At 38.6% G+C, this 576,716-nt stretch overlaps 2 protein-coding genes, 1 long non-coding RNA gene and 2 pseudogenes across 10 annotated transcripts; 1 reads left to right on the top strand and 4 right to left on the bottom strand.

The window, feature by feature from the left end:
• Positions 1-135,778: 135,778 nt before the first annotated feature.
• On the bottom strand, positions 135,779-139,134 carry LOC101122571 (small ubiquitin-related modifier 2-like; annotated as a pseudogene).
• Positions 139,135-151,575: 12,441 nt separating this feature from the next.
• REEP3 (receptor accessory protein 3) lies at positions 151,576-251,776 on the bottom strand. 5 transcript variants are annotated; one of them, XM_060406502.1, is made up of 12 exons: positions 251,599-251,776; positions 222,393-222,502; positions 218,227-219,723; positions 217,788-217,909; positions 202,782-202,854; positions 178,964-179,161; positions 176,142-176,218; positions 172,729-172,849; positions 172,436-172,549; positions 164,294-164,441; positions 155,904-156,049; positions 151,576-155,208 (listed from the first exon to the last, which is right to left on the bottom strand). In XM_060406502.1, exons 6-12 carry the CDS (start codon positions 179,144-179,146, stop codon positions 155,152-155,154), a joined length of 846 nt encoding a protein of 281 aa, XP_060262485.1. In that variant the 5' UTR covers positions 179,147-179,161; positions 202,782-202,854; positions 217,788-217,909; positions 218,227-219,723; positions 222,393-222,502; positions 251,599-251,776; the 3' UTR covers positions 151,576-155,151. The 5 variants fall into 5 exon arrangements, with proteins under 5 accessions (XP_060262485.1, XP_060262483.1, XP_060262486.1 ...); XM_060406500.1 differs by having other exon boundaries at positions 217,788-219,723; XM_060406503.1 differs by lacking the exon at positions 178,964-179,161 and having other exon boundaries at positions 217,788-219,723.
• JMJD1C (jumonji domain containing 1C) lies at positions 251,324-572,567 on the top strand. Of its 4 annotated transcripts, none has more exons than XM_027962302.3 (26): positions 251,324-251,439; positions 383,515-383,679; positions 485,584-485,697; positions 520,166-520,271; positions 522,542-522,666; positions 523,966-524,109; positions 524,203-524,389; positions 524,500-526,181; positions 528,925-529,097; positions 529,355-531,552; positions 538,527-538,728; positions 541,039-541,253; positions 542,184-542,336; positions 544,693-544,782; positions 545,393-545,520; positions 545,712-545,925; positions 546,427-546,641; positions 547,349-547,627; positions 550,324-550,492; positions 551,201-551,291; positions 551,777-551,907; positions 552,280-552,402; positions 556,420-556,559; positions 557,913-558,089; positions 571,297-571,428; positions 571,665-572,567. In XM_027962302.3, exons 4-26 carry the CDS (start codon positions 520,265-520,267, stop codon positions 571,752-571,754), a joined length of 7,065 nt encoding a protein of 2,354 aa, XP_027818103.2. In that variant the 5' UTR covers positions 251,324-251,439; positions 383,515-383,679; positions 485,584-485,697; positions 520,166-520,264; the 3' UTR covers positions 571,755-572,567. The 4 variants fall into 4 exon arrangements, with proteins under 4 accessions (XP_027818103.2, XP_011960523.2, XP_060262482.1 ...); XM_012105133.5 differs by lacking the exon at positions 251,324-251,439 and adding an exon at positions 297,008-297,509; XM_060406499.1 differs by lacking the exons at positions 251,324-251,439; positions 523,966-524,109 and adding an exon at positions 297,008-297,509.
• On the bottom strand, positions 283,779-284,290 carry LOC101122076 (large ribosomal subunit protein uL11-like; annotated as a pseudogene).
• Positions 384,125-417,005, bottom strand: LOC132658631 (uncharacterized). Its single transcript, XR_009598498.1, has 2 exons — positions 415,044-417,005; positions 384,125-414,976 (listed from the first exon to the last, which is right to left on the bottom strand). It is a non-coding gene; the product is annotated as an uncharacterized LOC132658631 (long non-coding RNA).
• Positions 572,568-576,716: the final 4,149 nt, after the last annotated feature.

Below are 576,716 nucleotides of genomic sequence, written 5' to 3'. Positions count from 1 at the left end.
GAATGAATAACTAGTTCTTCCAACAACAAATTAACTTGGACTCCAAGCTGTCATTAATACTTATGTCACCCACTTCCTGAAGGGCTTCCCTGGTAACTCAGCTGGTAAAGAATTTGTCTGCAATGCAGGAGACCAGATCGATTCCTGGGTCAGGAAGATCCACTGGAAAGGAGATAGGCTACCCACTCCAGTATTCTTGGGCTTCCCTTGTGGCTCAGCTGGTAAAGAACCCGCCTGCAATGCGGGAGACCTGGGTTTGATCCCTGGGTTGGGAAGATCCCCTGGAGAAGAGAACAGCAACCCACTCCAGTATTTTGGCCTGGAGAATTCCATGAACTATATAGTCCATGGGGTCCCAAAGAGTCAGATACCACTGAGTGACTTTCACTTCATTTCACTTCCTGAAAGAAGCCTGAGATTAAGATAACATAGAATCATAAAAAGATGACTTCAAAATACTAAAATAATAGTAATGTGGTAGGTATGTCTGTCTTTATACAACTCCTTCCTTAAGGGGTGTGTGTCTATGTGTGTGAATGTGTATGTATGTATGTATAAACATCTAGTCACCTATGCACATATATACCCACACGTGTACACACGTGAGGTATACACACATCTTACATATTTTATTTACTCCAGCCATTATCTTCATGGAAACCAAACTCCAACAGAACACGAAAGTTTACTTGCACATTTAATAAAGAGTTATTCAGGGACAGCTTGAACCACCAGAGGCGTTTTTCCCATAACCTTGTGTAGAACAGAATTTTTTCCTTTCTGAGAATAAGCTTCCTTAGAGACACAGACTTCCTTTCTGGGTAAATTTTGGCCACTAAAAGTCCATAGAGGGAAAGCTTACATTATCAAGTTAAGTGGAAAATGCAGGGTACAAAACTGGATCGACAGCACTAGCCCAACTATATAAACACATTGAAAAAAAAAAACTGGAAAGAAATGCATCACAATGATAACAGTGCTCTCTTCTGGGTGAGTTTTTCTTCTTTCTGCATTTACAGTTTCCAAATCCTTATATAACAATCTTGTACTAATTTTATAGTTGTAAAAACTCAACTAAAAAAAAAAATCCATGGAAATCTTGATTATAGAGAAACTCACTAAAAAGCCACATTGACAAGGCAGCAATGCCAAGGTTATTGCAAGGAACTATTTTTTTACCCTGGGATGGAAAATTGAAAATTTTTTGTAATACTTTGGTTTGGGAAACTTTAGCAGTAGAATCTGAAGCCTTATTTGAAAGATAAACAGAAAGAACAAGTGGGCTTTGAGCTACTGCAAAAGGTACTTTTCAGCAGTGATGATGTTATTTCACATTGGTGAAAGTGTTTATAAACATAAAGAGGTTTCATAGCATAAAGCACTGTAATGAGCCTTGGTTTGAGACCCAGATAACCCCAGCATAAGCCTAGTCTCTGTCAATGAGAGGCTTTAATAGATTTAAAGGCATTTTGTAAACTGGAAAATGCTCTAAAAATGTCATTGTAAGTGATACTGCAATATAGGCAGAGAAGAGGCTCTGATTTTATTTACTGAATGAGTGAAACAGGTGTACAGAAATTACTGTCATTGCTAGCATTAATTGTAGTAGGAAAAAAAAAAAAACTTGTAACAACCTAAATATCTATCATCAGGAGAATGAAGAAGTTATGAAAATGACATGAACTAGCACTACACAGACAAACAAGTATGAACCTCACAATCATAATTTTGAAGCAAAAAGTGTTATGGAATGAAATACACAAAGTATGGTATCATATTTTAAAACATCCAAACAATATTTTCCTCTCTACTGCCTATTCTGCCATCCCCGAAGGAAGGGTTTGGGACATAGGGGGGACCTCATGAAGACTTACTAGGTGAAGAACGTTAAGTCTCCGAGCAGGAATAGAGACACAGACATGGAGAACAAACTTGTAGACACAGTGGGGGAAGGAGATGGTGGGACAAATTGAGAGAATAGCACTGATAGAAATAACCTACCATGTGTAAAACAGATAGCTAGTGGGAAGCTGTTGCACAGCACAGGGAGCTCAGTTTGGTGCTCTGCGATGACCTAGAGAGGTGTGTGGGGTTGAGGGCAGGTTCAAGGTGGAGGATTTATGTATATATACAGCTGATTCACTTCATTGTACAGCAGAAACACAACATTGTAAAGCAATTATATTCCAATTTAAACAGAAAGAAAATAATTTTAAAAGCTCCTATAAATAAAAATATTAAGTCTTTGCTTGCTAAATCACTTTAGTCGTGTCCGACTCTGTGCGACCCCATAGATGGTAGCCCACCAGGCTCCCCCGTCCCTGGGATTCTCCAGGCAAGAACACTGGAGTGGGTTGCCATTTCCTTCTCCAATGCATGAAAGTGAAAAGTGAAAGTGAAGTCGCTCAGTCGTGTCCGACTCTTCTTGACCCCATGGACTGCAGCCTACCAGGCTCCTCCGCCCGTGGGATTTCCCAGGCAGGAGTACTGGAGTGGGGTGCCATTGCCTTCTCCGTAAGTCTTTGCTTAGAAGCATTTAATCTTTTATTAAGTCTTTGCTTTGGATGGTGTGACTGTAACAACAACAAAAATATCAACTCTGGATATTTCAAATAAAGAAAGATGAATGAAAGGACTTGTCATAGGGGTGAAGGCAGAGGTTAGGAAGCAGAGTTGTTAAGCACCAGAGGTTAGCAATGGTGAAGGACCTATTCCCTCCCATGAGACCTAGGAAAGCTAAAGCAGTTACAGAGAAGGGGCCGAGCAGGAGTTGTTACTGTGGAGGAATCCAGTTGCTGCCTGTGATACAATGTAAAAACAGGGAAGAAATGGAAAAAGAATTCCCCCACCTCTTCTTCCTGACCAGCTGGTGCTTTCTGTTGGCGAAACCCACCTGGAAGGCTGCAGGCAGGTGAACAAAGGACATGCAATCTGAGAAGGTCAGCCTCCTGGGCATGAGGGCCGAGAGTGAGTGGAGCAGCAAATGGAAAGCAACCTACCCCATGAGAGTTCCAGTCCTTTCACATCGGCTTAGAGCCTTAATACCAGCCAGCCAGTATCCACATCATAAGTTAACACCCTTCTTCCAGTAGGAATAAAGGGAATCCTCTCATTAATAACACAGAGAATTTCCATCAAAGCACTTATTTCCTATGTCTACTGTGAATTATTCATGCTCCAACCTATCTTATCTTAACCTATCTTAAGACTATAAATAGAATAATGCTTTGGACTTGAAATAAAATATCTATTTTCTTCTATATTTTAATTTCGCCAGTTCTAGTGAAAGCAGCTCCTTCAGATTGGTTTGCCAAGGTGAATATTTGTGAAAATATGAGTCTTTGGTTGTTACACTAAAGTCCTACCAAAGGCTCACATGTTTTCAGTTCAATACCACAAATATTTATTGAGCGGTCTACTACCTGTAAGGCATCACAGGGAATTCTAAAATGAATTACACATGGTCTCCGTCCCGCCTCCTAAGGGAGAGTACATCCAGCATCTGAGGACATACATTATACATATTCTCATAAAGATTATTTCTTTATGACAAATGGTCTCATAAAGATTAATTCTGGCAGGGCTTGGAGATGCCCTGAAGGAAGCAGAACCTATTAGACTCTGGAAAGATAAGCAGAACTTTGACCAGCGGAGTTCAGGAAGAATAAGGGGTTGGAGGGCTACTTCAAGTGGAAAGAAATCATTTTAGTTGAGCTACTTTCTCAGATCAAAGACAGGTATAACTACTAGTTTTAACTAGTTAAGACTCTGATAGAAAATAATAATAGTAATGGCAAGTATGAACCTCTGACAAATTTGAAATACAATATCCGGGTTAAATTAATAAATAAACACCTCCCCACCATCAGAACCACAGCTACACCTCAGATTCAGAGTCTTTCATCTAAAACTTTCTCAATGCCAGAGGCCTCTATTTAAGAAACAGTTTTGAACTGGTTTGAAACTTCTAAAAACTCTTCAGAAAAACCTTCTGCGACTTGAGCAGAAGGAGGAAACTGAATTTCATTTCAACTCTGTTCCAGAGGGCAAAACTAGGAAGATGGAGAGTGAGTATTGAATTTTCCTTGATGAGTGTCAATCCTGTCATAAGTATTTATGGGAGAGCGAAAATCATTAAAATCAAAGGGGCCTATGATGAGGATGGAGTCTCTTTTTATTTCATTTGAAAGTTACATTTTAAAGACAATCCCAAATGGGTGCTAAATGCAATAGCAGTGAGCATGTAATTTTTTTATAAAATGTCACTTGAGTCCTCAATCTTATGATTCTATGACTTAACCCCAGAAACCTGCCATTATTTAGGTACAACCCTCACCTGAATGGTAATAATTATTTTAATAATTCAAATAGCACTTACTATAAGCCACTGTTCTAAGTGTGGCTTAACAATCCATTTAATCACCCATTTAACAGAGGAGCAAACTGAGACCCACAGAAATAACTTGCCTTAAGTCACAAGGCTACTAGGGATGCCAGATAAAATACAGGATTCCCTGCTGAAATTGAATTTCAGCCAAACAACAAATAATGTTTATTATAATTATGTCCCATGCAATATTTGGGGCATACTTATACTAAGAAGTATTCATTGTTTATCTGAAATTCAAATTTAACTGGATGTTCTGTATTTGTACAGGGTATCCTGTGTTTTGCAATGCCTATCAATAATGGAGGAACTCAAAGAATAATTAAATAATATTGCATCAGGAAGCTTCCAAGCCCAAGAACTACCAGTATTTTTGTGGCATTGATTCCTTCTTGCCTATAATAAAGACACTAAATTTACTGAGTATTTTCTTAATGCTCTATTATAATCACTTAACATAGATGATCTCATTTAATCCTCACAAGGATTCCACTATTGTGTGTGTGTGTGTGTGTGTGTGTGTGTGTGTGTGTGTGTGTGTGTGTAGCAGAGTTTTATTACAGTGAAAAAAGAACAGAAAGTTTCTGTCATAGACATCAGAAGGGGGCAGAGGCTGCCCCACTTGCCAGTCTTAATAAGGTCTTATATACTTTTTCAGTTGGTTTTTCCAGTGGTCATGTACGGATATGCGAGTTAGACTGTGAAGAAAGCTGAGCACTGAAGAACTGATGCTTTTGAACTGTGGTGTTGGAGAAGACTCTTGAGAGTCCCTTGGACTGCAAGGAGATCCAACCAGTCCATTCTGAAGGAGATCAGTCCTGGGTGTTCTTTGGAAGGAATGATGCTAAAGCTGAAACTCCAGTACTTTGGCCACCTCATGCGAAGAGTTGACTCATTGGAAAAGACTCTGATGCTGGGAGGGATTGGGGGCAGGAGGAAAAGGGGACGAGAGAGAATGATATGGTTGGATGACATCACTGACTCGATGGACGTGAGTCTGAGTGAACTCTGGGAGTTGGTGATGGACAGGGAGGCCTGGCGTGCTGCGATTCATGGGGTCGCAAAGAGTTGGACATGACTGAGCAACTGAACTGACTGAACAGAACTAACAATAGAAAGGTCTTACCAGACCCACTCCCATAACATACATTTTAGGAAAGCAGGATTAGTTAGAAGGTTCTTGTTAAGAAAGAGAAACATGTCCTCGAGCAAGATACATTGTTGTTATATAATCATTAGTACATACCCTTGAGCAAGAAGGACTCCACTATTATTAGTCTCATATTATAGGTGAGAAGCTCAGAGAGACTGAACAACATACCTAGCTTCATGAAATGAGTAAGTGATGGAGCCTAACTCAAACTGGAGTGTGTGAAGTGCACAGCCCAAGAGGTAAGGACAATTTCACGCTGCCTCACAATGCAAACTCATCTGCTCTGTGCTGTTGGAATCATGATATGTCCAGCAATTTGTCTCTCAGAGTTTCCAAAAGCAAACTAGGATGGGGGAAACACATGGGCACCCGTGGCTGATTCATGTTGATGTATGGCAAAAACCATCACAATATTTTAAAGTAATTAGCCTCCAATTAAAATAAATTAATTGATTTAGAAATGAAAAAAAGGGGGGGAGCTAAATGTTTACCCTTAGCCCTCTTCAGTTCTAAACCAGAAGCTTCTACTAAAAGGATTCCTTGAAACCAGAGAACTAATGCTCATTCTCTGTACTCCCAAAGGGCCTGGCATTGATCTCAGAATACAGTTGGAGTGAGGAGCATGTAAGTGTAACTTAACATTACCTTTCACAGCATACGTAATGCATCATAGTGTCTGAGTTTTATTTTTGGTCAATGACTTTCAAGGTCCAAATGACCTTCTCTGTGAGGCTCTCAGGGGTAGAGAATTGGAAATAGCAACACAAATGGTCTGGAATATCCTTCTAACAGTCCTCATTTAGTTACCACCTTGCTGAGTTAATTGAACTTGAGTAGCAGTCTAGGTTGCATCCTATAGAGGCTATGCAAGTTCAGCCCTGAAATCACTTAGATTACAAGTGCTTCTTCACAGTTACTAAATATACCTTTGTCATGGACTTTGTTATATCTTTGTCAGTTTGTGTCCTCATCCCAAAATCCACTGAAGTTTAAGCCCCAATATGATGATATCTGGAGATGGGACCTTTGGGAGGCAACTGGATTTAGATGAAGTCATGAGACCTTATATGAAGAGGAAAAGACCAGAGCTCGCTCTCTCCACCACCTAAGGATGCAGGGAGAAGAAAGGTCACCTGCAAGCCACGAACAGGACTCTCACCAAGAACGAAATCTGCCAGCACCTTGACCTCAGACTTCTCAGTCAGTCTCCAGAGTGTAAGAAATAAATCAGCCTTTCAATGGGGTATTTTATTATGGAAGCTCAAGCTAATCAAAACACCTTCCACAGAAAGGTCATTAGCATGTATTAGGTGTTTGACTCAAAGAGGAATGTATAATTTAATCTACTCTGTTTTTAAATCTGACACTTAGAAAAGCTTTGGCTATTATCCTGCTTCCATTATTTGGCTCTTCAAAGAGGAGCTGGAGAAGTAGATGTCCAGGAAAAAGACAATCAGAGGAGCTGGCGTAGAAGTTAAGAGTAGAGATTATTGAAGATGAGAGAGAAAAGAAAGTGAAGTTATCCCAGCCCTAACCCTAATGCACACTAGACTATGAGTTCATTTGCTAGAGTAATGTATGCTGGAGGCCAGGTAGTGTCCAGTGTCAGGCCTTCATCTGATTCCAACCCCAGACAGAAATGAGATTCCAAGCCTTCAGAAATGAGATTCAAAGAATAGACCCACCTCATCATGCCCATCATAGAACTTGGGCATAGACTTCAGAGTCAGTCTTACTGGGTTCAAGTTCCAGCACTGATATTACTGTGTGTCTGTCTGTCTGTCTGTGTGTTAGTAGCTCGGTAGTATCTGACTCTTTGCCAACGCCAAGGACTATAGCCCACCAGGCTTCTCTGTCTATGGAATTCTCTAAGCAAGAATACTGGAGTGGGTAGCCCTCTCTTCTACAGGAGATCTTCCTGACTCAGGGATCATATTTGGGTCTCCTGCATTGCAGGCAGATTCTTTACTGATTGAACCACTGTGTATAGCAGTAGGCAAGTCACTTAACCTTCCAATAGGTCAGTTTCCTAATGACTAAATAGTGCTCATAACAGCACCTATTTTAGGGAGTTATTGAGAATATTTCATGATAATTTATTTATGTAAAGTTTATTTATTTACTTAATTTATGTAAAGCACTTATAACAGTGCCTGAGCATACAGCAAACCCTCAATAAGTTCTAATGCTTATTTTAGCACTTTATTTCTATCATTATTATCCAGATTCTATGGTCTGCCCTCTACTAGGCTTCCCCGGTGGCACAGGGTAAAGAATCCATCTGCAATGCAGGAGACTCAGGTTTGATCCCTGGGTTGGGGAGATCCTCTGCAGAAGGGCATGGCAACCCACTCCAGTATTCTTGCCTGGAGAATCCCATGGACAGAGGAGCCTGGTGGGCTACAGTCCATGGGGTCTCAAAGAGTCAGACCCAACTGAAGCCACTAAGCATTCACGTACTTGTCAGAAATGACTAAGAATTTGTGTTCATTTCCTATTGTGCTGTTACAAATTACCACAAACTTTGCAGCTTAAAATAGGTCAAATTCATTATCATATAGTTATTGAAGTCAGAATTCCTAAAATCAAGATGTAAGCTGGGCTGTATTCTTTCTGGAGGTTCTATGGGAGAGTCTTTTCCTTGCCTTCTCCAGCTTCTAGAGATCACCCACATTCCTGGGCTGGTGGCCCCTTCCTTCATCTTCAAAGCCCAGCAGCATAGCATCTTCAGATTATTCTCTCTCTCCCTCCCTCCCGTTTTCTTTGCCTCTGCTTCCATAGTCACATCTCCTCTTCTAACACTGATCTCCCGCCTCCCTCTTAAAAAGATTATACTGGACCCATGCAGATAACTCAGGAGAACATCCCCTTCTCAAGATCCTTAACTTTATGGCATTGACAAAGTCCTTGTGTCATGTAATGTAACATACTCCCAGTTTCTAGAGACTAGAATAAAGATATCTTTGGGGGAGGAGGGCAGGATATATCTACCACAGATTTCTAATAGAAATCTTACTTTCCCCTTCTTTACATTAACATATCACTTTTTGTTTTTTTATCTTCCTAGCACATTTCCTCTCTTCTCCTGGAAGTTAGCCCCTCTACTTATTCACTAGATTCCATATAGTCTTCCCTTCTCCAGGACTCCCAATTACCTCATTTTCTAAGCTGTCCCTTTATAACGATCCCATCTCTCCTGCCTTGGAACACACATTTTTTTCCACCTTAAGCCTATGTATTTGATGCTGCTTCCCTTTGTTACCCCTGGTTTGCTCCTCCTTTTGCTATCTAACTCTTCAGTTAGAGTCAACACCCTTTTTCCTGAGAACTTCCTCCCCACCCTTCATCCTCATTTTTGTGTTAAGACCCTTTGGCCCTGCTGCTGCTGCTGCCAAGTCGCATCAGTCATGTCTGGCCACAGCTTATTAGATGATGGGTGTCCATAATCACATCTGAACTCCTGACTTGAACTGAGGATACTCAAATCCAAGAGCTTTGGTTATGCACATACTGGAGTACTTAAAGAAATACTGTGGAGAGAAGAAAGAAGGAAGCTGATCTTTGGCTGTCAAGTTCCTGCCCCAGACTCTCACACAGCTTGGCTGCAGAACCTAACCCCAGGTTCCATGCAATATTCCTCCATGCTCTCAATACGTTTCCCTTTTATCGGCAATAACTAGATAAGACTGTGGTTTAAATCAGTTTCCTCTAGGGACTTCTCTGGAGGTCTAGTAGCTAAGACTCTATGCTCCCAGTGCAGGAGACCTGGCTTTGATCCCTGATCAAGGAACTAGATCCTACATGCCTCAATAAAGAGATCCCATGTGCCACAACTAAGACATAGCACAACCAAATAAATAATTTTTTAAAAAAATCAGTTTCCTTTCATTCATATCTATCCTTTCCTCATAGGCCAGCTTCTGTCCTACTAAAGTTCTTCTCCTCACCACAAATAGGTGAATCCCCACCCCAGGTCCTGTCTTTCCTCAGTCTGCTATTCCTCATTTTCCACAAGTACAAATAGAATCTGACTGCCCAAGCTTCTTCACACTGTCCTCTGCTGGTTTCCATTACACTGTGCTTTCTAGATTCAGCCTCTTCCCATGTCTTCTCCCAGCCCCTTCTCTCTCCTCAGTGTCCGGTTCTCGACTGACCTTTGGCTCGGTCCCTGGGCTTCTCCTCTTCTTTGTATGCATGCATGCTAAGTCGCCTCAGTCATGTCCAACTCTTTGTGACCCTATGGGCTGTAGCCCGCCAGGCTCCTCTGTCCATGGGGTTCTCCAGGCAAGAATACTGGAGTGGGTTGCCATGCCCTCCTCCAAGGGACCTTCCCCACACAAGGATTGAACCCGCATCTCTTACGTCTCCTGCATCGGCAGGCGGGTTCCTTACCACTAGTGCCACCTAGTTTTCTATTGATTCTTTCTCTGAATGGCCTTACCAATGGGTTTTTGTTTGTTTGTTTTGCCACAAGTTGCAACATGTGAGATCTTAGTTCCCCAAACAGGGACTGAACTCCCATCTCCTGTTTTGGAAGGCAGAGTCTTGACCACCGGTCCACCAAGGAAGTCCTTACCTACGATTTTTAACTCTATTCTGCAGCTCTTACTTGCCTGTGAGCCCTCTCAAATTCAACATGTACAAAGCAAAACTATCTCTGCACCCAAATATTCCTCAGTTATCTGTCACTTTTTTGTTCTATAAACAAAAGACCTTGGGACTTATTTCTGAGTCTACTTTTTATCCCTTGAACAGAATCTGTACTGTTATCTTGCAGGTTTTCTCTTACAAACGTCTCTAAGATTGGTTTCATCCTCCTCATTCCCAGTGCCATACCTTTGCCCTGGTATGAATTACTTTAACAGACTTTTAGCTGGTCTCTTATTTTCCACATTCTCTTAATCCTATTCATTCTGTACATTGCTGCAAAATCTCTCCTGCCTCCCTTGCATTGGACATGTAAATCCCCTACTCAGAACTAACAGTGGATTCATCATCACTACTATCCACAAATATTTATTGCATTCTCGTTATGGATGCTTGATGTACAGATGCAAACCACCTTCCAGGAGCATATAATACAATTATGGAAATTATGTAGGACCTAAGTTTTCAAAAGATGTAAAACCAAAGTAATATCAGGTATCAAATTAATGGTGCAAATAACAATGCCAAAAAATTCTATAGAGGATAAAATTACAAGGTTGGGGGAGTTAGAAGAAGGGGAGACATGACAGAGAGGCTTGGAGAAAAGTATTCTATAGAGAAAGCAGCTTGAGCAAAGATCAGAAACTCTCATGGCATTTTCAGGAAACATGAGGAGGCCAGGCAGGTGAAGACTGAGGAGGGAAGATATGCCACATACACAAATTATAAGAGTCAAGGAGGCAGGAAGTTACCTAATTGGTTGGAGAAGAGGGACAAATAGTCTCATTAGTCAAGAATGTGGGACTGGGACTCCCCTGCTGATCCGGTGGTTAAGAATCCACCTGCCAATGCAAGAGACACGGGTTCCATCCCTGGTCCAGGAACTAAGATCCCACATGCTGCTGGGCAGCTAAGCCTGTGCACCACAGCTACAGAAGCCTGCGCACCCTAGAGCCCATGCTCCGAAACAACAGAAGCCACCACGATGAGAAGCCCAGGCACCGCAACTAGAGAACAGCCCCTGCTCACTGCAACTGGAGAAAGCCAGCTCACAGCAACAGTCTGTGTGCTGCACCAAAGGCCTAGCGCAGCCATAAATAAATAAAATACAACGGGGAACATTCTGTCTAGCATGAAAATGTCTGGTAATACGAAAAGTGCCAGAGGATAGCACTGGGGATTTTGATAGAGAATCCAGAGTTTATTGGGAGCCACCGAAGGCTTTAAAAGAATCAAAGGAAGCCATCAAAGAGGTTTTTCAGGACTCTGAGGATAAAGACCAGAGCCCAAGTGCTAACATAGTGCTGAGCACATCCGAGGTACTGAATATTCAGTGATTCCTGTCAATGAGAAGTGATCCTCAGAGGGAGCGCTAACATGGTGATAAAAAGGATCCTGATAGAAACCGAAGACTAAATAAGAAATGGCACTGGCAAAAATAAAAAATAGAAAGAGCTATGTTGGACCATATTTCTTATTTATAACTCATGACCATCCTTCAAGAAGCATAACAATGAGAGCACAAGTCTGTGGGCAGGAATATGTATAGTCATCATCATGTTCACTAGTTTTTAAATAATAACTGGGACCACCATAACTTACATGTACTTAATGCTCACTGTATACCAGACTAAGTGCTTTTTTACAGGCTGAACCGCTAGCTATTAAAATATGAAAAGGGCTTCCCTGGAGGTCTAGGGGTTAAGACTTCCCCTTCCAGAATAAGAGGGTACAGGTTAGATCCCTGGTGGAGGAGCTAAGATCCCACATGCCTCAGGGCCAAAAAACCAAAACATAAAACAGAAGCAGTGCTATAACAAACTTAATAAAGACTTTTAAGATGTCCACATCAAAAACTCTTATTTAAATGAATATTAAAATACTATCTCATCCATTATCAAGCAGTCATTATGCTGAGCACACTTAAGAGGCCCCCACTGCCCTGATTATCTGAGCTCCCCTTGCTAGAACTTCCCAGGTCCCCTTTCTTTAAGAACTAAAAACATAAAAGGATGCTTCTAGGACCCTCTTCAGCACTGTGACCTGTGCCTCGTACAACTGGCCAATGCCCACATTTGATAGTTCGGAAATCAGTGCTGTATTCCATGCATTAGCCAATTTAACTCTTGTATCAGTCTTGTACTCTGGGAGAGGGGACTAAGGCTCAGAGATGCAGGAGACTCAACAAGGTCACAGCTCATAGTGACTGAGCACAGATCCTGACTCCAGTCTGAACTCTTGGTCCTCCTAGAAGGGCATGTTTTATGCTGGAGATTTGGGGACCTCAGGCTGAAAAGACCAGCCACACTAAGTACATCAACAGAGGAAATATCATTTCCAGAAACTTCCTGTTGTAATAGGAATCACCAAACTCTGTTAAGCACATCAGGCCCTTCAGTCTACAATCCACACTAAATTTTGTTAAGCCTGCTGGGTGAGCCGGCACTGCTAAGTTTATGCAGAGGGTAACATTTCCTTCGGTGGTGACATTTAGAGCGAACTGTTACATCTTCATCTTGTATAAAGACCCAAATTTTCTTCCATTCTTAAATTTAACTGATCTCATCCCAGATGCTATGGTTATTTGCCTTGAACTTCCAAAACACAAGTAAATGGCAATCCCATCTGTTACAGCCAGCTATGTGAAAAGGTCACCAGCCCTTCCCATTGTCTCTCTACTCCAAGTTAAAGAGTTATCAAAACAGAGAGATGTTTATTTAGTGTGAACTCTTGAGTTTCTTCCGGTGGTTAAAGGAGGGTCAGAAAACAGGACTCAACTTAGGTTGCCATAATGTATGACTCAAAAGTTAGAAAAAGAACAACAAAAGCCCAAGGAAAACAAGAAGGACTTACAAGAAGAAAAAAGCAGAAATTAAGGAATTAGAAAATCAAGCTGATATGCCAATCCTTCTGTAAGAAGCCCAGTAGCTTCTACAGGAAAAAAAATATACAGATCAATAAATATGTAGACAAATACTGTTTTTCATTGTTTTAAGGAGTCCATATAGAAAATGCTCAATATATCATACCAGCATTCCAAAGGGCTCCAGAAGGCACTTGAGGAAATGCAGCCTTCATTCTTGCATTTTTAGACAGGTAACAATATATATGCACAGAGAAATGCCCAGAAGGATATCCAGAAGGATATTTGTCAAAATGTTAACAGTATTTATCTCTGGGTGACAGATTTGGAGGCCATTTTTCTTTCATCTTTATACTTTCCCATACTTCTTGAATTGTTTACAGTGAGCCTTTATCATTTTTATAGTCAGAATAAAACTTCTAAAGCCATTTTGATTTTTCTAACTGTCCCAAACATGATTCAATGTGAAATATAATACACTAGAAAAGCTACATCAAGTGCAAAACCAATCACAGTCGTATTTGCTTTGTGACAAAATAAGAAATCACACATTTTGTATGACAATGGAGAGTCGAAACACAAATCTCATGAAATTACCTACTATTCTTCTGTCAGATTAAACCCCAACACATGGGCAGCAATGGGACCCCGAATGAGTGAGTCCAGTGACCTGAGAAAGCCATCCAGAAGTTGACCTAGCCTCAGCTCTTAAATTTAGAAGCTGAGCTGGTAGAGCTCATACGCAGCCTTCATTTTAATGTCACTATATGTGCATGCTAAGTTGTTTTAGTCAAGTGCGACTCTTTGAGACCCTATGGACTGTAGGCCAACAGACTCCTCTGTCCATGGAATTCTCCAGGTAAGAACACCAGAGTACATTGCCATGCCCTCCTCCAGGGGATCTTCCTGACCCAGGAATCGAACCCAAGTCTCTTGCATCTCCTGCATTGGTGGGTGGGTTATTTACCACTAGCGCTACCTGGAAAGCCTTAATGTCACTATGCTGGCACCTAAAACAATGCCTAATGACCACTATTAATTTTATATAAAACATCTCCAGTAGAATTGAAAACTAACAGGTGAAGTTAAGGTAGTCTAAACAACCTGTAAATTAATAAGCTGGTGGTAACTGGTTAAGACTCCATGCTCACAATGCAGGGGGCCTGAGTTCAATCCCTGGTCCAGGAACTAAACCCCACATGACACAACTAAGAGTCTGCACACCACAAACAAAGATTGAAGATCCCACCCTCGAGCTGCAACTAAGACCAGTTGCAGTCAAATAACTGGATTTTTTAAATTAATATGCAGACTAGGGAAAAATACTTCCTCTCAAATTTTAAATGCATCTTTTTAGTCATGAATGGAAAGTGCAGGCATCTATACATTTGTATACATATATCCCTTCTGTGGAGGTCACAGGAAGGAGCATGCAACCCAAAAGTTGTCACACTCATTATGGAGACTGGTCTAAGAGGCAGGCACATAACCAATAGGACCAGTCAGTATCCCACCATTAAACTAGAGATGGGGAGACTCTGAGAGTCTCTAAGGATTATGCTAGCCAGCAGCTGCAGGGGCAGAGTAGGGGAATCATCTCATCATCACTTGGAGATGTACATGAGAATAAACCCAAGAGAAAGCAATCAGAGTTAATAAACATAGAAAGACAATGTGGAGAAGTGCTTCAAGCACTACTCCAATCACTTAATGTGTATGAACTCACGAATTTTGGCAAACCTATTCCCATATTACCTACGATAAAAAAGGCACAGAGAATTGGATAATCACACAGCTAGTAAATAGCCCAGCCAGGATTAAGATGCAGGTCGCAGCCACAGTGCTGCAGTTGCCTCTCCAGCACTGGCTTACACTCAGCCAGGTCCACACTGACATTTCTTGTCAGCTTTATGGCATGTGACTTCTGGTCTGCACGGTGATACAATTGGGTTATCGATCTGAGAAGGGCCTGTTTGTCCTCTGCCAGGTTTTAAGCAGCCGTCTCTACAGGGTTGGTAAGAGGTGCTCCCTGGTCGAGGTGGAACCGAGTATCTACGGCTGGTGATCACAGCTGTGGAGACCCAGGCACCACCATCCTTGTACACCTGACCTCACAGCTGAAATACAGTTACCAGCCTACCTGATGCTCAACACGCTGTAAGCCTCACACAGACAACAAAAGAAAAAGTAAACTGGACTTCAGCAAAATTAAAAACTTTTCTACAAAGGACACTATCAAGAGAGTGAAAAGACAGCCCATAGAAGGAGAAAATATTTGTAAATAATTACATCTGATAAGCGATTACTACCAAGAATGCTTGAAGAACTCCTATAACTCAACAACAAAAATATAAGCAACCTGATCCAGAACAATGGGCAAAGGACTGGAGAGAACACTTCTCCAAAAAAGATATAAAACGGCCAACAAGCACATGAAAAGATCTGAACATCCCTAGTCTTAGGGAAATGCATATTAAAACCACAACGAGATACCATTCCATGCCCATTAGGATGGCTATTTATCAAAAAAAAAAAAAAAGGAAAGGAAAATAACAAGTGTAGGTGAGGATATGGAGAAATTGGAATCCCTGTTTACTGCTGTTAGGAATATTAAACAGTGCAGTGGTGGAAAACAGTTTGGTGTTTAACTCAAAAAGTTAAAATAGAATTATCATATGACCCAACAATTTCACTTCTAGGTGGAAAGAATCAAAAGCTGGGACTCAAAGAGACACCTGTAGCTAATGTTCCTGTGTGTGCTCAGTTGCTCAGTTTTGTCCAACTCTTTGTGACCCCATGGACTGTAGCCCACCAGGCTCCTCTTTCCATGGAATTTTTCAGGCAAGAATACTGGAGTGGGTTGCCATTCCCTACTTCTGAGGATGTGCCCAGCCCAGGGATCAAACCCTCTACTCCTGTGTCTCCTGCATTGGCAGGTGGATTCTTTACCATGGTGCCACCTGGGGATATATAGATAAATATATACACATACACACAAAATAAAGTACTAAGTAGCCTTTAAAAAAGAATAAAATTCTGAAATAGGCTACAATACACATGAACCTTAAAAATATTGTGCTAAACAGAAAGAGACTTATAGACATATAAAACACTTACAGTTACGAAAAAGGAAAGTGAGGAGGGGGGAAGGGATAAAGTAGGAGTATGCGATTAACAGATACAAACTACTATACAAAAGGGATGAACAAGGATTCACTGTATCACACAGGGAACTATATTCGATATTTTGTAATAACCTCTAAAAGAAAAAGAATCTGACGCTATATAACTGAAACTAACACAATATTGTAAATCAACAATAGTTTGATAAAAATAAACAAATACTAATCAATAAAAGACATAAAGAAATAAAGACACGGATGTAGAGAACAAATATATGGATACCAAGAAGGAAAGGGGAGATTAGGACTGACAGATATACACTACTGATACTACCTATAAAATAGACAACTAAGGAGAACACATTGTACAGCACAGGGAACTCTACTTAATTCACTGTGGTGACCTGAATGGGAAAGAAGTCCAAAGTGGAGGGGATATACGTATGTGTATGGCTGATTCATTGAGCTGTACAGCAGCAACTAACACAACATTGTAAAGCAACTATACTCCAATCAAATTAATTTTAGAAAGGAAAAAAAATTGGGTTAAGAGAAATAAGCCAACCACAAAAGGAGAAATATTGTATGACTCCACTGAGATGAGGTGCCTAGACTAGTCAAATTCATGGATCCAGAAAGTAAAATAGGAGCTACCAAGGACTGAGGGGAGAGAAGAATAGGAAATTGTTATTTAATGGGCACAGAATTTCTGTGTGGGATGATGAAAAAGTTCTGAAGATGATTAACCATTACAAGCTACACAACATTGCATAAACTGTGAATGTACTTAATGCCACTGAACTGTACACTTAAAAATAGGTAAAATGTTAAATTTTGTCTCTGTTTTACCGCAATTAAAAATGAATTAATCCATAGAGAAAATCTCTGCCCATTCAAAATCAGATAGCAAAGTCTGAAAAGGGTCAGAGGACTATATAGAATAAAATCTATTCATTTAGCCAAAAGGATAAAAGAAAAAAGGTTAGGCAACAAATGGTCAGCAAAAATTGGTAAATCTTCAGGAGACACAAACAAAGCTTTATAAAATAAAAAAAGCAAAGAGCTTAAAAAAACTTTCAGAAAGAACTAAATACAATAATGTTTGTCAACTAGATATATGTTCACAGAGATATGTGCCAGGATAATCAAATAAATGTTCAAATTTTTAACTACCAAAATAGTGGGATAATGAAGCTAAAACGCCCTGGTTTCACATGGATCTTAATGCAGAATAGAGTCTGAAAATTTTAATTACAGCCAAAGCCTATCCAAGGAAACTGCATTGACCTTGGGAACTTCCCCTCCTTTCCAAAGGTCTAACACAAAAATTTTAAAATATAAGTCTGCCGTAAAACTATCCATTAGAGACTAGTATATTTTAAATAAAATGAGCTGCACACTCCACAATTGCAAAGCAAGGTCAGGGATTGCAAATTATTCTGCTATTCTCTGTGTCTTCAACTGGAGCATTTTGGATTCTCCCAAACCTTTACCTAGGTAAACGGGGGCTGGGGAGTCATAACACTACTGGAATATTGGTTTATTTAAGAGGAGACTAGATTGAACCCCGGGATGTGCCATTAAGTTACTGGGTGACATTGAGCAAGTTGCTCAATGTCTCTAAGCACCAATTTTCTTTGTATAAAATAGAGACTGGACAAAATAACCTCTGTGGGCTCTTTAGCACACTATGAGTCATAGTTTTTCAGAATAAAGTTTTTTATTCAATTTATTTAAACTAAAAAAAAAAGACAAAAAATAATATGAGTCATATTTTGTTCCATCTTTTCTCTTGGTGACATCTTTTCTCTTTTCCAAGTACATCAGCATCCAAATTAAAAGCTGCAGTGTTTCATAAACCTCTCATAAAAGTGTTACTCATTCAATCCCTCTAAACGTACTCTTTTTATCTCCCAAAGATGACTAGAGAAACCTCTCTTCATTTTATTTATTTGTACACATCACTTCAGTCTGTAAAGGATTTGCAAATATCTAATTTCATTTGCTTCTAAAATATTTCAAAATTATCTTGTATGAATACTGTGCATAATCTTAAGACTAAATCTTTTCCCCCTCAAAAAAATGCATGCTTAAAAGTGTTTACTTGTTTTACTTTTTCGATTAAAACAGGAAAGTGACATATGGATAAAGAAGGATGCTAAATGAATGCAGATTTCATACGGATGATTTCCAGCCAACTGCTGCCCTTTCTCTCCTGGCTTGATGGCTAATCACCAAAATACATTTGAGAGCTGTTCTCTTTTCTCATATATTTCATTTGAGCATGAGTTCATTTGTGTTTCAAGTTGTCCCATTTGGGAAAACCTAGATCCTGTCAACAACAGCTTGAGAACAGAATAAGGAGTAGAAAGGCAAGAAAGAAGTCTTAAAAATTAAAATAATCTTTCTTCAGTCTGCATACAGAAAGAAACTGACTCTCAATGTGCAGTCAGTCTATGTAAGGAAGATTCTATTCTTCTTTTGTATTAAGTAATCTAACCATTTAATAACATTAATTAGTCTTCAGTCAGGGACGCAACATCAAAACGCCACAGCTGACCTCCTTCTACCGGTTCAACCACAAACAGTGGCTAAGTTGTTAGTACTGTCCTGGTCTGACCTGAGCCTAGCAGACCTTCCATGTCTGGCCTTTTCTCGAAACAGATAGAAACTGGGTTTTGCAAAATGTTAAAAACAGAAGACCCCAGCTTTTAATTATACAGGCATCTATATTTATATCAGCATCTATATTTTTTTATGAAATTACTTAAATTACTATTATAATAACATTTTCAATAATGAAGGCTGCAAAGCTAGATCTATGGAAATGCTATACGTGAACCAATCTGGGCTCGAACCAAAGCGGAACTCAAGTGCCAAAATAAATCCCACTAATTTGATTCATTCATTTATTCATCAAACACAGATTGAGCAACATCTTTTTGCAACTATTCTAGGCATTGTGGGGGATCTATAAAGCTAACAGAAACACATCCCATGGCAGAGTATAAAAAGCACTTCTGGGGAGGCGTAAAGACAGTGTCCTGCTCCCCCTGAGAAAGTGAAAGTGTTAGTCACTTAGTCGTGTCTGACTCTTTTGCGACCCCGTGGACTATAGCCCACCAGACTCCTCTGTCCATGGGATTCTCCAGGCAAGAGTACTGGAGTAGGCGCCATTCCCTTCTCCAGGAGATTTTCCTAACCCAAGGAGATTGAACTCAGGTCTCCTGCATTGCAGGCAGATTCTTTACCATCTGAGGCTGAGAAGCCCATTACAAAAATCCTGATAATCTGAGAAACAGAGGTGAGGTCACAGCTTCCTTCAGACTCTAACAGGCCTGGGCAGAGCAGACCTTCTGATACCTTTGACCCCAAGATGGACAACTGAGGACTTTGGCGTTCTCCCAGAGTGCCGTCAGTGTGGTTATATGGCTGGAGGGGAAAGCTGAGCTGACCTGGGACAGACAGAAACTCTGGGTATAGAGCTGTTCAGCCCTGGCCTCCCCTGAAATCCCATAAACTGAGAGAAATGAGATGCCTCAGGGAAGACATTATGAGAATAGAGAAGAATAGAAAGGCAAGAAAGAAGCCCTCCAAATGAAATGTATCTTTCCTCAGCCTAAATCAAGACAGGATAATCTGGCTCTCAAGAGCTCATTCCACCCAAAAAGCATAGAGAAGATGAAACACTAACTCTGAACTAAAAGAAAGAGGAGTAAGACTCTCAGGGGTAGGAAAAGAGGAAGGAATATAAAAATGAGTCCAGAAAATCCTGGTTTGAACTGTGGGAAGATATACACATCAAAGGAAAAATGGAACAGCCCAAGCTGCTGATGAGTGACCAAGAGATTAAATAGCCTAAGGAACTGATGACAGCAAGCACAGCAGTGATATCATTGAGCACACAGGATCACTCATTCCCAAAGACGAGAAAAAACTCTACTCAGTCTGAAGCCAAGTTTTTACTTTAGAACTCACAAGTCGCTCTCATAAAAAAAAATTCTTCCCTAGCCTTTCTTCCCCAGCCAGATCACATGTGTGCCTCACAGACACAGGAGAAAGGAGTGTCAACAAGTACTGAGTGGCTTGAAAATCTAGCTTTTAGAACTCCTAAGTATAGAAGTCTCACACTCAAGAGAGGAAGATTAAAAGAAGTTGAGAGAGAAAGGGCTTGCCAATTGTCTATCTAGGTTGGGAATAGAAAGAATACTGAAGTCCTGGAAGAGCACAGAGAAGCCAGAAGCAGAAGTCTCAATGTTGGGCAGAATTAACACTGGCAGTGGAAGGCAGGGGCTTTCCAGGTGGCTCAGTGGTAAAGAATTCGCCTGCTAATGCAAGAGATAAAGGAGACGCAGCTTTGATCCCTGGGTTGGGAAGATCCCCTGGAGGAGGAAATGGCAACCCATTCCAGTATTCTTGCTTGAAAAATCCCATGAACAGAGAGGAGCCTGGCAAGCCACAATCCATGGGGTCACAAAGAGTTGGACACGATTGAGCACACACACATGCACCTACACAATGGAAGGTAAGGCTTTGAAACACCCTAAGACACAGCCTTAAAGTGAAAGGAGTCAGATGCCTCCCCCAACCCCCCAAATCTGCATTGCTCAGCTAGACACAGCAAATGGATCTGCAATCATCTCGTCTGGGAAAGCCATAATGGCAGTCTTCACGGGACATAATCACTTTACTGATGCTAGCTTTTTTGCATTGTCACGTGGCATATGGGATCTTAGTTCCTGGACCAGGAATCAAACTTACATCCCCTGCACTGAAAGCATGGGATCTTAACCACTGAACCACCAGGAAGTCCCTACTGAAGCTAGCTTTGACCCAATTCCATCCTCCCCTGGGTTTCCAGTAAAATCATCTGAAACACTTGTCGAAACATAATTTTCAAAAAGCTAAAAACATGATTCTCATCCAAATATCAGGTGAATGTGTGTCAAAGAGGTTATTCAATTTGTTAATTAATTAGGGAACCATTAAGATGGTAAAGCTCACTCAAAGAACATTTTCAGGATCTAGATTTTCATAAGTATTTGGAACATTAGAACAAGATCACTAGGTTAAATACAAAACTGGCTAATGACCTAGAAGAACAAAAAGTAATAATCTTTGTGGCTATCTTTTCTATTGGACAGAAATTATTTGCCAAATCTATATGTTAACATGAGACTTCAATGAATAATAATGGTTAGGATGAACAGAGTATATTTTTCTGCCTAAATACTCCTTGAGTGGATCTGCTAAACTATGTCCCTAGATGATGTTAAAAGGACATATTACCCATCTTTTTGTCTTATTTCCAATTTTTAAGTAGTTATTAACTCAATGCTTCATTTTGTAGTAGATAGTAGATAAATCTCTTTTACCACAGAAACTAGAGAAGCCTCCTCTCATCAATTTTTTCAAAGTGGAGTGTCCATAAAAAATATTGACCTTGGCCTTGACTTCCTGGCAAGAGAAATTATATATGAGGAAAGAGAAGAAATTCCTGATATGAAAGGTCACTCAGATGGCAGTGGGAAAGAACTAATCCCTGCTAACCTTAGCCATCTGCCAGCCTGCCAGACCTCACTGATTATGCCACATGTAAATCTGGAATTCAGACGGGGAAGGTGTTTACCCTTCTCTCTAGGCTGATGAACCACTGAGTACAGTTCCCTTAAGATGGAACTACTACAGTCAGAAATGTTAAGGCATCCTCTGCAGAAGCAGCACTTCTTAGGTTGATGAGCATAGAGAATACCCTTTGAAAGAAGTACCAGAAGTAGCTTCAAGGCTTCGCTAGTGGCTCAGCAGTACAGAACTGCCTGCCAGTGTAGAAAAAACATGTTTGATCCCTGATCTGGGAAGATCCCACATGCGGTGAAGGAACAAAGCCCATGCACCAAAACTACTGAGCCTGTGCTCTGGAGCCTGCGAGCCACAACTACTGAGCCCACACCATAACTACTGAAGCCTGCAACCCCATGCTCCAAAACAAGAGAGGCCACCACACGAATGTAAACTGGTACAGCCACTGTGGAGAACAGTATGGGGGTTCCTTAAATAACTAAACATAGAGCTACCACATGACCCTGCAATCCCACTCCTGGGCATATATCCAGAGAAACACATGGTACAAAAAGATACATGCACCCCAGTGTTCATTGCCGCACTGTTTACAAGAGCCAAGACATGGAAACAACCTAAATGTTCATTGACAGAGGAATGGATAAGGAAGATGTACATATATACAACGGCATATTACCCAGCCATTAAAAAAATGAAATAATGCCATTTGCATCAACATAGAGGAACCTAGAGAGCAACATACTGAGTGAAGTAAGTCAGACAGAGAAGGAGAAATATATAGCATCCCTTATATGTGGAATCTGAAAAGAAATGATACAAACAAACTTACTTACAAAACAGAAAGACACTTACAGACTTAGAAAATGACCTGTGTTTGCCAGGGGGAAGGAATAGTTAGGGATTTTTGGAAGGTCGTGTACATAGTTCAGTTCAGTTACTCAGCCACGTCCGACTCTTTGCGACCCCATGGACGGCAGAACGCCAGGCTTCCCTGTCCATCACCAACTCCCAGAGCTTACTCAAACTCATCATGTCCATTGAGTCAGTGATGCCATCCAACCATCTCATCCTGTCGTCCCCTTCGCCTCTCAACCTTCAATCTTTCCCAGTATCACTGTCTTTTCAATGAGTCAGTTGTTTGAGTCAGGTGGCCAAAGTATTGGAGTTTCAGCTTCAGCGTCAGTCACCAACGAATATTCAGGACTGATTTCCTTTAGGATTGACTGTTTGGATCTCCTTCTCCAAGGAACTCTTAAGAGTCTTTTCCAACACCACAGTTCAAAAGCATCAATTCTTCAGCACTCAGCTTTCCTTATAGTCCAATTCTCACATCTATACATGACTACTGGAAAAACCATAGCTGTGACTAGACAGATCTTTGTTTGCAAAGTAATGTCTCTGCTTTTTAATATGCTCTCTAGGTTGCTCACAGCTTTTCTTCCAAGGAGCAAGCATCTTTTAATTTCATGGCTGCAATCACCACCTGCAGCAATTTTGGAGCCCGCAAAAATAAAGTCTGTCACTGTTTTCATTGTTTCCCCATCTATTTGCCATGTAGTGATGGACCAAATGTAATTATCTTAGTTTTCTGAATGTTGAGTTTTAACCCAACTTTTTCTCTCTCCTCTTTCACTTTCAACAAGAGGCTCTTTAGTTCTTCTTCGCTTTCTGCCATAAAGGTTTTGTCCTCTGCATATCTGAGATTATTGATATTTCTCCCAGCAATCTTGATTCTAGCTTGTGCTTCATCCAGCCCAGTATTTTACATGATGTACTCTGCATATATGTTAAATAAACAGGATGACAATATACAGCCTTGACGTACTCCTTTCCCAATTTGGAAACAGTCTGTTGTTCTGTGTCCAGTTCTAACTGTCGCTTCTTGAACTGCATACAGATTTCTCAGGGGGCAGGTCAGGTGGTCTGGTAGTCCCATCTCTTTAAGAATTTTTCACAGTTTGTTGTGATCCACACAGTCAAAGGCTTTGTCATAGTCAATAAAGCAGATGTTTTTCTGGAACTCTCTTGCTTTTTCAATTATCCAGCAGATGTTGGTAATTTGATATCTGGTTTCTCTGGCTTTTCTAAATCCAGTGTGAACATCTGGAAGTTCACGGTTCAGGTACTGTTGAAGCCTGGCTTGGAGAATTTTGAGCATTACTTTGCTAGTGTGTAAGATGAGTAAAATTGTGCGTAGTTTGAACATTGTTTACATTGCCTTTCTTTGGGATTGGAATGAAAACTGAATTTTTCCAGTCTTGTGGCCACTGATGAGTTTTCCAAATTTGCTGGCATATGGAGCACAGCACTTTCACACCATCATCTTTTAGGATTTGAAATAGCTCAACTGGAATTCCATCACCTCTGCTAGCTTTGTTCGTAGTAATGCTTCCTAAGGCCCACTTGACTTCAAATTCCAGGATGTCTGGCTCTAGGTGGGTGATCACACCATCATGGTTATCTGGGTCGTGAAGATCATTTTTACATAGTTCTTCTGTGTATTCTTGCCACCTTTTCTTAATATCTTCCGCTTCTGTTAGGTCTATACCATTTCTGTCCTTTATTGTGCCCATCTTTGCATGAAATGTTCTCCTGGTTCTCTAATTTTCTTGAAGAGATCTCTAGTCTTTCCCATGTACACACTGCTATATTTAAAATGGATAATCAACAAAGACGTAATGTATAGCCCATGGAACTCTGCTCAATATTATGTGCCAGGCTATATGGAAGGGAGTTTCAGGGGAGAATGGATACATGCATACGTGCAGTTGAGTTCCTTCTGTGTTCACCTTAAACCACCACAACATTGTTAATCGGCCGTATTGCAAAACAAAATGCTTTTAATGTTAAACAAAATTAAAATTAAGGAAAAAAAAGAGGCCACCACAATGAGAAGTCCAAGCACCACAACTACAGGGTAGTAGCCCCCCTCTCAACACAAGTAGAAAAGAGCCCCCGAAACAGTGACTATTCAGCATAGACAAGAACAAATAAATACACTAATTTTTTTAATTATTAAAAAAAAAAAGCTTCAAGTAGCCCTGTAAGAGACCAAATGTTTGAAACAATTGTATCTCCAGAAGATGTCTGTCCAAGAAGATGCTCTCAACTCTCAATTCCACATAGAACCAGGAGTAATTAAACATCTCACCTAAAACGTACCCCAGAGAAAAGAATTCAGTATATTTCAGTGAATGTTCACCAAAACCAAAACTTGGTTGACTCTCCTTGACTCTTGGCTTTCATACCCTCTTCTGCATATGATTTTTAAAGTATTTTCTGTTAAGGACAAATACAGGGTCAGTAAAAGACATTTTCACAGAAAGGCACAGAGCTGTACCCTAGGAACAAGATTGAGACAGGCATGAAACTAAGTGGCCAGGGATACAGAACAGATTGAAGCTTCAAATTAATTTTACCAAAGGATTTGCCTGGTATCTATTCATTCCTGTACTGCGTTGCAGTGGTGGGATCTTGTGATCTCCTAAAAGTAAGAATCAAAACCACAATGAGATACCACTTCATATCTACCAAGATAGTTATACTCAAAAAAAATGAAAAACAACAAGCATGATGAGAATGTAGAGAAATTGGAACCCTCATACATTGTTGGCGGGCATGTAAAGCGGTGCAGTGGTGGAAAATATGCAGTTTCTCAAAAAGTTAAACACAGAATTACCATAGCAATTTCACTCCTAGATATACACCCGAAAAGACTGAAAACAGGTATTCAAATACTTGTACACATATGTTCACAGTAGCATTGTTCACAATAGCTAAAAGATAGAAACAAGTATCTATCAACTAATGAATGGATAGACAAATCATTGTACATACATACAATGAAAAGGAATAGTATTCAGCCATAAAAAGGAATGCAGTATTGATACATGCTATGATGCTGATGAACTTCAAAAACATTTTGCCAAGTGAAAGAAGTCAGTCACGAAAGGTTACATGTATGATTCCATTTATATGAAATATCCATAAAATGTAAACCCATAGAGATAGAGAGCAGACTGATGGTTTCCAGGGACTAAGGGGAGGAAGGAATAGACAGGAACTACTTCATGGATGTAGGGTTTTATTTGCGGGCAAGGAAAATGTTCTGGAACTAGATAAAGGTATTAAATGTTTGTAAAACATTATGAATGTGCTAAACGCCGCTGAACTATACAGCTGAAAATGATTAATTTTATGTTATTTGAATTTCACCTCAATTTTTTTTTTTTTTACTTTATTTTACTTTATAATACTGTATTGGTTTTGCCATACATTGTCATGTTTGGGATCGCATGTACACCTCAATTTTAAAAGGAGACAGGAAATATTAACAATTATAATAATAGCACAGATTTCAAACAGTAAGGAAGTCAGTTTATATAATGGTCTTCAAAATGTGAAAATGCCCAGAGTAAACTAGAGTTTGGACAGAAGAGGGAGCAAGAAACACACAGACATATAGAATTTACATTTTTTTTAAATTCTGAAAATACATAGATTTTTTTTTTCCAGTATCATGTCACTACTCTTCTCCTTGAATTGCAATATCTTCTAAAATTAGTAGAGAAATTTTAAAATGAATAAACACTTCAATACCGAGAAAGAAATATTGAGGACTCACATAATTTTCAGCATGATGGACTGACCTGAGAGATCATTCAGTCCAACTGCCCTTATTTTACAAATGGGAAACATAGACTCAGAGAGACAACCTACATGCCTCGCCCAAGGTCACACCACAGAACTGGAGCTAGCAGCAGCCTGGGGTTGTTTGGGGACTGTGCTTTCCAGGATAGAAGCTCCAACTGTGTTCTCTGTGGTTTTATTTTTTTCTCTTGAATCACATATCTAAAATGTTTCCAGGCCTGTAGCAAATCACTGTCAGACACCCCTTCCTCAGCTTTTCAGCATTCACATCCAAGGAAAATCAGGTTAAAATTAACATCTCTAGCACAGCCTTACATGGTAAAGCCCCAAACATTCAGCCCGGCATGTGTCAGATGTTAGCAGAGCAAGCCAGCCCACTGTGGCCTTATTCCCAGGAAGGGGAAGTGGGGGTTAAGAGACTATGTACATGCCACCTACCTGTCAGCTATGGTCAACACATCTTTTTGAGAATCAGTCCAAAGGGCCTGAACTCCTCTCCCAGATGCTGCCATCCAGACCATTCTTCCAGCCCTCGCCTTCTATACTAGAGGGCTGATTAAGCAGTTTCCCCAAACAAAGACCATTCTCTCCCAAGCCAGCTGTCTAAATAAATTTTTGCTTTTTTTTTTAACCCAACTGCATGCATGTCTTAGGACTTCTTTTGAACTTGCCGGTGTAATCCCTTCCTCCCCTTCCTACCCCAGTTACCAGGATGAGACACTTTCTTAATGGCCTCCACAAAAGCAGAATCTGCAGTGAACACCCTACATATATTTTGACTCAAGGTTATAACGCAGATAAAGAACAGTCACAGCCAGAACTAAACTTGAAAGCTCCCTACCCCGAGAGGGCAACCCCAAACTGGATACCAGCATCTCAAACATTACTATTTAATTTTGCTAACAGAGGCCATTTGTCTTCATTAAATTTTCAAATGTTCAGCTCCTGAAATACAATTTTCTTGTCAAATGCAAATTTATGTCAGTATCATTAGGAGCACTAATACAGCCCAATGTCATACCAGAATGGCTTCTCTCCCTCTAATTATTTAATTTTGAATAAAAGTGGGATTTTATTTTGGGATTAAGAGTGGGCTCTGGAGTTACCCACGTGGTCTTAGGTAACTGTATATAACCTCCTTTGACTTCAGTTGGTTCATCTCTAAAATGACATAACCATGAGCATCTACCTCTTAAAGCAACTTTGAGAAGACAGAATGTTTGCAGTGCATCTATGAGTGCCTGGCACATTCTAAGTGCTCAATAAATGTTATCTACTAATATCCTTCCCCAGAGAAGGCATGTTAATTACTCTTCAATCATGGAAAAGAGCCTGTCCACAGCTAGGGGTAGACTATTGCTAATATTTAGGGCAACGTATCTTCAGGAACAGCTCAAAGAATAATCCAGGAGTCCTCAACCTATGATCTAATGCCTGATGATCTGAGGTGGAGCTGATATAGTAACAACAGAAATAAAGTGTACAGTAAATGTAATGCATTTAAATCATTCCAGAAACCATCCTCCCTCCCCCGGCCATGGAAAAATTATCTTCCACAAAACTGGTCTCTGGTGCCCAAAAGGCTGGGGACTGGTGCACGAACCTGTCTATTCTGAACTTCCACAGGCTCCAAAAGGACTCCTGAGTTGGAGGGCCTGATCTACAGCCCTCTCCAGATCTTATTCCCTCTCCAACATGCCAGAACTCCTCTGCTTGTGTACCTCTAGCAATAGGAAACTCCCCTCTTCACCTTTTTTGGCTTCACGCCTTCATGCCTTTTTTGGCTGCTTACTGTTTCTACTTCTGTCCTCTGGGTCCATGCAGCAGAAGGTGCTTAGTCCCTCAAACACGTAAAATTATCATGTTTCTGAAAATCCCCATGTTCCTAAAGTGTTATCCCGGGGCCTGATTGATAGCCCCTGCATAGGAACTCTTGCTTGTCAATACACTTCAGAACCATCCAGTTTCTAGAAAGGAGGCTGCCCAGCTCTAAGGCAGCCAGAGTGGAAAGAGGATTGTAAAGAAAGCAAGGGGAACGTCTTCTTTACCCTTCTACCCATGAAATAAGCAATGAAGTAATATATGAAAAATATTCAGCATGGAGTTTGACACATAATATTCACTGAACACTCTGTTTCCTCTCTCCTCCCTTCCTAAAGTCATATGGAAAGCGTAAATAAGTTAGGTTCTGGGCTTCCCTTGTGGCTCAGCTGGTGAAAAATTTGTCTGCAATGTGGGAGACCTGGGTTTGATCCCTGGGTTGGGAAGATCCCCTGGAGAAGTGAAAGGCTACCCACTCCAGTATTCTGGCCTAGAGAATTCCACGGACTATACCCATGGGGTCGCAAAGAGTCAGACACAACTGAGTAACTTTCACTTTTACTTCATGTTGGGTTCTAATTACATTGCTGGAGACTCAGGAAGATCTAGTAGCTTGCCCTCAATTACAGAGTGGTTGAGCAAGGATATGAACTCAGGCCACCTGATGTAAAGGCCCTTGTGTTTTCCTCTGCACCAGACATGTCTTCCACAGCTCATCATAACATGCTTAAGGACTCAGCTGCAACACAAACTACTCATTCACATTGAGCCTGCAGTCACTGACTTTGATTGGGCTCCATCAAGCTACCATAGTCAATAAAAATATCCCTCTAGACCAGGGCTCTGCAAAGTGTAATCTGTGGGTCAAATTTCACCACTGCTTGTTTTTGTAAATGTAGACTTTTGGGAACATAGCCACGCCCATTTATGTTCATATTATGGCTGTTTTCACACTGCAATGGCAGAGTGGAATAGAGGCTGTATGGTCTCCAAAATCTAAAATATGTATGAGGTAGCCCACTACAAAATAAAAGTTTGTCAACCCTTCTCTAGACCCACACTGTACTGGCAATAGCCCTTTGTCCCACAGATAATCCTAAAACCACGAGTGAGAGGAACAATGAAATCACAATGCTTTGAAATAGTATTTCTCTCAGTGGATATTTCTTAAATACATGTCTGTGTGTTGGCACTTTTTCCATATTAACTATAATCCACCTTTCTAGGATTGGCTATACAATCACAGAACTATTGTAACACCTGTTTCAATCTTTGTTTCATGTGATAATTTCTCAAATTGCTGTAAGAGTAGCTTTGTGGAAAACACTTTCCATTTTTCCAACTTCCAGGCAGGTTGCCTCTTCCCCCGTGTGTGGTTTTGGTAGGACTTTCAATCAAGGTGCCCTGCCCTCCTCTAACCAAAGATAGGCTTGAGACCCAAATGGCCCATTAGGACTCCTTTCCCAGAATTTCACACCTGTAATATCACAACCCATGGCCAGAAATTTAGTGAGAACGGATTTGTACCTGCAGCAGTGTCCTTCCAAGATTCCTGATTCCTGCTGCTCTGCAAATTGTCCTTTCCAAGGCTGGTTCTTCAGATGTAAGCTCCACTTATTAAACTAAGTTGACCAGATCAGTGTGTCACTTGTAACCAGTCCCAGCTGATATAATCAGTTCATAAAAACCTGCAGGGTAGGAGAATTTGTCTCTAAGGAAACATATTCCTTCTAAACAAAATAAAACTAGAGGAGAAAGGTCTTGATTAACCTATAAAACCTTAGAAGAGATTTTTAATTCAATTTTTGAATGCAGAAACATATAAGGAGATTATGATCATCATGTCAGATTTTAAGTTAGTACCAGTAGTCATCGTATAGTGAATTCCTGATGCCCATGTAATCTTACTTCTCTAGGAGTAGTAGCTGATTTCTTTGGGACAACATGGTACCTTTACTATTGAGCCTCAGCAGTTACCTCCCCAAAGTGTCCACTTGGGGACATTTGCCAGTTTGTGATGATAAAATCTTGGGTGAGGATTTTTATTGTCTTTAACATGTAACTGACAAGATAACAAAACATAACTCACCACGTCTGATTCCTGACATTCACACCAGAGGGTGCTGGGGGATGCTAGGAACTAGGATGATCCAGGAGATCAGTGCAAACTGATCAGTGCAGGGGTACCCACAGCCTCTGGTCTCAACACCAAGAAGTCTACCAGGCAGTGAGAAAGCAGTGGGTACCCAAAGGACAGAAAAAATGAAAATTTGAAATTCAATTCCTGCATGAATTGAACTGTAGAAGAACTCTGAAGATCATTTTGTTGTTGTTGTTCAGTTGCTAAGTCACGTCTGACTCTTTGCAACCCCATGGACTACAACATGCCAGGCTTCCCTGTCCTTTGCTATCTCCCAGAGTTTGCTGAAACTCATGTCCATTGAGATGGTGATGCCATCCAACCATCTATTCCTCTGTCACCCCCTTCTCCTTCTGCCCTCAGTCTTTCCCAGCATCAGGGTCTTTTCAAATAAGTCAGCTTAAGACCATTTAATCCACTGACTATCTGACGAAGGAATTCCCTTTCGAAAAAAAATCCTGAAAATTGGGTGTCACAAGAGCAGTCCATATGAATACCATCAATGACGGTAAACTCATTGCCTGTAAGGCAGCGCACTTCATTTTTAGACAGCACAAATTGTTAGCAACTTCTAACAACTCTGATTTGAATAAAATCACAAAAAAATACTCCTCCCTTTTTTCTGTGGTCATCCTTCATACCTACATTGATCATAGTTTTCATAGCCCACTATACCTTCTCAACTCCTAACCCAATACCACAAATGGTCCAAATCATTTTTCATGTGCCACGGATTAAATTTTTACTTTCCTGCCTGTAGAGGTCAACCGGGCCCTAGCAGGAAAGATATGGCACACCCAAATTTAGTAACATGTGGACAGATTAATGAAAGGACCATTTACAGAAGTGGGAGCAGAGGGTAGGGAAAGTAAAAGGGATTGTACAATACCCCAGGGTATTGAAGAAACAGGGAAAACAGTTAACAGAACCTGGATACGGAGCAAGCAAAGTAAAGAGGATTGCCTGGCAGGACCTGTGACCTTCAGCTTCAGATGGTAGCCTCACAGGAATGAGTTGGTAAAATAAACACTCTTCCCTACCTCTTCTCCTTGACTCTGATCTCCTGCCAGAGCATTCCACTGGGCAAACACAATTGGAAACTTGAGGGAAAGGGAGTCCATCAGTGCACTTTATACAAGGTTAGACCCTTGGAACATAGAGCAGAGCAGTGAGAAGAGGAGGAGGAGCAAATGGATCTGAGGAGCAAATGGAAAATATCACAGGACATCTCATGTCATGTCTATTCAGCACGTGTGTGTGTGTGTGTGTGTGTGTGTGTGTGTGTTAGTAGCTCAGTCGTGTCTGATTCTTTGCAACCCCATGGACTGTAGCCCGCCAGGCTCCTCTGTCCATGGAGTCCTCCAGGCAAAAATACTGGAGTGAGTAGCCATCCCCTTCTTCAGGGGATCTTCCTGACCCAGGGATGAAACCTGGGTCTCCTGCATTGTAGGTGGACTCTACTGTCTAAGCTACCAGCGAAGCCCACTCAGCATGTATACACTTTTTAAAAAAATCTTTATGTGTCTATTTGGCTTCATCGAGTCTTATTTGTGGCACAAGAGATCTTCATTGCCTCATGCGGCATCTTTCATTGCGGGACACAGACTCTCCAGTTGTAGCACGAAGGCTTAGTTGCTCCGAGGCATGTGGGATCCTAGTTCCCCCACCAGGAATCAAATCCATGTCCTCTACATTGCATCGCAGACTTTTAACCACTGAACCACCAGAGAAGTCCCATGCATTCACTTTATTCTGGTAACAGCACCTCAGTTTTCTTATGGGGAACCCCTTCCCTCCCATTCTCCTGTCACATGATTTAAGCCCATTTAATAGCAACTCTACCAGCAGGCGAGGTCCTGTGACTCAGGCCTGCCCAGTCAGCACCACACTCCTCTAACCACGGTAACTGGCTCAGAAATAAACATAAAACTCATTTAAGGGCAATGCAAAGCAAACTGCTATTTTTCTGCAGGAGAGGCATGTTCTCCTTCCCCTTATATTGAAAGATATTAGCCTGGAACTACTGGAAGCCACATGGCCCCCCAAGGGAAGAACCTGGATAAAGAGAAAGTCAACTCAGAGGAAGGCAGAGCCAAGAGAGAGAAAGACTCATTCCTGATAATGTTGTTTTGAGTTCTTATATCCAATTGTGCCTGAAATCTACCCTGTCCATTCAGGGTATTTAAATGATATTGAAGGGAGTCTCCTGGTTAGGAACCTGTGGTTAGGAACCTGTCTTATAATGCAGGGAATGTGAGTTCAGTCCCTGGTCTGGGAATGGAGATCTCATGTGTGCAGAGCAACTGGGCCCATGAGCCACACTGGACAGCCTGCTTTCCCCAGCGTAAGACCTCACACGGTGCACCAACAATCCCGTATGCCACAAATGGGACCCAAGGCAGCCAAATAAATAAATAGACAAATATTTAAAATAATAATAATAAATGATATTGAAAAGACAATATCCTGTAGTCTAAAGAGCACTGGTTCCATCACCTTCTAGCTAGGTAACATTGCCAAAACACTTCACTTGGTGATTTTCAAGTTCCTTGACTTTAAAACAGGAAATTTTAAAAAATAAAAAATTAAACAGGAAATTATAATGCCCTGCCACCCTCTTAGGCTTATTGTGAGTACCAAAAAAGATCACAGATTTAAAGGTCCCTTGTGAACTGCAAGGCATTGTGTAAATATCACAGATTCTCCTCCAGGTCATCCCCACCTTCAGATGCACCACCCTCAGGCCATTGGTAACGCACTGTTCCACAGTCAGGGGCACACAACATTCTAAAATGACTTCCCAGGCTGAGTAATGACATATTGGAAAGCAGCTGTCAAGAGCAATGGCAATCTCCACATTGCCAAATGGAAAGAAAGAACGAAAGAAATCGACAAAATTGGCTTTATTTTAAAGAGACAGACTGGAATCAGCAACTAAGAAACAGAATCATGAGAAAAATTCTACTGAATTAAAAACTATGTCCGAAACAATGTCAGAACAGAGGAAGACAGAAACAGGCAAAAGTGAAGAAAAATAGTCCCTGCTCTGGGGCACTGTGATTCAAGCTGCAATAATCACAGCTGGGAAGCAACAGAGTCAAAATCAAAAACCACAGAACAGACAAGACAGAGCGCTTCCCTGAGGACAGAGAACTGTCAAAAGGGAAAGCCCATATGTTACAACCATAAAATACTGGGAAAGAATCAAGGCAGAGGCCAGCCAGTGGGGCGGTAAACCCAAGCTCAGAAAAACAGAAAGATATGGTCTCACGGCTGAAGCCAGCATGATGGTGAGCACAGAATCTGAGAGCACTTCACCCAGTGGCTAAACCCCATGTGGAAATTTCAAAACTGGAATGGGAAAAATGTGAAGAACAGCTAGGAAAATGTCTTACCACAGAGGCAAAAGAGAAAACCACATCTGCAAAGTGCTTCAGTGTGCTCCTCAGTAGCTCACCTCACAAACAGCAGGCTTGGATAAAGTGCGTGGCTGTGTGCTGGTCCAGCAATTTGATTCTATCGCAGACTGAAATTAAAGAGCAGAGGAAAAATTGACCATCAACATGCCGAGTGCGCCATAGTTTACCAATGGACTAAAAACTGAAAGATGGGTTAAGTCCAAATGAAAGTAAAATCTCTCTCGTCCAACTGAAGAAACAAAGTGCTCAAAGGAAACGTATTTCAAAAATGACTTTTAGCATCAAGCCAAGGACTGTGTTAAATTTTATGTGGGTTTTCCAGGTGGTACTAGTGGTAAAGAATCTGCCTGCCAGTGCAGGAAACATAAAAGATGTAAGTTTGATCCCTAGGTTGGGAAGATCCCCTTGAAAAGGGAAGGGTAACCCACTCCAGTATTCTTGCCTGGAGAATCCCATGGACAGAGGAGACAGAAGCAACACAGTCCTTCCCCTATCCTCAATGCACCCCCAATCAAATAACAATCCCGTTGAGAAGGAAAATCTCACTAGACCAAGACAGAACATAGGATGGAATACAGCAGCTGGAACAAACCAGACTTATATAGCTGTAAAGCAGGTGTCTGCTCAGTGAAAGTCCCCCCCACCAAAAAAAAAAAAAAAAAAAACAACACAGACTCACATCACCATTTTCTTCCCTTGTTTAGAAGGAAATGAATAAATCAACTGGAAAAGATTTGTTGGTACTTTCCTCCCCATCCCAATCATCCCTCCCCAAACAGAGCATCATTCTGCCCCTCCCACATCCAGGCTGTATTTCGAATCCTTCTTTCCTTGATTCCTGTTACTACTACCCTTGTCTTGGCCACTGTCTTCTCTTGCCTGGACTGCCCAGACTATCTGCTTATTCCCATCCTCTGTCCCTTATAATCAGTCCTCTGCTCATGTAAGCTAGATCAAAACCCTGCCATGGCTGCCAAGACTACAATGAAATACCAACTCCTCCAAGACCCTGTACCTTCCAGCTTCTGACCACTCCTTTAGCTCATTTCATGCGACTCTCCACCTCACTCCATCCAGCCTCACTGACTGCTCCGTTCTGTGAATGCGCCACACTCTTTGCCACCAAAATATTTTAGCATATACTTTTCTCTGTCTGTGATGCTGTTCCCTCCCACTCTTTACCTAACTCTTCTTCACCATGAAGTCTCAATTTAAAAGTTTCTCCTGGGTATTCCCTGGCCGTCCAGTGGCTAGGATTCCACACTTTCACTGCATAGGGCCCAAGTTCAATCCCTGGTCAGGGAACTAAGATCCCAAAAGTTGCATGGTGTGGCTAAAAATCAAACAAGTTTCTTCCCTCAGAGAAATCCCTCTATTGCTGCTACTGCTAAGTCACTTCAGTCATGTCCGACTCTGTGCAACCCCACAGACAGCAGCCCATCAGGCTCCCCCGTCCCTGGGATTTTCCAGGCAAGAACACTGGAGTGGGTTGCCATTTCCTTCTCCAATGCATGAAAGTGAAAAGTGAAAGTGAAGTCACTCAGTCGTGTCCGACTCCTAGCGACCCCATGGACTATAGCCTACCAGGCTCCTCCATCCATGGGATTTTCCAGGCAAGAGTACTGGAGTGGGTTGCCATTGCCTTCTCTGGAAATCCTTCTAAGCTCCCACCAAAAATTAGGCCTCAGAGCACCCTGTACTTTTCTTTACCATAGTTGGTAATTACACATATTTATTTTGTCTCTCACTCCTCACAATACTAAAAAGTTGGGAACTTCTCTGCTTGCTCCCTACTGTACACCCAGCTCCTAGATTAGACCCTGGCACCCAGAAGGGGATCAGAAAATACTTGCTGAATGAAAAAATATTCTCTGCACTAACATGGTGTACAAAAGTAGAAATTATGTCCTCTTTATTCAAAGTGCATCCAATCTAAAATACACAAAACAAACAAACAGGATAAAATAGAAGATAATCACATGTAGGACAGACTATATGGAAAGTGTCATAGAGGTGTATAGGCACTCCACATAAGTTACAAAACAAAAAACACTAAGAAATTTCTATCTTCAGGGGAACCCCCCCATGGAGTCACTAGTAATCACTATTTTCTACAAAGGCAGAACCAAAAATAAAACAAATAAATTAAAAAAAAATAAAACCCACCTACCTGTCCATAAACAGAAACCAAAGAATCTCTGCTTACTAACCTAGGATTGCAACCAGTGAAAAGTGAAAATGTTAGTTGCTCAGTCGTGTTCAGCTCTTTGCAACCCAATGGACTGTAGCCCACCAGGCTCCTCTGTCCATGGGATTTTCCAGGCCAGAATACTAGAGCGGGTTGCCATGCCCTTCTCCAGAAGATCTTCCCCACCCAGGGATTGAACCTGGGTCTCCTGCATTGCAGGCAGATTCTTTACTGTCTGAGGCACCCGGAAACCAACCGATAGCTAACTGCACCAGCAGCACCAAAACTATGCTGACTGCCTGTGTAGTTCCCAAATTCACATCACCTGAGAAGTACAGAAATATGGAAGAAAAAACTAAACCCCAAAACTGGTTCCACTTGAAGACACAGTGTTGGAAAGCATCACACCTATACTTAAACAAGGAACAAGCTAAAGAAACTGCAAAGTAACAATTTTTTATGAAATCAGAAAACTGAGGTCCCAGAGCCAATAACCAACACAGAACCTGAGGAAAGACAGGTATCCACAAGGAAGAAACAGGACCCAGGCCTTAAACTGGGACAAACACCTGACACCACAGAAGCCACTAAGGAGAATTTAGTTAGAAATGTTTAACAAATTACTGAAGGCCAAACAGAGGCTCACTAAGGGCTACAGTAATAGAAGCTGGGTGAAGGGTGTATGGGAGCTTCCTGGACTATCTTTGCAACTCTTCTTTAAGTCCAAAACTATTTACAACAAAAATAACTGGGGACTCATGAGTGCTACTGAACGTGGACAGAGGCAAACTGAAAACATGTCTCCTGGGATGTCTCCTACCCCAGGCATGCATAGAACTCTCAAAAGAAACAGTGTCCATGAAGATGACATCCCTCACCAAGAATATGGGGAAGAAAAAAAAAAAAAGGAACTCTAATGACTAAGTCAGTCCACAGACCCAACAAACAGAAGTTTTTCACCCCTGAAAAAGTATGTATACAATTATTTTGCATTTCTAGAAATTAGAATTGAGGTTCACTTCACATTAATGAAAATAAATGCAGAATGAAGGCACGGGATGCATGGACACACACAAAAAAAACAGAAAACCCATTGGTAAATTTAAGCAAGAATTGACTATAAAAATAATGAGGATGGGGGCATGAGGTATATGAGAACTCCAAGTACTTTCCACTCAATTTTGCCATGAACCTAAAATTGCTTTTAAAAAAGTTTACTTTTTAAAAAATAAATACATGATGATAACTTTTTTGTATGGAAAACAAAATGGAATTAAAATACTAGATAAAAATAGCACAGAAGATGGAAAAGCTACTCAAAGCAGACCACAGAAGAAATATTTAAAGGAAGTCAAAGAATTCTAAAATTATTCATCTTATTCAGGAAGAAGACAGAAATATTAATTTACTTTAGACATTGTTGAAAAATATATATGTGACTAACTGCTTCCTTTTAAAAATCAGCTTCAATATGACAACACACACTGATACAAATGGAAGAACTTCCTCTGAAAAAAACCTTAAAACTGAGCAACTTCTACACACGGGGCAAAGCAGAAGTCCACAGCAAGCAGGTGGGAAAGGTTGGGACACAGGCCCAGTCCCCTCCCCGCATCCCGCATTCGGCAGAAGACCCTCAGTCAGAAGGAAACAGCACCCAGAACACCTCTGAGGAGCAAAGGATTTAAATGAACCCCAGCCTATAAGAACTGCACCTGAAAGATGAGCCCCCAAAATGTCTAGCTTTGAAAATCAACTGGGGCTCATGTGCCAAAGACCCAGAAGACTGCAGGGACCTGAGCAAACCCGGGTTTGCCTGACCGGGGGCCCAGCACGGAGCACCCGCTGGGCACCCAGACTTTGTGTGGAGGAGGCTCCTCTGCTTGTCCAGGAACTTCAGCCTGAGGCGCAGGCCTCTGACTTGACACACATTCGGGGTCTTACTGGAGTGCTCTCTGCCAGAGAAGACTGGTGGCCAGATCTCTGTACCTGCTCTCCGCCTCGCCTCAGCCGGGCACCACGTTAGCGCCTCAGGATGCCCGCCGTCTCCCGGAAGCGAGCTCTTCACGCCTCCAGCTGCCCGGGTCGGTCTTCACAGCTGCCGCCAAATGAAGTCCGTTGATCACCTGGCTCTGTGGGCAATTGCCCGTAGGCCAAAAGAGCCAAAGCTTAGGAAGGTTGGAAACACGCCATGTCTCAGAGCTCGTAATGGTGGACTCTGAAGAAAACTTGAGACTCCAGAACTCAGGCTTCCAGAAGTAAATGCTGTCTTCTTGTATTCGTCAGTTTGAGCGAAAAGCCCTGAAATGGGCATTTTCTTTAAGTCTGCAGTTCCTATCTTGGAGTGACTGACTCCTCATTTACCTCAAGAGAATAATCTCAGGCATTTACAAGTATTGAGCTACAAAACAGTCCTGACAGTTTAAAAGCGGATTAAAGATGATTTTTTTCTCAGCTTTTGCTGATCCACATGTTCTATAAAAAGATAAATTACTTTGGGTTTTTTTTAATATTTATTTTTATTTATTTGGCTGCAAAGGGTCTTAGTTGTAGCATGTGGGATCTAGTTCCCCGACCAATAATTGAACTCCAGCCCCCTGCACTGTAAGTACAGACTCTTAGCCACTGGACCACCAAAGAAGTCCCATTTTCATATTTTAAAAAGAGGTTTTTTAATATCGGAAAGGAACTTAAGATGTTTAATATCCTTTCATGGTCTACCATCATGTGACTTTATTTATGGTAGGCAAATACTGGATTTTAAGGTACATTAAGTCTCAAGCTAACACAAGCCTGTTGAAAACATTAGAGATTAACATTTTTAAAGCTATTAGATTTTATAGTCATAATTATCCTGTCTTGTCTGTGTTGATGACAAAAACACAGACAAATTGCTGATGATGTTCCGTCCTACCCCCAGCCTGATTTTTGCTTTGCAAACTTTCCTTCATCTTTCAAGTTCCACTCCCTGGTTCCTTGGTCTGGACTTCCACAAAACAGGAGGCACATCTGAATCTTAACCTTAAATCTTAAAGTAACCCGATGTGTTACTTTACCTGATTCCCAATTAAACTAAAAGATCCTTGAGGACAGAAGCTAGTTCTATTTTTTTTCCTCTGTCTTTTTTTTAGTTGATGTATAGTATACATTTCAGGTGTACAATATAATAATTCACTATTTTTAAAGTGAATATAGTTATGGGAAAATATTGGCTATATTCTCGGTGCTGTACCATATATCCTCATAGTTTGTAACTCTTAATCCTCTACCCCTAACTTGTCCTTATCTGGGAATCTGTTTCATTTTTTAAATTCCACACATAAGTGATATTATACAGTTATTTGTCTGTCACTGTCCAACTTATTTCACTAAGCAAATTACCCTCCAAGTCCATCTGTGTTGTTGCAAATGGCAAAATTTCATCCTTTTTATAGCTAACTAGTATTCCATTGTATATATGTATCACATCTTCCTTATCCATTCATCTGTTGATGGACATTTAGGTTGCTGCCTATCTTGGCTATTGTAAATAATGCTTCTATGAACATTAGTAAGCATATATCATTTCAAATTAATGTTTTTGTTTTCAGATATATAACCAGGGATGGAATTGCTAGATCATATGGTAGTTCTGGGCTCCCCAGCTGGCTCAATGGTAAAGAATCTACCTGCCACTGCAGGAGACACCAGAGACTCGAATTCAATCCCTGGGTGGGGAAGATCCCCTGGAGGAGGAAATGGCAAGCCACTCCAGTATTCTTGCTGAGAAAATCCCCTGGATAGAAGAGCCTTGAAGGGCTACAGTCCGTGGAGTTGCAAAAGAGTCAGACATGACAGCATGCACACGAGCACACACAGTAGTTCTATTTTTAGTTTTTTGAGACACTGCCATACTCTTTCTACAGTGGCTGCACCAATTTACATTCCCACCAACTGTGTACAAGAATTTCCATTTCTCCACATCCTCTCCAGCATTTGTTATTTGTGTTCTTTTTGATGATAGCCATTCTGATGTGTGAGGTGATACCTCATTTTCGTTTTGATTTGCATTTAGCAATTTTGAGCATCTTTTCATGTGCCCGTTAGCCATCTGTATGTCTTTAGAAAAATGTATATTCAGGTCTTCTGCCCATTTCTTAGTTGGGTTGTTTGTTTTTTGATGTTGAGTTGTATGAGTGGTTTATGTATTTTGAAGATTAACCACTTATTGGTTGTATCACTTGCAAATCTTTTCTTGCATTCAATAGGTTGCCTTCTCATTTTGATGATGGTTTCTTTTGCTGTGCAAAGGCTTTTAAGGTTTATCAGACCCCATTTGTTAATTTTTGCTTTTGTTTCCTTTGCCTTAGGAGACAGATCCAAAAACAATAGTACTACAATTTATGCAGAGGGTAAATCTTAATAGACTTTTTATTCCCAGGTACTAGCACAGCTTGTTTGTGAATGAAAAGGAATTAGAAACTCATTATGAATCAATAGAAGGTAACTCTGTTTCTTAATAAGACTTGGCACCCAATGTCAGTGTGGATTTTTTCCCCACACCAAGCAGCTCCCCAACACCAGCAGGGTATCCTACAGTTTAACTCAATCCTAACACTAACTACTGGGAGATAACATCAGATTCCTCAGATTAAGTGCTCAGTCCTATAAGACTGCTGCCACCACCACCCTACTTTAGATGCAAGTTCAGATTGTCACCTGTGCTTCTGACCAACTGGCTATAATTTGGATATTCCAGTAACCTCCTCTCTAGGTTCAGTTAATTTGCTAGAACAGTTCACAGAATTCAGAGAAATGTTTTACTTACTAGATTACCAATTTGTTATAAGGGGGGGAATAGCCAGATGGAAGAGATACATAGTTGGGGCAAGGTACATGGGAAGGACACGGAGCTTCCATGCCCTCTCCAACCAAGCACATGGTTCTCCCCAAAGCCCCCATGTTCACCAACTCAAAAGCACGCCAAATTCCACTCTTTTGGGGGTTTTTGGTGGCTTCATTACATCTTCATGATTGATTAAGTCATTGAAAATTGATGACTGAGCTCAATCTCCAGACCCTTTCTCCTCCTAGGAGAAAATCATGTCCGACTCTTTGCGACCCCACAGAGTGCAGCATGCCAGGCTTCCCTGTCCATCACCAACTCCCGCAGCTTGCTCAAACTCATGTCCATGTCCATGAGTTAAATAAGCAGGGTGACAATATACAGCCTTGATGTACTTCTTTCCCAATTTGGAACCAGTCCATTGTTCCATGTCCAGTTCTAATTGTTGCTTCTTGACCTTGAAAATACAGATTTCGCATACAGATTTCTCAGGAGACAGGTACGGTGGTCTCATATGCCCATCTCTTTAAGAATTGTCCACAGTTTCTCATGATCCACACAGTCAAAGGCTTTGGCATAGTCAATAAAGCAGAAATAAACGTTTTTCTGGAACTCTCTTGCTTTTTCAATGATCCAGTCAATGTTGGCAATTTGATCTCTGGTTCCTCTGCCTTTTCTAAATCCAGCTTGAACATCTGGAAGTTCATGGTTCAGGTACTGTTGAAGCTTGGCTTGAAGAATTTTGAGCCTTACTTTGCTAGTGTGTGAGATGAGTGCAGTGGTACGGTAGTTTGAGCATTCTTTGGCATTGCCTTTCTTTGGGATTGGAGTGAAAACTGACCTTTTCCAGTCCTGTGGCCACTGCTGAGTTTTCCAAATTTGCTGCCATATGGACTGCCACACTTTCACAGCATCATCTTTTAGGATTTGAAATAGCTCAGCTGGGATTCCATCATCTCCACTAGCTTTGTTCGTAGTGATGCTTCCTAAGGCCCACTTGACTTCGCATTCCAGAATGTCTGGCTCTAGGTGAGCGATCACACCATTGTGATTATCTGGGCCATGAAGATTGTTTCCATACATTTCTTCTGTGTATCCTTACCACCTCTTCTTAATACCTTCTGCTTCTGTTAGGTCCATACCGTTTCTGTTCTTTATTGTGCCCATCTTGCATGAAATATTCCCTTCGTATCTCTAATTTTCTTGAAGAAACCTCTAGTCTTTCCCATTCTATTGTTTTCCTCTATTTCTTTGCATCGATCACTGAGGAAGGCCTTCCTATCTCTCCTTGCTATTCTTTGGAACTCTGCATTCAGATGGGTATATCTTTCCTTTTCTCCTTTCCTTTCTCCTTTCGCCTTTCACTTCTCTTCTTTTCACAGCTATTTGTAAGGCCTCCCCAGACAGCCATTTTGCCTTTTTGTGTTTCTTTTTCTTGGGGACAGTCTTGATTACTGCCTCCTGTACAATGTCACAAACCTCCATCCATAGTTCTTCAGGCACTCTGTCTATCAGATCTAATCCCTTGAATCTATTTGTCACTTCCATTGTATAACTGTAAGGGATTTGATTTAGGTAAAACCTGAATGGCCTAGTGGTTTTCCCTACTTTGTTCAATTTCAGTCTGAATTTGGCAATAAGGAGTTCATGATCTGAGCCACAGTCAGCTCCTACTCTTGTTTTTGCTGACTGTATAGAGCTTCTCCATCTTTGGCTGCAAAGAATATAATCAATCTGATTTCAGTATTGACCATCTGGTGATGTCCATGTGTAGAGTCTTCTCCTGTGTTGTTGGAAGAGGGTGTTTACTATGACCAGTGTGTTCTCTTTGCACAACTCTGTTAGCCTTTGCCCTGCTTCATTTTTGTACTCCAAGGCCAAATTTGCCTGTTACTCCAGGTGTTTCTTGACTTCCTATTTTTGCATTCCAGTACCCTATGTTGAAAAGGATATCTTTTTTGGATGTTAGTTCTAGAAAATCTTGTAGGTCTTCATAGAACTGTTCAATTTCAGCTTCTTCAGCATTACTGGTCGGGGCATAGACTTGGATTACTGTGATATTGAATGGTTTGCCTTAGAAACAACAGAGATCATTCTGTTGTTCTTGAGATTACACCCAAGTACTTCATTTGGGACTCTTTTGTTGACTATGAAGGCTACTCCATTTCTTCTAAAGGATTCTTGCCCACAGTAGTAGATATAATGGTCACTAATACAACAAAAAAGACACCTCACTAACACAACAAAAGACACTTTTATTGTTCTCTGCACAGGAAATCCCAAGGGTTTTAAGATTCCTGTGCCAGGTTTCCCTGATGGCTCATTGGTAAAGAATCCACCTGCCAAGCAGGAGATATGGGTTTGATCCCTGGGTAAGGAAGATCCCCTGGGTAAGGAAATGGCAACCCACTCCAGTACTCTTGCCTAGGAAATCCCATGGACAGAGGAGACTGGCAGGCTAGAGTCTATGCAAAAGAGTCAGACATGACTTAGCAACTAAACAACAGTGTCAGGTTTGGGACATGACTAATAAATGTTTATTATAAATAACATTATCACACTAGTCAGTCAGTTCAGTCGCTCAGTCGTGTCCAATTCTTTGCAACCCGATGAACTGCAGCATGCCAGGCCTCCCCGTCCATCACCAACTCCTGGAGTTTATCCAAACTCATGTCCATTGAGTTGGTGATGCCATCCAACCATCTCATCCTCTGTCGTCCCCTTCTCCTCCTGCCCTCAATCTTTCCCATCATCAGGGTCTTCTCAAATGAGTTAGCTCTTCACATCAAGTGGCCAAAGTATTGGAGTTTCAGCTTCAACATTAGTCCTTCCAGTGAACACCCAGGATTGATCTCCTTTAGGATGGACTGGTTGGATCTCCTTGCAGGCCAAGGGACTCTCAAGACTCCTCCAACACACAGTTGGAAAGCATCAATTCTTCGGCTCAGCTTCCTTTATATTCCAACTCTCACATCCATACATGACCACTGGAAAACCATAGCCTTGACTAGACAGACCTTTGTTGACAAAGTAATGTCTCTGCTTTTTAATATGCTGTCTAGTTTGGTCATAACTTATCTTCCAAGGAGTAAGCATCTTTTAATTGCATAGCTGCAATCATCATCTGCAGTGATTTTGGAGCCCCCCAAAAAATAAAGGCAGCCACTGTTTCCACTGTTTCCCCAGCAATCTGCCATGAAGTGATGGAATTGGTTGCCATGATCTTAGTTTTCAGAATGTTGAGCTTTAAGCCAACTTTTTCACTCTCCTTTTTCACTTTCATCAAGAGGCTCTTTAGTTATTCTTCACTTTCTGCCATAAGAGTGATGTCATCTGCATATCTGAGGTGATTGATAATTCTCCCAGCAATCTTGACTCCAGCTTGTGCTCCTTCTAGTCCAGCATTTCTCATGATGTACTCTGCATATAAGTTAAATAAGCAGGGTGACAATATACAGCCTGACATACCCCTTTTCCTATTTGGAACCAGTCCGTTGTTCCATGTCCAGTTCTAAATGTTGCTTCCTGACCTGCATACAGGTTTCTCAAGAGGCAGGTCAGGTGGCCTGGTATTCCCATCTCTTTCAAAATTTTCCACAGTTTATTGTGATCCACACAGTCAAAGGCTTTGGCATAGTCAGTAAAGCAGAAATAGATGTTTTTCTGGAATTCTCTTGCTTTTTCCATGATCCAACGGATCTTGGCAATTTGATCTCTGGTTCCTCTGCCTTTTCTAAAACCAGCTTGAACATCTGGAAGCTCACGGTTCACATATTGCTGAAGCCTGGCTTGGAGAATTTTGAGCATTAGTTTACTAGCATGTGAGATGAATGCAATTGTGCGGTAGTTTGAGCATTCTTTGGCATTGCCTTTCTTTGAGATTGGAATGAAAACTGACCTTTCCCAGTCCTCTGGCCACTGCTGAGTTTTCCAGATTTGCTGGCATATTGAGTGCAGCACTTTCACAGCATCATCTTTCAGGATTTGAAACAGCTCAACTGGAATTCCATCACCTCCACTAGCTTTGTTCGTAGTGATGCTTCCTAAGGCCCACTCGACTTCGAATTCCAGGATGTCTGGCTCTAGGTGAGTGATCACACCATTGTGATTATCTGGGTCATGAAGATCTTTTTTTTACAGTTCTTCCATGTATTCTTGCCACCTCTTCTTAATATCTTCTGCTTCTGTTAGGTCCATATCGTTTCTGTCCTTTATCGAGCCCATCTTTGCATGAAATGTTCCCTTGGTATCTCTAATTTTCTTGAAGAGATCTCTAGTCTTCCGCATTCTGTTCTTTTCCTCTATTTCTCTACATTGATCACTGAGGAAGGCTTTCTTATCTCTCCTTGCTATTCTTTGGAACTCTGCATTCAAATGGGTATATCTTTCCTTTTCTCATTTGCTTTTCACGTCTCTTCTTTTCATAGCTATTTGTAAGGCCTCCTAAGCCAGCCATTTTGCTTTTTTGCATTTTTTTTTTCCTTGGGGATGGTCTTGATCCCTGTCTCCTATACAATGTCACAAACCTCTGTCCATAGTTCACCGGGCACTCTGTCTGTCAGATCTAGTCCCTTGAATCTATTTCTCACTTCCACTGTATAATTATAAGGGATTTGATTTAAGTCATACCTGAATGGTCTAGTGGTTTTCCCCACTTTCTTCAATTTCAGTCTGAATTTGGCAATAAGCAGTTCATCATCTGAGCCACAGTCAGCTCCTACTCTTGTTTTTGCTGACTGTATAGAGCTTCTCCAATCTTTGGCTGCAAAGAATATAATCAATCCGATTTCAGTATTGACCATCTGGTGATGTCCATGTGTAGAGTCTTCTCCTGTGTTGTTGGAAGAGGGTGTTTACTATGACCAGTGTGTTCTCTTTGCACAACTCTGTTAGCCTTTGCCCTGCTTCATTTTGTACTCCAAGGCCAAATTTGCCTGTTACTCCAGGTGTTTCTTGACTTCCTACTTTTGCATTCCAGTCCCCTACAATGAAAAGGACATCTTTTTGGATGTTAGTTCTAGAAGGTCTTGTAGGTCTTCATAGAACTGTTCAATTTCAGCTTCTTCAGTGTTACTGGTCAGGGCATAGACTTGGATTACTGTGATACTGAATGGTTTGCCTTAGAAACAACAGAGATCATTCTGTTGTTCTTGAGATTACACCCTAGTACTTCATTTGAGACTCTTGTTGACTATGATGGCTATTCCATTTCTTCTAAGGGATTCCTGCCCACAGTAGTAGATATAATGGTCATCTGAATTAAATTCACCCATTCCAGCTCAGCTTAGTTCACTGATTCCTAGAATGTCAACGTTCACTCTTGCCATCTCCTGTTTGACCACTTCCAATTTGCCTTGATTCATGGACCTAGCATTCCAGGTTCCTATGCAATATTGCACTTTACAGCATTGGACCTTGCTTCTATCACCAGTCACATCCACAACTGGGTGTTGTTTTTGCTTTGGTTCCGTCTCTTCATTCTTTCTGGAGTTACTTCTCCACAGCTCTCCTGTAACATATTGGGCACCTACTGACCTGGGGAGTTCATCTTTCAGTGTCCCATCTTTTTGCCTTTTCATACTGTTCATGGAGTTCTCAAGGCAAGGATACTGAAGTGGCTTGCCATTCCCTTCTCAGTGGACCACATTCTGTCAGACCTCTCCACCATGACCCGTCCATCTTGGGTGGCCCCGCATGGCATGGTTTAGTTTCATTGAGTTAGACAAGCTGTGGTCCATGTAATCAGATTGGCTAGTTGTCTGTGATGTGATTTCTGTCTGTCTGCCCTCTGATGCCCTCTCTCAGTGCCAACATCTTACTTGGGTTTCTCTTACCTTGGACGTAGAGTTAAATATATTCACAGCCTAGAAGTTGAGAATCGTATTTTATTCAGCTTGAATTTTTCAGACTTCAACCCTGGGAGGCAGCATCTCAAGTGACGCTTAAGAGAACTGCTCAGAGAAGGCAAGGAAAGCTGAAAAGGGAAAGTGAAAGTCGTTCAGTTGTGTCTGACTCTTTGCAACCCCATGTCCGTGGAATTCTCCAGGCCAGAATACTGGAGTGGGTAGCCTTTCCCTTCTCCTGGGGATCTTCCCAACCCAGAGATCAAACCCAGGCCTCCCACATTGCAGGCAGATTCTTTACTAGCTGAGCCACAAGGGAAGCACAGAAATACTGGAGTGGGTAGCCTATTCCTTCTCCAGTGGACCTTCCCAACCCAGAAATTGAACTGGGGTCTCCTCCATTGCAGGCAGATTCTTTACTATGGAGGGGTAGAGCCAGGTTATATAGAAGTTTTGCAACAAAAGGCAGGTAGTCTGAATGTCACAAGATTATTGTGAATTAAATGAAAACCAGATAGCTCAAGTTAAACAATTTAGCACTTTTCTATTATGGGAAGATGCAAGATTCTGGGCTCACTGAAATCATTCCTTTGATATGCACCTCAGCTCTCTGGGGCCAGTATCTTGTGATTCACATCCTGAGTTTCCTGAATGCTCACTGGCTCACACTGGAGGTCTTGCAATCACCGATGACTGTGGCATCCTTTGTTTACTGATACAGCAGGAAATATTCCATTTCTCACACTTAATAATTACCATTCCCACAAGCAAGATAAATGTTCTCAAATCTTCACGGTCAAATGTTTTAAGCTGTTGTGAATTTCAGATCATTTCTACATGAATTTCTTTTAAGTTCAAGGATAGGTTATTGACATTTCCTGAGCATACAGCAAATTCTAAGAATGCATGCAGCCACCATGGTTTTTTACCTAACTATAATATGGCTTGATATTGTTTTGAAAAATTTATCTGTATGTGTCCTAGTTGCATTCATTGTGCTAACAGAAATACCCTACATGAATTCTCTGTTTCCAAAGTTAATTTGGCAAACATCTGCTACAAGAAAATGGTCCAGATGGTTTTTGACATGTAGTGATAATAAATAAGTGGTCCTTTTCACATATTGCATGGATTTGCTGCAGTTTTCTATTAAAGGGATGTGGTTTATAAAAGTGGGGGAGGGAGTTAATTTCACGGCCACCCAAGGCACATGGAAACATATGTGAGTCATGTGTCTAAATGCCAGACTACTCTTTATAGATTCAAATGGGGTCACATTGCCAGAAATATCTCATATGTTACTGACCATGTCTCTTTCTGATATTTTAACATCACTTGCCACAAGCTTTACATGTATTAACCTTAATCTTCTCAACAGCCCTATAGAGTATCATCTCTATTTCTAGACATAGAAGTAGCCCATAATTATTATTAGTAAACGGTAAAGCACTTAACACCAATTCCATGTTCCTAGTACCCATACATTTTCCACATCAGTTGTTTCTCCACTGCCAGGTTTCATTCCCAGTGGACAAGGCCTTCTCTGTGAGCAAGCTTGCTTGAGGGCACCTTTTTATCCCCTCTGAAGCCCATGTCAGTCTCCTCTCATCAGACAGAGTAGCACACTTGTACCCACCCTGAAAGCTCTCAGGTATAGGAGAACCATCCTGAAATGCAGAAACTGCCTCTTTCACCCAATCCAGTGGCCTTCTTAAACATCCAAATAGCAGTTCACCTCAATATCTCACAGAACATCTTCTGAAACACCTTCATCTCTGTCCACGATCCTTCTCTCCCTGTGCTGAACCAGAGGACTCAATCCGAGACAGATACTGCAGTTTGCGTCCCTACAGAGCAAAGGCTTTTAACCAAAAACTGATAACAGTTGATCAATGAGCTGGGTTAAGAGGCAGGCAAGCACTAAGTTATCACAGAAAATGAACCAGACAGAGAATGCTGTATTTATCAAAATTTTTTCTGTGAAGAATGTGATATGTGGTTGAGAGGAACACATTCAAAAGTCACTTGGAATAGTAAGATCCCACAGGAGAGTGTAAAGGTGGCTGTTAAATACCCAGTAATGTTGCGTTGGGGTGGTCTGTGAGTTAGACTTCAGTTATACTTGTTGGGGGAAGTAAGCAAGTTGAGCTAGAGGGGAAGTATTCTTAATAAGGAGCAAGAGCTGAGGGAGCTAGCTCTGCCTTTCCCACAAGGAGCGCTTAACCTTTCCACAACTGAACACACACTTATTAAGGAAAGGGAATTTGAAGAGGCACCAAACTGAGCGCCTGAGAATGCCATACAAGCTTCCCTCATTTCCAGGAGTTAGTTATGGCCTGGACTGCTACTATGATTCCTACCTTCCATATAACCGTTTCTAGAAATTTTTAACTTTCTTAAATGTAGTATTTAATTGTAAATATCTATGGCACCTGCTTTAAACAGAGCCCTAGGCTATTATTTCAAGAACACAGGAGAAACATCAGAGACTAGAAAGCTGTAAATGAAGGAACAAAACTATTACATACAAAACACAAATAGCATAAGTGCTTAACCTAAGTAACATTAAATAACTTAAATAACACTTATGAGCATTTAGTACATCTGATACTCTGCTGAGTGCTTTATACACACTGTGTGTGCTGTGCTAAGTCACTTCAGTAATGTCCGACTCTTTGTGACCCTTTAGACTGAAGCCTGCTAGGCTCCTCTGTCCATGGCAATTCTCCAGGCAAAAATACTGGAGTAGTTTGCCATGCCCTCCTCCAGGGGATCTTCCTGACCCAGGGATCGAACCAGCATCTCTCATGTCTCCTGCATTGGCAGGCGGGATCTTTACCACCAGCACCACCTGAAAAGCCTCATATATGCTCTATCTCATTTAATGCACACACATATACACAATACCATGAGGCAGATACTAGTATTATCTCCATCTAACAGGTGAGAAATCTAAGACAACGAGAAGTTAAATAATTTACCCAAGGTCTTCCAGCTGACAGGAGCCACTATAAGTCAGCATGTGAAGGAGATCCACCAAAAGGCTTGGGCAGAACTCAGTAGAAGAGCTGTCGAAAAGGGTCAAAGGGTGAAAGAAAGGCAGGAGGACAAGACATGCAGTGGAAACAGTTTGAATGAAGGTGCAGATGTCAGAATAAAGCTCCAGAATCTGATCTATGACCTGCAGGACAAATCCAGCCCACCATTTATTTTTTTGCAGCTTAGTTGTACAAATTAAATGGCTTTTTCCTTAAATTTAAGTGGTTAGAAGAGGGGGAGGATCAAAACAAGAATAATATTTGTGGCCCAAGGAATCATATAAAATTCAAAATATTTGTGTCCAAAAAGTTTAGTGTCCAAAAGTTTTATGACACATAGGCATACCCATTCATTTATATATTGTTCATTACTGCTTAGTGCTACAATGGTAGTGTTGAGCAGGCGTGACAGAGTGTGGTCCCCAAAGCCAAAGATATTTATTTTATCATGCTTTCTGGAAAAAATTGGCTGACCCATAGGCTAGAGCAGAGGTCATTCTCAAATACCAGAAGTTATGAAGTAGATTTTCACAAAGTGAAACTTACTCAATTTTAAGAAGAACCCTTTATCCTGAGGTGACATCCTTCCTACTTTTTTGTTGGAGTGATGTCTTTTCTGTTATTCAGTGACAATGAATGATGGTTTGGTTCTGTTTAATCTCTTTATCTACCCTGGTTAATGGGGATTGAAGAAACAAAGTCTTCTCTCCTCTTTCTTGCTCTTCCTTAGCTTCTTTTGGCATCTATCTACTCCACTCATTCACTCTCATTCTTCTCAGCTCCAACACCGTGCCTCTTCTGCAAAGGCAGTGACCTCAAAAAGAATTCACATTGGACAGAAACAGCAAAGGAAAGATATGTAGGTTTTCTGCCATCTGTGTTTCAAGGTAAATGTCTAGTTTTGTGCCTTATAAGACAGTTTCTCTTCTTGCCCAAAGAAGCAGCTCCTCTATTTTATCATTAGAACAGGGAGCTCATACCTATTCAATGTCACAAGCACTCAAGAAATGTCTGTGCTGAGTTTTTAGGAGTCGATTCTAAACGTATATGCCACAGGCTACAGAGTGATCCTGATGGAAATTTCCATCCAAGCAGACAGAAAGATTTCCTCCCAAAATCAAGCCAGAAATACATTCCTGGGCAAAATGATAACTCTTAATTGGTGATGGACAGGGAGGCCTGGTGTGCTGCGATTCATGGGGTCGCAAAGAGTCGGACACAATGGAGTGACTGAACTGACTGAACTGAGTAAGTGGTAGTTTAAAAAAAAATTTTATTAGAGTCTAATATACAGGGATCCAACCAGTCCATTCTGTAGGAGATCAGCCCTGGGATTTCTTTGGAAGGAATGATGCTAAAGTTGAAACTGCAGTACTTTGGCCACCTCATGCCAAGAGTTGACTCATTGGAAAAGACTCTGATGCTGGGAGGGATTGGGGGCAGGAGGAGAAGAGGACAACGGAGGATGAGATGGCTGGATGGCATCACTGACTCGATGGACGTGAGTCTGAGTGAACTCCGGGAGTCGGTGATGGACAGGGAGGCCTGGCATGCTGCAATTCATGGGGTCGCAAAGAGTCGGACACGACTAAGCAACTGAACTGAAACTAAAATATACAGAGAAGTACACAGATAATAAAAGAACAGCTCTACAGATTTTCAGAAATTGAACACATCCTTGTAACCAATATTCTGGATATTTCCAGCCCTTAGAATCATTTTCTGCTCCATTTCAGGCACTGCCCCCAAAGAGATAAAAAACTATCCTGACTGCTAGCAGCATAGATCAGTTTTGCCTGTTTTTTGCATATAGTATATACTGTTTTATGATGGACTTCTTTCACTCCAGTGATGGGGCAACTGTGGGTGAAGGCGAGGAAAGAAATGGTCTACCTCAACAGGAAGGAAGGAGTATCTTATAATTTACAATGCTTTGAATGCCAGCACATGGTGATAATAAAAAAGAAAAACTGATTGTTAGTCAGTTTTATTATTATTTTTAAATTCTCTACACACAATCCACATCTTTATTTCCCTATACCTGGGGTGAACCGCTTCCACCACTCATTTGTGCTAGTACACTTACAAACACAGGAAGTAGTGTTCCACTTACCATTATAAGATTCATCTGTGTGGCTGCCCACAGAGGCAGATCATTCATTTTCATCACTGTATAAGACATCATTGAGGGACTATACCAAGAGTTTGCTTATTCATCTATTTTTGATGGGCATTTAGGTAATTTCTAGTCTGGGTCTACTATGCACAGTACTGCTCTGAACATTTTCATCTGTGTCTTCTGATGAACATATGGATGTATTATTTCTGTTGCATAAATACTGAGGAGTAAATTTTCTGGGGTCATAGGTATGCATGTGTTTGGGTTTTTTTTTTTTCTTATTTTTTTATTCTTTGTATGTACATGTGTTTAGCTTTAATATGTTGCCAAAGAGTTTGCCAAGTAGTTGTACCAATTTGCACTCCCCCCACCAATGTGTGAGCACTCCTGCTACACCATATCCTTGCCAACACTTGATTATTTCTGTCTTTTCATTTTGGCCATTCTAGAAATTGTGTTGCATATACTCTCAATTATGAAATATTGGTGGATGCCTGAAAGAGCAGAGATACCAATTTCTTCAGAAGGATCCACAAGGGGAAGGAAAATATAAAATTCAGTCAGGCATTCAAAAACCTAAAAGATCAGTTCTAAGTTATGTTAAGGGACTATAACCATCAGAAAGAGGGATACCTATAGAAATAAGTGATGTTAATTTAAAATACTTATTGAAGACATGTTGTTAGGGACTAAATTGTGTCCCCCACCTCACCCCACCAAAATGTATGTGCTGAAGCCTGAACTCCCAATGTGATTATTCAGAGATAGGGCCTTTAAAGAAGGCAACTGGGGGACTTCCCTGGTGGTCCAGTGGTTAAGCCTCCATGCTCCCTGGGCAGGCACACAGACTCAATCCCTGGTCAAGGAACTAAGATCCCACATGCCGCCTGCTCTGGCTGGGTTGGGGGGGGGGGCGGCAATAAGGGATAAATAAAGTCAGAATTCAGTAGGATTTGATGTCCTTATAAGAAAGAGGCACTTGAGCTATCTCTCTCCATACACACACAAAGGGAAGCACATGTGAGGACATAGCAAAAGGCAGCCATCTACAAGCTAGCAAAAGAGGCTTCACCAAAAACAAACCTTGCTGGCACCTTGACCTTGGACTTCTAGCCTCCAAAACTATAAGAAAATAAATTTCTTTTGTTTAAGCCATCCAGTCCATGGTATGCTGTTATGGCCACCTAAACAAACACATACTTTGCACCAAGCAGTAGACTAGGAACTGGGATATTTATGGTGAGAATTACGCTCCTAAATTCGAGAAGCTTAGGTTGGCCATGATGCCACTGGGATATGTAAAAGTAGCAACATTTGAAACAGTGTGTCTTGGACTTCTAATGTTGACAAAAGAACAGATGGAGGGGGACTTCCCTGGTGGTCCAGTGGCTAAGACTCCCCACTCCCAGTGTAGGGGCCCAGGTTAATCCCTGGTCAGGGAACTAGATCCCATGTGCCACAACTAAAGATCCCACATGCCACAGCTAAAGATCAAAGATCCTACACGCCACAACTACGACCCTGAGCAGCCACATAAATAAATGAGTAAACAATTTTTTAAGAGAGTAGATGGAGGACTCCCTTCCATAATTTGCTTCCAATCAGTGCTGTCTCTTTATTTTTTTCCAAGATAGTTTTGGAAGCCTACAAGCTTAATGCTAAGACACATTGATCTGTTCTTCCCCAAGTAATAATTGTGTTTCATTGTTTCTATGATGTTTATTTTTCATATTATATCACCACTAAAATTGAGATATAGTTATTATTGATGGAGTCTTATCAATTAATGTCAGTCTGGATGGAAGTCAAGTTTTTCTAGAAAGGATTTGAGTTTGTCTTTGCTAGTCATATGGGTCGATACAAAACTGAGACCACTTTAAATTCTCTCCTTGAAATTTTTGACCCATATAGGTCAAAATTTAGACCACAAATCAAAATGAGAGCCTGTTTGGGGTTCCCATTTTCAGGGGAAATTTAGTTTTCTCCTTCCACCCAGCACCAGGTTTAAATATTTAAGGTTTCTGCCTGATCTCTTCTCGCATGCCTGCGTGCTCAGTCACTCCGTCATGTCCGACTCTTTGTGACCCCATGGACTATAGCCCACCAAGTTCCTCTGTCCATGGAATTTCCCAGGCAAGAATACTGGAGTGGGTTGCCGTACCCTTCTCCAGGGGATCTTCCCAACCCAGGGATCAAACCCATGTCTCCTCTGTCTCCTGCATTGGCAGGCAGATCCTTTATCACTGAGCCACCTAGGAAGCCCTTTTCCATGAGAATGTAGCCTTTTGGATTTTCTGACTTTTGCTGCTGAAGGGGCTGAACTCCTTCCGTTACAGATTCTCCATCTTGGGTTTTTTCTCTTTCTTGAGAGTACATAAATCAGTGCCTTTCACAACAGAGGGGATTCCCTGGTAATAAAACAGGGAATCCCTGTTCTCCATTTTATCCAGTGCTGCCTTATACTCTGTGCATTACATTACCAACCTGCTAACATCCCTGTCCCAACCACTAGCCTCTAAGCCTGTGAAGGTGAAAATTAAACTGAAAACATCTGACTCGGCTCTGTACACCCAGATTCTAGCAATGCTCTTAGAACAAACTGGCAACTTAAAATGTGCACTGGAGAAATGAATCAGTATATGAATAACACATAGATCAGTCCTCTCCGTAAGTCTTCAATGCAACTGAGAAAATCTTGCTAAGATATTTTAAAATCTACAGATATTAAAATTTGCATTTAAAAATATGTTTAATAAACATACTTTGTTGATATATTAAATATTCACAATGTACTTCTGGATCAAAACAGTAGATATTATATTACTTTAAAATGATTTCTATATAAATAATATATCAAAATATTAATAGTTAATTGTAAAACATAGATTTCTAGATACATTTCATCTTCTATTGTCCCAGACTTTCTAAAATTCCTTCAGTGACTATGTAATAACACACATTACACATAATACATGTTCGTTTTCTAAAAAAATAAGTTTGAAAATTTGAGATAGGAATTGTGTGTTGTTTCCAACCTCTAAAAGGAAAATTGTTACTTTCCTTAATAAAATAGAACTTGGATCCCCCAACACTGGCAATGGAAAGAGACCCTCAATGTGGGAAGAAATAGCTAGACTGTGTTCCCAGACAGTCACTCTCAAGTAAGAAGAAGCAAAAATGTGTCTGAATCTTCAGACTGGTGAGTGTAATTTGAAAGTTTATTTCATATCTTAGTATAATATTATATTAGGCAGGGGAGGGCAGTGTGGGAGAACACACAATCTGCTTTCATAATAGAAACAACCGAAAATAAAGATCAACCAAATCTTCTTATCTGAGGGAGCTATAATTTTAAAAGGTTAAGAAAGACAACACTAGTTTCCCAAGATTCACCTTCCCCTTGGAGTTGTTGTTGTTCAGTTGCTAAGTCATGTCTGACTTGTTGTGACCCCATGGACTGTAGCCCGCCAGGCTCCTCTGTCCATGGGATTTCCCAGGCAAGAATTCTGGAGTAGGCTGCCACTTCCTTCTCCAGGGGACCTTCGTGGATCGGGGATCAAACCCGTCTTCTGCATTGGCAGGAGGATACTCTACCACTGAGCCACCAGGGAAGGCCACTCCCCTTGGATATCTCTCAGTAAGTACTGCAGTTACTATCAACCTGTCCTGAGCTACTCCTTAAACACTTTAGCCCAAACATGGATGCATACCACTTTCGTGAGCATCAACAAGCCTGGCCCACTGAAACAAAACTTTACTAATGATGAAAGGGTGAAAAAATGAAATTCTCCATGGAGCTTAATTAAAGCTTCATAGTCAGCTTATAAAATAAGCTTTACTTTCTATAAATCACAGATCCCATCTCATCCTCATGAGAGTAGAAAGAGTAGATGTTTTATTCAGAAGTATACCCGTGCCTCAAAATGTGTCCACAAACCAAAGTTCCAAAGCCATGAAAAATATGCAAAGAAAGATAGCCGAAACTTCTGTAATCCAAATGTAAATGGAATCCAAAACAAATTAATATTTGAGTCTCACAAAATTTGAAAATAAGTATATTTAGTAGTTGAATATGGAATACATTTCATCTTATGAAGCAAGAATTTGTAAGGCAACAACCAAAACAGAAAAAGCAAAGAGAAAGTAAGACAGAGTCCATTTAAAATCTTAGAAGTGAAAATAGAATCACTGAAATTAAAAATGCAGTAATCAGGAAAATACTAGTCCAGACACACTAAACAATTAGTGAATTGGAAGATACCAATGAAAACCTTATCCGTAATGCAGCACACAGAGACAGAGACTTTAAAATTATGAACTTTACTTAGTTAGAGCAATGAGAGATGAACTGAAGGACTTGGACATATACAAGATATGATCCTCACTGGGAAAAATCGGAGATAATTTAAGAGAAGCAGAAGGAAAAACCAGGAGTGAGAAATCTGGCAGCATCCAGAAACTAGGTAAATGATGTACATCCTTCAAGCTGGCAATACCTGTATAGTACTGTTAGGTATAAATACTATAGTATTTGACTTCCCAGGTGGCTCAGTGGTAAAGGATCTGCCTGCCAAGCAGGAGACACAGAGTCGATCCCCAGGTCAGGAAGATCCCCTGCAGAAGCAAATGGCAGCTCACGCCAGTAGTCTTGCCTGAGAAATCCCATGGATAGAGGAGCCTGGCGGGCTACAGTCCATGGGGTTGCAAAAGAGTAGGACATGACTCTGTGACTAAACAACAACAGTTATAGTATATAGGAGGCAAGTAGAAAGATTATAATTGCAGGAATAACAAAAGGAAAGAAAATCACTTAAGTGTCCAGTAGAGGGAATTTTAAAATAAAATATATGCATGCAAGAAATATTGTAAAGGGGTGAAAGGGCAAATTAGAATTTCAGGTATCAACACGGATAAATTTCAGAAAACATGTTGAGCAGTGTGACAGAATGATGTTTGTGTTAAAATACCACTTCTACAAAGCTTAAGAAAATACCTACTGTATATCCTTTATGGATTCATACATATATAGTAATAAACGTTGAAATCTTAATGGCCAATGCAGTGATATTAGGAGGTGATTTGATCATGAAGGCTGAGCCCTCATAAATGAGCTTAGCCTTGTAAAAGGGGACAAGAGAGCTCCTTTGTCCCTTTCTGCTATATGAAGATAGGAAGTCTGCGACCCTGAAGCTGGCCTTCGCTTGACCATGCTTGGTACTTTGATCTCAGTCTTCCAGCTTCCAGTAACAAATTTCTGTTTTAAAAAGTCACATAGTCTGTAGTATTTTGTTATATTAATAGTATCCTGAATGGACTAAGACAAGTATTAAACACTTATGGTGTTGAAAAACATAAAATTCAGAATGATGATTACCATTTAGGTAGGCAGAGCTCAACTCTGGTGCTCTGTGATGACCTAAAGGGGTGGGGTCGGGGGTCCAAGAGGAAGGGGATATATAGATACATATAAGTGACTGACTTCGTTGTACAGCAGAAACTAACGCAATAATGTAAAGCAATCATACTCTAATTAGAAAAACTGAAAAAGCTTGATGACGGGTCTAGCAAGCAGCCATCAGTCAAGATGACTCCAGTGATCACTGGTGACTGCCTCCCATTATTCACACCTTCTTGTAGTCCCCTGCCACCTGGAACTGAGGCTGGTTTGTGTGGCCAGTAACATCTGGTAGAAGTTAAAGTTACTTCTGAGATTAGGGTCAAAAAAAAGACTGTGGCTTCCTTCACTCTTCCTCACTCCCACCCTCCCATCCCCTCCCCGCCACCATCCCACTTCTGAGTCTGGGAGAAGCAAGTCCTATGAGGGTTCTGAAGAAGGAATTCATAGGACCTGGACTCTATCTTAGGCCTGTTCATGCCAATCATGCTCGGCCACCTTTCCAATGGACTCTGAACTCTGTGTTTAGTGCCTATGAAAACAACAGAAGGATAAGACCCCCTCCACACCTTCCTGGTAGCTCGGTGGTAAAGAATCTGCCTACTAATGCAGGGGACATGGGTTTGATCTCTGGTCCAGGAAGATCCTATATGTCTCAGAGCAACTAAGCCCGTGGGCAGTTAAAAAAAAAAAAGTTCTCGTTGTAGAACTGAGACTCTAGCAAACAGCCAGCCAGAAGCAGAAACCTGCCAACATGAGTGAGTGATCTTGAAGCAGATTTTCCAGCCCCAAGTGAGCCTGGAAATCTCAAGAGGGTTGAGATTACTGCAACCCCAGCATACAGTTTACCTGTACTTCTAAGAGACCCTGAGCCTGAACCATCCAGTCAAGACACTCCCTGACTCCTGACCCACATAAACTCTGTAAGAAAACAGATATTTGCTGTTTAAGCTGCTGCATTTTGAGGCAACTTGTTATATAGCAATAGACCTTTAATACAGTTAAGTCAGTCAGTCATGTCCGACTCTTTGTGACCCCATGGACTATAGCCCACCAGGCTCCCCCGTCCCTGGGATTCTCCAGGCAAGATCACTGGAGTGGGTTGTCATTTCCCTCTCCAATGCATGAAAGTGAAAAGTGAAAGTGAAGTCTCTCAGTCGTGTCCGACTCTTCGCGACCCCATGGACCCCAGCCTACCAGGCTCCTCCGTCCATGGGATTTTCCAGGCAAGAGTACTGGAGTAAGGTGCCATATACAGTGGGTTCCTAAATTTTTATTCTTTGTGTCCTTCTGAGTGTCTGAAACATTTCATAACAATTTAAATATAAGTCATGAAGATTTTCCCCATGTTTAGCATCTTGAAGCTAAAGTAAAGAAATCTTTTAGCACTGAGCACATTCAAACTATTTAGACACTGTTTCTAACTTGGATAAAAATTCTTATGGTCCCCTGAGAGCATCCTCATAAAATAAACCATGCTTTGGAAGTAAGAAATGAAATGAGTTACTCTGAAATCAAATTATTAAAATAGGCCACAGACTCAATGGCTGATGGTCTTTACCATCAATCAAACAGTGCCAACTGGGAGTGCAGGTTAATATTGATCTAGATTCATCAATAAAGGAAGCTGCCAACAGAAGAGGAACAAAAAGGCAACATTGCTGCAGTGTTCCTTCCTGACACTAGATGGCAATAAGGTTTTATCATGCAGTTATATTTCACTTACACTGTTTAACCAGGGTAAACTTTCAATGAGCAGAACCCAAAAAAAGGGAAATTATTTCTTAATTATTATCCAGTTAGTTCTATTTTTGAATTATTATTTCCAGGTGTGAATTAAAAGAGTTACTTGTGTTGATCTCTGGTCTAAACCTGTTTTTGAAAGGAGGAGTTTAAATAAATGTATTTATTATTCACCTTAGAAAAATAATAGCTTAATAATACTAATAATGGTAATATTAGCATTCATTCAGCTCTCCCTGAGCATACCTGAAATTTTGGATAATATATGCAGAATTTAGGCAGAATGGAATCATAGTTTACTTTTGAAAGACTGGTGCTTATAAATCAAACTAGGAAAGTACTCCAGTAATTAACACAATAACACATTTCCCATTTCTTTCCTTCAGATTATTCTATTTTAAGAGACTGTGTAGCACAGTAATTAAGAGCACTGACCTTGGAACTAGACTGTGTAGGTTTAAATTTATCTCTATTTTGGATTGTTTCTCAGTATCTATCTCATAAATAAATAACAAGTGAACTAGTACATGCAAAGCACTAGAAATAATACTTGATGATTAGAAATGCTACTTAAATATTAACTATTATTATTAAACCACATAAGTCCCTGTATCTGAGGTACAAGTGCTATGGGAATATATAGTAAAAACTGAAACATAAAGTCTATCTAGGTCAGTTTCCCAATGCTACACAATCAACAGAATCAAAGTCCACAGATAAACTAGACAGTTGGAATTGCACTTAACTATTGACATAGAAGTTATGCTTCCAAAGAAATGGAAAAAACTAGGACTTAGAACATAAACCTTCTCAATCTTGAGCCAATGAACTTTTCACAGCACAATGACAAATAACTCTTATTTATGGACTGAAGAAACTCCTAAAAGACAAGTATTTGGCACTATTGACTGCCAGCTAAATGACAGATGAAATTCTCAAATATTAACAGATACTTTCCTCCATCTACACTATTGTAGTTATCACCATTCTCCATTTCATGAGATGTTCTGCCTTAATTGTCTCAGAGAATGACACAGCAGAATCCAGAAAATTTTATAAGCTTAGGCCAAGCATTAAAGCAAAAAGGTTTAGAAAGAAACCTGACATGTTAGGACAAAGCCTCCTGTGTTGCCAGTTCTCAAAAAGATTTGTCTGATGGGGAAGAGTATGGAGATTTGAAAGAAAAAACAAGACACTAGTGTGCCCCTGAGATGAGCCCCTGCATCTGATCCTGCGTGTGTGCCAAGTACCTTCAATGGTGTCCAACTCTTTGCGACCCTATGGACTATAGCCCACCATGTCTATCGGATTTCCCAGACAAGCATACTGGAGTGGGTTGCCATGTCCTCCTCCAGAGGATCTTCCCAAGCTAGGGATCAAACCTGTGTCTCTTATGTTTCCTGCATTGGCAGAGGGGTTCTTTACCACTAGCACCACCTGGGAAGCCCAAGTCTGATCTACTCCCATCCTAATCTGAGCCCTCTGCTTGAGGTCAGAAGGAGGAAAAATAAAATGCCTAACTTTGCTTAAGAATTCTAGAGCAGAAGACCCTGCCCCTTCTGCAGATGAAATCTGAGAGCTATAGGACTCTATACATTCCTGTGTTCAGTATGTATAGGAGTAGGTGGAAAATCTGCACGCTATGTCTTAGTTCATGGTCCCCTCAGAGTCCCGCTGAGTTCCCAAAGCCACAAAGTGGTGTTGTGGCAGTAGAATGATGCATAAATGTAAGATAAGCCAAGAAACAGAGCTTCTCATAATGTAGTGGGTGAGGAAACATTAGCATGTTAGCAGCACACAGAGACCTACATGAGCCAGGTTCCGTTCAGTACAGTTATCAGCTGTGTCCAACTCTCTGCGACCCCATGGACTGTAGCACACCAGGCCTCCCGGTCTATCACCAACTCCCGGAGCTTACGCAAACTCATGTCCATCGAGCAGTGATGACATCCAACCATCTCATCCTCTCTCGTCCCCTTCTCCTCCTGCCCTCAATCTTTCCCAGCATCAGGGTCTTTTCAAAGAGTCAGTTCTTCACATCAGGTGGCCAAAGTAATGGAGTTTCAGCTTTAGCATCAGTCTTTTCAATGAATATTCAGGACTGATTTCCTTTAGGATGGACTGGTTGGATCTCCTTGCAGTCCAAGGGACTCTCAAGAGTCTTCTCCAACACCACAGTTCAAAAACATCAATTCTGTAGATAAGATAAGTGGTGGTCTCTATCATGGTTAGTAGCTCATGAAAGCTAGGGGGGATTTATACAGAGGGCAAGCTTATGCACCTTCCAATGCCGTGATGCTACATAAACCCCTTCAATCTTAGATGCAACCTTCAGCAGGTAAGGGAGGCCTGAAATTTAACAAAATTTAGTTGCTCCCACTTGACGGAATAGAGACATGAAACAGAAATTAAATTCAGCTATTGAAAAAAACAAAGTTGCTTTTCTATACACTTTAGTCTATGGATTGACATAACAGCTACTTGAATATGCTTGGAAAACATAAAGCTGTAGTTTTTTTACAGAAGCTTGAGAACTTTTGATTTTGCAATTATTGTGGTATTGTAACAATAACAATGAAAACATTGTTACATATGTTTTTAAATTTTCACTATTCAAAATAATTGTACCAAATTTATTTATTCATTTTGCCTCCAAAATCCTATGCAATTTATTTCCAAACTCCTTTCCACAGATGGATAAAACAGGTGTCAGCACATAATCAGGAGTAGTCATCTGTAGACTGGCCAGTGCGTTTCATATGATTTTAAACAAAGGCTCTGGCCCCATAGACAATGATGATAAATACGCCAGTCAGATGATTCCTTTTGTGTATCTGAGCCATAAATAGACTGGAGAGAGTATGATAGAGCTAGTTAGAGAAGCAAAGAACTCACAGTCAGGTTATGAGCCAGCAGCAAGGGTCTCAAGGCACCATCAGGTAAATAGATGTGTGATATGAAATAGAAATCACCATCAGTACTTGGGCTGCAGATTCACAAAACAATTGATGTGCTTCCCTACATTTTCTACCCTTCCTTATAGTTAGGTTGGAGCCATGTGTCTAGTTCTGGCCAGTGAAAGGTGAGCGGAAGTATCAGGTAACACCTCTAGGTCAAGGTTAATCAGTGAGACCCAGGAGGATCCCTCCTGTGTTTCCATCCCTTGTGCAGTGACTTTGGAAGCCACATGTTAATATAGCAGCACCACAAGATGATGGGCCTGGGGCCTCCGGGTGGAAGGAAATCCCTGCTGACTACATCACTTCGTGTTTACAAGAAAGACATTTTTCGTTGTGTAAAGCCCCTGAGACTTCACAGTTGGTCTATTGTGGCAGCTAGTGGTTAGTTATCCAGACTAGCACAGCCGCCAAATATTACAGTGCTTCCCTATACTATAATTATCCTAGCAATAATAATTACACAGTTGCAACTTGTTGTTAAAAAGAACCAGTAAGTCTGGGACAGTTGTTTACAGCTGGTGTTTCTCCTAATCATGGCAGAGTTCATTCCAATCACACTTGTGCCATCTCATTTGGTAAATATTTCACTTTACTCTGCTTATAGAAAGAAATCCTATTTACTTGTGCCCTTTAATTTATACTAAAAGTGAAAGCTTCAGACTACAAAATATATTTGTAAATTATGTCAGAAGCTATAAATTAATGGATCAAATCCAAGAGACCTACTGTATACATTAGACATAAAGATAAAAAGCTTAAATACAAGGTAAGAAAATGGCACAAACTCTAGATGAGAAAAAAATGAAGTCCTTATGTTAATAGTTTACTAAGATCAAAGAAAAAAACTGAAAAGAGAATTATTATCTATCCACGAATAAGGAAATGCCTTTATATTTAGGTGCCTCTTCAGTTATTTTACTTAGTAAGGTTATGGCATTTCAAGAAAAATCATTTTGTCTTGTTTCCCAATAAATTACTTTGTTCATATGTTCCTTGCATAGTAGATGAATAATTGAATGTATTTCAAATACATTCTTCAAATTCAAATTTGCATTTCTTATACAATGAAAATAGCAAAAGTTAATCTAGCCACTTAGTGAATGTTCTAATGACATAATCTAATGGGATTAAATCCCATTTGCGTTTGATTCTCTCTCTCTCAAGATAAAAACACTATGCCTAACTTTAACATGAAGAGAACAAAACTTCTCATTTACTTCTCTTTAGCAGACTTATTATTGCAATTCTTACAGTTTTATGGAATGCATAGGTATCCAAATGACAGAAAACTAAAATGCATATTACCTTTGCAATACAAATATTAACATATTCAATTATATACTAAAATGATATGCTTATTTATTAATACTATGCTAATAATAACAACACACAAGTCTACCATTATTACAGAGGCAAATTACAATTCTGAAGTTTGAATATGTCTTCCATTACACAGAATGTTTTCCCGAAAAGCATGAAGTCAATTTTTTTTTTAACATGGGAAGTAGGGCTCCAAAATCACTGCAGATGGTGACTGCAGCCATGAAATTAAAAGATGATTACTCCTTGGAAGAAAAGTTATGACCAACCTAGATAGCATATTGAAAAGCAGAGATATTACTTTACAGACTAAGGTCCGTCTAGTCAAGGCTAAGGTTTTTCCAGTAGTCATGTATGGATGTGAGAGTTGGACTGTGAAGAAAGCTGAGCACTGAAGAATTGATGCTTCTGAACTGTGGTGTTGGAGAAGACTCTTGAGAGTCCCTTGGACTGCAAGGAGATCCAACCAGTCCATTCTGAAGGAGATCAGCCCTGGGTATTCTTTGGAAGGAATGATGCTAAAGCTGAAACTCCAGTACTTTGGCCATCTCATGCGAAGAGTTGACTCATTGGAAAAGACTCTGATGCTGGGAGGGATTGGGGGCAGGAGGAGAAGGGGACGACAGAGGATGAGATGGCTGGATGGCATCACTGACTCGATGGATATGAGTCTGAGTGAACTTCGGGAGCTGGTGAAGGACAGGGAGGCCTGGCGTGCTGCGATTCATGGGGTCGCAAAGAGTCGGACACGACTGAGCAACTGAACAAATTTAAAAAAAAAACAGAACCATTAACTCCCAGGCTAAAAATTGATTGGCAGCCTGAATATGAGTAAAATTATTTTCCTGAATCTTATCCTCCAGTGTAACTTTTCTATATGAAAAATATGATTGAACAACCTAAAGGTCTATCATTCAGATCTGTAGCTTAGAACATGCTTTAAATGCACAAATTCTCTGAATAGCTTGTGACATAGAGACTACAGAAATTCTTATCTTCTCAAAGTCCATGAACCTGGCAAACTGACCCTCTTCAAGTTGAATTTACTCCACAGTCCTATTAGTCTATTTTGTGAGACCCACAAGATTTTTTAAAATTAGTTGCCAATATTTAAATGTTTAGAAGTTTCATATCAAAATAAAGAACTGGCTGCCAGAGTGGCTCACAATCCCAAGTGGCAATCATTGGTTTGAGGTGACTTAGGATCAGGCTAACGCAAGAGACGTGGGTTCAATTTCTGGATTGGGAATATCCCCAGGAGAATGGAATGACAACCCACTCCCATATTCTTACCTAGAAAATTCCATGGACAGAGGAGCCTGGTGGTCTACAGCCCAGTTCAGTTCAGTCACTTACTCATGTCCAGCTCTTTGCAACCCCATGGACTGCAGAACTTCCCTGTCCATCACCAACTCCCAGAGTTTACTCAAACTCATGTCCATTAGTTGGTGATGCCATCCAACCATCTCATCGTCTCTCGTCCCCTTCTCCTCCTGCCTTCAATCTTTCCCAGCATCAGAGTCTTTTCAAATGAGTCAGTTCTTCGCATGAGATGGCCAAAGTATTGGAGTTTCAGCTTCAACATCAGTCCTTTCAATGAACATTCAGGACTGATTTCCTTTAGGATGGACTGGTTGCATCTCCTTGCAGTCCAAGGGATTCTCAAGTCTTCTCCAACACCAGAGTTCAAAAGCATCAGTTCTTCAGGGCTCAGCTTTCTTTATAGTCCAACTCTCACATCCATACATGTCTACTGGAAAAACCATAGTTTTGACTAGATAGACCTTTGTTGGAAAGTAATGTCTCTGCTTTTTAATACGCTTTCTAGGTCGGTCATAACTTTTCTTCCAAAGAGTAAGTGTCTTTTAATTTCATGGCTGCAGTAACCATCTGCAGTGATTTTGGAGCCCAAAAAAAGAAAGTCTGTCACTGTTTCCACTGTTTCCCCATCTATTTGCCATGAAGTGATAGGACTGGATGCCATGATCTTAGTTTTCTGAATGTTGAGTTTTAAGCCAACTTTTTCACTCTCCTCTTTCACTTTCATCAAGAAGTTCTTTAGTTCTTCTTCGCTTTCTGCCATAAGGATGATGTCATCTGCATATTCGAGGTTATTGATATTTCTCCCAGCTATCTTGATTCTAGCTTGTGCTTCATCCAGCCCAGCATTTCGCATGATGTACTCTGCATATAAGTTAAATAAGCAGGGTAACAATATACAGTCTTGACGCACTCTTTTCCCAATATGGAACCAGTGTGTTGTTCCATGTCCAATTCTAACTGTTGCTTCCTGACCTGCATACAGATTTCTCAAGAGGCAAGTCAGGTGTTCCGGTATTCCCATCTCTTTCAGAATTTTCCAGTGTATTGTGATCCACACAGTCAAAGGCTTTGGCATAGTCAATAAAGCAGAAATAGATGTTTTTCTGGAACTCTCTTGCTTTTTCCATGATCCAATGGATCTTGGCAATTTGATCTCTGGTTCCTCTGCCTTTTCTAAAACCAGCTTGAACATCTGCAAGTTCACAGTTCTTGTACTGTTGAAGCCTGGCTTGGAGAATTTTGAGCATTACTTTACTAGCATGTCAGATGACAGCAATCATGCAGTAGTTTGAGCATTCTTTGGCATTGTCTTTCTTTGGGATTGAAATGAAAACTGACCTTTTCCAGTCCTGTGGCCACTGCTGAGCTTTCCAAATTTGCTAGCATATTGAGTGCAGCACTTTCACAGCATCATCTCTTAGGATTTGAAATAGCTCAACGGGAATTCCATCACCTCCACTACTTTGTTCATAGTGATGCTTCCTAAGGCCCACTTGGCTTTGCATTCCAGGATGTTTGGCTCTAGGTGAGTGATCACACCATCATGATTATCCGGGTCATGAAGATCTTTTTTGTATAGTTCTGTGTACTGTTGCCACCTCTCCTTAATATCTTCTGCTTCTCTTAGGTCCATACCATTTCTGTCCTTTATTGAGCCCATCTTTGCATAAAATGTTCCCTTGGTATCTCTAACTTTCTTGAAGAGATCACTAGTCTTTCCCATTCTATTGTTTTCCTCTATTTCTTTGCATTGATCACTGAGGAAGGCTTTCTTATCTCGTCTTGCTATTCTTTGGAACTCTGCATTCAAATGGGTATATCTTGCCTTTTCCCCTTTACTTTTCGCTTCTCTTCTTTTCACAACTATCTGTAAGGCTTCCTCAGACAGCCATTTTGCTTTTTTGCATTTCTTTTTCCTTGGGGATGGTCTTGATCCCTGTCTCCTGTACAATGTTACAAACCTCCGTTCATAGTTCTTCAGGCACTCTATCAGATCTAATCCCTTAAATCTATTTCTCACTTCCACTGTATAATCATAAGGGATTTGATTTAGGTTGTACCTGAATGGTCTAGTGGTTGTCCCTACTTTCTTCTATTTAAGTCTGAATTTGATGATAAGCAGTACATGATCTGAGCCAGGGTCAGCTCCCAGTCTTGTTTTTGCTGACAATGGAGCTTCTCCATCTCTGGCTGCAAAGAATATAATCAATCTGATTTCAGTATTGACCATCTGGTGATGTCCATGTGTAGAGTCTTCTCTTGTGTTGTTGGAAGAGGGTGTTCGCTATGACCGCTGTGTTCTCTTGGCAAAACTCTATTAGCCTTTGCCCTGCATTCATTCATGGGCCCATGGGTCGCAAAGAGTCAGACACAACTGAACGATTAACACTTTCTCTTTTCAGTCCTTTTAGAAGAGTCTTTCTCTTCAATTCATGACAACCCCCACCACTCTCTATTACTCCCTAAAACTGAGAGACAGAGTCAGTTGCCATTTATCAGGTCTTATTGGGCTTTTCTCTTATAACATGACATTCCTGGTTCCTGGATCCAAGGAAAAAGGAGCCTGGTCACCTCAGTCATCCAAGGACTAGTGAAGATGCATTACTCATAGTTGAAGCTTGGGGCATTTGTTGGAATCCAGGTGGCAGAATTTGGAGATAACTTGATGGACATGAGTTTGGGTGAACTCCCGGTTTGGTGATGGACAGGGAGGCATGGTGTGCTGCAATTCACGGGGCCGCAAAAAGTCGGACACGACTGAGCGACTGAACTGAACTGAACTAGAAGGTTCAGTATGAAAAAGACCTTTCCAGATCATCTCCAAATCTTCATTATACAGAAGAGGAAACTGAGGTCTCAGGAGGCTAGGTGCCTTGTTATACAATGAACTTGCAGAAAACCCTAACTCTGAGCCAGCATCTCTTAACTCCAGGCTCCTTTCACTGGTGGTGGTGGGGGGGGGGGGGGGGGGGGGGATTAAACAACTACCACACAGAGAAGGGGAGAGTAGGGACAAGATCTCCCTTCCTCCTCCCCCAGGCTGTGGCAAGCAGCCAAATGCAGCTTACTGCATATTTAATTTAAACCTTTGTCTGCCCTGGCAAGGACAAAGTACAATCTGTTTTATGTAAAAAGTCTTCCCTGAGGAAAGCCTCAGCCTCCAGCTGCGAAACTGATTGATGTTCTTAAAACCCCCAGGAACCTCTGCTGGGATCCGAGGTTGTGGTTTCTAAAAAAAGAGTTTGTAAAAGGGAAGCACTGAAAAACAAAAATAATTTTCCCCTTTATTGTGTCTCTCACAATCTGGGAGAATTAGACAGAAACCGAGAGGGGAACAGGCAAATAAAGACTGTTCTAACAGCATATTTCAGAGCTCCACACGGGAGGGGAGGAGTTTAGGAGTTTAGGATGGCAGTGGGCTATGGGAGGACCAGCAGCTGATTTGCACAGCAAGACCGCCCATTCTGATCACTAAAGACACAGACACATTTGGAGATGATTTAGATTCACTTGGCAAAAGACTGAAATCATGGAGGTTTTTCTCTGGAGTGTTTGTGAAATGTTCTGATAGAGATTAAAATCCATCTTATTTTGAGAATGTTGTGATATTCCTGACTTCACTTTAGGAGACCCCGAGCTGAAGTGACACTTCTTGTGGAAACAAGGCCAGTTGTGAAGTCCAGTTTTTGAGCTGCCTTCTTGGTATGTTCCAAGGTTAGGGGAATATGCCGCCAGGTTTTTGCTTCATCCTTTGTGATCTCTACCCGCTCTTGGAGCCCAATGCACCGGCAGCACCACAGAAGTGTACCACTGAGTCCACTTCAGAGAGGGCGAAACCACTATATAAAAGTTCTTAGACTGACCAAGCTTAACCTCAAAGGCCCGGCCCTTTCCTCTGGCCCCTAGGCCCGCCCAGAGCAGGCTGTATGTCAGGCTGGGAGAAGGGCATGGTTTAGGGAGCAAAGGCTTCTGGCTCAGGGGGCGGAACCACAGTTTGGAGACAGAACAAAGCCACAGCCAGGTCAGGGCTAAGGAGCTTGGGCTGGTCTTGGAATGGAGCCAGGACCCAGAAACCACTGCCGTGAGCCACCAGCTGGCTCTGGTCCTGGGAACACGAGCAGCTGTCATGCAGGCCAGACCAGACCTGCAGTCTGTCACCATGCCAACGGCTCCATTAGCCCTCCCAGTCTCTGCTCCCTGCAGGCTCACACCCAGTGGCCTGTGTACTTTGGCATCAGCCTACCTTTAGGTGTGTCCTGAGGTGACTGAATAAACTTACAGAAAAGCCACATCACCTGCTGGGTCTTATCATTCTGGACAGTGCTTTGTTGTTCCAGAAACCCATAGAGGTCAAAGTGTATAACTACAAACCTTTAAAGTGTGTTGACCTGATGAAAATGAAAGGGCCAATGATTTTCCTTAACTCTGTGTGGTCTAATTTAAGTGCCTGTCACTAGTACTTTAACTGGAACAACCCAGGCTCCATGACTGTGGAAACAGGAAGCCTTACCCCTATATGCCCAAGTGGTGGGGGCAAATCAGTGAAAGGCCACATTCACAGCTGTTTGGAGTACATCCTGATACCTTGGGATTCAGTTGCAGTAATAAAGTTAACATCAACACAATCATATCAAGAAAAGGTCACAGAAAGAGAAATCTTTGTTTCAAAAACTATGGTACTGTTCCTGGGGACATCCCTGGTGGTCTGATGGCTAAGACTCTCACTCTGGATGCAGGAGATGTGGGTTTGATGCCTGGTCAGGGAACTAGATCCCACATACTGCAGCTAAAGATCCCTTGTGTTGCAACTAAAGACCCAGCGCAGTCAAAGGGATAATTACTTTTTAAAAAAAATTATTATAGTGTTCCTTTTCTACACTAGATCATATTATCATCGTCTGTGTCAATGGCTATTCTCCCAAGTCCCACTGACCATGTGAGAAGTTTTTCCGAAAGATTAAGCTTCACCTCTTCCTAATTTTGTCCCCTTCCAAACTTGTTTAGCCCTCTTCAGGCTTGGTTACAAATTGTAACATTTTAACAGGCTGCACCTCCTCGATCTTTAGATTCTCTTATCACCAGGGAGAGGCCTGTACAACCTAGTAAACTTTAGCCATAAGGCAGCTCCCTAATGAGAATAAAGGGCAGAATAAAAGGCAGCATCCCACAGTGGGGCCAGCAGGATCCATCCCAGGGACAGAAGCCCAGTAGGGCTTAAGCTATAAGAACAAATAAGAACAAACTCTTGGTGCTCAGGAAACTCATAATCTAGGGGAGGCCACTGCTATGTTGCTTAACAAGGTGATAAGCTACAGTGTGTGCTGAGTGCTGTGGGAATGCAAAGGCAGCGATGATTAATTATGCTGGGTATGTGGATTAAAGATCTGGGAATGTTTCCCAGAGAGAGGAGTAGTTGAGCTGAAACCTTAAGGATGAGCAAGCTTTGATGAGGAGGAAATTTAATGGGCAGACTGCACAGCAATATGCATTCCAGGAAGAGGCATAGTGCGCAAGTCTTCCCGGCACAGAGAAGCAATAATACAGGAAATGTTAGGAGTGAAGAAGGTCGTCTGGTACACTTGGAGTTTATGATATAACGTAAAAGTGACAAAAGAAAGACTGAAGGACTTCTCTGGTGGTCCAGTGGTTAAGAATCTGCCTGCCAGTCCTGGGGACATGGGTTCCATACCTGGTACAGGAAGATCCCGCGTGCCACAGGGCAACTAAGACCATGAACCGCAACTGCTGAGACCATGCGCCTAGGCAATGAGAAACCCATGCACTGCAGCTAGAGAAAGCCTGAGCAGCAACAAAGACCCAGCATAGCCAAAAATAAATTTTAAAAAAAGACTGAAGAGTTAGGTTAGGCCAGATGGTGACTGTCTTGGAAGACAAACTCATTGGACTTTACCCTGAACTGACTGGTAAAGCATGCAAAGGATTTTAAATGACTGGCTAGGTCAGGAGTTAAGGTTAGTAAGTGTGACAAGCAAAATTGTCTAGAAATAACTCTGGAAGGTTACTTTAAGCAGCCTAGACAGACCAACTACAGCAGGGGCCTCCTTCTTCTCCCATGGGATGGACTGCCCCAAACTCATAGGACTGATAGCTTCTTCCCCATCCCTAGTCAGGTAAACTACAGGCCTCCGTGCAGGCCTCAAAGATCCAGAGCTGCAAAATTGGCTTTCCTGGACAGCTGAAAATATCCAAACACCTAACTCAGATTGCTTAGTGCCCCTGAATCTGTTTGTACCCCCACTGATAAGTCATTCTCTCACTCTATCTGGAAAGCAACATGGAAGTAGGGCCCTGGGTCGAGAACATAAACCTTCCACATCCCAGCTGATGGATGAGAGGCTGAGATCACAGACTTCTGCTCTCCCTGTGGACACTTCCTCAGCAAACCTCCACAAGAAAGTCTTTCTAAATCACACCACCAGATGTTATGAAACGCTTTCTGACCATGGTGACCCATAAAGGCATCCACATTACATCAAAATGGGACTTCCTAGGAATGGAATAAGACCTCTCCCCATTCACTGTCAGTTAGGACTCAAGCGGTAGCAGAAAATCTAACTGAAATTGGCTTTAACAGTTAAGGGGATTTTTGATTCAAATGACTGTTGGAGTGGATACAGAGTAGTTAACCCAGTGTTTCAATGTGTTATCAGTGGCCTATTTCTGTCTGTCTCTGCTCTGCCTTCTCTAGGGTCAGACTCATTGCAAGACTGACTCCCTAACAGTAGTAGGAAGGCTGCCAGTCACTATCAACTCATGAGCATTCACATCCAATGGTGAGAGGGGCTTGCAGATGAGCATTCCAACCCAGTGTCCTGAAATTCATCTTAACTGGATAAACTCATGTCATATATCTATGCTCACATCAATGCATGTATTCATTTAATAAATGTTGAGTACCTACTACTCACTAGCCACTTTTCTAGATTCTAGGACATGGAATAATGTTGAATAATTGATTGACTTAAGCCAATTGGTACCCACCACTAGAGCTAACAGTATGTCCTGCTTTCCCTACAACACATGCACAGTATAGGGGTGGACCTGAATACTTGGATAAAGACCTCTGAGCTACTAGGAAAATGAAAGGAGAGAATGGGTATTACTTAGGCAGCCAAAATACCCTTGCTACTGCAAGTGTGGTCCATGGACAAGAATCAGCTGGGAGCTGACTCTAAATGCAGGATCTCAGGTAGTACCCCAGTTCTGCTGCCTCAGAATCTGCACTTTAACTAAACTCCCAGGTGATCATATGAACATACAACTTTGAGAAGCACTCATCTACAGGACAGATCTTTTTAAAAAACAAACATTGTTATGACTGGGGCTGTAGGGGAAAGAAGTAGGAGAAAAAACCAAATGGTCTCTGTAGCAGACACAAGTTGGGATGACTGCCAGCTCATAACAATTCTCCCAATGAGAATTACGCAGCTTGCTCCTCTGTCAGAGATGATTCATCCAAGGGGAGATACACCTGCCAAGGTGGGCCAATTAATGGATCATTCTTCTGGGCATGTCAGACATGAACAATGAGAAACAGGGTGCAGAAGGCTGTTGGAGCAGAGGTGCAGGTTGGCAGAGCCTAGCACATCCAGAAGTAACTTGCCTGAGGACCCCCGAAGTGCTCTGAGGCTTGGTGATATGGCAACTCCTTTGATTCAGCCATCATCTAGAATGTCCTCTTTTTTAGCTTAAGTTAGCCAAAAGGGATTTCTTTTGATTCTCATTGAAACAACTTTAACTTATACTGCTTTGACTTTATCAGTATAGTTATCTGCCAGGGGTGAGCTTTTGGTCTGCCTTGAGGAAAAGACCAAAGTTGGTTCATTTCACTCTATGGTATCTGCAATGCATCAGTTGCTTTTCTCTTTCACTTTCAAAATTGACTCCCAACATAAGATATAAATATTAAATTTCATTCACAATTGACATAAGCATAAAAAGCCCTGTTTACAGTATTTTTTTAAAAATTCTACACATTCTGTAAACGCTCATGGATTCTACAACAAAGGTGCCATTTTTGGTTTACTTTCTGTATATAAATTAATGTATCTTTCTGGAAAGATTAATCCATTGTCCTCTGTCATCTGACCGTCTACTGTTAACTTTTTTCAGATGCAGCTGCCTTGTATAAACACATCTACCAAATGATTGAAGTGATGTTATACCAATTTTCCTCCTTTTGCATGCAAAATGTTTTTAATCAAATGTTGGCTAATAGCTAGGCTGTTTGGAAATTAACAATCCTAATAGATGGGAACAACAATTTAGACATTTAAAGCTTAATTACTCCTTCAGGCTCATTGTGAGAAAATCAAGGCTTTCTTTATTTGTCTGATTCAGTATTCCTTGGAGTATTTCTTCTTATTCTACAATATTCTCATTTTCTTCTATTAAAAAAAATGCTAACCCTAATACAACAAAACAAAGAGGAGGTCAAATCTTACAAGGAACAAACATGACATCACATAGGGAAGTGAGTCACTGTGCATCAGACTGGGAACTGAATCAGGACTAAACTGACTCACATCTTTCTGGGCCAAGAACCAATTCTAGTTATATCATGTTGGAAAATGACTCATTTATTACCTTTATTAGCTCCCCTCAACATCAAATCAACTGCGACTTGGAGTTGATCTTATGAAACTCAGGGGCCCTGTTTGAACCACTGCTCTCTGCTGGTACACAGAGAGGTTTTGTGTATGAAACTAACTGGCCGTTTGGCCACAAGGACTCATAAGCCTAGCCTCATCAACAGGGTGCTGCCCTTCTTCAAGCTGACCACGTCTGAACATAACCTTTGTGGTCTCTAACCTTTGCGGACATGTTTTGTATCCTTTGTTGGTTGGTTGAAAATCTGTTATCACTCCTGTATTTTTTTAAAGGTTTGCTGTAGAACGTAATCTAGAAAGTCAAAGTTCAGCGATAACCAGCAGCACTCTTTTCTGTTTTGTAGTTACCTCTGCAACTAAACTGAATACAACAGAAAGTTGCATTGATAAAGTATTCCAGTTAAAATTGGAAAGGAAGCCAGAGGCACTTAGAGCTCCAAAATCATGAGACAATTGCCAAAACAGTCTTTAAAAGGTACCTTATGAACACCTGGATGTCTACAATGAGCTGTTTTTTTGAGGTAGCCATTGTTTTTAGCAGAGTCCTCTGGCTAATATAACCACAAATGTGGCTATAGATATTTCACAAACATATTCAGAAGTTCTGACAATACTGCTGCCACTCTTCCATTTGACAACTGGCCAGGACAGAACATTAGCTGCCCACGTTAGAGTAGTCACTTCAAAGTCTCCAGTAATCACCACTTCTCGGTGTGTCCAGTGGATAAAATGCTGAGCTTCCAACGCAGGAAGCATGGGTTCAATCCCTGGTCAGGGAACTAGATCCCACATGCTGCAACTAAGACCTGGCATAGCCAAATAAATAACTAAATACTAAAAAATAATCACCACTTCTCCACAATCCCCACTATACTCTTTTGTCTTAAACAGGTTCAATTCTCATTACTTGCTTGATCCTTGACAGGCATTTGAGTTTTCAGTCCTTGATAACTAGATTTCTAACATTTTTTCTTAAAACTAAACTTAATACAAAGAAATAAAAAACTTTAAATAATGTCAACATTAAAAGCTTATTCACATTGCAGATTGGGCGATCTTTTGATTCTTCAATCAGATCTTTCTTTATTAAACATGTATTGAGCATCTTATTTCTGCAAGACAATGTGCTAGACGCTATACATAAAAGATATTGCAAGATATTGGCCTTGCCCTCAAATTGCTTGTGATGTAATTCAACAGGTTATAGAAGCATGCTCTTTATACTTAAACTTTTATCTTTAAAAGCCTTAACATGAGGCTTGGAGATTATGTAACTTAACCAAAACAGCAGACAGTAGAGCTTATCTTCCCCAACTAGGGATGGTCACCTTTCAATCAAAAACATTGCAAAACCTAATATTTGAGTAGCATCATGTTATGAGATGTAAAATTCTATAGGACAAAGTTTTTGTCCTCAAGAAATCTAGGGAATTCCCTGGAGGTCCAGTGGTTGGGACTGTGTGCTCTCACTGCCGGGTACCAGGTTTGATCTCTGACTGGGGAAATAAGAGCCCACAAGTCACATGGTACAGCCAAAAAGAAAGAAAGAAATCTATAGTTAGCTTTGCAAAGACATGAACCAAATAATTCAAATATTTGGCAACATGTAGTGACACATGGAACAAAAACCCACCATAGCAGTCAGGGATCACTTCCTGTGCAGATGTTCAAAGGCCTGATCCCACCTCTGAGACTTGAGCAACTCTTCTGCAGACACTACCCTTGAGTTAATTATTCTAACCCCAAACCAAAACTGTTAGCCAGCTGAAGAAGAGTTGAGGTTTTCCCCAGAAAACCTATATAATTCTGACTAGTGACCACAGGGAAAGTTTAAGCAAGGAAGTAGTGGTGGGTGTGGGAGGAAAGAGAAAGATAAATAGAAAGTCCCAAAGAGAAGGGGGCTTAAGCAGGTTCTCCAAAAATCACAGACAGGCTCTAGATAACTTTCAGATTCTGTGATCCCTGCCCCCTTGGATTCGTAAACCTTCATGAAGGCTTTTTTCCCCTCTATTGAGGTTCAAGAGAATTCAGTTAGGGTCAGATGGTGACCTTCAAGAGGGAGTCCTGAGATTATTCACTATATGATGCATTCTCCTCTCCCTTCCCTGAGTTACCCAACCTCTATTCTACTCTGATCTGTACTGCAAGCAAAGAGGGGTTTATCTCCAAGGTTTGCTTTCCCCGAGCTCCAGCGTTACTGGCCGCCCTTAGCGACTGGCTAGTGGGAGGTACTGGCATGAGATCGTGGAGGAGATGGGGAGTAGGCGAAACCTGAGGCCACAGCTCCCCTAACTTGGACAGTTTCTCAAGCGACTGATGGGTCTCCTCTCTGGCTCCAGTTCCTGCTGGACACGGCTGTCATGGTTCCAGCCTCTGCTAGATGACCCTGGTTTCTCAGGCTTACCTGTAGCTCAGCCTCCTTCACGTCTGTCTCGTTAAAAAACCTGTTTTGCTCCAAGTTTCTCCCATGTAAACAATTCCTGTATTGAATTTCTTCTCTTATGAATACTTAAAAGTGGTTTCTGATTTCCTTGCTAGATCTTGATGGATGCATGTATAAGTAGAGGATTGATACATTAAAGTGGTAACTTGCCAAGAAATACAGCTACAACTTTCAAGAGTAGAACACAGTTACTAAGACTTCCCTGCCCCCTCCCCAATATGTAGGAACTGCATAAATGACTGACTGTTCAAAGAGAAGGTTTATCTCATTGAGTTTCAGGAAAAACTGGGCCACCAGATGAGTAGGAACAATTTCGTATGAATCTATCACCCTTACAGTATGTTATGAGCACCAAGTACTCCACAGTTCATTGACTCATCATCCATGAGAAACTAAGGGTATGTAATGGGCAAGCTGTTCAGCCCACAAACTTGGCTGTGCCAAGAGTTCTTGCAATTCTCAAGTTCATTTAAATTAACAGAAGATTTAAAGAGGTAGTGAGAGAAGATAAAAGCGGAAATGTTTCTATTTTTTTCTAAAAAAAAGAGGAAGATATAGATGAAAGCCAGAAAGAGAAGGGGTGAAAGGAACTCGCTGGTGGGGTCTTGTGGTCTGAACAGCAATGCACTCAGTCCCCTTCATGGAACAAAGGGACAGAAAAGAAATGAAAAAGTGGCCAAATGAGGAAGCAGGAAAAGTGATTGTTCCTCCTTAATTAGGTCACTCTCCTGGCTTCACAGTATAGGCAATATGCTCACATTTTGAAAAAAGAGATATCCTCAGACAAATAAAAATTCAAAAATGCATTTGATAGTAAATAAAAATGAGTCACTGTTTGACATCCTTTTTACGTCAAAATGTCAGTAGGTTCTCTCCTTTAATATACATAGTAAAGAATGGTTTCCATACTAAATTTCTTCTATCTCTTAAGATTATAGCATGAAAAATTATACAAGTTATGCAAATACTAATTATGCATGTATTGAGTTTATCTGTATGTACAAAAATTATACAAATTATTCAACTATACAATTTCTAAGTAATCAAATCTTTTATGTCCCATCTTCCAGAGCCTGTTGTTTTTCAGAATTCATACACAAACCCTCCAAAGAAAGATACTTTTAAACAAATTCAATTTATTAATAGAAATTGGGCTGAGATTCTTTATATTCCATATTCACCTGCATTGTTCCATTAAAAATGTAATAAAAATGCAGGCACGTGCTGCACATACTGAATTAGAAAAACAGCTGTGCTTTTTACATTGTTCTGCCCTAGAAAAAAGGCACCCAAGACAATCTGAGCAGCTGGTATCTCCTATATAGTGTGCTCATCACCGCAAGTAAATAAAGTCAGTAAATTACTGGCAGAGTACAGGGGGCCACGATGAGCCTAGGCAATAACCCTTTCATCAAACTCTCTGCACATTGTATATTGCCCAAGCAAAAAGGAAATAATGAGGATCAATGGAGAATTAATATTTTAGTCAAAGAGAAATGGAGATGAATGCATACTATAAATTATTAACCAGCACTTGTACTCTATCTGCTTGGCACAGCATGAACAAGGCTTCTAAAGAAACAGGACACAGCTTGTACTTCCCTAGCAATATTTTCTTCAACCAATGAAGAATATTCATAAAGATGCACGTTTCAGAGACATTCAAGAGGGAAATTTATACTTGAATTTCTCTACCTTTCTGTAACAGAATGTAAGCAAAACACAAATATTTCTTTTTATATAAACATGTATGTGTGTTATGTTAAATATCTGTAAATATTACTGTGCTATAGCAGGGAAACAAGTCTTGGGCTGAGAAGTAAGACCATCTGCTCTAGCCCTCTCTTGGCTATGACCAATAGGGACACCTTAACCTCTCTGTTGGAAGAGGGCCTGGGCCTCAGTTTTCAAAAGCAGAGACATTTCTTTGCCGACTAAGGTCCGTCTAGTCAAGGCTATGGTTTTTCCAGTTGTCATGTATGGATGTAAGAGTTGGACTGTGAAGATGGCTGAGTGCCGAAGAATTGATGCTTTTGAACTGTGGTGTTGGAGAAGACTCTTGAGAGTCCCTTGGACTGCAAGGAGATCCAACCAGTCCATTCTGGAGATCAACCCTGGGATTTCTTTGGAAGGAATGATGCTAAAGCTGAAACTTCAGTACTTTGGCCACCTCATGCGAAGAGTTGACTCATTAGAAAAGACTCTGATGCTGGGACGGATTGGGGGCAGGAGGAGAAGGGGACGACCAAGGATGAGATGGCTGGATGGCATCACTGACTCGATGGACATGACTCTGAGTGAACTCCGGGAGTTGGTGATAGACAGGGAGGCCTGGCGTGCTGCAATTCATGGGGTCTCAAAGGGTCGGACACGACTGAGCGACTGAACTGACTGACTGACTGACAGTAAGGGGTTAGATCACAGATGACCTAAAGTGACCTTTTATCTTTACAGTTCTGATAACGGCTTCGAAATAAACAAATACTAGGAAAAACTAGGAGACAATTGCAACCAGAGATCCAGCATAAAAAAATTTTTTTAAATAAAAGAATTGTTCCCCTCTTTAACCCAGTGAAATATATATACTGGCACAGGAGAAAATATATATGTATATATAAAATCATATGCACACATAAGTTGCTATTCTTTAATTAAAAAAAAAACAGTATAGGCTAGTCAACCAATAATTGTACACTTTCGTGAAGGAATTCTGTACTTCTGCATATCAGTAGCTTATCATGAAAGTTATATAAGAAATTATTACATAATTAGCATTCAAATTTTGAGAGGAACAATACTTAGAATATTGAGCAATCATAGACTTGAAGCTTCCTGGATATGTAATTCTACTAAACAAAAGACCAGGCAGTATAGGATTTCCCTAGTGGTCCAGTGGCTAAGACTTCACCCTCTCAATTCAGGGACCCTGGGTTCAATCCCTGGTCAGGGAACTTAGATCCCACATGCCTCAGCTAAGACCCAGTACAGCCAAATAAATACTAAAACAAAGGAAAAGACAAGGTAGCATTTGCTATCCTGGAATGCAAAGTCAAGGGGGTCTTAGGAAGCATCACTATGAACAAAGTAGTGGAGGTGATGGAATTCCAGTGGAGCGATTTCAAATCCTGAACGATGATGCTGTGAAAGTGCTGCACTCAATATGCCAGCAAATTTGGAAAACTCAGCAGTGGCCACAGGACTGGAAAAGGTCAGTTTTCATTCCAATCCCAAAGAAAGGCAATGCCAAAAAATGCTTAAACTACCGCACAATTGCACTCATCTCACATGCTAGTAAAGTAATGCTCAAAATTCTCCAAGCCAGGCTTCAGCAATACATGAACCGTGAACTTCCAGATGTTCAAGCTGGTTTTAGAAAAGGCAGAGGAACCAGAGATCAAATTGCCAACATCCGCTGGATCATCGAAAAAGCAAGAGAGTTCGAGAAAAACATCTATTTCTGCTTTATGGACTATGCCAAAGCCTTTGACTGTGTGGATCACAATAAACTGTGGAAAATTCTGAAAGAGATGGGAATAACAGACCACCTGACCTGCCTCTTGGGAAATCTGTATGCAGGTCAGGAAGCAACAGTTAGAACTGGACATGGAACAACAGACTGGTTCCAAATAGGAAAAGGAGTACGTCAAGGCTGTATATTGTCACCCTGCTTATTTAACTTATATGCGGAGTACATCATGAGAAACCCTGGGCTGGAAGAAGCACAAGCTGGAATCAAGATGGCTGGGAGAAATATCAATCACCTCAGATATGCAGATGACACCACCCTTATGGCAGAAAGTGAAGAGGAATTCAAAAGCCTCTTGATGAAAGTGAAAGAGGAGAGTTAAAAAGTTGGCTTAAAACTCAACATTCAGAAAACTAAGATCATGGCATCCGGTCCCATCACTTCATGGCAAATAGATGGGGAAACAGTGGAAACAGTGTCCGACTTGATTTTGGGGGGCTCCAAAATCACTGCAGATGATGACTGCAGCCATGAAATTAAAAGATGCTTACTCCTTGGAAGAAAAGTTATGACCAACCTAGATAGCATATTCAAAAGCAGAGATATTACTTTGCCAACTAAAGTCCATCTAGTCAAGGCTATGGTTTTTCTAGTGGTCACGTATGGATGTGAGAGTTGGACTGTGAAGAAGGCAGAGCACCGAAGAATTGATGCTTTTGAGCTGTGGTGTTGGAGAAGACTCTTGAGAGTCCCTTGGACTGCAAGGAGATCCAACCAGTCCATTCTGAAGGAGATCAGCCCTGGGATTTCTTTGGAAGGAATGATGCTAAAGCTGAAACTCCAGTACTTTGGCCACCTCATGCGAAGAGTTGACTCGTTGGAAAAGACTCTGATGCTGGGAGGGATTGGGGGCAGGAGGAGAAGGGGACGACCAAGGATGAGATGGCTAGATGGCATCACTGACTCATCGGACGTGAGTCTGAGTGAACTCCGGGAGTCAGTGATGGACAGGGAGGCCTGGCATGCTGCGATTCATGGGGTCGCAAAGAGTCGGACACGACTGAGCAACTGAACTGAACTGATAGGAGACCCTAAAATGAATGACTTGGAATCTGTTTGCAAAGAGTCACCACAGAAGAGAGGAGGGAGACCATAATACAAGAACAATAATACAAATCAAGCCTGGATTAGGTTCTTTATAGGAAGATGTTCATAAGCTAAAGGGAACCCAGAACCAGGGGAGAGGGAAACCATGGGGAGAGAAAGATCATTCTGGTCATTTAGGATTTTTCTCGGCAAGTAAGAAGCAGCCTCCCAATCACTGTTGTGACAGAGGAAAAATAAATGTCAGAACTTAGAGGAATTTGGAGACCATCTATTCCTATCCTCCCATTTCATAGACCTAGAAGTTAAGGGCAGAAAGGGTCTGTCTCTTGCCCTGTGCTAAGTATTTGGCAGAGCTAGACTAGACGTGAAGTCTCCTAACTTGCAGTCTGGTCTGCTTTTCCTCACTGCTTCCCTTTTCTCTGCGTGAGTCCAAAACAAATTCTTCCCTGGCTGACTTATGGCAAATGGTCCTCCTGGGATGAATAGAATATACTGTTACCTCTCCTCCCTGAGAAGTTCCTCCCAAGTCATAAAGTTTTTCCCAAGCTGACTAATGCTTTGCTTGGTCAGAATTGTTTTGAAGTCATCATTCCAAATATCATCTCCCAGCTGAGCGATCTGGGAACCAAGTTATTCGTATCCACTGACTTTACTGTGCTGCTCCCAGAGTGGAAGAGCCAGCATGGCCTGTGTGATGTAGGTCAGTGACTCACCGACAAAGCATCGCGCAAGGGAATAGGATCTCTCTGAAGATCCTGTTTGATGTTGGATGGACTGTAAATCTCTGTGTCTCAGTTTTCTTATCTGTTACAAATATTCATTTAAGTTTCTGAGACTGTGAAGATAAAAAATAATTGTTAACATTTTTTTAAACATTTGTTTTCATAGATCTATATTTGATTGTTCAAGCAGGAAGCAAATCTTTTAAATTATCTAGTTTATCTCCCCATTCCATAAGAGAAAAAAAAAAAGGATCAGAAATTAGATTTGATCTGTTCAGCATCACTCAGCTAGATGGTTCTAGAGTTAGGCTAAAAACAACCTTTTGACATGCATTTCAGTGCTTCAGGCTCCATGCCATATAGTTCAAAGCACTTTATAAATGTGAAGCTAGAACATGTGAAATAATCTACTCATCATGAGTCTTGTTAGGACACAAGATGGCAATCTCCTACAATGTCAAAACAGACTTACTCCCTGTTCCCCAAGTTAATTGTGTATCTTATAAATTATGTGGTAGGCCTTACCATATAATTTTGTATACAAAGATGGATTGGGAGTCATCCTCTGCAACCTAGCAATTTTGAGATGATCAAGCTGGGTCATGATGAGAGAGGAAGCAAGCGGAGGAGGGGCTGACTGTACTAAAATAGTACTTTATGCGGCTGGAGGTTCACAGACCATGGGGAGAGCATTAGTCCTTCCCCTCCCATGCCCCCTACAACAAAGGCAGTTAGGAGACCCAGTTCCACACATACTAAACTTCAGGTTACTTTTTGTTGATTTAATTCACACTCCTAACCATGGGACAGTACCTGGATGAAAATGACAGGGGTGGAGAAATAGATCCAAACCTTGAACTCTCCACTAGGACTGGTCATTATTTGGAACCTACTTGCAGGCTGCTCCTCTCTCAATCTCTCAGCTTTCCTATTCTCCTGAGGAATAAGTGCCACTCTACTAGTCTCCACTGTGCTTTGCAGAAAAATGATTTAAAAGCGTATAACCAGAAGACTTCCCTAGTGGGAAGCACAGTCTCTTCTAATGCAGGAGACACAGGTTCAATCCCTGATCGAGAACTAAGATCTCACATGCTGCATGGGGTGGCCCAAAGAAAAAAAAAATTAAAACAGTGTAACTAGAATGGATTCTGGAAGAAACCTCACTTGGAGCTCTGCTATTAGAGAAGGAAGCTGGAGAAAGAGGAAGGAGGGCAGGACAGTGGCTAGCTGTCAATGGAGTTTCTGGAAAGACTAGGCAAGTATGGGACTTAAAGCGCCTTGGAGGAATCAAACTATTTCCTTGTGTTAGACTGGGCTTAGAGGCCAGAGCCGCCTTTTAGACCACACTTCTCTGGACAAAACAACAGCAACACTTTAAAGTAAGAGAAGAAGGATTCTTCTCAAAGAGAGGAGTCATTTCACAGACTTGAAATCAGACTGCACTGAAGCTCCGTCTGCAAAAATAATGGTTTTTCCTGACATTTTAAACAGCACAATTTAATGGTTCAATGTTGCATTTGACATTTAAGAAGTCATCCATCTCCAAGAAGCTTATTGGCAAATCTTCTCAGTTCCCAGAATTAGCAAATGTAATGCGCACGTGAACACAGTCTACAAGAGCCCAAAAGACTCTTGAAAAAAGGAAGCCCAGGACACTGAGAACTAGGTGTAACCTATGCTGAACAGACCGGCTCCTACCCTCAGGGCCTGCCAGTCCACCTTCTGTAAACCACTGGTTTCTGTTAATCAGCCTCCTCGGGAACAGAAGGAAGAAAAATCATAGTCTCAGCTTAGTAAACTGTTGTAGTTAAGAAGATGGCTGTACTAGATAAAGAGATTTAAATCACTCAGTGCACACAACACAGAAGCAGGTATTTGGGAGTGACACTGCCTTGGTTGGAGTTGTGTCTGTTCTATAGGTTATAAACCTGGGACACATGACTTAACATTTCTATGACTTGGTGCTCTCATTTCTAAAATGAGGATAGTAATTATCTCATTGGGTTGTTAAGATGATTAAATGGGTTAATCTTTGTAATGTTCTTGGAACAGCTTGGCAGAGTAAATGCTGTGTAATTGTTTGTTAGAAAACAATAGGGGGCATGTTTATATCAACTTTTTTCAGATCACTTGTATACTGATTCTCACTGTATGTGAGCTAAGCCAATAAACGTATCATATTCCTCTTGGCCTCTGTGATTGCTACATGGCACATGGTCCCCAGCAGCCAATAGGTTGTGAGTTCATTTCTGGGATTCCTGGTTCTTTCCTATTGAACTTGAATCTGAGCAGATATAGAGTCTGGAGCTGCTGCCACCGTTGTTCAAATTTAAAGGCAGCCTCTGTTTGAGACTAACAGTGAAGCAGATCCATAATCGAGAAAATGGGTTCTGTTGACATTATTTGAGCTTCTAGATCATGCCATGCCTGAAATCAAACCTCCCCCATACCTCTTAAATATATGAACCAATAATGTTTCCCATTTTCTTAAATTAGTTAAGGCTTGGTTTTTCTGTTGTTGTTTTGTTTAAATCACTTACAACTGAGATTAAATCATACTGGTGCAATTACAATACATCTCACGGTGCAAAGTAGATATCATGGAAGAAAGAAAGATGTAGCCTCATAAGCATTTAAAATGTCAAGTTCCATCTTTGTGAGTTTTACCAGGTTGCTTAACTTTTCCTGGCCTGTTTTTTCATCTAAAAATCAAGAAATTAAACCAAATCATCTTTCACCTTCCAATTCTAAAATTTTATGACCATGCCTTAAATTAAGGCCTCCTTGGCTACCTTTAGGACTGCTTTTAGATTCACTTTTTCCATTCACTACAAGGCCAAGAAGAATCACTCCCCAAAAATGGTTTATTTGTTCTTTGGTTTGGGGTATTTTTGAGGCAGAGAGTGGAAGCCAGTGGAGGAGAGTCAATCTAGTGATGATTTACATGAGTTTTTAATAGCTCTGCCTTAATTCATACAACATAATTGGAATTTGAATTATGTACCTACTTTCACATAGGAAAGACAGGGTAGGTTAAAACAACCTTTAAGGAACCATGTTGGTTCAGAAGTTAGCAGAAAGTTATGCAAGTTCTCCATAATTAATAACAGGGGCATGCAGAGGAAACTGTCCAGCCATCATTTGCCACAATATCCGTTCCTCTCGCCCTTTGCCCCACAAATGCTTTGCTCTCCCTGAATGATTGCTCCTTCATATATACATTCATATAAATGGGGAGGGAAAAGTAAAGAACTGTGATACTCAGTGTAAAATATATTTACAAAATGAAAGCTGTTATGATAAATCCTATTAACTAGAGAACATTTAGCAACTATTCAGGACATAATTGATTGGAAAAGGAGGGAAAGGGACCATTTCTGAGCAAGTTAGATGGATGTTTCTTCATCCAAGAACTAATGATCACACGCATGATTCATAAAAAAGATCTTCAAATCATCCAACTTAATTTTAGATGTAATTCTAATAAGCTGATATCCTCATTTCTCAGGCCACCACAAAATAGAAACATTCACTTAATAAAGGAGGGAGGTAGCAGAAATGAACTCAACTGGCAGCCAACAGAAAGAGAGAAGGCAGAGAAACCATAAAATACCAACATAATTTAAAGTGAGAACCACAGCAGTCCAAGGCGATTTACATACACCTCAGTCACACTTTCTGGAGCATATTTTTGCTAAACAAACACAGAAGTATTGCTTACTACATGACAGGCACTGTTCTAACTGTTCTATACGTAATACCTCACCTAATCATTATAATAAACCAGTAGAGTACAAGGAAGTAAAATAACTTGCCCACGGCCACACAATTTGTTACTGGCAGAACCAAGATTCAACCCAGGCAGTTTAGCTGCTAACCACCACACCACACTGCCACACCTGCCACTACCAAACACTTCATTACTATTCAGGACACCCACCATCAATAAAAGTAGAACAGATAACTAACATACCCTGTGGAGTAAAGCCAAAAAGTGAAAAATTCAGTGTAAAATATTTTCTTCCAAAGTAATACACCAAAACTACTAATCATAAAATTTAAATAATATTATTTGCCCTTTAAAAATAAAACCTTGAGATATCTGCAAAGTCCATTAATCTGAATGTCTTCATGCCCTGTTAATGCCAGATAAGCAAAATAGCAATGTTATATTTCAAATTCTTTAAGCAACAAACACGATCTTGAACTTCTGTGTAGTAAAATTGGCTTACCCTGCTGCTGCTGCTGCTAAGTCACTTCAGTTGTGTCCAACTCTGTGCGACCCCGTAGACGGCAGCCCACCAGGCTCCCCCGTTCCTGGGATTCTCCAGGCAAGAACACTGGAGTGGGTTGCCATTTCCTTCTCCAATGCATGAAAGTGAAGTCGTTAGTTGTGTCCGACCCTCAGCGACCCCATGGACTGCAGCCTTTCAGGCTGCTCAGTTCATGGGATTTTCCAGGCAAGAGCACCTAGGAAGCCTCTAAACACAAAGACAAAAATCTAGAGCCAAAAGATAGATACTAAGTTGCAATTACAGAAAAAGTTGCTGGGAGCTTAAAATTCAGACTCTACCTGGTAATGGGGTTTATGATCATTAGGAGTTTTTTTCTAGATAAAATATTAAACATATAATAGATAGTGAAAGTTAAGTGAGTCAAAGTCGCTCAATCGTGTCCGACTCTTTGCGACCCTATGGACTATACAATCCATGGAATTCTCCAGGCCAGAATACTGGAGTGGGTAGCCTTTCCCTTCTCCAGGGGATCTTCCCAAGCCAGGGATGGAACCTAGGTCTCCCACATTGCAGGCAGAGTCTTTACCAGCTGAGCTACAAGAATTAACTTAAATACTTAAATTTAGGCTATGAGAATAGAGATAAGATACAGAATAAGAGAAAAGTTTTGGTCTTAGTCATCCCTTTCTTTATGGAACAAATAACTTATTGGAAGTCTCTGGAACATTTTTGTTCACCTCGTCATGTTTACCACCTCTTTTACCCTTGTATTAAATTTCACCCCTAAGCCACTAACTGTAGGGTTGGCTTTAGTCACTGTGTGTGTGTGTGTGTGTGTGTGTGTGTGTGTGTGTGTGTGTGTGTGTGTGAAAGAGAGACAGAGAAAGTAAGCTTACATTGCGTGTGGTCAAAGCAAGAACTATTTACTTCTTTAGAAGAAATATCCATAGTGTGCATGCCAAGACAGCTGCCAAAGGACGAGGAAGCCCAGTACTGGCTATAGAAGCAAGCCAGAGAAAGTAAAGCCAGAGATAGCTCCGGCTGAAAGAAGGAAAGAGGACAGACACAGTGAAGCTGGAGGAGTGTCCAATGCTGAGAACATCTAACCTCTCATAATCATTGCATGTGGATTTCCTGTAAATTCAAGACTCAAACGCAACCTACATCCACGTGTGTCAATGGAGGACCTGATTATAAAAGTCCTGATTGTTTCCTTAAATTCACCTCTCCTTTATCAATAATTTTTAATTTACATGAGAAGGTTTATACTTCCTGTATTTGTTAAATTTACATTTCACACTATTTTCAGTATTTTTAGTGTTTACTTTTATAAGCTCACAGTATTTCCTGAGAAAGTGACTATTCCACAACTTTGAAATTTTAATCTCAAGTGCACAGGATTGAGTTAATTATACCTTTTATTTCATGGTACCCTAGAATCATTGGTCCATGCAAGACCCTTCTTTCCACCACCACCACACTCTTTCTTCCTTGATCTCCATGCCCAGTTCCAGCCCTCACTGCAGCACCTTGATGTATTTAATATGCATATTTGAATATCCACTTATCTTTGTCAAAAACATACTGTTATTATGTGTTAAAAATACATGTTTTTTATTTCCATAAATGGTATTATTCTACAGAACTGATCATTCCTATATTTTTTTCCACTCCATACTGTATTTTCAGATCTATCTGCATTGCAATATATACATATAGTTTGGCGCTTATAATAGTACCATCCCATGGTAATTATGCAACACAAATTACTTATTCATTCTCCCGATATGTTTCCCTAAGTTACTTCCAATTCCTCCCCACCCTATGAATAATGCTGAAATAAACATTCTCATATATCAGTCCTCTGTTTAAAAAAAATCAGACTGTTTCAGAGTTCTAACAGTTTCATTTCGTAGCCAAGAACAGTACATTGAAAGAAGCTAAGAATGTCATAGCCTGTATCCAAAGGAGAGAGTTCAAGTTACAGAAAAGTAGTTGGTTACAAGGGCAGTAACAAGACTAGTTTAACTGTCAGACAGCATGCTCTGGTACACTTAACACACTGCTGCCCCCCACATCCTACTGGGATGCATTCCAAGATCCCTGGTGAACGCCTGAAACTGCAGGTAGTACCAAATCCTAGATACACCGTGTTTTTTTCCTACACAGTATATACATACCTGTGACAAAGCTTACTTTAAAAATTAGGCACAGTAAGAGATTAACAACATGAACAAGTAATAAAATAGAACAATTCAACATACTACAATAAAAGTTCTGTGAATGTGGTCTCTCAAAACATCTTGTACTATATTCACCCTTCTTGTGATCATGTGAGATGATAAAACACCTCTGTGATGAGATGCAGTAAAGTTGATGACGTAGGCGTTGTGACATAGCATTAGGCTACTACTGACCTTCTGATGCTACAGCAAGAGGGTCATCTGCTTCTGGTGATCCTGGATCCTCGGGCCACACTTATGCCGACAGCTGGATGTCAGGACCAATCAATGAAGATCCCAGGCTGTACAAAGCAAGACCATAGGAGATTTCATCACACTACTCAGTATAGCATACAACCCAAAACTTTGCATTGTTTATTTTTGAAATTTTCCATTTAATATTTTCTGACCACAGTTGATGGGAGTGACTGAAACCGTGGAAAGCAAGCCTGTAAATAAAGGAGGACTATAATATTTACGCTGTGGCTCAAATGGTAAAAGATCTGCCTGCAGTGTAGGAGATCTGGGTTCGGTCCCTAAGTCAGGAAAATCTCTTGGCTGAAGTCCAAGCTGAAGTCTGGCTTCCCACTCCAGTATTCTTGCCTGGAGAATCCCACAGACAGAGGAGCCTGGTGGGGTCGCAAATAGCTGGACATGGGCATGACTGAGTGACTAACACTTTCACCTCACTTTTCACTGTATTTACCAGGTGTATAAGATATACTCTTTTAAAAGTAAATATCTTTCATCCCACAGGTATTGAAAATGGGTGTTGAAGTGGCTTATTGTTAAACATGTAGTATTATATCCTAGAAACCATTAAGTTGTGAATATGTTAATATATTCTACTAACTGATAGAATAAAATCATAAGATAAGAAGAAATATATTGACATTGGTACTCACTGGTACATCACAGGCTACAGTTATATAATGTATTTCAAACTACAGTGTTGAGAAATAATCCAAACTCTACCTCTGACCAGTTGTGTGGTTTGTTATTTTTGTTACGAAAACTTCCAAAAGGATGTGAGTCTAGTATCTTTGGGGAAATGTTCTGTGGTTCTGACCTCCATCATCCGGAAGTGGCCTCATTTATCATTTTGCATCTTATGCACCAGCCCCCCTTCAGAGCATTTGTAACAGACTTATTTTTGGAATCATTGGTGAAAGGTTGGGGTGATAGAATGCAGATAGCTACATCTCCCTATAAGCCTCTGTTTCCTCATCTAAAAACAAAGCAGAGTCTGGCATGAGACAGACGATGAATAAAAGGTATCATTTTTCTGTATCCTATTTTGAGCTAAATTCCGTGCATTCCACTACGCATGATAACAAATGTGCTTTCAGTCTTTTGTTATGACATAAAAGCAAAATATAGATGCCTCTATTGTCTGTGCTGTACTGCTTCTTACTTTGTTGATTACTCTTAAAATTAGTATAATAATGTGCATGGTATTGTGCAGAAGAGGCTTTTCCATGAAGCTGACAAAGCTACCAATGTTAGAGGTTGTGGAATGTCCAAGTGGGGAAGGGAAGGCAGAGTGCTTGGAAATTACCATGTGTATTTCTGGTAAATTGCCTAAAGAGATTTTAGGAGAAAGGGATTGGAATCTCTAAATCTTCATTAAGTTATTGTGATATATTTTCTATTTTGAATGTGCGATTTTATATTTATAACTAATTTTATACTTAATTTTATATTCTGTGTCCTTGTCTAAAAGTGCTCACTCCCAATTGAATTACTTTAGACTCCACAAAACCTGGATTTGTCCTTGAATATATGTAGAACATTGTAATTTAAAAATATGGGAAAAGCAGATAGATAAATCTCAATTCACATAAAAAAGTTTTCTGGAGCAGAAAGGATCCCCTGAGTTCAGTCTTTGGACACGTTGCTCTTCTTCTGTCTAGACTTGGCTTTCTTGTCTTAAAACATAGCGATTTAACTGATTCCAAAAATTGCTTCCGACCTAGAAAATCCTGACTTCACGCCTGTCTTACTATACATTCAATGATATTTTCCAATAAATAATATTTTAAAGGAAGTCCATAGTGAATCCTCATTTTTAAGCAAGTCTTCAGTACTGTGAATAATTATATCCACCCACTCAGTATTTATTTTGTAAATGTAAATGAATGAATAAAGCTCTTAAAATAAAGCACACTAGTTATAGCACATCACCATAAAATTAAGTTGCTTTATAAGGGCAGGAAAGTTTCTTCTTCTGGCTCTAGTTCAAACTGACCAAGATCAAATTACATGCCAATCTTCATTTATATCGCTACTCGAAATAACCCATTCTGAAAGAGGAAGAGGCATTTTTACAGTCTCAGTGAGGCCAACTAAAATCTCCATGTAAACCAAGTTGTTTTAAAAGTATGAACAAAATAGATGTGACATTTATGAGAAATCAATGAGGGCTGTTTCTCTTCTGAGCTCAGATAGTTGACAAGCTTTGAAAGACTTTAAAGGGAAAAAAAATTACAAACTAGTCCTTAAACACAAGGACACAAAAAGTAACAGGTTGGAGACATTCTTTTCCAGTGGTAGATTCCATAGCACACTGCTGCTTAGTGGGCACAAGGGGTAGGTTGTTACAAATATGGCAAGACAGGTATGATAAAGTCAGGAATTCCTGACTTGGAAGGAACCTTAGGGAGCGAGTCAAATTTACGTGTTTTAAGATGAAAAAGTTGAGGCCCAGACAGAGTGTGACCTACTCAAAGCCACATACCCAGATAAGGCAAAACAGAGGCCAGATGCTGTGACCACAAATCTTGCACGGTTTCTCCCTTACCAACCTGAGAATGCAGAATCCCTTGAGTGCTTTCATGCTTCAGTGCCCAATTAGAAGCTTACGGTACAAAGCATAAAGCAGTGTTTGCTCTCCCCGGTATTAATTTTTATGATAAAGTTACAGTAACTAAGAGAGTAGGTATTGGGGTAAAATTAGACAGAGGCCTGTGGGACACATTGGCGTGCCTAGAATTAAGCCCATTGATATATAGAATCTTGGTGCAAGAAAGTGGTCGATCTGTGGTTTAGAGGGTAGCAATGGCCTTCAATAGTGCTCGAACAAATGGTTATCCATATGGAAAAAAAAACTGGATCACTACTTCTTTTTTATAAGTATTTTTTGTTTAAAAATGAGCAATTTAAAAAATTGAAGTATGGTTGATTTACAAACTACTTCAAACTATGTACACAAACACAGACACATACAGAAAACATGTCCATAAAATGCAAACAAAAATAAAACTTTAGAATGTTTAGGAGAAAAATAAGAGAATGGGTTATGACATTGGGTTAGAAAAGGATTTCTTAAATCACAAACCATAACAGAAAAGATTTATTAATTTGACATTTTAAAATATATCAAAATGCATAATATATTTATATGTATGTGCATGCTAAGTCACTTCAGTTGTGTTCCACTCTTTGCAATCCCATGGACTGTAGCCCGCCAGGCTCCTCTGTCCATGGGATTCTCCAGGCAAGGATACTGGAGTGGGTTGCCGTTTCCTCCTCCAGGGGATCTTCCCCACCAGGAATCAAACCTGCATCTCTTATGTCTCATGCATCGGCCAGCAGGTTCTTTACTACTAGCGCCACCTGGGAAGCCCATATATTTATGTTTGTAAAAATTCAGTGAAGTATATCTCTAAGATTTGTGCACTTTGTTTGTGTCTATTATAATTTAATATTTTTAAATTTAACAAAAAAGAACACTATAATAGAAGAGAGAAGGAAGGCTATACTGTGGGCAAAGATATTTTCAATGCTTGTAGTCAAAGGATTATTATTCAGAATACATAAGTTACTTCCTCAAATCCAAAGGAAAAGATGAATAAGCAAATAGAAAAATGTGCAAAAAGCATGGCTAGGCAAGTCATAGAGTAGGAATTTTGAATGGACATGAGAGAATGTTCAGCTTCAGCAGTTACATGCAAATGCAAATGAAAATAACAATTAGAAATCATTTTACTATATTTAATTACTAATAACAAACTTTAATAAGTCCGCTAGAACCAAGTATTAGTGAGAATGTAGAGTACCAGAAACATATATTGCTGGTCGGAGTAAAAATTGGTGAAAATTACTTAGGAAACTTTTGAAATATTCAAGTTATGCACAAACACTATAATCTAGCAATCTTTCTCTAAGCAAATACCAAAGAGAAACTCTTTTATACATTTATAGGGAGACATGTGCAAAAAATTATCATAGAAGCATTGTTTGTAACAACAAAAAAGTAAACAGGTGAAAAGTCCAGACAAATTACCAAATAAATAAGTTAAAGTACAATAAAGCAGTAGACTACTACATAACTGTGAAAATAAATGAACTAGAGCAACGTGTATCAACATAAATAAATTTCACAAAGACAATGTTGAATGGAAAAGGGGAATATACAGAAAGATGCTTATAGTGTGATTCTGGGTCCATAGTCTGGATTTATCGTCACTGAGATGTTATCAAAGCCCTTTGGGTAGACAGCAGGTCAGACCTTGAGTCCTGAGAAATCCTGGGCTCACCACAGTTGGGATGTTTGGCAGGGCAGAGTATGGGCCAGGTACTGGACCTCAGGTGGGAATATGCTGCTTCTAATCCTACTTTGGCGAAACTTCAGCTCATAGGAACAGGTCCAAGTGGAACCTATATATGGGGTAAACAAATGTCCCCAGTTGACCCAAGCAGGAACAGAAGAGGCAGCATTTCCTCTATATGTGACCCAAGAAAGCCAAGTACAGATAAGCACAGGACCAGGCTCACCAGTCATTTTTAAAAGTTGAATAAATAATGACAGATATGCCCTTGAGTCACACAACTCTAGTATGGACTTTAAGCTTGACATACAGTTGTCATCCCGGGAACTCCCTTCACCATCACCCTGGGGAGTCCCTTCACTATTCCCCTGAGTTGAATATCCTGTATCTTCCTCTTTTTCCTCATTTGTTTTAGTGCAACATAACATCCCACAACTTCCTAAGAAATTATTTGGGGAGATAAATGCTCTGAGTCTGAAAATGTCTTGCCATGGCATTTGATTAATACTGGAGTGAGTAGTTATCTCTTCTCCAGGGGATCTTCCTGACCCAGAGATCAAACCCGTGTCTCCTGCACTGAAGACAGACTCCTTACTATCTGAGCCACCAGGAAAGTTCTGATTGGGAGTTCTGAGAATATGGATGAAGCGTCCCTGTAAGTGGGGAGGGGGCTTATTTCCCTAAACATGCAGTTATTCCATTTAGTATTTTTCCTACGGAGAACATTCCAATCATTTCAATTTCTTACAGCTTCCTCCAGTCACATCATAATCAAGGGGATCTAAACTTACACATGGCTTAAAACAATCAACCAGATATTTTTATCTTAGAAAAAAATCTGTTCTTAAATCACGAAATGGGAAAATCTTAGTTTTTCATGGTTGGTTCATTCAGACTAGCTCAGGCCTTCTCTTTCACGCTATCACTTAACAAATGAGATACATCTATCAGATACAGTTTGCCAAGAAAAGCCTGAGTTTTTCACTTGGTTTGGGCTACCGGTGTCACACGTTTTCACTGTTCCCACAGGTGTCTGCGATTTTATACTCAGACTTACATTCTCACGGGTGATGTTTCAATATCGTCTCTGTTCTTCCACATCATCATGGGAACACACCATCTTAAGCATTCAGGAAGCCCACACCCCAAAAGGGATTCAATTGTGAAAGTTCATTCCATTTAAGCGATGTTACTTCCCTGTCTTTTTCTTTTGCAAACTTATGTGCACAATAGCGTATATAGTAACTACACGTTCATTGTAACATGTCAAGAATTGAGAACTCATCCAGATTTTTCAAATCAAAGAAAATAAAATCAGTTTTTATATCCCAGAATTTTAAAATTCTGCCTATTATGGACTTTGCTGGTGGTCCAATGGTTAAGACTCTGCGTTCCCGATGTAGAGGACTTGGGTTCGATCACTGGTCAGAGAACTAGATCTTCCACGCGGCAACGAAGATCCCGCATGCTGCAACTGAGACCCCATGCAGCCAAATTAATTAAAAAAAATAAAACTCTGCCAATAAATGCTATTCAAAATGCCTAGTAAATCCTGAGTTACTAGGAAAGTATTTCTGAATAAATGAATCTTCCAGATTATTTTCTTATTATCCTTTTTTTCCACAGAATATTTTAAAAATTCACTTACGTTCACTTCAAGAATCTAAGCAGAATTTGTAAATGTACAAGTAAAAAGGAAATAGGGTAAGCATTTTAAAACTTAGCAGTAACACTGTCTGCAAACATACACCATTCTCTATTGATTGTGTTGATGGGATCTTAAATATTGGAAAGTTTGAATTTAAACATTAAAATATGAAACCAGAATACAAATAATTCTTAGATCCTTGATTTGTGATTTTAAATGTGAACATGAGATAATATTTGGTGGGGGCTCTTTTTTAACCTGTGCCTGGTGTGGTCCAGAACGTTCCTGCCGCAGTGAAGAGAGGAGGATAAATGGTTGGAAAGCAACTGCTTGCCATTAAATTTATCTGTTTTGCAAAACCATTAGAAACAGCTGAGAATTCAGCCTTGTGCCTTCTCTTAGTTCAGTCTCTCAGGTTCAACCCAATATCCCCAGCCTCCATCTTTCTCCTGGGAATGGAGAACAATATTCCTTTCATGAAAGCCTTATGTACATTTTGAGGAAAAACAAAAACCAGGGGGAAAAAAATACATGTGTATCTACACAGAGTGGCTCCTGGCCTGTGTTTTTGTTCCTCTGGATCTCCATATTCTTGTAGGGGGTTAAGCCAAAAATAATAGCTAATCATTATGAAATATTTTCAATATCCTGAGCTCTTTACATACGCTGTCTTGTTTAATCTTTGCACACACCACAACATGGAGATTATTGTTATCCCTATTTTATTCATGAAAAAAATTGATGCTTTGAGAAAGTAACTCTCCCAAGGTCACTCAGTCAGCAGATATTGAGCTAGAATCAAATCCTTGCAGCTTAATTCCTGAGTCATCACACTTATACCGTGTTTGACAGGGAAGGAGTTGCCTCGGTAGCAATTGCTAGAGAAGATTCCCCCAGTATCAGTTGCCTGCGTGCAAGCATGTGCGCATGCTCAGTTCTTCAGTTGTATCCAACCGTGCGGACCTATGGACTGTAGCGCGCCAGGCTCCTCAGTCCATGGGATTCTCCAGGCAAGAATACTGGAGTGGGTTGCCATGCCCTCTTCTAGGGGATCTTCCTGACCCAGGGATCAAACCTGCGTCTCCTGTGTCTCCGGCCATTGCAGGCAGATTCCTTACCGCTGAACCACTGGGGAAGCCATCAGTGGCCTACTTTTCATTAAACTATAGATGTTTCCACTGTTTTACTGGTGGGCACCATGCTGAGGCTAATCTGGATCCTCTATGAAAAAGTTTTCTTTTGAAAAGCAACTTTAGTGTATAAATCATAAAGATACGAGTATTTTTCTTTTTTTGAGTATTTTTCTTTTCAATCCACTTGATTGATGTATTAATTTTTATGCAATAATATGTACCATGTTCTATGCATTGGCTGATGATTTTCAGCAAAAGTATGAACCCACGTATACTCACCCCAGTCAAACTGTACAGTATTTCCATTATCTCAAGAAATTCCCTGGGCTTCCCTGGTGGCACAATGGGTAATAATCTGCCTGCCGATACAGGGGACACAGGTTCCACTCCTGATTCAGGAAGATCCCACATGCCAAGGAGCAACTAAGCCCGTGCACCGCAGCTATTGAGCTTGTCCTCTAGAACCCCCAGGAGCCACAACTAATGACCCCATGTTCCGCAACTACTGAAGCCTACATGGCCTGGAGCCCAAGCACCATAAAAAAGAGTAGCACCACTCTCGCCACAACTAGGGAAAGCCCACGTGCAGCAGCAAAAAGCCCAGGGCAGTCCAAAACAAATAAATAAATAAAGTAATTTTTTAAAAGAAAGAAACATTTTCTTTTACCCTTTTGCAGTCAATTCCCCAAGAACCCCCACAAGTTAGCCTTAAGAAACCATTTATCTGCTTTTTACCATTATAGATTACTTTTGATGGTAATTGTTATTTACAAATGGAATCACACACTATGTACTCTTTTGTGTCTTACTAGTTTGGCATGTTTTTGAGATCCATCTGTTTTCTTGGTATGTATCAGTAGTTCATTCCTTTTTATTGCTCAATAGAGTCCATTGAATGACAATATACAAAAATGTTCCATCCATTTACCTACTGATAAACATCTGGATGTTTATATTTGGGCCATCGTGAATAAAGCTGGTAGGGACATTCACGTATAAGTCCTGGACTGGAATTTCCTGAGTTGTATGATGAGTATATGAGTGTTTCAATTGCTCCAAATCCTTACCAACACTTGGTATTACATCTTTTTCATTTTAGCCATTCTGCTGGCTGAGTAGTGATATTTTGTTTACATTTTCCTGATGACTAATAATAATAATAGCACTGGGCATCTTTTCTCATGCTTATTGGCCAAACATATATCTGTTCCTTTTTTTTTAAGTAGAGTGCAGAGGTAGCAAACACCAGTAATATTTTCTTTACAAGTTAAAGAAAACAGAAGGAATGTTACTCCTACACTTTGTGTCTCTCTCTGAAACAGGCTGCATATGATTTCTTCAGTTGTAATCTGCTTTGTGAGGTGCAGGGCTGTTCTTCTAGGGGTGGGCAATAGCTGCTGCTCTCTGTCTCTGAAGCCCTGGTGCTCCATCACAGAGTGGATAGCCCCAAACTCTTTGAATTGAAATGAATTGTATTGAAGTAACTGTGCCCAAATTTTAGATGGAGTAGAAGAAATTGCATTGATTGTGGGAAGGATGGGGTTCTATTTTACCAAAATTTATTTACAATTATCCATTCTGATAAAAGCATAATTTTCTATGTGTTGCACTGTCCCTCATTTCATCATTAACTATTTAAAGTTCTTACACACCATGACAACACAGACTAATAGACTATATTTGCTTCAAAATAGAGTCAGTTACAATCTATCAGCTTCTGTTATTTTCTGTTTTGCTGTTTACAGAGGTAACACTGGTTTGGGCTTCCCAGGTGATGCTATTGGTAAAGAACCTGCCTGCCAATGCAGGAGACACAAGAGATGCAGGTTCAGTCCCTGGGTTGGGAAGATCTTAAGCGAGATCAGCTGTGAATATTCACTGGAAGGACTGATGCTGGAGCTGAAGTTCCAGTATTTTGGTCATCTGATGTGAACAGATGACTCACTGGAAAAGTCCCCAATGCTGGGAAAGATCAAGGGCAGAAAGAGACGAGGTCATCAGAGGATGAGATGGCTGGATGGCATCACTGATGCAATGAACATGAACTTTTGCAAACTCTTGGAGATGGTGAGGGATAGGGAGGCCTGGTGTGCTGCAGTCTGTGCGGTTGCAAAGGGTCAGACACAACTGGGTGACTGAACAATAACAACAACACTGGTTTGAGCTTCCCAGGGGATGCTAGTGGTAAAGAATCTGCCTGCCAATGCAGGAGACACAAGAGATGCAGAATCAATCCCTGGGTTGGGAAGATCCCCTGGAGTAGGAAATGACACCCACTCCAGTATTCTTGCCTGGAAATTCCATGGACAGAGGAGCTTGGGGCGCTACAGTCCATGGAGCCAGGAAGAGTAGGACATGACTTATCGACTAAACACAACACTGGTTTATCATATTACATAAGTTTTATGTGTACAACATTAAATTTTGACTTTTGTAGACATAGCATGCTCATCGCCAAAAGTTTAGTTTCCATCTGTCACCATACAGTTGATCCCTTTTACCTGTTTCACCTTCTCACTTCCACCTTAACCTCTGGTAACCGCTAATCTCTTCTCTGTATATATGTGTTTGTTTTGCTTTGTTTCTTAAAATATTTCACACATGAGTAGAATCATACAGTGTTTATGTTTCTCCATCTTACTTATTTCACTTAGCATAATACCCTCAACTCTTGAGAGTCCCTTGGACTGCAAGGAGATCTAACCAGTCCATCCTAAAGGAGATCAGTCCTAGGTGTTCATTGCAAGGACTGATGTTGAAGCTGAAACTCCAATACTTTGGCCACCTGATACAAAGAGCTGACTCGTTTGAAAAGACCCTGATGCTGGGAAAGATTGAGAGGAGGAGGAGAAGGGGATGACAGAGGATGAGATGTTTGGATGGCATCACCGACTCAATGGACATGGGTTTGGGTGGACTCCAGGAGTTGGTGATGGACAGGGAAGCCTAGTGTACTGCAGTTCATGGGGTCGCAAACAGTCGGACATGAGTGAGCAACTGAACTGAACTGAATACCCTCAAGGTCCATCCATATTTTCACAATTGGCAAGATTTTATTAATATCTTTTTATGGCTGAGAAGTATTACACTGAGTAAGTATTGCAATATTACTCACTGTATATATACAGTGCAATATATATGTATTATATCTTTAACCATTCATCTATTGATGGACAGCTTGTTTTCACATCTTGGCTATTGTGAATAATGCTATGATGAACATAAGGATGCATGTATCTTTTTGAATTCAGTGTTTCCGTATTCTTTGGATAAGTTTCTGTTAGGTAAAAATATTCTACTTTAATTTTTCATGCCAGCTTCTGCTGGGCTCATTTTACAAATCGTTTGACCTTCTGTGAATAGTGCAGGATGGCCTAAAGTAGGAGTGTTTGTCAGTCGCTTATTAGTTTTCCTTAGCCTTCTCAACTCCCAGATACTCAGTGAATTCATGCCGCTTCTAGCCTCTTGACTAGACCTCATTTCTAACTAACCCCTTTAACCACGAAGCCCACACAGAAGAAATTAAATGGGATAGATTAATTTAAAAATCTTAACTGTCTAATATATTTATCCATCATCCCTACTGGATAACATTTGGTTTGGTTTTCTTTTAATGGTAATAATAGATCTTTTATCTCAAAGGAGTAGATTGAAGTTCACAGGCCCAGTGGTAGAGCAAGATGATGGGTAGGAAAGTTATTGACTTGAGTCATCTTTTTCCATGTTTCAAATATAACATGGCTGCTCCAAGATACGGGCTTCCCTTGTGGCTCAGCTGGTATAGAATCTACCTGCAATCTGGGAGACCTGGGTTCAATCCCTGGGTTGGGAAGATGCCCTGGAGAAGGGAAAGGCTACCCACTGCAGTATTCTGGCCTGGAGAATTCCATGAACTGTATAGTCCATAGGGTTGCAAAGAGTCAGATATGACTGAGTGATATGCCATGTTCAAACTTTCCATGTTGCTCCTTGTTTTTAGAAAACAAAGAGCAACCTCAGGGAAGATACAAACTTTGGTTTACTCCATGTGAATATTTTAACAACCTGCAAACAGCTGTGAAGGAGAAACCTTCAGAAGTATTTTATACATCTGCCAAGGTGGGCCCGTCATGCTGCCAAAACTTAGCATTGCATAGAATTCATCTCACTGAAATTTTTCAAAAAATAAAACCAAAATTCATTTGAAATTGTTAGAGAAAACCTATATAAATTTTGGCCAAGAATAAAACATAATCTATAAACAATGTTATAAATAATCCTTCTTTTAAATATCTATTTGTACATTATAAAAGCATGTTTTTACTGCAACAGCATCTACTACAAAGGATACGAGGTTAAGAACCAAAAAATCCAGAGCCTTTGTGTTTAACTTTGTCACTAATTTTGCAACTCTGGACAAAGCATTCATTCTCCACATTGCCAGACTGGGATTATAATAAATGTTTCTCCTTCCTAAGAATAATAGGAAGATAAATATCTGCAACAGTGCCTTGAATTGTAATATAAACCTAAGGGATTAATATTTTAGGAAAGAAAGCCTAGAAATAAGTACCATATTGTCCTAACATTTTTATGATTTTAATTTGTTGAGATAATATGGTTTTTGTGGGACTTTTATTTGGCGCAATGCAAGAGATAGGCAAAAAAGAAAAAAAAAACACGTGAAAATGCAGAAATAAGAGGAAACAAATGAGACAACTTTGACTAATGTATTATGCTAAAAATTACAGTGAGAAATGAAAGGGCTATTTCTAAAATCAGATGACTACAAGACATGAAATCCCCTTCCTGAGCTATTTCAAGCCAAAGCCCTATGAGAGAGAATGAAGCTAAACAAAGAACATGTGTCGTTAGAAAAATGAAGTAACAGAGAGCTCAAATAGCCAAATGGTCTCCACAATTAGAAATAAAGAAGGCATATTATCCAGGAAGAGGAACCCATTGTTGAGAAAGAGCATATAGCTGTGCCCAATTGTCAGGATGTTCTCCCCTGATTCTTTTTCAAAGTTAAAGGCTAAGCATTAGAAGTTTCTGGTCCTTGATCTGAATCTGAAAATCCCTGGGGACTGGTGCTGCAGCTATTTACCCTGAGCTTCCCTGATAGCTCAGTTGGTAAAGAATCCACCTGCAATTCAGGAGACCCTGGTTCAATCCCTGGGTCGGGAAGATCCACTGAAGAAGGGATAGGCTACCCACTCCAGTATTCCTGGGCTCTCCTTGTGGCTCAGCTGGTAAAGAATCTGCCTGCAATGTGGGAGACCTGGGTTTGATCTCTGGATTGGGAAGATCCCCTGGAGAAGGGAAAGGCTACCCACTCCAGTATTCTGGCCTGGAGAATTCCATGGACTGTATAGTCCATGGGGTCGCAAAGAGTCAGACGCGACTTTCAGTTTAACTGCTGAAAGTCTTCGCTCGTGGCTCAGACTGTAAAGAATCTACCCGCAGTGCAGGAGAAGGGAATGGCTACCCCCTCCAGTAATCTTGCCTGGAGAATTCCCTGGACAGAGGAACCTGGTGGACTACAGTCCATGGGGTTACAAAAGAGACAGATGGGACTAACACTTTAAATTTTTACTTGAACCTGAATCTCGACAGCAGTTTCATCTTCTCTCACTGAGGACAACTGCCTCCAAAGGCAACAACATCAATCTTTAGATTTCATATCTAGTCAGTGAAAACCCACTTAAGCACATTTTAAGAGTATCAGCAGCAGCTATTGTTTATTTTTATATTTTTAATATTAGAAGATTCAGAACCTTGAGTCTGAAAGAAGTAAATGCCAAAATGACACAAAAGTTAATGAATGGTATGGATAAAATTAACTTTGTCCTTAACTTAATAGGATAAGAGATTATCTGCTGAAATGGGCAATGTGCACTTAGGGCAAACAAAGAGGATTTCTGCTTTGATCTGTTGGATCCGTTGGATCCACAGGCAGATCCACCTCTTACCACACAAATATAATTTTCTGATTGCTTGTCAAAATTATCAGTTTCTTGAGGGCTTGGTCTTAATCACTGTTGTGTCCCTAGCAACTTGGCACAGTGTTCAGGCACAAGGAAGGTGCTTAATAAATCTTGAAAAGTGAAAATGAAAGTGGCTCAGTCATGTCAGACTCTTTGGATCCCATGGAATAGTCCATGGAATTCTCCAGGCCAGAATACTGGAGTGGGTTGCCATGCCCTTCTCCAGAGGATCTTCCCAACCCAGGGATCATACCAGGTCTCCTGCATTGCAGGTGGATTCTTTACCAGCTGAGCTTAAAGAGTCTGTAGTCTGTGATCCAGATGCTAAGATTTCTTCTAGCATAGAGAGATTGTGCAATTACTGTCAAGTTCCAAGGATATCTGGAGGAAAGGAGAGGAACAAGTAAGTAACACATATTTCAGGCACTTCTGCTGTGTTTGTTTTCTGTTTCCATAACAACAGTATTTGATCTCTCATAGATAGAGATGAGATAGAATGATAAAGAAAAGCTAGAAAATAGCGGGATGCAACGTGCAATTGTGAGTGGCACATCAAACATTAGTTTCTTAATTTCTGAAGACAATGAAAGTTGGTCATTAGCTTATGTTATTTAATCAAAAATGATAACTATGAAAACCACTCTTACCTACAATAATTACCCCAAATAATTTTCATATTAGAGATACTGTTTGTAATGTCAACCCAATGGTACAATATCACAAAGACTTGAATAATTTGGGGAAAACCTGAGATAGTTTAAAATATCATAAAAAGTAGATCTACACCCAAAGAAAAGAGCCCAAATATATATTATGCATAGACACAAATATATATACATGCACACACACGTATATAAACAATTCATAATCTAAATTGTGGTTAAAATGCCAGAGACAGAGAAACAAAACCAACTCTAGGAGTAGCGATAGTTAATGAATCCTAAGTCAGCGATTCTCAAAGAATGGTCACTGGACCAGCAGCATCACCATTACCTGAGAACTTGCTAGAAATGCACATTCACAGACTCCACCCCAGACCTACTGATTCAAATATTTGTGGGCTGGAAACCAACAATCTGTGCTTTAATAAGCCCTCCAATTATCAAATCAACACATTGTATGCCTTAAACTTGCACAACATTATATGTCAATTACATCTCTATTAAAAAAACAAAAAGTGAGTCCTCCAAGTGATTCTGATGCACTATAGTTTGGGGAAAACTGCCCTAATCTATACATACTCCTTATGTTTATTTAATCTATGAGGGAACATGGGCTCATGCATAACTCAACTAGAGGAGCCTGGGACAAGAAGCTTGTATCTCTGAGTCATTTGTGCAGTGTTAGAAGAAAGTAAATCAACTTAAGAGGCAGAAAAATCTCTGATTCCTAAAATGAATGCTTTTTCAGGTGAGACAGAAAAAAATTGGTTAAAACTTCTTAAGCTTTCAGGTACTTCATCTGTGATACAGCAATAATAATAATAATTTGCCAACTAAGGTCCGTCTAGTCAAGGCCATGGTTTTTCCTGTGGTCATTTATGGATGTGAGAGTTGAACTGTGAAGAAGGCTGAGCGCCGAAGAATTGATGCTTCTGAGCTGTGGTGTTGAAGACTCTTGAGAGTCCCTTGGACTGCAAGGAGATCCAACCAGTCCATTCTGAAGGAGATCAGCCTTGGGATTTCTTTGGCAGGAATGATGCGAAAGCTGAAGCTCCAGTACTTTGGCCACCTCATGCGAAGAGTTGACTCATTGGAAAAGACTCTGATGCTGGGAGGGATTGGGGGCAAGAGGAGAAGGGGACGACCGAGGATGAGATGGCTGGATGGCATCACGGACTCGATGGACGTGAGTCTGAAGTGAGTCTGAATGAACTCCGGGAGATGGTGATGGACAGGGAGGCCTGGCGTACTGCGATTCATGGGGTCACAGAGTTGGACACGACTGAGCAACTAAACTGAACTGAACTGAATCAAGGCTATGATTTTTCCAGTGATCATGTATGGATGTGAGAGTTGGACTGTGAAGAAAGCTGAGCGCCGAAGAATTGATGCTTTTGAACTGTGGTGTTGGAGAAGACTCTTGAGAAGCCCTTGGACTGCAAGGAGATCCAACCAGTCCATTCTAAAGGAGATCAGTCCTGGGTGTTCATTGGAGAGACTGATGCTGAAGCTGAAACTCCAATATTTTGGCTACCTCATGCAAAGAGTTGACTTATTGGAAAAGACCCTGATGCTGGGAGGGACTGGGGGCAGGAGGAGAAGGGGACGACAGAGGATGAGATGGCTGGATGGCATCACCCACTCGATGGACATGAGTTTGAGTGAACTCCGGGAGTTGGTGATGGATAGGGAGGCCTGGCGTGCAGCAATTCATGGGGTCGTAAAGGGTCAGATGCGACTGAGTGACTGAACTGAACTGAATCTCAAAGAGATTTTGGTGAGAAATGAATTAGATAATATATGGAACCCTCATTTTAGGAAGTAAGAGTCATGACATTTGCTCATAATTATTTTCTACAGCCTTTTGATCTCATGCAGAAAGATATTCTCTGTTGATATTCCACATTTATAGCTACAGGATATACATGAACTTTTAAATATAGGCTACTTGTAATTTTGGTTTCTTCTATGATATGTTTTTCCTCCAAGTTATGAAATTAAATGAGCTACCACTTTACTCAAGACAAAATTACTATGACCCATATTTTTGTATAAAGAAAAGAGATAGTACTGTGGAATTTTTCTAGGAAAGAATCTGGTGATTGCAATTTTCCAAAAAAAAAAAATTTCTCTAAAATTAGACTGATATATATCTTATGTTTTTTAGGTCACAGAAGTAGCTTTCCCTTATAAATTACTCTTCTACATCTATTTTATACAGCTGGCATTTTTGATGTATTATTTATTACAACCCAAGGGGCTTTATATAATAATTTCATAAACTACATATGTGTCCACTTTTAAAAAATAATTTTAGTTTTGTTATAAGATATTATAATACCATTATAAATAACTCTGAAGTTACGAAAACTATATTTAAAAGAGGAAAAAAATTAAAACCTATATTCCTACTAATCAGCAATAGGTGCTTTTATATGCACCAGAGTTTTTATGTGCACACAACACACTCATACATATTCTAGCAAATAGGAGAATTTGATTTAAACACTTATAAGTATATTGTGAAATTATTTCCAGGTAATCATTTCTACTTCATCAGTTCACAGAACTCCACTGTATTCCATCTGATGGGTGGATTAGATGGATGAATTAGGGATCAACCAATAACTTACTATTAGACATTTAGATTTCTCTGGTTATTTCATTTTTATAACCAATGATTCAGTGAAGACTGCATACTTCTGTAATTATCCTCTCAGAATATATTCTTAGAAGCAGAGTTCCTGGGATCAAAGAGAAGCACATTTTTAAGGCTTTTGATCCATATCCCAAACAGCCTCACAGTAATATGATACTAACTTTTACCCTCACCAGTAGCCTGTGAGTGCCAGCTTTCTAATATCTTCTGCTTTGGGGAAAATAAAAAATCTTTTTATTCTAATATATCAAAAGTATGTCAAAATAGTGTTTCATTGTTATTTTAACTTGTGTGTATTTGATTATTAGTGAAACTGATCTCCTTCCCTTACAAGTAGCAGACACTGAGGCCCTCCCACATCTCTCAGGATCCACTTCTACAGCCTCTGGTGGCTTACACCACCACTGAGAGTGTTGCTCTGGTTGCATAGCAGTGGAAAGCTGTGCAGGACAAGTCGAAAGTGCCAGAGATTTAATACCCCTAGGAGCAACCTCAACCAGCTTGAGGGACAAATACCTCAGTTGCATCTCTTAGGTGGGAGAACTCAGGAGAATGTTCCCCATTCCTTCCCAGAGTTCCCCAGTGGGACGGAGCCCCAGTTATCCACAGAAGAAATTGCTCCATAACTTACATTTTGTTGGCGTCTTTCCCTTTCCAGTCTCACTTCTCCTCTTCCTCTCAGCGTTTTCTAGGATGATCTCCTGAATTAACTGCTTGAACTCAAATCTTCATCTCAGGTTCTTCTTCTGGACTGGGGAACCCAACCCAGACAATATGAGCCTTTTCTTCTCCGATTTAGTCAACGATCTGATCATCCATGCATTTCTCCCCATTTTGATATTTATTGGAGTTAGAATTGTCTATTCTAAATATTAAGAAGGAGGGGATATTTACAAAGGGCACCCCTGAGAGATCACAATGCAGGAGCTTAATGAATAATTACAGTTACCACCAGATTATCTTAATAAACATGTTAAGATTTAAAACATTACAGGTTATTAACAATAACTATTATGTTCAAAGCAATTATCCTGTCTTTATATGGAGCTAAAGATTTTCTTGGTGATATAAGTGAATTAAAACATAGGAAAAGGGAAAAAACTAGCAAATATGGTAAGGAATATTTTAGCCAAGATGAACTAAATATATTGACTGAGTTGTATAAGAAAAACTACATTCAACAATGTAAGTGAAGTGAAGTTGCACAGTCGTGTCCAACTCTTTGAGATCCTATGGACTGTAGCCTACCATGCTCCTCCGTCCATGGGATTTTCCAGGCAAGAATAGTGGAGTGGGTTGCCATTTCTTTCTCCAGAGGATCTTTCCAACCCAGGGACCAAACCTGGGTCTCCCACATTGTAGTCAGATGCTTTACCATCTGAGCCGCAATGTAAATATGCCCAAAATATATCGGCATCATTTTTGGGGGAGAGACTAGGATTTAGTAAGAAGTCTGCTGAGAAGGTTTAGAATGGAGAAACATTTTGGGTCAAATGACATTTTCTAGTATCTAAAATCAATATGTTGTTAATTAAAATACCAATCTCCCAAGAAGACTCTGACAGTAAACAATATTAAGCTCAACTGGATCAGAGCCCAGAATGTCAGCCAGACTAGGAGTGCATACAGCTAGGCCAGAAACAAAAAACAAAACAAAACAAACAAAAACCTTTAAAAGCAACTAATCATTTGGAATGGGGAAGGGCTAGAGAAAATAAAAGAAAATGGCCAGTTTTTGCATCCTGCTCTGGGGCCAAGATTGCAAGGAGATCCAATCAGTCCATCCTAAAGGAAATCAGTCCTGAATATTCATTGGAAGGACTGACACTGAAGCTGAAACTCCAGTACTTTGGCCACCTGATGTGAAGAATGGACTCATTTGAAAAGACCCTGATGCAGGGAAAGATTGAAGGTGGGAAGAAAAGGGGACGACTGAGGATGAGATGGTTGGATGGCATCACCAACATGATGGACATGAGTTTGAGTAGGCTTGAGGAGTTGGTGATGGACAGGGAAGCCTGGCGTGCTGCAGTCCATGGGGTCGCAAACAGTCGGACATGACTGAGTAACTGAACTGAACTGAACTAGGGCCAAGAATCAGAATCACTACAGCAGGATCTATGTAGAGGCCATTCTTTTAAGTACACAACTTAAGTGTTTGCGAAGGTAAAACAAGGACTCTCTAGACAACCTAACTTGCTTTATATGGACAATGAAAGTTTTTATAGAGGACACATAGAATACAAATCCACTGCACAAATTTACATGCCTCTTCAGAACTGTGACTACCTCTGTATTTCATGCTACCTTCAGTTTGGAGAAGGAAATAGCACCCCACTCCAGTACCCTTGCCTGGAAAATCCCATGGACAGAGAACCTTGATAGGCTACAGTCCATGGGGTCTCAAAGAGTTGGGCATGACTGAGCGACTTCTCTTTCTTTCTTTCTTTCTTTCTTTCTTTCTTTCTTTCAGTGGAGTTAAATTTTAAAATGTGTGACTCAGTCATTTTAATGTATTTTATTGGGACAAATTGTAATGTTTTTCTGAACTTATAAAATACATTAAGGTTATGCATCTACATAATAGCAAAGACCCAGAAGAAATGTAGAAAATTCTGTTCAGATTAAAGTCAGTGCAAATGAGCTTCGTATTTGAATGCTTGAGTATTCAAAAATTCAAAAAATAAATGCTACAGAAAAAGAAAGAATATAAAATGCTTGGGAATTCCCTCTTGGTCCAGAGCTTAGGGGTAGGAGTCAGCACTTTTACTGTCGTGGGCCCAGGTTTGATTCTTGGTAGGGGAAATGAGATTCTCCAAGCTGTTGCATAGTATGGCCCTCCCCCCAAAAAAAAGGATAAATGATAAATAATTCATCAGCTCTGTACCAGTGAGATTCAAAGAGCTGAGAAAATTCCCCTGAATATTTCTATCTCAAACTAAAGATTTATTTACTTAACCATATTTGTTAGGTGCTCATCGAACCATTATCACAAAATAAAGACAACTTATTACACTGCCAGCCTCAGTATGTGTTTAATTCTCTAATGCAGTCAGCAGCTGTCAACTAAGTAAGCAAGCACAGAGGTGGCCTTGGGCAAACTCTGTTCCAGCACAACATAGCTTCAAATTAGTCAGAATTAGTCAGAACAGATTTGTTTTCTCTGTGATAACAAACCACCCCCAAATCTCAGCGGATTAACCCAACACAAGTTTATTTCTTGCTCATAGCTCATGTTCCATATGAATCAAAAGCTCTGCCCCACATAGTCCCTGAAGGACTTGAGCAGATGAAAACTCCACCAGCTTATAGCTGCACCATCTGAAACGTGGCCAGAAAGAAGCAGTGGAAGAAGTGGGAGAGACTGAAGAATCCCACATATGTTATTAACATTTCTGCTCCCATTTCATTAGCCAGAATTAATCCCATGGCTCTTTCATCCACAAGGAACTTGAGAAATGCTGTGTCAGTTGCGCCTGGGAGAGAAAGATTTTTACCCCACACCTCAATAATCTGAACTTTGGGTGATTTCCTTGCACAACGTTAAGGACTGAAATAACATTGAAAGGCAAAGCTAAGGACACATAACAAAAGGCACGAGTCATGGCTCAGAGATCTTAAACCAAGGTCAAGAGTCAGCAAGGTAGGAGATTCAGAGTTACAAGGAAAGGAGGGAGCAAACATCAAAATCCTGAGAGTATCATAAATCTATTTTAGTAGATTTTGTTTTGACACAAAGTAACATTTTTCCCAGAGTATCTTAAATATGTCACTTGATATCTAACATCACCCTATCTACATTTCTCAAAGTATGGTCCTTGGATCATTAGGAACAGTTAAACCTGAAGGGTGTCATAGAAATATAGATTCCTAAGGCCTACCCAAAACCTTATGCATTAAAATTCTGAAGCTATTAGGTTCAGGAATCTGCTTTAAACAAGTATCCTCTAGGTAATTCTAATGCATTCTAAACTTTGGGAATCTCTGTTTTAGACTTTTGCCAGGATCCAGGGCAGGTGTGAGATTTGGGTTAGGTTTGAGCCCTGGGAAAGAGGAGAGTGAAAAAGTTGGCTTAAAGCTCAGCATTCAGAAAACAAAGATCATGGCATCTGGTCCCATCACTTCATGGCAAATAGATGGGGAAACAGTGGAAACAGTGTCAGACTTTATTTTTGGGGCTCCAAAATCACTGCAGATGGTGATTGCAGCCATGAAATTAAAAGACGCTTACTCCTCGGAAGGAAAGTTATGACCAACCTAGATAGCATATTCAAAAGCAGAGACATTACTTTGCCAACGAAGGTCCGTCTAGTCAAGGCTATGGTTTTTCCAGTGGTCATGTATGGATGTGAGAGTTGGACTGTGAAGAAGGCTGAGAGCCTAAAAATTGATGCTTTTGCACTGTGGTGTTGGAGAAGACTCTTGGGAGTCCCTTGGACTGCAGGGAGATCCAACCAGTCCATTCTAAAGGAGATCAGTCCTGGGTGTTCTTTGGAAGGAATGATGCTAAAGCTGAAACTCCAGTACTTTGGCCAACTCATGCGAAGGGTTGACTCATTGGAAAAGACTCTGATGCTGGGAGGGATTAGGGGCAGGAGGAGAAGGGGACGACCGAGGATGAGATGGCTGGATGGCATCATCGACTCAATGGACATGAGTTTGAGTAAACTCCAGGAGTTGGTGATGGACAGGGAGGCCTGGAGTGCTGCGATTCACGGGGTCACAAAGAGTTGGACATGACTGAGCGACTGAACTGAACTGAGCCCTGGGAGAATGCCTCTTCTTGTCGAAGTTACTCTAATTACTCTACTATGGTGGAGTCTGCCCTAGAACCAGAAGGTTTTGGGTAAGGTCAAGACTGTGTATTTAAGCTAAATGGCAACATTCATGGGTAAGGAAAATTGAGGAGCATGGAAAATAGATTGATTTTGAATTGCTGATGAATTTGGTTTGAGAAAGACTGGTTCAACACAGAGCAGTTTCAAGGACAAAAGAATTTGTAGGTAGGTTTGCCAACAGATTGACGATGGTGGAATGGTGAAGAACCCAGAGATTCTGTTGTTAAGGTTTTGTAATGGTAGATGAAACAGATGACAGCCTTGGGATTTCCAAGCACATGCTACAAGACCTGTTCTTTAAACAGTCTGTGCTTAACAGGCGATAGAGAGCTGATGAATCCTGAACCCTCTTTGCTGAGAATGGAGGAGTAGATACAAGATGCTGTCATAGTTATTAGAAACTGTGAGATGATAGAAAAAAATATACATATATATATATATATATATATATAGGTCTCTGTTTCTGATTACTGACACAGGAACCTAAAACTCTTGTAATTTCCTAAGTGATAAAAACACCAGGAGTCTCTTTTGTTCAAATATTTGATTGTGACCCTGGTTCCTAACACAAAGTTCCTACATCCCTTGAAATTTCCTGGTCGACAGCAGTGTCTTTTGTTCTAAAAAGTCGATTCTTGGCAGGCTCCTGAATAGAGACCAATCACCAGAAAGACAAAGCCATGATTAGAACCCATTCACAAGAAAGGGGAGAGGGGCAGAAAATGGAGTTAATGATCCATCATGCCTACATGAAGAAACCTTCATAAAAATCCCCAAAGTACAGGGTTTGGACAGCTTATGGTGAATGCATGAAGGTGCTGGAAGAATGGTGTACCTGGAGTGAGCATAAAAGCTCCGAGACCCTTCCTGCTCACCTTGCCCTATGCATTTCTTACTTCTGGGTGTTCATCTGTATCCTTTATCAAATCCTTTTATAATAAACTGGTTTGATTGTTTTCCTGAATTCTATGAGCCTCTGTAGCAAATCAGTTGAACCCAACAAAGAGGTTGTGGGAATCTCCAACTTAGAGCCAATTGGTTAGAAGCACAGGTAACAACCAAAACAAACTGGCATTTCAGGTGTAGAGAAAGTTTGAGTCGCTCAGTGGTGTCCAGCTCTTTGCGACCCCATGGACTGCAGCCCACCAGGCTCTTCAGTCCATGGGAGTTCTCAGGCAAGAATACTAGAGTGGGTTGCCATTCCCTTCTGGGGGCAATTAAGGGCTGAACCCTGAACCAGTAGGATCTGACACTATCTTCATGTAGATGGTGTTAAAATTGAGCTCAAGGGTAGGACACCTAGCTGATTTTGTGCTTTGTGTTAATAGAATTGTTTGGTGTAGGGGAGAAAACCCCACACATCTGGTGTCAGAAGTGGTGTGAGTATGGTTAGCAGTGGGAGAGTAAAGGAAAAGTACAGAAGAACTGGGTTTTTCCTAACATGGAAACTTTCCCTAAAGAGAAAAATCCACACCTGGTAATTATAAAATAGAGCTGCTTACACACTTCATGAGAGGGATAAGTGCAAGCAAAATGAACACACTGGAAAGCTTCAAAACTTCCACAACCCAAAATTAATGGTAAATCATGGGGTTAAAATTCACTGCTCTGAAATGCTGAGAGGAAATTCTAGTATCCAAGAGCACAGTGGCTCTTGGTAAATAAGAGAATTGTATACCAAATGCCAACATGCAATGTTCCTCAAGGTAATCAATATTAGAAGCTAATGATATGCGCCTCTCCCAAGTCTCAGTGGCTTAATAATAAAAATTTCTATTTTCTCAATTCTAATACTGAAGATAGTGTCAGATCTTACTGGTTCAGGGCTCAGTCCTCAATTGCCCTCAATTGACTGAAGTACAATTGACAAAATTGTAAGATATTTAAAGCGCATGTCATGGCGATTTAACATACCATCCTTCACACTGTGAAAGTATTCCCACAATCTATAATAGTTAAAAAAATTTCTTTCTTACATCCCTGCCCAGTACAATACAGATTGGACAGCTCTCCTTGGAGGCTGTCTTCCAGACAGGGTCTCAAAACCTAGGATACTTCTACATTTTGGCTCTGCTATTTCCTAGTGCCTCCATGGACTCCTCTGCTGGACCATCTATTCAACCATTAAGTAAAGACAGAAAGCAAGGAGAGTCAACCAGGATGTTTTAAAGATAAGTCTGGAAGAACTGCTTCCAGTTCTTCTCTATTTGCTTTCCTTCACTTTCCATTGGCCAGGATCTAGTCAAATAAAATCAACTCAACTGCAAGCAGAATTGGGACATGTGTCTTCTTATTTATCCAGGAAGAGGAAAGGAGGCTGGTGAGCATCCGGCCCATTTCTGCCACTCAATGACTACTAATCCAGAATCTGCCTCTATCTTAATTAAAATCATACCACTTCCTAAAGTTTTTAAAGCATGTCTTACAGTGTAGTTCCTAAGATATTTTATTTAAAACCGCAGTAAATGTTTGAATGTTCTTATTGGAATAGCTAAGATTCTCAGTAAAACTTTTTTGAAATACAAGGCTCTCTGGTAGTGTGTGAATTAAAAAATAAATATTCAAAGTTCGGATTGGCTAAGTTAACCACTTGACCCTAGAGTTTGGAGGGTAGCTAAGCCCTCATTCTTATGATATGACTTGTGTGAGTCTATTTTTGAAAAAGCTATATGATAGAGAACAATATGAAGAATGTTTGGGCTTTAAATTTCAAATATTATTTATGAACTTCTGACATTTATAATCCCAGGTTCATTCTAATACTGTATGTCTCTGCACATTTATGGTAGACCCAGTAGAAAATCTATTAGCAGCTGGTTTTGAACATTTCTGAGGTATCCCCTCCACATACATATACATTCTCATTACGCTTTTTCTTCACATTCTAATTTTCAGTCCGAAAATCATTTGCATCTTGTTTAGCTGCCAACATTTCCTATAAATATTCCAGAGCAAGAAATTTCAACCCAAGATTCACCATTAATTTTTGCGAGCTGTGAATGTTTCAAAACTTTCTGGTAAATCCATTTTGTTTTCAAATCTCTCCCTCCCTTTCCTCCTCCCTCCTGTAGACTATGTAACAGCCCTGTTATATAATTACCCAGCAAGTAATTTTCTCTTTATTAAAAAAAATTTTCCAATAGTAATGACAGCCTTTTAAAGATTATATTACAGGAGGCAATCTAAATATGAAACAGATGAATAAGTATATCTTGGGCAAAATAACTTACAGATATGAGAAAGAAAATTAGAGGATGCATATGTTTGTGGTTGAGAAAGCATGTCTGTCCAAATGTATGGGAGAGGTTGGTATGAAGAAAGAACAGCTATACAGCAGGGTTTTGTCTGGTTGTTACATAAGCAACTGAGAATTCTGGGATGAACCTCAACCTCTTTGGCTGACAAATTATCCCTGACTAGATGATTGGAACTGAAAACAATTGATGCCAGGTGGGTGAAAGAGAAAGTTTATTTCATTTATTTTACCACCTCATTTATTTAGGAGGCAAGAGAGACCAAAAAAAAAAAAAAAGAAGAATCAGCTTCAAATGAACATCGTTTTTCATTTGTTTGCAAAGCTGTATGTGGATACTGGCATTGAAAACATCTCAAAAGTACGAGCAGTCTTTACACACAAAATTAATGTTAACCACAGATTAGAACCACTGTAGAATGCATTCATATTGCTATATTTCAAATAACAAGCAGAAAGAACAACTACATGTAGAAAAAAGTGGTTATGGAGGACCCCGATCATAAGGTCTTATATTACAGTGAAAAACAGTTTTTAATTATAAAGCTGTAACAGTCTTTCATATAACATAACAGTCTTTCATATAAAGCATCTTTTCTTTCCCTCTGGTTTTTCATTTTACATTTTCATCTAACTCATTGTATTAATGATTATTTAAAATCAAATTTTTCTTCTAAAATAGGCTCCCTTCATGCATCATCTTTATGAAGCGGCAGAGCCTTCCTAGGCTGGAAGGGCTGTCGACAAGTCATAATGTGGACCTTGACATCTGACCACTTTTGGAGGGTAACCAAATCAAGACAGAAAATCTAATCTTACCAAAGACCACATAGGAATTTCTTGGCAAAGTCAGATGCGAAAACAGGGTTCATGAACTCTAAGGGCTGACATTTTTAACCACTGTCTTTACTTCTTGTTTTGGGAACCTCTTTTGAATTAAAAAAGAAATGTAGAAAATTCTGGAATTGTTCTTGATTTTTCCATGATCAGTGTAATGGAGTGGTGGAAAGAGCTCTGTACTAGAGTCAGAGACTCAAGACTCTCAAAAAAGGAAAACTTTATCTAATGGGACATTTACATGAATGCTTTTACCCAATCACTCAGCTTCAAGAATCTTTAAATCATAACCTATCTTATTTCAACTACATCCCACTGAATTCCTTCCTTCCATATAATTTTGAAGCAAATTCCAGACATCATACCATTTCATCTATAAATATTTCAGTATGTATCTCTAAAAGATGTGTCTTTTAAAAAGACATAAATGAAATAACATTATCACACCTAACACATGCATACACGCTCACTCTGTCATGTCCCATTCTTTGCAACCCTATGGACTGTAGCCTGCCAAGCTGCTCTGTCCTTGGGATTCTCCAGGCAAGAATATTGGAGTAGTTTGCCATTTCCTTCTCTAATACCTGAAACATTTGATAATAATTATTTAATACTATCAAATATACAGTGTTCAACATTCCAACTGCCTCATAATAATTTTCAATAGTTTGTTTGAATCAAGATCCATATAGATTTCACTCATTATAATTCACTACATGTTTCTTAGGTCTTTTAAATTTTTTTCTAGGCTTTCCCTCTATCTCTTTTTTCTCCCTTTGGTTTATAATTTATTTGTTGAAGAAACCAAGTCATTTGTCCTGTAGACACAGATTGAATTTTGTTTATTGTAACCTTATGGTATCGTTTAACATGTTCTTCCATTCTCTGTTTATAAATTGATAGTTGAGTTTAAAGAGAAGTGAAGTCGCTCAGTCGTCTCCGACTCTTTGCGACTCCATGGATTGTAGCCTACCAGGCTCCTCCGTCCATGGGATTTTCCAGTTAACAGTACTGGAGTGGGTTGCCATTTCCTTCTCCAGATGATCTTCCTGACCCAGGGATCGAACCCAGGTCTCCCACACTGTAGGCAGACGCTTTACTGTCTGAGCCACCAGGGAAGTTGAGTCTAACAGGTTTAAAAATTATTCAGATTAGATTGTCTTTGGCAAGGGGTTTTGATGAACTGGATGTGTTTCCCATAGGAGACACTAATGTCTGTTTATCTCTTGTTTTATCATGCAAGTAGATATTGGCGATCAATAAGTAGATTCATTAAATCATTAAGGATTGCATAATGATGATATTATAATTCTATTGGTCCTTCATTTATTAGCCAAAATAAAAAATTTTCCCTCATTTACTGTATAGATTCCCAGAAGTACAGTTCATAAAGCAGAGGCAGGACAAACACTTAAATCTTTCTTTCTATTACTAGTTTTTAAAATAATGAATTGGTTGCTAGTTTTAGATGTTATAGGGGTTTGCCAGGTGGTGCTAGTGGTAAAGAACCTGCCTGCTAATGCAGCAGACTCAAGAGCTCAGAAAAACCTTGTCTGTTTGGATAGGTAAATTAAAGATTCCCCAGCATATAACACTGAAGTCCTGCTAGTGCCCACTGAAGAAGGGTAGAATAAGAAGAGAGGTGCCACTAAGATTAATCTACCTCAGTATTCCTGCAAAGAAAGTGTAATCTGCAAGGGACACTGAGAAGGAAAGAGAAGTATGAAATAACATGGAACCAACTGATGAGAGAGTTGCTGAATACACAGAGAGGTCTAGGAAACTATCAACTGAAAAATAGACAACCCCCGCCCCCCAACCCCGCCTCCAAGTTGTCCCAGAGCACCAGCTCTAGGAGCCCTGCTTCACGCATTGAGCTTGCACTGGTCATCTATGTTATATACGGGAACGTATGTGTGTCATTGCCATTCTCTCAAATCATTCCACCCTCGCCTTCTCCCACTGAGTCCGAAAGTCTGTTCTTTACATTTGCGTCTCCTTTGCTGCCCTGCACGTAGGATCTTCAGTACTGTCTTTATAAATTCCATATATGTGCATAAATATACAGTATTTGTATTTTTCTAACTTATTTTACTCTGCATAATAGGCTCCAGGTTCATCCATCTCATTAGAACTGACTCAAATGCATTCTTTTTTTTATAGCTGAGTAATATTCCATTGTGTATATGAGCAACTTCACTTTCAATAATGAGTGATGTTGCGCATCTTTTCATGTGTTTATTAGCCATCTGTATGTCTTCTTTGGAGAAATGTCTGTTCAGGTCTTTTGCCCATTTTTTGAATGGGTTGTTCACTTCTCTGGTGTTGAGCTGCATGAGCTGCTTGTGTACCTTGAAGAATAATTCTTTTGTTGTTTCATAGTTGTTCATAGTTCAATAGTTCTTTCATTTGCTATTATTTTCTTCCGTTCTGAGGGCTGTCTTTTCACCTTGCTTACACACGTATGCTGCTGCTAAGTCGCTTCAGTCGTGTCCGACTCTGTGCGACCCCATAGACGGCAGCCCACCAGGCTCCCCCGTCCCTGGGATTCTCCAGGCAAGAACACTGGAGTGGGTTGCCATTTCTTTCTCCAATGCATGAAGGTGAAAAGAGAAAGTGAAGTCGCTCAGTCATGTCTGACTCTTAGTGACCCCATGGACTGCAGCCTACCAGGCTCCTCCGTCCATGGGGTTTGCCAGGCAAGAGTACTGGAGTGAGGTGTCATTGCTGGCCAATTCATGTTGATGTATGGCAAAAACCATCACAATATTGTAAAGTAATTATCATCCAATTAAAATAAATAAATTAATTTTTTTTAAAGTAGCCACTGGGATTTTCAACTAGGTAGTCACTAGGGATCTTATCAAAGTCTTTTTCAGTGGATTGGTGAGGATAGGAACTACCTTTCAATGGATGTGGAGTGAATAACAGGTGGGAAAATTGAGACAGAAAGAAAACTACTCTTTTCAAAAAGGTTGCTAGGGTCTGGAAGCATGAAAACTCATTATTATAATAAAATATGTCTTATATGTAACATAAAATTAACCAACCAATAAATATTAATTATGAACTTATTATGTGTATGCCATTGTGCCAAAATACTACTAGGGTAAAAAAGACATTCGTGACATAGTCCTTGCTTTGAAGGATACGACTGCCAAAAAGAAAGTATGCAAATTTATAAAAGCATGTTTAAAAAGCAAGCTCTTCAGAAACACTAAGAAACCAGATTAAATAAGAATTTTAAAAATATATTGGCCTTTATTGCCCCTTTAAAATTGTACAGAAAATCCTATTGCATGATTCTAAAAAACAAGAAAAATATATGTTGTTAAAAAATAAATATAAAATACATCTGATGCATGAAACAAAAACAGTTATCTGAGTCAATATACTTAGATTTCCTTTGAATAGAAATACAGCACAAGATTCTTGTATCTATTCATTAAAAGATCAGGTTCAGTTCCCCTGAATATAGAAAAGATAATCACATTATCTCACCTGCCACAAGCAGGCTAATACATGTATATGAATTCAGTACAGTGTCTGTGAAGTATTACAATAAGCAAATTCATTATTAGCAGTCAAACATAATCAGCAGTGGCTGTCATCCTCACAACTTTCAATGAGGAGACTGCCTTTTTCCCCCCTTCCACTGACCTTCAATGAAGACTTTTCACAATTAACAAAAGTAACCTTGTAGTTCCAGAAGTGGTTTTTCACCATTCTGCTTTTGATCAGCTTTCTAATCAGAGCTTACTTCAGATTCAAGTGGAGAAAAAAACTGACCATGAAAAAGACCGCTGGATTACAGGAGTGCTCCCCCTCAGCAGCACCCTGAACTGCAGAAGAAATCTTTTTGCTGCCTCTTATGGGAACACTTTGAAATCTAGGAACCATGTCTCAATACAGGCACATAAGAAGGAAATGATGGGCAGCACAGAGCCTGTATATATATATATACACATACACACACACACACATACATACATAATAGGTGGAGAAGGGCATGGCAACCCACTCCAGTCTTCTCGCCTGGAGAATTCCACCAACTGAGGAGCCTGGTGGGCTATAGTCCCATGGAGTGGCAGAGTCAGACACAACTGAGCAACTCAGCACAGCACATCAATATAGAAAGAGTCAGAACTGGATGGCATTGCCTCCTTCTTTAAGTAGGGGATTTTTTTTAAGATTTTCATTAATTCATTATTAATTAATTTTATTTTTAACTGCGCTGGGTCTTCGTTGCTGGATATGGGCTTTCTCTAGCTGCTGAGAGTGGGAGCTACTCTTTGTTGCAGCGTGTGGGTTCTAGGCTTGCAGGCTTCAGTAGCTGAAGCCTGCAGCCTCAGTAGTTGTGGCATACAGGCTTAGTTGCCCCTTGGCATGTGGAATCTTCCCAGAGCAGGAGTCAAACCTGCATCCCTTTCATTGGCAGGTGGATTCTTAACCACTGGACCACCAGTGAAGTCCGAGGAGGTGATGTTTTGATTTACATTTAATTCTGTAATCCACAGTAAGGTTGCAAATAAGAGGTCAAGGATGAAAAGCAGCAGCAGGACTTAAGCAACACTGGTTACACCTGTCTTTTCCTTTCCTTCCTAAGACTCCGTCCTGGCCTTGAATTTTATAGGGTGGATATAATGGATACTGCCCCATGCTTGAGTGCTGTGGCTCCCACTGAGAGGGTTCTCTATGTGTTCTGGCATGTGGTTCACGGTTGAAGGAGGGTTAGAGAAGCCTTTCCCTTGTTTCCACTCCTTAGGGGAAAAAAAGAGGCCTCAGTGGATGGCTCTGAGATTGGCCTCTACCAACGGCCCAGGGCCAGTGGCTCTGCATACAGAGAGTGGGTCAACTTGGGCAGCAAGGTAGGGCCTAAATAAGCCTTTCAAATGTATTGGTGCAAAGAATTGCAGATTCATCTGTGCATTATATAATAACCTTCTTTCCTCCAGTGCTTGAGAGCAGATGGCTATGTAAATAAATAAATTACAACCAAAACTGTTCCAATGTTATGACTGTAGAATTTGAGATAATTCCTTTAATCAGCCATCCAAAGAGTTGAGTCTCCTTTGCGTCCTGATCTAGAACTAGCTATGTTTCATCATGACTTTCAGAGTCCTTTGGTGATAAGAGATTTTCAGTATCAGTGAATATAAATTTAAGTTTTATTACTGAATTTTCTGGAGAGATATTAACAAAAACCTCTGAGTCCCATTTATTTCACTGTGGAAATAAACGCTGACATTTAACAATTGTTGAAGAATTGGGGAGAAAAATATAAAGTTATATTATTGTTTTAGTTTTAAAATAGAGATTTCAAAATAAGACAGCTTATTAGAATTCAAAAGGGAACTTCAAAACTCAAATCCCAAATCTACAACTTCTTTTTTTCATACAGCCAAATGCACATCTTCCTTTCACCTATATCAAGTACCTAGATAGGGAGCACTTCTACTTCGATAATTATTAAGGATTCAAAGATGAATATAGCCATAAAAAACTATAATGACTAATTTAAGATTGCTGATGAAAAACTTCTGTGAGTTCAAATGATACTATTAGAATAAGGAAACATTATTTTTGAATTAAGTTGACTGTACATTAAACCACTGTATTACCGAATTAGTTGGCTCTTGACAAAGCAGTTGAGCAATGATCAGATACTGTAGTGCAGCAAACAATGATTTATTCTACATCAGCAGTTGTAAATTCCAGCTATACATTAAAATCATGGAGAAGGAGGCATTTAAAAAATATTGACACCGAGGCCCTACCCCAGAAATTCTGATATAATTGGTCTATTGAGGCTCTAAGATCACGTTTTTTTCAAAAGTATTCCTACCCTTCATTCTATATCCAGATATTTCCAGTATGCAATCAGGTTAAAAACTCCTGATCTAGGTTACTTATCTAGATGTATGATATTGCACTATTTATAACTGATATGAACAATAAAGAGTGACAGGTACATTTGTAAAATATTTCCTTTATGATAACTTATTCTAAATTACTATTCTCTGAAATTATTGGTTTAGAAAATTACAATTACTTAGCAAAGGTAAAATAACATCTACATAGTGTTTACAACAAGTAAGAAATATAGGTATTTGTATGGATGAAATATAACAGAGCCACAAGTTGACCTTTCTATTTTTCACCGAAGGTGTCTGTAAATGCCTTGGAATGAAATAGAATTCTTCTATCCAGATACCTCATTAAGAATCAAGTTAGGCGACTTTTCAAGGCTCATCCCATTTAGGATATGTGTGTGTGCTTCTCACTCAATCGTATCCAACTCTTTGCAACCCCATGGACTGTAGCCCATTTGTCCGTTTAGGATAGTGCTGGTTACAACACATGTCCCTAGATTCTCATCCTAATGTTCTTTCGGATATTTCCTTGACTTTATTTTTTAGGAAGTAAACATTGCTTTTGGGGACTAATAAAAGAAACCACAACTAATTACCAGAAATGTAAATAAACATTAGAGGGAGTTTATAGAATATTTGTGAAGACTGTGGACTCCCAAATCAGATAAGCCACAGCCTAAGCCTGACTTTAACATTCACCAGCCGAGAGATCTAAACATTTCTGAACCTCAGCTTCCTCATCAGGAAATTATAGACATTATAATATAATAGCACGAAGTAGAAAAGGAGTAAAGGCAAATTTCTCTCCTGCTCACACGGCATTAGTTGTTTTCCAACACTAAGACCTAAGGAAAGGAGGGTAAACCCATGTTTTTGTTAAATGTGTTAACAAAAGTCAAACCATATACATACCTAATGATATATATGGAATTTATATAATGGCGAAAGAAAATCCAGTTTAAAAATGGGCATAGGACCTTAGTGGACAGTTTTTTAGATAAGACAGGCAAATGACCAACAGGTACATGAAAAAGTGCTCAGCATCATTAATCATGAGGGAAATGAAAATTAAAACCATAATGAAATATCACCTCACATCTGTCAGAATGGCTATTGTCAAAAAGACAAAGAGATAACGAATACTGACGAGAATGTGGAGACAAGGAAACCCTGGTGCATGCAGGAATGCAACCTGGTGCAGCCACTGTGGAAAATAGCATGAAAGTTCCTTAAAAAGTTAAAAATAGAAATACCATTTGATTCAACAATCTTTCTTTTGGGTGTATGTCCAAATAAGATGAAATTATTATCTCAAAAAGATATCTATGCTCATGTGTTAACTGCAACAGTATTTACAATAACCAAGACATGGAAACAACCTATGTGAAGGATGAATGAATAAAGAAAATGTGACCTGTATAGACAATGGGATATTGTGCTTAGTCAATCAGTCATGTCTGACTCTTTGTGACCCCATGGACTGTGGCCCGCCAACTCCACTATCCGTGGGGATTCTCCAGGCAAGAAAACTGGAGTGAGTTGCCATTTCCTTCTCTAATGAGATATTATTCAGCTATAAAAAAGAAGACAATCCTGCCATTTGCGACAACACGGATGAACCTTGAGGGCACTATACAACCTGAAACAAGTCAGAGAAAGACAAGTACTGTATGATCTCACTTATATGTGGATTCAAAGCACTGAACTCAAAAACAGAGTACAATGGTGGTTGCCCGAGGCTGGGGGTTGGGGAAAATAGGGAAACGTTTGTCAAAGGGTGAAACTTCATGTTAGAACAATTTCCAGGGATCTAATGTATAGAATGACAACTATAGTTAAAAATATGTGCCGTATATTTGAAAACTGCTTTGAGAGTAGAACTTTGATGTGTTCATCATAGTTCTATATAGTTCTAACATATAGAACTATCAAGTTCTATGTAGCTCTCACTATAGAACTATAGTTCTCACTATTACAACAGCAAAATGTTTGTGAGGTAAAGGATGGGTTAACTAACCTTACTGTGATAAACATTTCCCAAAATATATGTGCATCAGCTCATCACTTTAAGCTAACACAGTGTTATAGGTCAATTATATTTCAACAAGGCTAGGGAAAAAACAAACAACAGAGTTCTATATAATGGCCCATTCTCTACACTTGATCTTTCACGTGCATTTCAAGGCTAGCATGCTATAATAGTGTATTATATAAGATAATATATGTGAATCATATGGAGCAATGCCTAACGTATGTTATGCACTCAACATAGAGTATTAGTTGCAACAATTATACATTACTTAATGTTGCTCAGTGAAGCAGATGGAATGGAAGTTTTTTGCTTGGAGAAGAATTGTTAATTGTGTTTGGAGCCTAAATAGTTTGTATTATGTGGAACACTCTTCCATGGAGTTCAAACCACTTCATGTGTATAATGAGTAATACATATATATTGGCCATGCGGCGTGTGGACTCTTAGTTCTCCGACCGAGGATGCAGCCCATGCCCCATGCAGTGGAAGCTCGGTGTCTTAACCACTGGACCACCAGGGAAGGCCACGTAATTATTAATATTATAAATCAATCAGGCAGTCAGCATGTATGTGTGCAACATTACCATGGAAGAGGACAACATCTTAAGCCTCAAAAAATGTATTACTTAGTGAAGAGGAAGGGAAAGATGAGCCCTGCCAGCCAAGGGATGTACCAGGCTGATCAACTCATTGAATCTGTATTTGCCGTTTGTCTCCTCCATGTTACCCACTCTATTTTTCAGGCAGCATTTGAAGAACTCAGAGAAATAGTATCTACAGGTTTATTTGACATATAAGCTCCATTTATACTGTTTCTCTGCAGAAGGGGAATTGATTTAACCAAGGAAAAGAAATATTTTGATGCTCTTACTCATCAAATAAACTGATTTTCTGCCGAATGAGTGTGCTCATGGGCCAAGGGTGAGCATTACAATCAGGAAATCAGCAAAGGACAAAACAACACCAGGCTAATTTTATAGGCTTTGTGTTTGATTAATAGTACTGTGAGAGATTTAAAGAATTTTAAAAATTGGATAAAAATGATGTCATCTACTTATAGAAAAAATTACACTATAACATAGCTGGAGTAATATCAAGGTTACAGATGACAAAAGAGATATTCCAACCTAAAAAAGAAAATTCATCATATTAATCTTTCATAATTACCTTACTTTTGTGATCAAAGTTTGAAGCTATTCTATTTTGTGTTTGTGATATTTTTCTGCAAGTGATTATAACTGCCTACAGCTTCATTTGAGGCAGATGAAACTTTAAAATAAAACAGTGACTTTTGAGGACTTCCTTGGTGGTCTGGTGATTAAGAATCTGCCTTCCAATGCAGGAGACAAAGGTTTGATCCCTGGTCAAATGTAGGATCCCACAGGCCATGGGGCACCACAAAATAGAGAAGGCTGTATGGCACATGGATGACCCAGCACAGCAGGAAAAAAAAAAAAAAAGGAACTTTACTGTGTTCATTAATTCATTTATCAAATATTGATTGCAAGCCTACTATGAGCTGCACTATGCTATGAAAAGCAAAATAGAGTCTCTGCCCTCACAGACCTCCCAATCCAGTAGGGGGAAAGGGACAATAAACAAGTCAAAAACCTAATAAAAACAGAGATTATTAATGAAGTACAGCAAAGAAAGTACTTATGGACTGTGAGAGGGAATAATGTGGGGACCTTCTGCAGGTGGAGGAATTGGAGAAGTACCTTTTGAAAATGTAATACCTGAACTGAAACCCAAGGGATGAACAGCAAGTCTCATTGAAACCCAGGAAAAGATTTATGCAGAGAGATCTACACACGCAAAGATCCTAATGCAGAATAAAGCTCTAGTAACTGACAGAAGGGCAGATGAATAGCATGAAGATGTAAGGGAGACAATGGCATGAGAGTGAGGAATGGTTGAGGTATGTCAATTCTTCGGCGCTCAGCTTTCTTCACAGTCCAACTCTCACATCCATACAGGACTACTGGAAAAACCATAGCCTTGACTAGATGGACCTTTGTTGGCAAAGTAATGTCTCTGCTTTTTAATACGCTGTCTAGGTTGGTCATAGCTTTTCTTCCAAGGAATAAGTGTCTTTTTATTTCATGGCTGCAGTCACCATCTGTATAGATTTTGGAGCCCCAAAAATAAAGTCTGACACTGTTTCCACTGTTTCCCCATCTATTTCCCATGAAGTGATTTTTGAACTTTTGAACTGTGGTATTGGAGAAGACCCTTGAGAGTCCCTTGGACTGCAAGGAGATCCAACCAGTCCATTCTGAAGGAGATCAGCCCTAGGATTTCTTTGGAAGGAATGATGCTAAAGCTGAAACTCCAGTACTTTGGCCACCTCATGTGAAGAGCTGACTCATTGGAAAAGACTCTGATGCCGGAAGGGATTGGGGGCAGGAGGAGAAGGGGACGACAGAGGATGAGATGGCTGGATGGCATCACCGACTCGATGGACATGAGTTTGGGTGAACTCCGGGAGTTGGTGATGGACAGGGAGGCCTGGCGTGCTGCGATTCATGGGGTCGCAAAGAGTTGCACACGACTGAGCGACTGAACTGAACTGAACTGAACTGAGGTATGTCACTTTTAGAGCTGTTGGCCATGGAAGGCATGTGAATTTTTTTTTCTGATGACAGATGAGAGGTGTTTAGCAGAAGATGACACTTTCTGAGGTATGTTTATTGCGTACATTCATATACTTGATTTCGTATTTTTTAAGAAAAAAATGTTTTTATTTTTGACTGTGCCTAGTCTCAGTTGCAGCATAAGGGAACTTGTTCCCTGACCAGGCATCAAACCCAGGCCCCCTGCATCGAGAGCTCAGAGTCTTACCACCGGACCACTAGGGAAGTCCCATTGATTCCATCTTTTACTAAGAAAAATCTAGGTTTCCTACAATAAGTGTAAAATATCAGAGCATCATCAACATTAGTATGAATCACATGTAAATAAGATTTCTTTCTTCACTTGATTTAATCCGTAACAACATGTGGAATCCCAAAGTCAGGCAGATGCTGCCCTACTGAATGGGAATAGAGATGTAGCACAGACGCTTCCACTAGACCGATCTAGGAAAAAGGCATTTGGACCTAGGTCTTTTCCAGACTGCCCTGGAAATGAACATGTAGACTGAGGTGACATCATTAAAGCATGTTGCCATATCGGAAAGCCACGCCATGGCTCCAAACCTTATGAAGTCACTCTTCCAAAGATCTTTCATTACTGGCATAGAAGGCTGTAGAGTCACAGAAACATATTATCTCAGAGTTAGAAAGAAACCTAGAACAGTGTTTTTCAAACAAGGATCACCTTGAGATCTTGTTAAAATGAAGATTTTGATTAAAGTAGGGCATGAAAGTTTGCATTTCCAATAAGCCCTCAAATGGACCTTTATACTCTGAGTAGAAAATCAAGTTAGTGTGTTCAGCTTCTCTTTATCCCATCCCCTTTATCATCCAACCTGGAGTCCTCTAAGGTAAGCTGTATATCCTTGGGGATCTCACCAGGGAATACCCCACTGTATCAAACAGATATTGAGCATGTAGTGGGTGCTTAATACGTTTTTTGATGAATAAGTCAATGAACAGGTGAGAGGATTATGAACATGTATTAAGAAACATTGTATCAGCTGCTGATGAAAACCTTCCACTCTCAGGATTATCAACCAACAAGCATTTTGGGGGACAGTTTTGACCATTAGAAATTCCTTATCTATATGGAATCAGCATCTCTATGATTGAGATTATCAGTCCTAGATTTGGCCCCTGGGGAAAACACACAGCAGCCTTCTTTTTTTGACACAATTGGGACTGGTAGTTGCATCAGTTCAGTTCAGTTCAGTCGCTCAGTTGTATCCGACTTTGTGACCCCATGAATCGCAGCACGCCAGGCCTCCCTGTCCATCACCAACTCCTGGAGATTACTCAAACTCATGTCCATCAAGTTGGTGATGCCATCCAGCCATCTCATCCTCTGTCGTCCCCTTCTCCTCCTGCCCCCAATCCCTCCCAGCATCACAGTCTTTTCCAATGAGTCAACTCTTCGCATGAGGTGGCCAAAGTATTGGAGTTTCAGCTTTAGCATCAGTCCTTCCAGTGAACACTCAGGACTGATCTAATTAACAACAAAAAAATCATTTGGGGACTTCCCTGGTGGTCCAGTGGTTAAGACTGGATTCAGGTTCAATCCCTAGTTGGGGAACTAAGATTCAACATGTTGTACAGCATGACCAAAAAAAATCAATTAAAAAAGTCATTTGAAGCAAGAGGTCAAGTTTTGAAAAGATACATACATTAAGCATTTTATTTTAACTTAAAACATATGCATTGACATTCATCAACCAATCTTCTGAGCAAATGCAAGGCTGGGGACATGGATCCTTTGATGATCTTTACCAGTATATGTTGTCTGTCAGCATAAACCACACCTATAATAACACACCATACACGTGTGTGTGAAACAGTGCTGGAATGAGTGGAGAGTACATTGAGGGAGAGAAATAAAAAACTGGCTTGGACTAGTCTGCAATGACATGGCTCACTCCTAAGAGAAGTATTGTGTTGGATGAGGTAGAGCAAAAGCTGCAGCGAGCAAAAAACACCTGGCAGAGTGGCCGCCCAGTCCTGGAGTAGAGCTCTCTTTTTACATGTATCAAGTCAAGGTGATTTGTTGCCTGCTTTGCTGAGGAAAGCACTGACATTGGGTAGCATTTGTCCTACCCAAATCATAAGTAGTAAATAATCAAAATATAAACATAATGTCAAAGCTCCTAAAAATCAGATATGGTTGTCACTTTTCCTTTCATCTAATAAGACATTTCAAGATGTACCAATTCACATAATGCTCAAATACTTTTTGATTTGTATTTTGAGACTCAAGATTCTTTATGTTCTCTAATAATTTAATCTGTCCTAAGGTGCCTCTTTTCCTTGAATTTTTGATTACGCTTTCCTTTTTTCTTTTCATTTTTTAATTTGAGTATAATTGCTTTAAATGTGTTAGCTTCTACTGTACAATGAAGTGAATCAGCTGTACGGATACATATATGTCCTCCCTTTGGGACAACGCCTGCCCCCATTTTCCTTTTATAATTCTTCAAAAAGAGGTCACCTATCTAACCACTCAACCTAAAATTTAAAGACTGAAAAACCATTTTCGAGAATGTATTTGTTTTTTTAAATACAGTGATATGTTTTATTTAACAGGCAGCACCTACCCCAAAATACTCATCTTCACAAGAAGAGTTTAATGATGGCTTACATTTCACAGTACAGTGTGCTGTCACAGTCGTTAGTTTGCTTAAGTCTCAGAGCAACTGTGGGAGGTTGGTGGTATCATTTCCGCTTTGAAAAGACAAAATGAAACTCAGAGGTGGTCAGTGTGTTGTAATATATAGGGCACCCAGTGGGAAAGCAGCAGAAATTTGTCTAGGGCTGGCAGAAACCATCTTTGAGCCTTCTTTTAAATCTCCCAGTTGAATCAACCAAAGCCAAAAAGCAATAAACAGGGCTCCTGCCCTTTCACCTCATGGCTCTGTGATGCCCAAATTTTTTTACAAGTTCAAATAGTGTTATTATAATATTTACTTGAGTAAATACTCTCTTGGGACTTCCCTGGTGGTCCAGTGGTTAAGAATCTGCCTTTCCATGCAGGGAACATGGGTTCAATTCCTGGTCCACGAACTAAGATCCCACAGGCATGGGGCATCTAAGGTCATGCACCACAACTATTGAAGCCCTCTCACTCTAGAGCTCACACGCTGCAACAAGAGAAGCCACCGCAAATGAGAAATCTGTGCACCGCAGCTAAAGAATAGCCCCCACTCAAAGCAACAAAAGAAAGCCCACACGCAGCAATGAAGATCCAGTGCAACCAAAAAAAAACTTCTTTAAGTGTGTTAAAGAGCTCCAAGATTAAAGTAAAGTTGAATTACTTGAGAAGTCTTTTTTGTTGTTGTTTTAGAATTTTAAAATATATCTGGAAGTAGTTCTAGATAATATTCACAGTGTTTTGAGCTAGGATGGAAGATCTCTGATGTTGATTTAGCTTTGGGCATTGGCATCACTGAAGCATGGCATCATTATGGGTTTATGGTAAATAATCATCCCTTCATTTTGTAATAGCAGAATACACAATGAATTTAAAGGAGAGTTTAAAAGTAAAAGTTTAAAATTTAAAGGAGAGTTTAAAAGTAAACTATACTATACATCTTACTTAGATCAATGGATAAATAAGGACCACAAACAGAAAAAAAATAAATTATTTTCAGCAACCCTGAATCATACTCTGATTTGGATAAGTCTTTGGTAACAACTTTAATGGCCTTTCTTAACACTCACACAGGAAAATTCAAAATTTGGAAGGAAAAATGTAAGAGCATTCCAATGACTCATTTAGTGTAAGTTTGGTTTACATTTATTCCACCCAAGGGAAGTTTCATTATTAATACGGTCAAAAGAGCTGGTCCTAGCTTCAGGCTTTTTCTGTTTATAAAAGACAGAAAATGATCCTCATATTTTTAGTTTTAAGAAAACTATAACCTCTAATTGTATATATAATCCATGGAGAGATAATTCAACCATCAATATCTTCTTTGAACTCCAAATAAAGAGTGAGATAAGAAAGGCCTGAAAAGTTCATATTTCACCAGAAGCTTTTAGGTTCCTCTCTCAGTTACTATGAGGTTTCCCAGGCTCATAGTGGTAAAGAAGCTAGTGGTAAAGAACCCTCCTGCCAATATAGGAGACATAAGAAACACAGGTTTGATTTCTGAGTTGGGAAAATCCACTGGAGGAGGACATGGCAACCCACTCCAGTATTCTTGCCTGGAGAATCCCAAGGACAGAAGAGCCTGGTGGGCTGCAGTTCATCGAGTCGCAGAGTTGGACATGACTGAAGCGACTTAGCAGCAGCAGCAGCAGCAGCAGCAGCAGCAGCAGTTCAGTGACTACACATGTCACTTCCTCCGCAATGTGGACATACTTGAATTTTTCATGACTCATGTCACTGTCTTCTTGGTCAAGATGACCCTCTGACCCTGCAGCCCCCAAAACAATAAGCATAAAGTCACATGCCCTTAAATCTTTTTCTTTAAAGAACACGTGTTTATGTTTGGTAAGGTCTAGATTTGCCATCATTTTCATGTGGTTTTTTATTTGTCATACACACAGAGCTGTCTTTCTTTTTTTCACTTAAAATGTTACAGATTGACTCCCACCCGGACTCACACGGCTCACTCTACCAGCAGTTTCTATCCCCTGGGGGTTAAGGCTTAGTTTGTTTAAAAGGTTAATGCCCTGCAAAACACATCCATACATGACTTCTCACCAAACCCCACAATAGAAAACTAAGATGAATATTGTAATGTGTAAACTATAATTAAATATAATTAAACCTACTTCAGTGCTCCAAGATCACTGGTTTGCCTTACAGTGATCCTAACTAAACAGAATGAGACTATATGCCCATTTCCAAGTCTAACTGAGAGTACAAGGAAAAAGGTATTGTAGATATTGGTGGTACATCTTTCAGAGCTCTATGGTTAAAACTGGGAAGGAGGCAGGCTCTCTCTGATCTCAGACATCAGTTGCTCAGTGACATGGTGTTTGACTGATGGCTTCCTAGCATATCACACTCTTGGGAGAGTGGAAAATGGAAAGAAGACCCCAAGGGTGAGAATGAGGTCCCCAGTTAGAATACTCATGTTTCATTCCATTAAAGATGACTTTGTTTAGAGCTGTAGGGCTCATGGTGATGATGGTGGTGGAGATGGAAAAGAGTGGAAGAATTTGAGGTAGATTTTGGAGAAGAACTCATAAAATGTACTGAAGAATTGGATTTAGGGATTGAGGAAAAGGAGGATTCAAGGACATTCTTCAGGTTATTTGCCTGACCTGCTGAGTGGATGGTGATGGTGGGGTAGCATTTATTAAGAGGAGAATAATAGGATTTGAGTATTAGAAGGGTGGAAATTATGAGCTCGGTTTCAGACATGACATAATCAAGATAGCTATTTGCCTTCCAATTGGAGATTAGAGTTGGAATTTGGGTCTGGGGAGTCAGATATTCTGAGCATGTGGTCCTCTCAGCACCCACTCAAAGCTTTTGACATAAGAGGTACCAATGGTAAGATGGCTCTAGCAGAGCTGAGCTATCAGATAGGAGAGAACCTTTTCTCTTACATGGGTGCTTGAGTATAGACACCACAGCTGATATTTCCCTTTGCTGGCTAAGCCTACATGCCTTTAAATCATACAACCGTTTTAACACTTGGCTTGGAATTCTGAGGGTGGATCAGCTCCATTTCAGAGGGTGGAGACGGCAACCAGACGAATCATTCGTGTGTGCCTGGGGTGCGTGATCAGCCACTCAAACTCTGTTGTGACCCCCTGGACCATAGCCCACCAGGCTCATCTGTCCATGAAATTTTTCAGGCTAGAATACTGGAGTTGGTTGCCATTTTCTACTCAGGGATTGAGCCCTTGTCTCTTGCGTCTCCTACGTTGACCATCTGGGAAGCCCCTGATGGATCATTCAGCTCTCTCTGACTGAAACTCTCAGTGTAAACAGCCTAGGAGGATTTGGATTTTCCATGTCAAATCCCTTTGAACTATCATGGCATTTCTCTTCCTCTGGAGAAAGGTGAAGAGAGCTGTCAAACCTCTCTCACAGCCCATGTTTGATTTATGACAATGTAAATGACTGGAATTCACACATCGGCCATCAACTTCTCCAAGATCACCTCTAATGAGCCTCACCTCCTTGAATTTACATCTTTGGGTAGTTTCCTCCCACACTGAATCAGGGCTGAGGGCTGATCCATGTTACCAGTAGGCAAAGATGAGTGATTTCTAGAGCTAGGTCATGATGGCATTGAAGCTTCCACCTTGTTCTCTTGTGTTTCTCACTCTGGGGGTTCACACTTGGGTTTCATACTCTGAGAACACTTAAGTGACCCTGGAGAGTTTACCGGGAAAGGAAATGAGGTCTCCCACCAACAACAAGCACCACCTTTCCAGCCATTTGGGAGTAGGTCCCGCACCCTCAGTCAAGCCTTCTCAAGACTTCGGCTGACATCCCAGCACAACCTCCTGAGAGATACGGCAGGCCAGAACCACACATCCAAACCGTTTAAGATTCCCTGACCCAGAGAAATTGTGAAAGACACCACACAACTATTGTTTTAAGTTTTGGAGTGACTTGTTATGCAGTAATAGATGACATCCGTTTTGTCCTTTTATCTTTTTAGATAGAGTTCTTATTGTTGTTTTGAGCACCCTTATGACTAGAACTTCCTATTTTGTCATGTTAAAAACATGGAAAATTAATTCACCTGTAACTTTTCCAGAAGAGAAAAAAACAATCAACTCACAAACTCTTAAATTCCAAGCTCCAAGCTAACAACCGATACAACAGAAATTGTGATTGTTCGTGGATAAAGAATAACCTTAATTTGTTTAATTATGGTGTTTCAGGAACTCAGCCTGCGTAACACAACAAAGCACAAAAATATTTTGGATCTTTTGTTTTTATGTCACAAACAGTTCCAAAGTTAAGAGGAAGGAACTTTGGTGTTTCCTTTACACCAAAGCAAACTAAGCTGTGCTATTTTATTTATCTGAGAATAGGAAGTTTTGTAATTTTGAATTCTGAATATCAATCAGAATTATTCACAGCAAATACATCCTAGGATGTCCCTTCTAATTAAAACCTGCCAGAAAGTGGTTTTTTTTTTTTTTTTTTTTTTTCTGGAGACTTGTCCAGCTTTAACAGGAATCTGAACTAGCAGAATTTATTAAATCATAAACTCATTTTCTGTGCGAACAAACTCCCAACTTAAAATGTTACACTCTGTTGTACTGCTCTGGCTCTGCTGTGTCCCTTCTTACCCCCAACATAGTGTTTAAATGGCTAAACACTGACACTCCTGTACCATTTTAATCAGTTTCTAGTTTCTTTTTCATCCATTATCTTATTTGAATCTTTAAACCACTCAGTTTTAAGTGGGCAGCTTATCGCATTTAACAGATAAGAAAACTGAGGCCCAGAGAGGTTATTTACTAGCTCATTTCCTTGAACTATTTACCAAATTACTTTACTTCTGTGAGAAATGAGTGGGTCAGACTGTTTTCTAAAGTCTCTTCCAGTTCTAAAATTACTTTATCCGCAGCAACTTTGGCAGGACCAAGTCAGTATGTGAGATACAGAAAGCACAAACATGGAGTTAGATGATCTAGATTTTTGTTCTATGATTTGCTGGCCTTGAATACTTGAAGGAATCATTTAAACTTCTGAATCTCAGTGGCCTTGTACATAAGCATGATGCTGAGTGGGGCCTTGTGGGGCATCTTTTGCCTGCCATTTCTTGTAGGCAAGACTCTGGCCTCCATGATCTTCCCTGAGTTCCAAAGAGCAGATTGGGAACAGTTGCTAATCAAGGTTAGAACAGCCTGAGAGAAGATTAAAGGGACCAGAGAGGCTGGTCAAAATTAGGAGACTGGTGACTTCCTGGTGATCCGGCAGCTAAGACTCTGCTCTCAATTCATGGGGGGGCCAGGTTTGATCCCTGGTCAGGGAAGTAGATCCCACATCGCACAACTAAATATCCCATATGCCCACAACTAAGACCTGATGCAGCCAAATAAATAAATAATAAAAAAGATTAGAAGACAGACCACCTGAGACCCTGAACACACTTGTCAGCAACCCCACCCTTTTGAAATTGCCAAGAAAGAAGAATGTAACACAGTTACTGCCTTGATCCTTATCACATAGCCTGCCTGACTACACAATGCTGTTGTTCAGTCACTGCTGCTGCTGCTGCTGCTGTTAAGTCGCTTCAGTCGTGTCCAACTCTGTGCAACCCCATAGACGGCAGCCCACCAGGCTCCCCCGTCCCTGGGATTCTCCAAGCAAGAACACTGGAGTGGGTTGCCATTTCCTTCTCCAATGCATGAAAGTGAAAAGTGAAAGTGAAGTCGCTCAGTCGTGCCCGACTCTCAGTAACCCCATGGACTGCAGCCTACCAGGCTCCCCCGCCCATGGGATCTACCAGGCAAGAGAACTGGAGTGGGGTGCCATTGCCTTCTCCACTGAGTGGTGTTCAACTCTGCAACCCATGGACTGCAGCACACCTGGCTTCCTTGTCCTTCAGCATCTCCCGGAGTTTGCTCAAACTCATGTCCATTGAGTTGGTGATGCCATCCAATCATCTCATCCTCTGTCATCCCCTTCTCCTCCTGCCTTCAATCTTTCCCAGCATCAGGGTCTTTTCCAATGAGTCAGTCCTTCACATCAGGTGGCCAAATATTGGAGTTTCAGCTTTAGCATCAGTCCTTGCAAAGAATAATTAGGACCATTTCCTTTAGGATTGACTGGTTTGATCTCCTTGCAGTCCAAGGGACTCTCAAGAGTCTTCTATAACCCGCAGGTCGAAAGCATCAATTTTTCAGTGTTCAGCTTTCTTTATGGTCCAACTCTCACATCCGTACATGACTAGTGGAAAAACTATAGCTTTGACTACACGGATCTTTGTTGGCAAAGTAGTATCTCTGCTTTTTAATAGGCTGTCTAGGTAAATCATAGCTTTTCTTCCAAGGAGCAAGCATCTTTTAATTTCCTGGGTGCAGTTACTGTCTACACAAATTTTGGAGCCCAAGAAAATAAAATTTGTCACTGCTTGCACTTTATCCCCTTCTATTTGCCATGAAGTGATGGAACCGTATGTCATGATTTTAGTTTTTTGAATGTTGAGTTTTAAGCCAGCTTTTTCATTCTCCTCTATCACCCTCATCAAGAAGCTCTGTAGTTCTTCACTTCCTGCCATTAGAGTGGTATCATCTGCATACCAGTCTTGATTCCAGCTTCTGCTTCATCCAGCCCAGCGTTTCACATAATGTACTCTTCCCAGAAGTTAAATAAACATGGTAACAGTATACAGCCTTGTTGTGCTCCTTTCCCAATTTGGAACTAGTCCTTTGCTCCATGTCTAGTTCTAACCGTTGCTTCTTGACCTGCATACAGATTTCTCAGGAGGCGGGTAAGGTGGTTTGGTATTCCCAACACTTTAAGAATTTTCCAGTTTTTGTGATCCGCAGAGTCAAAGGCTTTAGCATAGTCAGTGAAGCAGAAGTAGATGTTTTTCTTGAATTCCCTTGCTTTCTCTATGAACCAATGAATATTGGCAATTTGATCTCTGGTTCCTCTGCCTTTTCTAAATCCAGCTTGTACATCTGGAAGTTCGTGATTCATCTGGAACCTTATAAACAGTATAAGAAGGTTTGACTACATAGGGAGACTATTCCCCAGGGGTGGGCTTCCCAGGTGGCCCAGTAGTAAAGGCATCACGTGCAGTGCAGGAGACACAGACTTGATCCCTGGGTCGGGAAGATCCCCTGGAGAAGGGAATGGCAACCCACTCCAGTATTCTTGCCTGGAGAATCCCATGGACAGAGGAGCCTCATGAGCTAGAGTCCGTGGGGTCGCAAAGAGTCAGATACAGCTGAGTGTGTGCATGGGTATGCACGCGCACGCACACACACACTCCCCAGGAGTGGGGCAGTTCCTGAGGCTCTAGCCTACTGTGTTCCCCCTTTGCCTGGCAAAGAAATAAAGTCAGTCTTTCCTTCTTCTCCATAACTCTGTCTCCATATTTTTGTTTGACATTGGTGCACAGAGAGCCAGCAAAAGGGAGGTTAACAAGATATACTTGATAGAATTATTTTGCAGGCCAAATAAAATATATCAGTTACTCACTGGGCTTTCTTTGTGGCTCAGATGGTAAAGAATCTGCCTATAATGCAGGAAACAGGGGTTCAATTTCTGAGTCGGGAAGATACCCTGGAGAAGGAAATGGCAGCCCACTCCAGTATTCTTGCTGGAACTTAACCAGCAAGATACAGGAATTCAACTCACTGAGTATCCATGGAGAATTCCATGGACAGCGGAGCCTGGTGGGCTATATACTCCATGGTGTCACAAAAAGTTGGAAATGACTGAGCCACTAACACAGCAAGTTACTCACTGGCTCTGAGAACTTGATCTTGTTATGCTCCCAGTGTCCCAGGTTCCCATGCATAAAATATGGAGAAGGGGCAGGAAGCAGGGTTACTTTTGGTAAAATACAGTGGATGCCCTGATGATTCCCCAAGCCCCGCTTCAGGGCTGCAGCCCTCATGCTCCAGCCGCCCGGGGCTCGTGGGCTAACAGTTCTCATCTTAGTCCCTCTAGAGAATTGCTTGTAGCTAAAAGCAGCTGCCCTACCCAAGGTCACATCCTCTTCCCAGGAAGCAGCTCATATGCAATGACTGTAATTTCAGGACTGTAAAGGACAAGCCCTCTTGCCTCAATTTGGTAAAAATATGAAGTGCTATCCCAACTCCAGAGCTCTGTGTGAGACTGGCCAAGCCCTCTGTTCCACGCATCACAGTCCAATCTCTTGATCTGCCTAGTTTTGTTTCCTTCAATCCCCTGCGATGCTGCTGCTGAGAGCCCTCGCCCCCAGAAACTTCCTGCATGTAAATTTCTATCTCAGAGTCTGTTTTCTGGGAACCCAACCATCCTGTTGTAACATGACAGTAATGAGATAACAGATAAGCAAGTGCTTTGAAAACTGTGTAGTTATCAGCAATGTTGGATAACATTTACCATAGCATAATGAGGGTTATCTAGAACATGCTGAACTGATGTGTATTTTTTTTTTTTTTATTCCTCCCATAAATTGTGTTCCTTTGCAGCCAGTCCACCATTGTGGCCCTAGGGAAGAGAAAGGGCAAAGGTCACCTTGCACAGAAGTAAGACCTGATGTAAGAGCAGAGCCTTCCAGTCCAAAAGGGAAGTTTAGGGAAAGCTTCAGTTTAGGGAGGGGAGATGAAAGGAGGGATTAGGAGAAGGAAGTTGGATGCAGGTGCCCATACTCTACCCCTTTTGGGGTGGAGTCTGTGTGAGGAGGTGATAGAAACATCCAGATAGATTTAGGCTAGACTGAGAACAGTGGGGTTTGTGGCTGCCTCCTCTGGGAAGAGGCAGCAAGAAGTGTAAGACTTCTCCTACACTAAGAGAAAACTAAGGTGGAACTCCATTAGTTTTGTATGGCTTAGAAGCATTAGCAGAAATAGCCACGTCCCTCAAGGCCTGCCTGTGGCTGGTGGTAAACAGGCAACATAGAAGCTCAAGTTCCTCCACTCCCCCACCGCTTCATCCCTAGGAGGACAGGCCCCTGAGGATAGAAACAGGCTAGCTTGCAGAAGCCCTGAGTTGGGCAGAGGAAGAAGGAACTCAAGAGCCTGCTAAATGTTTCTTAAGGAGAAATCTTTTTTGTTTTCTTCATTTTAAACAAGAAGCTTATTTAAACAACAAGACAATTGACTTGAATGGAAAACTATCTAGGATTCATTTCTTTTAGAGTAATTTAAGTGAAAGTTGCTCAGCCGTGTCCAACTCTTTGCAACCCCAGGGACTATACAGTCGATGGAATTCTCCAGGCCAAAATACTGGAGAGGGTAGCCTTTCCCTTCTCCAGGAGATCTTCCCAATGCAGGAATCTATTCCAGGTCTCCCGCATAGCAGGTGGATTCTTTACCAGCCTGGTCATAAAGGAAGCCATTTATCCCTACGTAAAGATAGATCAACTTACATGTAACAGCTACGTACAAAAACTACAAAAAAGTAACAGCTAAATAAAAAAAAGTTATAAAATTGTGCTTGGTTTTACAATGATAAATAAAAAATTAAAATTCGCCAATTAAACAAGGTATGCAAGAATTTTTATGTTGTTCTTTTTTTGTTAAACAGTGAGAGTAAAATAACTTACTGGAATAGAAAAATAAGAGCTGATGAGCATGCCACTAATGAGAAAAGAGGGTATTTTCACAGAATCGGTAATTTTCCCCAACCCATCTCCATTTGATGTCGATCAAAACATACCACTGGCGATTTCGTTTTTTAAAAAAAGCAATATGTTTGTGCACATACACCAGTTACTTTATGTACAATAAAGGAATGGGGAAGGGGAAAATGAAAGAATAGAGAAACTATACTGTAGTAGTCAGGATGTGGTGGAACCAAAGTGTAGTTTTCTATCTGAGAATGTCTTCTTGGTCTGGAGGAACAGAGTTCTGGAGTAAAATAGCAGGTTCCCTTTTTAGTAGACACCGCCTGTCTGCCGCTGGAATACATCAGTTGGATCTTATCTTCCTTCTCCAACTGTGCAGGTGTGTCTTTCTCATTGATTGGCTGCCGCTCAAATCGGAATCTGATCTGCCTTATTGACAAACCCTGTCTTTCACAATAGGCCTTCATTAGTTTACTGAGAAGTGTATGCCTCTTAATCTTAAACTGCACCACAGAACCATCCTGCCCCGCCACCTTCAAATTAACAGATCGTGGTTCTCAGTCTTGACTCCTTCCTTTCCGTCCGCCACGGCTAGCGCTGGAGTCTCCTCAGCAGCCGCTTCACAAAGGCGGCACCAGGTCTGCAGGGAACCAGCGCAAAAGCTGGGCCAGGAGCAAGAAGGAGGCGGCAGCAAGGAGAAATCATGATGTGACAATGCCAGTTAGGAAAAGGGTTTGAAGAGTGCATCGTATTCAGGGAGGCAGAAGAAAAGAATCACTGCCTGAGACAGTGTAGAAATAAATGTTTTCTGTATAAAAATAATTATCAAAACATAGATTTATAAATAAATGCAAAGTGACATGTTTTGGTTTGTGATCTCTTATGTTTTATATTTTAGAGATGTTTGTTTCACATCCTATTCCCTTTTTAATAGCATTAATGCTTTGGCCTTGCTGTGTTCCAGTATATAATGCATTGCTTATTTATAGCTGTGATAGCTTTAGTTTTCTGGAAACTCTGTCTGTTGTATATTGCCATCTGTTGTATTTGATGGGAAACAGTATAATATCTGTGATATTATATCTAAAGTTATGACTTTGGTGATATGTCATGACTTGCTGACACTTCCATTTAAACTCTAATTTTGAATTGTTTCCGCATAATTATGGTTAACCTGACATTGGGCTGAAAGATGATAGAATTTCAGGTAGCCTTTGTGAATGCTGACTTAGATTCATTATGTACATCAGAACTCTGTTTCTAAGAGCAGGGAAAAATTTTAATCTGCTTTTGTAACTAAAAAAACTTGATTCCTTAGTATAAACGAGCTGGTAGTTAATGTGAATCAGATTATGTTTTGTTTTAATATACTTTTGAAAACTTAGATTTTAAAAATGATTACTTACAGTTTGAGTCATTTGAATATAATTGAAACGTTAGTTGAGAATGTTATGCTTTGCTTTCTATAATTTATACCCTTAAATTGAAGGGTTAAGAAAATAATATCATGTGTGAAATGAAACATGGCCAACATACAGATTTTTTTTTTCTAATTGAATGAAGTAAAATAATCTAATGCTTATCTAATGAACCATGAATTGTTCTCTAACAAGTCATTAGACAAGAGATGTCTTTCATTTAGAAATATATTAATATGTTCTCAAGGAATAAAGACTTCAGTTATTAAATAAAGACTAAATAGTTAAATGTCCCAATATTCAAAATTATAACTACCCTTTTCTAAGATCATTTTTGTGTGATGTTATTTGCATTCTAAAAGCTTTATTCAGTTGAAGTGATGGTTTAAAATAAGTTTTAGAAAAGTTAGGATGGTGTTGTTTCTGTTGCTCTAATAAACTTCATATAAGGGTTTTCTTACTAATATGGATTCAATTTGATTTCATAGTTTCTTAAATTTTAGACTTTTAAAATTTAAATAAATTACACAAGCATTCACTATTTAGTAGCTTTTTGTGTGTGTGGATATGCTGATGCAGTTTTAATGAAGCTTAATGATTTTTAAAGATTAACTTTCTCTGCTATTGCTTTCAAGATCTAGGCTTGACAGTGATTTTTTTAACAAACACACAGCACTTTCATCAACTGCTATGGACAGTCCATACCTGACAGGTTAGGAAAAAACAGTAATTTGTGATGCTAATATACCAATTTATTGATTAAAAAAGTTAAAGTGTTTTATTGGTATTTATAGAATCATACAGGGCTTCACAGGTGGCTCAGTAGTAAAGAATCTACCTGTCAAGGAGGAAACAGAGGTTTGATCCCTGGGTCATGAAGATCCCCTGGAGGAGGGAATGACAACCTGCTCCCATATTCTTGTCTGAAAAATCCCATGGACAGAGGAGGCTGGTGGGCTACAGTCCATGGGATCGCAAAGCATCAGACACGACTGAGAAAATGAGCACACACAACAGAATCATAAAATAATTTTTTGTTAAGTCCTTAATATAGGGCAAATTTTGTATAAAGTTTTAGGCCATGATGTGGAAACCAGCATATTATAATTGCCTTAAATTATCTTTCTCAGTGTAGCAGAACAAATGTTAAAAGTTAGTTACATTATGATTTTTAGATTAATTAATTTATTATTTATTATTAAGCTATTTTATTCAAAACAAAGCAGGAAAATATATTGGATAGAAGGTATGTTTACAGAAAGTTTTTTTCCCCCAGAGGGCTTTTTTAATGTGCTCTATTTCTGAAATGTAAACATACATTTTCAAAGCATACTTAAGTAACAGGACAATAAAACAAAGAAATGAAAAATTGCCGTAAACTTGAACAGTTTGAGTGGTCTTGACATATATTTTTGGTTGAATATAAACTTCAGCGTAGTAATTGTTGAAGTATAACTTTATTTAATATATGCCTGAGAATTTAAAAAATGCACATGTGTGCCAAGATAAAACATGGCCAGACAGTACTCCAAAATGTTAAGTTTTCTCCTTAAAAGTAATTGATTTTTATTTCCTTTTTTAGACTTTTATTATTTTCCAAAATCAGTGTTTTAATTTTTAAGTCAGGAAAAAAACCCCCAATAAACGCTAACAAAAGCTTGAGAGGACTGACTGTCTGAGTCTTTTGATAAAATTGTCTTTAATAAGAAGACTGATAAACAGGCCAGGGGATACAGTGGAACCTGACATGCCATGGTATAAACTGGGAAGAGCTGATGAAAGATTTGGATCTGGAAGATGAGTCTAGGTAGTGCATGAAGAATGAATTAGAAGGGAAGAAGTGATAGGTGCAAAGTCTACTCAGTGGGCAGTTACAAGAATTTGAAGTAAAAATGCTGAAGTCTTCGCTTATATTAAGACACAAACCTTGTGTTCCTTCTCAAATCCTCTGTCTCTTCTCTCTATCTGATAAGAGCCTCATCTGTGCCAAGTTGCTGCTCTACTTTTGAAACTGGATGAAGTATCACACCTTGAGCGTGGGATCTGCCCTCCTACAATCCACCATGTGGTCAGATGACACAGCCTAGAAATTGGGGGCAGTTAGCTCTCTGAGAAGTAAACATTCACTAATGGCAAATGGAGCCAGGAGACATGGCAGCAGCTACAATCCCCTCCTCTTTCTCTTGTGGAGAAGTCCCATGCCTGCTGAGTTGTTTTTGGTGGTTACAACAGTAACCAGTGTGGTAATACAGTGCATCTCATCAAATTACAACTTCCCTAGCCTCAGCCCTTCTTCCCCCTCACTCCACCATGCAGGGCTGGTCCCTCCTCGCTAGAATACCTTATGCTCTGCTTTCTACAGTAGCTGGGCTTAGCCAGGCTTTACCAACATCATCACAGGGGGAGTGAATAGAGAGGTGAACAAAAATTCAAGAGATATTTAGAGGGTAGTACTGACACAAGTTTGGTGGCTGATCTAATATGTTGGGAGCAAGGGTCAGGAGTGTATTTAAGTTGACTCCTAGATTTCTAACTTGGATAATCAAGTGGCTAGCCCTAACGCAATTCCTAGTATATATGAAGCCTTCAGTCACTATTTATCGAAGGGATGAATATATGAATGATGGTACTATAACTAAGGTATAGACTACAGGAGGCATGTATCATATATGTAATATCATATGTAATGTATCATATGTAATCATATGTAATGTATCATATGTAATCTCAAGGAGATTTTAACAAACATTGGCAGGAGGGATTTCCAATCTATCTTTTTCAAAAATAAGACTTACTTATTTGTTTGGCTATTCCTGGTCTTAGTTATGACACTCATGATCTTCAGTCTTCCTTGCAACATGCAGGATATATATATGTATGTAATTATATAAATAATATATATAATTATATGATATTATATATATATTTTTTTTTAGTTGTAGCATTTGAACTTTAGTTGCAGCATGTGGGATAAAGTTTCCTGATGCGGGATGAAATCTGGGCCCCCTGCATTGGGAGTGTTGAGTCTTAGCCACTGGACCACCAGGGAAGTCCCCAGTTCTTTCTTAAGACGCCTTGATGCAGATATGTGTGAATGAGGCCTTGGAAAGAGTGGTAAAATGTTGAGCCTGAAAAGGTATTGACATACTGTCTTGAATTCAAACAGATTTTGTTCTTGTTGAATCTGAATATGAATCTAGTCTGTTCCAAATAATACAGTAGAGTTTAAACCATCTCTGTTGTCCATGATTCACAAAGCAACCAGGCACAGTTAACATAGTGCTAAGTCCTAAACCTCTCATTTCTGAGCTATTTTCATGAAAACCACAGAAAAACAGAGCTAAAAAGCCTTCTAGAGATTATCTGGCCCAGTTTCCCTGGTTCAGGGATGACTTGGCACACACATTTAGGAAAAGCACTGGTATTTGTTTTTCTGTAGAGTTGACTGACACTCAGTTCCCAAATAACAATATTATGTTATAGAAAAGATGGCCGAAGAAAAGCTTAAAAAACTAAAAAGTAAGGAACATCTTTTATTCAACTATAATAGAATGAGTGAACCCCTGAAGGTACAATTTCTTTTTTGCAAAGTTTGGAATATTTAGGCCTAATTGGAATTTATAGCTAAGCATAAATGCTAGAGTAGAAATGGCTGTAAAATAATTACTGTGCTTGATGCTAAAATGAAAATTACTGGCCTAAAACCATAATGAAAATTCCAGTACTAATCAGAGTAGAGCAATACCTTATATTATAAGGTTATTGAGAAATAAGAAAGTCAAGTACGAACATTTGAGATGTTTTCTTAAAAAATATTCATATACAGCTAACTAGATTTCAAGCACTGCTCTAAGAATTTACAAATATTATTCATTTAATTCCTATAACAATCCTATTCAGGAGGCAGTATCACTGGCCCTTTTCACAGATGGGGAAACTGAGGCACCAAAGGGTGAGTGATTTGCCCAAGGCCACACACTACTGTGGTGGATTCAAACTCTCTTCCCAACTGCCTTGCGTTTGAGGGCCATGCAGTTCAGACAATCAGCTTATCTTTAAATACCTAAAAAGTGAAAGTGGCTCAGTAGTGTCCAGCTCTTTGTGACATGGATTGTACAGTTCCTGGAATTCTCCACGCCAGAATACTGGGGTGAGTAGCCTTTCCCTTCTCTAGGGGATCTTCCCAACCCAGGGATTGAACCCAGGTCTCCTGTATTACAGGCGGATTCTTCACCAGCTGAGCCACAAGGGAAGCCCGAGAATACTGGACTGGGTAGCCTATCCCTTCTCCAGCGGATCTTCCGGACCCAGGAATTGAATAGGGGTCTCCTGCATTGCAGGTGGATTCTTTACCAACTGAGCTATCAGGGAAGCCCTTAAATGTCTAGCACAGCATATTGATCATATGATGAGAAGCACAGAGGAACTGAGAGTACGGATTCATGTCTTCCATCTCATGTTTATTTCAGTGCATGCACTTGCTGAGTTAAATGGTAAACAGAATTAACCACACTATTTACATTGTTGTTTTTTTTTTTTTCTCTTTCTCCATCCCTCCTCCACCGGGTGAGTGTGGTCTGATTCACATACTTACATGCATATAGGTTTAACGTCCACTTAGTTAGGTTTCATCCTGGAGCAGGAGCCACTGAGGAAGAAAGTCATGAAGTTAGGGAGGCATGAAACATTTTTAGGCTTATACTAACTGAGGGACACTTGATTGCCTCCCTGCTGTTCCAGGTATGAGACTCTTTTTATCTATCCATTTAACAAGTGTTTTATTAGGTGCCTTTTATAAGACATACTCTTTTAGATTGGAGATTACCTGACTGTATTATGAACAGCATCAACCAAGTCCCTATCTGCATGCATCATACACTCTAGAGATAACACAAACAATAAGTAAACAGGCAAGCATTTATGAGATTTGGTAAGAGATATGAAGGAAAATAAACTAGGGTAATTGGCTAGAGAAAAATTATGACTATGTTGCATCTATACTAGATGGGATAATCAAGAGGTCTTAGGTGACATTTGAGCAGACACCTGAATGAGGTAAGGAGAAAAGCCATGCTAAGATTTAGGGTTGAAGACAATGGAAACAGTAAATGCAAAGATCTTGAAGCAGAAGCAGGTTTGACATTTTCTGAGGAACAGTGAGAAGACTGATGTGATTGGAGAAGGAATGAACAAAAAGAAAGTGACAGAGGATGAGGTAAGAGAATCAGACAAGAGCCAAATCACGTGGGCCATTGCTAGGAGTGTGGTTTTATTCCAAGTATGATGGGAAACAATTAGAAGATTTTGAGCAGGAGGAGAGTGAGCATATTTCATTTTTACTTTAAAAGGATTGGTTCCTGGGTGAAAAATGAAATGCAGGGTGAAGCAGTGGAAGTGGGGAGAGGAGTTAGGAGCTTATTGCAGTAGGTTTGCTAAGAAATAATATCTGGACCGTTGCTAGTGTAGCAGGTAGTAAGAAGGTATGGGGTTTGTGATGTATCCACATCTATAAATTAGGGCTGACAGGAGTGGCTGATAGATGGATGTAGAGTGTGAGGGAGAGGAATCCAGGGCGACGAGAAGGGAGGAGAGCTGCATTATTATTCGGAAAATATTTCTCAAGGAAGTTGATGACAGAAAACTGCATGGGAGACATTTTGAGGGAAAGTGGGATTAGCGCCCTGACCACAAGGCCCACCATCCTCCTCCTCTCCTGGGGGACGTCCCTGCTAACATAACAGGAGGCCCACAAGAGGGCACACTTCTCTCATCCAGTTAGAATCATGGTCCCCTTCTGTTCCAGTTCCGTCCTCTGTTGAAAAGTGAGGTCAGTCACGGTCAGAGAAAGAAAAATCCGCCTTTTTTGCAGGTTGTGGAAAAACTAACTGAAGGAGCGATCCCACTGCCATTGCCTAACTCTTATTTTATTGATAAACAGAGCCTATTAACACATAATAACAGTCACCATGGAGTTTTTCCTATGCATTGCGCTTTGTGTTAAGCACTTGATTTGCACTATCTCATTAACCCTAAATCTTTACACCACCTCTATACTATAGGTACAGGTGACATTTTAGGAATGGAGAAACTGAGGCACCAAGCACCAAGAGGTAGTGTGCGTGGGCAATTAAGTCACTTTGTTGTGTCCGACTCTTTGCTACCGTATGGACTGTAGCCCGGGTTGTTCAAGTAGGAATATTCGAGTGGGTTGCCCTTTCCTCCTCTCGGCTATCTTCCCCACACAGGGATTGAACCCCTGTCTCCTGTATTACAGGACTCTTCACCGGCTGAGCCATCAGGGAAGCCCATGAGGGAGAGTAACTTGCGACAAAGCAATGGAAGAGCACTGTACCCTGAACACTTAATATTTTGTATGCTTTTGTTTATTCTCAGCCAGCAATTCTTGGGAGAGGAAACGCTAGAGCTGACTCAGTTTCAGCTGGTGACTAAGGTGGGACCAGAAGACCTGTTTTCGTACTTTGCTCGAAATAGGGGGAGGGAGATTTGCCTCGGGTTGAAGGCTGCGAATGGACATATTATTTTGGTAGAGACTACTTAATGACTGAGGATGACAGGTGGAAAAGGACCAACATCTTTTAAAATCATTTTCCTGTAGGTCGTGCTTTTCTTTTCCTTTAGGATATTTCCTCCTCTGGTTTTAAAAATTGTCACAAAACATTTACGCAACGACCTGGGGTGTTATGACACTCTTAGGTCAAAATGTAAGGACAACCTGGATGAAGGACAATTTTTAAAAAAGAACACGGCCTGCCCTCGCCTTGGTTAAATAAATCAATGGAAACGATTTGTTCAAACTGGAGCATCCAACAGACGCAAGCTCTCTGAAACAGCCCGGACTCCTTGGCAAACACCGTTGCTTAGCGAGACGTCAAAACTCCTGCGTGCAAACAAACGCAAGAGGGGCTCAGCCGCCGGCACGCAGCTCTGGTTTCGGAAAAACTCTATGGAGGGACGTGTAGCTCCTCCCTCTCCTGGTTAGGGGTGGGTGAGGGGAGAGGGGAAGAGGAGCGATCTTCCTGGCTAACCTCACCGGCGAGGACGCCTCTCTCCGTGCCGGGAGGGTGCAGAGGAGATAGAGGCTAGTCGCTCCGCAGGAGAAAACGCCAGTCTTAGTGTTGGACCTTAGGCAAGAAGGAGGGGGAAGCCCGCCCTCCGTCCCCAGCACAGTCAGCGCGCCCCTCCCCCCAGGAAACGCGCCCGCCGGCCCCGCCCTCCTCCGCCACCTCCTGGGCACTTGGGTTGTAAAATCCCACGCAGTGGGGCCGACGCGGTGACGGGGCGGGGCGAGGCCCTGGCGCGGCCCCAGCAGTTCCTCCCCCGGCCTCCCCGCGCACTGGCCGTTCTCCGCGTCCCAACCCCCGCCTGCCTCCATCATACCAACGCCCCTCCCCCAACCCCTCGGCGCGGCTCCGGCACCGTGAGCCCAGCCTGCGGCCTTAGCCACCCCACCGAGCTCCAGCCTCCGCGGCCCGCCCTGCTCTCCCCCGCCGGGGGCGTCTCCCGAGTCTGGACCCCAGTTGTCTGGGCTACAGGGAGGAGCTGCAGCCGCGGCAGCCCCGCCTCTTGGGCTTTTGGACTACCCCAGCTCCTTGAACATCTGGGTGCTGGAGTTAACGTTCCAGATGTGGCTTCTGGGCGGCCAGATGTGCGCACTCGCCCACCGCGGGCCGCTCGGGCCTGGCGGCCGGCGAGTCTGGGCGGACGCGTGGGAGGGGCTGGGAATTTTCCCTCGAAGCTGACTTAAAAGCCGTCGGAACCTCAGCCCCCTAGGCTCCCCGCCTAGGCCTCCAAACTCTCCCGAAAAGTACTGCCAAAAGGAAAAGTTTCCAACCCAGCCCCTGCCCCTCGGCCGTGCAGCCTTCGGAGCTTCTCAAATCGGCAAGGAAAATAGAGCAGTTCTATGGGATTCCCCCCGTGGACAGAGGAGCCTGGTGGGCTGCCGTCTATGGGGTCGCACAGAGTCGGACACGACTGAAGCGACTTAGCAGCAGCATGGGATTCCCCCCCAAAAAACCCTGATGTATTGACGACGCGATCCTGGTCTGGCCATGGGACGCCAGGTGCACAGCCAGGGAACTCCAGGTGCGGAAGAAGTTAACAGTAGGCTTGCATTTGGGGTTTGCCCTAAAGCGCTCTTTGACCGGTATGGAGTCCATTTCCGAAGTTGAATGTCGTATTCCACCTGGTACAAGCAGTTCAGAGCAGAAGAAAAGCCAAGTGAACCCTGTGACTCAACTCCCTTGGAATGTGCCTGGAATAATAAGGGGGACTTGAAAGGTTTTTATGGCCGCGGGTAAAGCTGGTGGAGACCAGGCTCCTGCGCCCTCAGTTGGCGGACGGCCGAGGGGGGCAGTGTTGCCTTCTGCAGTGCTGCAACGCCTGCAAACCGGACAAAAATAGTCGGAGTATCTGGTTTAAATCAACCAAAAAGCATTTCTATCAGCTTAACCCACCGTCCGTCGGAACCGGCAGAACAGAACGAGCCAGATATAATCCCGGGACTCTTTTTAACACTCCAGTGAGAGATAAACCCAATCACACTTCACCTCTGGGATTTAAGTGTCCTAATGTAAAACTGTCGTTATTTTATAGATGTTGCAAATTAAACTTCCTTTTCTGAGGTTATGTGTGGGCATGTGCTCAAGCATTTACGTTTACTAGCAACGCTCTGAATGTGTGGCCTTTTTTGGGGGGTGGTGGTGGTAAGTGATGTTGTTGAACCGTGCAGCCCTAGAATAGTAAAAAGTATTCGAGGCCAACATACGGGTTGCTTACACTACTAAATATTGATATAGAGTCGCATTTTCCTCCCTTCACGTCCTACTCAGATTCCAAAGGCAAGTTGGAACAAAAGGAAAACATGTCTGAGTTTAAAGAGAGGACTTGTGCCAAGAATTACAGTCACAGGGTAAATAACCTTGTTTTCTCCTTCATCAGTGGCAGCTACCAAACCCCGCTCTTGGAATGTGGCCAACAGTCTGTCTGGTGGAGGGTGCTGCTAATTAGAGAGAGACCATAAACCTCTCTGTCAAAGAGGGCATATGACCTTCCCTTCAAGTCTAAACAATAAAGCTGGCGAACTGCAGACTGCACTCTCTCGCAGGCTGCCCTGCGGATTCCCTAAATAGGAACAGGATGAAGGCCAGGCTTAAGAGGTTACCATAGCTCTGCTCTCACACTTTGAGGAATCGGTCACTCCACTTCCCAGTATAACTTGTTTCAATTACTCTCGACAATCTATTTAGAGGAGAGCAGCTTGCAGAGAGAACTCATTGTCTAACCTAAATGAGGAAGCAATTATTACTTGCTTGCAGTCTAATACGCTTTGAGACTGTCAGGTCAAATATCAACCAGATCTCATATAACTTTACTTTGCACTAGGGAAGATATATTTCCTTTTAAAGACAATTATGTATGCTTGCTTTTCTGAATCACCCCTTTTATTCTAATAAGTTTACAAAATTAAGGTTCCCCCCTCTTCAATATTCTTTTCTAATTTTAGGATTTGTTATTCTAAGGAAAACAACCACAGCCTCTTCTGTACGTTGCTTAATGTTAAATTACACTTTAAAAACTTTGGCTTTTTAAATGGGTTATCTTGTCAGTTCAGCTCAGTCGTGTCCGACTCTTCGCGACCCCTTCTCAGAATATAGCAAAATAAAGAGTTCCCCGAATCTTCCTTTCTTTGTCTAATTTCCCTCCCTGGGAGCCCCCTGCAAACTTTAATTTTATACAAGGTTTTGTAAACTAACAATAATTCAGTTCCACTTTCCTAGAACATAGGGAAACTGTTGCCTGCTATATATCCCACCGTACTTGCTTTCTACTGAAAAGACAATGAAATTCATCTCCTGTGTAAAAAGTCATTTGGCCCTTTTCTGTTTTACTAGTTAAAACCTAGGTTTATTAGTTAAAACACGAAAATTCTTGTTGTGAACAGAGCACATAAAAGGCTTTACAAGGTGTGGTTTGAAGAGAGAAAGTGGCAGAGCAAACGCTGGTGGGAAGGTGGGGAAGGAAAGCACTTCCTGAGTGGATGCTCCTCCCGGCTGAGCCACATCCTCTCTTCAGATCTCTTCCTGTTTGTCTCAGCCAATAACTGATAGTAAATGTGGTCTTTTTCCTATTCAATTAAAAAGCATCCTTTCTCTCCTTGCCGAAGTTACCCTAAGAGCCAAATTTGCTATTAACTACCTTACTCAAAAAACTTCAATCCATTCTAATCTGATAATCTGAAATTTTTATCTAATGCAGAAATAGTAAGAACCATTTCTACCTTAGCTGTTTAAGTATTCTGTGGTAGCCAGGATAACCAAGTATAATGGAATTAACAACACAAGAATCTGAAGCTACAATTATTGTGCTTGGGTTTGATCACTGTTGAGTCTCGGTTTCCCTATCTGTAAAACAGACATACTCCCAAAGTGTGGAAACAAATGATATATAAATCTTATTTATCACAATCTAACACACAGGGCATCACAAGCCTCATGAGGCATAATTTCCCTCTTTCAAATAAGCATGTGCTGCAACAGTCCCTTTCTTTGTAAGATAAACTAACAAAGTGCAAGACTTGGGAATTTTATATGTTGACTCTGACAACTTTATATTTTAGGGTAAATAGTTTCCTTTGGAACTTAATTTTAAGGATACTATGATGGTTAATTTTATGTGTCAATGGATAACATCACTGCACTTGGACATTTGCTCAAGCATTGGTCTAGATGTTCCTGTGAAGGTTGAAGAACCTAAGCTACTCCATTTTGTTAAAAGAAAAACTCCATTTTGTAAGGTTCCGGGAAAAGAGCCTTTGGAAATCCCCTGATCTCACCCCACCACCCACGAGCCAATTGGATCCCAGATCAGAATCTCCTGACTTAGCGTTCAGGAACTTGTGGTCTACCTAGGTAATAGGGACCAATCAGAAACCAACACACAACTCTTTGAAAGAAAGTGAACAATCAGACGTCCCCCTACGTAGAAATTCTTTTTTTCATGAACGCTCCCTATATAAGCAATGTAATCCAAAACCCGGGGCTCCTCCTTATAGCTGCTGTGTCGGTAATGGTAGGAGCCCCAGCTCGAGCTTGGTAATAAAAACACTCTTGCTTTTGCATCGGATATCGGCTCTCTGGTGGTCATTGGGAGATTTCGCGATTTGGGCATAACAGGTATTTTTTAGATGAGATTAACACTTAAATCAGTAGACCTCAAGTAAAGCATATAATTCCTCATAGTGTGGGTGGCCCTCATCCAGCTAGCTGAAGACCTTCAGAGAGAATTCTACCTGCAGAATGCCTTTGAACTGGAGCTGCAACATCAACTCTTTCCTTGGTTTCTAGTCAGCCATCCTACCCTGTAGATTTTGAACTTGCCAACCTCCACAATTACATGAACCAATCCCTTAAAATCTCTCTATTTTTTTGTGGGGGTTGTCCAAGAAATTAATTTGGGTTTTTCCGTAAGATCGTTCAGGAAAACCCAAAGGAACTTTTTGGCCAGCCCAATGCATATAGATATGCACACACATATTACTGTTACTGAAAGAGTTTGTGGGGTCTTGTTGCTTGCTGCCTGAAAGCCAGGAAACAGGCCAGGCTGGTGGAAAGGAAAGTTCACTTTATTTCAGATGTGGGCAACTGGGTGGGTGGTGGACATTTGTCCAGAGGCCCACTTTTGCCCCCAACCCCTCCCTGACAAGCAGGGGATGAGAGCTTTTATAGAGGGGGGTGGGTGGGGAGGTGGTGGTGGTGGTGGTGGTGGTGCTGGGTGGGTGGGTGGGGGGAGCTACATGCAGAAACAGCACAGTCTTCTCTAACAGTCTTCTTCAGATTGGTCATCGTTGGTCTGACCAGCATCATCTTGGTTGTTTTAGGTAGTTAATCTTCAGTTCCAGGGTCTGCTTGTTCCCATTTCTTTGTGGCCAGTTCTTGGAATTGTGGCAGCTCATGTCTTGGGTACAATCTAGTCATCACGTAGGCAACTTCTCCCACCTGGGCTTTCAGTGTCTCTAAGACAGCTCACAGGATATGGCTCAGAATATTATCTATAGCGCTTGAGAAAGAACTAAAGGTCCTTGGCCATGCTTAGTGACTACATTCTTACTATTTAGTCTCCTTTGACTGTTTTCCTTTGTTTCCACATTTCTCACTTCTCAGATTAAACTTATTCTTTGACTAAAGTTGTCCACAGACAAAAGGCAGGCAGAGGATGTGGTGGGGGGTGCAAGAACCATAGGCTCCTGCTCTGGTTCACTACTGGTTTCATTTCTCTGGAGAACTCTGATCAATAGATACCAACTGTTGACTCCTGGCACCACCATGATCTGTAACAGCACTCAAATTTAAAGTAACAAGTTAAGTCTAACATTTTTGAGGAAGAAAAAAATCTCCACCTGTATTTCAAACCCTTTCACAATACATTGAGATAGCACTGTCCAATACATAATAAATCAGTCAGATACTCTAACCTGACTTCACTGACTTTTCTCACTCACCTTTTCTAAATTTCAGCATTAAACAGTGCTTAGAAGAGAAAAACTTCTCTCCCAAGGTTGACGTGCAAAACTGTCTGTTCCTGCTCTTTGCCTTCCTTCTCTCTTCACCAACTTCTCTGTAGTTCTCAAAGATACAGTTGAAAAGATACGGAACTGTGACAGTTTATGGAACTCAAGGTTAAAAGTCACCTTGAAAAATTCGCAAGGCTACAAAAAATGTTAGTAAAATTTTAAGAAATGCTGCCTTAAATAAAAGTTATGCCCTCAGTACTCCAGGTGAGAGATGATGATGACTTAAACTAGGGAAAATGAAGGGGAGGTGAGTTTAATGGTCACATTCAATATATATTTTGGAGAGACTCAAAATAACTTACTAATGTGTCAGATGTAAGAGGTAAGGGAAAGAAGAGAACTGAGAATTTAAAAAACAAAAACTAAACACCAAAACCTGCTTTGAGAGAAACCAAAGTACTCAATAGCCTAAGATAAATTAAAGCATAAATAATACTCAATCCAAACATTTGGTAACAGTGAATTTGTTATTTTTAAAGCAAGAATTATTGTCCTTAAATTAACTGTTATGAGGCATTGTGCAGAAACATAACAGAGCTACCATTCACAACAGACACTCAAAGAATATTTATGAATGAAAAAAACTGTGCTAAAATTTGATTTGCACATAGTGCCAAAGTACCACATATATTTATTTTTATTCTTTCCCCTTGTCCTTAACTGGGATTGCCAGGTAAAGTAAGAGTAAATAGGATACTTTTCCTGCTTTTTTGAACACAGTGTCTATCCTACACTTATGGACAATTATCAATCTTGTGCTTTAAATTTTCAATTCAAAGCATCTTCTTATAAAAAGCAATTTAAAAAACACTACCGAAAAGAGACCATAAGGAGAGCGTTTCAAGGATAAAATATTGATAGGTAGGTAAAAGGGCAGAATGTTTTTCAGCGAACAATGAATCAGTCTGACATGAATTTTGTTCCATGAATCTCTTTTTCAAGAACAGTGAACTACTAAAGAGGAGAATAAAACACTGACAAAAATGCTGCAATTTATATAGTCATTGTGTTCTTTGAATTTTTATTTAAATTTCTGACTTCTTTGGATCATCACAAGCATATATATTCTAATAAAAATGAAAATATAACTCCATTTGGAAATACTTGAACACATCATAATGAAGTAACACAAAGAAACTTTCTTAAACACAGGCTTTCTCTCTAAAGCTTAAATGTGAGGCACACAGACATCTGATTTTAAAACAGATGGAACCCCAGAACATTTCCAGGATACATAAAATTGAATTTTGTGTTATATTTTGTGTCTGAGACAGCTAACAATATAAATCCACAACTAGGGTTTCTGAACTAGTTGTTTTTTCCCATCTTCTTTTTCTAACATCCACATTTTAGTTATTTCTTTTGTAATTCTATGGATGAACATTCTAGAATGTATGATTTTTTTCAGTTAGACACACATATATAGTTTTAGATTATTTTCTACTGTAAGTTATTACAAGATATTGAATATAGCTCCCTGTACCATACAGTAAGCTCTTCTGCTTATCTATTTTATGCATAGTAGTTTGTATCTGTTAATCCCACATTCCTAATTTATGTCCCCCCTTTCCCCTTTGGGAACCATAAATTTGTTTTCTATGTCTGTGAGTCTGCTTCTGTTTTGAATATAGACTCATTTGTATTATTTTTTGGATTCCACCTATGAGTGATACCATATAAGACTCAGCTTTCCCTGAAAGCTTTTTCCCTTTTCCTCTAGATCCATCCATATTGTTGCAAATGGCAATATTTCGAAGCATGTATATGATTTGTATAATTTGCTCTATGATTTGTAATCTTAAGTGTGTGCATATATTGTCTATTATTTAATCAAGACACACTGAGTAATAAATAATATCATTTCATGGAACTTAACATACACACCTGACACAGAAAAAAAAATACAAGTTATCACTATCACTGGTAAAATGAGTTTATTTATATTAAAGTTTTCAAAAAACACATTTGTAAAATTATCCTCATACTGGGCCTAAAGATAGCTTTTACAAAGAGATTAAAACCTGCAAAACTGCTTTCTCTTAACTATTAAAGTACATAGATTTAAAAGGTGTTATAAGAGAAAATGTTAATTCATGGTCAATGTTTAAAGGGTTAATATACATTAAATCTGTAGGAAACTACCAAAAGAATAATCTTAAAAACATTAAGAGATTAAAAGTTGTCCTTTCCTTTCAGAAAGCTTTATTCTTAAGTGATGTTTACTAAGAAACACACACTACATACCACAATAACCTTTTCAAAATTTACCAAATTGCTCTGTAAATGAATCAACTTACACAGAAGAAAACGTAGGAAATTGCTTTTCAATACATATTAACTTATTTTCCTGATAAAAGAAAATCAAAATAAAAATTTAGCCCATTCCAATTAAAAATACAAATTACTAGTATTTAAGATAGTGTTGTATTATTTTTAATAACACAAAAGTTCAAGCATTCCAGAGTACAAACTGTTATTCCAAAAAAAAAAAAAAAAAAGAAAAACTCTTATCTAACCAATGTTTACAGAAATTTGGAATATTTACATACCTTATAACACTGTAGAAATCTTTGGTGGTGACATATGGATTAAGTTCCCTGAAAACACTTTAATAATTTTATTCCATCAATCTGTATAGTCAAGTATTTAAAACTGGTAATGCTGGCAACATCATTTTCTATCCAAATCCACATACATATAGTGAAGTGTGTGGAGGGAATCTTACACAGGGATTATGTGGGTTTAAATAATTACTTAGCAATAAGGCTTATTTCTGGCTCATTTTTACACCAGAAAAAAAATGTAGTAAACTAAAGAACAGAACAATTCTTCCTTCTAAACAAACCCTGGAAATAGTTAATATTCATGAACAAGTTGAATGACAATAAACTGAGACACCAGGTACAGTTTCTGGATAAACTTTAATAGCTACCAAAATAGTGCCCTAAAGGCTTGTGCAGCATCTAATGCCCATACACCAGATGGTGGTGGTGGGAGCAAGGCACTGTGGTCTAGGGATAAACACACCTCTTTTATAAGCATTAGACTTACAAGCAGAGAAACAAAAAAATGACCTGTTCCACCTTAAAAGAAACAAAAACGTACAAGTTTATTATACAAAATTCAGATGAAAGCATGCTAAAACACACAGAAGAGAAAAGAAGCAAAATGTAAGAAATGAAAGGACAGAAAGGAAATGATAGAACAGTGAAATGACATTGACTGTATATAAGGTTATAACAAATATATCAGAGGAAGCCTCAAGATATGATTAAATAGAAAGATTTGCATTATCTCTTTGAAACTAGTGTTGCTCTTGGTTAAACGTCTTGACTCTAGAAGTATAGAGGGATAAATAATTCCTCCAATTTAGGACAGTATTTGTGAGTTTACCATAATTAAAGCATAGGCGTAATACTGAAAAGTGAAAGTGAAAGTGAAGTTGCTTCGTCGTGTCCGACTCTTTGCGACCTGGTGGACTATATCCCACCAGGCTCCTCAGTCCATGGGATTTTCCAGGCAAGAGTACCGGAGTGGGTTGCCATTCCCTTCTCCAGGGCATCTTCCCAACCCAGGGATCGAACCCGGGTCTCCTGCATTGCAGACAGACTGAAATTAGACTTAAATAAAATAAAGTGGTGCAAATCAGCCCCCAAAAGTAATGTTTTTGATACACATGACTTTGTTAGGCAATTCGCGATGACACTGCCCTTGTGTAGGAAAGGCAAGCATGGCACATGAAGCATTTGTATTGGGAAGTCAAGTGTTCCTAGGCAATCTATGTTAAACTCCCTTCCAGAGTTTATAACCAGAATTCATAGGAATTTTGAATTAGTCAAGGTTAAAATAGATGAAGATACTCATAGAATTAAACTTTGGGGGAAAATAAATTTAATGACGTTTTTACATGGTATTACTTATTGAGAATGTGAGATAATCTGGAAGACATTTTAAGGCTTGTATGAAGAGAAATGTATGAATTATAGTAAGGTACTCCTGAGTAAACATTTTGTTCTTTACCAACACTCAGAGTGGGTCCTGAATATACACTTCCAGCTGGCTTCATTTCTTGAAAGGCAGAAAGGTCAAAGATCTCACAAATCTCTCTCATTTTTTTTTTCTTTTGGGTAAACAGAATAATCAAGTAAATTATATGAAAGAGTATAATCATACAGAATTGTATAATGATACAATTTTGATTACTGGTTACTAAAATCATCATCAGAAATATACTGACTTGGGGTTCATAATGCATAGTTATCTATGCCTAAAAAGCTTCAAAGTTTGGTAACTCAAAATCTCTTGGATTAAAAACATGGTATTTTTCTAAAATCTGTTCTAATAACTTCTAATATGTAAGATTAACAACATTTGTATTTTTCATTGGCATGGATCTTCAAGAAATTATCTCAGCCAGAAGTGAAATGATTCAAATGGGTAGAGTCAATGCCAGATTTATAAATCAGCAGCCTGTGGCAGTGCCAAGCTTGTGAATAGACTGGCTGTTGGTTAATTTCATGAATTAGAAGTTATCTACCTGCTATACTGGTCTCTGATTCCATTTCACAAAAGTTACCATTTTTAAAAGCTGAAAATGAAACCACTGTTAACAAAAACATGCTAAGTTCAGCTACAATGTAGAACTAAATATGGGAAGCTGGTAAATTTTAAAGAACTCATCTGTAGATGAGCGCAAGATATGTAGAAATAGTTGAAAGTGAACACTGAGCTCTATTTTTTATTATTAAAATTAAATGAATATAACTAATGAAACACACAGGAAAAGAGATGATATAATTCAAGGCATAAATTTGACAAGTCAGAATATGACAAATGACAGTCAAAACAGTCAAGACAGTGTTAATAAAACTTAAATGTATAGTTGTAAAATAAGTAAACAATTCTCAAGTGTGCAAAACTAGTCAGGAATGAAAGTGCTATATAGATACCTGGTTTTCAAACAGTTGTCTTGAAAACTTTCAGTTGATGGTGGAAAAACTAGAAGTATTAATAAAGTAAAAATTTGAGGAGTATATAAAACATATTTTATCTTATATTATACCCTTGTTCTATCACTGCTGGATCAGAGGCCTATTAAATACTATCCTCATGTGATAGTTTCAACAGAAATGGAGGTAAACACAATACAAGATCACAAAGGCTGATGTCACTTGAACCATCTTTCAAGTATACTGTGAATCTGTGTTTCACCTTATATCCCAGGCACTTGATGTTTTGAAGAATCTGACAACAGATAACACAATTTTCTTTTATTTCTGATCTATCTATCTATCTACTTTTGCATAACTACCTTTAGTAGTCAAGATTTGGAAGTAGTTGTTAAAGAAAAACTACTTAAATTGACAAAAGTAAACCCTATCACCACCATAATTTAAAGAATGGTTTTAATGGATAAATCCTGAATATATGATGTTAGAAAAACAAGTTGATGTATTAGCATAATTTGACGTGGGATACTTGATGTGCACATGGCTAAAAATACACTTGTGGTCTCTTCTTTACTTTGTATTTTAGTGACCCATACCGCACCTGAAAAGAGAAATGTGTTATCATTATGAATCAGATTTTGAAACTAGATAGGACTTCATAATCATCATCATAGTAATAATTTTTAAACTTTTCTGACATAAAGAATCAACTGTCCTCTAAGTGTGCACTCAAAAGACAGCACTATCTATATATTCCAAAATGTAGTTGGTATTGTGTTACATATATGCACAGATTATTAACACTAGTGATAAATAAAAACATAAGCTGTTTATACTTTATTTGGTACATGTCCATGAACACTGCCCACAATGATCTGAGGCCTTCACTGAAATCCTCCACTGCTTTCTGGGAAAAAGACAATATATTATTATGAATAAACTTTTACTATTTAAACGCTACATAGATTCGGTTTTAAAACAAAACTATGTACTTGATACTGTTATCTGCTTTCTTTGTATATATGTGAAGGCTGGTACTGGGTACTCCCACTAATTGTCTGATTTTGCTACATGAGAATACTATTTTCCATTTATAATGGAAGACTAGGAATTTATTATCATTTTCTAAATTGCCAGAGATCTTAATCCATCTGACCGGAATAAATAATTTTAAATATAACCCGTGCTGTATCATTCCAATCTTTCATTAAGGGATCATTAATATCCTAAATGAGCATGCAGCAGGGAAATCTCTTAACACTAATCATTAGGAAAACAGCTCTGCACTTGACTCACCTCTTTTCGGCCTTTCACGGTTTTCACAGATTTCATGCTTTGTGATCTTCGTAGCCCTTTGTGTGTTAACATCTCGTCATCTGAATATGGCCCTTCTGCTTCTTCGTCTGTTTTCTCATCCCCGTCTCTCAGTGGAATTCCGTAACCTAGATGAGTTGTGAAAATCAGCATGTTTTGGTAAAAGGATACCAGTCAGCACCGTCTCTTCCCCCTGTCTGTCCACAGTTCTCTGCAGTCTGCGTTTGTCGGCTTACTCCTTTCCTTTTTTTCACCTGCAATGAAATCCCTGCCCTTTGCCGTTGATCTTCACCCCCTTGCACTAGTCTAGATGAGGCTCATTTCTTCCAGGAAGTTTCCCCTGGCAATTCCTATTCTTACTAGGCATTTCTCAGAATAATTAAAAATATTTTTGAATAGGTTAACAGTTATCTTGCTCAAAAATCAAAGAATAGAAATAGATACATAGTGAAAAGTCTCTTCCTGCCCTTTCTCCTTTTTGTGAATTCTAAACTACCTAAGCAATAACGTATTTTGGTCTGTCATTTGTACCTTTGACTTTAATTAGGAACTTAGGGTCCTTTTGTCAAGACCAGACATGATAGAGTGCACTTAAGGAGTCATATAAGACCCAAAGGGAATAGAACGTTGGGCAAGATAAACTCACTGGGGGCAGGTGATAGAGAAGTTAAACCAACACTGTTGCAGCTGCTAAGATAAAATCCAGCCAGTCAGGCTACAGTAATTAGAAACACCACAGGCTATGATGACTGATGTTAGTTCAAAGAAAACAGCCAGCACCAGGAAGGTCAGTAAGAGCTCATGTGGGTGTGTTAGCAGGATGCTATGTGTAGCGAAGAGGACTTAACATTGACCAGCAAGCAAATAACCAGGCAGCCAAGCTGGTTATTGTCAGGAATTCTGAGAGCACCCTGAGAATGGGATGCAGGGACAAGAATACTCCCTCCCATTCCTGAAGCAGTGGTTCTCAAAGCTTATTAGAATTTCAATAAACTTATGCTAATGCACAAACTTACCAGCACATATTAGAGTCACTTGGAGAACCCACTGATACACACATTGCTGGGCCTGGGGTTGGGATGAGAAATTACATTTCTAACAAGTTCCTGGGTGATGCTTACGGTGCTAGTTTGGGGCCTACACTTTGAGAACCACTGCTTGGATGGAGCAAGAGAGGGGCCTAAATCTAAGGCAACCGGGAATAGTAAGTAGATTACAAAGACTGGGGTGAGGAAATTCCTTAGTGGTCCAATGGTTAGGATTCTGGGCTTTCACTGCCAAGGGCCCAGGTTCCAGCCCTGGTCAGAGAACTAAGACCCCAGAACCACTGGATGAAGTAAAAAGACAAGAAAAAAAGACAGGAGTGAGTTTACAAGGCCCCATTATGTTTCAAATTCTACTTTACTAAAAGTAAGGAGCACAGCTACCTTCTTTGGATGGTCTCAGGCTCGGGGGGGGGGCAAAGATGGACTTCTTGTATCTGCTCTCACAGGACATGAATAACTTGAGCATCACTAAGCAAACTATGAAGAGTTGTGATTAAGCTTCTGGGTCTCATAATAAGATAAACATTTTAAATTACATATTAAGAGCAGCCCACCAGGCTCCTCTGTCCCTGGGATTCTCCAGGCAAGAATACGGGGGTGGGTTGCCATTTCCTTCTCCATAATTATATATTAAGGAAGTCCAATTTTATGCTGCCAGACTTCTAGTCTAGAAATCTGGAAGGATTTGAAAGCAGAATCAGTCATTACATAGGCCAAGATCCTTTGCTTTCCCGCAGCACTTGGAGGAAGGGTGTGCTAGGCACCAGTGATAGCACATGCAAAGGCCCTGGGTCATGGGGAAGCCTAACTCTGTGGGAGAGCTGTGAGGAGGCCAGTGTGGCCAGGAGAGGAAGTAGGGTCAGCAGTCCTGGGAAAAACTCCCTGGTGCAGAATTAAGTGGAAAAAATGTAAATGCAGAAATGAAGGAAAAACAAAAATGAAACCATAATATCTGTTGAAAGTGAGCTTTTAAGCGATTTTAAATTTCTTCACTTTTTCTTTCTTAAAAAAATTGTCAAATTTTTATTTAAAAAATTTTATTACTTCTATATAAACCAGAAAAAAATTGTTTTAGATTGCCATTTCTAGATTTTTCTCTATTGCTGTTGCTTATATAATATTCCCAATCCCAATATAATAAAACGAAGGTAAAACACAGAATAAGGAATCAAGGAAAGAATCAGAAAGGAAACGACTGTGATCAAAAAGTTCTCTAAGGTAAAAGATGAGGCAAACATGGCCCTTGCGATTTTAATTACCTCTCATTTTATATGATTAGGCATTGGAATTTCACTCAAAATGATAATTTTATATATATATATATATATATATATATATACACACACATCTTATTGTTGCCTAATTTCAACTAAAAGTATCTTAGTTTTCTAATTATTGTTTCAGGAAAAGTGATAGATTGCACAAGTTTTAAAAATAATTTTTACATTTAAACTTGTTTATTTTTGGCTGTGCTGGGTCTTCACTGCTTTCTCTGGCTGCAGCAGAGCGGGGGCTAATCTCTAGCTGCGGTGCACAGGGCACACGGGCTTCTCATTGCAGTGGCTTCTCTTGCTGTGGCACATGAGCTTGGTTGACCCATGGCTTGTGGAATCTTCCCACAGCAAGGATCAAACCCATGTCCCCTGCCCTGGCAGGCAGATTCTTAGCTAACAGACCATCAGGGAAGTCCCCACAAGTATTTTAAAATACTACTGCATGTGAGGCAGTATACTAAGTTATGGGGGATACAATGTTAAAAAGACATAACTGTCCTTTTCTATCCTGAGAAATACACAGTCTAGTAGAGGAGACAGAGTCGACTGTAATGACTGCTATAAATAGAAGACAAGGACAAGGTGCTCCAGGAGCACACAGCAGACAGAAGTGGGTTGTGAGAGAAGACTGCTTGTAGGAGGTGGTGGCCAAGCCGGATTCTGAAAGGCTCGTGATTCTAGACACCCAGCACAGGAAGCAGTGGGATGCCAAGGCTGGGGAGCTAATACACCACATGCTGCTGAGTTAGGACTTCATCAGCGAACAAAGGGGAGAGGGCATTGAAGCAGTTTAAGCAGGAGGGTGACATGATTATGTTTTGGTTGTTTGTAAGAGTCTTCTTGTACTTTAGAGAATGACTCATAAGTTGGTAAGACTGGAAGCAGGGAGGTTACTGCAGTGCAACAAGTCAGAAATGATGGAGTCCAAGGATTGAGCAGGAAGTAGCCAAGCTTGGGATTTGTTAGGAGGTGAACAAATTTGGAAAACTCAGCAGTGGCCACAGGACTGGAAAAGGTCAGTTTTCATTCCAATCCCAAAGAAAGGCAATGCCAAAGAATGCTCAAACTACTGCACAATTGCACTCATCTCACACGCTAGTAAACTAACGCTCAAAATTCTCCAAGCCAGGCTTCAGCAATACGTGAACCGTGAGCTCCCTGATGTTCAAGCTGGTTTTAGAAAAGGCAGAGGAACCAGAGATCAAATAGCCAACATCCGCTAGATCATGGAAAAAGCAAGAGAGTTCCAGAAAAACATCTATTTCTGCTTTATTGACTATGCCAAAGCCTTTGACTCTGTGTATCACAATAAACTGTGGGAAATCCTGAAACAGATGCGAATACCAGACCACCTGACCTGCCTCTTGAGAAATCTGTATGCAGGCCAGGAGGCAACAGTGAGAACTGGACATGGAACAACAGACTGGTTCCAAATAGGAAAAGGAGTACGTCATGGCTATATATTGTTACCCTGCTTATTTAACTTATATTCAGAGTGCATCATGAGAAACGCTGGGCTGGAAGAAACACAAGCTGGAATCAAGATTGCCAGGAGAAATATCAATCACCTCAGATATGCAGATGACACCACCTTTATGGCAGAAAGTGAAGAGGAACTAAAAAGCCTCTTGATGAAAGTAAAAGAGGAGAGCGAAAAAGTTGGCTTAAAGCTCAACATTCAGAAAACGAAGATCATGGCATCTGGTCCTATCACTCCATGGGAAATAGATGGGGAAACAGTGTCAGACTTAAGTTTTTGGGGCTCCAAAATCACTGCAGATGGTGACTGCAGCCATGAAATTAAAAGACACTTACTCTTTGGAAGAAAAGTTATGACCAACCTAGACAGTATATTCAAAAACAGAGACATTACTTTGCCGATTAAGGTCCGTCTAGTCAGGGCTATGGTTTTTCCAGTGGTCATGTATGGATGTGAGAGTTGGACTGTGAAGAAGGCTGAGCACCGAAGAACTGATGCTTTTGAACTGTGGTGTTGGAGAAGACTCTTGAGAGTCCCTTGGACTGCAAGGAGATCCAACCAGTCCATTCTGAAGGAGATCAACCCTAGGATTTCTTTGGAAGGAATGATGCTAAAGCTGAAACTCCAGTACTTTGGCCACCTCATGCAAAGAGTTGACTCATTGGAAAAGACTTTGATGCTGGGAGGTATTGGGGGCAGGAGGAGAAGGGGATGACAGAGGATGAGATGGCTGGATGGCATCACTGACTCGGACGTGACTCTGAGTGAACTCTGGGAGTTGGTGATGGACAGGGAGGCCTGGCGTGCTGCGATTCATGGTGTTGCAAAGAGTCGGACACGACTGAGCGACTGAACTGAACTGAACTGAAGGTGACCAGCTTAACTTAGCAAGTTATTAAGACTAAACTGCATCCCCCAAAAAAGGAGTCAAATCAAATATCTTCACTAAAAACACGCATTTTCTATTTCACTTAAAAGTCTGAAAATAAGCATTATGAAAATTCTGACGTGCATGGTGGAAATAGTATTAATCAGAGTTGTCGAAGAATTTTAAAGTCTTTGGGAAAGGAGAAGACCCGAGATTATGAGGAAAGTCCAAATCTAGATGCCCTATCTGAACAGGAACCCAGCGAGCTGGCTGCACAGGTCTGCCAAGCCCAGGCAAGGTGAAGCTGGTGGGGTACTGCTGGCAAACAAAGGTGATGCTAAGGTCAGCCGTCTTCCATCATCAATCTAGACTGGACAAGGTCCTCAGAATGGTGCTGGCCATGCACATTCCTGAGGGGCAGTGACTAAGAACCTAAGAATGAGAAGTCTGTGTTGCCAGGGGCCCTGAGGCCTGAGGCTGCAGCTGTTTGGCCAGCTTCAACCCAGTGCTCTGTTACCATTTTAGGAAACGAGCAAATGCTTATGCAGACTGACCAGGTTTTATTCATAGCTTGCACATCTTGGAATTGGTATATTTAAAGTCTCTCCTCCCTCCCACCCCTTTATAATAATAATAGCCAATACTGATCCAGCATTTAACAAAGACCAGGCATGTTTGAAGCAGTTTCCACGTATTAATGTAAGTGCAGAGGCATGGAAGGTCTGACTTGGGAGAAGGAAGCCTTAGCTGCTGTGCTGGAAGCAGCCCTGGATCTACGAGAAGAGAAATGAGTGAGCACCTTGCTACCTATTACTGTAAGAACTTGAGTGAGTCTTGCCTCTCTGGGCCTCAGTTTTCTTATCCGGTGAGGTGTTGAGGCAGGCAGGAGATGAATAGGTTACTATTAATACATGAATGCCAACCCTGAGCCAGTAGAGCTGTCTGGGGTGCTATGTTGAGTGCGATTCTGAGCCAGCATGGGAAGTGCTGCAATCCATTAGCAACGTCTGCCATGGGCACGAAGGGATGTCATCTACTGGCCTTCTTTGACTAAAGCATTTCTAAGGTCCCTTCCTGCTAGATTGTTTGAAGTCCTTGTTCCAGCCCAAGTGTCTCACTAAGTGTAGTCTCTTTATAAAGTAAAAAGAGAGAGGATTAGATGAAAAAACCTTGGATACTTCATTTCTGTCATTGAGTATGTGGTCTTTGACAAGTAACTTAGTCTCCTTAGGTCTCAGTTTATTCATCTACAAAATAAGGATAAAAATATTTAACCTGCATAGTCATCTTCAGGGTTAAATAAATATATAAAGCATTGAAAACAAGATAAGACAACTCCCTTTATGTGCTGGTATATTGAGAATGAATATGAAGCACTTTTAACTAACACGAGAGCGGCAGCTTCTTTGCAGAAAAAATATTTCCACTTATGAGAATGTGGTGTTCTTTCTAAGGAGGTGAGCATCATGTTCAAGGTGTCTATTTTCTTATAAAAAAGCATTTGGAGGCAGCTCTTTTCCCCATAGTGACAACATGTGAACTAGAATAACTTCATCAAAGCAAGACTTCTCTTGATCAGCCAGCCTCAAACTGCTCAGAGCAAGCCATTTAGCTTTTAAGAGGGAACTACTTTTTCAAACAGCTGAATTTGCTTGTGTTCTGAGATAAATGTATTGATTACATGAACTAGTAAATAGACTTATGTAAATATAATTGTAAATGTAATTCCCACACTGAAAAACTTACCAACTTGCTTTCTTTCTTGAGGAATTTTATAAGTAAATAAAATAGAAAAAAATTCAAGATATAAGAAAATGAATACCTTAATTAAAGAAGAGTTGTTTTATTTCTAATTTTAAGAATAATGGGTTAATTTTTTAAAAATCACTAGAATCCTACAACTCAGAGCTAAATGCTGTTAGCATTTTCATAATACCTTTTCAGACTATCTTCTACATACATAAATCTTAAAAATAAATTTACATACATTAATCCATTTCATCCATCTGTCTATTGTGCCTCCATGGTACAGGATCATAACAAACACACTGTTTCATTATTGTTGTTTTTCCCTCTCAGTCTGGATGTTTTCATGTCAGTAAGTATCAATATAAACTGACATTATTATTTTTCACTGCTAATAGCCTTTGCTTAACCATTCTCTTAGGAGTTTGGTTTGTTCCAATATTTTGTTACTATAAACATCAATAAAATGAACGTTCACATATCTTTGTACCTATGTCTTTGAACACTTGCCTGACTATTTCTTTATGACTATTCCTAGACGTTTCTTGCTGGTAGAGAATACATTTTGATAACTGTTACTAGACTGTCATCCAACAAGACTGTTATACATTAAACATTCATAAAAAGTGTATGAGAGTGTTTGTTTCCCAACTTTCTTGTTATTTTAATTCACAGTTTAAAATTTAACAGAACTAATTAGCACCTTGTTATCTTAAAATATTTTAGTCACAGCATTTTAAATTTAATAGAGGGATCCCATAAAAATGGTATCATAGATTTTCAAATTTATAATCCTGTTTTCATTTAAATAATTGGAATATAGTTCTTAACCAATTTTAAGGTATAATTATGAATCAGCTACTGACAAAGGACTTAGATTACCGGTCCAAGTCAGCAAAATATATATAGCAGATCCCATATTCAAAGTCAGTATACCTAACTTTTTAAAATGCCTATTAAGAAAATGCCTTATATTAGGAGCCACTTATAAAGTTATTCTAGGGAGAACTTAGGAGAAATTTCATTAGTTTTTCTTTATAAGAAGGAACTATTCTTTTCAAGTTGGTTTTAATTATAAAGAATGATTTTCGTGTACTTCAAAAGAAAACTTCTACTTGGAAAAAAATAAAAAGATCCAGTATCCCTGTAGTTTATGGACCTAATAAGACACTAATAAGAAATGTCCTGAAGATCTTAGTTCTCACTTGAGCCTTGAACTATAATTTTCTTACATGTGAAAAGAAAAAAGACTACAAGAACCATGTCTTTTTGTTTGTGTGCATGTTTCTAAGATCACAGTTTATTAAAGTTTTAGAACATATCAACCATGACATGCTTATAATTTATATTAGAACAAGTGGGTTTTTGGTCTATAATTCATAATTTCAAGACATTTTTCCATTGGAGTTATCTTATTTTCAAACTGCTCTTCTCTTACTGCTTAAAACTTTTCATCTTATGGTTCAATATCCTTATTTGTTCACAGCACTTACAGTAAAGAGGGTTTAAACTCTTCAGATGTCGCTACACAGTTTGAATAACAAGAGTGGAGAGCACAGGTCAGGACTAGTGCTGGTGGTGGTAGATGACCACATTCACTGCGTCTAGAAATTCATGGCAGCACGTGGGGCTATTGCTACTTTCTTAGTGGGATTCTCTCCAGAGTCAACAAAAGGCAAGCACTAGCCTTATTTAGAGAACAAAAACAGAAGCTTAAAGATAAAGTTTAGTCCAGTTCAGTCGCTCAGTCATGTCTTACTCTTTGTGACCCCATGGACTGCAGCACGCCAGGCTTCCACGTCCATCACCAACTCCCGGAGCTTAATCAAACTCATGTCCATCAAGTCAGTGATGCCAAACTAAAGATAAATTTAGTTTACCCAAATTCAGACAGCTGGTACCCATCTTGACTCAAGATCCCAATTACGACAGAATACGTGAAAACGAAACCAGCACACCTGCTGCTTCACCGGAGCCTGGTTTACTTTTCTTTTTTGTTTCTGGGAGAGGTTGGTACGGTCTTTGTCCCACAGGCTCATCACCTTGAATGGCTGTTAGGTCATGCATACTGAAACTTCGCAAACGTTCAGTTATTGCTCCTTGGCTCTGTTTAACAGAGAAGCGATAGATCCAAGAAAAAAGGTGCATTTTAAAATACTTAATATTTTTGCATTTTAACTTTCCCCCAACATTTTATCATGAAGCTGATTCATTTCGTAATGAAACTTTCAGAGAAGTTGAAAGACTTCTACAGTGGATATCCATATATCATTTATATTTTGCTGGATCTGGTTTATCACTAATTTACCATCTATCCAACCATCAATCAATTTTTAATGCATTTCAAAGCAAGTTGCAGACATCAGTACATTTCACTCCCAAACATTTCTGCTTTAAATTTAACTTGAAAATGTAAAATAAATAAATAAAGTATCATGAGCTTATCCTGACTATAAACATCATCCATAATACTGCTCTCTCCTAGAACTAGCACTTTGAGGCTTATACTTATGATTCATAAGAACTTTTTTAAAGTAAAAGAGATGCTGTTTCAAAGCTAAGTCAAGTTAGGAATGGTAATGGCTTTACCTAGAACACCACAAGAAAAAAATTTAAGAGCCAAACAATCTTGAGTATGAAACGATATTCAGTTAATGAATTCACCATCTGGCAAAGCATATCTACTACTACAAAATTTGACTTAAAGCCTTAACAATATGGCACTTAACACTAGGCACAAGTGGGTATTTAAAGTTAACTAAAATTGAGAGAAAGAAGAAATTCAGCTCCTTAATGGCATGAGCTACATTTCAAATGCTCACCAGCCACATGTGGCTAGTGACAGTGCAGGTAGAGAGCATCTCCATCACTGCAGAATGCTCAATGCTTTTCATCATTGCACAGCTTTGAAAGGAACATTCCTGAACTTTTCAGACATAACTACATTTCCTCCCAAAGTATAAAGCTTTGTAAAGAGAAAAAAATAATTTCTAAATTTACCCACTTTGAAAATTTGCATAGCATACAGATGACTCATTTCTTATTTATAGATGGATTAAAAATATTCTTCTAAAGGTTTTTTTATACTTATTATTTCTTCTTCCCACACATATGAATTTATGATTGCCTCTACTTATAATGGTACTGTAGAAACTCATCCATAATGGTTCATCTTTAAATTTCAAAGCCTAAGGCATTACAAACATCCCAATGTTACTGCTAATGTGTATTTTACATTGAAGAAAAATGTCTTGATTCATGAGTCTTAGATTAGCTCTCTCAGTGATATCCTATTATGTCAAACCTGAACACCATTTCCATACCCCACTTGAGCTTTGTAATTTCTACCATAGTCTTTGACTTATGAAAAAGCATAATTAAAGGGTCTAGTGAAAAGTGAAAGTGTTAGTCGCTCAGTCATGTCTGACTCTTTGCGACCATAGACTGTAGCCTGACAGGCTCCTCTGTCCATGGAATTCATCAGGCAAGAATACTGGAGTGGGCTGCCATTCCTTTCTCCAGGGGATCTTCCCGACTCAGGGACTGAACCAGGGTCTCCTGACTGCGGATGGATTCTTTACTGTCTGAGCCACCGAAAGGATCTATATTCTCAATAAAAGTAGTTGGATTCCACATATCTTTAAACATTCTTGACAAGGTTTAAGTTATTATACTCTCTTTTTATCAGACATCATTTATTTATTAAATAGAGGATGACAAAGGACTTCAGACACACACTGAAAGGAAGTGACCAGTGCTCATCTGAAACACATGCCTTGTTTCCACAGAACTGTAATTTTCTCTGTTCCGATAATTGTAGTTCTGTCCTCTCAGCGATTCTTGACTTTTTTTTGCCATTGCCAAACAGATGGTAATACACATCCATAATATCCTATATTCTTAACCCCCAAACCCTCCCACTCAAGAAAGTACATCTCAGCATGCAAATAAGTCAAAGTGCTGTTGAATCAGTCTAACTTAACATCATCCACAGACTTCAGTATCTTTAATGATTATCATCAACTAATTACTTAGGGTGTATCTCACAAATGAACTCACATTAACGTTAGTTCCGTGGCTGTGCTTTATATATCTTGCCTTCGGGGTAAGATTTTAAGAAAATAGAAGAGAGGGACAAATCTTAGGCTTCTTCTGTTCTCTGAGTATACCTGGTACGGGGCTGATACTGAATATGTAATAAGTAAACTATTCTTTTTAAGCCTTTTTTTTTTTTTTTTTCATTACTCATGACTGCTACAGAGTTCTCTATAGATAGCAGCATGTTTGAATATAAACACTGGAGTTTATACAGGGAAGTTCAGTACCAAACCACAAGTACGGTCATGGGTATCTACTGGGGTAGATTACACCATTCACTAGGATGTTGCTTCAGGGTTACACAAAAGGTGGGCCAGGACCAACACCGAGATGTGTGTGATCTATATACAGTCAGGATTTTAATGCAGCTCTTGAGTAATCAGCCCTCTAGCCCTGGTATTATTAATCCTCAAAAAAAAAAAAAAAAGGCCTGCTACCATATAGGGAAAAGCAAAAAGAGGCTGTTACCTTCCTTAAGGACTCACAGCACTTCAACAGCCATTATCACTTTGAAAAATCATTTCAAATAATTTCTTTTCACTGTATGTTTTCTAATGACCCCAGAATAGAAATAACATGGGAGGAAACTATTATACAACTGTGAACTTCAAAAACACTACATAAATTATAAGTATCCAATGTGACCACTTTAAAGAAGAGATGTCACTATAAAATAATTGCATTTAAAGACAGAGCTATTCCCTCTAATATATTCTGCACAAAAAGTCCATTAATAAGGGAATTATGTTTGCAATAAAATGTTAGGAGAAAATGCCTCCCCTCCACCTCAGAATTCTAAATCATGCAAAATATGGGTGTAAGTGTGCAGTATGGTTATATTTAGACAGGGATAAATATTTAAAAAATTAAAACAGTATAATGTCTAGGCAGATGAGTGATTTCTATTTTTTTCAAAAATTTCTTTATATTACAAAATTAGTCATAGATGGTATAGTGAATTTTTTTTAATTGAAGGATAATTGCTTTACAGTGTGTTGATTTCTGCTGTACAACAATGTGAATCAGCTATAAGTATACATATATCCCCTCCAACTTGAACCTCCCTTCTACCACCCCACCATCCCAGAAGTCATCACAGAGGGTATAATGAAGTTTTAATTGTTAACATAATATAAGAATTTCTGACCTATTTCTTCATCATTTTCCAATATCTAAATCCCTTACTCCCATCATTAAAAGAAAATGTTTCTACATTTTGAGGGCATAAGCAGGAAATTATAGCCACTTATCAAAAACAATACTAAAAGGTATTTATATTTGTTTAAATTAATAATGCTTGATTTATTTTCTTGCATTTGGTTTATACACTATTAAGTTAAAAAGTATAAGAAAAATGAAGACAGGTTCTAGTCTGCGGAGGAAAATATGTGTGGAAACAGCAGTCTTAGTAAGTTGGAAGGGAGTTACTAACCACAAGGTCATTCTATATCTTGCATTTAGATCCTATTCTCTACAGAATTATATATACACAGCGTATGTTAAATTTAGTCCTAAAAATCAAAGAGAAAATAACAGAAAGGTTATGATGAGAAAACAAAAGTCAAAGTAATTAAAAAGTATTCTGTAGAACATTTTACATCATTAGACGAAGTGTTCCTGTCTTCAGGGAGCTCAGAGGTCTCAGGGTTTGAATTTAGATGAGCCCAGAACATCTGTTTAAGAAAACTAAGAACGTGGTAAGGTTGGCTGGGTGGGAGGGCTGGGTTCAAGCTCTGCAAAGAATGCTTTGGCCCAGAAGCAGCTTCCCCAGCTGGCCCCACACAGAAGTTTACTGATACCTGAAAATGTGTATGTCTACTCAAGTATCAAGCCTATGGATGGCATCTGTAAAAACGGACCATGATGTACGACTCATTCTAACCTCTTTATACCCAACCATTCTGCTTTGTTTAAATATTTTGCTTCCTGGTTAAACATTATATTAAAATTACTATGTTGTTGTTTAGCCATTCAGTTGTGTCCATGGACTTTTGCAACTCTATGGACCGTAGGCTGTTAGGCCCCTCTGTCCATGGGATTTCCCAAGCAAGTATACTAGAGTAGGTTGCCATTTCCTACTCCAGGGGATCTTCCTGACCCAGGGATTGAACCTGCATCCCCAGTACTGCAGGTGGATTCTTCACCGCTGAGCCACCAGGGAAGCCTCATGGAGGAATTTACTGTGCTTATCATCACCTTTGTATAAAATCTTCAACCTATCCTCAGAATTTTTAAATTAAGAATTAAAAAATATAATCAGCAATGCTTTGTAATCTTATAAGCATACCAGCAATTCTTTATGGAATAATTTTCAGGACACTGTTCAATAATGAGTAGTCATTAAGCTCTATTTCTTATTGATCCTTGACATACTACATTATAACTGAGAATAAGGATAGTCTGCAGTTTTTAGGGAAATGCCGTGTCCTTATAGATATTTAAGACAATCTGATCAAGCCAAGAATGGACTGCATTTTCATTAAGTGAGTACTATATTTTCATGGTTTTAAGATTAAAGCAATATATATTTGTTGAAGAATGTTTGTAACAGAGAAAAATGTAAAAGAGAAAGATGATCTATAACCCATCACGCAAATTACCTGTACATATTTACATATCCTTTAAGCCTTTTCTGACTTACCATACTTTCACAGCAGAGTTTCTCGACCTCAGCATTAGTGTGATTTTGTTCTAGATAATTTTTTTGTGTGTTGGGAAGCCATTCTGTAAGCAACATACTTGTCCTCTCCCTAAGATGCCAGTAAGCAGCACCTCTGCCTCAGTTGGGACAACCCAAAATCTCTCCAGACATTACCAAAATTGCCCCCAGTTGAGAACCATCATTTTCGAGTAGGAGTTTTAGAAGTCAGTTTTTACCCCTTCATTTTACATGTAAGAACATGGATACTTGGAGAGATCAGTGCAGATGACTGCCTTAAATCTCATGGCTAATTAGTGACAGAATCAGGGCTAAAAAATGCTGACAACTCAACTGCTACAGAATTCAGCTTTCATTATAACATTGTGCTTGCCTAGACTGCAGAGAGAAAAAAAAAAAGATCTTTCTTCTCCATTGTCTGAAGAAGGGCTCTCTTTTTTATACAGATGATACTAAGCAGCTGAATCTTCTCAAATTCTTTCACAAACAGAAAGCCATTAAAACAGACAGCAAGATGTCAGGATTTCTGACCTAACCGTCATTATTTACAGTCAATAAGATTTCAGAAATTTTAACTGTAAGGCTCTCATTTCTGTGACAATTGATTTCTTTAAAAAATAATATCTGCTAAAGAATTCACCAAGAAAAGGCTGCTAGAGAAAATCCTAAGAGGTGCTTAATACGACTAACAGTTCTCTTCTTCATCTGTCCTTCATTCAGCAGGAGCGTTGCTCGTCTGTACAAAAGCCGCCGGCATTTCTCATGTGAAAGCTATGGGACATTGAACATCCTCAGCAAAATCCTTGAAGCTCCTTCATATGTTTGTGCTTTGCTCAGCCAAAATAAACTTGTACACTGACCTTGTGAACAGATGCCGGGTAATGAGGTCACAGAACTGAGTAACATTTTCAGAAAATTGCTTTACGGTGTAATAAATGTTCTGATTAGATTCCTGGTTTCATCTTTAACATGCTCAGGCGGTTCAACTTGGGAAACCTAGCCAGGGGTATTGCCAGTCTTTAAAGGTCACACTGAGAGTTCAGTATTTTTAGTCTGAAAGATATTTTTAACAAACCATATATTGTAAAAAAAAAAAAAAAGTTTAATAATTCTCAAGTCTTACTATTAGCTTTCCTGCAGTTTCTCCTTAAACTTGACCTATTTCCTATTTCGGTTTCAATTTATTCTTCAGCAGGAAATGTCTGGTTCAGTGAATCTTCCATCACAGTCAGTGCCTTTCCTTGACATCTCTAGAGATGAAACTAATTTCCCCTACCTTAAAGCAGGCACAGTAAAACTTGAGGCAAATGGTGTTAACATTATGCTGTGTTCAGCATATTTAATAACCATTTCTAATGAATAAAATCCAGTATGGTTGATGCCAACATTCCTCTGCTCATTGGGAGAATGATGAGGGTTGCCTCATCGTATCAAGTTCACTATACACAGTGAACTCGATAACAAAAGGATCACAAGATCACAAGCAAAAAAGAGAGAGTTCCAAAGTGAATTCAAGTTACAGTGGGGTTGTTCTGCAGTGGTAACTTAGATAATTTTTATGCTGTTTCCTGCCTCTGAAGTGGGGAGGTGGTTTTAATTTGTTAAATGTATAAAGACAAGCAATAGATCACAAAGAAGTTTGTCTACAAAAAGGTGTTTCAGTAAGATAATGCTTATTTTATTTTTTATTTATTTATTTTTTGTCTGCACCCTGAGGCTTTGGGATATTAGGTCCCTGACCAGGGATTGAACTCTGGCCCTTGCAGTGAAAACATGAAATCCTCACCACTGGATCATCAGGGAATTACTAGATAATGCTTTTTTTTAATAATGGAGGGCAAAGGTAGGCTCTAAGCAACCAAATATGAGATAAAATTTTCAGTTAGTGGATACAGATATTCAGCTTGACAGTAGTGGCCTGAAAGGGCAGGGACTGTATCTGTTTTGTTCATTGCTGCATCCCAAGCACCTACCATACAGTAGGCATTAAATACAAACCTAGATGGTCAATACATTAAATATCTGTTAAATAAACATATAGGATGTTAAATACCAATGGCAGCAAAGTATGTATAAAATAAAAATAAATGAAGGAATGAGGAAAGATAATCCTGTTGGGGTTTCTGGTTCCTCATGTAGAGGTTGGAAGTAGTAAGTCAAAATAAAATATCCCACAAAACAGTTATAAGTCTCACAGAGTAGGTAGGATTATAAGCCATATTTAAGTGTTGAAGTGAAGAGGGCAAATGAAATTTGTGTGCGTCTATGTTTCCTAAAAACAGTGCTCTAAAATGTCTAAAAACTAAATGTCAACATCAAAAATTGATGTTGACATTTAGTTTTTAGTTTTTCACCACAGAGTCAAGTTGAATGTTGCTTTTAAGTATAGAAATTCAGAAAGCATCTTCTTGGGGGTGTAAATAAATAACATGTACTTGATTTGTGATGCTAAATAATGCCAAATTTTATAACAAAGAAAGCAAGAAACTTTTGGTCCCCTCTTTCCATCACCCTGCAGGCAACCGCTTTAAAACCTCTACTTTCTTACGCAGCAGACCAGGACTTGAGTTCTGCTCTGCCTCATTTTCTCCTTCCTGCCATCCTCACAAAGCAGAAGTTAAGTAAAAGGCTGATGGTTATTTGGAAAGTCATACTCAGAACTTTCTGAAGCTGAAACCTATTTTCTTTTCACATACTACACACCAAAACCAATAATGCCATGGGATTTAAAATCAACCACACTAATTACTACATGCAAAGAAATCCAAAAGCCATAATGCGAATTTTCACATAAGGCATTCCTTTGATAATTTGGCTTGCAAAACACAACACATGACATTAGTAATTGGCTAAGTAAAATCTTAAGTTTTAAGAACAGAAATTTTTCATGCCTTATTTTGAATAATCAGTTACCTCAAATTGGTTGAAGTATGGGTGCAGAAGTAAGCCAGAAATCCTACCAAGATATTGCCATGGAGAGAGAGAGGGAAAAAAAACAGCAAAGACAGAGAAAGAAAGAATGGTCATCTTTACTAAAGGTTATTTACTCAAAACTATTTTAAGGTTATAAAGTAGGAAGATTACAACAAAATGACATTTTTCCAGTATGTTTTATTTACTATCTCTCATTCTGTCATCAATTAAGAGTTCAAAATATCCAACAATTATAGAAGACGTGTTAAAATATCTTTAAAATAGTCTACTTGTTGTTTTCTAATATTACAAAAATAAACAGAAGGTAAATTTGTGCCAAAATTTATAATGACCTGAAATAAAAAGCCACCCTACTTTGTTCACTGGCAATGTGACACTGGATTAAAAAAAGAGGTAAATAAAAAATTACCTTCACTGCTGCAGTGACGGCAGCAGTAGCTGCTAAATTTAAACCTTGCCGCCCAAAGTTTACCATAGTTTCATAGCCTCGTTCTTTTGCTTGGACAATATAATCGTCAATTTCCTGGGGAAAAAAAAAATCAAGTTCGTAGATATTAATTTTATTTGAAAAGAATGTCAAGAAGCTGAAAACTAGGACTTGCCCCCCTAATATAACAGTTTCACTCATTTTATAGCATGCTACATGTGAGGGTGAAACACATTTCTAACGAATGATTTGTGGGAATAATTTATACATCTTACCCTTTCCTTTGAAGAAAGTAGTGGATGAAGGAATTTTCTGTATATTAAACTTGCTCCTCTGGTATAAGGAGAGAGTAGCCATATGACAAAGGCAATCTTAAGCTCATAGTAGAGGGGGAACCTGAGAAGAAAATATTTGAAAAGGATGCTGGTGAAAATAAACTGCAGACAATGAGGAAATCACACGCACAATTTTTTTTTTAAAGTTCAGTCACTGTGTTACACTTTCACAGGTAAGAAATTGTGATTAGGGAAACAACTATGTTTGAACTGACAAATTAATCTCACTAATTATACAGATCAGAGCAGCCTGTCCCCTTGCAGTGATTCACAACTTCTAGTTCAAAGTTGTTCCATTCATGTACAATTCAAAAAAAAAACCACAACTGTTTACTTTTTGGCTGCACTTCCACAGATGTTGGATCTTAGACCAGGGATCAAGCCTGCACCCCTTGCATTGGAAGGAAGAGTCTTAACCACTGGACTGCCAAGGAAGTTCCAAGATTGCTCTCTATAGGTAAAGATAGACAAGCTGCCAAACTAACTGGAGTAGTTCAGAGAGGTCATTCAGTTCAGTTGCCCAGTCGTGTCCAACTCTTTGCAACCCCAGGGACTGCAGCATGCCAGGCCTCCCTGTCCATCACCAACTCCTGGAGTTCACTCAAACTGATGCCCATCGAGTCGGTAATGCCATCCAACCGTCTCATCCTCTGTCATCCCCTTCTCCTCCTGCCTTCAATCTTTCCCAGCATCAGGGTCTTTTCAAATGAGTCAGTTCTTTGCATCAGCTGGCCAAAGTATTGGGGAGTTTCAGCCTCAGCATCAGTCCTTCCAATGAATACCCAGGACTGATCTCCTTTAGGATGGACTGGTTGGATCTCCTTGCAGTCCAAGGGACTCTCAAGAGTCTTCTCCAACACCACAGTTCAAAGCATCAATTCTCCTGTGCTCAGCTTTCTTTATAGTCCAACTCTCACATTCATACATGACCAATGGAAAAACCACAGCCTTGACTAGATGGACCTTTGTTGGCAGAGGTCATTAAAAGCATCTCACCAGGACAGTAAGGTGTACCCACCCTGTCTGCAGAGCCTAGCTGCTGTGGCATTAGCAGGACACACCTCCCAAGCGTTAGGTGTGTTTTTAAGCATTAATAAGCTCCAAGTGTGCAATGTTACCTCATATGCACACATCCTTCTCTTAGAGCTCCCAGAAAACATCCCCTCCAATTTCATTTGGCCAGAATTGCAGCGCTTGACAGACCTAAATTGTTCACTTGAAAGGAGAATGGAATTGCCATTGTGGTAATCTGGAAATTAGGGTTATATACCCGTGCCCCTTCCCACTTGGGTTTTTCAGCATCTTCTCCCATAGGCTGACTACACTTCCTCAAGCAAGGAACGTGGGTTTAGTCATGTGACCTGCTCTGGGCAACAGAATGTGAGTGCAATATATGTTAAATGCAAAGAAAAGCTTTAAATGTCCTGTGACTCCCTCACTTCAACACCCCCCAACCTCTTGCTTTCAAATTCTGCTTTCTGTCATGAGAATATCTGCTTCTTCAGGCTTGGTCCATGAACAAGAAGACACTTAAAACTGAGCTGAGCTCATCAAGGCTGGCAGCTGACCATTTGTCTTCATGTAGCCTGAGCAAGAAATGAATGTTTGTTTTTTAACCCATTGTGCTTTTAGGGTGCTTTGTTGCCATAGCAAAAGTTAAGTAAAACAGCACAAGGGAACAAGCATCCTGTGGTCTATGCACTACTGAGAGACATGATAAAAAATCTGGGCTCTTCTGATGAGACAGGTGAGCAGGGGGCAGTGAGGACCGACTACTGTATGGATGGTGGAGGGTTTCTGCACAGTGCAGCTGCAGAGGAGTCTCTGGACTTTCCTCTCATGACAAGCTTTTTCTACCTTGTTTACTTTTTAATAGTGTATATATATACATTTGCAACCAGAAAAAAAGAGATGCATTTAAATAGAGAACACGGACACTTAAAGAAACCTAGCATGGTTTAGAATCTGTTCTGCCACTAAAAAACAAACAAACAAACAAACAAAAAACCCTTCCCAAACCGCTTTACCAAAACATAACAGATAAATGAACTGTGGGACAGAAGGAGGAAGAGAGAGATGGATGCAGATACAGAGAAGTTGATACATAAAAGCTGGTTGTGAAGAACATTTAAGTCTCATGACTTCTATTTTTTCTGAGCCATCCAATGTGACCTAGTATGCTATGAGAATATGATGAGACTTACAAAGTCAGAAAGACAGTTAAAGCAGAGAACAGTAAAGATTTGAAACAGAAATAGGAGGGGATGGAAGTAGCCACTGACCAAAAAGCAAGTAAAAGGAAGGGTGACTTTCAAATTGATACCTATATGAGCAACTGATTGATTTCTTTTCAGCTCAGTTGGTAGCCTGGGTAAAGAAGAAAAGAGGAGTGTGGTTGGGCTGATTTAAGTTGGGGGTTTGTGCAGTAAGGGTGGTTGAAGATAGTGGCGAGATAGTAAGAGTTTAGAGTTTGTAAAAATGACTTCTCCAAGTGATGGCAAGGTATAGTTGGAAATATATTACTGAAATATAGCACAAAGAGATTCAGGTTGTTCCACTAAGTATGACTTCTCAGCAAAATGTTCGATCCTTGAGGATAGAAACATGTTTCAATTCTGCCTCATGCTGTTTGGAATAGGGCAGCCAAGGAGCTGGTGTTGGGAGTGGGTGGTGGCCGTGTGGACTTGATGTCATCCAGTTTGAATGTTTGTGGATGAGAATTTTAAGGGTGGGAGGGAAGTGCTAAAACCAGAAGCTGTGGGCTTCAAAAGGGGAGTTTGCTTAGGAAATATTAATAAAGAAAAAATAGTGTGAAGTCATCAGAGTGTGGAAAAAAGATAATGACAACCAAGTTTTCTCTGTTCCGAGATCCTGGGACGTGCGCGGGAGAAGGGCGGGAGGAAGCAGCATGTGGGCGGGAGGATGGACTGCCTTTACGTGGGGGATTCCACAAGGAAGGAAATGTCCTTGTGGGGAAACCAGGTAAAGGGAAGGGTACAGTGGATAATTAGGTAGCCTGAGGAAATTCATCTAGTTAGGGATGGACTTCCTTGGTGGTCCAGTGGTTAAGAATCCTCCTGGCACTGCAGGGGACACGAGTTTGATCCCTGTTTGGGGAACTAAGATCCCACATGCCACAGAGCAACTAAGCCCACGTGTCACAAGGAAAGGTCCCCTGCGAGGCAGCAAGGATCTCACATGCTGCAGCTAAGACACGGCATAGCTAAGTAAATAGGCAGACATTTAAAAATTTATTAAAAAAAAATCTCTTCATTTACAGCAAGGGCAGGATAAGAACGGAGGACACCAGGTAAGAGTCTACATTATGGATATTTCTCAGAGCTAGAACTTACCAAGCGACTGTTTGATCTGCCACTGTTTCAATTACAGTATACAGGGCAAAGACGATCCAGTACATCATCCATCGAACCTGCAAATGATAAAAATACTTATGAAATAACAGACCAAAATTATCTGCAACTCTGAAGAGTTGTATAGATCATATATAGTGGAAGTGAAAGTGAAGTCGCTCAGCTGTGTCCGACTCTTTGTGACCCTGTAGCCTACCAGGCTCCTCTGTCCATGGGATTTTCCAGGCAATAGTACTGGAGTGGATTGCCATTTCCTTCTCCAATCATACATAGTATGTTGGATTAAATGATGAAGGCGATGGTTTAATTCTCAACAGGTTTTATGTCTGACTTCCTCACGTCACCACATCAGTTGTCCTGGGATACAAGAATTGAAGGATAACAAACCTCTAGGCTTAATACAGTATAATGTAGGAAACTAAATGAAAAAATAGGACGTATTTTTCTTAACTGGAGGAAAATTCTTTAAAAGATCTTATTACATGCTTCTTTATGAAGACTATTAACTGTTTAATTATGATAGAAACCATATAGTATGATATGGACACATTTAATCTTTATTAGCCTTTTAAATTTTGCATTCTTCATTTCTCAATACATCCGTCTTTGGAAACCAAAGACTGATCCTGGATTTGCTACATCCATAATGCTCGTCACCACTTTGAAAATCTAAAGTTAGTATCTTCTTCCTCCTTCCCTAAATGTAAGCCTGTTATCTTTTACATATCCTTTTCCTTCTTCTATTCTAATACTGTAAGAGTTGATGCAATAAACCAAGTATTTATGTTCCCTCAAAATTCGTATTTTGAAATCCTAACTCCAAATGTGGGAGGTTATTAGATCATGAGTCGTCACAAATGTGACTGGTGACACGGCAAAAAGATGGCCATCTATCAACCAGGAAGAGGGCCCTCATCAAATGCAGAATCTACCTGCATTTTGATCTTAGAAGTCTTAGCCCCCTGAACGGTGAGAATAAATTTCTGTTGTTTATAGACTAATCTGTCTATGTTATAGCACTCTGAATGGACTAAGAGAGTAATTCAGGATATTTTTACCTCTTGTCTGGACTAGAGCATCCTATAAGGTCCCTGAGACTCTGTGTCTTTGTAGCAATCCTTCTCACAGAATGGTGCCATATTCATTTTCCTTGAACTCATTCTCACAAATTTATACCTTTCCACCTCCCTACGCACACAGACTCTTTTATCACTTACATAGGGTGGGTTTTGGGTAAGAGTTAAAATCTCTGCTTTCTCAATAATATAATTACAGCTAGCACAAAAAATCATGCCGACTATAGCCCAGAGACTGTGCTAAGAGCATCACATGTATTAATTCACTTATCCCCCACAATAGCATTATGAAACAGACTACATAAGTATGTAATTATAAGGAACTGGTAGTACAGAGAGGTATTCAAGTTCATTTAGCCAGAATTTGAATCCAGACTGCCTGACTCCCAAATTGGTGCTATTATCCAATTTGATCATGTACAGAAAGGAATGAGGAACTGCTGAACGTGAGGTCTAAGAATAACCACTACTTCCCTATTCTCATCACAATAAGATGACCAAAAAAAAAAAAAATTAGGTCTCTATAATTAGTTTAAAAATTGACCTATTTAGTTTTAATGCAGATGCTTCTTTGGGTATTTTATAAATATGAAACTATAATTCAGGTAGCTTTAACAGTTTTCTGTTTGGAAAAATCAATTAATAACAGCCATGAATAACTTTTGAAACAATGTGTTGTAACATATGACGAGTAATTTACCTTGTGTGTGTATGTATGTGTGTGTGTGTGTGTGTGTGTGTGTGTGTGTGTGTGTACTGTTGGTCAGTCGTGTCTGACTCGTGACCCCACAGACTATAGCCCGCCACGCTCCTCTGTTCATGGGATTTCCCAGACAAGAATACTGGAGTGGGTTCCCATTTCCTTCTTTAGGAGATCTTCCCAACCCAGGGACTGAACCTGTGTCTCCTATGTCTCCTGCAGGCAGATACTCTACCACTGAGCCACCTGGGAAGCCCAGTTTACTTCACTTAAGAGCTTAAAAAACTGCCTGAAGCAAATAGCACATTGCTGCTGCTGCTGCTAAGTCGCTTCAGTCATGTCCAACTCTGCGAGACCCCAGAGACAGCAGCCCACCAGGCTCCCCTGTCCCTGGGATTCTCCAGGCAAGAACACTGGAGTGGGTTGCCATTTCCTTCTCCAATGCATGAAAGTGAAAGGTGAAAGTGAAGTCGCTCAGTCGTGTCTGACTCTTAGCGACCCCATGGACTGCAGCCTACCACACTCCTCCATCCAAGGGATTTTCCAGGCAAGAGCACTGGAGTGGGGTGCCATTTCCTTCTCCAAAATAGTACATTATCTACAATGAAATGGATTTATGATTATCATCTCAAATTAAAAAAAAGACTAAATATTCCCTTCAGTTTTTCACTTTTCATGAGTTACTTTACTCCCTCACTGCCGCCAATTCCAAGCTTTTTGTCCCAGTATGCAGATTTTTTTCCAGGGTTAAAATCCTATGTGCTTTCTCTTGCTGCCCCCTTCTTTTAAAAGCAAAGTGAGGCTCTCACACAAATTCATTCATTTAGCCTTTCCAAATCAAACATTAATTTAGTACTTTTACCTTTCAACTGTATTCACAAGGTTATCCTCTAAAAAAGAAATGAAAGGGAAAAGCCTGGAAACAAAACAGTGCATTTTTATAAGGCTAGAAGGGACCCTGCAGGTGATCAAGTTTTTTTGAAGCTTTATTGAAAACAACTGTAAAGCAATTACAAAAAAACACATACCCTGCTCTTGTTGGTCCTTCCATTCCACTCACTGTAGGACTCTTGAGGAGACTCTAAGAAATCCCAGTGCTCCATGCGGCAGAGTTCAAAAATAAATAACACGGCAAACTCCTCTCCTTTTACTGAGGGCCAAAATAAGTAAGTTGTGCAAGAGGCTGAGCTGGGAAATGGGCACAGGGCCATAGTCTACAATGTAGCCTGAAAAAGGCAGATTTGCAAACAAGAGGTTGCTGTCAGATCAATCATTTCATTTCTCTCTCTCTCCCTCTTGCACTTAGCACAAGGATTTCAGTGTAAACCTTACCACCTTCTCTCCTGGGAAAGTGGCAGCTTAAGTTAACTGGTCTCTCTCATAGGAAGTTTAGGAAACTTTCAGAAAAATAAATGATTTAAGTCAATGCCTGTTATTTTTTCATTATTTTGTATTTTCATCATTTTACTATCTCACAACCCTCATTATGGCTGTGATCTTCCAAATGGATAAGAAAGAAAAACAACACTCCACAGAGTCATAATTTACCCAATAGAGTTGAATAGTATGCGTAGTTAATGTTTGGTGATACTCTCTGAAATACTAGTTCTCAAACAGACTTGCGCTGCTAGAGTCCCATACATTGCAAAAGCACTTTGGCTTTAGTAAAGTCAAGTACTTACCCAGTTTTCAAATTCATGTTACTTATTTTTATTTGCTAATTTTTGGCTGCACCGGGTATTAGTTGTGCCATGTGGTCTCTCAGTTGCAGCATGTGGGATCTAGTTCCTTGGCCAGGGATAGAACCTGTGCCCCTTGCATTGACAGCGCCGAGTCTTAGCCACTGGATCATCAGAGAAGTTCCTCAAATTCATTTTAAAACCCACCAAATATATAAGTGCTTTCACATATATAATGTTTATCTCTCTAAAAAAAAGACTATATTTATTTAGGTTGTGAGAATATTAAATAATGCCAAAAATTTTAAAAGGAGAAAAGAAGAGAAAGAACGCTCTGTCCTTTTAGTTAAAAAACAGCAAACTATACAATTAATAGTGTATTCCTGGTCATTTTCCTGTGGTATTGGCTCAATTTTATATAAGCAAAACTCCATAGTTCTAATTTATCTTTAAAGAATATATTCTTTGACAATCTGCTCATAAATTTCTGCATTTTTTTGTTTTCCTTATTAGAAATAAGGACCTTAACAATAGTTGAATTGAGTTAATAATTAAATGAATGCAGTGAGTGTGTGTTATTCATGTGAGCAAGTATGAAGAAAGTTAACCTTGAGAAGATACTGCTTTCTTTTTCCTATTAATGGATTTGGTTGGGATTTTACACCAAATGATTACTCAGCAAACCTTTTATTAAAACTATACCTCAAGGCTGCTCAGCCTACTCTTTAAGGTCTAGCCCAAAGAAAATAACAGAATGAAGTCAAGGTCAAAAAGAAGAGAAGAAAGAAAAGAGCAATACACAAAATGATAATTAAAAATATGTTATGGTAAAATATTCTTTAGATGGACAGAAAACATCAATAACAAAATGTAGTACTAAAACCAAAAAACTGGTAGGAAAACAATGCAAATTGATAATCTCATGACTGTATAAAACAAAATCTAATAGAAATAAATGCTATTAAAGTGCTATGCAAATAAAAGTCAGTAACTTAACAGGCAGCTGTAATATATCATAATCCACCTTTAAAGTTACAGGAAAAAAAGTTTATGTTAAGAAAGTGGGAACAAATTCTATTTTTCAGTTCAGAATCAACAAACCAACGTTTAGATCTCTTCATGAGAACAATGAATAAGAAAGCTACTCAAAAAATCCACAGACAAATGGTGGAGAAGGCGTGGCGAGAAGGGAACCCTCCTACACTGTTGGTGGGAATCTAAATTGGTACAGCCACTATGGAGAACAGTATGGAGCTTCCTTAAAAAACTAAAAATAGAGCTACCATATGACCCTGCAATCCCACTCTCGGCATATATCCAGAGGAAAATATGATCCAAAAGGATACACGCACCCCAGTGTTCACTGCTGCACTGCTTACAATAGCGAAGACACGGGAGCAAGTGAAATGTCCATCGACAGAGGAATGGATAAAGAAGACGAGCTACAAACACACTCAGCCCTTGCAAAGAATGGAACGATGCCATCTGCAGCAACTCGGAGGGTCCTAGAGAGTGTCACACTGGGTGAAGCCAGTCAGAGAAGGAGAAATATCGGATGACATCCCTTACATGTGGACTCTAGACAGAAATGATACAAATGAACTTATTTATAATACAGAAAGAGACTCACAGACTTAGAAAAAGAACTTATGGTTGCCGGGGGTGTGGGGGAAGGGATAACTAGGGAGTTTGGGAAGGTCATGTACACATTGCTATATTCAAAATGGATAACCAACAAGGACATATTGTATAGAAAAAGAAGAAGAAGAAGAAGAAGAAGAAGAAAGCTTTTTCTTTACTCAACTCAAAAAGCTTTACTCAACTTTTTCTTAAACGTCTTTTTGACCCCAAGGAATTGAATTATCTAACAAGGTGGAGCTTATGAGCACTAACATGGATACACACACACACACATCCTACTTTTGGTTCATCTTTCAAATAAAACATAATTTAGATAATTCCTAAGGACGCAGGTGGGATCATCACACAGAATGCTCCTTGACACAGCTGTAATCAGCTCTGCCTACTTCACATCATGGGACCAGAAACAGGAACGTAACAGCTTCTGTCCTCAAGGATTTAACATTCTACTGGAGAGAAAAACAAGTAAATAACAGTGATAAACAAAATGTTCTGCTGTTTTTACTGCATTAGATGCCCTAGTTCCCAGTATGAGTCAAGAGCACAAGAGTTTGAGGAAAGTTTATTAAAGGGACTATTCATACAGTTGTGGAAGAAGTTCAAGAAAACCAGTAGAGAATAGTGGTTCACCATTGAACTAGCGACAGCAGGAACTGGCATTACTTGCCTGGTGTGAAGAAGGGTGGACAGGGACAGGTTTACTGGAATCCAAACAGGGTAACCATCAAGGTGTGGTCTCAGGGGGACACTCACAGCAACCCCTGGTGGCAGGGAGGAAGCTGGGAGAACCCTAATCTGACCGACCTCATGCTCAGCCAGCCTTCTGATTTTCTGCAGGAGTCTCTCATGAGCCAAACCCAAAGGGAAGTCAGAAATGATGCAACCTGTATGGATCAGCCTCCTGGGCCCTAAGCAAGGCAAAGAAAGGTGGGACGTGGAGGAGAAACTCCACTGGAGGGGCAGGGGGTAGGTCCTAGCACTATGCAGCCTCTCAACTCTTGGAAATATATCAGCAATAAAAATCATTCCACACCACTTCCACAGACACCTCACCAGTCCAGTTGATGATCATCTCCTGTCCAGATTATTCTCACAGTGTCCTAAGTGATCATTCTGCTCTTCTGGGTCTTTTTGCGTATATCACTCAGAGTGTCTCCTTAGAGAGCAGGTCATTGTGTCATTTTCAGTCACTAAGTCATGTTCAACTCTTTGTGAACCCATGACCTGCACACACCAGGCTTCCCTGTTCTTTACCACCTCCTGGAGTTTGCTCAAATTCATGTCCGTTGAGTCGATGGTGCCATCCAACCATTTCATTCTCTGTCGCCCCCTTCTCCTGTCCTCAATCTTCCCCAGCTTTATGGTCTTTTCTAGTGAGCTGGCTCGTCACATCAGGCGGCCAAACTATTGGAACTTCAGCGTCAGCATCCATCCTTCCCATGAATATTCAGGACTGATTTCCTTTAGGATTGACTGATTCGACGTTCTTGTTGTCCAAGGGACTCTCCAGAATCTTCTCCAACACCGCAGTTCAAAAGCATCAGTTATTTGGCACTCAGCCTTCTTCATGGCCCAACTCTCACATCCGGACATGACTATTGGACTACACGGTCATTCCTCTGCTGAAACTCCTCTGTTGGCCCCCATCAGAATTCTTACCTTGGCCTACCAGGCCCTGTGGTTCTGGCTCCAGCTGCCTCTCTGGCCTCATCTGCTCTGTCCTCCTTCCCCTGTTCTGCTTCAGTCACATCAGGCCCTTTTACTATCCTTCCTGGGTGCAGAAATGTTTCTGCCTCAGGGCCTTAGTACTTGCTGTCTCATTGTCTGAAATGCTCTTCCTTCAGTTATCCATGTGGATAGCTTTCTCACTTCCCTCAGGTCTCTGCTCAAATATTTATCTGAGAGCCCCTTCTTCACTACTCTGTTTAAAATAACAATGTCCTTCTAACTCCCTTATCATGACTTATTTTTCTCTTTAGCACGTATCACAGACGCATCTAACAAATACTAAAATGCTTTTCTTGCCTTTCCTTACTAAAATGTAAATTCCAAGAGGACAAAGCTTTTATTTTGTTCTGCTCAACCCTCTGTATCTGCAGAGAAGGAGCTCAGTAAATATATGAATCGTTGAATGAATATGAAATCACCCAGAGCTTAGCGTGCTCCTTTCTGTAAAGACTGCAAACAGCTTAGACAAGAAGTAAAGACGTGACAGTTGAATATAAAGGAGTCTTTTGAGGCCTGGTTGAAAAACAAAAATGGGGGGGGGAGGGAATAAAAAATAGCATGAGGCTAAATGAAAGCATGCTTATAGCCTCAAGGATTGAACATTTTACTGGAGAGATAATGAGATTCAAATTATGAGGAAGCAGGAATTCTTAATGGGAATGAGATCTTGTATGAGATAGATGAGAAAGAAGAGAGAGATCAAGAAAGAAGCTGGGGCGTATCTTCCTCTGAGACAGAATCAAAAGGAGCGTGGCCGTGTTGGGAAGAGGCTGAAGTGGTTCTATAGGTGAGGGCCTCTGCCTTTACTCTGCAGTAGGAGGGCAGGTTATTTTTAATGCTGGGGATGGGTGGGAAGGAGAGTGGATTTCAAAGGAGTAGTAAAGGTTTATGAAATTTGTTTATATGGATGGACTAGGGATCTGCCTAGGGTAGAGATGGAATAGATTATGTGACCAGCGATGCCCTCGGCTTCTCTGGGTATGAGAGAGAGGTGGCTGCAATGAAAGGTCCGGGATGGTGAAACAGGACGGGGTGGAGGTGACAGCTTGCGGTTCATAAAAAGGCAAATAACAGAGGCTGGCTGGGGAGTCGCCCAGCCAGAGCTAGCGCTTCTCAGTCCATTTCTGAAAGAGGTAGGGCCATGTGTCCAGTTCCCGCCAACAGAATATTAGCTGAGGCTTTTGAGAAGTGAGTGCGTTTCCCCACAGGCTCTTCTTTCGCCCTGTGGCTGGGAGGGCAGGGAGCAGAGTAACCTTGGAATCTTCATATTACAGATGGGCAGAGCCCCATTTCTTCTTCTTTTTTTTTTTTTTTTTTCCCATTTCTTCTTACACGGTTGCTTGAGAAACATTTCTTGATGAAGTCAACACTAACCGGGACTGTTATGCTAAAGACAAATATGTTTTTATATTCCCTCTGCCACTGCATTTTTGTTTCAGCTTAAGAATCTGCCTCCAATGCAGGAGACACAAGAGATGTAGGTTTGATCCTTGGGTTGGGAAGATCCCCTGGAGTAGGAAATGGCAACCCACTCAAGGATTCTTGTATGGGAAATTCCATGGACAGAGGAGCCCGGCGCACTACAGTTCAAGGGTTGTAAAGAGTCAGACATGACTGAGTGAGCAACTTACCTGCTTACTTATAATTACAGAAGCTTAGCCTACGCTAATATAAAAGGTTACCCTATAACCTCTGTGGGGACTGAAAGAGTCATGGTTCCAGAATTAGGTGGACATCAGTCAAAGTACTGTTGGCTACAACCTGTGACACCAGTAATACCCTGGTTGGCACTGATGGATGCTACTACCACAATGACCTGGAAATGGAGAAGAGGAGTATCATTTTAAGAAACTCTGCCTGAGATAGCCCCAGGGGACTCTCAAAAATATTGGGGGGATTCTCCTGGTGGTCCAGTGGCTAAGACTCTGAGCTCCTAATGCAGAGGGCTCGAGTTTGATCCCTGCACAGAGAACTAGATCCCACATACTGCAATTAAGACCTGGGGCGGCCAAAAAAAAACCCAAAAAGTATTTGAGAAGAAACTGGAAGATAGGCAAGATTGATGTTCTTATGCAGCAGACTAGGGCAAAGCCAGAGAAATATTATTTTAAATTACTTTTATTATCCTTTGGCTAGTGCGGCCTCTACCTGTATAAATTTGTTATTGTCTGTAATGTCAGTACATGTGACTTACAGAAATCCCTTGGTACTTTCAGTAGGCCAAGAAGTCAGATACAGACGCTCATTAGAAATATGCATAAAGTTTAAAATAATTATATTCTGAGTGGTAAGCCAAAATATTCAGAGAGCAAAATGCATAAAAGTCAGTGGGACGACTACATGAAAAACAGTTGTTCAATGGCCTATTTTGCTGACTTTGGTTTGGTTTTCCCAAGAGTATACCTAGTGATTATTATAGTACCTGGCACAAAATAAATGTTAAGAAATATTTCTTAAATTATTAGTGACCTGGGCTAACTTATGAACAATAATATAATTTCCTTCTTTTTCCTAATTATTTTGTAATAAAGTTCTTTTGAAGTGGTCACAATAAAATGGCAATCATTTATCAATCTTGGGACACACTTTCCCTACCATATTTTTCATAACTAGAGAAATGTGATGAATGTTTTTAAAAAATAAAATATTTGCAAATAAAAATTATCCAAGTGAAATGTTAAAATCATTGAAATATCAAAATAAATTTATTTTCTAAGAAAATATACTCATATAGTTTGGCAAGTTCTTTCGAAAACAGAGTCGTCTGTGATATAAAACCACAGTATCTAAAATTACATTCTGGTTTATATAGTGCATGGATTAGATTATCCTACTTAACAAGCCAGTACTTGCTTTATTACTCAAAATCCAGAAGGCTTTTGTAAGACTTAGCATTTCACAAACCCAGACAGTCATGTGATAGCGTTCTTGCTTTACTCTCTCAAAGGAATTAGGATATTTTAAGCCTGAGTGAATACCGTAAAATGAATGTACTCACAGGCTAAATTTACTATCAAAAGACCATGCTCCATTTAATAGGTATGCATGTACCTATTCCTGATGCCAAAAGAAAAGTAGGCCTCATTTCATGGTTTTTAAATATTTTTCAACAAAACAAGTTTTTATGATTCAATATCCTGAGACAGAATTTGCAATGCAATTGATTTAGATCCCAGGATACACAAATAAAGCAAATAAAAAGTAAACCATAACTGTAAAATAACCCTCCTGATTTCCATCACAGAAGCTGAGAACAATGGACTGGTATATTTATATTGAGGAATATCCTGTTCTGATGTGAGGCTCACGGCTGTACATTCACAAGCGTTATGGAGAACTGTGGTGAGGGCATATTAACTCAAAGGCATCTTTCTCAAATTGTATCTTTACATAACTTATTCTTGCTATGCTATGAGCACTGTGGTATTATGATAACAATGACATTAACGATAATGTATGTTAAATGATATTTGTTGTTCGTCACCTGGTCATGTCTGACTCTGAGACCCCATGGACTGCAGCATGTCAGGCCCCCCTGGCCCTCACCATCTCCTGGAGTTTGCTCAAGTTCATGTCCATTGCTTCGGTGATACCATCCAGCCATCTCATCCTCTGTCGTCCCCTTCTCCTTCTGCCTTCAATCTTTCTCAGCATCAGGCCTTTTCCAATGAGTCAGCTGTTCCCATCAGGTGACCAAATTATTGGAGCCCTAGTTTCAGCATCAGTCCTTCCAATGAGTATTCACGGTTGATTTCCTTTAAGACTGACTGGTTTGATCTCCTTGCACCACAGTTCAAAAGCATCAATTCTTTGGTGCTCTGCCCTGTTTAAGGTCCAGCTCTCACAACCATACGTGACCACTGGGAAGACCAAAGCATTGACTACACAGGACCTTTGCCAGCAAAATGATGTCTTTGCTTTTTAACACACTGTCTAGGTTTGTCATAGCTTTCCTGCCAAGAAGCAATCATCTTCTCATCTCATGACTGCGGTCACCATCTGCAATGATTTTAGAGCCCAAGAAGCGGAAATCTGTCACTGCTTCCACCTTTTCCCTTCTATTTGCCATGAACTGATGGGGCTGGACGCTATGATCTTAGTTTTTTTAATACTGAGTTTTAAGCCAGCCTTTTCGCTCTCCTTCTTCACCCTCATCAAGAGGTTCTTTAGTGCCTCTAGCTCCTCTTCACTTTCTGCCATTAGAGTGGTATCATCCACATATCTGAAGTTGTTGATGTTTCTCCCACCAATCTTGATTCCAGCTTGTGATTCATCCAGACTGGCATTTTTCATGATGTGCTCAGTGTATTAGTTAAATAAACAGGGTGACAATAAGCAGCCCTGTGGTTTTGCACAACGACAAAAAAGATATGTTAACTTGACACATAGTACTCTGGGGCTATTACAAACAAGATGCTTTGACACAATATAGTCATAAACCTGGATGTCAAGGCGTTCCTATGCAGAAGCAGCTTTCATGGGAAGGATGAGTAAAAGAAGACATATAAATGGATAATAAGTGATTACCAGCACAATATTCAATCCAGCATACAACTAGTAATATTTTAATATACTATATAATATTCATTTGCATTGTATGAATGACATTTCTTCATATCCAAAGGAAAGCCTTCCTAACTGCCTCCACCCCGTCCTAAGGTCATACATAATCTTTGTACATATTTAATCTACTTTCCCTTGCAGTGTATCTGTGTAAAGGTTTGTATAACGTCTGCCTCTGCCTTTTGGCCGATGTTGTTGTTGTTCAGTTGCTAAGTCGTGTCCAACTCTTTGCCACCCCATGGACTGCAGCACGCCAGGCTCCCCTGTCCTCCTTTATCTCCCAGAGTTGGCTCAAATTTGTGTCGATTGAGTTGATGATGCTATCCAACTATCTCATCCTCTGTTGCCCCCCTTCTCCTCCTGCCTTCAATCTTTCTCAGCATCAGAGTCTTTTCCAATGAGTTGGCTCCACACATCAGGCAGCCAAAGTACTGGAGCTTCAGCTTCTGCATGTGACCTTCCAATGAATATTCAGGACTGATTTCCTTTAAGGTTGATTGCTTTGATCTCCTTGCAGTTCAAGGGACTCTCAAGAGTCTTCTTAACAACCAATGGGGACTGAAACTGTCTTGTTTATCATCATGTTCCTAGGACCCAGCCATCCCTGTACCTAATAAACCAAATACACAGGAAGGCTTTTACTGAACAGTTTCTTAAAGTTAAGGTCTGAACTGATGAAAAATTCAAACAAATAACTCTAGACTGCAAAGAGAAATTCATAACATATAACATAGTCTATTTTATCAAAGTTGTTTTCAAAGTTATCAGATATTAAACAACTTTCCAGTGTCTCTTAATTTCAGATTATGTGACTCATAGGCAATTAATGCTGGTTTTTCAGAAAAAATGAAAAAACTACATATGCCTAATGATTTCAATTATAACCACACTAAGTAAATCCAGAGCATAAAATGCTAAAATATGCTTCACTGGGGGAAAAAAAAATCCTTGCTGAGGATTTTATTTCTGAGAAGAAATAAACACTGCTGAATTTCAGACCACCCAAAGAGAACTTTATTTTCTGACCATTAGTTATTCCCTCAAGTCAGCTCACCCAAAAGATTCATTCTACACCACATTTCAGAGACAACAGAGAGAACTTCTAATAGAGTTTTCTTTAGAAACAGGATCAAGTTGAAAAGGTTTCTCTTGTTTCAGTACCATTATGCAATAATTTGGTTATTTCATAATGATTTTTCCCCATTAAAAACAAAGAGGAACAAAATGTGAGAAATCAAATAGAAAAACGCCCTTTTTTATCCAACCCAGATGGCTCAATTATGGGATTTTTCCCAGAGCTGTGCCAAGTTAGAAGCATGCTTGAAAATAAGCTAGTTGAAGTTCAATCCACAGTAAATACAGACATTGGTTGAAATACTTTTTCCTTAAAAAAGAGGGAGCATGCATTGGGGTAAGTATGTGAGACTAGGATTGATTTGCATTTCCCTGGCTTTGGGGTGCTTCCTCCCTCACAGCCCTACTGTCTTAACTTTCTCTACCTTGCCAGGAACTAGGATGTTTGGGAGTCAGTCATATTAATACTTTCAGATGCTGAACTTGCATCATGGTTTACCTGCAGTTTCCAGACATCACTGCCAAAGACCTCACAGAATATCCTGTTGTTTTGAGGAGGAAAGTCTCATATTATACAGATGTATTTGGTGTTAAAACGAATTAAAATGGGGCAGCCTGCAACTAGAAATGGACACTCTTTCACAAGATTACCTTGGTTTTCCCTCAATGCTCTTGAGTCACAGAAGCCCCATGTATCTCATCCCTGATCCCATGTAAGTTTGAGGAACTTGAGAGAAGGAAAAAACACAAAAATGTTTAAAAGCTAGATGATAATTAATTTAAAAGGAGTGTTGAAAAGAAGATAAAGTAGGAACTGCTTATGGGAATTGTTCCCAGGAGCAGAATTTAGGAAAGAAGGACCTCTTAGTACAAAATAACTCTGCATCCACACTGGCTGATAATTCGCACTTCACTTTTTCAATTATTTGAAGTCTTATTGATTCATTTGGAATAATAAATATTTGCAGAGACACAGTGCACTTTTCATAGAACCGCACAGAATTTCTCGTGGATTTTAGCATGGGACAGAGCCTGTGCAGATAGAAAGGAGTAAACTGGGTTAGACGGCTTTCCTAATTATCATGCTTCCACACTAAACTGCCATCTTACCTTCTTTATTCCCTTAGTGTTCCCAAAGTCTTGGGCCACTGCATTTCCAACCTGAGACATTCCCAATGGCTGGCACCACTTCTTAGGCACCTAGGTCCCCTAGTTTCTCATGAATCTTTACGCAGTCAATTCTACCTTGCTATTTCCACACGTGAACTAATATAGCCACTGAAAGGTATACTCTTTTTTCCAGATGACTGGCAAGATTATGACTAACACAGTAGATGGAAACTTTCCTTCTTGAAGTAAAAGATACCACTTTCTTTATACAAGTTGTAGCTTTATAGGCTCAATAACGTCATGGAGAAGGCAATGGCACCCCACTCCAGTACTCTTGCCTGGAAAATCCCGTGGATGGAGGAGCCTGGTGGACTGCAGTCCATGGGGTCGCTAAGAGTTGGACACGACTGAGCAACTTCCCTTTCACTTTCATGCATTGGAGAAGGAAATGGCAACCCACTCCAGTGTTCTTGCCTGGAGAATCTCAGGGACAGGGGAGCCTGGTGGGCTGCCATCTATGGGGTCGCACAGAGTCGGACATGACTGAAGAGACTTAGCAGCAGCAGCGGCAGCAGCAGCATATGTCAAACATACAATAATCATTCAAACAGTAAGAAGCAGCCTAAATACTACATGGGAAAATAGCATCTTCTAGAGAAGCAAAGACTGGAAGAAAAAAAAAAAAAACTCTAGGAATAATACATCTGTCACGACTGACAAGTGAATCTGTGCTATCAAATTATTTTCCTTCAAAAGCATGTGCAGTCAGCCTCACATACAGAACTGAGGTTCACATTTGAGTGAAGAGAGACAGGCAAGTTACAGGGCATGGGATACTTGGGGTATGGAGCGGATGGATGTGTACAGCGGGCAGGACAGTATGATCACCGTAACACAGTGAGGGGAACAAAAAGGTGGGAGGAATGGCACAGGAAGAAAGGCAGATGATTACAAAGAGAAACTTCATTGATGTAGAAATGTCCTGTACAGAAACTAGGAGAATACCCAACTCAAAACCCTTACCCCCCGATGGTATAATATGCTTAACTTCATTAAAACATTATTTTTTGGGACTTTCCAGTGGTTAAGTGGTCCAGTGGTTAAGACTGTGAGCTTCCACTGCAGGGGGCGCAGATTCGCTCCCTGGTCGAACTAAGATCCCATGTGCAACACGGTATGACCAGAAATTTTAATTTTTTTAATAATATGTTCCAAGTTATTAGTCCATTTACATACAGATGTTTCTAAAACAGTCTGTTATTTTATGCCCATCTGCCTACATAAACTTAAAAAAGCACAATGTGGTAATTATTCACTTTTCAGAATATAGTAAAATACCTCTCTTAGTCAATGCTTTTCAGTTTGGCTGTGGATAAGAATTACTTGGAAATTAAAAGCAATTATGTAGATTCTGAGGCTCCATCATCTCAGGGAAGAGAGAGGGCAGCAAGGTGTCTCGAAGGCAAGCTCTATGAATTTGTAATGTGTAAGCAGAGTTGAGAACATGCACAAAATTCTTGCTACCTGAACTGCGGTGTGCAGACCAGCAGCACTGGCGGCATCTGGGCACCTGCTGGAAATGCAGAATCTCAAACCCAGGCCAGAACTACTTAATTAGAATCTGCATTTTAAACAAGATCCCAGGGAGATTCTAGTGTTCCTCTAAGTGCGACAAGGATTGCAGTGGGAGATACCCGGTGTTTTTTCTGAAAATACCAGTTAGAAGGAGGTGGTATCTATCATTCATGAAGAAAATGTAAAAAGAGCCTCGGGTTTGGAAGCAAGATGAACTCAGTTTGATAATTTGTTCGCTATAAACAATTAAAATAAGCCCTTGTTTTCATAACACTGTTTGGGCACATCATCATTTTTTAAAATAAGAACCTCAAAAAAATAGAAGGAACTGAGCTTTAGCCCACTTCTCAGAGGCATTGTTTATGGCTAGCAGTTGAAAAGACAAAAGCTTTGAGTAAAGTACCCAGGGTAGGGCAGCCTATAGGCTCTTGTGCCCAGAAGTCTCATGCAGGATGTCCCATCCTAGAGTCCAGAGCTATCTGGACATGGACCACTGGATGGAAACCCTCTCCCTGCCCAAGGTGGAAGTGCCCTTAAGAGTTTTCTCCCTAAGAGTATATCTAAATCTGCTTCCTACAGAGAAGGGAAGAACATTGATGGGCAGGTTGAAATTATATTCAAACATCACATCATTGGCAAAGACGTTTCCAGTTGGCTCTAATAATTTATTCTGACAATCTTTTAAAGAAGAATATAATACAGTAACATTGAAGTGTTAAACCTTTATTTAAAAGATGCTGTTGGAAACCTTTGAAAGTTAATATAATATTTTCAAATAAAATTACTTAACTCCATCTATTTCTGTGACTTTTCAAGACCTTTTGATGAATTTCTCAATTTTACCTGCAGAGTCTGAATCTGTGGTTTAAGAAAAAGTGATCAGTCGATATAATTCTATATATTTTAAGTTTTTATAGTTATTCAAACTATCTTCAATCTTTTTACAATCTATTATATTTCTGAAGTAACATACCACTCGTGAGCTGTTAAAATTACATGAGGTTTTCTGACAGATTTTATTTTTCTTACTTAGCTAAAGTCTTCAGGAACAGCTCTAGCTTTTATATTTTTAGGAGGACCTTTCACAGCATGATGGCAATCTGGCTGACAATATGATGATTATAGCTGTAGCTGGTGAAGCACTATATTACTAAAGTTACATAATAGAAAGAAAGATGATGTACATATGTGAACACTCCAAAGGTAGATCCTGTATTGTGCAAAAGAGGAAACTTCTCTGCTTAAATAATGTAAACAGTAGCTAAAAAGGAAAAGGAAAGATCAGGGCTTCCCTGGTGGCTCAATGGTAAAACATCTGCTTGTAACGCAGGAGTCTGGGTTCAGTCCTTGGGTTGGGAAGATCCCCTTGGAGGAGGGAATGGCAATCCACTCCACTATTCTTGTCTGGAGAATTCCATGGACAGAGGAGCCTGGCAGGCTACACTCCATGGGGTTGCAAAGAGTCAGATACGACTGAGCTATTAACACTTTTTTTTTACTTTTTCAGTATGTCTTACATTATTAGAAAACATTCCATCTTTAAATTAAAAAAAATTTACTCTAAAATTTTAGAAAGAACTATGTTAGGCATTCATTTAAAGCCCCCCATTATTTAATTTTCTGTCACTTAAACCCTGTCCTATTTATCAATTTTTTTTTCTACTCTCCTCTGTACTTTTTGTTAGATTTACTCAAGGAAACAACTCTTAGAAATATTGAAATTCTCTTGATTTTGTTTTTATTTTACTTCTGCATTTTTATTTCTTTATTTACTCTACTTTCTTTACAGATTCCATTAATTCTGATATTTTTGTTACTTTGTGAATTGAATGCTTCATTTTTCTTCCTGCTTGTTCAAAATAAATAAATAGTTTACACTACTGCATTCAAAACTGTTAATATTCAAGAATATAAATTATAATAAATATACTGCTGTCATTTTTATTTTTGCATTTGCCTAGTACTGCACTTTTGAATTTCTCATGTACTCAATTATTTCTTCCTTTTGGAACTTATTGGGGGGGTTTCTTCAAAGTAGTGAGGCTATGGTTTGTGAACAGATGTGGGGGAGGCAGAATTGGCTGCTTCTGAACATGGTTTTCCTGCAGCACGGAGGATGGTGGCAGCTGAGTTTTTTGGTGTTTTTGGTTGCTGTAGCTTTTATGATTTTAAACTGTTCCATCACTAGGGATTAGGGTGGAGGTGGCTAGGCCTCCCTCCAATTTACTATTTAACAACATTTCCTTTAATGGAAACAACAGTTTCTGTCCCTGATTTTTGAAATCTATTTCCATTGGCACTGCAGTTGGTAAAATTCTTCCTAGATATTAGCAAAAGCCTGACTTAGCCTCTTAGGTTTAAATGTTACTGGGAGAAATTTTTTTCTTTGTGTATGTTTTATGAAGCATTTGCATTGGACAGCTGTGGTTGCTAGCTCCATCTTAGCGTGAAACTTGTGGGAATGCTTTCATTTTACTTTGTAAAGGTCAAGGAGTACTCTAATTCACATTATTAAATTTTAGCTGCATTTTTTTTTTTTGGCCTATCAAGGATCACGCCCAGGCCCCCTGCAATGGATGCCCAGAGTCCTAACCACGGGACCTCCAGGGAAATATCTACATTTTTAAAGTTTAGAAGGAATTGTGTTAGGCTTTTATTTAACCCCTACAATATAAATCTTAATTTAAATTTAACATTTGTTTCCTAAAGAGGATACACTGTAATGATCCTGAAGAAATTATTTTTAGAAGACACAGGAAGAGTATGTCACTTGATGATTACAACAGGACCCATTACTGCAGGCAGTGAAATTACATACTAACATGCATTATATATAATAAGTAATCCCAACACAAAAAATTAAGTTTACAAAGCATACTCATCATCTACTTTAAGTAAATGTAAGTGGATTTACTTCGTTAAAGAATAATGACCAACACAATATTGTAAAGCAATTATCTTCCAATTAAAAAAATTAATTTACAGGAAAAAAGGTAAATGGTAGAATATTAAAATGCATATCCAAACAGCTGAAATAAAAAATATAAATAAATATTTAAAAAAATAATGAACTATCCCAAGTGATTCTTCTTAACTGTCCCAAACAGAAACTGATTTTATCACAACTTGATTTGTCACAACTATAACTCAAGACAAGATACGTGTGTATTCATTGCATGTCAGCTAAAATTAAATTTTAAAATTGTTAAGGATTGAAAAAATAATATGTATTACTACTTCAAACCTATTTCCTATGTGAACACATTTTAGAAACCAATGTTAATGGTAAAACAAGTATTATCTGATATGACAATATAAATCAACCACAAGTATCCCATTCATAAAGTCAATTTGGAAATATGGGTAAATATAGTAGAATGAATGTGTGTGTGTGTGTTTAGTCGCTCAGTTGTGTCCAACTCTTTGCGATCCCAGAATACACACATTTAATTGTAATCCCACTACAAATCTCATTAAAATAACAGTACAGTGATTTTTCAGAAAGACTTAAGTCAGGAAGAATATAGAAAAGAGCATCAACATTTTTGGACCCAGGAAAGAAATGGATGAGTAGTAACTGACCCAGAAGAGCTGAGAAAACTGAAGAGTAAGTGGACGGTGGGAAAAGTTGAGAAGCAACCCAAGTTTACACTGAAGAGCTTCCCAAAGGTTCAAAAACTGGTAACACAATTCTTGGCCAAAAAGGACAAATGGAGGATGGCTGTAGGGATACTGTGAGGACAGGTAGATCCTTGGATGGCCTCCCACTCCGGCGGTCTGGTGACACCCCTCGCTCCCCCTGAGGCTTATTCTCTGGAAAAAGCGATGGTTGGATTTGCAAATCTCTGGCACAGTTGAGTAGGGCCAACAGGGATTAAGTAACAGATAATAAATTGAGTATTTGAGGGCCCCAATCCTTGTTTTCCCACGAGAAAGCCAGCAACCAAGTGCCTTTCAGAATGGAAGAGTCTTCTCTGGGAACAATCTGCCTGGCACAAAAGAAAACACCTGAAGATATAGACACCGATAATTTGAAATGACTGTGATGGGTTGAGATGTGTTCCCCAGAAAGATATGCTGAAGTCTGTTATAGACTGTGTTCCCCTAAAATTTGCTTGCTGAAGCGCTAACTAACCCCCTGAGTGATGGTATTTGGAGACAGAAACTTTAAGGAGGTGATGAAGATTCAAAAGGTCCTAAGGATGAGGTCCCACTTCAAAGGATGGGGCTCCACTTCAACAGATGGGTCCCCACTTCATTAGAAGAGTAAGAGACCCTAAAGAAATCTCTCTCCCTGCATGCAGAGAGAAAAGGTCATATGAGGACACAGATAGAATGTCTGTAAGCTACAAAGAGGCCTCCCCCAAAACCAACCCTGATGGCACTTTCATCTTGAACTTGCAGCCAGAGAACTGTGAGAAAAAACTTTACATGGCCTAAGCTATTCATTGTGTGGCATTTTGTTACGGTAGTCTGGCAAGAGTACTACAAAGTTCTAACCCTCAGAATGTGACCCCACTTGGAAACAGGGTCACTAAAGATATAATTAGTTAGGATGAGGTCATCTTGGGGTATGGTGAGCCCTTAATCCAATGTGACTGGTGTCTTTAAAAGGAGAAAAAAAAAGAGACTCAGAGACAAAGACACATGAGGGAGAACATCATGGGGATAACAGAGGCAGAGACTGAAGTGCTGCCCCTGAAAGGCAAGAATCACCAAAGACAGCTTCCTGCCAACCACTGGAAGCTAGGAACAGGCAAGAAAGGATTCTCGTCAACAGGTTTCAGAGGGAAAGTGGCCCTGCCCATATCTTGGCCCCAGAAGAGCGAGGCAATAAAATTCTATTGTTTTAAGACACTCAGTTTGTGGCACTTCCTTATGGCAGTCCTAGGAACAAATAAAATGCCTAGTTAAATCCCCTTGGAGTGAAGATCACAGTCAGCAAGCCTCTTCATGGGTTCAGGACTTCGAATCAGCTTTTCATTATAATATTCAAATATGAGTAGAGAACTGAGGATTACCTAACTTTTGAGAAAAATCATACATGAAAAACAGAGGCCGAAATGTAGAAAGAACACATCTAAAGAGCAATCATTCATATCCTCAGACAAAAGGGAAGCTATTTTAAACACAGTAGGAAGAGGACGCTATCGAAAAAGGGACATTCAGACAATAAAAGAAGCCCTTGGAAATTAAACACAGAAGAGAAGAGAAGAATGAGGAACTCTATCATAAAATACAGCAAAAAAAAAAAAAAAGAGTTGGGAAAGAGAAGAAAAAAGATCAGAAAATTTAGAGAATCAGTCCAAGTGGCTTTCTAACTGAATAAAAGGAACCCCAGATCAAAACAATTAGTGAAAATGAAGTGGAGAAAATCCTTAAAGAAATAATTTTAAACAAATTTCCCAGAGCTGAAGGACAAAGCATTCTTGGATTAAAAGGGATGACTGAAGGTTTAGCAAAATTGACTGTAACTGGCTTACACCAAGGCACGTCATCTTGAAATTTTTAAACTACAGGGACACAGAAAATTCCCACAAGCAGGTAAGATGCCAAATGTCAAATGTGCCAGATGTCTGCACAGCAACACAATAAGTTAAAAGACAAAATTCTGAAGGAAAATACTTTCAGCCTACTTTCATCTCAAAAAAACAAAAACAAAAACACAAACCTCTCAAAAAGCCTTCTTGGGAAGAAAGGCATGCATCAAAATGAGGAAGTAAAAGAAGAAAGAGGAAAACAGGAGATTAAGAAACCTGAGGATCTAAGAGTTAGTCTGGAATATCTAATGGATGAGAATGCACTGAGAGGAAATTCACACATCATCACAGAGTTTGGGTCTAAATAAGCAAGGAGAACAGAGAATGCCAAATAAGCGAACAAAACAAAACAGAAAACCAAGATAATGAATAACAAATTACTGTGAAGAGAAAGAATGGTCATGGCAGGATACTGTAGACATCAGATGCAAATGGTGTTTCCATGCTGAAAACCTTTTATAATAGGCACTGATTTAAATGCTTTGTTGCATTAACTCATATAATCCTCACAACCACCTGAGGAGGCAAGTACCACGACTGTACTTTTTTTCCAGATCAGGAAATTGAGGCAAAAAAATAACCCATTCAAAGATACAGCTAGTAAGGCACAGGGCCAAGGTGATAAGCCAAGTAACCTAGTTCTTTATCTCTAGACTCTATTGCTTTTTTCTAATTTAGCCTCAATAATGTAAATACTGAATATTGATCCAACTCAAATTACATTCTAATGATACTGGAAATTATGCAAGTATATAGAGACATTGGGTAACTTATAAATCATCTCTAACAGAAGGAAGTCAACTGATGAGATACATCTGAAAAATTAAGAAACAGCCATACAAGCATGTATTTAGATGTATAAATAAATACTAATGGATTTGGATAAAAGAACTGAAAGTAGTTTCCTTGAAAGTTAGAAATAGAGATGAGGAAGGTGGGGAACTGTTGTTTTACATAATAAGCCTTGGACAACTGTCTGATTTTAAAAGTATAAATAAGTAAAGCTTTGATTAAAAACAAAAAGTAAATTAAAAGTAGATCACAATAAAAAATAAACAGGATTGCAGCCTGATAAAACTAATTTTCAAAAAATTAAAAAAAATATTTTGATACATTGCAGAAACCAACACAATATTTTAAAGCAATTATCCTTCAATTAAAAATAGATAAAATTTTAAAAATCCCTTTAATTTGTTAAATTTTCATACTTCACAAATCATTAAAACCCTTCAAACAAATGAGTGTTTTTAGTCCAAAATATGAAAAGATGCCTGGGGAACACGTTTGACAACGAAGTTTCTTTACTACATTTTTCCCCTTTATAACTGGTAGACAAAATTTCTAACAAACAGAACTAGTAGGCAACTTAAGATTTTACCAAATGACAAGCATGTGGCATATTTGTTCAGCTTCATATCACCCAAATATTCAGTCAAAAATTAGGTCACTTTCAAAAACTAAGTCAACAGGGTTTTGGAGGGCCTTTCAGAAAGTAATCTCCCAGAGTTTCCCCTGTCCTTTGTTCTTGCTCACAGTAAATCTCAGGACCAAACGTCTGTGATTTCTAAGCACTGTTGCCCAGTCTTTTCATTGCCACTTTCCCCAACATTCTTAGAATAAGAACACTGGTTTCCTAGAAAAGCTACAGCAATTATACACAACTTGGAAGTAAACACTCCATTTTCAAGTCGTGAGACGGTCTAGGCTTGAAAAAAATTGCAAAACCATACTAATTCTTCAGTAAGTTTACATTTCAATTACTGCAAGACTGAAAGACTTTAAGTAGGCCATAGCTGCCACACTATACAGGAAATTATATCCTAGGAAAGCTCCGTTTTAAAAATAGGCAAAGGAAGAGAGGAAGATTGCCAAAATACACAGCTCTTTCCATTTGTTTTGATTTGAATACAGCATCTGTTTTATCAGGTGCAATCTACAATATTTGCAGCCTTAAAGACAATGGTAGCAGTTAGGGTGGGAAGAAGTAAATTAACCAAAAATGTTTGCTTTCTGAGAATAATTTTGAAGTAGATATCAGTAGAATTTAGGTATTAACCAAACATCACAGAATAACTGGACTTAGGGATAAGTCAGACTGGTCTGTGTACTCTTGAACGAGCAGAATCAAAGCTGAGAAACTAGATCCATCCACTGAAGAAAGGGACATGTTCTTGTAAATACCATTTAAGATTTGTTAGATACTTAGAAGTCAACTCTTCTTCCTTCTTTACTCATTAAAAACATATTGAGTACCTACCATGTAACATGTACTGTTCTAGGTATAGGAATATAGCAATTAACAAAACTCTCTTTGGAGCTTATCTGGTGGGGAAAATAAACACAAATACATACAAAAAATATATTACAGATGGTATAAAAGGCTATTAAGAATATAACAGGGAAATTTTAAGAAACTTGCTTTTATTAAGAAACTACCACATAAAAAACAGATTTGGATGGGATTATAAGAAAACTCTGTGAGAACAGAGTTTTGATAAAATTGCTATAAATCAGGGGTAAAATTGGATGACTTAAGTTTAGGTGAGGTTCACTAAGAAAATGATACTCAAAATTTTTGTCACAAATAAATTTATGCTGGAAATATTTAAAGAACTGCCAAGACCATACAGAACTTTCAAAAACTTCTCATTTTATCTTTAATCATTTTACAGTTGGTTTAGATGCTTATGGGTCCTGCCCTTGTACTGGTTAAGCTATTTCACTGCTCTACTTGGAAAATATCCATATAAGTGGGGTTTCTGAAGATCCACCTTGGAATTAATCACAGGCATATTTGCTGGTTGGTGCTGAAAGCTGTTTCATTTTTTTTTTGCTTTTCAAGTGAGAAAAATCCTCATTTATTTTCTAATCTGATACCTTTCCTCCTTAATGATTCATGTGACCCTGGGCAAGTTAATTCACGTCACTGAGCCTGTAATAGTCCAATATCCCTTACTACTTTATGGAATCGGAGTGAGGGCCACTGAGATATTGTATTAGGCAGAAGAATAACATCTCCCTCCTCCAAAGATGGCCCTGTCTTAATCCCTGGAACCTGTGAATATGTCAGGTTGCGTGTTAGAGGAGAAATCAGGCTGCACATGGAATCCAGGTGGCTAATCGGCTGACCCTCAGATGGGGCGAGGAGCCTGGATTACTCAGGGGAGTCCAATGTAGTCACGAGAGTCTTTATTAGGGGAAGAGGACCTCAGAACCTTCTTTTATCTCAGGAGAACTAGAGAGATACCAGCTTGAGGAGGTCTCAGTCCCATGTTTCTGGCTTTGAAGCTGGAGGAATACAGCTGTAAGCCAAGGAGTATGGGCCGCCTGTAGAAGCTAGCAAAGGTAAGGAAACTGATTTTCCCCTAGAGTTTCCCAAATGAATGAGGCCTGTGGATCCATTTCAGATTTCTGACTTCTGAGACTGGCTTTGGTTTAAGCCAGTAAATGTGTGGCAACTGTTGTAGTAGCAACTGGAAATAATAACACACACAAGTATTTTGAAATTGGTAGAAATTACGTAAATGTTAAGATGTTATTTTTCTAGTATGATATCTCTGCTTAGTCTCTCCAGCAGACTTGATGGCAGACGCTTTGGTCCCCAGGAGGTCTTACAGTAGTGTCACACTTCTGTGTCAAAAGCAGATTCCTGCCTTTCTCGTTTCAGTGCCTGTGCCTGACTGTTTTTCCGTTTCACTCTAGCTCTTGCTTAATTTGTGAAGCAGATTTGATTACCATGTAATCATCAAAACAACTCCAGCCGCCTGCCTTTTTTGCTTCCCCAGTTTCCCTTCAATCACTCATGATTCCAATATTCCCAAAGGGATGGTTAAAGACACTTGTTCCAGAGTCATAATACTGTAGCAAAATTATGTACAGATAATTCTTTCCTTGTTTTATGAGTTAATCTCTAAAAAGATGTCCAAGGCAATATGTGAAGTATATATCCAAATATGTATATATGTAGTAGGTGTGTATATATAAATATATAAGCACATGTCAAGTCTTAAAGTTTTTCCAACAGTTTGAATAAGAATGTTAATGGATTCTCTTCCATAGGTTAAATTACTTTAATTTATGAAGCAGAATTAAAATTTGAGGATTAGACCATTCTTACTAACACCAAATTTATAGAATAATGCAGTAGTAAAATTTTGAGTGTTGTATTAAGGGAGTAAAAATCTATGTTTCTAAGTCCTTAAAAACATTAACAAAATTAAATTGATGCATAGTAAGAAATGTAATGATATTGTCACAATGGTTCTTAGGTCAATCCCTGAATAATACTGTTTTTCCTGCCCTTCTATCATTAATTTATACATAAGGGCCTCTTTTCATTGTAATTTGTTATACTTTTATGGGTTTCCCTAGTAGTTCAGATGGTAAAAAATCCACCTTCAATGCAGGAGGCCTGGGTTCAGTCTCTGGGTTGGGAATATCCCCTGGAGAAGGAAGTGGCAACTCACTCCAGTATTCTCTCCTGGAGGATTCCATGGACAAAGGAGCCTGGTGGGCTACAGTCTGTGGGGTCACAAAGAGTTGGCCACAACTGAGCGACTAACACATACATACTTTTATATTTTCTTTTGCTATATTCTTATCTTTTATTTAAGGAATGGCATTTGTGTGCCTGCTGACAAGGTCCTCATGAGAACTTCATTTTCAATTTGTAATTTTTTTCCAACAAAAACGTTGTACATTTGGGAGGGGAGTGAGAATACTTCACAGATATATACACAGAGACACTCAGATATACCAGTTATTGTTTATTCTAGGTTTATAATACTTCACAGGTAAGAGCTGAGGAACATATCACCCTGTACTTCAAATATACAATAAAGTAGATTCAGAAAAAAAAATCTTGTGTAATCACACTATCATAAACTTTTCAAATGAGGATTGTATCAGCCAGTACAATTAATTAGTAGCAAGTTGAATACTCCTAGCATATATTTTTGTGGTGTTTAGAAATGAAGAGCAAGTCTTGTTTTTATCTTTCAAAGCAGAATTCCAATTAAAATATGACACCATAAGGCAAAGTGTTGTGTGCGGACTAGTGCAAGGTTGTGGAGTGTTACTGTTTTGCTTTAAATATAAAATTGACAATAATTTCAGATCTACTACGTCTAATAATAAAAGTTTGGGTAGTATTTTGTATGTTTTTGGAATTTGACTTGATTTTTCTAGTGATTACTTTTAAAATTTATTTTTAAAAGTATTGGTCTATGACATAATGGAAATTATTAAAAAAAACACAAAACCCAAAGTGGTCCTGTAACACAAGTAGCTTGAGAAGCACTTGTTAACTGAAGAAAAGTGCTTGTATCTAAAAACTAAAGTATGCCAGTACCATAAAACAATATTTGAAGAATTTATTATAATAATCATTTAAAAATTAGTGAAAGTAAAAAAAAAAAAAACAGCTAAAAGATGGGGAAGAGGAAAGTGAAAGAGAAAAGAAAGATTGATGACTGAAGAGGAAATCATAGCATACCATGATTCAAGAAGAGAAAACGACTGTAACTGTCAGTAGTCGTAAGGTATCTACATATTTAATCAATTAGAAGATGACAAACGCCTATGAAGGAAGGAAAAGATTCTGGGACCATAGAGATATTCCAGGTAAACCTATACATTTATAAGACTAAAAAACAGACAATTTCCCAACCTCTTATTTTACTGGAGGTTGACTAGAGATGCAATGACTCATTCGGGAATCATACTTGTTTAAATGCCAACTGACAGCAAACTATTTTTGAAACGTCACTTTGGAATTATACTCAAAATTAGTTTTAAAAAAAGACGCACTTCATCACATTTATGTAACATTTTTAACCCAAAACATTATTCCGGCTGTTTCTAAAATAATGTTTTTCTAGTATTGTATACAGTGGACACATTCAACTAGAATTGATCACTCACAAAACTATACTTACATATTCCTTCACGTTTTTCGTTTTCACAGCTTTGTATGAATAATATGCAGGATAAAGCATTCCAAACACCAACCTAAAAGCAAAAAGTGCAAGAAGATGAATCAAACATGACAATGGTTTCAATAGCTCATGAAAATTTCACCTGATAGAAAAGTAGACAGTACATGGAAAACACATGACGGTGTAAATGTATACAAAACCTTGGTGTATAAACTATAGCCACTCAGAAAAGCAAAGGGAAAAAAATATTTTTTGAAAACCAAAGGATAGTTTCAATATTTTACACAGGCTTATAGGAACAAAAGATTTATTTAAAAAAATGGCCATTTAAAATCTTTTATTCCACAAAAAATATTCTGTGGATCCCGAACATTTTGGAAAATGGAATTATTTGTGCAAAATTTGTGCAAAATTGCGGAAAGTAAAATAAAAATTGTCCTCAGCCTATGAGTCAGAAATTACCACAGGCAACACTTTACTGTATGCAAATCCCATTTTTTATCCATGGGATGCAAACCTAAAACAGACATAATGTTTCCACACACACACAATTTGTGATAATGGAAAAAGTGGTCTTTCACTCTGATTTCTAATTATGACAGTGCTGTGAAACAATACTTGATATATTTATTATAATATATATTAAAATAACTCAAAGCACTTTATGACAATTACTAACAGGATTTAATTCTAACAGATAGCATTAAATTATTTCACTAGATCCAAGGAGTGTGTGCGTGCGTGCGTGTGTGTGTGTATAGACACAGAAATGACATGACGCAGTACACACTGGCATTTTCACGTAATATATCATGGAATTTTTCTCTTCAAATATTAGTCGACAGTATTGATATCTTCACTACATTCCATATTGATATTTGCATGGTTTATTTAAACAGTCCCGTATTTATAGGCTTTTGGTTAATTTCCAGATTTCTGCTATCGTGCTGTCCTTAGCCACTCAGTCATGTCTGACTCTTTGCGACTCCATAGACTGTAGCCTGCCAGGCTCCTCTGTCCACAGGGATTCTCCAGGCAAGGCTACTGGAGTGGGTTGCCAGCCCTCCTCCAGGGAATCTTCCCAACCTAGGGATCGAACCAGTGTCTCCTGTGTCTCCTGCACTGGCAGGCAAGTTCATTACCCCTAGTGCCATCTGCGAAGCCTTTCTTAAGGCACAGGAGGAGTTATTTCCTCAGGGCAAGAATTCTAAAAAGGAATTTTCTTCAAACTTTCCTCTGTAGTCTAAATAATATTGTGACCACACTGTCAAAAATTGTATTTTTCTGTGGTCATAGTTTCATAGCCAAAATTTAGACCAGCTAGTGCTCAAATCGGCCCTGATAACAATGGCAGATTGGTCCCAGCAGGGATTGTCCCTCTGGGGAATTAGGGGTCTTAGTTTGATCAGCCCCAGGATGTTGATTATAGGAGAAAGTCTTGGACATAAGGGAACTTCAGTCCACTTTCCTATCCTATGTTAATAAAGAGCTCATATTTTTAGGCCATTTTTCTTATCCTTGGATCACAGGTATAGATAGGTTGACCAGTCATTAAAAAACTTTTTTCCAAGAAGTTCCCAGGTGGGGTGTGGAAACTTGGAGGAAGTGCTTCCCGTATTAGCTTGAGCAGCTTGTACCAGATGTCTTCACACTATTGCACATAATACAAAAAACATTTCTGTGCACACAGATACTCACTTCTTGGTTGTGATGTTGCTGCTTCAAAGAGTATAGACATTTTTGCCTATTACCAAATATGCCCTGCAGAGAAGGAGTTCTACTTCACATTCCTATACATTGCCAATCGTGTGTATCATGATTTTTTAAAAAAGTCTGCCAGCTAAATAAGAGATACATAATCATCTCATATGTTTTAATAGTTAAAGTATGAGTTTTTTCCCAAGTGTTCACTGGTTTCTGATACATGAAGTGTATGATATTCTGTTGTCTACTTTCCTTTTTGGTTTATTTTAAAAAAGAGTTTTAGAATAGTTTTATTTTTACAGAGAAGTTGAAAAGATAGTATAGATAGTTCCCAATAGCCTACACTGAGTTAGTCCTATTAATACTACCTTGTATCAGAGTATGGTATATTTGTCATAATTAATAAATCACTTAAACTATATTATTAACTAAAGTCCAGGCTTCCCTGGTGGCTCAGATGGTAAAGAATCTGCCTGCAATGTGGGAGACCTGGGTTTGATCCCTGGGTTGGGAAGATCCCCTGGAGAAGGGCATGGAAACCCATTCCAGTACTCTTGCCTGGAGAATTTCATGGACCGAGGAGCCTGTCCGTGGGTTATAGTCCATTGCGTTGCAGAGTCAGACATGACTGAGTGACTTTCACAAAGTCCATACTTTATTCAGATTTCTTACAGTTTTTACCTAGCATCCTTTTTCTGTCCCAGGATCCCATTAAAGATAGCATATTTATAGCTAGTTGTCTTCCCTCCTTAGGACTCTTGGCAGTAACAATTTCTCAGACTCCTTGGGAAATGATCTGGACAGTTTTGAGGAATACAGATCAACTACACTGTTGGAATACCAGACCACCTGACCTGCCTCTTAAGAAATCTGTATGCAGGTCAGGAAGCAACAGCTAGAACTGGACATGGAACAACACACTGGTTCCAAATAGGAAAAGGAGTACATCAAGGCTGTATATTGTCACCCTGCTTATTTAACTTATATGCAGAGTACATCATGCAAAATGCTGGACTAGATGAAGCACAAGCTGGAATCAAGATTGCCAGGAAAAATATCAATAACCTCAGATATGCAGATGACTCCAGCCTTATGGCAGAAAGTAAAGAAGAACTAAAGAGCCTCTTGATGAAAGTAAAAGAGGAGAGTGAAAAAGTTGGCTTAAAGCTCAACATTCAGAAAACTAAGATCATGGCATCCAGTCCCATCACTTCATGGCAAATAGATTGGGGAAACAGTGGCAGACTTTATTTTTTGGGGCTCCAAAATCACTGCAGATGGTGATTGCAGTCATGAAATTAAAAAAGACACTTACTTCTTGGAAGGAAAGTTATGACCAACCTAGACAGCATATTAAAAAGCAGAGATATTACTTTGCCAACAAAGTAGTCAAGGCTATGGTTTTTCCAGTAGTCATGTATGAATGTGAGAGCTGGACTATAAAGAAAGCTGAGCTCCAAAAATTGATGCTTTTGAACTGCGATGTTGGAAAAGACTCTGGAGAGTCCCCTGGACTGCAGGGAAATCCAACCAGTCCATCCTAAAGGAAATCAGTCCTGAATATTCATTGGAAAGACTGATGTTGGAGCTGAAATGCCAATACTTTGATGTATTCTGATGGAAGAGCAGACTCATTTGAAAAGACCCTGATGCTGGGAAAGATTGAAGGCAGGAGGAGAAGGGGACGACACAGGATGTGATGGTTGGATGGCATCACCAACTCAATGGACATGAGTTTGAGTGAACTCCGGGAGTTGGTGATGGACAGAGAGGCCTGGCGTGCTGCAGTCCATGGGGTCGCAAAGAGTTGGACATGACTGAGCGGCTGAACTGAACACTGTAGGAAACTGCTCGACAGGCATTTGCTGATGTTTTTCTCATGATTAGATACGGTATGGTTTTGGTGAGGAAAATCACAGAAGCACAGTTCTATCACATCATATTATATCAAGGGCACATACTAGTAGCGTGACTTATCACTGTTTCGGCAGCCCTGAACACCAGGCTGAAGCAGTGTCTGTTCGATTTGCCATTGTAGGTTCCTCCCCGCCCTGAGCTGCTTTCCATGCTGTAGTCTTGGGAAGGAAGTCACAACGCACAGGCCATGCTTGAGTGAGGAGCTGATCTCTACCTCCTTGAGGGTGGAGTAGCTATATAAATTATTTGGAATTCTTCTGCATGGGAGATTTGTCTATTATTCCCCAGCCATTTATTCAATAATTTATTTACATCAATATGTACTTGTATGTTTATTTTACACTTTTTAGGTTTTAATCTACTTGTTACTCAAAAGCTTTGAACGTTGGGAGATCTTTCAGTTAGTTCCTGTGTCCCTTTGATACACCTCTATAATTGGGAGGGACTTTTTTTTTTAAGCAATTACTAATTACTTTCTGGCACTATAAAATGGACCTGGCTCATACCATGTAATAATTCCTGTTGCATTCCTAGAATCAGCCACTTCTCCATGGAGCCTTGGTTTCCTTTATTGGACAGTGGTATTTAAGACTGTCTGGTATTTAAGATCTGAGTGCTAAGTGTGCTCATTGTTACTGGAGTGTAGGTGATTCAAGGCCCTTGTGTGTTTTGTATGTTAGCCAATATCTTTCTAGGTTATTATCTTTTGATTTTGTTTATGAAGTTTGCTCAAATACATAATGTATTATGTTTGCCAGGGCTGCCATAACAAAATACCACAGGCTGGATGGTTAAAACAACAGCTGTTTATCGTCTCATAGTTCTGATGGCTGGAAGTCCAAGGTCAAGGTGTGGGCTAGTTTAGTTTTTTCCTGAGGTCTTTCTCTTGGATTGCAGGTGGTCACATTCTCACTGTGTCCTCATATCATACCTTGGTCTGTGTGTGTGTCCTAATCCCTTCTTCTTGTAAGAATACCAGTCATATTGGATTACGGCCCACTCTGAATACCTCATTTTAGCTTACTTGCCTCTTTAGAGATCTTATCTCCAAATACAGTCACATTCTGAGATTACTGGACGTTAAGACTTCAACATACAAGTTTTGGGAGAGGGACACCATTCAGCCCATAACACATACTAATTTAAGGACTTTCAAATAAGTGTTTCCATTTAAATATGCATTCTTAGACTGAGAGCAAGTGACTATATCTTTATATGAGAGATATAGAGAAAGACAGATTTTTAGTGCATTTATAGTTTATCTGAGGGAGGGGGGATGGGCTATAAATCCCTGGTGAGTCATCCTTCAGAAAGCTGAACCATGCGTTCCGGGCTCATGTCACCAGGTCTGAGGAATAACAAGTATTCTCCTGCTCGGGATTTTATCCTCACCAACTGAAAGCATCGTTAATACTCTCAGTTATCTAATACTACTACCCTGTGAATGCTACCTCACTAGAAGCCAATTCCCAGACTCTGGCTATGAGACTTTTAGCTGTGCCACAGAGCCTAGGGCATTTCAGTTTAACACGGGCACCTTACAAGGCACAGAGGCTTTCCACCTTAGTGGTTTCTAAGCAATCAGTTGACTTAGCACCTGAGGTGTAAACGAGAACACAGCTCTCAGGTCTGCTATGGGTTCATCCTCACTGCCAACCTAAGGTATAATCCCACCGTCAACCACCGAAGATAAAGGTTTACATACTCAAGTTAATCATTTCAGTCTACTTTGTATTTCCTTTCACAACCGGGACACAATCAACATATTTTCTTCCATATTCTCATACAACCTAGTACTAGTAGCTGGGTTTAAATTCAACATGAACTTCTCCATCACTGTCAGTGTATGAATCTTTTACTTCTTCTTCCCCGGCTATATCACGCATTCAATCTGTCACTCAGGTTTCTCCTCGGGGCGCACCCATGCCTCCATCCTCTTTTATTTATATACCGGTGGCCGGTGATACATCTGGACTTGTGCCATCTCATCTGACTTACTCAATGGTTTTCCCGACACAGCTTCTGGCTCCACGGTCAGATCAGTCTTCCTAACACAGCAGGTGTGTTAGGAAGACTGATCACACCTTGCTTACAGACTTTAGTAGCTGGCCTCTTCACCTGCTTGCCAACCGGCCCATGTGGGGACTCATCAGAACGTAATTTGGAAAACCACTGCCTTATATGAATCATCTGTTCCAACATGGTTTCCTTAATATGCCTCTTGTATTTCTACTTCAGTCCTGGAGTGTGCGCTTCCTGCCTGCGATGTCTCCTTCCCTCCTTATCCTCCCCTCCCTCCTCTCCTTTCTTTCTTCTATTTTTTTTTCCTGGCTTAATTAACTTTTTCCCCATCAGGATTCTACCCTCTTCCAGAGACTTCTAAATTACTTTCATTGTAAATTTTAGAATTTGTTAGCATTACTCGTTTTTCCTTTAGCATACTCTATTTTAGATTGTTTGTATTAATGTATACATAACTGACTTCGAAAATAATTTTCTTATATATAGTAAGATTTGGTGCTAGTTGGTGCTATGCATACAGGTGTTTTGCCTTTATTTTTTAACCTCTGTATTGAACAGAACCAGTCAAATGAACAAATATTATGTCCCTAACACCTAAATGTTGTAAAGAGTAGAAACCAATAATGTATTTCATTTGGAACACGGAAAAGATTAAATGTCTTAGTGAATAGTGGGACAATTTTTAAAGACCACCACTGTTCATATTATAATTTATTGCTCCAATGAGAATATACTGGATAATTTATTACTAACATTGTAATATTTTCTCAGTTATTTTTTGGGTTCATTTCCTTTAATATTGGGCTCTACTGTAGATGTTTGCAACCTGGGAGGTCAGGCATAAAGCCAAAGCATGAGCACATAGTGTACAAAAGCAAATAAAGTTTATTTTAGAAGGCCACCTACAAGATAAACTTACAGTTTAGAAAGGGAGTATTTACTACAAATAAAGTTGACCTATAAATATGAATATCATTTCAGTTACAGAGGCAGGAAGAAATAGTTGCTTATTTCCTCTTAATCTTATTTTTGCCTAAAGAGGCGAGAACTTTGCCAAAATACTCATAATACCCTTTCCTCCCGTTAAGGTAAAGTTGCCTATATGAACACTGACTATGCTGAAAAACACTGCTTAAAAAAGGAAATAAAATTTATGGGAATGCAGTAGTGAGGATGGTTCTTGTATCATTTTTCATATATGAAAAATACTTGAAATAGCTATCTTCTGGACAGATGTTAAGACACAATCCAACTTCCACCAAAATTGTCTGAAAATTACATGTTCAAAGGGCAATCTAAGAAGCAATGAATAAGGGTGCGCTCAATACTAGAATTAATGTCATCAAAGCATAAAAGTTAAGCATCAATTCATATAAAAACTGGTTAAATACTTTTCTGATTAAGATTCTAAAAACAAAGTTATTGTAGAATTTTTGGAAGATATACAAAAGCACTAAAAAGACAATAAAAATCACCAAGAAATTCCATGACTGAATAAGCCATCTTCTTTTATAAATGTATTTGTTACAATTTTTACAAAACTTTTCACAAGCCTGATATATCAAAGTCTTTCAAACTTTAAAAAATGCATCAATAATATTTTAATAAAAAACTGATCAATTTAACATTTAAACAAATTACAAAAGCACTAATTCCAAGGATTTAAACTTCCTTTTTTATTACTCTTGTCATTCTTTGAAAAACACTGAAAGGGCTTCCTTGGTGGCTCAGTGGTAAAGAATCCGCCTGCCAATGCAGCAGACACGGGTTTGATCCCTGAATCCAGGAAGATTCCACATGCCGCAGAGCAACTAAGCCCGTGTGCCACAACTACTAAGCCTGTGCTCTAGAGCCCAGGAACCACGTGTCAGAACTGCTGAAGCCTGCATGTCCTAGAGTCCAGGCTCGGCACCAAGAGAAGCCGTTACAATGAGAAGCCCAGGCACTGCAATGAAGGGTAGCCTCTGCATGCTGCAACTAGAGAAGAGACCTAGCAACAAAGAACCAGCACAGCCAAAAATAAATAATTAAAAAAATGAAAAATAAAGCCACACACAAATAGAATAGTGTTAATAAAACAAATCCCTCTATCAGCTAGTTTTTTTAAAATTAAAGTATAGTAGATTTACAACGTTGTAATTGCTGTAGTAAATCAACTATACTTCAATTAAAAAAAATTGTCACCCTGCTTATTTAACTTATATGCGGAGTACATCATGAGTAACGCTAGGCTGGAAGAAGCACAAGCTGGAATCAAGACTGCCGGGAGAAATATCAATAACCTCAGATATGCAGAGGACACCACCCTTTTGGCAGAAAGTGAAGAGGAACTAAAAGCCTCTTGATGAAAGTCAAAGAGGAGAGTGAAAAAGTTGGCTTAAAGCTCAACATTCAGAAAACTAAGATCATGGCATCCAGTCACATCACTTCATGGGAAACAGATAGAGAAACAGTGGAAACAGAGCCAGACTTTATTTTGGGGGGCTCCAAAATCACTGCAGATGGTGACTGCAGCCATGAAATTAAAAGACGCTTACTCCTTGGAAGAAAAGTTATGACCAACCTAGATAGCATATTCAAAAGCAGAGATATTACTTTGCCAACAAAGGTCCGTCTAGTCAAGGATATGGTTTTTCCAGTGGTCATGTATGGATGTGAGAGTTGGACTGTGAAGAAAGCTGAGCGCTGAAGAATTGATGCTTTTGAACTGTGGTGTTGGAGAAGACTCTTGAGAGTCCCTTGGACTGCAAGGAGATCCAACCAGTCCATTCTGAAGGAGATCAGCCCTGGGATTTCTTTTGGAAGGAATGATGCTAAAGCTGAAACTCCAGTACTTTGGCCACCTCATGCGAAGAGTTGACTCATTGGACAAGACTCTGATGCTGGGAGGGATTGGGGGCAGGAGAATGGGTCGACAGAGGATGAGATGGCTGGATGGCATCACTGACTCGATGGACGTGAGCCTGAGTGAACTCTGGGAGTTGGTGATGGACAGGGAGGCCTGGAGTGCTGCAATTCATGGGGTTGCAAAGAGTCGGACACGACCGAGTGACTGAACTGAACTGAATTGCTGTAGTATAGCAAAATGACTCAGTTATACAGATACATGTATTCTTTTTCATACTCCTTTTCATTATGGTTTATCCAAGGATACTGAATACAGTTTACTGTGCTATAAGGTAGGCTCTTGTTTGTCCATTCTATATATAATAGTTGGCATCTGCGAACCTATAACTCACAATCCATCCTTCCTCCACCCCTACCTCCTGGCAGCCACAGGTTTCTTCTCTCTGAGTCTGTTTCTGTTTCCTGGATGGGTTCATCTGTGTCATGTTTTAAATTCCATACATAAGCGATACCATATAGTATTTGTCTTTCTCTTTCTGACTTACTTCACTTAGTATGATAATCTCCAGTTGTACCCATGTTGTTGCAAATGATGCTATTTTGTTCTTTGTTATGGTTGAGTAGTATTCCCTTGTATATACGCACTACATCTTTATCCATTCATCTGTTGATGGACATGTAGGTTGTTTCCATGTCTTGGCTATTGTGAATACTGTTGCTATGAACATAGGGGTGCATGCATCTTTTTGAATTATAGTTCTGTCTGGGTATATGCTCAGGAGTGGGATTGCTGGATCATATGATAATTCTATTTTTAGCTTTCTGAGGAAGCTCCATACTGTTTTACATCATGGCTGCACCAACTTACATTGCCACCAACAGTGAAGGAGGATAACTGCCTTATCTCCACACCCTTTCCAGCACTTATTTGTAGACTTTTTAATGATGGCCATTCTGACAGGTGTGTAATTTTGATTTTCATTTCTCTAATAATTAGTGGTGTTGAGCATCTTCTCATGTGCCTATTGGCCATATGTATGTCTTTGGAGGAATGTTTAGTTAGGTCTTCTGCCCATTTTTTTGATTGGGTTGTTTTTCCGTTGTTGTTGAGTTACATGAGCTGTTTTTATATTTTGGAGATTAAGCCCTTGTCTGTTGCACTGTTTGCAAATATTTTCTCTGTCTGTAGGTTGTCTTTTCATTTTGTTTATGGTTTCCATTGCTGTGCAAAAGTTTGTAAGCTTGATTAGGTCCCACTTGTTTATTTTTGTTTTTATTTCTAGTGCCTTGGGAGACCTAAGTAAACATTGGTATGATTTATGTCAGAGAATATATCACGTAGTTTTAAAAATTAACAGTGATCCAGTCTTAACATTTTGACATTATCTTTTCAAGTTTCTCTACAATCTTACAATATTATCTTAACATTTTAAAGACCAATATTAAAAAAAAGTTCTAATTATGTTATAAAATATCATAATTTAAACATAATCAATTGATATCTTAGAGCACATAAATTTTTATCCTTAAAAGTCTTTCTATAATGACTACTAATAGCAATTATTTATCAACATTTTATATTAGGCAGGATATTAAACACTTTTGAGATATCATTTCAACTTAGTTCTCATACTAACACCTAGAGATAGGTGATATTTTCATACCTATTTTATAAATGCAAAAACTGAGCCTTACAGAAGTTTTAAAAAAATCCAGTGTCAAATATCTTGTAAGTTTATTGGCTACATTCGAAGTCAGGCATTCTCACTGCAAAATCCACACTTAAAACTGTTTATTTCCTAATGACATATCATAGAAGTGGAATAGCTAAGTCAAAGGGGCTGAGATTTTGAAGATCTTTGATATATATTGCCAAATTGCTCTTTGGAAAAGTAACATAATTTATATTCTTTTAAGGAATGTATAAAATACCCATTTAAGGACTACGTAATAACACAAAAGTCAAACAAGTAAAATACAGTAGGAGATTCGGTAGGCATTTTTTCCAGTGGATGAATCGTGTTTTTAAGATAATATATTGATTAGAACAATCACATGGTACATAAATTGATACTTAGAGGAAAACATCCCCAAATATTATAGTTAATGATGCTAACATTTAATTTCAGAACTATCTTAATTTTCCCTGAATTGTGTTTGTATTACAAGTTACTGCTCTAATAATAGAATTGCAACTGTAGTTTGTTAAAAGTAAGCATAACAAATAGCTTATTGCTAGTAATAAACCATATAACACCAATACGTAATATGACCATACTCATTGGCACCCGGGGTTGCTCAGTTGGCAAATTCTCCTTATTCCACTGCTTTCAGAATCATGCTCCCAAAAAAACAAAAAATGTTAATTATAGTGTTCTGTCACATTAAAGGAGAAACTCAATGAGAAGAGAGATTAACTAAAATGGAATAGCTAATATTAAAGAAACAAAACATAGGATCGAAAATCAGAATGATGAAAGACAGATGTACCAGGCTCGTTATGGCGAGTCAGTCATAATTCACAAGATACCATGTACAGTCTTAAAGAGCAATGCAAAATAAAACATTCCAGGCCCTCATCACAGAGTATAAACAAACCCCATCTGCCCGTAATTCACTTTACACTGAAGACTGAGACCAGTGAAATGAACATAAAATAGCCTGGCCTAAGGATAGTAAACGTGCGGAGGTCTCCCAGCTGTTCATTCCTGTGACCAAGAGAGAAACTGCTACTCATTCACTGCACTCTTTTCTGCCGACCCTGGTCTCGGAAACTTGTCAACACAGCACCAACATGAGTTCACAACAAAGGACAGATGCTAAGTGGATTTAACTTGCCCTTCCTTTTTGCTTTTGGCCATCCTTGTTTTAAACCTTTATTTCTCTAGGTGGTGTCATCCTAAATTTGGATCAAGCTCAACTACCAGGTTATGTTCTTAAACATCACACGTCTCTTCTTTGAGGGAAAGTCACTTTAATGGAATTATTATTACTTTTTAATAATACATTCTTGTTTCTTCTTGAGGTACAGTATAAGAAACTGCCATATGAAACCCATGACTATAAATAACAGGGGAACAGTATTAAGAGCACTGTGTATTATATTGGTATTCCTGTATATTAAATCTCATATGTGAGATTTACCTTGGAATTCAGTACTTAGCTTTCTTTGAAAAAATGATGCCCTACCTTCTATCTGATAAGAATTATATTGCTCCTTTTTTCCCTACCGACTAGTTGCCAGGAAGCCGATAACGCAAAATTTGTTGTTCAATCATGATGAGCCTTAGGACTGGCATATTTATACAGTACTTGTAGTCACAGGTTTTTATTTTCTATTTTGATTGCTATTTTTTCCTAGTCTTAATTAATTTTTCTTTATTTTCTAACATATACATTTGGCAAATGATTTCTCAGATAATTTGAAAAAACACAACAGAGCATAAACAAATAGTCAAAATGTACTGGTCACGACGACTAAGCACAGAATTCAGCTCTATGGTACCAGAGAACCAAAAAGGCATTGTTTAGTTTGGGTAGCTGAGTTTGGGAACCATAGGTGGTTCCCCAACTTAGCCACATGTTAAAATATTTTGGAGGGCTTCTTTTTAAATACTGTTTTTGTTGTTGTTTAAAATGTATAGGTAATCTAAAAAATAAAGTAGAAAATGTAAAGTAAAAAATCTCCCATTTTGAAACACTATTTCACCAAAGAAGGATGCAAACAATTTCCAGAATAGCTTATGGTCAACTAATTTGAATATAGAAAACACATGAATAGTCAAAATGGTAAATACTCAAACTCCTCATTTCCTAATTATCTTATTCAATTTTGCTATGCTCTTGAAGTTATTTATGGCTATTCTATGTGTGCAGTGGAAATACTAAGTACTGTGGATGTCTCGTCCCAGCTCCACGCTTGGTGACATCACACTGGTAGTGTGAAACAGGCTATTATTGTTGGGAGTATTTACATCATGGAAATTGGTAAATGATATGAATCAGTCCCTTTGCTCCCGTTGTTAAGCATTCCCAGCACTCCACTGCCTATATGTCTTTTAGCCAAGTGAAACTATAGTGTGCTTTTATCAGGAGGACAATGAAATACTATATGTAGAAAGAATTCACAGAATTTAGTGAAAACAAAAGGCAGGCTATTCTGGCAACCAAGTTTATATTTATAAAAGGCTTCATGCAAGATAAAGAGGGCAAATGTATTTTGCCCTTTCTGTTTGAAGATTAGGTCTCTAACATTAACACAGACTCTGAGTTTTTAGAATAAAATCAGAATCTTAAACAAGAGGGAATTTTAGAAACAATCTATTTTATAACAGTAGTTTTCTGAATTTTTTCAAAGTAGTATTTTTCCCCTCAGAGGAAATCTTTCTTGGGATCATCAAAAAATAAGAGATGAATGCAAATAAATGAGGCAAATGTGTTAAGTTGTCCTAGAGAATTCAATTTAGTTTCACTGATTGTAAAATCCTCGGAGGAATCCTAAACCCTTTAACTATTTGAAAAGCTCTCTATAAATGGTTTGTTGCTGCTGCTGCTGCTGTCGCTTCAGTCGTGTCCCACTCCGTGCAACCCCATAGACAGCAGCCCACCAGGCTCCCCTGTCCCTGGGGTTCTCCAGGCAAGAACACTTAAGAAGCTCCCAAATCTGTCCAGATACAAGGAACAACTGGGAATGAGAATCTTTGGAAGTGGGGCCAAAGAATCTGAATTTCTGAATTCTGCGTCTTCAAGAAACTAAGGTGTGACGACATTAGGTTACTTTAGTTTTGGATTAAAGCTGATTATGATTAAGCAATATGCAGTTCATATGCTAAGGTCAAAGTGTATTTTTAAAAGTAATGTGAAAATGACTATAGGCTATCTTGACTTTTGCCAAACTCCGTCCTTACTTAAACACTAAAATAAATGTTAAGAGATTATAAGGAGAAAGTTATATAAAGTGGTAAAAATTAGTAAATCCTTGAAAATAACAAACTTGTGCCTGTTTATGGCCAAATGATTACAGTTGGTACAGGGTCCAGTGATAACCCATGTATCTGTGTATATCTTGCTAAATGAGTCATTATGCTACTGTTTAAACTTCTGCCATCAAGTAGCAGAAGTTCATGCATGATTACCACAAAATAATACACAACTTTGTATTATACAAATTTTAAGAAAAGATCTGTTGCTAAGAATTCTCTAGTAGAGAATTCCCACTTAGTAAAACACGTGGTCTTAAAGAAAGTATGAAAATTACAATCAGGAATAAAAAGCCCATGAGAAAAGCCCCAACCCTGAATACTTTAACCAGTGATACAAGTTTAAAACTGCCAAGGAGAAAAAAAAACACAGTAAAAAAAAAATTCCTTTGTAAGACTTTATACATGTTTTAATTATAGTCATCAAGAGCTATGAAGCTTGGAATTTTCATGTCGTCAGAGCTAAACTTCTAACTTTACTTCAGAGCTCTAATTTCTACTCTAAAAGGAAACCTAAAGATAACACTAAAGGGAAGAAATCAATCCACAGCAAATCAGACTAGCATTTCATCATCCTCTTCTCTCCCCTGGCCATCACCTCACCCTCCAACTACCAGGCCTACTGTGTGGTAGACCCAGACTAAAGAAAAATATTCAAAAATAATGCTGAACTCAAAACAGAATATCCTAGAGAATCACCAGCTTTTGAGGCCCTCAAGGAACTAGGCTTCCTGTGGACAGTGCTGTACAGAATGCCATAATAACTAAAAGAAGACAACGTTTCCTAAAATCGACAGCATTCCCCAGTTTACCAGGCCTAATTTTTCCATTCTAATTGTCACTACAAATAAGAAACTCATACATAGGATAGGTATTATTGTTCTATCTCTATAGATAAGGCTCAGAAACCAATGATATTATGAATAAAGTACCCACCAAGTATCGAAGCCAAAGCAAAATATAGAACTTCCAATTTTAAAACCTGTGTTCTTTGCTCTATACCAAAAAACTCTGTAATTCATACAGTGTGTAACCCCTAGCATATATCTTCAACATCAGTAGTTGAATGAAAATCACTGTTCACAAGTTATCTAAGTAATTGTGAATTGTGACTTACTAACGTATTACTGTCACATATAAAAAGATATCTGAGACCCATTTTCTAACATTTTTATTAAAGTGTAGTTGATTTATAGTGTGCCAGTTTCTGCTGTACAGCAAAGTGATTCAGTTTTTTATATCCATACATACATGTATATAATTCTTTTTCATATTATTTTCCATTATGGTTTATTGTAAGATAGTGAATATAGTTAGTTCCCTGTTCTATATAGTAGGCCCTTATTTATATGTTATATTTTATAAACACTAGTTTGTATTTGCTAATCCCAAATTCCTAATTTACTCCTCCTCCCTTTTCCCTTCGGTACCCATTGGTCTGCGTGCCGGTTTCTGGCTTGTAAATGAGTTCACCCGTGTCATATTCTAGATTGCACATGTGAGTGATACACTATTTGTCTTTAACTGTCTGACTTACTTCACTCAGTACGGTAATCTGTTGGTTCATCCATGTTGGTGCAAGTGGTATAACTTCATTCTTTTTTATGGCTGAGTAGTATTTCATTGTATATGTGTATCACATCTTCTTTATCCATTCACCTGTCAATGGACACTTAGGTTGCTTCCATGACTTGGCTAATGTGAATACTGCTGTCAGGAACAAAGGGGTGCATGTATCCTTTTGGATTATAGTTTTTTCTGGATACACGCCCAGGAGTGAGATTGCCAGATCATACAGTAATTCTATTTCTAGCTTTCTAAGGAAACTTCACACTATTCTCCACAAATAGTAACTATATGAATTTACATTCCAACCAACCGTGTAGGAGGGTTCCCTTTTCTCCACACCCTCTCGCCAGCATTTGTTATTTGCAGATATTTTAATGATGGCCATTCTGACCAGAATGAGGGAATACCTCAGGGTAGTTTTGATTTGCATTTCTCTAATAATTAGCGACACTGAGCATCTTTTCATGTTCCTGTTGGGCATCTGTATGTCTTCTTTGGAGAAATGAGACCCATTTTTTGACTGTGTACAAAGTCTACAAAAGGAATATTGACATGTTTAATCAACATTCACATGCTCTACATTCCTATCAAAATTGTTAAGTGGTCATACTTGATGGAGTTAAGAATTACTCACATCATCTGACCAACCCCTGACTCTTGAATAACTCTCAACTCAGAGAAACTATTTCTTTATTTAGCCCCTTAAACACAGGATCTGTTAAAACCCAAACTCGGCATTAGCCCCATCAACATTAAAGATAAGGAGAGTTTGGCTGTAATCTAAAGTTTAAAAAAGGCTTCTGGTGAAGAAAAATTGCACATAAACCACTTCTGGATATGTTGAGAAAACTTCCTCTCTTGAAGTACACGCCTCTACACAAATAAAAAGGAGATGAGTAAGAAAAGCCATAAACATGGGTTCTATCCTGACCTCCAAGTGAACTTCCCTGAACTGAACTCAGATTTAAAACTGCTGCCAAGTCCTCCCACTGTGCATTCATATCTGCTGTGCAATCCATACTGTAGTCATCTACAGTGCCCTCACAAACAAGCATAGCAACTCTCTCCTGGGCTCCAACCAGTCTAAACTGAACTGAATTATTTTCCTTTCAAATAATCTGTTAATTTCTCTCCATTACACAAAAACATATCGCACTGACGGCATACTTTGTGACAGGCACTGTATATTCCAGAAATAAGGATACCACCATGAAGTCCCCATTGCTTTTTAATTAAAACTAAACGTGTGATGATTTGGAAATCAAAACAGTCTATTTTCATATTTCTTAAACCACTTCCTTCATTTCACTTGTTCACATCTAATAGGCCTGTTATTTCCAGTTCAATAATTTCTTTTTCTCATGCCACTCCTTAGAGCTAGAACAATCTTTCTATTTATGTTGAGAACTCTCCCTCTTTTCATAGGCATCCTGCGTGTTACTCTTTGTTTAATGAGGTTTAGAGAAGGTTTGGTCTCCTTATTTTGTTAAACAAATAATCAATAACAGAACTCATAAAAATCGAACCACCAGAACGTAAAAATTAAACATTGTGAAAGCATCTAAAGATAGTCTCTATGTTCTCTCGGAGGTGGTCAGCTGATGAGAGGATGTCTAAATACTTTCTTTGTACAAGCAAATCAGAGAGGAGGGAACTTTATACTATCCTGGGCAACTCATCAACAGAAAAAAGAAAGCAAACATGTGCCAGAATAACTATACCACCGCCTCATTTAATCCTGACATCACTCATAGCAGGAAACCAGCCTGACAGTTTGGCACCAACAAGCTCTCTGGCTCTCAGGAAATGTCACTGTTTCAGGACAGCACTTTTGGATGATCCTACTCCCACTCTTGAGAAATGGTACAGAATCCACCAATTCTGACTTTACAGCTTTTTGCTCCCTAAAAAAAAAAAAAAATACAAAAGTGATTAAACAAAGGACAGCTGATATGTCCACTGAAAAGAAAGGGTTGTTAAAATTCCTTGTCATGAGAGAACTGTTTTATGTTAAGGAGACAGAGAAAAAAAAAGCCAGTTAAATGCAATGTGTAATCCCTGATTGAAATCTGTTGTTATTTTTGTTCTGGTTGTTCTTTGTAAAACAATAATGCAGCTACATAAGGTATTATTAGAACAACTTGGGCAATTTGAATACAGACTGTACTTTAGCTGTTAATATCTTATCATTGTTATTTTCTTAGGTGATATTAATCATGTGGCTATACAAAAGAATGCACTTGTTTAGGAGACACAGTAATCAGCACTAAAATGTTATAATGTCTTCAATTTACTTTTTTAAAATATAAATTTAATTTTACTATAGATTTACAAAAAAATTATAATGATAGAACAGACAGTTCTCATGTACCATACATGTATAATATCATATATGAAATAAGTCGCCAGTCCAGGTTCAATGCATGATACTGGATGCTTGGGGCTGGTATCTGGGATGACCCAGAGGGATGATACGGGGAGGGGGGGGGGCGGTTCAGGATGGGGAACACATGTAAGTAATTAACCTCCAATTAAAATAAATATATTTATATTTATAGTATGGTACATTTGCACAGTTAATGAACTATTAACAATACACTATATTTAATTAAAGTTCATATTTTACTCAGATTTGCTTAGTTTCTGAAATCCTACGGACAGAGGAGCCTGATGGGCAACAGTCCATGGGATCACAAAGAGTCAGACATGACTTAGCAACTAAACAACAAATTTTAGGATACCATCTGGAATCTCACTCCATTTGTGACATGACATTTAATCACCATGTCACCCCAAGCAACCCAAAAAGTTTCCCAAACCTTATTTTTTATGATTTGATAGTTCTGAAGATTACTGGTCAAGTAATTTTTATAATGTCCCTCAACTGGTACCAGGGTAGGGGTTTGGGGAGGAATACCACAAAGATAATGTGTCGTTTTCCTGACATATCAAGGGTACATATGATCAACCCTTATCACTGATGACAACCTGGATCATGTGGCTGTAGAAGAAATTATCAGGTAAGGTTACTAAATACTCCCTGCCAAAACACTGCCCCACTTCCCATACCATACCTTTTGGAAGGAAATGACTATATACAGCCTATATACTTAAGGAATGAAGTTATGCTCCACCTCTATGAGGGCAGAGTATTTACATAAATTATTTGTGATTCTTCGGCATGGGAAATTTTTCTATTCTCTTCCATTCATTGATTAAACCATCATTTCTATCAGTATGAACTTTGGGCTCTAACACAATAGTACTTTATTTTGCTGCTCAAATTGTTCTAGATTTGGTCACTGGGATCTCTTTTAGTTGACTTTTATGTCCCTTTGATACACCCCCCATCATTGTTTTTATCTTTTTTGAACACTTTGTTATTGTGTGATACTAAAAGATGGTCAAGGTTCATCTTGTATATTTCTTGTCCCATTCCTAGAATTAGCTGTTTCTCCAAGGAGTGCTCCAATTAGCTATTTCTCCAAGAATACATTTCTTTTACTAGAGAAATAGATCTGAAACCAAGATATAGGTGCTGGGTGTGCTGATTACAACTGGAGTATTGTTGGTTCTAGGCCTTTTTTGGGTCTATTTTATATCTTAACTAATACTGATTTTGTTGATGAATTTTGCTAATATGAATATGTTATACATTTGTGAACCTTTGTATTAAATGTCTGCATTTATATCAGATAAGCCTTTCTTATGCTGAGAGCAAGGAAATACTTGTATCTCTCTATATGTTTAGTTCATATGGAGTTTATTTTATTGGCGGCTGGGGGGGGGGGGTTGGGGGGGATGGGCTGTAAATTCCTGGTGACTTTCTTACCCTTCACAAAGCTGAACCATTGGTTTGGGACTCATGTCACCAGGTCAGAGGAATTACAAGTCTTCTGCTGGGGATTTTATCTTCACCACCAGGAAACCACATCGTTAACAGTCTCTGCCTTACCTAACAATACTATACCCTGAGAATGTTACTTCACCAGAAGCCAGTCCCCAGACTCTGGCTATGGGATTTTTAGCTGTGCCACAGAGCCTAGGGTTTTTCAGTTTAACACAGGCATTCTACAAGGCACAGAGGCTTTCCAGCTTAGTGGTTTCTAAGGAATCAGCTGACTTTAGGACCTGAAGTGTAAACAAGAACACAGCTCTCAGGTCTGCTATGGGTTCATCCTCACTGCCAACCTAAGGTATAATCCCACTGTCAGTCACAGCAGTTAAAGTTTACATACTCAAGTTAATCACTTCAATCCACTTTGTATTTCCCTCTAGAATGTGGACTCAACATATTTTCCATATTCCCATATAATCTAGTATCACTGGATTTAAATTCAATATGAGGTTCTTTTTTTAATGCTTTAAAAGTATCCGTTTTGGGACTTTTCTAGCGATCCAGCAGTTAAGACTGTGCTTCCCACTGCAAGGGGTGTGGGTTCAATCCCTGGTCAAGGAACTAAGATCGTGCATGCCAAATAAATGAATAAGTAAAATACTTAAAAATACCCATTTTATTCATAAATTATAATTATGATGAAGATCTTCTGTAAAACTGAAGACTCTACAAGACCTTTCATGATGAGTTGCCAATGAAGAAGTCCTGTTATGTTGCCAGCCTGGACTGGCTCACCTCTCTGCATCTGTCCATATGTGGCAGCAAGACAGTATTTCTTTTCCTTCCTTTTTAAAAAAAAAAAAACAAAACTTAATTCTTTCTCTTTATTTCTATTTTTAACTGATGAATAAATGATATTCAGTCCATGGGGTCATGAAGAGTCGGACATGACTTGGTGACTGAACAACAACATAAATGACATTTAACATAGTAATCTCAAATGCACAACATGACTTGATATTTGCATATACTGGAAAATGGTCACCACAATAAGTCTAGTTAACATCCGTCACCATACACAGTTACAAGAATTTTCTGTAAGAACATTTAAAACCTACTCTCTAAACAATTTTCAAATATGCAATACAGTGTTGTAAACTATATCACCATGCTATGCATTACATCCTAGGATTTACTTATAACTGTACGTTCTGTACCTTGCGACCCTCCTTACCTGTTACTATCAGTGTATGGATCTTTGACTCCTCCTTCCCCTCCTACAACATCTATCTAATTTGTAACCCAGTCATGCTGGTTTTTCCTTGGTGAGCATCCACACATTCATCCTCTGCTTTTATTTTCAAACCAGTGGCTGAAGATATATATGTTCATGTTCATGTCATCTCAACCTACCTACAGAATGGTTTCCCAACACAGCTGCTGGCTCCACTGTTAGATCAATCTTCCTAATTGTACTTCCTACACTCACTGTGGCTTCCCTGGTGGCTCAGACGGTAAAGCGTCTGCCTGCAGTGTGGGAGACCCGGGTTTGATTCCTGGGTCAGGAAGATCCCCTGGAGAAGGAAATGGCAATCCACTCCAGCACTGTTGCCTGGAAAATCCCATGGATGGAGGAGCCTAATAGGCTACAGTCCACGGGGTTGCAAAGAGTCAGACACGACTGAGCGACTTTACACTTACTGTACTGACTTAAAGACTTCAATAGCTGGCCTCCTTGCCCTCTTGTGAACCAGCCCATGTGGGAGCTCAAGAGAGCATAACTTGAAAACCACTGCCTTATATAAACCATGTGCTTCAACATGGTGTCCTCAATGTGCCTCTTGTATTTCTACTTGTCCTGGAGTGTGTGCTTCTTGCCTGTAATGCCCCCCTCCCTCATCTTTCCTCTTTGCTACGTGGATCATGCAGCTTTCTCACCTTGTTTATCTGTAGCTGCCATTCCAACAGTGAGAAAAGTTTGGTGTTCGACTCCAGTATATAGTGATTTCAGAACTGTTAACCCATACCTTCATGGGATACAGTTTAAATCAAGTACAGTGGTAAATGCAGTTCTTTTTTACTTTAGCCTTATAGCTCCCAGTAATTTCCAAAGTTACTTAAATCCTCACCCTTTTCCTTCACTCCCTTCAATAAAGTTGTTCAATGTATTTGTAACATAGTTCTGTCATATTCTGCATTCCATCCTGTATTCCTCAATCTCCAAAATGCTTTTAAAAATTTTGCATATATTAAGATTCACTCTTGGTGCTGTAAAGTTGTATGGGTTCTGACAGTGCAACTCACCAGGCTCCTCTGTCCATGAAATTCTCTAGGCAAGAATACTGGAGTGGGTAGCCATTCCCTTCTCCAGGGGATCTTCCCTACCCCAAGGAATGAACCTGAGTCTCCTGCATTACAGGCAGATTCTTTACCATATAAGCCACCAGGGAAGCCTAATGTCATAAATCCACCATTATAGGGTCATAAGGAATAGTTCTATTACCCTATGAAAACCCTTGTGATTTGCCTATTTAACACCCCCAAACCCTGGCAACCACCGCAGTTTAAAATCTCTATAACTTTGGGACCTTCCTGGTTGTCCAGTGGTTAAGACTCTGTGCTTCCACTGCTGTTACTATTGCATAATATATGTATATGTGTGTGTGTGCGCATGTAAGTATGTGTGTATGCATGTGTGTGTGTGTGTCTGTATAAATCAACCATTACAAACTGTTAACAACAGATGATTCTAGGTCAAGGGTATTATAGATAGATGTTTATTATATTCTTAAATTTTCTGTAGCATTAACATTATTCAATAAAAAACAGTGAAATACATTTACAAAAGAAGGTAAGAAAGAATGAAAGCCATATAACAGCATTTTCATTAAGTATTTTTTCCTCAAATGATTAAGTATGTATGTTTTTGCTTAAATACATCCCTTTGAAAACATGTAACTAGATTTGTTCTGTTATGCTACCTATAATCTGTCTTTAATTAGAACTGCTAGTCCATTAATGTTTATTGCAATTCTGATGCATTTAGGGTTTAAATCTTATTCTGTACTTTATATTTTTTCTACCTGTGCCTTTTCTTTTCTTCTTTGGAATGAATGTGGCCTAGTTCTTTATAGTTCTTTGGTTTCTAGTTTTATGCTATTATACAACTCATATTGGATGAATCCTTGGTAGCGTTTCCTGTCCCAACATGCCCCATGAGAACAGGAAAACCAAAACAAGGTCATCCGGTTTCAGGAAATGCCTGTGAGTGAAAGGTAGCTTTAGTGTTCCCTTCACCTTGCTGGGCTTTTGGCCTCTGAATAACATACTTCCGAGTCAGTTTGGTGGTATATTTTTAAAAAAACAGAAGGCATTTATTTTGATTTGTAGAGGAGATCACTATTAAACATCGTATTTCCCAGCCATTCCATATAACAATAGCATTTTCTTTACATAATACTGAATGGTTATAAAGTTTTAGATTATGTTGCCAACTGGTGTTTTATTTTCATTTTATTTATAAGAATATTCAGGGTCCTAATAGCTTTCATCAACAGTATATTTTGAAATGTTATTAAATATTTTATCTAGCATTTTTTCATGTTCTCAGTGAAGTGCCCATCACAGTTACATTTTTGTCCACCAGACCACTGAAAATGAAACTCTAAATTGCTCTTTAAATTTTCAGAGGCTTTGTTCTAAAATGGACAGTCAGAACAATCTATAAGAAGAAAGGAAATCAGTCTCTTAGGCATTTCTGGGGCCAGAGGACACAAGTTGAGATGTGGGAGTTGCCTATATGTGATGTGAATTATGTAAATCAGCCACCTAAACTACTGATTATACATGAGAGTTCCTAACATTATTTGATGCTTATGGTAAAAGAGCTTTTCTTAAAATTAGTCTTATATTCAGAAATAGATTTTTCCCCTTGAAATGTACAGCCATTCAAATTTTAGGCCAAATTTGAATGATGTCAATTTCTATTCAATCTTAAAAATTTAATAGTATAAAATAAAACATTAGGAAGCTTTAATTCTTCTTCCCAAAGATATATATAAAGAGGATGGAAATGTGGTTCAGCATTACATAATGTTGCCACCCACTCCAGAAACAGAAATGAGTGCCTAGCAACAGGAAAGGGTCATCTCAGGAGAGTGCTGATTGCTCATTGGAGCATTCTAAACACAGATGCTTTTCTATCCTTATCACTTCCAGTCCCTGCTAAACACATGCTGGTTACCTTGGATCCCAGTGCCATCTGATGAGGACCTTCCTCTTATGACAACCAATAACTGCCACACAGGGTAGCCTCTACCTTTAGGTTATATCTTAAAAAACAACTTTAAACATTAAAATATGCTTTTTGTGTGCATTTTCTTCCCCTGTAATCATGTTTCTTTCACGATAGGCTAGTGTCCTTGTCTGCATTTTTCTGACTGCCCCCTCTTATACCTGTAAGCTCTAGCAGGAAGGCTGAAGCATCTAATTCTTAAAAAAGAGGTTATGCATGAGTCTGCCTGACGTTACTCATGCTTATGGATACTTATGGTAGGAGAGCTTTCCTTAAAATAATAATAGCAATCTCACGTTCAGGAATTTGTCCGTATTTTTCTTACACATATAGCCAATCAAATTTTAGATTAAAGTTTGAACAGTCTCAATTCCTATTCAATCCTAAAGATCTACTGGTACAAAAGTAGTACAGATAAAGATCCAGGAAGCTCCAGTTCTTTTTACAAAGATACACAAAGGGGACAGAAATAGTGGTTCTGCATCACATCACGTTGCCACCTTCCAGAAAGAGAAGTCAGAGCATCTTTTCCTAGGCTTCTTGGCTGTTTGCACGGGTCTCCCTCCCTGTTTTTGGTGTAAAGTCTCTTGTCCAGTTTTCTTTGTACATCTGAATATGAACCAATGTTCACTTTCATATGTTATGAATGTTTTCCTCCCACTTTGCCTTTTTTTTAAACTGTCTTAATGATGTCTTTTGATTTAAAAAAAAGTATTTTAGTCTGTTTCAGTTTATCATTATTAGATATCTTTATGACTAACACTTTTTGTGCTCTGTTTAAGATTGAGTTTCCTTATTACAAAGTCACAAAGACATTTTTCTAAACTATGTTCTAGAAATCTTACTGTTTTACTTTTTCTGTTATCAGGTTGGAATTAATATTTTTGTGTCGGTCTGAGTTAGTGGTTATGTTTGTATAGATATATGGATATCCAGTTGGCATGGAAATACCACAGTATTGTGGATAACAACCTTTCCTCACTGCTCTGTAAGTACTACCTTTTGTCATAAAATAAGTACCCAAAATAGATGTATAGGACTTTTTTTAGACCCTAAGCTCTTTCACTGGCCTATGTGTCCATCCTTGCTCTAATTCCCCCTTGTCTTAATTGCTATACCTTTATAAACTTTATCTGTTCAACTCATCCTACTATTAATATCTGATTAAATGTGTCATTCCACTTGGTTCTTCTGTTCTTTGCTCTTCTATTTCAGGACGGTCCACCCTTTGCATTTTCACATACATTTTAGGAATAAGCTGTCAGCTTTCGTCTCTTCTCTAGATATACTCAATCCCTAGGTAGACTCATCCAGTTTCATCAGTTTGAATATACACACTCTGTCAAACAAACCTCTGCATTTAATAATCTTCAAAACAAACCCAGAATCTGATGATTATTACCAACCTGGTCCCAGGCACCACTTGTCCTTCACAGGTTTATTAAGAGCCTCCTAACTGGTCTCCAAGCTTCCATTTTTGCCCCGCTAGTAGATGCTCCATGATAGAGAGATCTTTTAAAATAAAATCTTGTTCCTCTGGTCAAAACTCATCTCATTCAAGAGTAAATTCTGGTTTTGTTGACAATGGTCTACATAACTGGCTGCACTGTTGCTCTGGCCCAGCCAAACTGGCCTCTGGGCGCTGGGCAGAGCCCTAGCCTGACCAGCCACACTGGCCTCCCGGCACTGGGCAGAGCCCCAGTCTGGAGCTTGCACCTGGTCAACTCCCTTCCTGGGAAGCTCTTCCACAGTTTCTGCGGGGCTAATACCTTCACCTCCTTCAAGTCCTTGCTCAAATGCCAACTTCTCACAGAGGCTGTCCGACTCTGTGCAACCCCATAGATGGCAGCCCACCAGGCTCCCCTGTCCCTGGGATTCTCCAGGCAAGAACACTGGAGTGGGTTGCCATTTCCTTCTCCAATGCATGAAAGTGAAAAGTGAAAGTGAAGTCACTCAGTCGTGTCCAACTTTTTGAGACCCCATGGACTGCATCCTACCAGGCTCCTCCGCCCATGGGGTTTTCCAGGCAAGAGTACTGGAGTGGGGTGCCATTGCCTTCTCCATTATGTACTCCGCAAAGAAGTTAAATAAGCAGGGTGACAATAGACAGCCTTGACATACTCCTTTTCCTATTTGTTCCATGTCCAGTTCTAACTGTTGCTTCCTGACCTGCATATACGTTTCCTAACAGGCAGGTCAGGTGGTCTGGTATTCCCATCTCTTTCAGAATTTTCCACTTTCATGGCCTTAAAAAACTGCAGTGGCCACTTAGGATTAGAAAATTATAGCAGCAGTAGCATTTTCTTTTGGTAGACTGAACGTCATCACTGAGTTAAACATTCATCAGCAATTTAAATTCTCCATTTGACACACAAAGTTATCTTTTAATCCCAGTTTATTAAATCATAAAGTCAAAAAAGCAGTAACAAGTCTTCCTTCAGTAGTGGAAGTCTTAATGTCAAAATACATGCAAAAATGGCCATATTTCCCAAAGTCACATTCATTTGGATTGGTGGTTGTTTTCCTCATGTTTGCTTCATCTCAGTTTTGTGGAGAGCATCTCCTCTCAACATATTTAAAATGTATTTGCTTCATTAAAATTTTCTTTTCATGGAATGTTTTTCTTATTGGTTGATCACCAAAGATTTACCTTTTATGTTTTTCTCTAGTGTTTTTTTTTCGATTCCAGAGCAACGTACTGAACTGTACTTTAAATACCACTGAGCTTTCCTCAGGGAAGAGGCACAAAAGAGGAGTTGGACAAATTCGAGTATTTTTTAAAAAACACACATACATATTAGCCACAGAAAAACAAGATTCACAAGATGAAACCCTTCCAAATATTGTTTGCTGGATATAGATAGCATCACAACAAATTGTGTGCCCGTATTTGTCACTCAGAGAAAACCACTTCTAGAAAACACACTCTCTTCTCCACCCAAATGTTTAAACTTGATTAAGTAAAATTGTTTCTTGAGAAATTTAATCCTTAACAATCAAGACAACCTTTTCAGTAAACTGAAAGTTAGCTACTTTTACTAGTATGAGTCACGATCACCTGAAAACTGACAAATAGCCTATTCTCCTCTTAACTTAGAACCAATTTTACTTTCTTACTGACCAAACTGAGTCAACTTAATCAAATCATCCTAGAGCTTGAGTCAGTTTAAGAGAAAAGGAGAAAAATAAAGTATGATTTGCATACAAGGAAAAAAGCTGTCGGTTAAATACTAAAGATGACACCTGCAAACTTTTTTATCCCACCACTACATTTAAGACTTTAGGTCCACTAGTACTGGAAAAAAAAATTTGCAATGCACCAAAAAGCTTCTAAGGAATGAAACAACTTAAAACATTGTTGCAAATAAAAGAAGCTTGCCCTATCATCTTAACTTTAGAAAGGTTAAGGAAAGCCTGTGTTCTTTTTTGTGTAGAACAAAATTGAGAGATAAAACTTTTTTGTTTTTAAAGTCACTAAGTTTTGGGGGTGGTTTGTTATGTAGCAATAGATAACTGGAAGCAGCAAGCAACTCCAGGCGGCCTTGGTGGCAGTGAGCACAGACTGGAAGTCAAGGGAGAATCATATCTGCCTGGTGCATGGCTGGGGGGCACTGGTGGGCATAAGATGACACAGAGGAAGGCAGCATCAGTTGGAGCAAGAGGATTGCAGGGCTGCAGTTGGTGGCTCTGACTATACGTGTAGCATCCTGTGCCCTTGAATGTGCCCAGAGGGATGGAAGTGAGGAGCTGAGGTCTTACCTAAAGGAGATGGGTTAGGGTTAGTAATCTGTTAGACTTGGGGATCAAACTGTTAAAGCGACCTTACTTTAGGTCCACGAGTTGGTGGACAGCATTATTTACAACAGCCAAGATACAGAATAAATGTTTACAAGCCATAACAAAAGATCAAATCTTGCCATATGTGACATCGATGGACCTTAAAGGCACTATGCTAAGTAACGACAAAGACAAACACCATATGATTTCACTCATGTCAAATATAAAAACCAAAAACCCCAAAATAAACAAGCAAATGAACAAAAAAAATAATGTAGATACAGAGCACAGTGCAGAGGTTACCAGAGGCGAAGAAAGGGGAGGGCGAAATGGCTAAAACAGGTCAACCATATGATGGAAATTAAATTTCTGGCGGTGAGCATGCTGTAGTGTAGACAGAAGAAGAAATATGATGGAAACATGAAAGGTCGTAAATCAACGTGGCTTCAATTAAAAACCTGTTTTTAGTAGAAATGACTTATATTAATTATACAAACATTACTAAAAAGAAGAAAGTAGAAATCTAAAAACTCAGCCCCAGATCCACTGACCAGAAATAATTAGTGACAATGTCTGATAATCCAAACATTTTTCTGTACTATTATTAGAGACAGAGTGACAGGAAAAGTATACAAAAGTGAAATCTTAAAATACATGAAATTTAATGTAAAAACCCTAAATTACATTTTGCTTAAATTTAACAGACAATAAAACTGAAGGAACAAATAAAATTTTAACTTAGAAATGTTGGGGCCTACACTAATCCTTTAGGAACAGGATTAGGAAAGGCTAGCATTTCAACCCTATGAAAGGTTGCTATGAAAGATTAAATCTGCTTGGATGCTTCCTTCTCACCCTCTCCAGATTTTCATTACCTGTTTTTCTTTTTTAAAAAAACAGTCCATCGGGTCACAAACAGTCAGACGCGACTGAGCGACTGAGCATGCATACCTTTTTTAAAAAACCAAGATGTATACCATATTCTAATATGTGATATTAATGCTGTGGAAACTTTTAAAGGCAAGGAATGATTTCGAGATGAGTTTCACTAAAAATAAACGAAGCTCCATACTGACAAATCTTACAGATGATCTTTTTAAGGCAGCATAGATGTGCATGCTGAGGCAAATGTGCAATTTAGTCAAGCTGACAAATGTGATATTTTGCTGTTTGGTAGACTTCATTCACATACTAACTGGAAATACGAAATGCATTTCCAAGTTGAATTTCTTGAAGCACGACAGACAACGCTGTAATAAAATCCAGATATTCCTGCCACTGCATTCCTTTCCTCTAATACTTCTGTAACTCAATCTGAAAAGACCAGCTTTGGAAAGATTACTTTTTTATAGGCCACTAATGTTGCAGATATTTTCTAGGTACTCAGATTGTCAAAATCATCAAATCATTGAAAACTAAACTAAGGATATTTTACAATTTTTGTTTCCTTGCTCTAAAATGGCAATGGTATTCCAGTAGCTCAATTCTGTGTTTCCTGACACTATTTCTCAAAAAAATCACAATTAGGTTTTCTATCTCATAACCTCTACTATAACGGTTTTTGAACCTGGTTGCACATTCCAATCACTTGGGGAGCTTTAAGAAAATAAGGATATCCAACCCCACCCCAGATCCATTATTACAATCTTTGAGACTGGGCTCTGGGAAAGGTGTTTTAAAACTACTTTAGTGCTTGGTGAGATCTTATTTTAACTGAAGAGTCTAAATCATCTATATAAAAAAAAAAATAAATAATCTATATGAAAACAGATACTCAATTTATCATGTGTTCAGTTACAGTGAAAATAAATTTTTAAATATTTTAATTTTATTGAAGTATAGTTGATTTAAAATGTTGTTAGTTTCAGGTGTACAGTAAAGTGATTCATTTATATATATACATATATTCATCTCTCTGTCAATAGGTTCTTTGCTCATATCTTATTACATCATATTTCATATCATATCACAGAATATTGGGTAGGGTTCCCTGTGCTATATAGTATGTCCTTGTTGGCTATCTGTCTTACATATAGCAGTGTGCGTGTATTAGTGAAAATCATTTTATTAAGATTTTAAGAGGTGAGTTATCACTATCAACCATGTTTCTCAAATTTAATGATGTCATCAATTTCCAACATTTGTAAATCTGTTGAGTTGCTTTTATGGTTCAAAGCTGTAATTTTAAAATACCCCATCATACAAAATTCCTTTTTAAAGAGTGAGTAATGTTAGCAAATTTTGTCCCTTTATTAAAGGATTAAATGCTAGCAAAACTTAAGACTCTGACTGACAAAACAATAATAGAACAAGAGTCTGGTTAGGAGTAAAATGAATAAATGGTCACTTACTTATGAGCCCATTTGCAGACTAACATGCTTTTTTTTTTTTAATCTCAGTTTCCAAACCTTTTCTTGTTTATATTAGAAGTTCCATTTTATCCTATGAATCCCAGTCTTTCAAAAATGAATTATTTTATTGAAGTGTAATTGATTTGTAATTTGTTAAATTCTACTGTACAGCAAAGTGATTCACTTAAACACGTAATTCTTTTCCATATTCTCTTCCACTAGGGTTTATCACAGGATACTGAATACAGTTCCCTGCGCTATACAGCAGAACCTTGTTGCTTTCCAGTCATCTTTAACAAGAAACATTCCAAACTTACCCACTTCCTTTATTCCACCAGTATGCACTTGGGCTTTGGGCAGTACTCCTTTTCTTGTACAAGCTGATTGCTGATTCATTTTCTAATTTCCCCTTCTTAAACCATTCTTATGAAATCCTCCAAGATTCCTCTAAGAGGCTAACATTCCTCACATTTAAAAAAAAAGTGTTAAACTAGCTGGCAATCCTATTGATGTTTCTGGGTGACTACTGGGGTAGTGCAAGAATATGGATAATTTCTACAGTTAAATCTAGTAGATTTATTTGCTTTGCAATTTCAAACTAGAAATCTCCACATAATCTACATATCTACAAGCAAATGTCTCATAAGGTTCCTGAGGTGCTGTAAGGCTCTGAATGTCCTTCTCTATCAAACAAGTGAGCACAGCACATGAATGACAAAGGAGCAAGGGGACAGCCTAGCAAGCCAGATAAATCCTGGCCATCAGCAGGTGACAGATGTTTCAGCCAGATCACCACCAGAGCAATGCTGACCACATGGAAAACATACAACTCTAATATTTTCCATTTCCCCCTCTTCTATAAATAACGCTCAGGATGCATAAGGAATCAGAGCGACACAATGATAAAAAATGTGACTATTACATGTTAGCTCCCACAGATAAGTTCAAACCCACTCCAGATTCTAGGACTATTGTCTCTGCTGTGTGGTAGTGGAGAACGCCTCTAAAACACGTAACCAAAAGCTGTATTGTTCTAGTGTAGGGATAAGGGAACTTCAAGCAATGCAACATTTTTTGACCAGATAAACTATCAAAACAGAGAAGTAACATCATTAAGAACACAAAGCAGCAGCTGTTAAGAAAATTATTCTACATTTCGACATCAATACTCTTAGGTCTATCTTAATCTGGAAGTAGTTATGTGAAGCCATATTGATTGGCACATTTTTTTTTTTTAGACACCAAATTACTTTTTATAGCCATATATCAAATGGACAGACAAGAAAAATACTTTTATCTGAAAATAGTGTTGGGGGGGAACCTCTTAAGTCTACGTACCTACTTTTAGAAGCTCAAAAATCCTTTGAATATATAAGGAACTTGACATGTTCATTGGACTCATACCAATTTGGGGGGTGGGGGGGCGGGGAAGGACTAGATACAGCCTGCCTGGCGATTTCACAGAGGTTCTGGCCTTTTGTTCACATATTCTTCATGACAGGTGCAGTTCCCTCCCTCCCTCCATCTGGGGCCTGGCTTAGCACTGAAACTGGCCTCAACACCAGCCAGAAGCACATGGGCTGGGACAGGAGCAGAATCTCCTTTCTGTTGGTATCTGCTCTGCGTTGTCTTTAGCTTGTCTCTTTAGTTACTGTAGATACCTTGGTCCTGACTCACTGTAAGTATTACGCTATTTTTTTTTTTTTTTTTTTTTGGCTGTGTCACGCAGCTTGCGGGATCTTAGTTCCTGGACCAGGAACTGAACTTGAGTCCTCGGCAGTGAAAGGGTGGAGCCCTAACCACTGGACCACCAGGGAATTCCCTCAGCATTTTAAAAAATGTAATAGTTGTTATAAAGACAATATATGACGTACAGTTCTAAGTTAGGAGCATAATGAAGTGAATCAGTCATTCAGCTTCAAAGTAGAATACCACCAACACAACTGTCCCTTTCTCTCAGGTTACTGAGTTAACCCTTATCCTAAAATTTGTGTTTATTATTCTCTTTTTTGAAAAAATAGACTTGCCATATATGTATATATCTCTATATATTATTTAGTTTTGGGCTTCTCAGGTGGCGCTAGTAGTAAAGAATCCGCCTGCCAGTGCAGAGATGCTGGTTAGATCCTTGCGTTGGGAAGATTCCCTGGAGGAGGGCATGGCAACCCACTCCAGTATTCTTGCCTGGAAAATCCCCAAGAACGAAGGAGCCTGGCGGGCTACATTCCAAAGGGTCGCAAAGAGTCAGATATGATTGAAGTGACTGAGCAGGGCACATGCTAGACACTTTAAAATGGTATCACACTAAAAGCAATCATATCTGGCTTTCCCCCCCAAAACACACAGTTTAGCTTTCCAAATATTCATCCATATTGATGCTTGTAATATGTATCTCATTCACTTTTCTTGCTGAGTAATATTCCATTATGCAAACAGACCAAGATTTATTTACCCATTCTCATGTCCATGTAAATTAGTATTCTTGGTAGGTTTTTTAAAAAACTGTATTTATTTGGTTCGCCGGGTCTTAGCTGTGATATGATTAACACAAGAGTTTTTAGTTGCAGCACACAAACTCTTAGCTGTGGCATTTGGAACCAAGTTTCCAGACCAGGAATTAAACCTGGGTCCCCTGCATTGGGAGCGTGGAGTCTTGGCCACTGGACCACCAGGGAAGTCCCTTTGGTAGATTTTTGCTTTAAGAACTTTCCTATAAATATCCTTGCAAATGTCTCCTGGTTTCCATGTCAAATACTACCTGGTTGTAGAATTTCTGGTTATAGGGTATGATTAATACTATGACTCAGGGCCAAACTGTTTTCCAAAACATTTGAAGCATCTTACTTTCTTACTGGCATCACAAATATAAGATCCTGTTGCACTACCCATCCTTGCTAACACCTGGTATTTTCAGACTTCTTAATTTTTGCAAGCTAGAAAGCGTGAAATAGAATTCCAATGTGGTCTCAATTTACATTTCTTTGAAAACTAATGAGTTTTGTATGTTGCCTTCCCGGCTTTGCTACTGGTTCAATTGTACATCTTCCTTTTAGACTATTTCTTATTGATTTTAAAGAATTCCTATACCATCCCAATATCATACTTTGTGAGTTACATCTACTACAAAACTGTCTGCAATTTTTGCCTATGTTGGGCCGTAATTCTAGTACAGGCTTCTTCCATCACACCTTCCTTCCCTGGCCTCAAGCCATTGAGAAATTAAAAAATAGCAATATTAGTTTCTAAACTGAGTTTTAAAAATTTCATATCCTGAGAAGTTTATTTAATATAATTAGCTGTTTTTTTTTTTTCCCACATAGATTGGCAAAGACAAATTTATTTCCAATGCAGTGAAAATTCAGCTACCATTGCTGAGAAGGTAAAATCAGTCTTTGCATTGGTGGTAGGGGAGGTGATACAAGAGTGTAAGGGTGGTGATGCAAGAGTAAATTATTTTACAAAAGTCACTGAAATTATCATATGTAAATTCTATCCCCCAAAAATGCTGATGTGAAATTTTAAAAGTAACAGATGGACATTATATTTCAGGGAGGTGGGATAGCCTGTTGGTTAAGGTCTGGTTCTAGAGCCAGACTGCCACTTAGCTCTGCCTCTTAGTATGTTATCACCTTGGGCAAGTTATCTCATGTCCTTAACCCTCACATTTCTCAAAGGCAAAATGAGGGTAATAGCAGCACCTATATTGTTATGTCATAAATGTTTTACTTTTCACATCTCAGCAAGTATCCACTGATAGTTTATTTTTGAGTTTGCTGTGAAGTCAGGTTGTAGTCTTATGTGTACAGGAGGCAGTGATCAAGACCATCCCTATGAAAAAGAAATGCAAAAAGGCAAAATGGCTGTCTGGGGAGGCCTTACAAATAGCTGAGAAAAAGACGAGAAGCTAAAGGCAAAGGATAAAAGGAAAGATAAACCCATCTGAATGCAGTTTCAAAGAACAGTAAGGAGAGATAAGAAAGCCTTCCTCAGCGATCAATGCAAAGAAATAGAGGAAAACAGTAGAATGGGAGAGATGAGAAATCTCTTCAAGAAAACTAGAGATACTCAGGGAATATTTTATGCAAAGATGGGCACAATAAAGAACAGAAACGGTATGGATCTAACAGAAGCAGAAGATATTAAGAAGACGTGGCAAGAATACACAGAAGAACTGTACAAAAAAGAGCTTCATGACCAAGATAATCACGATGGTGTGATCACTCACCTAGAGCCAGACATCCTGGAATGCAAAGTCAAGTGGGCCTTAGGAAGCATTACTAAGAACAGAGCTAGTGGAGGTGATGGAATTCCAGTCGAGTTATTTCAAATCCTGAAAGATGATGCTGTGAAAGTGCTGCACTCAATATGCCAGTAAATTTGCAGAACTCAGCAGTGACCACAGGACTGGAAAAGGTCAGTTTTCACTCCAATCCCAAAGAAAGGCAATGTCAAAGAATGCTCAAACTACCGCACAACTGCACTCAACACATACGCTAGCAAAGTAATGCTCAAAATTCTCCAAGCCAGGCTTTAACAGTATGTGAACTGTGAACTTCCAGATGTTCAAGCTGGATTTACAAAAGGAAGAGGAAACAGAGATCAAATTACCAACATTTGTTGGATCATTGAAAAAGCAAGAGAGCTCCAGAAAAACATCTACTTCTGCTTTATTGACTATGCCAAAGCCTTTGACTCTGTGGATCACAACAAATCATGGAAAATTCTGAAAGAGATGGGAATACCAGACCACCTGATCTGCCTCCTGAGAAATCTATATGTAGGTCAAGAAGCAACAGTTGGAACTGGACAGGGAAAACAGACTGGTTCCAAATCGGGAAAGGAGTACATCAAGGCTGTATATTGTCACCCTGCTTATTTAACTTATATGCGGAGTACATCATGCAAAATGCCAGGCTGGATGAAGCACAAGCTGGAATCAAGATTTCTGGGAAAAATATCAATAACCTCAGATATGCAGATGATACCATCCTTATGGCAGAAAGTGAAGAGGAACTAAAGAGCCTCTTGGTGAAAGTCAAAGAGGACAGTGAAAAAGCTGGCTTAAAACTCAACTTTCAGAAAACTAAGATCATGGCATCTGGTCCCATCACTTCATGGCAAATAGATGGGGAAACAATGGAAACTGTAACAGACTTTATTTTCTTGGGCTCCAAAGTCACTGCAGCCATGAAATTAAAAGATGCTTGCTCCTTGGAAGAAAAGTTATGATGAACCTAGACAGCATATTAAAAAGCAGACATATTACTTTGCCAACAAAGGTCCAGATATTCAAAGCTATGGTTCTTCCAGTAGTCATGTATGATGTGAGAGTTGGACTATAAAGAAAGCTGAGGGTCGAAGAATTGATGCTTTTGAACTGTGGTGTTGGAGAAGACTCGTGGGAGTCCCTTGGACTGTAAGGAGGTCCAACCAGTCTATCCTAAAGGAAATCAGTCCTGAATATTCACTGGAAGGACTGATGCTGAAGCTGAAACTCCAATACTTTGGTCACCTGATGTGAAGAACTGACTCATGTGAAAAGACCCTGATGCTGGGAAAGATTGAAGGCAGGAGGAGAAGGGGATGATAGAGGATGAGATGGTTGGATGACATCACGGACTCAATGGGCATGAGTGTGAGCAAGCTCTAGGAGTTGGTGATAGACAGGGAAGCCTGTCGTGCTGCAGTCCATGGAGTCACAAAGAGTTGGACACATCTGAGCGACTGACCTGAAGGCTGTAATCACATTCCTCTTTTCCCTGAGATAACCAAGTTGTCACAACACTAATTATCCTTCCTTGCCCAGTGATTTTGAATACTGTCATATCAGTATTTTGAATACTGTCATATCAGATTTCCTTATATGCCAGGTTAGTTTGCGGATTCTTGCTTGAGTTTCCTTAAGTGTACTGTCAAGCACTGTACCAATACTACAGTGTCCCAATTACTACAACATTATAATATATCTTGAAATGTAATACAACAGGTTTTCCTTCCTTGGTTTTTGTTGCTGTCTTACTGATTCCTGAGCTTCTGTTCTTCCCCCATGAACTATGGATTAGTCTATCAAGTTCCATGAAAGCAAAAACAGCAAATTCTTCCTGGAATTGCAGGGAATTCTATTTTGGAAGAATTAATAACCATCAACTAATATTGATTCATTAATAAGAGCTATCCATTTATTTAGATCCTTCATCTTTCAACCACATTTTATAACTTCATAGGTTTTTTCCACTGTTACCGTCCCTTTTAATAGAAAAAATAGAATCTTTTTACATTTATTATCTTTATCTATATAGTTGAACCCATTTCTACTATCTTTTTTTGTCCATGTGTCTCTCACCTCCTGTCCTTTTCATTTTGGTCTTTTATAATCCTCTAACCTCCTTCTTTCTCTGTTGGTTTGGAGACTATAGATATTTATAGCCTTTTAAATTATTGTATCTCTGCACACAACAGAGACCATTCCATTTTCTCCTTACCACTATCGAGAGAGAGGGAAAAAGATTACAACCAGACAAAAAGGTGAGAAAAATCTAAAAGTGAGGGCAAGGGAAGTGATGATGGACTTTGAAGTAGGGGAGCCAAACAGAATTCTTCAAAGGAAGAAACGGAATGCTGTCCTTCCCCAAAGAGTTCCTCCTCTCAGCACAGTTTAGACTTGTTCTTGCTGTTCAGTCACTACGTCAGGTCTGACTCTTTGCGACCCCAGGGACTGCAGCAAGCCAGGTCCTCTGTCCTCTACTATCTGCCGGAGCTTGCTCACATTCAAGTCCATTGAGTCAGGGATGCTATTTAACCATCTCATCCTCTGCCGCCCTCTTCTCCTTTACATATTTAAATAGGCAGTGACAATTTTAGCTTATAGGTTATATCATGTTCAGCATTTTCTTTGTACTTCTCAGTCATTCAAGGTAAGCAAGGTCTCTTTTTATTATAACTATTACTCTTAGAATGGCTTACCACCTATGTTTAAGTGATCTTTGTTTGAGATGAGTTATTTCAGTTTAAAGCACAGTAAGATTTGACACCTAAATAAAATTCCTTATGATTATACAGTAGAAGTGAGAAATACATTTAAGGGCCTAGATCTGATAGATAGAGTGCCTGATGAACTATGGAATGAGGTTCCTGACACTGTACAGGAGACAGGGATCAAGACCATCCCCATGGAAAAGAAATGCAAAAAAGCCCAATGGCTGTCTGGGGAGGCCTTACAAATAGCTGTGAAAAGAAGAGAAGCAAAAGGCAAAGGAGAAAAGGAAAGATATAAGCATCTGAATACAGAGTTCCAAAGAATAGCAAGAAGAGATAAGAAAGCCTTCCTCAGTGATCAATGCAAAGAAATAGAGGAAAAGAACAGAATGGGAAAGACTAGACATCTCTTCAAGAAAACTAGAGATACTCAGGGAACATTTCATGCAAAGATGGGCTTGCAATAAAGGACAGAAATGGTATGGACCTAACAGAAGCAGAAGATATTAAGAGGTGGCAAGAACACAGAGGAACTGTACAAAAAAGATCTTCACGACCCGGATAATCACGATGGTGTGATCACTCATCTAAAGCTAGACATCCTGGCATGTGAAGTCAAGTGGGCCTTAGAAAGCATCACTACGAACAAAGCTAGTGGAGGTGATGGAATTCAAGTTGAGCTATTTCAAATCCAGAAAGATGATGCTGTGAAAGTGCTGCACTCAATATGCCAGCAAATTTGGAGAACTCAGCAGTGGCCACAGGACTGGAAAAGGTCAGTTTTCATTCCAATCTCAAAGAAAGGCAATGCCAAAGAATGCTTAAACTACCGCACAATTGCACTCATCTCACATGCTAGTAAATTAATGCTCAAAATTCTCCAAGCCAGGCTTCAGCAATACATGAACCATGAACTTCCTGATGTTCAAGTTGGTTTTAGAAAAGGCAGAGGAACCAGAAATCAAATTGCCAACATCTGCTGGATCATGGAAAAAGCAGAGAGTTCCAGAAAACATCTATTTCTGCTTTATTGACTATGCCAAAGCCTCTGACAGTGTGGATCACAATAAACTATGGTAAATTCTAAAAGAGATGGGAATACAGACCACCTGACCTGCCTCTTGAGAAATCTGAATGCAGGTCAGGAAGCAACAGTTAGAAGTAGACAAGGAACAACAGATTGGTTCCAAATAGGAAAAGGAGTGCATCAAGGCTGTATATTGTCACCCTGCTTATTTAACTTATATGCAGAGTACATCAAGAGAAACACTGGGCTGGAAGAAACACAAGCTGGAATCAAGATTGCTGGGAGAAATATCAATCACCTCAGATATGCAGATGATACCATGCTTACGGCAGAAAGTGAAGAGGAGCTAAAAAGCCTCTTGATGAAAGTGAAAGAGGAGAGTGAAAAAGTTGGCTTAAAGTTCAACATTCAGAAAACGAAGATCATGGCATCTGGTCCCATCACTTCATGGGAAATAGATGGGGAAACAGTGTCAGACTTTATTTTTTGGGGGCTCCGAAATCACTGCAGATGGTGATTGTAGCCATGAAATTAAAAGATGCTTACTCCTTGGAAGGAAAGTTATGACCAACCTAGATAGCATATTCAAAAGCGGAGACATTACTTTGTCAACAAAGGTCCATCTAGTCAAGGCTATGGTTTTTCCAGTGGTCATGTATGGATGTGAGGGTTGGACTGTGAAGAAGGCTGAGCGCCAAAGAATTGATGCTTATTAAGTGTGGTGTTGGAGAAGACTCTTGAGGGTCCCTTGGACTGCAAGGAGATCCAACCAGTCCATCCTAAAGGAGATCAGCCCTGGGGTTTCTTTGGAAGGAATGATGCTAAAGCTGAAGCTCCAGTACTTTGGCCACCTCATGTGAAGAGTTGACTCATTGGAAAAGACTCTGATGCTGGGAGGGACTTGGGGGAGGAGGAGAATGGGACGAAAAGAGGGTGAGATGGTTGGATGGTATCACCAACTCGATGGACGTGAGTTTGAGTAAACTCCGGGAATTGGTGATGGACAGGGAGGCCTGGCATGCTGCGATTCATGGGGTTGCAAAGAGTTGGACATGACTGAGTGACTGAACTGAATGTGGTGTACTACACTGATTTGCATATACTGAACCATCTTTATGAATTCGGGATGAATCCCACTTGGTCATAGTGTATGGTCTTTTTTATGTATTGTTGGATTTAGTTTGCTAATATTTTGTTTAGAACTTCTGAATCTATATTCATCAAGTATATTCGTTTGTAACTTTCTTTTTCTTTTTGGTGTTCTTTGGTTTTGGTACCAGCATGATAGTGTCTCCCCAGACTAAAGTCAGTTTATCCACTTTACTCTTTTGGTTGGGAGCTCTTAAGATTGGTGATTACAGTTTGATAATGAAAAAGTGTCATGTCAGCAGAAGCTTTAGCATGTAACTTATTCAGTGCTGTATCTAATCACGCTGTTTTGTAAATGCCAAACAATGCTGCTTCTTAATTATTCTTTATTTTGTTGTAATACAAGGTTAATGTGTGTGTATGCTTAGTTGCTCAGTTGTGTCTAACTGTTTGCGACCCCATGCACTAGAGCCCATGGAATTCTCTAGGCCAGAATGCTGGAGTGGGTACCCTTTCCCTCCACCAGGGGATCTTCCCAACCCAGGGATTGAACCCAGGTTTCTTGCACTGCAGGCGGATTCTTTACCAGCTGAGCCACCAGGGAAGCCCAATACAAGATTAATGTGTTCATTTAAATATCTAGGTAGTTTTATTAAATACAAAATGCTTCACAGTAATTTATCTATGATTCTCTCTAGGAAGCATACAAATAATATAATCAAGATCCATAACTAGCTTTCTATTCTTCCTTTCATGCTTTCTATTCTTCCTTTCATGCTGAGACTAAAGTCTCAATGCTGAACAACACCAGGTGTCAGAGTTTTCCCTTACATTGATTAAAATTATTTTCCCTATAACATCGATTTATTGCTCTAGCTTGCATCTCACAGTTAAAGTAGAAAAATCAGTATTCCTTCTCTCATGTGACAACTCAAATTATGTATAGACAGCTATTTTGTTAGATTTGTTTACCCCTACTTTTCTAATCCAATCCCTCAAATTATTCCTTGCCATATACTAGTTTTCCTGTTTTTATAAAAGCGATTGTTAACGGTTGAATTGTGTCCCTCTTAAAGATATGGTGACCTTATGTGGAGACAGAGTCTTTGCAGAGGTAATCTAGTTTAAATGAGGTAATTAGGGTGGGCTCTAATTCAATATGACTTGTATCCTTATAAAAATGGGAAATTTGGACACAGAAAGGCACAAAAGGAGAATGCCAGATGAAGATGAAAGCAGAGATCAGGGTGGAAGCTAGGAGAGAGACATGCAACGAATTCTCCATCAGCCCGCAGAAGGAAGAACCCTGTTGACACAACGATGTTCTGTTGTTTAATAATCCAGTTTGGTGGTACTTTGCTGTAAAAGTCCTAGCAAACTATATACAATACATTACTCAGAAATGTGACATAAAAGGTTAAGGAAATTTTCCACAGCTGAATACTTGGGTTTATTTATGGGTGAGAATAATTCTTTCAAAAAATGGTAAAATGGGTATATTATTACTTGAAAATTTTAATGCTCTTTGCAATGAAATATTTGAATACATTCTGAAATTAAATTCTGAATTACTGGCCAGCACAAGTCTCTTGGGTTTAGATTTTTCTTATGACTTTTGTTTTCATGATTTTTCTTTTTTTATGTAGTTCTGCTTTTGCAGAGTTGATGAGACTGTTAATAGTAAAGAAAGCAACATGCTGGTAACCCTTGACTCTGCATTCAAATCCCAGTATGCCAACAACTTCGAGGCCAGGAAAACTGGAATTTGTAAACCACATTTCATTTATAAATTTAGAAAATAAGGACTATGAGAGTTGGTATGCAGAATAAGAGATTACAAAAATTATTTTCAAAGTGTGCTGCACCAACAATTGTCATCGATTTGGGGAAATTCTCTGCACATTCTGAAATAGAAATTAATTCTGAAATAGTATTAAAAATATGAGAATGATCAGCAACAGTATTTTATCTAGAAAATTCTTAAAAGATATCCCAAGATGCTTTATGAATTTCCATATCATTATGCCTTATACTTTCTCCCACAGAAGCAGGAAATAGTAAACAACAAAGCCATTTTCAGATGGGGATGCTAAGGGCATTGTATCTTGCAGAGCATCACTCCAACAGAACCACGCAACATCTGGAGATATTTTTGGCTGTTGTATCTGTGGGAGGTGCTACTGGCATCTTGTGAATAGAGGCCAGGGATGCTGCTAAACCTTCTACAATGCACAGGACAGCCCCCTACAAGAAAGAACTATCCAGTCCAAAATTTCAACCGTGCTAGCTTAAGAAACTCTGACATATTTAAAGGATCTTCCAGTGAAATATGGAGCAGGAAATGGCAACCCACTCCAGTTTTCTCTCCTGGAGAATCCCATGGACAGAGAAACCTGGTAGGCTACAGTCCATGGGGCGCAAAGAGTGGACCACAACTGAGTGACTTCACTTTCACTTTCCAGTGAAATAGAAAATACTTTGAATATCAAGATAAAGAGCTGTATATTTTAACATTAGCTAGTCTGATCTTTACCTAAAATACTCTCTAGCCATTGTTAAATAATTCCATTCCAACTGCAACCGCTGTCTCTGACCACAGTATCTTAGTACATTTCACCTGAATTTTAGTTATAGCGGCTTTTGTTAATTCCAACATACCTGAAGCTGGTAAATTTGCTTCAGAAATAGGGATAACTATGCTTAACCTATTAACAGACGGTTTTGTAAACATAAAGACACTTATAATAATTTTATCTTTAATTTGTCATTTAACTTCAACGAAAGCAGCAGTTTAAGGCAAATGCATGACCAATGACAGAAATAAGCTCATGTTCCTCTAACAGAGACTCAGCAGTAATCTTCTCCATGTGATGACCAAAACAGTAATATCATATTTATGATATTTAAGTTACCCATTTATACTATTATTATTGTAATATACTGGTTATTTGGGCTTCCCTGGTAGCTCAGATGGTAAAGAATCTACCTGCAATGTGGGAGATCTGGGTTCAATCTCTGGGTTGGGAAGATCTTCTGGAAGAGGGCATGGCAACCCATTCCAGTATTCTTGCCTGGAGAATCCCCATGGACAGAGGAGCCTGGCGGGCTATAGTTTACGAGGTCACAAAGAGTCGGCCATGACTGAATGACTAAGCACATATATTGTTTATTTAAACATTTAAATTTACACTAGAAAAAGAGAATATAAAAATCTCTGTGCTAAAATTATTTAAAAAAAAAAAAACAGCGGAGGTCCAGTGGTTAAGACACTGTGTTTCCAATGCAGGTGGCACAGATTTGATCCCTGGTGGGGGAACTAAGATCCCAAATGCCATGCGGCAGGGACAAAATTAAAAAAAAAAAAATCCAGTGGAAAAAGAAATAGCTAATTTAGCAGCAGTGACAAAAAGTGAACAAAAGCAAATTGTTTCTGAAATGAAGGCTGACAAAGGAATCTTGTTGGAAGTTTTGGCCTGTGTGATGAAAAGAAGACCCAAACGTTTAGGATGTGTTTTCTGTCTTAATTAAGGAAGACAGCAAAAATGACCTGTTGGAGGGCATTCACAGAAAATTACATGTTTAAGATATTTAGCTTTTCAAATTTCTTTGAAAATATCATTGCTCCTATTTTCCTTATTTCTCATTACCTAAAAGCAAAGTATCCTATTCTTTTAGACATCACTCAGGAACATTTAAGCTATTTACATGATGAACTCATCAAAACTGGTAAATAAAGTTATTATTAAAATCTACCTTAATTGAAAGAAATTATTTTAATCATTGGAATTCCCTGGTAGCTCAGTGGTAAAGAAGCTGCCTGTAACGCAGTACACGTGGGTCAGGAAGATCACCTAGATAAGGAAATGGCAACCTACACCAGTATTCTTGCCTGGGAAATCCCATGGACAGAGGAGCCTAGCGGGCTACGGTCCATAGGGTCGCAAAAGAGTTGGACATGACTTAGCAAATAAACAACAACAGTCATTTTAGCTACTATTGAGATTCTACCAAAAGGAAGAAAAATCACTAGTAAACTGTGACTGCCCTCAAAGTTCCCAATGATTTAAAAATTACTCAAGCTGTTTTTCATTAATCCTGTCATAATCTTAACAAATATACATACATACAAAGAGTAGAAGCAGGTTGCTTCTATAATAATACATTTCAGGAATGAAACAGGCTTGGACTAGAGTAATGTTAAGTAAAGGTGATGAGAATTGGCTGAATGCTGCATAGATCTTGAAGGAGTCAATGCGATTTACCATAGCATTCAGTGTAGAGAACAATAGAAAAAGAAAAATCAAGGATGATGCCAAGTTTTTTAGCCTGAACTAATGAAGCACTGAATTGTCAATAATTGAGCTGGGCAGGCTGCCAAAGTCAGATCAAAAAGGCAATTCAGGGGTTCAGTTTTGGATAGCTTAAGTTCAAGATGACTTCTGTTGGGTTGGTCAAAAAGTTTGGGTTTTTCTGTAATGTTTCACAGAACAAACTTTTTGGCCAACCCGACAGATGTTTCCATGCAGACTCAAGCAGTTAAAAATACATACGATCATGAGTTTAGCAGACCTCTGGGTTGAAGGTGTAAATTGACGAGAGCCCTCAAAGGAGTGTGGATAGAAAAGAAAAAGGCTTAGCCTCTGGACACATCAATTTTAATAATTCAGGGCATCTGGAGGAATGTGGCAAGGCAGACCAAGCAGGGAGTGGCCAGTGTGTTAAGATGAAAACAATGCAAGCAAGGTTTATGCGAATCCAAGTGAAGGAAGTATTTCAAGGAGAGAAAGAGCAATTGTATCAAAAGTGGCTGATAAGTCAGAAGAGGACCGACCCTTTTGGCCCTGTGGAGGCCACTGCCAACCTATGGAAGGGTAATTTTAGTGGAAGAGTTGATGGCAGAGCCTAATTGGTATGGGTTCAAGAGCGACCCAAAGGATGAGTGGTGAAGGTGTATGTAGACTGTTCTTTTGAGTTTTTTGCTTTAACGAGAGGAAGAGAAATAGGTAAATGAGATGGAAAGTAGAGCAGATTGAGAGAGAGGTTTTTTTTTTCCTTAAGATGGGAGCAATAATAGTATGTTTGCATACTGACAAGAAAGATAAAGTGGAGAGGGAAAACGGATGATGCTGGGAACAACCGCTAGAGTATGGTTTTTAAGGTATGCAATTTAGACTCTAAAGATACTCACTAAATACAATGCAAGAGGACCAATTAAAGAAAGAGAACTGAGGTTTTACTACTACTGCCAGATAACAAAATTATAGTAAAAGGAAAATTAAAATGTGTTAAGATGTAAAAAGGGAAATGCAGATTTATGGACTTTAAAGGGAAGTTTCTAAATTTATCTAAAAATTCTATATGAGAAAATAGTACTAATTAAATATTTGGAGTAAATATTTTATATTTAGAAGTGAAAAAATCACAAAATAAAAAATGAACAAGTTGAACTCTAAACTGCATTAAAACTATGAACTCTCTGGATAATTTAAAATATCTAAACAGAAGTATAGTTAGATTTTGAAACGCACTTGCATCATATAGGACTTAAGGTTAATTTATTAGGTAATGAAGAGTGAAAGAGGAGAGTGAAACAGTTGGCTTAAAGCTCAACATTCAGAAAACGAAGATCATGGCATCTGGTCCCATCACTTCATGGGAAATAGATGGGGAAACAGTGGAAACAGTGTCAGACTTTATTTTTTGGGGCTCCAAAATCACTGCAGATGGTGAGTGCAGCCAGGAAATTAAAACATGCTTACTCCTTGGAAGGAAAGTTATGACCAACCTAGATAGCATGTTAAAAAGCAGAGACATTACTTTGCCAACAAAGGTTCAACTAGTCAAGGCTATGGTTTTCCAGTGGTCATGTATGGATGTGAGAGTTGGACTGTGAAGAAAGCTGAGCACCGAAGAATTGATGCTTTTGAACTGTGGTGTTGGAGAAGACTCTTGAGGGTCCCTTGGACTGCAAGGAGATCAGTCCTGGGTGTTCTTTGGAAGGAATGATGCTAAAGCTGAAGCTCGAGTACTTTGGCCACCTCATGCGAAGAGCTGACTCATTGGAAAAGACTCTGATGCTGGGAGGGATTGGGGGTAGGAGGAAAAGGGGACGACGGAGGATGAGATGGCTGGATGGCATCACGGACTCGATGGATGTGACTTTGAACTGTGGGGGTTGGTGGTGGACAGGGAGGCCTGGCATGCTGCAGTTCATGGGATTGCAGAGAGTTGGACAGGACTGAGCGACTGGACTGAACTGAACTGAATCGAAGGAGTTCAGACAAACTAGTAAATTATTAAGTAGCCAAGAGATTAATGGGTAAAGTGCATAGATTATTTGTATATGACAATTATAAATATTAGGACAAATATTAATGCTAATAAGAAAAACGCAGAAGAAAACAATGTTATATTCATTCAGTTCAGTTGCTCAGTTGTGTCCGACTCTTTGCGACCCCATGAATCACAGGAAAACATAAAAAAAATTAAACCTTCCCAATCTGGCTACACTGTGATCGAGACAGTACTCACATCTTGCTGGTGGTAGTGTAAAGTATTAATAATTTTTTGGATACTAATTTGGAAATTGACATCAAAAGTCACAAAAATATTTATAACCTTTGACTCAGAAATACTCCTCTTGGATATTTACTTAAAAAGTATACATAAATGATGTCCAATTCAGCATTATAATTACATTATAGCATTACCCATGATAATGAAATACTAGAAATGATCTAAAAGGGTAATTAAAAGATCAAAGAATGGCTATGAAAATTATGAATAGTGGCCTGAGCAAATGGAAGATATAAGATTTCAGGGCAATGTAGGAGATGCTTATCATATAACAATAAACGGCAGTGTAAAAATTACTTTTACTATACTGTTAATTACCACTATGTAACCTACACAGAAAGACAAAGACAAATGTAAACTGAAAATAAATGTTCAGTATGCTGAGACTGTAGGTGAATATGTTCTTTCTTGTTCTCATAATAACTACTAATATTACTGAATACTTACTATCTACCTGATGGAGGAGAATGAACATTATGTATGTAAACACATTTAATCCAATGGGGTAGGCAGCACCCAATACTAAATGGCACAGCTGATATTTGAATTCAGACAATCTGTGTTCAGTCCTGATCATAATGACCAGCTATGCTGTAGACACAAATCAGAAAAATGGGATTTCCCTCAACCTCTAAGAATCATGTTTTAGAAGGTTATGGGTATCACGTATTATATTACATATAATATCATTTGGTAGTCTCAGATTACTATCCCTTAATAATTGCTAACTAACCTTTCAATTTTGCCTGTAAAAATAAAGCAAGCTAATTTCAAACAGATTGGAAAAAAATGAAAATCCTTACAGCGTCACAGAATGCTACAGCTATACAAAACATTTTGGAGATTACCAGATCCTTCTACCTCTACAGAGTAAGAAACAGAGGTCTATAATCAGTGAGAACTGACTAAAGGTCATGTATCTGGTTAATACAACCAAAGCTAGTTCTAAATTCCAGGTTTTCAATGATAATATTAAAGACGACGATAGTCCAGTGATATTTCTTGCTACACCATCTAACTTCTCTCCTTCATAAAAACAAAAAACTCTATCTATATACTAAGTTCAAGCGCATAACAAATGTCAGGCACAGTTCGTGTTTTTTAGTTAAATTAAATATTGACAACAGTTTTAAGTAGTAAATATTATAATCATTTCTAAGACGATGAAACACAGATTTAGTATGTTGCCCGGGTCTATTAACTGGCATCCAGGGCTGATTACCAAGTCGGTGCTCTTCCTACTAAGGGTCTGCCACCGGGTTAGGGAGAAAGTGCTCACACACTCAGAGAGCTCAGGTTAAAGAGGGGCCTTGTGTTCCTTGCTCATATCGCCCAAGGTTCATATTGCCCAAGATTCATATGGAGAGAACTCTCTGATCCTTCTTTAGGTTCAGGACTAGTTGGCTGTTCCTGAGGATTAGAAAGGGTGCAGTAAATTCTATCTGCAAGTGTGAAAAGGTTTCCAACTTCGTATAAACCCTGGGGTTGATCCTTCATGTACTTACTCTTACGTGTGATCAAGGGAGTGGAAAACATTCAGTGCTTAGAGAAAGGGAAACTGAGGAACGGAGGGACAAAATATAATGATGCTTATATTCCCTGGCAAGTGTGCTTTTTAATATGCTAATAGTTCAAGAGAGAAACTTCCTGACACTTGATAAATACATTCTCATGACCTTTTCTCCCTCACTATTCTCTCCCTTTCCTTTGCCTTGCACTTTTAATTCTGTAAATTCTAGCACTGCAGGCTTTAATCCTCTCTCCAGTTAGGGAACTCCTTAAGGGGTCTCCCTTCTTCAGAGTCTCACCATTCACAACCATCTCACCTAAGGCACAGAATCTTCTAAAGCAAATCCATGGCTGCCTAATAATAATTATCACTTCTCCGTGAATATCCCTTGAAAACGGGCCCCAGCCTACCTTTCCAGCTTTCTCTCTCCCCCGTCTCTAAGTCCTCAGTAACCCGGGCTTTCCCTTCTCGGTTCTTTGGCTCACAGTGACCAGTTTATCTGGAATCCTCTCCGTTTTCATCTTCGGCTGTCTAAAGTTAGTCGAAGGCCCATCTCAAATGTAATCTCCCTTGCTTTTTCTGATTCTCCAACCAGATGCAATCCTTTACTTGTCTAAACCCTATAGTTCTGGGTGTAACTCTCAGAAGACTTCACCCTGTCCTGCAGGTATCTGGTATTGCAACCGTCAGTTCCATTAAGATTGGTCATACATTATTAACCCTTGTGTTCTAGATAGCACATAGAAGACATTCATACTCATAATTAATGATCAAAAACAAAAATCTGACTTTGATGAATGTAAATTAAATGAGTGCTTCACAATTTTCTGTCAAAGAACTGGTGAAAGGAACCCCGAGAATAAAAACAAAAACAAAACAACGTGACAATATCTTAACTGGATACTTGATTTTCCAGGCACTGACACAACAATTGATAGACATCTACTAGGTTAGGGAAGTTATGTCTGTGTTATGAAAACGTAGACTCAAAAGAAAGCCCCCAAAGGCAAACAAAACAAAACAAACCTTAAAAAACAAAACCTTAAGACATGTGTGGTATTATTTCTTGAATTTTAGTTTTGTACAGATGAATCCTCTGAAGCTTAAAATTAAAAACTATACCGAGGAAGAAAAAAACTGCATTCAGACCATCAAATGACACATCTTGAATGCTACTGTAAAGAAAGTTAAACAGGGCTACTAAGCGATTGATTCACTCTCAAAGAAAAAACAAAACAAACCCCAAAGAAACCAGAACACAAAACAACTGAAAAATTAGCTAATTCTGATTGAGAAATAAATGAGCAATCTGGCAATGTTCTTTTTTTTCCACATTATAAAGCTAATCGGAGAGGCCTGCCACCTGAAAACATTTCAGAAAGGTAGAGATAATACTCCTACAGAGATCATGATTAATGAATACATTGGCCCCTGGCTATAACTACGTCACTGCTGTTTACTTCGTGACTTCCCGTGTTCCAGGTGGGGGTTAAGTCAGGAAGGATTGGAGGAAATCAGTTTAAATTGTAGTCCAACCTTTACAGAGTAAACCCCACAACTCAACTAATTTTTTTCTTATGGGCCTGTAACTTAGTGGTAAAAGCACAATGAAATGAATGGATAATCTGAACAAAGGCAACAAGCATCTGTAATCTCTCAATCCCTTTGCAAATATATCCACCACGACAGGGCCAAATTCTGGGATCCGTTCGAGCAGGCGAGTGTCACCATTCAATAATGAGCTCCTTTCTCGATAAGCTGTAAATCTCGGGGCAACTGAGACCCTTCCTAGGGATCTGAGCTGGGAGCGGTCTCGGATTTTTAGACAAATCTCTCCTCCTACCACACGTGACCGAGAGGCAATCAGCGGCCCTGGGAGACCCGCAACGCACGATACAAAGGCTCGGCGCTGCCACGAAATCCTCAGGAGGATCGCCGAGCCTCCCGCGCTTAGCTTCTGCGGAGCCTGCGCAGGGCGCCGCCGCGAGGCGCGCCGCTCCCGGGCCCGCAGGGCGGTGCCGCGCAGCGCGGGGAGAGGGAGCAGGGAGCGCGCGCCGCCTGCCCTGCGCGCCTGCCCACCCAGCGCCGCGGGAGCAGGGCCGACGAGCCGCACGCAGTCCGGCCGCACCGCAGGAGCCGGGCCCTCGGCCGACGCAGGGAGCCCCGCAGCGACGTGGACTAGGGTGAGGAGGCCGAGGGCTCCCAGACCCCGGGCAGGCCCGAGGCCGGGCCGGCCCACCCCGCCCAGGCCCGGGCCTTCCCTTCTCCTCCCGGCCCCTGCCGCCACCCCCGGCCTCCCGGGCCTCGCGTGGGGGCGGAGGGGCGCCGTGAGCGACACTTACACCACGGCTCTGGAGATGATCCAGGACACCATCTTCCCGGGGGCTTGGACCCCACGTCGGGGGCGGGTGGGTGCCAAGGGTGGCGGACCAGGCGGCCAACGGCAGGCCGCGCGCCCTCCGGCTCCTCGCACTCCCCGGGGCCGCGCTGGCGCCCTCGGGAGCCGGGCCCGGTGTCTGCGCGCGGCGGCCGGAGCTGCGCGGCGGTCGGTCCCCCCCACCCTTCCCCGCCCGCCTGCGGAGCCGCCGCGGAGCCAGCCAGCCCCGCCCCTACGCTCCGCTGATAGGCGGCGGCGGCGCGTTGGCCGAGGCCAAGTCTGGGCTGCCCGGCTCCGGGGGCTGGGCTGCCGGGACCCCTGCCCGCGCCGGACGGCCTTGCGGCCTGGCTCCTTGGCTCTACCCTCCCTGCTCTGCCTCCTTTGTCCAGAACGTCCACGAGGCGTAGAGGGGAGAGGGTGGGGAGAGGCTGAGGAAGGGGACTTGGGGGTGAGGGTTGTTGATATCTGTGTGAAAAACAAGATAGTCGTGGAAACTCTGTCTGACGGAATCCTTTTGGACCAGGCCCTAGATTCTGGAGAGGAGAAATTTGGAGATGCGTTTAGCTACATCGGTGTTCTCACTGTTCACCGAGGCCCTGGACATCATCAAAGTACCGCATTTTCAGGCAGAGGTCGGGAGAATCGTTGTACAGGCCTGTCAGGAGTCTCCTGGTTTGTGGTGCAATGCAGGGAGGGGAAGAGGAGGAAAGCCTTGGATTTCAAGTTTGCAGTAGTGAGCGTGTAGATACCACTGTTCTGGGCCTCTTACGACATCGTCCCATCACAACATCCGCAAAGCCTGTATTACAAACACACCTCTGACCTGCCAGATATTCAGAGTAAAAGTTGGGTTTAGGATTCGTGACCTGTCTTACTATTTATAGCTGTCTGTTTTTTGGGAAGTTGGGTTATTGCTCGCACCTTGCAGGTATCTTAATTTCAGGAGGTAGAATTTAAACTCTGATATTTTTGGTGGCAATACCGAATCGAGGAAGTGATCTTGAAATTTAGTCGCATCTTTTTTTTTTTTCCTGTTAAGATGGTAATAAAAGATAATTCTAGTGTTCAGATGGTACGAAGAATAAAGGATGAGACATGGGCTTCAAGCCTTTGATTAAAAGGTCTAGGAAATAGTTTATTTTGTGACCATACTGTAATTTATTCTTTTTGTTCCTCAGTTTCCCTGTAGTAAAAAGAGGTCAGTAATACTGCGGTTTACCTCTTGGCCTTCCAAGAGTGACATGAAGTACGCTAAATACATTTTATAAAATTGTGCCACTTGTTTGAGAGAAAATAAAAAACGAATAGGAGATTATCCTGAGTTTTTTTAAAGTCCCAGGTTCAGTACATTAGTAATGTTTTTGTTATGCAAGGAATGAAATCGGAAACTCCTTTTTACTCTTGGGTAGGCTTTGTACTCTTGGGTTGCAAAGAGTTGGATGTGACTGAACTGAACTGAGGCTCTTTTTGCTTATTTATGCATTTTAAGAACGTATATATTAATTTCAGGGATCTCAATGATGAAAATTTGCATTTGTCTGGAATCATTTTTGGCCATTATTCAGCATTATTTGAAAATCAGGTGTGCCACATAAACACCAGTTTTCTAAAAAGTTCTCTTGCCCAATAAAACGCAAAGCATTTGAATGGCATTCAGATTCCTCCATGAACTGATCCTAAATGTTTTTACATTGTTAATTTTTCCTGCCCTTCCAGTCTCTATTGAACCAAGCTATGTTTTCATGCTCCATGCCTGTGCCTGGACTTGATGTCCTGATTTTCATAGTTATTCATTTTCTCCAGGTCCCCATAATTAATTACTTGAATTTCTGTTTAATGCCTGTCATTCTGCTTTATATTGAGGTTGTGTTTCACCTAGGTCTGACCTACTGAGTGGTCAAATGTTTAAGGGCAGGTGTGGTATATTAGTTATTTGTGTTTCCCTATTCTCTAGGATAAAGTAATTACCCAGTAAAAGTCCAAATAATGTTTTTAAAAACTTTTACAACTCAGAGCCTAGGTAAATGTTTATTCCTGTTTAGCACACTGGAAACTGAGGCTTAGAGAACTCAGTGTCAGCGACCACATAACTTAGAGGGAATAGAACGGGAACTTGAGTGCATATTTCCCGAGTGTTCTTCACGTTATACTGTGAGAGTTGAAATGTGTTTAAGGCAGTGGGTCCAGATGGAGGCTCCCTCCGGGGGGAGGTTGGGAGGTATTTTTTGGGGATTGTTGGAATGATTAAGGCTAACCACTAGCATTTGATGGGTGAGAGCCAGGGATGGTATATACTCTTTGTAGGTGCACAGGCTGTTCTAAACAAAGAATGTTCCCATGTTTTGCAAGGTTTAAGAACACACTGCCTGACATTTGTGTAATGTTTGTGCTTATCTGAACCTAGAACCTCTGTTTTATGTATAAGGCATGGTTTTAACCGCTACTGAATTTTCCAGTGTCTATTTCTATATGCAACTTGTGAAAGAAAGACTTGTTTTGTTCACAATTTGATCAGGAGTTGTTTGCAGTTTTGGAAAATTGTGTCACAAAGTACTTTGTGTTCATAGCTGTCATGGTTAGCTGGTAATTACTCTTATATGTTTTCTAGTTCAGTTTTGTTTCAAGATTAACATGCTGAAACACATACCTTACTTTAAATGATTTTCATTTCACTTTTCCATCTATATTTTATTTAGGATAGATACATGGGTTTGTTTGAAGTCTGTAGGGAGATTGTTTTTAATTTCATTTCTGGGTGCTAAAGCAGAAGCTGGAAAATATTTTATGAAAGGGGAACATCAAGCCTGATTTCGTTGAGAATTCTTAGTCTAAACAGACTGTAATTTCATCTGAGGAGTTACCTTACATGAGAAGAACCCAGATTTTAGTAGTGGGTGTACTGGGCTGTGCCTTGATAGTTGAGATCTGGTAATAGATGGCCATTAGATTAGTGCTTCATGGTGTAAGGCAAGGCTCGGAGACGTGGGAGAAAAGGAAATACATGACCTGCTGCCTTTTAAAGGGTGGTCTCCTGATATACTTGAGACCATTTCTTGTTTAGAAGATGGAAAACTGTTTCTTTAAATACTAAACAATTGCTTTTTAAAAAGCATATTGCTAATATTCATTTGAGTGCTTCCTTCACTGTGTTCTGCAAAAACTCTTTTCTTTGGGTGTTGTGTTTAATCATGGTGGGATGCAGCATATTTAGGGCAAAGGACATTCCATCAGAAGACCTGTTTCTAATTGCCATTCCTGTGATGTTTGGCAAGTGTATCTATGTTTCCTGTTAAGTGAGGATAATATTATGATAATCAAATGCAAGGGGTTTTAAAGAGTAAGGGTAATTAGACTATTAAAAAGAATTGATTTTTCTCCCAGTTCCTGGGAGATATGTGGAATATGTGTCTCCTACATGTTAAAGTAGCTGATTTATAGGGAAAAAAAGAGTGGGAAGGTACCTCGGAGAGCAGGTAGTAAGAGAATTACAGAGTACAGAGATAATATCTAATCTATATAATTAATGAGTATACTAATGAAACTGAATACTAGGTCACCTTCCCATTTCTGTTGGAGGAGTATTTTCAAGTGCTTGAAAATATTTTTATGTATAGAAAGGGTAAAATCACTAACTTTTATAGTTTATTAAAAGTATAGTCTACCTTTAATAGTTGTTTAGAAAATGACATGAGGATCTAAAAGAGAATAACTTAAAAGACAAAAACCTGTTGTTTTTCCATCTGCGGCTAAATGAATTTTTTTATGTGTTAGCCAGTTTGCTTTATGGTATTATGGTTACAACAGGCCAGTTTTGGCATCTGAATCAAATTATAAAGAAATAAGATTGAAAATGCCATAATTGGATTGCATTAGAACAGAAAGATTAGATTCTGAATTAAGTATTTGATAGTTACTAGCCAACATTTGATGAAGAAAGCAAAATGCATCTGCCAGTGGCTGGGTCTAGGGAATATCTGGGTCTAGGAAATGCACATATCTGAGGCTGTTACACATTTGAGGTGGTAGCATTGGTTGCAGTGATGAAGGGTTTAGATATATTTCAGGTATTTCAGCTGTTCATTTAAATCATAGTTCCCAGGTTTGAAATCAAGGTAGATCTATGATTTCAGGTATTGCTCAGGTACATATTGGGTTGTTATGATGTAATTTACAGAGAACTGAAATATTTGGTAATTCTATTATGTCCACTAAGCAGAACGTTAGACAATTTTTGTTGATAATTTTGAGTGGTAGCTCGAAGCACATGGAATAAAATTCGAAAGGGTGAACAATGTAAAGTTAATCTTTTATCACTTGTCTCCAGCTGTCCACTTCCTTACGAGGCCTATCTCTATTGCTGGGTTTTTGTTTACTGAGAATCAAGTCTTGAGTAAGAGTTGTATATAGGTATTTAAGATGAAAGTAGAATTTTACATCAGTTGGGACATGATGTAAAATTTAGTAAATGATTTTGTGACAGCCAGCTAGCCATTTAATAAAATCTGAAGAAAAAGTAATTCTTGATGGATAAGAACTGTAAATGTAAAATCCAAAAGTACCATTGAAGTATAAAAAGATAACACATGTGAAGGTAATATAATCTTGATAATGAAAAGGCCTGTCAATTCGTGCCATAAAATCAGAAACCAAAAGGGCAAATTTCATAAGATTTGATTGCATAAGAATTTAAAACTCCTATGTCGTCAGAAACAATATAAACAAAATTTCAAGACAAATGACAAATTGGGGAAAAACATTCGTAAAACCAAAGGCTAACGTTCTTAATATATAAAGCACTTGTTAAAAAACCATTAATTAAAAACATATCGCAAAACTCAGAATATCTGGTTTCCAGTCTGGCATGTAAGGAGGAGCTTAGGAGTTGCCACTCTGTTCTAACAATAAGTAAAAAGCTGGGCAAACTGAAAAAATTAACAGCTCTTTTTATATGCTTCAGAGAAATGAGGTCATAAACGTCCTCCCAAATTGGAGAGAGAGGCAGTACAGAGAATTAAAACTCACCAGAGTGGAAACCTCTGCAAGGATCAATGCTAGGGTAGGAAAGCCGACAGCTCTGAGAGTTAAAAGCTGCAGGAGAATCCGATCGTCACAGTTAATGTGGGAGAAAAGTTCCTCCCTGCTGGAAGTCGGCAGGGGAAGGAAAAAGAAACCATTTTGAAATACACCAAATACTCTTTGAAATACTCTTTTTAACAGTTTATACCCTAAGGAGAAACTATTTCACCTGAACCTAACCTAACAGGGGAAAGGGAAATACCCAACACCAAGCTAGCTCTAGCCTTCCACCAGGGCTTGCCTCCTTCCCTCTCCTTACCTTAGCTTGAAATTCCTTTATGTAATTACCACCACTGTCCTTTAAAAAAAAAAAAAAATTATTCCTGGTTCTAAGAAAGCATGTACTCCTTGCTAAAAATCACTTGAAGAAGCTCTTCATCTTTCCTTTTTTTCCAGATCCTCTGCGCTCTTCCTTCTCTCCTTCCCTAACACTTTCCTCCCTTACTGTATCCTGTTTTTGAGACTTACCTATTGTTACTTGTGACTGTAGTTCATAGATTTCCACCACTATGTAATATCCACTCTGTGCAGTGTATACAGTATATTTTTCATTCCAAATAAGGATATTTTGGATGTTTAAATTTTTTTTTTTTTGCTCCAACTGCTTATGTGAAGGTTTACCTAAGGAGTGTAATATGTACCGTTTAAAACATATAAACATCATATTTTAAAAATTATAGGTATTTTTATGGTTGTCATCCTTCCTAGTAAGCTTCTTGAAAGCAGGAATTGATGTCTTCCACATCTCATCCTGCATTACCAGCCTTACATATAAGAATAAATCTTTGTTTCATTGAATTGAATTTTGTTCTTTACTGTTCATGCAGCATCCTCTTGAAAACTCAATATTCTATAAGCCTCAAATTTCAAAAGAGAGAACTATTGGGAACCAAAATACTTGGCCGTGTTATAACATGTGAAAATTGCATTGAAAAATTTCAACAACTTGATCAAAATAAATACGAATTAGCAGGTAACAGATGTTGAGAATTCTTATCTGACAGTTTTAAATTGGAACATTCTTAAACTATTAAGCTATTACTTTAGTTTCTCTTTCTAGTGATGGAAGTAATAACCCCTAGTTAGTTGTGTAGTATTTAACTAGTGTTTATAAGAAACTTTTATTTCAGAGGTCTAGAATAATAGGAATAATGTGAAAAACTCTAAAAGAGAAAACTGGTTATATTTTTAAACATTAGCGAATGTTTAGCTTTATGTTATAATTTTATTATAGGACTCATACTTTAACAATTTTTTTATTTTATGTTGGAGCATAGTTGGTTAACAACATTGTGATAGTTTCAGGCGTACAGCAGAGGACTTGTACTCCTGTATTAAAAAAAGCTGTTGCTTATAGGGTCATATTGGTACCATGTTGAATAGTTTCCTTTTTTTAAAATATAAATGTATTTATTTTAATGGAGGCTAATTACTTTACAATACTGTAGTGGTTTTGCGATACATTGACATGAATCAGCCATTGGTATACACATGTTCCCCATCCTGAACCCCCCTCCCACCTTCCTCCCCATCCTATCCCTCTGGGTCATCCCAGTGCAGCAGTCCCGAGCACCCTGTCTCATGCACCGAAACTGGACTGGTGATTCATTTCACATATGACAATATACATGTTTCATTGCCATTCTCCCAAATCATCCCACCCTCGCCTTCTCCCACAGAGTCCAAAAGACTGTTCTATACATCTGTGTCTCTTTTGCTGTCTCGCATTTAGGGTTAGCGTTACCATCTTTCTAAATTCCATATATATGTGTTAGTATACTGTATTGGTGTTTTTCTTTCTGGCTTATTTCACTCTGTATAATCGGCTCCAGTTTCATCCACCTTGATAAAGAAGCACTCTCATGCTTTTTATGCACCTATCTTGGGCCTGGTACATTGGTTTTAGTTCACAGTAAGTGTCGTACCAAGGAGCCTGGATTTTATAATCCCAGCTTTAGCTTGTTAAACTGACTTGCTCAGGTCTAATCATTTTATGTCACTGGACTTCTGTTTCCTCATCTACAAAACAAAGGTAAAGCTTTAGAATGCTTATTTTTATAGGGTTATTAAGGTAATCCTTTAGACTGCTCGTCTTTGTAAGGTTATTAAGAGACTTAAACAAGGACACATAAGAAATCCCTTTGTAAACTGAACTTTTAATCGAGATATGAGATATTATTTTTAGTTTAGAGAAATTCAGAAATACTCAAGACCACTTTTTGCAGTAGGGGGAACACTGAATCTGGGGGAAGATACACTGTCATGTATGGGAAAAGGGATATGTGCAGATAGCCACAGCCCAGGGTAATGTGCCAGGCAAAACTCTTTACTGATTTTGAAGTTCATAGGCCAGGAAGAGATTGGTCTGTTTGGGGGAAAGGACACTGATGCTTTGGAGGATGACAGGCTTCCCTGTGGCCCAGCTGGTAAAGAATCCGCCTGCAATGCGGGAGACCTGGTTTCGACCCCTGGGTTGGGAAGATCCCCTGGAGAAGGGAAAGGCTACCCACTGCAGTATTCTGGCCTGGAGAATTCCCTGGACTGTATAGTCCATGGGGTCGCAAAGAGCTGGACATGACTGAGTGACCTTCACACACCCACACTTCAGTAGAATCATGTACGAGTAGAAAAGAGAACACGGCAGAAAGTTCAGCGTAATGCTGGGAAACTCGTCGAAGTACTGTTTTAGAGAAACAGAGCCTGGGGAGCACATCTGTCAAGGCCATACAGTCCTATGGGCCGTGAGGAACCTTTGTGATCCTTCATCAGGGTGAAGGATAGATTTGGTGAAATATTAGAGGCAGGGTGATCCATCCCAAGGCTATTATATTAACATGGAGAGAAAATGATCAGGGGTTTAATTTGAGGTTCACAAATTAGGTTTTTGAATAGAGTCCAGGAGGCAATGAATTTAAAAGGTGAAAAATAACCTTTTTTCTACTAATGTTTTCCTGAAGGTTAGCATAAACTTCAGCTATGAATGTACTGATATGAAACAAACTTACAGTATTATTTGTACCACTTTTAACTTTTCGTGGATAGAAATCACAGGTATTTTCATATCACATTACATTTTTGCAGGTGTCTTGAAATGTTACTTATACCACACATCATTACCTTGAAACTATGGTAGGTTTGCTATGTTCAGTTCAGTCTCTCAGTCGTGTCCAACTCTTTGCAACCCCGTGGACTGCAGCACGCCAGACCTCCCTGTCCATCACCAGCTCCTGGAGCTTACTCAAACTCATGTCCATAGAGTCGGTGATGCGATCCAACCATCTCATCCTCTGTTGTCCCCTTCTCCTGCCTTCAATCTTTCCCAGCATCAGGGTCTTTTCAAATGAGTCAGCTCTTTGCATCAGGTGGTCCAAGTATTGGAGTTTCAGCTTCAGCATCAGTCCTTCCAATGAATATTAAGGACTGATTTCCTTTAGGATGGACTGGTTGGGTCTCTTTGCAGTCCAAGGGACTATCAAGAGTCTTCTCCAACACCACAGTTCAAAAGTATCAATTCTTTAGTGCTCCGCTTTCTTTATAGTCCAACTCTCACATCCATACCTGACTACTGGCAAAACTAGAACTTTGACTAGGTGGACCTTTGTTGGCAAAGTAATGTCTCTGCTTTTTAATATGCTATCTAGGTTGGTCATCACCTTCTTCCAAGGAGCAAGCATCTTTTAATTTCATGGCTACAGTCACCATCTGCAGTGATTTTGGAGCCCCCCAAAATAAAGTCTGACGCTGTATCCACTGTTTCCACTTATTATTTACTGAGTTGATTAAAAAAGCACACACAGTGTTATCAAATCACATTTTCTTGTACTGTTTTGGTAACTATATTTTAATACAGTTGGTTTCCTTTAATCCCGGTGGTAATGAAAAACAGCTGGTAGGTTGTGAGTGTGAGATTTGAAAGGAGGAAGACACTGGAGTGAGGGTGGAGTAGACATATTTCTGGGGTAGACGTATTTCATTGGTTAGGCAAAGAATCAGATGTTGTGAGATCCACCATAGATTGTTGAGGTCATTTAGTCCATTGTCTCCCCAAAGTTTCACACAAGAGATCGCTTAAATTGTTTTTCTGTTATGAATCCCATATTATAAAAATATTTTTCCTCCAAAATCTTTGATTATTAATGACTTGCTGCCTGCCTCCACTGAGTTTTAAGCAGGCGGGCAGCTTCTTGCTGTGACTCTTGGGACTTGCTCGGGGCCTCCGTTTTGCCACTCTCTACCCCTTATTTCACCGCTTGTAGGTTTGGTGTCTTCTACTTCACCCCTTCCCTATGGCTTCCCTGGTGGCTCAGAGGTTAAAGCGTCTGCCTTCAGTGTGGGAGACCCGGGTTCGATCCCTGAGTCGGGAAGACCCCCTGGAGAAGGAAATGGCAACCCACTCCAGCATTCTTGCCTGGAGAATCCCATGGACGGAGGAGCCTGGTAGGCTACAGTCCACGGGGTTGCAAAGAGTCGGACACGACTGAGCGACTTCATTTCACTTCACTTTATCCCTGGGATTTCTTTGGAAGGAATGATGCTAAAGCTGAAACTCCAGTACTTTGGCCACCTCTTGCGAAGAGTTGACTCATTGGAAAAGACTCTGATGCTGGGAGGGATTGGGGGCAGGAGGAGAAGGGGGCGATCGAGGATGAGATGCCTGGATGGCATCACGGACTCGATGGACGTGAGTCTGAGTGAACTCCGGGAGTTGGTGATAGACAGGGAAGCCTGTTGTGCTGCGATTCATGGGGTCGCGAACAGTCGGACACGACTGAGTGACTGAACAGAACTGAACTTTATCCCAACCCTGCTGGCCTGGTCTCTGCCACTTCTTAGAAGTAGAACCTCCTGTTGCCTCGGGTTTTTTTTTTTTTTTTTAAAAAACCTCCCCAGCAAGCTGGGAATTTCAAGAGTGATTGATGCCTTTCAGCACCTTATTCTTTTGTCCCCACACTTGGTCTTGAGCCTTATGGTCAAGTGGCAAAGTTGAGGCCTGGGGGGCTTGGGTTGCAGCAGGAAGGTGGTGGGCCCTGGTCTCCGGAGACCCTGGGAGTTGGGAGAGGAGAGCGATGGTAGGGGGGCCGAGGTGGAGATGGGAAAGTCTTTCACCTCTTCGTGTTTGGCACTATCATCTTAGACTGTTACCGTCTGCTTAATTGCAGGATGCAACTCTGCTGAAATAGTCTCTTTTCCCATTTTCTTTCCAAAGGAGTGATTGAGGGCTAGAGGAGAGGGGGGTGACAGAGGATGAGATGGTTGGATGGAATCACCGCTTAATGGACATGACTTTGAACAAACTCTGAGAGGTAGTGAAGGACAGTGAAGCCTAAGGTGCTGCAGTCCATGGGGTAGCAGGGAGTGGGACATGACTTGGTGACTGAACAACAGCAAAGGAGCCAATTGAAATTTAGGCCGTTAGGATAGTTTTTTCGGTTTCAGTATTTCAAGACCCCGCAGATGTGAGTTAGAGAAAAATGTGGAAGTGCTTTAAAAAAAATAAAACAAAGGAGGATAATGTTAAATATATGACTTTAGAAAAGGAAAGTAGGGCTGGAATGAGTTGATTATGTTAAAGTATTTAGACAGATGAGCTTCCCTGGTGGCTCAGAAGGTAAAGAATTTGCCCTCAGAGCGCGAGACTTGGTTTCGATCCCTGGGCCAAGAAGATGCCGTAGAGAAGGGAATGGCAACCCATTCCAGTATTCTTGCCTGGAGAATTCCTTGGACAGAGGAGCCTAGTTAGTTATCGGTTCAGTTCAGTTGCTCAGTCATGTCCGACTCTTTGCGACCCCATGAATTGCAGCACGCCAGGCCTCCCTGTCCATCACCAACTCCCGGAGTTCACTCAGACTCACATCCATCGGAGTCAGTGATGCCATCCAGCCATCTCATCCTCTGTCATCCCCTTCTCCTCCTGCCCCCAATCCCTCCCAGCATCAGAGTCTTTTCCAATGAGTCAACTCTTCACATGAGGTGGCCAAAGTACTGGAGTTTCAGCTTTAGCATCATTCCTTCCAAAGAACACCCAGGGTTGATCTCCTTCAGAATGGACTGGTTGGATCTCCTTGCAGTCCAAGGGACTCTCAAGAGTCTTCTCCAACACCACAGTTCAGAAGCATCAATTCTTCGGCGCTCTGCCTTCTTCACAGTCCAACTCTCACATCCATACATGACCACTGGAAAAACCATAGCCTTGAGTAGATGGACCTTAGTCGGCAAAGTAATGTCTCTGCTTTTGAATATGCTATCTAGGTTGGTCATAACTTTTCTTCCAAGGAGTAAGCGTCTTTTAATTTCATGGCTGCAGTCACCATCTGCAGTGATTTTGGAGCCCCCAAAATAAAGTCTGACACTGTTTCTACTGTTTCCCCATCTATTTCCCATGGAGTGATGGGACCAGATGCCATGATCTTCGTTTTCTGAATGTTGAGCTTTAAGCCAACTTTTTCACTCTCCTCTTTCACTTTCATCAAGAGGCTTTTTAGTTCCTCTTCACTTTCTGCCATAAGTGTGGTAGCTGATATCTGAGGTGATTGATATTTCTCCCGGCAATCTTGATTCCAGCTTGTGTTTCTTCCAGCCCAGCGTTTCTCATGATGTACTCTACATATAAGTTAAATAAGCAGGGTGACAATATACAGCCTTGACACACTCCTTTTCCTATTTGGAACCAGTCTGTTGTTTCATGTCCAGTTCGAACTGTTGCTTCCTGACCTGCATATAGGTTTCTCAAGAGGCAGGTCAGGTGGTCTGGTATTCCCATGTCTTTCAGAATTTTCCACAGTTTATTGTGATCCACACAGTCAAAGGATTTGGCATAGTCCATAAAGCAGAAATAGATGTTTTTCTGTAACTCTCTTGCTGGCATGATCCAGCGGATGTTGGCAATTTGATCTCTGGTTCCTCTGCCTTTTCTAAAACCAGCTTGAACATCAGGAAGTTCATGGTTCACGTATTGCTGAAGCCTGGCTTGGAGAATTTTGAGCATTAGTTTACAAGCATGTGAGATGAATGCAATTGTGCGGTAGTTTGAGCATTGTTTGGCATTGCCTTTCTTTGGAATTGGAATGAAAACTGACCTTTTCCAGTCCTGTGGCCACTGCTGAATTTTCCAAATATGCTGGCATATTGAGTGTAGCACTTTCACAGCGTCATCTTTCAGGATTTGAAACAGCTCAACTGGAATTCCATCACCTCCACTAGCTTTGTTCGTAGTGATGATTTCTAAAGCCCACTTGACTTCACATTCCAGGATGTCTGGCTCTAGATTAGTGATTGCATCATCTTGATTATCTGGGTTGTGAAGATCTTTTCTGTACAGTTCTTCCATGTATTCTTGCCACCTCTACTTAATATCTTCTTCTGTTAGGTCCATACCATTTCTGTCCTTTATCAAGCCCATCTTTGCATGAAATGTTCCCTTGGTATCTCTAATTTTCTTGAGGAGATGTCTAGTCTTTCCCATTCTGTTCTTTTCCTCTATTTCTTTGCATTGATCGCCGAGGAAGGCTTTCTTATCTCTTCTTGCTATTGTTTGGAACTCTGCATTCAGATGCTTATATCTTTCCTTTTCTACTTTGCTTTTCCCTTCTCTTCTCTTCACAGCTATTTGTAAGGCCTCCCCAGACAGCCCTTTTGCTCTCTTGCATTTCTTTTCCATGGGGATGGTCTTGATACCTGTCTCCGGTACAATGTCATGAACCTCATTCCATAGTTCATCAGGCACTATCTATCAGATCTAGGCCCTTAAATGTATTTCTCACTTCCACTGTATAATCATAAGGAATTTGATTTTGTAAGCAGAAATCTTAGAAGTAAAAGATTTACTATTGGTTAAAACTAATTTTAATGCTTATCAGATAAGGGAATTGTTTCAAATACTTGAAGCTCTCTGAAGCCCCCTGCTTCTTGTGGATGAGAGATTAAAGGCAGAGGTATGGTCATGACTGTGATGCTGATAAGCCATCTCTTACCCAGACGTGGTTGGCCCCTTTGGAAACTACTGCCCTCAGTCTCCTTTCTGTTTTTATTAGATTAGTGACTTGATACATTTCCAGAGTCATTTCATTTACTTATTTGAGGCACAACTGCCGGTACCGGACTCTTCTGAATTCCGCTGCTTCTGTAGTATGTGCTTGTGATGTTCTCATCAGGAAGCCCATATCACTCTTTCATTTCTGTCTCTCTCTCCTCACATTGTGCTTTCTTTTATTAAAGATGTATTTTATGTTTTAGGAAATGTTTATGTACTTGCCTATTCTGGCTCTCAGTTATGGCATTCGGGATCTAGGTCCTTGGCCTGGGATTGAACCCAGGCCCCCTGTAGAGGGAGCCCAGAGTCTTAGCCACTGGACCCCCAGAGAGGTCCCCACAGTGTGCCTTCTAACCCCAGTGCTGATAGTGTATTTTTGAAGGTCATTAAGCAGTGTGGCTTAACGATTAAAAGTGAGGATTTCATGCTGAATGGTGCGGCTTGGATTCTGACCTCATCAGCCTGTGTGTGATCTGTGTGATCTGTGGTGTGTGATCTGTGGTCAGATACTTTGCGGTCTAGACAAGCCCCCTCCTATGGGCTTGTCAGAAATTAAATTAGCTAGTGTTGATGTAATATGCCTAGTATGGGCCTGGCATAAAACGGGTACGTTTTTGTTTTAAATTATCGTCAGACTCTGTGACAGCACCATTGCTTGATTGTCTAGTTTCCTGGACTCGTTTGTAAAGCTGTTGAGAAAAGGAAGAAGGTGTGGCTGTTCCGTGTGTATCCGTCCCTCTTCCTGTCCTCATACTCTGTATGCAGAGATGTCAGTCTTGTATTATTTGTTTCAGTTGTTTGAGACCTTGAAGGCCCAGGAGCTAGTAATTTTTATAATTATGTTTAGGCACAAGATTAGGAGCCTTATGTGTAGGAGTGAGTCACTCACTTCCGGATATGACCACTTTACTCAGAAGATGTGATGACTTTCTGCTTTTCTTCCCAACAATCGCCTAACTTTGTTATGGTTACTTTATTTCATTGTATAGGCAAAATTAGGTGCCACGATTTTATTTCCAAATTTGAGGATTTGCAAATGACTGAGAGATAACCTTTATGTATCTTAACGGCCCACTGTGCTCACTGACTATTTATTGACTGATTTATATTTTTCCAAAGTGAAGAACAATTTGACTGTACCTGTGTAGAGAACAGTTCATAGTAATTGGTTGCTTTGACCTTGAACAAAGGTTTCTGGGTTACTTTGTTTTCTGAAGGCTTGTTTTTTGAATCCATATCATCCGAAAGTTACACTTAGAATCAATTAAAAATCTTTTTTACTCCAAGCTTGTATCCTGAATGTTTTCTGAAGTATGCTATTTATGTACTCTTTTCTAGGTACTTAGGGCTTTTTACTCAGGTTGTTATGTTACTCCAGTATGTTCTCCTAGTTTGCAAAGTAAACTTGTACAGCTTTAGAGTAGAAAATTGACTTATTTCATTTATAGTGATAGAACTTTTTAAAAACATCCACTTAACAGACTTTTAAAAATAACAGCCTTAAAATTCACAATTGCATGTAACTTACCCTTATATTAAAGTGTACAGTTCTGTTGTTTTTAGCATATGTACAGAGCTATCCACCTTTTACAATTAGTTTTAAATCATTCCCCAGAGAAACTCCATACATCTACATAAATGGAATCATACAATATGTGGTCTTTTTGACTGACTTTTTTGACTTAGCAAAATATTTTCCAAGTTCAACCATTTGTAGCATGCATCCATACTTAATTCATTTTATTGCTGAATAAAATTCTATTGTATGGATAGATAGCATTTTATTTAACTCATTGATCAATTAATGGACATTTGGATTGCTTCTACTTTGGGGACATTATGAATAATACTGCTGTAAACATACATGTACAAGTTTTTGTGTGGAAATATGTTTCATTTCTCTTGAGTTTTTTTTTTTTTTAATGAATTAAGTTCTAAAGGAAAAGAAGTTGTGGACTACTTTTACAAAAATCTTTTGTAGATATTTAAAAATCCTGTCCATCTCTTTTATTGCCAAGTATTAGGTTTTGCTAGGTTTGCTGCACTGACAACTAACTTTAACATCTCAGTAGTTTACGGCAATATGGGTTTGTTTCTTGCTCAGGTTATGTTAGTTGCACCTGGCTGGGGATCTTCTTCAGTAATCATCTCATTTCCAGGATTCAGGCTGAAGGAATAAACTCTTGTTTGGGACATGCTTTTCTTCTGACTAAAGGAAAAAGAAACAGAACTGGTAGAAACATGCAGTGAAAGCATTTGTTCAGACCTGGCATACATTTCATTTCCACTCACGTTGGATTGGCTTAGTTGGGTGAGTCATATGGCAAAAGTGAAAATCAATCAGGGAAGTATAACCCAACTGTTGTAGGCAATGCAAGTCATATGGCATTGGGTGGGGATAAAAGGCCATCTTGCATGGAAGGAGGCACAGATGATTTGAAACAGAAATTTAGGTCGTCGCAACTCAGAATGAAATAATGAAACTTATGGAGGAAAGATGAGAAAAATGGAAGTGAAGCTGGTGTAGCCCCATGTCTTTTCAATTCAAGGGAATATCTCAGAACTTCACAAATAAAGGGACGTTTTAGCACTAAGGTCAGGGGATAGCCAGCTTCAAGCAATAGTATATGAAAGTGAACCAGAGACCCTTGGAAGTGGATGAGAGTAGGATTGAAGCAGAGATCCCATCATGAGTGTTACAGAATAAATTACTAGAAGGTAACAGAAGACTCCTTCTGTGTAGTCTTTTGGCCAGTCCCATCCCCCTCATGACAGCCCGTTATAATGGTCCAGGTTTGTTGAGGAAATTAGTTTGTTTATCGTGTACAATTTCCCTCAGTCTTGATTTGACTAGTTGCATACCTGTGATATCATTTAACTTGTTCCTGTGCCCCTGCATTTCCTATAGGCTGGTGGTTAGATTTAGAGGTTTGAGTTTTTTGGCTTGGCTACCTCATAAATTGTGTTGCGTATTTCCATTAAGGGGCGCATAATGTCTGTTGGTGGCCATTGATGGCTATTTGTATAGATCTGTTAATTCATTAGGAATTACAAAATGGTGGTACTCTTTTTTTAATTAAATCTTTCTCATATTTAATGATTAAAATATTTTTGAGTAGAGAAATTTTCCTTGTCAACTATTTGTTACCCCAAAATGAAGTTTAATAAAAAAGGAAGGATAAAATGTTCAATTTTTTTCCCCTTGTTTCATCAGTTTTCAAGCTAACAGATTGGTTCCTTAGGATCCTCCAATGATGATGAGTAGGTTAATTTTAGTATCCTTTGATGAATTTGTGGATTTACAAATATTTATTCTTTTAGCCCATTGCTCTCTAACAGATACTCAGATTGGCTGGTGAAAGACTCTTCAAGTTGGCTCTTACGTTTTCCTGACTTGACCTTAATTGCCCTTGATTGCTTCTTTGCTTTTTGGAATGATAAGACACTCCAGAATCATGTAAATGTCCTGATCCAGACCTGGAATCAGGCGTTTGTTTGAAGAAACTTGGTATTTGGAGACTACAGTCTGAGTGCTTGGTACTCACTGCTACTTGGTTTTTTAGTGAACAGTTCCAGGAAATGAGTTTCTGGTTTTCTTTAATACCTAGGCACTATGCTTGGCATTTAGATAAACAGATATAAAACATAGTCCCTGCTTTGTAAATGATTAAAGCATAGTGTTCAGTTCAGTCACTCAGTTGTGTCCAACTCTTTGCAACCCCACGGACTGCAGGACGCCAGGCTTCCCTGTCCATCACCAACTCCTGGAGTTTACCCCAACTCATGTCCATTGAGTCGGTGATGCCATCCAACCATCTCATCCTCTGTCATCCCCTTCTCCTGCCCTCATTCTTCTTCTTCATTCGGCATCAGGGTCTTTTCCGGTGAGTCGATTCTTTGCATCAGGTGGCCAAAGTATTGGTGTTTCAGCTTCAACATCAGTCCTTTCAATGATTAGACAGGACTGATTTCCTTTAGGATGTTGTAAGTACTAAAATATGTTGGGCTTTTGGTATAAAAGTTCATAGGAGGTCACTTCACGTAGAAGGAAGATGGGTCTCTAGGAAATCCTCCTCAAGGCAATGACATTTGATGTCAGCTTTGAGGAATAAAGTGAAGTGAAGGTATTATACTTTTGGAAACTGTCTGTTTAGAATATATATGTGGTGTGCATTTATCTTTACACCAGTACGAGCCTCTGTTTCTTATTCTACAAATTTATAACATCAGTATATATTTTGCTTCTTAAGATTTTCTCTGTCAATAACATTACTACAGGAAGCATTACTGTGTGTTTACTCTTGTGCATTTGACCTTGTATTTTAATAGGACAAAATTCCTAGAAGGGAAATGGCCATGTTTAAGAATGTGTGTATGTCTGTCAGTCATGTCTGACTCATCTCCAGACTCATGGACTGTAGCTCGCCAGGCTCCTCTATCCGTGGAGTTTTCCAGGCAAGAAATACTGGAGTGGGTAGCCATTCCCTCTCCTGGGTAACTTTCTGACTCAGGGATCAAACCTGTATCTCTTGAATTGCAGGCAGATTCTTTACCATCTGAGCCACCAGGGAAGCCCTGTGTTTAAGAGTGCTGCTGCTGCTAAGTCGTTCAGTTTTGTCCGACTCTGTGCGACCCCAGAGACGGCAGCCCACCAGGCTCCCCCGTCCCTGAGATTCTCCAGGCAAGAACACTGGAGTCGGTTGCCATTTCCTTCTCCAGTGCATGAAAGTGAAAAGTGAAAGTGAAGTCGCTCAGTCGTGTCTGACTCTTCTCGACTCCATGTTCCTCCAGGTTCCTCCATCCATGGGATTTTCCAGGCAAGAGTACTGGAGTGGGGTGCCATTTCCTTCTCCAGTGTTTAAGAGTAGATATATGTTAAAAGTTGTTGTAGGTTCTACCAAATTGTCATCAGAAAAGTTGATAGCAATTCACAGCTTTTACCAGTGGTAGGCTAGTGACAGTTTCTTCACACTCAATAGTGTGTCTTTTAAAACTAAATTATTTTAATTTATTTTAGTGTCATATTGTGTTGATTCTTGCTCAGAATATCAGGAAGTTAATCTAAATCTGTTTACCTCTTGAAAGTATGGAATTAAAATGTGACATTTAAAATTTAATATATTTTCACTTTTGGAACCTAGAAATTCATTTTATAATGGAGCTTTGTAGTTCTTTACTATGGATTAATAATTATCTGTGTTTTGAAAAGTAATTGAAAGTCAGACTACCAAGAAATCATATACCCTGCTTCTGATCACTTGCAGGAAAAAAAAACTTCCTGATGTCACATTTCTCTCTCTTTTCTTTTTTTGAAATGTGATTTAGAGATATGGGTTAGAAAAAGAACATTTTTAAAGTAGTTTGGGAGATTTCTAATTCTATCGGACTTTTTCTACTCTTGTTTAACATTATTACCTCCATTTATGGTGGCCACTTGTGTGATCCATGAAAATGTTATTGTTCAATCCTTCAGACCCCATGGACTGCAGCGCTTCAGGCTTCCCTGTCCTTCATTATCTCTCACTTCAGTTCAGTCACTCAGTCGTGTCCAACTCTTTGTGACCCCATGGACCATGGGGTATGAACCATGAACCATGGCCTAGCACACTAGGCCTCCCTGTCCATCACCAACTCCCAGAGTTTACCCCAACTCATGTCCATTGAGTTGGTGATGCCATCCAACCATCTCATCCCCTGTCATCCCCTTTTCCTCCTGTCCTCAATCTTTCCCAACATCAGGGTCTTTTCCAATGAGTCAGCTCTTCACATCAGGTGGCCAAAGTATTGGAGTTTCAGCTTCAACATCAGTCCTTCCAGTGAACACCCAGGACTGATCTCCTTTAGGATGGATTGGTTACAGAGATTGCTCAAATTCATGTCCATTGAGTCAGTATGCTATCTAATTATCTCATCCTCTGCCACCCTCTTCTCCTTTTGCCTTCAATCTTTCTCAGCATCATGGTCTTTTCCAGTGGGTCACCTCTTTGCATCAGGTGGCCATCTGCTTTTATTGAAGGATAAACCACAAATCAATTTATGTATGAAAGCAGAACATTTATGCTTTTTCCTTTTAGGTACTATTTAAATAATTTGTACTTTCTGAAATTATGTTTTGTTCCCTTCTACTTAAAAATAGTCTGTGAGTCCTACATAGATATCAGTCTGAAGAAGTGAAGTGCAGTCACTCAGTTGTGTCCGACTCTTTGCGACCCCATGGACTGTAGCCTATCAGGCTCCTTCGTCCATGGGATTTTCCAGGCAAGAGTGCTGGAGTGGATTGCCATTTCCTTCTCCAGGGGATCTTCCCGACCCAGGAATCGAACCCGGGGGTCTCCTGCATTGCAGGCAGATGCTTTACTGTCTGAGCCACCAGGGAAGCAGGAGATACCAGTCTACATTTTAATGTTATTTAAATTTTCCTGTTATAAATGTATAATTTTATCAGGTTACCGTACCCAGAGAACTTTCTTAAATTATCAATGGTGTTGAAAAAAGAAGATAAGGAAAAAAATAAGAAAAGAAGGGAGAGAAATCCATGCAATTTTAATCCATGGTCCTTTTTTCCTCCGTTAAATAAGGAAGCTAATACTTTTATCTGACACTGCTCTCGAAGATGCAGCTGTTTTCTAGATTTACATTTTAGTTAGAATCACAGTTTTAAAACAAAGTGAAGACTTTAATTTTAGAGTTATTCAGGCAGTACTGTGGTGAGTTACTTGTCTGAGTTATTTTTAATTATTTAGATCCTCCCGCCCCCGGATTTTGGACTCAACCACTTCCAGCTTGGTGTATAAAAGTGTAATTTGTTTTGCTTTTTCTTACATTTTAAATGCTTATTTTCATTTACTAATTAGTGTTAAAAATGATCTTTTAACTTGTTATTGTAGATGAAAACCTCCCTTCTTGATTAACGTCATCAGACTTGGTATTTGAAGCAACCTTTTTATTTGGAAATTAAGGTTGCCTTTCAAAGAAAAAGTAATGATTACTTCACGTATTATTTAAAAATAAAATCTCTATTAGGGCAAGGAATTTCTGCTAAGTTGGATTTTTTTTTTTTCTTTTTTAGTTTAGAATAAGTTCTCTTTTGTGGTGACACATAGCTGTTTCTGAAGTTGGCAAGAAAACTTCCTCTGGGGACTCTCAAAGGGAGTGTTGTGGCAGCTCTCTGATTCAGCTGCTTAGAAAGCTCTCTGAAAGTTGCCTTATTTGTCTGGAAAGAGTCTGGAGCCCAAACCTGTTTTTTCCACCGAGGAGGATTGTAGCTCTAAGCTCTGTCGAAAACAACCATGGAAGATTCTGTGATGATAGTGTGAAATGCAGCAGTACCAAGGCATAAATTTAAATTGTGTACTCCAAAGCAAATTTTCAGACCCAGTTAAAAAAAAAAAAAGCGGGGGGAGGGGAGAGAGGGAAGCCTTTCCAGTATGGATAGGTCTTGGCAGTATTTATATTGATATCCAGGTGGCGCTAGTGGTAAAGAACCCGCCTGCCAGTATAGGAGATACAAGAGATGCAGGTTTGGGAAGAGATGCTTGGGTTGGGAAGACCCCCTGGAGGAGGACATGGCAACCCACTCCAGGATTCTTGCCTGGAGAATCCCATGGACACGGGAGTCTGGCAGGCTGCAGTCCATGGGGCCGCAGAGTCAGACACGACTGAAGTGACTTAGTGCACACACATATTGATATCCACCTTCCTCAGAGACCTAGAAAAAGGAAAGGAAAAAAGGGAGCCTCTCCTTTTCTTACTAGACAGTCCACAACCAAGCTGAGTACAATGTGAGAGTCAGTATACAAGAAAAAGGAGGGTCAAGAGTATTGGTACAGATTCCTTCTTATTAAAAAATGAAGTTTCGGGTCTTTGTATAATGTGTTAAGTGAATACTGATTATCTCATATTAAAAGATTACATATAAATATTGAAGTGCAGTATGAAATTATTTTGAATCAGATTAAGTGTAATGGAGGAAAGACTCATTAACTAAAAATAGTTGTAGGACTTCTGGGGCTCCAGTGGTTAAGACTTCCCACTTCAAATGCAGGGGACAGGGACACGGGTTTGATCCCTGATGGGGGAACTAAGATCCCACGTTATGTGTGGTCTGACCTACCCCCCACTCAAAGAAGTGACTGAACTATTAAAAGAAAAATTTGAGGAAAAAGAGGAACAGTAATAGTAAAACAGATGAGAAAGGTAATAGAAAAGATGGACATGGAGAAGTTAAGGAAAAGAGTAATTCCAGTTTTCTCTGCCTAGGGACTCAGTTCCCTGCTAACACATCCACCCTCAGCTCTCACCACTTCATTTCCTCTCTGTCCCCAAACTGCCCCCCACCCCCCCAGTGCCATTAAGTGCTCTGAGCTTCAGTCATACTGCACTGAATTTCTCTCATTTCTTCAAATGTGACAAGTTCTCCCAAGCTTTCCATTTTTTATGTTTACTTGAAGCCACTGATACTATTTGGCTTCACAAGTGAGTCAGTGGTAAAGAATTTGCCTGCCAATGCAAGAGACACAAGTTCCATTCCTGGGTTGGGAAGATCCTCCGGAGAAGGATATGGCAACCTGCTGCAGTATTCTTGCCTGGAAAATTCCATGGACAGAGGAGCCTGGCAAGCCACAGTCAATGGGGCCACAGAGAGTCAGGTGTGTTGGAGCGCGTGCATGCGCGCGCGCACACACACACACACACACACACACACACGACTTTAATACTCTGTTGAATAGAAGTGGTGAGAGTGGGTATCTTTGTCTTATTGCAGATTTTGCTGGGAAGGCTTTCAGCTTCTTACTGTTGAGTATTATGTTGACTGTGGGTTTGTCGTGAATAGCTTTTATTATGTTGAGATATGTTTCCTCTATACCCACTTTGGTAAGAGTTTTTCTCATGAATGGATGTTGAATTTATCAAATGCTTTTTCTACATTATGATAACCAAGTGGTTTTTGTCTTTTCTTTTGTTGATGTGGTGTATCCCATTGATTAATTTGTGTATACTGAATCATCCTTGTGACCCTGGAATGAATCCAGCTTGGTCATGGTATCTAATCTTTTTTATGTGTTGTTGGATTTGGTTTGCTAATATTTTGTTGAAGATTTTTGCATCTATATTCATGAAAGATATTGGCCTGTAGTTTTCTTATTTGATAGTGTCTTTGGTTTTCATTTGAGGGTGATGGAGGCTTCCTAGAGTGCCTTTGGTGGCTTCATAGAATGTGTTCCCCTCTCTTCAATCTTTAGAAAGAGTTTGGGAAGTATCAGTATAAGTTCTTTGTATATATTGTAGAATTCCTCTGGGAAGCATTTTAAACTGTTCCAGAAACAATCACTTACTCTGGCATTCTAGAGGGAGTTAATTATACTGCTTTATAACACTTGCTGTGTTATGCTTAGTTACATATATCATGTACATTTCTGCTTTTCTTTTTAGTTACATGAGGTGTAGATACCCTGTGATTTGGAATCACAGGATGATTTTTAACTGTCAGAAGGTAATTGTAGGGAAGCAGCTTAGCAGCTTTTCTCACCTATGACTTTCTCTATTGCTTGAGTGCTTTTTAAAAAGCAGAGACATTTCTTTGCTGACAAAGGTCTATATAGTCAAAGCTATGGTTTTTCCAGTTGTCATGTATGGATGTGAAAGTTGGACTGTAAAGAAGGCTGAGCACCGAAGAATTGATGCATTTGAACTGTGATGTTGGAGAAAACTCTTGACAGTCCCTTGGATTGCAAGGAGATCAAACCTGTCAATCCTAAAGGACATCAGTCCAAAATATTCATTGATTGGTAGGACTGGTGCTGAAGCTGAAGCTCCAATACTTTGGCCACCTGATGCGAAGACTGACTGATTAGAAAGACCCTGATGCTGGGAAAGATGTGAGGGCAGGAGGAGAAGGGGATGACAGAGGATGAGATGGTTGGATGGCATCACTGACTTGATAGACATGAGTCTAAGCAAGCTCTGGCAGATTGTGATGGATAGAGAAGCCTGGTTTGCTGCAGTCCATGGGGTTGCAAAGAGTGGGACATGACTGAGCGACTGAACTGAATTTTTTTATTATGTTGCCTTTATAGTTTTTCAATCTACAGTATACCTAGAGTATTCATGTGGATTCTGTATGTACTGTCTGCCTTTTGTAGCCACAGGTTCTGCATCCATGGATTCAACCAACCTAGGATCAAAAATACTCAGGAAAAAAAAATTCCAGAAAGTTCCCCAAAGCAAAATTTGAATACGCTGCAGTGGCAACTATTTTTATAGCATTTGCTTTGTATTAGGTGTTATAAGTAATCTAGACATGACTTAAAGTATATGAGAGGATGCATATAGGTTATATTCAAATATGATGACACTTTCTATGAGGGATTTGACTTGAGTATTTTTGGAGTTTGGTATCTGTGGGGTTCTGGAATCAGCCCTCTATGGAAAAAGGGGTGGCTGTATACCCATGCTCTATACCAGAGATATGCAGAAGGTTCTGAAGAAGTCTTTAGGGGAGTGAGGAGGAATGTTGTTCTGAATTTTAAAAAAGTCTAAGGCACCTTTCCTGCAAAGTTTTACTTCGGTTTTCTTGTTGCTCCCTGCACTGCTGTCTTTGTTCAAATCGTCAATTTGTGAAAGTGGCCTTGTTTTTGTTAAAATTACTCCGTACATTTTTTCAGCGTTATTAGTTCACAGTACTTCAGGAAACTGTTAGCATTTGGGGGTGGGTCCGAAGAATTCTGGATATATTAGCACTATGTTTATTTCTATAGAATTGAGCGAGATAACACAACTTAGAAGTTAATGAGAAAGACAAAAAGAAATTGATATTAAAAATAGATATCATAGCTTTGGAAGGTGCTAGATCACCAGTTCTTTTTCTGAAAAATTGTTAATGGAAAGAATCAAGAATTTATATTGTTTTTCCTGTGTAAACTGAGTTTCATGGTAACTACATAGTTATTTAAGGAAACTCCTTATTAGAAGAATTCCAGATAATAGATGCAGATGGAATAAAATGATAGTATTAGCGTATCACCTTTAGGCAACCCCTAAATAAATAATGGAGAATGATCACTGGGTAAATCAGGCTGGCAACACTTGAATGTAATAATCAATTTGAACATCACTTTATAGGTGGGACAACCAGATTTTATGTGTGTTCTAATGTGATATATTAGGCAAGTGCGTGTATCACCTATAGTGTTCTTGCCAAATATTTGAAAATGAATCATGTCTCTAGATCTCACCAGTTCACAGGAAATATGGGGAACTGGCTGCTGCTGCTGCTGCTAAGTCACGTCAGTCGTGTCTGACTCTGTGCAACCCCATAGACGGCAGCCCACCAGGCTCCCTCGTCCCTGGGATTCTCCTGGCAAGAACACTGGAGTGGGTTGCCATTTCCTTCTCCAATGCATGAAAGTGAAAAGTGAAAGTGAAGTCGCTCAGTCATGTCCGACTCGTAGCGACCCCATGGACTTCAGCCTTCCAGGCTCCTTCATCCATGGGATTTTCCAGGCAAGAGTATTGGAGTGGGGTGCCATTGCCTGGTCCGTGGGGAAATGGAGGAATACTTTAATGCCATAAGGAAATAGTCACCTAAGTTTAGAATATGAGAAATTCTACAAGACAAATGACTTGTTACAGATTAAATGAGATTTGAAGAGATGTATCAGTCAGATAACAGTGTGTGGTTCTTGTTTCTTTCCTGGTTTAGACAAACAAGTAGTAAAAGTTCCACTTGAAAGAGGATTGAAATTTGAACCTGAACTATGTATTAGATAATACTGAGAAATTATTGCTAATTTTGTCAGATGAGTTAATGGAATTATAGTGTCAGACTTTAAAGAAAAGTCTTTAACTGATGGTGGTATATTCTTTACTATGTATAGGTGAAAAGATATGGTATCTGCGATTTGCTCTAAAGTCCTCCAAGCCCCTCCACCCCCAAAGAAAAAGAAATGAGAGGAAAGAGATACGCAATATTGTTAACTTGCATGACCATTCATTCTACAGTTATCTCCTTACTTACATACATGTTTGGAAATTTTCAGAACCAAAGGTTGAAAAGAATTAACCTAAAATTTGTGTGGCATAACGATTTCTAGCAGCCAACATAGAAAACTAGGTCAGTAACATAATTAATAGCACCTGTTAGAGAAGGAAATTGCAACCCGCTCCAGTATTCTTGCCTGGAGAATCCCACGGACAGAAGAGCCTGGCAGGCTACAGTCCATGGGGTCACAAGGGTCTGACACGACTTAGCAGCTAAACCACCACGACCATACAGTGAAATGGGCTTCCCTGGGGGCTCAGCTGGTAAAGAATCTGCCTGCAGTGTAGGAGATTCAGGTTCAATCCCTCAGTCAGGAAGCTCTCCTGGAAAAGGAAGTGGCAACCCACTCCGGTATTCTTGCCTGGGAAATCCCATGGACAAGGGAGCCTGGGAGGCTACTCTCCATGAGGTCGTAGAGAGTCGGACACGACTTACTGACCAAACCACCGCCACTATACAGTAAAAACAAAGCAACTGCTGGGAAGAAGCACAACTCTTCCTAATATTTATTAAGAACACAAAGTTTTCCTTGACAGTGTTCTTGAGGACACTATGTAATGTAGTGTGAAAAGCATTTTAAACCCCATCGCTTCAGGAAATGAAGTCAGTTTTTTATAGCATTCCGCAAAATGGCCAGTGGAATCCCATCCATGATTAATTCCAGTGAAATCAGCTTTGTGGGGAGCCAATATGATAAATTCTAAGAGCCTCACTCCCTGGTAGAATTCATTAGAGATCTTCCCATCTTGATCCATCCTCCCCTCCATTTCTGTAATGACTTCTTCCTCTAACCCTCTGTTGCAGATTAGTTAGTATAACAGATAAAAGAGAAATTTCGTTATAGCTGGAACTGTTGGCCAAAAGAATTTGACTGAATTTTGTTTTCTATGGTTTGTTTCCAAAATAAGTATTTCTTAAAATGTCAAATGTCTTAATTGTTTAAAATACCATAGTCATCTATTTCCTTAGAGATTTTGATGATAACCCCTGTCTCCCAAGTTTTCGAGTAGCTAATGCATTATATGAAGCATCTGCAGGTAGTTCTCCATAAAAACACTGTTTTGTGTGAAGCTTTCCCCAAGTATTGAGCAGCAGTGAATTGAGATTCTATTTGCTGGCAGCTCACTGAAATACAGATCCTCTGTGTTATGGATGGAGAAGGCAGTGGCACCGCACTCCAGTACTCTTGCCTGGAAAATCCCATGGACAGAGGAGCCTGGTAGGCTGCAGTCCATGGGGTCGCCAAGAGTCGGGCACAACTGAGCTACTTCACTTTCACTTTTCACTTTCATACATTGGAGAAGGAAATGGCAGCCCACTCCAGTGTTCTTGCCTGGAGAATCCCAGGGACGGGGGAGCCTAGTGGGCTGCCGTCTATGGGGTCGCACAGAGTTGGACACGACTGAAGTGACTTAGCAGTAGCAGTGTGTTATGGATTAAATCTGAACCATTGTTCAGTGAAGCTTGTGCTAAGGTTCACATTCTTTGGTGAAAATTGATGCCTAACAAGAATAGGACATTTCCTGCAATTCAAGATGAGCCATGGTTAAAGCCAAGATTCTTCAGAAAAGAATTTTAATTACTGGATTGCTTTTCTGTTAGCATGCGTTGCTTGCTCAGTCGTGTCTAACTCTCTTAACTCCATGGACTGTAGCCTTTGGACTCTGTCCATGGAATTCTCCAGGCAAGAATACTGGAGTGGGTAGCTATTCCCTTCTCCAGGGGATCTTCCAGACCCCAGGGATTGAACCTGGGTCTTCAGAGAAGCCCACTTTTCTATTGCTATATAATAAATTGCCGCAGCAGCTTAAAATAACAGATGCATTATCACGAGTTTCCATGACCAGGAGTCTGGGTAAAGTTTAAGCCGAGTCCCCTGCTCAGGGACTGAGGAGGCTGGAAATCAGAAGGGTTGTCTAGGGCTGGGATATCACTGAGGCTCTGGATGTTCTTCCAAGTTCCAAGTCCACGGGTTCTTTGGCCAAATTCATTTCCTTCCACCTGTAGAACACAGGCCAACTCGCATTTTCATAGCTGGCGAGAAAGTCTTTGATGTCTGGGCCTTCTTTTAAAGGGCTTACCTTTTCAGGCCAACCTGGGAAGAATCTTCCTTTTGATTAAAGCCGCCATTAGGGACCTTAATTACATCCACAAAGTATTTTCACCTTTGCCATTTACAACAACATAATTGTGGCAGTGATATTCCATCACCTTTGCTATATTTCATTGGTTAAAAATAAGTTGCGAGTCCTACCCACACTCAGGGGAGAGATGGTTGTACAAGAACATGAGTCATTGAGGGTCATAGTAGAATTTTGCCTACCAGTGTTACACTGTCACCCACTATAAAAAATTTAAAAAGCTTACTTACTGTTACGAAGACAATATTAATGGAGCTTGAAGCACAACAGTATAGTCACCCATAATCCTGCCAGCCGATGAATCAAAATGTTTCCCTTTGGCTGTGTGCAGACATTAATTTTATAAGGATCTTATAGAGCAGAGAAATAATTTTCTATTGCTTTCCATTTAGGAAAAACATTTATTATTTACATAATATTTATTATCTGCCACTTGTCTCAGGTTAATTGAGGTACAGTTCACAAACAGTAAAAAATCATTGTTCTCTGTGTATAGTTCTAAGAATTCTGGTAAGCACATGTATATGTGTAACCACCATCACAATAAAGATGTAAAATATTATCTTGTGCCATTGATAAGACCAGCCTTCCCCCCATGTCCTAGACCTTGACAATTACTGGTCTGTTTCCTGTCCCTGTAGTTTTGCATTTTCAAGAATGTTGAGTAAACGGGCTCCTACACTTCAGAGTCTTTTGGGTTTGGTTGGTTTCCGTTAGTATAATGCATCTGAGCTTGTATAGTAAAGGAATAACATTCCTGAGGCATCATAAAAATACATGTTTTATCTTTGTCCCTGGTTCCTGGTCTAGAATTCTAAAAACTCTTGAAAGAAACACACTCATAAGCTTTTTTAAACCATGCCTGACTTTATGCACTCTTGGGCCCCTTGATAGCTTCAGGTTGGGGGCTGGTTGTCAGAGGAACCAACAATGTGATTAGAGGTTAGAACTTTCGCTTCCGTCCCTGGACCTCCAAGGAGGGAGAGGGTTTGGAGATTGAGTTCAGTTATCAGTGGCCCATGATTTCATGAATCACTTCTACTAATTAATAGTAGAGCCTACATAAAGACCTTTAAACTGTGGGGCTCAGAGGGCATCAGATTTGAGAAACATGTTCACTTGCTAATAAGGTGGCACACTCAGACTCTGTGGAGACAGAAGCTCCTATGCTCAGGACCCACTGGACCTTGCCCTCTGTGCCTTTTTATCTGAGTAATCGCTCGTAACCTTTACAACAAACTGGTAAGTAAGTATTGTTTTCTCTGCAATTTGGTGACCCATTCTAACAGTTTAATGCACCTGAATGGGGGTGGAGTTTATGGGAGCCCCTTTGACCTTGTGGCCAAGCTGAACAGAAATGTGGGTAACCTGGGGACCCAGTACTTGGAACTGGCATTTGAAGTGAGGGCTGTCTAGCCTGGGGGAAGTCTAATGCTGACTTGAGTAGTTAATGTCAGAATTGAGATGAATTCTAGGACACCTAATTGGTGTCTGGAGAGTTGGAGAATTAGTTGGTGTGAGGAAAAAAACTTACAGATTTGATGTCAGAAGGATTTTGACTAAAAATAGCTCACTTGTACCCAAAGCTGCCTAGGGGTTGACCTTGTTCAGCTCCTGGGAGGTAACCTTTAAGCCCTGGAATGTCCTGCTTAATAAGGGTGTCTTTGTTTACCTGGGGGCCTTTGACCACCGTAGGTTGCTTATCCTGACAGTGTGGCTGTGTGTGGTATCAGCTTGACCTGTAGAGGAGCCGGAGACTAAAGTTAGCCATGCAGATAGTTAGCGCTACCTATGTGTCAGACCTCAGATAAAAATGCTAGACATTGAACCTCAGGTGAACTTACCTGGTTGCTCGTATTCATACATATTATCATAAGCTCTTGGGAGAAATAAGTGCTGTGAACCCAACTCCACTGGGTGGGGACAGCTGAAAGCTTGGTATCTTCTGGACTCTGCCTTATGCCCCTCTTCGCTTTAATGATTTTAATTTGTATCCATTTGCTGTATTAAACTATGACCCTGAGTAAAATGTCTTGTTTGAGTTTTATAACTCTCAGTTCAGTTCAGATCAGTAGCTCGGTCACATCCAACTCTTTGAGACCCCATGGACTACAGCACGCCAGGCCTCCATGTCCATCATCAACTCCCAGAGTTTACTCAGACTCATCTCCATTGAGTCAGTGATGCCATCCAACCATCTCATCCTCTGTCATTCCCTTCTCCTCCCGCTTCAATCTTGCCCAGCATCAGGGTCTTTTCCAGTGAGTCAGTTCTTCGCATCAGGTGACCAAACTATTGGCATTTCAGCTTTAGCATCAGTCCTTCCAATGAATATTCAGGACTGATTTCCTTTAGGATGGACTGGTTGGATCTCCTTGCAGTCCGAGGGACTCTCAAGAGTCTTCTCCAACACCACAGTTCAAAAGCATCAATTCTTTAGCACTCAGCTTTCTTTATATTCCAACTCTCATATTCATACATGACTACTGGAAAAACCATAGCTTTCACCAGACGGACCTTTGTAGGCAAAGTAATGTCTCTGCTTTTTAATATTCTGTCTAGGTAGGTTGGTCATAACTTTTCTTCCAAGGAGCAAGCCTCTTTTAATTTCATGGCTGCAGTCACCATCTGCAGTGATTTTGGAGCCCCCCAAAATAAAGTCAGACACTATTTCCACTGTTTCTCCATCTATTTCCCATGAAGTGATGGGACTGGATGCCATGATCTTCTTTTTCTGAATGTTGAGCTTTAAGCCAACTTTTCGCTCTCCTCTTTCACTTTCATCAAGAGGCTTTTAGCTCCTCTTCACTTTCTGCCATAATGGTGATGTCATCTGCGTATCTGAGATTATTCATATCTCTCCCAGCAATCTTGATTCCAGCTTGTGCTTCATCCAGTCTGGTATTTCTCATGATGTACTCTGCATATAAGTTAAATAAGCAGGGTGACAATATACAGCCTTGATGTACTCCTTTCCTGATTTAGAACCAGTCTGTTCCATGTCTAGTCCTAACTGTTGTTTCTTGACCTGCGTACAGATTTCTCAGGAGGCAGGTCAGATGGTCTGGTATTCCCATCTCGTGAAGAATTTTCCATGGTTTGTTGTGATCCACAGAGTCAACGGTTTTGGTGTAGTCAATAAAGCAGAAGCAGATGTTTTTCTGGAGCTCTCTTACTTTTTCGATGATCCAAAGGATGTCGGCAGTTTGATCTTTGGTTCTTCGGCCCTTTCTAAATCCAGTGTGAACATCTGGAAGTTCACAGTTCACATGCTGTTGAAGCCTGGCTTAGAGAATTTTGAGCATTACTTTCCTAGAGTGTGAGATGAGTGAAACTGTGCCGTCGTTTGAGCATTCTTTGGCATTGCCTTTCTTTGGGATTGGAATGAATACTGGCCTTTTCCAATTCTGTGGTCACTGCTGAGTTTTCCAAATTTACTGGCATATTGAGTGTGCACTTTTACAGCATCATCTTTTAGGATTTGAAGTGGCTCAGCTGGAATTCCATCACCTGCACTAGCTTTGTTCATAGTGATGCTTCCTAAGGCCCCCTTGACTTCACGTTCCAGGACGTCTGGCTCTACATGAGTGGTCACACCATCATTATCTGGGTAATGAAGATCTTTTTTATATAGTTCTTCTGTGTATTCTTGCCACCTCTTCTTAATATTTTCTGCTTCTGTTAGATCCATACCATTTCTGTTCTTTATTGTGCCCAGCTTTGCATGAAAAGTTTCCTTGGTATTTATTTTTCTTGAAGAGATCTCTAGTCTTTCCCATTCTATTGTTTTCCTCTATCTTTGCACTAATCACTGAGGAAAGCTTTCTTATCTCTTTGCTGTTCTTGGGAACTCTGCATTCAAATGGGTATATCTTTCCTTTTCTCCTTTACCTTTCTCTGCTTCCCTGATAGCTCAGTTCAGTTCAGTTGCTCAATCGTGTCCGACTCTTTGCGACCCCATGAATCGCAGCACACTAGGCCTCCCTGTCCATCACCATCTCCCGGAGTTTACTCAGACTCATGTCCATCGAGTCCGTGATGCCATCCAGCCATCTCATCCTCTGTCGTCCCCTTCTCCTCCTGCCCCCAATCCCTCCCAGCATCAGAGTCTTTTCCAATGAGTCAACTCTTCGCATGAGGTAGCCAAAGTACTGGAGTTTCAGCTTCAGCATCATTCCCTCCAAAGAAACCCCAGGGTTGATCTCCTTCAGAATGGACTGGTTGGATCTCCTTACAAAATCCACCTGCAATATGGGAGACCTGGGTTCAATCCCTGGGTTGGGAAGATCCCCCTGGAGAAGGGAAAGGCTACCCACTCCAGTATTCTGGCCTGGAGAATTCCGTGGACTGTATAGTCTACAGGGTTGCAAAGAGTCAGACATGACTGAGTGGCTTTCACTTCACTTACTCTCTTCTTTTCATAGCTGTTTGTAAGGCCTTCTCAGAAAACTGTTTTGCTTTTTTGCGTTTCTTTTTCTTGATCACTGCCTCTTGTACAGTGTCACAAACCTCTGTCTATAGTTTTTCAGGCACTCTATCAGATCTAATCCCTTGAATCTCTTCGTCACTTCCAGTGTATAGTCGTAAGGGATTTGATTTAGGTCATACCTGAATGGTCTAGCAGTTTTCCCTACTTTCTTCAATTTAAGTCTGAATTTGGCAGTAGGAGTTCATGATCTGAGCCACAGTCAGCTCCTGGTCTTGTTTTTGCTGACTGCATAGAGCTTCTCCATCTTTGGCTGCAAAGAATATAATCAATCTGATTTCAGTATTGACCATCTGGTGATGTCCATGTGCAGTCTTTGTTTATTTTTTTGGGTATCAAATAATCCTTTATTTTTCTTTTTCCTTTGCCATTCTTACCTAACTAGGCACTCCACCGCACCACTGTTGATGTCGTCTATGATGTCATGAGGGTGGCGGCCATCAGCATTGCAGCCTACAGACTGGGAGGTCCCCAGGATTTCTTTAATGGTTCCAGAAGGTTCTCTAGCTAGAGACCGATGCTGCATCTGCCAGGCCGTGTTGACAATCTCATCAAAAGTGATGTTTCCACTGTGCTTAATGTTTTTCTGCTTCTTTCTGTCTCTTGGTGGTTCCTTGAGGGCTTTGATGATCAGGGCAGAGGCAGAAGGTACCACCTCAGTCTGGGCCTGTCTGTTCTGAACCATCATTTTTACTGTAATCCTCAGACCCTTCCGATCACCAGTTGCCTTGGTGATGTCATCACCAACCTTTTTAGAGACAGACCCAGGGGGCCCATCTTGGGGGCCAGGGCAGACATGGCACTGAGTTCCCCACCGGTGCACCTCAGGTACCCGACTTTGATCTCGTTGGGGTCGAACTTAGGTGGCATGGTGGAGGCGGCTGCTGTCGGATGAACCCGGATTCGGGACAGCTGAAGAAAGATGCACCTTGACCTCCTTGACCTCCTCCGAGCCAAAAGCAGAGTCTTCTCTTGTGTTGTTGGAAGAGGGTGTTTGCAAGACCATTCTATTGTTTTCCTCTGATTCTTTGCACTGATCACTGAGGAAATCGTTATTATCTTGGCAAAACTCTGTTAACCTTTGCTGTGCTTCATTCTGTACTCCAAGGCCAAATTTTCATGTTACTCCAGGCATTTCTTGACTTCCTACTTTTGTATTCCAGTCCCCTGTAATGAAAAGAACATCTTTTTGGGTGTTAGTTCTGAAAGTCTTGTAGGTCTTCATTGAACTGTTCAGCTTCAGCTTTTTCAGCGTTACTGGTTGGGGCATAGACTTGTATTACTGTGATATTGAATGGTTTGCCTTGGAAACAAACAGATCATTCTGTTGTTTTTAAGATCGCATCCAACAACTGCGTTTTGGACTCTTGTTGACTATGATGGCTACTCCTTTTCTTATAAGGGATTCTTGCCCACAGTAGTAGATATAATGGTTATCTGAGTTGAATTCACCCATTCCAGTCCATTTTAGTTCGCTGATGTCAACATTCACTCTTGCCATTTCCTGTTTGACCACTTCCAATTTGCCTTGATTCATGGACCTAACATTCCAGGTTCCCATAGGTCTCGTGAATCATTGAACCTGTAGATGCCTTGGGGACCCTGAACTGCAGAGATTCGTTCATATCATCTCATATATACTGCTGAGTGGCTTTGTGGAGTTTCTTCATTCTCCAGCTGAGCTGGTTGTTTCTAGCTTTTGGAAATTACAAATAAAACTGCTATAAACATCTGAGAACAGATTTTTATGTGAACATAGATTTTTATTTCACAAATGCCCAAGTGATAGTTGAATTATATGAAAAGTTTAACTTTATAAGAAACTACCAAACAAATTTGGAAAGTGGTTGTACCATTTTGTATTATTCCTCCCAGCTACTATTGGATGAAAGTTCTAATTGCTCCTCATCTTCCTCAATGTTTGGTATTGTCAGTTTTCATTTTCTTTTAATTTTAACCATCTTAATAGATGTGTAATAGTATGTCATTATAGTTTTTCTTTACATTTCCCTAATAACTAATGATATTGGGTGTCTTCGTGTACTTATTTGCCATTTGTATTATTATTATTTGTATATCTTACTTGATAAAATATCTCTTCAGATTTTTTGCTCAGTAAGTTTTGTTTTTTAATTAAATTTTGAGAGTTCTCTAAATTTTATGGATACCAATCATTTATCATCTGTGTGGCTTGTAGGTAATTTCTACTAGTCTATGACCTTAGGAATTTTTAATTGCACTAGTGTTTAATTTTGAATCTTATGGATTTTAAGAAATCTTCGGCTAAATCAGTGTGAAAATTGTCTGTTTTATTCTTAAAGATTTTTAGCTTTTCAGATATTTTAGGTTTATAGTTCATTTTGAATTAATTTTATTAATTTTAATATATGGTGTGATAGATGAAGGGTTTTTTTTTTTTTTAATGTATGAACGTCTAATTGTTCTAACCCTGTTTGTTAAAGGGATTGTCCCTTCTCCATTGAACTACTTTTTTACCTTTGACAACCGATTAACTATGTACGTATGAGTCTGTTTTTGGACTCTCCATTTTGTTCAGTTCATTTGTTTACTCTTTTGCTCATGTCATGCTGAGTTTATTAATGGAGTTTTATAGCATACTCCTGAGGTAAGATACTATGAATCTTATTTTCTCCTTTCAAAACTGTTTGAAAAAAAATTGCTTTGGTTGTTCTAGTTCCTTTACCTTATTGATTTTAGTATCAACTCGTTGATTCTCAAAATCAAAATACTTGCTGATATTACCATTGTGATTACTTTGAATTTATGGGTCAACTTGGGGAGAATTGAGTCTTCTAATAAATGTGCATGGTGTATCATTTCACTTATTGAGTTCTTCTTCCACTCATCAATACTTTCAGCATGAAGAGGTTGTACCCATTTTATTTCATTTATATGTGTTATAATCTTTTTAGGTGTTATTCTAAATAGTACTGGTAGACAGTCATGCCATTTGCAAACAGAGGCAGGCTTATTTCTTCCCTTTCAATCTGTATGCCTTTTATTTCTTTCTTCTTACTTTATTGTACTTTCTAGGTCTTTAAGTGTGTTATGTTGAATAGGAGTGGTGACAGCAGATTTCCTTTCCTTTTTCTGACTCTTTGGAAGAAACCAGGTAGTCTTTTACTCTTAAATGGATAGGAATAATTTTATAGTAGATGCATTTTATCAGGTTGTGTAAGTACCCTTCTACCCCTGATTGGCTGAGAAGTTTTTCAGGAATGAGAGTTGGGTTTTCTCAAATGCGTATGTTTTGCATTTGTTGATGCTATCATATTTTTTTCTTTAGTCTGTTGACTGGTGAATTATGCTGATTGATCTTCTAATGCTGAGTCAAGTTGCATTCTTGGGATAAATCTGTATTTGTCTCTGGTTGTGGTGTGTTATCCTTTTTGTTAGTTACTGAATTTGATTAGCAATATTTTGTTGAGGATTTTTGCATATATGAGGGATAATGAGTTTTCTTTTCTTGTAACTTCTTTGTCAGATTTTGGTTTGTAGAACCTCATGTTCATAAAATGAATTTGAAACTTTCCCACCTACTGGTGTAGATTTTTTTTTCCCCCACTCTTTTTTTTTAAATTCCTGGTTAGTTTTACCACTGGTAATTTCTTGTGACCTATCTTCAAGGTTATTGATTCTTTTCTCAGCTCTGTTAAGTCTGAACCTACCAAAGACTTTAAAATTATTTTTAGTGCAGTTCTTGTTTTGACTATTTCAGGTTGACTCTTTTAGCATTTCTGTTCAACTCTTGTACTTTCTGTCTCGGACTTGCCATCTATTATGCATATTGTTTTTCTGCTCCATTTGAGCCTTTGTCATTATTGATAATTATTTTTAATTCCTTGGCTGATAGTTCCAACATATGAGTTACGTGATTTGCTTGCTCTTCAGATTTTGTGTAATGTAGAATTTTTTTCGAAGGAGAGTAGGAAATTACTTTATTTGAAGGAATAGTACAAATGAAAGAACTTGGATGGATATATTTGTATAAATTATAAAAAAGGTAATGATAACCCAGCATGCATGCATTACCCCCATGGCTAGGCCTACACTTTTTGAACAAATTCCAGCTATCATTTGCATGATGATAAAGACTGAAGTATATAGTATTTATGCCAAGAAGTAGGCATGACTCTTGTTCTGTTAAATTGTTAGTGTGGGGAGTTGAATCAGTCTTGTCTGAAGTTGATGATTTATGGGGTTTTTGTTGTTGTTGTTGCTTTGGTTACCCTCAGTGTATTGTCAACTGTAAATACTTCTGTCATCACTTCATCCTTAAGGTGAGAGTTGATTTGCTGAAAAGTTTAACTCAATGTTTTTACCCCACCTTTATCCTTAAGCCTTACTTGTACTTATGAGAGTCAGAGAGGTTCTCTCTGTCCTCTTTTGTTCCTCGTTTAGTAGAGTGGTGTTCCGTGTTTCTGGGAGCTTGTTTGCCTTGTGGTAGGCTCAAGGCCCTGGGAACTATTTAGCCTTGTGGTGGTGGGTAACAGACCTTATTTTTCATCCTAGACCAATGTTAGTTTTAGACAGGCTCTGTGTTTTTCTCTTCTCAGTAATCCTGCTTTTCCCCTGAGTTGTTTGGGGCCAGGATGATTTCCTTTCCTTCCCTCAGGGGTAGATACGACCTTCTAATTTGAGGGAATTATAAAAATTTGAATCATAAAAACACCAGAAGAAAAGTACGGAAGAATACTTAACGTATTTTCTAAGGATGGCTTAAGGTTGAAACAAAGATTTTGGCTTATTTGTATAAAAATTTTAAACTAGTGAATATCAAAAAGTGCAAGTGGGGAAAGGAAGATCCATGCCCATTTAGCTGTAAAAGTAAATGAAACTTCTACATCTGTAAAAGTAAATGATTTTCAGATAATTTTTTAATTAGAATAATTGAAAAATGGATTTTTAGCTATTATAAACAAAGAAGAATATAAAGGCATGCAAAGTAAAGGTTTCTAATATAAAGGTTATTTGTAGTGCAGAATGTCTCTTAAAAATTTCTCCATTTGAAGTTAGTTCTGCTAGATTATTTTAACATGATAGTTTTAAGGGCAAATTTGGAGAGAAGAGGAAGGAAGCATTTCTACAAGGCTTTAAAACTTTCATTGGGAAATTCTTTGGTCTGTATAATTACTTTGCATGTATTAATGATTAATATGTGTGTCTTCTGTGAGATCTTTTGAGAGAGAAACTTTCAGGCTAAAAACATTCCTTTTCCTAAGCAAGACTATTACATTCTATCAATCCTTTACGGGCTTCCCAGATTGTACTAGTGGTAGAGAACCCATCTGCCAAAGCAGAAAAAAAAAGAGACGCAGGTTCAATCCCTGGGTTGGGAAGATCTCTTGGAGAAGAAAATGGCAATCCACTCCAGTATTCTTGCCTAGAGAATCACATGGACAGAGGGGCCTGGCAGGCTACAGTCCATAGGGTTGAAGAGAGTCAGACGTGACTGAAGCAACTTAGCACATTGGTCCTTTAATATTTTTTCAGGTTTGAAGCTACCATGTATGAGGAGAGTGTACTCCGCTGCTTGCTGGATTATTCAGAAGCCTTAGAAGCAAATTCTTAGAAACTTAGTTGATGATGTTAGCCTCTACTTTTTCTGTACAGTTCCTAGAAAAGCAGAGGGGTTTGCCCAAAGTGTACAGTCGTTAGCAATAGTAGTAACACAGACTTCCTGGGCATTTGCGCTTTCATTACACTACATATGTGACCACTTCCCTGGTGGCTCAGTGGCAACGAATCCACCTGCTAGTGCAGGAGATGCAGGAGACATGGGTTCAGTCCCTGGCTCGAGAAAATCCCCTGGAATAGGAAATGGCAGCCCACTCCAGTATTCTTGCCTGGAAAATCCCATGGACGGAGGGATTACAGTCCATGGTGTCACAGAGAGTCTGACACAGCTGAGCACATGCACGTGTGTGACTACTAATTTTGTATTTGTACATTGGATGTACAGAATATCTGTTTGTAAATGGCTCTGTGGCATGGGGATTGACCAGTTTTAACCTTAGTGTTTGCATACTTTGTGAAAAGAGAAGTTGGTTAGCTTTCTGAATATTTCTTTTGGCCATTAATCGTAGGTAATATCAAAATGTGCCCTGGAGTCGCAGAATGTTTTGGGCATGTTGATTTGAATTTTAAGTCTGTAGTTAAAGTTTCTTTGAGGTCTCCTTTTTATGTGTGTCAATTGTGATTTATAGAGAAAATGATCTAGGGGCCCCCAAATCCTGAGCCTTAGAATTGGAGCACTATTTTATACACTCTTTAATTGAGTAAGTAAATAATCTGTAATAGTGAAGCACACATGGAGGGAGAGGACAATGCTTTCCTTTATACGGAGTAATTTATTTTTATTGCATGTTTATGTTATGTAGCATTACATGTAAATCCCATTATATGTAATCAAGTGGCTTTTCCTAGAATATGCCAAAGAAAAAAATGACTACAAATTTCCCATATTTCACTGCTAGGCCTTGTTTGTTTTGGTTTTGTTTCTTTGAAGCCAAGTGCCATTAATTTAAGAAATATGCCTCAAAACTGTGTGTTCTTGATCATAAACTTTCATCTGGAAAGGAACATCAGTGGAATATAGTTAGCATGCTGAGATTTTGAGTCATTATTACTTTTTAGCTTTAGGTTTTACTTTGAGTTTTCCTCATTTATAGCTTCAAATACAAGTGTAGATGCTGTTTTACTTAACCAAGCTTCATGGATGTAAACAGCCATTCTTTGGGACTTTCAGTTTTGCTACTGCTTGCTTGCGGCATAGTGAAGGCTTGTGAGGACAGATGTGTAACCCTTTAGGAATGTAACCTGTTAAGAAGCGAGTGTCAAGTTGAACACTCAGAGTACAAACTGCCGCCTAGCATATTTTAATGGTAGTTAATAGTGGATGCGTTTATGAGAGGGGTGATGAGCACACAAAAGTGCTGTGGGGTACCCTGGGAAGACTTGCTGTATGCTCAGTGGCAGCTTTTCATTTATTTATTTTTCCTATAGTTCCTCATTCAGCAGATTAGGATATTTTCAGTGCTATTATGTTCATTCTTTCTAAATTAAAAAAAAAATTATCATTAAAAATCAGGTTTAGTCTTATTTTTAATAGAAAAATATTGAAAAGAGGTGGTAGGTCCTGTGCACCCAGAATATAAATTAGAAACTAGGCAACAAATGTGGAGGCCCAGTAGAGATTTCTTGTTTTCTCCTTCTTTCCTATCTTCTTACCTTCATTTCTTCTTTCTCCCTCTTGCTCCTTCCACATAGCATCAAGAAGACAGTTATATTGGTATGTATTTAGCATCAAGAGGACAAAGTTATAGATATGTTGGCTCTGTCAAAGACTGTTCTCTTTGGAATACTAAGAATAGGCTGGTGTTTTGCATATATATTGCTTATAGGGTCATTTGGGGATTTGCATTAAATTGGTACTTTAGAAACAATGTAAGCTCTTCTGGTGGATTGTAACTTTCTCTGTGTCTCTTTAGAAATTATCCCCAGGAACCACCTTGCTTTTCTGGTGAAGCTCAAGTTTTAGGAAGGCTTTGCATTGTACCTCCATGATGAAATAAGATAATATATGTAAGACATTGTTATAAAGGTGATGAATAACCCTATAGAAAGAACATGAACTCTTATTTATGAATATGGCTCTCAATTTAGAGATTGTAAATTCTCTTAGATGGGTTGGATTTATTAATAGAAAAAGGTATATAGTATATATATATATATTTTGCTATTCATTAATTCAGTAACATATACTGAGTATTTAATATGCACAAGTCTTGGATGCTGGGAGTATTGTTATGAACAAGATAAACGGTCCCTGCTTTTATGGAACTTACGGTTTGCCAGGGGAGACAAACATGAAACAACCATTTACACAATAAATGTTATATATACAGTTGTGATGAGTGGTAAGACAAATGGGAAAAGTTTGAAAATCCATATTTGGTGGTTTGATAATCTTGGGATTAGATGGCTTCCTTGAGGAAGTGACATTTGAGTTACTTTATTATTATTGTAATGTGATTGAAGAATTCAGTTTAAATAAGTGCTTAAGGAAATACTGAAATAAGGGCTTTGGGGGCATTTTTGGTGGTTCAGTAGTTAAGACTCTGCTTCCAGTGCAGAAGGCATGGGTTTCCATCCTTGGTCAGGGAACTAAGCTCCAGCATGTTGCATGATGTGGCCAAAAAAAAAAAAAAATTAAGATTTAATAATAAACATGGTAACATAATTTTTTTTTTTACATAAATTTATGTTCTATTCTGGTCTTGGTATACCATTTGCAGAATTCACTTGAAATTGTTGACTTTCTTCATTGGCTTCCACAGTTCTTGGATGTACTTGTATGAGTCTAAGACTTCATAACCCACTCCAGTCTTGACAATAAATAAAAACTTCCAAGTTATAATGGATTTGAAATTTTTTGTTAAAATGCACTAAACTTACCTTGTATGCCATTCCAGTAATACTTCCTTAATTAAACCAACCAAGGCATTTCTATCGTACATCTTTCTTAGACTGAACTTCTTACAGGATAGAGGCCCTATCTCCAGAACCTTGCAGGATGTGAGACACATAATAAGTGTAAAATAAGCAAAGCTATTATGGATAATCTGGGTTAAATAAGGATGAAACAGTTTGGTAGCTGAATTTCCTGTTTCTTTTAACTTACTTTTTAGCGTAATACAGGGGCTTGGACTTAACAAAGTCTGGTTTTGAATACCGGTTCCTTAATGTGTAATCTTAGGCAAATAAACTTCTGTAAACCACATCTTCTTCATCTTAAAATCATGGGACTTCCCTAGTGGTCCAGTGGTTAAGATTCTGCACTTTCACTGCTGGTGGCTGGGGAACTAATATCCCATATGCCTTGAGGCGAGGCTAAAAAAAAAATGAGCTGAATAAAATAAAATGAAATTGCTTGTATAAAGTGCTTAGCACAGTGTCTAACATATCATAACTGTTCCAAAAATGGTGGCTAATATTATTACAAGATACAGATCTTCCTCTTACAATGGGGTAACTTCTAGATGAACCCATCAGAAGTTGAAAATATCCTAAGTTGAAGATGCGTTTAAAACACCTGATCTACTGAATATCCTAGCTTAAGTTTACCTACATTCAGTATGCTTAAAATACTTTCATAAGCCTGGGCAAAGTCATCTAAAATATAGCATATTTTATAATAAGATGTTGCATATCTCATGTAATTTATTGAATCCTGTACTGAAAGTGGAAAGCAGAATGGTTGTATGAGTATAGAAAGGTTTTAAGTGTACATCACCTGTTAACGTTTGTGTTTGTTGCCTGGCTTGGGCAGCTTCCTGCCAAGGCCCAGCATCAGGAGGGAGTATTGTACTGCTCTTAGCCTGGGAAAATACTAAAATTCAGAATTCAAAATAAGGTTTCTACTGAATACATATTGTTTTCACACTGTCCTAAAGTCAAAAAATCTTAGGTTGAACCATTCTTGAGTTGGGGACCATCTGTGTATGCACTGAACTTTTTTATCTGTTTTATCTATCATGTTTAAAACAGACACATGTAGTGACCCAGGATACTGGTATATGTTAGAGCAGCTAATTGGCCCTTTCTATAATTAAACTGAGGCAAAAAGTAAGAAGTTAATAACTAGTTGGCTGTTTTGAAATGAAACTTGATGAACTTTTATTGATAAGTGGATAACTGTGGCCCATATTGTAATGAAGCCATTATCTTCCTTTATAAGTCAGTTTTAAAAAAATAATAAACCAGTAAGTTTTTGTGGCTTTTTAAAACACCAAATAATCCTACAGTGCACTTGGATGTAGGAAATTTGCCTGAATTGATATATATGTGTGTATGGATATATTTATAAACATACTTGGATTGGGGAATGGAAAGAGTAGCAGCTGTAGTCTATAAATTTTCAGCTTCTGTAAACTTATTTTAAATACTTCTCTGTTACTGTCTTTGCCTATATAATGAAGTTCAGTTCAGTCAGTCAGTCATGTCCGACTCTTTGCGACCCCATGAACTGCAGCACGCCAGGCCTCCCTGTCCATCACCAACTCCCAGAGTCCACCCAAATCCATGTCCATTGAGTTGGTGATGCCATCAATCATCTCATCCTCTGTCGTCCCCTTCTCCTACCCTCAATCTTTCCCAGCATCAGGGTCTTTTCAAATGAGTCAGCTCCTATCAGGTGGCCAAAGTATTGAGTTTTAGCTTCAACATCAGTCCTTCCGATGAACACCTAGGACTGATATAATGAAGTGCTGCTGCTGCTGCTGCTGCTGCTGCTGCTACTAAGTCACTTCAGTCATGTCTGACTCTGTGCGACCCCATAGACGGCAGCCTACCAGGCTCCCCTGTCCTTGGGATTCTCCAGGCGAGAACACTGGAGTGGGTTACCATTTCCTTCTCCAGTGCATAAAAGTGAAAGTGAAGTCACTCAGTCGTGCCCGACCCTCAGCGACCCCATGGACTGCAGCCTTCCAGGCTCCTCCATCCATGAGGTTTTCCAGGCAAGAGTACTGGAGTGGGGTACCATTGGCTTCTCTGAATGAAGTACTATAACTTATAATTTTAGCACTATTAATATAACTCTTTACATTTACCAATATTGACATTTTCTGACTTATCTTTATGAAAGTAAAGGATGTAAGGGAATTTAATTTCAGAGTTGGCTTTACATTTATTTTTATTCAGTGTTACACTTTACACTTTTGATTTGATTTGATTATGTTTACACTTATGATTTGCTGGCAAAAATAAATACAGTTGAATTTTTTTTAACAACTTGGGGGTTAGGGATGCCGACCCTCAGTACAGTAGAAGATCCGGAGTACTTTGCATTTGGCCCTTGGTGTCAGAGGTTCTGCATTTGTGGATTCAAATGGACATACTTATTGAAAAAACCTGTGTGTAAGTGACTCCACAGTTCAGTTCAGGGTCAGCTGTACTGCCTGAAACAAAGCAAAAGATATATTAAGGCCTTTTAATTTTACATTTAAAAAAATGAATTTCAAGTTTTTCCATAAGCAAAAATATACACAAATTAGTGGTTTATTGTTTTTGTTGTTGTTAAACCCTAGGTACTAATTGTAGTCAAACGATTCATAGACTAGTATATGGAATATAGTACATAAGATGTTTGGGTTGAAAATGTTAATGAAGATATATGACCATCTGAAAAACTTTGTTTTTGCATTTGGAACATTTTGACTTTGATTTGCATGCTTTTCAGAACACTTAAAAGGACAGCATTCTACATGTCTAGGGGGTTCTTTGGAGAAGGCAATGGCACCCCACTCCAATACTCTTGCCTCAAAAATCCCATGGAGGGAGGAGCCTGGTAGGCTGTGGTCCATGGGGTCGCTAAGAGTCTGACACACGACTGAGTGACTTCACTTTCACGCATTGGAGAAGGAAATGGCAACCCACTCCAGTGTTCTTGCCTGGAGAATCCCAGGGATGGGGGAGCCTGGTAGGCTGCCGTCTATGGGGTTGCACAGAGTCGGACATGACTGAAATGACTTAGCAGCAGCAGCAGCAGGGGTTTCCTAGGGGTCCATTTATAGGAGTTTACCTACAAAATTAAAGCCAGCTGGCACCTTTATGTCAGGTAACCTGACAATCTCTCTTTCTAAAAGTGAGTGATATTTGTGATAATAGTGTTATTTGCAGCTTTTCTCAAACAACTTTATTTATATTTTCTCACTTGCTCCTAGAACATCACTGAGATTAAGAAGCAGGCAGTTTCAGTTAAGCATCTGTGTCATGCCAAAGATTACAAAGCAAGTCATTGATAATTTGGTATCTGAATATCAATCTTCTTATTTTTTCCCCTCTTTCCGCATGTTAGATTATTTTCACCAGGTTATTTTACTGGTTCCTTAATCCATTTGAGATTTTAGAAATCTTAGCCTGTAAGGTGATTTGCTAAGTATTATACAGTACATACTGAAAGAGTGGACTTGGAAGTTAAAGATTGCACAATAAAATTATTCTCTCAACTTGCCAGTATGCATTTCTAGACATGGTTTTCCTTTGTTTATTTATTACAGTTCTACATTTGGCCTTTAGCAGAATTAGACCATGATGATTAAAATCTGGAAAGAACTCTTTCTTGTAATTTAGGTTTTTAACCTATTAGCAGTGGCCATGTATTTTCCATTTCAAAAACAGCTTAGATTTTGTAAGAAAGTGGATAAAAGCCTTATGTCTATTTAAAATATTCAGATTTCTAAATTCCTTTAAAAAGGTAACTTTTCGTGGAGGTTTAGAAAAAATCTTTAAGAAAATGAAATTTAGAATAGATTTCTATTGTGCTAGAAGAATTTGGGGAGCTGATGTAATCATTAGTGGCCCTGGAAATAAAACCCACAACTGGGATTTTAAAAATTATCTTTAATAAAAGTATGTCAGAAGATTTCCCAGTGACATCAGTATGGATGCTTGCTTTAGAATTCAACGGTGAGATCAAAAGAGTAATTATTCCAAGTTGGAGATGTGTGCTGGGATGGATTACAACGTCCTGTTGTGATTGGACGGGAAGTAAACATAATTTATTTTCCTGAATTATGATTGGCTAAAACCCTTTTCTTTCCACGTTATTTTTCTAACAACTGAATTCGGAGCCTTTCCAAACGGTTTTTATTGTCAGACCAACGAGTTTGGGGTATGTACTAGTATTAAAAGTACTCAAATGCATGGAAAAACTGTTCTTGAATTTTAAGAATGTTGACAAAAGCCCTCAACCGGGTGTCTGGCTTTCTTGAAACAAAGCAGTAGCGAGGTGTAAATCTCTGAATAGCTCAAACCCGAATTGAGTGTTAGGGCTTCCCTTGTGGCTCAGCTGGTAAAGAATCCGCCTGCAATGTGGGAAACCTGGGTTCGATCCTTGGGTTGGGAAGATCCCTTGGAGAAGGGAAAGGCTACCCACTCCAGGATTCTGGCCTGGAGAATTCCATTGTATAGCCCATAGGGTCGCAAAGAGTCGGACACCACGGAGCGTGTAGTGAGTGTCTCCCCAGACAGGAAATACGAAAGGATGACTGTTTCCTTCATTTTAATTTAAAGACGTGTACTGTGTTTCTGCACTGACTGAGTTCTGTTGGCTTAGTTTTCAGTTGAAAGTGTTGCTCTGCGTTGCTGCTGGGACTGCGGGACTGCTAATTCAGGCAGAATTCGGGCTAACTCAGACTGCAGGGCGCCATTTGTTCGGCGGGGAAAAAATATCACTCAGGAGATGCGGCTGTTAATCTGGAGTTTGTTTTGCGACCCAGAGTGGAACCAGCACAGTTCACTTTCACCTCACTCAACCCCCCACCCCAACCTCCCACTTCTCAGGGAGCGACGAGTAGAGAGGTGGACCCCAAACACTACGTTTCTGAAGGACTACATTCCCTTCTCCCGCCCCTACTTTTTTTTTCTAAATCCAGTCTGGTCCCGCAGCCGCCGCGTCGGGCACTACTTTCCGTCTGCGGTGGTTCCTCCGACCCTCTCCCGCGGCTCCCTCCCCCAGCCCGCGCCGGCGGAAGGAGACGCGCGGCGCGCTCGCAACCACGCTAGTGGATGGGGAGGCGGAGTAGTACTGGCCGCGGCGCGGTGGCGGCAGCAGCTGGAGCTGCATCGGGGGTCTCAGGCGGCGTGTGGAAATTTGTAAATTTCTTTCTTTCATTTGTGGAGCTGTAGCTAGAGGCTGCAGGTCGGAGAGTCCAGGGCAGTGTTGAGGACTGAGTGACTGAGGTCGCTGTGCCCTTCTGGGCAGAGAGTCCGGTGCGCCGCGGAGTCTGCGCTCGCTCGCGGGGCCGCCGCCTTTCCCGGGTCCGCTGTCTTCAGCATGGACAGCCGGTAGGAGCGGGGTTTCGTTGATTCCTTGGCAGCCGAGGAGGCGGCGGCTGCTTTGGCAGTGACGGCTATGGCGGTGGAGACGCGGCCGGAGCTGGTGGGGAAGCGGTTCCTGTGCCTGGCGCTCGGCGAAGAGGCGCGGCTGGAGCGCGGGGAGAGCGGACGCTGCTGGCGGGGCTGGCGAGCGGGGGTTATCCGAGCGGTGTCACACAGGGACAGCCGCAATCCCGACCTGGCGGTAAGAGCGCGACCACCCCTCAGTCTCCAGCCCGCGGCCGCACCCCCACTCGTGGTCCCGCCGCCGCACTGTGTGGGGGTTACTTCTGGCACCTGGTTCAGCGGGCCAACTGGCGGTCACGCCCCTCTCCTGCGCTCTTGGGCGGGTTTGCCCACATACCCTGCCGGGGTCGCCACCTCCTCACAAGTAGCTTCTGTGGAGGCGGTCATCCGGCGGGACTCCCCGGCACCCGCCAGGGCCTTTCGGCCACTGTCCGGGTGGGGTCCGGCCGCGGCTTCCCCTGCGGTGCCCCGGCGGCCGCGGAGACCTTACGGAAAGGCGGGGCTGCGAGCCCGGCGCCGCGCGTGCAGGTGGGGGTGGGGGTGGGGGTGGGCCGCTCGTGGCGGTGAGGGGCCAGCTTCACCAGCGTCTGTTTGCAAAACTCTTAATAGTGCAGAGGGTTTGGAGATTTAAAACTTACCCTTAAGGTCACTGAAGGGGAGGGAGGAAAGAAAAGAGGTCTTTGGTTTTCCAGCCTGTCTTGAGATTCGTACGTATTTTCGAGGCAAAGGCCTTGGCAGTGGCAGGTGTCCTGATTAAACCTTATTTATACAGTAGATGCTTGGTTTTCTAACCGGAAACGAAGAAAGTGGAAAATTTCGGTTTGGAGGGTCGTGGAAATGAATATCTTCCTCCCTCCCGCCCTTCTTTCCTTGGGATTGTTGTTTTTCCATAGTTTTTGTTGTTGTTGTTAGAAGGGAATAGTTCTTTGAAGTCATCCGTTCCTGGGTTTCATATGACTTTAAGTGAAACGAGATATTGTCAATTAAAACGTTTAATACCCCGCGAAACCTTAAAGTGGCTTTTTCTTTGCTTGCTTTTCCTTACATGTGACACTGCCAATAGTTTCTTTCAGTCGTGTAGAAATGTGCAAGATTCTGAGACGGGATACGCTGTTAGTGTTCCAGTAACATTTTCGCCAGGGGACGGGTTGGAGTTAAGGAGCCAAGTACAGGCAGGACATTGATAGGTTTTGAAAGACTGATTTATGAATACATAATCCATGAAGTTTATTGGTAATACCCTGGGGTATTTTTCACTGAATATTTAAAATTTGGGAACTTTTATCTTTTTATGTGCAGGTTTACAATTCCGAAATTTCTTTAGTATGTATATGTGTACATACCTAATATTTTTGTTGGAGGGTTTGAGTCTGTTTTCTTTAAGTCCAGTTTGATGAATGTAGTCAGTGATATGGTTTCTTGCTGCCTGTATTAGTGTCGGCTTGACATTGCAAAGCATGTTTGCAGAATAGAGGTAATTTTGGAGATTCTGGTTGGTCATTCTCATTGAAAAAAAAACAGAGTCAGCTTTTTAAAAAAAACAACCCAAACATTTCTTAACGGTGCTGCAGACTGGCAGTTCAGTGTATTTGCGTAAAAAGCGTGTGTTGATTTTATTTTTCTTCCTTTTACTCTGCTATGTAATTGTCTTGATTTTATGTGGAAGATAGATTATGGGTTAGCCTTTTTAAATGGTTTCAAAACAAACATGGAATGATATTTTGTTTTCCGCAAATTTTTAGTAGATACATGAGAATTGGGAGATATAGTTTTAAATATGAGTATCACTGGGGACAGCCAATTTATCAAAGTTAAATATATTAAAAACTTATATGAGAATTTAAATGATATAAAGAGAGGGGAGTTTTCAAATACTGCGTTTGAAAAGGCAAGGTTAATAGATTTGGTATTTAAAAATGAAAAGTATATGTGGATGGAGGAAATTGGCTGGAAAGACCAGGAAGGAGTTTTCTCAGATGGTGAAAATGTTTTGTATCTTAATTATTGATTACATGTGTGCATACATATATTAAAACTCATTGAATTGTGCACTTAATAACTGTGCATTTCATTTGTGCAAATTTTCCCTCAGAAATGTGTTTTGAACTATATTGTAACTGTGTGAACCTTGGACAGTTTTCCTTTAACCGTCTTAAAAAAATTTACAGTATAATCTGAGTTTCTAGCCTGGAACCTACAGATTTAGAGTTATTTTCAAACTTTATTATATTCATATCTCTTTCCATTCATGTTACCTAAGTTAAATGAAACTTGAGACAGTTTAGCATCACCAAAATGTAATTCGAATGGTACATTTTTGTGACTGCAGAATGAATCAAGGCCAAAGGAGCTTGATCAGTTACATGAAAAATACTATTAAATTGGCTGTTTTGGTTTTTTGTTATTGCATGTCTGTATAATTTAAAACTTAACAGGGTCGTTAGTAATCTCAGCTGTGCATGTGTTTTATGACACATGATTTGGGAGGATAATTAGTTTAGGGGATGATTATCATTTAGTCACTGAGTTGTGCCGAACTCTTCTGACTCCATGGACTGTAGACCACCAGGCTCCTCTGTCTGTGGGATTAACCAGGCAAGAATATTGGAGTGGGTTGCCATTTCCTTCAGGAGATCTTCTCGACCCAGGAATCAAAACCAGGTCTCCTGCATTGCAGGCAGGTTCTTTACCAACTGAGCCATAACAGAAGCCCAATATTTATTCATTTGGCTTCACTGGGTCTTAGTTATGTCGCTCAGGATCTTTGATTTTTGCTAGGGCCAAAAAAAAAAAAAAAAAAAGATCTTCACGACCAAGATAATCACGATAGTGTGATCACTCACCTAGAGCCAGATATCTACGTCAAGGCTGTATATTGTCACCTTGCTTATTTAACTTATATGCAGAGTACATCATGAGAAACACTGGGCTGGAAGAAGCACAAGCTGGAATCAAGATTGCCGGGAGAAATATCAATCACCTCAGATATGCAGATGGCACCACCCTTATGGCAGAAAGTGAAGAGGAACTAAAAAGCCTCTTGATGAAAGTCAAAGAGGAGAGTGAAAAAGTTGACTTAAAGCTCAACATTCAGAAAACGAAGATCATGGCATCTGGTCCCATCACTTCATGGGAAATAGATGGGGCAACAGTGGAAACAGTGTCAGACTTTATTTTGGGGGTCTTCAAAATCACTGCAGATGGTGACTGCAGCCATGAAATTAAAAGACGCTTACTCCCTTGGAAGGAAAGTTATGACCAACTTAGATAGCATATTCAAAACCAGAGACATTACTTTGCCAACAAAGGTCCGTCTAGTCAAGGCTATGGTTTTTCCAGTAGTCACGTATGGATGTGAAAGTTGGACTGTGAAGAAGGCTGAGCACTGGAGAATTGATGCTTTTGAACTGTGGTGTTGGAGAAGACTCTTGATAGTCCCTTGGACTGCAAGGAGATCCAACCAGTCCATTCTAAAGGAGACAGTCCTGGGTGTTCTTTGGAAAGACTGATGCTAAAGCTGAAACTCCAGTATTTTGGCCACCTCATGTGAAGAGTTGACTCACTGAAAAAGACCCTTATGCTGGGAGGGACTGGGAGTAGGAGGAGAAGGGGACGACAGAGGATGAGATGGCTGGATGGCATCACTGACTCGATGGGCATGATTTGGGTGAACTCCGGGAGTTGGTGATGGACAGGGAGGCCTGGCGTGCTGCGATTCATGGGGTCACAAAGAGTCGGACACCACTGAGCGAATGAACTGAACTGAACTGAAGGCATGTAGGTTCTTTAGTTTCAGCGTGTAGGATCTGGTTCCCTGACCAGGGATCAAAACCAGGCTTCCTGCCTTGGGAGCACAGAGTTTTAGCCACTGGACCACCAGGGAAGTTTAGGGGATACTATGTCTCAAAAGTTAATCAGTTTCTCTTATTTTTGGTCTTACATGTGAAGAATTTCCATGTGCATTAGTTTCCTGTGGAGCTTCCTCTGTGGCTCAAATGGTAAAGAATCCATCTGCAGTGCCAGAGACCTGGATTCTTTCCCTGGGTTGGGAAGATGCCCTGCAGAAGGGAACGGCTACCCACTCCAGTATTTTGGCCTGGAGAATTCCATAGACTGTATAGTCCATGGGGTCACAAAGAGTGAGACACTGCTGAGCGACTTTCACTTTAATTTCGTGTACTACTGTTAACTAGTTATCACAGCCTGTTTGATTTAAACCACTAGTCTTCAGCCTTTTTTTGGCACCAGAGACTGGTTTTGTAGAAATTTTTCCATGGGAGTGAGGTGGGGGTGGTTTTGGGATGATTCAAGCACATTACATTTATTGTGCACTTTATTTCTATTTTGTGGCAATCTCAGGATAGTCTCTGTTGACATTAGGGTTAAGGTCCGAGCTCCTATGAGAATCTAATGGTGCTGCTGATCTGACAGGAGGTGGAACTCAGACGTTATTCCTAGTGATAGGGAGCAGCTGTAAATGCAGATGAAGCTTCATGCTGGCCAGCCTGCTATGCCTCCTCGTTCCTAACAGGGTTGGGACCTCTGCCCGATTTAAGCAATATAAATGAATTATATTTTAATGGTTCTGGAGATGACAAGTCTAACTTGCGGGTTTCCGTAGGCCAAAATCAAGGTGTGATTAGAACTTGCTCTTTTCTGGAGGCTCTGAGGGAGATGATTTCTTTTCCTTTTCTAGTTTGTAGAAGCAGCCCACATTCCTTGGCTCATGGTCCTCTTCCTCTTTAAAATCCAGCAATTTATCTTTCTGTTTTTCTCTAGTTACATCACCCTCTTGACTCTGCTGTTTCCCTTTAAATACTTTTAAGTACCCTTGTGGTCATATTGGGCCTATCCAGATAATCTAAGATAATCTCCACATCTGCTAATTAACAACCTTAATTCCATTTCTGTTCTCATTTGCCATGGAAGTTTAACATAGTTACAGGTTTCATGTATTCAGTTTAGTTCAGTTCAGTTGCTCAGTCTTGTCCGACTCTTTGCGACCCCATGAATAGCAGCACGCCAGGCCTCCCTGTCTATCACCAACTCCCGGAGTTCACTCAGACTCACATCCATCGAGTCCGTGATGCCATCCAGCCATTTCATCCTCGGTCGTCCCCTTCTCCTCCTGCCCCCAATCCCTCCCAGCATCAGAGTCTTTTCCAATGAGTCAACTCTTCACATGAGGTGGCCAAAGTACTGGAGTTTCATAGCATCATTTCCTTCCAAAGAAATCCCAGGGCTGATCTCCTTCAGAATGGACTGGTTGGATCTCCTTGCAGTCCAAGGGACTCTCAAGAGTCTTCATGTATTAGGACATGAATATTTTGGGGGTGGCATTCTGCCCAACACACCATGGTAGCATAAAAAACCTCTTACATTATGAACATATGATTTGATACAAATCCATTGAGGCCAAAATGTTTATGCTGCAGGTTTTAATGATTATCTGGTCTCTTAAGTAAATGAGTAAATTTGTAGAAGTTTTACACAGCTGTCCTTGGATAATTTCACATATTCTGTTGGTTACGTTTAAGAAATGTTTTGAAAAATCTGGGATATTTTGACTTTATCTGAACTCTTTTTATTCAGGAGGGCCAAGCTACCATTGAAGTAAAATAGGTTTTGAGCCCTCAGCATGTTTGTTTTTTAGCTCCATTGTTGTAGAAAGTTTCTTGCTTTGTTATGCATGTTGAACATTTATGACTGCCAAATGTATCAGGTTTTTTCCAGGACACAGAAGGAACCAAAAATCATAGCATTGTGTTTTGCAGACCAAACATTTAAGTTTGTACACAGGGGAATTGTCTCATGATCACTTAGTGAGGAGTAGGTGACCTTCAGGCACTGATTTTGAACTATTCTAAACTGTGTGCTGGGCTTCCCACATGGCCCAGAGGTGAAGAGTCTGCCTGTCAGGGCATGAGACATGGGTTCAGTTTATGGGTGCAGAAGATACGCTGGAGAAGGAAATGCAACCCATCCAGTATTCTTGCCTCGGAAATTCCATGGAGAGAGGAGCCTGGTGGGCTGCAGTCCATGGGATCGTGAAAGAGTGGGACACAACAGTGACTAAAAACAAAAAATGGTGTGAATTGTATGTTTCTGTGTAAAATTAAAGAAACTTTTGTTTCCGTCCTTTTCACCTATGATAGAACATTCTGGCACATATTTTGATGCCATTAATTTAAAACAGAATGTTGTCATTCAGTTCAGTCGCTCAGTCATTTCCGACTCTCTGCAAGCCATTGGGATGTAGCACACCAGGCTTCCCTGTCCTTCACCAACTCCTGGAGCTTGCTAAAACTCATGTTCATCGAGTCAGTCTCGCCATCTCATACTCCAACCATCCCATACTCTGTCGACCCCTTCTCCTCCTGCCTTCAATCTTTTCCAGCATCAGGGTCTTTTCTAATGACTCAGTTCTTTGCTTCAGGTGGTCAAAATATTGGAGTTTCAGCTTCAGCATCAGTCCTTCCAGTGCATATTCAGGACTGATCTCCTTTAGGATGGACTGGTTGGATCTCCTTGCAGTCCAAGGGACTCTCAAGAGTCTTCTCTGACACTATAGTTCAAAAGCATCAATTCTCTGGTGGTCAGCTTTCTTTATAGTCCAACTCTCACATCTATACATGACTACTGGAAAAACCATAGCTTTGTCTAGATGGACCTTTGTTGGCAAAGTAATATCTCAGCTTTCATTATGCTGTCTATGTTGGTCATAGCTTTTCTTCCAAGGAGCAAGCGTCTTTTAATTTCATGGCTGCAGTCTTGATATGCAGTGATTTTGGAGCCCCCCAAAATAAAGTCTTGTCACTGTTTCCATCTATTTCCATCTATTGCCACTGTTTCCCCATTTATTTGCCATGAAGTGATGGGACCGGATGCCATGGTCTTAGTTTTTGGAATGTTGAATTTTATGCCAGCTTTTCACTCTCCTTTTTCACTTTCATCAAAAGGCTCTTTAGTTCTTCTTCACTTTCTGCCAGAAGGGTCGTGTCATCCGCATATCTGAGGTTATAGATATTTCTCCTGGCAGTCTTGATTCCAGCTTGTGCTTCATCCAGCCCAGCGTTTCTCATGATGTACTCTGCATATCAGTCAAATAAGCAGGGTGACAAGATACAGCCCTGATTTACTCCTTTGCCCGTTTGGAACCAGCCTGTTGTTCCGTGTCCTGTTCTAACTGTTGCTTCTTGATTTGTATACACATTTCTCAGGAGGCACGTAAGGTGGTCTGGTATTCCCATCTCTTTAAGAATTTACCACAGTTTGTTGTGATCCACTCTGGCAAAGGCTTTGACATAGTCAATAAAGCAGATGTTTTTCTGGAATTCTCTTGCTTTTTCTATGACCCAAGGATGTTGGCAATTTGATTTCTCGTTCCTCTGCCTTTTCTAAATCCAGCTTGAACATTTGAAAGTTCTCGGTTCATGTAGTGTTGAAGTCTTTTTTGGAGAATTTTGAGCATTACTTTGCTAGAGTATGAGATGAGTGCAATTGTGTGGTAGTTTGAGCATTCTTTGGCATTGCCTTTTTTGGGGATTGGAATGAAAACTGACCTTTTCCAGTCCTCTGGTCACTGCTGAGTTTTCCAGATTTGCTGGTGTATTGAGTGCAGCACTTTAACATCATCATCTTTTAGGACTTGTAGCTAAGTTGGCATTCTATCACCTCCACTAGCTTTGTTTGTAGTGATGCTTCCTAAGGCCCACTTGACTTCAGACTCCAGGATGTCTGGCTCTAAGTGAGTGATCACACCGTTGGTGTTATCTGGGTCATGAAGATCTTTTTTGTTTAGTTCTTCTGTGTATTCTTGCCACCTCTTCTTAGTATTTTCTGCTTCTGTTAGGTCTGTACCATTTCTGTCCTTTATTGTGCCCATCTTTGCATGAAATGTTCCCTTGGTATCTCTGATTTTCTTGAAGAGATCTCCAGTCTTTCTCTTAGCTTCATATAGGGATGATAACTGCATTTGAAAGTAAAAATATCTAGATTTTTCAACCTAATTGAAAGTATATAGGCCATTTTCCAAAGTTTGTAGGTTAAATGTATTACTTTTTGGCGATTGTAAGTTATGTGCAAAGAATATCTTCATCTTTGAAACTCATATTTTCTTTCTACTTTACAGTACAGTAGAAGTGTTTAGTAAATGTTCTGCTGCTGCTGCTAAGTCGCGTCAGTCGTGTCCGACTCTGTGCGACCCCATAGACGGCAGCCCACCAGGCTCCCCTATCCCTGGGATTCTCCAGGAAAGAATACTAGATCAGGTTGCCATTTCCTTCTCCAGTGCATGAAAGTGAAAAGTCAAAGTGAAGTTGCTCAGTTGTGTCTTGACTCTTAGCGATCCCATGGACTGCAGCCTACCAGGCTCCTCAGTCCATGGGATTTTCCAGGCAAGAGAACTGGAGGGGGGTGCCATTGCCTTCTCCAAGTAAATGTTCTACCGAATGGCAAATAAATACTGAATGGCAAATAAATTAGTTAAGTATCATAAATTTCTTGTTCTTACCAATGATCTCAATTGTCAAGTATTTCCTCTTAGTTTTGAATCTCCTTTTTTATTGTGTGAAACTGTGTACCTAAGCGGTTACTTCCCCTGTTCATCATCATCCTGTGGTTTGACTAAAGAGTAGGCGATCGTATTCCTAAACCAATCAGGGAGTTAACTCCTGGTTACATTGATGGATATACGCCTTAAATAAGCCCTGTCAGAATGAAGCCAAGGAGTACTGTGTAGGTGTTAGTCTGGAATTGCCGCAGCTGTTTTCCTATTTTAAGGTAAGCCAGTTTGAGAACAAAGTTAAAATATAGAGGCTAGCAGTATTGAAAAGACACCAAAAAAATATGACTTGATCACACTGTTTTTCTGAAACCTAAATATCATTATTGAGTTTTTCACTTAGAAAACTTTTCATTACAAAGAATGACTTTATTTCTATTTTTGTTGGTGTTTCTTTTCTTTGGTACCAAAAGCACCATAACTGATACGTGTGGTAATATTTCTTTGCCTCTTTTATTTTGTTTTGAAAGCATTTGAAATACAGCCTTTTTTTTTAATACTCATGTGTTATTTAAGGTTGAGACATTAGATTTTTGTTTTATGACTTTGAATAATTTCAGGTGTTATTTTCAAGAAGGGCGATATGTTCTACTCTGTTGTATCCAGATGTATCTCAGAACTTTAAAAAAATTAATGTATATAAAAGATAAATACCTAGTTTTCTCAGTAATTTAAAATTAAATACCTAAAATTTTATGTCAGGAAGTGTGCCATTATTAAAGAGAAACCTCAGCAAGTGGTAAAAGTAATATTTTAGAAAATAGAAAGAAATAGCAACCTTTACTTTTTAGGGTATATACCGTAAATGTTGTATTTTTCTACTGTCATTGTTAGGCAGGTTTTTTAATGGTGGCAATTTGGTGGTACCAAACACTGCTGATTTCATGTTTCAAGATTTGACAGTAATTAATTTCTGCCTAATACTCCGGAAACATTTTTTTCAATGTGGATTTTTAATAAATGTGTTTTATTTGATGTAAAATTATTAATCTGACAAATTGGTACGGATTGTATACTTTATCCGTTAAGACTGAAAGTGAAATTGAAGTCGCTCAGTGGTGTCCTACTCTTTGCAACCCATGCGACCCATGGACTGTAGCCCACCAAGCTCCTCCGTCTGTGGGATTCTCCAGGCAGGAATACTGGAGTGGGTTGCCATTTGCTTCGCCAGGGTATCTTCCCGACCCAGGGATTGAACCCAGGTCTCCCACATTGCAGGTAGATGCTCTAACCTCTGCACCACCAGGGAAGCCCATCCTTTAAGATTAATGCTTACTAAATATTGAAATGCTTAAGATGTTGGAACATTCTCTGAAATTATCTATTTGGATAGAATCTTTTCATGTAGAATTTGTAGTCATTTTGTATTTTAGCTATTTTAAGAAATTACAGTAGTAAACTCAAAATGTTTTTTTCTCTTATTATATAGAACCTATTGATCTGATTATAGGATATTTGGTTAATTAAGAGAAAGCAGTTTATTATTCATTTACTGTTTGGTTGGACTTGGTGCCAAAATTCTAATGTTGCAGCATGGTCTAGACCTGTTCCCTGGATGCAGCCAGTTGAAGCTGTGAGTCATACAGAATTTGAGGAGGGTAGATAAGTGCTTATATCTTTGAATACAAAGTGTGAGTACAGTTATTTCTGCCTTTTGGGGTTTATTGGCTAGTAGGCTTCTTTGGAATTAATAAAGTTTGGAATACGGATTTCACGTGTAGAATTTCATCTGTATTTGTTCAAGTCAGCCAAACAAAATAGATCTTAGTAGAACATATTTTGAAATTCATTTGAATAAATAGGAATTAAATGTATAAGTATACATAATAATGCATAACTGATGACAAAGAAAGATTTCTTAAAATGTTTAAGCACTTGATTTATAGTTTGGGCCTCAGTTTTCTCATTTATTCCATTTAGTGAATGAAATTGGTCTAGAGTTCTGAGTTTTTCCTATTCTATAGTTCTAGAAGTGTGATGTTGATATAGTTTCTTTTTAAAACCTGTACTATCTTGGAATAAAGTGTCTATTAAGCAGAAATAAATTTTAGGTCTGTCCCAATAGCTTTATTTACAAGTTAGTGAAACATTTCATAATAACATCTATTGTGTTACCTTATTACAGAGACGACAATTGTATGTAAATAATGTAATTTCTGTGCAGCATTTCTCTTGGATAATAAAAAATGAAGTCATAGGATTTGGATTTTTATGATCAAATAAATTGAAATAGAATAAAGAAATATCTAAAGGCTACAGTATTGGAACTTAAAATAATTTAGTATATTTCTTCATGTACCTGGATGTTTTGATCATCTACATGTAATTCTTGGTGAAGATATCCTGTAGTTCAAATTGATTAAAATAAGTAAAAAAATTACTTCTTTCAATGAACATAGTACTTCACACTTTCAAAGCTTAAAAAGGAAAAAGTACCCTTCCAGCGCTACGATAAATAGCCTCCCTGAACCTTTGCTTTCTTGATTTTTGCAGTCCTGTGCTTCAAATCCTTTTGGGAGCTTCTTTTTTTTAGTCACTTAGTGACTTTAGTTATTTTAGTTCCTCCCATCTTCTTAATTTAGCATTAAAGGGTCAGTCCTTTGCTGCCTGTTTATTTTTGTGTTTCAAATCTTAATCCCTTTATTATTTATATGCAATTATTTATATTGGTATCGCTTAGTTGGTAAAGAATCTGCTTGCAATGCGGGAGACCCTGGTTCGATTCCTGTGTTGGGAGCGTCCGCTGGAGAAGGGTTAGGCTACCCACTCCAGTATTCTTGAGGTTCCCTTGTGGCTCAGCTGGTAAAGAATCTGCCTGCAATGTGGGAGACCTGGGTTTGACCCCTGGGTTGGGAAGATCCCCTGGAGAAGGGAACAGCTACCCACTCCAGTATTTTGGCCTAGAGAATTCCATGGACTGTATAGTCCATTGAGTCACAAATAATCGGACATGACTGAGTGACTTACACATGGCAGGTGTTTGAATTTTAAATTTAACATCTTCATTTCAGATGTCTTCTAGTATTTGCTATATTGCTATATTTTAAAAGTGCATTGTAAATTTAGAAGATTTCCTGTCTCATGCCAGAGAAGGTAGAAACAGTAGAACATGAAGTAGAAACTAAGTCAGCATTTGTAGAATAGAGTTTAGAATTTTTCAAGGCTAGGAGAGGTGTGAAAATGACTGTCACTTGTTGTTCAGTCCCTTAGTCGTGTCCAACTCTTTACGACCCCATGGACTGCAGCATACCAGGCTTCCCTGTCCTTCATTATCTCCCAGAGTTTGCTCAAACTCATGTCCATTGAGTCAGTGATGCTATCCAGCCATCTCATCCTTTGTCGCCCCCTTCTCCTCCTGCCCTCAGTCTTTCCAAGAATTTAAGGAGCTGAAAAATCTGATTCATCTGTCAAAATTAGATAGTTTAAGTTTCAGAAAACATCTTTAGACACAGAGGAATATTGGAAAGGGACTGTATGTTTATGTTAATTTATGGATAAAGTTATATGCATTGCTATTTAGTGCAAAATGGCTTTATGTATATACCTTACATTGAATCTTAGCATCAAGTCATTACAGAAAGATAGGGTATTGAAACTCTGAAACAGTTAAAATTGGCAAACTTTTCCAATGTTTTGAATGGCACCATATTATTATTTTGGTCTGTCTTTACCTTTAAAACTACATTGATCAAACTGTGTGTGTGTAGATACGTACAGATCATGCTTTAGAGTGTTTTGCCTATTCCCTTTATTGTTGATGTGTTCAGTCCCAAGTTGTGTCTGACTCTTTGCGACCCTGTGAACTGCAGCACGCCAGGCTTCCCTGTCCTTCACTGTCTCCCTTAGTTTGCTCAAACTCGTGTCCATTAAGTCAGTGTAGCCAGCCAACCATCTCATCCTCTGTCGCCGCCTTCTTCTCTTACCCTCAGTCTTCCCAGCATCAGGGTCTTTTCCAGTGAGTCAGCTCTTCACATCAGGTGGCCAAAGTATTGGAGCTTCAGCATCAGACCTTCCAATGAATATTCAAGACTGATTTCCTTTAGGATGGACTGGTTGGATCTCCTCGCTGTCTAAGGGACTCTCAAGAGTCTTCTCCAACGCCACAGTTCAAAAGCGTCCATTTTTTGGCACTCAGTCTTTATGGTCCAGCTGTCATATCCATACATGACCACTGGAAAAACCACAGCTTTCACTATATGAACCTTTGTTGGCAAAGTGATGTCTCTGCTTTTTAATACACTGTCTAGGTTTGTCATAGCTTTTCTTCCAAGGAGCAAGAGTCATAATTTCATGGCTACAGTCATGATCTGCGATGATTTTGGAGCCCAAGAAAATGAAATCTGACATTGTTTCCACATATTCCCCATCTGTTTGCCATGAGTGATGGGACTGGATGCCATAATCTTCATTTTTTGAATGTCAAGTTTTAAACCAGCTTTTTCTGTCTCCTCGCTTTCATCAAGAAGCTCTTTAGTTCTTCTTCACTTTCTGCCATTAAAGTGTTACCATCTGAGGTTGTCAGTATTTCTCATGGCAGTCTTGATACCAGCTTGTGATTCATCCAGCCCAGCATTTCGCATGACATATTCTGCATATAAGTTAAATAAGCAGGGTGACAGTATACTGCTTTGACATACTCCTTTCCCAATTTTGCACCCATCCATTGTTCTGTGTCCAGTTCTAACTGTTGCTTCTTGACCTGACTACCGGTTTCTCAGGAGAAAGGTAAGGTCGTCTGGTATTCCCATCTCTTGAAGAAATTTCCATGGTTTGTTGTGATCCACACAGTCAAAGGCTTTAGCTCAGTCAATGATGCAGAAGTAGATTTTTTTTGGAATCCCCTTGCTTTTTCTGTGATGCAAGGGATGTGGTCAATTTGATCTCTGGTTCCTCTGCCTTTTCTAAATTCAGCTTGTACATCTGGAAGGTCTGAGTGACTAAGCACAGCCCAGAAGCTATAGGAGAAAAGAAGGAAATCCTAGGGTACTGAGTCTTCAAACTGTTCATTTAGAACAGCGATCTTACCAGCTTTGTTTGATAATGATTTCTCAAATGAACTGAATTCTTTACTTCAGGGAGAAACTTCCTGGCAAAAAATTCTATAATTGATGGTTTGTACATTGAAAATTAAGTAGTGTACAACTGTTGTTAAAGAAAATGATTCTCATAACAGATAAGAGCTTTCTTAGTAATTAAAGATTAAAGACGTAATTATAAAGTGACTCCTGATGAGGATATTCCTATAAAAGATTAAAGTAATTTGGTCCAGATATGTAAGTTTTATTGATCATGAAGCAGAAAAATCTGAGATATGTTGCTAAAGCCAGTGATTCTCAACCTTTTTTATATTGTATTCATTGCAGTCTTACAATGGATACAGTTAAGCTTTAATGTATGAAAATCGTGGAGGGAGCTTCATATTTTAAATGCTGTTTTTTATACATCATATGTAAATATTTTGATCTGCATTGTACTAAAATCTCCATTTTATTAAAATTATTTTTATTAGGTGCCAAAGCAACATAAAAATATATATCTAGAATAATTATACTCCCACCCCTGTATCCATCATCTCAGTTACCCTCCCACTCTTTTATATAACCTTTATTTATTAATTGAAGTGTCTTTCCAGAATTAACTTAAAAGATAGGAGTAAGTGTACATCATTTCATTCCTCCCACGTCATACATGATCAACTTGAGCATCACTAAAAGGAAAACACACGTAAGTCTACTGATAAGATATAGTAGGAAGTATACAGCCCAACCGATGAAATATTTATACTAAAAATTGCTGAATTTGAATATATTCAAATGTCTACATCCAATAGCTAATTTACAGGACATATGAGAGTAGAGGAGCATGTTATACAACACTACGAGGATGGAGTTAGCTAGACCCAGGATGTGGGAAATTCCCAGAGTAGAGCTATGCTGTTGAACATTGTGGCCACTTACTTTGTGTGACAGATTAAGTTGATTAAAGTTTGATAAAATAGAAAATCAGTTCCTCATTCACTGTAGCCAATTTCCTGTTCTCAGTTGTCACTTCTTACTGGTGGCTGTGATTTTAGACAGTGCAACTAAGAAAATTTCCATCATTGCAGAAAGATCTATTGGATACAGTATTCTAGACTAGGCATTGAAAGAATAGACAGCTTATTATTCAGCTTAGTAGAAGGGAAAAAGTTTGAATGATAAAAATAAGACAATAAGAGAGACAAACATAAAGGCAAGACAAAGCACAAAATACGAGGTTTAATGTAAACCCGGATATATCAGTAATTACATGAAGTATAATTGACTAAATGTTTCTATTAAAAGGCAGGTTATCAAACCTGGAGGTGAGAACCCACAGAACACACTTATTTGCTGTTTATTAAAAAATCCATCTAAAGTATAAGAATACTTAAGTGAAAATCTTTCAGTTGTGTCTGACTCTTTGCGACCCCATGGACTATATACAGTTCATGGAATTCTGCAGGCTAGAATACTGGAGTGGGTAGCCTTTCCCTTCTCCAGGAAATCTTCCCAACCCAGGGATCAAACTCAGGTCTCCCACATTGCAGGTGGATTCTTGACTAGCTGAGCCACAAGGGAAGCCCAAGAATACTGAAGTGGGTAGCATATCACTTCTCCAGAGGATCTTCCCAACCGACCCAGGAATCGAACCAGGGTTTCCTGCATTGCATGTGGATTTGTTACTAACTGAGCTATCAGGGAAGCCGAAGAATACCTAAAGGTGGTTGTAAAAAGATGAGGAAAAAAAAACTTCCATGCAGATACTAATTAAAGATAGTTGATGTGGCTTTCCAGGTGGAGCTAGTAGTAAAGAACTCTTCTGCCAGTGCAGGAGATGTTAGAGATGCAGGTTCATCCCTGGTACTGGAAGATCCCCTGGAGAAGGAAATGGCAACCCACTCCAGTACTCTTGCCTGGAGAATCCCATGGACAGAGGAGCCTGGTGGGCTATAGTCCATAGGGTCGCAAAGAGTCAGACGTAACTGAAGTGACTTAGCATTATTTGGGATGAGGAGGCTTTCTTTACCATGACAGGAGTTTTATTCAGCAAGAAGATACAATATTAGTTTTCTAAGTACCTGTGACATGACTTCAAGTACATAAAGCTGAAATAGAACTGTTAGAGAAAATAGACAAATTTATAATCATAGTGGGAAATTAAATAGCTGATAGAACTAGCAGTAAAATGTCAGTGATAAATAGAAGATTTAGAATAATAATTACTTGCTTTGACCATTTCACAAGGTCGTTGTGTGAATGAGATAGCATACTCAATAAATACACTCATTCAATATGAGCAAATATTTAATATGAATATGTACTGAAATATTTTTATTCAAAAAATATTTGAGCACCTTCTAATGACAGGTAGTGTTTTTAAGACGTGTTTTGTAAGGTATAGTGCCTTAATCACATGTAAATATTGTCGGGCATGATCGCCAATTTTAAGTGCTTAATGAATTATAAGCAGTTTTTATCTAGGTGGATCCATAGAAGTGATACAAATTTGAAGGATGCATTTATTGAGTAAACAAGATATTTTGGTCCCTGAAGAGTGACTGGCACAATATAGTAGAATAGGTATAAAATGATTTTGGTAGAAAGAATTCCATGAGGAGGAACTTTCCTGGCAGTCTAGTGGTTAAGACCTTGCTCTTCCCCTAGAGGGGTCATGGGGTGGATCCCTGGCAGGTGTGCCAAGATCCGGCATGACCCCGTTGCCCCCCAAAAATGAATGATCTGAGGAAAAGCAAAGGACTTGGCTTCAGAGAGGGTTCATATTGAAATAACAATAATAAAAATAATTTGAAAATTAGGGCCAAATTGTAATAGCAGACTAAGAAATTTGTGCTGTGCTTAGAGATTGGTTGGTGGTTGGCTGAAATGAATATTTTAGTACTTGGGCCATTTCCCTAGGTATCTTGGGGGCTTGGTTCTAGGGCCCCCTCAGATAACAAAATCCAAGGGTGCTCAAGACCTTTTCTTAAAATGGCATAATTCATTTGGCCCTTCATATTTGAACATGTAGGGCCATAACTATATTTTGAAGGTAGATTGAAGAGCCTTTAATTTTGATAGCTGAAAAAGCATACTGATTTCCTTACAGACCTGTTTACAGCTGCAGTTTATGGGAACACTGGTTTTCCCACACTCATTGCTATTGACCACTGTCAGTCATAATTTTTGCCTAATTTACCCAAAGAATTGTACCTTACTTTGATTCCCATTAATGTGTTTTTGAGTTTCATGTATTTATTTGCCTTATTTAAAAAATATATAAATAGCTTGGTCATATTTTGTCCCCTTTTGTGATCTGTTTTTCTGATTTATAGGTAGTCTTTTTATATTTAAGGTATATGTTCCTTTTTTACATGTGATGTAATTTTTTTCCTAATTGCTTGTTATTTTTAAACATTTTTAATATGTTTCTCTTGTGACTTTGCTTATCATTTATAGGATGAATAAGGTTTTTTTACTGACTTCATAATACTGTGTCTTAAAAAGTACTCTAACCCCAGATTATATTTTAAAACATTAACTACCCCCCACTCCACACTGATATGAAATGTCTCCTTTCTCTTTGCTGTATTTTGATATTTAGGAATCTTTATGGACCTTTTTCTATAGGCCGTGTATCTGTTTTTTTGTAATGCAGGATTAGAGTATTTTAATAATTGCTGTTTTATAGAATCTTAACAATAGGGAAGGCAGACTTCTTTAACTTTCAAAAATATATTGGGAATTCTTGCATGTAAATTTTTTTTTTTATTGTGATAAAATATGCCCAGCAGAAAACTTACCATTTCAGCCATTTTTGAGTATACAGTTTAATGGTATAAAGTTCTTCACATTCTTGTGCAGTCACCACTGTCCACTGTCATAACTAATAGGTCTTCCCCAAAAGAAACTCTGTATTCATTAGTAACTCAGTTCCCTCCTACACAAACTCCTCATTACCTCTAACCTATTGTTTGTCTCTGAATTTGCTCGATTTCATATAAGTAGAGTCATACAATATGTGAATTTTATTCTGTCTTATTTAAGTTACTGTAGTGTTTTTTAAGATTCATCCATCTTGTGGCAAAAATCAGAACTTCATTTTTCTGCCCAAATAACATTCTCTTGCATGTAGATACCATGAAAAATTATATTGAATCTGTAAGTCTGTTTGAGTAGAATTGCTACCCTAACAGTATTAAGTTTTCCAGTCTGTGAACACAGTATTTCTTTCATTTGTGTCTTTAGTTTTTTCCAGCAGCATTTTGTATTTTTTAGTGTACAAGTTTTTGCCTCCTTGGTTACATTAACTGCTTACGTATTGTATTATTTTTGTATTTAGTAAACACACACACACAGATATATATATATATAGTGAATGGAATTTTCTTAATTTCCCTTTCAGATTGCTTATTGTTAGTATATGGAAGTATAACTGATTTTTACATGTTGATTCTGTATTCTGCCACTGCTAACTTTTTTTTCCTAACGGTTATTTTCTCCTGTGTTTCTGAAATTTTTATAGTTTTCTCCATATAATGTCATGTCATCTGCAAACAGTATTTCTTCTTTCCAGTTTGAATGTCTTTTTAATTTCTTGTCTGATTTTCTGTTTAGAACTTCCAACACCATATTTAATAGACATGCTAAGAGCAAGCATATTTGTCTTAAACTTTAGTAGTTTTTTTGCTGTTGAGTATGATTTTGGCTGTGGAATTTTCATGTATGGCCTTTATTATGTTGAGGTAGTTTCATTTTATTCCTAGTTTGTTGTGCACTTTTTATCATGAAAGGGTATTGTATTTTGTCAAATGTGTTTTCTCTATCAACAGAGATGATCATTTTTACTCCTTTCATTTTTATAATCTGATACATTGCATTGATTTTTTTTTTTTTTTTGGTATATCGAACCATCTTTGCATTCCAGGAGTAAATCCAACTTGGTTATGTGTATAATACTTTGTGTATTTAATTAAAAATTAATTTTGTAACTCCTTTCAATTTTCTCTCTCACAAATATTCTAGTATAATTTTGCTTGAGATTGTATACAGATTTATAGACATTCAGGAGGAAAGAGTATCTTTCCATTATTGTGTCTGAATTTCAAATAGCATGCAGTATCCAGCTATTAAGTGTTTTTTTTTTTAAGTTCTGCAGTAATTTTCTTCTATGCAGGTCTTGTGGGTTTTTTTAGGTTCATTTTTAGACACTTTGTATTTTGATTTTAAATGCATGTGGGTATACCTGAATCCTTAATGCATAAGTGACTTTATAAGTCACTGATTTGTCTCCCCCAAAATGATTTCTGTATTAAAAATAATGTTCCCTTTCTTTTCCCCTGTGTGTATTTTTAGCTCATGTAATGACTTTTTAGTTCTTTTCATTAATGGGCTTAACAAATTATAGTAAAGCTTATCTGTAAGATAACTCTCACAAAGAAGTGAAATGATAATGTTACTAAGCATGTTAAATCTTTTGCTTAAATTTTCAATAGTCTGTTGACTGTTTTGTTTCCTTAACCTGTTTTTCATTTTATAATTGTAATCAGTAGAAATCTAAATTTTATTTTATAGAGCTTTACTTTTAGGTTATATATGTAGCAGTTTATTTTCAAGTAAAATTGTAACATTTCTGTGTTCACAAACAGGTAAAAAATTTGGTGGTAATTATTATCTTCTGCAGTAGACTCTATTCTCAATTGATTTCTCACCTATGTTACATTTTAGAGAACTGTTCTATTTTTACTTCTGAAGAGTACTAGTATAGTGAAGGTTGAAACTTGGAGAATAGGAAACTGACTTTATATACACTATAATTTTTTAATATTTTTTTTTCCCCAACTTTCTGATGTTTTGAACCTTGGTAGGGTTTAGGAAATAGTAGATCAAAATTTCCATTTTAAACAAAAAATGGCTGTACTTTTCTGCGTTCTTGACTTAGACAATTACCTGCGAAATTAGAAAATGTATGAGAAAAATGTTCAGCATTATTAATTTCAAAAATGCAAAGAATTCAATTGATGGTAGGTACATTCACTTCATTTCAGTTCAGTCGCTCAGTCGTGTCTGACTCTTTGCGACCCCATGAATCGCAGCACGCCAGGCCTCCCTGTCCATCACCAACTCCTGGAGTTCACTCAGACTCATGTCCATCGAGTCAGTGATGCCATCCAGCCATCTCATCCTCTGTCGTCCCCTCCTTCTGCCCCCAATCCCTCCCAGCATCAGAGTCTTTTGCCTAGTCTTTTTTTGTTGCTGTTTTTTACATAGGAGAGAGAGAGAAAATAATCCAGATTTTTGCAAAACTTTTTCTTAAACTTTGTTCTGAGGCAGTTTTTCTTTTTTTAAAGCAGTTTTGACTGGCAAAATGAACAATTAATGGACAGTCAATTAAAAAATTCTGAACTCGTTGTTCTTGTTCAGTTACTAAGTTGTGTTTGACTCTTTGCGACCCCATGGACTGTAGCACGCCGGACTCCTCTACCCTGCACTATCTCCTGAAATTTGCTCAAATTCATGTCCATTGAGTCGGTGATGCTATCTAACCATTGCATCTTCTGCTGCTCCCTTCTTTTGCCTTCAGTCATTCCAGCATCAGTCTTTTCCAGTTTGTGGGTCATTTACATCAGGTAGCCAAAGTATTGGAGAAGGCAATGGCACCCCACTCAAGTACTCTTGCCTGGAAAATCCCATGGTCGGAGGAGCCTGGTAGGCTGCAGTCTACGGGGTCACTAAGAGTCAGACACGACTGAGCGACTTCACTTTGACTTTTCACTTTCATGCATTGGAGGAAGAAATGGCAACCCACTCCAGTATTCTTGCCTAGATCATCCCAGGGATGGGGGAGCCTGGTGGGCTGCCGTCTGTGGGGTCGCACAGAGTCGGACACGACTGAAGCGATTTAGCAGCAGCAGCAGCCAAAGTATTGGAGCTTCAGCATCAGTCTTTCCAGTGAATATTCAGGGTTGACTTCCTTTCAGATTGGTTTGATCTCCTTGCTTTCCAAGAGACTCTCAATAGTCTTTTCCAGCCCCACAGTACCAAAGCATCATTTTTGGCACTCAGCCTTCTTTATGGTCCAACTCTCACATCCGTACCTGACTACTAGAAAAACCATAGCTTTGACTATACAGACCCTTTTTTGGCAAAGCAGTGTCTCTGCTTTTTAATATGCTATCTAGGTTTGTCATAGCTTTCCCTCCAAGGAGCCAAGTGTCTTAATTTCATGGCTGCAGTCACTGTCTACAGTGATTTTGGAGCCTGAGATCTCTTATCTTAGTATCTTCTAAATGGAAATGATCTTTTTCTATTGTAATAAAACATTAAACCCAAGTTTCTTTTTAGATTACTATTTTTCCTTTCTACCTTCTCCCATACCTCAGAATTATGGACAGTGTACTTACACTGCTGATTCTTTTTAGTTATTACTGTCACAGAGTTACAGAAAGAAAGACTTAATCTCTTAAGAGCGTAAGCTATTACCTTTGTTACTTCTGTCTTTTTAAATAATGTGGAATGTTATGATTCATGTTAGAGTGCCCTTTTACATTAGAAGGAAAATGTACAGGCTCAATGAAGTTTGACTGCTCACTTAATGCAAAGGAAATGAAAGAGTTGGAAATATGTTGATTTTGATTATAGGACAAAAGGGGCAATGTAATCTAAATCCAGTACTATTTCCTACCCTTTAAAACATATTTTTTCTTCCTCTGTTCTACAGTCTTCTATATGTACCCTAGGTTGTTTTCTGTTGGAAAAGGGGTTTCTGAGAAGCTCTGCAGAAATAATAAGGAAACATGAGGAAGAACTGAGTTGAGGTCAGGGAAGCTATAAACCTTTGAGTGCTTTTGTGATGTGCTATGCTCTGTGGGAGGCTCTGAAAAAGGTCAAGCTTGAGAAACTTGCTTCTGAAGAATGTGTCTGTTAACACTTCATGTACCCTGATTTTGTTGAGTCTATTGAAGATTTTTATTTGAAAGTTGATTGTATCTTGTGTTTCTCCTTTTATAAAATGGTTACATTTTGTATCTAAAAGTAAAAGAAACTACTTGCTCAGTGTGTCTGACTCTTTGCAACCCCATGGACTGTAGCCCGCCAGGCTCCTCTGTCCATGGAATTCTCCAGGCAAGAATACTAGAGTGGGACCTTTCTGACCAGGGATTGAACATGCAGGGTCTCCTGCACTACACAGATTTCTTTACCATCTGAGCTACCAGAGAAGTTATACCAATTCCATACACATAACTAAAATGTTAACAACAACATAGAAACTGTGTCACAAATGAAGAAATTTATTGGTGATTAGAAGGAAATTGGAATCCCTGCTTTGCAAAATAGTCTGTTTTGTATCTTTTACCCCATGACTTATAAGGCTTTTGATACTATCCTCAGTTTGAGGATAATATCCTCAGTGGTACTCTCTCTTGAATCCACTGTAGCAGGTTTTTAACCTCATTATTCCAGTGAAACTGCTATGATCAAAGTCACCAGTGACTTGCTCTTTTCTAAATCAAATGTCATTTTTCACGCTTCATCTTACTTGACCTATTTCTAGTATTTAACATGACTAATCATCCTCTTTTTCATTATATTTTGTTCACTTTGTTTTTAGGAGATTTTATTCATCTGAGTTTTCTCTTGCTTCACTTGCCTCTCCTTTGAGGGCTCTTGTGCTAATTTTCCTTGTTTCTACTGCAGTCAGTTCTTGGACCTCTTTTCTGCTTAAACTTTTGTCCTTGGGAGATAGACCATCTGCATGCTGAGGATTCCCACATCCATATCCTAGTTTGGACCTTACCCCCACACCCCAGACTCAAATTGAAACACTCACTTCATTGTTTCCCTTCAGTATCTAATGAGTGTCTCAAAAGTAACATGTCCACATTGCTGCGAGTTTGCACCATCCAGTGAATGGCAACTCCACCTTTATGATTCAGTTCCTTGGAAGTCATCCTTGACAACCTTGTCTCACATCCCATAACCAAAGTATCAGCAGAATATTTTTGGTGCTGCCTTTAGAATACATCCAAAATTCCAATGCATCTCACCTCTTTCATTATTGTCACTATTATTTCATTAGGTCCAGGCCATCATCATCTTTTGCCTAGATATTCCAGTAGTTTGTAACTAGTTACAGTAGCCGGCTAACTAGTTACTAGCAAAAGTAGCTAACTAGCCTTCTATATTTTCTTACCCATGTAAATACCTACAGCAGATAATCAGATTATGTCACTAATCAAATGCTTCCAGAGGCATTCACACTGGTTTAGAGTTAAGAACTGAAGGCCCTATGTGGCCTGAAGGCTCTACATTTTATGTTATTCCCCATCAGCCAAGTTTGAGCTCATCATCTATTGCTCTCTGATTCATGTGTTCTTTTCCAGCCACATCATTGGCCTCTTTGTTGTTCCTTGAACGTTCTAGGTGTTTTCCTTCCTTGTGGCCTTTGCACTTGCTTCTCTGCCTAGAATGCTCCTCTGGAAGGTGTCCACATGACTCATTTCCCCAGGTAGGTCTGTTGGAATCAGTATGCTTGCTGATTCTGGTCTCCTCTGGCCACCTTATCTAAAAGTGCCTGCCTGGCTGCCTTCCTCAATATATTCTCTTTCCTCTCGTGCTCTACTTATCTGTAATTCTATTTGGACTAAACCTTTTCTTTATTTTTCTGCGTTAGAATTAAGCTTCATGAAATGGTTTTTTGCTATCTTGGTAATGGCTGTTTTCTAAGCATCTAGAACATCACTTAGCAGCTAATGAGTGCTTTATATATATATGTATATATTTAGTTAAAATATAATGACATGTTCTACAAGTTTCTGAAATGTAGCTCTAATTCTTGAAGATAACAATACTTCATAATGAAAAACCTAATAAAGTCAGTAGAAGAGAACTTTCCAATATGCAAATAGGAAATCAGAACATTTTTTGGTCAATTTTTGTTAGGTGCTACCTCTCAGTAAATTTATTGAATTAAGAAACACCAAATACCTATATGTGGTTAGCATTGTAGGCTAATTCAAAATTTAAGAAATAAGCCCACTCTTAACAATTCATACTTCTAATGGAGGGGGATGACTAACATTCAACTGTTAATTTATACTATAGTGTACAGTTGTGGTTAATAAATAAATACCTGGTTTATGTGATTGCTTCCTGGCACAGAGGTTCTAAAGTCTTTGGAATATCCTGAGTGATAAAGGTGATGAGGAGACTTCCCTGGTGGCTCATTGTGGAGGGAGAGGGGGAATCTGCCTGCCAATGCAGCAGACGCTGGTTTGACCCCTGGGTCAGGAAGATCCCCTGGAGAAAGAAATAGCAAACCCACTCCAGTATTCTTGTCTGGGAATTCCCATGGACAGAGGAGCTTGGTGGGCTACAGTTCATGGGGTCACAAAAGAGCTGGACATGACTTAGTGACTAAACAGCATCAAAGGATGATGAGAGCGTCTCCTGTTCTAATGAGGTGACTCCTCTGAGTCCCTAGGTAGGTTTAGGTTGGAAGCTGGTCACTGAAAGAGTCAGCCTTGATTAGAAGATTGGAACTTTCAACCCCCAGCTTTTGGGCAAGTGAGAGGGGTTGAAGTTTGAGTTAATCACCAGTGGTCACAATTATGCTCTTATATTGAAATCTTCATTAAAAACTCCTAAGCTGAAGTTTGGAGAGCTTCTGAGTTGGTGAATACATCAAGATGATGGGAGAAGTATGAAAAGCTTGATCTCCTATTCATCTTGCTGTATTCTTCTCTTGCATCTGGCTTTCGGTCGGTTATGTTCTTTTTTAATAAACCAGTTGTAATGCTGAGTCAAGTGCTTTCCTGAGTTTTGTGAGTAGTTCTAGGAAATTAGTGAACCTGAGAAGGGGGGTCATGGGAATCCCCAATATTTAGTTGGTCAGTTAGAAGTACTGCTACCTCATATATTTGACTGGTGACTGAAGCAATGACTGTCTCGTGGAACTGAGCCCTCCAACCTGTGGAGTTTGATGTTAACTCCCTGTAGTTAGTGTCAGAGCTGAATTGAATTGTAGGATTTGTTGTTTAGTAACCATGTGCAACTATTTTGTAACCCTGTGGACGCTAACCCGCTAGGCTCCTCTGTTCATGGGGTTTTCCAAGCAAGAACACTGGAGTGGATTGCCATTCGCTTCTCCAGGGGATCTTCTCAACCCAGGAATTGAATCTGCATCCTTGCATTGGCAGGTGGATTATCTACCACTGAGCCACTAGGAAAGCCCAAATGATAGGATACCCACTTGGTATTGGATTGTTGGAGAAGTCATTTTAGAAATATACCATGAAGTTGGTATCAGGAGGGAAAAAGCCATTAGACAATTAAGGATTAATTATGTGGCGATGTTAAGTGTTACAGAAATTAAGAGATGGGGCATTATGAGAGTGTGCTGTTATTACACTTTTTATGATAAGAAGGCTTCATGGAGGAGCTGGACTATAAAGGCTAGTCATTGAATGAAGAGACTACATTCCAGAGAGGGAAATAATATGAATATTACCTTGGAAATAAGAGTAAGTTTGGTATGGAAATACTTCACTCAATTTTATTCCATTTTTTCTTTAGAGTCTTCCTTTCGTTTTCTAGTTGGTTGTATTTTAAGCTATGGTGAATCTGTTTTATGCACACTAACATACACCTAACATTCTGAGTTGCTAAAAGTTTCAGGGAGTATAATGAACCAAGTCTCTCTTTTTTAAGAAATTTTAAATTTAATGGTTCAAAAGAGCAAATATGTGTGGAGAATACACCCACCCACACACACAGGCACAATTGTCTGTATTTTGCATGTGCGTTAATGTAATTAACTATGCTGCTGCTGCTGCTGCTGCTAAGTCGCTTTAGTCGTCTCCGACTCTGTGTGACCCCATAGACGGCAGCCCACCAGGCTCCCCCATCCCTGGGATTCTCCAGGCAGGAACACTGGAGTGGGTCACCATTTCCTTCACCAGTGCGTGAAAGTGAAAAGTGAAAGTGAAGTTGCTCAGTCATGTCTGACTCTGTGTGACCCCATGGACTGTAACCCACCAGGCTCCTCCATCCATGGGATTTTCCAGGCAAGAGTACTGGCATGGGGTGCCATCACCTTCTCCAGTAATTAACCATGTTATAAGTTAATTGGTATCCTAGGTTTGTTAAGAGTGGCATATCCAATTGTTATATGGCCAATATGAGGATAGAATTAGGAAGAACTCTGTGGTAGGTCCAAACATTATTTACTTTTTTCTCCCAGGACTCTGCTTCTGAACTCATGTACTAGGATTTCTAACAAATAATGGGAAAACTTAGCTTTGCACTAGATTAGCCTCCCTGAATCTTTGGGAGATATTTTTGGTTGCTTGTCCACATCGTTTTACTGAGTATGACTATTTCTTGTTGATCTCATCAGTTATTATTGTGTATGTGTATCTTCTTAGTAATATATGGCCTCAGAATAGTGCTTATTAACAAATAGTAGGTGCTACATACATATTCTTAAATGTATAAAATATTGGCAATATTTATTTCCTTACCTCTCCATGCTTCAAGAACACTAGTAATATATCAATGAGAAGAGAAATGAGACAAACAAAACAACGGAAATGTTTATTGAAGGTGACTAAATACATAAAATAACTGAGGCCAAAGAACTTGAAGAGATTAAGTACTGAGAATAAAGTTGAGTGTAATAATACAAAAGGGGCAAAAGTTTGATTTTTTTCTCTACTATCACCATATATTGGAATTAACTTTTTGAGTCACCAGCTGGCTGCTATGTGATTTTATTGAAAAATTAGGTGATGCTTGGTAAAGAAAAGCTGAAAAGAGAGCTTTTAAGTGAAATACAAGACTAGAGAGAGAAGAGAATGCAAAACAAGAAGATTGAGAGGGCTTAAAACTATCTAAGGCAATAGGAAGGGAAGAATGATTGGCTTATAGTGGAAATAGTGCTACTTACACAGCGCTTGCTCTGTACCAGGCATTATCTTTGTGCATGGCATGTGGGATCTTAGTTCCTGACCAGGGACTGAATCTGCGCCCCCTGCAGTGAATGTGCAGAGTCCTAACCACTGGACCATGAGGAAAATTCCAGCAGGCATTATTATCTTAATGCTGAACAGTTTACAAGTGTTGAAGTATTTCATCCTTATAAAAACTTTTCAAATTAGTCACTGCTGTTATTACCATTGGAAAAATGTGGCAACTTAGGAATACTTAGTCTTAGGAAATTGCTTGAAGTCTTACGTATTGTAAGTGATGACTGTGTTTGAAGCCAGGTCCTGTGACTACAGTTTACTTTTTTTGTGTTATTCTGCTTCTTAGTCATGATTCCTCCAAGGAGATACTTCTTGACCACGGCCACTTTTCCTCCTCTCAGGATGAGTTAGGTGACTTGGGGAAGATCTTATTAATAATTGCTACTTGTGTGTATGTGTCTGTGAAAAATGATGACTTTTTCTTGGTTTTCTGAGATATATAAGAAATAGTTCACTTAAGTGTTACAGGAATTAAGTTATATAAAGCACTTATCTTAGTGCCTTTATTCCCTTTACTAAATCTGATTATTCAAGTAACTGTTCAGGAGACTTCAGTGTAATAAAGGATGATAATTTAAGAAAGATACCTGGAATCAAAAGATCCAGGAATAGAATGGTAAAAATCTGGGGGTACTTTTCTTAGAGTTAGTTGCTCACTGGGTTTCTAAATGGTAGTCTGTACAAACTGTGTGAAAGCTGCATCTACTATTACTTGGTGGGTACTTAGAAAATGCATTTTAATTTTAATAATAAAGTAGAAACTTCTACAAAAAAGTGTAAGTGGAATCATATGAGGTATTACAAAGGTAAATGTGAATTCTTGGATAATTATTTGTAATTGTCTGCTTATACTTTCTTACTGCTTTAAATAACATTGCCTTAATTGGCTGTAGATACCTTTAAGGTCTCATCAATAAATTCTGATTCTTTCTTGATAATCTGTCCACATTTCTCTTTGTACTGTGTTGATTAATGTTGCTTTCATATTTCACTGTGAAATAACTGCATTTTATTCCCTTCCTTTGCTTGTGTGTAGATGGAAATAGTACCATCATCTTTGTGGTTTGTTAAAAAAAAACTTACTTATTTTTAATTTGGCTACTTCTTAAGTATCAAGTATTTTTAATGCTTTTTAACACTTCTCCCCCATTTAATCTCTGAAAGCCTGACATTTCAGTTGTATACTGAGGTTGCTTCTTTTTATGTTTTTTCATATTGAAGTATTGTTGATTTCCAGTATTGTTAGTTTTAAGATTATATTCCATTATAGGTTATTACAATCTGTTGGGTATAATTCTCTGTGCTATTCAGGAAGTCCTTCTTGCTTATCTATCTCTTATGTGTAGCAGTTTGTTTATCCCTAACATAATCAAGAAAATAAACGCATCTTCTTGTGTTTTATATACATTTGTGCACACACAAAAATATTATTCAGCCATAGAAAAACAAATGAAATTTTGCCATTTACAGCAATGTGGATGGACCTAGAGAATATTATGCTTAGTGAAATATGTTAGAGAAAGAATTATACTATGTATCATTTCTATGTGGAATCTAAAAACTAAAAGGGATATATAGCACAACAGAAATAGACTCACAGATACAGAGAACAGACTGGATTAAAAGTAGGGAGAGAGATGGCAGACACACGATATGCTTATGGAATTTAAAGATACAAACTTGTGTATTTAAAATTTATCAATAACAAGAATATGCTGTGTGTATATAGCACAGGGAGTTATAGCCATTATCTTGTAATGACTTTTAATGGAGTATAATCTGTAAAAATATTGAATCATTATACTGCACACCCAAAACTATTATAATATTGTATGTTAACCCCATACTTTAGTTAAGAAAAAAGAAAGTAAACACCTCATAATCCCCAAAATTGCTTTGAAATCTCTTTGTAAATCTCTATGCTCACCCCCTAATACTAGGAACTATTCACTGCTTTTTCTCACTATAGACAGGTTTGCATTTTCTGGAATTTTGCTTGAATATAATCATGAAGCTCAGCAAAATTATTTTGTGATACATCTATATTGTTAACATGGATCAATAGTTCATTTAAAGTTACTGTGGAAATATTATTTCATTTCTCTTGGGAAAAAAATACCTAGCATTTGAGTGTCTGGGTCATATGGTATTTAATGTGTTTAAGACAATACCAGACTTCTGAACATACCAACACAATTGGTACCAGCAGTGCATAAGAATTCTAGTTGTTCTGTAGACTCACCAACATTTGAAAGAGCCTTTTAAAATTTCAGACATCCTTATTGGTTGCTTGGAGGTAAGTCATTGTGATGTTGTTTTAAAGATCTTTTTTAGTAGTGAAATACACATAGCATAAAATCTGTCAATCACTATTTTTAAGTGTACAGTTTAGTGCCATTAAATATTTTTATTATGTGTACTGCCATAATGATCATCCATCTGCATAACTCTTCATTTTGTAAAACTGAGGTTCTGTGACTATTACAGAGTAACTCCTCATACTTCCTTTCTCTCCAACCCCTGAAAACCATCAGCCAAACATCATATGTATATATCACATTTTGCTATTCATTCTTCTGTCAGTGGACAGTCGGGTTGCTTCCATGTTTTAGCTATTGTGAATAGTGCTGCTATGAATATGGGTGTATATATCTCTTTTTGAGACCATGATTTCCATTCTTTTGGGTGTATACCCCAAAATGCAGCTCATAGAATTCTGTTTTTACTGCTTTGAGGAATTGCCAAAATATTTAACACTGTAAACATGGCTGTAGTGTTTTACATTCCTGAGTGTGCAAGGTTTCTAGTTTTTCCACATTCTCACCAATGATTGTTTGCTGTTTTTAGATATTAGTCATCCTAATGTGTGTGAAGTAGTATGTCCTTGTGATTTTGATTTGTGTTTCCGTAATGAATAGTGATATTGAGCATCTTTTCATGTGTTTATTGGCCGTTTGTACATCTTTTTTGGATAAAATGTCTGTTTAGTCCATTGTGCATATTTTTTTAAAGAAGCTTATATATTTATTTTTGACTGTGCTGGTTCTTCACTGCTACGCGGGCTTTTCTCCAGTTGCAGTGAGAAGGGGTCCTCTCTTGCTGCAGTACGCGGGCTTCTCATTGTGGTGGCTTTTCTTGGTGCGGAGCATAGGCTCTAGGGCATGAGAGCTGCAGTAGTTGTGGTACGGGGGCTCAGTAGTTGCAGCTCCTGGGCTCCAGAGCACAGGCACAGTGACTGTGATGACGGGCTTAGTTGCTCCACGACATATGGTAGCTTCCTGAGTTAGGGACCGAACCTGTGTCTCGTGTATTGGCAGGTGGATTCCTTACCGCTGAGCCACCAGAGAAGCCCCATGCTCATTTTTGAATTCGGTCGTTTGTTTTCTGGGGCTATGGGTCTTCACTGCTGTGCACAAGCTTTCTCTAATTGTGGCAATTGGGGGCTGCTCTTGGTTGCTGTGTGCAGCAGCCTTCTGATTGTAATTGCTTCTCTTGCTGCAGAGCACCAGCTCTAGGTGTGTGGGCTCAGTAGATGTGGTACGTGGGCTTACTTGCACCACAACATATGGGATCTTCCCAGACCTGGGATCAAACCTATGTCCCCTGCATTGTCAAGTGGTTCCTTAACTACTGAACCACCAGGGAAGCCCATGTTGATTTTATAATGTTGAGTTTTAGGGTTTACTGTATATTCTAGAAATTAACCCCTTATCAGATATGTGATATAAAAACATTTTCTTTCATTTGGTGGTTTACATTTTTACTCTTATCAGTAGTCTCTCTTGATGCACAAAATTTTGTAATTTTTACTAAGTCCAATTTGTATTTTATTTTTCTTACTTTTGCCTTAGTAATCACATCCAAGAAATCATCCAAGCTGATGCCATGAAGCTTTTGTCTTACGTTTTTGTCAAAGAGTTTATTGTTCTTAGGTCTTGTGTGTGAGTCCTTGATCCATTTTGAATTACTATTTGTAAAATATGTAAGGGTCAGGTCTATTATTTTGCATGTGACTGTCCAGTTTCTCAAGCATCATTTGTTAAGAAAAAAAAAAAAAGACCATCCTTTCTCCCTTGAATGTTATTGACACCATTTAAAACTTCTTTTACCATATATGCAAGGTTTTACTTCTGGGATCTCTATTCCATTAGTCTTTATGTCTTTCTTTATGCCAGTATCACACCATTTTGATTACTGTAGCTTTGTAGTGAGTTTTGAAATTAGGGAGTTTAAGTCTTACAACTTTCTCTTTCCAGATTAGTTTGGCTTCTGAGGATCCCTTTAGGTACTCTATGAATTTTTAGGATTGCTTTTTTTCTATTTCTGCAAGAGAGAGTATTTGAGATTTTTCGAATAGAGATTGCATTGAATCTGCACTTTCGATGGTATTTATATCTTTACAATATTAAGTTTTCTAACTGAACATCAGATGTATTTCCTCTTATTGCTTTTTTTTCAACTTCTTTCAACATTGTTTTATAGTTTTTGTTGTGAGAGTCTGTCTCCCTTTGGTTACATTAATTCCTAAGTACTCTTTTTTTTTTTTTTTCTTTTTTGCTGTTGCAAATGAAATACCTCCTTTGAAGTGCCTATTTCTGATCTTTGAGAACAAGCTTTTAGCCTTTCATCACTGAATATGCTATTCACCGAGTTTTTCATATATGGCTTTTATTATGCTGAGGTAGTTTGTATCTATTCCTGTTTTATTGAGTATTTTTATTGTGAAAGGATGTTGAAGTTTTCAGATACTGCAACAGTCAATCACCTGCATTAATCAAGGTGATCCTGTGGGACCTTTTCCTTCCATTCTATTAATGTGGTAGTTTATTACATCAACCAATTTTTGTATGTTGAACCATCCTTGGATTCTTTGAATAAGTCTCACTTCGTGTATGATCCTTTAATGTATTGTTGAATTCAGTTTGCTAGTTTGTTGAGGATTTTTTCTATCCTCATTCATGAGGGATATTGGTCTATAGTTTTCTTATAGTGTCTTGATTTGGCTTTAATATCTGAGTAATGCTGGCCTGCTTAAAATAAGCTCAGAGATTGTCCTTTCTCTTCAGTTTTTTGGGAAATTTTGAGAAGGGTTCGTTTTAGTCCTTAAAATACTTAGAATTCACCAGTGAAACCATCAGGTCCAGAACTTTTTGTTGAGAGATTTTTGACTGTTCATTCAGTCCTCTTCACTTAGAGGTCTGTTTGCAGTTTCTTTCTTTCCCCTCTTGATTTAGTTTTGATAGGTTTTGTGATGTCCTTTTTATTTACGTTATCTAATTTGTGAAATGACAGTTGTTCTGTAGAATGCTCTCATAATTCTTCTGTCTCTGAAGAGTTGGCAGTGGTGTTCTGTTTCCATTTCTCATTTTAGTAATGTGAGTCTTCTCTTTTTCTTACTATTTCTAGCTGAAGGTGTGTCAATTTTGTTGATCTTTTTGAAAAACCACCTTTTGGTTTCATTGATTTTTCACTGTCTTTCTACTATCATTTGTTGTTGTTCAGTTGATAAGTTGTGTCCAACTCTTTGTGATCCCATTAACTGCAGCATGCCAGGCTCTCTGTCCTCAGCTATCTCTCGCAATTTGCTCAAATGCATGTCCATTGAGTCCATGGTGCTATCTAACTATCTCATCTGCTCCCTGCCACCTTCTCCTTTTGCTTTCAATCTTTCCTGGCATCAGGGTCTTTTCCAATGAGTCTTAGATTGTCCAGTCTCCTGATTTTGATAGGCATCTGTGGTCCCTTTAATCTTGACTTAGATGGTTTCCTAGCTGCTCTTCTTTTGATTAGTAACTGTTCTGCTCTTTGGAAATTAGAAGTCGTAAAAGGGGGAGTCTTGCCTACAAGGAATGGGGGACAAAAAGCCCTCCCCACAGGACACTGCTTGGAATCACTTTTATCCTCTTTTGAAATTCACCTAATTTACGTCATGTGCCTTGCCTTCTGAGACATGTTTCAATTATCTTCATCATTGCTATGAAGCTAGAAAATGATAATTATTATTGTGATTTTTATGAATGATATAACTGCATTCATTATTAGTAAATACCATCTGTTATAGTCAAGCCCCTAGTGGCTTAGTTGGTAAAGAATCCATCTGCAATGAGTCACTAAGTAGTGTCCGACTCTTTGTGGCCCCATGGACTGTAGCCCACTAGGCTCCTCAGTCCGTGGTATTTTTCAGGAAAGAATACTGGAGTGGGTTGTCATTTCTTTCTGTAGGGAATCTTCCCCACCTAGAGATGGACCCTGGGTCTCCTGCATTGAAGGTGGATTCTTTACCAACCGAGCCACCAGGGAAGCCCCTTGACATTGTATCACCGAGAAGGATGGGGAATTTAGGAAAGGCTGTTGCTTTCCTTAACAAAGATAGCTTTCTTACGGTAAGAAAACAGGGTTAGATAGATATTGGATATACAATTTATAAAGTTCATGCCTCAGAAACCACCATATTTTGGGAACCTCTTACAACTGTAAAGTGGACCATTTTTATTTTTATAAAAAGTGAAAGAGTCAGTCACTCAGTCATGTCCAACTCTTTGCCGTACCATGGAATGTAGCCCACCAGGCTTCTCTGTCCATGGAATTCTCCAGGCAAGAATACGGGAGTGGGTTGCCATTCCCTTCCCCAAGGGATCTTCTTGACCCAGGGGTTATGCCTGGATCGCCTGCATTTCAGGTAGATTCTTTACCTCTGATCCTCCAGGGAAGCCAGCAATGCTAATTCTAAAGTCATATATATACTATAACATGTCATTGACAGTGATTTAGTGCATTGATCCTGCCTTTATTCTTAATCTTGGGGTTTTATTCTTAACTTTGTCAATTAATATTTGATCTTTTAAAATGAGATACAGTGGTAATCCTTTTGAAATGCTTTGTGGAAGGGTTGAGAAGTGATTGACGTTTTGTCATTCAGCATATAATTTATCTAACTAAAATCGTTTTTCATTCATGTTCTGTCATGAAGCTAATAGGTATATTTGATTTTTAAAGCGTAATTCCTGAATTTGCTCATTTGATTACTATAGGCTTTATGGCATTTCAAAATAAGAGTATACCTATTTTAAAAACAGTAATGGCTTTGTTTTGATGTGGTTGAAATAATATTTCTTCTAAGGGATTCTTGCCCACAGTAGTAGATACAATGGTCATTTGAAATAAATTCTCCCATTCTTGTCCATTCTCGTTCACTAATTCCTAAGATATTGATGCTCAGTCTTTTCATTCCTGCTTGATCACTTCCAATTTACCTTGATTCGTGGACCTACTATTCCAGGTTCCTATGCAATATTGTTCTTTATAGTATCAGACTTTTCTTTCATCACCAGACACATCCACAACTGCGCATTGTCTTTGCTTTGGCCCAGCCTTTTCATTTTTTATGCCGTTATTTCTGTGTTATTCCCCAGTTGCATACTGGACACCTTCTGACCTAAGGGGCTCATCTTCTAGTGTCATATCTTTTTGGCTTTTCATACTCTTCATGGAGCTCTTGAAGCAAGAATACTGGGTTGGTTTGCCACTCCCACCTCCAGTCGACAAAAGTGATAGTTAACAAAAGAGTCCAAAATGCAGTAATCGGGTGCAATCTGAAAAATGACAGAATGGTCTCAGCTTACTTCTGAGGCAAACCATTTAACATCATGATAATCCAAGTCTTTGCCCCAGCCATTATGCTGAAGAAGCTGAAGTTGAATGGTTCTATGAAGACTTATGAGACCTTCTAGAACTAACATCAAAAACAGATGTCCTCTTCATCATAGGGGACTGGAATGCAAAAGTAGGAAGTCAAGAGGTACCTGGAGTAACAGGCAAGTTTGGCCTTGGAGTACAAAATGAAGCAGGGAAAAGGCTAACAGTTTTGCCAGGAGAACGCATTGGTCATAGCAAATACCTTCTTCCAATGACACAAGAGCCGACTCTACACATGGACGTCACTAGATGGTTAATACTGAAATCCCAGATTGATTATATTCTGTAGAGCTGTAGATGGAGAAGCTCTGTACAGTCAGCACAAATAGGACCTGGAACTGACTATGGCTCAGATCATGAGCTCCTTACTGCAAAAATCAGGCTTAAATTGAAAAATAGGGAAAACCACTAGGGCATTCAGGTATGACCTAAATCAAATCCCGTAGGTTTATACAGTGGCTGTTGCTGCTGCTAAGTCACTTCAGTCGTGTCTGACTCTGTGCGACCCCATAGACGGCAGCCTACCAGGCTCCCCCATCCCTGGGATTCACCAGGCAAGAACACTGGAGTGGGTTGCCATTTCCTTCTCCAGTGCATGAAAGTGAAAAGTGAAAGTGAAGTTAGTCGTATCCAACTCATAGCAACCCCATGGACTGCAGCCCACCAGGCTCCTCCATCCATGGGATTTTCCAGGCAAGAGCACTGGAGTGGCATGCCATTGCCTTCTCTGTTATACAGTGGAGGTGATGAATAGATTGAAGGGATTGGATCTGATAAACAGAGTGCCTGAAGAACTATGGACAGGAGTTCATAACATTGTACAGGAAGTGATGGCTGAAACCATCCTGAAGAAAAAGAAATGCAAGGCAAATGGTTGTCTGACAAGGCTTTACAAATAACTGAGAAAAGAAGAGAAGCTAAAAGCAAGGGAGAAAGACGAAGATATACCCAAGTGATTCAGAGTTCAGAGAATACTAAGGAGAGATTAAAAAGCCTTCTTAAGTGAACAGTGCAAAGAAATAGAGAAAAACAATAGAATGGAAAGACTAGAGATCTCTTTAAGAAAATTAGAGATACCAAGGGAACATTTCATGCAAAGATGGGCTTGATAAAGGACAGAAATGGTATGGACCTAACAGAAGCAGAATATACTAAGAAGAGGTGGCAAGAATACACGGAAGAACTGTACAAAAAGATCTTCACAACCCAGATAATCATGATGATGTGATCACTAATCTAGAGCCTGACATCTTGGAATGTGAAGTCAAGTGGGCTGTAGAAATCATCACTACGAACAAAGCTAGTGGAGGTGATGGAATTCCAGTTGAGCTGTTTCAAATCCTGGAAGATGATGCTGTGAAAGTGCTGCGCTCAGTATGTCAACAAACTTGGGGAACTGAGCAGTGGCAACAAGACAGGAAAAGGTCAGTTTTCATCCCAGTCCCAAAGAAGGGCAATGCCAGTGAATTTCAGACTACCCTACAATTGCCCTCATTCACATGCTAGCACGGTAATGCTCAAAATCCTTCCAGCTAGGCTTCAGCAGTACATGAACAGAACATCCAGATACAAACTGGATTTAGAAAAAGCAGAAGAACCAGAGACCAGATTGCCAACATCTGTTGGATCATAGAGAAAGCAAGAGAGTTTCAGAAAAACATCCGCTTCATTGATTACACTAAAGGCTTTGATTGTGTGGATCATGACAAACTCTGAAAAATCCTTTAAGAGATGGGAACACGAGACCCCCTTACCTGTCTGCTTAGAAACCTGTATGCTGGTCAAGAAGCAACAGAATTAGCATAGAACTACTTAGTTCCAAATTGGGAAAGGAGTACGACAAGGCTGTATATTAGCACCTGCTTGTTTAACCTATATGCAGAGTACATCATGTGATATTTGGATTGGATGAATCATAAGCTGAAATTAGGATTGCCGGGAGAAACATCAGCAACCTCAGCTATGCAGATGACACCACCCTTATGGCAGAAAGCGAAGAGGAACTAAAGAAGCCTCTTGATGAAGATGAAAGAGGAGAGTAAAAGAGCTGGCTTAAAAGTCATCACTCAAAAAAGTAAGATCATAGCAACTGGTCCCATCCCTTCATGGCAAATAAAAGGGGAAAAAGTGGACACAGTGACAGATTGTATTTTCTTGAGCTCCAAAATGACTGGGGATGGTGACTGCAGCTGCGAATTTAAAAGGCACTTGCTAATTGGAAAGAAAACTATGAAAACCCTAGACAGCACGTTGAAAAGCAGAGACATCACTTTGCTGATGAAGGTCCGTGTAGTCAAAGCTATGATTTTTCCAGTAATCATGTATCTGTGTGAGAATTGGACCGTAAAGGAGGCTGATTGCTGATGAACTGATGCTTTTGAATTGTTCAGTTCAGTCGCTCAGTTGTGTCCAGCTGCTTGCGACCCAATGGACTGTAGCACCCCAGGCTTCCCTGTCCATCACCAACTCCTGGAGCTTACTTCAACTCACGTCCATCGAGTCGGTGATGCCATCTAACCATCTCATCCTCAGTTGTCCGCTTCTCTTCCAGCTTTCAATCTTTTCGCAGTATCAGGGTCTTTTCCAGTGAATCAGTTCTTTGCATCAGGTGGCTGAAGTATTGCAGTTTCAGCTTCAACATCAGTCCTGCCAGTGGATATTCAGGACTGATTTCATGTAGGATGGACTGGTTGGGTCTCCTTGCAATCCCAAGGGACTCTCAAGAGCCTTCTCCAACACCACAGTTCAAAAGCATCAATTCTTTGGTGCTCAGCTTTTCTTGATAGTCCAACTCTCACATCCATACATGACTACTGGAAAAACCATAGCTTTGATGAGACTTTGTTGGCAAAGTAATGTCTCTGCTTTTTAATATACTGTCTAGGTTTGCCTATAACTTTCTTTCCAAAGAGCAAGCGTGTTTTAATTTCATGGCTGCAGTCACCACCTGTAGTGATTTTGGAGCCCTCAAAAATAAAGTTTGTCAGTTTCCATTGTTTTCCCATCTATTTGCCATGAAGTGATGGCACTGTATGCCATGATCTTAGTTTTCTGAATGTTGAGTTTTAAGCCAACTTTTTCACTCTCCTCTTTCACTTTCATCAGGAAGCTCTTTAGTTCTTCGCTTTCTGCCATAAGGATGGTGTCATCTGCATATCTGAGGTTATTGATACTGTTTCCCTCGATTTCTTTGCATTGATCAATGAGGAAGGTTTTCTTATCTCTCTTTGCTATTCTTTGGAACTCTGCCTTCAAATGGGTGTCTCTTTCCTTCTCCTTTGTCTTTCCAGTCTTGTCTTTTCTCAACTATTTGTAAGGCCTCCTCGGACAACCATTTTGCCTTTTTGCATTTCTTTTTCTTGGGGATGGTCTTGTTCACTGCCTCCTGTACAATGTCATGAACCTCTGTCCATAGTTCTTCAGGCACTCTGTCTATCAGATCTAATCCCTTGAATCTATTTGTCATTTTCACTGTATAGTCATAAGAGATTTTATTTTCGTGATACCTGAATGGTCTAATGGTTTTCCCTACTTTCTTCAATTTAAGTCTGGATTTGGCTATGAGTTCATGATGTGACTCACAGTCACTCAAGGCTTTTGAACTGTGGTGCAGGAGAAAACTTGTGAGTCCCTTGGATTACCTGGAGATCAAACCAGTGAATCCTAGAGGAAATCAAGCCTGAATATTCATTAGAATGACTGATGCTGAGACTCTAGTACAGTATGTCCCCCTGAAGGGAAGAGCCGACTCACCGGAAAAGACCCTGAACGTGGGAAAGATTGAGGGCAGGAGAAGGGAAGGACAGAGGATGAGATGATTGGATGGCATCACCGACTCAATGGACATGAGTTTGAGCAAGGTCCAGGAGATAGTGAAGGACAGGGAGTCCTTTTGTGCTGTAGTCCGTGGAGTTGCAGAGTTGCACACAACTTAGCTACTAAACAAAAACAACACATACAATAAAATTCACTCCTTTAAAGTACAAAATTCATTGGTATTTTAGTGTCAAGTTTGGGCAACAATGAACCCAAGCTATTTTTATCACCCACAAAGGAAACTCTAGACCCATTTAGCAACCGTTTCTCCTTACCTCCTGTCTCCCCTTGAACCCCCAACCTGTTGTAACCAGTCATGTACTTACTGTCTGTATGGATATCTGTTCTAGACGTTTCATATAAGCAAAAGCAAATGATACTTGGCTTTTTCATATGTTATCTTTCATTTAGCAGAATATTTTCAAGAGTTTGACATCTTTTAGCATTTTAATACAAATTCCTTATCAAAGATTGATTATAAATGCATTCTCCTTCTGGGGCTTTTCAGTTCGTTGATAATGTTCTCTGAAGCAGAAAGTTCTGTTAGTCTTGGTAAGTCTTACCTATTTTTATTGTTGTTACTGTGCTTTTGGTGTTTTATCTCGAAACCATTGCCTAATCCAGGGTCACAAAGATTTTTCTCTTAAGAATTTTATAGTTTTATGTCTTATATTTAAATCTCTAAACTATTTTCAGTAAACTTGTGTATGTAGTGTAAGGTGAGTTCAGTTCAGTTGCTCAGTTGTGTCCGACTCTTTGCGACCCCATGAATTGCAGCATATCAGGTCTCCCTGTCCATCACCAACTCCCGAAGTTCACTCAGACTCACGTCCATTGAGTCAGTGATGCCATCCAACATCTCATCCTCTGTCGTCCCCTTCTCTTCCTGCCCCCAGTCCCTCCCAGCATCAGGGTCTTTTCTAGTGAGTCAGCTCTTCTCACCAGGTGGCCAAAGTATTGGAGTTTCAGCTTCAGCATCAGTCCTTCCAGTGAACACCCAGGACTGATCTCCTTTAGGATGGACTGGTTGGATCTCCTTGCGGTCCAAGGGACTCTCAAGAGTCTTCTGCAACACCACAGTTCAAAAGCATCAATTCTGTAAGGATCCAACTTGATTCTTTTTCTGTTTGGAAATCCATTTTCCCCCTCTCTGTTTGTTTAACCAACTATTCACTCCCCAGTTAAATTGTTCTGGTACCCTAACTTTTTTCAAAACTACTTTGTAAGTAGTTATTCATGAAGAAACATTTTTATTCTTAGTGTTGGCTCTGGATATTTAGAAGTGGGATTGAGTTTTTAATTCTGAGATGAGGTAATGTTTATCTGTTTTCAAAGACTAATAAGTAACTCCTAATAGAAATCTTGAGTATGTTTGTGAATGTGTATATGACCTCACGGAGAAGAAATTGAGAATGGGTGAACTTATATACTGTTGAGGAAGTCGCAGCTGGGGGTATTAGAGTCATAGATATTAGTCTTAATTTTAGAAATTTAATGCTGTAATAATTAAGAGGTCCAGTGATGAGACACACACTGTTTTTGTGTGTGTGTTTTTATTTGTGATTGTCTTCAGTCATCATATTAATTTGAAATACCAGGGTCCTACAAAAACTGATGTATGAAAGGAAACAAGTATATTCTTTTCTAATTCTGTGATGCTTATTTTTTATTGAAATATAGTTAATTTATTATGGTAGTTTTAGGTGTACAACATTTGTTTTCTTATTGCAGATTATATTGCATTATAGGTTATTAAGATATTGAGTATTATGTTCTGTGCTATATAGTAAATCCTTGTTGTTTATTTCTTTTATGTGTAGTGGTTTATATCTGTTAATCCCTTACTGCTAATTTGTTCCTCCCCATTATCTCTCCTTTTTGGTAATTTTCTCTTTTGTGATTCTGTTTTGTATATGGATTTCTTTGCATTATTTTTTAGATTGTACATGTAAGTGGTATCACATAGTATTAATATTTGTTTTTCTTTTATGATTTAAAAAGGCATAATAATGGACAGGGAGGCCTGGTGTGCTGCGATTCATGGGGTCGCAAAGAGTCGGACACAACTGAGCAACTGAACAGAACTGAATAGTCTCCATGTTCATGCTTGTTGCTGTATATGGCTATATTTCCTTTACTTTTATTGCTGAATAATAGTTAATTGTGCATATGTGTATATGTGTGTATACGCACACATACGCTTATATATCCCACATGTTTCTAAGCTAATCACATCTTGATTGCCCCTTGACAGGTTTCCGTGTTTTGGCTGTTGTAAATTGTGCTGCTTATAAACGTTGGGTTGCGTGTGTCTTTTTTAAGTAGCCTGCTCATGTTTTTCTGGGTATATACCCAGGAGTGGAATTGTTGGATCTCCTAGGAGCTCTGTTTTTAGTTCATGAGACACCTCCATAGTGTTTTCTACAGTGACTGCACCAGTTTCCAACACCATCAGCAGTGTACTTGGTTCCCTTTTCTCCACACCCTTTAGCGTATAATGCTACAGTATTTAGGTCTGACATTCTTTAAAGCTGTCTTTTTTGTTTTTCGTCATCCTTTGGATCATGACTGGTAGCATTTTGAGATGCTGTTTTTTCCATAGGTTTTGGTCTCTGAATAAGAAAGATGAACAACAGCCTTCTGTCAACAATAACGGACAAAGAGCATGAAAAAGAAATAAATTTTATTTTAAGCTGCAGAGGTTTTCTGGATCTTTGTTACAGTTCTATCACCTAGCCTATTCTGGCAAAGACTTTTTTTTTCCTTTTTAGACTTTGAGGTTTCCATTAACATTTCAGTTCAGTTCAGTTGCTCAGTCGTGTCCAACTCTTTCCAACCCCATGAATCGCAGCATGTCAGGCCTCCCTGTCTATCACCAACTCCCGGAGTTCACTCAAACTCATGTCCGTCGAGTCAGTGATGCCATCCAGCCATCTCATCCTCTGTCGTTCCCTTCTTCTCCTGCCCCAAATCCCTCCCAGCATCAGAGTCTTTTCCAATGAGTCAACTCTTCGCATGAGGTGGCCAAAGTATTGGAGTTTCAGCTTTAGCATCATTCCTTCTAAAGAACATCCAGGACTGATCTCCTTCAGAATGGACTGGTTGGATCTCCTTGCAGTCCAAGGGACTCTCAAGAGTCTTCCGCAACACCACAGTTCAAAAGCATCAATTCTTTGGCACTCAGCTTTCTTCACAGTCCAACTCTCATATCCATACATGACCACTGGAAAAACCATATCCTTGACTAGACGAACCTTTGTTGGCAAAGTAATTTCTCTGCTTTTGAATATGCTATCTAGGTTGGTCATAACTTTCCTTCCAAGGAGTAAGCATGTTTTAATTTCCTGGCTGCAATCACCATCTGCAGTGATTTTGGAGCCCAAGAAAATAAAGTCTTAATTTCAAGTACTAAAGTACTGTAGTACTTTAAGTACTAAAATAAAAGCTAAGGATAAGAAAAAGTTAAAATGTATTTTAGTCACCAGTTGGTTTTTTTTTTTGAGTTTTAGTTTCTTAACCTTATTGTCTCCCTTTCTTTTTTTGCATTGTTCTCAATTTCCTTTCATGTTTTGTTTCCGGAGTATCTGATGAGGTGTGTATGTTTAAAAACACAACAATGACAACTACAACAACTATGATCAGTTGTAACCTTAGAGAATAGTTTTATTCCAACACATATCTTTGCTTACAGTCAAGGCAGAATTTCTTGTCTATTTCCAAACCTTGCCTTTGTATAGGAAAAATTTGGTTCCTCATTTTGGAGTAAATTCTAAACACTAGAGCTTTAAAAATACTCAGTTTTGTTTTTTTTTTTTTTTTAATGACACTGTTTCTACTTTTCAGTGTGGTGAATACTTCGTAATGAAATAATCTTCTTCAATCTGTTTGAAATCATTTATAAGATTTATCTATTTCATTTTTTAAATTAGTTTTGATGCACATTAACTTAGGGAATAAAACTTCCTTTACTCTACTAGAGTTCTGTAATCATTGAAATCACAGTTAGAGCTACATGGAAAATATTTTCTTTCTACTACTTTCCCTTTCTCTGCTGGTAACCATTAGTTTCTTCTCTATATCTATGAGTCTGTTTTTTTTTAAAAATATATTCACCAGTTTGTTTCATTTTTTAAATTTCACATAGACGTGATAACATCTAGTATTTGTATTTCTGTCTTATTTCATTTAGCGTAGTACCCTCCAAGCCTGTACAAGTTACAAACAGCAAAACTGTCATTCTTTTTATTGACTGAGTAGTTTTCCAGTGTGTGTGTGTAGATATCTATAAACTATGCATTTATCTGTTGATGGGTCCTTTGATTACTTCTTATCTTGGCAATTGTAAGTAATTCTGCTGTGAACATTGGTAGTTTTTCTAATATTATATATATCCAAGAGGGGAATTGCTGGGTCATTTGGTAGTTCCATTTAGTTTTTTTTAGAAACCTCCATTCTGATTTCCACAGTGGCTACACCAATTTGTATTCCCACCAGCACTGTAGAGGGTTCCTTTTTCTCCGCTTCCTCAGCAGATTTGTTACTTGCGGTCTTTTGATTATAGCCAATCTGGAGGGTGTGAGGTAATATCTCATTGTGGTTTAAATTTGCATTTTTATGATGATTGACAGACTTGAACACCTTTATATGTGCCTGTTGTTCATGTGTTTGTATTCTTTGTAAAAATATTTATTCAGGTCTTCTGCCCAGTTTTTAATCAGTTTGTTTATTTTTTTATTTTGAGTTGATGAGCTGTTAATATATATTTTCAGTATAAACCTTTACCAGTCGTTCAACTAACAAATATTTTCTCCCATCCAGTAGATTCTTTTAGTTTTGTCCATAGTTTCCTTTGCTGTGTGAAAGTTTTTAAGTCTGATTAGATCTCATTTGTTTATTTTTGCTTTTAGTATCTTTGCTTGAGAATGATTGAAAAAAAAATATTGCCACAGTTCATGTCAGAGTGTTTTATTTATTTTCTTCTAGGAGTTTTATGGTTTCTGGTCTTGTATTTAGATCTTTTAATTCATTCTGAGTTACTTTTTGTGTATGATGTGAGAAAATATTCTAAAGGTAGCTGTCCAGTTTTCCCAGCACCACTTATTAAAGAGACTGAATTCTCCATGGCATATGCTTGCCTCCTTTGTTGACTGTAATTGACTGTAAGTGTGTGAGTTTATTTCTGGGCTCTCTGTTTTCTTACATTGATACGCGTGTCTGCTTTTGTGCTGGTATTGCACTGTTTTGATTACTGAGTCTTTGTAGTATAGTCTGAAGTCTGGCAGCACGATTCCCCCACTCATGGTCTTCTTTCTCAAGATTGTTTTGGCTATTCAGAGTCTTTGTATTTCCATACAGATTTTAATATTTGATCTGGCTGTGTGGAAAAAATGGTATTGTTAACTTTGATAGGGACTGTGTTGAATTGTAGGTTTCCTTGCCTAATGTGGTCATTTTAACAGTTCTATTCCAAGAACACAGTAATCACATCTTTTTGTATCATCTTTAATTTCTTTTATCAGTGTGTTACAGTTTTTCTAATATAGGTCTTTTGCATCCTTTGATAGGTTTATTCCTACATATCCTTTTTGATGCATTGGTAAATGGGATTATTTTTATGATTTATCTCTAATTGTTTATTGTTATTATTATTTATTGTTTTTCATAGAAATGCAACATATTTCTGCATATTGATCTTGTATCCTGCAACTTAACAAATTCTTTGATGTACCTAATAGTTTTCTGGCAATGTCTTTAGGATTTTCTGTGTGTAGTATCTGAATACTACAGTTCTTAATAGTTTGCACTCTTTTTATTTCTTTATGATTGCTGTTGCTATGACTTTAATACTATATTAAATGAAAGTTTTGAGAGTAGGTATCCTTATCTCATTCTGGAACTTAGAGGAGATGCTTTCAGCTTTTCCCTGTTGAGTATGTTAGTTCTGGGCTCATCATATGTGACATTTATTATGTTGAGGTTTGTTCCCTCTGTGCCCTCTTTCTGGAGAGTTTTTCTCATAAATGGGTGTTGAATTTTGACCAAAGTTTTTTTCTGCATCTATCAAGATGATCATATGATAATTTTTCTTTATTAATGTGATATATTGCATTGATTTGTGGATATTAAAAAATCCTTGCATCCCTGGGATAAATCCCACTTGACGATGGTGCATGATCCTTTCAGTGTATTGTTGGATTTGCTTTCTTTTACCAGGTTAAGGACGTTTTAGGCTTTTAGTTTTTCAAACATGCTTCAATCCCTTTCCCTCGTTTCCCTCTGGGACCCTATAACAAGAATGTTAGTGAACAAGTTACTGCCCTAGAGGCCTCTTAAACTGTCCTCTTTGCTTTTCATTCTTTGTTCTTTCTTGTTCAGAATCAGTGATTCCCATAACTCTACCTTTTAGCTTGCTGATGGGTTCCTCTCTATTATTTGCAGAGGTCCCCACCATCTAGGATCTCATGATCTCTGATGATCTGAGGTGGGGCTGATGTAATAATAGTAGAAATAAAGTACACAGTAAATGTAATGTACTTGAGTTATCCCAAAACCATTCCCCCCCTACCCAAATCCTTGGAAAAATTGTCTTCCACAAACCAGTCCCTGGTGTCAAGGTTGATGACCCCTGGAGTCTAGTGTATTTCTCATTTCAGTTACTGTATTCTTCATCTTTGGTTGTCCTGTACATTTTCTATCCCTTTGTTAAAATTTTCTAGCTTCTTGCTCTGTGCAGTCAGTCTTCACTTGAATTCTTTGTTCATGGTCACTATCTTGAACTTAATTCTTCTGGGACTTTTCTTTATCCTTTGCCTGGAACATGTTCATCTGTTGTATCATTTTGCCTGATACAAAATTCTTTTAAAATTTTAAATGTATCTGGTCGATTATTTTTTGGGGCCTTGGAGAAGTAGCCTCATCTATATATGTACACTGAGAATGCTTCTGGTGATACTGACTACTATTCTTTGGTAACCTGTGCTTTGTTACTTGTTTAAATCGATCAAGTCATAGAGTAAAGAATGTGTTCAAGATGACTTGGGTCAAAAATTTTTTCAAAGTAGTTGACGTCGGTCTCTATGATCATATAAAAATCAGAATGTTTCTGTGACAAATCTGGTTTTAATGATATATCTTCTTATAAACTCAGTCATCCCCTAATGTGAATTAGTTGCAAAATGAATCACTCAATTAAGTTGCTACTATTAAAATTTTCACACTCATTAAAAAATCATTGCTATAAATATTTTTGTTATGTTAAAATTATTCCTAAAATTTCATTTGGATATTCAGCCCTTCTGTGGAGTGTGAAATTAAAAAGTCAGTTACAGATTTTTAACTAAATTATAGAGTTTTACGTACAGAACTTATGATTTTAAATATATGAATTCTGTGATGAGAAAAGGATAGACATTGCTGCAAGTTATTAATTACAAAGCTAAGGTTCTGTTTCTCTTCTTATGTAAAATAGTGTTCTTTGTTTAGCTTTCTAATAGTGCTAGGAGAACTGTGTAGTTCTATTGATTGGTTCCATGCATTAGAAATCTGACCTTTAACAGATGTTTGAGAAATTGCCAGCACAGATAGCATCAGCCAACTAGACAGTTTCCCCTTGTTACTTGACAGTCCTTTAGTGGTTTAGTAACATACCAGAGAAATTTAAACTTTTTTTTAATAATACCAAAATCGTTCTAAAATATTAAAAGCACTTTGGAAAATATTGATAAAATGAGATATGTCATTTTTTCCTAATCAAGGATTACAGTTAAAGTAGTTTTAAAATGTGATTATTTTAGAAAACAACAAAAAAACAAGAAAATCCTATATGTTGAATGAATGGTATTTTACTTTATTAAAAAATTTCCTTATGAAATTGTCATTCAGGATTAAAGCGTGTTTTTTATTGCCTTGGTCTTTTTTTTTCTTGTGCAGTGTAAAAACTATTTTAGTGTTCTTATTTGATTGTAAATACTGTTCAAAAGTATAGAATTTTTACGTAGAGATTAAATGTATCACTGAACGCTTACCATATCTGGAACTCATAACTAGGAGCAGGATGCTGCATAAATGTATGTTAAAGCTTGTTTTCTGAAGGACAGTCTCTTTTTAGAGGATGTAAGAGATTCAGCTGTGTAGTTGAGGGGTGTTCAGCATGAACACTCTAAGCTCTGTTTCCTTCAATCACATCCTTTGAATGTGTAGGAAGGAGGAAAAGGAGTATCATAATGTTTGAGAATCAAGTGTTAATTTTGTAGTACCGCCAGTTGCCAAACTAGATCTTTTCCTTGCAGGTGTTGCTATTCCATAGAATATTATATTTGCTTTTCATTGTGTCAGATGTGGGTAAAAGATTTTATTTTAAGGAAAATTTAAGAAATATAATGTTATATTTAGTTCTGCTTTTGGCTTTGTAACAACTATGTATGCCGTAAGATTATATATTGAGCTAGTTCTTTAAAGGATTGCAGTTGATAATGAGTTGGCATAGCTTATATTTCACCTTAAAAAAGGTTTTAGAGCTATAAGGTGGTCTAAGAATAACCACATTAAAACTTTTAGAAATCTTAACATCTATGCTATAGTTTTGTTGAATCCGTATGAACCAAACTTAATGGCCTATATCAATTATACTTCAGGAAAAGCCAATTTTATACATTTGTACATAAAATCTTTAAAGAAAACTATGGGTAATTATTTCTTCAGTAATGTTATCAAATTACAGTAACTTTAATTACTGTGTCTCCTGATACAGTAATTAGTAAATTAGTAAATCAGTGTCTCCTGATAAAAGTCACATAAGAAATTTCTTAGGTTGAAAAAGTTATTAATAAGCTGGGACTTTTAAAAAATATGTATATGGATACGACACTAAAAATTCTAGGTAAAATTCGAAGTTCTCAGCTTTTCAGGCCATGAGCCACCCATCTCCTTGCAGTAAACCTCTCTGTGCTGCTGCTGCAAAGGTAGAACAATTATAGGTGAAATTCTAATGGAGTTTATCTTTACTGTGCCTGTGATATTACATATACTAAAGTTTTAGTGAGGTAACTATATGTAGAAAAATTATCTTCTTCAGTAAATAATGATATTTTTATTATTCAGCCCACACTGCTACATTTACTCACTTTCTTTTTTTAAATTTCTTTCTTTCTTTTTGACTGCTGGGTCTTTGTTGCTGCGTGAGCTTTCTCTAGTTGGGGTGAGCAGGGGCTACGCTAGCTGTGGTGCACGAGCTTCTCATTGTGGCGGTTTTTCTGGTTGCAGAGCGTGGGCTCAAGAGCACAGGTTCAGTAGTTGCAGCACACGGGCTTAGTCGCTCTGCAGCATGTGGGTTCTTCCTGGATCAGGGATTGAACCTGTGTCTCCTGCATTGGCAGGTGGATTCTCCACCACTGAGCCACCAGGGAAGCTCTACTCATTTTCAAAACCAGTAAAATGGAGTTGGATCTTAAAAAGAGGGGATTAGATTGTAGTGTGGGCAGCAGTAGGAGAAAGGCATCTAATCAAATTCACTCCTAAAGCCTTTTGGGGAAAACTAAGCTGTTATTTTTCAATTTATCCAACATAGCTTGCTTGCTTTCTTTCAGTGTTAGAATAATTCTTTTTTTATTCGATAAAGTGTTCTGCATTTCTATCTTTCTTTTACCTCAGAATACTAGCATCACAATCTTCTTTTGGTGAGGATGCTTATGAGAGCCATGAAGAAACTGTGAGAATGGTTTGAGCACCTTCCCTTTTGTGATCTGGTTAAATTTGATCTTTAAGTTGGAATTTGTAAATCAGAAAATACAGCACATAGAGTCATGTGCTCCTTAAAACAAAACTCAGTAAGAAAGTTAAGTAGATAAGGTTTTCTCAATAATCAATAATTTTAGAAGAACATAGAATATTCAGCTAACATTGTAAGAAGTCTAAATACCTTTGTAGAAGTGTGAACCTTTCAGTATTTATTTTTCATTGTTTACTCAGGTTCCCTCTCCATTGATTTGGTTAGATCAGTCTTTATTTTTTTCCTATTGATCTGGGATTTATCAGTGTTGGTCTTTTTTTTTTCCTTTTCCTTCTCAACCCAGGGATCGAACCCCACATTTCATGTTGGATTCTTTTCCAACTGAGCCACCAGGGAAGCCCAAAATGTCATTTTTAAATTTGCTAATTTTCATCACAAAATATTTGTGACTTTCTTGCATTCAGCCTTTAAACTGACTAGAAGGAGAAAAGTTTAGTTACTTGGCAAAAGTTAAAAGAATGTATTTAGATGTCTTAGCATTTATCGCTCTCTCGCATGGGTGCACACACATACAGCACATATGCAGAGACTCTGCCATTGTCTTACCTCCTGATTTCTTTATTTCCTATCAAAAGAGAGAAATTTTTTTCAACAAAAGGCAGCTATGAAGGGCATTTTTCCCACCAGAAAGGAGTTTAACCGACTGTTTTACTAAATTAATCTTAAGATTTCCTCCTTTCCAGTAGTTGCCACTACTTCATAAAATTTTCCTACAAGGTGAAATTGTGTCTATTTTGTTACTCTCAGGATACCGTTCTTATAAATCTATACATATTAATATAGAATGTCATATTTTTAAGATGTTATTGTTAGTATAAGCAGAAGTAAGTTTATTTCATCACTCATATATATAAAAGGCAAAACACAAGTAAATAATCTATTTTGATATTGAGCTCCAGACTTGTTAAAGTCCAAACAATTGTATGTGAAAGTGAAAGTCACTCAGTCGTGTCCGACTCTCTGCGACCCCGTGGTCTATACAGTCCATGGAATTCTCCAGGCCAGAATACTGGAGTGGGTAGCCTTTCCCATCTCCAGGGGATCTTCCCAACTCAGGGATCGAACCCAGGTCTCCCACATTGCAGATGGATTCTTTACCGGCTGAGCGACAAGGGAAGCCCAAGAATACTAGAATGCGTAGCCTATCCCTTCTCCAGGGGATCTCCCTGACTCAGAAATCGAACTGGAGTCTCGTGCATTGCAGGCAGATTCTTTACCACCTGAGCTATCTATGAATCAGGTATTGAAGAGTGCTCGTCTTTGATCTATTTTCTCATTATCTTTTGAAGATAAAGCCATATATTGAAAAATGATATTAACTATTTGAAAATGGTATTTCTTTTAGTCTGTCTGATTAAATGACTTAGGTTTTAAGATAGCTCTGAACTAGTCATTTTTCAATATTTTATTTAGCAACTATTTTATGATTGTTTTGATGTATATGCTGTATTGTGGTCTTATCGTTATTTCTTTTATTTAAACCATGTCATGGTCAAAGAATATATTCTGTTCTTCTTCCTGAACCCAGTTTTCACCACTGCTCAGCGTGCCAGTGTACTGACACCGGGCCGTGGTAAAGGAAACTTTAGTGTTTATTTCAGGGCACCAAGCAAGGAGAAACAAGCAGCTTATGTGCAAAACACCTGAACTTGCCAATGGTTTTCTTTTCAAGTAAGGGTATTTTTTTTAATTATTATTTTGGCTGTATTGGGTCTTAGTTGCCACATGTGGGATCCTTGTTGCGTCACGCAGGATCATTTGCGCGTGTGGACTCTCGGTGTGGCATGCAGGCTCAGTAATTGTGCACGTAGGCACCAGAGCATGCTGGCTTCAGTGGCTGCAGCACGCAGGCCCTCAAGCTGTGGCCCATGGAGTCTGGAGTGCGCAGGCTCAGTAGTTGTGGCACATGGGCTCTCTAATTGTGTCACACAGGCCCCAGTGTGTGGGGGCTTTCAGAAGTTGCAGTGCCTGGGCTCTTTAGTTCTGTTGCGTGTTCTCTGGAATCTCTGGGCTCAGTAGTTGTGGCTGATGGGGAGTTAGCATAGCAAATTTAGTAGTTAGCACAGTAGTTAACACAGCTCTAAACTTACCTTCAGATGAAATCACAGATTAAGTATTTGTACTTCCTTGTCTTAGCCTGTTACAGAAAGTGATTCTGAAGTGTATATATATACACACCACTTGTAGGACTTCAAATTAAATGGCTGTATTTATTGTATCAGTGCAATTGTCAACATATTTTTATCTTACGTAGTGAGATACTGGCTTATTTAACTCATTATCTTTTGCTTTGGCTCCTAGAAAGCGCTAGTCTCTCTGACAACTGTGAATGCCATTAGGTAACCAACATATGTGTGCTCAGTTATACCTCTGGCTAATTTGGAAAACTCAGCAGTGGCCACAGGACTGGAAAAGGTCAGTTTTCATTCCAATCCCAAAGAAAGGCAATGCCAAACAATGCTCAAACTACTGCACAATTGGACACATCTCATAGCTAGCAAAGTAATGCTCAAAATTCTCCAAGTGAATCTTCAACAGTACATGAACCATGAACTTCCAGATGTTCAAGCTGAATTTAGAAAAGGAAGAGGAATCAGAGATCTACTTGCCAACATCCCTTTGGTCATAGAAAAAAACAAGAGAATTCCAGAAAAACATCTACTTGTCCTTCATTGACTGTGCTAAAACCTTTGACTGTATAGATCACAACAAACTGTGGAAAATTCTTAAAAGAGAGGGGAATACCAGACCACCTTACTTGCCTCCTGAGAAATCTGTATGCAAGTCAAGACACAACAGTTAGAACCAGACATAGAACAACGGACTGGTTCCATATTGGGAAAGGGGTATGTCAAGGCTGTATATTGTCATCCTGCTTATTTAACTTATATACAGAGTACATCGTGAGAAATGTCAGACTGGATGAAGCACAAGCTGGAATCAAGATTGCCAGAAGAAATATCAGTCACCTCAGATATGCAGATGGCACCACCCTTACGGCAGAAAGTGAAGAGGAATTAAAGAACCTCTTGATGAAAGTGAGAGGAGAGTGAAAAGTTGGCTTAGAACTCAGCATTCGAAAAACTAAGATCATGGCATCTTGTCCCATCACTTCATGGCAAATAGATCGGAAAACAATGGAAATTGACAGATTTTATTTTTTTGGTCTCCACAATCACTGCAGATGATAACTCAGCCATGAAATTAAAAGACGCTTGCTCCTTGGAAGAAAAGTTATGACCAACCTAGACAGCATATTGAAAAGCAGAGACATTACTTTGCCAACAAAGGTCCGGATAGTCAAATCTATGGTTTTCCAGTAGTCATGGTGAGAGTTGGACCATAAGGAAAGCTGAGCGCCAAAGAATGGATGCTTTTGAATTGTGGTGTTGGAGAAGACTCTTGAGAGCCCCATGGACTGCGAGGAGATCAAATCAGTCCATCCTAAAGGAAATCAGTCCTGAATATTCATTGGAAGGACCAATGCTGAAGCTCTAATACTACAGCCACCTGATGGTGAAGAACGGACTCTTTAGAAAATACCCTGATGCTGGGAAAGATTGATGGCATGAGGAGAAGGGGGCAACAGAGGATCAGATGGTTGGATGGCAGCACCAACTTGATGGACCGGAGTTTGAGCAAACTCCAGGAGTTGGTGATAGATAGGGAACCCTGGCATGCTGCAGTCAGTGGGGTCACAAAGAATTGGACAGGACTGAGCAAATGAACTGAACTGAATTGAATTGTGAGGGAGCAGAGGCAGGAGAAAAAGGAAATAAAGTTTTGGATAGAGAAGTTAATCACAAACTCAGCAGGGTAACTCAATTTTTTGAAGACTCAGTCTTATTCTTTGATCTTTAAAGAAAAATATGTTTTTTATCTATTCATGTAACTACTATCAAGATCAAAATACAATGTACCCCTTGCTGATGCCAATGCTGAATTGAATCTCAGAGAAAGGCTTTTAAGTCAAATAGAAAAGAAGAGCTTTATTGCTTTGTCAGGCTAAGGGAATGTCATAGTGGGCTAATGCCCTCAAAACTGTGTCTTCCCACCTGGGGTTGGGGGTTGGTGAGGAGTTTTGTACCAGTGGCTCAAGGGCTGATAAGGATAGAGGTATGTGAAGGGCCTTCATTCCTTTAGCCTCAGATGGTCTCCTGGGATGGATTTCTATGCCTCTCAAGGTTATCACATTGTCACCTTCTCGCTGGAATGAAAAATGCTTCATTCTCCTCTGGTTCTGGCAAGTTCTATTTCTACAGGCCAATGCTTTGGCCACCTGATGTGAATAGCCGAGTCATTGGAAAAGACCTTGATGCTGAGAAAGATTGAAGGCAGGAGAAAAGGGTGACAGAGGATGAGATGGTTGGATGGCATTGATGCAGTGGACATGAACTTGGGCAAACTCCAGGAGGTGGTGAGGGACAGGGAAGCGTGGCATGGAGTGGTGAAGAATTGGACACCACTTGGTGGCTGGACAACAACTTATACAAGTGACACTAGTAAAGAACCCGTCTCCAAAGCAGATTAGAGTTAAGAGACTCAAGTTGTTTCCCTGAATTAGGAAGGTCCCCTGGAGGAGCGCATGGCAACCCACTGTACTATTCTTGCTTGGAGAATCCCATGGACAGTTGCAGAGAGTCGGACACGATTGGAGTGACTTAGCACGCATGTACAGTCTACAGAAGAGCTCAAAGATCCTATTATGTGTATACCTTGAGGTGGAACCAGGACCCTGCCCGCAGACTGCACTATTGTTTCTTGACTCCCTTGTCTCTGCATCTTTTGCAGCTATTTGAAGCTGCTCTTTGGAACTCAGGAAGGGTCATGGAGGTTGAAACCTAGTCTCTACAAACGTGACATGGGAGAAACAGAACTTCTATGCTCAGGAGCCCCACCGGGCCCTGTGTGGTTTCACTCACAGTTTTATTGCTTTCTCTATTTCATTAATGTGGTTTGTTATAGTATATAGTGTTTTGATTTATTAATGTAGCCCTAGGGAACTAATAAATTCATTAATGTTATTGGATCTACCAGAAATTTATTTTTTTTATTGGCATAAAATATTTCATTGTACAAATATATCACAGTTGAGCTCTTCTCCAAATTGCAGGTAGCTGGGTGGTTTCCAGATTTTTTGGCTTTTGAATAAAGTTGTATTCACTTGGAAATTTTGCCTATTTTCAGATATGTGTAATAGTATTTTTCTTTAATTTTAATTTACATTTCATTGAATAATTTGTTGAGTACTTTTTCATATGCTTATTGGCTGTTTGGGTATATATATCTTTTTTGGTGTCCCTGACCAAGTGTTATGTAATTGGGTATATATATCTTTTTTGGTGTCCCTGACCAAGTGTTATGTAATTGGAATTCTTGCTTATTCTTTTTGATTGATAGGAGGTTCCTTTATGTATTCTGTATATATGTGGTTAACAACAGGATTTGGGACTAGAGTGAGGCAAGGGCGATACTCATTCCAAATTCAAAGAACACCTCTTTTGGGGTTGAGTTCCCCTCTGCTGCTAGATTGCTTTTCCCCAAAGCATTCCTGTGCTTCACTTTCTAATTCAAGATTCTGTTTAAATTCAAGATTCTATTAATTTGAAAGATCATATCTAAAATATCACCCCAGTCTTCTGTCATTTTATTACCCTAAATATCTGTTTTTCTTCATAACACTTATTACCAACTGACATATACTTACGTGTATAGGTTACTTTTGGTTTATTGCTCTCTGAAACAAATTATGCTCTGTAAGAGTTGGGGCTTTCTTTTTGTCCCCGCATACCAACTACTAGAACAGTGTTTGGCATGTAACAAAGTTGCAATAGGTATTTATTAAATATTCATAAAATAATGAAGTTGAGAAGAGCCAGTCTCTGAAAAGTGAGTTCCATTTTAGACATGCTAAATATGTATATGCGATTGATACAGATAAGAGATTGAACTAGTCAGGGATTGGCAAATACTTCCTTTAAAGGACCAAATACTAAACATTTTATGCTTTGTGGGCCTTATGGACTATGTTCCAACCAACTCTGATACCAGAATGAGAAAGGATCTGTCAACAGTGCATACATCAGTGAGGGTAGCTGTGTTTCAATAAAAATTTACGTACAAAAGTAGGTAACTGGTTTGTAGGACCTGTTTGCTGACCCTTGGAAGATGTAATGGAGAGCTATAAATATGAAATGTAGAAGCTTGATCTTGATTCAGAATGTATTCATGTATATTTTGCATTATTAAAGTGAGATGATGAAAGGAACTGTTCTAAGAAAGATAATCTGGTGGTATTAGGTTAGCTGGGGAGGAATTGTGACTGGAGGTATTACTGACCTCAGGTTCAGCTGCTAACTGCTCAGAAGCCAATATTGGAGAGACAGGCCTTGGTTGCAAATGAAAGACTTTATCTGGGAGGCCAGCAACCTAGGGAGATGGCAGACTCTAGTCCAGAAATCTGCTCTGAAGATTCTGCTCAACAATGCAAGTTTTTAAAGCAGGAGTTACTGGGATGGGAGGGTGGGAGGTGGAATCAGGTCTCAGTTACCTTCCACTGCTTGATTGGTAGTGTGGTGACAGGGTGGTGTTCCTGGCGTCTTGTGCTCAATTTGAAGATACTGTCCTCCACCTGGGTTGGGACCTTGTTTCTGCAGAAGAACCCTAAGGCATTATGATGTATATTCCTTAAGGAATCAGGACCCTGCTTTACTGCTGCGCTTGCTGTTTGATTGCTCCTCCTTTGTTTCTGGGCTTTTCTCATAGCTCAGTTGGTAAAGAATCCACCTGCAATGCAGGAGACCCCAGTTTGATTCCTGGGTTGGGAAGATCTGCTGGAGAAGTGATAGGCTACCTACTCCTGTATTCTTGGACTTCCCTTGTGGCTCAGCTGGTAAAAAATCCGCCTGCAATGCGGGAGATCTGGGTTCAATCCCTGGGTTGGGAAGATCCCTTGGAGAAGGGAAAGGCTACCCACTCCAGTATTCTGGCCTGGAGAATTCCATGGACTGTATAGGGGGTCCGTGGGGTCACAGAGTTGCACATGACTGAGCAGCTTTTCAGAATCCCTTCCCTGATGAGCAGTTGTTTGAATCTGCCATTTGGAAATCAGGGAAAGTCAAGGAGTCTGAATGAAGATATTTTCTACAAACTGGAAACAAAGACACGGAAGGGATTTGTATCTAGAAGGGCCCCACAGGCTCTTGCTCAGTAAAAACAGTTACGAAACAGACTTTATATAAAGCTTACTTTATATGAGGCACTGCACTTCCTTTGCCCCTCTTTTTCTCAGATTATGTTCCTGAATTCTGTGTCTTGGCTTATTCTTTGTCTTGGCTTATTCTGTTTATCCTCCAGTAATTTCTCTGAAAAGGGCTGCCTGTTTGGACGTATTTTAATGGCTAGTTCATCTGAAAGTATCTGTATTCTACCCTCAAACTTGACTCATGTCTGACTGGATATAAAATTCTGAATTAAAGAAGGGACATTCTTCCTTAGAGTTTTGAAAGCACTGATATATCTTCCAGATTCTGATGTTGCTTTTGAAAAGTCATATAATTCTGCTTTTTTATTCTTTTATAAGATAGAAGCATGTGGGATCTTCTCTTTTGTTTGTGCTTAGAAATTTCACCACAACATTTCTCTATGTACATCTCTTTTCATCTGTGTGCTTGGCTCTCCAGGAGTTGCTTTTCAGTATGAGATCTTGGAGTTTCAATTCCAGGAAATTTTCTTGAATTGTTGCTTTAATTCTGTCTTTTCTGAATTCTTTTCTTTTTCTCTTTCCTGGAAATTTTGTACTGGGATATGGGACCATACTAGTCCTCTTCATACCATATCTTTTCTTTACTATTCTCTTTTTGTTCCAGTTAGTAGGAAAAGTTTTCAACTACATATTCTGACTTTCTGTTGCTTTTCATTTCTGCTCTTTATTTCCTTAAACATTCTGTTCCCATTCAGGTTATTTTAAAATTCTTTTATAATCCTCTTTCTGTGTTTTTTATGTTGTTTCTATTATATTACTGAGACTATTAATATTAGCTTTTGTGTGTTTTTTGCTTATTTTCTTCTCCCTTCAAAGTCTTATTTTTTTGCTTTTTTCTCTATGTAATCCAGTGTCTGGGTTTTGTATTTCATGTTTCCTCCACATAAGATATTTGATGTTTCTGTTTGACTACTCATACTTAATAAGATAGATCTTAAAGAGCACTTTGGGAGCTTTTAGCATGTGGGCAGGATTTGTTGACTGTAGTCTTACCTGCTTAGAGATCAGACCATGTCCTTGGGGAACACCTGATGACTGTATATTTGAATGTCTTTTATCTTAAACTGGTCAGGTTTCCCAGAGAAACAAATTAGTGTTTTCCCTGGCTCTCAAAAGTTGAACCCTTTGAGGTAAAAAGACTGAGTGTGGGAGGGAAGGGATTGGTTCTCAACATCTCATTAAGTATAGTTTCACTTTGTCATCCTATTTCAGTAACGATTTCAGCTCTGATTGAGAGACCCTCTGATAATCTGTTTCTAGGGGGGGAAAGTCTTTTTTCTGCCAAAGTGGGAGAGGAGGCAGTTGCTAGGCTAGTGCCAGGGAGAGATCAGTGGGTCTGGCTGTTGCTTAAATAGATGAATTCTTTCGATTAGGCCTGCTTTACCCTCAGCCAATTTTTGACTTTGGGGGCTTCTCTGCTGTAAGTTGGAGTGTTTATCACCTTTCCCAAATTCTTACTTTAGCTTAATCTTTCATTTCATGAAACCTGCTACCATTGCTATTGCTGTTATTTTAGTATTAGTTGATTCTATTTTGCAATCAAGTTTTTTTTTGAAACTTATCATCCAACATGTTATTTTTCTTAAATTTGAATCCTGTGAGTCATCTATCTTGATTAAAGTATGAAGACAGAGCCCCGTGGATTACTTTTGAAGACATTCAGTTTTACTTTAGTTCTTGGTTAATATTATAAATTATGTACTTATTATTAATGATCCTATATTTTAAAATTTTATTCCTAAAGGTTTTCAGAATCTTTCCCTATAATATTTTAATTAAAAACAGCTAGTGTTACCCTAGTCTACCTGAAAAGAAAAAATATACTGATAAATAAGTTTAGGATAACTTGTGGTGGAAAAAAAGTATGCTCCACGGATAGCCTTTTAATTTTTTTAGTGCTTATAAGTGAAAGTGAAGTCACTCAGTCGTGTCCAACTCTTTACGACCCGTGGACTGTAGCCCACCAAGCTCCTCCGTCCATGGGATTCTCAGGCAAGAATACTGGTGCTTATAAGCCATCTTCAAACAAAAGTTTTTGTATTTCGGATGCAGATCATTAATGGATTGTCAAAAATCTTTTAAACTCAAAGGGTATATGTTTTTGTTTTTAACATAATTTTCTTAAAATTTTTTTTCTTTTCAAAATTAGTGTTTTAGAAATTGTTTTCTTACATTGTTTTACAGGTTATACATGTTAGAGGTGCAGCCTAATTCAGGTTCTGTAGAGAAAACATAATTTTAAAAGTGGATAGGTATTCTCTCACTGTCTTCTTTACTCATTTCAACTTCATTTACTTTTTAACTATGTTTCTTCTACCTTTTCCAGTTTTCTACTCAATTCTCCTTGGTGGAGAAGATGGATGCAAAAGAGAAGGTGTGAGTAGTTCTTTATTCTCTCTGCATCTGTTAACATTACATCATCTTTTCCATGCAATATTCTTGTTTCTTCCTAGTTCATCTCTTATGCAGCCAGGGGACCCGTTTGGTTTTCCTTTGTATCATTTATAAAATTTAGCTTATTCTGATGTACTATTCTTAGGAAGTTTGTGTTAATTTTATAAACATTTTTAGTTACATTTCCCTCCTCCCATTATTTATATATGTCCTTTTAAAATCTGGTATCTGAAAATTATATGTGGTCATACTATTTCACTCACTCATTACCTTCATTAATTCAATCCACTAAAATTATTTAAGTTCCTAAAGTGTATCAGGCCCTGGGAAATAAAATATTGGTAAAATAGTACTTTTCTTAGTAGAGTTCATATTTTCATAGGGAATATCGTCTCCCATTTCTCATTAGAATTATCCACATCTGTATAATTAAAAAGTAAGTTTTGCTCTTTGGTCTCTCATTCACATTGTGAATAGTATTTCGTTTTGAAACTGTGTGTACTATTATAATAGTAGCGCTCATGTTTGAGTTCTAGCTCTACCAGATGTTGACTGTGTAATGTTGGATAACTCATATAACCTTTCTGTCTTAAAGTTTTCATTTATAAAATGTACTTAATATCTACTTTATAGAGTTGAATTGAAAGAATTTAGATGTTAAAAAAGAATTGAGAAATGTATGTACATGTATTATGTGAACTTAAATTTGAAATGCTTTATAATGGTGTTTTTTAATACAGATTGCTATCTAAATATTTATTGCAGTCCTTTTGAAATATGGTTGTAAATCTCCTTGAGAGCAAGAATTATGTTGTATAGACTTTTACCTGTTGCAGATGGTAAATAGCAATGACTTACAGTTTCAAATTGAATTGCCTAAATTTGTTGATTATTTCTTCTCGCTAATTCATTGTTGATAATAATCAGTACCCATATGTTTTAACATTAAGAAGATATTATTTTAAAAAAATTCTCCATATGGCCAATTTCCATTATATACTTGTAAATATTATTGCCTCTGATTGTTCTCCTTCCCAAATTTCCATAATGTCACCCTTCAGTTCAGTTCAGTCACTCAGTTGTGTCCGACTTTGTGACCCCATGGACTGCAGCACATCATGCTTCCCTATCCATCACCAACTCTGAGAGCTTGCTGAAATTCATGTCCATCGAGTTGGTGATGCCATCCAGCCATCTCATCCTTTGTCGTTCCCTTCTCCTCCTTCCTTCAGTCCCTCCCACCTCCAATACTTTGACCACCTGATGCGAAGAACTGACTCATTGGAAAAGACCCTGATGCTGGGAAAGGAAAGATGTCACCCTTAGGTTTGTGGATTTCTGGATGTCTTGCATCTCTGCTACTCAGTAATCCTCCTTCTTTGCCTATTTTTGAAAGATAAAGACATGTTGCTGTTTTCTGATAACAAATTTCCTTTTATATATGAAAAGAATTTTACTTTTTATGTTAAAACACTAAATACAGGTTAAATATTAATGTGATTTAGCCATTGTATAATTAAAAAAACATTAAAAATATTAGTGTGTCTGTGTCTTCTCCCGTCCCCTTTCCCACTCACTTTTAAGTGAAACTGGCCTATTTCTCTGATGGTTCTTCTTAATATTAAATTCATCTTAATTTTCCTGAATAACTATTTTATGGATCATGTCTAACATTTCAGTGCAATGAAGTCTTGATCATGGTGATAAATCTCTAGCCAAACATTTTCTTGTTAGTCTTTATGAAGTACATCATGCTTTAAGAACGAAAAGAGAAGCCAAAATGTGTCAGTTACTTTGAATCCTTTTCTTGCAGTATCATATATAATCTTTACCATAACTCTCTATAGTATCCATTATTACTTATATCTTGCTAATTTGAAAAGTGAGGCTCAATGAATTTTTGCCAAAGTCTCAGTGTTTTTGATTCCAAAGAATATTCTGTGTACCCTGTAATACGTGACCTGGAAAGTAGTGATGCAGAACATTGAACCTCACTCCATATCTTCCATGAAATCACTTCTGTAACTTCATCATCCGAATTTAAGATCTCCCTTTTTCCATTGTTGATCTTGCTCAATGATACTTACCTAGAATGTACTTTGGATGCATGTTTCTAAGGTTTTAAAAGGTTCATGCAACTTGGATAGGAAATAGGGATTTGGGAGTAGTAGGTAAAACTTGTTTTACCCTGGGCCAGTCTGTTGTGTTTCCTAGTGACACTTTTATTTCCACCTCTTTGACATTGACCTTTTTTTCTTTAAATCTTCCCTAATTGCTCAGGTGGTAGAGAATCCACCTGTAATGCAGGAGACCCCAGTTCAATTCCTGGGTAGGAAAGATCCGTTGGAGAAGAGATAGGCTACCCAATCCAGTATTCTGGTCTTCCAGGGTGGCTCAGCTGGTAAAATATCCGCCTGCAATGCAGAGACCTGGGTTTGATCTCTGAGTTGGGAAGATCCCCTGGAGAAGGGAAAGGTTACCCGCTCCAGTATTCTGGCATAGAGAATTCCATGGACTGTGTAGTTCATGGGGTTGCAAAGAGTTGGAGAGGACTGAGCAACTTTCACTTTTGCTTTCACTTACACAAGCAGATAAATAGTATCTTCTGTGTCATGGTGGCTAGTATCAGTTCAGTTCAGTCGCTCAAGTCATGTCTGACTCTTTGCGACCCCATGGACCACAGCATGCCAGGCCTTCCTGTCCATCACCAACTACCAGAGTCCACCCAAACCCATGTCCGTTGAGTCAGTGATGCCATCTAAACCATCTCATCCTCTGCCGTCCCCTTCTCCTCCGGCCTTCAATCTTTCCCAGCATCAGGGTCTTTTCAAATGAATCAGCTAATCCGCATCAGGTAGCCAGACTATTGGAGTTTCAGCTTCAACATCAGTCCTTCCAGTGAACACCCAGGACTGATCTCCTTTAGGACGGACTGGTTGGAATTCCTTGCCGTCCAAGGGACTCTCAAGAGTCTTCTCCAACACCACAGTTTAAAATCATCAATTCTTCAGGGCTCAGCTTTCTTTATAGTCCAGCTCTCACATCCATACATGACCACTGGAAAAACCATAGTCTTGACTGGACAGACCTTTGTTGACAGAGTAATGTCTCTGCTTTTTAATATGCTGTCTACATTGGTCATAACTTTGCTTCCAAGGAGTAAGCATCTTTTAATTTCATGGCTGCAGTCGCCATCTGCAGTGATTTTGGAGCCCCCCAAAATAAAGTCTGTCACTGTTTCCATCTATTTGCCATGAAGTGATGGGACCAGATGCCATGATCTTAGTTTTCTGAATGTTGAGTTTTAAGCCAAATTTTTCACTCTCCTCTTTCACTTTCATCAAGAGGCTCTTTATTTCTTTGCTTCTGTCATTAGTGTGGTATCATCTGCGTATCTGAGGTTATTGATGTTTCTCCTGGCAATCTTGATTCCAGCTTGTGCTTCTTCCAGTCCAGCCTTTCTCATGATATACTCTGCATAGAAGTTAAATAAGCAGGGTGACACTATGCAGCCTTGACTTCTTTCCCGATTTGGAACCAGTCTGTTCCATGTTCAGTTCTAACTGTTTCTTCCTGACCTGAATACAGGTTTCTCAAGAGTCAGGTCATGTGGTCTGGTATTCCCCCCTCTTGAAGAATTTTCCACAGTTTGTTGTGATCCACACAGTCGAATGCTTTGGTATAGTCAATGAATCAAGGCAAATTGGAAGTGGTCAAACAGGAGATGGCAAGAGTGAACATCGACATTTTAGGAATCAGTGAACTAAAATGGACTGGAATGGGTGAATTTAACTCAGATGACCATTATATTTACCACTTGGGCAAGAATCCCTTAGAAGAAATAGAATAGCCATCATAGTCAACAAAAGAGTCCAAAATGCAGTACTTGGATGAATCTCAAAAATGACAGAATGATTTCTGCTCATTTCCAAGGCAAACCATTCAATATCACAGTAACTCAAGCCTGTGCCCTGACCAGTAATGCTGAAGAAGCTGAAGTAGAACGGTTCTATGAGGACCTACAAGACCTTCTAGAATTAACACCCAAAAAAGATGTCCTTTTCATTATAGGGCCAGTATACATATTATGAAATAACAATAAGATATAGAAACATTTATAAAGTGTTGTTATTTGTCTACCCTGTATTCATAGTTTATGTGCATTTCTGCTTTTAGTTTTTTAACATAGGAATTAACCATAAACTGTCCAATCATAGGGAACAAGGACAGAAGGAATATCTGTAGGGTTCTGTGAACATGTTTGTTTTTTAGATATGACTTTGCAACTATGTAAATGTTTTACATTATTTTAAAACAAGTTTGAATCATTAAGGAAAGATCCTAAAAATGAAAGCAAAATGAAACAGATTTTTTCATTACGTAGTGTTGGTATTATCTCTAGATTGTTATATATGTATCCTGCAGCCAAGCAAATGAATTTATATTGATGTCTTTGTATAACAGAATCTTCAATATGGGAGAAATGAGTTAGGAACAAGAGTCATGCCATTTACAAAACCATGTAGACTCTTATATAGGAGTATCAATATAAAGATATCCTAACTCTGACTAGTATACTTGACCAGTTCAGGAGTAATGAGAACTCCTAGAACCCAGACTTTTGTCTCTGAATGCCATTTCCTGCTGAAGTTTTAGGCTTCCTTGGGTATATGATTGATTTCAGGTCTGAGATAGGAGTTGGACAAATGCATGCCCTGGTGTAGAAGCAAGGAAGCTATCCAAGACTACTATGGTCAGAAACTAATTGAAGAGGCTGTCACTGCCCAAGGATGAGAAATTTGAAAGCAATAGAAGTAATAGCTGCAATGATTGGAAGCATTACTACATTTATTTAAATCCAAGAGTTTTAAATGATGATTCCTCCCCTGAAACACTCTCATTTAACATTATGAGGGATTATGCTACTGACTCACTGCAGTCTGTTTTCCACGACCTTCCCTGTCTGAGCATTCTATATCCTTGGATTCATCCAGCGAAGAATTGAAAATACTTGGGGTGGGGAATGAGGAGAATTTTAGAAAGCTCCAAAAATGGATCTTGAATTGCCTATTACTGATAACTTTACATAGCACTTACATTGTATTTGCAACTATTTTCATAACATTTATAATGTATTAGATTTTATACATAATTTAGAGATGATTTAAAGATAATGGGAGGTGCATAGCTTGTATGCAAGTACTGTGCCATTTCATATTTTTTAATTAATTATTTTGCTGCTCCAGGTCTTAACTTGCGGCACCTGGGATCTTTTAGTTGTGACATGAGAACTCTTCCCTAGTGGCTAAGCGATGAACAATCCACCTGCTGTGCAGGAGAGTGGGATTTGATCCTTGGGTCAGGAAGATTCCCTGGAGAAGGAATTGCCAATCCACTCCAGTAGTCTTGCCTGGGAAATCCCATAGATGGAGGAGCCTGGCAGGCTACAGTCCATGGGTTCACAAAGAGTTGGACACGATTTACTGACTAAATGACAGAAACACCAGCGCGAACCCTTGGTTGCAGCTTGTGGGATCTAGTACTCTGACCAGAGGACACAAGTTCTATCCCTGGTCCTAGACTATCCTACGTGCCACAGGGCAGCTAAGCCTGTGTCACAATTGCTAAAGCCCTAGTGCCCTAGAGTCCGCGCTCTGCAGCAAGAAGCCACCACAAGGAGAAGTTCAAGCACTGCAACTAGAGCAGCCTCCTCTTAACTAGAGAAAGCCCGTGTGCAGCAATAAAGAGCTGGCGCAGCCAACAATAAATCATCAAGTAAGAGAGGAAAACAATTTTTTTTAATAGGATTTGATAGGAAGAAAAATTCATTCCATGAGTTTGTTGAAAATTGCAGACATTGAAATCCAGTTTTGTAAATTTTTCAGCTGAAAAAATGGAAATGCAGTAAGTATACCACTTGTTGGGTTCCTCTTTTTGGCTGAACATAGGGAAATACTTAGGTATATCTCAAGGCATACCGAATAGTCTGTGCTCCGGTGCCCCCTTGTGCCTATGATAAAAAGCTATCACTTGTTTTCCAAAAAATTTGGGGTAACCCTTTCTAAGAGCTCCTGGAAACAAAACATTTGCAAGTTTATAAATATGTTTGCCTATCTTAAACTTACTGGGACCTGAAATTTATGTCCTTCTTAATTTTAGGGCATGCTCTTGTCTTTCTGTGCAAGTTGTTACATTACCAGTTTTATGGCATTTTTATTACCAGTTACATGTGCTTAATTTCAGTTTGTTAGTGTTTCCATAGCTCTTTGATTTCCCTCTCCCTCCCCACCCCCATTGCCACATTTGCCTTTTCAAAGCAAAAAAATGGGAATGGTGGAGGTAGGTGTGTCAGAGGACTTACATTCTTTCTCTTTCTCAAGGAAAAAGCATCCTGGGGTCAACTTGTACCATGATAATGTATAATTGCAGACATTTCTGGCCCATTAGGATATTTGATTGCCATCTCATTCTTCTGTTCTTTACCCCAAAAGGCATTTGAAGCTTTGTACTATAATGCCAGTCAGAATATTTCTATAACATCATTCCTTTGGGAGAAGGACTCAAATGGTAAGGAATCTGCCTGCAATGCAGGAGACCCAGGTTTGGTTCCTGGGTTGGGATTTTCCCCTGAAGAAGGAAATGGCAACCCACTTCAGTATTCTTGGCTGGAGAACTCCATGGACAGAGGGGCCTGGTGGGCTGCAGTGCATGAGATCCAAAAGAATGGGACACAACTGAGGGACTAACACTTTACTTTCACTTTGGGAGAAAAGAGTGACATAGTCGTCCACCTTGCTCTTTCCTTCTTTACCTTTTTAGCTAAATTCCCCCCCCCCCTTTTTTTTAAGGTTTACGTTTTTTGGTGAAACAGTTGTTTGAATTAGGACAGGGTGTAGCAGGGTAACTGTTGAACAGTGTAATTACTGTCCCGCAGAATTTCCTTTTGTTACCACTCCTTTGTAGTTAAATCTTCAAATCTTCCATCTTCTTTAACCTTGGACAACTAATAATCAATTCTCAGTCCTTGTTTTGTGTCACCCCCCGCTGCCCCGATGTTCTGTGAATAGAACCATACAATATGTAGCCTTTTGAGTCAGGTTTCTTTCAGTTATCCTAATCCATTTGAGATTTATCCATATTTTTGCAGGTTTGGTTTTTCATTCCCTATTTGTGTTTATTGAAAATAACACTGCCCTAAACATTTCTATACAGGTTTCTGTGGAAGTACAAGTTTCATTCCACAAGACTGAAATTCTAGTTCTACTGTTAGGTATGTAATGGTATCTCATTGCATTTTTTATTTGGTTTCTCCAGTGATTGATGATTTTGAGTATCTTTTCATTTAGTATTTGTCATTTGTATATTGTCTTTTGTGAAGTATCGGTTCAAGTTTTTGCCACAAAGACTTTGTTTTTTGTTTTGTTTTGTTTTTTTTCCCCAGAAAGTTTTAGGTTTATATTTGTAGCCTGTTTTGGCTTAAGTTTTATATGTACTGTGGGATATGGATTGAAGGGTTTTTGAGGAGGGGTTGGTTTTATTTTGTTTGCATGTGAGTGATCAGTTACCCCAGCATAATTTGTTAAAAAGACTATCTCCCTTGATTGTGTTTGTACATTTATTCAAAAATCAGTTGTCAGTTCTGTATGGATCTGTTTCTGGACTCTCTTTTCTTTTTTTTTTTAAATATAAATTTATTTATTTTAATTGGAGGCTAATTACTTTACAGTATTGTATTGGTTTTGCCATATATCAACATGAGTTCACCACGAGTGTACATGTGTTCCCCATCCTGAACCCCCCCTCCTACCTCTGTCCCCATATCATCCCTCTTTCTTACATTGAGTTGTGTATATGTCTTTTGGCAATACCACAGTGTCTTGTTTACTATAGCTTTATAGCAAGTCTTAAAACCAAGCAGTGTGAGTCATCCAGCTTTTTTCTTTTTAGAAATTGTTTCATCTGATCTACATCTTTTGCCTCTCATATAAACATAAGAGTCTGCAAAAATCCTGATTTAAAAATGCCCAGATAATCACAATGGTGTGATCACTCATCTAGAGCCAGACATCTTGCAATGTGAAGTCAAATGGGTCTTAAGAAGCATCACTATGAAGAGAGCTAGTGGAGGTGATGGAATTCCAGTTGAGCTATTTCAAATCCTAAAAGATGATGCTGTGAAACTGCTTCACTCAATATGCCAGCAGATGTGGAAAACTCAACAGTGGTCACAGGACTGGAAAAGGTCAGTTTTCATTTCAATCCCAAAGAAAGGCAATGCCAAAGAATGCTTAAACTGTAGCACAATTTCACTCATCTCACACGCTAGGAAAGTAATGCTCAAAATTCTCAAGCCAGGCTTCAGCAATACGTGAACCATGAATGTCCAGATGTTCAAGCTGGATTAGAGGAACCAGAGATCCAATTGCCAACATATGTTGGATTATCAAAAAAACAAGAGAGTTCCAGTAAAATGTTTACTTCTGCTTTACTGACTACAGCAAACTGTGAAAAATTCTTAAGGAGAGGGGAATACCAGACCACTTGACCTGCCTCCTGAGAAACCTGAATGCAGGTCAGGAAGCAACAGTTAGAACTGGACATGGAACAACGGACTGATTTCAAATTGGGGAAAGAGTACGTCAAGGCTGTATATTGTCACCCTGCTTATTTAACTTCTATGCAGAGTACATCATGAGAAATGCTGGGCTGGATGAAGCACAAGCTGGAATCAAGATTGCTGGGAGAAGTATCAGTAACCTCAGATATGCAGATGATATCACACTTATGGCAGAAAGTGAAGAGGAGCTAAAAAGCCTCTTGATGAAAGTGAAAGAGGAGAGTGAAAAAATTGGCTTAAAGCTCAACTTTCAGAAAACGAAGATCATGGCATCCGGTCCCATCACTTCATGGGAAATAGATGGGCAAACAGTGGAAACAGTAACAAATTTATTTTGGGGGGCTCCAAAATCACTGCAGATGGTGACTGCAGCCATGAAATTAAAAGATGCTTACTCCTTGGAAGGAAAGTTATGACCAACCTAGATAGCATATTAAAAAGCAGAGACATTATTTTGCCAACAAAGGTCTGTCTAGTCAAGGCTATCGTTTGTCCAGTAGTTACGTATGGATGTGAGAGTTGGACTGTTAAAGAAAGCTGAGCGCCGAAGAATTGATGGTTTTGAACTGTGGTGTTGGAGAAGACTCTTGAGAGTCCCTTGAACTGCAATGAGGTCTAACCAGTCCATCCTAAAGGAAATCAATCCTGAATATTCATTGGAAGGACTGATGCTTAAGCTGAAACTACAATACTTCGGCTATCTGATGCGAAGAACTGACTCATTTGAAAAGACTGTGATGCTGGGAAAGATTGAAGGCGGGAGAAGAAGGGGACGATAGAGGATGAGGTGGTTGAATGGTAACACTGACTCGATGGACATGAGTTTGAGTAAGCTCCAGGAGTTGGTGATGGACAAGGAAGCCTGGCATACTGCAGTCCATAGGGTCACAAAGAGTCGGACATGACTGAGCAACTGAACTGAACTGAAATGGGAGCCGTAGCTCTTTGGGTTACTATGAAGATTGAATTAATATACAGCAGTGAATAATACTATTGTGAATAGGGCTTCCCTAGTGGCTCAGACAGTAAAGAATCTGCTCACAATGCAGGAGACCTGGGTCTGATCCGTGGGTCAAGATGATCCCCGGGTCAAGATGATCCCGTGGAGAAGGAAATGGCAGTCCACTCCAGTACTCTTGTCTGGAGAATCCATGGACAGAGAAGCCTGATGGGCTACATTCATGGGGTCACAAAGAGTTGGACATGACTCAGCAACTAACACTTTTCTGTCAGGGATGTAGGTATTTTTAGTCAGAATGTGCATACAGTCTCAAAGGTGAAGATTGCTTGTTTTGTGAGAAGAGGGATTCCTCATGTATATTTTTCTCATAAATTTTATAGTTCATACTTTCATCTGCCAGATGGAACTATCCTTTATAACTGAATTAAGGTAAAGTCTTAATTGTAATTGTGTTTTTTAGATGTGACTCAGTAAATTCATGTTTAAACATATTGATAGCCACAATATCCTTGAGGGAAAAAGGAAAGTATAATTATAAATTTATTGCAAAAAATTAATTGCGGGGAGTTCCCAAAAGTACAACAGATTGGCTTTACATGTTTGTGTGTGTGTGTGCACGCACGTGTGCACACTCAGTTGCTCAGTCATGTCCGACTCTCTGCAGAAGACCCACTAGTAGATTTTCTAGCCCTGTTAGGTAGATGTCCTAATAGATGTTCTAGATCCCTGGAAATAAGCAAAGGTGTAGTTCAGATTTTGATCTTTGCTTGGTAGGTTATCTTCTTTAGTTTTACAGAAGATACCACAGGTAGCTCTATTCTTGAAAACACATTTGGCGGCCCAGGAAATTTAAATGGTTTCAGAATCAATTTAATATCAAAGGAACTGAGGCCTAAGGAAGTCCAAATGATCTCCATAACCTAAGTGTCAAGAATCTGTGATGATAATTGTATTGGTATACGGCATCTATAGGTGAGACAACCTAGTAATGATTTTGCTGTGACCCTTTGTAATGACACCTGCCGTGCTTTAATACAGGTATCAGCCAATGATAGGAATGAAACATAACTAGGTCATTCTCCTATGCTAGAGTAATTCTTTTATCTAAAATGTTTTATAAGGATAGTAGGCCCTAGCTTTCAGTTAAAATATAAAAAGACTTGAAATCCTACAGTTTTCTTTCTGCAGTAGAAAAAATATATATCTACCTCAAAATGAGTGCACAATTTTAGTATGAGTATACTTATTCTGATAGTGAATATTCTGGTATCATTATTTAAAAATTCTGTTAGTTTTAATTATAATTTTTGATGACTTAACTGCTTACGGGCCATTGATGTCTCAAAAGCTAGGTGGCTGAAATTTCTTTCCCCAGTGCTCTTCAGAGCACTCTACACTGGCACTGTCTTTTAAGTTGATAGGAAAAGCCTTGTATAATTATTCATATAAAAATTCTGATACTGAATACTGTATTTGTTGACTGGAAGTATAGAACTATGAAAGAAGGACTGAAGAACGTTTTGTATTACACTAGTAGTGAATTTTAACAGTGATTAAAAGCAGTTTTTCATTCTGGTGGTCTTTCTTTTTTTATTATTATTGAATATATATATATATATATATATGTTTTGTTTTTGTTTTTTTTTTGGTGTGAATGCACCACAACTTATTTATCTGTTCGCCTATTGAAAGACACTTTGGTTGATTACTTCGAAATTTTGGCAATTATGAATAAAGCTGGTATACAAATGTTATAGAATTTAAGTGTTAAATGCATTAGCCATTTCCATGACAGTTTTCTAAAATGTATTTTTGCATGATCTTAGACTATTCTGAATATAAATTTAGACATTTCCTGTGTCACTCATTAAATAAATATTACAAACTAGTAGAGGGGACAAGAATTAAATACACACATTTGATTTGTGTCACATGGTACACAAAGTATGCAGTAACTGATAAAGATTTTTAAAGTGCTTTGCATGTATTTTTCAATTAAATGTCTATTTAATATTGAATTGTAATACAGTAATACTGTTTTTTGACCAATTAATGAGTCCACGTGTGTTTTCTAAAGTCTTTATGAAACTTTTTATGGTTTTTAGAGTGCTGTGAAAGCATGTCTTCAAGGACTCTGCTTGTTTTGCCTTTATAATCTGCTTTGGACTTGGAAACTAGATAATATAGTTTATTATTATCTGTATACTAGTGTCAGTAAGCTTTGACCTACGATGAGAAAGTTTACCTTTGGGTAAAGTGCATTTACGTTTAGGGAATGTATGAGCCTTTTAGCTCATTTTTTAGTTCTTTTGTATTTCAGATGGATAGCAATACTACTGCCCTACAGGAAAATAATATATTTAGGACACTGTACATTTTCACTCAAATATATTTGTTTCTGCCTTTCAAGACACACTTTTTTCTATTACTTAGTTTTCTTCATTGATCAAATATGTGGCATGTTTCTTTATCATAATTAGTTAAATATTTTATTAACAAATGTGAACAGTTCGATTGAGAAACAGAAGTCTGTAATTTTACAGACTGTTACTAGGGCCCCAGGGCTGATTTCTTTATAAATAGTGTAAAAAAGGACATTCATCACTATCTTACATTGTTACAACAAGTCTATATTTCTATAGTAACTTTCTTAAACATCTGTTTCAGAAAATGGAGGAAACTAATGATACCAGAAAAGTGAAAGCAGAGGTGGCTCTCAGTACTGTGAAGAGAAGGAATAGAAGGACTTGGGTTTTTTAATTCAAAGTGTCAAAGAGATGTGTTTTACCTCTGGCCAACTCTTTGAGAAGCTACTTACCTGGAAAGACAAATCTTTAAGAAAGAATATTAGTGATGATTTTGAGTCACCTCAGCAATCTGATGGACTAATTGCCTGTTACATTGTCTTCTGGGGCCCAGTTAATGAAAGTCCACATGCTTATAGACAGGAACATAGTATAGTCTCTGTTACAGACTAGGAGGAAAGACCCAGTTTTTTATTATATTACAAGAAGAAGGAACAAACCATCTTTCAGGTGGAACAGAAAGCTCTGAAAGGAGTCACTGGATTTGGAGTTGGTAGCAATAATCAGTTCAGTTCAGTCGCTCAGTTGTGTCTGTTTGTGACCCCGTGGATCACAGCACGCCAGGCCTCCCTGTCCAACCCCTGGAGTTTACCCAAACTCATGTCCATTGAGTCAGAGATGCCATCCAACCATCTCGTCCTCTGTTGTCCCCTTCTCCTTCTGCCTTCACTCTTTCCCAGTATCAGTTCAGTTCAGTTCAGTCGCTCAGTTGTGTCCAGCTCTTTGCAACCCCATGAATCGCAGCATGCCAGGCCTCCCTGTCCATCACCAACTCCAGTATCAGGGTCTCTTCAAATGAGTCAGCTCTTGGCATCAGATGGCCAAAGTATTGGAGTTTCAGCTTCAACATCAGTCCTTCCAGTGAACACTCAGAACTGATCTCCTTTAGGATGGACTGGTTGGATCTCCTTGCAGTCCAAGGGATTCTCAAGAGTCTTCTCCAACACCAGAGTTCAAAAGCATCAATTCTTCGACGCTCAGTAGTGACAGAAAAAATTTGAGAATAGCTTGCCAGTTAGGTCATAGATAGTAGAAAACTGCCAGCATAAATTTTCAAAAGATAAATCTCTAGGAGTTTTGTGGAGCTCTAGGATTGAGTTTAAGAGCCTAATAATCAAATACCAAGGGAAAAAAAATCAAAAGCTATCATACTTAGAAATGATTGATATTTATGTTAACTCAAGATTTCCAACTTACTTTAAAAGGTACTCCTAGAATTGGAGTGGTATGGGAGCTTCTGCATATATTTGCCTTCTTTTCTGTAAAACATTATATTTAATATAATTTCTAATCATATCTCAAAAGACAAAAACCAGAATTTGAGTCTTTTTCTAAACAAATTATGTTGTGAATTTATTAGTACACCTTAGTGTAGTACTCAGGACTTTGCATTTAACTTGGATTTTTCTTCATTGTATTTTTGGTTGCTATCCTTCTCCTTTAAACTCTTGGGTTATGTACTCATGGATTCAGTTTTGTAAACTACTCCCAGAAATTCCTTTTCTCTTAACACCTCTAAGAGCTGTCTGCATTAATTCATTACTGTGCTTTAAAAGCAATCTCAGAATTTGTGTTCCTGGAAAGCTTCCCCCACCTTGTTTAGTAAAGCTCCTCGCTCTTTACTCATCTTTTGTATTGTCTAGAAATTACTGTGGTCTCTAGAATGCCTCCATATGCTAAAAAAGAACTGCTCTGATAGTTTTCCTTCTTTTTAGCCATTCAATACTTTAAAGGAGAGCTCTAAGCTTAGCCATTTTCAATTGTGTATCATTTGAATAATTGTCCAAAAGCTGTAAGTTTCTTACGTTCTGTTTCCTTTTTTGTAAAACCTTACCCAGTGCATGGTAAACACTCAGATTTTAGCTGGTGCTATCTTTCCTAATGTTATGGATTCAGTGTTTCTGTCCTCCCCAAACTCATATGTCCTAACTCTCAGTGTGAAGGTATTTGGAGATGATGGTCTTTGGGAGATAACTGGGGCTAGGTGAAGTCATGAGGCTGGGACCCTCATGATTAGATTAGGTGCCTCCTAACAAGAGGCTGTCTGTGCTCCCGCAAAGAGGAGGTCATGTGAGCACACACTGAGGAAGCAGCCTGTCTGCAGTCAAGGGGAGGGTCCTTCTCTTAAGTAAACCTTGCTGTTTTCAGTCTTCTAGCCTCTGGAACTGTGAGAAAATAGGTTTCTCTTATTTTTGGTATTTTGTTAAGGCAGCACATGCAGATTAAGACAATCATCATCATCAATGATACTGTATTAAATACTATACCTACTCTTTCCAACTCACTCCCCTTCCCTGATAGTTCAGTTGGTAAAGAATCTGTCTGCAGTGCGGGAGACCCCGGTTTGATTCCTGAGTTGGAAAGATCCCCTGGAGAAGGGATAGGCTACCCACTCCAGTATTCTTGGCCTTCCTTGGTGGCTCAGCTGGTAAAGAATCCACCCACAATGCAGGAGACCTGGGTTCGATCCCTGAGTTGGGAAGATCCCCTGGAGAAGGGAAAGGCTACCCAATCCAGTACTCTTGCCTGGAGAATTCCAAGTCCTTGGGATCTCAAAGAGTCGGACATGACAGGGTGACTCACTTCACTTCACTTCAGTCTTTCCAAAAGATAGTAGTAGTTATGTCTCCTGCATTGGCAGGCAGGTTCTTTACCACTAGCCACCTGAGAAGCCAAGTAGTATACATACCGAATTTTATAATAAGAAACTTATGACATGATAGGAGTGTAGTTCTTTTTTATTGAATGTAGAGAAAAGTAATTGAAACTTAAGCATCTTTGAATACTTAGCAATTCTTGATGCATTTTGTTCACCAAGTAGTAAGATTATTTAGGTGACTTAATTCATAGAGGAATGAGCAGTATAAATATTGAAAGCAAGCTTAGTCTCACTTTATTAAATAGTATAGATACTGAAAGCAAGCTTGGTCTCTTATTTTACTGTTTGCTATCTTTTTTGACCCTTTTTCTTATTTTGCTCCATAGGGCTCCAACTTGTAGACTTAATGTGGAAAGTCTTAAGGCCAATTGAAGTGTTTGGTTCTTCTGCTTTTATGCCACAAAGGAGTTAGCTATGTGGACAGCTCTCTCTAGTCAGTGATTTTATCACGTGCTGTGTGGATCAGCTTGTAGGGACTATGCTTGTGCTGCTATATGACTTAAACGTCTTATAAGATATTTTACTGTTTTCATTAACTCCATTAACTAACTGCTTGACATTAGGCAACTAATTTCTCTGGATCTGTTCCCACTTTTGAAAAAGTTGCTCACAATAGTGCCTACTTACAGGGTATATGTCATGATCAAATGGCTTAATATCTGCACGTGCTGCTGCTGTTGTTTAGTTGGTGAGTCTTGTCTGACTCTTCGGGACCCCATGGACTGTAGCCTGCCAGGCCCCTCTTTCCATGGGATTTCCTAGGCAGAAATACTAGAGTGGATTGCCATTTCCTTCTCCAGGGCATCCTTCTGACCCAGGGATTGAACCCCTGTCTCCTGCTTGTGGATTCTTTACCACTGAGCCACGTGTGGAGCCCCCTAATATATGCACATAGTAGGCCCTGTTCAAGTGCTAGCTGTTTTTGTTGTTGTTACTGATATTGCTATTATTTCCATTATCAGTAATACTTGTTAACTGTGATAGAGATTTGAATACCCCTTTGGAGATGAATGATTATCTGTGATCCCCAGACTATTGCAGAATTTTCAGAACCTAGATTCATATATCACAAAGCATATTTAATTTTACTTGTTATGATTGTCATTCTAGTAAGATACTATTTTGGTGTGAATTTGTATTCTACTCCTCTATGGAATTGTCCTTACGATTCTGATTTTAGTTGACCTTAGCAAATTTAATGTAACTACACAGAATATATGCTATCTAGGTTGGTCATAACTTTTCTTCCAAGGAGTAAGCGTCTTTTAATTTCATGGCTGCAATCACCATCTGCAGTGATTTTGGAGCCCCCAAAAATAAAGTCGGACACTGTTTCCACTGTTTCCCCATCTATTTCCCATGAAGTGATGGGACCGGATGCCATGATCTTCGTTTTCTGAATGTTGAGCTTTAAGCCAACTTTTTCACTCTCCTCTTTCACTTTCATCAAGAGGCTTTTTAGCTCCTCTTCACTTTCTGACATAAGGGTGGTATCATCTGCATATCTGAGGTGATTGATATTTCTCCTGGCAATCTTGATTCCAGCTTGTGTTTCTTCCAGTCCAGCGTTTCTCATGATGTACTCTGCACATAAGTTAAATAAGCAGGGTGACAATGTACAGCCGTGACGTACTCCTTTTCCTATTTGGAACCAGTCTGTTGTTCCATGTCCAGTTCTAACTGTTGCTTCCTGACCTGCATACAGATTTCTCAAGAGGCAAGTCAGGTGATCTAGTATTCCCATCTCTTTCAGAATTTTCCACAGTTTATTGTGATCCACACAAAGGCTAGATAGCATATTCAGAAGCAGAGACAATACTTTGCCAACAAAGGTCCGTCTAGTCAAGGCTATGGTTTTTCCTGTGGTCATGTATGGATGTGAGAGTAGGACTGTAAAAAGGCTGAGTGCCGAAGAATTGATGCTTTTGAATTGTGGTGTTGGAGAAGACTCTTGAGAGTCCCTTGGACTGCAAGGAGATCCAACCAGTCCATTCTGAAGGAGATCAGCCCTGGGATTTCTTTGAAAGGAATGATGCTGAAGCTGAAACTCCAGTACTTTGGCCACCTCATGCGAAGAGCTGACTCATTGGAAAACATTCTGATGCTGGGAGTGATTGGGGGCAGGAGGAGAAGGGGACGACCGAGGATGAGATGGCTGGATGGCAGCACTGACTTGATGGACAGGGGTCCTGGCATGCTGCGATTCATGGGGTTGCAAAGAGTAGGCAAGACTGAGCGACTGAACTGAACACAGAATATAATACTTGTTTGTTAAAAAGTTGGGTGGCTCAGATGGTAAAGTGTCTGCCTGTAATGTGGGCAGACCCTGGTTCAGTCCCTGAGTCGGGAAGATCCCCTGGAGAAGGAAATGGCAACCCACTCCAGTACTCTTGCCTGGAAAATCCCACGGATGGAGAAGCCTGGTAGGCTACAGTCCATGGGGTCGCAAAGAGTCGGACACGACTGAGCGACTTCACTTTACTTTACTTCACAATGATGACTGTAATAAAAGAGAAAATAGCAGAAACCTCTTACATTATTTCAAACCAGTTATTCCTTGGATTATGCCAGAATATTTTTCAGGTCTAATTCCAAATTCAGTTAATTATTTTTTAAGATCAACCTGTTTCTTTAAAATAATTCTTATATGTGTTGATTATTCCTCAACATATTCTGTTTGTTTAAGCTTGGGCTAGTTCACGTGAATGCCTATTAATTTTGACCATTGTACTAAAAAGCCTCTTGATGAAAGTGAAAGAGGAGAGTGAAAAAGTTGGCTTAACGCTCAACATTCAGAAAACGAAGATCATGGCATCTGGTCCCATCACTTCATGGGAAATAGATGGGGAAACAGTGGAAACAGTGTCAGACTTTATCTTTTTTGGCTCCAAAATCATTGCATATAGTGACTGCAGCCATGAATGTAAAAGACGCTTACTCCTTGGAAGAAAAGTTATGACCAACCTAGATAGCATATTAAAAAGCAGAGACATTACTTTGCCAACAAAGGTTCATTTATTCAAGGCTATGGTTTTTCCTGTGGTCATGTATGGATGTGAGAGTTGGACTGTGAAGAAAGCTGAGCGCCAAAGAATTGATGCTTTTGAACTGTGGTGTTGGAGAAGACTCTTGAGAGTCCCTTGGACTATAAGGAGGTCCAACCAGTCCATTCTAAAGGAGATCAGCCCTGGGTGTTCTTTGGAAGGAATGATGCTGAAGCTGAAACTCCAATACTTTGGCCCCCTCATGCGAAGAGTTGACTCATTGGAAAAGACTCTGATGCTGGGAGGGATTGGGGGCAGGAGGAGAAGGGGACGACAGAGGATGAGATGGCTGAATGGCATCATTGACTTGATGGATGTGAGTCTGAGTGAACTCCGGGAGTTGGTGATGGACAGGGAGGCCTGGCGTGCTGCGATTCATGGGTTTGCAAAGAGTCGGACACGACTGAGTGACTGAACTGAACTGAACTGAACTGAGTGTTAATAACTTTGGAAGGAGCCTAAAATTATGGTTACATTGTTTACTGTCTTATGAAGTGAAATTTAAAAGAGATCTAATTTCCTTTTTGTATATAATTTATATGTAATTATTTTCTTTAATATCTTTTTTGTTTTAACTAATAAATGAATTTCCCAAATGATTGTACTTCGGTTTTCACAATTTCTTCCAATAATCTAGAAAACTTATTTTAAATACAACTCTATACCAGCAGTAATAAAAACATTATTTAAGTGTCATTTATCAAATTCTTCTATTTGATTACTTACTTATGTATAAAATGTATATATGAAGCCTATATGTAAAATGTATACAAAAAACCATTTATGATTTATCACAGGATGTTCAGTGTAGTTCCCTGTGGTATACGGTAGGGCCTTGTTGTTTATCCGTTCTTTGTATAATAGTTTGCATCTGCTAATCTCCCTCCTTTCTTACACATTGATTTCTTATTACCAAAATATTTATATAAATTTGTAAATAGGTAAATCTTGTGGAAAAAACTAGACTGTTTACCCCGTACTGTTAGTTTATAGAAAAATATCTGTTAGGTATCTCATGAGAGAAGGTTTTATGGACAAAGAAATTGGGAAAATTTCTCAGTATAAACTCTCCCATAAATAATGTATAGTAAATACTATACATTAAAAGCCTTGAAGACCTGTGGTGAAATTAGCCATGCGTTACTTTACCTTATTTGTTAATGAACTTTGTGCATGACTTACTTGGCTTCTCTAATGCTTATTTATTAATATACAAAGAAATGATTCTTGGTGTAGTCTGTGCTTTTATTTTTAATGGTAAAGTTTCTTTGAGTGTAAGTAGTTTTAGCCTGTGTTGCTGGTTAGTTTTGGTAACATCAAGTCTGGGAACTCTTAGTTCTTACCTGACATTATGTAAATCCTCACCCTTCGTTTGGAGTAAATAAAAAGATGAGGCTATATTGTACTAATTTGTGAAATGCTGAGCTTGATATAGGAGAATCTGGAATCAGAATTGTCAGGAGACATATCAGTTACCTCAGATATGTATATGACACCACCCTCATTGCAGAAAGCAAAGAGGAACTAAAGAGCCTCTTGATGAAAGTGAAAGATGAGAGTGAAAAAGCTGGCTTAAAACTCAACATTGAGAAAAACTTTAAGATCATGTCTTCGGTCCCATCACTTCATCACAAATAGATTTGGAAACAGTGGAGACAGTGACAGACTTTTACTTTTCTGGCTCCAAAATCACTGCATATCATGACTTCAGCCATGAAATATAAAAATGCTTTCTCCTTGGATGAAAACCTATGACCAACCTAGACAGCATATTAAAAAGCAGAGACATTACTTTGCCAGCAAAGGTCCCGATACTGAAAGCTATGGTTTCTTCAGTAGTCATGTATTGATGTGAGAGTTGGACCGTAAAAAAGGCTGAGTGCCAGTGAATTGATGGCTTTTGAACTGTGGTGTTGGAGAAGACTCTTGAGAGTCCCTTGGACTGCAAGGAGATCAAATCAGTCAATCCTAAACGGAATTGACCCTGAATATTCATTGGAAGGACTGAAGCTGAAACTTCAATACTTTGGCCACCTGATGTGAAGAATTGACTCATTAGAAAAGACCCTAATGCTTAGAAAGATTTGTAGATAGGAGGAGAATAGGATGACTGAGGACAAGATGGCTGGATGGCATCACTGATTCGGTGGACATGAGTTTGAGCAAGCGCCAGGAATTGGTGATTGACAGGGAAGCCTGGTGTACTGCATTCTACGGGTTCACAAAGAGCCAGACATGACTGAGCGACTAAACTCAACTGATAGTTGCACTAAATTCATGTGATAGCAACTCACTGTTATTGAAACCATGGTAATATCTTATATCATTTGATTTTGCGGAAGAAGCAGTTGTGGTTTTCTTTATAAATGTCATTAAATAGAGTATGTTGTTAAAGAATGGGGCTTTTCTCAGTTTATGGTCATTGCTTTATTTTGTGGTTTTAGAACAACTAGATTCATGAATCAAATTGCCAACATCCGCTGGATCATGGAAAAGCAAGAGAGTTCCAGAAAAACATCTATTTCTGCTTTATTGACTATGCCAAAGCCTTTGACTGTGTGGATCACAATAAACTGTGGAAAATTCTGAGAGAGATGGGAATATCAGACCACCTGACCTGCCTCTTGAGAAATCTGTATGCAGGTCAGGAAGCAACAGTTAGAACTGGACATGGAACAACAGACTGGTTCCAGATAGGAAAAGGAGTACGTCAAGGCTATATATGGTTACCCTGCTTATTTAACTTATATGCAGAGTACATCATGAGAAACGCTGGACTGGAAGAAACACAAGTTGGAATCAAGATTGCTGGGAGAAATATCAATAACCTCAGATATGCATATGACACCACCCTTCTGGCAGAAAGTGAAGAGGAGCTAAAAAGCCTCTTGATGAAAGTGAAAGAGGAGAGTGAAAAAGTTGGCTTAAAGCTCAACATTCAGAAAATGAAGATCATGGCATCTTGTCCCATCACTTCATGGGAAATAGATGGGGAAACAGTGGAAACAGTGTCTGACTTTATTTTGGGGGGCTCCAAAATCACTGCAGATGGTGACTGCAGCCATGAAATTAAAAGACGCTTACTCCTTGGAAGAAAAGTTATGACCAACCTAGATAGTATATTCAAAAGCAGAGACATTACTTTGCCGACTAAGGCTCGTCTAGTCAAGGCTATGGTTTTCCCTGTGGTCATGTATGGATGTGAGAGTTGGACTGTGAAGAAGGCTGAGTGCCGAAGAATTGATGCTTTTGAACTGTGGTGTTGGAGAAGACTCTTGAGAGTCCCTTGGACTGCAAGGAGATCCAACCAGTCCATTCTGAAGGAGATCAGCCCTGGGATTTCTTTGGAAGGAATGATGCTAAAGCTGAAGCTCCAGTACTTTGGCCCCCTCATGCGAAGAGTTGACTCATTGGAAAAGACTCTGATGCTGAGAGGGATTGGGGGCAGGAGGAGAAGGGGACGACAGAGGATGAGATGGCTGGATGGCATCACGGACTCAGTGGACGTGAGTGTGAGTGAACTCCGGGAGATGGTGATAGACAGGGAGGCCTGGCGTGCTGTGATTCATGGGGTCTCAAAGAGTCGGACATGACTGAGCAACTGAACTGAACTGACAACTGAGCAACTGAACTGAACTAAAGCTGAATACATGTCTTGAAATCAAGTGAGCGGGATCCACTTGCTACTTTAAAACAATCAAGCCATGTAGTAGAAAAGAGACATTTTGTATATAAATAGTAACTATTTGAAGAGTTCAAAGGTTAGGTTAATTTTAATGGGCAAAATAGCAGAAACTGAATTGCATGATTGCTATTTATGTTTTTGTTTTCTTGCCAAGGATTGCTTTAACAGTTTGACAGCTTTCCTTTTAGGGATTTCCTATTAAACATATGTAAAACTGAGAATCTTTGCATATTGATATCTGTTCTAGATAGCACAGATTAAAAGAAAAACATTACAGTGTTTTAGCTATCCAGTGAGCACTTCTTAGAATTCACTGTTATAGTATCTTGAGCTAATAAAATATTTGTTGTTCATTTGTTAGCACGTCTAACTGGCGTCAGTGATTGGGGCATAGACTTGGATTACTATGATGATAAACGGTTTGCCTCATAAGTGAACTGAGATCTTTCTGTGTTTTTTGAGGTTGCATCCAAGTACTGCATTTGGGGCTTTTATGTTGATTATGAGGGCTACTCCATTTCTTTTAAAGAGATTCTTGCCAATAGTCGTAGATAGAATTGTCTTCTGAGTTAAATTTGCCCGTCCCATCCATATTGGTTCACTGATTCTTAAGGTGTCCGTGTTTACTCTTGCCATCTCCTGCTTGACCACATCCAGTTTACCTTGATTCATGGATCTAATGTTTCAGGTTCCTATAGAGTACTGTTCTTTATGACACTGAACTTTACTTTCACCACCAGACACGTACACAACCAAGTGTTATTTCCCCTTTGGCCCAGCCAGTTCATTCTTTCTGGAGCTGTTAGTAATTGGCCCCCACTCTTCCCCAGGTAGCATATTGGACATCTTCCAACCTGGTTCAGGTGCGCGGGTCTCCTCTTCTAGTGTCACACCTTTTTGCCTTTTTATACTCTTCACGGGGTTCTTGTGGGAAGAATATTGGAGTGGATTCCTGTCTCCAACTCCAGTGGATCACGTTTTGTCAGAACTCTTCACTATGACCATTCCATCTTGGGTGACCTTGCATGACATGGTTCATAGCTTCATTGAGCTACACCAGCCCCTTATCGTACATGAGGGGCAGTAAAGTGTTTTCCACATATTTACTATCACATAGTGATTATTTTTGATAGTTATTTGTTTAGCCTTTTTCTCTCATCATACTCACTACGTGGTAAATTGTTGCAGTGTATGCATGGCTGTTAACTCTTGGTGTATATCTCTAATTTTTGAAGTTCCAGTGTGCGTCTTGATTGGTTCTAATATGAAATCTGGTATTTACTGTGTGAGATCTTCACCCTTTCCTTCTATCTACAGAATTGTGAAACCAGTGACTCACCAGTAATAGATCAACTGTATTCATGTTGCCTTTAGTACTTTTTTTTTTAGTGTTGTAGTGTTTCTTCCCCAAAATTTGTCATTTATTTGTATTTATAATATGCTTTGCACAGTGGTGGATATTCAGAAAATTTAACAAGGACCGTACTTTGCGAGGCACTAGAGATGCAAAAAAAGATGAAGGTATACTAATCCTTGCCCTCAGAGATCTTGTATTTTAACTAGTAAGACAGGGAACTAAGTAGATAGAAGGATCTAATAGGGATGAATGAGGAGGGAGTTAATACAAAGTAGTGTGATAATTAAAAGTATTTACTAAGCATAGCACAATGCGTTAATTGAATAAAAGTATTTACAGTGTTTTAGATAGGTTTATAGATTGAAAGAAATTATGCCTCTAAGCCTCTTCCCATTTACATACCCATACTTTGTAAGGCTAATAAGTTTGTTACTGATCAAGTTAGCAAGGTACAAAATCTTATCTGTGTTAGTATAGGTAATCTAACATTGGCATCGTGTATCCCTTGCTATGTATACCAAGAAAGCAAAACCCTGACTGCCCTTTATCTGGACCATTTCTCAGGGTTGTCTTTGCAGTGAGTGGCAAGGAGGGATGAGACAGACTTTCCCCAAAAAAGCATGCTTGCTTCCACTTAAAGTACAAAGTGGAAGTCTATTCCATGGTCATTGTTCTTCTTTCTGTGTATACAGGTGTTCATCCTGGGCCCTTCACTTCCTTCCCATGGGAGTTGGGAGGCCTGAGGAACCAACGTAAGTAGCATGCTGATACTCTCTTTTAAGTAATAAGTAGCTTTTGCTCTAAGTAATGAAGTCTTAGGGGTCTTGTGTCCTTTGCCAGAATCCATGAAACAGTAGTAAGCTAGCTTGTTAGCATGTGTGCGTGGGCACACACACACACGCACACACACATGCACACACACACACACACAAACAAAACTGTCTACCTGTTTACCTACAGTCTGTCTACAGTAAACTCTCAAATCCTTCACTGTTGTTGATATTATGGAGATAAATTGGCTTTCCAGCAAAGAAGGAGGATGTCTGGTTTCAGTTTCCTTTTGTCCCCAGGTGCTAGCAGATTCCTAAAAAGCACCATAACACTGTCTATGCAAGACAAGTATGAGTTTAGAAAGTTCACTTCTAGATGAAATTTTTAATTTTACATCAAGGACTTTTCATTGGGAAGAATTTACATTGAGTATATGTCCTTTCACATTAAAAGTACACCATCAATCTTTAGGTTCTTGACTGAAATATTTTGTTCAGTTGCTCAGTCGTGTCCGATTCTTTGCAACCCCATGAATTGCAGCACGCCAGGCCTCTCTGTCCATCACCAACTCCCAGAGTTCACTGAGACTCATGTCTGTCAAGTCGGTGATGGCATCCAGCCATCTAATTCTCTGTTGTCCCCTTCTCCTCCCGCCCCCGATCTCTCCCAGCATCAGGGTCTTTCCAATGAGTCAACTCTTCGCAACAGGTGGCCAAAGTATTGAGTTTCAGCTTAAGCATCAGTCCTTCCAATGAACACCCAGGACTGATCTCCTTTAGGATGGACAGGTTGGACCTCCTTGCATCCAAGGAACTCTCAAGCATCTTCTCCAACACCACATTTCAGAAGCATCAATTCTTCAGCACTCAGCTTTCTTCACAGTCCAACTATCACATCCATATATGACCACTGGAAAAACCATAGCCTTGACTAGATAGACCTTTGTTCGCAAAGTAATATCTCTCCTTTTGAATATGCTATCTAGGTTGGTAATAACTTTCCTTCCAAAGAGTAAGCATCTTTTAATTTCATTGGTGCAATCACCATCTGCAATGATTTTGGAGTCTGACACTGTTTCCACTGTTTCCCTATCTATTTCCCATTAAGTGATGGGGCCAGATGCCTTGATCTTCCTTTTCTGAATGTTGAGCTTTAAGACAACTTTTCCAATCTTCTCTTTCACTTTAATCAAGAGGCTTTTTAATTCCTCTTCACTTTCTGCAGAGGGTGGTATCATCTGCATATCTGAGGTTATTGATATTTCTCCCAGCCATCTTGATTCCAGCTTGTGCTTCTCCCAGCCCAGGGTTTCTCATGATGTACTCTGCGTATAAGTTAAATACACAGGGTGACAATATACAGCCTTGATATACTCCTTTTCCTATTTGGAACCAGTCTGTTGTTCCATGTCCATTTCTAACTGTTGCTTCCTGACTTGGGTATAGGTTTCTCAAGAGGCAGGTCAGGTGGTCTGGTATTCCCATCTCTTTCAGAATTTTGCAGTTTGTCGTGATCCACACAGTCAAAGGCTTTGGCGTAGTCAATAAAGCAGAAATAGATGTTTTCTGGAACTCTCTTGCTTTTTCCGTGATCCAGCGGATGTTGGCAATTTGATCTCTGGTTCCTCTGCTTTTTTAAAAATCAGCTTGAACATCTGGGAGTTCATGGTTCACGTATTGCTGAAGCCTGGCTTGTAGAATTTTGAGCATTACTTTCCTAGTGTGTGAGATGAGTGCAATTGTGCGGTAGTTTGAGCATTCTTTGGCATTGCCTTTCTTTGGAATTGGAATGAAAACTGACCTTTTCCAGTCCCTGCTGAGTTTTCCAAATTTGCTGGCATATTGAGTGCAGCACTTTCACAGCATCATCTTTCTGGATTTGAAATAGCTCAACTGGAATTCCATCACCTCCACTAGCTTTGTTCATAGTGATGGTTCCTAAGGCCCACTTGACTTCACATTCCAGGATGTCTGGCTCTAGGTGAGTGGTCATACCATCGTGATTATCTTGGTTGTGAAGATCTTTTTTGTACAGTTCTTCTATGTATTCTTGCCACGTCTTCTTAATATCTTCTGCTTCTGTTAGGTCCATATCATTTCTGTCCTTTATTGAGCCCATCTTTGCATGAAATGTTCCCTTGGTATCTCTTATTTTCTTGAAGAGATCTCTAGTCTTTCCCATTCTGTTGTTTTCCTCTATTTCTTTGCACTGATCGCTGAGGAAGGCTTTCTTATCTCTTCTTGCCATTCTCTTGAAATCTGCATTCAGATGCTTATATCTTTCCTTTTCTCCTTTGCCTTTTGCTTCTCTTCTTTTCACAGCTATTTGTAAGGCTTCCCCAGACAGCCATTTTTCTTTTTTGCATTTCTTTTCCATGGGGATGGTCTTGATCCCTGTCTCCTGTACAGTGTCAGGAACCTCATTCCATAGTTCATCAGGCAATCTATCTATCAGATTTAGGCCCTTAAATATATTTCTCACTTCCACTGTATAATCATAAGGGATTTGATGTAGGTCATACCTGAATGGTCTAGTGGTTTTCCCTACTTTCTTCAATTTAAGTCTGAATTTGGCAATAAGGAGTTTATGATCTGAGCCACAGTCAGCTCCCGGTCTTGTTTTTGTTGACTGTATAGAGCTTCTCCATCTTTGGCTATAAAGAATATAATCAATCTGATTTTCGTGTTGACCATCTGGTGATGTCCATGTGTAGAGTCTTCTCTTGTGTTGTTGGACGAGGGTGTTGGCTATGAATAGTGCATTCTCTTTGCAAAACTGTATTAGTCTTTACCGTGCTTCATTCCATATTCCAAGGCCAAATTTGCCTGTTACTCCAGGTGTTTCTTGACTTCCTACTTTTGCATTCCAGTCCCCTATAATGAAAAGGACGTCTTTTTTGGGTGTTAGTTCTAAAAGGTCTTGTAGGTCTTCATAGAACCGTTCTACTTCAGCTTCTTCAGCATTACTGGTTGGGGCATAGGCTTGGATTACCATGATATTGAATGGCTTGACTTTAAAATGAACAGAGATAATTCTGTCGTTTTTGAGATTGCATCCAAGTACTGCATTTCGGACTCTTTTATTGACCATGATGGCTACTCCATTTCTTCTGAGGGATTCCTGCCTGCAGTAGTAGATATAATGGTTATCTGAGTTAAATTCACCCATTCCAGTGCATTTTAGTTTGCCCATTCCTAGAATGTTGATGTTTACTCTTGCCATCTCATGTTTGACTACTTCTAATTAGCCTTGATTCATGGACCTGACATTCCAGATTCTTATGCAATATTGCTGTTTACAGCATTGGACCTTGCTTCTGTCACCAGTCACATCCACAACTAGGTATACCATATTTTTATCCACGTGTGTATGTATTGTTTATAAGGGGAAAGTAAAAATAGTACTAAGGTTTTCCTGAACCTTTTCTCAACTTCAGTTTCCTGGTGTTTCCCAAAACCCTTTTATGCAGAATTGAGTAACTGAGAATCTTGAAAGATTTAAAGTAGTGGAGAAAGTAATATCATTTGAAATATTTGCATAACATCAGATGGCCTCAGCATAACCTCTAAGGATACATTTTTAGAAGACAACAGAGCTTCTTCTTTGAGTTTGTGTGGGTAACCATGAACAGAGATTATATCCTTAAACAATGTATTTCTCTCTTTCCCAATTCTTATACATAAACATAGCTAACTAGTTTAGTAATGGGCAGGGGCAGAGGCATCTCAAGTGAAACATATGTTTTACCAGTTTACCTCCATGTTTAAATTCCATGATTGGGAGAGTATGAGGTTTGTAATAGTTGCTAAGCACTTTGTATGTATGCAGCACTGATGTGGACCCTGAAACAGTTCTACCCTCAGTGAGTTTGTACCCATTATTGGATTATATACTGATAAAACTGTATGAAAAATAACTGCTTGTAGATGGTCACAGTGAAGCTTGAATAGAGGTAGGGTTATAAACATCCTCCAAGAAGTTGAACGAAGCCAGAAGAACAAACAGAATTTAAGTGGAAACAAACACTTCAGGGAGCAAAAGATGGCTAGAAGAAAAACATAAGAATAAGACTGTCCCCAGCATAACTAATACTCTTGTAGGGAAGACAGCTCTGTGTAACAGATGTATGAATGAAAAAGAATGAGGGTGGGAAAAGAAGAGTTGAATGATTGCATGACTTAGAATAAAATAGCTTCGGTTTCCCAAATATAACATTCTTGTCTTGTTCCTGTTTTGGTGGAAAAGCTTTCCAGTCTTTCAGCGTTGAGTATGATCCAGCTGTGGGGTTTTTATTTTCATTATCATTTTCATTAAGTTGAGATAGTTTCCCTCTAGTCCTGTTTGAGAATTTGTGTAATGACAGAGTGATCAGTTTGTCAAGTGCTTTTTCTTTGTCAGTTGAAATGATCATGTCGTTCTCTTCATTCTGTTTATCTGGTATGTTACATTAGTTGATTTTTCATATGTTGACCATCCTTATACTGCCTTCTGTCTTTGTACTGAAAAGTTTTGTTGGAAAAAAGCCAAACTCATTTGTTTACGTTCTGTCTATGGCTATTTTGATACTAGAAAGTCAGAGATAGGTAGTTAAGACAGACGTCATATGGTTTGCAAAGCCTAAAATAATTACTGTTTGGTCCTTAGAAAGCATTTCCTGAGTTCTGCCTCTAGAATCATCAGTATCAACATAGTTCATTAGCAAATACTTGCCAATCTGTACTGAAGAATATTATGTAAATTGCTTTTCTTAGCAAACTTACTGTTTATCTTCTTGTATACAATAAGTGTTATAATTTGTTTAAAGAGAGATAAATAATGATTTTTAAGAGAACTGTTAATTTGAATAATGAATTTGTTAATGGCTTTTGTAATTTAAATTCATGGCTTAAATTTTAAAATATTACACTCTCCATTGCTTATGAGTTTTGTTTTCTTTTCCTAGGTGTATGTGGAATTTGATGATCTTGAGTGGGATAAACGAGAGTGGGTTAAAGTTTATGAAGATTTTTCAACCTTCTTGGTGGAATACCACTTAATCTGGGCCAGAAGGATCAACCCTAGCCAGACTCAGGGATCAAAGAGCAAACAGATTCAGTGGCCTGCCTTGGTAAGATCTATATACCTTATGTCATTAATAATTTTCAGTTGTTTATTTTAAAAGAATTAAGAGCTAAATATAAGTTTAGAGTTTTCTTAGTGATTATAGATTAATATTTCTGAGTAGTGGCTTCTCCCCACCAATGCAAGAAGCATGGAGAAACCTCGAGTGAGGAGAAACCTCGATCCTTAGGTTGAGAAGATGCCCTGGAGAAGGAAATGCCAACCCACTCCAATATTCTTGCCTGGAAAATCCCATGGACAGAAGAGCCTGGCAGGCTGCAGTCCATGGCATCACAAAAAGTTGGATACAACTTAGCCACTAGACAAAAGCAACAAAGCTCTGAAGTAGCTGGCAGATATTTCAAAATACTACTTCCATTTTCTCAATTTTATGTCTTTTTGTTAGTACTCTTTCAGCATACTTCGTCCACAAATAGTTCATTCTGTTCTTTAGGAGAAACATGAACTGATGCCTGCTGAGGGATAGTTGACTGATTTGTATGCGATGTGAAAGAATTTTGCTGAATGACACTTTGTGGGATACTTTTTATAAATCATTAAGTAGCATATCGTTTTCTCAGTTTGTTAAATTTTGTCAAAATTTAGTGAATCATTGTGGATAATATCTGATATTTATGGAAGAATTACGTTTGACCCTTGAACAACATGGATTTAAACTGTGTGAGTCAACTTGTATGTGGATTTTTTTTCTAATAAATATGTACTCCTATGCGATACTATTTGCAGTTGGTTGACTCTACAAATGGGGGACCACAGACATGGAGAATGAACTGAAAAGTTATATACACATACTTTAAACTGGTTTGTGGGTTGAGTTGTAACCCCCATGTTGTTTAAGGGTCAATTGTGGATTTTAAGGTAGTAAGGAAAAGTTACTTCATATCAGGAGATATTCCATTTAAGAAAACAATAGATTGCAGTGAATTCTCATCATTAATTCTGTGGGGGAAAACCTCTTCAACCATTATTATCCCTGTTTTCTGGCAGAGTATTCAGCATTTAATAATTATTCAGTTTGAATGAAATATATTAATATCAAAGAAATATGTTAACGGCATTGAAACATTACTTTAGGTGTTTAGTATATGTATATTATCAAGGTAGGTACTTTTAGAAATTTTTCAACATAAATTAACTACATAGAAGGATAGTTTAATTTGCTGGTAATTGAAGTACTTTAAATTTTCTGTTTTAGTTAACCCTTTAAAAGTGTAGGAGGTAAGTGGATAAAAAGCAAAGATTGGGAGGGAAGGAGGGAGAGAATAAAATGAATTAAAGGCATTTTAAAAAGAGAATATAATATGGAAAGATGAAAGGTAATATTTATGAGCTATAGTTTTGATAGGATAGTTCAAATATTCTAGGAAAATAAAGAAGATAGTATTATTCAAGACAGATTTTTAAAAAATATTTGTTGAATGAGTGTTTTATTGTTTAGTCGCTAAGTCGTGACTGACTCTTTGCAACCCTGTGGACTGCAGTGCGCCAAGCTTCCCTGTCCTTCACTGTCACTTAGAGTTTGATCAGACTCATGTCCATTGAGTTGATGATGTCTTCCAGCTGTCTCATACTCTGTCTTTTGGATTGTTAATATGAAGTTTTTTAAACCATCACTAGTATGCTTTCTAATTTTATAAACAATTCAAAAATTGGATGAAATCTGTAATTACCACATATATGTGAATTTTGAATGAAAAGTTTCAAAAGCAGTAATATTAATACCAAAAAGTATCCCCTGGGAACATAGTTAAAGAATAGACAGAACTTTAGAAAAATCTTTGCCTTTTCTTAGAGACAGTTAAAATTAAGGTGAATTCCTAATGTATATTTATAAATTACTCATTTGGGAGAAAGTTTCTATTGGGAAGTACTATTTAATAATAATTTTATCATATTCTACAAATTTGTTTCTGTTAAATCTTTTAACCCCACAAAACTATTTAAATAAACACCAAACTTTTAAATATTCAACTTATTTTTTAAATAAAAAGTACTGGAGAAGGAACTGGCAACCCACTCTAGTGTTCTTGCCTGGAGACCCCCATGGACAGAGGAGCCTGGTGGGCTACAGTCCATGGTCACAGAGAGTCAGACACAACAGAGTGACTAACATTGTCACACATTGTAAAAAACTTGGAAAGTGCTAAAGAGTGTCAACTAGAAAATGATAATCATTCTGTTTCTGCCTCCAAGGAATATTTCTAGCTTAATTCTTTGACATATTTTCTTAAAAAGTATATGTCTCTGCTTTCTTGTTTTTCAAGCATAGAATTAAATTGTTTTTTGGAATTGTGGTGTAATGTGCTTAACATAGAATTCTCCATTTTACTAATTTTTAAGTATAAAGTTCAGTGGTATTAACTACATTCTCACTGTACTTCAGTGTACAGAAATTATTCCATCTTACAAAACTGAAACTATATCCATTAAACATTAAACCCCATTCCCTCATTTTCTCAGACCCTAGGAACCATCATTTTACTTTGGGTCTTCATGACTTTGACTATGCTATACCTTACATAAGTGGAATCTTACAGCAGTTGTCTTTTTGTGACTGATTTCACTTAGCATGTCTGCAGTGTTCATCTGTGTTGTAACCTGTGTTAGAATTTCCTTCCTTTGTGTTATAAGGCTGAATGGTATTTGATTGTATGTATATACTATATCATGTTTAGTGACTTGTCTGTTGGTGTATACTTGTATTGCTTCCACCGCTTGGCTATTGTGAAGAATGCTGCTGTGCTCTTAGGGTTATGTATATCTCTTGGAGACCATGCTTTCACTTCTTTGGGGTAAATATTCAGAAGTGTAATTGCTGGATTATGGTAATTCTGTCTTTTATTTTGCAGCTACTGTCAGAGCAGCCATATTACTTTACATTCTAGCCAAGTCTTGCTCCCCTCAGGTTTTTGATAATAGTCATCCTAATGAGTTTGAGGTGATAATCTTCTTGTTGTTTTGATTTGCATTTCCCTAATGATTAGTGATGTTGAACATCTTTTCATATGCTTATTGGGCATTTGTATATCTGCTGAAAAATGATTCTTCAAATTTTTTGCCCAGTTTTGAATTGGACTGTTTGTTTCTGTGTTACTGAATTTTAGGGGTTCTCTGTAGTATTCTGGATTTTGATTTCTTATTAGCTTTGATCTGCAACATATTTTCTACCATTCTGTAGGTTGTCTTTTCACATGGGTGATAGTGTCTTTCTATGAACAAAATTTTAAAATTTCAGTAAGTTAAATTTGTCCACTGTTTGTTTTCTTATCTTTGCCTTTGGTGTTATATCCAAGAAATCACTGCCAATTTCATTGTCATGAAGTTTTTGTCATATGTTTTTTAAGAATTTGAATGTTTTAAGTCTTATGTGTAGTCTGTTGATCCATCTTGAGTTAATTTTTGTAAGTGCATTAGATAAGGCTCACTACCTGTTAGTGAATATTCCACTTCCTGCCATCATTTGTTAAAAACACTGTCCTTTCTCCATTGAATATTCTTGACGCTATTCTCAAAACTTTTTTTGCCTTCCACATAAGATTTTATTTCTGGTCTTTATTCAGTTTCTTTGTTATGTATATCTCTCTTTATGCCAGTACCACACTGCTTTGATTTCTGTTAGTTTATAGAAAGTTTTGAAATCAGGGAGTGTAAGTCCCTCAACTTTGTTTATTTTGAAGATTGATTTAGCTGTTTGGTGTCCCTGGGGATTCCATTTCAGATTCAGGATGGGTCTGTTTCTGCAAGAAATGTGGGGATTTTCATGGGAATTGCATTGAATGTGTGGATCACTTTTGACAGTATTGATCTCTTAATAATCCTTACAGTCCATGAACACATATCTTTCCATTTATTTTCTGTGTCTTTTAAATTCTGTTAGCAGTGTTTTATGGGCTTCCCTGGTAGTTCAGATGGTAAAGAATCTGCCTACAGTGAGGAGACCTAGGAGATGTGGGTTCTGTCCCTGGGTCCAGAATATCCCCTGGAGAAGGAAATGGCCACCCACTCCAGTATTCTTGCCTGGAGAATTCCATGGACAAAGGAGCCTGGTGGGCTACAGTCCATGGGTCGCAAAGAGTTGGACACTACTGAGCGACAAACACACTGCGGTGCTTTGTAGTTTTCAGTGTACCAGTGTTTTCCCTCTATGGTTAATTCCTACGTAATTCAGCTTTTTCAATGCTATTGCAAATGGAATTGTTTTGTTAATTTTATTTTCATATTTTTCATTACTAGCGTATAGAAATGTAGTTGACTTTCATGTGCTGATTTTATATCTTTCTTTTTAGCTAACAGATTAATTGTGAAAACCTGGAAAATTTTCCAGAGCAAGACAAGGATGATACTTAGACAACAGGGAAAAAACGATCTAAGTTTGGAAAATAAGTAGTAAAAGTTTTGTTTGGCAATGGTATGACTTTGTGTGGTCATACCATGCACAAATGTGAAAGCTAATAAATGAGGGACTTCCTGCACTGTCCAGTGGTTAACTCTTTGCCTTCCAGTACAAAGGGTGTGGATTAAATTCCTGGTCAAGGAGCTAAGATCCTGCATGCCTAAGGCCAAAAATAAGTAAATAAAACCAAAACGCAAAGCAATATTGTAACAAATTCAATAAAAACTTGAAAAATGGTCCACATAAAAACTTAAAAAAAGAAAAAACTAATGAATTCAGCAGACCAGCAGGATACAAAATCAAGGCTTTCTTTTAATCATTAGTTTTAGCTGCTACTGCTAAGTCACTTCAGTCGTGTCCGACTCTGTGTGACCCCATAGACGGCAGCTGAGGCTTCATTAAAATAGTAGATTCTGAAAATAAAATGTAGGTCCAGGGTTTTCTATTAGTTAATGTTTCATTCTGTTTATTTCTCCTCAGTTTTTAATGGCTGCATAATATTGTATCCTATGATGATCCATTTACCTAGTGTTTGGTAATTTCAGTTTAGTTCAGTCGCTCAGTCCTGTGTGACTATTTGAGACCCCATGAAACGCAGCACACCAGGCCTCTGTGTCCATCACCAACTCCCGGAGTTCACCCAAACTCGTGTCCATAGAATCGGTGATGCCATCCAACCATCTCATCCTCTGTCATCCCCAATCCTCCCGCCTTCAATCTTTCCCCAGCATCAGGGTCTTTTCAGATGAGTCGGTTCTTTGCATCAGGTGGCCAGAGTATTGGTGTTTCAGCTTCAGCATCAGTCCTTCCAATGAGTATTCAGGACTGATTTCCTTTAGGATGGACTGGTTGGATCTCCTTGCAGTCCATGGGACTCTTCAGAGTCTTCTCCAACACCACAGTTCAAAAGCATCAATTCTTCAACACTCAGCTTTCTCTGTAGTCCAGCTCTCACATCCATACATGACTACTGGAACAACCATAGCCTTGATTAGATGGACCTTTGTCTGCACAGTAATGTGTCTGCTTTTTAATATGCTGTCTAGGTTGGTCTTAGCTTTTCTTCCAAGGAGTGAGTGTCTTTTAACTTCATGGCCGCAATCACCATCTGTAGTGATTTTGGAGCCCCCCAAAATAAAGTCTGTCACTGTTTCCATTGTTTCCGCATCTATTTGCCATGAAGTGACAGGACCAGATGCCATGATGTTCGTTTTCTGAATGTTGAGCTTTAAGCCAGCTTTTTTCACTTTGCTTTCACTTCCATCAAGGGGCTGTTTAGTTCTTCACTTTCTGCCATAAGGGTGGTGTCATCTGCGTATCTGAGGTTATTGATATTTCTCCCAGCAATCTTGATTCAAGCTTGTGCTTCTTCCAGCCCAGCATTTCGCATGATGTAGTCTGCATATAAGTTAAATAAGCAGGAGGACAATATACAGCCTTGACGTACTCCTTTTCCTATTTGGAACCAGTCTTGTTCCATGTGCAGTTCTAACTGTTGCTTCCTGACCTGCATCCAGGTTTCTCAGGAAGCAGGTTGCCTGGTATGCCCATCTCTTTCAGAATTTTCCACAGTTTATTGTGATCTCCACAGTCAAAGGCTTTGGCATAGTCAATAAAGCAGAAATAGATATTTTTCTGGAACTCTCTTGCTTTTTTGATGATCCAAAGGTTGTTGGCAATTTGATCTCTGATTCCTCTGCTTTTTTAAAAATCAGCTTGAACATCTGGAAGTTCATGGTTCACGTACTGCTGAAGCCTGGCTTGTAGAATTTTGAGCATTACTTTCCTAGTGTGTGAGATGAGTGCAATTGTGCGGTAGTTTGAGCATTCTTTGGCATTACCTTTCTTTGGAATTGGAATGAAAACTGACCTTTACCAGTCCTGTCGGCACTCCTGAGTTTTCCAAATTTGCTGGCATATTGAGTGCAGCACTTTCACAGCATCATCTTTCAGGATTTTGAAATAGCTCAACTTGAATTCCATCACCTCCACTAGCTTTGTTTGTAGTGATGCTTTCTAAGGCCCACTTGACTTCACATTCCAGGATGGCTGGCTCTAGGTGAGTGATCACCCCATCGTGATTATCTTGGTTGTGAAGATCTTTTTTGTACAGTTCTTCTATGTATTCTTGCCACCTCTTCTTAATATCTTCTGCTTCTCTTAGGTCCATACCATTTCTGTCCTTTATTGAGCCCATCTTTGCATGAAATGTTCCCTTGGTATCTCTTATTTTCTTGAAGAGATCTCTAGTCTTTCCCATTCTGTTGTTTTCCTCTATTTCTTTGCACTGATCGCTGAGGAAGGCTTTCTTATCTCTTCTTGCTATTCTTTGGAACTCTGCATTCAGATGCTTATATCTTTCCTTTTCTCCTTTGCTTTCTACTTCTCTCCTTTTCACAGCTATTTGGTAATTAGTTTGGTGATTTAGTTTTTTCTGAATTTTTGTTACTAGAAAAAAGTGTAATCAGTGTCATTGTTATAAATATATAAATCTTTATCTGAATCTGATTATTTCAAAATTTAGGTTCAAAGTAATAGAATCTAAAGGGTATCAACCTGAAAACAACAAAATCTAAAATATCCTGATACTCTACACAAATTATTTGAAAGTTATACGTAACTTCCATTGTCCCCAGTAAATGAGTGTTCTCATCCCTCCCTGAATCTTAAGCCTCCAGTTCCTTCCCTATAAGCATTGATTACTTGTTTTCAGAACAACTTGTTTTAAAACTCAAAGAAACATTTTAAAGGGGGGGATTTTTACAATTCAGGAACAAATTGTGGTTTTTTTTTGTATCTTCTAATTTGGTATTTTAAAATATGATTTTATTGTTTTAATTTGCATTTCTTTAATAGGATGAATATTTTTCTCATATTTATCAGCAACTTGCATTCTTCTGAACTATATTTTCAGTTACATATTAGAGTTTTGTATTTTTCTAATACGTTTTGTGTTTTTTTTAATATGACATTTAAAATATTATTACAGATATATTTTTTGTGGTTTGCTCAGCTCATTTTAGGAGAGAAAGTGTTTTTGAATTGTATGTTTATTATAGTTAAAGAAAGTCTGTCTAATATAATGTCATTCTTAATTTAGATAGGAAGTGTCTTCCTTTCTGTTTCCTTTATTTGTTCCAGGGAGCTGTAAAAATTAATAGAACAAATAATAAAAATCAGAATGGATGGTATAGCCTAGAAAATAATGATTTTAACTTTAAGACTTTGTAAACATTCATTTATGTGTAATATAGGTGACTAAAATTCTGTTATTTGTTCACTAAAACTTATTTCGGGAGATCTACAACCAGTAGGTACGAATTTCTGAATTTTAGAATTCATATAGCATAAGAAAATACTATGCATACACATTGGAGTTATTTTAGGGAAACATGTGAGGGGGCCATAGGATGAAACTTAGTGGAGCGTTAGTCTCATCTCTGATTCTCTATAGGTTTAATGTTTGTAATTGTTGGCACAAGATCTTTGCTTTCTTGTTCTGCACCTAAACATATTTGTGTTATCTTCTTTCCAGTTGTTTTCACACCTCGTGTGGTACCTGTTAAATATTACATACTGGTTGTATTATCTAGTTTACTCCTTATTCTAAGAAATCAGTAGAAACCAGCAAATATACCGGCTGGTTTTTGGAATGATGACTTAAAAGAAAAATCCTGTTATCTCATTAACCTATTCTAAAGTTTACATTAAAATTTTTATAGTGAAACTTCAAAAGTGGTATAGTATAATAATACCCAGGTCACTTCTCTGGAAGTGTCTCTTGTCTCTTTCATCTTTCTTCCCAGGATCTAATAGCATCACATGTATTGAAGCACCGCATATATAACATACTGAAGTGGTGTCTTTCTTTCTGCTTAGTCCTGTACGATTGGGGTACCACCTGAGGCCATTCTGATGATGGAAGCCAGGGTAACTTACATTTTTATGTAAGTTACATAATATGTTGTTAAATTCATTTTATTTTTTAATGAAATAAAATACTCACGAAATCCCATTTATCTGCACCAGGGAAAGAAAGTGTTGCATTCATAATTGAAATCAACGAGTTGCCTACCTAACTGGGTTAGGGCCCTGGCTCCATCTCCTTTAGGAAAACCTTCTGTGGGGAGTGGGGCTTTGACCCTAACCTAGCTGGGCTGTAACACTGCTGCATTTTCTAAGGGGCTGAATTTTCTGCTACTTTCTGCTGCCCCAGCCTTCCAGACCTCCCCATCCAGAATTAATTTCACTATCTTGTGCTCTTTCAGAACATGGTTTTTGTAACTCTGTTTTAACAACCGGCACATTCTACTTTGTATTATACCTATTTGTTTACATGTTTGTCTTTCTCTAATAGATTGTAAGTTCTTTGAGGACAGGATCATGTCATGGTCATCTTTGTATCATCCTAGGACTCTAGCAGAGTGCCTTACCATGTTCAGACAGTGAGTAAATGCTTAAAGTGATGAATTTCCTCTATCCCAACTAGTGAAGAAGAACCCCACTAGGAGTTACAGCAGATTTCCTGCCTGTTACTTTATGCTAAGATCAAAGTATAAGAGAGCATCATCAGCCAGTTATGGTAATGTCAGCTACAAGTGTTGAACATGGCAAGTAGTTGAAAATAAAGAGCAAAAATGTTTAGAATAAATACCCTTGTTCTAATCAAATCAAATGTGATTCCTTAAGTTTTTGTAGGGAGAAATGAAATATCTTCACTGTCAACTAAATTTTCCAATCTGAAATGATTATCTGAATTTCTGGAATGAGTTTTAAGAAGCTCTGACTTCTCTTTTTTCCCAGTGCAACTCTTCCTTCACTAAATAGGTTATTCTGGATTGGCTTCACCAGGAATTGTGATCGGATCATAAGCATGTAAACCTTCATCAGTATATTTCCTCTTGGTTATTTTGCCTAATGAAAATGCTTTTTACTTGCTCTCTATTTGGAAAAAACCCTCTCAAGGTAGAATAGAATTCACCTGTCTTTGGGACACACTTGGCATTTATATTCAGCTCTTATGTTGCCAGGCTTGGTTAGATTATGACTTTAACCAGATTTTATTGAAATGTGAAGATATGCCATATTCTGTGAATTGAGCTTTGACATAAATTCGTTTTGAGGGTTTTTACATATTGATCGTTGGCATTTTCAGAATTAGAATTCTTAGTTTTACAATTCTTTGTACTTAGTAAATAAGGAAATAATATACTTTAGGATTATTATTTATCCAGAAGATAAAGCATTTTATGAGATTAAATTATATGTAGTAAAGGATTAAACTTTTTAAATGAAAAGGTCTAATACTAAAAAGGATTCCAGTGAATAAACATGTCTTTCATTTCTTGTGTGTCATCAAATGACATTATTTGGGGGGAAGGTATTAAGTTGCAAGAACCATAAAGAAGTTTCTACTCTTTGATTAATTAATTCTTCTCAGGAAATTATCCTTGTAAAATAATTATTAAAAAGTAAAAAAAATTTAATAAGCAATTATTTTAGTTCATCCATTGTTTATCAGATACCTAGGATGAGTCAGACAGTCATGCAGATGGAAGAATTAAAGACATAATGTTATATGCAGAAAGTTGTTCAGTAAGTCTTACTAGAAAAGAAAAAAGGAAACAAATGTCTGAAAATTTGTGAGTGGTTTTGAATTAATATTCTGAGAGATTAGTTAGTTCAGTCATTCAGTCTTGTCCAACTCTTTGCGAACCTATGGCTTGCAGAACGCCAGGCTTCCCTGTCCATCACCAACTCCCAGAGCTTGCTCAAACTCATGTCCATCAAGTCGGTGATGCCATCCAACCATCTCATTCTTTGTCATCACCTTCTTCTCCCACATTCAGTGTTTCCCAACTACACGGTCTTTTCCAATGAGTCAGTTCTTCGCATCAGGTGGCCGAAGTATTGGTGTTTCAGCTTCAGCATCAGTCCTTCCAATGAATATTCAGGACTGATTTCCTTTAGGATGGACTGGTTGGATCTCCTTGCAGTCCAAGGGACTCTCAAGAGTCTTCTCCAACACCATAATTCAGAAGCATCAATTCTTTGGCACTCAGCTTTCTTTATAGTCCAGCCCTCACATCCATACATGACCAGTGGAAAAACCTAGCTTTGACTAGACAGACTTTTGTCTGCAAAGTAATGTGTCTGCTTTTTAATATACTGTTAGGTTGGTCATAGCTTTTTTTCCAAGGAGTAAGCATCTTTTAATTAACTTAATGGCTGCAATCACTGCCTGCAGTGATTTATGGAGTCCCCCAAAATAAAGTCTGTCACTGTTTCCATTGTTTCCCCATCTATTTGCCATGAAGTGATGGGACTGGGTGCCATGATGTTCGTTTTCTGAATGTTGAGCTTTAAGCCATCTTTTTCACTCTCCTCTTTGACTTTCATCAAGAGGCTCTTTAGTGCTTCTTCAGTTTCTGCCGTAAGGGTGGTGTCATCTCCATATTTGAGGTTATTGATATTTCTCCCGGCAGTCTTGATTCAAGCTTGTGCTTCATCCAGCCCAGCATTTTGCATGATGTCTGCATATAAGTTAAATAAGCAGGGGGACAATATACAGCCTTGACGTACTCCTTTTCCTATTTGGAACCAGTCTGTTGTTCCATGTGCAGTTCTGACTGTTGATTCTTGACCTGCATACAGGTTTCTCAGGAGGCAGATTGCGTGGTCTTGCACTCCCATCTCTTGAAGAATTTTCCACAGCTTGATGTGACCTACACAGTCAAAGGCTTTGGTATAATCCATAAAGCAGAGGTAGATGTTTTTCTGGAATTCTTGCTTTTTCAATGATCCAACGAATGTTGGCAATTTGATCTCTGGTTCCTCTTCCTTTTCTAAATCCAGCTTGAACATCTGGAAGTTCATGGTTAACATACTGTTGAAGCCTGGCTTAGAGAATTTTGAGAATTAACTTTGCTAGTGTGTTAGATTAGTGCAATTGTGTGGTAGTTTAAACATTCTTTGGCATTGCCCTTCTTTGGGATTGGAAAATAATCTGAGAGATTATGCAGCTTTAAGATTATAATTATGAATACTTTAGAGAAACATGAATAAATGAAATTTAAGTAGAATCATCTTGATTATAGTGGTGTTAAAACTATCAATCTATATTAGAAAGTATTATAAAGTAATTAAAATCATCCTTCAAAATGGAAGTTTAATGCCTAAGGATAATTTCTTTTTAATGAAAACAACTGTTGTTTCCCAAGAAAGTAGAAATTCTAATGTAATCAGTTAATCTGGCAGTTTTATTTTGGAAATAGTTTTCTTCAAATGAGTTAGTTTATTAGTTTAAGTTTCTGTTGATATATTTTGATATCTACTTTTTATATTAATGCAGCATTTTTAGTATCTATGTTTAACAGTTCAAAGAATTAAGACTTCCTGATAAAATTAACAATTCAAACAATGACCAAGTAAAATATAATATAATAAGTATCATATTTAAGATTTGTTTTTAATTCTGTCTTAATTACTGTTTGCCCAGAAGGTTACATGGCATGATATGACCTTAGGGATCTTCTAAAATAGATTTTGAGAGTGCAATTGGCTGAAAAAGACAATAGAAGCCTAGCAGCCATGTAGGAAGGGAGTGTATAAGCCTTGATGTTGGACTTCCTGTTTCAAACCTCTGTTGTGCACTTTACTCTTAATATCTGGATGAACTTAAATAATTTATTCTCCTTATGTCTCACTACCTTCATAATAATAGTATTTACTATGTAGAGTTGTAAAGGTTAAGCAACAAAATTTATACATAAAAACCTCAGAGCACCAAGGTTCTACTTTATAGCACATGGAATTATGTTTACCTTACACTTTACAGTGTGGTAAGGTGTAATAGAGAATTTTGTATGCACACACACATATTTATATATGAAAGTGTTGGTCGATCAGTAGTGTTTGACTCTAATCAGTCTGTATGGCAGAGGAATTTGCTATGCTGCTAACAGAATTGACTCTTGTGCAATATATCAAATACTGTTATGAACAGGCTTAGTTACAATTGGCCCTTACCCATTTTATTGGAATTCTTAAGTCAGTTTGAAACAGTCACTCTGTGTCACTCAGTCCACAAGCTTGTATTAAGACTATTTATCATTGTGTGGGATTGGATATTATCGAAAATAAGGCTCACTTCTCTCTTACAGGCAGTACACAAAGAGTAATGAGAATATGTTAATTACATTAATATTAGAAGTATATTTTAAGATATGTCTTATTGTGATCAGTCACAGGGCAAGGGCAGTCATAGTTCATTGGTATAAATTGCAAGTGCCGCAGAGGAACTTCAGTGGGTTTAGAGGTCTATAGGAATCCCATGGGTATGGTGTTGGAACCTTAGCAATTAAGATGGAGGGCCATTTTCCCGAGGCTATTTTGACTTCAGTCTGTCAGACGGCCCTTTTGTGTCAGAGTACAAGTTCTTTCCTAGTCCTGGTGCCTGCCTGGCATTATTTGTTGAGTCTGCCTGACCCATTTCATTAAAAGCTCATTTTTATAGGCTGATTGCCATCTCTTGCTTTCCTCCTGGAAGAGAGACCCTCTGATCTGCTTGTTCTAGTTAGTAAATTTTTTCTTCGCGAGCTTGACCAGCTTAACATTCAGGCTTAACATTCTTTTTCTTTTTAGCTGTTACAGTTAATAATAGTCAAGGAATTGGATAGTTAGCTTATTTTAAAAATTATACATTTCTTTATGTATTCAGTGTGCCAGATCTCTACGAGTTAGATTTATCCTTCCTAAATTCCCCTGATAACCTTTAGCTCTATTAACTGATCATTGTCTGGCTACAGTTGTATACCATGAATGGTCCTTCGTCACCCATGAATTAAAAGGTTTATCATCCCCTACCATCTCATTCTTTTTCTTCCCAGACTACACAGTGGAGGTAGTTAGCATTTGTCATGCAAATCCCACTTCTGACATCAACTGCACTAAGCTCAGTGAACGGTACAGTTTTGAACAGTCTTGACAAGACTTCTCTTACTTACACCGCTGCAAATTCAAAGGTGTTTGAAAACTATCCTCAGGTTCAGTAATTTGCTAGGGGGACTCAGAACTTACTGAGAACTGTTATGTACTAGCCCATAGTTTGTTGCAGAGAAAAGGTATAAATGAAAATCTGGCAAAGGTACAGAGTCCCATGGAGCTCCTTATCATCTCTCTGTGGAATCATGAAGAGCATTATCTCCTCTTGACCACATTGTATAAAAATATGCATGGGTAGTTGTAAAACAGGGAAAGCTAAGGCAAGCCTTTGGTTTCGATTGTTTTTACTGGGACTTGATAACAAACTGTTCACATGGCTGACTTAGTCTGTAGCCCCTCTCAGAGGGTCAGACTAATACTTTTTAATTATCACTTCCTTTGGAGGTCACACTGATAATGTGTGGCTCAAGGTCCCATCATAGGTCATAGTGAATTATTCTCTGGATAAAATTTATTTTTCAGCTGCTCAATTATGTCCGACTCTTTGCCACCCCATCATCTGTAGCACGCCAGGCTTCCCTATTCTTCACTATCTCCCTAAGTTTGCTCAAACACGTCCATTGAGTCCATGATGCCATCCAACCATCTCATCCTCTGTCGCCCCCATCTCCTCCTGCTCTTAGTCTTTCCCAGCATCAGGGTTTTTTCCAGTGAGTCAGCTCTTCACATCAGGTGGCCAGAGTATTGGAGGAGCTTTCAGCACTAGTCCTTCTGGTTAATAATCAGGGTTGATTTCCTGGTTGACTGGTTTGATCTCCTTACTGTCCAAGGGACTCTGTGCATTCAGTTGAGTGTGTCTTTCTTTTCTTCTTTTGCCTTTCACTTCTCTTCTTTTCTAAGCTATTTGTAAGACCTCCTCAGGCAACCACCTTACTTTCTTGCAGTTCTTTTTCTTGTGGATGGTTTTGGTCACCACCACCTGTACAGTGATATGATCTCCATCAATAGTTCTTCAGGTACTCTTGTCTGTCAGATCTAATCCCTTGAATCTATTCATCACCTCCCCTGTATAATCATAAGGGATTTGATTTAGTTCATACCTTTATAGGAGAAGGCAGTGGCAACCCACTCCAATACTCTTGCCTGCAAAATCCCATGGACGGCGGAGCCTGGTGGGCTGCCATCTGTGGGGTCGCACAGAGTCAGACATGACTGAAGCAACTTAGCAGCACCAGCAGCATACCTTTATGGTCTAGTGGTTTTTCCTGCTTTCTTCAGTTTAAGCCTGAATTTTGCAGTAAGTTCTTGATCTGAACCATAGTCACTTCCATGTCTTGTTTTTTGCTGACTGTATAGAGCTTCTCTCTCTTCTTCTGCAAATAATATAATCAGTCTGACTTCAGTGTTGACCATCTAGTGCTGTCCATATGTAGAGTCATCTCTTGTGTTGTTGGAAGAGGGTGTTTTGATATGACCAGTGGATTCTCTTGCAAAACTCTGTTAGACTTTGCCCTGCTTCATTTTGTACTCGAAAGCCAAACTTTCCTATTAATCCAGGTATCTCTTGACTTCCTCCTTTTGCATTCAAGTCCCCTATGATGAAAAGGACATCTGGGTGGTTTTTATTTTTTTATTTTTTTTTGGTGTTCTGGAAGGTGTTGTAAATATTCACAGAACCAGTCAGCATCAGTTTCTTCAGCATCAGTAATCGGTGCATAGATTACTGTGATGTTGAATGTTTAATAATTTATTAAAAACCTTTATATCCTAAAATTATTTTGGAATCATTCTCTTGATAATTTGACCTTCCCATTATAAGTATTTGCCCATATCTGTTTGTCTTTTGTAACATTGGAATTGCTTGGGGTTTTTATTTTATTGCTATATAATTTAAAGCAGCCAAAAGCAAGTAGCCATATAAAATATAGATAGATATTGTTGATTATATTTTCTTCTTGCCCAGAAGTATGATTGTCTGTTTACCATGTGTTCTCTTATTTTCAGCTCTTGAATGGAAAAACTCTACTTTGGTGTTGAGTTTTAGCTGTTTGCCTCTTTACAAAAGTAGCTTCCCTTCACTGTATATTTTTTTAGTTTATAAATGGTCACAAGTAACTTAAAATGCAACAGCATTATATATATATATATATGTTACATGATAATTTCATTCATTCAATATGTATTTTAAAGTTTGCTACATGCTAAGCATTATGTAAGTACTATGAATCCAACGGGTATGGTCCTTGCTGTCTGACACATAATTATTTAAATGCACCTGTGAAGAGTTATATGAAAAATGCAGATTTCTCTTGATTCTGTTTTAAAGTATATTTATTTTACTTACTGTTTGAAAACATATGATGTAAGCTTTACTTTTTTACGTGTAATAGTATAAGTAATAATAACATCATTTGATTTTTGAGGTCTTAGAAACTTCCAGAAATTTTGTCAGTGTTTTTACATTATCCTTTTGAGGTAGATATGTTTATTATCCCTTTTTTATAGATAAGTAAACTTGAGACATGGTATGATTAACTGTTGAAAGAAGTAACTGTCTATTGAAAAGTTCAAATAATTATGTAGAAGTGATAATCTTTTCTCATTCACTTTCATATATTTCCTATAGGTATCTCTAGTTAACAGATTGTCCTTTTAGAATTTCCCACTTTTCTTCCTCCCTTCTTGGTAAATGGGCTCCAAAAGTCTTATTTTCAAATTAAATAGATAACTTACTGTGAATATACTGCTTTATGAATTGTGTGATTTTGATATCTTAAGGTCATTAAGTTGAAATAGTTAATGTGAACTATGAAAGATTGGCAAGCCATTGTGACATCTAAACTGGGTAAGCCCAAAGATGGTTGTGCTAATCTTGGGGCTCCCCTGTGGATTTCAAAGAATATAAGATGATTTCTAAGGTCTTTTTTAATTTTCAGGAGAATTTGAAGGTAAGGCATATCAAAATAACTCACTTTCACAGTTGAAGAAAAGGGGGACTGACCTTTTTGCGTGCAGAAATAATTATAGATTTAGAATTTTGTTTTTGTCATTTTGAATGTATGTCTCCTACGTTTGATTTAGTAATATCAGGAAGCCTCTGGTATATGCTCCTCCACCTGGTATTATGGCATATGGTGTGTGTGCAGACAAATCTTATCTCTTATAATCTCTGAGGTAGAGTCAGTAATATATAGTTAGTAGTGGTATATATGGGTTTGAATAACGTCTTTTGTAGTCCTTATGATGTAGCACTGTAATGTACAGATACATAGTATAGCCCTGATACTTTTTAAATTTAAAATAAATGCTATTTATGTTTTTTTTTTTTCTCATTGGAGTATGTGGAGTCCATTTAAATATAGCTTATCTGAAGAACATTAATTTTGGAACATCAGATAAATTTTGTTTTAGAAAAGCAGTGATGCATATACTCTTCTATTTCAGCTAAATTATGGTGTTACTGGGCTTTAAGTCAGCTTGCTTTAAAATTTCATCGCTGTGTAGTACAAATAAAGCTGAGTCTGCTCTACTCCTAACTTGGTATGTAATTCACTCAGTGTTTTTGTGACACCATAGACTGTAGTTGGCCAGGGTCCTCTGTCCATGGAATTCTTCATGCGAGAATATGAAACGGGTTGCCATTTCCTTCTCCAAGGGATCTTCCCAACCCAGGGATCGAGCCTGTGTGTCCTGCATTGTAGGCAGATTCTTTACCATCTGAGCCACCACACCAGAGAAGCCCACTAACTTGGCATCCCTCTCATTATTACGTATTATCAAAAGTTAACGCACATGAGCATACACTATCTGTTTTGAATAAGTAGCTAGAGAAAAATCACAAAACAGAACAAAGCTTCAACAAAATCTTTCCGTCTTTGTCTTAAACTAAGAGCTACTCTCATACAACTGTCCCTCAAAAAAATTTTTGCCTGCTGCTCAACCTTTGGCCTTTCTTCATCCACAGACTGCCTGAATCTTTCTTTTCCAGACAGCTTTATACCCTTTCGCTGTTTCAAGGTTTTTATAAATGGTGTGAAAGCACTAGGGATCTTTTTGGTAATGGAACAATTCTATATAATGGTTGTGGTGGTGGTTACATGAATCTGAACATAAGAGAAAATTGAATAGAATGCATGAATCTGGACATAGGATAAAACTGCATAGATTGCATGCATGTACACACACACAGGTATGAGTACATGTGAACCTGGAGAAATAGGATTTGTAGTTTGTACCAATATCAGTTTCCTGGTTTTGACATTATGTTATAGTTCTATCAGATGTTACTTGTTGTAAGAAAGTAGATGACTTTTGGTTTTAGGCAGTTTCCTATGAAGCTATAATTATTTCAAAATAAAAAGAAAAAAGTAGGTCACAACACATGTGAGAAATTTGAGAAACACTTTCATGCTTTTTATATTTAAACAAAATTTCTCTTCTCAGCAAAGTTCTATAAGGCGTTTGTATTTTTAATTAAAGCAGATTAAATTTTTGAAAATTAATATAAAAGTACTAATACAAATTGCTAAAAGATTACAAAATGATAAAAATTGTAGAATAAACTAAGGAAATTGAAAATTCAAATAGAATATGCTCTGAACAATAAAGGTAGTCGAAAGCAAATGTAAAAGGTAACTAAAATAGTAAACTTATTTTTAGAAATGGGGAAAGTGAAATATATGAGCTTATATAAAAGTCCCTGTCCATCATGTTCATCTCAATTGTAATACATAAAATAACAGCATAACATTATTAATTTCAGAGGTCTAAAAATCAAAGATAACTGGTGACAGCCTTTCTCTTTTCTCTCACTTAGTAAAAGAGGGAAGTTCACTGTTGGGACAGTGAATTCATAATGACCTTCTCTACATAATTTATTGTACTTGTGATTAACTTGTACTTAATGTTTACAGTTAAGTACGTGATTACTATAAAAATGCTATTTTGATAATGGTTTTAGAAATAATTCCCAGTGTTTTTTGATTCTCAAAAAAAGTCAGTCAGTTACAAATATATTTTCCAAATGAAAATCTAATTTTCACCTGCTTTCCATAGAAGTCTTAAGTGTCTTCTAATCTTAAATAAAAGAGCAAACATCCATTTAGCAAACATGCCAGATTTTGCATGATCTTGCCCTTCTCACCACACATCTCCATCCCCTGTTGCCCTATTGTTCTTCATAGCCCATTCATGTAATTTTCTTTGAATTCCTAAAAGACAGCATATTTTCTCCTGCCTTGGCACTTTGGCTTATCTCAGCTTTAGAACACTTTCCCAAATAATTTCATTTATACCTCACATATTACCTCATTTCTTCATGGAAGGGCTCTATACTCATGGTCTAAACTAAGAAAAGTACTTAGTAAATTTTTGTAATGTCTTTTATCAATCACAGTTATAACTTTTACGTTTTAATTTTATATATTTTATGTGATTATGTGATGAATGTCAGTCTGCTGCTAGAATATGTAACTCATGGGGGCAGGGCTATGCTTTCTTGTTCAATTTTGCCATCCCTCTCCTTTGTTAGTGAAACAGTGAATTAGACTTAAAGTACAATTAATCACAGTCTCCTTTTCATTTATTTTTTCCTGTATTATTGATTTGTCTCTGTGCTGTATTTCCTCTGACGTGTCTTGTAGTTTGCTTACTCTTTTCCATGATATTTAATAACCTTTTAACCATCCATTGCTCATCAGAAATTTTCAACAAAGGGGACTTCTTGGTGGTCCAGTGGTTATGATGCCTTGCTTCCAATGCAGGGATGCAGAAGAATGTGGGTTCGAACCCTGGTTGGGAAAGTGAGATCCCACATGTGTATAGTGCAGCCAAAAAATAAATAATTAAAAAAATTTTTTTCAACTAGTCTCTTTTCTTGTACCTAGAAGTTCTAACTGATTGTTTTCTAATTCTGCTTGCCTTTTTTGTAAATAGTAAAAAACATTCTGTTTTCTACACATTTCAAGCTTTTATTTTTTTAAACATTCACAACTTCTAATTATTCTGTGTTAAACTATGTGTTAATTCTCATGTCTTAAAGTTTTTCCTGTTTGCTGTCCATGATACCTTCTGCTTAATTTTTAACTCTCCACACCCCCTTTCCAGGCTAAGATGGTTGGGGGATTTTGTGAGAATATTGTGAGGCCTAAAATGAAGGTAGAGAGGACTTGCTGTTCAGTCTGCCTCATACCTGGAGTAGCACCATCGTGATGGTCTTCAATCACTTTAAAGACTGAGGGTCATGTTGGAGACTTCTGACAAAATGTGGTCCACTGGAGAACGGAATGGCAAACCACTTCAGTATTCTTTCCTTGAGAACCCTGTGAACAACAAGAAAACGCAAAAAGCTAGAACGCTGAAAGATGTACTCCCCAGGTTGGTAGGTGCCCAATATGTTACTGGAGATCAGTGGAGAAATAACTCCAGAAAGAAAGAAGAGACTGAGCCAAAGCAAAAACAGTACCCAGTTATGAATGTGACTAGTGATGAAAGTGAGAGAGGAGAGTGAAAAAGTTGGCTTAAAGCTCTACATTCAGAAAACGAAGATCATGGCATCTGGTCCCATCACTTCATGGGAAATAGATGGGGAAACAGTAGAAACAGTGTCAGACTTTATTTTTTTGGGCTCCAAAATCATTGCAGATGGTGACTGCAGCCATGAAATTAAAAGACGCTTACTTCCTTGGAAGAAAAGTTATGACCAACCTAGACAGTATATTCAAAAGCAGAGACGTTACTTTGCCGACTAAGGTCCATCTAGTCAAGGCTATGGTTTTTCCGGTAGTCATATATGGATGTGAGAGTTGGACTGTGAAGAAGGCTGAACACCGAAGAATGATGCTTTTGAAAACTGTGGTGTTGGAGAAGACTCTTTTTTTTTTTTTTGGAGAAGACTCTTGAGAGTCCCTTGGACTGCAAGGAGATCCAACCAGTCTATTCTGAAGGAGATCAGCCCTAGGATTTTTTTGGAAGGAATGATGCTAAAGCTGAAACTCCAGTACTTTGGCCACCTCATGCAAAGTTGACTCATTGGAAAAGACTGATGCTGGGAGGGATTAGGGGCAGGAGGAGAAGGGGACGACCCAGGATGAGATGGCTGGATGGCATCGCCTACTCAATGGACGTGAGTCTGAGTGAACCCCAGGAGTTGGTGATGGACAGGGAGGCCTGGCAGGCTGCGATTCATGGGGTTGCAAAGAGTCGGACACGACTGAGCAACTGAACTGAACTGAACTGAATGATGGAAGTAAAGTCCAATGCTATAAAGAGCATTATTGCATAGGAACCTGGAATGTTAGGTGCATGAATCAAGGCATATTGGAAGTGGTCCAAAATCACTGCAGATGGTGATTGCAGCCATGAAATTAAAAGACGCTTACTCCTTGGAAGGAAAGTTATGACCAACCTAGACAGCATATTAAAAAGCAGAGACATCACTTTGCCAACAAAGGTCCATCTAGTCAAGGCTATGATTTTTCCAGTGGTAATGTATGGGTGTGAGAGTTGGACTATAAAGAAAGCTGAGTGCCGAAGAATTGATGCTTTTGAACTGTGGTGTTGGAGAAGACTCTTGAGAGTCCCTTGGACTACAAGGAGATCCAACCAGTCCATCCTGCTGCTGCTGCTAAGTCACTTGAGTTGTGTCCAACTCTGTGCGACCCCATCGACCACAGCCCACCAGGCCCCCCCGTCCCTGGGATTCTCCTGGCAAGAACACTGGAGTGGGTTGCCATTTCCTTCTCCAATGCATGAAAGTGAAAAGTGAAAATGAAGTTGCTCAGTCGCTTGTCTGACTCTTTAGTGACCCCATGGACTGCACCCAACCAGGCTCCTCCGTCTGTGGGATTCTCCAGGCAAGAGTGCTGAAGTGAGGTGCCATTGCCTTCTCCGACCAGTCCATCCTGGAAGAGATCAATCCTGGGTGTTCATTGGAAGGACTGATGTTGAAGCTGAAGCTGTAATATTTTGGCCACCTGATGCGAGGAGCTGACTCATCTGAAAAGACCGTAATGCTGGGAAAGATTGAGGGCAGGAGGAGAAGGGGACAAAAGAGGATGAGATAGTTGGATGGCATCACCGACTCAATGGACATGGGTTTGGGTGGACTCCGGGAGTTGCTGATAGACAGGGAGGCCTGGTGTGCTGCGGTTCATGGGGTCACAAGGAGTTGAACATGACTGAGTGACTGGACTAAACTGAAACGGGAGATGGCGAGAGTGAACATCGACGTTTTAGGAATCAGCGAACTAAAATGGACTGGATGGCGAATTTAACTCAGCCATTATATCTACTACTCTGGGCAAGAATCCCATAGAAGAAATGGAGTAGCCATCACGGTCAACAAAAGAGTCCGAAATGCAGTACTTGGATGCAGTCTCAAAAATGACAGAATGATCTCTGTATCCAAGGCAAACCATTAAATATCACAGTAATCTAAGCCTATGCCCCAACCTGTAACACTGAAGAAGCTAAAGTTGAACGGTTCTATGAAGACCTAAAACACCTTCCAGAACTAACACGCAAATAGTTGTCCTTTTCACTATAGGGTACTGGAATGCAAAAGTAGGGAGTCAAATACCTGGAGTAACAGGCAAATTGGCCTTGGAGTAAAGAATGAAGCAGGGCAAAGGCTAATAGAGTTTTGCCAAGAGAACACACTGGTCACAGCAAACACCCTCTTCCAACAACACAAGAGAAGACTGTACACATGAACATCACCAGATGGTCAGTACCAAAATCAGACTGATTATATTCTTTACAGCCAAAGATGAAGAACCTCTATACAGTCAGCAAAAACAAGACTGGGAGCTGACTGTGTCTCAGATCATGAACTCCTTATTGCCAAATTCAGACTTAAATTGAAGAAAGTTGGGAAAACCACTAGACCATTCAGGTATGACCTAAATCAAATCTCTTATGATTATACAGTGGAAGTGACAAATAGATTCAAGGGATTAGATCTGATAGAGTGCCTGAAGAATGATGGGTGGAGGTGCATGACATTGTACAGGAGGCAGTGATTAAGACCATCCCCAAGAAAAAGAAATGCAAAAAGGCAAAATGGTTGTCTGAAGAGGCCTTACAAATAGCTTTGGAAAGAATGGAAAGGCAACGGAGAAAAGGAACGATATACCCATTTGAATGCAGAGTTCCAGAGAATAGCAGGGAGAGATAAGAAAAGCTTCCTTAATGATCAGTGCACAGAAATAGAGGAAAACAATAGAATGGAAAAGACTAGAGATCTATTCAAGAAAGTTAGCGATATGAAGGGAACATTTCGTGTAAAGATGGGCACAATAAAGGACAGAAACGGTATGGATGTAACAGAAGCAGAAGATATTAAGATGTGGCAGGAATACACAGAGGAACTATACAAAAAAGGTCTTCATGATCCAGATAATCACGATGGTGTGATGACTCACCTAGAGCCAGACATCCTGGAATTTGAAGTCAAAATAGGCCTTAGGAAGCATCCCTACAAACAAAGCTAGTGGAGGTGATGGAATTCCGACTGAGCTATTTCAGATCCTGAAAGATGATGCTGTGAAAGTGCTTCAGTCAATATGCCAGTATATTTGGAAAACTCAACAGTAGCCACAAGACTGGAAAGGTCAGTTTTCATTCCAATCCCAAATAAAGGCAGTGCCAAAGAATGCTTAAACGACGGTACAATTGCACTCATCTAACACGCTAGTAAAGTAATGCTCAAAATTCTCCAAGCCAGACATCAGCAATATGTAAACTGTGAACTTCCAGATGTTCAAGCTGGTTTTAGAAAAGGCAGAGGAACCAGAGATCAAACTGCCAACATCCTTTGGATCATCGAAAAAGCAAGAGATTTCCAGAAAAACATGTACTTCTGTTTTATTGACTATTGACAAAGCCTTTGACTGCGTGGATCACAACAAACTGGAAAATTCTTCAAGAGATGGGAATACCTGACCTGCCTCCTAAGAAATCTGTATGCAGGTCAAGAAACGACAGTTAGAACTTGACATGGAACAACAGACTAAATTGGAAAGGAGTATGTCAAGGCTGTATATTGTCACCCTGCTTATTTAACATATATGCAGAGTACATCATGAGAAAGACTGGATGAAACACAAGCTGGAATCAAGATTATTGTGTGAAATATCAATAACCTCAGATATGTAGATGATACCACAGAAAGCAAAGAACTAAAGCCTCTTGATGAAAGTGAAAAAGGAAAGCGAAAAAGTTGGCTTAAAACTCAACATTCAGAAAACTAAGATCATGGCATCTGGTCCTATCACTTCATAACAGATAGATGGGGAAAGAGTGGAAGCAGTGCCAGACTTTTATTTTTTGGGTCTCCAAAATCACTGCAGATGGTGACTTCAGCCATGAAATTAAAAGATGCTTTATCCTTGAAAGAAAAGTTATGACCAACCTAAACAGCATATTTAAAAGCAGACACATTGCTTTGCCGACAAAGGTTCATCTAGTCAAAGCTTTGGTTTTTCCAGTGGTCATGTTTGGATTTTAGAGTTGGACTGTAAAGAAAGCTGAGCCCCGAAGAATTGATGCTTTTGAACTGTGGTGTTGGAGAAAACTGTTGAGAATCCCTTGGACTGCAAGGAGATCCAACCAGTCCATCCTAAAGGAAATGCAGTCCTGAATATTGGAAGGACTGATGCTGAAGCTCAGACTGCAATCCTTTGGCCACCTGATGGTAAATACTGACTCATTTGCAAACACCCTGATGTTGGGAAAGATTGAAGGCAGGAGGAGACGGGAACAACAGAGGATGAGATGGTTGATGGCATCACTGACTTGATGGACATGAATTTGAGTAAGCGCCCAGAGTTGGAGATAGGGAAACCTGGAGTATTGCAGTCCATGGGGTTGCAGAGTCAGACATGACTGAGCAACTGAACTGATCTGATGGTCTTAGATCACTTTAAATTCAAGCTTAAAAATTTTTTTGTATTACTAAGTTAATGTGAATGAGTCCATGTGAGGGCTGATTCATGGTTACAACTTCAAAGAAATTTTTTTAAAGTTCTATTTGCTCACTACCAACTCAGCTTTCTTTGTAGACCCACTAAGGTAGAAAGAGTAGGGTAGTTTTCTCTTATGGCAGGGTTTGGTTTGCTGGCCTACTTTGTGGTTCCAGGTTTGTGCCGCTAAGTCTCTTGCTGGCCTTCTATCTTTGAGCAGACTATGGCTTTTGCGTTGTTATTACTTCTCCAGAATCTCTGTAAACTTCAGCTCAAGTTGCACCCATTCAGCTAGTGCCCTGAGAGTAAGTCTATATGCATGTCCTTTTTTTAATATGAAGATTTGGAAGCAGGTGAAATCAATATTTTTTTAGGGAATGCTAACCTAAAATTAGTTTTTTACTGATTTACTGCATACTTTCAAATTATTCATATGCAGATCGTAATTGATTGTGAGTTTTACAGTCCTTTCCGCATATAGATCTCAATTCATGTCATATGTTGGCGTTGCTGCTATACTGAACTTAATATGACATTGAAAATGAAAAACAGTTGTTTTAAATAATTGTTGACATATTAATCACAAGTAACACGGTAGAATGATTTTCAAGTTAATAGTAAGGTTTTAAAATACATGAAAAAGAAACATAAGAAAGCACTTACTATGTACTTTTAAAAATAACAGGAAAGATTGCAGTGTGCATTTGTGAAATAACTTTCAAACAAGTAGGGAGTTCTTTTCAGATAAATAGTTTAAAATATTTTTATTCCTTTTGCATGATTTTATAGGTACAAATTTTTATGACATTACCAGATGCTTATGATACTGAAGTAATAAATATGTTCCTTTTTAGTTACAAGCTAGATTGCTTATAATGTTAAGGATTTTTAAAACCCTAAAGCTTTAAATAGTATGTTTTTTAAGAAACTCTTTGCTTACCATCAATTCTTATTGCTTGAAATCTGTTATTATTCTAGTGAATTTAGGGTGTTACTAGATTTACTACCTTTCCCTCCTACCTCCCACAATAGTATATTCTATCTATACCTGTTTATGCTAGGCACTTCCGAAAACTACTATACAGTTCAACATCTCTGTTCTTTTGTTCATGCTTTTTACTCACCTGTAAGCACTTTTTATCTATTTCTGGTCATTAAATCCCTACAAATCCAGAGTGATTCATATTTGTCCCTCATTTCAAGAATTCCATTGATTGTAATTAGAGAATCCTCTTTGTAAATACATAGAAGTCTTTTATTAGAATATTTAACATTTCTGTAAGTCCTTGCAGTCTAATTATTTCTGTATATGCTTGCTTTCCATATTTTTCTATCAGCATTTTGAGGATGATAGTTAAAGATGTTTTATTTGTATTTTTAATTTCTCTTTCCCCAAGAGATTCCCTTAGAGGTATCTCTATCCCCAAGATACTAGAGGATAATATCTTGAACATCAATGATATATAGTATGTGACAACACAGCATTATTGATAACTTTCTACTTTGTGTGTGTGTGTTAGTTACTTAGTAGTGTTTGCCTCTCTCTGACCCCGTGGACTGTAGCCTGCCAGGCTCCTCTGTCAATGGAATTCCCCAGGCAGGAGTACTGGAGTGGGTTGCCAGTCCCTTCTCCAGGGGATCTTCCTGACCCAGGAATCCAACCCAGGTCTCCTGCATTGCAGGCAGATTCTTTACCATCTGAACCACCAAGGAAGTCCTTTTACTTCATACCAGGTACTTTTTAAAGTATCATCTAATTAAATCATTAGAGCTTTTTATCATCTACATTTTGCAGATGAGATAACTGAAGCTATAGATGTAAGCAACTTGTTTGTGGACCTGCAGCTTGTGATTGACAGACATGGGACTAAAACATAGCCTGTCTACTACACTCAGGGTCCTTATATTTTACCTAGTAAACTATTTGTAGAAATGGATCATACTTATGGATTATATAGAGCATCTTATTAGTCATGTTGTTAACTCTGGACTAGTCTTAGTTTAAATAACTAATACATCTCCATAGTCTTCATGGTGTGGGATGATGACATAAATTCTCATTGCTGACCCATTGACACCTGCTTTAGTTTGTCTCTTGGTGGAAATACCAACACTGTTTTTGGTGCTTTGATGACACTTGAATATTTTCTTAACATTATCATTGGTTAGCAATCTTTTGGGTTGCTTTGCTTTAAAAATGGATAATACTTAGTGTTCAGTTCAGTTCAGTCACTCAGTCTTGTCCGACTCTTTGCAACCCCATGAACTGCAGCACGCCAGGCCTCCCTGTCCATCACCATCTCCCGGAGTTCACTCAGACTCACGTCCATCCAGTCCGTGATGCCATCCAGCCATCTCATCCTGGGTCGTCCCCTTCTCTTCCTGTCCCCAATCTCTCCCAGCATCAGAGTCTTTTCCAATGAGTCCGCTCTTCACATGAGGGGGCCAAAGTACTGGAGCTTCAGCTTTAGCATCATTCCTTCCTAAGAAATCCCAGGGTTGATCTCCTTCAGAATGGACTGGTTGGATCTCCTTGCAGTCCAAGGGACTCTCAAGAGTCTTCTCCAGCACCACAGTTCAAAAGCATCAGTTCTTCAGTGCTCAGCCTTCTTCACAGTCCAACTCTCACATCCATACATGACCACAGGAAAAACCATAGCCTTGACTAGATGGACCTTAGTCGGCAAAGTATTGTCTCTGCTTTTGAATATACTGTCTAGGTTGGTCATAACTTTTCTTCCAAGGAGTAAGCGTCTTTTAATTTCATGGCTGCAGTCACCATCTGCAGTGATTTTGGAGTCAAAAAAAATAAAGTCTGACACTGTTTCTACTGTTTCCCCATCTATTTCCCATGAAGTGATGGGACCAGATGCCATGATCTTCGTTTTCTGAATGTTAACCTTTAAACCAACCTTTTCACTCTCCTCTTTCACTTTCATCAAGAGGCTTTTTAGCTCCTCTTCACTTTCTGCCATAAGGGTGGTGTCATCTGCATATCTGAGGTTATTGATATTTCTCCCGGGAATCTTGATTCCAGCTTGTGCTTCTTCCAGCCCAGGGTTTCTCATGATGTACTCCGCATATAAGTTAAATAAGCAGGGTGACAATATACAGCCTTCACGTACTCCTTTTCCTATTTGGAACCAGTCTGTTGTTCCACGTCCAGTTGTAACTGTTGCTTCCTGACCTGCATACAGATTTCTGAAGAGGCAGGTTAGGTGGTCTGGTATTCCCATCTCTTTCAGAATTTTCCACAGTTTATTGTGATCCACACAGTCCAAGGCTTTGGCATAGTCAATAAAGCAGAAATAGATGTTTTTCTGGAACTCTCTTGTTTTTTCCATGATCAGCAGATGTTGGCAATTTGATTTCTGGGTCCTTTGCCTTTTCTAAAACCAGCTTGAACATCTGGAAGTTCACGGTTCACGTATTGCTGAGGCCTGGCTTAGAGAATTTTGAGCATTACTTTACTAGCATGTGAGATGAGTGCAATTGTGCGGTAGTTTGAGCACTCTTTGGCATTGCCTTTCTTTTGGATTGGAATGAAAACTGACCTTTTCCAGTCCTGTGGCCACTGCTTGAGTTTTCCAAATGTGCTGGCATATTGAGTGCAGCACTTTCACAGTATCAACTTTCAGGATTTGAAACAGCTCCACTGGAATTCCATCACCTCCACTAGCTTTGTTCGTAGTGATGCTTACTATTAGGTCTTAATTTTCTTTTTTATAGACTTTTAAATGTTTGTTTTTACTATGGTGATTTCATGATAAATGCTTTGGGCTCGTATTAACATATAGTTTTCTAATGAAAGATTTTTTTTTCTGCACAGAAAAATACACATTTTGAAGGTAACAAGAATCCAGGCCACATTTTAGCCTAGAGAATAGAATGTTTTCTGTTTCTATCTCCTCTTAGAATTCGGAAGCAGAAAAAAATTGCATGGCACAGTTTCTGGGTTTTCAGTGTTCCTGCAACTGTCATGCTGGTTTATACCAGGAGGAAGTGAGAAATTGTTATAGTATTGTCTATTTATGGAGTATATTTTCTTTATTCAGTTCTATGTTTTTAGTCACTTCACCTAAATAGCTACTGGGCTGAAAATGGAGGTTCTTGACTTTAATTAGGTTACTTGTTTATTCACATATTAGTTGTGGTCAGGTTTAAGCTTAAGCCTTGGAGTTGCCATACTTTTTACAGAGGCCATTTGAGATCTCACTGAGGTTAATGTTTTACTGAAGATAGGTAAGCAACCTCTGCTAACTCCATGAAATCTCATTTCTCATTTACAGTCGTATAAATCATTAACATTTTCTTAATATGGTTTTACATTAGTACTGCTGACAGCCTTGAAACCTAAATCTGTGAGTGTGTATAACATTTAAATGAGGCCTTTTATTTAGCCTTATATTTGTCTTTATCATTAGTAGTTTAAATGTAATGATAATTAAAAATAACTTCATATTATCTCATTAAGTGAAAGCAAGTTGTACTGTTCTACATATAGCTTTATATTATTTTTTTCAAAGTAAGTATAAGATATGGAAGAGAAGTCAATACATGTGTTTGTGTCTACTTATATACTCTTAGAGGAACAAGGGTACATAAGAAATCAGTAATTCTGGTTACCATCATGATACGGTATATTTCAAATGGGTCTGTTTGTTTGAAGAATGGATATACAGATATAGGAAAGGAGGGGCAAAGGGATGGAATTTCCTCTGCATATTGTTTTATGTATTTCGAGAACCATTGGAATATATGGTCTATTAAATTTTTTTTTCAATCATCTCATTGACCTCTATGCCTTTCTGTAACTGAAGTTAAGGAAACTCGTTTCCTTTGTTTTTGATTGAATGTTCTTATATGGGGGGGGGGGCGGTGGGGAAACCCTTGAATCAGAGATTAGATTTTATATATGTATATACATACACACACAGTATAAAAATTGTATAAAAATGTTTTTCATTTTTTACCTTTTTCCATACTGTGGAGTCATAGAAGTTTCTTGAAAATGTCACCCTTCAGGGGCCAACTTTACTTTTGACATGGAAGTACAGTTTGAATGCCATATCATATAGAAGCACCTAAATCGAGACATTTTTAAACTCTCTTTTCCCCAAAACTGAAGTTCTCATTAGCCAATGAATTTGAACCAATTTTTAAAATAATATTTTAACAGAGCTAAATTATGATGTGAAGGAGAAGGGGTAGTTTACTGTGACACTGATTTTCTAAGGTAATTTAAAATAGTAGCAAAATAGGAGGAAATATGGGTTTCCATGGTGTTTCAGATGGTAAAGTGTCCGCCTGCAGTGTGGGAGACCTGGGTCCGATCCCTGGGTTGGGAAGTTGCCCAGAGGAGAGCATGGCAGCTCACTCCAGTATTCCTGCCTGGAGGATCCCCATGAGCAGAGAAGCCTAATGGGCTACAGTCCATGGGGTCACAAAGAGTCAGACATAACTGAAGTGACTTAGCAGCAGCAGCTGTATCAGACCATTCCTGTTCTAGGTTACTTATCAGACCAGTGCAAAAATTGATTTCAGGCATGGTAGTGATGTTAAATATAAGGTCATAGAAAAATATCTGGGAGCTCAGAAAATACTGTATTCTTGAACTATTTAGTTGATCAAACAAAAAATGTAGTGTTTTTCTTTTAAAGATTTAAGATATAAAAAACACTAATTACATTTGATAATCTGCCTGTAAGATATATGGGAAGCCCCAAAATGTCACATACATTTATATTATTTTTTAACTGTGCTGAAAATTACCTTCTTTGTTGAAGATAACAGTTTTTCTGAAAACTGCCTTTTTCCCTTCAGTATCAGAAAACCTGAATGGCTTTCTTTTGTATTGCAGCATCCTTCTTTCTCCTGGTCTTTGATGATCAGATCAAGGATGGACACCTATCCTGTATAGTGGTAAACTTAGAGTAATGTGAGTGGTCCTCTTTGAATAGGAACACATACAACTTTTAGTTTTTCTCTAGTATGAAGCTTCAAACTTCGAAAAAGAAGCAACAGTGAGAGATGAAGAGAACCGTTATGGTTCTTAACAGCTTCCTAGATATACTCTGTGAGACCCACATCTTTTGTTCCTTTTTGGATTCTGAGATATCTGTGTAATCTTAAAATTATTTTATCCTCAAGTTATTTTTCTGCTATTTGTGATGAGAAGTACTCTTTGTTGTTTACATTTCAGAATTTGTGATTTTGTAAGCATTACTACTACAAAGACACATTCCCATTTTGCAAGTGACTAGCCTGAAGAAACAAACTGGTTCTTAGGCCATCTGAATCAAATACACAGAAAGTCACAGTACTTCAAAATGAAGGTGACTGATTATAGTCGCTTAAGTTTATAAGATCAACAGAGAATTGAGCGAATTTAAAATAGCCCATTTTTAAAGACTCAAAGTTATCTCCTATCCATGTTAAGTCAGTTCTCCTTACTTAGTACCTCAGTGGCACTCAGTATTAATCTCTTTAATATTGCAGTTATCTAAGGGTATGGAAATTACTTTTTCTGTAGCTTCTTCAAAAAATAACCATAACTAGGTTATATGTGTAATGCACAGCAAGCTTTTCTGTGCCTAGACCCTACTTGTAAAAATTTTGTCTTTTAAAAACAGTCCCAACCTGATCCCTAGTACAGTCTTCACATCTTTCAGCCTCCAGTCCTCATATAGTCTCTTCTTTTCCTTTATATTTACTCTGCCTTTTTCACTTAAAATCATCCAGTCCTTTATGTAGGTGGTCAAGGAAAGATTGAGAAGTTGATGAGTCCCCAAATTGTTAGGAAGGAGTTGAGAAAGGTATAGAAGTTAGTTACTGGAGAACCATCGTGCATTAACTACCCCCCCAACCTCATTTCACTGTTGTATGCAAATTAGACATCATCATCATTGTCCTGTGAGTCTGGCACAGTGTATGTATTTTTCAATCAACTCTTTGCCCATTAAAAAAATATTTTAAAATATTAAAAACTCATGTTTTAATAATTTAGAGTGAAAAAAGCTGCATGTTAGTACAAAGTAGAGTTTTACCTTATACTTGTCACCCAGTTTCCTCATTGTTAAAAATTTACATGACCACGATATAATTGTCAAAATCAAGAAATGACACTACCGTTAAATTGAGACCTTATTTAGAGTTCATCAGTGTTTGCATCAATGTCCTCTTTGTGTTTTAGGATCAGTCCACATTACGTTTGGTTGTAAAGTTTCTCTAGTTTCCTTTAGTTTGTGACCATTTCTCAGTGTTATGGACTGAATGCTAGCATCTCCCCAAGTTCATATTTTGTAATACCTGCAGAGTGATGATAGGAGGTGAAGCTTTGGGGAGGTGATGAGGCTAAACTCTGCCCTCATGAATGGGATTAGTGCCCTTATAAAAGCAGCCCTAGAAAGCTCCTTTTCCCTTTTACTACTTAAGGACATAGTGAAAAGACACCATCTATGAGCCGGAAAGCAGCCCCTCACCAGACATTGATCTGCTCAAACCTTGATCATGGATTCCCCAACCATCTAAACTGTGAGAAATAAATTTTTTTTTTAAGCTCCCAAGTTATGGTATGTCTGTTGTATCATACTGAATAAACTAAGGCACTTCTGCCCAGATCTAGGTCATAGAGGTTTTCTTTTAAAAGATTTATGCTTTTAATTTTATATTTAGGTCTACAATAGAACGTGGTTTCTGTTCATGGTACAAGGGAAAGGTAGAAATTCTTTTGTTCTTGGGAAATGAATATCCAATTGTACCAACACCATTTGTTGAAAAGACTTATTTTTCCATTGAATTGCTTTGGCATCTCTATTGGAAATCACTTGATATATGTGTTGCTTTATTTTTAACTTCTATTTCTATTTCATTAATAGTAAATGTCTTGATTTGAAGCAATAGTATGAACTCTTCATTCTACTCAATAATCTTACATACACTGGCTTACCACATTTCCCTTTTTGTTCCATTATCGCCTCACAGGCCTAACTCATTTCTGTCTAATTACCTTTTACTCTCCATGTTAACTACATCCTGCCTAGTCAGAATGGCCATCATCAAAAAGTCTACAAACAGTGCATGCTGGAGAGGGTGTGGAGAGAAAGGAGCCCTCCTGCTTGCTGTACTTGAGTGCTCAGTCATGTCTGACTGTTTGCAACCCCATGGATTATAACCTGCCAGGCTCCTCTGCCCATGGAGTTTTCCAGGCAAGAGTACTCGGTTGGGTTGCCATTTCCTACTCCAGACAATCTTCCTGACCCAGCCTATACTGCTGGTGGAAATATAAATTGATACAGCTACTATGGAGAATGTGTGGAGATTCCATAAAAAAGTAAAAATAGAGCTACCGTATGATCCAGCAGTCCTACTCCTGAGCATTTTCTCTGATTTATCCAGAGAAAACCTTAATTTGAAAAGATAAATGCATGTCAACGTTCATTGCAACACTACTTAAAATAGCCAAAAATGGAAGCAACCAAAATGTCCATTGACAGAGGAATGCATAAAGAAGAGGTGGTTTGTGTGTGTGTGTGTGTGTGTGTGTGTGTGTATACATGTAATGGAATATTATTCAGCCATAAAAAATAAAAATATGCAGATAAACTATACTTCAATATAAAACAACAGTTAAATTTTAAAGTAAAGTAATGCTATATTCAGCAACATGGATGGACCTAGAGATTATCATACCAAGTGCTGTAAGTCAGACAGAGAAAGACAATATTGTGTGCTATCAATTATAATTGAAATCTTAAAAAAATGATACAAATGAATTTACTTAAAAAGGAGAAACAGACTCACAGACTTAGAAAACAAACTTATGATAACCATCCCAAAGAAAAAGAAATGCAGAAAGGCAAAATGGTTGTCTGAGAAGACTTTACAAATAGCTGAAATAAAGAAGAGAAGTGAAAGGCAAGGGAGAAAGGGAAGGTTATACCCAACTGAATGCAGAATTCCAGAGAATAGAAATGTGAGATAAAAAAGCCTTCTTAAGTGAACAAAGCAAAGAAATAGAGGAAAACAATAGAATGGGGAAGACTAGAGATTTCTACTAGAAAATTGGAGATACCAAGGGAACATTTCATGCAAAGGTCGGCTCAATAAAGGACAGAAATGGCAAGGAGCTAACAGAAGCAGAAGAGATTAAGAAGAGGTAGCAAGAATACACAGAAGAATTGTACAGAAAAAGTCTTAATGACCCAAATAACCTTGAAGGTGTGATCCTTCACCTAGAGCCAGACATCCTGGAGTGTGAAGTTAAGTGGGCCATAGGAAGCATTACTACAAACAAAGCTAGTGGAGGTGTTGAAATTCCAGCTGAGCTATTTCAAATCCTGCAAGATAATACTGTTAGTGTGCTGCGCTCAGTATTTCAGCAAATTTGGAAAATTCAGCAGTGGCCATAGGACTGGAAAAGGTCAGTTTTCATTCCAATCCCAAAGAATGGCAATGCCAAAGAATGCTCAAACTACCACACAATTGCACTCATTTCACATGCTAGCAAGGTAGTGCTCAAAAGCCTTCAACCTAGGCTTCAGCAGTACATGAACTGAAAACTTCCAGATGTACAAGCTGGATTTAGAAAAGCCAGATGAACCAGAGATCAAATTGCCAGCATCCGTTGGATCATAGAAAAAGGAAGGGAATTTAAGGAAAACATCTACTCTGCTTCATTGACTATGCCAAAACCTTTAACTGTTTGGGTCACAACAAACTGTGTAAAATTCTTCCAGATCTAGATGAGAATACCAGGCTACTTTGCCTGCCTCCTGAGAAACCTGTATGCAGGTCAAGAAGCAACAATTAGAACCAGACATGAAACAACTGACTGGTTCAGAATTTGGAAAGGAGTACTTCAAGGCTGTATATTGTCACCCTGCTCATGAATAAATGGTCTTTGGGGCTACATGATTGCTCCTCTTTCTCTGAGCTGTCTGGCATTCATCTGGGCACAGAGACTGGGTATCCTGAATCTGTTGCATTTCTGCCTTTCTTTTCAGTGGAGTCCCTGTAGTACATCTGCAGTCTAAGCATGAGTTTCTTTATACTTTCTAGGCTAGAAGAAACTAGTGGAATTAGAATCCACCTACAGACAGGACCTGAGGCTCAGAGAGGGAAAGAGACTTACCCGGGGAAACACAGAAAGAAACCTAGTTTCTCCTAATAGTATGACATCTTATTCAGCAATAGTAAATTCAGTATCATTGCTGAATAGTGCTGAATTATCGACGAACAGTGAGGAAATACAGTTGTGTATTCAGATTTCACCAGTTTTTTTTAATTTACTTTGTGTGTGTATGTGTTGTGTACAGTTCGATCACTTTTTAGATTTATGTGACCACCACCACAGTCAAGATACGGAATAATTCCATCACATGGATCCCTCAGGAGATACCCTTTTGTAGTACCCAGTCCCTGAAAACCACTAATCTTCTTCTATCTCTATAATTTTGTTACTTCAAAAATATTATCTCAGTGGAATCATACTCTATCCATCTGAAAAGGGATGGAATTTTTCACTAAGCACAAGTTCCTTATTTTTTGTGTGCATCAGTAAAGTTTCTTTTTATTGCTGAGTAACATTTCCAAGGTATAGATGTACCAGTTTGTTTCATCTTGACCTGTTGAAGGACATTAGCATTATTTCCAGTTTTTTGCTATTAGGAATAAAGGTGCTATGAACATTCATCAACAGTTTTCTGTTTTGACGTTAGTTTTTTTTTTTTTTTTTTTTCCCCTGGGATAAATGCCACCTGAAAGTTTATTTTACGAGGTCATGTGGCAAGTACATGTTTAGTTCATAAAAAACTGCCATTTTCTTTTCCATAGTGAGCATACCATTTTATTTTCATCAGTAATGTATGAATGATCCAGTTTCTTTGTGTCCTTGCCAGCATTTGGTGTCATCACTATTATTTTATATTAGTCATTCAGTTATTTGTGAAATAATACCTTGCTGTAGTTTTAGTCTGTAATTCTCTAATGGCTAATGATGTTGATTTCATGTGCTTATTTGCCATCTGTCTTTCCTCTTCAGTTAAACATCTGACCATGACTTGCTGTCCATTTTACAGTTTGGTCATGTTTGGTAGTTTTTTCATTCATTTTGTTTTTAGCTGCCATACACTCGTTTTTTTTTGCTTTTTTTTCTCTTTGTTCCACCTAAAATTGACTGTATATGCTGTGAGATAGTTGTTAAATGTTTACTTTCTTATTTTATTTGTGTGATTGGTTGCCTCAGGAAAGACTCAGTCCTTTTTCTGTCAGTCTTTAATAATGCTTGCTTTTGACATTTGTTTCCATGTATGTTTAGCTTATTTGGAGGATTTATCTTTTCTATCCTCCCCCGCTCCATATTCCTATTCTGGTAGCACATAGTGTAATTAGTATTTCTTTATTTATTTGAGGATTTTTTGTTGTTGTTGTTGTTGTTGTCTTCTTCTTCGGGTTTTTCGTTTCCTTTTTTTTTACTTAAAAAAATGTTTTTTTCTTGTGTGTTTGTTAGAATGGCTTGAAATCTGGTGGGGCAAGCCAAGCCAACCATGTTATTGTTCTTCAGGAATATAGTGCTGCTTCTTGTCCTTTTGTTCTCCCATATATATTTAGAATCTTGTCAGGTAGAGAAGGTAATTTGAATCAGCTCTACTATTGAGAGCCACTGGAAAAGCTGAATAAAAATTAAATAATCTTTAGGACATCATATAGAGTCCAAAGGGCTTCCCGTGTAGCTCAGTCGGTAAAGAATCTGCCTGCAGTGCAGGAGACCCGGGTTCGATCCCTGGGTTGGGAAGATCCCCTGGAGAAGGAAATGGCAACCCACTCCAGTATCCTTGCCTGGAAAATCTCATGGACAGAGGAACCTGGTGGATTGCAGTCCATGGGGTCGCAAAGAGTCGGGCACAACTGAGCGACTAACACACGACTAACACAGATAGAGTCCAAAGCTGTGAAAAATTACAGGGTGGAAGCTCTAAGGGGGAAAGAAAGCTAGTATACTGAGACTGACATTTGGGCTTTCTTTATCCCCTATGGTGTGCAGATTCTAGGAAAGACCACCAAGAGGCTGAGAAGCTAAGTAGTTAATCTTGTCACACTTAGTGGACTAGGAAGATAAAAGTTTGAGTTCATGACCTCTAAGAAGAAAACTTTTTGCTTAAATCTCTTAGATTTTATGTTAAAACCTGAAGAAACTATAAATCAATGTTCCTCAGTTTCAGCACTGTTGACACTGTGGATGAGATAATTCTTTGTTGTGGGAAACTGTCTTGTACATTGAAAGATGTTTAGCTACATCCCTCTCTCTATTCAGTAGACACCTGTACCAACCCCTTCTTGTATTTTCATTGTGATGATGGAAAATGTTTCCATATATTGCTGAATGTTCTCTGGTGAACAAAGTCACCCCCTTTTAAGAAGTACTAAGTAGTACACTGAATTAGACCAGGCTTTATAGGAATTGAAGCCCAGTGTTCAGTCATCTCCATCGCTGGTTTACAATGATCTGAGCTTTAAGCTGCTTTATCCTTTGCTTTAAGCTGCTTGTTAAAAAGAAAGGTTATCTATCCCTGGGAAGATAATATTACCAGAAGCTTCAAATTATCTTTACTTTCTCTGTATAGTATCTGACAAAACCAGTTAGAAGATCTCTGTCCAGCCTAAAAGGATACAGGGATGAAAAACCAAATAAAACCAATGTACAGTAGAAACAGATGAATAGAATATCTACATAATGGTATAATGAAGACTCAAACTGTAAAATAAAGACATATTCAAGAAAATTAAAAATGAAAGTGAATCAAGAGGACATTGTAGAACTCAAATACCACAGTTAGTAGCAAATTAACTGGTCAGATTGCACAATAGTGACTGTGGATATTTTTTATTGCAATTACATCAATTTAGGAAGTACTAATATCTTTATTGACATTTCATTCTGTGCTGTTTTCTGCATGTATTTATGTATTTTTAAATATGTTTCAGTGATTTTTAAATTTAGAAAAATATTTTTTGTCTTCATTCATTGGACTGTCACTGAAGTGGTAAATAGATGTGACTTCAGACTTAAAATTTATCCATATTATATTTGTCTCTGCTGGTTAAGGAAGTTTTCATATTTTGTCTGATTCTTTTTATTATAAATAGATACCGAATTTTATGGAATACTGCATCTGATGATCATATTTTTCTCTACTTTTGCACTACATTGAAAAACAAAAGTTTTTTATATACTACAAAGATGTTTCATACAGGACTAAGATTTTTCTTGCATTGTTCTCACTGCTAGATGAACACCAGTTTTGGATTCTGTATCCAGGTTGGTTATGTTACAGATTTTATTATCAAGGTCGAAGCTACTTAGAATGACAGTTTCTGATAGCAATATTCAGAGGCACTTTGTCAGACTGCTCTGTCTGACCTTATCCTCTGTGAGGTAGTGTCTCCATTTTTCTAGGTCAGTTCTTTCTGTGAAGGACCAGAACTTCCTAGCTAGGAAACAAATTAAAAAACAAAATAAATCACAGTTTAAAACAAAATTGCCTGAATGTACTCATAGGGCATGTAATTATAGATTATATTAACTTGTGTTCATTACTATTTTAATTCAAAACATGGAATTGATAAAATTTGATTATTAATGTATTAAAGTGAAGGCCAAGTTAGATGTGTTTTCGTAAATCTAAAAAGAATTAAGTCTCAGTTTAAAAACCCACAAATTTGTTTCAACACAAATTTATATTAGGAAAGACTAGCAAAGACCATGTTGTTGTGTTTCTCCTTTATTAATCAAAACTTTTTATGCCAATAAACCAGATTTAATAGTACTAAAAAAGTGTTACATGCCAAAGGATGATAGAATATGTCTGTTACCACCTTTGAGTTAGTGTTTAATGTATTCTGTGACAGTAGTCTCCCCTCTCTCCCCCAGCCCCAGAGTTTAGTCAGTACAGTCTTTGAAGGTTATTTAAGGGTGCCACGTATCATTCAAGTTACTCCTTTGCTTTTTAGCAGCACTCAGAATAATCTTGGATTTTAGTACATTTTATTTCTTTAGTTGTCTTGAGAAACAACGTAGTGATTTCATTTTGGCATTTGACTTAAGGAAATATGTTTATACTTAGAAGTAAATTTTGTTGAAAAAAGCTTTGAGTGTTTAAATATCCAAAATTTAACAGAAATGAGATCAAGGTGAAGTGAGCCTTGTACTTCATTTGCAGGCACTGAAAAAAATCTTAAGACAAAATAGCAAGTGTTCACATGAAGAGATTGTTAAAGGCATTTCCTTATTTTTGTAGCAGGATAACTGTGGTTATTGCTTTTAGGTTTCTGCCTCATAATTCGTAACTACTGGATCGTAACTATTTAAATAGGTGGGAAAATTTTGCAGGGCAGTCATGATGGTGGTAGCATTTTTACTCAGATTTTTTCTTTGGGAGAAATTTCTGCTGCTGCTGCTGTCACTTCAGTTGTGTCTGACTCTGTGCGATCCCATAGAGGGCAGCCCACCAGGCTCCCCGTCCCTGGGATTCTCCAGGCAAGAACACTGGAATGGGTTGCCATTTCCTTCTCCAATCCAGGGAAGTGAAAAGTGAAAGTGAAGTTGCTCAGTCGTACCCGACCCTCAGCGACCCCATGGACTACAGGCTTCCAGGCTCCTCCGTCTGTGGGATTTTCCAGGCAAGAGTACTGGAGTGGGGTGTCATTGCCTTCTCCGATTCATGTTATGTCTTACATTTAAATAATCTGTCTCATTTAATATAAACTAATATATTTTAAGGTTAATAGTTTTCATAATCTATAGATAGAATAGATGGAAGGAAATCTATAGATCTATAGAGGGACTAGACAGCATATAATTATATTATAGAGAAGGAAATGGCAACCCACTCCAGTACTCTTGCCTGGAGAATTCCGTGGACAGAGGAGCCTGGTGGGCTACTGTCTGTGGGGTTGCACAGAGTCGAACACGTCTGAAGCAGTTTAGCATAGCATAGATAGAATATGCTAAGAATCCTAAATCTTATGAAATAGAATTAAAATATAATGGTTTCTACATAATTGCCTATTTAAATTTCTTAAATATAACCAAAACCAGTGCCTCAGATTGAGTAGAGAGTCTTCCTTTTAGCAGAGTTAAAATACATAAACTATATTAAACTTTTTGATATGACTGTCTATTAGACATTAAGATTATGTTAGATGCTAGCACATGTTATGTACTTGGAATAGAAAGATACAAAGTTATTTATCAGTGTTCTCAAGAAATACACTGTCTAGGAAGGAAAACACTTAGTTTTAAAAAAATTATTCCCATATTTGTGCATTTATATATATGTGTGTTGACTTTCAATTTTGTTAACAAAATCATATCTAATATAAATGAGCTATGATATTAAGCCCTTACTGGTACAACTTTGGAAATAAACCCAACACTTCACACATGTCCACAAATATAATATTATTTTATTTATTTATGAAAATATCTGTATATCTATTTATAGTAATTTAGGGGGCTAGAATCTTTCTTTCTTGAAAATACTTTGTCTTTTTTGGGAGTGGGGGCATCCTGAGCAGCTTGTGGGATCTTAGTTTCCCTACCAGGGATTGAGCCTGGGCTCTCAGCAATGAAAGCACAGAGTCCTAACCACTGGACCGCCAGGGAATTCTTGGAATATTTTGTTCTTTTAGCATGAAAAATTTCAAATATACACAAATTTGAGAGTTATTAGTGTACTGCCAATTTTTTCCCAATACTCTCAGATCATTCTGTTGGTTAGTGTTTCAGCGTTTTAAACTTTCTCTTTTTATTGAGTAATCACTGCATATAAATTTAATCAAAGAAAGTTTAAAATCCTGAAGATCTCTCTTCTTTCTAAAATGTGCTTAACCACCATCTGACTTGTTTGTTTCTTGCCGTTTCCTTTCCGCTCATGCACATACATATTAGGACTGTGGTCTCCATAGGCAGGAATTTTGTTGATATACTGATGTATCTATCTCCTTTGCTAATACCAGTGCCGGGTACATATCAGGGTCTCCAGAAACATTTGTTCAGTGAATAAGTGTGTCTAAATAAGAACTTTCTTTTCCATTGGACTTCTCTGTCTATATCTTGTAGTCAATCTAAAATAATTTTATGGTGTTTTATGTGTACTAATCTGGTCTCCATCACTACTGGAAGCTCCTTGGATTGTGGGCCATATTTTGTGCTACTCCCTCCCTTAAAGAGACTTAGCATGCTCTTCACTGAGATAAGACATGAGTTTGAGTTATGGGCTCAGACGTTTACTTAGTTTTGTGAAATTTGATTATTTTTCTGAACCTTGATTTCTCAAGCTATTACATATTAAAATGGTATTTGTTATAAGGATAAACTAGATAGTGTTCAGTACATTCAAGATAAATTATTTATAAATTGAGAGAATGCATAATGTGGTCCATGGTGTGAATAAGCTTAATAAGATTTAGCCATTGTCATTGTTTAGATGATGAAAGTATTGATTAATTTTTGTTTTATTGTTATTTGCAGTCATTTTCAAGAAGAAAAAAAGCCAGGTCTCTTGTACCTGTCATCTCATTTTATATCACATTTAAGTATACTAAGAATATATGAGAGTTGGTTCTTAGTTTTCTGTTACCTTTCTTGCACTCAGTGTTCCTGTTTTCTGAATGAATAGCCATTATTTACCAACTTGCACTTCCAGACACATTAGTATTATCTCTAGGCTGAATTAGTTTGTTGTAGCCATTGAGCTTTCCCTGTATTTTTGACTAGGCGCTTACCTTTCATGACTCTGAATGAAACGTTTCTTGACTTTTCTCTCTTACTTAAAGTCTCAGCCCAGCCCTGCTTGGCTTTTGGCTAGGTAACCATTTCTGTCCTATGCTCTCCTCTCTCTCTTCTTTGCCCAGTAGTGTCTAATTTTCATTTATATGGGAATTTTTCATATGTCAGTTTTTAAAAAAAAATTGGAATATAATTGTTTTACACTGTGTGTGAATCAGTTATGAAAGTGAAAAAGAAAGTGAAAGTTGCTCAGTCATGTGTGACTCTTTGCGACCCCATGAGCTATACAGTCCATGGAATTCTCCAGGCCAGAATACTGGAGTGGTAGCGTTTCCCTTCTCCAGGGGATCTTCCCAACCTAGGGATTGAACCCAGGTCTCCCAAATGGCAGGCAGATTCTTTACCAGCTGAGCCACAATGAGAAACCCAAGAGTACTAGAGTGGGTAGCCTATCCCTTCTCGAGCGGATCTTTCCAACCCAGGAATTGAACCGGGGTTTCCTTCATTGCAGGTGGATTCTTTACCAACTGAGCTATCAGGGAAGCCCTATGTGAATCAGTTATATATATATATATAACTACATCCCCTCCCTCTTGGGACTATCCCACCCAACCCTGCTTCCCAACCCTCTGAGTCATCACAGAGCACCAAGCTGAGCTCCCTGTGCTAAACAGCATCTTCCAACCAGCTAGCTGTTTTCAACATGGTGGTGTATGTATGTCAGTGCTGCTCTCTAAATTCAGCACACCCTCTCCTTCCTGCCATTTCCACAAGTCCATTCTCCATGTTTACATCTCTGTTCCTGCCCTGTGAATAGATTCAGCAGTACCATTTCCCTAGATTCCATATATATGTGTTAATATACAATATTTGTTTTTCTCTTTCTGACTTACTCCACTCGGTGTGTCAGACTCTTAGGTGTATCCACATCACTACAAACGACCCACTTTCATTCCTTTTTATGACCGAGTAACATTCCACTGTATATATGTACTATATCTTTATCGGTTGATGGACTTTTAGATTGCTTCCATGTCCTGGCTATTGTAAATAATGCTGCAATGAACACTGGGGTACATGTGTCTTTTTGAGCTGTTTTTCCAGGGTATATGCCCAGGAGTGAGATTGCTGGGTCATATGGGTAGTTTTATTTTTAGTTTTTTAAGGAACCTCCATACTGTTGTGCATAGCGGTTGTATCAATTTACGTATCTACCAATAGTGCAAATGGATTTCCTTTTCTCCATACCCTCTGTAACATTTATTGTTTATAGGCCTTTTTTGATGATGGTCATTCTGACCTGTGTTAGATGATGACTCATCGTAGTTTTTATTTGCAGTTCTCTAATAATAAGTGAGTCTGAGCATCTTTTCATGTGGCATCATGTTGTTGGCTGTCTGTATGTCTTCTGTGGATAAATGTCTGTTCGCCCATTGTTTCATTGCGTTGTTTATTTGATACTGAGCTGCATGAGCTGCTTGTATATTTTGGAAAGTTACCTGTGTCATTTGCTTTGTTTGCAGATATTTTCTCCCATTCTGAGACTTGTCTATCTAGCCTTACATTTAGATCTTTAATCCATTTTGAGTTTATTTTTGTGTATGGTGTTAGGAAGTGTTCTAATTTCACTCTTTTACATGTAGCTGTCCAGCTTGCCCATCACCACTTACTGAAGAGGCTGTCTTTCTTCATTGCATATTCTTGCCTCCTTTGTCAAAGACACAGTGACCATAGGTCTATGGGTTTCTCTGTGGGCTTTCTATTCCATTGATCTATGTTTCTTTTTTGTGCTAGAAAGCTACTGTCTTCATTACTGTAGGTTTGTAGTATAGGGAGCCTGATTCCTCCAGCTCTGTTTTTCTTTCTCAAGATTGCTTTGGCTATTCAAGGTACACTGTGTTTCCATACAAATTGTAAAATTTTTCGTTCTAGTTATGTGAAAAATGGCCTTGGTAATTTGATAGGCATTGCATTGAATCTGTGGATTGCTTTCTGCAGTACAGTCATTTTCACATTATTGATTCTCCCAACCTAAGAACGTGATATATCTCCATCTGTTTGTGTCCTCTTTCGTCAGTATCTTATAGTTTTCTGCACACAGGTCTTTTTCTCCTTAGGTAGGTTGTTAATTCCTATGTATTTTATTGTTTTTGTTGTAGTGGTAAGTGGGGTTGTTTCCTTAATTTTTCTTTCTCATTTTCTGTTGCTGCTGCTGCTAAGTCGTATCACTCGTGTCCAACTCTATGCGACCCCATAGACGGCAGCCCACCAGGCTCCTCTGTCCCTGGGATTCTCCAGGCAAGAATACTGGAGTGGGTTGCCTTTTTTTTGTTGTTAGTGGATAGGAATACAAGAGATTTCTGTTCTGTGTATTAATTTTATACCCTGAAATTTTACTAAATTAATTGATTAGCTAGTTTTTTGGTGGTATATTTTGGATTTTCTGTGTGTAGTAAGTATCATGTCATCTGCAAACACTGACAGTTTTACTTCTTCTTTTCCAATTTGGATTTCTTTTATTTCTTTTTGTTCTTGATTGCCATGGCTAGGACTTCCAAAACTATATTGAATTAATAGTGACAAGAGTGGGCACCCATGTCTTCTTCTGATCTTAAAGAAAATGCTTTCATTTTTTTCACATTGAGAATAATGTGTGTTGTTGGTTTGTCATATATGGGCTTTGTTTTGTTGAGGTGTGCATGTTACTCACTCAGTCGTGTCCGACTCTTTGTGACCCCGTGGACTGTAGCCTGCCAGGTTCCTCTGTCCATGGAATTCTGCAGGCAAGAAGACTGGAGTGAGTAGCCGTTCCTTTCTCCATGGGATCTTCCTGACCCAGGGATCAAACTCAGGTCTCCTGCATTGCAGGCAGACTGTTGACTGTCTGAGCCACCAGGGAAGCCCCTATGTTGAGGTAATTTTCCTCTATGCCCACTTTCTGAAAAGTTTTTATCATAAAGGGATATTGAATTTTATAGAATGCTTTTTCTGCATCTTTTGAGATTATTGTCATATGGTTTTTATCCTTCAGTTTGTTTGTATGGTATATCATACTGATTGATTGGTGTTTATTGAGGAATGCTTTCATCCCTGGGATCAATCCCACTTGATTATAGTGTGTGATCCTTTTAATGTGTTGTTTGATTGCTTGCTAATAATATTTTGAGGATTTTTATGACTGTTCATCAGTGATACTGGCATTAATTTTATTTTCTTACGCTGTCTTGTCTGGTTTTAGTATCAGGGTGATGGTGGCCTTGAATTTGGAAGTGTTCCTCCCTCTGCAGTTTTTTGGAAGAGCTTGAGAAGGATAGGTATTAAGTTCAGTTCAGTTGCTCAGTTGTGTCTGACTCTTTGCCACCCCGTGGACTGTAGCACGCCAGGCTTCCCTGTCCATCACCAACTCCCAAGATTGCCAAAACTCATGTCCATCCCATCTAACCATTTCATCCTCTGTTGTCCCCTTTTCCTCCTGCCTTGAATCTTGCCCAGCATTAGGGCCTTTTCCAGTGAGTGAGTTCTTCGTATCAGACGGCCAAAGTACTGAAGCTTCAGCTTCAGCACCAGTCCTTCCAATGAATATTCAGGACTGATTTCCTTTAGGATGGACTGGTTGGATCTCCTTGCTTTCCAAGGGACTCTCAAGAGGCTTCTCCAACACCACAGTTCAAAAGCATCAATTCTTCAGCACTCAGCTTTCTTTATAGTCCAACTCTCACATGCCTACATGACTACTGGAAAAACCATAGCTTTGACTAGATGTACCTTTGTCTGCAAAGTAATGTGTCTGCTTTTTAATATGCTATCTAGGTTGGTTGTAGCTTTCATCCAAGAAGCAAGTGTCTTTTATTTTCATGGTTGCAGTCACTATTCCCAATGATTTTGGAATCCAAGAAAATAAAGTCTGTCACTGTTTCCATTGTTTCCCCATCTGTTTGCCTTGAAGTGATCGGACTGGATGCCATGATCTTTGTTTTCTGAATGTTGAGTTTTAAGCCAACTTTTTCACTTTCCTCTTTCACTTTCATGACATTGCTTGTGAAGTAATCAGTCCCTGGGCTCTTGTTTGTTGGGAAATTTTTAATCATAGTTTCAATTTAAGTGCTTGTGATTGGTCTGTACATATCTTCTGTTTCTTCATGGGTCAGTTGTGGAAAGTTGTACTGTTCTGAGAATTTGTCCATTTCTTCCAGGTTGTTCATTTTACTGTCATATAGTTGCTCTCATGATGTCATATAGTTGCTCTCATGATGTCATATAGTTGCTCTCATGATGATTTGTATTTCTGTGGTGTCAGTTGCAACTTCTCCTTTTTCATTTCTAGTTTTATTGATACGAGTCTTTTGTCTTTTTTGTTGATGAGTCTGGTTATTGGTTTATTTGTTTTGTTTGTTTATCTTTTCAAAGAACCAGGTTTTAGTTTTATTGATCTTTGCCGTCGTTTTAATTCTTTTTCATTTAGTTTTGCTCTGATCTTTATGATTTCTTTCCTTCTGGTAACATTGGGAGTTTTTGTTGTTGTTGTTGTTTCTTGAGGTAGAATTGTATTACTATAAAGAACATACATTGAGTTAGTTTTCTTCTGGTGCCTGGAACTTTCTACCTTAGATATTTTCTGCCTCAGTGTTCTAAGCCCAGTAGGGCCACAGAGACTATGGCCTGGCATTCTTCCATATGCTTTCCTTGAGTGAGTTTTCCTGGAAGAAAATGAGGACGGAGGCCAAAACAGTAAGACATTCCACAGAAAAGAAAAATAATATACTGATTACAGATTTCATTTGTAATAGAAATGCAAAAATAGACAAATGGAGACTATGGAATTATTATGAAACATATGTACACTTTCTTAAAAATTTCAAGAAAGATATGAACAGTGCAAAACAAAAAATTCAAGAGAGAATAATTCAGTTTAAACAGCTAAAATTAAATACAAAAATAAGATAAATAATAGAATGATCTGTTAGAAGAATGAAATAGTTAATTGGAAGATTACAGTGAGATGATGTCACAGAAAAAAGCAGGAAAGGTTATGAATATAGAATATGTAAGGAAAGATTGAGAGATATTGAAAAAAATAAGGGTACTAATTTTCAGATGAAAGGACTCTGAGGAAAGGAAAAAAGAAGTAGAGGAGAATATATTTGAAGGAATAAAGAGGATAGGCTTTCCCAAATTAGAGACAGGGAAGAAGTGCAAGGAGGAAAGGTGGGATGAGTATTTTTAGATTAAAAAAGTTCCATAGAAGAGTCAAAGGAGAGATCAGTAAAAACCCACAACACAAGATTAAATGTAAAACTGTCAAACAGGAAGAAAGCTCTAAAACTTCTCAGAAGATGGGAGAGAAGTCCCATTAAATGAAGAATTAGATAATATCACATTTTAACAGCAATTCTGAATACGAATAGGAAATGCCTTCATATTTACAAAAGTTTGAAAAGAACTTGAAATTTTTCATCTAGTCAAACTGCCATTCAAATATAAAAGCAAAATAAAAAATGTTAGTATGCATGTTAAGTCTCCAAAGGTCTGCTATATAGACTTTCACTTTAAAAATAGCTCTAGGGCTTCCCTGATGGCTTAGTGGTAAAGAGTCTGCCTGGCATTGCAGGAGACACAGATTCGATCCCTGATCCGGGAAAATCTCACATTTTGTGGGGCAAGAAAGCCGAGGGACCTCAGCCATTGAGCCTGTGCTCTAGGCTCCAGGAACTGCAGCTGCTGAGTCCATGCGCTGCCGCCGCTGATGTCTGCACAGCATAGAGCCAGTGCTCCGTGGCAGGAGAAGCCACCGCAAGGAGAAGCCTGCGCACTGCAACCGAGACAGCCCTTGCCCTCTGTAGCTGAGAAAAACCATTGCAGCAGTGAAGACCCAGCACAGCCAAAGATAAATAAATGAATAATTTTTAAAAAATGAAAATAGATTTAAATGAAACATTGAAATGAACAGACAAAATTTTAAAACTGAAAGAGATACATGAAGTAAAGGTAATAAAATACTTGTTACTTTTTTTTCCCCCTAAACAAATGGAGCTGAGACCAAAGAATAGAGAAAATACTAATCCAGAATTAAAAGTTTATATCAGTACTTTCCAAACTGTGTTGAAGGAACATTAATTGTTTTAATTTTTAATTTTTCAGACCTAACTTTCATACATTTTAAAAAATCATAAACATTGATGTATTAGCAAAGTCACACTGGTATAAAAATTTTTACACATGTATTCTCATCTCCTGTACTTTGTAGACAAGAAATAGATACTTTCAAAAGGCAGACTGTTGATAGGAAGGAAAATTGCAGAAAAGACTTGAAAATCTACTATAAATGCAGTCATTGTATACAAGGATTTATGTAAAACATGAACATGGCAGAAATATAAGATATAAAAACCCAAGTGAATATTTAGTGATGAAAAAAAGTACAGTTACTGAAATGAAAAATTAATATTAGATGCAGTAAAAGAAAAGATCAGTGATCGTAAGGTAATAATATAACTATTCCAAATGAGGGACAAAGAAAACTGGAGGGGAAGGTCACAGGAAAGTCTTGGTGGCCTATTGGATTATATCAGACATTCTGACATATCCATGATTATTGTTCCACCAAGGAGGCAGCTAACAAAAATATTTGATGAAATGATGTCCCAAAACTTTTGATACTGGGAAGAGCATTATAAATCGGCAGACTCAAGAAGCTCAGAGTAACACAAACAAAACAAACACACCAAAAAGGAAAACAGTTACATACCAAGGTATGTCATAATCAAATCCCTGAGAAAGAAAATGCTCAAAGTAGCAAGTGAATATAGGGCTTCCCTGGTAGCACAGCTGGTAAAGAATCCACCTGCAATGCATGAGACCCCAGTTCAATTCCTGGATCAGGAAGAATCCAGTATTCTTGGGCTTCCCTAGTGGCTGAGATGGTAAAGAGTCCACCTGCAGTGCAGGAGACCTGGGTTCGATACCTGGGTAGGGAAGATCCTCTGGAGGAGGACATGGTAACTTTGCCTGGAGAATCTCCATGAATGGAGACCAGCAGGATACAGTCCATGGGATTGCAAAGCGTTGGACATGACTGAGGACCTAAGCACAACACCGCACGTGAATAAAGACAAGTTACCGTCAGGTGAACAAATGGACTTCTTGCCAGACAGTTTTCAGTCCACAGAGTAGTGGAATGGCATTTTTAAAGTGCTGAAAGAAAATACTAAACCTACAATTATTTATGCAGAAAACAAAAACTTCTGAATAAAAATGAAAAGACTTATCTAATCAAACAGATGCTAAGTGAATTTGTTACTAGCAGACATGGAGTTCAAAAGTGTTAAGGGCCTTTTGGCAGAAGAACAATGATATTGCGTGAAAACTTGAATCTACACAAGAGGACTGAAGCCTGAAATAAATTGTTAATTTTTCGAAAACAGATTTTTTTTTTTTAAAGCTTTTCATGTGTGTGGTTTTGGGGTTTTTTGGAGAGTTTTTTAGTTTCTTTAAATGGCCATTGACTTATTTGTTTGTTCACTAAATTTAGTTTAAAAATCATAAAACTTTTTTTTACAAAAGAGTGCATTGCTTTCTGCACACTTCTCTGAATAGATGCCAGGAATATATGGATTATTCCCATTTAAGTTATTAGATGTCTAAGCTGGATTTAGAAAAGGAAGAGGAACCAAAGATCAAATTGCCAACATTCACTGGATCATAGAGAAGACAAAGGAATTCCAGAAAAACATCTATTTATGTTTCATCGACTATGCTAAAGCCATCGACTCTGGATTGTAACAAACTGGAAAGTTCTTAAAGAGATGGAAATACCAGACCATCTTACCTGTCTCCTAAGAAACCTATATGTGTGTCAGGAAGCAACAGAACCCTGTATGGAACAGCTGATTGGTTCAGTATTGAGAAAGGAATACGACCTGGCTGTCTGCTGTCACCCTGTTTGTTTAATCTATAGGCTGAGCACATCATGAGAAAGACCGGACTGGATGAGTTACAAGTTGGACTCAAGATAGGCGGGAGTAACATCAACAACCTCAGGGACAGGGGTGATCCTCTCTAATGGCAGAAAGTAAAGAGGAACTAAAGAGCCTCTTGATGAGGATGAAGGAGGAGAGTGAAACAGTCAGCTTAAAACTCAATATTTAAAAAAGAAAAACAACTAAGATCATGGCATCCGGCCTCATTACGTCATGGCAGATAGAAGGGAAAAAGGTGGACGTAGTAACAGATTGCCTCTTCTTGGGCTCTCAAATCACTGTGGACGGTGACTGCAGCTATGAAATCAGAAGACGATTGCTTCTTGGCAGGAAAGCAATGACAAACCTAGACAGTGTCTTGAAAAGCAGAGACATTACTCTGCCGACAAAGGTCATATGGTTGTGAGAGCTGGACTGTAAAGAGGGCAGAAGGCCAAAGAATTGATACCTTCTATCTCTGGTGGTACAGAAGACTCTGGAGAGTCTCTTGGACAGCAGGGAGATCAAATCAGTCAATCTTAAGGGAAATCAACCCTGAATATTCATTGGAAGGTCAGAAGCTGAAGCTCTAATACTGTGGCCACCTGTTGTGACCAGCTGACCCTTTGGAAAAGTCCCTGATGCTGGAAAAGATTGAGGGCAGAAAGAAAAGAGGGTGTCAGAGGATGAGATGGCTGGATGGCATCCCTGATGCAATGGACATGAACTTGGGCAAACTTCAGGAGATGATAAGGGACAGGGATAGCGTGTTGCACTCCATGGGGTTGCAAAGAGTCAAGATATGACTGGGTGACTGAACAACAACAACAACTAGGTTATTAGAGTATATTGAGCAGAGTTCCCTGTGCTATGTATGTAATAGGTCCAGCCACTGACTGATTAAAGCAAAAATCTGTCAGTTTGCTAACAGGTAAAATTAAGGTGTATCATGACATTAGTATAAAGAACAGGAGGGAGGAATAAAAGTGTACTGTTGAAAGAATTCTGCTTTATAAATGAAATGATACATTATTTGAATGTAGACTATAATAAGTTAATGATGCTCATTGTAAACCCTAGAGCAGTCATTGGAAACAGTGAAGAGATATAGTAAATAAGTCATTAGTAAAAATAAAAATATAAACTAAAATAATCCCAAGAGGGGAAAAAGACAATAAATGGACAAATACAAATCAAATTGCCAGATGGTAGATTTAAAACTAAACAAATCAGTATTTAAAAGAACTGTAGATTTCCCAAGCACCCCAATTAAATGGCAAAGACTATTAAATGGGAACTAAAGCAAATCCCAGCTATATGCCATCTAGGAGTAAAGCACATTAAATATAAAATAAAAGACACTCAGATATTAAGAAGTAAAAGCATGGAGATGAAAAAGCTCTTCAAGCACCAGTTAAAATAGAAGTGAACTGGCTGTGTTAATATCAGATAAATTGCACTTGAGAACAAGGAATAGGTACACTATAAACTTAAAATTTTTCTAGCTAGAAATTATGGGTCAGTAACAGTTACCTGGAAAATGTGGCAATTTATAGAGATTTAGTGCTCTTGAGAGTCCCTTGGATACAAGGAGATCCAACCAGTCCATTCTGAAGGAGATCTGCCCTGGGATTTCTTTGGAGGGAATGATCCTGAAGCTGAAACTCCAATACTTTGGTAACCTCATGCGAAGAGTTGACTCATTGGAAAAGACTCTGATGCTGGGAGGGATTGAGGGGCAGGAGAAGAAGGGGACGACCGAGGATGAGATGGCTGGATGGCATCACAGACTTGATGGACATGAGTCTGAGTGAACTCCAGGAGATGGTGATGGACAGGGAGGCCTGGTGTGCTGCGATTCATGGGGACACGACTGAGCGACTGAACTGAACTGAACTGAATGCACTACTAAGTGAGTCAAAAAGCAAAGTCACAAGGAAATTAAGAAAATATTTTCAGCTGAGTAAAAATGAAAACAATAACATTCGTGAGATGCAGCTAAAATGTTGCACTTAACAGAAAAGTTATACCTTGAAATCCTTATATGAGAAAGGAAGAAAGGATCAAAATCAGTGATTGAAGAAACTAGAACTTGAGAATCTGAAAAAAGAGAAAATTAAATTCACAGTAGGAAGGGAAATAGAGAAATTAGTGAAATAAAACAGTATCAATGAAATCATGAGCTGGTTCTTTGAAAAGATTAATAAAGTTGATAAGCCTCAAGCATGACCAAGAAGGTAGAATATATACATTGCTATGTATAAGAGATGCAAAGAGATTATCACTACAGATCTGCATCATTAGAAGGATAAAGAGACTATAATGGAAAACTTTATATTTAAAAATGTGATTATTTTCTTGAAATGAGCAAATTCCTTGAGACACAAACGCCAAAGCTTACTGAGAAAGAAATGGATTACTTGAATTAGCTCTCTATGTATTAAAAAAATTTAATTTATGATGAGGTACTTTTGCAGAAAGTAAACTATATGCACTAATCAGTCTCACTGGTGAATTCTATCACACATATTTAAAGAAGAAATAATACCAGACCTACACATAAACAATAAAATGATGTCAGTTCTGCATTATATTCATTTATAGATATAATGCAAATTTGGTCATACATATAGTGGAGTTCTTTTTGAAGTTGATAAAGTAAATTTTATTTGGAAAAATGAAGACTAAAAATAATGTACATTTTGAAAGAAGATCCAGCTGTAGGTGGTCATTTTTTTCTATGAATTAAAAGGATGTCTGTGAAGCTCCAGCAGTTAAAACAGTGTGACATTTGACATCAGAATAGACAAATTGACCAATGCAATAAAATATCTGCCTGCTAAACAAAACTGAGCATGCTTTGAAATTTTGATTTGTGACAGAGATAAAGCATCAGAAAAGGAGGGACTTTACTACATATACAGCTGGGGGAGAATGATAGCCTATGGAAAAAGATGAAATTGACTCTTTCCCAAATAAATATAGACATACACACACACACACACACACACACAGTCATTGAATGGGTTCACAAGGACCTGATGAGTACACTTTTCAGTATCAAAAAAATCGGGTAATTGAGTATATTAAGTAATTTCTATAAATTAATAGCACACAAGAACATTAATGGGGGATGAGGAAGAAGGGCAGATAAATTAGCAGACATTACATAGAAATGATTTCTTAAAACAGTCCTGAATATTCATTGGAACGACTGATGCTGAAGCTGAAACTCCAGTACTTTGGCCACCTGGTGCAAAGAACTCACTCATTGGAAAAGATTCTGATGCTGGGTAAGATTGAAGGCAGGAAGAAATGGGGACAAGGGAGGATGAGATGATTGGATGGCATCACCGACTCGATGGACATGAGTTTGAGCAAGCTCCAGGAGTTGGTGATGGACAGAGAAGTCTGGCGTGCTGCAGTCCAAGGGGTTGTAAAGAGTTGGACACAACTGAGCAACTGAACTGAACTGACTGACATGGAAATGGAAATACTGCGTGATTAATAATCACAGGACTAGAAAATACCAGTTTTTGTTCCAGTCCCAAAGAAGGGCAATGCCAAAGAAATATTCAGACTACTGCACAATTACACTCAGTTCAAATGCTAGCAAAGAAAAGCTCAAAATTCTCCAAGCTAGGCTTCAACAGTACATGAACTGAGAAATTCCAGATGTTCAAGCTGGATTTAGAAAAGGCAGAGGAACCAGAGATCAAATTGCTACCATCCATTAGATCATAGAAAAAACAAGAATTCCAGAAAAACATCTGCTTCATTGACAATGCTAAAGCCTTCGACTATGTGGACCACAACAAGCTCTAGAAAATTCTTCAAGAGATGGGAACACCAGACCACCTGACCTGCCTCCTGAGAAACCTGTGTGCAGGTCAAGAAGCAACAGTTCGGACTAGGCATGGAACAACTGACTGGTTCAGAATTGGGAAAGGAATACGTCAAGGCTGTATATTGTTACCTTGTTTATTTAACTTATATGCAGAGTACATTGTGTGAAATGCCAGGTTGGATGAAGCACAAGCTGGAATCAAGATTGCTGAGAGATGTATCAGTAACCTCAGATATGCAGATGACACCACCTTTATGGCAGAAAGTGAAGAGGAACTAAAGAGCCTCTTGAAAGTGAGAGAGGAAAGTGAAAAAGCTCACTTTAAAACTCAGCATTCAAAAAACTAAGATCATGGCATCCAGTCCCATCACTTCATCTCAAATAGTTGGGAAAACAATAGAAACAGTGACAGACTTTTATTTTCTTGTGCTCCAAAATCACTGCCGATCATGACTGCAGTGATGAAATTAAAAGACGCTTGCTCCTTGGACGAAAAGCTATGACAAACCTAGACAGCATATTAAAAAGCTGAGACTTTACTTTGCTGACAAAAGTCCATGTAGTCAAAGGTATGGTTTTTGCAGTAGTCATGTATTGATGTGAGAGTTGGACCATAAAGAAGGCTGAATTGACGCTTTTGAACTAGTTGGAGAAGACTCTTAAGTCCTTTGGATTGCAGGGAGATCAAGTCAGTCAGTCCTAAAGGGAATCAGTCCTGAATATTTATTGGAAGGACTGATGCAGAAGCTGAAGCTCCAATACTTTGGCCACCTGATGCGAAAAGAGCAGACTCATTAGAAAAGACTGATGCTGTGAAAGATAGAAGCCAGGAGGAAAAAGGGATAACAGTGGAAGAAATGGTTGAATGGCATCACTGAGTTAGTGGGCATGAGTGTGAGCAAGCTCCGGGCGATGGTGAAGGATAGGGAAGCTTGGTGTGCTGCAGTTCAATGGGTTTGCAGAGTCAGACATGCCTGAGCGACTGAAAAACAACAGCAATAATCACATCGTATTCAGTGATAAGGAAGATATGTTCTATTTTTTATTTATTATTTGGCTGCATCGAGTCTCTGTTTTGGCATACAGAACTTCACTGCAGCGTGTGTGCTTCTCTCTTGCTTGTGGAGTGTGGGCTTAGTTGCCCAATAGCATGTGGTGTTTCAGTTATCTCACCAGGTATCGAACCCATGTCCCCCATTGCAGGACAGTTGTTAACCACTGGACCAGCAGGAAAGTCCCAGAAATATTTTAAATGTGACATTTACAGGTGTTTGGAAGAGTCCACATAGTTGGGATATCTAACTTTCCTGGTGGGTATGTAGAATGATGGACTAATTTGATAAAATTGCTTGGTATTCTAACATTACTCATATAGCTTTTGTGAATCAGTCCTTGTGTTTATTACATTAAAAATAAAATAACATGGGCTTCACTGGTGGTCTAGTGGTTAAGAATCCACCTTGTAATGCAAGGGACACCTGTTCAATCCCTGGTCCAGGATATCCTATTCACTGTGGAATAACTAAGCCCGTGCACCACAATTACTGGGCCGATGCTCTAGAGTGCAAGAACTGCAACTGCTGAATCCTTTGTGCCTAGAACCCGTGGATAGCAAAAAGAGAAGCTACTGCAATGAGAAGCCTGTGTGCCACAACTATAGAAAGCTTGCACACAGCAATGAAGACCCACCAGGGGCAAAAAATAAATAAAATAACAATAAATGTTTATAGTTTAGCTTTATGTGCCAGAGAAAAGGCACATTTTCAGAATCTGATTTTTGTGTTTAGACTGCAGCCATGGAATGAAAAGACTCCTGCTCTCTAGAAGAAAAGCTATTAGAAACCTAGACTGTTTATTAAAAAGCAGAGACATATACTTTGCTGATAGAGGTCCATATAGTCAAAGCTATGATCTTTTCCAGTAGTCACATATGGATGTGAGGGTTGTCATAAAGAAGGCTAATGCTGAAGAATTGATGCTTTCAGTTGTGATGTTGGAGAAGAGTCTTGGGAGTCCCTTGGATTGCATGGAGATCAAACGAGTCAATCATGAAGGAAATCAACCATGAATATTCATTGGGAGGACTGATGCTGAAACTGAAGCTTCAGTACTTTGGCCACCTGATATGAAGAGCCAGCTCATTGGAACAGACCCTGATGCTGGGAAAGATAGAAGGCAGGAGAAGGGGATGACAGAGGACATAGTGGTTGGATGGCATCACTGACTGAATGGACAAGAGTTTGAGCAAGCTCCGAGAGATGGTGAAGAACAGGGAAGCCTGGCATGCTGCAGTCCATAGAGTCGCAAAGAATCGGACACGACTGAGCGACTGTACAACAAGGATAGTTGTCAAAAAAGCTCGTTTACAGTAGCAAACCTAATTCCACACACACTCCCCAACCTTATGGCCCTAGAGAATTTTTAAAAATACCTTTCATTCATTGATTCATTCATTCATTTGGCTGCTTAGGGCCTTAGTGAGACATGCAGGATCTTTTGTGCAGAACGCAGGCTCTTCCTCATGGTGCACGGATTTCCCTCTAGTTGTGGCAGGCAGGCTCCAGAGTGTGGGCTCCAGGCTCGTGGCACACAGGGTCTCTTCCTGTGTTGAGTGGTCTCCAGAATGTGAGGGCTCGGTAGTTGCTGTGCACAGGCATAGTTGCCCGATGGCATATTGAATCTTAGATCCCTGAGAAGGGATCACATCCACATTCCTTGCATTGGAAGACAGGTCCTTAACCACTGGACCATCAGGACTGTCTTTCTGAAGAATTTTATATTCATTTTTTCCTTAACCTCTTTATCATCGTTATGTTTCTTTTATAAATGCATTGTGTTCAGAGGCCTTACATACCTTTTCTCTTTGCCATGTCCTCAACAAGTAGTAAAATTGACAGTTCAAACACCATGTCAGTTTTAATACCAGAAGTTTATTTGTACTCATTGCAGCTTCCAAACTAAGAGTATACTTAGGCTAACAGCATGAGAGAAAGAGCTGGATTTAAAAGCAGTTAGAAAACACCATCTTCATTATACTCAATTTAGTAGAAAATATTCTTGGCTTTCCTTTCTGAAGTCTTGAGTTTCTTCAGTTTTGATTTTTTAAGTCATTCTGAAATGTTATGAGGTAGAAAAGTTGGTGTGCAAAAAGTGTTGCCTTAAGATTTTTTAAAAAACATCATTGACATGGCAAAGTACACTTAAGACAAAAGCCACGTAAAGTCTAGCTGCCTTGATAACAATAGTTAAGGAATAACTATAGTCCCCAGAGACACTATAAAGAACTATTGTCAGTTGCAATTGAATCAAGAAATTTGGGTGCTATAAACATTCCACAGCCAATTCAGAGAAGATTGCAATTCATGTGAGATTAATAATAAAGATGATGATGACAGTGATATTGATGACAATGACAGGTAGCATCAGGTATTCCAAGTATCGTTCTAAATGTTTTCATTCATTCAACAGATAGTCATTCAATACTACTACTTGGGTGTAAGGCACTGTTCTATATTTTGAGGATTCAGTGTGAAAGAAAAGCAAAAGCTTTCATCCTAACGGAGAGGCAGATAACCAGCATACTGGTAGATATACAACCTGTCAAATTGTCTAAAGTGCTATGGAGAAAAGGAAAAGAAAGGAAACTAATGTGTCAAGTGGAATTTTTGTTGTTTGTTTTTATTTAATTTGTTTATTAGGTAGCTTCAGGAAAGAAATTAACAATTGGCAGATACCCTAAGAATCCTAAATTTGGTTTGCTGCTCTATTTTTGTTTTTGTGGTTTTTATGAAAATTACTCTGTTTGAACTAAAAGATAAAAGCAAAAATAATTCACCTTTCTGTTCTCTGTATCTGTGCAGTGAACATAGGGTAGTACATATCTTTTCAAATTAGTGTTTTCATTTTCTTCAGTTAAATACTCAGAAGTGGAATTGCTAGATTATATGGTAGTTCTATATTTAATTTTTTGAAGACCATCCATACTTTTTTCCATAGTAACTGCACTGATTACATTCCCCAACAGTGCAGAAGGGATCCCTTTTTCCACATTCTCATCATTACTTGTTATTCATGTACCTGTTGGCCATCTGCATGTCTGCTTTGGGAGAGTGTTTACTTAGATCCTCTGCTCCTTTATCTTTGGGTATTTTTAGGTTTTTGCTACTAAGTTGTATGGGTTCTTTATATAGTTTGGATACCAGCCCTTTATCACATATATAACTTGCAGCTATTTCTTCCATTCACTAGTTTGCTTTTTTCATTTTATTGTCAGTTTCCTTTGCTGTGAAAAGGTTTTATAAAAAATATATTTATTTTGAATTGGAGGATAATTGCTTTATAATGTGGTGTTGTTTTCTGCCATATATCAACATGAATCAGCCATAGGTATACCTATGTCTCCACCCTCTTGAACCTCCCACCCCATGTGAAGAAACTTTTTAGTTTGACGTAGTCCCACTTGTTTAATTTTACTTTTGTTATTTTTCGTATCAAATTTAGAAAATCATCACCAAGACCTGCATTAAGGAGGTTACTGCCACCTATGTTTTTTTCTAGGAGTTTTATGGTTTCACATCTTATATTCAGGTCTTTTTAATCCATTGCAAGGTGTTTTGGTTTTTAATGGTAAAAGTTAGTGTTTCAGTTTCTTTCATCATTTTGCATGTGCCTGTCTACTTTTTCCAACTGTTTATTGAAGAGACTTCCCTTTTCTCTTTGTATTTTGGCTACTTTGTTATAAATTAATTGACCATGTACACAGGAGTCTTATTTCTTGGCTTTTCATTACATCCCACTGACCCATTTGCCTGCTCTTTCAATGCCAGTGCCATACTGTTTCAGTTGTTGCAGCTTTGTTTGTTGCAGGTTGCTTTGGGTATTCAGGGTCTTTTCCGATTCCGTAGAAATTTTAGGATTATTTGTTCTATTTTGTGAAAAATAGGGTTAGAGTTCTGATAGGAATTGAGTGTGTATATTGCTTTAGGTAATGTGTACATTTTTAACCACGTTAATTCTTACAACCCAGGAGCACAGAATATCTGTTACATTTGTGTATTTTTCAGTTTCTTTTGTTTATGTTTTGTAGTTTACAGTATAAATTTTATACTTCCTTAAATTTATTCTTAGGTATTGTATTCTTTTTGATTCAGTTGTGAATAAGATTATTTAATTTGTTTTTCTTACAGTTCATTATTAATGTAAAGGAACACAACAGAGTTTTGTGTCTTGATCTAGTATCTTCCAGCTTTACTGAATTCATTTATTAGTCCTAACAATTTTCTGATGGAGGCCTTAGGTAAGAATTATATAATACCATGTCATGTGTAAGTTGTCATAGTTTTACTTCCTCTTTTCCAGTTTGGATGCCTTTTCTTTTTCTTGCCTGATTGCTCTAGCTAGGACCTCTAATACTATGTTAGTAAAAGTGGCATGCATTGGCATCTTTGTCTTATTCCTAATCTTTGAAGACAAGCTTCCACAGATTTTATCCCTTGAGTATTATGTTGTCTATCAACTTAGCACATATGGTGTTTATTGTGTTGACATATATTCCCTTTATACCTGCTTAGTTGAGAGTTTTTAATCATAAATGTATGTTGAATTTCATCAAACGCTTTTACTGCATCTTGAGATAATCATATAGTTTCTGTCCTTAATTTTTAACATGGCATGTCGCATTGACAGATTTGTAGATATTTAATCATCTTTGCATCCCTTGAATAAATTCCACTTGATAGTGAGGTATGATCCTTTTAATGTATTATTGGATTTAGTTTGTTAGTATTTTGTTAAGGATTTTTACATCTGTGGTCATCGGGGTTATTGGTGTGTAACTGTGTGTGTGTGTGTGTGTGTGTGTGTGTGTGTGTGTGTGTGTGTGTGTGAGAAGGAGATCCATGTCTGTTTTCAGTATCAAGGTAATGCTGGCCCTCTATAATGGGTTTGGAAGAGTTCTTCTTTCTTCTGTTTTATGGAAGAGTTTGAGAAGGATTAGTATTAATTTCCTTTAAATGTTTGGTAGAATTCACCAGAGAACCCCTCTGGTGGGGGGAGGATTTTTTAAAGGAAGTGACTATAGTAGAAGAATTAAATCTAAGGAAGGTGAGAGAAAAGAGAAAATCCAGGAATTGAGAATATTATGACGTATCATAGAAGGCATTTATAAAATTCTTAATGGTAAATTTTCTACTTTACATTTCCACTTCTTACAACTTTTAAAATATATATCTCATAAACTTTGGGGTATTTTTTCTTCTTTTTAAAATCTTACACTTCTTATGTACCTGTTTCAGTTAATAGAAGATATTTTTATTTAGCTTTTTTCAGTTTTTTTCTTCAAGAAATCCTTTGGCTCAGATTAGATTAACTCTTCACATTTCTTAGAGTTTTGATATTATCAGACACAGAAATAAATAGTTTAATGTTTAGATTACCTGGATTAAATCAATGAGAGATTGGAAATATTCATTATGAGCAATTGTGCTTGCTTTTTATCTTGATAAGAATTAAACTTAACATGGTTTTTAATAGATGTACGGCTTAATAGTTATATTTTTTAAAACAGCAAGAAAAATGATGTATTAAAAGCAAAGTAAATGAGAATAGCCTAATGTTCCCCTATGTTCATACTGTGCAGCATTATCTTAACACTTTGCAGGGCTTTTATGTTTGAAAGTAAAGTACTCCTCCTATAAAAAGTTGCAAATGACAGTTTCTCAGTTGTGTCTGACTCTTTTTTCGACCCCATGCACTGTAGCTTGCCAGGCTCCTCTGTCCATGGAATTCTCTAGGTCAGAATACTGGAGTGGGTAGCTGTTCCCTTCTCCAGGGGATCTTCCCAATCCAGGGATTGAACCCAGGTTTCCTGCATTGAAGGTAAATTCTTTACCAACCGAGCCACCAGGGAAGCTCTCGTATACCTCTCCTTATATAGCTTTTCTCACTCTCCCTACGCAATAGCCCCCTAAATTTGTAGTTTCTTATTCTCGTATGTGCTACTATATTGTTATTTTGCATATAGACATCCATAAACAATATGTGGTTTTGTTCTGTATGTTTTAAACTTGATATACTGTATATATAATGTATTTTTTAAAAACTTTATTAAATGAATGTGATTTGTTTTTGTTAAATGAGTGTAGTATGCTTTTTTCATTTTAACTTTTTTGTGGTTTAATAGTTTTAGTTCATTTAGGTTAACATGTATAGTATTCAGATATATTTTTGTCAAATATATTATCTATACTTCTGTTAATAGCTTTTAGGTTGTTTCTTTTGTTGTTGTTGTTAAAAACAGTAGTTTTTGTTTTTAACCATGCAAAATGTGGGAATCCTAGTTCCCCCAGGGATCTAACCCACTCACCCTGCATTGGAAGCATGGGGTCTTAACCGCTCGACTGTCAGGGAAGTTAGAAACAGTGCTGTAGTAATGTTTTTGTACGTATGTCCATGGTGTACAGTGACACCTTCTTGAAGGTGTATTTTTGGAACTAGAAATACTGCATTTAGGGCGCACTTACTTAACTTACTAGGTATTGCCCAGTTGCTCTCCAGGACCATTGTCTCCATGTATGTTCTCATCGGCTTTATGTTTTTTTCACATCTTCATCAACATTGAGTATGTGTCTTTGTAATTGCAGCTAATGGTATAAAGTAGTATCTCACTGTTGTTTTCATTTGTTCTTTGACTTTTACTTTCTTCAGTATGTACTTTCTTTACTTGTTCAGTATGTACACTGTCTCCCACCTCATGGCTCAGATGGTAAAGAACCCGCTTTCAGTGCGGGAAACCCAAGGTTAATCCCTGGGTTGGGAAGATCCCCTGGAGAAGGGAATGGCTACCCAGTCCAGTATTGTTTCCTGGAGAATTCCACGGGCGGAGGAGCCTGGCGGGCTACAGTCCATGGGGTCGCAAAGAGCTGAACTTGACTTCAAAGTCTGTTTTTCAATAGAAGCTTGTTTCTTTTAAAAGACTGCTTTGTAGGATTTCTTTGTATTTCTAGACACTAATCCTTTAATGGTTTTATATTACATATATCATCTTCAGCAGCTCATTTTTTCACATTTTTTCAATTCATAATGAGTAAAAATGTTATAGTTTAGGGCAGTCAAGCATTTTGAAGTTAAATAATGCAGTTTATAATTAGGGTTCCTATCGCCCTACGTCTTGCTCACCTGTCCCAGAAGCTATTTAAATCATGAACAAGTTTACTACCCTTTTACCTGTTAGAGGCAGTGTAATTGAAAATCTCTGCTCTAGTGTCTTACTAATAAGTGATATTAGCCCTATATTTTGCATAGATGTCATTTATTAGTTAATGAATTTCTTGTTTTTTATATTACTTAAAGAATGTTTTTCTTGTTCATAAATGATTATTGAATTTCATCAGATTCTATTTCTGCATCTCATGAGATACTTATGTTTTTTTCTCTTATAATATGTCCTTTTTTACCCTATAATATGTTATATGGTGAATTACATTCATAAAACAGTCTTTGAAGTCTTGGAAGAAGCCTAGTTTGAACATTTCTACAGTAATTTAACAGAAAAGTGTTTTTTTTTAAATCTGACTTATATTGTTGCTAGTTCAAGAAATACAAACCTATTAAAATTATGAAATATACTATGAAAATCATATATAAAATGCGTTTACATAAAATTTTATTTTGTATGAATTTACATAATAAAATGACTTACTCTTTAGCTGCCATTCAAGTGAAAAAGTGGAACATTATCAGTGTCCATCAATGTTCCTCTTCCCAGTTATCTTTCCTCCTTGCCTATCCCAAAACATTTAACTAGTGTGATGATTTTTATCATTCCTTTGCTTTTATTTATAGTTTTATAACCAAAGTATGTATCCATAAACAGTCACTGTTTATTTTCAAAAACTGAGTAACAAAAACAGACTTAACTCTGTATGGAGAATGTGTTATTGCCACTGTTTGATGAAGGCTTCCAATAGAAAATATTAGAACAGTTTCTAGGTCACTGTGAGGCTTCAGAGTTTCTTTGGGGGAAGGTCATAAGGACTCACTCATAAAGTGAATAGTGATGAGTCATGATGAATTCTCTTTACTGCCATTAAGGGATGTAGCAGACCTTTATTATACACTGGTTGCAAGGTGCCTCACTAGAGTATAGTCAGAGAGAATGGGCTACTGTCTTCCTTCAAAGTTCTGAATTCACTGTGGTTTACCTCTAATTCTCAGGAGTAAGTTGAAACATGAAATGCATGTTCTCAGTTAATGTATATGAAGCACAGAAGAAAGCATGAGCTTCATTATCATATGGTCAAAGCCAGCCAATTTTATATATATAGACTTCATCTCGGGTTCAGTCCTCAAGCTACAAAAGAAGTTACAGAAGCAAAGAGCTTATTGGTAATAGATCTCCGTATACCTGTTTTTTGAATCACAGTGTCACATTGAGGATTGGTTACCATTTAGGTCTGTTGTGTGTGTGTATGTTCAGTCGCATCTGACTCTGCGACCACATGGACTGTAGCCTTGGAAGAAAAGTTATGACCAACCTAGACAGCATATTAAAAAGCAGAGATACTATTTTGCCAACAAAGATCCGTCTAGTCAAGGCTGTGGTTTTTCCAGTAGTCATGTATGGATGTGAAAGTTGAACTATAAAGAAAGCTGAGTGCCAAAGGATTGATGCTTTTGAATTATGATGTTGAAGAAGACTCTTAAGAGTCGCTTGGACTGCAAGGAGATCCAACCAGTCCATCCTAAAAGGAAATCAGTCCTGAATATTCATTGGAAGGACTGATGTTGAAGCTGAAACTCCAATACTTTGGCCACCTGATGAACTGATTCGTTGGAAAAGACCCTGATACTGGGAAAGATTATAAAGCAGGAGGAGAAGGGTACGACAGAGAATGAGATGGTTGGATGGCACCACTGACTCACTGGACATGAGTTTGGGTAGACTCCAGGAGTTGGTGATGGACAGGGAGGCCTGGTGTGTTGCAGTCCATAGGGTCACAAAGAGTCAGACATGACTGAGCAATTGAACTAAACTGGACTGTAGCCTGCCATGCTCCTCTGTCCATGGCATATTCCAGGCAAGGATACTGGAGTGGGTTGCATTTCCCACTCCAGGGACTCTTCCCAACCCAAGGATCGAACCCGGCTCTCTTGTGTCTCTTGCCTTGTCAGACTGATTCTTTACCACTGGCACCACCTGGGGAGCCAGGTCTGTTACACAGCTGTAACCTTGGACTCTATACGTTTTCTGTGTTTATAGAGGGTACTTTCTTCCCTGTTATGTGTTGGCTCATTTGTTTCTTATATCCTTGTCTTTCTTCACTCTGTCAAGAGTAGAGTACCTTGAAAGATACGTTTTTTTGGTTCCTTGGTAATAGTTTAGACATTTAATTCTAGCTTAGAAATTTTTTTTTCCACTATTTTGAAAATGCAGCATTACATTTAAAAGCTTTCAAGGTAGTTGTTGAGAAGCCTTGAGGACCAACTGTTTCCTGGATCCATTATATGTCACCATTTTTTTTCCTGGAACCTTGTGGAATCTTCACCTTATCCCCAAAGTTTCTGAAATTTTATTGTGATGTTTCTGTATATGAGACTGTTTTCATCCTTTGGGTTTAAGGCCCTTTTAATCTGACAGTTTACTTCCTCAGCCCAAAGATTTTCTTAGTTTTATTTATTTTTGTTTTTCCCCCTTTGATTAAAACTTTCCCTCCATTTTTTCTGTTCTCTCCTAAAATGGATGCTGGTTCTTCATTTTTCTTCCGGTTCTCTAATTTTCTGTCCTGATTTCTATTTCTCTGTGTATTTTGTTCTACTACCAGTTTCTAATTATCTAGGAAGTAAATTGCCTCAACTAAGGTTTTTACTATTTTTTTTAATAGCATCTTGTTTGGGTTCCATGAATGAAATATCTTATTCCGAGAATGTAAATTTTGGTCACTAATGTTTTGTTAGCTCTTCATACAGGTAACTCTTTTCTATTTGTCTGTTTATTTACGGAGTGTATCTTTTAAGTCAGAGGCTTTCTACAAATACCAAGCAATTGCTGGCTGACTGCTCATGGTAGAGGAGTAAATTATTGTCAGGTGTTGACTGGAAGTTCCAAGGGCATGGATGGGATTTGTCTGTTTTGAACTTTGCTGAATGATGATCTGGAAAAGTAATTGAGAGTCAGATGCAGTAGTAGCATTTTGACTTGTCATTTCTCAAATTGGTTACTTTCCCCAGAAAAGACAAAGAGTCTCCTGTCAGGTAACTGTCGATAATGACTCTGGGTAACAAACAGGGAAGAGGCTGAAGTCTCTGCCTTTAGATTATTAGCGTGTGTGCATACACACATATATATATGTGTAGTCACTTAATTTTTTCTATTTTCATTTGTATATGGTGATTAAACCTTCTTCGAATTTTACTCTTAGCCTTCTGAAGTATTTCATTCTAAAGAATTTCTCTAATTTATTTTTTAGTAGAATTTCAGGATGGACTGAAATGCTTGTATATACTTTGCCAACTTAACCCAAGAAACCTTAACCTGCTTTTTAATGGTCCTACTTATTTCTACATGTAAGTTATTTATGATACAACATTTAAATATCCTGAAATATGTGATATCTAGGTGTTCCATGCATGCTTTTTTAAGTAAATCATTGAGTAAAAAGTATTAACTATTTTTATGAATGTCAACATTCATGCCTCTTTTTTGAAGTAAAGGAACTAGGTGAAAAGAAAGCAGATATAAGGAAAATTCAGACAAATTTGTCATATTATTTACTGTGGTGGCAACCACTATAAAATATTGAAATAAAGAAATTTTGTATTTAATACCTGCTTTTCAGATATAAGCACTAAGAAGCATCAGGAAAATCTATTTTAATCAAATTGCTTATAGTGGTGTGAGGTTTGCATAAAAGTATAGCAGTATGCCTTTGAGAAAGACTTTATATGTTTGGTTAACTCAGGGGTATGTAAGACAAAAAGAAGAAAAAGAAAATGACTGACCAGACTGAACTAGGAGTCTGAAAAAATATGTTGGAAAGTAGCTGTGTTTCTTATGGTAGTAAAACCACCCACAAAATTTACCTATTCACTGTGGTGTTTACGTGAATGTTTGGAAAACAAAAAAGTCTTTCTGTGATCTTGATGATAAGTCTGGTGTTACTATTAGGTTAGGGATGGTTAAAATTCTTCTAAAGCTTAATGGTGGTGGTACTTGAAGTCACTGCATTTGAATACATACTTTCTAAATATTCTGAACTCTGATTATTTAGAAAAATCACAGAATAAGTAAGTCAGGGTATACTTTTTAAAAGAATTTCTAGTTTCCTCTCACATACTGCTAGTCCTTTCAAAGTTTGGGGATTTAAAATGCAGAAAAAGATCCAAAAAAATAATCTGAAAGTCAAGGCAGAAATTCATCATTAAGGCGTTAGTGTATTTTTTTTTTAGTATGTATTTTACTATTTACTGTTAAGAGACATCTAACAGTTTTTATTTATGACTATTTATTGTTATTATCTCTTGATTTAAACTTATAGCAAATGTAAGTATCCATCACCTGAAAATGTGTTGCTTTGCATATCAAAATTCAACCACTCAGATAGCCTCAGTCTGGTTTCAGAAAAATAAAGGCCAATAAGCAAATTATTGTCTGACCAAGTCCTTTTTTCTTTGCACCACATAACTTTTTACCCCTAAAGCCCTATTTGAGTAGAGGCAAGAAGTGTTTAGTGTGAATTTTACTCAGGATATGATGACTCAATCTGAGATTTTGCTCAGAAGGCAAACTTCTGTGGTGATAACATGCTTTGCTCACTTTTTTTCAATATAGTTTTCCTGCAGTTTCTCTAGAACTTTTTTTGTGAAGTATGTTAAATGATGAAACACCTGCTGTATTAGTTTGCTGCAGCTGCCATAACAAAGTGCCAGAGACTGAGCGACTTTAGCAATAGAAAGTAAATTTCTCATGGTTCTGGAGGCTAGAAATCAAAGATGAGGTGTCAGCAGAGTTGGTTTCTTCTGAGGCCTATGAGAGAAGTACCTGTCTGCAGTCTCCTTGCCTTATTAGATAGCTGCCTTCTTCCTGTGTCTTTATATTATCTCTCTTCTTCATTCATGTGTTCTTAAGCATCACCAGTCATACTGGATCATGTCCCACCCTAATGACTTCATTTTTTTAACTTAATTACTTCTGCAAAAATCCTTTCTCCAAATATGGTCACATTCAGAAGTACTAGAAATTAGGACTTCAACATAAGAATATTTTAGATGGGCTACAGTTCAGCCCATAACACATGCTATTACAAAAGTTTATCTTTTTTAAAATAGAGGATTTATCTGCCCAAGATATGAAATCATTTATTAAAATGTGTACTTATAAACAATGAGAGCTTTGTTTCCCTGTTATCAGAAACATAACTTTGAAAATGAAGCAGTAAAAAAAAATAAAAAAGAAAAAGAAAGCAGTAATGAAATCTCAGCACTAGGTCTGGAAGAGCTAACTAATCATCCAGTTAGAGGCATATTGAGGTTCACACTTCTGTTATACAAACCCTAACCATAAAATAGATTTCACTTTCAGTTCAGTTCAGTCTCTCAGTCGTGTCTGACTCTTTGACCCCATGAATCGCAGCACGCCAGGCCTCGCTGTCCATCACCAACTCCCAGAATTCACTCATACTCACATCCCTCGAGTCGGTGATGCCATCCAGCTATCTCATCCTGTCGTCCCCTTCTCCTCCTGCCCCCAATCCCTCCCAGCATCAGAGTCTTTTCCAGTGAGTCAACTCTTTGCATGAGGAGGCCAAAATATTGGAGTTTCAGCTTCAGCATCCAGTGAACACCCAGCACTGATCACCTTTAGGGTGGACTGGTTGGATATCCTTGCAGTCAGTCCAGGGGACTCAAGAGTCTTCTCCAACACCACAGTTCAAAAGCATCAATTCTTCGGCGCTCAGATTTCACTTTACAAATGCTTAAATAGATGATGTTTATGCTTAGTGTGCCCAGTCATGTTTGACTCTTTGCCACCCCATGGATTGTAGCCCGTCAGGCTCCTTGGTCCATGGAATTCTCCAGGCAGGAATACTGGAGTGGTTTGCCATTTCCTACTCCAGGGGATCTTCTTGACCCAGGTATTAAACCTGCATCTCTTGTGTCTCCTGCATTGACAGACAGGTATTTTTACCACTGCATCACCTCCGCTTAACTTTACTTGTAACCCTTTGTCCGTAGGTAACCCTAGTCATTCTTAGTTAGGTGTGCTAAGTAGCTAATGTTGATTTATTAATTGGAGTATAGCAAAAGCTATTCCTAATGTGTTTGAATCTTAGCTTTGGCTGTAGTTTAACTTTTTAAAATGTTTTTGTTTTTGCCTGTTTTAACTGAATAGCTAGGTCAATATAAAAATGTTTTAAAAGGGGACTTCCCTGGTGGTCTAGTGATTAAGATATTGTGCCTCCAATGTAGGGAATAGGGTTCCATCCCTGGTGTGGGGATTAAGATCCCATGTGCCCTGTGTTCCCACCAAAAGGTAAAATTTTTTAAGTCTTAAAAGACATTAGTTTGAAAATAAAATATGTTATTTCTATTTACCAATTATATATATTATATATATTTCACAGTGGAGTACACTGCCAAGTCTGTTTGAAGAGCCTCTGCCAATAGACCTTTTATACAGATGAAAAGTGAATAAAAGCAACTGATGTCTATGATCTGAGTTTTTCTAATTTAACCCAATCTAGGGCTCAGTGTTTTTACTATACAGACTTTATCATAGTTGGTATTCTTATGGCAGATGCTACCAATAATAAATGTTGCTTTTGCAGTGTAGACAAAAGAATCTTAGAATTATTCCTGCCAACCTAAAAAGTAAGAGTTTACTTGTTAACATGGATGTTCGTGTAAAGCATGATACTTTTATTTATACTTGAGTACTTTTCCATTTTGAAGTTTAACAGGCAGCTGGGTGGTTGTTTTTGTGTTTTAAATTCCTGGCTCTGAATCCTAAGTCCTCATTCCCTCAGAGGTAGCCGAGCAATCTGGGGACGCCTGTGTCTGAAAAGAGACAGCCTTATGCCCAAACTTCTGTTATGAACTTCTTCTGATATCCAATATGAGTTATTTTGATTGCATTCCTGATAATGACAAAGGAAGTAGCTAACTATCATTCATATTTGGTGATTTGAAATTTTCATCAGTTTGGCCTTTTTGTCCCTTTTGAGTTCATAACAATTAAAGAGATTTTATTTATACCACCCATATGAAGGACGAGATTCCCTGGTAGCTCAGCTGGTAAAGAATCTGCAGTGCAGGAAACCCTGGTTTGGTTCCTGGGTCAGGAAGATCCCCTGGAGAAGGGAATGGCTACCCATTCCAGTATTCTGGCCTAGAGAATTCCATGGATATGTCCATAGGGTTGCAAAGAGTTGGACACGACTGAGTGACTTTCACTTTGACTTTCATATGAAGGATATTCTAACAGATGCTGCTAGGAATACAAAGATGAGTAAGGCAAATTTCTTGCCCTGACAAGCACACTGAAAGAAAGTGAAAGTAGCTCAGTTGTGTCCTACTCTTTGTGACCCCATGGACTATACATGGTCCATGGAATTCTCCAGGCCAGAATGCTGGAGTGGGTAGCCTTTCCCTTCCCCAGGGGATCTTCCTAACCCTGGGATTGAACCCAGGTCTCCCGCATTGCAGGCAGATTCTTTACCAGCTGAGCCACAAGGGAAACCTGACAAGCACGGTAATTACTGTAATTCAAGGTAGAGGAAGACTGATGCCATAAGAATGTATTGTTTCTTTTATCAGTTATAAGACAAAGTGGCTTCTCAGAGGTATCCTGGCTCTTCCCTCTGAAAGTGTTTGGTTGATATCAGAAAAAGTCTCACTGAAAAATAAGAATATTTTATAATATAATAATAAATAGAATCTTTGTAATTTTGGGCTCAATAAAGTCAGATAACAGGTTCTTGTTGACTGCTTTATTTGGACACAGCACTGTTTTCTACTCTGCTAAATCATGAAGAAATAGTAAACATGTACTTATAATATGTTGTGTAGGTTGCTTTTTACTTTTTCTCCAGTCTTAGCTATCTGAAGATAACATACAACTTGCTGGCTCTTTAAAAAGGTTCTCCTGCAAGAGAAAGCTATAATGGGACATCATTTTTCAAATACCAAGTTAACAAAGATCAATATTGTTGATAACATTTTTTTTTTAAAAAGATTGTGCGGAAGCTGCCAGTCTTTCATTAATAGTATATTTTGGTATAAACTTGATGGCATAGAGTTCTAATTATATACCAACTCAGATATTTTTCTTTTAGAAATTTATCCTACAGTCTACATGCGTTTTGGGGAAATGACTTTAACTACAAGGCTTATTCTTGTGTGTCATAGCATGGAAACAGCATAAATAGCTATTAAGTCAAGTATGATACATCCATCCAGTAGAGTAGGATATAGCCAACCATTAAAAAGAATGATATCGCTCTGTATATAGAGACAGGGAATGGATTCATTTCAGAATATAGCGAAGTTTTTTTTGTTTTTGTTTTTTTTAATGAAGAACAATGTATAGAATTTTGGGAAAAATTGTGTTTTGTCCATGACCTATATATGTACATATATGCATGCTTAAATATACATACACTATCTCTGGAAAAAAATAAAAATTTGTTAAAATTTATTTGGGCTAAGAAATCAGATGTGCTTACTGAGATAAAATGGTAACTGGTGTTTCCCTGAATATATTTTAACTTTGTACTTTGTGTTTCTGAGAGACAGTGATTCTCAAGCATTTCCCCTTATTGCCTTTCCTGTAGTATATACTTTTAGTAGGTATTGAGGAAATCTGCTGAGGCTTTTAAATTGAATATAAAGTGTTTATTATAGTTTTCTTAATGATTTTTCTCTTGAGTCTCAACTTTCACCGTGAAACCAATGATAATTTATTTTAGGTGATCTGACTTTAAGATTCAGAGGAGGAAATAGTTACCAAAGATATTTATTCATGTAAAAAAGATGGTGTTATAAAACTATCCTTTCTTTGACAGATTTTTTTTTTTTTTTAGCTTCTCCAAATGGTAATATTTCCTGAAGTGGTAAATTTGAAAGATGGGCAAAAATTTTTTTTGTCTAGACACAGATAGCCTTCCTTTCCCTTTGGTACAAATACATCATTGGTAGTTTTATTGTTCTTCTGATAACTATGCTGACTTATTATTTTAGAGGGTAGTTTGTGGCCCTGAAACCAAACATGTAATGCTATATGTGAGATAGACTCCCTAACCTTGGCTTCATGAGAACTATAATTAACAGAGCTCTCTGACCAGACTAAATTATGAATTAACGTGCTACCTTAGATACTTGGTTGTATGTTATATTCACTGAAGTGTGATAATTGCCTAGTGGAATAGCTGTTTAAGTAATACATTTGTTGTAAATGCATTATACTTCTACGTTTCTTTAGAAAATGCAGATTATCAGCAGTTCTAATTAAATATACCCATTAACTCAGACATTCCACTTCTAAGTATTTAACAGTCCACATGTATTTGTTAGGAATAACTTAAAGGATCATCATTGTTACTATAAATGAGATAATTTGAAGACTTAATCATCTGAAAACAGAAAATTCAAAAAGACTGGGTTCTATGAGAAGCTGTCTCTTTGTTTCTTATAGAGATGACTTTTGCTGACAGTCTTGAAATTTGAAAATAGGACAAGGAGGAATTCCCTGGTTGGAACTCTGGACTTTCACTACCGAGGACCAGGATGTTCAATCCTGGTTGGGGAACTCTAAGGTCCTGCAAGCTGCACAGTGTGGCCAAAAAGAGAAAATAGGATAAGGGCATTCGTGTAGAGCTTCTTGGAATTCATATGAGTTGGTGGAAGTTGGTTATCTGCAATTATGATTTTGCTGAAGGGAAGATTATAAGTTAATGTTATTGTACAGAAACTATAGGCAGCAATAATACAGTGGATATTTATTTATAGGGCATTTGAAACAGGTGAACTTTTTTCTCTTGAAAAATATCCATTGTAAAATAGACTTTCCAATATGCTATAGTAGGAAATCCAGTTTTAGTATTTAAATATGTAATAATTCAAATATCATCTTGATTTCTAAATGTTTTCATAGTATATAATTTCTTCAGTGGTTCTTAGCACTAAAAACTTTATAATGTTTATTCAATATATAAACTGTTAATAATTTTAAGACATGATAATTCTTTTAAGTGATGTGGTAAGTATACTCCAAATATATAAATGTTTGGAAGTAATATGCTTTGGGTTAAAATGTGTTCCCCCAGAAGATATTTTGAAGCCCTGACCTCTTGACACCTGTGAATGTGACCTAGTTGAACACAGCATCTTTGTAGATGCAATCAAATTAAGATGAGGTTATTAGATAGCAGGCTATAATCCAGTAAGACTAGTGTTATTATAAGAATAGAGAAAATGGACATAGGTTGAGAGATGATGGAGACTGATTGGAGTGATGCACAAAAATTGCCAGAAAACCACCAGAAGCAAGAAGAAAGCAAGGAAAAACTCCGTTAGAGTTTTCAGAGATAATATGACCCATAAACAACTTCTTTTCAGACTTCTCATTTCCAGAACTATGAAACAGCAAATTTCTGTCGCTTAAAGCCACTTCATTCAGCAGCTGTAGGGAAATGTATAAAACACAAGTTAATTTTTTTTTTAGTTTATGTTTTTGTAATTTATATCACATATTCTAGTAAGTCTTACTTTTAACCTTTTCTTTTCTCACCTTTTCCTAGTTCCGTTTTTCCTTTGTCTGTTTTTTCCTACAGTCTCATTCTTTTCTCTAGCTGAAGCTATAGAAGTCCTTTCATCTACACTTACCTGTCAAGTATATAAAATGAACCCTTTATTCTTCAGAATGTCTAGTCTGTAATATGTGGGCATGATGAAACACTGAATTATGCACCAAAGATATAGCTGAACTTGTCATCATGATCCCTAATGGTCCTTGGGGGCTGGGGGAAAAACAGCTGTAGTTTTAGAGAAATATAATGGACTTTAAAAAGTCATCTTGTCCATGGTGGGGGGTGTCCATGAGGGAGGTTAAAGAGGGAGGGAGTATATGTATACATATGATTCCCATTGCTGTACTCCAGAAACCAACACAACATTGAAAAGCAGTTATCCTTCAATTAAAAATAAATTAAATCATCTTGTCCAACCTTTCCATTTTGCAGATAGAAAATTTTAACTGTCTCGTCTCTTCCCTTTTTTTAATGATTTTATTTATTTTTTAATTTAATATTTGGTAATTAATCTTTGGCTGCACTGGGTCTTTGTTTTGCTGTGCGCTGGGTCTGCACAGGCTTTCTCTAGTTACTGTGAGGGTCACTTCATTGCGGTGTTCGGGCTTCTCATTGCAGAGCACTGGCTTAGTAGTTGTGGCTCACAGGCTCTAGAGGGCTTGTGCTCGGTGGTTGTGGCACACGAATTAGTTGCCCCATGGCATGTGGAATCTTCCCAGACCAAGGATAGAACCCCATGTCCCCTGCATTGGCAAGCAGATTCTTAGCCACTGTACCACCAGGGACGTCCAAAAGTCAACGTTTTTTTTTCTTTGGTGCAGGAGCTTAGTTACTCTGAGGCATGTCAAATCTTCCTGAATCAAGAATCTCAAATCTGTGTCTCCTGCATTGCCAGGCTGATTCTTTACCACTGAGTCACCAGGGAAGCCTGAGCTTTTTTTTTTTTTAAATTTTTTAGCTACACTGTACAGCACATGGAATCTTAGTTCCCCCACCAGGGGTTGAATGCATACCCCCTGCATTGGGAGCGCAGAGTCTTACCACTGAACCACTGGGGAAGCCCCTCATCTCTTCCTTTTAGAATGCTCTCATTCTCTGAAACAATCCGGTTGAGTTTTCATATCCATCTTTCCGGTGGGCTTTGGAAAACCAAAATGTGAATGAAGAAACAGGTGACTTAAATGTTGACGTTATTTTTTGTATGTTAAAGTGTACTTTTTTCACCTAATATATATGGGTTGTTTGTTTGTTTGTTTTCAAGATTGCTAATATGGCTTTAACTTTTCTGAACAGATAACTTTGTGCCATATTCATAGCTAAAGTTCTAGTTCTAATCAACCAAACTGTTTTTCCCACTACATTCAGGAATGACTTAAAAATACAGTGATAGTTAAATTTTTACATCAGAGGCGATCTTTCAGAAATGAGACAGTTGGGTAAGCTTCATTCAGGCTTGAATTACAGTGCTATTAGCTTTGATTTCAATGTTAGTGAGTCAACAGTATATTTAGATAAAGTGTCTTTAAGCAGAAGCACACATCAAAGAAGGTTATATATGGATAGGTTGATGAAAATGTTACCAGAGGCTCCAGGAATCTACCTCTCTATTTCCATTAGGGGCTCTGACTCAGTATTTGGTCATTTGCAGAGACTGTATAGAACTGTATAGACTATACAGTCTCTGAAAATAACAACTTTATATACTGAACTCTATATAACTCTATATAACTACTGAAAATAACAACTCTATATACAACTGTATTATTTGACTGAAATATTTAAAAACTTGTCCTCTGACACATTGGAAGTAAATTGTAGGTATTTTTGCATGTAAAGAAGTTCTTGCTTGTAAAATTTTCAAAATTAAGTTTATAATTTATGCAAGCTACCTCTTTCTTGATCAGGATGCTAACTAGTGAACCTATATGGAATCCAAGCAAGAAAGGAACCCATGAGGAAAGAACTCACGAGCTTGAAGCGCTTAAATTCTTATTCATGTTTTCAATTTATAATATTTATAGCTTCTCTCAGAATTTTTCTAAATACTACAGTTTTGCAAGATTTCTTTCTCTTCAAGGGAGAATCCCTAAAGTGGATTTCCCTTTTCAACTAGGTGACCTCAAGATGGTTTGTTACACTGTCTTACATAGTAACCGCATACAGGCTTTAACAATTTAGTTCTGCATTTTCAATAGCACCTTTTAAAAATTAATTTTCTAAGATCTGTTGGAAAGTGTTTTCCCTAAGGACTATCGATTTTTAAATATTCTTTACAGATACTTCATGATGGTATTTGTTGCACAAATTCTTTGTTAGATACTATGGAAAATACAGAGATGAATATGAAGAGATCTTTGACCTAGAGCTCAAAGTTTTGTGGAGATAAATACCTGCATAAATACATTATTGATTAGGGACTTTCCTGGCATTCCCTTGGTTAAGATTCTGTGCTTCTGCTGTAAGGGACATGGGTTCGATCCCTGGTCAGAGAACAAAGATCCCACATACCAGGCAGTGCAGCCAGTAAGTAAATAAGCAATTAAAGCTATTTTGTTGTGTTACAGTAGAAGTCTAAATAAACATCAATGATTATGAGGTAGGAAAACATTAGTTTTGACTGGCAGTATCTGAAATGTCATAGAAAAATGTATGTTTGAACTATGCCTGGAAAGGATTGAGTGAATTTTAACATGGATATGGAAAAATACCTTAAGCCAATAGAGGCAAATAAATGAGAAAGAACAGAGAATGTTTCAGGATATAAGATATGCATAGTTAGGGAAAGGCACTAGTGGAAAATGAGGCAAAAAGGGAAGTTCATCTGCATGATGAAGAAGATTGGACACCTTTTGTAAGTAATACCAAGTGATTTGAATAAGGGAATGATTCAGTCAGACTTGTTGTAGGATCATTTGCAAGAGATTATGTTGGATTGTGAAACTGGGATGACTTGAAAATTTTATACTGAGGCCCTATTTTAATGACAGAGAGTGCAATGATATTGTAAAGTGTTTTCCAAAAGCAAGACAAAAATATGTTAACTATTGTCATCTCTGTTTTAGAACCCAAGAGAGTGGTAACAGTGGACATCAGTGATGACAAAACAGGAGAGGTCTTCACTTTAGAATATGGCTAGAGAAGTAATGATTATTGTTTATCTACCCCACTAAACTAAAAGTTCTGTGAGAGCAGGTGTTTGATTCTACACAGTGCTTATTCTCCAGGTACTTGTTGGTTGATCTCATGGCAAGATGGATGAATATAATAGAGTGGCCAAGTTTTATTTTAGTTAAGGTTTGGTGGCAAAGCGAGCATTTCATTAAAAGGTCAAGAGTGTCCTTTTCTTCTTTAGGGTTGGTTCTGAAATAACAATAGCTGAATTCATTATTCTTGTTAGGAGGATTGGACTGTGTAATCATACCAGAAAAAATAGTTGGCTAGATTGGAGGTGGGTTATGGCCCTGAAGAAGAGATTAAGAATAGTAGGTGGTCTTATATCATGTTAATAATGATGGGCTATGAAGTGGATTTGGCATTAGAATGTTTGTAGAATATTAGTATGATCTAATGACATTTGTCCTGTCTTAATTACTCCCGTAGACTTGAATAGATCCTAGTGGTCATCTAGTCTGTGGGAATGACCACTGGAATGACTTTAAAACAATTTTTTAAAAACAAGCTTGTGGGAATGGAATTAAAATATAGAATGGAAATATAAATATTTTATGTCTGTATATATCTCTCTTCTATCCCACACTCCCTCCCCCCCAAAAATAGAGAAAAGAAACTGAAATGTTAGGTTAAAAGATTATTTTTTTTATAGACAAAAGGGTAGCAAAAGTACTGTACTGATCAGGTTTTTCTTACTGAGTAAGTAATAGCATTTGGAAATGGTCCCACAGATTAACAAATAACATATGTAATATTCTTTCTCAAGATTAGTTATCTCCCACCAAAAAGAAAACTTCACATTGATTCTCTTACCTCATCAAAACTTATTTTCATGAGTTCATTAATTAAATTCCCGTAACCGACCTCATTTATTCATTTTTGTCTTTTTATTGCTAAATGAATTTCAATATAAATAATTTTCTATTAAGAGCAAAATTGCCAGCATTTTGTAACATTGCCTATGTTAATCTTTTTCCATAAGTATCTCTGAGGAATCATAAAACATTAGAGATGGACAGATCCTATTGGTCTTGCCCTATAGTATTACCCCAGGAGCTTTTTCCCAACCCATTTTACATATTTTCCAGTGTTTTTAGCAATTTCAGAAATTTTTTGTATTACCAAGTTCCCCAGCAGTCAAATTTGTGCTTTTAGACCTTTCTTTAAGGATATTTACCTATTTTTGGCTAGAAGTTGCTTTCACTGTTTTCTAGAACATTCATGTGTAATTTATGTATTTTCAAAGTGTTATCCTGTTTATCATCTCTTTATTTGAAAAAGGCTCCATTGTACATATTGGAGCTTTTGAGGGGGGAGGGGGCGGTATTCTTTCCTTTGGCTGAGCGCCAAAGAATTGATGCTTTTGAACTGGGGTGTTGGAGAAGACTCCTGAGAGTCCCTTGGACTGTAAGGAGATCCAACCAGTCCATTCTGAAGGATATCAGCCCTGGGATTCCTTTGGAAGGAATGATGCTAAAGCTGAAATTCCAGTACTTTGGCCACCTCATGTGAAGAGTTGACTCTTTGGAAAAGACTGTGATGCTGGGAGGGATTGGGGGCAGGAGGAGAAGGGGACGGCAGAGGATGAGATGGCTGGATGGCATCATGGACTCGATGGATGTGAGTCTGAGTGAATTCCAGGAGTTGGTGATGGACAGGGAGGCCTGGCATGCTGTGATTCATGGGATCGCAAAGAGTCGGACACAACTGAGTGATTGAACAGAACAGAAGAGATTCTTTCCTTTTAGGTATTTTTCTGTGATTTAAATAATTTATTAAGTTATTTAAATTTTGTAAGTAAAAGTCATCTTAGAATTTTTGTTCTGTAATCAGGTTTCTGAATAATGAATTAATTTTCTAAAAATGTCATAATTTAAAAGTATCTGTGATATCTGCATTTATATACATACATACAATACCTTATTATAATAAATACAATTGTAATGAAAGCTTTGTTTTTAACAATGTATTTTTTAAAAAGAGTCCACCAATAACCCACTGACTTTAATATTGACTGCCATAATACTCAGAAAGGAATTTACGCAGTCCCTTGGAGCTTAATTGCAATGGTATTTAACTTAAAATATATACAAATAAACTATAAATATGTAAATACCATCCATCAAATAGTACTAGTCACTTCATGAAAACAAGTCACTTACTGCTCATTGTCGTAATTTATAAGACTGCAGATTACTGCTGCAATTGCAAAAAAGAGAAAAGAAATATTCCCAATGCTTTTTACTATCAGTCAGTCATTTGTGGGGGGCTTTCCAGGTGGCTCAGAGGTAAAGAATCCACCTTCCAATTCGGAAGACTCGGGTTTGATCCCTGTGGAAGGGAATCACAAACCACTCCAGTATTCTTGCCTGGAAAATCCCATTTTCAGAGGAACCTGGTGGGTTATACTCCATGTGATCACAGGACTTAGTCAGACAGGACTAAGCGATTGAGCATGCATACACGGACACACACACACATTTCTTCTAGTTTAATTAATATTTCCAGTCATGTATTTACATTCATGCTTTTTTCTTTACTTCAGATCTTAAATTATTTTTATCACGTGCCTAGCAAAATGAATAATTGTAAATTAAATTACCAGTTTTCCAAGACAGAAAAATTCCAGTTTCTCTTAGAAAATTCTTACAGGAATAAATCATAGGAAAACCTTTTTATATAACTACCAAAAAATTTGGGCTTCAGTTTCCTGAGAAGTACAGTGATTTAAACTTCACTGGTTCTGAGTTTTGGCATCCCACTCCAGCACTCTTGCCTGGAAAATCCCATGGATCGAGGAGCCTGGTAGGCTGCAGTCCATGGGGTCGCTAAGAGTCGGACACTACTGAGCGACTTCACTGTCAATTTTCACTTTCATGCATTGGAGCAGGAAATGGCAACCCACTCCAGTGTTCTTGCCTGGAGAATCCCAGGGACGGGAGAGCCTGGTGGGCTGCCGTCTATGGGGTCGCACAGAGTCGGACACGACTGAAGCGACTTAGCAGCAGCAGCAGTTCTGAGTTTTTGGTAAGTGAGCCGAAGTTTATTATATATTAAAATATAGAAATAACAAAGGTATTAAATCAATTTAAATATACATAGTAAAAATAAGGAGATTAAAAGAATGAGAAGACAGACCATAGACTAGGAGAAAGGTATTTGCAAAAGAAAAGACATGTCTGACAAAAGACTGTGCTGTTGAACCCAAGTTCATGTGTCCTACACACAGTGAGGCCAAACAAACCGAAATGTCAGAGTTTGGAGCAGAGGAAGATTTATTGCAGGGAAAACAAGGAGAACAGGCTGTTCATGCTCAGAAGGACCAGATGAACTCTCCTGTGGCTTTCATGGAAGAGTTTTTAAAGATAGCATTTGGGCTGAGAGCTCCAGGGTACATGACTATTTTTGATTGATTGCTGGTAAGGTAACAGGGTGGTGTTTCAGGGATCTTAGTCATCAGCCTTCTTGTTGTAACCAGTCTAGGGGCTACATGATTGCTGTCAACTTGTAATCACATCCTCCACCTGGGCAGGGATCTTAGATCCTGTAGAACTACTTAAAGATATGCATCAGATAGTTAGGTATATCCCTTGAGGAGGAACTGGGTCTCTGTTTTGTTGCTGAACCATTGTTTCTTAAATGCTTTTTTTGTTTGTTTCTGCATTTTCTCACTTCCCTAATTATTAACTGCTTTAACTGTTCTTCAGAACTCAGAAAGGTCTAGGAGACTAAAGACTTACTCTGCACACAAAAAGGGAGAACACAGAAAGGCTTTTATACCCAAAAGGGCCTCACAGGATCCTGCTACTTTTCAACACCACCCTTTTATTTGATACTATTCAGTCTAGAGGGGAAAAGGTGTCGGGCAAGAAAGGCAGTGATGTTTTGGATAGAGACAGAGGTTAATCATACGCTGTGCAGGGGAATTCGGTTTTAAGGGTGCTTGGTTTCAACTTTTATCCAAAATATACAAAGAACTCCTGAAACTCAACAGTAAGAAAACTGGTTAAGAAATGAGTAAAAGAAGCCCATCAAAGAAGCTTTAGAGATGGCAAATATGCATGTGAAAATATGTTGAACATCAGATGTCATTCAGTTCAATTAAATTGCTCTGTCGTGTCCGACTCTGTAACCCCATGAATCGCAGCACGCCAGGCCTCCCTGTCCATCACCAACCCCCGGAGTTCACCCAAACTCATTTCCATCGAGTCGGTGATGCCATCCACCCATCTCATCCTCTGTCATCCCCTTCTCCTCTTGCCCGCAATTCCTCCCAGCATCAGGGTCTTTTCCAATGAGTCAACTCTTCGCATGAGGTAACCAAAGTATTGGAGTTTCAGCTTTCGCATCAGTCCTTCCAAAGAACACCCAGGATTGATCTTGTTTAGAATGGACTGATTGGATCTCCTTGCAGTCCAAGGGACCCTCAAGAGTCTTCTCCAACACCACAGTTCAAAAGCATCGATTCTTCGGCGCTCAGCTTTCTTCATAGTCCAAATCTCACATCCATACATGATCCCTGGAAAAACCATACTCTTGACTAGACAGACCTTTGTTGGCAAAGTAATGTCTCTGCTTTTGAATATACTATCTAGGTTGGTCATAACTTTCCTTCCAAGGAGTAAGCGTCTTTTAATTTCATGGCTGCAGTCACCATCTGCAGTGATTTTGGAGCCCAAAGGAATAAAGTCTGACACTGTTTCCACTGTTTCCCCATCTATTTCCCATGAAGTGATGGGACGGGATGCCATGATCTTCGTTTTCTGAATGTTGAGCTTCAAGCTAACTTTTTCACTCTCCTCTTTTACTTTCATTGAGAGGTTTTTTAGTTCCACTTCACTTTCTGCCATTAGGGTGGTGTATTCTGCATATCTGAGGTTATTGATGTTTCTCCTGGCCATTTTGATTTCAGCTTGTGCTTCTTACAGCCCAGCGTTTCTCATGAGGTACTCTGCATATAAATTAAATAAGCAGGGTGACAATATACAGCCTTGACATACTCCTTTTCCTATTTGGAACCAGTCTGTTGTTCCATGTCCAGTTCTAACTGTTGCTTTCTAACCTGCATATGGGTTTCTCAAGAGGCAGGTCAGGTGGTCTAGAATTCCCATCTCTTTCAGAATTTTCCAGTTCATCGTGATCCACACAGTCAAGGCTTTGGCATAGTCAGTAAAGCAGAAATGTTTTTCTGGAACTCTCTTGCTTTTTCCATGATCCAGCGGATGTTCGCAATTTGATCTCTGGTTCCTTTGCCTTTTCTAAAACCAGCTTGAACATCTGGAAGTTCACGGTTCACATATTGCTGAAGCTTGGCTTGGAGAATATTGAGCATTACTTTACTACCATGTGAGATGAGTGCAATTGTGCGGTAGTTTGAGCATTCTTTGGCATTGCCTTTCTTTTGGATTGGAATGAAAACGGACCTTTTCCAGTCCTGTGGCCATTGCTGAGTTTTCCAAATTTGCTGGCATATTGAATACAGCACTTTCACAGCATCATATTTCAGGATCTGAAATAGCACAACTGGAATTCCATCACCTCCACTAGCTTTGTTCATAGTGATGCTTTCTAAGGCCCACTTGACTTCACTTTCCAGGATGTCTGGCTCTAGGTAAGTGATCACTGTGTCGTGATTATCTTGGTCGTGAAGATCTTTTTTTGTACAGTTCTGTGTATTCTTGCCACCTCTTCTTGATATCTTCTGCTTCTGTTAGGTCCAGACCATTTCTGTCCTTTATCGAGCCCATGTTCGTATGAAATGTTGCCTCGGTATCTCTAATTTTCTTGAAGAGATCTCTAGTCTTTCCCATTCTGTTCTTTTCCTCTATTTCTTTGCATTGATCGCTGAGAAAGGCTTTCTTATCTTCCCTTGGTATTCTTTGGAACTCTGCATTCAGATGCTTATATCTTTTCTTTTCTCCTTTGCCTTTTGCATCTTTTCTTTTCTCAACTATTTGTATGGTCTCCTCAGACAGCCATTTTGCCTTTTTGCATTTCTTTTTGGGGGGGATGGTCTTGATCCCTGCCTCCTCTACCATGTCAGGAGCCTCAGTCCATTGTTCTCCATGCACTCTATCAGGTCTAATCCCTTGAATCTATTTGTCACTTCCACTGCATAATCATAAGAGATTTGATTTAGGTCATATGTGAATGGACTAGTGGTTTTCCCTACTTTCTTCAGTTTAAGTCTAATTTTGACAGTAAGGATTTCATGATCTGAGCCACAGTCAGCTCCTGGTCTTGTTTTTGCCGACTGTTTAGAGCTTCTCCATCTTTGGCTGCAAAGAATATAATCAGTCAGATTTCATTATTGAACATATGGTGATGTCCATGTGTAGAATCTTCTCTTGTGGTGGTGGTCTTTTTTTTTTTATCTTTTACATTTTTGGCAGAAGACACATAAGATCATGATAGGTATCCCCAATGAATGCCTATTTTAAAGGTGACATAGCTATCAATACATAGATGAGATAATCTGAGCTCAGTGAATCATTCGACTCCTTGGTGTTTCCTTGTCTTCAGTTTCTCCATATCCCCTTTATGTTCTCCTGGTGTCTAAAATGCCACGCACAATTCTTGCACCCTGTTGTAATTGTATCTTAGGAACTTGTACATCCCATTTTTTCCTGTTGTCTAGAGGAGAATTAGATATTATACAGACAAATACAACATATACACATTTATAGCAATTTATTATGCCATATACATCCTACCCATAAATTAAATTCTTAAGTAACAATGATGTTAGCAGGTGATACTCTTTTGATAAACACTGAAAACTCTTGCTCTTCTTTAATATTTAAAATTTTGAAATATCTTTCACAGTCAGAGCTCTTTCATATTTTGAAGTGTGTCCACAACCTTTTATGTTATAGTGTCCTATATAAATGAATACTCTCTGCATGGAGGAATGCTTCGTTTCTGAGATATTACCACTTCATAACATAGCTCATCCCATTCTGCTTAGCTAAAATTGATACAAAGCTTTTCCTGACATTGAACCAGCTAGACATAACTTCCATATATTGAACCTACTTTATCCTCTGGGCACTGTTTCTTAAAGTCTTTTGGGTCAGGGACTCCTTAGAAAATCTGATAGATTGTATCAAGAACTCTTTTCCCAGGGGGAAAATTTTTCTAACATTCATAAATTTTTAACAATTTGAAGGATTTGGGGGACCCTTGAAGGGTTTAAAAATAAAAACAGGTTTAGATCCTCAGCTATCGAACAAGATAATGTCACTTTTTTCTTGTATGTTAAAGCATAATAACCACCTTAGGCTAAACATTTCTGGTTCCTTTAACTAGTCTAACATACCTTGATTTTAGACAGACTTTTGCTATCCATGTCACCCACTTTTATCTTTTTTAATATCGATATCTTTCTAAATGGGATTACTTTAATCTTCATTTGAAATTATCTCAATCACTGGAACTGTAATTCATACATTTAGAACACTGTAATAGCAAGTTTAGCATTCACATCATAGTACATTCTTGCCTTATACAGAGTTTCTGTTTAGCTTCACCTTTGCATCATCCACAAATTTCTAAGACAGTGCTTAACACAGTGTTGCTATTACAGTGACTATTTGTGGAATGAATAAAACTTCTAATCCTTTTTTGCATCAAAAGGGGCCAAACAAGTTTTACTGCATAGTATAGTAATGTATGCCTGTGAGGGATGGGATGGGAGTGTGTGTTGCATCATACTTAAGTAGTGGCTTTTTGGAACCTAAACTGTGGATTTAACATTTACTCTCGTTAATTTCGTTGTTACAAGAGCAGTTAGTTCCTTTATTTTCTAGATTAGAGGTCAAGGAAAACAAACAAAAACATTCTTACTGTCGGTATATAATGTGCGCGGTAGATGTGTAGCACGTTATAGGGGCTGTACACACGTCTGATAACTGAATGAATAATTGTCACGCATTTATGTTAATAATGACTAAGGCATGTAATTTGAGAGCTGGATTCCGTTCGTAAGTGCATTATGTTTTTTCTAATTGAAGTATAGTTGATTCACAGTGTTGTGTTACTTTCTGCTGCACAGCAACGGGATTCAGCATACATACGCATTCTCTTCCATATTCTTCTCCATTAGGGTTCGTCACAAGGCACTGAGCGTAGTTGCGTGTGCTGTACGGTAGGACCTTGTTGTCCATTCGTTTTGTGTGCGCCGCAGGTCTTCTCTGTCTGAACCTGTTTTGTAGATAGGCCCATCTGTGTCATATTCAGGTTCCACATATAACTGTTACCATTCTAAAGGTGAGTGCCTTACAGTATATCTTCATGTTTATTTTCTAGATGTCAGGATAAAGCACTTAACCTTAATGTGCCCTGTCTCCCCCCACCCCCCAAATTGCTATCATTGATCAAACATGATACAAGATTGTGAGGTAATTTGGGGCCGTCACCTCTGTGGACTGGAAAAAATACATTTTGTTTCACACCTCTTTGGATCACAATCTTCAGCCAACTAATTCCTGGTTCATAGTTCATGTTACCTGGGAAATTATTTTGCTCCTTCACAGCCAGTTTTAATCAGCTTGGAAATCTTTTTTGTTGAATGATTAACTGTACTTCTGGCTCTTTGTATCTGCCCTTGAACTTCCTCTGTTTCTCCTATTGAGTAGAAAGTAAGGAACAGTAATGATTGGATTACTTGTACTTTTTAAGCATCAAGAAAAAGCCACTATTGTGGTTACATTGTTTACTCTTTGGGCTCCATTCCTTCTTTTCCTTTAATCTAGGGATGTAGCATTGTCGCTTTCTGAGCCTGCTTCTTTGACTGCTGTGGTATCTTTAGGAATCCAAGGCATCTTTAAACAGGTATCTGTGCATAATACAAAAGAGCTTATCCCCCACCAGCCCTCTCTCTCTTTAGTTGCTAAGTTGTGTTTGACTCTTGGGATCCCATGGACTATAGCCTGCCAGGCTCCTCTGTGCATGAGATTCTCCAGGCAAGAATACTGGAGTGGACTGCCATTTCCTTCTAGATGATTTGAATTTGAGAACCTGGTGTGTGAAATTGATCTCTACATGATTCTCATATCACCAAACTGATAATGAACAGCTTTCCAATGTAAAGCTATTGAAAAGCTATTTAAAGACCCTGTGCTTTCTGAGAGAGTAGAAGGTTGAGTTATTGAAGTGATAATGAGACTGGTCTGTCAAGAGACTTTCTGAGCCCTGAACTGGGGCACTTTATCTTGAGATATGATCACTCTAGGCTAGATGTGGTCAGCCAGCATTCATGGATCCATCCATGAAGCAATGATTCTCAAAGCTGACTGAACCTCAGATTTAACTCAAATAGCATTTTAAAACTGCGGATTCCTAGGCCTGTTGTGTGTTCTTTTATTTGAGGTATAGCCACGGGGGGAGACACAGGAGCCACAGGAAAACAGAGTTTGTTTTACTCAGAGGTCCTGGAGAGATGAAGTCACTGTGTGCCGCAGGGAGAAAGCTCAAGCAGCAGATGGGGCGCCAAAAGAGTGCACAAGGACCTGCAGGCTAGTGTCCTTCTTGGGGGTATAGGGGGAGGTCAGTTGGATTACCCAAGTAGAAGAGCCAAGATTTCATTGGTGCTTTTGAATGTTACTAGGTCATGGTCAGAGGAAGGCAGGAAAGGGAAATTGTGGCAGAAGCCAACCTTATCATCCAGGTATACTTATCATACCTTATCATCCACCCTGCTCACCTGGCTTACAGCCTGTTTGTTGATATGCTGATGCAGTGGGGGAAAGGTTTTAAAAATGAAGTTTTAAAAATATTTACAATAAAGTGCCACATCCTCAGAGTTTTTAATTGAGTGTATGATCAGGGTTAAAGCTTACAAATGCATTTTCTTGGAAGAGTCTCAGATGATCTTGGAAATCCCTGATATTATGATGCAAAATTCTAGGTTGTCGTGTTTCTTTGGACCTATAGCTTTCATCAGACTAAGAGAGTACACTGACCCCAAAGAGGTTGCATTAAGAGCACTTCCTTGATCCAGTGGCCCTCAGACTTTAAGGTGCTCCAGAGTTACCCACCACTTGTTAAAAACAGGTTGCTAGGCTCTCCAGCCAGGAATTTTGATCCTGGTAGTGGTGGAGCCTGAGAATCTTCATTTTAAACTAGATGGTTGGCACTGTCCATGGAGCTAGATGGTGGAGGGCGGTCCTTTGAGAACCTCTGTTTCAGGACTTGACTGACACCACTCTGCCTTCAGCATTAAGCTCTGGAAGTAAAGTATATTCTTCAGGATTCTTCACCAATTAATGTAGTAATAAACTTAATGAAGCATACTGAAGCACAGTCTAGCTCACTAATATAAGAGAATGGTAAAGAAAACTCCCTCCTTTCTGACAAAGCAAGTGGCAGTGGAAAGTATGTAGGTGTTTTTAGTTGTTGTTCAGTCACCCAGTCGTGTCCGACTCTTTGTGACCCCATAGACTGCAGCACACCAGACCGCCCTGTCCCTTACCATCTCCCGGAGTTTGCCCAAGTTCATCTTCATTGCATAGGTGGTGCCGTCCAGCCATCTCAGTCTCGAATGCCCTCTTCTCCTGCCCTCGACCTTTCCTAGCATCCGAGTTTTCCACTTGAGTCGTCTGCTTGCATCAGATCACCAAAATACTGGAGCTTCAGCTTCAGCATCAGTCCTTCCAGTGAATACTCAGAGTTGATCTCCCTTAAGATTGACTGATTTGAAATCCTTGCTGTCCAAGGGACTTTCAGGAGTTTTCTCCAGCACCACAGTTCGAAGGAATCGATTCTTTGGCCTTCTGCCTTGGCCCAGCTCTTACAACCATACGTGACCACTTGGAAGACCATAGCCTTTACTATAGTGACCTTTGTCTGCAGAGTAATGTCTCTGCTTTTCAACAACTGTCTAGGTTTGTCATCGCTTTCCTGCTGAGAAACAGTCGTCTTCTGATTTCATGGCTGCAGTCACCGTCTGCAGTGATTCTGGAGCCTTAATATTTAGTCTTTAAGCCAGCTCTTCCACTCTCCTCCTTCATCCTCAAGAAACTCTTTAGTTCTTCTTCACTTTCTGTGATTAGAGTGGTATCATGCGCATATCTGAGGTGGTGGTTGTTTCTCCCCCCTATCTTGATTCTGGCTTGTAACTCATCCAGCCCTGGCATTTCTCATGATGTGCTCAGCATGTAGGTTAAACAAACAGGGTGACAGCAGATAGCTCTATCATACTCCTTTCTCTATCTTGAACCAATTAGTTCTTCCATACAGGGTTCTAACTGTTGCTTCTTGACCCCCATACAGGTTTCTCAGGAGACAGATAAGGATGGTCTGGGATTCTCATCTCTTTTAAGAGATTTGCTTTATATCAGTCAGTTCAGTTCAGTTGCTCAGTGGTCTTTGTGACCTTGTGGACTGCGGCACACCAGGCTTCCCTTGTCCATCACCAACTCCCAGAGCTTACTCAGACTCACATCCACCGGGTCAGTGATGCCATCCAACCATCTCATCCTCTGTCATCCCCTTCTCCGTCTGCCTTCAGTTTTTCCCAGCATCGGGGTCTTTTCCAATGAGTCAGTTCTTTGCATCAGGTGGCCAAAGTATTGGGAGTTTCAGCTTCAGCATGAGTCCTTCCAGTGAATATTCAGGACTGATTTCCTTTAGGGTTGACATATATATTGCTTTATATATTATAGTATAAAATAAGCTAGTTAATCCCCTCCCCCTTTCCATCTCCTAACCAGTGACCATTAGTTTTTTCTCTCTATATGTGGGTCTGCTTTTTTTTTTTCTATTCACCGTGCTAAGTCGCTTCAGTTGTGTCTGACCCTGTGCCACCCCATGGACTGCAGCCTGCCAGGCTCCTCAGTCTGTGGGATTCTCCAGGCAAGACTGCTGGAGTGGCTTGCCATTTCCTTCTCCGTTATATTCACTAGTTTGTTGTTATTTTAGCACTTGCTTCCTTATGTAGTGTTTCTTCCCATTAGAGTAGAAAAATTCATAGTTCCATGACCATTTAAGTGGTTTGATTTTTTTTTAACTAAATAATGTAACTTTATAAGTGTGCTCATGTTATCCAAGGCCAAGGTAGAATACACTCAAAGTTAAAATATAAAATATAGTTTGATGTAAGTATACTGGGAAGTAGGAAAGATCATCCTAAGGATTCTGGGATTAGGAAAACTTGTTCCACTTTAAAAAACTCCTAAAAGCAGGTGGTAAGTAGTCAATGTAGAGAAGCTATCTCTGAGGAGAAAGCAACTTCTCAGGGAGTTTTGAAAGTGGTAAAACACCACTAAATCCATGGGAGTCCCAAAGAAGTTTATTTGCTCAGACTGCTTACGGGCTGCTGAAACTTTGAAGGAAACTAAGATCCTGTAAGGAATCTTTATTATCTATGAAGAGTCTAATTGTGATAATTTCCTTTCTGTATAGAGATAAACTTAAGCAAAAAGCTTCTGTGCATCACTAATGGGTCTTACCTTTTTCCCTTCCCACTTAGCCTTGGGACTTTGGTTGCCTCATCCTCTTAGAGGAAGATGTCCTCAATGGAATAGGAACTGATCTAAATTAAGAAAACAGAGCTTTAGAAGGGAGGGAGTTTGTTTAAAGGATGTATAGCAAAATTACATTATATATTAACCTGAAATTGGATAATGGGTATTCCTTTTCTCTGGGGGGATTTTTGTTTTGTTTTTGTGGGGTTTTTTGCAATATAACTTTCAGTTGTCCTGTAATATATTAGAAGGGAAGGGAAGTTCATTTTGAGTGACTCATAATTTGATAGTAATTCAAAGAAAATACTTAAATGCCAAAGTCTTTAAGTTCTCTGTTCTGTTGTAGTCTTTTTACTTGGCGTTGTAGTTAGTATTTTGTTATTTCAGGGCTGTCAAAATTTGGCATAAGTTATCAATACTTACTGAAATATGCTTGAAATTTTTATAACTTTGATATTACCATATTTTGAATCTAAATAGTTAAGCATATATGATAATTATCACCTAAAATGTGTTAATTTTTAAAATAACCAAAATAGTTAATGTATTATACTTAATGGAGATTGTGAATTCCCCTTGTTAGTTGAAAACTTCAGCTTCCAGATTGTTGCTAACATCATCAGTGTTTTTAACAAACAAGGATATAATGGAGAAATAATTGTAGAGGACTTGTGCTGCACAAGTAACAGATGTTTGCCATACAGAAGTTCTCAAAACCAAGTAGATACCATATTAAAGTTTCCAAGAGTACAAGCGGTGAAATGATTAAGAAAAATGAGAAAAAATATTTTTAAATGTTTTCTTTAGCTTAACTTTGAATTTCTTTTGTGATTTTCTGGTTATTAACATTTTAACACATGTTTTGCATTTATGGTTGAGTTGACTTAATTTTGTAATATTTTTTATTCTCACAAAATTACATTTACTTTTTCATCATAAGAGATAAAAGGATCTGTGGAGTACAGAAATTTCTGTGTCATGAAAGTCTCCGACATAGTTTTATTTTTACCAAGCAGAGCAAGTCTTGGTTGATTTAGTCTGAAATGGGAAATGTTACTTTTTACTTTGCATTCTGCCACCTTAAGTCAATAAGGTGAACATGAACATTCAGCAGTACTCTTTTTATGCTTTTTTACATGCAAAAGTAGCAGTAGCAGCATTTATGAAAAGTTTGGTTTAGTTTTGTTCATCTTCAGTTTGCTCTTAAACATTAAGCTGCTTAAAGAATACAGTATTAGAATCTTAGAATTTGAAAATGTCTTTGATATTTCATGAACAACCCTTTGCCAAAGCCAGGAATGGGATCCTTCAGTGACAAGCTAGTCAAGTTAGTTTTCATCCAGATTCTTGATTGCTTCTAGTTATTGGAAGGTCACTACTTCATAAGTCTATGTTGGTTTGATAGTGTTTAATTATTAAAAATTTGTATGTTCTTTGTGTTGAGCTAGAATTGGCTTCCTGGAAATTTTGCTTATAAGCTTCTTTCTTTTCAAATTACCCAACCCTTTAAATAATTGTATATAATTAAATGTTGTTTGTTCATTCTTTCAAATGATTCTAATAATCCATGATTTTAAAGTGTCGAACATCTTTGTTTGTAATTGTTCCTCTTTTATGTCCCAAATTGAACAAGATATTCCGACATTGTTCAACCAATGTAAAGTCTAAAGGGACCAGTACCTCCCTTGGTCTGGGTACTTTGTGTCAAAATTTTGATTTATCCCCCACTCTGTCCTTTCTTTTTAAAAATACATAACTTCTCTTGGCTTAGTGTCTTGAAATCCTCCAGGACTCTTTTCACATGAATTTCTAGGAATCTGGATCTCTCTTACATTCTACCTGTGTAGTTGATTTTTTTTTTTTAACTTAAAAATAGAACCTAAATTTTTGACTATTAAATTTGAGAGTAATCCTTACTCCACTTTTCTTGATCATTTTAAAATCTAGGTCTTAATTGCATTTTTGGTAAGATTTATTTTGGAATAATTCTGTCATATTAATTTGTAAATAAAGGTAGCCTTCAAGTTATAGTGTGTAAGATGAAAGATGAAGGGATTGTATATGTTAAAAGTAATACTGTTATTCAGTACTGTTTAACTAGATGTAAATGTACCAAGAACCGTCATGTAGCCCACATTTCATTGATTTACCTACGGTAGAGTTTCTTCATAAAAGTAACCTTTGTTTTTACTAAAAGACAAATTACTCTCAGTGAATATATTTGGCTCTTAGTAATCACTGTGTGGGTTTGTTTTTTTTTTTTTTCCTCTTCCATGGTTCTAATTGTCCATCTTGGAGTTTTGCTGAAGTTCATTTGCTAGCATGTATTTTTTTTCTGAATAGCTCCTTTATTTACAAATATTAATAATATAAATAGATAACTTATTTTTAATGTCTTGATAATGTTATTTTTTTCTCCAAAGATTGCCAGTAATGGCTCTGCATTTGTATCTGTCAATTTAATATGCTAACATGTAATTTATCGGAACCCATATAAAGTTGGAATTTTGGTTGTTTAACAAAAGAAGGATGATTTTCCTCTGATTTTTGTAATAATGGAAAAGTGAAGAAGGCCTAAATCTCCCAACACTGAGAAAAGGTGTAATGAAAACTTAATGTTTGCTTAAGTATTTATTAGTTAGATATTTTAAATGATGGCAATGTCATAGCATAAAGAGAGCGCTAAGTGGAAAATTGCCTGGCAGTCTAGTGGTTAGGGCTCCCTGTGCTTTCACTGCAGGGGCCTGGGTTCAGTCCCTGTTTGGGGAACTGTCATCCCAAAAGCTGTGTTGCGGACCAAAAAAGAAAGAGAAAAAGAGTACTAAGTGAAATGAGCAACTTATAAAGCATATGTTCCTTAAAACTTGGTAACAAATATACATACTTGTGAAAAAAAGGCCAAAAGGACACATGCTTAACTGACTGAGTTCATGCTTAGAACTATGAGATCCTTTTCTACACTCAATTGTTTTCTTTTCCAAATTATTCTCTAATCTCAACAAACTGGGGAAAATTCTGAAAGAGATGGGAATACCAGATCACCTGACCTGCCTCCTGAGAAAACCGTGGAGGTCAAGAAGCAACAATTAGAACTGGACATGGAACAACAGACTGGTTCCAAATCTGGAAAGGAGTACGTCAAGGCTGTATGTTGTCACCCTGCTTATTTAACTTATATGCAGAGTACCTCATGCCAAATGCCAGGCTGGATGAAGCACAAACTGAAATCAAGATTGCCAGGAAAAATATCAATAACTTCAGATGTGCAGATGACATCACCCTTAGGGCAGAAAGTGAGGAGGAACTAAAGAACCTCTTGATGAAAGTGAAAGAGGAAGTGAAAAGAGGACATTGAAAAAGCTGGCGTATAACTCAACATTCAGAAAACTAAGATCATGGCATCTGGTCCCATCACTTCATGGTAAATAGATGGGGAAACAATGGAAACAGTGACAGACTTTATTTTCCTGGGCTCCAAAATCACTGCAGGTAGTGACTGCAGCCATGAAATTAAAAGATGCTTGCTCCTTGGAAGAAAAGCTGCTGCTGCTGCTAAGTCACTTCCGTCGTGTCCGACTCTGTGTGCCCCCGTAGACAGCAGCCCACCAGACTCCTCCGTCCCTGGGATTCTCCAGGCAAGAACACTGGAGTGGGTTGCCATTTCCTTCTCCAATGCATGAAAGTGAAAAGCTATGTATGACCAGTCTAAACAGCATATTAAAAAGCTGAGACATTACTTTGCCAACAAAGGTCCATCTAGTCTAAGCTGATTTTTTCAGTAGTCATGTGTGGATATGTGAATGGACTATAAAGAAAGCTGAGCGCCAAAGAATTGATGCTTTTGAACTGTGTTGTTAGAGAAGACTCTTGAGAGTCCCTTGGACTGCAAGGAGATCAAACCAGTTAATCCTAAAGGAAATCAACCCTGCATATTCGTTGAAAGGACTGATGCTGAAGCTGAAGCTTCAATACTTTGGCTACCTGATGCAGAGAACTGACTCATTGGAAAAGACCCTGATGCTGGGGAAGATTGAAGCCAGAAGAAGGTGACGACAGAGGATGAGATAGTTGGATGGCATCACTGACTCGATGGACATGAGTTTTAGCAAGCTCCTGGAGTTGATGATGGACAGGGAGGACTGGTGCGCTGCAGTCAGTGGGGTCACAAAGAGTCAGACACAACTGAACGACTGAACTGAACTGAAAATAATTATTTATAAGGAAAACTAATTTTTTCTAGAAACAGGATCCAATATGTGTTTTGTATGGTTTAGTTTATTTTTAATTCCTAGTTTACACTTTCTACATTTAAATATTTTTTTCTTGACAGACATACTAGTGACAAAATAATTAAACTGAAAAACTATTAATATCAGTGTTTTCTCATTGTCTGAAATGCTGTTTTTCAGAAAGAAAGTGAAAGTGAAATTGCTCAGTCGTGTCCAACTGTTTGGCGACCCCATGGACTGTAGCCTATCAGGCTCCTCCGTCTGTGGGATTTTCCAGGCAAGGGTACTGGAGTGAATTGCCATTTCCTTCTCCAGGGGATCTTCCCAACCCAGGGATCGAACCTGGGTCTCCCGCATTGTAGACAGAAGCTTTACCATCTGAGCCACCTGTTTTTCAGAAGTTATCTTTAAAAGCTCCTTTATGTTGAATTGTTTACCTAGTTCTTTTTGATAGGCGCTTGTTCTTTTTGATAATTGAAATAAGTGTCTTCGGTTTCCTCCATTTTACGTTCAAAGTTTAAAGCTTTATTCAGCAGATCGCAAGACACTTTGCTCTCTGCTACCTCATGTCAACAAGCATGAAGAAAACATGGTTCTTTTACACCGTATTACATAGTAAAAGTCATTCATTCAGTTATGAATTCAGAAATCTTGTTTCTAGTTGCAGCGTTTCTTCAAGTATTTTGATAAAAGTCATTTAATCTCCCTGAATGTCCATTTCTTCATCTGTAAAAATGAGAACCTTAGTCACTAAAGTTCCATTTCTGTTTTAACAGCTGTTTTTCTTGTATTTGATTTCCTCATTTTCATTTTATCCCCTCTGATTTGAAAATCCACCTTTATTTTACCCTGAATTCCCATACTTACCTGAAACTATTTTGGGACTTTTTGAACAATCCATTGATTATTATTTATGTGTGTTGTGTTCCAGTTTCACCTTGTTGTATTAATTAAAGCATTAAAAATGTGTTGTATCTTTTATGGCTAGTTCCATATCATTGATTTGTATTTATTCTTTTCTTTCTTTCTAGAACTTGTCTGATTATATTTTCCATAAATTCGATGTGTTTGCTTGCAAAATGTTCTTGATATTTTTATCAGTCATATTAAAATTATGGAATAGTTTTTTTTTTAACATTATTGACAGAGGTTTAAAGGAAAAATATCAGGTATTCAGAATATTATAATATAAGCAAGGGAACCAAAGTAAATCATCAAACATCACTGTATTAATGAATTTGGAGGCAACTATTTCTAAAATTGTAGTGAGACTATTTCTAGTGGTTTTGAAAGAAGCGTGAAAACTTAGCATTTAATTCTAGTTATTTTTGGTTTTATGTGGTTACAGGGTATATCTGTGTCCTCCAGTAGTATATAAAATATAAAAAATATAAAATATAAATAATATAAAAAATATAAAAGCTATAAAATACAGGTTAGAGTAAGATGAAAATTTAGGTCTAAAAATCTATTGCTGTAAGTTTTAATTTTATTTCTTGCTGCAGTGGATCTTCATTGCTTCACACAGGCTCTCTCCAGCTGCGGCGAGTGGCGGCGCCTCTGATGGGGAGGTGCCACGTGCTTCTCCTTGCGGGTGGCTTCTCTTGGTCTAGGTGCCGGGGCTTCAGCAGTTGCAGCGCTCAGTAGTTGTGGCCCATGGGCTTGGTTGTCCCATGGCATGTGGAATCTTCCCAGACCAGGGATTGGGTCCATGTTACCTGCATTTGACAGGTGGATTCTTGACCATTTGACCCTCAGGGAAGTCCTGGAATTATTTATTAATGGAAAGAAAAATTAGTTACCTTAATGGCATACACCCATGAAGTTGTAGAGGAGAAGGACAGTCAGACCTCCCTACTTCTGTGTTCTGCATATGAGGAGTCAATCGACCATGGATGAAAAATTTCAGAAGAAAAAATACCAAAAGATTCTCAAAAGCAAAACTTGAATTTTTCTTGTGCCTATCAACAATTTTGGGGACTTTCCCGGTGGTTCAGACAGTAAAGAATCTGCCTGCAAGATAGGAGACCCCAGGTTCGATCCCTGGGTTGGGAAGATCCCCTGGAGAAAGGAATGGCAGCCCACTCCAGTATTCTTGCCTGGAGAATTACTTGGACAGAATTACTTGGAATTACTTGGACAGAGGAGGCTGGCAGGCTTACAGTCTATTTGGTTGCAAAGAGTTGAACATGACTGGGCCACTAAAGCTGTCAACTATTTACATAGTATTTATGTTAGGTATTATAAGTAATCTAGAGATGACTTAAAGTATATGGGAGGGTTATATGCAAATACTATTCTATTTCATGTAAGAAACTTGAGCCTTGAAAGATTTTGATATCTTCCTAGACCCTGAAACCAATTCCTTGCCATTACAGAGGAATGATTGTAAGTTAAACCTCATGATTATTGGGAAGAAAAAAGATTGATCAGGGAGATTCTTAAAGAGAAGCCATAGATAGGACAAACAGATAAAACTACTACTCCAGTTAGAGTATGTGCTTTATTGGTACTCAGAAGGACTAGAAGGAAAAGATAAAAGGACACTGAATTCAGCCACAGTGCTTATTGAAACACAGAGACTGTTTGCATAGTGCTTTTGTGTTCTCAGCAGTGATTTTTCTTAGTCAACTATATGTCATAAAAATTATGATAAATATTTACAGAGTTAAATGAACACATTCTGTTGTTGCATAACTTTCCTCTTACGACTGGGGCACTTTACCCAGGATGTTGTGAAGAAGGGAGGGAAAGGTGTACTAATTCAGGACATGGCACACATACTGGTTGATTGAATGTCCTGCATGCTTAGGGGAGAAAAGAGAGTTAAAAATCAGTGTTAGGTCTGTATCATCTGGATATCCTAGAACTTCATGGTCTGTTGAAGTACACCATGCTACACCGCGTTTGCAGTGCCTGGAATATCTACATAGATATATTAATGTGAAGATGTTAGTCATTAGGGTAATAAACCACAATGCAACAGTTATGCATTTGATTATGTATTTTATAGATTAATAGGACAATAGGACATATTGAAAAGTATTTTCCTCAATCTAATCAGCTTCAGATAAGGCCATATCAAGTTCAAATCATTTTTAAATTACTATTGTTTCTCTTATTTTCCTATCCTTGTGTCTGAAAAAGTACTTAAAATGCTAAAGCACTGAAACTTAGAGGTTTTTGGTGTTTTGTATAGTCTGTATACTTGGAGAAATCCACTTGTTTGTTTAGATTTCTGTAAAAGATGTAAAGATGTATCTGTAAAGATGAGGGGTTTCTTTCATGGTTCAAAATAAATGGTACCGAAATGCTAGTTTAACTCTTAATTATATGTATAAAGGTTCTACAATTATTGGAAGGAACAGATTTTCTTCGGATAGCCATACAGTATTGCCTTCCTTTTAGCCTCTGTTTACTTTCTCACCTCTGTTGATTTATTCAGCTTGTAACCTAGAAACCAGCTAAAAAGGAAGGAAGTCAGAGATGTGTATTTCTGGGCAGTAACTGGAGTAGTTTCCTCTTCCTCTAGCCTGGTTTAGCTGCCAGAAAAGACCTTTTACCCAACCGAAAAAAAAAAAAAAAAAAGAAAAAAAAATTTAACTCTTCAACTTCCTTCCTTAATGCATTAAGGAAGGTATAAGCCGCAAGAAGAGCCAGTTTGAAGAATTAAAATGCTGCTCTCCTCAAATTTGTGTTTTTTGCCGTCTGAAAGGTGATATTTAATAACATCTCTTACAAGTTGTAAGAACAAGAGAATTTAAGGAGACATGTTGTAAGAGCTAAGCAACTTACGCTTGCTACCAAATGCTTCCTCGGTATTGTTACTTCAGTATTTTTATTTGTTAGAAATTTGTCAGTGTACCAGACCGAACATACATTTATATATTTATAAAAATATTTGGGTTACTTGCTTAACCATGTCCAACTCTTCACAACCCTATGGACTGTAGCCTACTAGACGACTCTGCCCATGAGATTTCCGAAGCAGGACTACTGTAGTTGGTTGCAGTTCCCTTCTCCAGGGGATCTTCGTGACCCAGGGATTGAACCCTGGTCTCTTGCATTGCAGGTGGATTCTTTACCATCTGAGCCACCAACGAAGCCCTATAAAAATATTTATCAAGCCCAATTTAAACATTAGGAAGATACTTAAGGTTTTCAGCTAGTTGCACTTGTAACCTTTATTTATTTCCATTAAGAATCGACTATGTCACAAAGAGTCAGACAGGACTTAGCAACTAAACAACAAAAATGTAGTATTTATGGTAATGGAAAAGTATCTAGCTTTAATGTAACCGTGATGTATGAAATAAAAATGAGTGGTTTTTCGGTACTGATGTTATTTTAATTTTATAAAATTATTAAATTGTGTATCACTAGCAATATATAAATACTGTGGCAGTTGTTAAGTATAGTTCTTAAGGCTACTTGATTTTGTAGGGCACATAGTACTTGAGGAACAAACATTTTTTTAATAACAACATAGTCAAATCTGAAATTTATGCGAGATTATAAAATGCATCTTGTGAAATATTTAACTCATTCTCTAATATACAGTAAACTGTAGAAAAGTAGTATGCCCTGTTTTAAAATTTGATAGTTTATAATATAATGTAATAACCTGAATCAAATATTTGCTGTTTGTTTTGGGCTCAGAATAAGGCTGCCATATTATTCCAGTTGTTTTTTTTGTAAACTTATATTACACTGAATTCTTTTAATTCCATACATGTTTTATGATCACATCTTCAGTAATTATGAAATGAAATACTGGTATTCTATATGTGATTTAATATTCACTTGACTCATTATTAAAAAGTACTTTGTTCTAAAGTTACATTTCATTTCTATCACTGTTCTAAAACTGAGTTTTACTAATATTTTTAGAATAATCACTATTCCTCTCTTTCATCTTTAAAACAAAAAAGGATTGAGATTTTCATAAGTACAATGCATAATAGACTAAATTTAAAATAGCTTTTTTTTCTAGTAGTTAACGTAATGTTTTTTATGAAATGAAGCTGATACATCTGGAATAGATTTAAAGGGACAGGGCACTGGCTGGGAATTGGAAGTTTTTCTCTTAAGACGATTTGATAAATTGGTTGTGTGGTATTAAAATCAGTGTAAATTTTTAGATTTATTGAAATTGCAATACCTAACATTGGGACAAATTTAAAATAAAAGGCCATTCACACACATCATTAAAAATAGGTGAATGTTTTCTTGTACTGGGAGATATCTGACATTCTTTCTTCATATTCAGTGTGTTTATTATACATACAGCACAGATCTCAGTTCAGACTAATCACGTGTCAGGTGCTGAATAGCCATCTGTAGCTATTAAAGGTTTTTATAACTATGAACTATTTAAATTATTCTTAAAAATAATAAAAATGTTTCAGGAATATTTTTTAATCTGCCAAAATAAATATTACCAGTTAGTTTTTCTTTTGAGTAAAGTTGTTGGTGTGGTTGTTGGTTATGTCATTTGATTTCACTTAGATTATTACCCCAGAAATGTTTTAAACTGTTTCCCCCGCCCGGTGTTTTTTAAAATATCAGTGTATTTCCAATGAAAAATGAGTAAAAGTAAATTCTTTACTTGAAAACACACTAGAAAGTATTCTTCATAGGTTTAAAGCTACCTTTTACTTTTGCCCAGCTGAGAGATATTTACGTCTTGTTTTTTGCACTTTCTCACCTTGGTGAATCTGTAAGGCAGAAACTTTGCATTTGCCTTCTGAAGGAGACAGTAAACTTGAGCTCTCAGTCTCGCCACTAGTCTGTCTTTGTCTGTTGTTAAAATTATGAGCCAGTCTCTATGGCGCAGCCAAATGAGTAATCACCAGTAATGTGACTCGTGCTGGAAGTGACTCCATCAGCACCTGTGACGGAGGATTAGTTACAGTTTACAGAGCACCGCCTCTTCCCTTCTCTCAGTGTGCCCTAAGCCAAGTAGTCGTTCTCATTTGGGTGTCTGCGCTGTTGGAAGCTACTGCAGTGTGTTTCCACACAGACAGAGTACAGTGGGAAAAGGCTTTCTCTAGCTGATGGATGGCTGTTCTCTCTATCTGGAGTATCTTACTGGTTATGTAAGCGACCTCGGGAGAAATTATCCTGACCCAGATCGGAGGATGCAGCAGAGCTTCAGCTGCAGGATTTCTTGGTCGTTAACACCACAGTGCTGATGACAAAGAGCGAGTTGTAATCCTCGTCACTGCCAGGACTGAGCCAGAGCAGACAGAAGATCGTCATTTGCTCGTCGGAGACTTGTTAGGTTACAGCCTCTGCTTCGTTCTGTGGTCTTGGCTTTTCTTACTATACAATGACGACGCTGCAAGTGAGCTCAGAAATGCTTGGTTTGAGAGCCCTTTGCCTGTGATTTTTGAAGACTTAAGAATTATTGAGGCTAGATTTAAAAAAAAAAAAATACTGCTCAAGAACAAAATGGAAATGTCAGCTATACTTCTTGACCTTTAAAGCCTTGTCGTGGATATCAGAGATTTAAAGATACTTTAAAATTCTCAAGAATAAAGTACGGTTTGTATTTTTCTGCTTCCTTTTTCTTTTGTCTTAATTTACATTTGGTTTTGCTTCTCGATTTTAGGAATTAAGGTCACTGTCTTTTTCAGGTCCAGCTTTCGTGGTCTTAGTTTTTTAGAATTTTTAATGATTTCATTTGTTTAGAGAGAGATTTATTGTGTCGGTAGTAATTTCCTAACACTGTAAGATAAAAAAAACAAGCTCAGTTGTTTAAAGTATTATAGCAGAAATGTTTTGGGTTAGGGTTTTAGAATATAATGTTTCAAGGGAAGTAGGGGTATTTGTTTTGTGAGGGTTTTTTCTGTCTGTATGCTTGTCCCCACCCCCAACTTGTTTTCTAACAGTATCGTGTTTTTCAATAGACCTGCTTGGGTGGGAATTTGGACTTTGTTCTTTCGAGTCACTCCAATCTTTTTTTTTTTTTTTTTTAAGACTAAACCTTGACTTCTAAAAATGTATCTTAGATTGTTTTCTGCTTTAGTATTTTGAGATTTATATCAGATTTTTGTAGTTTATGAGCCTAATTTTTTTCACTTGGAAAAGAAATTATTAAATGTTAACTGGAGATTGTTAGAAACTTGGACTGTAGACATAAACCTTGTGAATTTCCAGTCAGATGTTAAATGGTGAGCTTTAACATGGTTTGTTTGAGCAGCTGAGTTATGTTTGAGAACTGTAGCTGATTTATTTTAAAAATGTTTTTCGAGGAGGGCTCATCTGTTCGCCTCTTCCTCATGTGAATGGAATGTGGTGCAGCATGGAGCCCCAAACAGGATACAGTTGTTCTAAGCATTCTTCCTATAGCGTGGTAGGCCCTAGTAGAAATGCAGGCTCTCTACTAAGTATTTATTTGACTTTATACTATTTTTAAAGTGCAGTTAACAAAGACAAAGGACCTTAAACTCTCAGTCCATTAACGAAATTGAAAAAGTGTTTTGTTTAGTTGGCAGTTTTAATTTGGATTTTCAAAGACTTTTTTCAGCATTAGAATGAAGTCATTTTGTGATTAGGGTCACATTCTACTGTGACTTTCATCTGATGGTAGCTTGTAGCTTCCCCTTAGGCTGTGGAAGTTCCTCATAGAATGGTATATCTTTAGAGTCTTGAATTACTTAGCTATGCATGAGTTCTAGTTTCTTTGCATTCCAGTGCACCTAGACCCGTGAAATACTACAGATTCATCCAAAATCTGTAGGATTCATTCACTTTTATTTAAATATTTGTTTCTATTTTTAAGCTAATGTCTTTAAAGTGGATGTTTTTCACTTGGATACAAAAATTATTAATGGTTACATCATTGATTTGCCACTTTAGGGAATTAGCATGTATTTTAACTCAGTTTTATATGTTGTTAGTCTTTAATTTTTCAGTAAAGTAGGAACAGTCGCACATTTTTAGGGTTGCTTGTTTAATACATATTGAAACATTTCTTTAACAAGTACTATAAAAGTATTTATCGGCACTTGGGAACATATTTGTAGTTTAAGAGTAATTGCACGTTTTAAAATTTGCAAGTCCTTGTCCTATATGCTATTTAAGAAGCATGGTGTACTTTTGACTTCCATTTGTACATGGTTATTATAAATACTCATGCATCAGAAACAGGCCATTATAAACTAGCCTTTTAACATTTCTGATAGCTAAGATTCTACCAGTGGCTTTCAGTTCGATACCCTAAAATGAGAATTTTTTTTTTATTTTAGCCTGGAAACTAAATTTTTTTTCTCAGTAATTTAAATTATGATAAATTGGCCTATTGAAATTTACCCTTAGATCTCTGACTTACCTTAAAAAGCAGAGTTCTGAGAGGTTCTCTTCACAGGAATGTTTTTCATATTATAAAATGACTAGGTCTCATAGGAAATGCAAACCACCTGTATTATTTGCGTAAGAAAGAGGCACTCGGAGTGGAGAAGTTGACTTTTTTTCCCAGTCCTCCTTAATTGAATCGGTACAATAGGCATTTAGGTAGTACCTTTTGTGGGCCTTTTTTTAACCTTCCCAAGTTGACCTGATTTGGTACTGTTTAGAAAAAAATAAGAGCATTTGATGAAGTTCAGGGATTTAAAGTTCTCTTGAGAAGCTGCCAGTGTTTTCTAATTTTTTTGCTAAAAATTAAACAGATTTAATTTGAGAATATTACATATTTCTCGTGAAGAATTTAGTTATGGTAAATGGAAAGTGTCAGATGGCCACAGAAGCAGGAGATAGCTAAATAATAGGGAAATACCTGTTTTGAAAAATGTAACTTCCCACACACAAAAAAATACTTTTGATACATAAAAGGTTAGCCCTAGAACATGGGAAGGAAGATATTACTGTGATTAGGTTTTCTAATCATAAATACTGAAAGTAAATTGGAAATGTAAGATAATTTTTTTATGTTCATTTATGAACAAATACATTTATTAGTTCATGAAGTAAATAGTATAGGAATAAGGCATGTTTAAAATGCTTATTTATTCTCTTGTGTCTTCAGCTTTTTCAAAACACAGACTCCTGATGAAAGCTTTAAAGATAATTTCTTAAATAGAGAAGTTAACTGTTTAAGAGCCATTCTGAATTAAAAATCTTGAAAGGTTTTTCAGCTGAGTGTTTAGTTGTGATTAGCAAGATGTTAGATTTTTTGAAGACATAAATAAGAGGGAATTACAATGGCTTTGTATCTCCTGGAGATTTCTACTGTCTGCAGAAATCTTTGGTTTACATCCAAACGGTCGCACAAGTTGCTTGTAGCTAGAAGATTTCCCTTTGTGATACAAGTACTTCAGAAACTGAGTTGCTTTTTTATTTCATTTTCCAAACTTAGATTCTTTAATAGTAAAGTCACTATGTTTTTAAAACAGTAGAATATTGTTTTCATTTGTAAGTTTTAAAACACTATCATGGATATAATATCCTTGGCTTTTATTCAAATTGCTTCTACTTTGAAAATAATTAGGATAGTCATAAAAAGTGCATACCTAGTGCCTTTATTTCCTTCCTTCCTTTTCCTCTCTTGCCTCCTTCACTCCCACCTCCTACCCAAAATACGAGTAAATTCATTTATGTAAAAGTTGTCTTCAAATGACTATGGATTTGCTCAGTTCATCCCTCTACCACCGCACGCCCCCTTGTTTTGTTTTGTTTTGTTTTATAATAGTGAAAATCTGGAGAGAGTTTACTGGAAGGTGATTGTGAGTTCTGTGTAATAATTTTTACCTCCCTGTTCTTTTCCTGCGCCCTTCCCCCAGTACTGCTGTTACTGAAGCAGCTGGATTTTTATTTGTGCTTGGGGCAGGGGCGGGGGTAAGTAGTACATGGGTGGAGTTAAAAGACCAGATGCATCCTGATCATTTAAAATCCTTGATGTGAGTGAGCTACACATGTAAATAAACTACACATGTAAATCATAACTACTCTGTTTTATACAGAATAATACTTAACAATATTTTAAAAGTCGGGATAATAACCTCTCCTATCCAGTTTGCTTTTTTGGGAACAATTTCTCTTTCTTTAGATTAGGAATTTTTATACATATGTATATTTGATTATATCCTTTTCAACAACTGGGATGTATTAATAGACTGAGATTTTTTTCAAATGATTTCTTAAAATCTACTTAATTTCTTTTTAATAATAGAAAATACTCCAGATAAAAGCATCACTTTAGATTATGAAAACTGATATTAATTGGTAGCCTAAAATCATTATAATAATGACTTTAATACGTTGTGTTTATATATACCCCTTCACATTTTGAGGATAAAACCCAGAAAATAACCATTAGAATTTTTTTTTCTCTTCCAGACTTTCAAACCCCTGGTTGAAAAAAGTGTACCCAGTTCAATCACTGCAGTAGAATTCCTTGTAGATAAACAACTGGATTTTTTAACTGAAGATAGTGCCTTTCAGCCCTACCAGGTAAGAAATTTCAGGTCACTTTAAAAAATTACCTCTTCATTAAGGTTCGTTGATATTCAGATATTCTTTTGAATATTTAAGTCTAGCTTTCTAGCTAACATCAAGGTATATAAGAAACTTAATGCATTTGATAAAGTTTGATTATAGGGTAAATGATTGATTTATCCAGTCAGTACACACGGAGAACTTACTTATGAGCCAGGCAGCATCCTGTGGCTGTGCATGCACAAGTGAGCAAAATAAAAGTCCCTGCCATTCAAATGATGTTCATTGTTAGATAATAACTGGTTAGATATTAGTATAAATTATCTTTGTCTCCAGCTCTAAAGGTTAAGATTTGGGTCAATTCATGTAATTAAATGAGATTAGTATTTACTATATACATGCATATCAGTTTAGCATAATAGTAGTTCATTTTCTTTTTAAGTGGTAATTTTCCTTTTAGATTGTCATAAGTTGAATTGTGCAGTTTCTAGATTTTAATTCCCAGTTGTTGCAATTTAAATACAAAACTTAATTGGAAAAATGTTTTCTGGCTGGTTTTTAGATTTAAATCATGTAAAGAAACTCATATCAAAAGTAGGAAGCTAAATGTTTTTAAAATCTCTAGTTATGTTTTATCAGTTAATTTTTTAAAGGTAAAGGTTAAAATGCACAGCAGTTTGTTTTCTTTGTATATTTGAATTTTAGATTGAATTATATCAGTATTTTATAGGTTTCTTTTCCTTAAATGTTTAAGATAACATAGTAAGTACATTGAAAGAAAGTATAACTGGACTAGTTTGACTTGATTTTTAAAATGAAGCTGGAAGTCCATATTCCTGTTTCATTTCAGAATAGTTACTGATTTCAAAAGTAAAATGTAGAGGCATTGTTTCCATGGAAAGAACAAGAGCTTGAGTTAATGAGCAGTGGTTGGTTGTATGTGAGGTTATAATACTTAGGGAATTAGTTAGGTTCTTCTTTTATTAGATCTCCCAAAAGTAGATGATAATTCCCTTAGTTAAATGTTATTTTTTTCTTTGAAGTCTGCATGGATGTGCTTTTGTCTTTACACATTATTTTTCATAGTTCATTAAATGGCCTCATTTTTGTACTGTGATTATGGTATTTACAGCTAAAAATTTATAACAAGTTATAGTTTAATATTGGAGGTGTTAGAGCTTTTCCCTCGGGTTTTATTTTGTTTTGGTTATAGTTGTGATTGCCATTTTGCTTGCTTATAGTCTTACTATAATTTGTCTCATTTCTAACAGTCTTTTAGTGGGAATTAGACTAGGTGAAATCAAAGGAACCTTCCAACTTAGTGTTTTAATTCTGTGGTTTCTGATTAGCACTATAGAAGTTACAGCTTGGGTTTGATTTAGAGAACTGAAATCATTATGTAGAAATTACTTTTAAAAATAAACTCTTGCCAGGTGGCCTAAAACTCTACAACATGTTTATTAAAATTGTAATGATTAAAAGAATGTACTAACATATTACACAGGGTTTTTTGTACACATTTTAAAACTGTTTTAGATTCTGACAATTTTATTATTTTTATTAGAAATAAAAGCTTGAGAGCTAAAGTCTTGTTTGATTTGGTGATTTGTATAATTATCTTTGTTAGCTACGTATCTTCCTTTTGCTAGTATAGGTGAGTTGCTCTCTGGCCTAGAAGGATATAATATCTTCCAAAGGTGATATTATTCACTTGACATTGTAACTGTTTGTGTTTCATAAATTATGTGAATTTTAGTTTTAAGGAATTACACTAAAAGCACTTGATTTAGGATCCAGCATACCTCAATTTTAGTGTTTAAGTGTTTTTGAAGGAATAAATGATATACAGTAAAGCTTATTGTAGCATTTTAATTTCTGTATTTCATGTTTTTAAAACAGGTTTAAAATATAAAAATACTTACTCCAGTATGTACATTATAGGCACCTACTGTAGTATTTTCAATGAAAATTTACTCCAGAGACTGAAGATGGCTCAGTCTAGGTTTTCAAAGTTATTTATTTAAATGAATTTATGAAATATATAGTCCACATAAGGAAAGACTTTTAGAGTTCATGTAATTAGAGTAACTTTATCCCAGAATGCTTTTCTCTAACCAGTTGTCCAAACAGTACATTAAATTCCTTGGCATGTTAAACATGGCAGCTGTTCCTGGCATAGATTTTGTAAATAGTGCCTTGACATATCTTAACCTTAGGGTAACCTTATGTAAGTCAAAGGGAGTTAGGGGGAAATTAAGTTTTTTAAATGGTCTCCCTGTTTTTTCTCACTTATTTAAATTTCAAGAGGCAGTTTCTTCTGAATCTGGGTGTTAATTATCCATTGTAGAGTTCTTAAGTAGGGCAGGTTAAAACTTTGGAAATGGCTTTTCTGTATTAGGTGATGAGTAAGTACGCTTAAGTTTTGTTTGAAAAATTCCAAATGATGCTTCACTGTGAATCTATTTAAATAGTTTTATAGTGGGAATTCCTGTTCACCATCTTTTTCCTTGAGTTCTCATCTCAGCATTTTATTCTGTAGTAGAATGCTCCCATAAGTTAGCTTTTAGTTGTACAGCCCTATTTAATATATCACAGTAATATATATTGTAAGATAATGATTAGAAAACTGATGACTCAAAATTAATACAGGTCTTTTCTGATGACTCACTTTTAGGTTATTGGTTTGAATCCTACATTTGTGTCTCTGAATAATTTCAGTGTATTGAGTATCAGATGGCATGTATTAACTTAGTTGATTTGGTCATTTTTTAAAGTGACTTGTGGTTGGTTAATCAGGGTGCAACCATCACTGATCATAGTTTTCAATATTTTGGAAAGAATACTGAATGAGGAGAGAAATCAACGTCTTATATACAGTATAATGAAGGCATGTTAATACATTTTTGAAGCAGTGTACCATGGTATTGTTAATTCTGTGTTTTCCTTCCTTTTGCACAGAAATGAGTTTCTGCTTCCTCCTTTCAGACTTCCTGATCAGGCCTGCTGCAGTTAACTTTCTTTGAAGTAAAGGGGGAAGGGAAAAAGAGAGGAAGTAGGAGGAAACTCTTTAGATTCTACTATGTCTTTCAGCTGGCTGGGAAGGAGGAGGGAAAAATTATTTGTTTTTAAAGATACTTTTTATAGTTTTGGGTTTTTTTTTTTAAATTACTATGATTTCTATGTATGATTGCCTTTGGAGGATGAGTAGAGAAGTTTTCAAAACTTTCCACTAAAATTTGAAGTTTTGATCAAACATAAAAGAACAGTTTGATAATGAAATATGAACATTGAACTTTTAGCATGATTTTGAAATCATCTTGTCCTGGATTTTGGCTTCTGGCCATGCACACACCTGCAATAAAGGAATAATAATACAAAGGGCACTAGTGAAAACCATTCAAGATTTGAAGCAGAATGTGCTTGCTTTTAATTACTCCCTATGTCTATCTTTATATATTAAAATTCATTGTAGTAATGAGGTGAGGTATTTTCCCTAGAATAAAGTAGAATCATCCTAGACCTGAAGGAATAATCCTATTTTAAGTTCTTGGTCATTCTAATCTGCTAAAAGTTCAGAGATAAGACTACTAATACTTTATTTTCTATTATCACAAAATACAGGCATTGAACACTTGACTAAGTATTTGATATGGTACTATTGGGCTGTGACTCGCTGGTTGAAGGGAATGCGTGGAGCAAACCTAAGTATTTTCTTCGTTCTTAGACTAAAGATTGATTAAAGACTTGAGCAAAGTCTTAGAATATTTTGTTAATGAAGGTGTCTGAACTGTGTCAGCTCTGTTTATCATTACTGTATTCCTTCAGTGAGAAAGTTGTTTTTTGTCACAGTCGGTTTTGAACCACAATTTTTCCATTATTGATTATATAAATTCATTGTCCACAGTTTCAGAATATCCCTAAGTTAGTTGTTGCTCAACACATCTGGTTTACTAAAAATAGCTTGAATGATTGCCCAGGATAAGTTACCAGTAGTTTAAAGAGTGGAATGTACCAGACACATGTATTTTTCCTTCTTATATTTTTGTTATTTGGAATTGAGATGAATTTGAGGGAGGTGAAATTTAGCCTCCAGACAGCCTAGGTGAACAATTAACTAGTTCTTTGGTTGTCACCAACCAAATGTTGTATTTTGTTAAGTATTTGACATAAGTGAGCCACTGACAAGTTTGAAAGTCTTGGTGGTGGTAATTTGACTTATATGCAGATTTATTCCCCAGGGTACTGTAATGATATTGCTAATAGTTTAGGGAAGGGAGTAAACAGAACTTTATTGTTAATATTGCTTTGGTGGGTGGAGAAAAGACTTAACTTTTTCACACTTTTCTTTACTCTCATTTCAGTTTGTAGTATAAATATATTACTTTAGAGCATTTTTAAACTAACATTCCTGTAGAGGAAATGAGAATTTGACCTAGTACAGGATTTATTCCTAGTCCCAGAATTCCTCTCAGATTTGTTCTTTCTGGTGTCAAATTACTGCTCCCTCATAATTTTACTAAAAGAAAAAAAAAACCAGACTTTCAGAAACTGCCTAGCGAACTATTGTTTTATTTTTATGATAGAAATTAGTGGGAGTTTTGTTATTGTTTTTATAATGATAGCTAAACTTTTTATTGAGAAACAGATATTCATAAGAAACACCTATTAGGATAAGGGAGTGGCGTGCACTCACATTCCTACCTTCAAGAATGAGGGCCTCTGCCCTTGAGTTGAGATGGGAGAAACAGGCCCAGAGCAGGAGAGCGAGGCCTGGAGCTCTTTGTGTCCTACTTACTGTTAGCTCACTTGATGTTTTTTTTGTGTTGTTTTTCCCAGAAAGGAGTCTTTAAATGGCAATTTTATGCTCAGACTCTACTTCCCTTTGACTTACCCTTAAAGAATTTCAATGTCTAGCCTTAGAATATCCCAACTGACTTCATTCCTTCAGTAGTTGCTTAAATTACGTGGTTCCCTACTCACAGCATCCTGCTCTGGTGCTCGATGGTGTTCAGAAGTTGCTGACGGGGCTTCTCTGGCAATCCATGATTGAAGCTTTTATTGCTTCCACTGCAGGAGGCACAGGTTCAGTTCCTGATTAGGGAACTGAGAGGCCACATGTCACACAGTGTAGCAAAAAAAAAAGGTTGATGTAAGTTATAGTCCTTATTTTTTTCAAGACCTTTATAAGCCATGATGAGAACTTAGATTTTAAAAAATTCCTTGAAATAGATTTGATTTATTCAAATCAAAGGAGCCAGAAAAATACATAGTGAAGACTTCAGGAACACAGAAGAAAGGAGAAGTCAACAGAGACTGAAATGGTATAAAGAAATCTCACGAAGAGGATGAAACTTGAGGATTCATTTGAATGGAGAGGGAAGTGAAAAGTCGGGAGAGTGAGGCAGACATTTGGCAGAAAGGATTGCATGATCAATGATGAGTTAGGTTTAGGGGTCAGTAGAATATCAGTCTAGCTAGAGAAGAGAGTTTGGTTTTAAATATAGACATCGTACCAGAGAAATAAGTATTGTGGGGTCAGATAAAAGAGGAAAAGGATTGCTAAGTACAGTTACTAAGTGACTTCGATCTTGTAGGCCCTATGAATCATTGGAAGCTTTGAAGCAAGAGAATAACAAAACCAAAATTTTCTACAGCCAAATGTTATATTTTGTCAAATTAAGTATTAACAATGACATCTGGTTATTGTACTATATCAGAAGGAGCTAATTGATTGGGTCTTTTGTTTTAGAGAATCAGCCCTAGCTATGATTTTGAAGTCAATTCATGCAAATATTGTGTCAAATCCTAGCTTTACCATTTGCTAGCATGTGACATTGGAAAAGCCTAAAGCAGGCTATATACTTGGTTTCCTCATCTATAATATACTGTCCACCTCATTAAATGAGTGACACAGTTAAGAGCTTATTACTATATGGAAACCACTCAATAGAAGGTTGCTGCTACTTAGACATGCCCTAATTTCCCTTTTTGTAGATGATGTCTTAAACCTTTGTGGTAGATATTTGAAACTCCTTTCTCTTCTTACCGTATGCAACCATTGGACATTTCTCTGCCACCATCTGTGCCTCTCTCTTTTAACAGTCTGTTTTCTTTGTCTTCTCTGGAACTCTTCAACCACTGTTTCTGCAGCTGGTATTAGATAAACTCTTTTGGTGTTGGTACAAGCCGTGGTCACTGCATAACAGAACATGTCTTTGTAGTAGTGTTTCTTTTTCCCTCCCTCTATTTTAAAAGTATATAGGTAAGATTCCCAAGTGACGCCTGAACTCCTATTTTAAGAAAATGATGTTAGAAAAGATGCAGAAATTGTGGTATTACTCTCCACAACAAACACATCCTTATATTTTTTTCCCTAGGGAAGGTCATAAGCTCTACTTGCTGCTGATACATATTTTTAATCTCAAAAAATATGAAGTGATATTCAGAAAGTTAAAGAATTATTTTTCTTTACTTGACTGTGAACAGACATTTGTGACCAACATTGACCTAATCAAACTAATCTCTGGCTAATGGATTTTAGTCTTAGGGATAAGAAGCATTCAACCTAAATCTCGGTTTATCTCAAAAGAGAGAAAACTAGTAAACCAGGCAATACCAGATGCAAATCAAAATTATACAAAATGGGAATAACAGGACTGTTTGGATTAGTTGCACTTATTCTGAGAGCTTTCTATTCTTTATTTTTCTATATCAGTTTCTGAATTATATTTTGACAGAGTTGAGCACGTTCTCCATTAGGCCATAAGTTTGTGTATATATTTCCCTTTTCCATTTCACTTTGCCTTCATATTATCATTTGGTTGAAATTTAGAGGTGCCTTGTTGCCATAATGTCAGTGAAATGAGAACTGTGAGATTGTAGGATATACAGTGTGCCAAGACTATAAAAATACAGGGTCATAGCCATAGCTGTGAACTGATTGCGGGTGTAGCTGTGAACTGATTGCGTGTGTAATAATGGCTCGGTAGAATCAGCATCTGTGGGCAGGCGTTGGCCTGGGGGTGGTCTAGGAGATGAGGCCAGAGCAGGAAGCTGCTATTGTGTAGTACTTGGCTTTATTCCATTTCTAGTCAAAAGTGACAGCTTGCAATAGCAGAGCCAAGCTGAAGCCTAGAAAGTAGAATGGACAATAAGAAAAGCGGAACCAGAAGCTAAAACAGAATCATTGTACTTCCTTTTTAAGCAAGCTTTTTAAACATTTTAAATTGGTACATCATGTTTTAATATTCAGTAATTTTGCCCTCCATTCTGTATAAGTGCTGCTTTTATCTCCCACTTGCCTGGTTTTATATTGCCATAATTGTGAAACATTAGGTCCCATGAATCAGGTATGCCAATATGTATTGTCTGCTGCTATTAAAAGAGAGTTCTTCATTTTTAAAAATTAGTTGCAAAACTTGGTGTGTTGAAAATGTATTCATGAAGTTCAGGAACATGTTATTTTGACTGAAATTTGGCCCGCATATGAGCTGTTCTGCAATATTCAGATTAAAAACATTTATAAGTCACGGTCTGCAAAAGTTCTCTCCTGGTCCCAAATCTGCTATGATCATATGCTGAAAAATCTGCCAGTCTCTTTTTAATTTTTTGTGACTGCTGTTATGAATTTAAAGTATGTGAAATTATGCTTGTAGACATCAGATTCCAAAGATTCTAAGCCATCAATCAGTTAGTTATCATTGAGAAGAATTTCTGCCAGTCAAAATAGGTAAATGCTGTTTGTTTATTCCTTTTGCCCAACCCCAGATTCTTACTAAAGCACAGCCACTTTATTTAAAATATCAATTAAAATTTAATTTCTCAGTGTGCTATTAATATATTTATAAGGTTCAGCATTTTCCAAAATATTTACATGTGCATTGCTTTATTCGTTCTGATGTTTACCTTATGAGGAAAACAGATGGTATTATTTTATTATATATAATGCTTTCCTGAAAGCATTGTATATATTATATATATTACATAATATATATACATAATATATATATTACATATATTAATTTAATCCACATAACTCTTTGAGAAGTACCTATTAACCTACAGTGAATAGGCAGCAGAAATGGAAAACCATACAAACTAGTTTTATTTTTAAAGAGATGGGACTATTAAAAAGATACAACAGGAAATATCATGGATATCCATTGCAGAAAAGTACAGCTGAACCTTATTTGGAATGGAATTAGGAACTAGAAGGTCAGAAACTCAAGTCACGTATTCCTTCCCCCATGCCTCAGTCTTCTTTCTGCGGACAGGTTTCTTCTGCTTAATCATAGGTTTTGCTTCTCATAATACTAGTTGCCATGTGACTTTTGTGTGTTAGTGTCGATTCTCCCACACCCCCTCCTTTGCAGGACTTTTAGAATCTAATATTTGTGTTTCTTGGTAAAATTGAGGGTAGGGATGTAGGAGAATAAACGGCTGAAGAGAGAAAAAGGAAGAAAGATGAGGAAGGGAGAGAATCTAGGATAGCAGTTTTTATAGGCGAAGAAACTGAGGTTTAGGGAAGTTGTGATTTGGCATCTAGGTTCGCATAGCTAGTGGTAGCCTAAACAGAACTTGAACCAAAAACTTCAGATTCCAAGACGTGATTTCTACTGCGCCACCCTTCCTTTGTGAGCCATCACATGGGAAGCGTCTCTTATTTGCACATCATCCTTTTGTTTGGCACTTGGCTGTTCTCCTTAGGGTTGCCATCTTTCCTGTATATGAGAGTAAAGTTTTCCTTAACCGTATTGCCTGCACAGTCTCCTAGACCTTTGGCATACTGGCAACACGCTGCGCCCCAGAGCTGTGCGCCGGGTTCAGGCCCCCTGTTCCCTGCAGGAATCCAAGCAGATGAAGATGGTCTGCCCCCTCCCAGTTTCCTCGGCTGCCTAGTTTTCTCTGTTATGCTCAAAGATTTGTTCAGAGTTAAAACTAAAAAGCAATACTTTAAAACAAAGCTCTTTTAGCCTCTTGTTAAAAGGATTATCTCTAAAAATCCAAGTCTTTCTGGGCTTCAGACTCACAGCAAAACAATACTAGCCCTTAGTAAATAAATAATGATTGGGGGCTTTTTATTCATATGTTTGAGGACCTTCTGTGTTATATGCAAGAACACAAATACACTGCCTTCGTACATCTTACAATCTAATGGTGGAAGTGCACAGAAAAACAAAAATGTAAATATAGGCAAAATACAGAAAAAGTAGCAGACACCAGAGAGGTATAAGGAATCTACCCTGGTTGTGGGAGGAAAAAGAGAGAGGATACTGCTATTCTTAGATTAGGTGACCCCCTAAATTGTCTCAGGATGAATTTAAATTAGCTAAGCCACTAAGAGAGCAGGTCTGATTAAATGCTTGAAATATAGCGAATAAGCATAATGTGTGTTGGATGGTCCACTTGTATTAACTCTGATCATACCTTTTCCCTTGAAGGTGGAATGGTTGACTAGTCAGAAATTTTTTAACCATTTTTTAGTTGGGTCAGCCGCCTGATTGGCTGCACCCTCATTGTCCTTTTGGAGTAGAGGGATAACAGGCATTTGTTTTAAAAAGTAACAGTAAAACTTAACATTTTAAACATTTAAGTGTGCAATTCAGTGGAATCGAATATATTCACAGTATTATACAACCATCACCACTATGCAGATTCTGAACTTTATCAGCATCCCAAATAGAAACTCTTCATTCATTAAACAGTAACTCCCTATTTCCCAGTAGCCTGCTCTTCCCAGCCCCTGGTTACCTCTTGGTTCTCTTTTTTTGGTCTATGTTATTATTATTTTGCCTCTTCTAGATATCTCATATAAGTGTATTCATACAGTTTGTCCTTTTGTGACTGGCTTATTTCACTTAATGTAATGTCTTCAGAATTCACCTATGTAACATGTGTCAGCATTTCATTGCTTTTCATAGATGAATAATACTCCATAGTACGTATTTACCACATTTTGGCTATCCATTCGTATGTTGATGGACTTTTGGGTTGTTTCTACCTTTTTACTATTACGAATAATGCTGCTGTGAACATTGGTGTACAAATATTTGTTTGAGTTCCACCTTTCACTTCTTGTGGGTATATGCCTAAGAATGGGATTGCTAGAGCATATGAAAGTTTATGTTTTACTTTTTGAGAAACAGCCAAACTGTTTTCCACAGTTCAGTTCAGTTGCTCAGTCGTGTCCAACTCTTTGTGACCCCATGGACCGCAGCATGCCCAAACTCCCTGTCCATCACCAACTCCTGGAGTTTACCCAAACTCATGTTCATTGAGTCACTGATGCCATCCAACCATCTCATTCTCTATTGTCCCCTTCTCCTCCCGCCTTCAATCTTTCCAAGCATCAGGTTCTTTTCAAATGAGTCAGCTCCTTGCATCAGGTGGCCAAAGTATTAGAGTTTGAACTTCAACATCAGTCCTTCCAATAGACACCCAGGACTGATCTCTTTTAGGATGGACTGGTTGGATCTCCTTGTCATCCAAGGGACTCTCAGGATTCTTCTCCAACACCACAGTTCAAAAGTTTTCCAGAGGCTCTGCACTATTTTACATTCTTAACAACAAGGATCCAATTTCTCTGTGAGAACCCTTGTTATTTTTCATTTTCTAAATAATAGCTATTCATTGCCTATGCTTTCAGTATTGTATTTGAGAAATTGTTACCAACGCCGACATCATGAAAAATGGCCTTTAAGAGTTTTGTAGTTTTAGCTCTTATATATAAGTCATTGATTCGTTTTAAAATAAATTTTTAGATAGTATAAGGGAAAAATCCAATTTAGTTCTTGTGGATATCCAAATTTCCAAGGCTCATCTGTCCTGTTCCCATTGAATAGTCTTGTCACCCTTATTGGAAATCTGTTGACCATTTATTCTATAAATCAGTCATTCATTTATTGCTTTGTGCCAGTTTCTTTGCTAGCTGTAGAGATTTAAAGACAGATAAATTACTTGGTTCTCTTTCAGGCCAGGAGGAGACACTTAAATATAATTACAGAAATGTGCTATAAGTTCTAAAGTAGAGGTATGTTTATAGTGTTCTGTGCTATAGAATCACCTGATGTAGTAATAATAGCAGTTATTTGCCTGTTTCTCTTTTTTTGGTTTTACTTCTTCTCAGAAAGCAAGGGTTTAGAAGATGGGAAAGAGATAAGGAAAGCTAATAGTATTTCATAATTGTTGTTGTTGTTCAGTCAGTAAATCATGTCCGACTCTTTGCAACCCCATGGACTGCAGCATGCCAGGCTTTCCTGTCCTTCACTATCTCCCAGAGTGTGCTCAAACTCACGTCCATTGAGTTGATGATACCATCAGCCATCTCATCATCTGGCACCACCTTCTCTTCCTGCCCTCAATCTTTCCCAGCATCAGAGTCTTTTCCAATGAGTCAGCTCTTTGCATCAGGTGGCCAAGGTATTAAGCTTCAGCATCAGTCCTTCCAATGAATATTCAGGACTGATATCCTTTAAGATGGACTGGTTGGATCTCCTTGTAGTCCAGGGACTCTCAAGAGTCTTCTCCAACACCACAGTTGAGAAGCATCAATTCTTTGGTGCTCAGCTTTCTTATGGTCCAACTCTCACATTGATACATGGCTACTGGAAAAACCATAGCTTTGACTGTGCAGGGGTACGTTAGGATTCTCCAGGGAAACAACACCACAGAGTGTGGGTGTATACAAGTGTATATAGAGAGAAAAGGAGTAGAAGAAGTTTTAAGGAAATTGACTAACCCTCTTGTTGGGGCTGGGAACTCTGAAATACATAGGACATGCCAACAGTGAAATTCTAGCAGGAGTTGATGCTGATTCTAAAGGCAGTCTGAAGGCACAGGCTTTTTCCTCTTTGGAGGACCTCATTATTCTAAAGGCCTTCGACTAATAGAAAGAACCACTGCCACATTATGGAGGTTAGTCTGCTTTACTCAGTCTTCTGATTGAAAAATACCTTCATAGCAAAATCTAGTGGAGAAGGCAATGGCACCCCACTCCAGTACTCTTGCCTGGAAAATCCCATGGACGGAGGAGCCTGGTGGGCTGTGGTCCATGGGGTCGCTGAGAGTCGGACACGACTGAGCGACTTCACTTTCACTTTTCACTTTGATGCACTGGAGAAGGAAATGGCAACCCACTCCACTGTTCTTGCCTGGAGAATCCCGGGGATGAGGGAGCCTGGTGGGCTGCTGTCTATGGGGTTGCACAGAGTTGGACGCGACTGAAGCGACTTAGCAGCAGCGGCAGCAACATCTAGACTGGTGTTTGACCAAACAGCTGGGCACCATAGTCTACGCAAGTTGATATGTATAATTAACAGTCACTGATACTATTGATATTTGGTTCTTTGTTTTATAGTGAATTTTAGGATGGTAGGTATCTCTGGCTTTCAACAGTTAAATGTCTTTACCACCTCTTTCTAGTTATTATGTTAATAGAAAAGAAACTATCCCCACACATTACCAGTGCCCTTTCCCACTTTACTTAGAGCTATTGGACTGTAAATTAAGACAACTAGAAAGGTGGCCTTCCAAGTGATCTTTTCAAGGCACTTAGAAATGCTTAGCAAACATTGGCCTGCCATATTCTCTGAGCACCCTAATAATGAGAAAGTATCATTTCTTTCTCAATGTTTGCCTCCTCTTGAGTTTCAATACTGTGCCATTTTTGCCCTGGATATTCATAATCCCGTACCAATTCAGTCTCATGCCAGACCAAATTCTTGTATCACTCACACATTCTCTTGAGATCTCTGGATCTCTCCTAATAATTTCATAAATGTTATTAATTATAAGTGGTTAATATCTTTCTATCACATTTGTACTTAAATAGGGATACCTATATATCACAAATTTGTTGGTATGTAAAATAATAAGGCATTTAAGAAATAAGGTATATATCCAGTGCTTCTTTAGATGTTCTTTGCCTCTACATAGAAATGACATGTTACCGTTTCCCTTTTATAACCCTTCTCCCCTCTGCCATGTATAGAGTAGACATTTTTGGAAATAGAAAATTCTGTGTATGAGTAAGGCCTGGATATATACAACCTCCTCATGTAGAATCTTCAAGCTTGAAGGCCATTAAGATGTTACATATAGGCATTCCAGAATGCAGTACCTGAAACATTTCAGAAGGATGAGGCTTAATGTTTTTCCTCCCACATTCACTCTTACTTTCAAGAAATTAAGTTCCATTGTATGATAACAATTCCTTCCAGTGCTTAGCAAAGCCCATTGCTGAGAAATTTTCTTACAAGTTAGATACATATAGATCATACAGATATAGGTATGCTGCTGCTAAGTCGCTTCCGTCGTGTCCAACTCTGTGTGACCCCATAGACGGCAGCCCACCAGGCTCCGCCATCTCTGGGATTCTCCAGGCAAGAACACTGGAGTGGGTTGCCATTTCCTGCTCCAGTGCATGAAAGTGAAAAGTGAAAGTGAAGTCACTGAGTCATGTCCAACTCTCAGCGACCCCATGGACTGCAGCCTACCAGGCTCCTTGATCCATGGGATTTTCCAGGCAAGAGTACTGGAGTGGGGTGCCATTGCCTTCTTCTGTGAGACCCCATAAATGGCTGCCCACCAGGCTTTCCCGTCCCTGGGATTCTCAGGCAAGAATGCTGGAGTGGTTTGCCATTTCCTTCTCCAAGATATAGGTATATATATCATATGATCTACATATGACACAGTACATAAAGATCAATTAGGCACACTTATCAATTGAAAGCGTCTGACTGGCATGTTTTTAAAATTGCAAAGGACTGTGAAGCTCCTCTCTGGCTGTGGTATATAGTTCACTGCTTAATGATGGTCCCTACCACCACTGTAAAGGAGCAGGTTGAACTACTGCTTAGGTTTTATTTGTCTTGATCAGTCCAAGTTATCTCTTCTCCATTCTGTCTTGTTCCATGATAGATATAAAAACACATTTGTACTTAAATTTTTTATGAGTTCAGTTTGAACGATGGCACAACTTGGTAGTTCTGCCTTTTGCTCCAGACTTTGAAAGGACTTAAGAGTGTCTGATTTAGTGCCAATATTATTAAAGATCAAAAATAATTGACAGGTTAATCAAATGAAAATATGTATAAAGAAGAGTAAAAATCAGCACACAACAGTTTAAAGAAGAAATTGCTAAATTTATTGAGGTTATATTTTAGGATATCTAATAATATATCTAGTAATATATGCAAACAGCTGTGAAAAGAGAAGCAAAAAGCAAAGGAGAAGAGGAAAGATATAACCATTAGAATGCAGAGTTCCAAAGAATACCAAGGAGAGATAAGAAAGCCTTCCTCAGTGATCAGTGCAAAGAAATAGAGGAAAACAATAGAATGGAAAGACTAGAGATCTCTTCAAGAAAATTAGAGATACCAAGGGAACATTTTGTGCAAAGATGGGCTCAATAAGGAACAGAAATGGTATGGACCTAACAGAAGCAGAAGATATCAAGGAGAGGTAGCAAGAATACACAGAAGAACTGTACAAAAAGATCATCACAACCCAGATAATCACAATGGTGTGATCACTCACCTAGAGCCAGACATCCTGGAATGTGAAGTCAAGTGGGTCTTAGAAAGCATCACTATGAACAAAGCTAGTGGAGGTGATGGAATTCCACTTGAGCTCTTTCAAATCCTAAAAGATGATGCTGTGAAAGTGCTGCACTCAATATGCCAACAAATTTGGAAAACTCAGCAGGGGCCACACAACTAGAAAAGGTCAGTTTTCATTCCAGCCCCAAAGAAAGGCAATGTCAAAGAATGCTCAAACTACCGCACAGTTGCACTCATCTCATATGCTAGCAAATTAATGCTCAAAATTCTCCAAGCCAGGCTTCAACAATACGTGAACCGTGAACTTCCAGATGTTCAAGCTGGATTTAGAAAAGGCAGAGGAACCAGAGATCAAATTGCCAACATCTGCTGGATCATGGAAAAGCAAGAGAGTTCCAGAAAAACATCTACTTCTGCTTTATTGACTATGCCAAAGCCTTTGACTGTGTGTATCACCATAAACTGTGGAAAAATTCTTAAAGAAATGGGAATACTAGACCACCTGACATTCCTCCTGAGAGACCTGTATGCAGGTCAGGAAGCAACAGTTAGAACTGGACATGGAACAACAGACTGATTCCAAATAGGAAAAGGAGTACGTCAAGGCTGTATATTGTCACCCTGCTTATTTAACTTCTATGCAGAGTACATCATGAGAAATGCTGGGCTGGAAGAAGCACAAGCTTGAATCAAGATTGCTGGGAGAAATATCAGTAACCTCAGATATGCTGATGACACCACCCTTATGGCAGAAAGTGAAGAACAACTAAAGAGCCTCTTGATGAAAGTGAAAGGGGAGAGTGAGAAAGTTGGTTTAAAGCTCAACATTCAGAAAAGTAAGATCACGGCCTTTGGTCCCATCACTGCATGGCAAATAGATGGGCAACAGTGGAAACAGTGGCAGACTTTTGTGGGGGGGCTCCAAAATCACTGCAGATGGTGACTGCAGCCATGAAATTAAAAGATGCTTACTCCTGGAAGAAAAGCTGTGACCAACCTAGACAGCATATTAAAAAGCAGACATGTTACTTTGCCAGTAGAGGTCCATCTAGTCAAGGCTATGGTTTTCCCAGTGGTCATGTATGGATGTGAGGGTTGGACTGTGAAGAAGGCTGAGCGCCGAAGAATTGGTGCTTTTGAACTGTGGTGTTGGAGAAGACTCTTGAGGGTCCCTTGGACTGCAAGGAGAGCCAACCAGTCCATCCTAAAGGAAATCAGTCCTGAATATTCATTGGAAGGACTGATGCTGAAGCTGATGCTCCAATACTTTGACCACCTGATGTGAAGAACCTACTTATTTGAAAAGACCCTGATGCTGGAAACCATTGAAGGTGGGAGGAGAAGGGGACAGCAGAGGATGAGATGGTTGGATGGCATCACCGACTCAATGGACATGAATTTGGTTAAACTCTGGGAGTTGGTGATGGACAGGGAAGCTTGGCATGCTGTAATCCATGGGATCCCAAAGAGTCACAAAGAGCTACTGAACTGAACTGAGTAATACATCTAAGTACACATATATAAAATTTATAATTTTAGGGAATTTTGGCTCTTCCTGTGGAAACGTTTCCATTTGTTAAAATATCAGAATGTGGTGGTAGAACAAGGCTAACTTTTTGACTCATATCTCAACTCTGCTGTTTAATGTCTGAAATATTAGGCAAAGTGTATAACCACTTAACATGTTGTCTTTCATTTTTCATCTTTAGAATTTGCTGTATAGTACCTCTTTCATCATAGTATTGTTATTGTCTGTGAGATATGTATAAGAAAAAAGTTTGTACCCTAGAAAAATTTTTGTGATAAAGTAAATGTGGTAGTTCAGAAAATAAATAGGGCTAGTTGGGTAAATCTTGGTTCATGAGGCATAACATTTACCTTCAAGAAGCCTATTCAAAGTAATTATTTTTTAAACCCTGAGCACAAAATAGATGTCATTCACATACCTTACAACCTTTCCAGTGGTCACATAATTGGCAGTGGTCAACCTAATTGGTGAATTTCCTACATTCTCTAAGTTTTCTTTATTTCCAGCCAAAATATCTGTCATGTGAGATATTATTTCAGTCATACTTAACCACCTTAGCTGCCTTATGCCTTTGTCTTTTGTCACATCTACCTTTTAATTTATTTTGGAGTAGTGTTTTTATTTTCTCCACTTTTATCCCAATGAAAATATGCTGTCCATTATTGGTAGCCATTAGTCACGTGTGGCTATTTAAATTTAAATGAAGCATTTTTTTTTTAAATTTTAATTAATTTATTTATTGGCTGCTCCATGTGGACTCTTAGCTCCCTGACCAGGGATCCACACATGACCCCTCCATTGGGAGCATGAAGTCTTAACCACTGGACTGCTAGGGAAATGTCAAGCAAAAGTAAATTTAATACTCATTTCCTCAGCCATGCTAGCCACATTTCAAGTGTTCAGATAGCCACATGGAGGACAGTGCAGGTATATAACATTTATCTCATTGCAGAAATCTCCCCTTGAAAGCCTCGCCCTGAGTGTTCACCATGGAAGGAGAAAATGATACCAGTGGATTTTGGTGTCATTGTGTTGTCTCCAGTCTCAGCTGAGCTGCTGGTGCCATTTGACAGCCTTTTCTACGTCCCCTTTGAGCTTCGTTTCCTAAAGCAGTTATTCCAAGGTGTCACTACTCTATTCAACTTCTTCCTTTTTCCCTTCGTAGATGACCTTGCTCCTGCAGCACAGATGAATTTGAGGTTAATAAGCAGGAACCCCCTTAACTTCCTGCCCTTACACCTATTTATGTACCTTTGCTTACCTCCTTTTCTCTTATCTCAAGAGATGTGTCTCCTTGTTCCATGACTAATTCAAGTTTACAAATACTTTGGGGGCATCTGCTATGTCAAAGGCACATTTCTAGGTACTTAAGGTATAGCCGGAGAAGGTAATGGCAACCCACTCCAGTACTCTTGCCTGGAAAATCCCATGGACAGAGGAGCCTGGAGGGCTATAGTCCACGGGGTTGCAAGAGTCAGACACGACTTAGTGACTAAACCACCACTACCAGAGGATGAAGTAAGAAAGATAATAAAAGTAGATTTAAGTGGGGCTTTTGGGGGCTTTTATAAAGACTATTTTTTGTTCTGATTAAAATTGGGAGTAGAAACCTTGAGAGGATTTTTGTTCAGAACACAGAAGTAGAATAGTAAGATGGATTCCCATGTACCTGTCTTCCAGCTGTGACAGTTACTAATTCATGGCCAGTATTGTTTGTGTTACGGCTCCTCATGTATAATCCCACATATTAGTATTCATCACCAAATGTCTCTCTTTATGTGTGTCTATACATAAATAAATTGAAAAGTGTCTATGTAATTAATTCTAACTATTTACATTAGTCATATTCTAAAAAGTTACAAGTTCTCATCTTTAGAAATGATAGAATTAGAATGTCACATGTTTATTCATTTGCTTTGTTGTACATTGTGCAGCTTACCACCCTCAAAGCACTAACATTACCACCAACAGTATAATTACAGAAAACAGTCTAAATTTTTGGTTGCAGATCTTTTTATCTTTAGGATATATCCCACTAGGGGTATACTCATTTAATTTTTCATGTGTATTATTGTCTTGGAATTTCTTCCTCTCTATGCCTTGTATTTTAAAATTCATATACAACCCTGTCCTTGTGCTCTGAAATCCATCTTCACATATACATCGTGTTCATTTACCTTATCTTAAACCTATTCCTCTTTTTCTTCTCATCATATAAATAAATTCAGTTATCTGCATCCTAATATAAAATATAAAGGTTCTCTGATCACACCCATTCTTAACTCCTTTAGCTACATAGCTGGACTTAAAATCTTTTTATATTTTCTAACCTCCCAGTAGCATCTCCAGTTATTGCAGCCTGATTTCTAGTTCCACATCCACAAAACTAATGTTACTGTTAAGATCACTAATAACCTCTTAATAAAAAATAGATTATTTTAGTCCTCATTCCTCTCCTACTGGACCTTTGCATTTAGCACTGTGAATCACTGTCTTGTATACACTTTTATTAACTGCTTCAAAGATTTCTGTAGTTTTAATGTTGGGTCATTTTCCATGGTCTTGCTTTTTTGTGTCTTCTCCTTTCACTACTCAGTCTAAGCAGTGTCATATTTCCAGTTGCTTTCACTATCATTTAAAAACTCTATCTTCTGAATCTGTACCTCTAGTCCAGACCTCCTTGCTACACCGTCATTCATTTAACAGTTACATTTTTTAGCTTCTTCTAAATGTCCAGCATTGTTTAAACATAAATTCCTGTCCCTTTGGAGCTTAAATTCCAGAAAGGGCACAGTAGAAAATAAAAATAATAATAAGTAGTACAGTGTGATAGGACTTCCCTGGTGGCTCAGATGGTAAAACATCTGTCTACGATGTAGGAGACCTGGGTTCGATCCCTGGGTCGGGAAGATCCCCTAGAGAAGGAAATGGCAACCCACGCCAGTATTATTGCCTGGAAAATCCCATGGAAGGAGGAGCCTGGTAGGCTACAGTCCATGGGGTTGCAAAGAGTCAGACATGACTGAGCAGGTTCACTTCACTTCACAGTGTGATAGCTTAATTATTGCCACAATAAAAGAAGTAAAGCAGAGTAAGCACTATTGAGAATGGAGTAGGGGGAGGCAGGCTAGAGTACTGTGGTCACAGTGGATGTCATTGAGAAGGTGAAACCTGTATTTGCTGCTGTCCCTAGGCAACCCACTCCAGTATTCTTGCCTGGAGAATCCCATGGATGGAGGAGCTTGGTGGGCTACAGTTCATGGAGGTCGCAAAGAGTCGGACACGACTGAGCAACTTCACTTTCACTTTCACTACAGTGTTAAAGTTTCAGCACTCAAACCTTGTCTTTCCTAATCATTTTGTATACTGGCTAATGGCGTAACAGTATCTACCCCATTTTGTCACTCAAATCAACATTTGAGAATGTTTTAGGTTCCTCTCTCGCCCTTACTTATTGGCTCCAAAAATTGCTGATTTTCTGCTTTAATATTATATTTGTCCACAACATCCTCATCTCTGTTGTAAAGCATCCATGCTCATTTGGCTGGACTAGTACGGAGCTCTCTGAATAGGGTCCTTCAGTCTTCCTGCTCGCTTACTCTGTTCAATCCATCTCATTGTACTTTGAGTTCTCCATATGGGCCATACTGTTGCATCTGTGTCCCTGTCTGCACTTGCCTTTCATGTGTCCTAAGGGCCCCTGTTTTCTGCTCTATCATGTCCTGATAGGTGCCATTGTGTTTTTGAAATTTCCACTCAATAATCTAGGTATTCATGCTTTTCTCAAGTCCCAACTTAAGTGCCTCTTTTTCTGGTGTATCTTTCCTGATATACCTAACAAGACTGTCTTTCTCCACCATCTTTGTCTCACCTCTGTGTTATATGTAAAACCATTTAATCTGTTTTGCAGTGATGTGTCTATTAGTCTCTGTTCCTGCAGGCTGTAATGTCATTTTACAGGCTATAAGAGTCACAGGGGCAGAAACTTGGTATTCAGAAACCTTATTGAATGAAATGTATTTCTAATATGTTTTACTCACTCTCCAGCACTTAGTGTTTCAAACATAATTCCAACAAATTATCTAATCTGATTTCCTCTACCATAGCATATGAAATATCAAAAACAAAATATTTAAAAGTATGATGATGGTAGATTGGGAGCTTGATAGCACAAAAGGTTACAGGCGAAATTAAAATGTAGTTACAACTCAAATTTTGTCTTTCTAGAACAGTTTGGTATAGAAGCAACAGTTCTTTATATCAGGCAATAATTAGACTATATCATAACAGTAATCAATAATGATGAAAATTGCATTATTGAAAAGCTGAGATTTTATTTAGTATGTTATTAAATGAAGGAACTCTAGAAATATTTGCAGAATTAGTGGGATTTTGATAAATTTTCTTACTTCTGTAATGTTTAAAAACTGCCCTTCTTTTTATAATCATTTAACACGCCTCACTTATTTTCTGTTCTCTTTTTTCCTGATAAGATTTTCTGAGCACATTAAACTTACCCTTTCAGAATAGCAAAACAATGACCTGGTAATTGTGATAAGGTACAGTTATGCATACTACCTTGCTTAGCAGTCCTAGGTAATTAAGATGTTCTTTTATTATGAGACTTTGGAGTTGTAATTTTAACTCCCTCCTTTTATCTGAATAACTTGACACATTTGTCATGTATTTGTATTTGCATCATATTTTCATAGACTTAGTGAGGGAACAGATACTTAACTTGGGGTCATATGATAAAAGTCTAATTAAGTCACTTGGCAGATCCAACAAGACCATCAAGTTACAGGACTTGATTATTTCAGTTTGGACTAGATATATTGTTATATTCATCCTATCTAAGAGAATTATTATATAATCTTAAATTTATAGGTTTGTCCTTTCCATAACAGTATATTGGAAATAGTGAAAATCAGCCCTGGAATGTGTGTGGTACGGTGTTAATTTTGAAATTAAACCTTCTCTAGCTTCTCTCTAGTGCGGAAGTGGGAGTTACTCTCTAGCTGTGGTGCGGCGGCTCCCAGGCTCTACAGAGCTCAGGCTCAGTGGTCGTGGCTCACAGGCTTAGGTGCTACAAGGCATGTGGGATGTTCCCAGACAAGAGATCAATCCGTGTCTCCCGCACTGGCGGGTGAATTGTTTTACCACTGAGCCACCAGAGAAGCCCGGCATTTTATAGCTTAAAAATAAATGTTCACTCTGTATGATCAAAATAGTCATTGACTACGAATTACTTTTAGTGGATCACTTTCCAAAAAATTATACGAGCATGTAAGTTTATTTCCTCCTCAGGTTGCGCTCCCTCTCTCTCTCTTCCCAAGATAGAGTGAGACTGCCATCCGTGGAGGGCTCATCAAGAAGAAGAGAGCTGCGTTTTTTTTGTTTTATTTTCTTAAACTTAGGCTGTTCTGAAGGAATATTTTCAGTTACTATTTTGGAAAACATTAAACAGTTCCCAGGCCTTCCTGAGTTTGTTCAGTTGTAAGTTTGAGGAAACTGCAGTTAGTAAATTGTGGTTGGCAGATGCTGTAAGCAGGTGACTCAGTAGGTTGAACTCAGGATGACTCAACTGTGTAAAAACCATGCTGATAAATAACTTGAAAGAAAAATTGCCTTCCAGACTTCTGAACTGCCATAAAAAGTTCAAAACTATTATAAAGGTACCACAAAGAATATTAACATGTGGTTTAGAAGGAAACACATTTTCCTTCAAGTGGTTTTAAAAGTTTTACTTAATTGCACTGATTTTTGCTCTGTGGTAATTCTGAGAGGAGAGGACACTTAGCAAGTTGTAGTTGAAAATGCAGAAGTCTTAACAAAGTTTTCTCAAGAGAATACTTTTTAAAAGGTCAGCTTCATTCAGTTTGGAGATTAGCAGAGAAACCCAAATGGTAGTTGTTTTAAATTAATTATAAAATATAAATTATAATAAATTAATATAATTAATAAACTAATCTAGTTGGCTTTTTCTTTAACTTTGATATAACTGAACAAATAAAAATAAAGCAGGTAGGTGCTTTATTAAGAATTGATGCAAGAGGGGACTTCCCTGATGGTCCAGTGGCTAAGACTCCAGACACCCAATGGAGGGGACCTAGGTTTGATCCCTAGGCAGGGAACTAGATATCAAATGCTGCAACTAAGACCCAGCACAGCCAAATAAATACATTTTAAACAAAAACAAAAAACCCTAAGAATTGGTGTAATACGACATGTATATTAATATAGTATATCCCATTCTAAAATCCCATCTGAGATCTGATAAGTTACTTATACCTGATAAATGAGAGTTTATTGTTTATGATAACTATTCCAAATTTTGGAATACTATATTCCTGTGAACTGACTTTAGCAAACATCATTTTCTGTATATAACAAAATAATTTGGGTTAATTGGATTTCTTTTTACTTTTGTCATCATGACACTAATATCCAAAGGAAGATACTGAAAACCCAGCAGAGAGTATTCACATTCTTTATTCTGCCAGTTCATGGTTTGGACAGTGGATTTGTGGAAACGGTTTTGACATTATGCAGACTCTTGCTAATGTGCCTTCCAGCCATGTGATACGGGGTAACTTACTTAATGCTTGAATTTGTTTCATCTGTAAAATGGAGAGAATAATATCAGACTAGCAAGGAATTTGTTAGGATTAAATGATGTTAATATTTGTGAAGTATTAATCTCATCTGTCCATCAAAATTTAAGATTTTTTTTAAATTGCTTATACTGTTAAGTGAATATGCTTATTAAATAGATACTTTTTAAAGGCTGAGAAAAAATTTGTCCCATTAATCATCTGCAGTCAATTTAGGATATGCTGCTGCTAAGTCACTTTAGTCGTGTCCGACTCTGTGCGACCCCATAGACGGCAGCCCACCAGGCTCCTCTGTCCTTGGGATTCTCCAGGCAAGAATACTGGAGTGGGTTGCCATTTCCTTCTCCAATGCGTGCAAGCATGCTAAGTCACTTCAGTTGTGTCCAACTCTGTGCAGCCCTATGGGCAGCAGCCCATCAGGCTCCTCTGTTCATGGTATTCTCTAGGCAAGAATACTGGAGTGGGTTGCCATTTCCTTTTCCTAATTTAGGATATATTTAAGCTATATTGAAACTGGAGGATACACTAATCTAAATTAACCAAAATCAACCAGGGATTATGAAATTATATATAGACAGGACTTAATTATCTGTTGTTTATATACAAAATTATAATATTGTCTTTAAAAATTATGTGGCGAAGTTTTTAATTTTTTTCTGTCATTAGCTTCATACTATGTCACTCATTTTGAGTTTATAATTATAATTTATATGAGTATATGATCAACTGAGAAAAAAACTTTTCTGTTTTAAAATACCTAGACTCTCCATATCCATGCATTAATTTTAAAATGACAAATTTCTAATAAAGTTAGGCATATACAGTACATTAAGGGTAAGAGGAAGTTTGCTTGATACTAAGAATGTGTAAGGAAGACTTGAGATAGCTGGATTATGGAGTCGAAAGCAGAATAAAAGAGGATACAATTCAGTTCAGTTACTCAGTCATGTCCAACTCTTCAAGACCCCGTGGACTGCAGCACTCTAGGCTTCCCTGTCCATCACCAACATCACCTGGGGCTTGCTCAAACTCATGTCCATTGAGTCGGTGATGCCATTCAACCATCTCATCCCCTGTCGTCCCCTTTTCCTGCCTTCATTCTTTCCCAGCATCAGGGTCTTTTCCAGTGAGTCAGCTCTTTGCATCAGGTGGCCAAAGTATTCGAGTTTCAGCATCAGTCCTTGAAATGAAAATTCAGGACTGATTTCCTTTTGGATAGACTACTTGGATATCCTTGCAGTCCAAGAGACTCCAAGAGTCTTCTCCAATACCGCAGTTCAAAAGCATCAATTCTTCAGTGCTCAGTTTTCTTTACAGTCCAACTCTTGCATCCATACCTAACTACTGGAAAAACCATAGCTTTGACTAGACGGACCTTTGTTTGCAAAATAATGTCTCCGCTTTTTAATATGCTGTCAGGATTGGTATAGCTTTTCTCCCAAGGAGTAAGCGTCTTTTAATTTCATGGCTGCAGTCACCATCTGCAGTGATTTTGGAGCCCCAAAAAATAAAATCGGTCACTGTTTCCATTGTTGCCCCATCTATTTGCCATGAAGTGATGGGACCAGATGCTATGATTTTAGTTTTCTGAATGTTGCGTTTTAAGCCAATTTTTTCCCTCTCCTCTTTCACTTTCATCAAGAGGCCCTTTAGTTCTTCATTGCTTTCTAACATAAGGGTGGTGTCATCTGCACATCTGAGGTTATTGATATTTCTCCCAGCAATATTGATTTCAGCTTGTGCTTCATCCAGCCTGGCATTTCGCATGATGTACTCTACATATAAGTTAAATAAGCAGGGTGACAATGTACAGCCTTGATGTACTCCTTTCCCAATTTGAAACCAGTCTGTTGTTCCATGTCCAGTTCTAACTGTTGCTTCTTGACCTGCATACAGGTTTCTCAGGAGGCAGGTTAGGTGGTCTGGTATTCCCATTTCTTTAAGAATTTTTCCACAGTTTGTGGTGATACACACAGTCAAAGGCTTTGGCATAGTCAATAAAGCAGAAGTAGATATTTTTCTGGAACTCAGTTGCTTTTTCGATGATCCAGCAGATGTTGGCAATTTGATCTCTGGTTCCTCTGCCTTTTCTAAATCCAGCTTGAACATCTGGAAGTTCACGGTTCACGTACTGTTGAAGCCTGGCTTGTAGAATTTTGAGCATTACTTTACTAGCGTGTGAGATGAGTGCAATTGTGTGGTAGTTTGAGCATTCTTTGGCATTGCCTTTCTTTGGGATTGGAATGAAAACTGACCTTTTCCAGTCCTGTGGCCACTGCTGAGTTTTCCAAATGTGCTGGCATATTGAGTGCAGCACTTTCACAGCATCATCTTTTAGGATTTGAAATAGCTCCACTCAAGGAATGAACATTACCTCTTTGGCATACTGACATCATTAACCTATTTTCCCACAATTTCTTGTGAGCTGAAACGAATTGCAGAAACATTCATTATTTCAGATAGGATGTGCAGTCCACATGCCTTTCAGGAAAAGTTATTTCCTCTCCCATGAATGGTGTCATAAATTTTTTACATTTTCCAGTCTGATTGACAGAAAAACTGAAACACATTTAATTGGTAATTCTTGAATGATGGTAAGAGAGAACTTTTTTTTCTTCCAGAGGTTTTTTATAGTGTGTACAAGTAATGAGTCCAGTACTCTTGACTCTGAAAACATTGATGTGTGGTTTATATGCAGTGAATCAGATAGATCCTAAATAAACTATGACAATTTAAATTTTGCCTAAAACTTAAACTTTTAACAGTGATTTACAATCTGGAAATTTTTAGATTTTATCATATAATATGTTGTGAAGAAGTCACCAAAATTGGCAATACAAGATTTAGAATTATGTTAGAAAGATTGGAGGCTTTGCTTGTGGTTCAGCTGGTAAAGAATCCACCTGCAGTGTGTGAGACCTGGATTTAGTTCCTGCGGTGGGAAGATCCCCTGGAGAGGGAAAGGCTACCCACTCCAGTATTGTGACTTAGAGAATTCCATGGACTGTGTATGTATAGTCCATGGGGCCGCAAAGAGTCAGACATTTTAGAAACAGTATAGCATTCACCTTATGTAATAGAAAATATCAGGTAGAATATTGAAACATGTTGGTCATTTCTCCCAGTAGTATTTGGAGACAGTTTTGTGACAGTGTGGTGATGTGTTTTCTTCCTCTTAACCCTAATTGCTTTCTTTTCAGAGTTGTCACATGGTCAGCCCTTGGAGGAAGTAGAGAAGCAAAGAAATTAAGATATATTTGTCTCCTGTTTGGATCTTCCTCTCCTCTGTTTTTTGCTTGTTTGTTTGTTTGTTTTGAATGAGTATCTGTGTTCCTTCAGTTCAGTTCAGTTCAGTCGCTCAGTCGTGTCCGACTCTTTGTGACCCCAGGAATCGCAGCACGCCAGGCCTCCCTGTCCATCACCATCTCCTGGAGTTCACTCAGACTCACATCCATCGAGTCCATGATGCCATCCAGCCATCTCATCCTTGGTCGTCCCCTTCTCCTCCTGCCCCCAATCCCTCCCAGCATCAGAGTCTTTTCCAATGAGTCAACTCTTCGCATGAGGTGGCCAAAGTACTGAAGCTTCAGCTTTAGCATCATTCCTTCCAAAGAAATGGCAAGGGTTGATCTCCTTCAGAATAGACTGGTTGGATCTCCTTGCAGTCCAAGGGACTCTCAAGAGTCTTCTCCAACACCACCGTTCAAAAACATCAATTCTTCGGCACTCAGCCTTCTTCACAGTCCAACTCTCACATCCATACATGACCACAGGAAAAACCATAGCCTTGACTAGATGGACCTTAGTCGGCAAAGTAATGTCTCTGCTTTTGAGTATACTGTCTAGATTGGTTATAACTTTTCTTCCAAGGAGTAAGCATCATTTAATTTCATGGCTGCAGTCACCATCTGCAATGATTTTGGAGCCCAAATAAATAAAGTCTGACACTGTTTCCACTGTTTCCCCATCTATTTCCCATGAAGTGATGGGACCGGATGCCTTAGGAGACAGGATAAATGAGATTATATTAAATTATCTTAAGGAGAAAACACTCATTTTTCAGTCTTAAGATATATGAACCATAGGATAAATTTTGGAAAATTTCTTCTTTTCAATACATGTTCCTGTTTTTATCCTACTCTGGAGTCCAGAGAAGTGCATAGTACTGACCTCTATATATAATTCTTATCGACCCAAAGGATTGAATCTTATCTTTCAAAATGGATAACTTTGCTACACTGAAATCAAGTAAGGATTATATTCAAAGAGTGCAGGAATGTACCTAGGAAATTGTTTTACTTGTGAAAGACTTAAAAAATGACTTATCTTGAAATATTCTTTCCTTAATAACGAAAGGATTTTGGTTATTGGTTTGTTTTCCTATGCTTATGAATATGCAGACATTTATGTAAACAGTTTGCAGTCTATTTGCCATTGAACTGCATTGCCTTGATGAGAAGTTTTAAATTTTTGTTTATACTAGTACTTTATGCGGAGAAGGCAATGGCATCCCACTCCAGTACTCTTGCCTGGAAAATCCCATGGATGGAGGCCCGGTGGGCTGCAGACCATGGGGTCGTTAAGAGTCGGGCACGACTGAGCAACTTCACTTTCACTTTCAGGCACTGGAGAAGGAAATGGCAACCCACTCCAGTATTCTTGCCTGGAGAATCCCAGGGACAGGGCAGCCTGGTAGGCTGCCGTCTCTGGGGTCGCACAGAGTTGGACACGACTGAAGCGACTTAGCAGCAGCAGTACTTTATTTAAATAAAGTGTTCTTTTAAATCCTGGTTAGGCATAGTGACCGCAGGTGAAATCAAACCTCCTTCCTGTTTTTTTATAAGGCCTTTCACATTTTTAAATAGTTGGAAAAATACTGAAAAGAATGTCATGACACTGATCAATCTGTGAAATTCTAATTTCATATGATGCCAGTAAGTAAACCTTATTGAAATGCAGCCATGCCCATTCAGTTATATATTGTTTATGGTATTGTTTGGCTGCTTTGGCCCTATAGTAGCAGAGTTGAGTCGTTGAGACAGGGACGGTATAATCTGCAAAGCCTAATATTTACTCTTGGCCCTTAAGGGGAAAAGTTTGCCTACTCTTGGTTTAGATCAGGAAAATATTTGGAAGCCCTCAGTGGTAGCTGCATTTAATAAAATTGCAGATGGTTAGACAGTTGTGCTTTTTGAAGACCTCTGTAGTAACTCTCAGACTTAATAGGTTTCCAGTTTCAGTAGAGGCTTATTAACAAATTGGGTTCTTCTATAAGTTATACAGGAACTGGCAATAATAGGAGTTGATGTCACTCTTGACCTATATGAACCTATCATTCATGTTATTCACTGTTGGCTAGCAACCTTAGGGATCTTAGGACAAGCATTTGTAGTTTTGCTGAAGCATGAATTTAAATTATGACTGTGGCAAATGATGTTGCAAAGCATGTTCAATCACCCAATCTGACATTCAAGATACAGTTTCTTTTATGATTACTCTTATAAAATATAATCAAGTATGATTTTTATAGGGGAATTTATGTAATATAATTGGATTTAAGATGTCATCACAAAGGTCAGGGACTTTATTGCAAGAGGAAAAAAATTTCTGTTACTAAGGCACACTCAGTATAAGTTTGAAAGCAGGCCTTAGGTCATTCTCCATTGAAAATTGTCCAAAGGGAGAGAAGTTGCTCCAGTTTTATATTTCTTAGTCTTCAATTTGTAGATATGGTGTATCACAGTGACTGATTTGCAGATATTGAAAAATCCTTGCATCCCTGGGATGAATCCCACTAGAGATCAATGGTGTATGGGCTTTTTAATGTAGTGTTGAATACAATTTGCCAGTATTTTGTTGAGGATTTTTGCATCTATGTTCATCAGTGATATTGGCCTGTAGTTTTCTTTTTTGTGTGTTATCTTTCTCTGGTTTTGGTATCAGGGCAATGGGAGCTTCTTAAAATGAGGAAGTTTTCCTTCCTCTGCAATTTTTTGGAACAGTTTCAGAAGGATAGGTTTTAACTCTTTTCTAAATGTTTGATAAAAATTTGCCACTGAAGCTATCAGGTCCTGAACTCTTGTTTGTTGGGAGATTTTTAATCACAGTTTCAATTTCAGTGCTTGTGATTGGCGTATTTATATTTTCTGTTTCTTCCTGATTCAATCTTGGGAGACTATACCTTTCTAAGAATTTGTCCCTGTATTTCTTGTATCCTAAAATGAAAATCATCAGTTAAGACTTTAGAGCAAATCTCTTAAAATTGTTAAGCCAGTCAGCTCAGTCATCTTGATAGAAACTAACAGCTGGTATACTGTTACCTATTTCATGCCTCTGCTGGCTCTTTGGTCAGTATTTAAATCTAGAGGATGTGTAACATAAAGAAAATATTGGTTGAAATAGTAAGGAGCACTGTTATGGTATGACAAACCGTTTCTTTATTACCTTAGAAAATGTGTTATATACACTTTGAGCACTGTCATGTTATTGCTGTTTTTTAAACCTAGCCAGGCATATATGAATATTTTAGTGCTATGATCTTACTTTCACATTAGTAAAATTTTTATTGTTTCCCTTTGAACTGGAATGAAGTACAGAATTGCGCAAAAATTAGGTTGATGCAGTAGTCTTACTGTCAGAGTAGAGATTCCAGCCTGATTTTAGCTGTTATATTTTGAGGAATGACGCTTTTTAATTTCATCATATTCTTCTGTATTCATGAGGAATACATCTGTGTTTCGATCATCTCATTGTAATTCAGGGTAATGTTTACCTAAAAATACAGCATTTGAGAATTTGTAGATCATGATTACGTCACATTGCCAAAGTGATTGTCTTCTCCTTCTTTTATCCTTTCTTATTATAAGATGTCATGAATTTAACATCCTAAGTCTTTTCTGTTTGATGAGTGTTAGACTGTTTCTATATGCAGAAATTCACATGGCCAATATAAGGTTGTATAGAAAGATAACTTCCACCTAATGTTGAATTCTTTGTTTTTAACCCATTCTGACTTAAGATATTCTTTCACCTCTTCCGTATAATGAAAGAAATGTGTCAGGTTTTGAATGGCAGTGACAGTAAATAGTCTTATTTATGCCTTTTTGTTATACTAGTTCATGAGAAAACAAAATAAGTGAAGAGGCTGCGGTTTAGAGTCACAGAACTGGATTCAAGTGCTAGCTCTCTCCATCACATCCTGACTATAACCATGGACCTCTCTGTGTGTAACATGTAAAGGGATATAATAATCTCAGCTCTATAAAAATTCATAGGTTTGGAAAGCATCCATAGTATCTGCCATAGTAAATGCACAGTCTTGTTAGCTATTTTTTTTAATTATTTACATTAAGGTGTCACTAATACTCAATTAAAGCTAACTTCTGTCTTTTCAAAAGGAGGAAAGTAACAGCACACAAGTGAGCAATAAATAAATAGTCCAGAACTTCGCTTAAGGCATTGTTTAGAACTTTCCCATTTTTTCTATATGAATTTCTAGTACAACAGATCTTGCTGTACTGATCTTTTTTCCCATTAGTCATTTGCTGGAGGTTGTAACTTGTATAATTAATACATTGGATGGAGTTTATGAAGAAGATTCACAGAGAGTGCTATTCCTTCACTATCTGGGGAGAGGAGATTAATGAATGCATGTTATTTTAGTTATATAATATGAAATTGTTGGGGGGGTAATTGCAGTTAATGAAAAGCTCAAGGCACAGCTGAATTTGTTAGTTGCATTCTGTCAAAGATGGTGAATATTAGTAATCTATGATTGTGATGCCCTTCTCTCTGAGTCTGCATTATAGCCTTGTATCTCATTTTTTCTTTTTATACTCTCGCAACATTAGGTCAATAAATGGGGGGAGAAACTTCATTTGGCAACCTGCTAAAACGCTTACAAGATTTGATCTTTTATTCTTTTGTGAGCCTCTGGTAATGATGACTACAGTTCTACAGAAATGCCTCTTCTTGGGGTGGGGGAAGATTTCAGTTTCTCACTCTTAGCATTAAGACTGACTGCCTCCCATTGTCATTATTTACTGAGCATTTACAGTGTACTAAGCACAGTAGACAGCAGAGAGAAAACACTGTCCCTGCTCTGAAGGAGCTTACATTCAGTTCAATTCAGTCACTCAGTCGTGTCCAAGTCTTTGCCCCGTCGACTGCCTCACGCCAGGCTTCCCTGTCCATCACCAACTCCTGGAGCTTGCTCAGACTCCTGTAGAGTCGGTGATGCCATCCAACCATCTCATCCTCTGTCTCTGTTGTCCCCTTCTCCTGCCTTCAGTCTTTCCCAGCGCATGGTGTTTTCCAGTGAGTCAGTTCTTCACATCAGGTGGCGAGCTTTGGGTATAATTTAGCCCCATCATTATTTAAAGAGAGGAAAGGAAAGGATTTTAAAGGCAAAGACAATGACATACCATTCAGGATAGGTAGGGTCCATAGGGAGCTAAACATAATCTCATCAGCTCCAGAGCTGCTGCAGGGAATAGGAGAAGGGAAATTGTCTGTGGGATGCAAGTGAAGGAAGCAGGGTGTCCTTAGGCATTGAATGGAGTCAGAAAGATCATGTGGCCTTTTCCCCAGATACATTCCCATCAAATGGGAATGGTTGGTGACAAGACAGAAGGTGAAAAAAAAGTTAATCATGTGCATCTGAGGATCAAAACTGAAACCAGGCTATAAGAATTTTAAGAACAATGAAAATGCCTCTAACTTAAAAAGCACTATATGTAGAGAAAGATTCCAGCAACAATATGACTGTCATAGTCAGGCGTTGTATTGGGATAATTTTCTTGGGTTTTAATTAATTTCATGATTAACTCATAAATATGTAAATGGCATGTCAGTACCATGGTTAAGTTAGAATTGAACGAGTTAAGACTAGTTTCTGAAAATTTTTAAAATTATAAAAACTAACTCATTAATATGAAAAGAGGTATTTAGTAACCCTGCTTTAAACGGTGAGGAAATTGATACATAGAAATTTGAACTTATATAAGGTTATTTGAGTACGTAGACTGATACTGATACTGCTGCTGCTGCTGCTGCTAAGTCGCTTCAGTCGTGTCCGACCCTGCGTGACCCCATAGACGGCAGCCCACCAGGCTCCCCCGTCCCTGGGATTCTCCAGGCAAGAGTACTGGAGTGGGTTGCCATTGCCTTCTCCAGACTGATACTATCAACTTTTAATAGTATACTTTTTTCCCCTAGAATTGAATGGGTTATTGAGATGATAACTGCTGTCTAATGATTTTGGAAACGTAGCTTGTTTTTTCAGTCTGTTGAATTAAAAAAGGTTTAGTCACTGAGTTGTGACCGACATTTTTGCAACCCCATGGACTGTAGCCCACCAGGCTCTTCTGTCCAAGGGATTTTCCAGGCAAGAATACTGCAGTGAGTTGCCATTTCCTTCTCCAGGGCATCCAGCCTGAGTCTTCTTCATTGTCAGATGGATTCTTTACAGCTGAGCCACTAGGGAAGCCTAACCTGTTGAATAAATAAAACATAAATATTGAGCAAAACTTACATGTCAATAGTTTCAATTATAAAAATTTCTGTATAGGAAACTGACTTTATAAATCCTACCTATACTTGTCTACAAAGTATTGGCAGTGCTGCTTTAATAGCAGTTTATACTATTACCCTCCCCAAAATATAAAGGCTTGGCAGCAGTACCCTAAAAGTAAATTTCATGTAAGTCAGCTGTGATACCCTTGTAATTGTGTGAATTTTCTATGTACTCATCGTCTTCATGCCAGTTAAATGTCTAGAATAGGAGTAAGAAGAACGATTATGATAAAGATAGGCGTTGAAACTAGAGAAGACTCAAGCTGTGGAAACAAAACTGTAACTCAAACGTTTGAAGGATCATCATGTAGGAAAATGATTAGGCTTGTGTTTGACTCCAGGGAGTTAAGTTTGGATCTGTGTATGGAAGATAAAGTGAGAAATAACCTGGTATCTATTGGAACTGTCTGGAAGTGGTAATTGTTTTTCTTGGGAAACAGAAAGTTTCCTGTGTTTTGTCTGTCATGGACTTCACTGTCACCTCCTGTCCATTAAGATGGTTAGAGTCTAAACTCCCCATGATAGTTTCTGCTACTCAAGTAATGAGATTCACTCAATGTGCAGTGTATTATTAAAGTGGAATGGAGAAAAGGGAGTGTGTTAGGAAGTTTCTTTACAAAAAGGAAGACAGGTCATGGGCTGGGTTTCCCCCATCGCCCCCGTGACAGATTTTACCTACTTTTTTGTGTAACATCTTTCTACTCCAGTATTTGCGTCTGCTGTGAAGCAGCACTTTCGTATATTTTCCCAGGAGAGCAGAGGTGATAAGTGTAAAAGTCTTATAGTTTTGTTTGTTGGTGTTCACTTGCTGCTAAGTCGCTTCAGTCGTGTCCGACTCTGTGCGACCCCAGAGATGGCAGCCCACCAGGCTCCTCCATCCCTGGGATTCTCCAGGCAAGAACACTGGAGTGGGTTGCCATTGCCTTCTCCAATTCGTGAAAGTGAAAAGTGAAAGTGAAGTCGCTCAGTCGTGTCTGACTCTTTGCGACCCCACGGACTGCAGCCTACCAGGCTCCTCCACCCATGGGATTTTCTAGGCAAGAGTACTGGAGTGGGGTGCCATTGGTGTTCACTAGGTATAAACAAAATATCAGTCTTTACCACAATATTATTCGAGAAATGCAGAGTGGTCCCTTAAAGCAGTGATAAGTGAGAAGAAAAGTGCTTTACTTGGATAAACTTTAAAGCATGAAGTATGACCTGCATGATTAGGGATTCTTTGTACTTTTCAGCCCTTTTTGGCTTTTCCAAATTGCCAGATTATTTTTATTCACCAGGTAGAATTTTCTTCTTGAAGCACCTCTCTGGTCACTGGTCTCCTCGATCTGCTGGTCCACCTTGGAAAGGGCCGCTCTGGTTTCCGCAATCTGCTGGTCCACCTTGGAAAGGGCCGCCAGAGTGACAGTGCTGCTCTGCTGTTCTTCCCAGCTCTCCTCTAGGGCCCCTGCTGCTGACCTCACATGCAGGAGCAGCAGAGGTGCTTTGAGAGAGAACAGGATGTCAGAGTCCATCGGGGGACCAGCAGATTGTGGGAAACCATGTGACTGTGTGATTCGCATTTCCAAGGAGAGAGCTGGTCGTTTCTGGGTCTAGATACACCCTGTTTTGAGGATAATATCATCAGTAACGTAATTTAAATGGCCTGGATGCTTTGACACTGGCTTGAAAAAATAAAACTTTTATCAGTGCAGTTACTGGTCAGATGAGTTTGAGTAGAACTGAATTTGATGGTGTTTAAATCAAGACGGTGACTTGTCTTGTCAAATAATGACTTGTTTAAAACTAATGTTTTAGGTATAGTGGGGAGAGGACAACTCATCTATGTTTGTATGTATTGCTTCCCAAAATACTCAACTTGATTTGTTTGCTACCAACCTTAGATGACTGGAAGCTATTTGGTTTGTATATTGCTTCTAACAGTGAAACCCTTAAAAAGGTGATTTATATAAGGCTGACAGTAGAGAACACATTAGTAAATTTCAAATTTTGCCTTAAGACATTCTTGTCAAAGATCAAATCTTACCATGGATTTATGTATTAGGCTCTGTTGTTATGTTATTGCTAATGAACTATAACTTACGAATTTTCATTTTTGCATACATTTAGATAAAGGAATTTTCTTCAGCCCTTAGAACACATAGGAGGGAAGGTTGGTAACATTAATGTTAGGACAGCGTAACATGGACCTTTCTCTTAATCTATAATTCTAGGACGACATAGACAGCCTAAACCCAGTTCTCAGGGACAACCCGCAACTTCAGGAAGAAGTGAAAGTCTGGGTAAAGGAACAAAAGGTTCAGGAGATTTTTATGCAAGGTAACTGTTTTGAGTTATGCATTAATTTTTTTGTTTTTTGAACTGGGCAATTTCTCATTTGCTTTTGGTTGTTTAGTTATATGCAATATAAATAGAAGACCCAGTCTAATATTTTCAATTATATACAGGCCACAGAAAATAATAGCAAAATCAGAGTAATTTCAGTAGGAAGTTGATAACTTCGCTAGTTTACAATTTGAGCTAAATGCCTGGAATAAAATTATGACCACACAGGTGTTTTGTTGATATGAAAATTTCCATATTACAGAACACTCTAGGTGTGTCCTTCCTGGAGAAGGAAGCATTGTTTTCTGTGGAGGATTGCCCAGAGCCACAGTTAATTTCCTTTGAAGAATGCTGTTGGTATCTGATAAAAATGGCTTATTTCAGTTTGCCTTCCTCAGCAAAGACCACAATACTAGTCTTAGTTTTGTTTCCTTTTTTTTAGTAAGATATAAGCTTGTCTTCAGTTGAGATTTTATGATTCTCAATGATTTCTTTTCCTGTCAGTGAAACCATGTATTGAAAACATAAGCTTTTGTGAAATTGAACTGAAACTGGAAAAATACGACATGCAGTATCAATATTTGGTTGATTGCTTTTAAAAGGTAATCTTGTTAAATTCCCATGTTTATCTCAGCCTCAGCTTCCATGCCATTTAATTTAAGCATTAACAGAGTTGTGGCTTCCTTTCGTTGAATGTATTTTTTGAATAGCAAATCATCTACATATACATTCTTCTTAGGCTAAATATTTTTTAAACTTTTAATATGGAGAATTTGAAACATATACAGAAATAGGCACTTAAAAGTTCACTGAAATATTCTCTCTCAGCCCCAATGACTATAAAATGAAATCTTGATAGATTCTGCCCCATCTATACTGTTATTTGTTTCCATCAATTTTAAGACATTGCTGTGTTCTATTTTTAAACAGACACCATACTATTATTGTGCTGAAAATTAATAGTTCCTCAAATAATGATTACTCAGGTTCAAGTTTCCATTTGTCTCATAAATGTCTTCATTGATTTTTCACAGACTTGATTTTTATTTTATTTATTTTTAATCCGGGACCCAAAAAATGTCCACAAATTGACTGGTTGATATGACCTGTCTCTCTTTTTTTTCTTCCTTTCTTTCTTTGCACTTTATTGAAGACACCAGGTTACTATTTTTTTAAATAACCCTTTTTCCTTGTCATATTCTTAGAGATGAAATGATTAAGGCAATAGTCCATTCCATTCTAAGCAGAATTATTTGAGGCTGACTCCAGATTGTGTTTAGTGGTAGAACAAGACCCTTAAGGTAGTGTCCTGATGGGAGTTGAAAATTGGTGTATTTGGAGTTTTCTGTAAGCTTTTTCAATATTCCATTCAGAAAAACTAATTTGGAGTCTATTTTTTCCATAGTTAGACATTTTAAGGCTATAGTTTGTATAACTGATTATAGGTATGAATATGTTTAATTTACAAGTAATATGGAATACTTTCTACAGATCTGTTAATTTGATATATTTAGACTGTTGCTGGCATAGTTTTTTAAAAACTGGCAAACATTAAACCATTCATTGATGTGCTGAATGTCTTATAGTCTTAATGAGTTATAGTCTTAACTCTAAGAGAAAAGGCATCAACCTAGGAATCAGAAAAATAAATTCAGTCCTAGCTCTTTCACTTAAAAATTTATTTAACTTATCAACCTCACTTTCTTAATGTTTATAAACAGGAAAATACCTCAGAGTTGGAGAAGATTAAATAAGCATTTGTAAATTGTGAAAGCATTTTGCAAATTGTTAATGTATAATACTATCATTAATAAAGTGTACCAGTTTCCCTCCCTTACAATTTTTTTTAAACTTTCAAATATCTGATATCATTTTAGTACCTGTGAATTAAAGACATTTTTATCTCCATTGTGTTGACATATTTAAATATATACAGATATGCATATATCTTTTATTATTTAATCATTGCCTATTTTCTGAAAGATACCTATATATATATACATGTAGATATTGTTGTCTTACAATGTGAATTTAATCCAAAAGTACACCAGGATGGCATTTTACTGTCATACTTATAAATTCAGTGAAGAGTTTCTGCATGTTTTAAGACTTTGGCAGCTTTTCCAAACTGTTGCAGGAATCAAAATTTGTAATTGCTTATGGTAAAAGTTTTAGCAGCTAAAAGGCTCATACATCAAGTTCCACATTACCTTTTCATTTCATCCATGAAGTCGTGTATGATGTGTGGTTTTGTATTTTTTAAGGTCCTTACTCCTTGAATGGATACAGAGTGAGAGTATATAGACAAGACTCTGCCACCCAGTGGTTCACTGGCATAATTACTCATCATGATCTCTTCACTCGCACCATGATCGTTATGAATGATCAGGTAAATAATCCAGATTTGGAAAAGAAACTGTTTACAATTCACATACTCCATTCCCCCCCACCCCCAGTGGATCAACAGATTGATACTATTTTCCATCCCTAGGTTTTTTGCATTCCTATAATCCTAGAAAGTTCTCATCTATATGATGTTACATAGAGTTCACTTGAAGTTACAGCAAGATAGTGACGCCAAATTTATCTCAGCACCGAGAAAATCAGTCCCTAAAATGGAGGCATCAGAGTCTTAATTGTTTAATGTGTTTTTTTTGTTCATCCTTAAGTCAGGTAAAACTTTCTTAAAGTCTTAGCTTTTCTGTCTCTCCAGTAATAAAAGGTACTTCCCAAATGGTTTCTTTTCACAAATGAAAACTTAAATGTACTCTAAAGTTCTTTTTACATTCACTTTCAGAGTAGTTTTACTCCTTTAATTTTTATAGTGAATATGGAGAATGTTAAGGATATGAATTTCATAGGGAGTTTTAAGCAACAGTCTGAAATTAAATTCTTAATTTCAGATCTTTTAAAGCTGTACTGTATTTACCCCCCAGAAAATAGGTATTTGCATCTTCCTGACTGAATGGATTGTGGAGGGTATCTGACTAAATAAGAACTCCCTCTATAAACAATGCAGATGCTTTGGTTAAAATTTTCATCAAAATGCTAAATGTATAATTTATTTCCTTAAAAGCTAACAAACGTTGACCTCACTGAAGCACAAAATTGCCTTTAGTTTTTAAAATAGTTCTTTCTTTAACCTCAAGATTACTATTCATTTATACATTTTTTGTCCTTTTCTGCTTCCCATGCTCTATTTTCTCTTTTGGCCACGCTGCACAGCTTGCAGGATCTAGTTCTCTGACCAGGGATTGAACCCAGGCTGGCAGTAAAAGCATGGAGTCCTATCCATTGGCATGTCAGGGAATTCCCATTATGCTTTACCTTCCTGTTATATTTGACAGCTGTTTTCTGAAAATTATTTTTTATTTTTGAAATATATATTATGACTTGGCAGTATATTCTTGAATACCTCTAATCCTTGTTTTTCAAGGTATACCTGCAGTAGATGTGTTTGCTTTTTAAGTTTTGGTTAGAACATGAAACAGTTACCTTCATAACATTTGGGAGATAATTTTATCTTTAATGATTATAAAGATGATTTATTGTAGTCTGACAGTGTCTTACAAATTAGGTATCTCAAACTGATTTCTAAACATCTTTACTCAGTAAAGAAATTGTACCTATCATTATATTGGCTAGCTGATTGGATTTAATTTTGTTCTTGTTTTGTGTCATGGATTAGGTACTAGAACCACAGAATGTCGATCCTTCTATGGTTCAAATGACCTTTCTAGATGATGTTGTTCACTCTTTGTTAAAAGGTGAAAATATTGGCATTACATCACGGCGAAGGTCTCGTGCCAGTCAAAATAGCAACACTGTTCACGTATGTATGTTGTTAGTGATGGATTATGGTAAAATATTTTCCCTTAAATTACTTAGAATCAGGTAGTAAATAGTCATTATCAATTATTTTTAGGGTCATTATACACGTGCCCAAGCAAATAGTCCCAGACCAGCAATGAACTCCCAAACTGCTGTACCAAAACAGAATTCACACCAGCAACAAAGAAATATTCGTCCAAATAAGAGGAAGGGCTCAGATAGCAGTATACCAGATGAAGAGAAGATGAAGGAGGAAAAGTATGATTATATAGCACGAGGAGGTAGGACCCACCAACTTTTAAAGGCATGGGAACAAATAAAAATTCATTTAAAAATATGCTTTATTTAATATTGATATGAAAGGTAAAACTGTTTTTTTTTAATCTCCTAGAAAATCCTAAAGGTAAAAAACAGGTGATGAACAAAAGAAGGAAAGCTGAGGAGGATGAAAAGAAACTAAATATGAAAAGACTGCGAACCGACAATGTTTCAGACTTTTCTGAGAGTAGTGACTCAGAAAATTCAAATAAGAGAATAATAAATAATTCCTCAGAGCAGAAGCCAGAGAATGAGTTGAAAAATAAAAACACTTCAAAGATAAACGGAGAAGAAGGAAAATCTCAGAATAATGAGAAGGCAGGAGAAGAGACACTAATAGATAGCCAGCATACCTGGGATCAAATACAGGAAGATAAAAAACATGAAGAAACAGAGAAACAGAAGTCTGTTGACTTTCAGCGTCAAGAAAAAATGATTATCCATTCATCAGAACAGGCCACACTTTCTGATCATAATTCTAGTGATTTACTTCTTCAGGAACGTAATACAGAGAAGACACACACAATGGAATTATTACCAAAGGAGAAGTTTGTATCCAGACCGCCCACTCCAAAATGTGTTATTGATATTACAAATGACACTAACACAGAAAAGGTGGCTCAGGAAACCTCAAGTAGTACCTTTGGCCTTCAAACACTTCAGAAAATGGATCCTAATGTTAGTGATTCAAAACATTCAATTGCAAATGCAAAATACTTGGAAACAGGAAACCAAGATTCTGACCAGAACTGGGTCAGTGATGTAGTTAAAGTAGATTTAACCCAATCAAATGTAAGGAATGCTCCTTCAGGAAATGAAAACTTGAGTGTGGAAAAGGAGAAAAATCAGTATGTCTCTTACTTATCTTCTCTAAGTGCTGTTTCTGTCACAGAAGATAAGCTGCATAAGCGAAGCCCACCCCCAGAAACCATAAAATCTAAACTTAATACTTCAGTAGATGCTCACAAGACAAAATCCAACCCCTCACCTGAAGTTGTTAAGCCTAAAGTCAACCATTCCCCTGATTCTGTGAAGTCTAAAGCCACTTACGCAAACAGCCAAGGTGCTGGTGAAAGAAGACCAGCAAATAAGATAGAGCATGAGTTGTCAAGATGCAGTTTCCACCCGGTTCCTACTAGAGGCAGTACATTAGAAACTACAAAAAGCCCTCTAATCATTGATAAAAATGAACATTTTACAGTTTACAGAGATCCTGCACTTATTGGGTCAGATACAGGAGCTAATCACATTTCACCTTTTTTAAGCCAGCATCCTTTTCCTCTTCATTCTTCATCCCATAGAACATGTTTAAATCCAGGTACCCATCATCCTGCCTTAACTCCTGCACCTCACTTACTGGCTGGATCATCCAGTCAAACTCCATTACCTACCATCAACACTCATCCTCTGACTAGTGGTCCACACCATTCTGTTCATCACCCTCATTTACTTCCTGCTGTGTTACCCGGAGTGCCTACTGCCTCCTTACTTGGTGGCCACCCACGACTAGAGACTGCTCATGCCAGCAGCTTGAGCCACTTAGCGTTAGCACACCAGCAACAGCAGCAGTTGTTACAGCACCAGTCACCTCATCTTCTTGGACAAGCCCATCCATCTGCTTCATATAATCAGCTTGGACTTTATCCAATTATTTGGCAATATCCAAATGGAACACATGCATACTCAGGACTTGGTCTGCCTTCTAAGTGGGTTCACCCAGAAAATGCGGTTAATGCTGAACCTTCGTTAAGGAGGGTAAGTTAAGCTGTGGTTTACCATATGTCTCATATTTATTAATCAGCATATACACAGGTGCTTTTTTCAGTATCCCGTTAATTTTTTTTCAGATTTCTTACTACAAAAATGTGCTAGAATTTTATATATATATAATTTTACTCATTTATGGCTGTACTGGGTCTTCGTTGCTGCATGGACTTTTGTGGAGAGCAGGGGCTACTTTGTAGTTGCGGTGTGCGGGCTCCTCATTCCAGTGGCTTCTCTTGTTGTGAAGCACAGGCTCTAAGGGTGCTCAGGCTTCAGTAGTTGTGGCTCCCAGACTCTACAGCACAGGCTCAATAGCTGTGGTGAAAATCAAAGTCACTCAGTCGTGTCCAACTCTGTGCGACCTCATGGACTATACAGTCCATGGAATTCTCCAGGTCAGAATACTGGAGTGGGTAGCCTTTGCTTTCTCCAGAGGATCTTCCCAACCTGGAGATTGAAACCAGGTCTCCCGCATTGCAGGCTGATTCTTTACCAGCTGAGCCACCAGGGAAGCCCAGCAGTTGTGGTGCACGGGCTTAATTGCTCCTTAGCATGTGGGATCTTCCTGGACCAGGGATCAAACCCCTGTCTCCTGCGTTGGCAGGTGAATTCTTTACCACTGAGTCATCAGAGAAACCCATGCTAAAATTTTTTAAACAGTTATTTTTCTAATGATTATGGAAGTTTTGATGCTTAGTAACTTTGGAGCTGAAATCTCAGAAAATCCTGTTTATTTTTTTTAAGCCAATTGAAAGAGGTAAACTTAAGTTGTTTCTAAAATTCCTATAATGAAAAATGAGTGTTTTCACAACTAATTGTGGTATATACCCGTAGTTGTTTTGCTCAGGTAAATTCCTAGAAGTGAAACTTCTGGATTTAAAATTTATATAAAATTATAAGGCTTTTGGTATGTATAACCAAGTAATTCTTAAGAGAAAAATATTTCCCAGCTGATATGTCGCTGATGTATACTACAAGCTATGCCTGTCTAAGCCCCTTGTTCTCTTAAGGCTGCTAACGTTGGAGTTTCCTGATATTTGGGTGTGAAGATGGGGCTGATATTCTCTCTATCTGACAGTATTTCTGAAGATGGTGGTGCCGGGCTCTTATTCCTTCATGGGCTGTGTGGTTTTTGTAACCAAATTAATTTTCATGCTAAGAAATGGTTGTTGAGGGCATTACCAACCCCACTTTAAAAAATGGGAGATTGGGGATCACTGCTAAACTCCAAGAGACAACTTAATCCTTTGTGTGGACCAGGATGCACTTTAAGTATCCTCTAGAATCTTGTAAAACACATTTTAAAAATTTACTTTTATTGTGATAAAAGCCACACATTAAATTTATTTAACCATTTTAAAGTGTGAGGTTTAGTAGTGTTAAGTATATTCCCATTGCTATTCAGCAGATCTCTGGAACTATTTCCTCTTGCAAAACTGAAACTCTGCCCGTGAAACATTAATTCCCTTTCCCCCTAGTTCTTAACACCCACTTTTACTTTCTATTTCTATGATTGTCTGTTTTATATACTTCATATAAAGTGAACTGATACAGTATTTCATGTAGCATAATGTTGTCAAAGTTCATCCTTGTTATAGCATGTAATAAGATTTCCTTTTTAAGCTGTGCAGTATTCTTTTTTATGTATATTTAGGTATATACCAATAACTCTTGTTATCTGTATAACTTCTGATTTCTGGATCTTGTAGAATTGAAACCTTTTATACATATATTTGAATGATCATGTGTGTGTATATACATTTTTTTTTCTTACATGAGGTTTATGGTGTATATTTTTAGTCTAAGAAATTTTATAGCAGCGTATCTTTGGTGTGATATATTGTTTTTACATTCTCATTTTGAGATGTCAAATTTATTCACTTTGTTAAAACCAAAGGATTATATTTTCCCAATATCAGACTCAATACAGTATAACTCAACAAAGCATGTTCTGGAAGAGTTTCAGTGAGTCATAGTATAGAAACAGTCTTGAAGCATGTAATTAGATAGTTGTAAGTCTCAACATAGACATCAGTGTCACCAGATACTCACTACGAGAAAGGCTGCGTGTTAATATTAAAAATGAGTTTTGTTGTACCTCCACACTTCCAAGTTTAATGGCTACAGTGAAATGGAGTATAAATGGGCCTTCCAAATATAATTTTTGTGCCCAGTCTAAATGAATTATGACATTGGAAAAACTACTTTTGACAACAAAAATTGGCAAATAAACCAGGTGAAATCTGGTGAAATGTATTTTAGCAACATGTTTTCTTTTTCTACTAGTAGCAACATGGTCTTTTGGTGTTACAACATTAGGAAATCGTAAAAGCTAGGTTCTCTGTACGTCATTTGTAAGGTAAAGGCACTGGCTTCAAGATCTGTAGTCTGTAAATAACAACACATTTCTGGAAATAATTTTTTTTGCCGGCACCTCCTGGCATGTGAGACATTAGTTTCCCAACCAAGGGTCAAACCCATCCCCCCTGCAGTGGAAGCACAGATAACCATTGGACCACCAGGGAATCCCCTGGACAAAACTGTTTTAATGCTGATTAGCTTTCTTCATCATATGAAAAAATCCATATAACTATGGTAGTTGTCTCAATACTTCTCATAAAATATATTTACTGAAAGTCACATACTTCATAAATACACTGTAAAGTCCTACTGTGGTACTGTATTTAGCTTTTTCTAGTAACTGAAGGATTTTTTTTTTTTTTTTTTTTTATAGAATTCTCCCAGTCCTTGGTTACATCAACCTACCCCTGTGACCTCAGCAGATGGTATTGGATTACTTAGTCACATTCCTGTCAGACCTTCCAGTGCAGAACCTCATCGGCCTCTTAAAATCACAGCACATTCCAGTCCACCATTGACAAAATGTTTAGTAGATCACCATAAAGAGTAAGTTCACCAATGCTTAAAACATATCTTTTATAGTTTTTCTTAATTGTTTATAAACAGGTATTTTTAACAAATGTCTTAAAACTAGGCTTAATAATTATCATTATTCTGGTTTTATATCCCTTCTAATTTTCTTAATATTATAGCACTTGCAAAGTCATGTTTCACTCTTATTATACAATAGTATTGCATAGAAGCTATACTTGCATCATACAAGAAAAAGTGTTTACAGAAACCTTCGTGTATTTTCTTTACAGAGAATTGGAGAGGAAAGCTTTCATTGAACCATTGCGTTCTGTTGCATCCACATCAGCCAAAACTGACCTGGATCTAAATAGGTCACAGACTGGAAAAGATGGTCACTTGCATAGGCATTTTGTGGATCCTGTATTGAATCAATTACAGAGACCACCCCAGGAAACTGGAGAGAGATTAAACAAATATAAGGAGGAGCACCGTCGAATTCTTCAAGAAAGTATTGATGTTGCTCCCTTTACGACTAAAATCAAGGGTCTTGAGTGTGATAGAGATAACTATTCCAGGGTAGCATCGTCATCTTCTAGCCCTAAGAGCCATCTCATCAAACAAGACAAGGATATAGAATCAGATCTTTATAAAATGAAGCACTCAGTGCCTCACAGTTTGCCTCAAAGTAACTATTTCACTACATTGTCTAATAGTGTAGTCAATGAGCCACCAAGGTCATACCCATCCAAAGAGATTTCAAATATTTACACTGAAAAACAGAGTAATACGCTTGCAACAGCAGCTAATCCTCAAACTCTGACTTCGTTTATATCATCTCTTTCAAAGCCTCCACCTTTGATAAAACATCAGCCAGAAAGTGAAGGTTTAGTAGGCAAGGTACCAGAACATCTTTCCCATCAAATTGCTTCTCACTCAGTAACAACTTTCAGAAATGACTGTAGGAGTCCTACTCATTTGACAGTTTCTTCTACAAATACACTCCGGAGTATGCCTGCTTTACATAGAGCACCAGTATTTCACCCGCCAATCCATCATAGCCTGGAAAGAAAGGAAAGCAGCTACAGTAGCCTTTCCCCTCCAACGTTAACTCCAGTGATGCCTGTAAATGCTGGTGGAAAAGTTCAAGAATCACAAAAGCCTCCAACACTGATTCCTGAGCCAAAAGATACTCAGGCAAGTTTTAAGAGTTCTTCTGAACAGAGTTTGACAGAAATGTGGAAATCTAATAATAACCTCAGCAAAGAGAAAGCTGAATGGCATGTAGAGAAAAGCAGCGGAAAGGCACAGGCTGCCACGGCATCTGTCATCGTGCGTCCACCTTCTAGTACGAAGCTTGACAGTGTGCCAGCAGTACAGTTAGCTCCCAGAGATCGAGCTAGTGAGAGATCTTCACTTGGGGCAAATCAAACAGATTGCCTCAAACCAGCAGAAGCTGGAGAGAGTGGAAGAATCATTCTGCCAAGTGTGAATTCAGACAGTGCTCACATAAAATCCGAAAAAAACTCTCAGGCTGTCTCACAGGGCAGTGTTCCCAGTTCAGTCATGTCTGCTGTAAATACAGTGTGTAATACCAAAACGGATACATTCACATCTGCTGCCGCTACCCCCAGTGTTTCCAGCTGGGGTGGTTCAGAAATAATTTACTCATTATCAAATACCATTTTGGCCTCTAAATCCTTAGAATGTACCTCTTCAAAAAGCGTCAGTCATTCAGTGGCTCAAACACAAGAATGCACGGTCAGCATCACAGCTCCAGTTACACCAGCCAGTAGTAAGACAGGAAGTGCTGTTCAGCCCAACTCTGGGTTTTCAGGCACAACTGATTTTATTCATTTAAAGAAGCACAAGGCAGCATTGGCTGCAGCTCAATATAAAAGTAGTAATGTCAGTGAGACTGAGCCTAATGCTGCGAAAAATCAGACATCTTCAGCCTCCCATCTCTTAGATAGCACTGTAGTCTGTAGTACAATAAACAAAGCAGACTCTGTAGGAAATGGGCAAGCGTCCCAGACAAGTCAACCAAACTACCATACTAAACTGAAAAAAGCCTGGCTTACGAGACATTCAGAAGAAGACAGAAATACCAATAAGATGGAAAATTCAGGGAGTTCTGTATCAGAAATTATTAAGCCATGTTCTGTCAATTTAATAGCCTCTACATCTAATGATCTACAAAATAGTGTAGATAGTAAGATCATAGTTGATAAGTATGTAAAAGATGATAAAGTAAATAGAAGAAAAGCCAAACGAACTTATGAATCTGGCTCCGAAAGTGGAGATTCAGACGAAAGTGAAAGCAAATCAGAGCAAAGGACTAAAAGGCAACCTAAGCCAACTTACAAAAAGAAGCAAAATGATCTTCAAAAGAGAAAAGGTGAAATGGAAGAAGATTTAAAACCCAATGGGATTCTCAGCAGGAGTGCCAAAGAGAAGAGTAAATTGAAGTTGCAGAGCAACAATAATAGTGGTAAGTAAATTAATTATTTTTTATCTCAAGTAAAATGGGCTATATGTTCTTGCAATGTTCTCTAAGAATTAGAGAGCTTAAAGGCATCTTCGATTTCATTCATTTGCCCCAGTGTAATGTGCTCACTGACTTCATTTCTACACTTCACAGGTACCCTGTAAGAGGAAATGAGAGAAGGTCTGTTTCTTTTTCAAGAGGCTTGTGGAAAATATGTTTTTACATAGCACTCATGTTGGCAAAAACCCACTGTGTACTTCAGTAGTCGTTCAGAATTTTGACCATCTCTATACACTGAAACTGGCTTTCGAATACACGCATACCTTGTTTTACTGTGCTTTGCAGATACTGCCTTTTTTTTTTTTTTTTTTTTTTTAAATAACAAATAGAAGGTTTGTGGTAACTCTGTGTAAGGAGAGTGTTGGCACCATTTTTCCAACGTTTGCTCACGTCATGTCTGTCTTGTTTTGGTAATTCACACTTTTCCATTGTTATTATACTTGTTTTGGTGATCTGAAAAGGTGGTTACTATTGTAAAAAGATTATAAATCACTGAAGGCTGAGATGATGGTTAGCCTTTTTTTTTAGCAGTAAACTTTTTAAATTAAGGTATGTGTATTTTTTAGACATAATGCTGTCGCACACTCTAGACTTTCTTACAGTGTAAGTGTAACTTTTATATGCACTGGGAGAGAGGAAGAGTTGTGTACTTTTGATGGTGGCCTGAAACTGAACCCACACTATCCCCAAGGTATGACTGTATTAGATATTTGCCTATAACAAGATAATAGTTGAAAAAAGAATTCATTTTCACAGAAACTTCCTTAAAGTCTCACTTGTAGAAGAGAACTACAGAATAGTGTGGATATGGCCCATATCTCACCCTTCTGTCATCTGGAGACAAAATTGAAAACCTAATGAAATTAACTTCTATTTAACTAATAATGTTACTCACTCAAATAGTCCATAGCAGTGGGTAACAGCTGAAGAAAAACAGGGTTTTGTGGTTTTGTGTATTCATTTCTGTATTCAAGAAGAATTTCTATAATTAGTAAAAGTTTCAAAACTTGTTTGTGGCTACAAGGAAGAATACATGATCAGTTCAGTTCAGTCGCTCAGTCGTGTCCGACTCTTTGCGACCCCATGAATCGCAGCACGCCAGGCCTCCCTGTCCATCACCATCTCCCGGAGTTCACTCAGACTCACATCCATCGAGTCAGTGATGCCATCCAGCCATCTCATCCTCAGTTGTCCCCTTCTCCTCCTGCCCCCAATCCCTCCCAGCATCACAGTCTTTTCCAATGAGTCAACTCTTCGCATGAGGTGGCCAAAGTACTGGAGCTTCAGCTTTAGCATCATTTCTTCCTAAGAAATCCCAGGGCTGATCTCCTTCAGAATGGATTGATTGGATCTCCTTGCAGTCCAAGGGACTCTCAAGAGTCTTTTCCAGCACCACAGTTCAAAAGCATCAATTCTTCAGCACTCAGCCTTCTTCACAGTCCAACTCTCACATCCATACATGACTACTGGAAAAACCATAGCCTTGACTAGACGGACCTTAGTCGGCAAAGTAATGTCTCTGCTTTTGAATATACTATCTAGGTTGGTTATAACTTTTCTTCCAAGGAGTAAGCATCATTTAATTTCATGGCTGCAGTCACCATCTGCAGTGATTTTGGAGCCCCCCAAAATAAAGTCTGATACTGTTTCCACTGTTTCCCCATCTATTTCCCATGAAGTGATGGGACCGGATGCCATGATCTTTCGTTTTCTGAATGTTGAGCTTTAAGCCACCTTTTTCGCTCTCCTCTTTCACTTTCATCAAGAGGCTTTTGAGTTCCTCTTCACTTTCTGCCATAAGGGTGGTATCATCTGCATATCTGAGGTTATTGATATTTCTCCCTGCAATCTTGATTCCAGCCTGTGCTTCTTCCAGCCCAGCGTTTCTCATGATGTACTCTGCATAGAAGTTAAATAAGCAGGGTGACAATATAGAGCCTTGACGTACTCCTTTTCCTATTTGGAACCAGTCTGTTTTTAACTCCAGAACTAGTTTTTCTCAGTTTGCTTATTTTTTTAGGTATGTTGCACAATGCAGAAAGAGGTTCATAGTTCCACTATCTGTGTATTCATCCACATGCAGTATATGAAATATCTGTGACAATGTGGACATCAGAAGTACTTCGCATAAACATTTGGATGCTTAAAGGCTCTTATTTGGGCCTTTTCTGTGAATGAGGTCTTTCCCATATGCCTGTGTGGGAGCCAGAGGCAAAGTGAACGAGAGAAAAGCAGGAGGATGGAATCATAGAAAAGGACAGTCAGCAGTGAAAGAACGAAGGAAACCAAGCTCAGCTAGAGACGGAGAGGCTGACAGACTGAAATGCCAGCATAAGAAGAAAGAAAGAGAGGGAGATTGACAAAAGAGGATACAGGATGCGTGCCATTCATTTGAGAAGTGGAACGTATACCCTGTTGCTTTTTCTCTCTGCAGTGTTCTGCTTACTTCCCTAATGAATTCCAGAGGCTTACTGTGGTCTATAAGTGTGATTTCTCTTTTGTTTCACAAAACATTTCTTTTAGTGTTGAGTATTCAGATACTGTAGTTAAACTTAAAGAAAACAGAGATAGGAATGTTCCAGCTTTTAATGCTTATGATATTGTTATCAACTTAAATTTATAAAATTAACTTTTAATGAAGTATATATTCTGTTTTCATTTGGAGACAGTGACTATACATGTTTCCAAGTAAGTTTTAAGACAAACTGGAATCAGCACTTCCCCCTCCCCAAGTTGTAAGGCTTAGTTAAATCTCCCCTAAAGTAAATAACATTTAGCATAACACAGACTACTTTAAGTCCCATTTATTCCCAAGTCCAAAATAATATTAAGTGACTATTAAACACCACCTGTTAATTATGGGGAGAGTTGGTTGGATTTTGTTCTGGGCTCTCTAGAAAAGTTCTTTAAATTGGGAGTTCATAAATTCTAAACCTGAGTGGGTTATTTCCCTCATGGATTAAATCTTTGTCCTTTTCATGTTCATTGCAGTTATCATCAATCATAGTCAACTGAAAAAAGAGTGAGGTCTGTACATAGTGTAATATGATTGCATGGATTATTATACATATATAATCATTACACAAATATAGTGTGGTTTTTTTAGTACATTCTAAAGCCAGGTATAATAGAATTTGCTTTATCTGCTATTTTGAAATATCTTCATGTCTGCGGCCTTTTGTTAACTGATAATTAAAAGTTATCTGCTTTTCCTTGACTAATTTTTTAGATAATATTGTTTTGTGTACTGAAATTACCCATCAAATTTAAATTTAAGTCTTGTGATACACAAAAACAGTGGTTTAACTGTTACCCAAGTTCATTTCTATACCTCAAAAAAATATTTTGTGGGTGATGGCATGTATCACAGATTAAAGGTTAGTGTGTATTTTTCTTATTTTCTTCCCCCTTAGTTTTCTGTTGCTAGAGCAGTTGCTTTAAGGATTTGCTGAAAATTAGAAAACTAAGGTTGAATCTGGTATAAAGGAAGAATAAATATCCATTGAGTTAGATATTTTTTTGTTGGCCAAGTGTCTCAGTCTCAAACTTTTAGATTTTAGATGGCACCAATAAATTATATACGTAGAATTGAAAATGGAGTTTTATTTTATTTACTATTCAAATAATATTACAGTAAAATATATAGATGGATTTCAGCATAGTCACATTTGGCCTAGGCTAGAAGCAAAAGATATAATATCAAAAACAGACTCTATATGACCTTATAAATTATCTTTATAATTTATTCATTTACTGTAAAAAATGGTCTACGTGTTCATTTCTGTCACAGAATTGAGAGTTGCTTTGAAATGAATGTCTCATTCTTTTTTATAATACTATATTTAAATTGTTCACAGTAGTATGGTTATCCATACTTCAAATGGATGTTCCATTGTCTGGAATGTAAAGGTATATTGGTTAATAGTCCTTTTTCAGTTTAAGTAGAAAGATTTTACTTAGTTTATTCTGATATAATAAAGTAGTAAATAAATGTGGAGAAGGAAATGGCAACCCTCTCCAGTACTCTTGACTAGAAAATCCCGTGAACAGAGGAGCCTGATGGGCTGCTGTCCATAGGGTCAGTATGCTTGCATATATTGGAGAAGGAAATGGCAACCCCCTCCAGTGTTCTTGCCTGGAGAATCCCAGGGACGGAGGAGCCTGGTGGGCTGCCATCTGTGGGTCACACAGAGTCAGACACGACTGAAGCTACTTAGCAGCAGCAGTAGTAAATAAATGATTGGAAGTAGTATACCAAAAAGTATCAGCACTATTCTGTTGTTCATTCTGACTTCTAGAAGCTCTAAATTTTTTAATATAGTTCATCAGAGAAATCTGTCTTACACACAATGGAAGAAATAACAAGCCTTTTACACAAGCCTTCTGAAAACATTTTTTATTCCATAAGTGGTATTTGTTTGCCCACGTATGTGTTTCTCTAGTGGATTAAGCCAAATGGTTCCTTGCCTTTTGTTAGTGACAAAACATGTAATTGTAAAGAACCAGGAGCAGTCATAAAAGGGCTTGATACTGGCGCCTGTTTGAAATGGGCCACCCTGGAGTTTAAACCCCGTGTTAAGATGTATGTGATCTTGCTGCAGTTGTACTGTGCATGCTATCAACAGGTGATAGTGAGCACTCGGGACACACAACAGTTCTGCTATGTGCTTCTGCAAAAACTATATAATCTCAGGAGAACACTTGAACTGCCTCTGATCCATAAAATGGGCATGAGTAGTAAGCACGATGGTAGGAAATAGTTTATTCTTTCACCATGATAGAAATAACAAACTGTAAACCTCAAGTCTAGCGTATAACTGGATTAATATGGGCAATATGAGTATGCTTACAGGAGTCAACAAATATTTGCTTGTCCCAAAATGTAAAGCTTCTAAGTGAATATATTTTTAAAAATAGAAGAGGCTACATTTAATTTAGATATGATGTTATGAGTTCTTGCTGCTCTATCAGTTCAGTCGTGTCCGACTCTTTGCGACCCCATGAATTGCAGCACGCCAGGCCTCCCTGTCCATTACCAACTCCCAGAGTTCACTCAGCCTCACGTCCATCAAGTCGGTGATGCCATCCAGCCATCTCATCCTCTGTCGTCCCCTTCTCCTCCTGCCCACAATCCGTCCCAGCATCAGGGTCTTTTCCAATGAGTCAACTCTTTGCATGAGGTGGCCAAAGTATTGGGGAGTTTCAGCTTCAGCATCAGTCCTTCCAGTGAACACCCAGGACTGATTTCCTTTAGGATGGACTGGTTGGATCTCCTTGCAAGTCCAAGGGACTCTCAAGAGTCTTCTCCAACACCACAGTTCAAAAGCATCAATTCTTCGGGGCTCAGCCTTCTTCACAGTCCAACTCTCACATCCATACATGACTACTGGAAAAACCATAGCCCTGACTAGACGGACCTTTGTTTACAAAGTAATGTCTCTGCTTTTGAATATGCTGTCTAGGTTGGTCATAACTTGCCTTCCAAGGAGTAACCGTCTTTTAATTTCATGGCTGCAGTCACCATCTACAGTGACCTTGGAGCCCCAAAAAACAAAATCTGACACTGTTTCCCTGTCTATTTCCCATGAAGTGCTGGGACCGGATGCCATGATCTTCGTTTTCTGAATGTTGAGCTTTAAGCCAACGCTTTCACTCTCCTCTTTCACTTTCATCAAGAGGCTTTTGAGTTCCTCTTCACTTTCTGCCATAAGGGTGGTATCATCTGCATATCTGAGGTTATTGATATTTCTCCTGGCAATCTTGATTCCAGCTTGTGTGTCTTCCAGCCCAGCATTTCTCATGATGTACTCTGCATAGAAGTTAAATAAGCAGGGTGACAATATACAGCCTTGATGTACTCCTTTTCCTATTTGGAACCAGTCTGTTTTTCCATGTCCAGTTCTAACTGTTGCTTCCTGACCTGCATATAGGTTTCTCAAGAGGCAGGTCAGGTGGTCTGGTATCTCTGAGAATTTTCCACGGTTTATTATGATTGCTGCTCTATAGATGACTGATTACTTGAGCCAGTGTTATAACAACAGTTAAGTTCAAGTTAATAAATGTGATTGAGCAATGATGCAGAGTACAGTAGATAATTTTTTCCCTGTAAATATTACACAGTATAGTGCATTTGAGTTTTGTTTTTCTAGACTTCCCTGATGCCTTTCCTTTATACCATCAATAAAAACAGCCAGTTTAATATTAGTTTTTTTCTTTCACATCCTTCAAACCCTTTTATTTTTCTAAAAGATACTGCTTCTATCAATATATTGATATCAAATGGAAGGCATTATAATAAGGGAGAGATATTAGGAGAAGAATCTTAGCCCTCTTCCCACAAATATATTGTGATAAAATCAGCATTTGTCTTGGTTCACACTTTCCTTGCAGAATCAGATTAAATATTTCAAAACTACATAAATACATTGAAACTAGCCTATAATTTCTAGAAGTATTAACTTTTGGTCTTTAGGATCTTCATGTGCATTTTGAAAGAGACTCTTCTGACGTATACCTAATTTATGTGTAGAAGAACTATATTTTTAGCTCTAGGTTACCATTGAAAATGAACCTTTCTCATGTTTGCTTCTAAATAGATACAAATATTGAACGTAGGAAGATTTCAACCAGTTGGAAATTTCACTTAGCTGTGCATTTCAATCATACTGAAGTTAAGAGTTCATTTGATGAGTAGAATAATAAAAATGCTATTGATTTTTTAGTTATAATGAATACCTAGGACTGTAATCTTTTTTTTTTTTACAATCTTAATATATGGTCATAATTGTATGATTGGCGTGAAATTTTTTTTTTTTTTTTGCCTTCATTCCAAGTGATCTTTTCAGTTGATTTGAATATTAAGGAGTTTACCTTTGTGAAAAGATACATCTTGCTAATACTTTCTACTGGTTTTACAGCTGGCATCCCTCGTTCAGTATTGAAGGATTGGCGTAAAGTCAAGAAGCTGAAGCAAACTGGGGAATCCTTTTTACAGGATGACTCCTGCTGTGAGATAGGGCCTAATTTGCAAAAGTGCAGAGAATGTAGACTTATTCGGAGTAAAAAGGGAGAAGAACCAACTCACTCACCAGTGTTTTGTAGATTTTACTACTTTAGACGGTAAGTTGAAAATTTGTGATGGGAGGAAAATATGTTAATAGATTTTGGAAGTTATACTGTCATTCTAAGGGTCTTTTGGAGATGGGAATGAGGCTTTGAGCCTGTGTTTCTGAAGCGTTATAAAAGCATTGTAAAAAGATACTAAATTTAGTCTTGTGTGCCAATTTAACAATAGTTAAATCTTAGACTAAACTCATATTCTCACTGCTAGTGTTCATAGGGCCTTCCTCTTCTGAGAGATTTATTCTTCCTTAAGGAGAAAATGTTAGTATTTTTTCCCTAAATGATAGGAAACAGCAGTTTATTTGTATAAAACAAAATAATGTCACATTTGTATTTGCATTAGCCACAATAGCAGATAGTCTATAAATCTATGTACTATAAGCATTATAAAATGACTAGAAGGATTTGTTAGTAGCATGCCACATTTCACAGGTTGTGGTAAACAAAAGCAACTTAATAGTTACTAACTTACATTCTACTGTAATATTAGTATTACTAAATCATACTTCAATACCAAAAGTTTATACATTTGTAAGAGTTTAATAAACAGCTGGGTAATCCCGCCAGTAGAGACTAGTTGATGCCTCAGATTCCAGAATCAATCATTCCTGGATTTCAGTTCCAGCTCCATCCCTTAGTTCTTTATTAACTGTGGTAGGATTATAGCTAAGCCTGTCTCATCTGCATAATAAGAATGATAGTGGTACCTGCCTCAGAGATTTCATGAAAGTGGAATGAGATAAAGTACACGAAGTCCTTAGCATAGTCCCAAGCTTGTATGAAGTGCTCCTCTGATGTTGCAGTTATTTTTCCAAATCGTCATCTTCATCTTCCTAAGAAGTTAAGAAGCACTTTGCTCTGGCAAATAAAGGTTCTGTAGTGCAGTGGAGATCCCAAAAATATGTGTTGGTAGGAACAGAATATCTCTCCATGGTTTTTCTAGACAGCAGTCCCCAAAGGACAAACAACTTCAAAGAATTGTTACAGAAGGTAGTCCACATGGAAGTGCAGAGAAGATGGAAAAGAAGTCAGGAGAGTAGGTTTGAAAAGATCAGAAAACCTTTGTGAAGGGCTCCCCTGGTGGCTCAGTGGTAAGGAATCTCCCTGCCAACACAAGAGACACAGGTTTGATCCCCGATCTGGGAAGATCCCACGTGCTGCCGAGCAGCCGCAGCTGTGGAACCTGTGCTGCAGAGCCCAGGAGTGCTAGAGCCCATGCTTCACAAGAGAAGCCACCAGAGGGAAGGCCACGCACCACCACTAGAGTAGCCACCAGCTGTCACAACCAGAGGGAAGGCCACGCACCACCGCTAGAGTAGCCACCAGCTGTCACAACCAGAGGGAAGGCCACGCACCACCACTAGAGTAGCCACCAGCTGTCACAACCAGAAGAAAGGCCACGCAGCATGGAGCACCAGCACAGCCAAAAAGAAACGCATTGCCAAAAAACCTTGGGAAAGTTTTAAGGAAAGGTAGACGCAACACAAACGGAAATAAGAATTGTAATGGAAGGAGAAAGTTAATTTTTTAAGAAAAAGAGGGAAAGGTAATAAAATGACAGGGAAAAGTGGTAAACGAATGTTGCTGGTATTGGTCCGTTTGAAAAATACAGAATGATTTGTAATGTAGTACTGATACCCTCTTTGAGAATTGAGTGAGAACAAAAATAGCTGAAAAATAACCATCAGCCTGCAGGAAAATGGCAGTTTTGCCTTCCGTTTACCCTAAATGGAACCTGAATTGAGTGGGTTGCATAAATTGGACAGCAGAAGCTAAGAGAAGGAAGTACTAATGGATTTCCTAATACACTATTTCAGTCTTGTTCCTCCAAATCACTTTAATAAAGTGTCATTTTAATTAATGAAGAAAATGTACTTTTTAATTTAGCATTTTAAAAAATCTCAGTCTTCAGGTAATTTAGAGCATTTTCAACTGTAGAGGTTGCTACTTTAGATTATGTATAAAGTAACTGCATTGCTCAAGGCAGCTTTTGGCCAGCATTTAACTCTTGTCATCATGAACCACTTGGATAGTTTTCATTTGATTAGAGTTAAGTAGTTAAGTGATAGGAAAGATCTTATTTCTTGAAACAACTTGAAATTGATCCCACTTTTTGCCATTTGTAAGCACTATGGGAGTCAGAAGTTGGTTAAATGTGTTAGTAAAGTTTGTGTATGTGAAGAACCACCCTATTTTCATGTTTTTTAATTGTAAATGTAATTTATATTAAATATAAATTCACTGTATAACTTTTTAAGCCTGGACTTGTGTTTTGTTAGTTAATGCTTTTATATTTTAATGTTTCAGATTGTCATTTAGTAAAAATGGAGTGGTTAGAATAGATGGTTTCTCTACTCCTGACCAGTACGATGATGAAGCTATGAGTTTATGGACACATGAAAATTATGACGACGATGAACTAGACATAGAAACGTCAAAATACATCTTGGATATAATAGGTGATAAGTTCTGTCAGTTGGTAACATCTGAAAAAACAGCTTTGTCCTGGGTGAAAAAGGATGGTAAGAAAGTTAAATACTTAGAACATGCAACTATGCACATTTCGTTTTAAGAATTTCTCTTTGGGGTATGTTTCATCCATGGGAGAAGTCCTTAATCTTACCTTACCTATGCTTGTTTACTTTTAATTTGATAATGACACTTTTTTATCTGCAATACATCCAAATGTATTTAGTTAATGTCTTTTCCACTTGAGGTTGAATTGAATGATTAGCAGTTTGAAATGACAATAACATTTTGGTAATAATTGAGCACAATAAAGAGTCTTTGAATGTGAGATTGGGAAATTTCAGCATTTGCCATATAAAGACATACTCCATCCCAGTTATTTAAGCTTTTTGTTCATCACAGTCTTTGCAGTTAGATAAATTTATATTTGAATCTCAACTTTGTTCCTTGTTTAACTGTATGAATGTGAAATGGGAATGATCACTACCTCATAGGTTTGTTTATGAAGTATTTTGTTCACTAAGGAAAGCACCTAACATAGCAGGTGCTCCAAACATTGGCTTCTTTTCCTTCGCATCCCTTAAGTCAGTAGCTCGTCCCCCAGGGGACATTTTGTATCTGAAAGGTGCCAAACTGAATGAAATAAAAGGTGCCTTTCTTTGCTAACTGGAAAGTGCTGGGGGTGTAGAGAAGTAGCATCTTAATAGGTGGAAGCCGTAGATGATACTCAGCATCCTACTCTGCACAGGTTAGTCCCCCACAAAAGAGAATTATTCACGCAAATGTCAAGGGTGCCAAGAGTGAAGAAGCCCTCCATTAGATGGAAGTCTTCTGAAGAGAATTTCTAATTACATCAAGAAATCTGCTCTTGATCGTTAATAAATCCTTTGAAATCCTTGGTTTAATGGTTTTTGTGCATTTCTGTGAAAATTGTATGGAAAAGAGCATGTTTGCCTTTAAATTTTTATTTCTCTGTATTTCAGCCAAAATTGCCTGGAAAAGAGCAGTGAGAGGAGTCCGGGAGATGTGTGATGCGTGTGAAGCAACATTGTTTAACATTCACTGGGTCTGCCAGAAATGCGGATTTGTGGTCTGCTTAGATTGTTACAAGGCAAAGGAAAGGAAGAGTTCTAGAGGTTAGTTACAGCTTCATCTAAATTGAAATTTTTTTTATTAAGATAGTTTTCTTTAGGACCACTGATCTGGAAAATTAGATGAATTAGAGGCTTTTTTCCTTGCCTTCCTTAATTACGTATATAATAGGAAATTTTGTGAAGTTTATTTTTTTTTTTAAGTTAACCACAGCTTGTTGAAACAGCTAGATTTTCTAAAATAAAACTATCTATACCTTTTTAGTCTGATTAGTAGATCCACTCTCTCAGGTAGATATTTTCTTAATGTAGCCCAAATTTAGGTTAGGCTTTGTTGCATTCAGAGTCCACTGTGTCAGAGCCTGAACTCCCTTAGAGGACCTATTAATTATATAGTCAAGCAACAAAGTCACAATTGAATACTTGCTAGAGTGAACTGATTCTTCTAAAAGTTGGTCCATAAAGCTAAATCAAAATGTTTAAGAATATGCTGCCACTAGCACTGTTTATGCCTAGTTAGAAAATGAAAAAGTCTTTTATATGTTAAATGAATTTTTAAAATTCTAGAAAAAATAAAATGGCACAAAAACAGTGCCCTTCCTGCTGGAAGATATTAGAAAGTTTAAAAAGAAAGTAATTTTACCTTTTTCTCCTGCTGTCCAAGTGTTTTAGATAAAGTTTATCCAAGACAATTAAGGAAGTAGCTACTTAAATACTAGTAACCTGAAGGTTTTGGGGGGTCTAAGGAAATGGCAACCCACTCCAGTGTTCTTGCCTGGAGAATCCCAGGGACGGGGGAGCCTGGTGGGCTGCCGTCTGTGGGGTCACACAGAGTCAGACACGACTGAAGCGACTTCGCAGGAGCAGCAGCAGTCTTAAATGAGAGGATTCAAATCGTGCAAGTATTAGAAGAAAAATCACATTTAATGGTAGCCTATTCAGTATCTAAAAGCAGTGAATGTGATTTTCGTTGCAGGCAGCTCTTTTTCAAAGTGGTGTGTCAGACAGATGAACTGTGATTTAGCCATCAGTGGCTTTTCCAGTGATAGGACTACTAAAGCCTCACCCTTTTTCTTACATACCCAGCGCTTACCACAGAGCCCTAAGCAAGTGGGGGAGCTCCACAGCTAGTTGTTTCTGTGGTCTGCACCTTGCACCTATGTAAAGCTACAGTAAGGAACGCACTGAAGGCCGTTAAGTATCTTCAGAACCTTAAGAATCTATTTGAATATTTTTGGTTGAGAGAAGAACTAGCTGCACTGTTACAAAACTCCATTCCTTTTTACTGGTCCCATGTTACTTTCATTTTTCCTTTGCCAGATTAAAAAGAAATAAATGTATTTCTTATATTGTATGCATATATAAGCATGACTCCTTTCTTAAACAAGATAAGTTGTGTATATTTAATAAACCTAAGTTGTGTTGCTGTCAGATGCCATAGTACTATTAATTTTGAAAGTACAGTCTGTCGGTCAACCATAGATTTTTAAAGTACAATCTATATGCCTTGAGTTGTATTGTCTTATAAATATATGAATATATATTTGTTTTATTTATATATCTCCTTATTTCACTGATAAATATTGCAGTAAGCTCACACTGACTAGGTTATAGATATATAGTGGTAACTAACCTAAATATCTAAAATATAAGTAGAGAACATTTACAAGTTATTATGTAGGTTTTGTAGGGAAAGTCAACACTTTTAAAATCAGTTTTTGTCTTGATTTGAATTTTATTTCCTCTGAAACTTTTTGTAAAATAGTTCTGGATTTTTTAACGTTGAATTTAATGAGCTTTTTAACGTTTGTTGAAGCTCTTACAGCCGTATCATAAGTAGTTATCTGTATCATTAGTCTCATAGAAGAAGATCTTGGGATCAAGGTGCTAAACTTTTTCCTGTGTATGATATGCCTCATGCTCTGTGTGAATACACTGACTATTCCAGGTATGGAGCCTTGTTGCAGTAATAGCTATTAAATGCTGTCTATCAAGTTGAAGCTTTTTACATGTCTTGTGACGGTTTATGTCTGACACATTAAAAAAAATGAGTTGGCAGTAGCCTCAAACTGAAAAGTCTAAGGTACCAAGATCAGGCCTAAAGCCTGTTTGTCACAAATAGCTAAGAGTAAAAAATTAGCTACAGGAAAGATTGAGGTGACTAATACATTAATGAGACTAAAGAACAGTCATTTTAGAAAAGGCTAGTAACATTTCATATGTTTTGTATCTTGTTTCTATAAAATTCTCAGAATAGTGGAAATGTTTGGTTATTTTTCTTTTAAGAGGCATATGAAGCCTACCATTGACATTTTATATAATTGTTAGGCTCTTTATATATACCATCAATTTTATAATTACAAAACCATGATTGATATAAAAGTGCATTATAATCTTACAGATAAAGAATTGTATGCTTGGATGAAGTGTGTGAAGGGACAGCCTCATGATCACAAACATTTGATGCCAACTCAAATTATCCCTGGTTCTGGTAAGTATAAATATACATTAATGACTTAGTGTAACAGCTCTTCATTGTTCCAGATTACTTAGAAGTAGATAGTAGTAGTAGAATGAAGAAATAAGGTTTATCTAATCTTAAACTGTTCTTTTTCTGTTCTTAGAATCCTCTGTAATAGTTAGCAGGATAAGCCCAAACCCAGTGATGAAGAAAGCCACAGAGGAACTATTTTAGGTGGAGAAAACTAGGAGTTCTTCGGCTGTCCAGTGGTTAGAGCTCCATGCTTCCACTGCATGGGAGCTCGAGTTTGATCCCTGGTTGGGGAACTGAGATCCTGCAAGCTGTGCAGCTTGGCTGAGAAAGTGGGTTGAGGGGAACCAGAATGTAATGAAAAAGAGTATATTAGATTTATTTATTACAGGTTATTCTGCCTTTTTTTTTCTTTGATCATACTGATTTTCCATTATAGAGGTAAAAGAGGAAAGAATAGAGAACATGAATTTGGTTGAATGATCTAACCTGAAATAGATAGGAGGGATGAAGGAAAAATGGAAGAAAAGTGAAGACACAAGAAAAACAAAAATTTTTTATAATCTTAACAACTAATGATAACCTTTTAATTAACCATTATATTTTGTAGTTTTGACAGATCTTTTGGATGCGATGCACACTCTTAGAGAAAAATATGGTATTAAATCCCATTGTCATTGTACTAACAAACAGAATATACAAGTTGGAAATTTTTCTCCTATGAATGGTGTGTCTCAAGTGAGTGAAAATTCTCTATTCAAGTAAACTGCATGGTTAAAGGAATCAACTTTGATATTTGAAATCCACTTTAGGACTTAATGTTTTGTAAATCATGTTTCCTATGTTACTGTATAAATGTAACCTCTACTTTTAACTCTGAATAATTGAAGAGATAGTATTTTTAAAATTCAACTGTTCTACCTTTGTAGGTTTTACAGAGTGTTCTTAATCACAGTAATAAAATTTCTCTGTGCATGCCTGAGTCTCAGCAGCAGAGCACCCCTCAGAAGCCTGAAAGTAATGGCAGCAGCAGTCCAGGGAGCGATGTGAGCACAGACAGCAAGTTAGCTCCTCCAGAATCCCAGTCACCCCTGCACTGGTTAGCAGATCTTGCAGAGCAAAAGGCCAGAGAGGAAAAAAAAGGTAAATCTGATTGATTGTCTGATAGAAGATTTATAATCAACAGAGGACTATGATACATTAATGTACTACTGTCCACTTAGAACACTTTAGTTTTGTCTTTTGCTTGCACTGTGGCTTAGGGTTAGTAAAACATGTTTCTTACTAGGAACTCAACTTCCTATGATCATATCAAAGCTAGGTGCAGAATCATCTGTAGATGAGCACATCAGTAAAGCCACCAGCGCAATAGATTTGTAACTTATCTACACTTTGTCCCTGTCTTAGCTATAGCATTTTTCACTTGTGACAGGTGCAAACTCACTTTCATGTCTAAAATATTGAGGAAGGCCTTCTCATATTCAAACTATTTGACTCCTAAAGGATCTAACCCATCCTCTGGTGTGTGCCCAGGTACTTAAATCACTAGTGCTTTCATCTCTTACTGTAATTGTATGATCCCTTTGTCTGTACTTTAATAGCATGTTTAATTTTATTTGCATTTTTTAAAATGTTTTATTTTAGAAAACAAAGAATTTGCCCTTGAAAAGCAAATTAAAGAAGAGAGAGAACAAGATGATCCTGATTCTCCAAATAGTAGAACATCACCTCCTGTATCCCAGAATAATGAGCAAGGTTCAACATTACGAGATTTGCTGACCACAACTGCTGGCAAGCTACGCGTGGGTTCTACAGATGCTGGCATTGCCTTTGCACCAGTTTATTCAATGGGAACCCCCGTGAGTGAGAAGCTAGATTTTTGTATTTCATATGGAATTCTAAATTTAAGAATTTAGATTTGGGGTCTTTGCTGTGAACTACATGATAGATAGATGCAGATGCAATCAAATATACCAAAGTACTGCACATGTTCCTATCTGCGTTATAATTCTGGTAACTTAAAATCCAGAGATTTTCTTTTCCAGGTGAAAAGAGTTGAGCGAGGGACATTTTGATTCCAAAACCGCCCTAAGATACTCCTTCAGAATTTGAAAAGCATGTATCTAATTGGGGGGGAGGGGGAGGGGTGGATGCAAATATAAGTTTTCTTACTTAAAATATATAGACATCAATTTTTGCTTTTTCACCAGAAAGAAAATAAAAACAGAATAATTGCATAAGCAGACACAAATTTTTAGCAGCTTTTAAAAGTTGGGAGAGTCTTCCTAATCTCTATTCCCTCTACCCTGATCCTAAAACGTTATGAAAGTAAGAAAGACCACACTTCAAGTTTCTGCAGATCCCACAGTTTTTCCCATGGAGACCCCTCAACTTCTGCTTCCCACTGCCAGGAGCAGTGTAGGCACTAGAGACCCAAATCCATTGGCTGGATTCTTGAAGCCAGATACATTGTTTGTGGTGGTGTTTGCTATGTTAATGGAAAATTAAAGCAGAGGTTTCCAAATGTAATCGTTTCTGTTTAAAATATTTATTTTTTTCTTATTAGAGTGGTAAAAGTGGAAGGACTATGCCAAACATTCTTGATGACATAATTGCTTCAGTTGTTGAAAACAAAATTCCACCAAATAAAGCCTCTAAGATAAATGTAAAATCAGAGTTCAAAGAAGAACCCAAAGAGAGCAGAAAATGTGCCATGGATGAAAACAATAAATTGTACAGTGATATACCACATTCCTGGGTCTGCGAGAAGCACATTCTGTGGCTTAAGGATTATAAAAATGCTAATAATTGGAAGCTTTTCAAAGAGTGTTGGAAATATGGACGAGTGAGTATTTTAAGCTGATTTAGTATGCTCTGGGAGGGACTGAAGCTGGTTGAGTAGGAAAAATGGTTTTCTCCTTAGGACTAAAGAGAAAAGGGAAAGATAATCTTGACACTTTTGGGTTGGAAGATATCAAAAGTTATCAGAATGATTATTTCTGAATTTTGATTTTTGGGCCAGATTTTTATTGATTAATAGGGAAGCACTGATTATTTGATGTTATAGTTTCAGTTTGCTAGTGAGCAGACTTCTAATAAAGTCATGTATTTACAAAGTTTGGTATCGCCTTCCTTTCTTTACATTTGTCTTTTAGTCCAGTTAACAGATTCATATCTGCTATTATAATGTTAATACTGAAAGCATTTTTCTTGAACTGCTAAGTGTAGATGTTTTTGCCTTTGACTATAGGACATTTATTTATAAGTTCATCAAATCTTAAATGAGAAACTCCATTATTTAATTCTGCTCAAATAAAAGTGACTTTCTATTTGACCAGTTTTGACATAATAATGTTTGATACACGTTTCGGGTGGTGATCTACTACATTAGTGCATAAACTAGGGATTTGTATGACTTAGTGTCCTGTTCAGGTTTTTCCTTGCATTCTGGAAAACATCATTGCTGTTTTACTTCATTTTTTTCATTCAGTAGATAGTTATTGAGCACCTAGTAAAATCTAGTCTCTGTGCTTGGCCAATAAGAATATAAAAATAAATAAGTTATGAGTAAGAACCATTTTAGCACAATGATTCTTAATCTTTTTAGGTCACTAGTCCTTTGCAAAATCTGATGATAGCTTGGTCCCTCACCCCAGAAAAAATATATATACAGTATTTAATACATATTTTTTTGGTTGGCTCTGCCTTGAATCCCTGATGCCATTGCTAGGTCGCAATTTAGACAACTTAAGTTTGTGTAGGCTTAAACAGCCTCGTAAGTAAATATTTTTAAAAATATGTTAAATGTGCTAAGAATTTTGTCTCAGGTACTGTGGAAACCTGAAAGAGTGAATGGCTGAGCTAGAGGACTAGTTCAAAAGGGCTGGTAGTCTAAACTGATGTTGTCTCAGGGATTTTTAGATGGGTGGGAGGTTAGAAATAAACAGGATCAGGTGTTCGAGGAACTGTTCAGTAGCCTTGATTACCTGACATAAGAGTTTTGTGGGGTAATGATGGGGAAATGAGGTGTTTAGTTATAATTCTGAGGGACCTTTATATCATGCTAAAGAATCGAATTTTATCCTATAGACGACAGATTTAATTGAATCAAAGTAATCAGGTTGACTTTTTAAAAATTGGAATATAGTTGGTGTACAGTGTTATATGTCATGGGTGTACAATACAGTGTTCACATTTTTTTAAAGGTTATACTCCGTTTGTGATTGTTATAAAATATTGGCTGTATTTCATGTGTAGTACAGATCAACATAGAATAACACAGCAAAGCAGATTAGAAGTTGAATTGGAAGGGAATAAGACTAGAAGCAAGGGGTCAAATTACAAAGGCTTTCAGTATTTCAGGAAGATGATGATGATAGTAGCCTAAGAATTCTGCTTGAAAATATTCTAATATATTTTTTAAATTTTACTTTTCCCAAGCTGCTGGTTACTGTAATAAGGAATGTTACAAGGCTGGATAGAAGTATTACTGAATAGACATAATAAGGTCTGGAAATTAATATGTGAATGATCAGCCATAGTTAATTATCTAATAGCTGACCTGTTTTAATAGTTGGATATATTATTAGCCCATTGAAAGGAATTTTAATGTTGCAGTTACCCAAGTTGTTAACTTCTTATTCTTAGTGTAGTGTTTGTTTTATGTTTTTGACATATCTTTTGTGATAACAACCTTAGCTTGAGGTTATTCTGCACTTATGGCGCCTCATACTTTATGTGTTTTAAGAGTATGTAAAACAATATCTTTTATAAGAGACTCTATAAATCACAACTTTGTGTTTTCTTTTTACTTCATTTATAATAAAGGATTAAAAAAAAAACTAAAAATAATGCATCAGATTGCCTTAGAGATCTTTTTTTGACATTGGCATTCAAGTTTTAAAACCTCAAATTGGTTTCTGGGTTAGAGAGTCTGGAGGGACTTGGAATTCATGTGATTTCAAAGAACGAATTGACTTTCAGGGAATCAGTCATAGATTTTAAATTTATTGTTGTTGTGCTTGGTTGTTAATATTTTTATTTGTCATTATCTTTGTAGAGGGAAAGAATATGTGCGTGTTCTAAGTGATATGAAATCAAAATGGATATAATTTGTTTTAAGCCAAAAGACTATCTATTTAGAAATCTCATTACATATGTACAAGGTTATGTTTTTTCTTTAGAAATGAATCTGTAAAGAAAATATGAAAACATCATAAATTGCTTAAAAATGAAAATTTTAATGTAGCCTTTCGGACTCTTTCCTGAAAAATACTACATATTATAATTACTGTTTTCAAAAATGACAGTGTACTCTGCCAGTACATGGCATTCTTTTACCACTTTTTCTCTTTGAAAATATATTGTGAACATCTTTCCAGGTCAGGAACTATTTTTCAAAGCTGCTTTAATTCTCACAGTTTGTCATTAATTAGTCCGTAAATTCAACATGTTAACTGTTTTCTGTATGTTGTGTATAAAATCAAATTTTTGAAGTGTCCATGTATATCTTTTAACTTTTAATTATCTATCGTTTATAAGCCTGCAGTGGTTTCTGGCGTGCATAAGAAAATGAACATTAGCTTGTGGAAGGCGGACTCAATTAGTCTCGATTTTGGAGACCACCAAGCTGATCTCCTCAACTGCAAAGACAGCATTATTTCAAATGCCAATGTTAAGGAATTCTGGGATGGTTTTGAGGAAGTTTCAAGTATGTTGTTTTTGTTGTTGTTGTTGTTTTACTGTTTTCTTAAACTTGTCTTCCCAAAATGATAAATTGGAAATACATTGTTTAGATCTTTGAAACGTTTGTATTATTTGTTTTCTAGTAAAAAGAAACAAGTACTTGGAATCAAGAGACTGGGTCCTATTCCTGTCTCTGTCCCTCATTTCCTTTGATGATACAGAAGTCATTTGGAAATAGCCTGGTGAGCCAGTGGTTAGGAGTCAGGCTTTCACTGCTATGGTCCAGTGCTATGGTTCAGTCCCTGGTGGGTGAACTCAGGGGGCTCAGTGACTGCCCTCGCCAAAAAAAGTCATTCTGTTTCTTTATGCTGTATTCAGTATATTAATATTCCTGGGGAATATTTTTGGCAACCAACCCCAAAAACTTTCGAAACTTGGATTAAATACTTTGTGTAAAACATTTTGAAAAACTAAAAATGTAAGATTATAATTTTAACCTTAGTAACAGTTGTAAAGAGGTTTTTTTTAAAGAATTTTTTAATGATGTTGCAAATATCTACATAAGGAATAAACATCTTTATACTACATGAATACATAAATAAAAGCATTCTTTTAAGTACCTACTGTATGATAATAGAGGTATTCATTCATTTTATGTTTTTTTCCTCTTCAAACATTAATAAGAATAAAAAGACAAAAATTATCTTTTTAATAATCAATTGCATTCTTATAGAACGGCAAAAAACAAAAAGTGGAGAAACAGTTGTTTTAAAATTGAAAGATTGCCCTTCAGGAGAAGACTTCAAGACTATGATGCCAGCAAGGTATATTTTTTTATACTTGGCTATTTTGACTCTTGACTTTTGAGGTTGAGCTGAGATTATCCAAGGAGTGAGATAATGAACTACAAATGTGAGCTTTAAGTAGTATCTTCCTCAATTAAAAGGAAGTAAGAAAAAAAATTACAGAACTGAATCTCTGTGGTCTCAGCAGGGGAATGTGAATGTCTTTGCTAGGGCAGTAAAGAAGAGAATGCTCTGTCAGAGAACAGGAGGCCCTGATTGGAACCTCCCTTCTCTTGGTGCTCTCAGTTTGCTGTGTTTAGGGAAGCAGAATTGCAGTTTTAGTCAGAATCCCTTCTATTCTTTGCTTATCTGTATATTATGCATTCATTTAAACTTTGAATGAAGCCAAGAAAAGTTTTAACTGTTAGAGGCCTTATGGAAAGCATAACAACTTGAACATTATATATTTGAAAATACTTAAGAATGTAAATCTATATTTTAAAAAAGTCAATGTCGTTATTCAGATATGAAGATCTTTTAAAAAGCCTGCCATTGCCAGAATATTGTAATCCAGAAGGAAAATTCAACTTGGCCTCTCATTTACCGGGATTTTTTGTACGCCCTGATCTAGGACCCAGGTTGTGCAGTGCTTATGGTGAGTATATATTTGCATTTCTATCAGCTTGAAGTATGTGGAATTTTAAATAACTTCTGACCAAAGATAAATTGTCTAATCATTTTTAGATTCTACTAAATCTGTTTCATTAATAATTCTTTCAAATATTTTTTGAAGCAGACCAGTGGTATATTAGGTATTAATAGCCAGGAGTGTAAAAATATAGTTACATTTTCTATTAACTTGACTTTTATGGTATATTTCATGGATATTTGATGTTTTGTGGGCAGGTGTTAGAATAAGGAGACTAAAGCTCAAATTATAACAGACTTTCCTCATAGAGTTGATTTTGAAAGGAATATGTAGGGTATATAAAGTATGATGTTAAATAAAATTTCATTTTATACACAGGGGTAGCTGCTGCTAAAGATCATGATATAGGAACAACAAATCTGCATGTTGAAGTGTCTGACGTTGTAAATATTCTCGTCTATGTCGGCATAGCAAAAGGAAATGGCATTCTCTCAAAAGCAGGTAAAGAAACTTTAAGAATAGTGGTGTTTTGGAAAAGCAGTTGAATAACCACACCCAGTAGTACTATCCAGAATGTCAGCCTCTGAGTTAACATCAAAGATTACCCCCAAAATTGCAGTGTATTTAGGGATATTTAATACCCATTTTGAGCTATGATTATTTTACCTGGCTTTTTTTTTTTTTTGACACAAAGGATTTTCAATTTTAAAAGTGAGTTAAATTCACGTTGAGGACTTCCCTGGTGGCTCAGTTGGTAAAGAATCTGCCTGCAATGCAGGAGACCTCGGTTTGATCCCTAGATCAGGAAGATCCCCTGGAAAAGGAAATGGCAGCCTCCTCCAGTACTGCCCTGGGAAATCCCTTGGGCAGAGGAGACTGTCAGGCTACAGTCCATGCAGTCACAAGAGTCGGATATGACTCAGCGACTGCACCACCACCACCAGAAAAAGAATTGGGTTTATTTTTGGCTGTGCTGGGTCTTTGTTATGTCAGGCTTCTCATTATGCTGGCATCTCCTGTGGAGCACACTCTAGGGCTCAGGCTCAGAAGTTGGCTGCATGGGCTTAGTTGCCCTGTAACATGTGGAATCTTCCTGGAGCGGGGGTCAAACCTGTGGTCCACTGACAGGTGGACTCTCAACCACTGGACCACCAGGGAAGTCTTAAAAGTGAATATTTTTTGTTTACTCTTTTCATATTATTATTGAGTGTATGAAAATAAATGGTAAGCTCACTTAAAAACATTTAGTAAAGAATAGAAACTAGGTCTTTGTTCTGAAGACGATGAAGACATGTTCATAACTCAAGCATGCTGTTTTCCCTTCTGGTACCAAAGAGAAAGGGGCCTTTTTCCTAAGTAGAAATAAATTTTCTATCCGGTGTGTAGATTTTAGATCCTGCCCTCTGGGTATCTTTTTGAAACCTTGTTCCATCTCTACCCATCTATCATTCCCTTCGTTACAGACATTGGTCCTTAAACTTTTCTTTTTACACTGGCTTCTTTTCTGAGAGTAGGAGCAGACTTTAGACTTTTCACCTTTCTCACAGAACCTTCTTCAGATCTTGTCTCCTGGCCACTGTCCTGTTACTCATGCATTCTTCGCCGTGTCTATCACCTCCCTTTCACGTTTCAGTTCAGTGCAGGTTGTCCCCTGCCTGCTGCCCCGCTGAGATTACTGTTGCTGTGGCTCTCACCGACAGTCATGGTTCAGTACAGTGGTTTCTTTCTGGTCGTTTTATTATTTAAACCATCTGTAATAAATGATACTGTTAATCACTGCCTCTTCTTCAAATACTGACTGTGGCTTCAGTAATACTACACCTTTCATTCTTCGTATAATGGAATCACAGACTTTTCTAGAGTTATAGACTCTATTCCCATTCTGGTGTATGTGCACTTCCTGTGAAACTCTATACATGATTTCCAGCCACTACTTAGTTCAACAGTTTTTTCTGGAACCCAGAATGTATCTGCAGCTTAGTGGCGAGGTGCTCAGGACCTGGCGGTTTATTACAGTATTCACTCTGATCATGTATATTTAACAGCGTCTGTAATACACAAGGTGGCTCAGTGGAGAGCATCTGCGTGCCAGTGCAGAAGACTCGGGTTCAATCCCTGAGTCAGGAAGATCCCCTGGAGAAGGAAGTGGCAACCCATCCCAGTATTCTTGCCCAGAGAATCCCATGAAGAGAGGAGCCTGATGAGCTACAGTCCATGGGGTCAAAAAGAGTGGGACACAGCTTAGCCACTGAGCACACACACACAGTATACAAGCTAAATTCCTCCAAAACTATAGAAACTCATAGTTTCTCAGCTAATTTAACTGTTACAGTCAGTAAAAAATCTTACCTCCCCCACTCCCAAGAATTTGAAAGTCAAGCAAGCCTGAGTTATAGTCTGAGCTCTAGCACAGAAATGTGTGTCCTTTGGTGCCAGGTTACTTAGCTTTTAAAAGCCTGTTGTGCCACAGAGTTAGAGTTACCCCTTTGAATCTGTGGGTTCCACATGTGTAGATTCAACCAACCAAGGATAGCAAATAATTGAGGAAAGAGAAAATTCTAGTAAGTTTCATAAAGTAAAACTTGAATTTGGCTAACACAACATTGTGCCCCAATAAAAAAATAAAAATATGCTCTACTCCAAAAGTTGCTAATTCTGCCACCCAAACAATGAAAAAGGAACCTGCTGTGTCCAGCAATTGTTTGCATGGTTTTCATATTGTATTTACAGTCATTTACATGGCATTTACACTATATTAGGTATTATACACGGTCTAAAAGTACACAGCGTGAGGGACGGTAAAACACTTCACCCGTTTGAACATCTGTGGAATTTGGTATCTGCCATGGGAGGGTGGAGGGTCCTGGGACCTCCCTTGCAGATGCTAAGGAAAATCGTTTGCACCTCACTGTGCTTGGTTCAAATTATCCCCTGTAGCACTCAGTCTGCAATACAGAGGTTATTGTAGGTCATACAACCTGCTCTTCTCCCCTGGTTTTCCTTCATGTCCTTAAATGCTAGAACTTTTTCATCTTCCTAGTTCATCTCCCATCCCTCTTTTTCATACCATAATATTCGGTCTTTTGGGAAAAGCCCATTAGCACTGTAACTTTTGGACTTTTTTAATCTGCCAGTTCTCATTGTTGGTCACCATATAAAGGAATGTTTTGGTGCCTACTTAGAGCACATGCTTTCTCCTCCACCTGCGATGGCTCCCCGACTTCTGTGTCTCCCTAGCAAATTCCTATATTCATTTAGATTCCTCAAAACAGATCAGATCAAGGTCTTTATCAAAGTGTAAACCTTTCTGCTCCAACAGTCATCTTTGTCCTTGTGATTTCACTGTCATAAAGTGGGAAACGTGATGTATTCTTTGTAGTAGCTTTTAAAAATTCACAGAGCAGTAACAATTTTCTTTATCTTTGTCGTTCAAAGATAACATTTGACAGGGGACTTCGCTGGTGGTCCAGTGGTTAAGACTTCGTGCTTCGAATGCAGGGGATGTTGGTTTGCTTTCTAGTTGGGGAACTAAGGTCCCACATGTCTGCTATACAGTGAGGCCAAAAATAAAAACTAAGAAAAAAATTTGAGGACTGTACTAGTCTTTCTGCATCCTTTTAACTTGTATGATTGCACTTGTGATATTTTTGTTTACTTACACTTATTAATAGCCTCTTTTATTCCAAGAAGTCTTAACTAATCCCCAGCATTCTAGGACAGTGTTTGGTATATTGTAAACATCTAATGTTTGACTTCAAAAAATCTTTGCAGCTAACTTTAAAAAAGATTTCACTATCATAAATTATTAAACATTTGATATATTCTTTGTGTTAAGCAATGGATTTCCTTTTCTGTTAAAACATTTCTTTAAAATGTTCATTGTAGTGAAATCAGCAGTTTGAAAATGATGACATTCCTATACTTCACTCATAGATTAACCTTTGTTTATACATACATATATATGCACAGTTTTTAATTTGTCAACATATTAGCAGAATGGCCTGATCCATCCTCAGTCATAGCACCTGAAGGATTAGCACTTGATTAATCAGTAATAGTAAATGAGACATTCTGCTCTGCCATTCACTAGTCATGGTAATGAACAGATCCTTTCTCCTCACTGAACCTTTTTGCTCAGCTGTGAAATAGAGATTATGATCCTTGCCTGATAGTGGTCAGGAAAGTCCTTGGGAGTTACGAAATGCTGTGAGTGTGTAACGCTGTTACGACCACAGTTTGGGACAAGAAGAAAAAAGGTGGTCAAGTTTGAGTAAAGGTCCTTGAGTTTTTATCTCCTGTCCTTGGTTTATGGAAAGCAAATGAACTGGGAATCGTTCTTATCCCCAGGTACCCAGGCCAGTGTTCTCTGCTCTTGCAGTTATCACGGTTTTCATGTATAACTGAGTTTATCTCCTGTCCAGTCTAGTCAGGCACTGTGCTTCTCTGAGAGGTCAATCTTAGGCCTCTTGACTTTCTGGTAGTCTTTATTGACCAGTATGAAAATATTCTGCGTTTTAGGAATACTCAAGAAATTTGAGGAAGAAGATTTGGATGACATTTTAAGAAAACGATTGAAGGACTCAAGTGAAATACCAGGTGCTCTGTGGCATATTTATGCTGGGAAAGATGTTGACAAGATACGGGAATTTCTTCAGAAGGTATAATTTTAGGTTCCATACCTAGTTTTATCTCTTCACCTTGAACGAAGACTTAATTTTTAATGTAACCTCATTGGCATTCAGCAGGGTAAGATGATGAAATAATTTTTACTTAGGAGGACGGAATTTTTTGTTATTGAAAATCAAAAGCTCCTTTCTCTTGAGAAATTTGAATGGCAGTTTCTTCTCAGTTACTAGTATTCTTTATCTCCGTAAAGAACCTGTTAATGAGTCACATGTTACCCTTGGTGAAAAGTAGTGACTAGAATTATAGAATATAAAATTTAATATGTCATAGAAATGTGAAGAAAGCAGATTTTTTTTTTAATGTTGTTGATATTTTTGGCTATTGACCTAAGGAGTAATTCTACTCTGTCATATCTGGTTGCTCTGTGATACTTGAATAGGTTGACATTTTGAGTAATTGTGCATTTAATTGTTAAAAAGTGACACATTGATCTGAAATTAGTTTAGACCATTTTCTCAATATTTTCTGAATTTTGTAATGATAAGAATTTCTTTTAAGGGACCATAATTGCTGGTTTTCGTATTCTTCTTTCTGAATGAACTAAGGGTTGTCTTTGGTCCGTATAAAAGTGAAGGAGCTATGTCCCTGTAACTATTATCTTATCCCAGAACCACCTACCAGTCTTAATTTATTATAAATTATGCTTTTTAAAGCAGAAGATTTCACTTGTTAGTCAAAAGGTTCCTTGAAATTCATTTCTCAAGGGTTAGAAGGTTAGCAATATAAGGTATTTATCTTTGTACCTATCTTAAAAAAAGAATAGCATCAAAAAATATCTGTGAAGTTCATATATACAAATGGTTTGGCTTTTGGAAGAAAGCTACTAAAGTAACCTTTCCCCCATCTTTGTGCTATACTCTTAAAATTACTGGAAGGAACCAAATGGATGAAAACCTCATTGTGAACGAATTCCCTGCCAGTTCAGTGGTTAGGGCTCTGTGCTTCCCCTGCTCGGGGAATGAGTCCAGTTCCCCTGGTCAGAGAACTAAGATCCCTGCAAACTTCGCAGTGTAGCCAAAAAAACTGGGAAAAATAACTGATCATTATTACTATTTTTAAAAAAGAGAAAACTTCATAGTGAAAGGAGAAGATGAGAAAGGAGTATAATTTACTTTTTTAACATTACATCAGTCTGCATCAGTTTCATATCCTTTTGCTTTTCCAATTGTAGAACATGATTTTCTTTAACTTAAGCTTAATCATCATTCCAGAAGATTCTGAGAACAAAGACTTACTGTAAAGAACATTGAAATGTAGCTGAACAGGATTTACCATTTCCTTCACTTAAATTGGGGTATATATTTTAATTGTAATCCCTATTTCAGATTTCAAAAGAACAAGGCCTTGAAGTTCTACCAGAACATGATCCAATACGTGACCAGAGTTGGTATGTGAACAAAAAGCTTCGTCAAAGACTGCTTGAGGAGTATGGAGTCAAAACCTGCACTCTTATTCAGTTCCTCGGTGATGCCATTGTCTTACCAGCAGGAGCACTTCATCAGGTACATAAAGTTACTTGTAGCACATGGTTACTGAACCGGAAGGAACTTGTCCTGAGTTAAATATAGATCAAAGAAGACAAAAGGAGGAGAATGACCTACGCTAGCATGCCTTCATTGAGAAAACAGCTTTTCAGTGCTTGGTGAGACCTGATATAATTAAATGCTTTGAGACTGTAAATTGTATTCATCTGGACCAGATTTCCATTGTTGTGTTGTTTCTAATTTAGTGGGCTGAAGTCTATAAAGACTTTTTAGGGAAAAAAAGAAAGTTACTATATGTATTCAGTTCTCAATAGTTGAGAGTTAATAGCAGAAGGGGAGAGTATCAGGTCTTAGAGATGATACATTTTCTAAGGCACCAAATATGAATAGAATGAATTATTGGATAGACCATTCCATAATTCAGGCTTTCACTATGCTTCCTTCCTATTTTTTGCTAACATGACTTCCTTCCTTTAGTTTGCTAACATAACAGTAGCATGTCCAAAGAAAGATGGTACATAATTTTTATAGCTATTGATTCACAAAACTTAAAACTAAACACCTAGTTTTTGTTTCTGGGGCTTGGCCGTGTGGCACCCGGAAGAATGGCATAGAATAGACAGTGATGTGGAAGGTTTGGATTAAAAGCATGTATTGGGGTTTCTATAAATAAATAGACTGAAGCTACCAGAGAGCAGTTTAGCCCTCATAGTAACAAGAGTGCAAAGGCAACCTGGGAATCCAGAAAGCTGGCTTGTCTTAGAGTTGGGCAAAGGTGTATTGAGATGTATTTGATATGTGTCTTTTGACCAAGGAAAGCTTCCACATTTTATATACCAATGCCTGCATAATATTTATGACACTGTTATAATAGCCACAAATACTCCTTAAGTGATAAGGAGTATTTAAGATGTCAAGTTTAGGGTTAGATTTATCATTCTTATATAGCATTTATGGTAGTAAGATGTAATCATCATTATATCTTTTTCTCTACAGTGACATCCTAGAGAAAAAATTACACTTATACATTTTTTTCCTCTAGGAAGTTAAATTGTTTTTATTTTCCCATGGACTTAATAGAATAATTTCAAAGATGTGTCATTTATGATTCATGTTCAGTTGCGATGCACCCCACATATCACTCTCGGCCTTCTAACCCCTTACCAGAAAGCAGACAGTAAAGTGCAGGTCGCTCAGTCGGGTCTAACTCTTTGTCACCCCATGGACTGTAGCCTGCCGAGCTCCTCTGTCAGTGGGATTCTCCAGGCCAGAAGACTGGAGTGGGGAGCCATTTCCCTTCTCCAGGAGATCTTCCCAACCCAGGGACCAAACCCACATCTCTTGCATTGCAGGTGGATTATTTACTGTCTGAGCCATCAGGGAAGCCCAGAAAATAGCTAGTCTTTATAGAAATGCCCTGAAAGGAGCAGTCTGTTTAAGAGGATAGTACAGTAAATATTTTCGCAACTATAAGTAATTATTTAACAACACAAAACAGGTTCCCTTGAAAATCCTTATTCACATACTCAGCTTATCCAAAATTCATTTTCTTTAAACTCAAACTGGATAGTGCATTTTTTAAAGGTGTGATTTATATATAGTATATGTACTTTTTTTTTTTTACTATACAGTTCTCTGAATTTTCACAAATGTGTAATTAGGTAATAAAGAACATTGCCGTCACTTCAGAAAATTCTCTCCTCCTACATCCTCTCAAACTTTTTAAAAGTTTTTTTATTGGAATGTAGTTGATTTATAATGTTAGTTTCGGGTAAACGGCAAAGTGAATCAGTTATACATATATCGACTCTTTTATACATTCTTTTCTCATGTGGGTCATTATAGAGTATTGAGTAGACTTTGCTGTGCTATACAGTAGATCCTTACTACCTGCTTCATACGTAGTAGTGTGCATATGGAGAAGGCAATGGCACCCCACTCCAGTACTCCTGCCTGGAAACTCCCATGGGCGGAGAAGCCTGGTAGGCTGCAGTCCATGGGGTCGCTAAGAGTCGGATGTGACTGAGTGACTTCATGTTCACTTTTCACTTTCATGCATTGGAGAAGGAAATGGCAGCCCACTCCAGTGTTCTTGCCTGGAGAATCCCAGGGACGGGGGAGCCTGGTAGGCCGCCGTCTATGGGGTCGCACAGAGTCGGACACGACTGATGTGACTTAGCAGCAGCAGTATGTATATATCGACCATAGTTTCCCAATTCACCCCTTCTCTTTCCCCCGGTAACCATAAGTTTCCTACCTCTGCGACTCATTTCTTTTTTGTATATAAGTTTATTTGTACCATTTTCTTAGATTACACGTATAAGTGATAACAGTATTTGTGTTTCTCTTAACATCACCCAGTATGATAATCTAGGTCCACCCATGTTACTACAAGTTTGGTTTTTTGTATTTTTTTTAAGGCTGAGTAGTATTCCGTTTTACATCCGTGCCGCATCTTTACCCATTCCTCTGTCGGTGGACATCTAGGTGGTTTCCATGTCCTGGCTGTTGTAAATTGTGCTGCAGTGAACACTGCGGTGCGTGTATCTCTTCAGATCATGGTTTTCTTTGGATATATGCACAGGAGTGGGATTGCTGGGTCACACGATAGTTCTCTTTTCAGTGTTTTAAGGAACGTCCATACTGCCCCAGTTTACATTCCCATCAACAGTATAGGACTGTTCCTTTTCTCCACATCCTCCCCAGCCTTTGCTGGTACATTTTTTTGATGGTGGCCATCCTGACCAGTGTGAGGTGGTACCTCGTTGTAGTTGTGATTGCATTTCTCCAGTGATTAGTGATGTTGAGCATTTTTTCATGTGCCTTTTGGCCATCTGTATATCTTTGGAGAAATGTCTGTTTAGGTCAATCCCCAAATGGCGATTGGCCATTATTTTTCATTATAGGCCTGCATGAACTGTTTGTGTACTTTGGAGATTAATCCCTTGTCAGTCGCTGTGTTTGCAAATATTTTCTCCAGTCCTCAGGGTTCTGTTTTTGTTTTGTTGATGATTTCCTTTGCTGTGCAAAAGCTTTTAAGTTTAATGAGGTCCCATTTATTTATATTTTCATTACTATAGGAGGTAAATAGAAGATCTTGCCATGGTTTATGTCAGAGGGTGGTCTGCCTATGTTTTCCTCTAAGAGTTTTATAGTATCCAGCCTTACATTTAGGTCTTTAATCCATTTTGTGTTTAATTTTGTATTTGGTGTTAGGGAGGGTTCTGGTTTCATTTGTTTACATATAACTGTCCAGTTTTCCCAGTACCACTCATTGAAGAGACTGTCTTTTCTCCGTTGTATATTCTTGCCTTTGTCATAGATTAGGTGACCATAGGTGTGTGGGTTTCCCTCTGGACTTTCTATCATGTTCCCCTTATCTCTCCCCCACTTTCACTCTCTTCTCCTCCCTGACAATCCTATAACCACTTTCTATTTTCTTTCCCTGTAGCCCTGCCTTTATAAGAATGTCGTATGATTGGAATCATATAATATGTAGCCTTTGAGTGTGACTTTTCTTAGTCACTATAATGCATTGGAGTTTCATCCATGTGGTTGTATCAGTAGTTGCTTCTTGTTCTTACCGGGTTTATTTTCAGTTTGGATTAGTTACAAAGGCACTATAAGCCACATTCACATAAGGGTTTCTGTATGAACATAGATTGTATTTCAGTTGGGTAAATACCAACCTAGTCACAGGAAAAGTGTATGATTTCAGTCCAGTTCAGTTCAGTTGCTCAGTCATGTCCGACTCTTTGCGACCCCATGAATCACAGCACGCCAGGCCTCCCTGTTCATCACCATCTCCCGGAGTTCACTCAGACTCACGTCCATCGAGTCCGTGATGCCATCCATCCATCTCATCCTCGGTCGTCCCCTTCTCCTCCTGACCCCAATCCCTCCCAGCATCAGAGTCTTTTCCAGTGAGTCATCTCTTCTCATGAGGTGGCCAAAGTACTGGAGTTTCAGCTTTAGCATCATTCCTTCCAAAGAAATCCCAAGGTTGATCTCCTTCAGAATGGACTGGTTGGATCTCCTTGCAGTCCAAGGGACTCTCAAGAGTCTTCTCCAACACCACACTTCAAAAGCATCAATTCTTCAGCACTCAGCCTTCTTCACAGTCCAACTCTCACATCCATACATGACCACTGGAAAAACCATAGCCTTGACAGGACGGACCTTAGTTGGCAAAGTAATGTCTCTGCTTTTGAATATGCTATCTAGCTTGGTCATAACTTTGCTTCCAAGGAGTAAACATTTTTTAATTTCATGGCTGCAGTCACCATCTGCAGTGATTTTGGAGCCAAAAAAAATAAAAGTCTGACACTGTTTCCACTGTTTCCCATCTATTTCCCATGAAGTGATGGGACCAGATGTCATGATCTTTGTTTTCTGAATGTTGAGCTTTAGGCCAACTTTTTCGCTATCCTCTTTCACTTTCATCAAGAGGCTTTTTAGTTCCTCTTCACTTTCTGCCAGAAGGGTGGTGTCATCTGCATATCTGAGGTTATTGATGTTTCTCCCGGCAATCTTGATTCCAGCTTGTGTTTCTTCCAGTCCAGTGTTTCTCATGATGTACTCTGCATATATGTTAAATAAGCAGGGTGACAATATAGAGCCTTAACGTACTCCTTTTCCTATTTGGAACCAGTCTGTTGTTCCATGTCCAGTTCTAACTGTTGGCCTCCTGACCTGCATACAGATTTCCCAAGAGGCAGGTCAGGTGGTCTGGTATTCACATCTCTTTCAGAATTTTCTACAGTTTGTGGTGATCCACACAGTCCAAGGCTTTGGCATAGTCAATAAAGCAGAAATAGATGTTTTTCTGGAACTCTCTTGCTTTTTCCATGATCCAGCGGATGTTGGCAATTTGATCTCTGGTTCCTCTGCCTTTTCTAAAACCAGCTTGAACATCAGGGAGTTCACGGTTCACGTATTGCTGAAGCCTGGCTTGGAGAATTTTGAGCATTGCTTTACTAGCATGTGAGATGAGTGCAATTGTGCGGTAGTTTGAGCATTCTTTGGCATTGCCTTTCTTTGGACTTGGAATGAAAACTGACCTTTTCCAGTCCTGTGGCCACTGCTGAATCTTCCAAATTTGCTGGCATATTGAGTGCAGCACTTTCATAGCATCATCTGTTAGGATTTGAAACAGCTCAACTGGAATTCCATCACCTCCACTAGCTTTGTTTGTAGTGATGCTTTCTAAGTCCCACTTGACTTCACTTTCCAAGATGTCTGGCTCTAGATTAGTGATCACATCATCATGATTATCTGGGTCATGAAGATCTTTTTTGTACAGTTCTTCTGTGTATTCTTGCCATTTCTTCTTAATCTCTTCTGCTTCTGTTAGGTCCATACCATTTCTGTCCTTTATTGAGCCCATCTTTGCATGAAATGTTCCCTTGGTATCTCTAATTTTCTTGAAGAGATCTCTACTCTTTCCCATTCTGTTCTTTTCCTCTGTTTCTTTGCATTGATCACCGAAGAAGGCTTTCTTATCTCTTCTTGCTATTCTTTGGAACTCTGCATTCAGATGCTTATATCTTTCCTTTTCTCTTTTGCTTTTCACCTCTCTTCTTTTCACAGCTATTTGTAAGGCCTCCCCAGACAGCCCTTTTGCTCTCTTGCATTTCTTTTCCATGGGGATGGTCTTGATCCCTGTCTCCTGTACAACATCACGAACCTCATTCCATAGTTCATTAGGCACTCTATCTATCAGATCTAGGCCCTTCAATCTATTTCTCACTTCTACTGTATAATCATAAAGGATTTGATTTAGGTCATACCTGAATGGTCTAGCAGTTTTCCCTACTTTCTTCAGTTTCAGTCTGAATTTGGTAATAAGGAGTTCATGATCTGAGCCACAGTCAGCTCCTGGTCTTGCTTTTGTTGACTGTATAGAGCTTCTCCATCTTTGGCTACATTCGGTGCAGTCTGATTTCGGTGTTGACCATCTGGTGATGTCCATGTGTAGAGTCTTCTCTTGTGTTGTTGGAAGAGGGTGTTTGCTATGACCAGTGCATTTTCTTGGCAAAACTCTATTACCCTGCTTCATTCCGCATTCCAAGGCCAAATTTGCCTGTTACTCCAGGTGTTTCTTAACTTCCTACTTTTGCATTCCAGTCCCCTAGAATGAAAAGGACATCTTCTTTGGGTGTTAGTTCTAAAAGGTCTTGTAGGTCTTCATAAAAAATTTTAACTTCAGCTTCTTCAGCATTACTGGTTGGGGCATAGACTTGGATAACTCTGATATTGAATGGTTTGCCTTGGAGACAACAGAGATCATTCTGTCGTTTTTGAGATTGCATCCAAGTACTGCATTTCGGACTCTTCTGTTGACCATGATGGCTACTCCATTTCTTCTGAGGGATTCCTGCCCGCAGTAGTAGATATAATGGTCATCTGAGTTAAATTCACCCATTCCAGTCCATTTCAGTTCGCTGATTCCTAGAATGTCGACGTTCACCCTTGCCATCTCTTGTTTGACCACTTCCAATTTGCCTTGATTCATGGACCTGACATTCCAGGTTCCTATGCAATATTGCTCTTTACCGCATCGGATCTTGCTTCTATCACCAGTCACATCCACAACTGGGTATTGTTTTTGCTTTGGCTCCATCCCTTCATTCTTTCTGGAGTTATTTCTCCACTGATCTCCAGTAGCATATTGGGCACCTAATGACCTGGGGATTTCCTCTTTTGGTATCCTATCATTTTGCCTTTTCATACTGTTCATGGGGTTCTCAAGGCAAGAATACCGAAGTGGTTTGCCATTCCCTTCTCCAGTGGACCACATTCTGTCAGACCTCTCTACAGTGACCCGCCCGACTTGGGTTGCCCCACAGGCATGGCTTGGTTTCATTGAGTTAGACAAGGCTGTGGTCCTAGTGTGATTAGATTGACTAGTTTTCTGTAAGTATAGTTTCAGTGTGTCTGCCCTCTGATGCCCTCTTGCAACACCTACCATCTTAACTTGGGTTTCTTTTACCTTGGGCGTGGGTTATCTCTTCACGGCTGCTCCAGCAAAGCACAGCAGCTGCTCCTTACCTTGGATGAGGGTTATCTTCTTACCGCCGCAGTTCCTGACCTTCAACGTGGGATAGCTCCTCTAGGCCCTCCTGCGCCTGCATAACCACTGCTCCTTGGGATGCTCCTCCCAGCCGCCAGCCCTGGCCTCGGGTGTGGGTGGCTCCTCCCAGCTGCTGCCCCTGGCCTCGGGCGTGAGGTGGCTCCTCACAGCGCAGGGAGGACCAAGAGGAGCTACCCCGCGTCCAAGGTCAGGGGCAGCGGCCGAGAGGAGACACCCCACATCCGAGGTCAGGGGTGGCGGCCGGGAGGAGCTATCCTGCGTTGGAGGTCAGGGGTGGCCAGGAGAAGCCACCTCGCACCCGAGGCCAGGGGCTGTGACCCTGAGGAGCCACCCCGAGCCCGAGGCCAAGGCCAGCAGCTGGGAGGAGTGTATGATTTACTTGATAAGATACTGCGAATCTGGTGGTTATACCATTTTCCATTCTCCAAAGCAGTACATGTGAGTTCCATTTCCTCTATTTACTCTTAGTTTTGAGTTCCATTTCCTCTATTTACTCTTAGTTTTGTTTTTAAGCATTTGAATGTATGCATTTTTATCTCATTATGGCTTTAATTTACATTTTCTTAATATCTAAATAAGTTGAACATCTTTTCATGTGCTTACTTGCCATCTGTAAATCTGTTCTGGTAAATGTGTGTTTAAATATTTGTCCATTATTTTCAAAATGCATAAGCTGGAATATATTAAAATTAAGAATTTCTGTTCATTAAAAAGCACTATTAAGAGAGTGAAAATGTAACCCAAAGAGTAGGAGAAGTGTTTGCAATGCATTTATATATACATTTTTGTAATTGGGTTCTTTTTCCTTACTGTGTTGGAGGTGTCTACCTGCTCTGCGTAAGAGTCCTATATCTGATATGTGCTTTTTAGTTTTTACATATCTTCTTCGAATCTGCAGCTTACTTATCCTTCCATTTTCTTAATAGTGTCTTCCAAAGATGCTTTTTGATGAAGTTCAATTGATCAACTTTTTTCTTTATTTATACTTTTATTGTATCTGCAGAATTTTTGGCTAGGTCAAGATCAAAAAAACTGTCTCTTAAATTTTCTTCTAGAAGTTTTATAGTTGTTAGTCTTACATTTAGGTCTGTTATCTACTTTTTAGTTTGTACATAGTGCTTGTGAACTGAGGTGGTTTTTTCATGTAGACATTCAGTTCAGTACTGTTTAGGAAAAAGTGAAAGTTGCTCAGTCGTGTCCAACTCTTTGCGACCCCATGGACTTAGTCCATGGAATTCTCCAGGCCAGAATATTGGAGTGAGTAAGTAGCCTTTCCCTTCTCCAGGGGGTCTTCCCAAGCCAGGGATCGAACCCAGGTCTCCCGCATTGCAGGTGGATTCTTTACCAGCTGAGCCACAGGGAAGCCCAAGAGTGCGGGAGTGGGTAGCCTCTTCCCTTCTCCAGCGGATCTTCCCGACCCAGGAATCAAACTGGGGTCTCCTGCATCGCAGGTGGATTCTTTACCAACTGAGCTAGGGAAGCCCAGCTATTTTTAAATCTTTTTTTTCTTTTGAAAATGTAATCCATCCGATTTTTAAAAACTCAAACAGTACACAAGGGTCATGGTGAAAATTAAGTCTTTTTCTCACCTTTGCCCTCAGTTCCTCTACCCTAGAGATACTCACTATTAGCAGAGAACCATAGAGAGTCCATGATGTAAAAGTCTCTCTACTGCTTGTACTTTCTTTAGGGGGAGAGAGGGAAGAGAATAGTCTTTTTTTCCTCAAAATAGTGGGCAAAATAATGCTGTTTAAAGTTTAGAAGTCACTGTGCTTTAGCATCTCTGGGCACTTGTATCTGATCTGTATATACACACATACTCCTACTTAAGGTGCTATGCTTAAATAGACTGAAGCAGCATCTGTGACCTAAACTGGCAAATTCTATTTTGAGCTCTGCCACTAAATTGTTGAGTGTTCCAAAACAAAAACTTATCTACTGCATATTTTGGCATAAAATTGCAAGCATTTCTACCTTCCTTCCTTTACATGGTGTGATGATGGCAGTGCAGTTATTTGCACTCTGTTGAAAGGGTGTTGGCCATGACTCACAAGTGGTGGTAATGTGGTTTTTACAGAGAATTAAAAGGAAGTACAAACTCCATTCACAGTGTAACTTGGACTTAAGATGCATGATTATTTACAACTTATTTAGTCCTTAGAACTAAGTCCTGAAAACTTTTCATTGATGGCTTCAACACTTCCACCAAACCACAGATAGCCCTTAAAAATAATCCCAGAGCTTAAGTCAGTGCTTCTCACACTATAGCATACACCAGAATTCCTGGAGCGCTTGATATAACACATAATGCTAGACCTTAAGCCCAGAGTGGGTCTGAGGAAAGACCTGAAATTCTACATTTCTAACAAGTTTCCAGGTGACTCTGATGTTATTGTCTGGGAACCATGCTTTAAGAACTGCACAAATAGAAAGCCCTGGCAAACCCAAGGCATCTATCAATCAGGAAGCTTTCAACCAAATGATAGCACATGAATTGACAGTCCACCAGTGCTAGGGAAGAATCAACATACTTTTCTTTGTCAGCAGTGAACACTTTGAAAGGCCTGGGGCTCGGGGAGGGAGGGAGGCAGGACTCAGCAGGGGCATTCAGATGCATATCTTGGCAAACTGAGGGAAAGTGTCATAGCAGCCCTCCTTATATTCTAAGAACTACTCTAGAATTGCAGGCTTAAAAATCTTCTGTTGGCAAACATGGCTGAGCCTGTGAAACCCCTGTGTTTGTATATCCTGGGACAAAGCAGATGGATCGTGACCTCCAGGATTTACTTTGTCTCAGCTCTAGTATCCTGAGGTTTAGAGTAGCTTTTAGTTCTAAACAGCAATAGTTTTTTTGTTTTGTTTTCTAAATTAACACAGAATCTTTACTGGTAATGTTTTCCTTAATTGCTTAATTGATTTGTGTTTGGTCATTCACAGTAAGTTAATAATATTCCTAAGTTGTAAATTATCTGCATTCTTATGACTAAAAGGACTTAGACAAAAATCAGTGTTAAGATAACTTTCCTACCATGAAAACAAAAGTTACATTTTCTAAACATTACCTACTTATGATTACAACTGATCCTTGAAGGCAAGTATGAATTAAGATAATCTACCAAGGAAGTGAAATGTAAAATGACTCACAAGATGGCCCAGAAAGGGGTAAGTAGAATGGGAAGTTCAAATATGTTCTGCTTTAAAACTAAACCTTAACCCTAAAGTCTTCAAGCAATTTATAAATATCAATTTGAGGTCATCAGGAAACAGTCATCATCTAAGAGTGCTTTTAAAACAACCATAAACTGGCTAAGACCAACAGAATCAACTTTTTCAGAGCTCTAGAATCTACTTCAAAACTTAACATTGGACAGGGGCCTGCTTAATGAAGAAAAGGGTATGCAGTTTTTGGTCTTTAAGGAAATCTCTAACACCTTAGATAACCTAACACAGACATCAGTGACCAGACCCCAAAACAACAGTCTTTGAAAAGTAGTTTGGAAAGATCATAAAACAAATGGATGACTACAACCCATGTCAGTCAACAGCAGCACTCTTCGGCGGGGGTAGAATCTGATTGTAGCTAGTGCATTATAATGTTTAGATGCCCAGTTTTCAACCAGAAGTCTCCAGCCATACACAGAAACAATAAAGGATGGCCCCTTCACAGGGGAAAAATAGCTCAACAGAAACTGTTCGGAGGAAGGCCAGACATCAGACTGACTTGTTGTAGACTTCAAGTCAGTTATCTTAAATATGCTCAAAGGGCTAAAGGACTATGAAAAGGGTGGGGTGGGGACGGCAAATGATGTATGAACAAAACTAGGATATTGATGAAGTTATTTTTTTTTTAAAGATTCACATGCTAAAAGTTAAAGGCTCAGACTTCAGAAAAACTGACTTTACTCCCCACAGCTTGTTCAGCTGAATGTAAGATGGGACAGGGTATTTGGAGACTGTATGTTGGCATGACTGAGTTAATGCAGGATTGTAAAGCATCTCTGCTACACAAGAGATCACGGGAGCTGAGTTCCTGTTGACTTGCCATTTGTTGGCTGATTTACCTTGGAACAGGCGCTGATCTCTTGTCCGTAGTTTCCTGCTCTGTGAAATAGAGCATCTGTTCTGCAGACACATAAAGAAGACCCACTGGGACTGTACTGCGATGCTGACAATGTGAGGCATCCACTATGTGCATCCTCCAGAGGGACCAACACCCTAATGACTGCTTGAAGAAAATGTTAAATATATGTGTGCCATCACGTTACCAGTAGACTCACAGTGCTTGAGTTAAAGAATAGACATCTGTAGCCGTTCAGGTGGTCATTACGCCCAGAGGAGACATTCCAGCCCCTTCGGAATTTGATCACTCTTATCAGATTTTTTTCCCACTTACTATCTCCCCCCTCACAGTTCTCTCAGTTAAATTTATTTTCATATTTTAAAAAATGAGAATAAATGTAAATGCTTAGTTTTTCAGTTATTTCTCCTTTCCCAGGAATTTTATGATATCTTTTAACATCACTGGAGTTACAGCATAGAAATAATCCAGATTGGATAAGCTTGATCCTTTCTCTGTCAAGCAGTTCTAAAGAAATTGTAAAGTGCAGAGTCAGTTTGTACATGCTGAACAAATAGCACATGATGTTGACTGGCTTCTTGTGAAACCATTTAGTCAAGAGAAAAAGAACTAGTAGAAAGACGGTTGTATTGATAACACAAGAGACTGAAGGATATCTTTAACTGGTTGATTTGAAAGAAAGGCACACAAAAAAAATCCTAGGAGAGTTCTAAAACTGTGTGGTCAGAAGATCTTTCTGGAACTAGTTTTCATCACATTTCCTCACAAATAATCAAACTTAAGTTTTACACCAGAGAGTAGATTAAAGGAAACGACACTTAACAGTGAAATGACCAAACGCTGAAAGTCAAAGGAGCGACACCAGACATCCAGATTAACTGCACTGATTGGGAAAACATACCTTCCATACAGCGGGGTTCATTTTTTTTTAAGTTCCAATAAAACTTTATTTGTGGACACTGAAATTCAAATTTCACACAATTTTCATGTCACAAATTCCCCCTGCCCCAATCCTTTAAAAGTGTAAAAACCTTCTCAGCTTACTTGCCATACACCAAGTGGTGGACCAGATTTGGCCTGCTGGACATAGTTTGCCTGTCTCTGATCTAAATAATCTATTATTACTACTTCTATATTAACAGTAATAGTATAGGAGTACTTACATATAACTTAGCTACACTCCTCAACCAAGGATAACTGTAAAATGATTAGTGCTTTCCTAGCTAGCATGCAGTGCTCTTGCCTGGAAAATCCCATGGATGGGGGAGCCTGGTAGGCTGCAGTCCATGGGGTCACTAAGAATCGGATACAACTGAGCAACTTCACTTTCACTCTTCACTTTCATACACTGGAGGCGGAGATGGCAGCCCACTCCAGTGTTCTTGCCTGGGGCGCCGTCTGTGGGTCGCAGAGTTGAACACAGCTGAAGTGACTCAGCAGCAGCAGTTAGCATGCAATTATACTTTCAAAAACTGTTTTCCCAAGACAATATTTAAACATATTTATCTAATAAAAGATTAGATATATATGATAAGATTATAAAACAAATTATATTTAGTGGGCTAATTTAAATTTTAATTTGATAATTCCCAATTCATAGGACTCTGTTAGTCGCTCAGTCATGTCTGACTCTGCGACCCCATGGACTATAGCCCGCTAGGCACCTCTGCCCATAGGATTCTTCAGGCAAGAATACTGGAGCAGGTTGCCATTCTGTTCTCCACAGCGGTTTGTTTTTGTTGTTCTTAATTAACACCCAAAAATCTACCTTGACAAAATTGATAATTAGGATCCAGTTATCAGCCTCTCTGAAGGATTCCTGGAAGAGTTCTTTTTCTTGCATCATTTAAAAATATCCTATTTACATGAAGTCACGTTACATGAAAACTGTTCAGTGGTAAACTTTCTCATATGCATTTGATGAAATGCATATGAAATGCATTTGATGTTTTGGAGAAAATAAGTTCTTTCGTGAATTGTCTCTTGTTAAGAGACCACTTTGCATCTCTTTATTCCCACCTCCTGAAACTTCTGTTTTACTGTTTGGGGAATAGGTACAGAATTTTCACAGCTGTATTCAGGTAACTGAAGACTTTGTGTCTCCAGAACATCTCGTGCAGTCATTTCATTTAACACAAGAACTAAGACTTTTGAAGGAAGAAATCAATTACGATGATAAACTACAGGTAAGAGATGAGTTTTCTAACTGCTTCCTGTTCTGCAGGCTTTTCATGTTCAGAATTATGAAACATGCATAACAGCTTAGGCTGTCATGCCTGGTTTGTCACAGTACCAACCAAACCAGTATTTAATTGTGTGACTCATTTTAACTGGCTTCAGTTTGTTTTAAAACTCCTGACGCAGTTTTCATTTGTTACTTTATGTCCTGCTGAAGTGATTAGAAATACAACATCTCTTTCAGGTTAAAAATATCTTGTATCATGCAGTCAAGGAAATGGTGAGAGCTTTGAAGATACATGAAGATGAAGTAGAGGCTATGGAAGAAAATTAGGTGTGGTCCAGTTTAATGTTTTTAGACCATTGAACTGGAATTACTTACTCTTAGACAATGATATGTATGTACACTGACTTCAGTTTCATAAAACCATCAGTGCCAAGAAATTCTCTATGTAGTAATTACTTGTTACTGACACCACAGCAGTATAGCGTAAGTCACAGGTCCTGTGATTCAATATTAAAACAAGCTAAATTTTAAAAGCAGCAATTCGTAGCTGTTTTTGTATTATAGTGTATATGATGTTTGTGAAAATGCCAGATTTAAAATGATGTATTTATTTTTGGAAAAAAAATACAAAATTCTATGCTATATTGTTGATCAAGTGTAAATGTGACCTTGTACAGTTTACTAAAATAACTGATATTTTTCACTACATTGAGACAGTTACTGTGAGAATAGGACACAAACACCAGCTATTGCCTGCATTTGGGAAATTGCTGAATCGCACAGCATACATGTCATAATCAGAAAATTACTGCCAAATAATTGTAAAATTTGTAAAATATAAAGTATATAAAGTAGCTACTACAGACACTTCAATATTTTGTTGAAGCTATTGACTGTACAATTAAACATTTTCAAAAGGTGTAATTTATTTAAAATTGTCTCATTTTGGTAAAATTTATGTGAACTTTTAAAGCTAAATATTAAACTTAATATGCTATGTAAATATATACATATATACATTTAATGATGTATTTTTTTAAAACATTGGCTTGCTTTTATTTGTTAAAGTGCAAGTGTTACATATGGCTTTGTAAAGTTGAGAGGGGTTTTACATTTTCCATTAAAAGGACTTTATCAAAACTGGGCTGGTGTAAGTGTCCTCCCTCTTGCTGTCTGTATCCAGGGCTTCATCACCATCAAGGTGACTTACCAGCCTTTTCTTGTGGTACATTGTCCTCTCCCAGAAGCAGGTCAGTGCCTCGAGTTTCTTGTCCTTTGGCCCAGCTGATGAATACGGAGAACTCCAACATGTTGTGAACAAATTTATTTCACAGAGGAACTCATACATTTTATATGTCATAATTATGAGATTATACAATTTCAAGTAAGTGTTTTTCACTACAGAGATACTTGCTAACATACAGTTGGGGTGTGAGGAGACAAGGAGGCAGGCAGGGAAGAGCCTGAAGTCACTCAACCTGCATTAAATATGAGTTCTGTTACTTACTATGCAACCTTGGTGGCTGCATTAATTTGGAGTCTTGGCTTTAATAGCTGACGACTATTATCAGATGGCAAATAGATGGAGAAACAGTGGAAACAGTGTCAGACTTTATTTTGGGGGGCTCCAAAATCACTGCAGATGGTGGCTGCAGCCATGAAGTTAAAAGACGCTTACTCCTTGGAAGAAAAGTTATGACCAACCTAGATAGCATATTCAAAAGCAGAGACATTACTTTGCCAAAAAAGATCCATCTAGTCAAGGCTATGGTTTTCCAATAGTCATGTATGGATGTGTGAGCTGGACTGTGAAGAAGGCTGAGCGCTGATGCTTTAGAACTGTGGTATTGGAGAAGACTCTTGAGAGTCCCTTGGACTGCATAGAGATCCAGCCAGTCCATCCTAAAGGAGATCAGTCCTGGGTGTTCTTTGGAAGGAATGATGCTAAAGCTGAAGCTCCAAAACTTTGGCCACCTCATGCGAAGAGCTGACTCATTGGAAAAGACTGATGCTGGGAGGGATTGGGGGCAGGTGGAAAGGGGGATGACAGAGGATGAGATGGCTGGATGGCATCACCGACTCGATGGACATGAGTCTGAGTGAACTCTGGGAGATGGTGATGGACAGGGAGGCCTGGCGTGCTGTAGTTCACGCAAAGGGGTCACGTGCTGGGGTCGCAAAGAGTCAGACATGACTGAGCAACTGAACTGATTTGCTTGAAGCTTATAATCCTAACCTTTTGAGTTTTACTGAAAAAAATGCAGCCCTCCACTGACACCTGCAGGATGTTGAAGGCATGAGCTTTTCTTAGCTGAAAGCACATCATTTAAAATGAAAAAAAACAGTAGCCTAAGTTATGACCTTGTAGGTGAGTGGCTAGTTTTTACTCTGTTGCTCATGACCACCATTTTAGGCTATGTCACTCTCTGCTCCAGGGAAGTTTCAGCCAGGATGTGAGCAGTTACATTTCACATTAATATTCTGCCTGGCACAGGGGTTAATGGTATGGATGATAACTGGAGGGCCAGTGGTTTAAAGATAGAGATCAAGGAGCTGATGACTACAGCCTTTGTAAGTTTATTATATTTTAATACCATTTTTCAAAAAGTGCGTCAACTCCTTAAATGCTATCTTTTGCTTAATGTTTTCGTATATTCCATCAGATTTAGTTTAGATGTGAAATTAATTTCAAGCCCAAGACACTAATTCTGGAGTAGACTATCCTGCTGGCCCCTTGAAGTCAGCCGGGAGCCCAGTCTTTGCTGAGTTTCTTCCAAAAGGTTTTTGCTTCTCTTGCTGTTGCTTGAGCCACTTGTCAACCAAACTACAATTCCTACACAAAGGCTGAACCTGATCGAGCCTGGCAGTGGAAGTCGGGGACATTCTAACCTGCCTTCTAGCCCCTTTCCCTGGACACAGTAGCTGAGACATCAAACATACTTTCAACAATGACTTACAAAATCAGTAAACTCAAATTCTAAAGGAGCAGAGGGGTTGGAGCTGCTTCTAGGACTGCCAGTTTAAGAGGTGAATATCACAAATCCCCATGGAAGATAGAGTTCAGTAGACACCTTCCAGGGTGTGTCACAGGCAAGGGAGTGTAGTCTCTTCTCCCCTATTCTATAGTTAACATCTGGAGACACTGATCGCCAGGTGCTTTTCTTAATCAGCTGAAACTTTAGCCAGCCTAAGATGTCCAGTGGTTCATTTGGAAATTAGTAACCGCAGATGGCATATATGGGAACTTTTCACCAAAATTTTCTAATAAATATAACATTATTTAGAAACAAATGTTGAACAAAACGTTGTTAGTAAACTTTTTCCAGATGGAAAGGGCAAAAGCCAGCCTACAACATTTCCACCTTATAACCTTTCACTAAAGGAGACAGAATCCCACTATAATAGCCAATTGCTAAAAATCATAGCACCGTGCAAGAAGTCCCATAAAAACCATGGGACTGAAAGGGGTGGGGGGGATAGAATGTGGGCATAACATTCACAACCTTTATCAGAACTACATTTTTTAAAGGCAGTACTGGTTTTACATGTGTTAAATGTTTAAGAAACAGATTAACACTGCAAGTATGGCACTTTACCTTGAAGACCGGAGGCTGGCTTTGGAAGTGGGCATCAGAAGGGTTGCAGCTTGTGATGGAGATACTGTCAAGAGGTTAGGAGGAGGTTATCTGAAACTAGAGGGAACGTTTTAGCACCAGATATAGATGGGTGTGGCTCGATACCACAGTGACAGTCCAGGCGCCACACTCTTCAGTATGGTTTTTCCTGCAGTCAGAATTCCCACTTAGCAAACATGTTCAAATTGTTCCCTATATATTAATCATGCTTGGGTAAATCTGCATTTTTGAAACAGCTGAAGTGACTGTACAACAAAAGATTATTTGAATCAAAGCTTTCAAAATCCAGTGAAGCTACAGAATTTCAGAAACAAATTCTAGGACTAATAGTAAAAAAGTTGAAACATCTGTTAATTGGTTACCATGTGACTTGTTCACCCTGTCACACACCCTCCCTGAGGAGAAATTAAAGTTGCAGTGGTAAGCCCACTTAAATTGAGCCTGGAGACATATGGTTATGTGTTTTAAAAAAAAAAAAAAAAGTACAAGCTCCAGAAATTAGAATCTCGAGTCAGGGATCCGTCCTGGTTAGTGGATCTCTGAGGCACTACGTAGGACCTACTGTACTCCACTTTCACGTATGGCACTTGAGTTAGGGAGTCCAGATTTTGGTCTTGGCATACCATTCACATCTTTTCAACCAGTTATCAGTTCCATTACTGTCTAAACTCTGGGGGAAAGGGTTTATTAAGAGGTAAGACAGGGATGAACACTTAAGTCATCCTGAAATTACTCGCTTTTTAAAACCACAGGAACTAAAAAACTGCATCATCTGTGTTTTCCTGATTAAGATACTCGAGTACCAACCAGTATAAAGGATTGAGGGTAAGGGGATGATCGCTGTTGGTTTACTTCCCACAAGTCTTTCTTTTGTATTATTCTGCTTTACAGAGCATAGATCATGTGTTATATAAAAACTGGTATGTTAGTTGGGAAAAACCAAATAGTATGTAATGCTAAATATTTCTAGTAGCTTTATAATCCCACAAGTAGATTTACTGTTTACTTATTTTACTATTACTGAGCTGTGTTCCCTGATGACTCAGTAGGCAAAGATTCTGCCTGCAGTGCAGGAAACTGGTTTGACTCCTAGGTCTGGGAAATGCCCTGGAGAGCATGGCAACCCACTCTAGTTTTCTTGCCCGGAGAATCCCCATGGACAGAGGAGCTTGGTGGGCTGTGGTCCAGAGGGTCGCAAAGTCAGACACAACTGTGCAACTGAACACAGCATGGAAAGGCAGTGCTGTTTTTCAGCTGGGCTGAAAAGTCACACCAAAGTCCAAGTCCCTGTCTTGAACTGTGATCCTATTCATTCTTTTGCCGGTTTTGTGCCAAATGAGTCTATGTTTTAAATTTTTTTTAATTCAAGTACTATATTCAACCTGAAAGACCAAAGCAAATGTCCTTCTAGAATTCACCACAAGACTCAAAGTGTTGGTTATTTAAATAAAATTGGTCTGTGACCCTATTACTGCCTCCACACAACTTTGTTTTTATTCACGCTGAAACTAAAGAATTTTGCAGCAGTGATCAGCATGTTTCAGATACCTGGGCCCTTCCCTGAACACAGGCATTTTCTCATAAGAACAGGGAAATAATATGATCTGAAGCCCATAAAAAACCTGTTGGTAGCAACGGAGGCCCTGGGACTTCG

This window comes from Ovis aries, chromosome 25 (genome assembly GCF_016772045.2).
Source record: "Ovis aries strain OAR_USU_Benz2616 breed Rambouillet chromosome 25, ARS-UI_Ramb_v3.0, whole genome shotgun sequence".
Classification (NCBI taxonomy): domain Eukaryota; kingdom Metazoa; phylum Chordata; class Mammalia; order Artiodactyla; family Bovidae; genus Ovis; species Ovis aries.
The sequence above is the reverse complement of the archived record's forward strand: the minus strand, read 5'-3'. Positions and strand labels throughout refer to the sequence as shown.

Bases quoted from the DNA above. Each gene is read 5' to 3' on its own strand.
- JMJD1C (XM_012105133.5), top strand. From the start codon at position 297,342: ATGGCGGTGGAGACGCGGCCGGAGCTGGTGGGGAAGCGGTTCCTGTGC. The intron at 529,098-529,354 runs GTAAGTTCACCA...TTTTCTTTACAG, and splicing joins TTAGTAGATCACCATAAAGA to AGAATTGGAGAGGAAAGCTT. The intron at 531,553-538,526 runs GTAAGTAAATTA...CTGGTTTTACAG, and splicing joins GCAGAGCAACAATAATAGTG to CTGGCATCCCTCGTTCAGTA.
- REEP3 (XM_060406500.1), bottom strand. From the start codon at position 179,146: ATGGCCCTGTGCCCATTTCCCAGCTCAGCCTCTTGCACAACTTACTTA. The intron at 176,219-178,963 runs GTATGTGTTTTT...TATCATTTGCAG, and splicing joins GAAGGACCAACAAGAGCAGG to GTTCGATGGATGATGTACTG. The intron at 164,442-172,435 runs GTAATTTTTTAT...TCTGTTAAACAG, and splicing joins CCGTCACTGCAGCAGTGAAG to AGCCAAGGAGCAATAACTGA.